A 507,403-nucleotide genomic window follows, 5' to 3' on the forward strand; every position below is an offset into this window, starting at 1 on the left:
GCATTTACTATGAAAATTTCAAAGCGCGTATTTCGAAAATAGCACTAGCCAAGATTTTGATTTTTTCGCGATTGTAAGTGTGCACGTACCATGGACTCACCCCGAGCAAACCATTTTTGGGTACATTTTTGTCGCATTTTTTTTTTTTTTTTTTTTTTTTTTTTAGCTTCAAAACCAGTGTGCCGGGACTCATGCGGAATTTGAGATACACCCTTACGCCATAGGAGCAACGAATTGGACCAAGTTCAGCAGGAACTTACCAGTTACCATGCCGCATTTTGAAATGAGAAGAGTTTGAAGTAGTTTAATACAATTAGTCTTGCATCGTGTCCTGGCTATACAATTCAAAGTCGAGAAAACATTTTTAAGCCTGGAAGCACGTTAAACTTCACATTTAACATTAGCTAAGTTTTATGAATAAATGAAACTTCAAACCTGAAACCTGGTTCAAACTGAAAGCGACTAGATGTATCTCTATTAAACGTGACCGATTTTATGCGTAACGGCAAAACATGGGCTGCCAACAAGTAACCTCTCTGTAACAACAAAAATTGGATGGTTAATTTTTTTTTTTTTTTTTTCGATTTCATGGATTAAAAATATGGAAAAACGACGCACACAAAGTAAAAATTTGTTCAACTCTCATAGTTATCGCAGGTTGACATTAAAATCGATCTGCGTAGTAATAAACCCAAATAGACGGTGAAACTACGAGGCCACGTATCTCAGTTTGCAACGTTGCAGACTTCCTGTCATACATTATTTTATCATGAAAACCATTCAACGTCAATTTTTTAAAACCCCGAAATTTTTCGTCCGCGTGAAGAAAACTGTGTGGAAAATCCAAGGAATGAAATTGCTTTGCTCTCCGCCAAAAAGTAAAATGGAAGCGGATATTTTTGAATACCGCAAACGATGTACGTGGCTTAGGAGTTTCATCGTCGAAAATGTTCTTCCCCAGCCCCTAATCCAGGGCCGGATTTAGGGGGTGGTCACATGGGCCACGGCCCATGGCGGCAATTTTAGGGGGCGGCAAATTTTGCAACCTTTCAAATTCAGGTATAAAAAAAACGGATTCAGAAAAAAAATTAAGAACGAGAAAAGGCGACAAAATCTCTCATTTCCTGAGAGTTAAAGTATACATATTGTAATGAATTTTTTGCGTTGAATTTGTTCGTCTTTCAGCGATACAAGAGACAGCGCCTTTCATTGGTATAGTTGAGAGAGAAACCAAACACGCAGTTTGGCCTGGAGCGGCGCGGCGCAAAGAGCAATGATGACGAGGATTTGAGTTGAAAAGGAGAAGCCCTTCGCGCGCCGCGCCAGTCAGCATGAAACACATTTAGCGCCTACAAGACTCCCCGAATACTTCACGCATTGCGTCAAACGCAGTGCGGTCAGCAGCGGTTGGCGTGAGACTCATAGTGCCTAAAAGACTGCATAAATACTTAATGCATTTCGTCAAAAACAGTGCGATTAGCGCGGTGGCGGAAATTAAAATTATTAAACCACATTCATATTTATTCTTTCATAATTTTTTCGTTCATTTCTTATAAATGGAAGGCCTGGACCACACAGAGGTAGGTTTACGGAACTTAACTTTCGCGCTATGTTCCGTGAACTTTGGCTAGTGTTGACAGGACTCTTGCAAAAAAATGTGCCCAACACGAATAAACACGTCTTATGCACCCCTCCTACTCCGGCTTGTTCACTTGATGGTTTGTATTGATATTTCAAAACGAATGAAAATGGGGCGGCCCACGGGCGGCAAGTGGGTATAAATCCGGCCCTGCGGAAGCACTGCAAAATCCCAAAAGATTCTACAAACCTGTAAAAAAGTTCATTGTTCAAGGACTACTTAGATTTCCTATACTTTAGAGACTTACCTTACTCTCAGCAGCTTCGTTGTTGAAATTTTGTGTTTGTCGGGTAACCATGCAGGTTTTACTTTTCGGGTCAAAATCGAAAGTTCTCAGATCGGGCTGAAATTAAGCTCGTCCCCCATAAAATGAGTCGAGGAGTCCGAATTTCCGGTCCAAAATGCTTCACGAGTCGATCAAACTTGACAATCGCGGATAACCGCGGATATTCGACCATGCCCGAAACGTCAAGAAATTAACACTCGTTTTTTACTGTTTCTCGGTTCAGGAAGCTCCGGCGAGCCTCGGGACCACGCGGAATCGATTCTGCGCCTTCAAGTACCTACTTGGGACTTGATACTAATCTCGGATTATTTTCTTTCATCGGAATGAATCGGGAAAAATCGACTGGGGTTTCATTTTCATGGACTAAAAGAGCTTGATGCAAAAATAGCTTCTTCCGTCCCTCCTCTGGAACCGACAAGAAAATCCCACTCAGCTGGTCAAATCCAAGCGAGTTTTTTTGGTTCCGACCCGATCGGCGAATTTTCGATTTTGACGCTAAAAATATAACTTATCTCATGTAACCCCTGTCGATTTTTCTCGATTTGGGACTGAGAAAAAAATTTCGAGATTTCAGTCGGATCCACCGTAGTTGGAGGCATAGAATCGATTCCGCACAATGTCGACAATCGGCAGGGCATCCTGAGCCGAGAAACAGTCAAAAACTGGTCAAAAACGAGCATTTCTGTCCAAGTTTTGACTTTTTCTCTGAAGCGTTTTCAGCGGATAGCTCGAAGCGAGGGGCTCGCGGAGCTTTTCCGACTGGAAAATCGCACCCAGCAGATCAATTTCAAACGAGCTTATTTGGTTCCGACCTGATCGGCGAATTCTCGATTTTGACCCTAAAAATTTAGTCCATGTAACACCTGTCGGTTTTTCTCGATTTGGGACTGAGAAAAAAATTTCGAGATTTCAGTCGCATCCTACGTAGTTGGAGGCGTAGAATCGATTCCGCACGGTTAGTCCAGTCAATAGAGCACATATAGGGGCTACGTAGAGACAATTTCTGAGGAAACTTTCTGAATTACAATTCCAATGTATTTTTCATCGCTGAATCGGAATTTCATATATACGAACAGATCTGAGGCGAGCCAAAGCCGCCATCTTGAAAAAATGGCCGATATTTGCGTTTTTCGGCCAAAAAACCAAAACAACTCGTATGTTATGGAAATTATGGCAAAAGTAGTTTTTACTAAATTAAAGTACATAAAATTTCCATTAAAACGAGTCCAAGATGGTTGAGATCGGATGATAACAAATTCCGTTACAGCGTTGCAAAGTTTCAGGCAATAATTGAAGTTAGGCAATTTCCGTATCTCTCCCTGCAAAAAAAGAGTTTTCAAGGCAATCACTCATTAAATCGTAGTAAGTGTAAGTATGAATGATAAAAGGAGTGCAATTTTGAGTTCTTAACTTTCAATAACGGCAGTGGATGGGGGGGGGGGGGGGGGTTGGGTTCCGTATAAGCGCAGCTGCAGGGTCCTCCGTTCCTCCCCCATTTTCATGGCCCGGGTGCGGCCGGTCGGCCTTCGTTCTCCGGGTTAGAAGTTCAATAATAATTGGACTGAATTTTGCAATTTGGACGTATAAATTCTGGCTCATCTGAAAAAAACACTTATGAGCATAGGGAGAATAATGGCACATAAGTTGTTTTTAAACTGGGCCGAAATTTAGAGGTACAAATTGCAAAATGCAGTCCAATTGTAATCTTCCGTCGCATTTCTAAGGCGTAATGATACAACTATTTGAACTCTCCGGAATGCGTGAGGTATCACGCCGCGTTTGAAGGCGTTTTCAAAACAGCCAAGTTCCGATACCCGGTAATCGTTTTGCATACTTCATATTCTTTTGTTATATTCCGTACCACTTGTTTATTTTTAATCCTCGTATAAAAACCACCCATTTGCTATATACAATTCTAGCTGGAGCGCACTTACGCTATGCATTCACGACTGCAAAAATGTCAAAGGAAATCGAAAAGGCCAGCGTGCATGAAGGCAATTTCAATTGTAATCTTCCGTCGCATTTCTAAGGCGCAATGATACAACTATTTGAACTCTCCGGAATGCGTGAGGTATCACGCCGCGTTTGAAGGCGTTTTCAAAACAGCCAAGTTCCGATACCCGGATTAATGTTTTGCAAAGTTCCATGTAAATTTATTACTGTTACTGCCCTCTTTAGAGGTGTAAATGGCCTTAGATGCTAAAGCACCGCTTTAAAATAAAATTATTTTACTACTACTACCTATTATCATGTTTTATTTCCTAACATTTGTTTGTTTTCAATCCTCCTATAAAAACTACTCATTTGCTGAATACACATCTGGCTGGAGCGAAATTCAGCTATGCATTCACGACTGCAAAAATGTCAAGGGAAATCGACAAGCCCGCGTGCATGGAGGCTTTTTCCATTTTAATCTTCCGTTACATTCTTACGGTGCAATGATACAACTATTTGAACTCTCCGGAATGCGTGAGGTACCACGTCGCATTTGAAGGCGTTTTCAAAACAACCATGTTCCGATACCCGGATTAATGTTTTGCAAAGTTCCTATTATTATGTTTTACTATTATTATTATGTTTATTATGAGTTACAAAAATTGCCTAACTTCAATAACTGCCTGAAACTTTGCAACGCTGTAACGGAATTTGTTATCATCTGATCTTAACCATCTTGGACTCAATTTAATGGAAATTTTAATTACTTTAATTTAGAAAATAACTGCTTTTGCCGTAGTTTCCATAATATACGAGTTATTTCGGTTTTTTGGCCGAAAAACGCTAATTTCGGCCGTTTTTTCAAGATGGCGGCTTTGGCTCGCCTAGGATCTGTTCGCAAATATGCGATTCGGATTCAGCGATGAAAAATACATACGTTTATCAGAAAGTTTCCTCAGAAATTGTCTCTACTTTACCCCCTATTGACTGGACTAGGTCCCGATTCTCGGCGAGGTTTCCTGAGCCGAGAAACAGTCAAAAACTGCTCAAAAACGAGCTTTTCTGACCACTTTTTAACTTTTTCTCTGGAGCATTTTCAGCGGATAGCTCGAAGCGAGGGACTCACGGAGCTTTTCTGACTCGAAAATCGCACCCAGCTGGTCAAATCCAAGCGAGTTTTTTTGGTTCCGACCCGATCGGCGAATTTTCGATTTTGACGCTAAAAATATAGTCCATGTAACCCCTGTCGATTTTTCTCGATTTGGGACTGAGAAAAAAATTTCGAGATTTCAGTTGGATCCACCGTAGTTGGAGGCATAGAATCGATTCCGCACAATGTCGACAATCGGCAGGGCATCCTGAGCCGAGAAACAGTCAAAAACTGGTCAAGGTCGAGCTTTTCTGACCACTTTTTGACTCTTTCTCTGGAGCGTTTTCAGCGGATAGCTCGAAGCGAGGGACTCGCGGATCTTTACCGACTGAAAAATCGCACTCAGCGGGTCAATTCCAAGCGAGCTTACTTGGTTCCTGCCCGATATGCGAACTTTCGATTTTGCCAAGCCGAGAACCAGTCAAAAACAAGCTTTTCCGACCACTTTTTGCCTGTTTCTTTGGAGCTTTTTCAGCGGATAGCTCGAAGCGAGGGACTCACGGAGCTTTTCCGACTAGAAAATGCCACTCAGTGGGTCAATTCCAAGCGAGCTTACTTGGTTTCGGCCCGATCGGTGAACTTCCGATTTTCATGCTAAAAATTTAGTCCATGTAACCCCTGTCTATTTTTCCCAATTTTGGGCTGAGAAAAAAATTTCAAGATTTCAGTCGGATCCTACGTAGTTGAAGTCGCTGCATCGATTGCGCATGGTCCCGAGGCTCGGCGAGGCCTCTTGAGCCGAGAAACCGTCAAAAACGAGTGTTTGTGACCCTGTCGCAAAAGTGCATTTTTCGTGGTTAGCCCGAGGCTTGGTGAGGCCTTCTAAGCCGAGGAACGGTCAAAAACGCCCGTGTTGTAGGACTAGATGTTCAATTTATGCGCGGTTTACGCCGAAGGCGCCAACTTGTAGGCTCGGACTCCTCCTTTCATTTGCAAGGGGATTATCTTTGTTACTTTCCGATTAGAGAACTTATGATTTGTACGAACGAAATATTTATTCAAACGAATTAACCGAAAATTTAGTTGATATGGTTCCCTTATTCGATTTTTCTCGATTTTCGCAGGGGATAACTTGTGGAAGTTTTTAGACCTGAACATATGACGCCATGGATCATTTTACAGGGGACTTATTATATTTTGAAAGACTTCTGAGTGTGGTAAATGTGGATTAGGTTTAATATATGACTGTATTTGTTTGTATGGAGCATGATCTGAAGTGAATAAATCCACAGAAATAATTTGTACAACTTTATTCTTAGTTCAGAAAAACTATGAGGATAAAAGTGCAGTGATAACAAACAATTATATGGTTTTTTAAAATATTACACTTGAAGTTACAAAATGGCAGATAAAAATGACCGATGAGATACGATTTTAATGCAGAGAGTACAAAATTTGAATTTACTTTAATCATAGCAATTTTAATTGCTTTTTAGCAGAGGCAGATGTATTTTAATTGGAAGGGATGGTTATGCAGACATCACTACAGTTCAGTTTTACCTTTTTAAAGTTTATATTGCGTTGTAAGATTTTTCCAGGTTAGATAAATAATTAAGAAGACTGCTGACACTAGAATGAGACTCCATCTTCTTTTAGTTTCATTTTGTTTCAGTGAGAGAGTGATGAAGTTTTGTGAAGTAATCTAATTCTATATGTTCAGAAAAGAAAAGTGAATTAAGTACATTTCTCCCTACTTTGTCAAATGACTTGGACGCGAATGAGCAGATGGAATGGTGAGATAACCTTTGGCCTGAAGGCGTTGATCATCATTTGTTCAATCTTTACACAAGGATGCAAAATAGCTCCCAGCAAATTAAAAATAATAGTATTGAAACTGAATCAATTTTAGGTAGCAAAGAGGAGCATTATTGGCTTTTGTTGCAGAGGGAAAATGATTTTTTGTAGTGGGGGATGGCAGAAGGTGGAGTATTTCTCTACCTTAATGAAGATTCCTTACTTTAAAAATGGAAAATGAATCAACTCCCACTACATTGATTTCCATGTTTAAAACACATCGCATGAAACAAGAAGGAGAGGAGTATCTATTTCACTTAACTTGAATTCAACTCCTTTCTGGAATGACCAGTTGGAGAGCAGGTGTATGCATCGAAAATATCAAACATGCCTAATTTTTGATTATCTGGAGCTTATAAGAACTTCGCAATATACTCTATTCATTCATTCTGTCATATTCTATAAGTTTTTTCTTAGTTCATTGATTTTGTAAACAATTTAGAGCCTTAGGCTCATAGTCTCCATTCCAAATGATTCAAGCTGTCTATGAATTTTCTGATTAACTGATGTCACCGATTTTTATGAATAATGATACATAGGTAGTGAACAAGAATAAAAATCAATCAGCTCTATAAAACCACTTTACTCTAATCTTGAGGGTTGTCCTGATCTTAGTTCTCTGTGATGTCAACTGTGATGTTGAAAGGATAATCAGGCTTTTTTAAACAATTTCTTTAAGTTTAGTATATATGCTTTGCAGGCTGCGAAAAATTTGACAAGGTTTTATCAAAATGAAAAGTAGGTTTAGAGAAATTCTCTTCTGATAGCATACCACACAATTTCTGAAATAAAGGTTTTGGCGTGCTATTCAGTAGAATGTGTGGCTCAAATGGCTTTTAACATCCATTATCAGTTTTCTTGTAGGTCGATTGTAAGACAAGAAAGAAAAACATAATATTCGTACAAAACAGAGACTTGGAAGAAATATTTATATGTCTCTAAGTTTGTAATAACAAATCCAAAATTTTGAATTATTTGATTGGGTTGTCTTAACTTTTAACTGGTGATACAGGCAATATTTTCTGAAACTTTATTTGTTCATTAACAGTTGTGAAGTGATGGTGCTTGATCTTCTATTAGTTACTTATATAGATGATTTTCTCATTAAGGCACCTCAAACATGACTTGATCAATGAAAATAATGAGAAAAGCTGAGTAGTTACAAGCTGTGGCATGCACTTATCAAACACTAATCTTAAAAGCGGATTTTCCTTGAATCTATATGGAGGCAGAAACCAGGGTGTCTACAGACTTTCGGGGAGAAATCCCCGACGACAATCAAAGAAAAAAAAAATGCTGACATGTTTCATGGAAAATCAACTGAGAGGCTTGGAAGACAAGATGCATAAGTGAAGTTTTAGAAAAAATTGATATATTAATGATGTCAAGTAAAACTAGTCTTAATGCATGTTCTGTGAAAAATTCGCTTCCAAATTCCAATTTTTAAGCATCAAAAAGTCAGTTTGAACTTTCTTTCCACCAGAGGGAACCATATAATTTCGAAAATTCAAACATGTATTGCTCGAAACAGCAAAAACTGCATTTATGCGGCGTGTCCTCCAAGCCCCTCAATTGAAAGTCACATTGTAAAAGGGAAAAAATTTGTTCACTGATCATAGAGGCCTGAGTTTTGCTATCTAAAGTCATGATTTTCTGAAATTTTTGTTTTGAAAGTCACTAAAATACTTTGGAAAAAACATGAGAGAGATTCCAGTTTTTTTTTTTTTTTTTTTTTTTTTTTTTTTTTTTTTTTTTTTTTCACAGAATTCTCCGATACTTTTTCCAATTTCCAATTCATGTAGACACCTTGGAGACAATGCTTAAGAATTGATGACTATTCTGTGTAGATGCTCCTCATCATAATCAAGTGACTTAGAAATCCCACCGTTTAAGCAAACCAAACCTTTTCAGGCAACTACATATTCGACGATTGTGAGCCTTCATGAAAACAAAGAATGGCTGTGAACAGGGAGAAGATTAATAAATATTGAATTAGCGCTAACTTAACTAACATTATCTACACTCATAATGGGCATTGGCACTTGATGAAAAAATATAATACACATATCTACACTGATACAGTTCAGAGGCTGGCTGAATTCCTACCTCTCGTATATTACCTATACATATGAAATGATTTCATGCTACGGAATGAAAAAAAATGTAATAAAAATATACAACTTAGGAACATGTCAAGTTGAAAATTTACTATATAGCACTTTGACTACAGTGCGATTTTTCACAGACTCTCATACGGCGCAGTAGTTATTTCCTGACGCAAGGTTTTCTTAGCTTTTTTGTTTTATTTTACTACATCTCTTAAGAATGGAAAAGCAATGTTTCTTATCTTCTAATCTGCGTTGATCCACCTGGGGCAAATTGCGAATTTTTGTATCATGAGAGAGTCAAGTTTGAATGTAAAGCCCCACATGCTCCAATTAAACATTGCCAGAATTACTCCTGGAAGGAGTCAAGTGAACAGGAAAAATGTTTGTTCACAGATGTTAAGTTACTTGCCTTCCTGTCATTATTACCTGCAACCTTATCTGGCTTTTATGCCTACAGAAACTTCCAGGACCACTTGACCAGTCTAGAGAATGAGTGGGTCGCACTCATGACAATAGAAAGCGCAAGGGTTTGCTACTTGCTGATTTGTCCATAATTGTTTTCTCCTTACTGCCGCTTACTTAGGTTGCGCTACGGTCAAAGTGTTAAATTTGCAAGCATACAAGTGTACAGAGTGTCTACGGAATTGAGGAAAAAAATTTGTTGCTTGTTTGATTAGCGAACACAGAATTTCTTCGGAAGAAACACTTCTTAACATTAATTATGAAACTGAATTCAAAGTTTTCATTGGGATGGTTTATTGGCCATTAAAATTGAAAGGATACATACTATCTTTGTTTTGACTATCACACATCTAGCCCCACTTGTTGCTGAGAGTTCTCAGTTTTCCTTTTAAGAGTTTTATTCTAATGATTGCAAAAACACGCAAGACTTGTCAGAAATATCGGAAGAAATAATTTATCAAGAGGAATTTTAAAATTTTTGTCTTTTCATGGAATACGAGGACATTTCTTGATTCACTCTTCCTGTAGACACTCCAGCATGAATACAAAAATTGTTACTACCAGGAGGAAGGGAGCTATGCATGTCCGATGACAGCAAGTTTTTTCAAATTTCTGCAAAATACTCCAAATTTTAAATGTCAGGACATAAAAAGTATTTATGTGGGTATGATTAAAATACTGCTTACGGACTTTCCTTCAGTCCCAGCAATCAACAAACCTCGGAAAATAGCAATTTAGCCTTCTACGGCAGAATCCTCTAAATTTTTACAGAGCTTGGCTAAATTTTAAAATTACGGCACTTGGTTACTGAAAAATTGGACTTCTCTGCAATTATATCCAGATAGAAAATATTTTAGACACGGTGAAAAAAGTTGGGTACTTGACTGAACAATTATTTCAATTTCCAGTGCAGCGTTTGTTGCATAGAGTGCAAACCTCTGAAGTACTTTCATCAAAACACAGCAATATTTCACAAACTCATCTTAAATTTAATGTGGAATTAGAAAAACTCCCATTCAGACGCTTTTAGTTTTCATGTACTTCCGCTTTTATTCTGAAATTTAATTTTATTCAATGTTGTGGAAAAAATTTGATTAAGTAAATATTGGGTTTAAAACAATATTGACTATTCTTTTTTCCCAGTCTGTGAATTTGAATGAAGAAAAAAAATTATTCAAAAACAAGAAGTACTAGCTAAGAAGAGGAGAAATTAAATGGAAAATGACACCAAAAATTGCGCCTTGGGTTGGAGTGATAGTGCAAGCTCTAAATTGCAATGAGAATGAGAGAAAGCACTTAGCAGCTGCAATTTGAAACCCTATCTACATGAATTGATACATGGCCATGGATGCATTGAACAAAAAAATATTAAATCCACATAAAAGTATGGTATTTATACAACCACTTGAAAAACTCAACGTACAAATCATTTAACAAAACAACATATTAAAGGAAACAATTATCTAGCGGATGAACTTCAAGAATAAAAATAATGGTTTCACAGAAATAACTTAAGTACTATTATCACAAAGGATGAATTAAACATAAAACTGAGCTAGAACAAAGAAATGTATTGTACAACTGGGAGAAAAATAGTCGGAATCATCTAAAAAATGTACACGTTAGAGGCATTTCTGCTCTTGCTACCAAGTGGGAAAGATAAAGCTAAAAAAATGTAACTATTTCATCTTTTCAGTTCTTTAATTAAATAATTTTTCTTCCCTTACTAACCCTAAGAGCTGTCTGAAATTTGATTGGCAAAAATTCTGAAGAGCATCTCTTGCCAAAATATCCTCAGCTGATCAATTTACTTTGATAAATTGGTAAGTGCTGCAACAAAAGTTGATAAAAGAATACCGCTTGTGCATTTTCGGCACCTCCAACAAAAAAGACACAAGATGGAAAACTCTACAAAATCCTAATGGTGGCTTAGAGAGTTTCTCTGATTCTCTTCATTTTCAGTCATTGAATTATCTCAGAAGACTGGTAGAGAGACCCAATCCTACAAAATAAATTGATGGCCGAAAGGCAGGACCAAGTATCTCCGTTTGCGACATGGCAAACTTCCAGTCATATTTTATTTATTCTCTGGAAAACTAATGAATGTGTATTCTTGAAAACTTTCTTGATTTTTCTTCTCTGTTAGCAGAATATTCTGTATCAATTCCAAACTAAAAAGTTGACTTTCATTCTCTAGGAAAAAATAAAGTAGGAGCGGAAATTTTGAACAATGCAATGGAGATAAGTGGTTTTGCACTTTGATCATCAAAATGTAAGTTATGCACAAATAAGTGCAAAGAATGAGAAGTAGGGGAAAGAGACCTTTCCCCAAATTAGCCCTGCTCCTAAATCATTAGGTCTTGCATATTTTATTAAAACAGTGCAGTAAGTTTAAGGGAATTTTTCATGTGACTACACAAATTCATTGCAAACTGATGAATTGGTGAAATAAACCCAGTATATATCCTCAAGAAAGGATAAAGGAAATGCTAAAACTACAAAAGCACCTGAACAACGAGAATTATGAACAAGGTAATGTCATCATGTCAATCAAAGAAAATAAAAGAAAATGGTCCCAAATTTCTCAGTGTGGTCATTTAACACTGAGAAGCAATAATCAAAAGTATTTGAGTAAGTGTTCATAACAGAGATACTGTTTTTTGCTTGAATTGGAACTGTTGCTGATTGGTCCATCAACAATCAACTAAAGCACGAAACATTTTACCCAACTATCTCAGCGCTAAGACCGAGCTACAGAAATTAGCTTTGAAAGATTGTGTCAAGATAACGATGAGTTTTTTTTCTTTGGCTTTGCATTTAATATCAAAAGAGCTTGGGAAATGAATAGGTTCTCCCAAGTCCTTTGAAATTCCGTAGCAATTTCAACAATATTTTCATTAGCAATTTTGCTTACGATTCAGAACATGAATCATGCGTTAAAAATACCCTTACAAAATAGTCCTTATCTTCATGAAAAAAAAAAAAATTCAGCAAGAATCAATGAAGTATTCATAGAATAAAAGCACTGTCTTTTTTCAAACCAGACACATTTCTGGTCGATTTGAGGGGCGGATATAGGAAAAAGAAGGAGGCTCTTACAATTAGACTGAGCGGAAGTTTTTGCTTGTGACAAGTTATTTCCCCGAAACAAAAAAGCAGGTGCTTTGAGGCCTTTGACTGCATGCTACTGCAAATTTCAACTGAGTGATCCAGCAAATTTTAGCTCAATTAAAACTTGTTCGTGAAGGGTAAGGGTAACCTGACCTTGACAGAACCAAAGAAATTCCTCTCTTGATTTTGTCAAAAAACCAAAGTGTAAATAATTTTTAGCGCATGTATTCATTAGTTACGACTGATAATTCAAGTATGGTGCCTTGAAACATTTGTGCCTTCATTTGATTTACATGAGAATGAAGTTTCAAGCCAGTTTTGTAAAATACAATAATGTGTAAAAGACTGTTGGGGCGGAAAAAACCCTCATGTAATCAAATCATAACACATTACTTTGTGCTATGTAGAACAGATCAAAATGAGGCCAGCACTTCCCATGAACAAGAATCTAATCCAAAGAAATACAGTTAAACCTCTCTTAAAAATTGTTGTTCAATTAATAACAATAAAATATCACAATTTCACATGAAAATACGCATGTGAGAGATAAAAATCTAAACAAAGGCAAGATTTTTTCCGGTTCATGACTGAATGGTCAAAGTGACGACACCTTGTGCTTTTTTCAGGATGTCGACGGCTTGCTGGTGAGTCAATCCTTCCAGGCTCAATCCGTCAACCGCTACAATTTGATCGCCTCTTTTGAGTAGACCGTTCAAGTCGAAGAATACAGTTTTCACGTAGATTGGAAGGTTACCATGGGGACTGCAAGCTCCACCTACAATGCTGAATCCAAGACCATCAGGACCTCGCTCCAAAGTAACCGTCCTCAACGTTCCTTCAGTTTCTTCCCCTGTGCTATCTTCATTTTCACTGAAAATATGACAGGAAATGCACTAATTAGTAACAAAAAATCATTCAGCCAAACAGAAGAATTTCTCCCAGAGACAAAGAGTTGATAGGAATAAAAATCTTTGACTCCGTTGGTTTTCCTGGTTGCCACGCTAAGGAAAAACGCCATAAGAGCCTTCAGGCATAGCCAGAATTCCTTCGATAAAATACAAATTTATTACGAATGTTGCAAATACTTTCCTCCCAATTTGTCAAACAATTTTTTTGCGATTCAATCTAAAATATTTGAAAATTTCAAGGAATATGCAAATGTTTCTTCCGACATAAATTCTTTAGTAGGGGATATTTAGCAACATTCAAATGTTCATACAGCGTTTTTCCTTTGTTCAACAGATTTAAAGATAGAGCCAGAATTTGCACGAAACCCTGATAAAGGCCTTATTTTCTGATTTCAATAATTTCCAGAGATTTTTGCCAGGCACTTTTCATTAGCTCTGCTCCATCCAGAGTATTTTTACAAGCATTATATCTATTCTGATGATCTAAATTTTGTTTCAGATTGATATAATTTAGCATTTCATAAAACAATGTTTAGATAAACCTCAATTACATTCATGTTTTCGACGTATTTTTACTGCAAGCATGGAGAAGTTAACTACGACAAACGTCACCTGAAACACTGAGTACTGTTTCAAGAGCTCCCTACAAGAGAAACATACTTACAGTACCTACTCTTTAATCCTGTAAACACGATGACTAAAATATTGTAATGAAAGTGCTTTTTGCATTCACTTTTTTGTACAACTAAAAATAATGCACAAATGTACTGTACCGCAGCCTTAGAATATCCATATTACAATAATTTTTACGGTGCAGAACTATTTGAAAGTATGATTTCAGCCCTTTTTCATATCAAATAGTTGGCGATACACAAACTTGGATTTTAGACTTTGGTAACTTCAAGAAAATCCAAAGTTTTCAGGGACGGCTTGATTCAACAGTCTAAGACTCCACCTCAACTCAAAGTTTGTATTTGATGAAAAGAAAAACTTTTTGAAGAGAATTGAAGGTTATTTTTACCTATAACTAATTAAAAATAACATCTTCGTGAAGTTAAAATTCAAGAATCTATGCATCTAAGTGCTTGATAAGTGGGACTGCTGTTTGAAAACTTTAGATGCGCCAAAATATAGACTTCGTTAGTTTAGGGACATTTCAAAGTATTCAAATCTAAAAGTGCATCAATAAAAATTAATACGTGGAACAGAGAGATCACAGACTTTTGAATCATTTCATACATTATACTCTTCAGTGATGTATCTTCGTCATATTCCAAGCTTTAGTATGATAGGCAGAAAATGTCTGAGAAGTGCTATTTCATAATAACCTTGGTGATGATCAAAAAAAAAAAAAAATAAAAAAATAAAAAGTGTATTTTCTTCAGAAAATACGCTAAAAAGAGGCTAATTGAATTGATAGATAAGATTCTTACCGTGATTACTTTTTCCTAGTGGATTAAAGCACAGCCATGAAAAAAGATAAAAAATTAGAAAGAGTGATTACCAAGAAACCTTAGGACAGATAAAACAGAATGAAATGAAGAGAACATTTGACCAAAGCCAGATTAGGCAGAGACAATGAGAGTTGAAAATGCAGTTATCTACCAGAGCCAACATTGCAAAGGATTTACACACACAGGCTTTGAAAGTATACATTTCTGGAGCATCTGAGTGCTGAAGTGGTCATTACTGTCATGAAGTATATAGTTAAAGGAAAGAGGAAGAATCATGAATATAAAAGGACAACTCAAATACAGAGGAACTTTTGTTAAGGTTCTGGGTTCTTCTTCGAGTAGGACGCAAGATTGGTTGTCATAATACCCTCATTTATGAACAATTTTTCTCAAACTGATTTCGGTGCACACACAGGTCGTAAGACAGTATGTTGAAATTTGTTAGCCAACATGTTTGAAAAATTCAGCATAAAACTGAAAATCTCGATACAGAGGGAAGGAGCTCTTACACAAGCACAATTTTCCCTCAGAGAGATACGCTGTTTGGTGCAACACTAGTAACGACCTTTCAGGAAAGCAACTGCAGACGCCTTTCGGCCTTATTGGGTCAATCCTCAGTGCAGCGCAGTATTGATAATGCAGTAGCAATAATTTTTCTCCCTGCATTCAAATCTTCAATTAAAAAAAAGTTTTTAAAAATGATAAATATTTGAAAATATGACTATACAAGTTTTCACAAAACATGTTGGAAAAAGATATTGTACGTATTGTGTAGATAGCGCCAGTCTCTCTCCTCTTTCTTCAGTTCCTCAAAATAAAAATAAAAATTCGATCTGACAGCAAAATCTGACAATAACTCCAATATCATGATAAATAGAAGTTGATAAGAAACTGGTCAACAGAAGGAGAAGCCTTTATTTGGACTTAAGAACTTTGTGCATTGGACATATGGTTTGATGGGACATCTTCCAAAAATCATTAAAATCCTGCAGCATGCGTACTTATATGTAAAAAGTCAACAAAATTGTATTCACTAAAAGTCTAATTTTTTATATGCTGCTTGAACCTTCCTGAGCTTGATATCCGTTGGGAATAGCATGCTGATTCGTCTCAGAGACACAAGTAACTTTCAAGGTAATCTTAAGTCAAAGAAGATTCATGGAGCATTTTAAAGTTTCTAGTTAAAATGAGCCTCCTTTAATGTCACTAATTCTAGTCGATTGGAGAGCAGAAAGAATATCTATAAGCATTTCATAGCTCAAGTGAGCGGAGAGTCAAAATGAGTGAGACCAAACAATCCGGAGAAAAAATAATTTATGGCAAACTTAGGATTAGAGAAAAGGAACAGATGGGAAGAAATTGGAAAATTAATCTAAGAATTAAATCTTAGAAATGGATGTCAGCAACAAAAGCCTGGCCTTGGCCTACAAAATTTATTCCAGAAGAATTCATCTCTCTTTAAGCAGGTAAAATATTTGCCTATAAGAAGGGAATGGGTATCAGTGAGAAATCTTTTACACTTCAAGAATGGCACACATCATATTTTTGGAAAGAACAAGATTCAATTAAATGTCATTAAAAAATTTGTAACAGACAGATGATGCTGCCTCCTTACACAAGAAATGAAATTATTTGATTTTATGGGACTGGAAAATAACCTATTAGAGGCATCAATGATTTTACAAATGAGAGAAAAAGTAAAGCCAAGTCAAACGGTAATTTTTTCCTTTCAAAAAACATACTCCACTTACTATGTTTCTCTCCTTGGGAATTCATGAACAGCAATAGCTGAACTATGACTAAAATATAGAGTGTGAGAGAAAAATTTAAAACCGTCCCACTCCAAGTTGAGAGTAAGACACGACTTGAGAAAATGAAAAACAAAAAGTTGATTTGAAAAACTGGTTTTTATTTATTGATATTCCTAGCTTTTCTCTCGAATTTTCGTTAGACTTTCAAGTTCAGTCTTTTAACTTTTCCTTTTTAAGCAAGTTAAAACATAGGCTATACAAAATAAAAGCTAAAAATCAATATCACAGTCAAATCATTTGTGAACCAGAGAAGCAAAAACAAAACCTGAAACACTGCGAGTGAGGATAAATTACTGCAACACTACAATTCTATTGACTGCACTTTGAGTAGTTCTCACTCGGAAACATAGAGAAAGATGAATTAAAAAATGAATAGCTATTTACAATACTTCGGAACAAAGGCACCAGTTATGGGGTTGAAACTTTCTTCATGCTCTCCACAGTCAAATTACTTACATAAAGAAACCTACTTTATTATGTAAGAAATCTAAAAAAACATTATATAGGATACTGGTGATAATTCGTTGTGCAGAGGAGGTTCAGGAGATAAAAAAAAAAAATGAAGGAGGGGGCGAGGGCGGAATAAAGACATGTGATTGTTTATGCATTGTTGGCGCATAAAAACCGCTGAGTCTAGGTTACAAAGATACAATCACATTCAATTTATGAGGAATGCCGAAAAAATATCAGTAAAAAATAGGAGAGGATTAGAGACCCTAAGTCTTTAAAAATTGGCATACCCACGGGACTAAACAAAACTATACACCGAGAATTTGAGGTTGAAAATTGTGATGTCATTGAAAAAGGTTGACTTTGGTGTTTTTTGCAAACAGTAGGAGATGCATTCTTTCAAATTTTTTTCTTTTGGACCAAAATCGTAAAAAAATATCGTTTTTCAAATACATATATTTGATTGCTGCAGAAGTTGGCTTCAAAGTATATGCATAAAAAGAGTTGTTTTTCTCCTTTGTGCTTTCTTAAAAATAACGGCAAAAGCGAAGGACTACGCACAGAATGCCCAGTTATTCAGCGCTAGGCAAGTATCAATTTTGTTTGATATGTTGTTACTTGCAACCACTCGAACCCAATGTTCTATCAAAATCTGAGTCACTATGTGTTGTCGTCAAAAAAGCAGGGTTGAAAAGTTAATTTTTTGGCCTTTTACATGAATTTTCTGAAGTAGATGTGAGGCTGTTGCAATGTGTGTTTAAATGCTGCGCTGCACGTTGTTATCATTTAGGAAAAATTAGATTTTTTCTGTATGTCTTATCTTCCTGATCTGCGAGGAAGCAAAAGCTCTTCTCAATCACCAATGAGAAAAAGTTGCAACATTACTACTATATATTACATGTAAAAACGCCAAAAATTCACTTTTCATCCCCACTGAACTCCAGATTGGCACATGACAAGTGCAATTTCAAAAGCTCACTGTGCTCAAGAAGCTGTAAGAAACATCTTAAATAAAAAGTCTATGTTCAGCTAGCGCCAAACTTCTTGGTGATGCATGCATACTTCTTTCTCTATTCATATTGTTAAACATGATTAAGACCCTAAAACCCTTATGGATTCATAATCCATTGGATTTGTCTAAATGTAGGCTCTTTTGTTTTCCCGAAGGAAATTTTGGCCATTGAATTTGGCAAAAATTCAACAACTGAACTAACATGATACAGAGCATTGAAGCAACTATTCAAAAAATAATTTAGATACAAAGAAACTAACAGACTACAAACTGAGAATAAATAAAAGGAGGAGGAGGATACAAAAGGAGATACAAAAGAGGATAAAATGTACAGCATAAGTATATAGGTAAGTGAATGTAATAAGGAAGAAACAGGAAAAGATGTATCCTGATAAATAAAAGTTTTGTTATGACATTATTGCTTATGTAACTTTCAAAAGAAAATCGATCAATAAAATAAGCAGGAAATATTCAAGATTCACTACAAAAAATTCACTAAATTCTTCAAAGGTATAGGTTAACGACACAGAAATTAGAATCCCTTTATAAGAATGAAAAGGTAGGGTGCAGAAATTAAAGGGATTCAGCGCGGCTTATTTCTGTACGACAATGGCCTCCAAGACCTTCTTATTTTTGTGCCTAATCCTTTCACATAAAGATTGCAATCTTCACATCAAGATAAAAATTCTTCAAGTTTTATAATTTCGACTGTAAATGAAAAGTAAATTTTCTACCGCTGGCTATATGAAAGTGACAATTAAGAAATTACAAAAATCCAAAACTTAAAACAGAGGAACATTTCAAATATCATTATGGTTCCACGACATAACAACTTCCATTTGCTGGCAACACTATTATACAATTCAAACAGGTAAAAGTAACAAACACAGGATGAATATCTCATCTATGATGATTTTGGGTTATGAGAGTTTAAGTCAGTATGTTATCAGTGTTTAAATTAAAATACAGGGACTGAAACTGGATCTGACTGGATCAACTGAACTGGGAAATGCCTTCTTACGGTTATTTATTTTAAGCTAGGTGATGGCACTGAAGTGGCATTCTACAACATAAGATATACAAGAGAATAAGTATCCTGCTAAGTAGACTCTCATATTTTTCAATATATACTCCGTCCTAAGTACACGGGAAAAGCATGCAGAATGATTTAGGAAAAATCCTAATCACTTTGACACACTGTTACTAAGTCTGTTTTTAAAACGACTAAGGACTTCAATAAGATTCCTTCTAGTTTTTCGTAAAGTTGCGGACTGAGTATTCATTTAATTTTGGGTTTTTTCAAAGCAGATAATAGAGTACATATCATTCAATAAGTGGGAAGTAATCAAACCGAAGAATAGAATGGTTTCATTTTCACTTTTTTACACTTGCCCTTTCCTGCTGCTTGAGATTTGATTTCAACCACAAACTGACAGCCCTAATAACTTCAGTGTAAAATTTCAATCGACTAATTATTGAAATCGAAAGACTAACCATTTACAAAAAAGACAAAGATTAAGTGATCGCAGTCAAATTGATGGGTCAACAAATGAAACGGAACTAATTCACCACGGAGACCCCACACAAATTTAAACTTGCATACTCGCTTGCATGTATTATTTATTGGCTGCAGTTGCGTTTCTTGTTTACATTCTTTTGTATTTTTATTGGCGCTTTGTTTATCAATTTCAATAATCACCCACAGAAGGTTAGACAACTTGGCAATGTTAAAATAACATGAAAACAGAAAGTTCCTCTTTGAGGAAATTGATTATATCAAAGGCAATGGGGATTGGGTGTTCTCTCAGTTCTACAATCCTTGAATGATATCCAAACCATAAAATAAACTATTGAGATCAAGGGAAAATAACTACTGACTACTGGACACTCATAGCTTCAGCTTATAACTACATAAACCTCTTTCATTTGAACCAATCAGACTGTGTCATGTATCGTGAGGTGGAGCCATTCTATTAAACATTACTGCACATACTTTCACATTAGTTGAATCATAAAACTGGGGTTTCCCTCCGTATGGCTCCCTTCATTTTTCTAAAGGTGCCCACGAATTTCATACTCAAGATCAGATCACGTAGGTTTATGTTTCTTGTGTCAAAGAGTTTTATCTCTTTGGAGTATATTACAAATAGGAGATGACTACGGCAAAACGTACATAAGATTATGAGGTCTGCTTTTCAAAAATGTTTCTTTTTTTTCGCTTTCCAGATTTTAAACACTCTGAAATATTCTTAGAAATTGGAGGATTTGCCAAAACTACCTACATTACATATTTGTAGGGAAGCTACAAAAAATATGAGCTACATACTAAAGGATATGTACGGTTACGAGAAACATCTAAAATATGACAACCGAAGCGTAAAACGTTTTTTGAGTCAGTGGGTCCTGACAGACTTAAAGCTTAATGGACTTGAATTATGGACAGCGATTTAATGTGTGATTACAGCAACCTTTGTAAGGGGGAAAAACCTGGCAACAAGGGAATTGGAATAATGGTTAATAATGGAATAATGGTTTCTTATAAATCTCTAAGAAGACAGAGAATGGGAAAAATATGTAATTTTCTCAAGTTTCCAAACATTTTCTACTAAATCCCAAGTGTATTCTTCAGAGACTCATTATACATTAGCGTACTTCATTTGCAATACCGAGCCATGGAAAGTGAAAAAGGGTCTTAATTTACATGACAACAGTCTCTCGATTAGCCTGAGTATTGAGATTCTCTGGATCAATTTGGCAAGAGTTTAGCGCAAAAAGCTGAAATTTTGAAGAAAAAAGAGAATTTTTAGAACTGCCTTTCCCTCAGAAAAAAATAGAAAAATAAAAAAAAAAAAAAAAAAAAAATAATAGCTTGGATGTTTAGATAATACTTATGTTTTACATAATTTACATCCATCTTCGGTGTTGATTTTTCATTTTCCAACTGTCCAGATATTTTAATCATTGAGATGACAGATCGGTCAGCGGGTTGATTGTTACAATTGATAGACAAAGCGATAGAAAAAGAAGAAATAAGGAGTATAGAGCAATTCTTTTGGTTGAAATGGGTGTTTCTTATAGACTACGCAAGAAAATGATTGACTAACTAAAGGGTCTCTCATGGGTTGCCGTTGGTTAGTCCCGTGCCTACTTCCTTTGGCTATTGCAACCATCCGCTTCTACCAATAGGATCCCTCTATATCCTTATTGTCTTCTCTGTCTATTGCTTTGTCTACCAATTTCAACCATCAGCCCTCTGACCTTGATCTTCGAAAAGAACTGGGACACCACTGATCTAAGACTTCAAATTATAACGTAAAACCCTATTTTTGCTGCAGTAGCAAAAAACAATTGATAAATTATTAAAAAAAAAAAAATAATAATACACAATAAAATTAAAGTGAGAGCCAACGGTAGATGGCTCAGGGTCTTAACTTTATTTTGATTGTTTTAGGAGCCGTCCATAAATTATGAGCGGCCAATAGGTTTATGCCACCGAAATGTGTTCACCCTATGTAATGCTCTCCAACACTATTATTCCGCAAATGAAACTGCTTTGACTACTCTAGTCCTTCCCAATTTCCTAAACTTGCAACGAAAGGCACGTCAAATTAGTTAAGAAGGTTGCAGTTCCTATTTGGAATTTAAGATGAGCGTAATCCAGGTACCCATCTCATTACCAAGCCAGGTTTCACACCTCACACCACACAATGGACTTCTAGGTAAATCTGAGTGCATTCAGTCAGGAAGCAGCTGAAAAGTTGCAGACCAGATCCTCCTTGACACATAGAGCTATAAGGTCTTTTGAATGGAAGTTATTGAGTAATGGCAAAAATGCCACAAAGGCTTCAGATTTGCTGAGCTCAGGTATTGAGTTCGTGATAATAAGAGCATGGGAAAAGAAAAATTACTGTTTTTTTGCTTTTTCTGCCGTACTTTATGTGAGATTTATTGGCAAACGATCTGCTGAGAGCTCTCTCATTTTCAGCAATGCTAAATGATGGTAAGATTGACAATCTCCTACTACCTGAAGCATTCATTAATTTATGGATGGCCCCTCATGATATGTCTGATAAACTACACCTAATCATGTGCCTTGTGATGCAACGAAAAAAAGAGAAAAAAAAGGAGCAGAGCGAATATTGCATTGGCAACAGAACAGAGATTCATCAAGATAACAATGAGAAGAAAGAATGCTGAAAAGACAACAGAAGTTGAGAAAACAGACTGTCTGGGATTTTTAATATCAACAATCAAACTAATGAAGAAAATATTCTTCCAGTAAAGCTTAAATCTTGCCTTTTGTCTATGCTCAAAATCTCCATTACAAAAATAATATCAATATTGACGAATAACACTCACTTCTAACAACAAACGTGACTGAATTACATTCAGTCCAGTGCCTATTAAGGCTCCAGGTTTCGAAAGGTCTTGATTTACAACGCAAACAAAACACTGGTATAATCACAAGGCACAGATTTGTTGATACAAAATAAAAGAAACTACTTGGCAATCATTTTTTTGCACTTTCGGCGGAAGGACCAAAACATTTTTCTCCTTGATTTACGACTCGTCGTTACCAGGCAATTGAGGTGGTTAGATTTTGAAACGTCACTATCACATGACTCCTCTTCATTTTGATCCACAGATCTAAAACGAAGTTAACAAATCAACTCAAAAAACAATGGAATAAAATAAGAACGGAGATAAATGAAAACAGGAAAAACAAGATGAAAAAAATAATGTCAACTAAAACCAAACACACTCAAAGCCTCTTAATATTATTTGTATCACGATCTTGACAAGAGAGGTTAAAATGTTGGATTTCATACGACTTCAGATAAATAAACTGCCTAAAAAACGCAATAGTCATGATGACGGCTTCAAACAAGCACAAAGCTGCCTTATGTTAATGGAAAGCTTAGAAGTTTTTCCTGAACTTTGATGGAAGTGCTAAATTTTTTATTGGTAATAAAGGTGGACTATGTGTAACAGCTGAGCCGCAGCGCTGAGATTGAGGTTAATTTATGTCCGTAGCGCAAAAACCATCACATGAACATTCAGTGTGCAATTTAACTGAAGTAAAAATAATAAAATAATACTTAACGATAATATATACTTGACGATACCAAGATGAAGCTTTTCAATTAACTCCAGTAGATTATGGTTTTTTCAAGAGAGGGGAAATTTGAGATTCTGAATCAAACAACATTAGTATCTCAGTTAGGAGTTACTTCCAACAATTTTCGCTGCAGAAATCGTTTTCTACAGGTAATTTTGACCAGAAGACATTTATCAAACTGTTAAAATTCGCATCTCCTCTGGTGATTCATTGATGATACAAAGTGCTTGATCATCTCTATACTGTCATGGAGTAGGCAACGGTCAAATTATGATTCAACATGGATTAGTTTTCAAAATTTGAATTTGAACACTGCAATTTACATATCAAGTGAGATATTTACCTAAACGTTGCTTCACATAGTATGGGAATTCTCAAAAACAAAACAACTGCTGAAGATTCTATTTTATTTTAAACCAGAACTGCTTGCCTGATTTTGAAAAGAGCAAAAAAACTACTGTCATGGTATGGTTTGTGGAAAGGACGTCATCACATGAACGGAAAACAAATCTCGCTGATGGGAAAAGAGCTGAAGTCCAATGCTACCGCCTTTTTAGCGGTGCATTTCCCTTTCACAAAAATAATTTTTGATAAAAATTAGAAAATTGCAGGCCGTTTGTAAGAAATTTTAGGGGAATTTGTTCACATCATCAATATCATTGGGTCCATCTTGATTCAAAATGCATGTTTGCAACATTTTCGACTTTCCTGAAAATCTGCTTTTTACACTTGCTCACAAACACTTTCGCACTAACGGATGGATTGAAGTGGGATTAGAAAAAATTTACAAAAATATGTTTCAAACAACAATTTTTATGAGACACATGGTAGCAGTGGAGAGAAAATTTCTGTGTGTTCCTGTCGGAAAAATTGACAGGAATCTAATTTATTGTACCAGAAAAAGCCAAATTCAGAAAAGTTTTAGATGCCTATCGCGAGATGAATCGAAAGTCTATGAGGGATATTCTCCCACAAAAATCCGATCTCAAAGAAAAACCGAAGCTGATACACTTTTTTAACCAAGATGAGAAACTTGGAAAATAAACACGCAGTCGTTCTAAGATAGAAATCTTTGTAAGTTATGGAGATAGTGCATGCATTCAACGCATAAATTAGGCATCAAAGAGAAATAAGCGATTGAGCGAAGCATTAAAAAGAGGAGGGGGAGGATTGAGGGATTAAACTAGAAATTGAAGAGCAAAAGAGACAGGCACAGAAGGAATTAAACGTTAATGAAGGTCTACCAGCAGTACATTTACGCTCATGAAGGATCACTTTTAAAGTTTGTGAGCTTTATCTGTGATCCCTAAGAAAAAACTAGCTGTTTCATTGTTAGTATATAATTGAAATGTTAAGGCTCTGGAAAAATAGAAACAACTAACACCACCTAAACTATATGCTTTGGCAGATAAGTCTTGCTTTACAGTTAATTTTGCCTGTTAGTTCACTGGCCTACAATTTCTAAAACAAGACTTTCATGAAACACAAATTAATAATTTGTACAGACGAATTCTTCGCTTTGCATGAAAGTGCTTATTCAGCTTAGTTGATGGTGTTTCTTGTGATTTTTTGAGAGAAAAGAGGCGAGAGAGAAATAAATGTAAATGTCATAAATCGTGATCCGAATGACGACAAAGAGCGCATAAAGTGACATCATTTCCCATGTAAACATCTCCTTATCAGCTCACTCAGTATTTTTCATTTTTAAAGTAAAGTAATTCACAGATACCTAGAAATAGGTACAATTGAGGACCTTTCCATTTTTCTTCTGTTCTTAGCAGATTACACTGACTTGAAGAACCTTGTGTTCATACAATTAATTGTTTATTAAAATGTTAACTGCAACCTCTCTTTGTGCGCGTCCTATCTGCTTGAGCATACAGTGTGTAACATTTGCAACTGTCCACAGGAAAAGGGATCTTAGTGCACAGAGAGCCATCTTTTGCAAAATGGGTAAAAAAATTGGCGTTGGAGTTCTGATCAGAAAGCTTCTTCTGATGACTTGCAGAATAAAATTGTAAGAAGTTGATCATTATTGTGTATATAAAAGGCTTTAAAATACAATGAAATTTACCAAAAATGAGACTGGAAATAGCACACTTACGAATTAAAATGGTCTCTACTTCAGTCTAAATTTGCAAATTTGAACCTTCGTGACTTCCGTTTGTTTCGAGATTTTTCGAACATAAATGTCTGTGTGTAAATCGTAACTGTGCATGAATACCTCAAATTTTAATTTTTTGGGCATTAAGATTGCTTTGACTGTTAACAGTGACATTTTGTGAAAATTAGGCACATATAATTGCATGCAGAGGAGGAAAGTTTCTGAACACCTTAAAATTGACGTGAAATTTTGGTTCCAACTATTGGTCAGTGGACCTGGCACTATAAGCCATTTTCTTTCAATGTCACGAACTAGAAGATAAAATATTTTGAAGTTTTGATTCGACATGCAGGCTGGAATGGTGTCACCTTTAACGACACTAACACAGGATTCACTACAATTTTCTTGGTATTATAAACTTTTCACATTCTTAAATCGTTAGTATCCATACTTTATTGTATAGGTTGGGTCAAAATAGGTAATATACTAATTCTTAAATAATTTGTCAGAGACAATCATTGAACAACCAGTGTTCAAGTTGAAAGCAATGCGAGGGAGAACACGAGGTAAGTTGATTAATTGCATTATTGCAATAATTTCCACTGTCTTACTTTGTGATTGCATCATATCTAGTGGAACTCCATTATGCACCCCATAAATATCACATCAACAACTTTTACACACTAACTTAACAATAGCTCAAAGAATCGGTAAAAAAAACTTACTTGTCTGACGTGGCAGCGCTGAGTTTGGCTTTCCGACGGCCTAATTTGATTTGAACTTTGCCTGAGGTTGTCTTCAGTACGGCAGCAGCTTCTTCTTGAGACGCAGTCTTCAGGTCGCGCCCATTCACCGACAGGATTTGGTCGCCTTTCATCAACCGACCATCCACATTTGCCGCTCCCCCTGAGACCTACAATAATTGAAAGAAAATGGTTATAAAGAAGATGATGTTTTTATTATTTGAAAAAGCGCAATAATACTGAAAAAAGGTCAGGTTTTCCTTGTATAACATGGAAAATGGACTGAAAAACTCTTTCCACACAATGAAATTTTGACAATATAGAAATTGTTCAAATAAGAACATTTCAAGAGTCAAAGAACTTGAAGTGATGTCATGAAAGCCATTAAAAGAAGGGGGTAACCTGAGATTTGTTTTTCTTATCAGTATTTCTTTAAATTTTAAAAAAACTTGAACAATTTAAATGTTTTTTTTCACTTATTTTTCGAATCTCCAACAAGAATTACCAAAAACTTCTGCTCACTTCCCATGCACAAGCTACAGCCCACAAACTGGCTCATTCAGGACTGTTTCCTTTCAAAGAACGACGAGCCAACAATCTTTGAAGATAACCAGTGGATCAGTTTATAGGTCTACTTTAAGCGCAGGATGGATGCTTTTGACTGAGCAAAGGTCACTGAAAGCTCCCTCAGAAAAATCGTGAAGAAAGAGTTATAACAACAAAAATCTAGTTGATACTCTGAAATAGACTTCAATGAGACACGCCCTAAACCTGTGCGACATCAAGGCAATAAAAAAAATCATGATAAATGAATGCGGAAAGTGAAAAAAGATAAAAATTAAAATGTATTATTCTTTTCAATTTAAATATAAAAATCAATTTCATCTTGCGCTGGAATTTAAAATAAAAGAAAAATACTAACCACTTCAGATATAAAAATGCCTGGACCATTTTTCCTGCCAACTATCGATAAACCTAGACCTTTTCCAGGCTTTTTGTTTAGTTCAACGTCTATTATTTCTAACTTGTCTTCTTCTTTCGCAACATCGTCCCTTAGAACAGTCATTTTCACCTGCCGCAGACAACAAGGATAATTCAGAATTACAGAGAGAATTTTAAAAATATCAAAATACATACTTTTTTTTGGCAGAAAAGTAGCTCTAATGAGGCTCTACGAAATGGAAAAAAAAATTGGTCACAATATCTTACAACGTAAGAAAAATATAACTACTCTAAAATGGAAAAATCTTTAAGAGGCGGAAATACATACATACATGAATACATATATATAATCACATGAATTTGAATGGCATATATTTTTGTGATCTACGACCCGTGATCGGTGCTCTTCACAGAATCTCAAGTTTGGGTCCGACATCATGAGAGAATACAATAGTGATACTAAAGAATAAAGATACTATATAATTTCACACATTTTTGCCTTTCAACACTTCGAGTGATCGAATTCTTTGTAGAACCTTGGGGAGTTCAGATCCAAACAACAGAAACGTCATCTTTTTTAAAATCATTAGAATGAGAGGCACATATTCTAGATATTTTAGATATGATTTTAAAAATATTGCTTCATGCTGGTAAAATTAATACCAGTGAATTTAAAAGATCAATTAGAGCTCCGAAGAGCCGTTAAAACTAAGAGTTGTCTAGAAATAAAATCTAAACCTGGTGACTGTGAAGACTTACTTTGGCAGGAGTTTGTCTTAAGGCTGCTAGAGCTTTGCTATGGGTTATATTTCTAAAGTCTTCGCTATTACATTCTAAGATTACGTCGCCTGGTAATAATCTACCGTCTTTCGCTGCAGCACCGTCGGGATAAACTTCGTGAATAATTATAGCACCCTGGGAAACACAGAAAATAATGATAAGTTAGCTAAAATAGACTCATTGAAAAATGGTTAGTATCCAATGCAAGTTATGGGTGAAGATGAGGACAATATTCTTCTGGTTTGAATCATGTTTGAGGAGACATCACTAAAGTTTAATCATTATGAAATTTAGAGCAACTAAGAAAAAACAGATTGAATAAAAAAATAAAAATAAAAAAAAATCTTTCCCTTGGAAAACCCCCACTTTTGTAGGGGAAAATCTCAATTTACAGGAATATTTGAGAGTGACAGAGATAAAACACTTTCATTTTTGGATTTTACCATTTCAGACATTTGTGCATTAAAAATGACATATTAAGGTACATTCAGAGTGCCCATAATTTCTTCACTTTCGGATCCTTTGACTTTTTTTACTATACCCTGAAACGCTTATCTCTGCTCCCAAAATTCAGTCAGGACTTTTCCAGGTTGCCTTAGATGCCTGACTTTCAAGGTTTTCCAGACCATCAGAAACTCTGTATATTACACGCCTAGCGTATTTTTGATTCAGACCTGAGTAATTGGATCCCCCAAAAAACCACCTTGACTTCATACGTTAACATGAATAGAAATTCGTAATTTTCATACAAGTTCTGTCTCTTTGAATGGACACATAGGCAAAGAGAATGGAACTTACCAATAGAGTGTCAGAGCCACCGACAATACTCAAACCTAGTCCCATTTTGTCCTTATTAATTTCTATCACTGATTCAGCACCCGGCTTGATCGGGGCTGTTGCTGGGTCAGCAGGCGGTTCCTCTGTTCCAGCATGAATTTTTCCCGAAGGCGAGGGTGATAATCGTGCAGTGGACATTTCAGAGGACGGAGCAATAGGTTTCAGATGCAGTCCTGTCAACGAAAAAATTCGGTTACATATCATCAAAAATTTACACATTAATTTTAAAAGAAAAAAAATAGTAAATAAGGATAGTCCTGCTGACAGTAAAAACCTCATTTTCAGCATGTGAAGAGGGCAAAGTATGAGATTGGACATTTTCTCTACATTCTGTGCTTTTGCTGCAGAGGCAAGATAGAAAATGGGTGGCTAAAATTTGTGAAAAACATTTTCACGAAAACTCAATTTTAAAAAAGTTAGGATTTTTTCATTATACCTCAAAAATTTCAAAAACACTGCATGCAGCAACAACAAAATAGAATTTTTTTTTTTTCAAAATTTTCAAGACAGATTATTAGAGAAAAAGTCAACTTACATAAAACAAACAGTATTGCAATTGACCACTTGAAATATAATGAGACCGAAAAGAGCTGGAAATTATTTGTTTTAGAAGAAATATAGTTTCTCGTTTTACATAAATCGACAATTATGCACTGCAATTGGCCCAAAAAGAAAAATCGTAATTTAACTTTCAGTGCTAGCTATTCAAGTGCTCGCAATTGATTTCAGCAAAAAAAGATGTCCCCTGTTGATTACTTTCGTCAGTGTGGATGGAAAAACAGAATTGATAAACAAAAAATAAAAATAAAAAAAAAATAATAAAAAAAAAAACCCGGCAGTTTTAACAATTATTTTGTGCTTCTCAGAGTTGTCCTGTCAGTTTTTGGTAAGCTATCGGATGGTTCCATAAAAAAGAGATGACAATAAGACGGCATTCATCAATACTGAGCGGCTACACAGACGTACATAACGACAGTGTTTTGACACGGACCTCCTGCAGTTCCAATGAGGTGTTGCATTTTGATCAATAGTAGCCTTATCCGAGTTTAGTGAGATTTCAAAAGACAGACTCTACCAATAGCTTACCAGCAAGGGTTTCGTTGAACATTCCTAATGCTACTACCTTATTTCACTATCTTGAAAAAGGTGCAAAAGCAGACATAAACTGACTAAGAATTGTTGCATGCATTGAGATAGGAAAATAACACACTACCAGTTATTTTCTAATAAAAAGCCTCCCATAGGGCGAGCGACATTAGTAGTATTATAAGGGGAAATTTCAGTTTGATCCAACAATTTTGAGCCCCAAGAATGACGGATTAAGAACAACTTTGAACCTTAAAGATTACGGATTAATTCTGGCAAACTCTTTTCATGAAATCAAATTTTTGAACTGCTAACTTTAATTTCAACGGTTATTATACAAAAAATTGGAATTTTCTTCTTAGAATCTTAGAATTTCATAGTGGAGCTAAAATGCTCACGGGTAACTTTTCATCTATTTGCTCTAAGAGAAACTATTTTTCGGTTTGCTCTAAAATGAAAATTTTGCCATACAAAAACACAGAATATTTGCTATTTGCAAAAGGCTATGCACGAGTATAGTTTTGACTTTACTTTTAGAGGATATTAAATTGAATTGAAGCTGTTGGATAAGGTGCTGGGTTAATTGAATTCTACAAATACTCACATGAAAAACATGCACGAATTGATTCAAATTATCCAAATGATAAGCAAAAGTAGGACAAAACAAAACACGAGAAAGTCAAATTATGATAACGAGACAGAAAACAGGCCTAAACACTGAATGAAACTTGAATAATCGGCAGCTCTCCAGATATAAATATTACTATCACAAAAAAAATTGAAAGCCAAACTTGACTGTGTCATGAAATCTTCCAAAATAAACACAGATACAAGAAACAGAAGAATATACCATTGCTTCAATGTGTTATGAAATACAATAGAGTCCTGACTAGAGTCAGGATTTTTCAATTATACCAACCAACCCAGTATAAAATTTCCGAGGAGAAAAAAGTACTACTTCATGGTTAGGTCTAAAATCAACTCTAAAACTCCTGAAAGGCTCTCAAAGTTGAAGCCATAACAGAGAATCATCACACAGGAGAGTCTATCCCAACTGTCTATCAAATTCTTTACACAGAGATAGAAATGAATATGTTGGCAAGATTGCTCTGAGAGCTAATCATTGATGTATTAACACTTAGAGGCTCAACAAAGATTGGCAATATTGAAAAATGTATCCAACTTTACCTAAAGGGTTTCTTTTGAGCTTGAGGATTTAAGAGAAAACTACTGGCCTTAGTGACTATCTACTGGCTCTCACAATTGTTGCAAAGGATTAGTTGGTAGAACTGAGAAACTCTGTCCCTAACAAGAACTCTATTTCGTGAATGAAATAACAGAGTTGTTTATCATTGAACACAGATAAACAAGAAAAAAGAACAGACGCATACTAACACAAAAAAAAGATAAAAATACTAAAAGTAGAGAAACCGCCAAAAACCATATGATGGTGAATGACTAAGGGTGGAATTTTAAATAATGTCCAGTGGCAGTAGAAATATGGTTACTGAAAAGAACAATTATTGAGAGAAAGAAACAAACAAACTAAAGCCTGAAAGCTTAACTGACGCACTGCGTTTCAAACCAGAACAAAGTATAACATACACACAAAAACACAGCAAATTACTATAACCGAACATTAAAATTAAAATATTTGAGGTAGAAAATGTTGTGTTGAAATGTGTAATGGAAGAACCAATTTTTACTTGGTCTCGTTCAAAAGTTTTACTGGTAAGTATGAAGTTTCAATTAAAGCTGCCTTTGAATATGGGACCGTTGGCAAAGTAAGAATAAGAATCCATTGTAACTATTTAAATACTTACTAGTTTCTTAAAAGCTAGCATTGATGTGCCACACAACCTCATGAATTTTGTTAAGAGTCTGTGATCATCTAAAATCTCTGAAAACCTTGGGAGCACTTTTATAGGAAAATCTCAAGGGATACTTGTATCTTCAAGATCTTATCATTTTAGGAAGAACTTCTATCTGTTTCCTTCAAACTGAATATTTTGTGAGAAGAAATAGGGCAACGTTTGACTGCCCACAAGGCTTTAATCCTCAGCATAAAAGTACCCCAGTACACCAGATATCAGATTGCATTAAAGCAACAAAAAGAGATGCTGATTCAAAGGCATAACAGGCAGACTTAAAACGGAAAAATCAAACAGTTGTGAGATAAAACTATGCGATAAGATGGAAAGATACAGACTTGGTTTTTCCGGCTCCTTGGGTTTGTCACCGCCAGCCTTCTTTTCATCCTCCTTTGCTTTTTGTGGGTTGCAAACAACTAACGTGACAACACCTTCCGTTTTCTTCAATAAAGATGCCGCCTAAAAATTTTTAAAAAAGGGTAATATAGTAATATGTAGATGAAAAATTTCTTACCGAATTTAATCTTTTGTTTGTCTGCTTTTTTAAAAGAGGAAAATAATAATGACTGTTCCTTTGCATTTAGCACAAATTAATTTCTATAAAAACATACAGGCAGATTGTGTTGTGCCCAGTGTTGATGATTTGGAAAAAAAGCATTTTACTAATAATTTATGAGAGAACATGTTTTCATTTTTTAGTTCTAAAAAGCCTATACACAATCTTTTCATGGCTTGACGAATATTGGATAGCTAACTTGACAGATCATAGCAATTGAAGATGCATTGATGGATGTCATAAATCGAGCATTGCATGGTACAGACATTCATGCACCAAAGGCTAACTACTCACATATTTGAGAAGAAAACCTGACCCAAGCAAATTTAATTTTTTTACTGCTGATAACATTCTTTTCTTTGAGAGGTTAAATAGAGAAAATAACTATTTAGAAAACGGAATGATAGATCTGAAAATATTTTGATAAACTTTACCTTAAAAAAGTTGAAAATTTTATGAAACTTGCAACTTTGCAATCCAAGATATACATTTTTAAATTCTTAAATGGTGCATTCATACAGCTTATTATTCATACACACTGAGCCCAGATGATGGTAAAATATATAAGTTTCAATGTAAAAAAAAAAAAAGAGCGGCGATTATCAAAAGAGGCATTCTTCTCAAATTATTTGTTCTTTCCTATGAACCTGGAGGACTAAATAGAAAATACACAGATGACTTAAATATTTTCCTTCCAGACAAATGAATGAGGAGAAAAGAGTTGAAAAAAAAAGAGCAAGAATGATGCCTTACCGAGTCATAATTGTTTCCAAGAATTGTATCCTTGTTTACAGCTAGAATCATATCTCCAACAATGAGACCAGCCTGGAAATAAAATAAACAGGAACAATGAGAAATTCACTTGATCCAGAGAGATGACGAAGGAATTTGACAGGCAAAAGATTACAGGCCAAAACTCTACCGCCACAGGAGACTCGGTAGCCATAACTGCCACATTCTCATTCTGCTGTGTACTCAAGTGGCTTGAATGGAGTAGCTTCAGAAACAACAGCCTTACTCATGAAAGCCTCCTAATTTCTTCCGCTTAATGAATTGCAGAGTAGGCTAACTTCCTAATTAAACAGTTGAGGACATATGGCATGACACTTAGAAATGCAAAAATTTAATGTTACATGACTTGTGTTGTAATGGTATGCACATGTGTTGTTATAAAAATAGGCCAACTGAGGCTGACATTTTAAAACTGACCATGCTAGAGACATGATCTTTGACTCAATCAGACATATTGAAACAAAAAAAATTTATCTAGGTACATTAGAAGTTCTGCATAAAGAACGTATGTTATGCCTAGCAACACAACTTAGGCAGGGGCGCAAAGAGACTGTAATGCAATTCAAATTTGCAGCATAACACAACCTAAGTCTAAATCTAAAGGTAGTTATTTCGCAACTTTTTTTTCACGATTTCTACATTCTTTCACCGGCAATATCTCAAGTAAGTTTATACCATAAAGAAAATAAAAGAATAATGTATGAACGACCCAAGGCGTTAAAAATTTGGGAAAAATCTAAGTGATTCTTTAAACACAGCAACTGATTTTTTTTTTATAAACCCATTGCAAATATGTGACATTCACAGCTATAGCAGAGGAACGGTGGAAAGTTCTCAAACAGATTTTCAAAATATTAGGACATTAATTCAACATTCTTTTTTCCTCTATATGTGCAAGAAACCTGTGGTTTTTCCTCATGAGGTAATGAGAAATAAAAATAATTCTGATGATAAACAGCAAATTTCTTCTCCCCCCTCCCCCTACCGCAGGTATTTAAAACATCCACTTTACATCGCCTTAAAATAAATTCCAGATCTAAACATCACTTTGACCCATCACCTTTCACAGCGTAAACAAGAAATCATAATTCATAAGGCAAGTCTCAACGGAGTTGATTTTGAATGGACAAACTCCTTCCTTCAAAAGAGCAATTGTTTCAAGACACCCTTAACACCTGCAAAAAAATTATGTATCGTTGAAAAATCACCTGCTCTGCAGCACTGCCTTCTTGAATATCGGAAATGAAGATTCCTTGTCCTACCTCTGCATGTTTACCCTCAATTATCATGATTCCAAGGCCTTGTCCTGCAACCTGAAACAAACAATAATGAAATATGAAATGCGGTAATACAAACATCATGAAAATAGTAGAATGCTTCCACCAGAAAAATCAAATTGAAAAGAACTGGTTCCCTTGATTGTAAATTATGTTAAATATATTACATCCAAAAAGGGCTAGTGGGTGGCATTGAAAAAATTATTATCAACAAAAACACAACACATGGTACAATGATAGCAAAACTCAGTGGATCTTGAGTGAGCTGCTACTTTTATGAAAAAGAAAAGAAGCGCATTCTTGTGGTTCAATGATGATGATAAATCATGAGAAAACCTGCCAAACTTTTCGTCTTGGTGGTGAGAAAAACATGTATCAATGGCGAAAGAGCTCATCATTAAAATGCGCACCTTGAAAATAAAATATTTCTGAAAATCCTTCACATGACGGAACAAATTCCATTTTTAGCTGGAGAATACCACTAATGATTGTATGTTGACAAAAACTATCGAAACTGGACCAGGGCGCCACACAATGAGCTGTCTACTTTTAATCAGCTTAAGGTTCGTTGCCTAAGTATTGAGTGCAAGAGATACTTTCGAGACGCATCACTTGGTAAAATGAATGAGTAAGAAAAAAAATTTATTGCCCTTCATAGAGTTAAAAAAAAATGAAGATACCGCTCTAAACTCTAAAATTATGGGCTGGAAAGATATAGATGGAGAAACTACCAGACCTCACATCTCCATTTATGACGTTGTAGACTCCCTGTCATACTTTATTTTTTAAAAAGAAAACTACTCAACATTCATGAAAAGATCAGTGTTTTAATCTCTCCATGCCACGAAAAATCAGCAAAATTTCAAGAAATGATACTGATTTGTTATCCTTCAAAAAAATAAAATGGGAGCGGGGATTTTTCAACACAACAAACAAGATACGAGGTCTCGTAGTATCATCGTCGATACATAGTTCCAGACTCAGAGATTGAGAAATCCAGTTGTAAGAGCCCTAGCTTCTATTGATCCAGGCCTGAGAGTTGAAGCAAAGCTCCTACAGCCATGCCTTTCTGCCTTAGAGTCTGGACAGGAGAAGATGATAATGTATGGTAAAATATTCCTGGATGTCATCAATATGAGTTGCACTTCATGATCGACAGGTGTGCTATTGAAAAGGTATGGGAGTGTGGACAACAGAACAAGACTTATTAACCACAAAGCTTGACTATTCTAATGGAATGATACGATAAGCTGAAAGAAAATTCCTAAGGCATGATAGAAGCAGTTGTTTGCTCCAGAAGCTCAAGAGTATTCCTTGTGACGTTATCAGTGCCTGCAGTCGACGACAAGTTTCACAGTGGGTACATGTTGTGAGCAGCTTGAGACATAATGAGTAAGCTTGGTTCTTTGATCATCTGGAGGTGTCAAAATTGAAAAGTAGAGCGAATGAATGGTTACCTTGAGCAAACAGAGGACATTATGTTTCCCAGAACAATATCAAGCAGGGACAGTCGTCGAAATACTGAGTAAAAGTTGACTGTGCAAGTTGGATGGCAAAATAGCAATATAATTAGAGTCAGGAGAAATCTAATGATGATAAGGATAAGGCAGCGAATAGAAAAATTAGAACTTGACACAGTGAGAAAGCTGAGGGACACAAATGTAGAGTTAATTATGAGTTTCAGTGATAGCACCTAATTATTGGCAATGAACCTGTTACAAATATAGAGACTAAATTCAGAAATATCTGCACACTTCCGAAGAATTGAATGCTAATATTCGTAAATAATTGTGTAAAATGACTCTCAATGAACTTAAAAACCAGATACAAAGTCTAAAACTCAGAAAAAAACAGAGAGGGATGGGGACCGAACCGATAATAAACTTCTAGGTTATTAGATGCGGAGTTGACCATCAACGACCGTCGACAGGTTGACAGCGCTAGAGTCGACGCGTTTCATTCCGGAACATCCGGAAAAGTCCGGAATACGGGCGGTGCCATTTGACCTATTGCCTAGAGTCCCTTTAGATTCGAACCATTTGACCGTTTCGTTGCGCACGCTCTTTTTTTGCAACAGTATCTTATGACGAATGGATAGTTTGAAGGAGAATAATGACAAATTCCCATAAATAAAAATGTTAACTCCCCCCCCCCCCCAAATAAAAGCTTCCATTCGGAAAAGATTAATTCTGCTTGAATCGAAATATATCTGTAGGTATCTACTAGAGTGCCTTTATAGACAGAGTATGGCCATTCGTATCTTTCTACTACAGGAAAACTGTTCCGCTTTTTGATTGGTCAACGAGTTTTTAGGCTTCATGATGCTCTTAGGGCCGTATATAAACATACAAGATGGCGACTCACCGTAACATCGATAAGAAGCTAAATTTGACAAAAATTTCAATTATACGGCAGTAACAATTTAAACTAGCATATCTACGAATAAACACACGAAAAAACAAAAAAAACAGGCTGGGCCTCGTAATTTGGTCCGCGGTGGTAGTGGCGAGCCCGAATCCGGGTGCCCCGAAAAAGCACCGGAGTGCTTTCCGACCATGAGCCCTGGAAAGAACGGCCGTAAACGGGGACTACGGCTCAACTTGGATTGGTCCATACGCTGTTTTGTCCTTTCTCTCTCTCGCACTCATTGCTCAGATGCGGCACGTCAAAGGAGCACACTCGGCTTTGACAAGCCGCCGTTTTGTCGTCTATCTCTCTCCCACTCATTGATCAGATGCGGCAACCCGCGGCTCGTCAAAGGGACACACACACACTCGCAAAAATACAGGCTGGGCCTCGTAATTTGGTCCGCGGTGGTAGTGGCGAGCCCGAATCCGGGTGCCCCGAAAAAGCACCGGAGTGCTTTCCGACCATGAGCCCTGGAAAGAACGGCCGTAAACGGGGACTACGGCTCAACTTGGATTGGTCCATACGCTGTTTTGTCCTTTCTCTCTCTCGCACTCATTGCTCAGATGCGGCACGTCAAAGGAGCACACTCGGCTTTGACAAGCCGCCGTTTTGTCGTCTATCTCTCTCCCACTCATTGATCAGATGCGGCAACCCGCGGCTCCTCAAAGGGACACACACACACTCGCAAAAATACAGGCTGGGCCTCGTAATTTGGTCCGCGGTGGTAGTGGCGAGCCCGAATCCGGGTGCCCCGAAAAAGCACCGGAGTGCTTTCCGACCATGAGCCCTGGAAAGAACGGCCGTAAACGGGGACTACGGCTCAACTTGGATTGGTCCATACGCTGTTTTGTCCTTTCTCTCTCTCGCACTCATTGCTCAGATGCGGCACGTCAAAGGAGCACACTCGGCTTTGACAAGCCGCCGTTTTGTCGTCTATCTCTCTCCCACTCATTGATCAGATGCGGCAACCCGCGGCTCGTCAAAGGGACACACACACACTCGCAAAAATACAGGCTGGGCCTCGTAATTTGGTCCGCGGTGGTAGTGGCGAGCCCGAATCCGGGTGCCCCGAAAAAGCACCGGAGTGCTTTCCGACCATGAGCCCTGGAAAGAACGGCCGTAAACGGGGACTACGGCTCAACTTGGATTGGTCCATACGCTGTTTTGTCCTTTCTCTCTCTCGCACTCATTGCTCAGATGCGGCACGTCAAAGGAGCACACTCGGCTTTGACAAGCCGCCGTTTTGTCGTCTATCTCTCTCCCACTCATTGATCAGATGCGGCAACCCGCGGCTCGTCAAAGGGACACACACACACTCGCAAAAATACAGGCTGGGCCTCGTAATTTGGTCCGCGGTGGTAGTGGCGAGCCCGAATCCGGGTGCCCCGAAAAAGCACCGGAGTGCTTTCCGACCATGAGCCCTGGAAAGAACGGCCGTAAACGGGGACTACGGCTCAACTTGGATTGGTCCATACGCTGTTTTGTCCTTTCTCTCTCTCGCACTCATTGCTCAGATGCGGCACGTCAAAGGAGCACACTCGGCTTTGACAAGCCGCCGTTTTGTCGTCTATCTCTCTCCCACTCATTGATCAGATGCGGCAACCCGCGGCTCGTCAAAGGGACACACACACACTCGCAAAAATACAGGCTGGGCCTCGTAATTTGGTCCGCGGTGGTAGTGGCGAGCCCGAATCCGGGTGCCCCGAAAAAGCACCGGAGTGCTTTCCGACCATGAGCCCTGGAAAGAACGGCCGTAAACGGGGACTACGGCTCAACTTGGATTGGTCCATACGCTGTTTTGTCCTTTCTCTCTCTCGCACTCATTGCTCAGATGCGGCACGTCAAAGGAGCACACTCGGCTTTGACAAGCCGCCGTTTTGTCGTCTATCTCTCTCCCACTCATTGATCAGATGCGGCAACCCGCGGCTCCTCAAAGGGACACACACACACTCGCAAAAATACAGGCTGGGCCTCGTAATTTGGTCCGCGGTGGTAGTGGCGAGCCCGAATCCGGGTGCCCCGAAAAAGCACCGGAGTGCTTTCCGACCATGAGCCCTGGAAAGAACGGCCGTAAACGGGGACTACGGCTCAACTTGGATTGGTCCATACGCTGTTTTGTCCTTTCTCTCTCTCGCACTCATTGCTCAGATGCGGCACGTCAAAGGAGCACACTCGGCTTTGACAAGCCGCCGTTTTGTCGTCTATCTCTCTCCCACTCATTGATCAGATGCGGCAACCCGCGGCTCCTCAAAGGGACACACACACACTCGCAAAAATACAGGCTGGGCCTCGTAATTTGGTCCGCGGTGGTAGTGGCGAGCCCGAATCCGGGTGCCCCGAAAAAGCACCGGAGTGCTTTCCGACCATGAGCCCTGGAAAGAACGGCCGTAAACGGGGACTACGGCTCAACTTGGATTGGTCCATACGCTGTTTTGTCCTTTCTCTCTCTCGCACTCATTGCTCAGATGCGGCACGTCAAAGGAGCACACTCGGCTTTGACAAGCCGCCGTTTTGTCGTCTATCTCTCTCCCACTCATTGATCAGATGCGGCAACCCGCGGCTCGTCAAAGGGACACACACACACTCGCAAAAATACAGGCTGGGCCTCGTAATTTGGTCCGCGGTGGTAGTGGCGAGCCCGAATCCGGGTGCCCCGAAAAAGCACCGGAGTGCTTTCCGACCATGAGCCCTGGAAAGAACGGCCGTAAACGGGGACTACGGCTCAACTTGGATTGGTCCATACGCTGTTTTGTCCTTTCTCTCTCTCGCACTCATTGCTCAGATGCGGCACGTCAAAGGAGCACACTCGGCTTTGACAAGCCGCCGTTTTGTCGTCTATCTCTCTCCCACTCATTGATCAGATGCGGCAACCCGCGGCTCCTCAAAGGGACACACACACACTCGCAAAAATACAGGCTGGGCCTCGTAATTTGGTCCGCGGTGGTAGTGGCGAGCCCGAATCCGGGTGCCCCGAAAAAGCACCGGAGTGCTTTCCGACCATGAGCCCTGGAAAGAACGGCCGTAAACGGGGACTACGGCTCAACTTGGATTGGTCCATACGCTGTTTTGTCCTTTCTCTCTCTCGCACTCATTGCTCAGATGCGGCACGTCAAAGGAGCACACTCGGCTTTGACAAGCCGCCGTTTTGTCGTCTATCTCTCTCCCACTCATTGATCAGATGCGGCAACCCGCGGCTCGTCAAAGGGACACACACACACTCGCAAAAATACAGGCTGGGCCTCGTAATTTGGTCCGCGGTGGTAGTGGCGAGCCCGAATCCGGGTGCCCCGAAAAAGCACCGGAGTGCTTTCCGACCATGAGCCCTGGAAAGAACGGCCGTAAACGGGGACTACGGCTCAACTTGGATTGGTCCATACGCTGTTTTGTCCTTTCTCTCTCTCGCACTCATTGCTCAGATGCGGCACGTCAAAGGAGCACACTCGGCTTTGACAAGCCGCCGTTTTGTCGTCTATCTCTCTCCCACTCATTGATCAGATGCGGCAACCCGCGGCTCCTCAAAGGGACACACACACACTCGCAAAAATACAGGCTGGGCCTCGTAATTTGGTCCGCGGTGGTAGTGGCGAGCCCGAATCCGGGTGCCCCGAAAAAGCACCGGAGTGCTTTCCGACCATGAGCCCTGGAAAGAACGGCCGTAAACGGGGACTACGGCTCAACTTGGATTGGTCCATACGCTGTTTTGTCCTTTCTCTCTCTCGCACTCATTGCTCAGATGCGGCACGTCAAAGGAGCACACTCGGCTTTGACAAGCCGCCGTTTTGTCGTCTATCTCTCTCCCACTCATTGATCAGATGCGGCAACCCGCGGCTCGTCAAAGGGACACACACACACTCGCAAAAATACAGGCTGGGCCTCGTAATTTGGTCCGCGGTGGTAGTGGCGAGCCCGAATCCGGGTGCCCCGAAAAAGCACCGGAGTGCTTTCCGACCATGAGCCCTGGAAAGAACGGCCGTAAACGGGGACTACGGCTCAACTTGGATTGGTCCATACGCTGTTTTGTCCTTTCTCTCTCTCGCACTCATTGCTCAGATGCGGCACGTCAAAGGAGCACACTCGGCTTTGACAAGCCGCCGTTTTGTCGTCTATCTCTCTCCCACTCATTGATCAGATGCGGCAACCCGCGGCTCGTCAAAGGGACACACACACACTCGCAAAAATACAGGCTGGGCCTCGTAATTTGGTCCGCGGTGGTAGTGGCGAGCCCGAATCCGGGTGCCCCGAAAAAGCACCGGAGTGCTTTCCGACCATGAGCCCTGGAAAGAACGGCCGTAAACGGGGACTACGGCTCAACTTGGATTGGTCCATACGCTGTTTTGTCCTTTCTCTCTCTCGCACTCATTGCTCAGATGCGGCACGTCAAAGGAGCACACTCGGCTTTGACAAGCCGCCGTTTTGTCGTCTATCTCTCTCCCACTCATTGATCAGATGCGGCAACCCGCGGCTCCTCAAAGGGACACACACACACTCGCAAAAATACAGGCTGGGCCTCGTAATTTGGTCCGCGGTGGTAGTGGCGAGCCCGAATCCGGGTGCCCCGAAAAAGCACCGGAGTGCTTTCCGACCATGAGCCCTGGAAAGAACGGCCGTAAACGGGGACTACGGCTCAACTTGGATTGGTCCATACGCTGTTTTGTCCTTTCTCTCTCTCGCACTCATTGCTCAGATGCGGCACGTCAAAGGAGCACACTCGGCTTTGACAAGCCGCCGTTTTGTCGTCTATCTCTCTCCCACTCATTGATCAGATGCGGCAACCCGCGGCTCCTCAAAGGGACACACACACACTCGCAAAAATACAGGCTGGGCCTCGTAATTTGGTCCGCGGTGGTAGTGGCGAGCCCGAATCCGGGTGCCCCGAAAAAGCACCGGAGTGCTTTCCGACCATGAGCCCTGGAAAGAACGGCCGTAAACGGGGACTACGGCTCAACTTGGATTGGTCCATACGCTGTTTTGTCCTTTCTCTCTCTCGCACTCATTGCTCAGATGCGGCACGTCAAAGGAGCACACTCGGCTTTGACAAGCCGCCGTTTTGTCGTCTATCTCTCTCCCACTCATTGATCAGATGCGGCAACCCGCGGCTCGTCAAAGGGACACACACACACTCGCAAAAATACAGGCTGGGCCTCGTAATTTGGTCCGCGGTGGTAGTGGCGAGCCCGAATCCGGGTGCCCCGAAAAAGCACCGGAGTGCTTTCCGACCATGAGCCCTGGAAAGAACGGCCGTAAACGGGGACTACGGCTCAACTTGGATTGGTCCATACGCTGTTTTGTCCTTTCTCTCTCTCGCACTCATTGCTCAGATGCGGCACGTCAAAGGAGCACACTCGGCTTTGACAAGCCGCCGTTTTGTCGTCTATCTCTCTCCCACTCATTGATCAGATGCGGCAACCCGCGGCTCCTCAAAGGGACACACACACACTCGCAAAAATACAGGCTGGGCCTCGTAATTTGGTCCGCGGTGGTAGTGGCGAGCCCGAATCCGGGTGCCCCGAAAAAGCACCGGAGTGCTTTCCGACCATGAGCCCTGGAAAGAACGGCCGTAAACGGGGACTACGGCTCAACTTGGATTGGTCCATACGCTGTTTTGTCCTTTCTCTCTCTCGCACTCATTGCTCAGATGCGGCACGTCAAAGGAGCACACTCGGCTTTGACAAGCCGCCGTTTTGTCGTCTATCTCTCTCCCACTCATTGATCAGATGCGGCAACCCGCGGCTCCTCAAAGGGACACACACACACTCGCAAAAATACAGGCTGGGCCTCGTAATTTGGTCCGCGGTGGTAGTGGCGAGCCCGAATCCGGGTGCCCCGAAAAAGCACCGGAGTGCTTTCCGACCATGAGCCCTGGAAAGAACGGCCGTAAACGGGGACTACGGCTCAACTTGGATTGGTCCATACGCTGTTTTGTCCTTTCTCTCTCTCGCACTCATTGCTCAGATGCGGCACGTCAAAGGAGCACACTCGGCTTTGACAAGCCGCCGTTTTGTCGTCTATCTCTCTCCCACTCATTGATCAGATGCGGCAACCCGCGGCTCGTCAAAGGGACACACACACACTCGCAAAAATACAGGCTGGGGCCTCGTTAATTTGGTCCGCGGTGGTAGTGGCGAGCCCGAATCCCGGGTGCCCCGAAAAAGCACGGAGTGCTTTCCGACCATGAGCCGAAAACCCGTAAAGGAAAGAACGGCCGTAACCGGGACTACGGCTCAACTTGGATTGGTCCATACGCTGTTTTGTGCCTTTCTCTCTCTCGCACTCATTGCTCAGATGCGGCACGTCAAAGGAGCACACTGGCTTTGACAAGCCGCCGTTTTGTCGTCTATCTCTCTCACCACTCATGATCAGATGCGGCAACCGCGGCTCTCAAAGGACACACAACCTCCAAAAAATACAGGCTGGGCCTCGTAATTTGGTCCGCGGTGGTAGTGGCGACCGATCCGGGTGCCCGAAAAAGCACCGGAGTGCTTTCCGACCATGAGCCCTGGAAAGAACGGCCGTAAACGGGGACTACGGCTCAACTTGGATTGGTCCATACGCTGTTTTGTCCTTTCTCTCTCTCGCACTCATTGCTCAGATGCGGCACGTCAAAGGAAGCACACTCGGCTTTGACAAAGCCGCCGTTTTGTCGGTCCTATCTCTCTCCCACTCATTGATCAGATGCGGGCAACCCGCGGCTCGTCAAAAGGGACACACACACACAATCGCAAAAATACAGGCTGGGCCTCGTAATTTGGTCCGCGGGGGTAGTGTGGGCCGAGTGCCCGAAAGCCTGGAGTGTCCCCATGAGCATGAAAAGCACGGAGTGCTTTCCGAATAACGCGACTCGGAACTAGACTGGCTCACGCGATTTAGACATCGCTCGATACGGCCTCATTGAGAGCGGCACGCAAGGAGACACACTCAACTCGGCTTGGATCCATAGCCGCCGTGTTGTCTGATCCTCTCCTCATCTCTCCTACCGCCCACTCATGTCCCTTGCCGAATGCACTGCAGGCCACTCTAGCTGCAACACGGCAGCACGACTACGGCTTTCGATCATAGCCGCTCGTTTCTCGCTCGTACTATGCTCTCTCACCTCACACCGCCTTGATCACCGCCTGTACGTCAGCCGGCAAACCCAGACGGGCCTCGCGTCACCAAGGGACACACACACACTCGCAAAAAATACAGGCTGGGCCTCGTAATTTGGTCCGCGGTGGTAGTGGCGAGCCCGAATCCGGGTGCCCCGAAAAGCAACCGGAGTGCTTTCCGACCATGAGCCCTGGAAAGAACGGCCGTAAACGGGGACTACGGCTCAACTTGGATTGGTCCATACGCTGTTTTGTCCTTTCTCTCTCTCGCACTCATTGCTCAGATGCGGCACGTCAAAGGAGCACACTCGGCTTTGACAAGCCGCCGTTTTGTCGTCTATCTCTCTCCCACTCATTGATCAGATGCGGCAAACCCGCGGCTCGTCATAGGGACACACACACACTCGCAAAAAATACAGGATGGGCCTCGTAATTTGGTCCGCGGTGGGTAGTGGCGAGCCCGAATCCGGGTGCCCCCGAAAAAAACACCGGAGTGCTTTCCGACCATGAGCCCTGGAAAGAACGGCCGTAAACGGGGACTACGGCTCAACTTGGATTGGTCCATACGCTGTTTTGTCCTTTCTCTCTCTCGCACTCATTGCTCAGATGCGGCACGTCAAAGGAGCACACTCGGCTTTGACAAGCCGCCGTTTTGTCGTCTATCTCTCTCCCACTCATTGATCAGATGCGGCAACCCGCGGCTCCTCAAAGGGACACACACACACTCGCAAAAATACAGGCTGGGCCTCGTAATTTGGTCCGCGGTGGTAGTGGCGAGCCCGAATCCGGGTGCCCCGAAAAAGCACCGGAGTGCTTTCCGACCATGAGCCCTGGAAAGAACGGCCGTAAACGGGGACTACGGCTCAACTTGGATTGGTCCATACGCTGTTTTGTCCTTTCTCTCTCTCGCACTCATTGCTCAGATGCGGCACGTCAAAGGAGCACACTCGGCTTTGACAAGCCGCCGTTTTGTCGTCTATCTCTCTCCCACTCATTGATCAGATGCGGCAACCCGCGGCTCCTCAAAGGGACACACACACACTCGCAAAAATACAGGCTGGGCCTCGTAATTTGGTCCGCGGTGGTAGTGGCGAGCCCGAATCCGGGTGCCCCGAAAAAGCACCGGAGTGCTTTCCGACCATGAGCCCTGGAAAGAACGGCCGTAAACGGGGACTACGGCTCAACTTGGATTGGTCCATACGCTGTTTTGTCCTTTCTCTCTCTCGCACTCATTGCTCAGATGCGGCACGTCAAAGGAGCACACTCGGCTTTGACAAGCCGCCGTTTTGTCGTCTATCTCTCTCCCACTCATTGATCAGATGCGGCAACCCGCGGCTCCTCAAAGGGACACACACACACTCGCAAAAATACAGGCTGGGCCTCGTAATTTGGTCCGCGGTGGTAGTGGCGAGCCCGAATCCGGGTGCCCCGAAAAAGCACCGGAGTGCTTTCCGACCATGAGCCCTGGAAAGAACGGCCGTAAACGGGGACTACGGCTCAACTTGGATTGGTCCATACGCTGTTTTGTCCTTTCTCTCTCTCGCACTCATTGCTCAGATGCGGCACGTCAAAGGAGCACACTCGGCTTTGACAAGCCGCCGTTTTGTCGTCTATCTCTCTCCCACTCATTGATCAGATGGGCAACCCGCGGCTGTCAAGGACACACACACACTCGCACGAAACATGTTAAATCGCTTTACCTTATCACAGAGGATGATGTGCATAACTCAATCTGCTGCTGATACGGCATCTTGTAGTTTATTACGGCCTAGAGCATCGTGCAGCCTTCGCTCGTACATGAAAACGGAAATGGCATACTCTGCTAAAGGTACTCTAGTATCTATAGAAGTTGTTGCGGGGGGGGGGGGGGGGGCGGCGTCGGCGGCGGCTACACTGGCGCCCTAAGGAAGAAAGCCTTTATGAACTTTCGTGAGTTGTCAAGTTTCCTTTGATAAAACACGTATTTTCGAGAAAACTTGGGAATATTTTCCGTCCAATTCATTAGAGAATTTTCTTCGCAATGCGATCTGAAGTATCTGGTTCAAGTAGAACTAAGTATTCATAATTTTTCTTAAAAAATAATATTTTAGGATGGGAAATTTGGCAACATATGGATGTTCATACGGCATTTTCCCTTATCATGGTAGCACAGACTCTGCAGGTGCTTTGTCTCGAATTCTGGCATGGTCGAAATGGCGTGCGATGTATCGCATCAATTAAGTCAAAAATCTGGGCAGATTGTGAATTTTTAGACAAAAAATAGACAATAGCCCCTGCCCCTGCGCATGAGCCTTGCATAAAGAAAAAGAATCATTATTTTCAAACAAAAAACTGGCAAAATTTTGAGAAAAGAAAAAATTATTCTTTTTGGGAAAAAACCTCGCATTCGACACGGTACCTAGTTGATTTCGTCATCAGCTCCGAGGTTTTTTCCCCAAGAAGAATCCTACCCTCATTTTTCTGATTGATGATGGTTTAAGCTTGTGTGGAGCGCAGGGTATATCGTTCTATGTTCAGCTAAAAATTCAAAATCTGCCCAATTTTTTTACTTAATTGATGCGATAAATCGCACGTCAGTTCGATCACACCGGAATTCAGTACAGATCACCTTTAATGGCCGTAATGGCGGTCCGAAGTCAAAAAATGACTTTAGATAAATAAGATGGTAATAAACAAATGCACAAATTATCAAACATATAGAATAGATGCAATAAAGAAGACTTGTTATCAAAAACAAATGAACGAAATAGGTACAGACAACAGACACAAAAGAACACCTACAGAACAGGTCAGTAAAGATGGTCGAAAGCTCGTAGAAGTTGACGTGTTTTGCCACGAGAAAAACGAAGTCAATGTTTTTTATTTTTACCTCAAATACGTGATGGAAAGGGTTTCCAGTTTGTAGGCATTGACAATTTCTTCATACGTAATATTCGCCTCCTTCAAATATTTACCCCTCCCCTTCCCCCCTCCCTTCGAACAGTTTCGAGAAACAGTGGTCAAAAACAAAAAAGAACATTGCGACACAAATGTACCCAAAAACAGTTTGCAGGGGGTGAGTATATGGTACGTGTGGACTTAAAATCGCAAAAAGTCAAAATATTGCCTGATCCTAATTTCAAGATACCTATCGTTAATGGAAATTTTCACAGTAAATGCAATTTGTCTACCGATTTTGATTCGCTTTTTTTAGTTATTTGTCCATTGAATCGGTGTTGATCGGTTTACGTTTTTATTTTTCGTTCGATTCATGTCGATCGAAGACATACCCTCTCGTTACATCCATACTACCTGTCATACTCTTTTTTTTTAAACTAAACAATTCGCCCTCTGCTGCGTCTGTAGCAATTGTTGTTACAAATATGTTATGCGTGCTGATTTTAGTTCGTTGCATACTCGACTCTCTGAAGGCGTTTTATGTGCGCAAGTAGCGCAGTCTACCGGCGAACGAACGAAATAGGGATTGAGCGATTCGTTCAATCTAGTTCTGTCGTTCTCCAAAAGGGTGATCTACTTTCGCACATTAAACGCCTTCAGAGAGTCAAGTATGTAATGAGCTAGGATCACCACGCACGACATATTCGTAACAACAATTGCTGCGGACACACCAGGCAAATTATTCATCTTTAAAAAAGACTAGTATAATTATGTAGTCTGGAAGTAACGAGAGGGTATGTATTCGATCGACATGAATCAAACGAAAAATAAAAACGTGAACTGATCAACACCGATTCAATGGACAAATAAATGAAAAGCGTATCAAAATCAGTGGAAAACTTGTATTTAATATGGAAATTTCAAAATGCGATACCTCGAAAATAGGATCAGCCAAGATTTTGATTTTTCACGATTGTAAGTCCACACTTACCATATGCTCAGACACGCCACAAGGGAGGGGGGGGGGGGGGTGTTGGGTCCCTGGTGCCGGGGGCCGTGCCGCCCGTGACACACAATTTCGAATTCTTATGTAACCCTTGTCGGGGCCCGGACTTTAAAACTAGTACCAGGGCCCGAGATGGGATGTGCAGGGTTACCACAGAATTTAGAAAATGAAATTCCCGGATAGTTCCCTGATTTCCCTGACACATTTTGGTGAAATTCCCTGACAATTGAAGATGTGACGGATGGTTAAGAAGACATAATTGAAAATAGTTTTCAGGTAAAATTTGTTATTCGGAACCTCAAACCCATTCTAAAAAGCAAATGAAGGTGATTTAACACATTTTCCCTGACACTTTCGTCATTTTGCCCTGACATTTCCCGGTTCCCCTGACTGTGGCAACCCTGCATATACTCACTTCCTGCAAACCGTTTTTGGGTATATTTTGGTCGCATTTTTTTTTTTTTTTTTTTTTTTTTTTTTTTTTTTTAAATTAATTTATTTATTTGCTTGAAGACCACTGTGGAGAGTCATCGCTGGCGCTGGTAGAGAGGCGAAGATGTTGAAGTAGATCTGCTCAAGGTAGCAGTTGTACAATCTAAGCAATGTAACAACGTGGTCGATTTCTTTCTGCTGAGCTTGGCCTAGTCTAATTAGGAGAGATTTCCGCGTATCGAGAAAAATTTATTGACTTTGCTTGAGACTTAGCCCGAGAAAATTTTATTGCTTCATAAATACCACGTGGAGCCGACGATATTTTTTGCACCGTTTCTCCTCCATAGAGGGTGTTCCTAGCTTATCATGAAACATGAAACAATATAGAGACTTATTTTTCAGCTACGGTAAGAAGAAAACAGTTCGTTCTTTTTAAAATGTGTTTTTTTTTTTTTTTAGTTCGTTCTTGATAAACTCGTGCTCAAGATAGAGAGGGGAAAAAAATTATAAATATATCCTTCCCTTCAAACGAGTTTTTGAAGAAGGAGACTTTAGTGCATCGTAATTCCCGAGATTTTAAAATAAAACTTTACGAAAAATCTGTATGGAGTTTCATGAGGACATAATTCTTAGGATTCTAAGTATATTCCGAAAAACGCCCTCTCTCTCCGCTTCCAAAGTTTGGTAAAAAAAAAAGAAGAAACAGGGGAAAAAACTTTGAAGCGTTTTAACTCCCTTAATATTCAGACGAGAGTAATTAGTATTTGAAGGCAGAGTCTACACAGGCTATTTTTTTATTATTAATGCTAAAATTGCCCCTAAGGCAAGAGGAGGGCGTATATGAGTGCTTCCTGACTGAGAGAAAGGAAGCATACTTTTCACAGAAGGAGAAAGGAGGTTACACATGTCATTGTTTCGCCTTCAATTTTCGACCTGCGCCATCATCCATACAGTAGTACGCTTTTTAGGGCCCGCTTTGTGGGCCTCTCGTGGGTCAATTGACTAAAGCGGGCTCATCCAGGGACTACATCCTATCCCTAGTTGCAAAAATTCATAGAATTTAACCTGATTTCCATCCGGATTTGCTCAGTTATCTCTGATATTTTCAAGTTTTCCCGATTCTTTGATTTTCCCTAGTTTCTGAATTCTCGTAAATTCGGCAACAGGTAGGTAAAATAGTTCAAATTAATTTGATATTAAATCATACTTATTTTTCCAATTTTTTTACGTATATTATCTTGATATTTGAAGTGGATTTTTCTTTAAATATAAGGTTTTTTCCTCTTATTCGTTTTAATTATTCTATCGGTAAAATAGATACCTATTATTTCAGCTTTTTCACCCCAAAAATATATCGTCACCTTTCGGCCAAAGTATCACAAGCGCCATGCGACGCGACGTTTAAAAATTTCCGCCGCCATTTTATTTTTTACAGAGAAATTGTTCAACGGAGCTGTCCGAAAATTTCACTGAGTTTTCTCTGTGCTGCCGATAACATTCAGTGAAATTTTCAAACAGATTCAACCAGGATTTTTCTGTAAAAAAGTAAAATGGCGGCGAACATTTTTCAACGTCGCATGCGCTTGTGATACTTTGGCCGAAAGGTAACAATATATTGCAGGGAAATAGAAAACTTGGGCAGTTTGTCAAACATTTTTACTTGGACTGGGATTTTGATTATTTTCTTAATTTTAAACAGGGTAGCTTCATTGCTCGTGTAAAGAAGATTTCTCTGTAAAAGTGTGCATCATATAGGTAATAGCACTTTAAAGGATTCTTAGCTCTTGAACGAACATCTATTGAGACGTTTTCAGCATATCTTAAACACATAATTTTTAAATTTTAACATTAGAATATATGGGAAGCATTTGAAAAGGAAGGAACAAGGAGAGTTCGTAGACTTGATGAGTTATTTTTCCCAAAATATTGAAAGCCCGTGCGCTCTTCGCCATACATTTTATAAAAATTATTATTATTAATGATTATTATTTTTTTATTTTTTTTTTAAAAAAATGTCTGCTTTGATTTATCACCTGTGACAAATACACCTGACTTGTTCTCTACAACGTTGAACACTCTGTAGAGTGTCTGAGAGAAAGAGATGCTACAAAATATGCTGCGTGACGCCCTACATTATTACTTCTCAGTCATACCCGCGTATTTCAGCAGATTTGACCGCTCCGTCGAGATTGCAGACCAATTTTTGATTGATTTCCCAAATCGATTTTTAATCTTGAAGACATCGAGGGACCGTACGTTCTCGAACTCAACTCGTCGGGCAGTTTCGTTTTGTGCAAAAATTCATCAGCAATCAGTGTCACAGCGCCAAGGTCCATCTGCGCATTTTGGAGAGTGTAAAAAGTGTTCCCACAGGGGATAACATCAGTCCTGTTTGTTGCAGATTTTAATTTATCTCATTCTGTATTTTACTCATACACGCAGGCTATGTTTATATTTTTGTTAACGTCTGTTGCGTTATTCTCGACAGCGCTTGTTGCGTATTGGGCCCTTATTCTGTACGGGTTGCCTCTGTGGTTGGTGTAAAAGTCATGTCAACGTGATTGATTCGACATAAAACAAATGTGTTGCACTTCATTGGATTTTCATTTCTTCCCAGTTTCATTAAATTTAAATGATTGTTGCTTTGCAAGTAAGAGTGAGGCAACTTAACATTTTACTACATTTTGCAACGAGAAAGCTACCGTTTCTGGCTCATTTCAGTAACAACATAAGTGCCATCGGTTTCCCAATGCGGATGGATGCTTTTTCATACGAGCCGAAACGGTGGTTAATTGTTGCAAAATGAAGTCCAACTAATTTGTGAAATACTTGTTCTCAGCAGCAGTACATCGATTTGACCACATTTTTTGCGATGAAAAAATATTCTTTCTGACTCATCCATAAAATCAGTTATCAGTGTCGAAAATCTGAAAACACATAGCTATTGTTGTTTCTATAAAATGAGCTGAGAATAGTGCCTATTCCCTCGCTGCAAAGAGTTGACCAATTTGTTGCTGATGAAAAAAGGTATCTGCATAAAATTTTGAAGCCTCTCAGGCAGAACTAGAAAAACATATCGACGGTGTAAGTCCGCGATCACATAACTCGTTTGCGGTGTCTGAAAATCTCCGCCTCTATGTTATTTTTTTTAAAGGAAAACAAATTGACATAACTCCTCAAAGTTTTTACAGAATTTTCTTCGCACAGAGAAGAAAAATCACGGCAGTTTCAAAGAATTGCCGTCGAGTAGTTTTCCGTTTAAAAAATAAAGTATGACAAGAAGTCTGCGACGTCGCAAATCGAGTTATGTGATTGCCGACTTACACCGTCGATATGCTCGACCCCAAAAAATTAAGGTGAATTTATCGTGTTTGAGAGGTCAAATTGGATAGTTTCCGTAGAGTAGCCCACAAACACATCAATTTTTCAGAACTTCTCTCATCAGAGTTGTCACAGAATTTCGCAATTGAAATTCCCTGACATTTCCCTGATTTCCTTAACACATTTTGGCGAAATTCCCTGACACTTGAAAAATACCATTTTGTTAAAAAGACATAGTTAGAAATAGTTTGCTGTTCAAAATGTCAGACCCACTCCAAAAAGCAAATAAAAGTGACTTGCCTTCCTTGACATTTTTCTCATTGTTCCTGACAGTTCCAGGTTTTCCCCGACTTTTTAAAATTCCCTGAAATCCCCAGTTTTCCCGGTATACCCTGAAAGTGGGAACCCTGTCTCATACAGAAAAAAAATAAAGGCAAAGATTCATACGTCACAAAGCTAGGGAGGAAGATGATAAGCATGCAAAGTGGACCCAAATTACTGATCTATTAAACGACAAAAATAGGATGAAAGGAAAAGAGAAAAACAGAAGGAAAATGCGACGAGCATCCAAATTTGTTAGAGGTGACGTCATACCTGTGGTGAGGGAGGAGCGGGTGGGGCTTCAACGTATCCTGGCTGTGGCAAGAAAACAATTCTACAAGGTATAGTGCTCACAGGGAGGAGTATTACGAGAGGCTAGCAATTACACTAAAAGAAAAACATTGGCTCAATGCAGCATGGAGCACACGAAATAATGTGTTGAGAATATGCTCATCTGGAGGCCGTTTTCCATTCGTTTGAAATCAAGAGTGAGAGCTCAGACACTAGGGGCCGTTTTTAAATTCGAAATGTGGGCATAATTCGCCGCCCGACTCACAAAAGGGCGTAAGTACACATTGAGATGAGCCTGGAAAAGCATTGAATTATATGGGATGACAGGGCTCATTGCACATTGTAGTTACGTTCTTATGTCAGGAAGGCATACGTGAATCCATACGTGATCGTCCACAGGAAAAGTGCTTTTGTGCCGAAAAAAACTCAAGCTTCGGATACCGGTATGTCACTGCATGGAGGAGTGCTTAATGAACATTTCAGCACGATAAAAAAAAAATTACACCCAAAAACGGCAAATTAAAGTGGGAGCGTACTGCCGCGTGCTAGGAAAAAAAACGCAGTATGAGCATCTGGCCATTGCCAAATTTCGTTCCATAAATTACGTATTTTCTGGAAGGCTTATACAGATTTGTCTCCCTGTTTTTCCGGAGAATTTTAAGCGCAATTTTATGGTGAAGTATCTAAGATTTTTAGAAAAAAACTTCATGCTACGCCTCACAAATGAGCATTTTATAGTGGAAAACTTCGCAACATTCAAACATTCATGAGGCGGTTTGCTTTGGAATGGCAGTGTGAAGGGTTGAAACTTTCAGATAGAAACTTTTGCAGGGGACAGCCACAAGACAATATTGTAAAAAAGAGGTAAAATTTCGCGTACTTGATTGCGCTGTTTAACAATTTTATGGGACGCGTTTCGGGTTCAAGATGGCTCTCTTATCAGCCGGCAGCGAACTGGCTACTGGCTGATGAGGGGGCCATCTCGACCTCGAAGCGCGTCCCATAAAATTGTTATACAGCGCAATTAAGTGCGCGAAATTGTAACGCTTTTTTTTAAAAAATTTTCAGCACAATCATTAATAAGCAGTTTCACGTGAGAGAGCCTGATTTAAGTTGCCATAGTCGCGATTCAATTTGCGGATTATTGCAATTTTGACGAGGAAACTTTCTTTGTAACACTATCTCAGTCAAATATACCGATGTGCCACAATTCATTTCGATAAAATTAATATAAAATCGCCGCCTTATCGATGCCAATTTCGGAATTGCTAACGACGGAAAACTCATGAGTGATTGCGATGATATTGGGGAAGTAGCTCAAGTGTTTAAGAGTCCAACGAATTTACCGCAATAAAACGCCGATGAAAAGGCAACTTTTCCGTTGAAAAAATGGCAACTTTCGAGACTAAATTTGACTTAATTAATGGAACTCAAATTCGTACGACTAAATCGCGTCTTGACGCTCTGTATTGGGCACAAAATTGCATTTGACAGCTCGAAACCTACTTTACACGCTAAATTTGAGTATAATTTTTGACCACGACTCAAAGTCCAATCTTTTGACCCACTTGGACAAAAGTCGCTCTCCTGAAAAAGTTCCACCGTATTTTAGGATTCCTTCCCCCATGGTAAGTCACAAGATTAATTTTGTTCTTATCGCGGATGAAAAAAAGGGCAATGAGTCACCGAGTCGCCTATGAGTCTGTGATGCAATTATTCGTGCTTCAAAGATGTCCATGTGGCATACCTTATCAATTGAAGGCGCTTCGAATTTACCCGGATCGTTTCCCACATTTTGCCGATGAAACTAAAGTCCTCTTGGCCCCTTTTCCGTGGACGATCATATGAAGAGAGTGTCTGCGCTAAGTAGGCACTCAATGCGCAGCATTCCGTGAGAGAGAATCAATTTTCTTCGGCAAAAAGATGTCCGGTCTGCTCGTTGAAAAAGAGTCAGCAAATTTCTACATCCATTCTCGTGAGGAAAAATTTAATGTCATTGACAGTATCTTATTGAGAATGGTTCAGAGCAATTCGTTATTGTTATTAGCGGCAGAAAAACTTAACTTACTAAAGGAAAGTATTGTTCAAGGATTCAGCATAATATTTTTAAAATTTCAAATTCTATGTTCTGCCTGAATTTTCCAGTCTAAGCACGAGTAGAGACAAGTCAGAATCTAGCATTCAAATCAAACAGCCAACAAATTTTCGACTGTCTATAGTGTAAAGAGCCAAAATTCTTCATGTATTTGTTTTTTTTTTAATTACTTGTGTTTTTCATGGTTTTCTCCTCTAAATGAAACTTTATTCGTCGCTGCGATTTTCCAGTTGCTCGACTCTCAACGTAAGTTTCAGTTTAAGCGGTTGCTTTTTTTGTTCCTTGAGGTAAAAGATAAATGATTATATCATTCAAGCAAGCTGAGATCAGCTGGTTCATTTGTGATCACTTCAGTGGGCATGTACATGAGTATGAGTCAATGGAGATTTCTTCAAGTACTTGGTCTCTCACGAACAAATCTCTCAGCTAACAAACGAGCAGATCCCTTGTTACCTAAGACACTTGATTCCTTCTCGCAAAAGTCTGCCCTCATATCTCGTACTGATGGCCTCTTTTGGGTTAAAAATGACTTTTGGGTTTCAGCATATCGTACTGACGGGTATATTTCAAATACCAATTGCAGAGGACAGAATTATTGACTTTGATGACATACCGCTCAAAAAGCTCACAAGCGCAAAGGCAAAGTCTAAAATTCATTTCTGATCGTACAAACTTTGAAAAAGTGCTTTTCAAAAAACCGAATACTTTTCAAGAGCCATGCAGCAACGTGGTAAAAAAAGGAGAGAAAAGTCAAACAGAGTTGTGGAGCATGGCTCTCAAGGGGACTTGATTCGGCCAAGACCGGAAGAATTGATGTAGGGGATTATTTAAAGGCGAGCCTCTCCAGAAAGATGTTAATAATCAAGTGTATTGAATTTCAAGCAATTAGAAGGGAGCTCTCACACATTTTATGCAGTTGAAGAGGGAATCAAAGTTCTTCCTTCAGTGTTACAATCTACAAGGTAAGACAGAGAAAAAGTGCAAAGAAGTAAATGCCTCTGAGGACAGGCGTCTTCAAAGATCGGTGCTAGGTAAGTTGTGTGCATAAGACAACTAAGATGGTACTTGGATTCATACCTACTTCTGGAAATAATGCCTGGTGCAAAGTGGGAGTCAGGGGGATATGCATAAAATACGGAGCCGATGCTAAGATTAATGCCAGACGATTGAGACGTCAAAACGATTGAGAAATCAAAAATCATGTTAAAAAATAAGAAAGTAATAATTCCATGGCTAAAGTGCAATACCACGTATCTCCGTTAGCGACGATGCAGACTTCCTGGCATTCTTGATTTTTTCCTTGGAAAACTTAATAGTATGTATATCTTCTTGAAAACTATTTGTATCATGATTTTTCCTCTTTGTTGAGAGAATATTCTCTTTAAATTTGAGGCCACAAAATGTCCTTGTTTTTCTTCCAAAAAATAAAATAATAGCGGAAATTTTGAAACACCGCAATGGAGATCCCTGGTTTCGCACTTTGGCCATCGAATTATATAATTTTTGATGACACTCATTGGCGGTTCCAAGAGAGCGCCAAGAAAAGGTAGAATAGGCAAAACGTTTGCTGATATTTTAGAACAAGGCAGGAAATGAGATAACAAATGGAGCTGAAAAGAAATGAGTCTGGTGAATGAGGAATGAAAAAAAGAGGAGAGTCTCACAAGTTGGCAACACTAGATTTCACCATATATGTAAAAAAATCCACATTCTATATCATATACTCATTCTATACGAGGCAGGCTATCTCATATAGAATTGATTTTTAAAAATAATTTAGAGTAGGGGAAAATAATGGTGACAACTTGCGAGGGTTTTACCTCTGATTTAAGAATAATCGGAGTAAAATTTTGGTCTCTTACCTTCTTGATTGTGACAATTTTGAGTCCTTTAAAGTGTGCGAACTTTTCCTCCGGCGTCTAAAAAAAGAGAGAAAGAAAGAAAAAAAAATGTGAGTATCATTTCAATGAAACATATGTCTACGTGAAAGAATTTAAATACAAGTGACTTTAAAATGACATATTTCATTTTTGGTATGGACACCTTGATTTTATAACATCGACATGGAACATATCTCATCGCGGGGGGTCGTTGTCTATTGATGTGTGCGATTGCGTTAGATTTTACAGTTTCTTTACAATTGCGACCCAACTTTAAATATTTTATAACCGATATTATTAACACCACACTGGAAAAAAACCACATTGGATCTAGAGTCCAGACTCTTGAAAACATTGACAAGAAAAAATACTCTTGATTCAATCGGATTTTTGCTTGAATCAAAACGAAATCCGCTTAAATTAAGAGGCTTGGTTCTTGATTTAAGCTAGATTCTGATCGAATCAAGAGTACATTTTCTTGTCGATGTTTTTAAGAGTCTGGACTCTAGATCCAATGTGTTTTTTTCCAGTGCAGAAAAAGAGGTTGTTGTGTGATACGAACATTTCTAATTGCTTGTGGTAATACTCCAATAAATTAGGTTACACTTACCGAAATTTTACGGAACTAGCCCTAACTTGGGTTGGAGTACTACCACAATTGATTGGAAATGTCCGCCATATCATCCAACAAATTGGGGCAGTACCAAAATTTTAGGGGATAACCCCTGACACTTTTTCCGCGAATTATGTTGGAATTGATATAAATTACGAATTAATTCACGCGGACAAGAATAAATTCCGGCTAGAATATTTTTTCTTCCCTGATTGGTAAGGACATCGAACGGTTGGTTGAGACATTCATGATCTCTTGTTTTTATCGAAAAATGGTGACTGATTTGAAATTAAAATGTCCAATACGAGAAGCTGATGGGGAGTACATTTTTATAGGTGATAATTGTGATTGCTGGCAAAATTCTGAATAAAACATACCTCATCGTCGAGCGAGACGGGGAATTGTGTGATAGGTTTGACAGCTAATTCTTCTAACGCATCAGACCGCCTTAAAAAAGAATAAGAAGAAGAAGAAAGTTAAGCACTCCGTTTGAAATTTGTATCACCACACAGAATAAGGACCCTGATTCCAGTGGCGAGGCTTGAATGATCGATTATCGATATTTCCTCATTTGAAGCTATGCTAGAGACTCGTTTATTGACGCGTTCGTTGCGAAAACCGATAATTTTCCGTAGGTTTAAATGGCAGATCAATCGATACATCGCCAAGCACGCCTCGCCACTGCCTGGTTCATACGGGCACGGGCACATATTTTAGAGATTTCACTCTCGTCAAGTTGGTTAAAAGAATCACAAGTCAAGTTTCCGACAGAAACCACTCTTTAAGATTGAATTGCAAACAGTTGAATTGATTGGATCACTGAACATGGAGTTCATTCCGAACGAAAAAAGAGGGAAAAGTTTTATTGATTTAACATCCTGGATATTGGAAACATTTACAGCAGCTTTCGAGTTCTCTGCATTAATCTTCGCAGCACTTAATTTTAATCCTGAGATGCTGAGGTACCTCATGCGGAGGTTAATCAGCAACAAAAGAGTTGCTGCCCTTTTCTATTATTATTCAGGATGTTGAATCATAACAAAATATTTCTTTCTGCGTGTACAAGATAAATGAGACTCTAAAGGCACAACTGTATAAAAAAGAATTAACAAAATAGACTTCTGTCTATCCTGGAGAGAGACGGATAAGCAAATAAAACAAGATGAAATAAGGAGATTTAGGTTCAAATTTCCTGATAAAAAAATAACCTGGCTAAATTATGACAGATTTCGCCCGACTTGAGTTAAACGTTCTTGACAAGCTGACATTTTTGCTCCCCAGAATTTTCACCCTTCCCCTCTGAACCCTTGCAAAAATAAAGGATAGATTACCATCGAGTTGAATTAGAAATAAAAAAGCCTCACCTAAGGAGGATAATTTTGTACGTAGGACCTGCTAAACCTTTGATGATGGCCGATGCGTTTAGGTGACATCTGCCTCTCAGCACAACACCGTTGACCTGGAACAGAAACACGGGAATTCAATTAGAAATGTTGGGTTGGTGAAGGCTGTTTTGAATTTTCCTTTTAACAGTTAAAAAAATGAATTGGTCACAGGAAGTCAGGAATCTCCAGAAAACGAGCATGCGCGTTGACGCATCGAATTGTAATAATTCGCATCCATTTAATAAAGGTTCCATTGACCAATAGCTTCAAAAGCAGGACCATGGCTTGGAGCCCCTTCAAATCCGGCTGATACTCTCCGCTTTGCCAGGCAGTTAGTTAAGTTGCTTACTCGAACCTAACCCAACTAAGTGCACCGTGACGAATGAAATTGTCTTATTTTGAAAGTTCAGTTAACAAGATGTTGGATGAGAAAAGTATAGAGCAATTTTGTCCACTTCAAATGGCCTATTATTCACATTTTGAATGAATATTCCACATACAAATTGTTCATTGTGAATTAATGCTCTTAGTAGCTCAAGAGGCGTTCTTCCCGTGAATATTAAAGAGCTACGATGGAGGGGCTTGGAGGACAGGGCGCTTAAGTGCTGTTTTTGCGATTTCGAGAAATCCGTGTTTCAAGTTTCGAAATTACATGGATCATAGGACGAAAATACGTTTCAAACCGACTTTTTGATGCTTATAAATTGGAATTCTGGAGCGAATTTTTTCAGTAAGACTAGTTTCACTTAAAGTCATTGTCAATCGTCCATTTTTTCAAAAACGGCACTTATCGACGGTGAAACTACCAAACCACGTATCTCGTTTGCGATGTTTAAAAATCTACGCTCGCATTTTATTTTTTTGAAGTAGACCAAATCAATATCATTCCTTCAAATTTTCACAGAATTTTCTCCGCACGATGAGAAATAATCACAAAAATTTTCAAGACTGGACGTTAAGTAGTTTTTCATTTAAAAAATAAAGTATGACAGGAAGTCTGCGACGTCGCAAACCGAGATACGTGGTTTGGTAGTTTCACCGACGTTATGCGCCTTGTCTTTCACGCCCCTCAGTATTCATTTCACCTGAATATCAGCGCGCATTCCTTTGCTGCATAGTTTTGTCCTATCACTGGTTTTTAGTGTATTTTCCGAAGGAAATACACTATTGCGTTTTGAATATTCTTTCACCGAAGTTTCCATAATTTCTTCATTCTCAAACCTCCTAACTTTTCCCTGACTCCCAGATTTTTATTCCGGACTATCTCTAACCTTCAAACAAAACTTCCGCTTGAACCTACTTTTTTCTTTAAATGCGCTGACTTAATCTTTAAGGAATTGATTTAATTAACTGAACTTTGACGAAATTCGCTTTTCTGAAGATTCAAATTATGGAACAAAGCACTCGAGAGATTATTCGCGCTCTGTCGAATGGCACCGGCTGAAGTTGCCAAGTCGATAAGCCAATCGCTAAATTCTCTTACCGACGAATTCTGCCATTTCCCACAAATTTTCAAACTTTGTCAGGGTGCGCTATTACCTTAACTTTCCTGGATACCGGTTTAACTTACAGAACGCCACACAATGGATCGAATTAATGAGGGAGGTCGGACAAAATTTGGAGACTTTAAAAGCTCATGCCTCCGTTCATAAAAAGTTCTGGGCGTGGCGCCCGGACTAATCTAAGCTACGGCTCGGGCACCGGAACTTCCAGCCTCTGAGCCCGGAACGGATGGTATGTCTATACAGCCAGAATTTTTTTTTTTTTCTGTGTATCGGAACCGAATTTCGGACCAGCCCACGATGGATCGAGTCCATGGAAGTGATCAAACAAAATGGAAACTTTAAAAACTTATAACTCCGTTTATATAAACTTTGAGGTTTTAAAATTGGTTCCATTGGTTTTCTCGTGAAAATTTCTTCTAGAGGCCCCACTCTAGATGTAAAATATGACCAATTAAACATCAAAACTTGGAGTTTTAGTTAAAAATGTCGTGTCTGATCTCTGTGATTGACTCAATCCGCGCCGGAGACCCTTCACACTCAATCCTGCTCAAGGAATTCTTCAATTTCTCCAAATTCAGCCGTATCACATCCTTTAGACCAGCGAAGTACAAATATCGACGGCGTGAAGATTTTACGAATTTGCTTCGCACAGAGAAGAATCACGGATGTTTTTAAGAATTGACGTTGAGTGCTATTGAGCTATTCCGTTTCAAAAAAAGAAATTCGACGGGAAATCTGCGATGTCGCAAAACCGAGATGCGTGATTTGAGAGTTTCACCGTCAGTACCTATGTCCTTTGGTTCTATCGCGATGTGTCGATCGATCCGGCATTTAAGCATATGGAAAAGCATCGATAAACAGGATGTTCGCAACGAACACCTTATAATCGATTATTTGCCATAGATTCGAATGGGGAAATATTGATAATCGATCGTTCATGCCCTGCCACTGTTTGGAAGTTCTTCCTCAGGGTGGCATGAAACGCCATAAAGAAATGAAACATTAGAAATTTCATGAGGCTATGAAATATTTCATAATATTTACGAGGCGGTGAAATATTTCATATTTTTCACGGGCTACAGGATACGACCCGCACTCAAACGCACAAAACTGGAGGAAAGTCACAATTTTTACATTTTGCGAAACATGAAAAGAGACCGGGGTTTTTCAATATATTTCATACATTTCTGAAATTTCATGAATTATTTTACGCGAAATTTCAAGTTCAAGATTTCATTTTTATGAAATTTTGCCGCCCTGTCCTCCCTTGCAATGGCATCTTTTGGACAAAGAAAATTACGAGACGTGCATTTTGAGGCGGTTATAGATTGTGATGGACATTTCTGTCCATGGACAATTTAAAATAGGGGATTCCCACTGGAAACCACGACTACAGCCTCCGAGGCGACGATATCAATTTCAATTTTCCGGTAATAAATGGGGCCGACTCTCGGGGAGTTATTTCTTTCGGATCTTTCGGGCGGAAATCTATTGCTTCATAATGTGATGCCAGCTCATTATTCATACTCCGTCATGGCGGAGGGGGAGGGGGAGGGGACCAGGGTGGGGGAGGGTACCCCCTCGATGATTCATGGCTTATGTGAGCTTTAAAAGTTTTATTAGATTGGCTCATTTTCCCGCGACACGCGGGAGTCACCGCGCGCAGCTTTTCTATGCGTTTACGTTGTGTTTCCGTGTCCCGCGACGCGGCGTTGTCGAATTTCCGCGGTTTCCCCCGCACACTCCGCTGTTTGACCGTGGAACCTGGGAAAAGGCTCGATTCAGGGTTGCCACAGAATTTGGGAAATCAAATTTAAACCCCGACACATGTCGGTGAATTTCCCTGACAAATGAAAAATGCCGGATTTTTAAAAAGACATAGTTAGAAATAGGTTTCAGGCAAAATGTATCGTTCGAAACGTCATTCCCACTCGAAAAAGAAATTGGAGGTGATTTGACGATTTTTTCCTGACAATTTGGTCATTTTCCCAGACATTTCCCGGTATTCCCTGACTATGACAACCCTACCGAATAGTAGGCCCTTGCAGGACAAGGCGCATAAGTTCAGTTTTTGCTATTTCAAGAATTACAGGTTTTAAGTTTCAAAATCACGCATAGATTCTTATAGCGGAAAACATTTTAAACTAACTGTTTGATGATTCAACACTCAATTTTTCCCTTCACCCCAGTTCTCCTGGACGTTTTATCATGAAAATGAAACTCTCCAAATTTTAGACGGCTGCGAATTCTCCATTAGAGAACTATAAAATTATAAATATTATCATAAGAACCTAGGTACTTTGCTCTCAGGTTAGGAGGCAAAGATGCGAATGGTAGCACCCCCGGCCCTTCGTTTATGTATTCAGTGAGTGCACTAAAAACTAGGGAGCGAGAAAGTAAAAATCATAAAAATACATTTTTTTTGGAGTTGGGAGTTTGGGACAGGTGTGAAACAGAAGAGTGCGCCACACAGTGGATCGAGTCGATAGTTTCAGACTCAAAACAAAATTTGGTCGGACAAAATTTGAAAACTTTAAACGCTTATAACTCCGTTGATGAAAGACAGTTCTAGAAGAGGCTCCATTGGTTTTCTCGTGAAATTGTAGGTGCTGATATGCGTTTCACACCAACTGACAGATTAAACTACGTTTGGCGCAATGCGAGAAGTATTCATGCAGTCTTGCAGGCGCTAATATAACGCCGGCCGCACCGTGTTGGGCGCGATTATTCGAACTCGCGCTAGAATAATCGCGGAGTACTAGCAGTCTTTGTTATTGAAAATACGACGAAATAAACATCAACATTTGGAGTTGTGCTCAAAAGTTTCATGTCCAACTTCTCAAATGGGTCACTAAACCTTGTTTATTTTATTGAATATTCTGAAAGTTCTATGTGAGTAGATAACGTGGTGATTTTTCCGCATTTTTACGGACCCGAAATCGCGGAGAAAACCGCTTTTGACAAATCTAAAAACTGCAAGACATTTCAAACGCACCCGAATGGCGGGAAACTGACGCGGTTGATGTACTGCGGTAGTCATATCGCAGTCTCCTCTCATTTTCCTCTGATGTTTGTTAAAATGAAACGTAATTCAACACATGCAACGATGCTTGTTTATTACAGGTAACATATGAATGAGATTCGAGTTTTGAATTCAAAATATATAATTTCGACTTTAGTATTGTTCTCATATACGAAGAGTAGATAGACATTTGACTGACGTCGTGGAAACCCGTGCCCGCTTCTGATTGGTGCCGGATGACATCATTCGGTGCGGCGCGAAACCGGGGCGTTTTAAATTTGCGTATAAGTTGAGCGATTTGAACTGCGCATTTCTTGGTTATTGAGTTATTTGTTCCCGTTTTTAATGTGCGCATCGTGTTCTATGCGTCATTTTCCTTCAGAAAACTATATTCGCAAGTCAAAATTCGTTCATGGTTTAGTGACCCATTGGCTTGACCCACTGGGCGCCGCTGCGAGAGCGGGTGATGGTCCGAGACGGTCGGCAACGCCGGGCTGGAAAGTTGGCGCAAAGTTTCAGTTTTAATCCGGCGGATTTTTAATGGCCTCCTCAATCTTCTGCCCACGCAGGCCCTGCAGGAGTGCATAATCCCCGCTACATCCCTTCCGTGCCACGTCACAAGACTCCAACGGTCGATCATCGCAGCCAGCTGGGGGTGCGTTCTTGAGACGAAGGCACCCGCGCCGTGTGCACTCGAGTACTTCCCTACCGTCTTACTAAAAAGAGCACTATGAGCAAAAATGAAGTTTTCGGAAAATGCACCTGATAGCACGTTTGAGCGAGAAATTTTACGGAACGAATCCTATGGTTATCGTAACATTAACGATGCGTATCTAAAAGATAGGCGCCTAAAGATTTGGCGTCGTAAAGCGCCAAAGAGCGCTGTAACAGCGATATATATATAATATATTCTGAGGGATTGTTTAAAAATGGTTACCCACGAATGATTCCACGTAGCCACCAGTGGCGAGGCGTAAATACTCGATTATCGATATTTCTCCATTTGAAACTATGGTAAAGAATCGATTATTAAGGTGTTCGTTGCGAACACCCTATTTATCGATCCTTTTCCATAGGTTTAAATGGCAGATCGATCGATATATCGCAAAGCAGGCCACGCCACTGGTAGCCACAGCCGCACCGCACACGTATCCGCGAAAAATCAACATGAAAGATAAACCTGCGTCGGCGAGGCTGATTCAACAACGCACCTCGTATGCTCTACTTCTTATTTTCCTGTTCATTTATTTATTTACGGCCGTAGCAACTAAGCTCTGATCCTTTTGACAGTGCTTTCAAAAAATTCTAACTCAGACACATGTTTGCCATGGGGTATTTCATAATTTTGTTTACTTATTCATTTACTTAATTACTTACATCATGTTATTTCTTTATTTTAAAACTGTAATTAATTGTTTTATTTAATTTCGTTTTTTGTTTAAATTTATTTCTTCATAATTGCAGTTTTTTTAAGGAGTTAGCCAGCGTTTTTTAAACATGCATTTATTTACGATGCGAGAAATCTACATGTATTTACCATCAGTTTCTCACTCGCATGGTAAAAGAATCCATGCTTGAAAAAACACTGGCTGATCCTTCCAAAAAGAAGTAAAAAATAATAAATGTTGCACGCAATAGAAGCAGTCAAATAATTACACTCTTTACGAGCAAAATCGCACGAAAATCACGTTGGGCACGGGGCAAAAGTCTGAAATGCGGAATCTGCGTTGTTTGTAACATGCTTGCCCTGGTAAAAATTGGCGATAGGAGCTGCGTTTCAAAACAAAATAGGAGTTCTTATAGCCGACTGAAGAAGGCGATAGAAAATCATATAGCTGGCCGTAGAAAGTGGAAAAAAATCATACGGCCGGGCTACACAAAGCGATAAAAAATTATACAGTCGGGCTATAGTTCCTATCGCCTGGCTGTTGCTTTTTCGCCATCGGCTATAAAAGGCTATCAAGCTGCTATAAAAGGCTATGTCTTAAAATTGTGTAGAAATTTGTGTGCTTTGGAAATCCTTGCACGGAATCACCTTAATATTTACAAAACGCACATTATATTTTCCTTTACTACATATTTTTTTTCGTCAATTAAAATGAGAATAATCCATACAGAGTGTGCAAACATTTCAAAGTCATGAGTTGAAAAACGCTGACTCCACGAGATTAAATGTTAGAGCCTAACACAAAGTGGAGCGGCGGCGCACTGGCGCCTAGAAACCTAACAGGGATACTTCACGCATTGCGCAATGCTGGCTGCCCGCCCGCCGCGCCGCGCTGATACTAGCTGATAGGTTGCCTATAAGAAGGTTCTGGATTGGGTCCCCCCTGGCAGAAAACGTAGAGGACGCTCTATACCAAATCGTGGATTGAGAGAATAAGACAGGAAATGAGGAGATGCGATATGCCGGAGGAGCTCTGGCAAGATCGCTGTCAGTGGCGCGTGGCGTGCTGACAGCGCTATACGCGCACCGGCGCCTACAAACCTAAAGGGATACTTCACGCATTGCGCAACGCTTGAAGTATCCCCTTAGGTTTGTAGGCGCCAATACGCATGTAGAACTGGCCGGTAGCCCACGGCGCTTGAAGCAACTATTTCACACCAGAGGTATTGCACAGTATCATACGAAATTGAAGGCGCTCCAACATATTAGGAATGGCAGGCGTCCTTCAAAAGTACGGAGCTTTCCTCGCAAAATAAATCAAGATACTGCGGCCCAAACAGAGAGCGGTAATCCAAACACTCAATAAGTCCTAGCATCCGTAATTAGTAACGTTTAGCATACACTTTATCGCCAGGCAGTTGCTTAATCGCCATCGGCTATAAAATGCTGTAAGAAATTGTGTTGCCGGCTATAGAAGCTATTGGAAATCTTACAGCCGGCTGTAAGTCTAGGGTATTTTGGAACACAGATTCTACTGCCAATTTTTACCAGGGTGGTTAGGTCTCTCTTCGGGCAACTGACTGCCGGCCACGAAGAAAATTTGCCCGCATACGCGATAAATTTGAAAACCTGTGTCACAAACTACGCATATTGTGCGCTAAGGAGTGGATTTCAGAATTTTTCTATGTGCTCGATGAGATTTTTGAGCGAATTTACCCCGACAGAGTGTATTCAGTTGGCTGTATCTCTTCCGTGCGACAGACCGTTCGCTGTTAATTAAATCGACGCATGCGAAAACGACCGTTGTCCAATACAGGGTTTCATAAAAGCGGTGGGTTTCTTTTGTCACACGACACTGATGAATAGGATCGATCTCTTTTATGTAAACGTTTGATTAACTTTGAGGGGATTATTCATAAAATTGTTCTACATTCCTATCGTCTTAAACCATCTTGTTTCGTTAAGTTACAACGAAATTGTCCACTCAAATTCTGAAACACCGTCTTGGACATCGGACGTTTTCGCATACGTCGATTCAATTGACAGGAAAAACAAATTTCGGTTTATTTTTTAAGTTTATTTTTTGGCGGGAATTTGAGGGTGCGGTACGCGGTGGACCCGTCCTGGGTCGGCCGGGGTGACGACCTCTTTAAGAGGTGACTGCCTTACAATTTAGAACCTACGGCAACGGGCAACCGAGGTTCTGGGTGTGTATTAAATTTCCATCACTCAAGTAGTTCAAGTGCGCCAAGACGCGGGGCCGAAGAACATTAGCGGATCAATCGCACAATAACGAAGAGATGATGGAACTAAATTACCAATTTGCCTGAAATCCTCCGCACTAATAGCCGACATTCCCCTCTAATGAGTTTTGGATTTCTCTCCGTCAACTCCTGTAGCTCTCCAATTCACACCCTGCACATTCGCCATTCGCGTGGCGTGGAAATTCGATTCGACCGCGCCCGTTTAGGGGGAAATGCCCATTACCGCCCTTTCAATTCTAAACGGAAAGGGTGGGTTTCAAGGAAAACAAAACCGAGGGAGTATACATTTGTGTCGTCTTCTCGAGTCCCTTTAAAGAGGGCCTTCGGCGGATTCTCGAACCAGCTTTATTCTTCCCTCACTTTTAATTTTTTTAAAAAAATAGACAGTTTCAGGGTCTTAGGATTACATATTAGAGTTTACGGCATTTATAAAAGTTCAAAATTGCATTATTAATTAGACCAGAGCATAGAAGTGTGTTTTCCGAATATTTTTGCACAAACCCCCCGCCCCAAAATGTCAGACTTAACGTCCAAAGAGCCTGCCAAAAAAAGGCCCTTTTTTAGCCCCTCTTTCGGAAAATCCGGGTACTCTGTTCAAATTTGCCCAAACCGAAACAAAATAATGGGGTAATCTTCTACTGTAAGTATTACCTCGAGTTCAAAATTCATTTTGTAAAGTTACATTGTTACAATTAAAAAATGATAATATTTTGAATTTCCTCGTTGGTTAAACAACTTTAGTTGATCCCTAGTTATTTTTTGAGGTGCGGTGACATCAACTGACGATACCATGCCTTAGAAAATAAAACGAGATCAACCAAGATTGTTTTTTCAATCGAGGAAGCTTTTTACATATTGGCGTTTTTCCATTGTAAACAATATAAGATTTTTAACGCTGTACTGCTAAAATGAGCTTTGAACTCAAGCTAAAGCTTTCAGTGGATGTTTGGTTTCAACCACATTTGAACGCAATCCTTGAGTTCCTCCCTGAAAAATCACTTTTTTGACAGGATCAGTGAACGGGTTTGAAGTTTGAGTATTGGGGAAATATTTTCCCGAGAAAAAGATACCTATCTAAAATTCTAATCTGCATGTTTAGAACATGACTTTGCTGGGACATAATGAAACTTTACGGCCTTTATGAGTACAAAAAAATTAAACTGCTCGCGCAAAATTCTTTGGACAATTGGGCATTTACGAGAGTGTTGCGGCGAAGCATAAAAATCCGATTTTCCGGCCCGATTCACATGAAACGTCACCACTAAGAATAGGACGTATTTCTACCAAACGGAACTATGTGCATTATGACGTGAGCCCTGTTATGCATATATTCTTACGGGTCTCAGGACTTATGCCTTAATGTACATAGTTCCGTTCGGCGGAAATAGGTCCAATTTTGCCTCCGTAGGCGAAGATCCCTCTTCCGACTTGGATGGTCACATTTATTCAGCGTCCTCAGATTACTCGGACGTATAAAAACGAAATGAGTGTTTGCATGGGGTCTTGCGAAAAAAAAACAAATGTAGAATAGTTGAGAAATTCTAACATAATTTCAAGGAGGGCGGGAGGCGCATGCGAAAGGAGAAAATTTTCACTCAATTAATTGTATTTTTAATAGAACACCATTGGATATTTGCACATGAAAACACTGAATTTTCTTTCGTCAATTCGCAAAAATCAAAATTTAGATAAAAGTCATAATCAAATTCCTGTCGAAATCGAACTGATTGGGAATATCGTAACATTGGAGTCGACGTTCTTTCGTCAGGAATACAACGAAATAAGTTTCTAGGCGCATGAATCCGTTTCTCGGGCAAAAAGCTACTGTGAAACCAGTATTAAAGCGAACTTTGTTAGGTATCTCGATGTTTTGCTTGATCCCATTACAGATGCACCATCCACAAAAATCAAAATCTTTTTCTTAAATCTGCCAATGCAGAAGAACCTCTTTCACATAAACGCGTCCACTTGGGGTCGATGTTATTTCCCAACAGTTGGAATACATATTCTCGAGTCCACGAAGAGGCCACTTTTCGGAAGGTAAATACGACAGGGCCGCGGAAGATTGCCGCGTTGCACTAAGAGGTAGACATTTTCAGTGGGTTTAAATGCAGGGAAATGGTGATTTTCCAGCCCTATCTGACAACACAGGGGTCGCGGAGAGAGGAAATACACGCCGACGAGGAGTGCGTGACAATTTCGGCACTGCGGCAATAACCGAGTTATAAGTTTGTTTCTGAAACTTTTAACTCCCGTCGAAAGGCGAGTAAATGGGAAAACGCGCTCCGTTATCGTCGTAACGTAAGGGCGTATCTCTATTTCCAACGTGAGCCTTGAAAGGCATGGAGTTATATGGAGAACAGGGCTCATGTCGAAATCAAGATGCGTCCTTACGTCAGAGGGACGACGTTGTGAGCGAGGAATACAAGTTCCGTGTTGATCTCGTACCCGGGTTGGAGCTCCCCCCCCCCCCCCCACTCCCCTCCCCTCCTCGTATTCTTCGACCATCTTCGGTCTCATTCAACGCTGCGGAAAGCTCGAAGACTCGAAGACGAAAGCTTATATTTCGACCTCAACAATGGATCGTATTCGATAGTGGTTTGATGTATCATTTGGTTCAAAACAATGAATCGTATTCGATAGTGGTTCGATGTATCGTTTGGATCAAAACAATTGAACATAACCTCAAACCAAAACGTTCGGATATTTGTTAGAACAGCTAAAAATGAGAAATTTCGTAACGATTTCAGTACTCTATGCTAATTAGTACTCATACAAATCAAAAATCTATCATAAAAAACCCGTTCCGCCAGATTGCTCAATTGACTTTTGAGGCTATGTTTATGTTTTGAACCAATCGACACCGATACAATCTCACCCGTTTGATGTATCGAATACGATGTTTAGAACATAACCTCATACAAAAATGTTAGGATTAAAGTAGGAAAAGCTGAAAACGAAAAAATTCCTAACAATTTTACTTTTCATCACCATTTTATACTCAAAATATCACAAAACCAACCACAAGAAACCAGTTCCCTCAGATTACTCAATCGACTTTGGAGACTATGTTTACATGTTGAACCAAACGATATCGATACAATCTCGCCTGTTTGATGTATTGACTATGACCTATAATAAAGAAACGGAACTTTAATTGGGAGGATGAATAAATCAATAATTAATACATAGAAAATCGATGACGAAACTGCAAATGCGTAACTTGGTTGCATCGTTTCGAAATCTACGCTCCTATTTTATTTTTTAAAAGGTGACCTATCCAACGTCATGGCTTGGGATTTGACTGAATATCCTTCACTAAGACTGGGAAAATCACGAATATTTTCAAAACGGACTCTGCAGTTTCACCAACGAAATGTGATCGCATGGTTAGCTCGGAACGTCTACAGACTCGAGGGAGGAAATTATGTGACTTTCCCACGTTTTTCCAGACCGAATTTATCAAAAATGTACAGTTCACATCGTCAATTTGCATGCTTGACACTGAAAATGAACATTTCCGGCATTATTTTCACTCAAGAGGATAGCGAAAGGTGCACTTTTGACGATCTTCCGGTGGAGTAAGACAGATCAGAGCTTCTTATGCTAATATCTCAGTCAACAGTCAACATGAGCAATACATTGCATACTGACGCCTTGATACAATTATTCGTACTCTGTGGACACGCGTGTTGCATATGAAAAAATGGAAGGCGCTCCGGTCACTCTACTCCATGAAGCAGTGCACGCAGAAGCGTGTGGCGCACCGTTACGGAGGGTGGCGAGATGAATAAAAATTCTGTGATAAAAATTAATGAGACAGAACCGAAAAGGATATATTTGCACTCTTTTCAAATATCGGGATATTACATCCCACCGCCATATAGCGAGAAGTGATAGCGTGTCATTGGAATCACTGCTTCATGGGCTAGAATAACCGGAGCGCCTTCAATTTTTTAGTACGCAACACGGATGTCAATAGAGCGCGAATGCATCAAGGCGTTTTTATATCGTCCTATGCTCGGATATCAATACTGAAACGTTGAGGGAAAACGCCGCCGTGCAAACACTCGAGCGTTGTCAGATTTCCTCAGATTAGGTAGGAATTTCCGGGAAAACTTGTAAGCTCTTATTTTTTTAATATTTAAGGAATTTTCCAACGCAGTTTGGTCTAATGATTCTGAACGTTAAAACAACACATAACCGACAACATTTTTAAGAGTGCATGGAAAAATGTGAAGTTTTGACTGTCTGAATAATAGCAATTCTAAATTCTGCCTTATTTACGATCCGTGCGAACGCAAGGACACTATAGAATAAAAAAAACGCGAGGAATTTGAAAGAAAAAAAGAAAAAAACAATGAGCCCTGTTAAAACTTATTTCCTTGTTCAGCCTCAAAATAAAAGTTTGTTTTGCGGCAGCCGAGTTGCGGGGCGGGAATAAATTCCCCCACCTCTCTGCCGTGCTAAGGAAAAACGCCGTACGAACATTTGAGCGTTGCCGAATTTCCCTCCATAAAACATTCATTTGGAAGAAAGTTATGCATGTTTTCCCTTGAAATTTTCTGATATTCTAGATTGGAATACAAACACAATTGTCTGAAAAATTGGCAAAAAAATTTTCACAACTATTCCCATCAATACGTATAATATCTAAGGAAAGTTGGCAACCCCCGGAGGTTTATACGGCGTTTTTCCTTAGAACGGGAGCTCCGGAGGGCGCCCGTGAAAAAATTATGACGTCGTGAGGAGGAGAATGCAAGAGACATGGAGTAATGAACAGATGTCTGTCCGTTGAAAGAAAAAAAGGAACGGGGATATTATCATTTAATGTTTTCCGCAGGTCTGCCTCTGAAAGAAGTCATTTGCGTGGCCTACCAACTTTATCCCGGTCGGAGAAAATTCCCCCGTTTTCTCTTTCATAAATCGCGTTGTCAAATCGCATGAAAGGAAAACAAAGAGACAACAAAACGAAGCTTTCCGTCGTTTCCCGCAATGTTTCTCTTTTTCGCGAATTCACTCCACGGCGCGGCATTATATTTGCGAGGCCAGTGGCTCCTAGCAACTGGGCATTTCACACACAAAAAAGAAAATTATTTATCGTCGTATACTACCGTGCTAAAGAAGAATGCCGTATGAACCTTCAGGCGTTGACAAATTTCCATTTATAAAACACAAATTTCCTGGTAAACTTATAGGAGTATTTTTTCTTCAAATGTTTAAGATAATGCCCTTTGCAATTTTACCTATAGTTCCTAAAAATTTGAAGCAAAAATATGCATAACTTTCCTCAAAAATAAATATTTTATTGAAGAAAATTTGGCGACTCTCGAATGTTGATACGGCGTTTTTCCTTAGTGCGGCAGCACTGTCTTCGTGTGGCGGGAAAACACGAACCCTGATTATATTCTGATACTAAAGGCCTAGATACGCATGACGAAAGCCAATGGAGAGCCTTGATTTCGATCCATTGACGTCGATATATCGAAATCAAGGCTCTCCATTGGCTTTTGTCTTTCAGTCGTGGCGATTAATCGCCGTGTGTATTTAGGCCTTAATCAAAGCTCCAAAAGTAATTTCTGAAGTCTCAAAAAAAAAAAAAAAAAAACCTTGGAAAAGTTTCCTCTTACTTTTTTCTTTGCCAAATGTACTTACGGACGCAAATTGGCGGCAAAACTACGAAAACGTACATTCCGTTTGCGGCGTTTCAAAATCTCCGCTACCATATTATTTTATCAAAGGAAGACAAACTGACACTATCGCTTGAGAGTATTCTGCACTTGGAGAGAAAAAATCAGATAGCTTTAAAAAATGACGTCAATTTTCCATTTGGACAATTTTTGTTGGTTTGTTTCGTTTTTCTGTTTTTCTTCTTTTTTTACAGAAAATCATCATCATCGCAAACCCGGATTGGATACGCGTCTTTGTAACATCACGATTGAAACTTTCGACGTGCAGACGACGCCAATAGGCACTCCGGAAGTTTCCAAAGTAAAAGGGGGGGGGGGGGACCAGAAGCCAATCTCCTTAAGTGGCTAATGAAAATTGGGGTGATCACTTTGCTATACGAGTTTTGGCAAATCACAGATTCAGCTTGCGAAAGCAATGTTGAAATCTTTGATGATTGGAATAAGTGCATCTGAGCGGTGACTGCCGAAAGTAGGGATTGCACTACGGACAAGATAGCGGTATGCGGAGTCTCGGAGCATATTGTCTCTACGTGGAGCTGGGATTGGAAACGTGTGCATTATTGATTCTTATACTGGGGGTTGGAGTCTGGGTGGAAATGTGGAAAGAGAATGGGAATGCTCGGGCGGGAGGCTTACCTCGAGGATCTCGTCGCCTACTTTGACTACCCCGGATTTGAAGGCCGGTCCGTTGGGATTAAGGCCACAAATGAAAGCTGCCATTTTGGTGCGATCCTTATGACCGGCCAAACTGATGCCCAGGCCCTGGTGTCCCCGCTCCACGCTCACGATGCACACCGCATCCCCGTGCGCAGCGTACTTCTTCTTCACTTTGTCTGAAACACAAAAACGTTCGCATCTTATTAAAAAACAGCCCAGACACTGATTTCAACGATGAAAATCAAGTCAAAACCAGACAGGCAGCTTAGAGTCCTAAGCGGTCCCAGCTTACCCAGGCGGTCAAGTGGCCCTGCCGACTGCTTATTGAACTTGATAGACAAAGATTTTGTCTATAGTGGGATGCTGCACGGTGTCTCGAGTCAATAGGAAAAGTCGGACAAAATTTGGAAACTTTAAACGCTTATTCCGTTTATACGAAACTTCGAGGTTCTGAAAGGGTTCCATTGGTTTCCTCGTAAAATTACCTTCTCGAAGCACCCTTTAAACTTTAAAATAAGACGAAATGAACATCAAAATTTGCAGTTTTAGTCAAATATTTGCTGCTCGACCTCTCAAATTGACTCGATCTGGTGTGAGCCGTTAATTAGTCTATTACTTACCTCCGTTGGATCCATCGTAAACACCATTTCCACCGATTACATCGCTCCATTTTTCCTTCGTCTCCTTTGTCAATCGCTTCACCTATCAATTGCTGTTTTGCAATGCAGTTATAAGCTAGGTTTGAGAATATCTTCGGCGAAAAATCATTAGGATGACAATTTTTACGAGACTCAACAAAAATTCAACAGTCAAACTTGGGAAGTAGATTTTTACAAGGAATCAAAACGATTAGCCATTACAGGAAAGGTGAAGAGCAAAACAAAGTATACTGTAGGTTTTGCGAATTTTAACTTATCCCCCTTAAAATTTATAAAAATTAGAGTTCATTTCTATTTGTACGATGTATATTTTGTGGTGGCACGATCCTGGAAAGGATCTATTTTCCAAGTTAAACTGTTGAATTACACTCGAATTTAGTAGAAAATTGTGCTTTTAATGATGCAATGTTAAAAAGTCCTTCAATTTCCCTCAATCACAATGCAAAACATTTAGGTTCGCTTCGAGAAAAAAAGTTGTTTCAGGTAAGACTACGTATACAACCCTTATTTCTCAGCTGATTCCTCGCTTACGAATCAAAATAGCGCGTAACGCTTAATGCTTAACGCATGAGGTACAAAGCGCTTAAAATGTGAGGGTAGGAAAATTGGACCACATTTTGCAAGTGGCTAATAAAATTTAGAAACAACGTATCTGCCGTTAGTGTCCCTACGCAGATAGATGTTCTGATTTATGATCCAGAAACTGAAGTTCCTGACTGCAGAATGCACCCATTTTAATTTTCCAATGTACGCACCATGAAATTTCGTCACAGAACCATTAATCATGGTGCTTAATTTATTACCCAGTCCATCAGGATGATTTTCATCAAAGAATTTCTTAACTTTTCTCAATAATAAGTTAAAAAACCTACAGCAACAACAGAGGAGGAAGGAGGAAGAAGAGGGGAAGTGAGAAGCGAATTCGTGTTCTTTCCAGAGAAAGACAAGAGGAAGATAACTTGAAGAAAGATTGATCGGTGGCGCGGGGCTTTAAAAAAGTGATGATATAGAGCGATCGATCGTGCAACGGAAAACAGAAGTAAGTCGCCTGCCGACGTGAGCCCCGAAGCACGTAGAGATACGCGCTAACCGCGACTCGCATTGAAATATACATACTGCTGACTTCCACCCCGATAGAAACCGCGTATCTGCATATGTATTCTATTCTGATTTACGTCGTTCTTCCGATGCCGCGCCGGGCGGGGGAGCGAAGTCGGCGTTTGATAAATGATTGATAATCGTCGCTTGGGATTCCGACGCGACTCGCGGGTTGAAGAAAATTTCGAGAGACCCGTCGTCGTCAGCAGTGGCGTGCTTTGCGATACATCCATTGATCTGCCATTTAAACCTACGGGAAAGGATCGATAAACGGGATGTTCGCCACGAACACCTTAATAATCGATTCTTTGCCACAGCTTCAAACGGGGAAATATCGAAAATCGATCATTCGCTGGTCGTCAGTCATGGGGAAATTGATTGGGGCCAACATCGAATGCGGTGCGCGCCAAGAGTTTCCAAGTACGAAAAAAACGGGAAACCAAAATAAGCGGTTGTCAATCTTGGCCAGGGCTGCCCTGAGGGGGTGGCGCGACAGCCGGAGGACCTTCGGGTGCCATAAACCGTCGCACAGTGGATCGAGTCAATGGGAGAAGTCGAACAAAATTTGGAAACTTTAAACGCTTATAACTCCGTTTATACAAAACTTTGAGGTTCCAAAAGTGGTTCCATTGGTTTCCGCGTGAAATTCTTTTCCTAGAACACCCATTTAAATTTTAAATATGACGAGATAAACATCAAAATTTGCAGTTTTAGTCAAAAATTTCATGTCCGACCTCTCCGATTGACTCGATCCACTGTGCGTCGTTTCTCTCGCGGAAGTACCTAACTACATTTCAAAGTTGCCGAATTTCCCCTCGCGGACTGCGGAAAATCATGGAAATTTCTTACAGAAAATTTCACAGATTTTTCCTATTATCTCAGGCAAAAAGCAGAAAAATTTCCGACAGTAAATTGCACAGGTAAACTCTTTTGAAAGCCTGAGTTATATTGAGTCGATTTCGCAACCTTGGAAGGGAGTTACGTTCTTTCCTCTGGGAAACGATAAAATAAGGCCGGAGGAGGATCCAGCAATTTGGCAACACCGGATTTCCTCCATTTAAACCTATGCTAAATAATCGATTCTTGTCGGAGCGTCTGGCCCTTCCGAGGATCGATACATTTCCACAGGTTTAAATGGAGAAAAGACAACGTTACCAACTTGCTGGCTCCGCCAATGAATAAGGCGACAATATCGTGAGGGGGAAAAAGCCATTCAGCGTTTCCAAAATGTCGTCATTTTACAATTCTCAGACTACTCTCTGATTCCAAGATTTTCGAATTTCCTGACTTTATTCGGACTTTGAACGAAAGTTCTGCTCCAATTTTTTCCTTTCAATAACGCTACATCTTGCCGAACTTCGGACTAATTTCCACTTCTAAAGATTGAAATCACGGATAAAGGCACTTAGAAGTTGCTCGCACTTTCTTGAATGGCACTAGCTGAGCTGAAATTGCCAAGTCGATTCTTGATTCGCTAAAATTTTCCGGCTTATTTTCCCTCGAATTTCCTAATTTCATCCGGTCGCCAAATTCCTTGACGTTCCCTGATGTACCGCTTCTTCAGACCACCATGCCAGAAACCCAATAAAATCATTCATGCTCAATCACTCACCTCCAGTTCTAGCTTTATCCTTTAGGACGACCAATTACAGATGCTTTTAGGTTCTAGAACGAAGTTTGTAGTAAGTTATTACGATGGAAGTATTTGCACAAGAAAAATTGTGAGTTGGGCCCTTTTAGGGGGCTATTAAACGAACGGGTTATTTGATAAGGGGCGCGTAATTGCCAAAATTCATGAAATTGAATTTTTGACGGAATATTATTTTTTCAGGGTGGGTGCATCTTACTATCGAGCGATTCTTCCAATGTTGATTTTTTTAGGTTTTTGTATAAATTGACATTTGAATATCAGTTTTACAGGAAGAAAGGTCGTAATATTCGAAACATCGCTCCCAGCGCTTCCTGATGACAAAAAACATGAGCAAGAGCGGACGAACTAAACAACTTTTAAATATTGTCATCGAACACATGCCACTTGACTGCCATGGTATGGCAAAGTAAACATATGTGGTAGCACTGAGCTTTTTTGTGGAAGACGGGTGTATCCACCATAATGTTAAAATTTTCTTTTTCCTCCCCCATTCTCCTAACCTGGTGATGTGACCGTGGTCTTCTTGCTGCTAGTATATTATGAATACAACCTTAAAACACTAAAAAGGACCAAAACTAGAGAAAAAGGGGAGAAAAACACCGAAAAATGTTTTACATTCTCCCATTTGAAAAAGTTACGATGGCTTTTAACAATGGAGTTTCGCTTTCCGTCGTCACAAAGAGTCATATGAGCTAAGAGGAAAAATAAAAAAAATTTCGTCTTTCTTTCTCTTTATTTCCTTCCATCTCTTCCTCTTTGCCTCTTCTCCTCCTCTCCTGCTTATTTTACTTCTGATTTCTGATGCGTCCTTGTACGTCAAATGTTAGGAATCCTGCAATTTGCATCAATTAAACTCGGATTGTCATTCGAGTGGATATGGACATTTAAATTTTTCCACTGAGAAACTTGCGATGAAAAAAATGTGAAAATTCTCAAAGTGATGATATTTCTTTAAATTAAAAATCGAGGATTCACTTAAACATTTTCACGAGGATGGGGAATTTGCACACAAAAATTTTATTGCTTTATGTGAGAGTGCCTAATGAGCTGAGTTCGTAGTATTTTTCATAATTTTTTTCTGACACGGGACATTGTAGAAAAATAGATTTAAAAGTGAGAAAATGTGCCACCTTATGACGTCATCTGGCGGCATTTTCCATTTAAACACATGTATTTTGGCATATTAGGTTATTTTGTCAAATTTTCTCTAACAATCATCCAATTTTGAAACCAAGCATATCCTCGTACTCAGTTTCCTTAGTAGTATCACTTTAAAGTTGAAATTCACAAAATGTAAGACACCTGCAAATTCTCTACTTCTCTCTTTTGCTTGGCAAAATTATGGTCAAACAATAACTCATCGTTGCGCATTGCACTCGTGCATTCTCACACATTCATGGAGAATGGATTTGAACGTAGATGACATTAAATGTAAATGAGCGCTGCGGACGGAAAACCCAAGGTTTTTTTAGGGCGAGACGGAAGAGCTTTGATTTATAATTTAAGAGTCGATGGCGCACGCCTCGACAAAGCGAAACAACTCGTCGCGCTTCCGGCGAAAGGGCCTAACTCAATTTCGTCATGAGCCCCAGAGAGCATGGAGTTATATGTAAAGCAGGGCTCAAGTGGAGGTTGAAACGCGCGAGAGGAGCGACGAACCGCGTGACATCACGGCGAGAGCAAACATAATTGAAAGCAAATTTATCGGAGCTAAACCCGATTAAACGAGGCGCGGGGTGATGGGCCATAAATTTTGGAAATTTCACCGGTGCAACGGCAAACAGCCAGCTCCGTGCCGCAATTTGTGCAAACACACGCCGCGTCGCATCGCCCGAGTACATTTCCATTTCCATCCGTGGCCGATTTCCCGATTCAATGAAAAATCCCAATCATATCAGCGACAAAGGAATCATTTTAATTGAACGATTTTGTTAATTGGATAGAGTTCAGCGAAACAGTCACACCTAAACTACGCTATTTCAAAGTCCCATCTCCTATTCTAATTTTTCGGAGGGAAACCAACGGACATTTGAGCTTAAAATTTTGTAGGAATAACCTTCATAATACGGGCAAGAATTGCAATACTTTTCGAGTGGGGATGCTGGTTGCCTACCTCCCGAAAAATTTAGATGGGACGTGAAATTTGGTAAGACCGCAATGTACAGTTTGGGGTCCGGGGGAGGGGGGGATGTTACCCCTATCCAACGGTGGCAATATTTTCAGTTGAGCGTTTTTTCTTGCATTTCAAAAATCAGACTTCGAGATTTCCACGTGAAACACTCATAGTGTGCGAAAAAAATAAGTAGTGAGCGGTTAAGTTTATTTGTTTTTGGTAATAATGAGTGTTTGGGCCGCAATAAACAGAAAGGAACCAAGCCACATCAGCTGTTGCCAAATTTAATTGGGCAATTTAATTATTTACAAGAAAACAGTTGTGCGGATTTGCGTGCAAATTTCAGTGGATTTTTTCCATAGTGCGAAGCAAATTCCTTAAAATATGCAAAGGAATCCATACAATAGCTCCATGCAATAGCTCCATGCAATAGCTGATGTGGCTTGGTTCCTTTCTGTTAAACGCGGTCCATTTTAAAGAGAAAATTTCATAAAATTTATGAAAATTCATTTTATAAAATCTTTCTGTAAAAGACTGTGTTGGTGATTTTTCCAAAGTGCGTTGAATTCAGTGTAAAACTGATTACGGAACTTCCTCATTACGGAGCGAGCCTCTCAGCCTTAATTTTCCCCAAAGTAGTGCTGATTTGTGCAACACTAGTCAAGACCAATCAGGATGAGCGAGCTGTGGACGCTTTTCGCATTGACAGACTGAGTAAATTCTCCGAGCTGGAGAGCAAATAACCAGGAAGCTGCGCTGACGAAATAGTCCCTAAACACATCAACAGTTGCCTTCCTGATTGGCTGTAACTGGTGTTATAACAAACAGCATACCGCTCCGCGGGGAGAAAATTTGTCCTCGAATGATCCCCCCCCTCCCATCATCAGGATGCCAGCCTTACAATGCATTTTAAAACACGTTGGCAAGATCATCAACCTACTCTGCTTAGACGACTCGTGCGTCAAACGGCAATCTGCTCGTATTCTGTATAATTTTAAGAAATGTTGCATCTCTGCTCTGATCACTGCTAGCAAGCGTTTTCCATCGGAAAACCAAAGTCCAACTTTCAACAAGGTTTGGAATAAAAATGTCAAACTTGCCGTGTTGCGATCAATATACATATTGATAATTTCCATAGAGATTAATCCCTCGGTGCGGGTATAAGCATACTGAAGTGTTTTTCTTTTAAACTTTGAAATGTCAACAGATTTTCGATTTACCGTGGGTTCTTTTCAACTTCATCGAAGGCTCAACTTCTTTTAAGCTAACAAATGGAGATTTCTTAACTTTTCAAAAAGTTTGAAAACATCTTTGGAGTTCCCACGACTCTTCGTGACTCCTCTTATATCGGAGTTAAGTTCTTAAAATGGGCGTCAACCCTTGATGGACTAAAACTTATTTTTATCTTGACATAGTGCGACTGGTACGGATACGGGTATTATAAGGAAAACGGTCATCAAAAAAACGAAAGTCTTGCGAACTATACAAACCCTGTACACACCAAGCGGGCTGATAATTGAAATGCATAGACGAAGCAATATATAAAAAGAAAACTGAAAGATTGAGCGATTCTATAGGTGAAAAAGGGTGTTTGCGATGGAAAATGGAGGTAAGCAATAAACTAACTAACCCTCTAAGGACCCTATTCACAGTCCATCGCTATCCTCTTTAGTCAAAAAGCCACTCGTTTCAATTCAACCAGGGTGGCGAAATTTCATGAAATTTAAAATCATGCGAATGCACTAGAAATGGTTATAGGACATTTCTTCAACGATTTTTTGTCCGAGCACTTGTTTTTTCTAGTAGTTTAAGTCCACGCGTTTTTTCGGCAGGGGAGTTTTGGTCCACTTATCAATTATTGAGACCCAAAGTTAATTGCGGTCAATATGTAAATACAAACAACATTTGCTCACGACATTTTTGGATGAAATGTATAATGTCTTGGAAGAATGAGAGTTTGCTAGTTTTTTATTTTTTTGGTTGGCCAAACGGAAACAAATATATAATTGAGAATTTTGGCGTCAATTCTATGAGGGAAAATTCACTAAAACTCTCTACACCTCTTTGGTGCGACAGGACTTAAATATCTTTCAAGAAAATCCCATCCTCTTACACCTGAACCGGATGAACCTTTTGATTTTCCTCAGCTTAAGGCTCTTAGATTTTTCCTGTGTACGATAACTTCGCGACGGCGCCGGCGTGTCGCGGCGCTTCAAACTACTATTTCGCCATGAAGGTGCTGCACAGTATCATACAAGATTGAAGGCACCCCAACGTATCATGATTGATGGCATCTTTCAAAAGCACGAAACTCCCTCGCAAATTAAATCGAGTGACGAAGAAAAAAAGAGAGCTGTAGTCGAAAAACTTTCTAAGTCCTAGTATCTGGATCCAGTAATGTTTAGCCTGGTTTTTGAACTTAATTAGAGGAAAAAGTGACTTGATTCAAGCAGAAATATGCTCAAATTTACCGCCGAGAAGATTTCCTTATAAACCAATAAAGAAAATAATGCCTGTTTGGAGAAAAAAGGATGCTTAAATAAAAAGAAAAGTCACTTAAATCAAGCAGAACCCCGTTTTCATTCAACTATTTTATTGTTGATTCAAAATAAAATCTTTTTGACAGCATACTCAATAATTTTCCTACCTAAATCGAGCCACACTTTTCTCTAATGAAATTCAAAAATTATGTTAAAAGTTATTAAATACGGATGCTAGGACTAAGTGAGTTTTTAGATTACAGCTTTCTTTTTGTAACGTAGTATCTTGATTTATTTTGCAAGGAAAGCTCTGTACCCTTAAAGGAAGCTTGTCATTCTTGATATGTTGGAGCGTCTTCAATCTCGTATGATACTGTGCAGCACCTATGTCGTGAAATAGTTGCTTGAAACGCCGTAGTACTCCGCGGCGCGGCGAGCGACCAGCGTGACACGCGCATAGGCGCCTACAAACCTAACAGGGATACTTCACGCATTGCGCAACACGTGAAGTATCCTGTTAGGTTTGTAGGCGCCAGTGCGCATTTCGCTCTATGTTAGGCTACAATATTTAAACTCGGGGAGTCAGCGTTTTTCAACTCATGATTTTGGAATGTTTGCACGCTCTGCACGGATTATTCTCATTTAAATTGATGAAAAAAAATATGCATTAATAAAGGAAAATATAACGTGTGTTTTGAAAATATTAAGATGGTTCCGTGTCTAATTTAATGATTTCCAAAGCTTTTTAATTTTTCCTTTATATTTTGTGCTTTTACTGTGCTGCAGCATGGTGTATTCGCAACCAAACGCTCAAAATTGGACATGTTTGACTGAAAAAGATCGATTTAAAAGTGGGTTAAAACCAAATATTGCGTCCTCCTTGGTTTTTTCTCTGTTTCTCATTTTTGTATAGTTCCTCTCAACACAAGTACGGCCCATTGAGATTAATATCGATGCCATCGCTTGGAAAAGGTTTTACAAGAATTTGCCACGCTTTAAAAATATAATGTTTTTAAAATGAAGTAATATTATTATTTAAAAAAAGGTATATATATACGGTATATTTTAAATCGACAATTTTATAGATGGAAGTAAAACCAAATATTCACCAATGAAAATTTGAAAGATGAATAAAAAGTAGAAAGTAACATTTCATTTAAAAAATGAGTTACCATAACAACACCTTCTTCTCTCTCAATTTTCTAATTCAATATTGGCAATATAATTTTACATACGGACTGGAATATAATCTTCGGACCAGGTCACTGTCTCTTATTCTAAGCGTGGACGTAAATTACTGGACTTAACAGGTGCATGACCAACTGCTGAAATTTTGGCCGGAGGCTCAGTGAAATGAGTCTTGGAAAGACATGAAGTTTGTAACTAAAAACTTCAAATTTTAATGTTTAATTTGTCTAGTTACAAATTTTTAAGGGTGTTTCTTGAGGGAAAATTTTAAGCCGCTGCGTTTCATAGCAAGGAAGATACAAGCTTTTATAGTTTCCACATTATGTTGGACCGACTGATTTGCGCTGGTGTGCGACTTGACAAAAAATCGCTCCCCCGAGAATCCGAACCTACGCGAACCGAGCACGGTCACTCCCCATTAACCCTTAAACCCAATTATTAAATTTTTTTGGCGATGCAGCGAGAGCGCGCCCCTCCCCCACCCGCGCGCCCCGCGAGGGCGAGATTGAGCGGAACGAAGGAGACCCCCTTTGCCCCATTCGGGGTGGGAATTAGAGAGGACGCGGGCAATTTGGCGCGAATAATGTCGGCAACTTATCGATCAGGGGGCTCCGAGCCGCTACAATCGTGGCTCCGGCGACGTAACCGCCTAACTCCACCCTCGCTCGAGCCCCGGAAACCACCGAGTTATATGGACTTCAGGGCTCACGGCGGGGTGCAGTTGCGTCGTTGCGCTCGTTGGCGACGTAATGCAATCCGAGTCACCGCACCGCGCCGCAACTGCGCAGCCTTTATCAACTTGATTGATGAGTCGAGACGCCGCAGCGCCGGGCGCGCGACAGTTGGCACGCCTGCATTCGCAAGATTTAACCCCCCCCCCCCTCCCCCCGACGCCATGCCCACGCTGCGTTACGGTGCCGGAGGGGTGACGGGGGGGGGGGGGCATTAGTTTTTCCGGGGTTCTCGTTGAACCATGAGCGGTACTAAGAACTTTTGGTGCGGACAGAGGAGCACCTCTTGGAGGGAGGTCTTTGGGACACATCATCACCTTCCGGTCGAAGTATCGCAAGCGCCATGCGACGTTTAAAAGTTACCGCCGCCACTTTATTGTTTTACAGAGAAGTTGTTGGTTGAATCTGTTTGAAAATTTCACTGAATGTTATCGGGAGCACAAAGAAAATTCAGTGAAATTTTCAAACAGATTCAACCAACAATTTCGCTGTGAAAAAATAAAACAAAATGTTCAAACGTCGCACGGCGCTCGTGATACTTTGGACGGAAGATGACGACATAGAGACACCCCTTTGAGGAGGGTCGGGGGTTCTCAGGGTGGCATGCAACAAAAGAAACTTATAAAAGGTTGGTCCAAAAAATATTTAGAGGGAGAGAATTTCCCTCCTCAGTCTGTAAGACCACTAGTTTCAACCGATAGAATCCCTCCATACTCCCTACGTCTTCTTTGTCTATCGTTTTGTGTATGAATTTCAATAATCAGTTTACTGACTGTTGAGGCAGCGTCTCTAAAATATATTGCTCCCGTGTGCAGCGGACCGATTTGCATTTCCTTTCCGATGCACATTCTGGCTGACCTCATCACAAACGCGTCCACAAGGTCCAATCATGGTGGATTTTTTTCAAGCCGACAAAATCCAAACGAGTCGAGGCAAGAATCAGAACGGATCGTGCGGAGAAGGATCCCTGGATGCAGGGACGAGGAACCGGCCAGCGCGGACGCAGGGATGGGAAGCGGATTGGATCCGATCAAAGCGGACGAAACAATCGTCGTCGGGGATTAAACGATGACTATTTTTTTCCAATCACCGAGGACGCGGCGTCCCGGCCGACTCGTCCCTGTCCCTGGGATCGTCTTTTGTCCGCCGCCCGGCCGCCCGGCCCGCGCCAGGGACAAAACTGAAACTGATGGGATTCCAACTGGAGCGGGAATTTCGGTTGCGGCTTTCCTTCGATTTTAATTAGAACGCTGCGTTGATTGCTTCGGCTCCGAGGAGCAGGGCCGTGATACATCCTCAACCGCGGTTCATCAAAGAATTTCAAAACAGCCGACTGATTATTAAAATTGATGGACAAAAATAGACAAAGAATACAAAAATAACACGGAAAAAATGAAATTGCTGATTTAACAATTTTCTGGTTAAAAAAATGCCCAAAATGTTTAAATGTATATTTTATGATGAAAAAATTCTAATTTAACCACTCTCGTCGTTAACTTAACTTTCCAATTTTGTAAAATGTTCAATGAGACATGTCGGACATTTTTTTCCCCGTGAAACTGAAGCAATCTTGGAGAAAAAGCGGTCAACCCGTCGTGACGTTTGCCGGATTGACCCCGGTCCCGAGGGGCATCTTTGAAATTTCACCTGCTTTTTGTCGTTCTCCAGCGGGCTGATTATTAAAATTGATGGACAAAGCGATAGACAAGCTATCATAAATGTTATTGCATTTTATTTTCAATCGGAAACGTAGAGCAAGACCATCCGTTGGTCTTCAGTCCGACAGAGATGAGACGAAGTGTTAAGGCGCTTGAGTGCAACTATTCGTACTCGAGGGATGTCCATGTTGCGGGTGCCAAAAATTGAAGGCGCCTATGGTCCTTGTTCCTTCTACAGTGATACCTACACGCGCTGCGTTTATGAGTGTCTTCAAGTTTGGATTCACACTGGTATGAGACTCCTCCTCCGCATGCAGGCTAATTATTGAAATTGATAGACAAATAAGAGAAAGAGAAAATGGGGTGATCTTGTTTGGGTAGCGGATAGTTGCAATGGACAAAGGAGGTAAGTAATAGGCTGACTGGAACCCAGCAGAAGCAACCCACGAGAAACCCTGGTCTGAGTCTGAGACAACAGGGTCGCTCAAACATTTTCTCTTTGTCTATTTTGTCTATCGATTTCAACAATCAGCCCTCTGAAATGTGATCGAGTTTGGTGGAAAGTGGCTCAGTACAAATTTCTCAGTGAAGTGCGAAATAACCGTTTCGGGGTAAAAAGTGTGACTGGATCTGTGAAAAGGGACATAATCTTGCCGAACACAGTTTGTCATTAACTTCTGCAAATGCAAGGAAGATATGATATTCTAGAAATTTTGGCGCAAGTTTCATCCAAAAATCTAAAAAAAATTGAAGGATATATTCGTCCTGAAGTTCCAATGCAAGATGTTTTAAGTTATGAAAAAACGTGGTTTAAGTTTTTGAAAAAAGCTGAGAAAAATTTTCTCCCGGAAGTTAAGGTCCCTTTTCTTTCACAAATCCGGTCTTAAATATTGGTTTCTAGCTTTCGATGCTAAATTTTTAGCACTTAGAGCTTATTAGAAAACGATTCGATTGTCTATCGATTGTCAATTCTGGATTTAAGGACGATTCTTTAGGATTCCCGAGCATAATAATATTATACACTGTAGTACGTTATGTATCCGGACATGAAGTTCAATAAAAAAAAAATTGTGAAAAAGCTCTGAGAAACAGCGTGTAAGCTGTTAGTCTTCCCATGCAAATACGTTTTTTCATGGTTGAGTCATAAATGGACTACATTTTGCAATAAGGAACTAAAATTTCTGGCTCAGTTCAGAAGCAACATATCGACGGTGAAACTACCAAACCACGTATCTCGGTTTGCGGCGTCGCACACTTCCCGTCATACTTTATTTTTTAAATAGAAAACTACTCAACGTCAATTCGTGATAACTTCTGTGATTTTTCCTCTTTGTGCAGAGAAAAATCTGTGAAAATTTCAAGGAATGATATTGATTTGATCTCCATCAAAAAAATAAAATGTGAGTGGAGATTTTTAAACACCGCAAACGAGATACGTGGTCTGGTAGTTTCACCGTCGATGTGTATGCACCATAAGTTTCCCAAGGCACCTAAGAGTTTTTACGGATGAGCCAGAAATTTTAGTTCCTCATTGCAAAATGTAGTCCAAACAGTAGTTCTTCATGACAAAATAAAGTCCATTCGTTCGCCTTAATTTGAACGTGTGGAGGAGGCGGAAATTTCTATAAACCTTTTTTCCGTGCGAAACGACAACAATACAGGATTATTCCCGTTTGTTTTATCAAGAAGTACAACAAATCTGTGTTAATCGAACACGATCGACCGAGCTTACGTTTCCGCGCAAGAAAATAAATACTTGCACGGGAATCGGAATAAAAAACCGGAAAGGGACGTCCCGAGGGATATTTCGTCGCTACTTTGACGTAAGAGCGGATCTCAATTTCCAATTGATCCCTATTTTACATATCCGTCCGTGTATTCTGGGGCTCATCCCAAAATCGAGATACGCCGTTACGTCAGGTGAGCGACGATTTGAGACCAGCTTTTGACCCGTCGCTGTACGACAGCCTAGCTCCTTCAATGCGAGTCTATAAATAAATTAATTCTCTGATTTTCAAAGGATATTTACGTTTGTAACGACTGAAAGACCTCGGAAATACCTTCCGACCTGCCCCGGGAATATTTCGAAAAAGAATAAAAGTAGAAACGAGCGGGGAGCTTTATTGCGTGGGTATTAGAAGGGACGGTCAGCGGTCTCCCCTCCCCCCTTTTTTTAAATCGGGGAGCTTTAGAGCGGAAGAGAATAAAGTAATCGACTGATGAGAATTCTCAAATGAGAGCGCGCATTCCGGGTTTCCGTTATGTCTTCATTTTATAATTTCCCGATTTTTCTGTGACTTTTTTGCTGTCCCTTGATGGAGCTTCTTCTTCCCTTTAACGACAGAAAAGTACTGAAATCGCAAATCCCCCACAAGCAAGAGCTCGATTCCCGATCCTCAAATCATGTTGCAGCACCCGCTAGGTATTCATAAACAAAATTTGACCCAGAAAAATGTTAAAATAACTTACAAATTACAACCCGATTGAGTATCGCAAATCGTTTTGCCTTCCGATTTACAATGTTCACTCACGGGCCTTTAAAGCTAATATCAACATTTTTCGGGGTCAAACCTTGTATACAAATACATAAAGCGTAGTACCGCATGCGATGCTCGAGTTTCTTGAGAAATGTTCTAAAGCCAGAAATGATCGATTGATCGATATCGACTATTGAATCGTTCACCAAAGGGCCTAAAATTTACACATCACAAAATGAATATGAAAATGTGTAATTTTGGTCGGATATTTCATGCCCGATCTCCTAGTTTAATGCCACCTCATTGGACGATTGGATGTTAATTTCTTTGTTTTCCATTCCTTGCTGTTTCATAAATCATGACCCCTCACAAGTCATGACGGCGGTGTTAATAAGCTTGTCTACTATAAGCTTACTGACCATGGGCACCTTGCCTGAAATGCCTGTTGAGAAAAAGGAATGTTTTACCCTTCACGATATTACGAAAACGCCAACAGTGCGCCTTCCACTTTTTGGGTATGCAACACAGACATCCATCGAGTATGAATAGTTGCATCCAGGAGTTGATATATACATAATATGGACGTATTTCTGTCAAACAGAACTATGTGCATCAAGACATGAGCCATGAGACCCATGAGAATATATGCGTAACAGGGCTCACGTTATAAATGCACATAATTCCGTTTGATAGGAATGCGTCCATAAGCAGTCCTAGGCGTTGCTCAGTGGAGCGAGGACTAGGACTGTCTTTTGTAACGCCGGAATACGTGCAACTATTCGCACTCGATGGATGCGTTTGTTGCATAGCCATAAAATTGAAGGCGCTTTGGTGGGGCCTTGAGGAAATTTGGTGTGAGCTCTCAGGTTGACTGGATCCACTGGGGGGCGGGGAGGGCGGTGCGGAAGTGGGAGCTGGGTGAAGTTGGACGTGGACGGACAGGGACGGGCGAAAAGCGCATATCCCTCCCACACGGGGGCGGCGGCGGCGGCGGCGACCGAGATGGAGGGAAACCGCTTAATTTACCGCGGTTCGGGGATTCTGGTCGGGCGTAATTGTTTACACGGGTCCGAGTCCGAACTCCGAGGTGCGTAATACAACGGGGCTATACTTAGAATGAATGGAGCCAGGCGGACAGCCCGAGTCCACCTCGACGCCAGCTATTTTCACGGAGCAACGTACCCCGGCCCGGCCATGATCAAGGGCACAACCTCCCGCCTCAAACTAAATCCAACGTTTCCCATCGCCATCGGCCTGCATCTTAAGCTGATTCGTCAACCTCTCTAACGAGCTCCAACTGGCATGCAGTATATCGCATCCATGAGCTCAAAAGTCTCAGCAGATTTTGAATCGTTCGGCAAAAAAAGACGAAAGCCACTGCACAAGAGCGTAAATATTCTGAACCAAAAAAATTGGAAAAATTGAGAGAAATAAATCCTGTTTGGAAACAAAAACCCAATTCGATAGAATAGAGAATTTGCAGGTGTCTGAAATTTGATGAATTCTGTGTTTAAGTGGAAACTACTGAGTGAACTGAACACGAGGATACCCTTGCTTCGTGAATTGAACAATTATTGGAGGGGATGTGACAAAATTATCTAATCTGCTAAAGTACACGAGTTTAAATAGGAAATGCCGCCAGACGACGTCACCAGGCGGTGCATTTTCTCACCTTTAAATCTATTTTTACACTATTTCCCATATCAGAAAAAAAAAATATTATGAAATCAACTTTCTAAGCACTTTCAGATGAGGCAATAAAATATTTGCGTTTAAATTTTCCATTCTGTTGTATATTCATGTTTTCCCCTCACAATAGTGTGGACCCAGCCCTATTTTAGCCTTTTGTTACAAAATGAGTCATCAATACTAAAACAAGGGGTGCGCATTGCTCTACAATCATTTGGGGGGGGGGGGAGAAAAAGAACACCTAAAATGTCCTCATCTATTTAGCTAAAGGTCAGAATGTTTTACACCTCTTTCGAAATCCACACGCGAGCTTATGTGCTCCTCGCAGACTACAGCGATCTCGGGTGGTTCCCGAAATATGGGATTTCGATGGCGACGGGGGCCTCCGAGGGAGTCTAATGTGGGGGGTGGGGGTGGGGGGGGCGAGGGGCAGCGGGCACGAACGTGCTTTGAGCCACGTGAAGACAAACAATTAGATATTGAGATTTGGAGGATCTTATTGAACGTGCGCGCGTCGTCTTGAATTTTGATTCCCATTCTCGGTGGCCCCCTTTGACCACGCTCCAGAGCGCGCCCGCCGCCCCGACCAAGTTCCGCATCAGAGCGTTGGTCAGTCATCTCCCGGATGGAAAATTTAATGAAATTTATTGCTCTCAAGTTTCCAGTAATTTACTTAATTACATTTCCGGGTATTTTCAAGGTGTATCCTCATCTTCCGGTCGACACAAGCGCCATGCGACGTTTCGACATTTTCGCCGCCATTTTATTTTTTTTACAGAGAAATTGTTCGACAAAGCTGTACGAAAAATTCACTGAATTTTATTTTTGTGCTCCCGATGAAATTCAGTGAAATTTTCATACAGATTCAACCAACACTTTCTCTGTAAAAAAAATATCGATTGGGACGAATCTACATTGAGAGTGATTAAACGTAAAAACATCCGACAAATTTTGTCAAAATACTGTTTTTTTTCGGAGTTTTGGCAAGAACCGAGTGAGAAGCATTTCAGCTGCAGCTTCTATCCCAAAAATATATTTTTTAAACTCTCAAATGAAGTTGAAAGTGTATAGACACGGATTATTGCACAGCATACATATAAGCATATATATAGAAAATAAAATATAAGAGGAAATCTGCGACGCCGCAAACCGCGGAACGCATTTCATGCACTTTCACCATCAAACCAAGTTTTTTATTAATTGTTTTACATTAGAATTTAAAATTTTAATTATTTAATTTTTCCACCTTACGAAGTTTTTTCGCCTCTTTTCTTCTTTTCGTCATGAAAATTTAGAAAACTGTCCTACGAGATATTGCTTCATATAGAGAATTTGTAGGTGTCTGAAATTTTATGAATTTAGTATTTAAGTGGAAACTATCGAGTGAACTGAACACGAGGATACCCTTGGTTCATGAATTAGACAATCATTGGAGAAGATATGACAAAATGATCTAATCTGCTAAAATACGTGTAACCAAATGGGAAATGTCGCCAGATGACGTCACTAAGCGGTGCATTTTCTCACTTTTAAACCTACTTCCATACTATTTCTCATACCAGAAAAAATTATAAAAAATACTATGAAATCAGCTCTTTAAGCACTTTCAGATGAAGCAATAAAAAATTTGCATGCAAATTCTCCATTGTATCGTTCTTTTTGTGCGATTATCATTCCTTGGTCGCGTTTGGCTATGCACGAGTCGATAAAAACTGGGAAAGCAATGAGTCTATTAAACAGCTTCTGTTCATCCTCCCGACCGAGTTTGGGGGTGGAGTAAGGGGAGGGGATGGAGTGGGGGGCCCGAGGGGTTGATAGCTTATCCCGGGGAGTCGGGTCGGGGCGGATTTGGCAGGGGCCACGGGCATCTTGGAAAGTTGGCCCTCGTTCAATCGGCGCGTAAGTGCTCTGGCTCGGAGACACAACGCCCGCCGCCCGCCCCGCCGCCACCGCTTCGCCTTGTCATTTTCCGCCTCGAATTTACCTATTTGTTACTCTCGTTATTCCTCCCATCTTTGTTCCCGTCGTTGGCTAAAGTGCCACGTGCGTTTACGCCTGTCCACGTTTCAATGGACCGCCAAACCACCAAGCATCAATGAGAAAAATGTTTACCTTAACAGGGTTGCCATAGAGTCCCTTTATACTGAGAGTCAAGACAATGTGAATCCATTTCTGATTGGTTCCCGTATTTTAGGCCTCCATAGTGTCACAAACGGGAATAAAGATTACATTGTCACCAATTGCAAAGATTTTAATCTGGAATGGACCGAGGAATTGCGCGGTCGACAAGGAACAAACGGAATGAGAGAGGGAATGGAGAAAGGAATTTGAGAATGGACCGATCAAAGATTACGAAAAACGTTCAATTTGTGTAATCTTCATTCCCGTTTGTGAGGGGGTTTTGTCTTGACTCTCAGTATGAAGGGACTCTAGGTTGCCACAGGATTTCGAAAATTAAGTTCCCTCATTTCCCTGACACATTTCCGTGAAATTCCCTGAAAATGTTTGCTTCCACAGCATTTCTATGACAACAGTTTCTATGTAGGCGCCGCGGAAGAAGATAGCACCACTGAGTAAAAAAACTCGCCAAATGAAAAAGTAAAACAATGAATTTTGAGAAAACTACACTACCGTTAAAACAACAAATTAAATAACAACGATCATCGTTTTCCGTGCTAGGATTTCAGAAGCATTAAATAAAGGTGTAACAGATTGATTTAATCTTAATATTTGAGGCCCCTTTCCGGTGAGCTCCGAATGAATTGGTGCGCCTTTTGATAACATTGCCACTGGTGTGCTGGTTGCACGCTCAAATTTCCATCAATTTCCGATCAAATGGTGGCTGGTGCGCACCATCTACCATCAAATTTCTGCGGCCTGCAAAAATTTGATGGTAGATGATGGAGCTGTGGGGCTCATCCTTCATCTGATTTCCACATAACCGTGCTTATTTCATGCTTATTTCGATCAACACGCTGTTTTAATTAATTTTACTCATCAATATAGATAACTCTCGACCGCCATCTTGGTCATCATTTTGATCGGAATTTGACAGAAATTTGAGCGTGTAACCAGGCCATAGTATACTAGAATTCTACAGGCAGGTTTAAATCAATAAGCGCTCCCTGTCGGCTGAGCGCTTAATAAATACATTTAAAGAAGAAAAAATCAACGTAGGTCAATTTGGCTATGTAAAAAACGTACCGCTGTAAAAAGGCTCATTGTCAAATTAAAGTCACCCTAAAGCACGGAAAATTCCATGGCACAGCATCATTTGGACGTATTTATGCTAAAGGAAACTATGTAACATGCAAATCCTATGCATATAGTTCCTTTTAGCGTAAATACGTCCATTTTTTTCGTCCGTATTAATGCGCGTTCCGCGTATTTTGGAAGGTCCGAGCGGGTGGACGCGGGTACATTTCCCACCGAAACAGGACACTTGATAAAGGACCGGTAAAAAATTACAGGAAAGTGTTACCCTGACGTTTGCGGCTAATGTTCTCTCACATTCCCATGCGCAGTTGTCGGATCGCATCGAAAAATCTGCTCGGTTAAAATTCGCCATTCCCAACAAAAGTGCAGGATAATCATGGGACCATTTTCCGTATAACCTGCTATAAACTGAATGGAGAATTTCCATGCAAATTTTGTATTGCTTTATTTATCTGAAAGTGCTCAGAGGGCTGATTTCAAAGTATTTTTTATAATTTTGTCTGGTATGAGAAATAGTATAAAAATAAGTTTTAAAGTGAGAAAATGTACCGCTTAGTCACGTCACCTAGCGGCATTTCCCATTTGAACACACGTATTTTAGCAGATTAGATCATTTTATCATTTCTTCTCCAATAATTGTTCAATTCACGAGTCCTCGTGTTCAGTTCACCCAGTAGTTTCCATTGAAACACGAAATTCATCAAATTTCAGACACCTGCAAATTCTCTTTTGCGATAAGTACATTGAGTTATTTTAACTTTAGTCTTCCTTCAAATTGTTTCCTCTTCGGTCATGTATAGAGGGCTAAGGAAGAATACCGCTGGAACCAAAGTTTCCTTTGATATAACATGGATGAAAATAAAGTTTTTCCTGAAGAATTTTTGAATGAGAATTTTTTCCTGAAAATCAATGAAATATCCCGGAATAACCTTGCGTATAGAATGAGCGCTCTCATCTGAGACTCTTCATCGGTCGATTACTTTCATCTCTTCCTCTTTTAACCTTGCTGATTAAAAGAGAAAAAAAGGCTTTCAACCCCCCGCTAATTGCTCCCTACCTATCAGCGCTTCTCGCGTGTTCTTTTTTTACTTCCATTTTATATTTTTTTTTTATATTTGCGCAAAGCAGGCAAGGGTGTTATGAAAGCTACAGCGCATCGCCTATTATACTGCCGCCCAGAGGAAGAATGCCACATGAGCCACTAGACGTTGCCAAATTTCCCCTGCCAATCACGAATTTTCGAAAGAATTTGTAGGTGTTTTTACTCAGATTTTTCAGTGAATTTTGTGCGTAATTTGACCTGAACATATTGAAAATTTCGCGAAAAAATATTCATAGGTTTCCACAAAAATACAAGTTTTCTGAGGAGAAATTTGGCAAGATCCGAGGGTTGATACGGTGTTCTTCCTGAGCACGGCAGTATTATACGTATCCCACTTTTGAGAGGCGTTTTTTTTCGCGGCGCACATATCTCCATCCTTGGCGGAGTCCATTAATAACCTTGTCAAAGGATTGTTGAGGCCCTCTCCACACCGTCGAGGGCTCCCAAGGGAGGGGTGCGGGGGGGGGGGGTGCGGAGGGGAGGGGCTGCTTTCCGCCCGCGATAATCTTTGGAGTCACTCACAAAAGTCCGTGTTAGCACGCTGTCAGTCCCCTGAATCCCATTTTCCCACTTTCGTCGGTTTATTTTTCTAACCTCGGGAAATCGAATTTTTCCCCTGCGTTCATCGCTGCGCCGCCGAGAAGAGGCCTCTCATAGGATGGGGAGGAGGGAGCCCCTCTCAATTTTCGACTTTTGCATAGCGTGATGAGAGCCCCCTCCCCCTCCCTCGTGAGAAGCACGATGATTCGGCTGGAAGGAACCGAGGGAATCATCTGAAAAATAGGTGAAAAGGGCTAGGCACTTTAGAGGCACTCATACTCATGTGCTCAGGTGCTGAGGAAGACCGCCGCATGAAACACACGACGCTCCCAAATCTCCCTCCTTAAGTACAATATTTCTAGGAAACTCGTAAATGTTTTAACTCCGCTTTCCAAATGATTAGATATACATGATTTATGAAAACATTAACTACATCAATAAAATCCATATATTATGGCATTTAAAACAATGGAAAAAGAGTGGTATTGAAAAAACAGAAATTGTAATCAAAATGATTGGAAATCTAACGAAAATACTTCTTTCAACTAACTAACATGTCGCGATTATAGCGCTTTTTTGCGCTCTGCGACTAAAAATATTTCTTACATGAAACCAAAATAAAATAACTACAGTATTGACCATAAGTATACTAATGACATTAATAATTGGTTTTGATAACTAAATGATACGTGGCTATTAGGTTTTAATGTTTATTATTCGCAATTCAATTTAACTATCTAAAAATTATAGGATAAATATTCACAAATTTCGTTGAAAATACGTATATTCTTGAAGAAAGTTCAGCGACATTCAAATGTTCATACGGGGTGGCGTTCTTCTATAGCACAGCAGTAAAATCAACGTCGTTCGTATCCGACGGGTGGATACAACTATACGTACTCCAGGGATGTCCGTGCTGCATACTCGAAAAATTGAAGGCGTTTTAGTTTCCTTCCACGCATGACGCATGACGTTGTGCGCTTTGCAACGTGCGCTGCCCCTCACAGGTTTTGGCTCTGATGCCTTTTAAAAACGATCAATTGAACACTTTTTTTCCGAATTAACCTGACTACATTAGACGTTGCCTAATTTCCTTCCATGTTATATTTTTGTACCAGAAAACTAAGTAACATGCAGCTTTGAAATTGTGTTTTTTTTTCCTTTTAGATTCTTGAGAAGCATTGAAGGAAGTTTGTGGGCATGATGTTGCTCAGTTTTGCTGTGTATCATCCCTTCTCATTCACTTTTGCGATATTCTGCCGTGCTCAGGAAGAACGCCGTATGAACATTCAAGAGTTGCCAAATTTCCTTCGATAAAATGTGCATGTTATGAGGAAAGTTAAGAATATTTTTCCTTGACATTTTCAGAATCTTTAGGTAAAATTGTGAACTAAATTATCTGAAAAATTTGGAGGAAAATATTCTTGAATTTACCAGGAAATTCACGTTTTATGAAATGAAATTTGGCGACGCCTGAAGGCTCATACGGCGTTTTTCCTTAGCATGGCAGTATTATTTTGTGGAAGGTAGTGCTTTTTAATAACTTTAACATTCTCTACAATTATGTCCCATCATTTTCCACCGGAGTAGAGTTAAATTTTCCCTCACCTTCATAGGGAGGACAGGATGAAAGTAATTCTTTATCTTCCTGTGTGAGCCCCCTACTTCCCATCTGATAAAATTAGTGCCTCCGTTTTTAAGATATTTAATGGAAAAAGACAGCGGACTAGGGAGAAAAGGAGAAAATCTATCAATCACAGCCTAATAGAACGAGAAGATACCGATGGTTGATTTCTCCCTGGAAAAAAGACAGCAACTAGACAACTAGAGTAATTTTATTATCATCCCTCGAACACCTCATGTGGTAAGCAACGTGGAAAACAACCTACGCTGCGTTGTAAGTAAGAGAATGAAGAGATTGACATCATGTCACAAGTAATAGTGGGGGAGCTGCTTCTTCATCCTTTTCATTTCCATCTTCTCCTTTTCGTTCTCTCTGAGTCCATAAAATACAACGAGAGGGTATTGCCATGTCGCTTCTGTCGGGTCTTTGATTGGTTCGCCTGTTTTAAGCCTTCATGAGGTTCTTTAACAGAGAAAAAACCTCAGTTTTACGAACCGAATGGTTCAGTAGGCGCTAATCCGTTCAGATGACTGAACTGTCAGGAGAGCAAACCAACTATTCCAGTTGACAGAACTGACACTGAGATTTAGTTCGGTGAACGATGGTTCAATTCAATGGATCCAAAACTTTGGTTCAAGTGGAACATGTTCCACGTTGATCGATTTTTTCGGTTCAGCAAGCTGATACTATGGTTCGTCGAACTAAACCCTTGGTTCACATAACTACAGGTCAGTTCTGTCCACTGAAGCGTTCGGTCATCGGCACGGAAGACACTATGATACCCACTACCCAGACGTTGTTTTTCTCTCCAGTTTAAGCCTACTCTGATTTTCTTCTCCTTCCTGCACGACGAGACTACGAAAATTACAAGAGAGGAAGGGAAGAGTACAATACGAAAAATGTCACCACCTGTACTTCTGTTCAGGTGTGCAAAATCTTTCAAGCATCTACATCTTCACGCGCCTGCCCGGAGGCCTTCCAAATTTCGTCATCGGTTTTCCAACAAATTTCCCACCAATTTCAAAAAAGATGAACTCTTTCATCCCACCCCCCCCCCCCGACTTTCGGCTCTTAAAAATGTCCCCAATTGTTTACATTTTCAAGGCTTTTCTACTTTATCACGTGAAAGCGTGATCGGGCATTGTCTGGCTCCTCCTTCTCTCTCTTCTTACGCTTCTTTCTCGTTCATCTCATCCTCCCTCCTCTTTTTCCTCATTTTCTTCATATCTCTTTCTTCTTTCGCTTCTTTCCCGTTCATCTCATCCTCCCTCCTCTTTCTCCTCGTATCCTTCTTATCTCTCTCTTCTTTCGCTTCTTTTTCGTTCATCTCATCCTCCCTCCTCTCTCTCCTCAGTTTCTTCTTTTCTCTCTCTTCTTTCGCTTTTTTCTCGTTCATCTCATCCTCCCTCCTTTTTCCCCTCATTTTCTTCTTCTTTCTCTCATCTTTCAACTAGACGGCGAGAGTACAAAAATGACGAAAGAGTATGGGAAGAGTGACACCGGTGGACTACTAGAGAGCCGACAACGGTGGCCGGGGATGCTTGCCGAATCTCAACTTCCCTCGCGGCTCGGGGGGGGCGGGGGTGGGGCACCCTCACGGTCCCGACGGCGACGATGGTGGTGGTGGCGGCGGGGCGGGGCGGGGGCGGGGGCGGCGAGGCGGCTCACGGTGAGGCCGATCCCGATTGAGCCGCTGCCGCCCTTTTTTTGTGCTCTTTCAGCTTATTTGGCGTTATCATCAATAACGTTGAATCCTGAGGCGGCTCGGCGCCCGCCCACACGGCCCGCTCGTTCCCAGCTCCCGAGCCCCGAGCCTCGAGTCCCGAGTCCCGATTCCGGGCGATCGTCGACGTCGACGTCGGCCGACGGATTGCGGCGGTGGCGGTGGCGCGGCCGGAATCTCACGCTCCCACACTTCCGCGGAATGTAATCAATAAACAACAACTATTCCGTTTCGGATGCATTCCGCCGCCTCGTCCACCCCCACCCCCTTCCACCCCCACCCCCGCATCCACCCGCATCGCTCGCTTTTATGCCCACTTATTAGAACCACCGCCGAATTCCTAGAGAGACTACGCGCTGAGAAAGAGTAACCGACATTTTGTGTTAAGAGGCCGTCCCTAAATTACGTAACGCATTTTCCCGGCATTTTTGACCCCCCCCCCCCCCCCATTGAGACGCGTTTGTGACGTAGATCCCTACCCTGTAACACGTAAAAGCAAAATGGCGTAACTCTCTCTTCACCCCCCCCCCCCCCAAGGAAGAGTGTCAAGTAATTTGAACTCCATTAAGCAGAAAGGAACCAGGAGCCAGGACCATCAGCTATTGCAAACTTTAATCGGGTAATTTAATTTTATAAATGGAAACGGTTGTGTAGATTTTTTGTGAAAATTCCAATGCGTTTTCTGGATAAAGCGAAGCAAATCACTTTCAATTTACGAAATAATTTGTACAAAAGTTCTCTTGCAAAAAATTAGAGTGCCCAACTAATTAGGCAATGCCTGATGTGGCTTGAATCATTTCTGCTGAAGGCGGTCGATTTAGGGTCAAAAAGAAATTGTGTAGAAATTCGTGTGCTTTGGAAATCATTAAGTTTGATACGGAACCACCTTAATATTTACAAAACACACATTATATTTTCCTTTCATAAATTTTTTTTTTCATCAATTAAAATGAGAATAATCCATAAAGGATGTGCAAACATTTCAAAATCATGAGTTGAATAACGCTGACTCCGCCAGATTAAATAGTAGAGCCTAACACAAAGCGGAGCGGCGACGCACTGGCGCCTACAAACCTAACAGGGATACTTCACGCATTGCGCAACGCGTGAAGTATCCCTGTTAGGTTTGTAGGCGCCAATGCGCGATTTGCGCTGGCTGCCCGCCTGCCGCGCCGCAGCGTGCCACGGCGCTTGAAGCAACTATTTCACATCAGAGGTATTGCACAGTATCATACGAAACTGAAGGCGCTCTAATATATTAGTAGTAATGGCAGGCATCCATCAAAAGTACGGAGCTTTCCTCGCAAAATAAATCAAGATACTACGGCCCAAAAAGAGAGCAGTATTCCAAAAACTTTATAAGTCCTAGCATCCGTAATTAGTAACGTTTAGCATACACTTTATCGCCTGGCTGTTGCTTAATCGCCGTCGGCTATAAAAGGCTATAAAAAATTGTGTAGCCGGCTATAGAAGCTATTGGAAATCTTACAGCCGGCTGTAGGTCTATGGTATTTTGGAACACAGATTCTATTGCCAATTTTCACCAGGGAAGTATTTTCTCCCAAAATTTTTCTTGATTATCACTACTGGACAGCAGATACTTTTAACATATTCAATTAAATTTCGTCAATGATGCACGATTTAGGTATGTTCATGCATTTAAAAAGCTGTTAAAAGAAATTAAAAATATTTAAGTACTTGTAATTATCTGCACGAACCATGAACTCGGTCAGGAAAGTTGCTTCCTGGCTTAAAACACAATGCGGCAGGCGGACATTCCGGCGCTGCTCCTTCGGACATGACGAAAGACTTTAATTCTCCAGGTGGAAATTTCAGACTGGCACCCTAGCGCGCTTGCAAGATAAGGGACAATATCCCTGTTCTTCATTGTAAAAATGTTCCGTGTCGAGGAACAAAAACAAGGGGCAACCTGACACAGGACGGAGAATAATGAATGTACTTGCGGAGCAGAATGATGAATGCTGGCGAGATTGAGTTGGCAAGCTCGATGCACTGTTGCCGTACAGATAGACAATTCGCCGACTTCACGATGAAAATTCTGTATATTTCATGCTGAGGGCTCATGAAAGTTAATTAAGAAAAAAATCAGGGACTGCGCTGGAATTTCAAGTATTTGCGAGTAGGAATTGCCAAGACTTTGGAGAACTCGCGAAAAATATCATAGTAACAAGATACCCTTGCATTTCATGATTGCATTTTGCACTTGAGGATTACCTTCCTTCAAGTTTTTTGAACACAGTAAATTTTGATTTTCCCCTGAATTTTTGAGGGTCTTGAGAAAATAAATTTTCCTTCAATGTTTCTTAAAATTTCTGCCGATAGAGAGCGTGCGTGCGATTGAAAATACTTTTCGGAATTTCTTAACGGGAAGTAGAAATTTCAAGATCGAATCATTCTGTTTGTCCAACAAAATCTATATCATTCATGCCATAGGTTTGGTTGCATCCGAAAAATGTTTGATTATACGAACTGAGTGTTTGTTTTGACAAACCGAGTGGTATAATCGATACAAAACTGAAAGTTCGATTTGTCAAACTGAATGGTTCAATCGATCCGATGTACCGAAAGTTCAGACAGATAAATCGACGTTTGATCGATATGAAACACCAAACGCTTGGCTCACAGGTGGGAACTTTTTTCTTCAGTGTAGAGGACTCCGTTTGAAAAGAAGAAGGACTCGTGTACCGATTATCCAAGTAGGTCAACAAAATCACCAACTTATAAAGCTTTACATTCTGTGATTCAATGACTTAACCTTCGGCTAATTTCTCCGGATGCAAGGACGATTGAAAATTTGAAATTAAGAAAACAAAAGAGGAGAAACAGTCATTCACTGACTTTTCAACGCGACCACAACCATATCGTTGCCTCGCAGAGAAATTAAGGCGAACTTTTGAGGAGGAAAAATTTTGCACCTATTTTATAATCCGATTTATTCACAGATTTTTATTAGTATTTCTTTAAGAGAGGTTTCTATCTCTTGCACGTTCGAAGCCATGCGTGTAAGCCATGACTTCTAAATAAAGTTGGTTAAGGTTGAAGAATAGATGACTTTTAATGAAAATGTGCGACGTTATAATACTGACTAATACAATTTGATTGCATTTGACAAAGTTTGTGTGACTTTTAGGAGTTTGCTCGGTATTCAGGAGGATTTGCGCCCAGCGAAAGTTCCATGGGAATTATCGGTAGTGGTGAGAAAGTTTGATAGGATTGTGAGCAAACATCGAGTCTCGCTCTTTGAAAGAACAAATGAAGAACAGATCAACATCCTGGCTAAATTTAGGTTGAAATTTAATCCAGTTTCAAGAGGTTACATACACATTTGGGTAACTTTGAGGGATTTTGATAGAAAATTGATTGATGCAGTTTACAAAGTTCAATGGAAAAATGATCATATTCTAAAAGCGATACTGACAAATTGTGCAGAGTCATAAAATGTCTGAAACTAAACTTGTGCAAGAAACTATCCAAAACTATTCTAAATTAACGTAAGTTGTGCAAAATTCACTGAAATTGTGTGAAATGGACCAAGGCTAAGCGGAATTGACTGAATAAGGTGTGAAAAATGAACTGAAATGAAGCAAAATCATCGGAAGATGTGCGAGACGAGCTATAAAGTAGTGCCAAATTAACAGAGGTGGCCTGAAAGTAATTTTGCGGAATTAAATGTGCGGCATGAACGGAAAACGAGACGAACTTAACACGATAAGCTGTGTGATATGAACTGAAGTCTTGCGAAACCAACTAATAGTGTGTGGAATCCATTTTGCAAAATTGAATGATAACGGGCGAAATAAAGAGAAAAGAACAAAGCGAGATCGACTGGATTATTTGCGCAAAATATACTGAAGTTAAGCAAAATTAAGTGAAGATGAGCCGAATTTGTGCGAAACTAACTAAAATAAAGCAAAAGTAAGTAAAAATTAGATAAAATCATGTGAAATTGACTGATGTAAAGCATAATTCACAGAAGATGTGCGAGGTAAGATAAATTAATGGGAAATCAACAGAAGTTATGTTATAAATTAATTTTGCGGACTTAAATGATAACTTGAGACATGGAAAGAAACGAAGAAAAATTGGCGGAAAAAGCGAAACGAACTGACGTTGTGCAAAATTGACTCAAGTTTTACGAAATCAATTTCACGGAATTTAAGGATGCTAAGAAAATAAAAACAAGAAAAAAAACCGGAAAAAAGCGAAATTGACTGGGTTAAAAGTGGAAAATAGACTGAAATTGTGGAAAATTGACTAAAATAGAGGAGTGGATAAAGCTGAATGGGGATTATTCATCTGTTGGCAACAATGGGAAGCCGACGTTGGGCGACTTGAGGACTCTGGGAGCTCCCAGCGAGGAAAGCGCCGTGGATTTTTTGACAAGTTAATTGAATCACCTTTTTGAAGGAGTGTTTAGATATCTCTTACCCCCTAAAGCTCTTTATACCTCCTTTATAAATTACGTAACGCTCCGGGGGTTGCCCGGGTGTCTACGTCTACGCCATTCTTACACTCCCTTACTCAGCCGAGCAGATCCTCACCAGAGCGTAACGATACAAATTAAAAAAAAGGAAAAACTTATTCTATTTCATTGTCCTACCTTTCTATTGTTTTCTCCACTCTAATATTGATTTTTATTTGAACATAAGTAATAGGAACGTATTTAAAGTCCTTCCTGGAACATTTATGTCCGGTCCCATTTTTGCGTATCATCGCATTGTAAAAAGGACAATTTTTGCAAACTTCAAGTTAAATTCAGCAGTAAGGCTTTGGGAGATTCCCTTTAGTCGACAATAAGAGTGGAATTTAAAGGGAAATTTTGCCGAGGATCCTTCGATCGACGGAAGCTACGCGATAATGATAACAACTCCTGCGAGGATACAACTATTCGGACACCATGGATGGCCGCGTTGCATAGGCGAAAAATTGCAGGTGCTCTCGTTGTTTTAATAGAAACGCCTGCCTTAGCAGTTGTAAAGGCGAGGCGTGACCTCCAAAATTTTAAAATTTGTTAATTCTCGCCCAATTTTCTGACGATGCTCGTGAGATCGTGGTCTCATTGCGCATTGTATGTAGTACAATCGCAAAAACGTACGTTACAATTGTTACGTGCTTTGTACGTAACAACCGTAATACTCGTACTAATTCATTCTGGATGACTTGAGCTCGTAAGCTGCCTGCCCTTTTGGGCCCTGAAAAGCTTCTTAACCTGATCACCAAAATTATACCATCAAGTTCATACTCTGCCATATCATTGCCCTCTGATGTATCTTTGTATGGCGTATCTTAATAACCACGTTAGCCCTATTTTACATACGAATCCATGCTTTCTGGGGCTCCGTGCGGAAACCAAGAGACGCCCTTGTGACGATATACGTCCTCTAGGCTGAGGGTATGGATTCGACATGAATCAATCGAAAAATGAAAGCGTGAATCAATCGAAACCAATTCGATCGACAATTAATTTTAAAATACCGGTATCGATTCGATCGACAATGGAGAAGTTGCATGCCAATTTTTTATTGCTTCGTCTGAAGGTGCCTAAAGAGCTAGCTGATTTTGCAGTATGTTTTATAATTTTTTCCTGCAATGGGAAATAGTATAAAAATATATTTAAAAGAGATTGTATTTTAGCAGATTGGGTTATTTTGTCGTATCTCCTCCAATAATTGTTCAATTTATGAACCAAGGGTAACCCCGTGTTCAGCTCCCTTGGAAGCGTCCACTTGAACACGGAATTCATCAAATTTCAAACATCTGTAAATGCTCCATTAATTTTAAAATACCGGTATCGATTCGATCGACAAAATTCGATAGACTCGCATGTTTGTCGAACGATTCACGGTTTTGTCGAACGATTCACGGGTTTGTCGATCGACTCACGGGTTTTGTCGATGGATTCTCGGGCCTGTCGATCGACTCACGGCTTAGCAAGAGGAGAGAAAGTAGGGGCGAAAATATCGAAGGCTGCAGTGACCACTTAGAAAACGGACTTAATTCCGAGCGTGGCGGAAAAAGGCGGCAGTTAGAAGCCGGCAGTGGGCGTTTATTGTCGCGCGCGAGTCGAGAGCGACTTTTGGCGACATGCCGCCGCCCGCGCCGCGCCGCATCGACGATAAAGCAAAACGCTCGTTTCACCGCTAGTAAACGCGTCATCATAGCCCGTAAAACGTCTCGTATTTTGACGAAATTACAACCTAGTTACGGCCCAAGACATCCACTCCCAATTCCAAACAATAGGGACTCGCGGAGGGCTGGAAGGGGGCGCGCTGGACATCGATAGTCTAGAAAAATAAAAGAAGATAGAGGGAAGGGTTAAGATGGGGAAGTAGGAGAGGAAACTCTTATTTGCGGGAAAACGTATCATGCTGTGCTAGAAAAATGCCGTTTTCCATTCTAAATTTGCCTGATTTCTTTTGAATTAATTTATTTTTGAGAAAATTTATGATTTTTTTTTTTTGGAAGGAGGATTTTCGGACACATAAGATTGAATTTTGGTTAAAATTCTATGCAAAATATTCAGGATGATCCAAAAGTCCCGCAACGAATCAATGTAGGGTCTTGAAATTTTGAGAGTGCTCCGAGGTCAAAGCAGTCGACTTTCGGGGACCCACACTGAAAAGGGGCAAGAACCCTAGGGGTAATACAGGTGATGAGGAACTTTTAGATGACCCTGTAGATAAATTATCAAGAAAATCCGTCTTTCATCACCGAGAATTTGGCAACGTCTGAATCTTGATAATGCTTCTCGGCACGGCATTTTAGTTCATCAGCTGGAAATTTTGCAACAAGGAACTACTATTTTCAAAAGACCCAAAAAACACTCATCTCCATCGAGAAACTAAAAGGTATACTTTGTTTCTAAAATGAGTCAGAAATTGAAGTCCGATCCTTGATGTCCTCTTAATCACTATCCCGGAGGGAAAAGAAACTGGAATTGACTAGAACAGAACACACTTTAAATTACTTTTTTCACACTGAATTTTGGACACCCCTCCACCACGCTCTCTTCGGTATTTAACATACACCCGAAGGTTTATATGGACTACATTTCACACTTAGGAACTACAAGTTTTGACTTTCGTCCAGAAACAAAGTATCTTCCATTAGTTTTTCTATGCACATAAGTGTTTTTACAGAGAAGCCAGATATTGCAATTCCTAATTGAATATCCTTGGAATGGAGGATTACGCTGCTTACAATAGAGTTCCAATTTAAATTGGACTACATTTTGCAATTAGGAACTACATTCATGCTCACTTTAGGAACAGCGTATATGTCATCAATTTTCCGATGCATATGAGTGTTTTTACGGCTGAGCCAGAAATAGTTCCAAATTGCAAAATACGGTCAAATTTTTGTTCACAAGACAAAGAAACTCAGCCTAAGGAGGTAACAATACAGTAGAGAGACGTCCGTCGAGTTGGGTAGAAAAATGGGGTCTTGAGATCGTGACGGCAAAATCCTGAAAACCGCAATATTTACGAATAAAATTAAAATCTTAGTATTGGACCAGTCCAAGCGAGGAGGACCTAGATGACAGTTCATCATTGAAATAGATAACTATTCGTGCTTTCCGGTATGCTTGCTGCCTATCCAGCAAAAATGAAGGCGAACTTGAGAGGACAAGATTCACAAACACCGTCACATCCAGTACACAATTGGACTGCATTTTGCAATTTGGAACTATAAATTCTGGCTCATCTGAAAAAACACTTATGTGCATAGGGAAACTAATGGCACATACGTTGTTTTTAAACCGGGCCAGAATTCATAGTTCCAAATTGCAAAATGCAGTCAAATTAAGGTACACGCATTTGAAAAGGGATTCTGTCGAGGACAATCAAAGCACCATACAATAACAGATACCAGCTTGTTTTTGAATTTCTGTTTTGTTTGCACTCGTTTCTTCGCACGGCGCTCAGTATGAAAAGTATTTTTTTGTTTCGTTTTTTTTTCTGCTGGGTTTATGGCTTTGTGTCTAGCACCTTCAGCCAACTTTCGACTATGTTTATTGTCCATAGACATCGAGGGGTTTAGGCACACCCATGCTCCAGGCTTGCATGAAAAGTTCGCAATAGCGAAAAAACGGGCGATCCCTTGATATTTCACTACACCGGGGGCGGGGGCGCATACAGGAATACATTCAGGAAAAACAAAGCTGCCAACTTTCCAACTTTGCGTGGGGGTTGTTTCTGAGTCAGTGGGCGGCACTTCCGGGCATGGCTACCCCCTCACGGACCCACCGGCGTTAGCCGCCCCTAAAACTTATCCCGGTACTTGCTCTCTAATTCCCTCAAGTTTCCACTTTCAAGCCCACGACATGTTGGCGAAAATCCCACGTCACGAAACTGCGTGATCCTCGGTTAACTTTGTCTATCATGGTCTCCGAGTATCGAAGAGTCTAGGCACTTGAGCCGTTTTCGAAGCAAAATGACGCGTGATGACGCTACAAGGCGGGAGAACCGTTGCTCCGTGCCCTTGGGTCCGAGTGACGTCACAGCCCGACGGCCGCGTCACGTACGTCGCGTCCTCACGTCCTGACTTCTGACCGGTTGAAATTCTCCACCGCGGATGAAGAAGCAGAGAAGAGGGTGGTCACAATCAACCAGGAAAAGTCAACGGGGAAAACGGGCCCCGGAGAACCACACAGAGAGAGAAAACAACCGGTTGCATGGTAAAATTACCACAGCCAAGGTAAAATAACCCAATCACTACCAAGCTCGGTTGGAGCTGTGCGTCAATTTTTAGTAAACGTGAAATCTTAATACTTCCCCTTCGATGGTCGCGGTGGATCAAATTAGTGGCGTAAATGATCGATTATCGATATTTTCCTTTTAGAAGCTAAGGAAAATAATCGATTTTTAAGGTGTTCGTAGCAAACCCCCTGTTTCTCGATCCTTTTCCGTAGGTTTCAATGGCAGATCCATCGATATATCGCAAAGTACGCCACGCCACAAAATCATAAATTGCTTGCCGAAGTGCAAAACCGCGTTTGTGACGTTGCTGACTCCCTTCCTTTTTCTTCTCTGTTAGCAGAATGTTATATATAGCATTTCAATCTCTAGAAATTGCTTGTTTTTCTTCGTAAAATTAAAGTAGGAGCAGCAATTTTGGAACATCGCAACGTATACGTAGTTTTGCACTTCGGTCATCGCTATGCCATCTCTCGAATTGTAGAGGTACCTGATGCCACAAGTTACAAACAATATTTTTACTTCATGTAATTCTACATAAAAACACTTTTTCTCAGAGAGGCAGCCTGCCCTAACAATTGGACGTCATTCTGCCATACGGAACTACAATTTCTGACCCCATCTGTAAAAGCACCTATATGCATAGACAAACTAACGGCACGTACATTGTCAGTAAAACATGCCAAAAATTGTAGTTCCTTATTGCAAAATGTCCAATTATTGATATTTAAAAATGAGTTAAATGGAGGAAAACAGTGTTTACCAGCAACTTACAAAAATCACCGATGCTCCATAGCAATTTTAGAAAGTTGGCGACACTGGGCGGCGCCAATTCAAATGTACGCATGATAACAGTGGCGTGGCGTGAATAATCGATTATCGATATCTCGCCATTTGAAGCCATGGTAAAGAATCGATTACTAAGGTGTTCGCTGCGAACACCCTGATAATCGATCTTTTTCCATGGTTTTAAATGGCATAACAATCGATATATCGCAAAGCATACCACGCCACTGCATGATAATCGATATTCATAGCTGAATTGAATGGGGAAAATAGTGTTTCGTTAATTTAGAAAAATCGCCACAACAGAGTCGACAATCGAGGGAATTCCTTTAATCCGTCCGTTTCCGGCGAAGGGCTTTCGATATGAAACGAGACAAAGCTGGATAGCAGAGCCCAGGGAGGATCCAGGAAGCGTCCTAAAAGTAAACGGGCGAGTGCGGCAAAACCGCGCATCCGCTGCCGCGTTTCGAGACACTTTACGCGGTTTTGCCCAAGAATGGGAGAGTAATCCCGCGAGTCAGAATTCATTTTATACCGCTGTCGAGGTCTCGTTTGTTTCATCAAAGACACGCCAGTAGTCCAATTTCCTTTTGAGTAAACTATAAAAAGCCATTCAAGTGGAGCGCCGTTGCCGCTTTTCATTGTTTCTAACGCTAATTCTCTTTCATTCATGGAAAGCGTCCTGAAAATATTAAAACCTAGAGTCCCTTCATACTGAGAGTCAAGACAATGCGAATCCATTTCTGATTGGTTAACCGGATTTTAGGCCTTCACAGTGTCACAAACGGGAATAAAGATTACATTTTCACCAATTGCAAAGATTATAATCTGGAAGGGACCGAGGAATTTCGGGTTCGACAAGGAACAAACGGAATGAGAGAAGGAACGGAGAAAGGAATTTAAGAATGAGCCGACCAAAGATTACGAAAAACGTTCAATTTGTGTAATCTTTATTCCCGTTTGTGACTCCATGAGGGGTGTTGTCTTGACTCTCAGTATAAAGGGACTCTATTAAAACCTTTCAGGGCTGCTTATTCGGTGATTCCTTCATTTTTTAAAAGTAAAGGATGCACTTGGTTCACGTGAATTTATGGAATATGGAGTAACCAAATTGCTTGAAATGATAGGTTTCTATAGACTCAGGGAGAAAATGATGGACTAACTGAAGGGTCTCTCGTGAGTTGCCGTTAGTTGGTCTATTACCTATCTTCTCTGTCCATTTCAACCGCACCCACTTCCACCGATTGGATCCCTCAATATCCTTTTCGTCCTTTTTGTCTATAGCTTTGTCTATCTGTTTCAAAAATCAACCCGCTGTCTGCCGAATAAGGTAAACTGACGGGGTATCGAGATACAGAAACGGCGGCTAAAATCGCCAGGAACACATAAAAACCATCAGAGGACAGCAAAATTAATGGAAAATCTGCCTCAGTGCTCAATAAATACCATGAAAGATGATTTTAACGGTTTGTTTCTCACGAGGAAGATGGCGGTGATCTGGCGTCCTCGCAAGACGAGACATCGAGGTAGCAAAGAAGAGAAGCCAGTTTATTCGGAGAAGAATGGTTAGCATTTTCGTTTTCCTTGACAATTTGGAACTGCATCAAAAATATGAGTGTCAGACTGTAATATCCGAGGGATTATATTCCACGGAGTTCGGCGAATTTTTCGGCAGTGTCTCGCACATTTCTACCTTCTCAGGTCGTCCTCCGAATGATTTGTACCTCCCATTCCTCTTTAGAAGGCGTAAAACTGCACTACATATTATCCTGCAATTTTGTGTTCCGGACATGGTGAATTTACGATCCGCGATTTGGTAAAGCTTTGAAACTACGTTGTTTTCCTGCAAATCACCATAACCCTGGTTCGTTCTACATTTTCACCTTTTTTTGTTTTGTTTTAAAAATGTTCTTGAAATATTCCTTTGCGCTCTGGAGGTAGATTTGTTGAATCGTCGCAGAATAACCTTGATCGAGAAATAGCATTTCTAAGAGAGGAATTTATCGATCAAGGTTTTTGGAACACGATTCAAGAATCGACCCGGTGGCATCAATGACTCAATTTTGATGTTGAGTAGACTGATTTTGAGCTCGCCCACTCGGGAGAGCTCTTTGCGATCGATTTCTTTTAGCATTGGTAGTGTCCGTGGCGACGAATGGATGGTTCTCGTTGCCGTCGGAGGAACGGCCAAAATCCCATTGATTTCAAGGTCTAAAAGTTGAATTTTCGCGGGTTACAGTTTTCCTCCGTCGAACATTTCCGTTCCCTCATTCAACTGAGGATTAATTGTTCCTCGTTTGCTACACTAGAGAGCAGCACTTTCCAGTGGCCGAGCATATCATAGCATGTTGCTATGGTTTTATATCAAATAACCTAATTGTATGTTATCATCCTCTTATTTTTTCAATGCAGTTTTTGTGTGCAGTTGTACTTGCAATTGTTATTATTTCTTAAAATAAAAAACATGGTGACCTCGACGTGATTTAATAATTTGTTCAATTAATTTTAAGTTACTAAGACTAAGATTGAGATTTGCGCATAATTAATGGATAATCCTTAAGATTGCCGTTATTGGTACCATAGAAGGTTAATTAACCTCAAAATAATTGCATGCTTGAGAGCTCGGTTGAGACTCGCATTGGGATCCTTTCAGAGTTTGTTTAAACCTCATATTAAGAATGCTTTAGGATTCGTTTGAGCCCCTCGCATCAAGAATGCTTGGGAATTCGTTTGAGCCTCGCATTTAGAATGCTTGAGAATTCGTTTGAGCCTCGCATTGAGTTTCTTTAGAGTTCGTTTTAACCTTAAAATACAGATGCATGAAGTGCTCTTTCGAGCTCCGTGCTATTTATAGTGCGCGAGGTGCTCCATTGAGCCACCCCATACCTACAAAGGCGTGATGTGCTCCATTGAGCCACTCGCATACAAAGGCTTGAAGTGGTCTCTCGAGCTCCACGCTAAAATTCAAGTGAATTCCTTTTCAGCTCTTAGTGTATACCATAAGTATTGTGTAAGAATTATGGCAGAAACGTTCCTCCAAACCGTGCTAAATTATAGTTTCTTTGAACTCTGTGCCGATAAAAATTCAGAATTTCAGACTGCCAGCTTAACAAAGTATAACCTTAATTCAAGTTGGCGACTTGATTTAAAAAAAAAAATTAAAATTAAATCATATGGTTTCATTACATTGTTGACAAGTTAAGAAAAAGCTTATCAACGATGAAAGCCAGAAACAAAAATGCGATGGCAAAAATAGCCATTGCAACATTTGCCGCAAAATCACATTCATAAAAGATAATTCCATTTCTCTCTCTTTATTTCTCTTTATTTATTGTAATGTGAAAAATTTGTCATATGAAATTACGTCATAACATTTTGCATCGGCATGTAACCTCTGATAATTGGGTAAAGATTCATTTAATACATATACAATTTCAGAAAAAATCATTAATAGTTGTTAATAGTTTCCCAAAGGCGAGCTCTCCAACACAGTAGTGTTGGAACCAGCAGTTGTTTTCATACTTTTGACTGTAGCCATGGAGGAAAACGGAAAGTTGCTTGCATTTCCACTGTCTTGGGTAAAGGTACATGGCAAAAGTAAGTACAGGCACTTATTTATCGATTTTTTTAAAATAGTGAGGTTTTCAAAGAAGAGCCATACTTCGGCTATGAACGTAGGACCCGTTGATGACGTAAGTAGAAACTACAGCGACTTTTTACATAGCTTTTTCGAAAAAGGTGAGGTTTTTGGAGGGAAGTCATCCTTCAAAAAGTGTTTTAATTTATATTTTGTGTAGAATTACGCAAAAACATGGTTATCGATGTTCGTTTTTAGTACTTCACTCAGAATTTTGCAGAAATATTGACGCACTATTGTGCCAACCTAGGTTAGCATAGTGTGTACACAAATCGGAAACCTCCTTTTTACCCTTTATGGGCTGTGGCCACCCTGACATGTATCAGTTGATTTCGGACTTCTTGAACACGACTAACATATTAGGCGAAACAATTAGATGGCAAACCTTATCCAAAGGTGCTCAAACTCCTAGCCTGTCTGTTAGTCCATTTCACCGTACTGCCATGCTGAGGAAAAACGCTGTATGAACATTTGATGTTGCCAAGTCTCTGCATTTTTAAGGGTGGTTATGAATATTTTCCCCAGAAATTTCCAGCTGCTTTAGATAAAATTGCAAATTACAGGGTTGCCACCGACTCTAGAAAATTAAATTCCCTGACATTTCCCTGTTTTAACTGACATTTGAGGATACGCCAGATGGTTAAAACGACATAATTAGAAATTGATTCCAGGTAATACTTGTTCGAAACGTCCAATCTATTCTAGAAAGAAAATAAAGGTAACTTTACCATTTTTCTCTGACATTTTCGTAATTTTCCCTGACATTTCCAGGTTTTCCCTGATTTCTTACAATTTACTAACATTTCCCGGTTTCCCCTGACTGTTACAACCCTGAAATTACGAGTAGAACATCTGGAAAAAAATAGAGGGAAAATATTCACAAGTTTTTGAAAAAATGCGCAGTTGATAAAAGTAAATTTGGCAACGTGTGAGGGCTCATACGACGTTTTTCCTGGGACGATTCGGATGATCCGGGAGGGTCGGGGAGGTTAAGCCGGGGCCGGGATCGGGGCGGATGGGAAACTTTAATTACCGGAAGACGTTTTAGCGGCTCTAATCAACTGGATTTTCCGTTTATGCTTTCATCAACCCTAAAATCCACACGGCGCGCCACCCCCTCCTGCGCGCAAGGCGGGGCGGGGGTCGGAGCAGGGAACCGCCACAAATCTGGACGCTGAGTTGGGCCCGATCAAAGGGCAACTCGCCACCAACCCCCCCCCCCCCCCCCGCTATATCCATAAAGTTCCGCTCGGAAGCACAACCTAACCGCAGAACAACGCCCCAGCGCCACCGCGATAGCGAAGAGAGTGGTGAGTGTCGTCCTGTATGAGCCATGGTTAGCACATGCTTTTTTGTATCTCAAGGTTCATCCCAACATGTACTTACTGCCCTTTTCGCTATCAAGGCGGAGCTATCGGTCGCTTTTTCGGGTCGACGAGCCTCGTGCCTGATACAGCCACCTCAGGAGACTTTCTGGAGATAAAATCGTACTGATGTCAAGTTGAGCGCGGCGGAAATGCCCTGTACCTTTCTTCGTGGACACTAAAGGTCGTATTCATAGGTGTTCCTTAATCGCCACTTTTCCTTATAAGACCCTATATGCTTTGCATTGTGACTGAAGGAACTTCAAGTAAATCCTTCCTATACTGCCGTGCTCAGTAAAAACGCCGTGCGTGCATTCGTACGTTGGCAAATTTCCTATCAGAAAATATTTATTTTTGAAAAAAGTTATGAATATTTTTCCTTGAAATTTCAGACTTTTCAGATCAAATTACGAACGAGATCCTCTTGAAAATGTAACGAGAGATATTCACAAATTTTCCTGGAAATTCATGTTTTGTCGAAGGTAATTTGGCGATACTTTATGGTTCATACGGCGTTCTTCCTTAGCACAGCAGTAGAGACACCAATTTTTTACAGATGAGCCAGAAATTGTAGTTCCTAATTGCTAGGTAAATGTCATCCAACTATGAATATGCCCCTTGGTCTGTAGAAAACTTTCCTTGGATCAATCTGAAGAATTGTACCGTAAGGAAACGGGCTTCAAAATCGCGATAAGCCCATCGGAGAAAAATGAAATTCACTTATCATTTTACAATCTCCGTTAAAAAATTAGCGCATAACTCATCATCGCCGACCAGTTGTCACACCACGCGTCAAGCGAGATTCCTGCATTGGATTGCTCCACACTCTATGCTGCCGTGTTAACGTAGAACGCCGTATGAGCTATCAAGCATTGACTGGTTTCATTCGAAAATAAATGAATTTGTAGGAAACTTTATGAATATTTATCTTCCGATTTTTAAGAGGATTTCGTTCGTAATTTGATCGAAAACGTCTGAAAATTGTTAGGAAAAATATTCAAACCTTTCTTCAAAAATAGCTCTTTTCTGAGAGAAAATACGGCAACGTTCGACTGCTCTCACGGCGTTTTCCCTTGGAATGGCAGTATGTCGAACATGCAGGTTCAGTAAAAGAGTCGAAAGTGCGGAGCCTAATTATTTCCTTATCTAGATGGCTCGGCCAAAAACAGAAGCAAGAAGCTGACTCTGAGTTAAACAGGATAAAGGTAGAATTATCCGTCTTGGTTCAGAATTCCATGAATGCGCAAATCTTGGAATACCGGTAAACAGCAAAGCATGGCTCTTGTCGAGTTCCAAGCATTTTTATCCGTCTTATTACTCTAGTTTGACATCAATTAGAAGTAATAAGAGTTACCAGTGAACAGATGAATAAGGTATCAATTAAAGAGCTTCAAGATATGTACGTACTCTGATCACATTTCAGGTAGAACACGTTGAACGAATTGATAATTACCAAAATCAACTTACACGTGAGTGTGAGCGTTTTTTGCTTGTATTAGAGTGTCTATGATTTTTTCCGCGTGGGAACTCCCCTCTCTCAAAAAAACCAATAACAACGTGGATCAAAATATTGGCCATTAAAAAACTGATCGTTCGATAAATAACTGGATGTAAGTTTCAGAAAAATTTCATTCCTCCTTTGATGTAGCTTATTATTTTGTGAAGACGTCAAGAACAGTTCAGTCCCTCCGAGGCAATTATTTTAACGCTGAGTGCGCTAAAATTAGTTCAGAGCCAAATGGGAAGTTTAACTTTGCGAACTCTGAAATCGCAAATTTCCCACTTTCGAGTGGATTAACTGGACAATTTTTAACGCATTCTGCTAACTTAAAATCTTGAGGAAGGAATCGTGTGTAGTGATGCTCGGTATCAAAGCTCCTCTACTACTTCATGATAGATTTCACTAATTAAACAGATTCGACTAGAATTAGCTTAACTACATTTCACGTTGACTAATTTATCTTCGTGTTTTACTTTTTCATGAAAAAACGAAGCAGCATAGTCCTTTGACATTCTTCCTCACGTTCTATTTAATTGTGAAAAAACAAAGCAACACGATGCCTTGGAATTTTTCTTGGACTTCTTTGCGTTATACCTAATAAGAATATTCGCAGAGATTTAAAGGAGGATACACGGAAAAAATAGGATGGTCGTCACAACCATGCAGCAGCTGCTTGGGGTCATTCTCCAAAACAAGTAAACGCAAAGAAATAAGGCAATCGGTGCAATTAGGTTGATTTTTGCAAAAAAAAAATAAATGAAAACTTCAAATGCTGCGAATAATTAACTTTGCAAGAAATATTTAGGCGGTACTAATCCCAAATAGGTTGGTCTGAGATCAACTATCCTATTATTTCCTTGTACGTCTTAGTAATTTTGCAAAACAATTAAACACGCAAAGAAATGAGGCAATGAGTGCAATTAGGTTGATTCTTCACTGGAAAAAAAAACACATTGGATCTAGATTCCAGACTCTTGAAATCATTGACAAGAAAAAGGACTCTTGATTCAATCAGATTCAAGCTTAAATCAAAAGGAAATCCGCTCAAATTAAGAGGCTTGGTTCTTGATTTAAGCTTAAATCTGATTGAATCAAGAGTATTTTTTCTTGTCGATGTTTTTAAGAGTCTGGACTCTAGATCCAATGTGTTTTTTTTTTTTCAGTGTTGACAAAAAACCGTCAAAAGCTCCGAATATTTAATTTTGCAAGAAATATTACGGCGTCGCTGATCCCAAATAGGTTGGTCTGCGATCAACTCTAGAGCTTAGGACCGATGTACAAAAATAGCCCGAATAAAATAACGAAAACAAACATAAGAAAATGGGTAAACAAGGCTAAAAATACACATTAAAATGCCGGGGACTTTTCGGGGTGGTTTCAACCCTCTTGTCAACCAGGAAACAAAAATAAAAAAATTAAATTAACAAAGATAAAACGGACGGATTCCCAGTTTTTGATAACGGATGAGAGGATCGCAGGGGGTCCGTACACGGGTGCCAAGAATCTTACTCCAAAGCTCATAAAACGCTCTTAAAATTATATGACCGTGATTTATGATGCGTTGTATTTTTTTAATTTTCTCTCCCTCTCATAACTCTCTAATTTCCTCCAATTCTTAGTTATTGAAGTTCATTTTTGAAGCACCTAGGTCATTTCAAAATTTCCCGACTATTTTTCCCAGCTTCGCGTTAGGGTAGAAAAGTTGCGTTTTGGTCTAAAATGAAAGATTATCATAAAAAAAAGAAAAAATAATCTAGGGTACTTTTAGATCGCTCATTGCGTATACTGCCAAATGGCTCAAAATGTATTTTCTTCCGCCCTCTACTGACTATGTCTAAACTTTTTAGGGAATTAGACGATATCAAATCGAAAAATTTGAAAATAAAGACCACTCTAATGGTCATGGTCAGTGCCGTGTAAAAGAGCCAAAACGGTCCAAAATTTCACGTCTTTTCAAGGAAAATAGATGAAAAAAAGCTCCATAACCGTCTATGAATGATTGAATTCTTCGAAGTATATACCCAGCCACAAGGAGGACATTATTACAGGGTAATACATTAACTTTGGGGCAAAAACATCAGCCAAAACCCCGGAAAAACTCGATTTTTTACCAATATTTTAGCCATTTGGCAACACACGCAATGGGCAACCGAAGTGTACCCTCGATTATTTTATTTTTTTTGTGATAATCTTTCATTTTTGACGTATACGCAACTTTTTACCCTAACGCGAAGCTGGGAAAAATAGTTGGGAAATTTTGAAGAGGCCTAGTTACACCGCCGCGGCCGGCGTGTCTCTGGCGAAATTTTTTACCGGGACGGTCGAATAAATAAAGAGGTTGACCCGCTCTTGCAACGGCTCAGCAACCTTAATCAATGATATGGAAATGATTTCCATCACAACCTTGCCGTATACTTTCATTGGAGAAAAGTCTTTGATACCACAATGTGAGTGTATAGATTTATTCTCTTATTGGCATCAGTAATTACTGGATCACATGACTACTGTAATGATAACATGCATGACTCACCAAACGGGAAACATTTAAATTAAAAGATAAGGAAAAATCAGGACTCACCTAAAACAGACACAGAAAAAAATTAGTTAATTTTGGAGTAAACACGAAACACTCACCAGAGATTGGCTAGAGACAGATACACGAAAAAATGGATCGCCGATGGAGCAATCAAATTGTGAAATAATATGTCCGACATGTTTCAAATGATGCATATCACAATATAGTTAAAAGCCAAATTAACCACGGGGGTAATTGAATCGGTTGTAAAATCTATACTGAAACAGGTCGGACACTTTTTACAACTACAAAATTTTTAAACCAGCAATTTCATTTTTCCCGTGTGGTAGATTCTTAAAATTTAGGCGATTTAATCGGCGATACAGAGTAGGTTGAGGGAATTTCGTATGACGTTAGAGGGAAAAAAAAATATTGTAATTTTCCTGTTTTCCCCAGCCTTTCCTATTGTGCGCCCCGGTTCATTTTTTTGGCGCGTCTAATGTGCGCATTCTGACTCTGACGAAAGTCCATTCACTTATTTAATACTTGAATGTCATAGTATGCTTCCAGGACTTAATGTCCACTTACCTTTCGTCCATTAAATAAATGTCCACCGCTATTTATGTCCACTAAACGTTAAGTCCAGTCTTTATAAAGTCCCCATCATTTAATGTCCAACCATGAATATGTCCAAATTGTGGACATGCTATGTCCACATTTTTTTCTTCTCATTTAAATGACAAGAACCACCTCAAGGATAAATGCATACTACTACTAGTTAGTTAGTTAGTTATTATAATTTTGAGACATTCAGCGACTTAGGCTATTAACGTCTTTACAGGTCTACCTTCATTCTTAGAAACATTTCATACATGAATCAAGTCAAGAAAAAGAACAGACTCTAAGAGCGGATAAAAACATATGTTCATGTGTACACTGTACGGATATCATAAGATGAAAACCAAAGCGGGAGCCTAGGAAACGCTCCAATGCCAAATTAAACATTTTTCAGTAACAGATGTAGTCAAAATTGAAAGTCCTCTTTAACTATAGTTATTTCGTGCGCTTCAATCTTGTAGGATACTGTGCAACGCCTCTGACGCGAAATAGTTGCTTAAAACGTTGCGGCGTGGTAGGTAACCAGCGTGACACGCGCATAGGCGCCTACAAACCTAACAGGATACTTCACGCGTTGCGCAATGCGTGAAGTATCCCGTTAGGTTTGTAGGCGCTAGTGCGCGTTCTGCGCTGCTAACACGCCGCTCCGCTTTGTGTTAGGCTCTAATATTTAAACTCGCAGAGTCAGCGTTTTTCAACTCATGATTTTAAAATGTTTGCACTCTCTGCATGGATTATTCCCTTTTAAACTGATGAAAAAGAAATATGCACTACTGGAAAATATAATGTGTTTTTTGTAAATTTAATAGTGGTTCCGTGTCAAATTTAATGATTTCCAAAGCATTCAAATTTATTCTTTTATGTTTTGGGCTTTTACTGTGCTGCAGCGTGGTGTAAGCGCAACTAAACGCTCAAAATTGGACGTACTTGACTCAAGGAGGTCGATGTACAAATAAGTTAAAAAAAAAATTGCGTGCTTCTTAGTTGTTTTCCTATTTCATTAATTTTTGTATAGCTTCTTTCATCACAACTACGGCTTATTGAGATTCATATCAATGCCATTGCTTGGAAAAGGTTTTACAAATATTTACCACGTTTTAAAAATGTAAATGTTTTTAAAATGAAGTAATCAATTTAATTAAAAAAAGGATGTACATTTAAGGCATATTTCATATCGGAAATTTCAAGGATAGAAATGAAACCAAGTATTTACCAAAGACAATTTGAAAAGATGAATCAAAAGAAGAAATTAACATTTCATTTAAAATACGAGTCACGATAACAACACCTCATTCTCTCTTAATTTTCTCATTTCGATATTGTCAATATAATTTTACACACGGACTAAAATATGACGCTTGAATTTGATTTTAGTGGACTTTACATTTGTGGACTTAACTTAGTGGACGTTTAAGTAATGGACTTAACAATAGTGTGGGCTTTAGAACTGTGGACGTAAAAATTGTGGACGAAAAGTCTGTAGACGTAAAAAAAATGGACATGAAGTCCGTGTACCCATGGTATTGCATACCCATTATTTTTGAAGGTACTTTGTTCGATTTCAAACGGACCTAATTATTTTATGCACATCTGTAAGCTTTCCGCCGCACACTTAAAGACGGGTGGAATTCCCGATTCTCCCGGTGGTCGCCAGTCACCATCAAAATGAGTGACCCCATTATGATTTTTTTTTTTTCATTCTTTTTATTAATTCCATTTATTTTTCACATGTTTTACATTTTTCCATGCAAATATCCGCGAGTTGGGTCTTCCACGTTCCGAGCGGGGCCTTGAGGTTCAAGCAGAAGTTCCCCGCGTGACGGGGCACCGAGAAGGGGTGGGGGTTGAGGGGGGATTGGGTCGGTGGCGTGGGGTGCATGGAGCATGATTGGGGGAAGATAAGAATCTCCGAGTAATTTATTGATTCAAGCACCGCCACTCCGGTTCATCCTTCATGGTGTCACGAATCTGCAATTCTTTGATTTACAGCTCCTTTAATAACACGCTCTCGCTCTAGCCCTGTTGAGCGAGAACGACCTAACTCCCCATGGAAACCGCGTGCGGGTCCGCTGTTTTCGCTTAGCACGGTAACGCTCCGAGTCGCTGCAATTAGAGGCTACCGCGCTAAGCCGTCCTGAGGAAGAACACCATAAGAGCATCAGAGGGCCGCTCCTTTTACGCCGACAAATTTAGTTTTAAGAAAAGTTACGATAATAGGTCAACGGATCTGTAGCGCTGGTCACAGAATCGTGTTTTGATGGCTTCAGCTTGTAGATTGGCAAAGAATAATACGATCTGTCCAAACGCTTTTCTACTCAAATGTTGATGAAGCTATTACCCATCAAAAACAAGGCGCATGTTGTCATCAACCGCGGTGGTGCATACCCTGGTTTCTCAGCACTTTGGTTTCTTCCATGTAAGTCGGGGGGCCAATGAACATGAATGTATGCTCAATGATTAATGGAAAGCGGAAGAAATTAGACGCAAATTTTCGCGAGTGGATTTGGTCCAAGTTTTTAACATACAGCCAACCTCCGTTACAGGAAAACGATTTCTATGTTGGCAGCAATGAGGACCACATCCAAAATTCTCGACCCACCTTCCGAGGTGGGTTGAGAAGTGGATGGAGACAAACGTTTAGCCCAACAGGGTTACCACAGAATTTAGAAAATAAAGTTCCCTCACATTTCCCTGGTTTCCCTGACACATTTTTGCAAAATTCCCTGATAGTTGAAGATGTGACGGATGGTTAAGAAGGCATAATTGAAAATAGTTTTCGGGCAAAATTTCTTGTTCGAAACCTCAAACCCATTCTAGAAAGCGAATGAAGGTGATTTAACAAATTTTCCCTGACATTATCGTTAATTTCGTCATTTTCCCTGACATTTCCCGGTTTTCCCTGACTGTGGCAACCCTGTATCCACTCAAACCTCCCTAAATCGCAGTGTGAACTATTTGGGGCCTCCGGTAGCTGCCCTACGGAAAAGAGCTGACTTAGGAGCGATCATAGAATAATTCTGCGACTTTATTCTTGCGACTTAGACGGGCGCATTTCCAAAAACTCGTGAGCCCTGGCTTTCGTTGATCATGCAAGCCGCTAGAGCTTATGAGTTTTTGAACTTACGCCCGTCTAACAGAAACCGATTTGAATACGACCCTAAAACTAAAACCCTTTTTTCTCGGCTCTATCTTGATATGAATTTGGTCCCACACTATCAGACTCGGTTTAAAAAGGCCATGTTAAGGAAAAATACCGCGTGAATATTCGCACGTTGCCAAATTTCCCCCTTTGGAATATAAATTTCTGAGAAAAATTATGAATATTTCACCTTGAAATTTTCAGATCCTTCAGACCATATAGAGATGAAAATTCTCTGACAATGTGGATAGAACATATTGAGAATTTTCCCTAAAAATTCGTATTCATCAAAAGAAATTAGTTTAGTTCATGAGCGGTGATCTTCCTTTGCGCGGCAGAATACGACCCTTAACTGGATTACATTTTGCAACGAGGAACCACTACCGCTGGCTCTTCCGTAAAATCACATATCTGCGTAGAAAAACCAGTGGCATGTACGTGGTTTCTCAAATGGACCAGAAATAGTGGCTCCTTATGCAAAATTTAATCCAACTAGTCGTTTCCCTCACGAAAGAACGTAACTTCATTTCAATGTTGCCGAATTTCCTCGCGCATATTGCTTTTTCACTAGGAAAATCTTGGGAATTCCGAACTAAAAATTAGACAGATTTTTCTTCTGACCTCGGGCAAAAATCAGAGAAATTTTCGGAGAATACCACGCAAGTATATTCTTGTAAAAAATAGAACTGTTTGAGTCAATTTTGGAACCTTGAACTGAAGTTACGTCCTTTCGTCGCGGGAAACGTGGAAATCTTCAACATAGAGGGAAACCGGGACGGTTGTACGTTCGAAATGGCAACAGCGCCCGATGCAGATCGTAAAATCGGTGGGGCTCTTGACTATCATGTAAAAAAGGGCGCCCGGTCGTGTAGAAGGCTCTCATTTTGTCGGTCGGATTAAGCAAGCATCGATCGGGTCCCGCGGCGGAGGGGGCTGCGGGGGCCGGAGGGGGATGGGGTTGGGGGGAGAAAAAAATTATCACATTTGGCTCGGCGCTCCCTCGGAGCAGCCCTTGGGTCGGAGCGCGGCTTTTTTGCGACACCGACGAAAAATGGGCCGCGCGCGAGGGAGGGACGCAGGGACGCAGGGACGCGGGAACGCCAACAGACGTCCTTCTCCAACAATGGGACTCGTTCTCTTTCTCCATTCTTCGCTATGGCTCGCGCCGCCTCTCAACAGTGCTTCCGTCCTGAGGAAAAACACCGTATGGACACTCCAGAGTTCCCAATGGACCACTAGATATGGTACGAATTTCAGCATTCTGATACATGTTTCTTAACCTAAATTTCACGTAAAACACGATGCACACAACGAAATTTACCGAAATGAACTCCTTACAAAGATATTTAATGATTCTTGATGCGTGAATTCAAACCACCCGCTCATGAAAACTCAATGTTCTACGTGATTCACATCGCGCTCTAAACGTTATCATGACAGTCTTTACGATATACAAATCTGGCAACCTCAATCTTGACGTTTTGGCTCAGCTTTAGCAAATTGCTTACAGTTTGAACAACACATGGTGGGAAATGAACATTACTCGATTGAGAAGCTTGTTGCAACCGTTGTAGTGCGCGATTTGACTCACGTAGACCTTTGAGTTTCTTGTCAGCGGGCAGTTCAAATTCCTCGTGACCAATGTGAAATAAAAACATTAATATCTTCGTTAGGAGTTAGTTTCAGTCATTTTCGTTGCGCGAATCGTGTTCTGCGTGAAATTTTGATTAAGAAACATGTATCAGAATGCTTCAATTCGTACCTTGTCAAGTGGTCCATTGTCTTCCCATGAAACGTATACTTCTGAGGAAAGTTACGAAAATTTTTCCTTGAAATTATCAAGAACTTAAGGTGAAATTGCGGGCAAAATTATCTGAAAAATTGGAAGAAAATCATCCATAAGTTTACCAAGGAATTCCGGTTGTATCAAAGGAAATTTGGCAAAGACTAAAGGTTCATACGGCGTTTATCCTTAGCACGGCAGAGTATTGCCGGAAAAACAACGTAGGAGCTTTCAGACGATGCCAGATTTTCCTTCAGCCAAAACCGAATCTACTGGGGAAATGTTTGATATTCTTCTAGAAAATTTTGTTCGCAATTAGATCCAGAATATCTGAAAATTTGAAGGGAATATGAACAACTTTCTTCAAAATTACATGTTTTATTCGGGGAAAATTGGCAACTCTTACGTGCTCATGCGACGTTTTTTCTTAGCACGACAGAGTTCTGCCGTGCTTAGACGGAACGATGCTTTTATAGTGAGCCAAAAATAGCTAGTAGTTCTAAACTGCAAAATGTGGTCTAATTCTGCAGTGCTAAGGAAAAAACGCCGTATGAACATTCAAGAGTTCCCGAATTTCCTTCAATAAAATGTGTATTTTGGAAGAGAGATATGAATATTTTTCCTAGAAAATTTCAGGGACTTAAGGTGGAATTGTGAACAAAATTAGCTGGAAAATTGGAAGGAAAATATTCATAAATTTACTAGGTTAAAGGAAATTTGGCAACCCTTGAAGGTTCATACGGCGTTTTTCCTTAGCACGGCAGAATTTGTGCACGGTCATGAAAATGCGTTGTCGTACGTTTCCGCGGAAAAACTGCAACACCGGCTGAGTTTTTCCAGAAGCCGAGGGAAACCTGAAATTCAATGATACGTCAACAACCAAGCTCCAAGTAAATATTTTGGAAGTAATTATCTAGTCCATTCAGGCCGGCGTTTTTTCCATAGCCCTCGAAAACTTCGCTTGAGTCAGCCTCAGCCTCCCTTAATCGCCTTTTCAAGAGTCTGCGCGACGTTGCCACTTTCCCATGGAAAATCCGAATTTCCTGGGCTATCTGACTGGCGAACGCTGAAATTTCATCGGAAAGGAACGACGGCATGTTCTCGTGCTTCAACGATTTCACAAACACTCGCTGTCAACGCCGGAGGCAGTTTTTCTTGTCGACTTCAGAGAGGGAATTAGCCTGATATTCTCATACATCCGAGCGAAAAATTTCCGAGCGAATCGACAACACTGCATTTCTCTCCGTTTAATTTTTTCACCCTGTTTGTTTCTGTCCTTGCACCCACGTCGACCCCTGTAATGACTAGTCAACTAACAATAAGTCGAGCGAAAAAGCATGAACAAAATGCTATGCCGCCGGATTGTAGAGATTTTACTGCAAATTCATCCACAATTTATGGGTGGTTTCACGATAACTGGAATAGTTTTGTCGCCGTAACAGACAACACATTTTCCGGTGATATTTTTAGTAGTTATAACAATCAATCGAATATTTTTGCATTAATCTACACAGGGTTACGTGTTATAACGGTTTTCAAAGATGTATCGCTCTTTACTTTTCAATTTTACTATATAAACGGCCGAAAATGTGTTGTCTGTTAGGGTGACTTTTACGGAATTTACATAATATTAATTGAGAAGTAGAGCAATAAATCATTAGAAAGTGTTACAATACGTAACCATTTGAAGATTAATGCGAAAAAATTCGAGTGATTATCATTACTATACTAAAAATATGACCGAAAAATGTGTTGTCTGTTACGGCGACAAAACTATTCCAGTTATCGTGAAACCAACCTTGTCCGAAAACTGTCGGAGCTGTCCAATCGTCATGAAAAAGTTGGTGGAATTATCAACTCGCCTGCGGGTAGATTATTGAAATTAATAGAAAAAGCGAGAGACAAAGAAGAAAAGGGAAAATGGAGCGATACGATTGGTGGAGGCGGGTAATTGCTATGGACTAAAGAGGTAAATGGGTTGATTTGACGGAAACCCATGACGATCAGTCTATCAGAGAGAAAGAAAAATAAGAGGAAATTGCGCTTTTTGGATTTTATATTTTTTTTAAAGTAGATAATAGCTGCCCGGGTAAGATTGGATAGTTAATAGTTTCAACTCGATTGAAAGAGACATTGTTTTTTTAAAATTTTTACGGGGACGGCCCTCGAACCTCCCATGGTACCAAATTTTTCTTGTCGGAACCAGGTATTCTTAGAGTTATAGGATATAGATATAGTTATAGTATATAGAGTTATATAGAGTATGCCCTGAAAAATTTCTGCGAATTACCGTCAAAATCATACAGAATATGATACTCGGGAAGTTTCAAGGCAGTGCGAAATTAAAATAAACTAAAAAATTGAGAGGAAATTAGGCAGCGTGGGATGAAGTTACACGAATGTTGCTGAAAAACATCCAGGTGAGTTCGCTGTCTAGCGCAGACACGATGTTATGTTGATAAAACGCCTGAATACAACTATTCGTGCTCGAGGGACGGCCATGTTGCATGCGGTATAAATTGAAGGCGTTTTGGTTTTCGTTGCCCGGATGGATGTAGGCGGCACGCCATTGTTCGTTACTGGTGGAATGTTACTGCGATCTACCAAAGTAAGCGAAATGTAAACATGTCTCTCTAAGAGCAGCTGATAGTGAGTAGAACCGAGGCATAAATTGCATGCTTTTGAAATCTGGTCTTAAAGAATTTTTTCGGGAGAGCTCTTTGCGATCGATTTCTTTTAGCATTGGTAGTGTCCGTGGCGACAAATGGATGGTTCTCGTTGCCGTCGGAGGAACGGCCAAAATCCCATTGATTTCAAGGTCTAAAAGTTGAATTTTCGCGGGTTACAGTTTTCCTCCGTCGAACATTTCCGTTCCCTCATTCAACTGAGGATTAATTGTTCCTCGTTTGCTACACTAGAGAGCAGCACTTTCCAGTGGCCGAGTATATCATAGCATGTTGCTATGGTTTTATAGCAAATTACCTAATTGTATGTTATCATCCTCTTATCTTTTCAATGCAGTTTTTGTGTGCAGTTGTACTTGCAATTGTTATTATTTCTTAAAATAAAAAACATGGTGACCTCGACGTGATTTAATAATTTGTTCAATTAATTTTAAGTTACTAAGACTAAGATTGAGATTTGCGCATAATTAATGGATAATCCTTAAGATTGCCGTTATTGGTACCATAGAAGGTTAATTAACCTCAAAATAATTGCATGCTTGAGAGCTCGGTTGAGACTCGCATTGGGATCCTTTCAGAGTTTGTTTAAACCTCATATTAAGAATGCTTTAGGATTCGTTTGAGCCCCTCGCATTAAGAATGCTTGGGAGTTCGTTTGAGCCTCGCATTAAGAATGCTTGAGAGTTCGTTTGAGCCTCGCATTGAGTTTCTTTAGAGTTCGTTTTAACCTTAAAATACAGATGCATGAAGTGCTCTTTCGAGCTCCGTGCTATTTATAGTGCGCGAGGTGCTCCATTGAGCCACCGCATACATACAAAGGCGTGATGTGCTCCATTGAGCCACTCGCATACAAAGACTTGAAGTGGTCTTTCGAGCTCCACGCTAAAATTCAAGTGAGTTCCTTTTCCGCTCTTAGTGTATACCATAAGTATTGTGTAAGAATTATGGCAGAAACGTTCCTCCGAACCGTGCTCAATTATAGTTTCTTTGAACTCTGTGCCGATAAAAATTCAGAATTTCAGACTGCCAGCTTAACAAAGTATAACCTTAATTCAAGTTGGCGACTTGATTTAAAAAAAAAAAAAATTAAAATTAAATCATATGGTTTCATTACATTGTTGACAAGTTAAGAAAAAGCTTATCAACGATGAAAGCCAGAAACAAAAATGCGATGGCAAAAATAGCCATTGCAACATTTGCCGCAAAATCACATTCATAAAAGATAATTCCATTTCTCTCTCTTTATTTCTCTTTATTTATTGAAATGTGAAAAATTTGACTTATGAAATTACGTCATAACATTTTGCATCGGCATGTAACCTCTGATAATTGGGTAAAGATTCATTTAATACGTATACAATTTTAGAAAAAAGCATTAATAGTTGTTAATAGTTTCCCAAAGGCGAGCTCTCCAACACAGTTTTTTTTCCCCGGTAGCGACGTTTCACTGTAACAGTGTATAGTTTGCACAGTGTCTTGTGTCTTGCACCACGAAAATTTCTTGATTTTTCAAGAGGTTTCCCTTTTTCTTCTAAGCATTATGTTTTAGGGGTATCTTGAAGTCCTAGCTTTAATATTACCATTTCCTCACTTCCTGCGAACGTTGCAGCCAATTTAAATTCTGAGAGAGATATAGGTAGTTTTTCCCTTGAACGCGCTAGGTTCAACAGAAACTGGTTTTGTGCTTCCTTACCTACAACCTTTTCAAAGTCCGATATTTTTCAGTCATCCGCACTTTTTCCGTGCGATAGACGCCCTGCACTAAATTGTAGACGAAACAGCAACAGAAGCTATTGAATTGGCAAGTTCCCAAATAGAATTTACTCCAATGAGCTGTGTTTGTTTTCTCGTTTCTTCACAGCCGGAACTTTTTGTCCTTTTCAGCAACTTCAACTCCTTCATTTTTCCTCGATTATTCTCTAAAGAGCGCATTCACCGTTCAAAAATCGATGGTGAGACTGCAAAACCACGTTTCTGTTTTCGATGTAACAGATTTCCAGCCACACTGCAAATTCTGATGATCGTACCTACCTAGTTGCAAAACGCTTCGTGTGTCTTTTCCTCGTTTTTTTAAAGAAAAGTTACTGACACGGACAAATACTCTGCAGTGCTGAGGAAAAACGCCCTATGAACATTCGAGAGTTGCCAAATTTTCCTTGATAAAACATGGATTTTTGACGACCTTCATGCACATTTTCCTTTAAAATGTTCAGATACTTTAGATTAAAGTGCATACAAAATTGTCCGAAAATGGAAAAAAATATTCACAATTTTCCCAGCCAATTCAGTTCTTATTGAAGGAAACTTGGCAACGTCTGAAGGCTCATACGGCGTTCATCCTTAGCACGGCAGTACTGTTAATAACTTGTTTGGCTCTGGAATTCAAAAAGAGCAAGGGGTTTTTTCAACCCCGGCTAAGGTTCTCATTCAGTTTCGAAGTTGCAGTGCATTATGGAGGTAGTATCTGGTATCCGAAGTTGAGTCTTCCCTTTCCGCCGGAAAATAGCTCACAACGGTAAGATTTCGATGGATTTTTTGCAATTTGACAATTAGCACAAAGTTGCCTTTTTCCCCCTTTAAATAATATTACTAAGCTCATTATAGGGATACGATTTATTAAGTTAACAAGCACCGTTCTGCTAATGATCAAATTGCAGTAAATGTATCCAAAACTTAGTTAGTTTTAGCTTTAAATCAGCAAACAAAAGAAGAGACCCAAACTTTGGGCAGAAACCCTTGCAAAAATTGGCAGTAGAATCTGTGTTCCAAAATGCCACAGACCTACTGCCGGCTGTAAGATTTCCAATGGCTTCTATAGCCGGCTACACAATTTCTTATAGCATTTTATAGCCGATGGCGATTAAGCAACAGCCAGGCGATAAAGTGTGTGCTAAACGTTACTAATTACGGATGCTAGGACTTAGTTAGTTTTTGGAATGCTGCTCTCTTTTTGGGCCGTAGTATCTTGATTTATTTTGCGAGGAAAGCTCCGTACTTTCGATGGATGCCTGCCATTACTAATATATTAGAGCGCCTTCAGTTTCGTATGATACTGTGCAATACCTCTGGTGTGAAATAGTTGCTTCAAGCGCCGTGGCAGGCGGGCAGCCAGCGCAAAACACGCATTGGCGCCTACAAACCTAACAGGGATACTTCACGCGTTGCGCAATGCGTGAAGTATCCCTGTTAGGTTTGTAGGCGCCAGTGCGTCGCCGCTCCGCTTTGTGTTAGGCTCTACTATTTAATCTGGCGGAGTCAGCGTTATTCAACTCATGATTTTGAAATGTTTGCACATCCTGTATGGATTATTCTCATTTTAATTGATGAAAAAAAAATATGTATCAAAGGAAAATATAATGTGTGTTTTGTAAATATTAAGGTGGTTTCGTATCAAACTTAATGATTTCCAAAGCACACGAATTTCTACACAATTTCTTATAGCCTTTCATAATCGATGGCGAAAAAGCAACAGCCAAGAGATAAAGTGTAAAGCCCGGCGATAGGAACTATAGCCCGGCCGCATAATTTTTTATCGCTTCGTATAGCCCGGCCGTATGATTTTCTCCGCATTCTACAGCCAGCTATATGATTTTCTGTAGTCTTCTTTGGCCGGCTATAAGAATTCCGATGGTATTTTGAAACGCAGCTCTTATCACCAATTTTTCCCAGGGAATGTATTTTGATTGTGTCTAGTTGTTTATCAACTCAACTTGTCCAGCGCCACGAAAACGTCGAGTGATGTAATCCCTCCCCAAAAAATCGAGAGCGATCATTAGGATATCCTAAGACAGTGCACTCTACAATAGGCCTTTTAAAATAGAACCTATTTACATGCGAGAGTGAATGCGGCTAAAATGTATTCCTGCAAAGGCCGGAGACAGGTGATTTTACACTCAAGACCTGACGCGCTGACGCTACTTGAAGACAAAACATGAAATAACTGAGATAGTGCTCTAAAGCAGACATAATGTTCTTGCTTTGACATTTTTGCAGACGGGTGCACTAAATGTTGAAAAAGCGGAAATTTCATTTTGCAGAGAAGACTCGAGAGTCTGGGGAAGAAGGTGTGATCTCCGAGACGCCCCGAGTTTTTCATTTCATTTTTATAGCCGTCATCCCACTTTAAGTTGATATATTATCGTATATATTAGCTGATTAAGTTGTTCCGCACTCCGCTATGTTTTGGCATCGATGACTCAATTTTCAGTTTTTATCGACTATAACGTCTCGCATGACAAGAAGTCTGCAAAAACGTTGCCACGATGTTGTCACAAAGTATTTTTCTAAACATCGACATGACAATGATTTTTGACACCCAGGCTTAAACGGGCCTCTTTTCCAGCGGGCGACAACACATTTTTTGACGTGAGGAAGACGCAGTAGACCTATCGGCTTTATTTTTCCAAAAAAAACACTTCCTGTCGAAAATTTGTCATTAACCATTCAAATATCCGGACATGGAAAATTTGTGCTTTTTTATTCAAGTCATGACTTGAAAACGTATTGTATTTAATACCAATACTTTTTCTGACTCCTCTTTCTTCCTTCCTTTTTCTCCCATGTTCAGCAAACTTTTCTCTTCATTCACCCTTCTTTCCTTCTTCTCTCTTCTACTCCTTTAACTTTCCATTATCTTCCTCCCTCCCCCATTCTCTTTCGATTTTTCTCGTTTCCTTCATTTTATCCCCAATTTCTTTATTTTTCTCTCTTCCTCCTCTCATTTTCCTTCTTCCTTTTCACTTTTCTTCTTTTAACTTAATTCATCCCCATCACTCACTTTTTCTCTCATTTTCTCTTCATCTCCTACTTCATTCATTCTTTCGTCTTCCGCTCCCACCATCTCCCACATTCTTCCTTCATCCCTCATTTTCTTCCGTGTTCCCCTGTTGCTCTCTTCATTCTTCTTCCTTCTCCCTCCCTTCCTTTATCTTCCTCCATCTCCTCTTCCATCTTTTTCCCCCACTTCATATACCCTTTTCTCATCAAAACTTTCAATGTAGATGTATAATAGTTATATACAAATTTTTGTAGAGCAGCCCGAGACAATGGCAACCGTAGAAAAACAAAGGTGAAAAAAACGGGAAACAAGGCAATAAAATACACAATGGACCACTAGACAAGGTACGAATTTAAGCAATCTGATACATGTTTCTTAACCAGAATTTCACGTAGAACACGATTCACACTACGAAAATTACCGAAATCAACTTCTAACGAAGATATGAACGTTTTTATTTCGCACTGATTACGAGGAATTTGAACTGCCCGCTCACAAGAAACTCAAAGCTCTACGTGAGTCAAATCGCGCACTACAACGGTTTCAGCAAGCTTCTCAATCGAGCAATGTTCATGTTCCACCATGTGTTGTTCAAACTATTGGTAATTTGCTATAGCTGAGCCAAAGTGTCAAGATTGAAGTTGAAGATTTTTACATCGCAGAGACTGTCATGATAAACATTTAGCGCGCGATGTGAATCACGTAGAGCATTGAGTTTTCATGAGCGGGTGGTTTGAATTCACGCATCAAGAATCATTAAGTATCTTCGTCAGGAGTTGATTTTGGTAATTTTCGTTGTGCGTATCGTGTTCTACGTGAAATTTTGGTTGAGAAACATGTATCAGAATGCTGAAATTCGTACCTTGTCTAGTGGTCCATTTAAGAAAACCGAGACGTTTCGACTGAAAACTGAGTCATTTTCAGTCGGAAATGTCTCGTTTTTTCCTCAGATCCCGGCCACCACCATGTAGGGCTCAGGTTTTCATTGTTAATTTAAATTTTCATTGTAACATTTCTGACTGAAATTGACTCGGTTTTGAGTTGAAACGTTTCGGTTTTTTTTTTTACATTGTGTATTTTAGTCTTGTTACCCGTGATTCCCCCTTTGTTTTTCTACTGTGTAATAGTTTAAGTTGCGCACTACTTAATGCCGGTCATTTTGAAACAGAGCACCTGAGATGGATGTATCCGGAGATTGGGTGGGGGTGGGAATAGAATCAAAAACTTGTACGCGGCGCGGCGGGCGGCGTGTGATCTCGCAAACAAGGATTTGTATCCGAGTTGCGGGGAGGACAACCCGCTCTCCTCACCTCGGGGTCCCGCGTCCCTGAGGGATGGCGGCTACGCGACGCGCAGTCCTCGTTCGTTGCACAAGTTTAACGTTTTAGTGGAGCATAAAAGTCGCACCGGAAGACAAAAACCCTGCACATGTCAGTTTTCTGTGACCTTTGACCTTTGGTATTTTCCCGACGCGACACCCGACACTCCATGCAGATCTCGCATGCGGCAGAGATTATCAACAGACCGATCGGACTACACTGCACCTCTATTTGTGGCTCATTTGACAATGGATCAGTACACGGAAAAAATTAAATTGCTGATTTAACAATTCAATTGCTAGAAAAAGTGACTGCAATGTTTCAAGGTTGATTTTACAACAAAAAAATGCTTCTTCAACCACTAATGTAAGCTAATTCAATCACAAAGGTGGTTAAAGTAGCATTTTTTTGTTGTAAAATCTACAATGAAACATTGCAGTCACTTTTATTAGCAACTGAATTGTTAAATCAGCAATTTTTTTTTGTGTATACGAGCTACGAATTTAAGCATTCTAATACATGTTTCATTATCAAAATGTCACCTGGATCAGGATTCGCGTAGGAAAAAGTATACGAAAAAAAAAGGGTTAGGGGAAATCCCTTAAAAATGGACCACCAGACAAGGTACGAACTTCGGCACTCTGATACGTCTTCCTTAATCAGAATTTTACTTAGAACACTATTCTTGCATGGAACATTACTGAAATCAACTCCTAGCTAACACATTAACGTTTTTATTTTACATTAGTTACGGGAATTTTGAAGTGTCCGATCACAATAAACACGATATTCTACTATTTTGCTATTCTAATTACAGAGATTAAAGCGCGCACTGTGCTGTGCGCGCAATGCGTTAAATATTCCTACAGTCTTGTAGGTGCTAATATACGGTCCACGCCAACTGACCAACTGCACTGCATTTGGCGCAATGCGAGAATTATTCATGCAGTCTTGTAGGCGCTAGCGCCGACCGCACCGATTGGCGCAATGCGTGACGTATTCCTACAGTCTTGCAGGCGCTAAAATGCGTTTAACGCCGGCCGCAGTGTGTTTGGCGCGAATATTCGAACTCGCGTTAAAATAATCGCGGCATCGAATAATGGGGCTTACTAGATGATATAAGATTACACTCTGATACAAGATTCTTCACCAGAATTTCACGTAAAACACGATTCGCGCAACGAAAACTACTGAAATCAACTTCTACCTAACAATAAGATAAGAACGTTTTCATTGTGCATTGGTTACGGAAAATTTGAATTGCCTGGTCACAAAAAAACCAATACCCTACGCGAGTCAAATCGCGCCTTACCACGGTTTTGACAGTCTTCTCAATCGAGCACTGTTCATTTCCCACCCTCTGTTGTTAACCCTATGAACAACTTGCTATAGGTGAGCCAAAGCGTCAAGATTGAGGTTGCCATATTTTCATACCGCCGGACTCACGTAGACCATTGTGGTTTCATGAGCGGGAGGTTTGAATCCACGCGTTAAGAAACGTAAAATATCTTGTTTAGAAGTTAATTTAAGTAATTTTCGTTGTGTAAATCGTGTTGTACGCAAAATTCTGGTTGAGAAACATGTAACAGAATGCTTAACTTCGTACCTTTTCTAGTGATCCATTGTTGCTAAGTTGACAGCTAAGCGGGAAATTTTTAAAAATTCTTGTAACCTATGTGATTTAAAGACGTTGATGGCTCAGTTAGGAGTTGACTTAGTAATTTCTGTTGCGGGAATCGTGAACTTTTAATTAAGGAACATGTACCAGAAGCTTGAATTTGTGCGTTGTCTACTGGTCCATTTTTGCCATTAGTTTCAGTGAAAATGACAGAGGCATGTGAACCCAAGTTCTACAGGGTTTACAATCATTCAATTGAATAAAAGAGCAATTCCTCATGGAAACTCATCCTTATGTTTACTACTTGAGATGCGAATCAGTGATTGTAGCCCCGAACTAAACAGAGACTCGGTTTGATTGTGTGGGCAACGCTGGTGTTTACAAACAAAAATTAGAACTTCACTGTTGGATAGCTTACGTCTGACCTCCTAGTGTTTTGTCAACCGATATGATGCAATGTATAATTTTTTGATGCCTCATAGCGTCGTTTCCTACACGAGGGAACGTAACTCACTTTCAAGGTTGTAGAATTAACTAAAGAAATTCAATTTCTTACGATAATTTACCGGTGCAATTTTCGTCAAAATTCTTTCTGATTTTTTTTTTATGAGATCAGCAAAAAATTAGTAATATTATCCGTCAGGAATTCCCAAGATTTTCGAGATAAAACTGCAATTTTCGCTGGGAAATCTGGCAACTTTGAAATGTAGTTACGTTCACTTGTGAGGGAGTTGACGACATGAGCATCGCAAAAAACCGTTTTGCAAACTTGTCCGGAGAGTCGGAACCGTGTTAGACCCTTGGACAACTGCTTGTTTTTTTAGTCTTTTCCATGAATTTCCCCGAATTTAAGCGGATAAAATTCCCTGAACATTCCCAGCTCTCCGGACCTGCCGACGCCCTTGCCGGTTAAGGGCATACCTCTACTTCGACTTGAGCCCTTTTTCTCATATAAATCAATGCTTCTTGAGGCTCATTCGAAAGTAGCCCTTACGGGATGGATACCGTAGCCTTGGCCTAAATAGTCCTAGATACGTTCTTACGTCAGGGGACCAAAATATTTACGAGTCTTGGCCTTAGGGACCAACTGAACCGCGTTTAGCAGAAAAAAACCAAGGCACATTGGGTATTGCCAAAAACTGGAAAATTTCAGTTTTTACAAGAGAACAATTGTGCGGATTCCTTTGAAAATTTTAAGGAACTTGCTTCGTACTATGCAGGAAATTCACTGAGAATTGCACAAAAATCCATACAACCGTTATCATGTAAAACATTGCATTTCCCGGTTGAACTTGGCAATAGCCGATGTGGCTCGGTTCTTTTCTGCTTAACGTGGTCCATTTAACCTATTTCCGAAACTACAAGAAAGAAGCGCCCGCCCACAGTTAAGCCGGTAGGTGTTCAAACACAAGCGCCTTCAACCACAGATGCATACAACTAATCATACTCCGAAAACAACTATTCGTACTCAGTGGACGTCCGTGTTGCATACGCCTAAATTGAAGGAGCTCGAATTTTCCTCGTCGTCCATGTTTTGTCCAACGCGGTCCATTTTTTCTGCCTGTGTAAATTCAACTAGAAGCTAGAGCCTATTCTGTCGGACCCGAGCTCATAGTCAAATCACGCGGTTAGGAATCGTTTATCGAAGTATACGGATCTCGGATGAGGGATTCTAAACGTGGTCTAATTAGCACGTTCCCTCGTCGCCTTACACCTGGTGCCGCCTTCTAAATCCGGATCTCTTGGGAAATCTGTCAGCGGCGCCGAAGGTGGCCCGGTGGAGGAGGACAGAACAAAGCGAGCTGATAAGAGAGAAGAGCCGGAAAAATGGAGTGACTCGGCGGCCGGGCCGGGAGCAAGGAGAGAACACGGGAGGGCTCTCGAAATTAGAGGAAAATTAGACTGGAAATATAGGTCAACGTCGAGTCTTCCCGCCGCGACCCTGCGGCCCTCGACGGTGGCGCATGGCGCACCCGTGCCCGAGCGCCCAACCACAAACCTCCGCTCCGACTCGATTACACCTCCTTATTCGGGGGGGGGGGGGGGGAGGCGGGGGGTTAATTAATTTGAGTCGTCTGTCTGATTCTAATCTATGAATCGCCTCCTTTTTCCGGCCCGCGCGGATTCGAATGGAAACTTGCCCCGCCGCAACTCGGCGGAAGGAAGGAGTTGACCATTGGCGGATCCGAGGAGTTGACAACACTGTTTTCTAGCCATTTAAACCTATGGAGGTATATCGACTCTCAGAGGTACTCCAACGAGAATCGATTATTGAACACGGGTTGGATGGAGGATGGAGGAAAATCAGTGTTGCCCTTTCTCTTGAGATTACTTATTTGCAATGATTAATAAAAATTGAGCAAATCCACGGTTATCAACTTCCGAGAAAAGTTTCGGTTCATACAGCATGGTAAGCTCATTGTATAAGAAATAAAGCATTACATGTATCCATCATCGACCAAATTGAACCCGCAGCACTAAAATTTCATCGACAACAGTGATTTACCCGGAGGAATTCCAAGAAAGATCACTGGAGGTTTGTTCAAGTTCAACACGATTCCACGATCCGGAACGCAAAAAGTCAAAACGCCTTCAATTTTCAGTGTATACCACACGGACATTCCTCGAACACGAATGGATGCGTCAAGAATTCATCATGTGCAGTGGTTTCATTAGAATGCGACGACCCGGAAGTCCCGGAACGAGAAAAATCAAAGCGCCTTCAATTTTTAGATATACCACACGGACAACCCCGGAGCACGAATAGATGTATCATTTGCATCAAGGGTTCATCATGTGTATGTCATCGCGTAAGGTGCTGACACCGACCCGTAATTCTTTTTATTTTCGATTTGAGTGAAATGAAATTCAATTGTGTCCTTATTTAGGGGGGTTTAAGAATTCTTAAGGACCTTGAGCAAAACGGAAGCCACTTTTTCCGGAGACTGATCTATGGAAAGTCGAGTCAAAAAAGCGGAATTTGAGATCTCAAAGGGAAACTCTTTTTAAAATCCAGAAGGATTTCTTTCGGGTGATCCAGTCCGTTTTTGTTTCAAGCGAGGGCGTGTTGCATTTGAAAGAAAAGGTTTTCCGGCTAGAGCATGACAGATTATAAGTTTAAACATTTTTCATTCTTATTTTTCCTGTTTTTCTTTTAAAAAAAAACGGCGGGTTTTGAACTGCAAATTTCAAGCTATCGTAACTCCTATTTCTTCGGAATTTTTCGGATGATTTTGTAATTCGCCCATCTCATTAAGCGTTTTACGTCCACGTTCACGAGGCTCCCTTACCAGAACAAGACGACTTATCGATCGGAAGAGAAAATTACTCTATTATTCATTATTTGCCTTGGCATTTGATAAAATCCTCCGTTTGAAAGCTAATATTCGACACGCATAGGTATGGCTTTGCTGTCTATTCCGAAAAGATGGAATGTAACTTTTCTGCACATGGTATTTTCACCTTCACTACGACCAAGGATGCGTTAACTTTACGGAGTCTCCTGAAACTTTGTAACACCTTTAAGGACTGAGAATCAGGATTTATGACAGCTTGTGGAACCCGAAATCAAGCACTTCCAAGGACTATGAAAGGAGCTAACTGGTAAAATTTTGGACTTCTAGGAATCTTACGAGGACTTTCAAAAGAACGATTCCGAGGGAACTTTCGAATTCCCTGACTTTTCCAGGTTTTCCCTGACGTTTGTAACTCTGCAAACGGAGGCTTCGACAAGGAAATCAACTCAAGTTCAATCCATGATCATTTTTTTCAAATTGTTGAACTCGACTTTTCAGTAATTCAAGCAGTTTAATGTCCTCCTAAGTCTTTTAAAGTCACGTTTCAAAGGATTTTGGACTTGCCTGAATTTTCCACGTTGTCCTTGACTATAGCACTAGGAAACGGTGACTTGGACAGGAAACTCAACTCGAGTTCAATTCACGATCATACTTTTCAAAATTTTGAAACCGATTTTTCAATATTTCAAGCTAAAACAATCTCAAAGGAATTTGGTTCGATGAAATGAACGTGCCCGAGCCGGCAACCATTGGATCACGGCATCAAAGCGTACCACGCACTCCGTCGCTCCTGTGACGAAAGGGATTATCTCGATTTCCACATGAGCCCTGTTCCCCGTATAACCCTATGCTTTCCAGGGCTCTTGTGAAAACATAGATACGCCCTTACGTCAGTGGGACGAGGACTTGCCTCCCTGGGATGAGAAGAATCGATGGAGGGGGGAAAATCGTCGCGTGGCGAAAAAAACGACGTAAGCCTGCATACCTATGATCCCTAATCCCCAATCGACCCCATGGTCTCCGGGGCTCACTCGAGAGGGGACTTGCGTCTTTTGGTCTGGAGGACGCGGATCGCGGTGCATGCATCCCGCGTGCGGCGCGGCGCGGCGCTTCACCCACCCGAAACCACTGATTGTGAGTGCTGTCCAGGCTTGCCGTTTTCATCGAGAAACACCCGGATGTTCACTTCCTCGGAAAAGCCAACGGAATCGAGCTGGCAACGTCGCTGCTTATCGGCAGCGTAATCGACGTATCGAACTTCCACTCAGCTCCTCGTTAAGGTCTCGAATTACTTGGGCTAACAGTTTTTAGGTCACCTTCGCCTCATCCTTGCGCATTTTTTTCCCCACATCTTGATGAGACCCCCTTTATGTAACCAGATTTTAACACACAAGCCGAGATGTATCCAGCGAATTTTTAATTTTACTTTTCATTCAGGAAGACAGGCCGTAAAGGGTCGTTTAAGTATTGCGTAACGCACTTACGGGGGAGGGGGGCTGGAGCCAGCCTTACGCCGCGTTACAAGGGGGGAGGGGGAGTCAAACCCATTGTTACTTAACGAATCAGAGCCGGGGGGAAAGGAAGTGAAAAAAACAAGCGAAAAATTGAAAATCCCTTACTCGAAAAAAACGTATTCAAATTATCCAAGTGCACTTTTTCGATATATTTTGAATAAAACAAATCTAATCATGTATTTTGATACCTTTGATCATTTCTTTCCGTTTTTTTTTTTTGAAAAACACCCGAATTTTTTTCAAGCTGTTTTCTCAGTGTTTTTTTTTTTTTAAATTAAGGGGGGGTTCAGGCCAGCGTTACGTACTTCAAAAAGGGGGGTATAGGGCTGCGTTACGAGTGTGTTACAAGGAGGGAGGGGGGTTAAAAAAAAACAAAAAAAAAAACAGGAAAAGCTTTTAGTTAATTTTCTTGAGATTTACGTAAAAAACTCACGGCTCCACTATGACTATTACTATTCGTCAAGGCGCGTCGACGGCTACCCATCATCATAACAGCTGACTCAGTTTGACGCTGTTTAAGTCAATTTTGTAACCGTGGAATGGAATAAAGTTCCTTCACCGGAGGAACGACAAATTTGTACTAAATTTTGCAATTCGGAACTACAATTTCTGGCCCACCCAAGAACATTCATGTGCACGAGGAAACTATACGGTGCATACGCTGTTACTAAACTGAGCCAGAAATCGTAGCTCCGACCTGGAAAATGTAGTCCAATTTGCCCACAATTGGACTGCATTTTGCAATTTGGACCTATAAATTCCGGCCCGGTTTAAAAACAACGTATGTGCCATTAGTTTCCCTATGCACATAAGTGTTTTTTCAGATGAGCCAAAATTTATAGGTCCAAATTGCAAAATGCAGTCCAATTCATATTTAAATCAAAAGGACCTATTGTGACACGGGCTCTGCCATGAACGTACTCTCATGGAACTCGGAGCTCGGTTCACTCGTCAGATAATTCCTTTTGATGTAAATACGTCAAATTAAATCGAGCGTCAGCTCTCTGACTGGCTCAGCTCAATGATTTTCGGCCATGTTCGCTCGATTGAACATCACATTCACACATTTCAACGTCATTTGAACACAACTTTACTCAGCTGACAAAAGGACGTAACTGCAATTTCTTATGAGCCTGGGGAAGCATTGCTCGGTACGGAAGACGGAGTTCATGGCGAATTGAGCGCTGCACTGGCACCTCGCGAGAAGGATTTGAATGGACCAATCACACATTAGTCGGGTAGGTCGAAGGATGTTAGACCGGGGCCTCTATAACTCACAGGACGACTTGACTTTTGTCGAGACCTTTTGTAATCCTTTTAGCTGCCCGATCCCGATGACAATAGCGTTGACGTCACGGCGTTTTATCAATTGCTCCCATGCTTGCCAAGTAACGCTTAGTTGGACGTATTTACGCCAAAAGGATCTATGCATATTATGAATCGAATCAAAAGTAACTATGCGACAAGCAAATCCTTTGAACATAATGCCGTGAGGAGATGAAACGCCGCACCGTATGAACATTCAAATGTTGCCGAATTTTATTTGGTAAAATACTTATTTTTCATGAAAAGGATGAATATTTTCTCTTAAAATTGTCAGACACTTTAAATTAGAAAGTGTTTAAAATTCTCTGAATAATGGGAAGAAAAACATTTATAAATGTCCGCCAAAGATGCGAAATAAAAATACCGACAGTCGAAGCAGTGCAATCACTTGCGATGCAAAAGTTGGATTCGGAGGTCAACGCTCCGTTTCGCTAAATTATGATTTGGAGAGCAACTTGTAGAGCACGGGGAAAGAAAATGTGAAACGCCTTCAACTTTTCGTTTATGCAACACTGACTTCTTAAGAGCACGAATAGTTGCATCAGAGCGTTATCAAGCTCCTTCAATTTTTCGTTTATGAAACACTGACTTCCTAAGAGCACGAATAGTTGTATCGGCGCGTTATCAATCACACAGCGTTCCATTGATGATATTAAAGCTATGGCACAGAAAATCGATAAATATATTAATAACATGTCTGGTTACGGCCATTGGATGAGGACACCCTGTTTTTTAAAATAGACGGATTTGCGGGCGAACGTGACAACACCCTGGGCTGGCTTTCTTGCGTCTCAGGATATGAAGTTACTGACGTGGTGTTGGTGCAGCGTATTAACTTTGATCCCTGGTTCAACTTGCGGCTTACGAGCTCACTTGACCGACTTGCGTGAAGAACGGACTGAGATCCACGGGATTCTCCCTGCACTTATGTCCCTCTTCAAACGCTGCCGTCCAATTTTGGCGTTCGACTCATTCAAAGCAGAGTTCGAGTGCGATGAGGATCCTGTAAATGCTCTCCGAATAAACGTCTAGTTATGCCGTTTCGCTCCTTCATAAACGGGCCATAACGTCGCACCTCTGGCGTGAGCACGCATATCGATTCCCGCAAGAGCCCCAGGAAGCATGGATTTATATGTAAAACACGGCTCACGTAGAAAATGAGATACGCATTTACATCAGATGAATGCTGAGGGGACCGCATTCTACTTACTGTCCTTGTTAAAAAACGTCCTTGTTGCCTGAGTTTTCATTAAATTCCAGACATATTATTATTTTGGGGTAAAATTTCCCTGGACTTACTAAACGTTCGTGTAATATGTATTGTTGATATTATTTATGTGGATGCTATAGCTATAGTAAAATGCATTCATGGCGATGCCTACTAAGAACCAATATATTCTGTACAACTTATTTTTTCTCAGCAAAATAGATTCTGTGCACAGAAAAGCATTAATATTATTTTGGGGAAAAAGACCTTTTTCTGATTAAAAAAAAACCCTGTAACTACCGGTAAAATTGGACCACATTTTACACAATTAGGAATTACATTTTCTGGCTCATTTTAGAAACAACATATGTGCCGTTCATTTCCCTGTGCAGATCTGTGTTTTATCCATGAGCTAGTAATTGTAGTTCCTTACCGTAAAATGCAGTCTAATTGAACTATATATGCTAACAGGTACGAGAGACGAGTGGGAAAGAAGGAATGTACTCGTTAGTTGAGGGCCGTAAGAATGAATGGGAACTAAAAAGCGCCAATGACGTCAGCATCGACGACTAGGACCGAATTCGACGGTCGGGGCAATTTAACTCATGAGCCCTGTCCACAATGCTCTTGTCACATGCCCACGGCTCATGAGTTGCCAGATTTGATTTAATGTCAAATCACACTTTTCCATTTGCCCAAAAGGAATCAGGCCCACTTTAACATTGTTTCTTAGATAGCTCCCACGAGCACACCTCATCTTCCTCACACGTCTCTGGTTCCCTTTATCATAATATCAGGGTTGCCACAGAATTTAGAAAATGAAATTCCCTGACATTTCCCTGACACATTTTGGTGGAATTCCCTGACAGTTGAAGATGTGACGGATGGTTAAGAAGGCATACTTGAAAATAGTTTTCAGGCAAATTTGATGTTCGAAATCTCAAACCCATTCTAGAAAGCAAATGAAGGTGATTTAAGAAATTTTCCCTGACATTTTCGTTATTTTCGTCATTTTTCCCGACATTTCTCTAACTATGCGACAACCCTGATAAATACATCCAAGTGTTACATCCAAATCCGTGTTTTCTTTCGTCGAAAAAGCAGAAGAGACAACGGAAGCTCGCGTTCGGAAATCGTCGAGTCTGCAACAGAGGCGATGAGAAGAAGAAAATGGCCCGAAACCTGGATTCGCGATCCCGAGGGACGCAACTTTTCGAATCAATTACAGTCATGAAAGGTATTTTAACTGGCAAAATGGCGGAGTCGCGAGGCGGCTCGGAGGCGACACGGCGCCTGCATCCGTCGATGATGCAACCGGCCGAGCATTTGCGTCCCCGCTTGACTGATTGAATCATTCGAATCTCTACTCTCTCGATGGAAAAATCTCCACGCCTCACGGGCACGTCGCGTAGTCGTGGTCCAATCAATCATGTTTTCATGCTTGGTACCTTCCGACTATACTGCCGCTCTAAGGAAGAACGCCGTATGGACTTTTGTGCGTTGCCGGATTTCCGTTTATAAAACACGGGTTTCACTTTAAAGCTCCCATCTCCCAGAACTGGTTTCCAATTCCAGAACTTTTCAGATTTTCCTGAATTTTTCCCAGAACTTTTGAAACTCCCAAAATGTTCGCATTTTCTGGGAGCATTTTTCGCATTTACTCTATCTTGAGAATCCGGGCGTTTCTGCGTCTACCTGGTAAATGCCTGTCACACTATCAAAACTAGCCATCAAAATATCAAGGTCAGGGATTGTGATTGGCTAATTCGATGACTTGGACCAATCACAGCACTTGACCTTGAAATTTTGATGGAGTATTTTGATAGTGTGACACAGGCTATACAGAATGATCCAAAAGTCTCGCAACACGCCTAGAACCCAAAGGGTCCTTGTCCCTTCTCAGGGCAGCCCTATTAAAGTTTTGAAGCTTCCCAAAAGCCGTTTCCTTTGACCTAAGGGCACTCGCAGAATATCGAGTCCCAATTCACGGTAGCCACAGAATTTAGAAAATTAAATTCGCTGCATTTCCCTGATTTCCCTGACAAATTTTGGAGAAATTCCCTGCCACTTGAACAAATGCCAGATTTTGAAAAAGATCTAATTAGAATTAGTTTTCAGGCGAAATTTGTTGCTCCACTCGAAGAAGCAAATGGAGGTGATTTGACGATTTATCCCTGGCATTTCCGTCATTTTCCCTGACGGTTTTCCTCTGACTTTTCCCGGCATTCGCCGACTGTGGCAACCCTGCCAATATCAATTCGTTTAAAATTTACATGGGTAATACCCAGGGCTGGCGGTACAGGAATTTCGGATGACCCGTGTATAACCCGACATACACCGGAGGCGGGGGGGGGGGGGGGGGGGCTGGCTCACCCGAGCTTGTTGCATCGGGGCTGCGATGCGGGTTGCGTGCTGCACTCGGTAGGCTCGGCGGAGAGCAGAATGCAAGTTATGTCAGCAATACGTGTGTGATGAACTTGTTGAACTCACAATCAATTGTGTCAACAGTCTTGGTAGAAAAATCCCCCCCGCCGCCGCCCCGCTCTCCACCGCTCGTGGAGCCCGTGGCGTCACACGCCATACCCACGCAGGCAGACAGCCCCCCCCCCCCCCCCCCCCGGCCCCTATCGTGGATCTCGGCAGCAGCTACACCGACGACGACGAGGCTTTGACACGGACCAAAGCGTCGATGCATGGAAACAAGGATCGTGCCTACCTACGTTTACCGCGTCCGGGGAGCCCGCTAAAGCTCCCAGCCCCACAGTGGATCCAGGCAATAGCTGAGGTTGGACAAGATTTGGAGACTTTAAACGCGTATAACTCCGTTAGTACGAACTTTTGAGGTTCTAAACGTGGGCCCATCGGTTTCCAGGGTGTCTACCCGTTATAAAATACCAAAATTGGGGACTTTCAGGGACTTTTAGGGGTGTTTTTTCAAGAAAATCGGAGACTTTTTTCCCCGAAATATATAGAGAAAGGGAGCTGGTTAGAGCGTTAAAAGGCGTATTTTACACGACTAATTTTACAAGTCACGTTGAACCGATGAAAACATACGAAAAGCCAAGCTACATCTCAGTTTTTTTGATTCCTGCTTATACCGCGCCGCCGCGGGTGCCGGGAAAATTTGAAAATGCCGGTGTTTAGGACGATTTTCATTATTTTTTGGGGACCTGAACGAGAAAATTTGGGACTTTCGGGGATATCTGGGACATTGGGGACTTTTGGGGACCGTTAGACACCCTGGTTCTCTCGTGAAATTTTCTTCTTTAAGTACCCCTTGAAATTAGTTTCTTGAAATGAACATAAAAATTTGCGATTTTACCTAACAATTTCATGCCCGACCTCTCTAGTTGACTCGATCCACTGTGCGCCCGCCCGTGTTCCCTGTGGATTTTTTCCAGGGATTGGGTCTGGCATTAGCTCTGCCGTGATAGCATTGAATCAAGAAGCTCCGTTCTTTGTCAAAATTGCCTGTTTGAGGAAACGGTCCTTGAAGCGTCCCTCGATCACATGTAAAATTGGACGTCGTTAGAGAGCCTCTGTTATATGGCACGACTATGCACTGCAATCGAGGGAAAATTTGAGTAGCCTTCAGATAGCATCGTTCAAGGACTGTTATTCAAACAGAGTACCGTTTTGATTGCACTTTGCAAAAAGGACCGTGCATTCCTTTGCTATTGTTCATGTTTATCTGGCAGATACATACTGTAAGTGCCGAGTTCTACATGCTTTATCCCATGGTTGCGTTTTGACGCACAACGAACACATTTTTAATTGTAAATGTTTGCGTTATTTCAGGATTTATTGCAGAGATGTAAGCTGCACAATCCTTGCATCACTGAATGCTAGTGTTCTTTTGCAAACATGCAGGTCCATTTCAAGAGTGTAACTTTGAGTATAGATCCTTGTCAGGGATTAGAATGACTTACCTATGCAAAATAGAAAAAATGAAAGAAAAAATTCCATGAATTCTGTAAACTTTAAGGTAGGTCTAGGTCTGACTTAATATTTTCAAAATCCCTTATATTTCGTTCATCCACAATTTGTAGTATTTGCAGTGAAAAATCATTTGAATCCATTGCAAGGATCAATTCCCAAAGTTAAGGTCTTGAATTTTTCTCCAGATATGACACAATGACAAATTGGACTATATTTTGCAATTACGAACTACAATTTCTGGCTCATCGATAGAAACACTTACTGTCGCCCTTATGACGTAAAGGCATGTCTCGATTTTCACGTGAGCCCCGTTTTGCATGAACATCCATACTTCCTGGGGCTCATGCGGATATCGAGATGCACCACTACGTCAGGAGAGCGGCGTTGTGTGCAGAGGGGAACTTATGGTACATTCGTTGTTTTCAATCTGATCCAAAAATTGTAGTTCCTAATTGCAAAATGTACTCAAATTGCAAAAAACCCAATTTCCGATTTGGACCCATGGGCCCATGCAGACGTGAAAACCAGTCAGCGCTTGGTTTAAAAAGTTGGTTCAAACAAAATTTAATTGGACGTATTTCTGTCAAACGGAACTAAGCGCCACAGGGTGAGGAAGGTAGAGGGGGCTTGGATTGGCGGGGAAACCGGGCGTCGGTCTCATTCGTTCCTATACTCGCAATGCTTTTCCATGGCGCTTAGTTCCGTTTGACAGAACGCGCTATCCGGCATTCTAAATTCCTCAAAAGGAACTCAAATTGGCGCTTAGTTCCGTTTGACAGAAATACGTCCAATGGAAAAAAAAAACTGAAGATAGGTATTCGATAGCGTAAATTTGCCTGGCAACTGTATGAAAACTAAAGTTGCGCGCAACTGCAAGGAAAGGCGACCTCGTATGATGCTCATCTATCGTACTCCTCTATCGTAGGATCGCATTCCAATTTCCACGTGAGCCTCGATCTCCGTATAACTCAAAACTATCCGGGGCTCATGTTGAAACAGCGATACGCCCTTAGGTGGATTGCGAGCCGATGGTCGCTGCACTTGCGACAGCAGCGACGAGGTTCCCGCGTCAGCTGTTACATGGACGCCGCCGAGATAGCCAAGTACATCTCTGTATGAGCCATGCTCAGCACATGCTTTATGGATCTCGGGGTTCAACCCGGCACGGACTTACTGCTCTCTTCGCTACGACGGCAGAATGCATCTCCGGACGGGACGCAGCCGGCCAATCTGCCGTCCTACGGAAGACAGCCGTAAGTGGAGTCTCGCCGAGCCGCGAGTCACACCAGAGAGTGTGCTGACGACGGCTCATGCATAGTTGCACTTGCGGCTGTCTTCCGTAGGACGGGAGCGATTCCGACGCGGCGGCTCCCGGTGGCGTCGCGACGTCTCATAAATATTTTAGAGAGCGTCGCGTCGCGTCGCGTCTCACCCCGCCCGTGTCCCCGTGTGTAACGTGTAACGTATGTACGCCTTTCTCCTTTCTCCAGGCTTGGCGCTCGGCTTTCCGCGGCGGCGGCGGCGGATCGCTGACAGTTTTGTTTGGCTTTGTCACGCGAGTCGCCGCTCAAGGGTCCGCCCTCATCCCGAGCCGATGCGATGGCATCGCCGTCCTTGGCGCCCGTCAACCGTCTTGACCCGCCCACGGTCCCCGCCGCCGCCGCCGCCGCAAGTTCAAGTTCCCGGGGACCCGCAGTCGGGAGTCACCTGGGAAAACTCCGCCGCCCGGGAAATCGCCTCTCGAGGGAATGGACGTCGGATTTTTAACGTTCGTTCCCTGGAAACCACGTCCAGAAAGTGGACGAACCGACAAATACAAGATAAATTGGATTGCATTTTGCAAAAAGGAACCAAGAGCATTCAAAGGTTCCTGGGATCGTGCAACACACAGCTTTGCAATAAAATTACTAAATAATGAAACAAATCAGATTTACAAAAGTGATTTTCGTCTTGAATTCGTAGTTTATTGAGAGTAAAGATAAAACTTGTATCGATGATCGGTTTATATTTGTAGGGTGAAGAAAGTTGCACAATCTTGGATTGCAAAATGCAATCCAATTATGAGATTAGAAAAGTAATGAGGAATGAACATATTGAAGAGTTCTCGACATGATGAAAATAACAACGGGCTGATTGTTGAAAGTGATGGACAAAGCCATAGACGAAGAAGACAAAAAGTATATGGAGGGATCCTATTGGTGACAGCGGGTAGTTGCAATAGATAAATGAGGTAGGTTAGGTAATAGACTAACTAACGGCAACCCATGGGGGACCCTAATTATTCCATCATTTACCTTCTTAGTCGAAAAGAACCACCCACTTCAACAAATAGGATCGCTGCATACTCCCTTTGTCTTCTTTGTCTATTGCCTTGTCCATTACTTTCGATAATCAGCCCTCAATGAATGAGAAGATTTATAAATTCTTCACACGACGCCGTTAATGTTGCAAAATGGACTAAGGTGAAGATGAGGATGTGATTGGGGCACCATGAGCGAATCGACGGAGGAGCCTGACAGAAAAGTGTATGACTGGACATAACCCTCAGGGAGAAGATTACCTGGAAGACAGCTCGAGAGATGGGCACAAAGCTGGCTCTCTTCTCTTGGAGATAATTGAATGTTTTTATTGGCTTGACAAAGCTTTTATATTTATTGGTGATAAATGTGCTCTGTGCTTCGAGCTTGACGAACAGAACTATGCCGAGTCGACGCGACGGTGGAGTAAGAAAAATGTCAAGAGTCAGGGGGAAAACTTCGAGAGTCATGAGATGACTTTCTGAGAAATGAACGTTGGATTTTGAACATCGACTGTGAAACTATTAGACCACGTATCTCGCTTTGCGACTTTGCAGACTTCCTGTCATGTTTTACCCTTCAAATGGAAAACTACTCAACATCAATAATTCTTGATGAATTCAGTGATTTTTCTTCTCTGGGCGAGAAAAACTCCTCTTTCAAAAGATAAAATGGTAGCGGAGAATTTTTAACAATGCGTAAGGCGTATATCCTGGTGCGTAGGCAAAATAATTAAAAGATTCTCAACAAAACTGGATGATTGATTTTTAAAAGATTTTATAAGTCAGGTGGGGTGACTGAACTATTCGGGAAATAATTTGCTACGGAATGAGAGAATGCAACAAATTCGGACAACATGTCGTTGGTGATGATAAGAGTTAGGTGGGAAAACTATACGGAGGAAATGGTCGTAGAATTTGGAGCATGGTGTTCAGATCGTGGTAAACCGGAGTGGCATGTGACATGGCCTCTTCATGAAATTAGAAAAATATCGGTCAATAAAAACATTCAAGACTTCTACACGCCATGTCATTGGTAGAAACAAAATGTCAACATGCAGTCAAGTGGTATAACTACACGGGTCATGAAATGATTAATGTTCTATGAGTTTCAGTCAACATATTTTTTTCATTATTATTTTTTTTAAAAAAAAACTGAACATGTAATTCTGTGATTGTGTATCGCGTAATTTTGTAGATTCAAGTGTACTAAAATATTGTTCGATTTTCGATCATCGTCTGTGTTTCGAATATTTGCGAAACTCCGTAAAAATTCGAGGTCACTTTATTTTGTTCTGCCTCGGATGAAGTAAATAAAAACTTGACTAGTAGTTTTTAACAATTGCCACTACGGCTCGTTTTCGTAAAACTGCGGGTCACTGCAACAACGTAAGACGCAAAAATCACTACGAGGGGAGGAAAATCAGCCAAAAACGCCTTCAATGTTTGGTGTATGCAACACGGACTTCCCCTAGGGGCGCATAATTGAATCTAGTATATTGGATAATATGACCAAAAATAACGTGAACTAGCCCTGCTATTTTTTTGAATGTTTTTTTCTCGTGTTTTATATTTTACTGAAAGACGAAACAAAAAGTCTGCTCTAAAATTTGGTGAATATATTCTAAATAATGTAAGGGAGATTCGAAGAAATTTTTGAATCAATACAAGCTGACAATTTTTCTTGTAATTCAAAATTCCTTGACTTTCCCATGGCTTTTTATAGCTTTCGAACATAAAATTCCCTGACTTTTCAAAAATTTAAGTTCTTGGATAGTTAAATACAGTTATTGGATGGTTAAGTTAATTACATTATTCTTATGTAAAAATAAAGCGAGCGAGAATTGAGGAAAGCAAAATAGTGCTAGGTTGATTCCGGTCAAATCCGCTCAATCCTGAATTAATCAAGCATATTCTAGACCCCTGCTGATTTCTATCTGATCCGTAAAAACACGTACCTACAAAACGAAACTATTGCTGCCGTGCTAAGGTAAAACGCCGTATGAGCCTTCAGGCGTCGCCAAATTTCTTTTTATAAAACAAGAATTTCATGGGAAGCATATAAATATTTTTATTCTATTTTCACAAAATTATGTGCTCAATTTCACCTAAAAAGCCTGAGGAGAATTTCAAGGACAAATATTCATAATTTTCTTGAAAAATAAATATTTCATCGTAGGAAATTTGGCGACTATCGAATGTTCGTACGGCGTTCTACCTTAGCAAGGCAGAATGGCACAAACGTTTCTTTTTTCTAAAATGAGCCGGGAATAGTGTTTCCATATTGGTAAATGAAGTCCAATAAGTGATAGATTGCCGGCGACACCGACAAAGCAACCGAGTGGGATGAAAAAAAAAGTGCAAAGCCGTAGAGTATGATAGAAAAATGAATGATATTCAATAGCAATAAATTCGCTTAGGCCGTGGCGGGTAATAAAATCACGTGGTGCTTGAGTAATTGGCGAGAGCGCAAAGGTGAGGGGGGGGGGGAGCGGGGGAGAACACGTGTTTCTGGCTGTGAGTGCTGTTATGTTCTCGTCGTTGTCGGTGACCGTGGACGTCCGAGCTGCAGGTAGTTACATCGTTCCCGCGTTGCGGATTCCGCCTTCCGAGCTATTTCCATCGTATCATCATCATTAATATTAGTCATCATTAATATTAGCGCCGATTAGGACCCGGGACCCAGCACACGCGCTCTCCAACCTCCACCTCCATTTCTCATTTTTACGGGAGGTGACAAATCCTCGCCCCCCTCACCCTGAGCACCTAACTCAACTTCGCCATGGGACCTGTCGTCAACAAGATCGGTGCTCTCCTCAGCTCATCTTCCAGTGTAGTTAGGCCCTTTTGGCAGCCAAGACGAGATTTTAACGGGCGTTCCCCGAGGCTCCAACTGAGGGTTCCATGCGAATTTCACTCATTTTATTTTCATTTTCAACCGGATCAGCTTTAAAAATAACGCAGATCGTCTTTTTCCCCAAAAAAACACGTAACTACATTTCTAAGTTGCGACATTTCCTCCAGAAAATTGGTACATTCATTTGAGAATTATTGAGCGTTTTAATCGAAAAGTTCAATGATTACACCGCGTTAAGCAGAAAAGAACGAAGCCACATCAGGCGTTGCCAAATTTAATTTTGACATAAAATCAGTTATGCATGCGGATTTTTGTGTGCACTTCAGTGAATTGTTTACCGTGGAGTTTTCAAAGAAATCCTGACAGACGTTCTCTTGTAAAAAAAAATATATTGCCCGGTTAGATTTGGCAATAGGTGGTTTGGCTTGGTTCCTGTCTGCTAAATGCATCCAATTGTTCATCGAATCACAGATTAACGGATTAACAGACGAGATCGTATCATTATCATCAATATTTGCTCTCATTAGATCTCGACACGGAGGCTATTCTTGCAACTTGGCAGCACCGCTCATTCTCGTTTAAATAAATGCAGAACAATCGATTCTAGGTGAGGCAGCCATCCTCAACTGGATTTTATACTTTTAATTACTGCTGCGGTATAGTCATGCGGTCCTTGTGTCGAACTCACCCTGTCCGTTCATTTTTAATTCATTTCTGTGAATGTCAATATTTTTTTAATCGAGTTTCCTTTATCCCCATTCCAAGTTCAAAATCCAACCATTTAAGTTTCCATGAGCTAATTAGTTTAGCTTTGACACCACGATTCTTCATGTAGTTAAATAGATATCATTTTGCAAACGTAGGAGCTACAATTTATCTCTGGCTCGTTTTAAAAAAAAAACACTTTTATGAATAGGGAAACTGATAGTGCTTGCGTTGTTTCTAAACTGAGCTAGAAATTATAGTTCCTAATTGCAAAATGTAATCCAAATATTGGCATACACTACGGATATTTTATTGATCGGAAACTTATATTTAGAAACAATATTCGCCTACCCGTAAAATGAAAACTCGCGGTGAAGTTTTTGACCATCTGATTTCGTTGGCCAATATTCGATGATTAGGGGGATATTTAATTGCAATTCATACTTACAAAATCTCTATTTTCGGAAACTTATTCCTGTCATTTTTCCACCTGGTTTCTGACACTTGTTCCACTGCAATTTATCGCTGCTTGGAAACTTTGCTATATGGGTCTATAGATTTTAAACTTGGGTCGAGAAAGTTCTGAAACAACTCGGGTTATCTACAAGCATCTCTGAAGGTTCTCACTTCTCGAGCTCGGAATATCTCCAGAAATAAGTGTCAAAAGTCAAATCAGACAGCGCTCGAACAAACTTGCGCTCAACTTTCAGACAAGCTAAAGCTCTTCGGATTTAGCCTATGCGTTGCGAAACAGACACGAAGATTTTCACACCCACCTCACCTTGAAATGCTCCTGTTTTCTCGCGATGAGTTCCAGAGATAGACAAGCTTCAATACTCGACACCGTTCGCTCACTTTCAAGTGATCAAATTAGATCAACTACTGAATTACAGCTTCTTGGAGAGATAAGCACCAAGTTTGGTTACCTCTTAAAGTGCTTCTTAGAATCGATCCCATATGTTCATAGCACTTATATCGATGTCGACAATGCGACACCGAGGATCTTCGTTGTAATGTTTCAAAATTTCTGCCCCTATTTTATTTTTTTGCAGAGAAACAAGCCACATTTAAAGCTTGAAATGCAAACAAACTATTTTGATAAACAAGAAAAAAAGTCAAGGAAGTTTTAAAGAAATTATGTTGACTGGCTTTCCAAAGAAAAAAAAAACAAGGAAAGACAGGATGTATGCAACTTCGCGAACAAAGATAGGGGGTTTTGTAATTTGGTCATTGATATTTGGATGGATTAAACGTTAAGTCGCCCTGACTGCACCTCGCGTAGCCTCATTTTCTCTTAAGTTTTAAATTTTGAAAATAAAAACAAACTATGCATTACGCCTTGAAACTCTCTCTACATATCTCCTGAAATTCAAAGAATATATACTCTCACCATTCCAAAGCAGATTATTATTCAGTTTCCTGTTGAAAAAATAAAACACGCGATAAAATTAGGCAACGCCTGATATGTACTCAGGTTGATTCTGGTTAAATTCGTCCATTCATTCACAGCACAAATTATTTTTAAAAGCCGGCGATAATGGGCCTGTTGCAAACTTTTGCTAGAGCAAAACTAAGAGTTGTTTCCTACAGATAATGCCTCAAAAATCACGATGAGCGCATCGGCAAAGTCTGAAATGCACTCATAACTTCACAATCTGCGTAAGAAGTTTGCGGTTTTTTGAGCTTCCCGCTTCGAAAACGATACTACGGTACAGGTGAACATTTTGTTAGAGGAGTCGTTCCATTGGCGACAATACTCATCATGGCCGACGCCAGTCCGCCAAAACACGTGTGATGGGACGAGATAACACCTGAACAGGATTAAACCATATAACAATCGAACATATAACAAATCAAATTTACGTTCATATTTTCCTCGCCCGCCTTAATTGACCTTGAACTCTCCTCGAATTACGCGAGGAACTGCGCAAGCGTCGGCCATGATGAATATTGCCGACGATGGAGCGACTCCTCTAACAAAATGTTCACCTGTGCAGTAGTATCGTTTTTGAAGCGGGAAGCTCAAAATAACGCAAATTTCTTACGCAGATTGTGAAGTTATGAGTGCATTTCAGACTTTGCCGATGCGCTCATCGTGATTTTTGAGGCATTATCTATAGGAAACAACTCTTCATTCTGCTCTAGCAAAAGTTTGCAACAGGCCCATTCTCGAAATTCGGCAATTCTGTTAAATTATTCTCTATAAAAATCAATTTGAAATAATCCATTTCGATCCTAGGTGAGGCAGCTTACCTCGATACATTTCAATTGGACTACATTTTGCAATTCGGAACTATGACTTCTAGCTCATCTGTATAAACACTTATGCCCATGGGAAAACTAATGGTACATACTTTGTTTCTAGACGGAGCCAGAAATTATAGTTCCTAATTGCAAAATGTGGTCCAATTGTTTTACATCGATGGGCAAAGTGCGAAACCACGTATCTCCGTTCGCGGCGTTGCAGACTTCCTGCCATAATTTATTGTTTCGGAGCAAAACTAATTGATGTAATTTCTGGAATTCTTCCCTGAACTTTTTGAAAAAATAGAAGCAGGCATTTTGAAATACCGCGATGAAGATACGTGGTTTCGCACTTTGGCCATGGACATGCATTTTAACAGTTGACACTATTAAAATGGACCACTAGACAAGGTACGAATTTAAGCAATCTGATACATGTTTCTTAACCAGAATTTCACGTAGAACACGATTCACACAACGGGAATTACTGAAACCAACTCCTAACGAAGATATTAACGTTTTTATTTCACATTGATTACGAGGAAATTGAACTGCCCGCTCACAAGAAACTCAAAGCTCTACGTGAATCAAATCGCTCACTACAACGGTTTCTGCAAGCCTCTCAATCGAGCAATGTTCATTTTCCACCATGTGTTGTTCAAACTATAAGCAATTTGTTACACCTGAGCCAAAGCGTCAAGACTGAGGTTGCCAGATTTTTACATCGCAGAGACTGTCATGATAACGTTTAGAGCGCGATGTGAATCACGTAGAGCATTGAGTTTTAATGAGCGGGTGGTTGGAATTCACGCATCAAGAATCATCAAATATCTTCGTAAGGAGTTAATTTCGGTAATTTTCTATGTGTGCATTGTGTTCTACGTGAAATTTTAGTTACAAAACATGTATCAGAATGCTGAAATTCGTACCTTGTCTAGTGGTCCATTGTCACCTGCGAGGACTACGGAGCCTCCTCCCGTGAACTTGACAGGTAAGTAAACTATTCGGTGAAATTCTTCAACATCGCATACCAGTTAAGCCCCTACGGATCCGATTTCCTCGAATGAGACGAGAAATCCGCAACATCGCAAACAGAGGCGGATCCAGCAATTTGGCAACACCGGATTGTCTCCATTTAAATCTACGCTGAATAATCGATTCCTATCAGAGCACCTGGCCCCTCCAAGAATCTTTACATTTCCAAAGGTTTAAAGGGAGAAAAGACAATGTTCCAATTTGCTGGATCCGCCAATGATCGCAAAGCGAGGAACGTGGTTTTGTAATTGCACCATCAACGCGCCAATTTTCACCGAGACCATGGCGGGTCACGGGTCCTCCATCAAAAGTCAAAACACGATACTGAGTACGGAGACACGCGTGACTCACCCATATCCGAGCAGAACTGGACGCATTCATGCTAAAAGCAACTATGTTGCGCGCGAACCCTGCGTACTTAGTTCCTTTTAGCATAAATACGACCGTCGTTGGCGGATGCACTCTGACCTTAAATCAAAGCGGTGACACCTAACAAACCTAGGGGTTGCTTTCTGCGGTCAACTCTAGCACCCGTCTCACCCCTCCCTCATGTGTATTCTCCCGAGCTAAAGAAGAACGCCGTATGAGGATTCGAAAGTTGCCAAAGTTCCCTTGATAAAATATGTATTTTTGAGGACATTCATGCACATTTTTCTTCGAAATTTTCAGATATTTTAGATTAAATTGCGTACAACATAGTCTGAAAATTTTGGAAAAAAAATATTCACGATTTTCCCAATAAATTCGGTTTTTATCGGAGGAAATTTGGCAACACCTAAAGGCTCATACGGCGTTTTTCCTTCCCACGGCAGTATTTGCACCCTACCCGATCAGTGCAAATCGATGCGCAATTTGGAGGACGATTTTCACAGCGCTCCTGATGCGAAAAGTAAGATGCTTAAGTTTAAAATACGAGCGAATATGAATGGCGAGCTAAAATCCATATGTGGAACAGAAATCTCCCCGGGATTATTTATATGTATTTCTGCCAAACGGAACTTTGTGCTTTATGATGTGAGCCCAGCTATGCGTATATTCTTATGGGTCTCAGGGCTCATGTCTTAATGCAAATAGTTTCGTTTGGCAGAAATACGTCCATTTAGAGTCTATAGTTTGGACTGTCAATTTCTGAACAAAAAAACCTCTATCAACGCCTATTTATGATCTCTTCAATTCATCTTCCTTAAAACGTATACAATTTTAAACACCGACGGTGAGACTGCAGAAACGGGTATCTAATCAGTTTTCTATGCTGCAGGTTTCCAAGCATAATTTATCTTCTAAATGGAAGAGTTCCCAAAGTCATTCCTTGAAAACTTCCTTGAATTTTCTTTCCAGCGTGAAAAATATTCTGTGAAAATTTTACGCGAGTGTAACGGTTTCTCCTTCTTTGATAAAAGAAAAGGAACGCGGAAATATTTAAACATCGCAAACGCGAGGAACGCTATTTTGCAGTTTCACTCAGGGTTGCCACAGAATTTAGAAAATACAATTCCCTGACATTTCCCTGACACATTTTGGCGAAATTCCCTGACAATTGAAGATGTGACGGATGGTTAAAAAGGCATAATTTAAAATAGTTTTCAGACAAAATTTGTTGTTCGTAACCTCAAGCCCGTTCTAGAAAGCAAATGAGGGTGATTTAACAAATTTTCCCTGACATTTCCCGGTTTTCCCTGACTTTTTAAAATTCCCTGACATTTCTCGGTTTTCCCTGACTATGGCAACCCTGTTTATTACGTCCCCATATTATTAAGCAATCCGTATGGAATGGTACATTTTTAGGAAAGTAACACGGAGTACAGTAGTCATGGGAGCCGAATAAACCAGCAAATGCATGCATTAATGATAAGATAGATCCATACCGCATCAACCTATTCGGGAGCATTCTCATAATTCCATTGACTTTAAAGAAAAATCACAAAAGTTTTATTGGACACAATGCGGAAACCCAGGCCAAGAAAATGCGAAACGCCTTCAATTTTAAGTGTATGCCACACGGACACCCCCGAAGCACGTATAGATGCATCAAAAGTTCATCCTGTGAAGGAATTTCATTAGGATGCGACGACCAAACTAAAAAAGTCGAAACGCCTTCAATCCTTAGTGTATACCACAAGGACATCCTCGAAGCACGAATAGATGCATCACGGGTTCATGGTCTGCATCTTATCGTGTCCGTTGGACAAGATTATAATACCGATTCGTCGCTCAGTAATTCATTTTGAGACTGTCCATGGAAAAGTTAATATACGTAGCCGAAGGAAAATTTTTTCAGGAAAGTCATTTTTACGAAGTTGAAGAGAACATCGGAATTGGATTTTTCCATGTAAAAAAAGGTATACGGATGGTTTCACGACAACTGGAATACTTTGGTCGCCGTAACAGACAACATATTTTTCGGTCATACTTTTAGTAGTAATGATAATCACTCGAATTTTTTTGCATTAATCTACACAGGGTTAAGTGTTATAACGCTTTTCAATTAACGCCTTCCGCTCTACTTTTCAATTTTAATACATGAATGGCCGAAAATGTGCTGTCAGAAGGTCTGAAGCTGCTGTAAAACCACAATTTTTAATCCAGTGCAGGTCTCATCGAGACTTTTGATAGCTTTTCCTCAAAAACGACATTTTCTGTACTGCACATCTCAAGTCGTTTTAACTTTGGTTCTAAAAGTTTGAAAGTTCCTCGCAAAAATATAGGTAAAACACTCATCTAGGTATGAGAACCAGTGTCTCAATATCAGTTACATTCCACATTGAAGCCCTCGTTTACACGTGCTGTAGTTGCTTGGGAACATAGAGCGATCACAAATCGATAAAATTTGGGACGATGGTGGTTAAAGGGTTGAAAAAAGGTTCCGCGTGAAAAGTTGAATACACATTACGAACAAAATCCTGGTTCCATCCGGCGAACTCAGGTGAAGTGAGAAAGGGAGAAATGGGTGACAAGTTCCCTGTAATTCCTGAGTTTCCTAATTTTTCAAGATGTTTCAACAATAACCTTTCACTTTTCCCCGACTTTTCATGAGTGCCGAGCACGAAGACGCTTATTACAAGAAATTTTTCGCGCTCCGCTCCTTAAAATTGAACAAAAAAATGCAGACTTCGAGAAATTTAGCGGAAACTGCTCTTAATGACCGCACAATTTATGAAGCTCAGATTTATGTAGAAAAGCAGAAATAAGAGAATTTTCTCAAATATTTGCTATTTTCGAATGAAGCTACATGTTTCAGTCATGTAACTACGTTCTTCAAATGGGTGATCGATTTAAATATCGAATTTCAAAGCTTCGAAAGAGAAAAAAATCACAATTCTGGTGTAAAATTCTAGGCTCAGCGGTAGAGGAGCCTCCCAAAAAGAAAAATAGCCTCGAGAATCTGCAATACTGATCGAACCGTGATTAAAATGAAACCTCGTGATGGAAAAAATAGTCATAAAAATTGTTAGTTTGAGATCAATGCTAGCTTCACAATTTTAGCAGAGGAAAAAATTCGAACTTTTAGCACACATATAGAGAAAAATTCAATGTTGAATAATATTCAATTCGCAGTTTTGTATTGTCAAAACCATCTTTGAACTCAAGATAAACCTTTTACTGGGGGCTTGTATCATCACGAGGTTTTATTCTGGCCTCATTTTTCAAAAAAGACAATGACGCCAAAGAGCTACGGTATTTAGAATTCTTGATTTCATCCGCTCCGCTTCCAGGACTTTATGCCCACCTACCTTTCGTCCATTAAATTTTCCACCGCCATTTATGTCCACTAAACGTTAAGTCCACATGATTTAATGTTCAACCATGAATAAGTCCAAAGTTGTCCAAATTGTGGACATGTTATGTCCACATTTTTTTCTCCTCATTTAAATGACAGGAACCACCTCAAAAATAAATGCATACTACTACTACCTTCATTCTTAAAAACATTTCATTCATGAATCAAGTCATGAAAGATAGTTAGTTAGTTATTATAATTTTGAGACATTCAGCGGCTCAGGCTATTAACGTCTTTACAGATAATTTTGAAAATGAGAGTATAAACGAAAATTTAGATTTTTAAATTAAGAGAGGTGAAGAGTTTTAGAATTTTGGTGGTAATATTGGGTTCATCGCATGTAAGAGGGTTTGTATTGAACAGACTCTGAGAGCAGATAAAAACATATGTTCATGAGTACACTGTGCGTATATGATAAGATGAAAACCAAAGCGGGAGCCTAGAAAACGCTCCAATGCCTAAACATTTTTCAGTAACAGATGCAGTCAAAATTGAAAGTCCTCTTCGACTAGTTATTTCGTGCGCCTTCAATTTTGTAGGATACTGTGCAACGCCTCTGACGCGGAATAGTTGCTTAAAGCGTTGCGGCGCGGCAGGAAACCAGCGTGACACGCGCATAGGCGCCTACAAACCTAACGAGATACTTCACGCGTTGCGCAATGCGTGAAGTATCCCGTTAGGTTTGTAGGCGCCAGTGCGCGTTTTGCGCTGCTAACACGCCGCTCCGCTCTGTGTTAGGCTCTAATATTTAAACTCGCGGAGTCAGCATTTTTCAACTCATGATTTTGAAATGTTTGCTTTCTTTGCATTGATTATTCCCTTTCAAACTGATGAAAAAGAAATATGTACTACTGGAAAACATAATGTGTTTTTTGTAAATATAATAGTGGTTCCGTATCAAATTTAATGCTTTCCAAAGCATTCAAATTTGTTCTTTTATGTTTTGGGCTTTTCCTGTGCTGCAGCGTGGTGTAAGCGCAACCAAACGCTCAAAATTGGACGTATTTGACTCAAGGGGGTCGAATAAGCTAAAAACAAAAAATGCGTGCATCTTAGTTTTTTTCCTCTTTTTTTAATTTTTGTATAGCTTCTTTCATCACAACTACGGCTCATTGAGATTCATATCGATGCCATTGCTTGGAAAAGGTTTTACAAATATTTACCACGTTTTAAAAATGTAAATGTTTTTAAAATGAAGTAATCAATTTCATTAAAAAAAAGAATGTACATTTAAGGCTTATTTTATATTGGAAATTTCAATGATAGAAATGAAACCAAGTATTTACCAAAGACAATTTGAAAAGATGAATCAAAAGAAGAAATTAACATTTCATTTAAAATATGAGTTACGATAACAACACCTCATTTTCTCTTAATTTTCTCGTTTCGATTTTGTCAATATAATTTTACACACGGACTAAAATATGACGCTTGAATTTGATTTTAGTGGATTTCACATTTGTGGACTTAAGTTAGTGGACGTTTAAGTAATGGACTTAACAATAGTGTGGGCTTTAGAACTGTGGACGTAAAAATTTTGGACGAAAAGTCTGTGGACGTAAAAAAAGTGGACATAAAGTCCGTGTACCATCCGCTCCCTGATATTTCTCTGATGTTCGCGGAAAATTTGTTTACGAAAACCCATGATTACTCCCGTTTTGGTCAAGACTCTCGGGGGGGGGGGGGGGGGGGCGAAATTTCTCTCCAAAGTCAAAGAAAAACTCGATCATTTCATCCATCGATTCTTTAAAAAACAAAATTGATATCAAGGCGGTCAGGGAAGTATTTTTCTAGTGTTTAGCACCAATTTCCTTACAAATTCCCTGGTTCTCTCCGATGTTATTCATTCTTTAGTAGATCCTGGTTTCCCTAAGCTCTTTATATTCATTTTTGGTGGAAAAAAATCCTTTTCTGGGAGGCTCTCCCCCAATTCTTCCACGACTCTTGGCGGTTGAACATTATTCATTTCCTAGTGAATCAATCCTGGTTTTTCAAAGCCCTTTACATCCCTTTTCTGGAGGGAAAAAGACCCAATTGGGAGGGTCTTTCCTAAGTCTTCGACGCCTTTTGGCGGTAGAGAAAAATTTCCTGCATTTCCCCGGACCTGGTCAAGAACTCGTTACCCCTGCGTAACAAAGTAGGAATTTACCCAATTCGTGTTCGCTCTCAGCATCCTCTATGATGGTCTCCATGGCCAGCTGAATCACGCACTAACACAAGCGACAGCCCATGGATCATGGTCCTGCACACACATCTCGGATGCACGCGAATATTTTACACACACAGATATTTCATGACGTTCCATTGCACTCACACACACGGCGGCGGGTCGGGCGTTCCGTCAACGCGCGATGGATTCGGGGCGGCTCAGCCGAGCCAACATTTCGTAAACATTCTGCGAGCGGAATCGGAAATAAATAAATAAACACATAACCTCAAAAGCGGGGGCGCGAGAGTTGCGGAGCGGAGCGAGCAGCACAGCACGCTAGACCGCGCGATTATCACTGATAACCGCCGGCCAAGCTCAAAGTTGAGTCGGGCTCTGTGCTTTCGAGCGAGCCGCCTTTTCTCGAAAGCTCGTCCGAGTGCAGCACCTGTCGACGCCGCCATTTCCCACTGATTTAGTGCCGCTCCGCTCCGGCAGTCCCTCCCAAACACAGTCGCTTCCCTCCCATGTTACACGACCCGTGTTCCAAACTCACCTTAGAATTTCAGGAGCCATCTCCCCCATCAAGCTCAATTTTTTGCGGCCATTCAACTTTGACTTTTTTTTTATGAAAAATTAACTTTTTGTCAACATATCACGGCGCATTTTGGACAGTATTTCACGGACAGCCATTGTCACACGCGTACTAGCCTACTTTTAAAAATCTGAACATATTAAATAATGTAAAATTCTATCAGGTACTGTGAATTTTGAACACATAAATTCTACGATCTTGAGCAACAGCAACAGTACCATACTAGTTCCTCTACTAGGACATTTAAAGTTTTAAAAATCTCTTCAGAAAAGGAAATTCGGCAGATTCTTAGAAATATTTGTTGAATAAATAAAAAAAATACACACACACGCATTCAGAATTAGAATTTTAAAATATTAAATTTCAGTTGGTGGAGCAAGAAAAGGGAGAAAGACAAGCATGCAAGGTGCTGAGTTCCAGTGACAATACGGTGTAAAAATAACTCTGAAATCGCAATGCATAAATTTCTTAGGTTTTCAGTGCATCTATTAATTATTGTTGAGACTTTGAATCAACTGGAAGCAACTGTTGACGTATATGCTTCTCCAGGTGAATCCATCTCATTTGTGTACATCGAATGATGATCCTCAAGTTTCGTCACTAATTGACGGGGGTCAGAGAATTGCTGAAAACGTTGATAACTAAGAGCTCTGATAAGTTCAATCACTGAAGGATGTACTATCATTCTAAGCTTTGGGGATGAAATATTGAAAAAGTTCCTCTTAAATTTTTGCAAAAAATACTTGACTTCTCATAATGGTTTGTGCAAACAACGAATATTACACCCACTCATGCAGTCATGTTAAGAAAGTCTCATATATTTCTAACATTCTATAGAGAAAATAAACGGATGTACAAATTATGTACCTTTGCTTTTCCTTCAAAATGCACTCACCTTGCAAGGTGCCAACACAAAGTTCATGCAACCAAAATGAAACAAGATTCAAGGATTCTTGAAGTCTATTGCGAAGTTTTTTCTAGACTTGCTACCGACAAGGACTTTTTCAGACTTCTCGAAACATATTTTAAAGACACTTTGGGACTTTCACTGCCAAAACATTTGTCTCTAAAAAGTTGTGTGACAGGTCAGTAATGTATACGAAATATTGAAAATCCATCCAAGGATAAATTGAAATCTAGTAAAAATCCACTAAATCCAAAAGATTACTTGAGATGCCAGTTAAAGGGAAAACATTGCGTACAACATAATTTTTTCCCCAGACGAGAGAAGACCATGGAAATAATTCAGGTTATATTCCAAAGTTTGGATCTTACGAGTGCTTTTGGAAATTTTCCAGCAAATAAAGGATCTTCGAGGACTTGTAAATTATTTTAAAAAACCAAACCGGGGACAGTCATGAGATTTTAAACCCTGCACAAACTTTTTCAACGGGTTGGTTCTGGCAGAGGGTTTGAAAAGATTCAACTACCCACCGAGGAGAGGAAAATTTATAATGGTACTATTGAGATCAAAGAATGCTGATGGTATTTGAGATAGCAACTAATATTAATATGGAAACCACAGAGTTAATGCATTTTAACTCTGAGGGCAGTTGATACAAATAAAATTCAACCGTAAGGTAATTTAAGTTACAAGACTCGAACAAATGGGGAAGCGCGTGCAAAAAATCTTGCAGCCAAAGGAACAACATCATGATTAATCGGTAAAATTCCAAGAACAGCAATGCATCGAATGGAAAAAATAGAAAAAAAGAAAATTTGGGAGCCTATACCGCTCAGAGAAACGAGAGAATCGGATAGACGAAGAGAGAGAAAGAGAGATCAGGACAGAAATAATGATAGAGTCATGCAATTTCAATCAAGAGACATGGATTGCATGACTTACTGATTTCAGCTGTTTCCACAGGTAACAAGCATAAATAGAAAAAAAATGTTGAAAATAGAACCGAATTTGTAAAACAAACTATTGGAGTGATCTAATGGGGTTTCAGAATTAAACTTTCATGGATAGAGATTGAGCGCAGCACAACTTATTTAACGAAGCCACGAGAATTGTAAATGAAAGACCAGTCTAGGACAGAAGATAATAGATGTGCATTTTTGACTGCTGTTTAAAGTGATTTTCACTAAACGTACTCAGTGCCTATTCTACAAATTAATCCCTTCAACCAAATAGTGTAGGTCACGTAAAAGGGGAGAATTCATAAGCACCTACAGGGTGATCCAAAAGTCCCTTCCACCCCCTCTAACTTTTTACCTAATTGAGGTAAAGATTTGAAACTTGGGGGATATTCCTAGGTCAAAGGGAGCTACTTTTTGGCCCCCATAAAATTTTCAGGGGGGCCCCTTGGGGGGGGGGCAACGGCCCCCAACTTTAAATTTTCAAATGGGAAGACCCCCTTTGTGATAGCTCGTTCAAAAGAGCATAAAAAAAGAAAACTTTTTGCGCAAACCCGAAGTCAATGTCTCAAACCGTTTCAAAATGGCGGCCGGTTAAAGTTCAAAATGGCCGAAAATTCACACCGGTTATTTGTTGATGGATTTGCGCGAAAATCGGTAAGTAGGGGTATTTTGACACGAGAAAAACGAATTTGACGTTAGATTTTCAAAAAAACCAAAATTTCCAAAATGGCCGCCGGTTAAAGTTCAAAATGGCCAAAAATTGATTTTTTTTATAAATCTAGGTTTAAATTTGTTTATCTTATGCCAATATACTCTCAAATTCCAAGTTTTAGGCAAATCCATCAGGAAAAAACCAAGGTGAAAATTTTCGGCCATTTTAAACTTTAACCGGCGGCCATTTTGGAAATTTTGGTTTTTTTGAAAATCTAACGTCTAATTCGTTTTTCTCGTGTCAAAATACCCCTACTTACCGATTTTCGCGCAAATCCATCAACAAATAACCGGTGTGAATTTTCGGCCATTTTGAACTTTAACCGGCCGCCATTTTGAAACGGTTTGAGACATTGACTTCGGGTTTGCGCAAAAAGTTTTCTTTTTTTATGCTCTTTTGAACGAGCTATCACAAAGGGGGTCTTCCCATTTGAAAATTTAAAGTTGGGGGCCATTGCCCCCCCAAGGGGGGCCCCCCTGAAAATTTTATGGGGGCCAAAAAGTAGCTCCCTTTGACCTAGGAATATCCCCCAAGTTTCAAATCTTTACCTCAATTAGGTAAAAAGTTAGAGGGGGTGGAAGGGACTTTTGGATCACCCTGTATATACACTCACGTGAGCATGAGTTCCTAGATTATAAGTTTTGACTTTCAAATGATTACTCTAGTGTTTCTTTTCCTTCCTTTCTTATACAGAGAAAATAATACAGATGAACATATTTCTGCTAAACGGAACCAGAGGCAGATGGAAAAGAAGTGGTATTCTCGTTAGTTACGGGTCGTAAGAATGAGTGGAAATTATTAGGCGCCAGTGACGTCAGCATCGACGACCGGGCTCGACGAGCCCAATGATGCCGCATTAACTCATGAGCCCTGTCCACAACGCTCTTTAGTCATGCCCATGGCTCATGAGTGCCGCATACAGTTGGCGCTTAGTTCCGTTTCGTAGAATGTAAAATCCCGCTTTTCCATTTCATCAAAGGGACTTGCGCCCTCTTTTACATTGTTTCTTATGCAGCTCACCTTGAGCACACCCCATCTTTTCCACACGCCTCTAGCTCCATTCAGCAAAAATACGTCCGGATTATGCTTAAGGTAGATTAGTTTTAATATTTTAACTGAAAGAATATAGACAAGCTCAGTAGTAGGGGTTTAGGCTAGTTTAGACAAGTGCGACGCCACAACTTTATTTTTGCAACTGAGGCGTAAAGTACATGAGAGAGCAATTGACTTTAGAGTCGAAACCCGCAATATTTTCGTCGTATTTTCAAGGGCGAAGGTAGGCAATAAATCGAAAATTGATGTAGGAATTGACAGATTATTTCTAAAATTGAGTTTTTTTTTAAGCTCAGACCTTTACATTGTCATCAGGGAAGGATAATATTTCTCAAGATTGAAAAAATATTCGTTGACTTTACATTTATCACAGGCAAATTCCACAGCACCACACAAAAATTATAAATGGTGCAATTTTCTCTTTCCTTTCACGTAAAGCAGCACATTCAACACTTTCCTTCATAAAAAGAAGCAAATCATTGCCAAAAGCTACCCCTTGTAATAGCTAGACACAAAAATCCTGTATTCCTAGCATTATCGACAGTACAGAGCAATATAGGGCACCGTACCGATTCGATAATAAATCGTGATAAAATCACGTCAACTGCAACTGTGTTTAAACTGCGATTGCAGGTGCCGTGAATTTATAGAGATTCATTTTTGACGGTATTCAAATATTTCCGAAGAACCAAGTTGCGACTGGAGCGTTATCTCAGTTGAGCAATATCTGCATCCTTGATTGATGGGTAACATATAAGAAGAGACATAAACAAAAACACACGTAAATCACCGAGAGAATGTTAGAAATTGTAAATTCAGGAACTTACTTAAAGTGTAGCCGAATTCGTCCTCTTGCTCTGGATCTGCTTCTATTTCTTCTTTTGTTCTTTTTACGTTACCAGCACTGGAACGCATAATCTGTAGGGAAAGTGAATGAATAAGAAACCGCGTTTTGAAACATAAATCAGGGTGATTTGTTGGAACATCAGCTACAGTACACAATAAACTGCGAAACATGTCGCATGAAGTAAAAATACTTAAATTTGGACCGCGGCTATTGGCATAAAGGAACCAAGCCACATCAGATACTGCCAAATCTAACGGGGCAATTTAATTTTTTTACAAGAGAACGTTTGCGCAAATTTCTTTGAAAATTTTAAGGGATTTGCTTCGTTCTAATTCGGTACTATGCAGAGAATTCACTGAGTTTTGCACAAAAATCCGCACAACCGTTTTCGTATGCAAAAAATTAAATTGCCCAATTAAATGGCAATAGCTGATGTGGCTTGGTTTCCTTCTGCTTAACGCGGTTCATTAATGGAGAGGCAAAATGGTGGAATTTATGGTGAAATTGATGTTATTGGGTGAAATTGCAAAATTCTTTAAAATTTTTCGTAGCACTCTGTAACTCGGGATGGCAAGCAAGGGACGGACGGGGGTTGGAAGTGGTGAGGAGGGTGGGGGTGGATTTTTGGGCTAGAGTTGAGGTCCAGAAAAGTTGAATGAAGGAGAAACTTTTCCTAGGATGTTTGCACCTGCTAGCGTCCGGCGACGATGTTTTTATGCACTTCTCTACTTTCCTACCCTGCGTTCAAGTCTCCTAACAAATACACGTTCAAAAAAGCGCTAATACTGAAATATTATAATGGTGCACGTCTCCTTATTTAAATTTTAAGTAAAGTGGCGTTGATACGGCGATGTCAATACAAATTTCCAAAACCTCTCAAAGGAGAAATTGCTTGGTTTTCTTGTTCTTCGACTCTTTCTCATTAGCGAAAGGGTCATTGTCCATTTGAGTCAAGCTACTCATTGAAATAATTGTAATATCACTTTAGGATCAACTAGAGTCCCTTTATACTGAGAGTAAAGACAGTGCGAATCCATTTCTGATTTGTTCCCGTATTTTAGGCTTTCACGGTGTCACAAACGGGAATAAAGATTACATTTTCACCGATTGCAAAGATTATATTCTGGAATGGATCGGGGAATTGGGGGCACGACAAAGAACAAATGGAATGAGAGAAAACGGAGACCGGAATTCGGGAATGGGTTGATCAAAGATTACAAAAAATGTCCGATTTGTGTAATCTTTATTCCCGTTTCTGACATCCATTAGCCACCCTGTCTCAACTCTCCGTGCAAAAGGACTCTACGATCAACTGCCTTCCTCGGTTAACAAAATTATTCTCAGAAGTAATTAAAGTAGAGAAAAGAGAGGATTTTGAGGAAGAAAATGTATTTTGAAGGGTTTCTCCCAATCTCCCACCTCCTCCTCTTTTCCTTCTTCTTCTCCCTCTTTCACGGAGCTTGCGGTACGTAATCGACTAGAAATTTGAAGTCTTAGAAGTCACATATTTTTGAATAAAATGAATCAATGATACTTCATTATTTTGTTTTTTCTTTCTATTACAAACACTATCACGAACGACTTCTACAATGTAACAAAAAAAACTTGAGTGCAAATCCTCCTCTGGGGGTTGAGCCGCGTGGCGGCCAGGGGGCGTATCCCCCCCCCCCCCCCAAGTAAAATATGAAATTGAAATTATCGGTGGATGACCTCTTTTGACACGCGAGGGAAATTGACCAGTGCGTCAACGTATCAGAACAATACCTTCGTCAATGACTTCCGGATTCATGATTTTGTAACAACATTGATTTTGCATAGTTCCACGTAGAAATGAGTTTCTCGAAGACTCTACAACCCTTACTTTTTCTTCAGTTCATCGATAAGCTCACTCGTTTGCTGTGATTTACGGCTCACAGGATGTTGGGAGTTGTCTCACTGACACATTGACCGCGTGTTCTATTGGAAAAAAAAAAAAAAAAAAAAAAAAAAAAAAAAAAACAAAAAACAAAAAACAAAAAACAAGGCGTTCCGGGGTCAAACTGCTGGACTTCAAAAGCGCGATTTATAGATCACAATAATAATTTTTTCTTGTATGAAGTTTTTTCTTCTTCAAAAGTCCTCCTCCTCTCGAAGATACCCTCCCTCCCTTATATTTAGGTAGATCGTCTTTCTTAAAATGTTGGACCACCCCATGAGGTAAAGAAAATCCTGACCGAGTGTTTTTACTTATCACGTTGTATTGGTTCAAGAAATCTAGGAAAAATAACCCCTCAAAAAAGTGTATGAAAATATTTTGATGGGCTATGATAAGATGTTCAACTGATTTGTATGCATTTTTTATGAGAATGCATCTCATATCCCTGTCTTATGGTGAGTGGTCGATGGAACACTTCGCTACAGATCACTGCGATATCAAAGTTCCTTCATTTTGTTGAGTATGCAATCTGAACTCCGGAGAGTTAAAATAGTTACTCGAAGTCAAAGCGAATTCCCATTCACATACCCCAAACTAATTTTCCGGAAAGGAGGGCGCTTATGTGTCTAAAGATTAATGTGCATTTGTGTGGTTCTAGTCACGCGACAAAAAAACGAACGTGCTCACATGTTCTCGATGACAATTCCAGCATTGTCAACCCTCGTGATTTGAGGTCATAAATAACCCCCATGGTTCTTCCTGATTTGACCGAGTACCAACAATCTTACGATTGCTTTCCTAAGAGGTTATAGGACATTTTGTCAACGATTTTTTGTCCGCGCACCTGTTTTTTCCGGTAATTTACGCCCACGCGTTTTTTCGGCACGGGAGTTTTGGTCCACGTGCCAGTTGAGACCCAAAGTTAATTGGCCCACATGTAAATACAAACGACGATTGCTCACGACGTTTTTGGATGAAAATGTATAATGTCTTGGAAGAATGAGAGTTTGCTTGTTTTTTTGTTTTGTCAGTTTGGTCCAACGGAGAATAATATATAGTTAAGAGTTTTGGTAAAAATGGGGGAGCGTCAATTCCATGAGACAAAATACACTAAAACTCTCCACACCTCTTTGGTGTAACAGGACTTAATTATCTTTCAAGAAATTCCCACCTTGTTATACCTGAACCGGATAAACCTCTATATTTGCCTCAGCTAAAGGCTCTTAGATTTTTCCTGTGTACGATAAGTATTTTGATTTATTTTGCGAGGAATGATCTATACTTTAAAGGATACCTGTCATTCTTAATACACTCAATTTCGTATAATACTGTGCAACACCGCTGTTGTGAAATAGTTGCTTCAGGCGCCGTCGCTCAGCGGGCGGGCGGCCAGCGCGAACCGCGCATTGGCGCCTACAAACCTAAGTGGATACTTCAAGCATTGTGCAATGCGTGAAGTATCCACTTAGGTTTGTAGGCGCCAGTGAGCCTCTCGCGCTGGCAACACGCGCCGCTCCGCTCTGTTAAGCTTTAATATTTATACTCGCATAGTCGGCGTTTTTTAACTCATGATTTTGAAATATTAGCACACTTTGCACTGATTATTCTCATTTAAATTGATGGGAAAAAAATATGTATCAATTTATCAAAGGAGAATAATAATATAATGTGTGTTTTTTAAATATTGGTAGTTCCGTGTCAAATTTAATGATTTCCAAAGCACTTTTCTTTTACATTTTGTGCTTTCATTGTGCTGCAGCGAGGTGTACGCGCAACGAAACGCTCCAAATTTGACGCATTTGACTCTAAAAGATCGATGTACAAATGGGTTAAAACTAAAGATTGCGTGCCTCCTGCCTCGCCTCTTGGTTTTTTCCTCTCTTTTATTCATTTTTGCAGTTTCTGTCGGCACATAACTGCGGCTCATTGAGATTAATGTCGCTTGGAAAAGGTTTTACAAATATTTGTCACGTTTCAAAAATATAAATGTTTTCAAAACGAAGTAATAATTTCGTAAAGAAAAAATTAAAAAAATAAAAAAAGTACCTAAACATATATACGGTATAATGTGCATCGAATATTTTAAGGATAGAAATAAAACCAAATATTCACCAATGAGAATTTAAAAAGATTATTCGAAAGGAGAAAGTAATGACATTTCATTTAGAAAATGAGCAACCATAACAACACCTTCTTCTCTCTCAATTTCTCAATTTCTCATTTCCATATTGTCAATATAATTTTACGAATAGACTAAAATATAACGCTTGGACCAAGTCACTGTTGCTTATTTTACGTGTGGACGTAAACTACTGATTAAAAAAGGTGCGCGGACAAAAAATCGTTGACAAAATGTCCTGAAACTCCCTTAGATGCATTGATGCATCGATGGTTGCTTATTTTCATTATAAGATCCTTAAATTGTGCTGGTCAAAAGAGAAAATTAGAAAAACATCGTTGAACTGACTACGGTGCAAAGAGGTTGTCCATAAATTACGTAAGGCACGAAGGAGGGGGGGAGGGTGTCAAGGGTACCATCGATGAAAACTAGATCATGGGAAAAATCTTTCCTTAGAATACATTTGGACGTATTTCTATCAAACGGAACTATATGCATTAAGACATGAGCCCTGCGATCCATACGAATATATGCATAACAGGGCTCACGTCATAATGCACATAGTTCCGTTTAATAGTAGTATGTCCATTTGATGCTTGAAACGGTGCCGATTTGTTTCAGGGAGGTTAGACTTACGTAATTATTGGGTGGGGGGGGGGAGTTTAAGGGGTACATTACGGGAGCAGGAGGGCCCAAAAAAAAACCTTCCTTAATTAATGGGCGGCCAAGGGTGAGAAGGATTGCCTTTGCTATCTTTCGATTAGTAAGTAGCTGTGATTACTCTGCCAATATTTTTGTCAATATCTGAAGGTCACGTAAAGTAGGTATCTAATGATGTCACTTATCCCTTTCAATCGATATTTAGAGTACGTTTAATATTAATGGAACGTCATTTACGTCAATGACATTAGTCTTTACGTCATTTATAGCTTGCATTGACTGTGTGATGATCTTGAAAAATCGACAAACATATTCATAGTGAGACCTGAGGGCATGGGCAATCCACGCGGGGTCTTATTACAGCTAGTCCATCATCTTCCCCCTTAGTCTATAGCAACCAACCGTTTAAACCAATAGGATCGCTCTATTTTCTCTTGTTCTTCCTTATCAATGGCTTTGTCTATCAATTTTAATAATCAGTTCACTGAGGGCTTAATGAAATTGATAGACAAAGCTATAGACAAAGAAGGCAAAAGGGATATGGAGGGATCCTATTGGTGGAAGAGTGGTTACAATAGACAAAGAGGGTAAGTAATAAACTAACCAACAGCAACCCACGACTCCCACGAGGGACCCTATAGTTAGTAGTTAGTCCATGATTATCTCCCTAGTCTATAGAAACAACCAATTTCAACCAATAGGATCGCTTCCAACTTCCTCTGTCTTCCTTTTCTATCGCTTTGTCCATCATCAATTTCAATAATCAGCCTGCAGACCTCTTCAGAAGCCTCGGCGTGATAACTTAATAAATTGAAGTAGTATCGGCCAATATTAATTTTCCCGCGAATATGAAGTCATACACGCATAAACGTAGCCGAACGCTGAGATTGGTCGATGCAGGTGGCGAGCGTTTAATCGATCAATTTAGATAGCAAGGTGCTGTTGGTTGATCGACATAGCACATTTTGCTCTGTCAATGAAGATATCAAGTGTGCTTGGTCAATTCGAAGAGTTTGATTAGTTTTTCGAGAATAGTGACATCATCATGGACCCACCTGCTTGAGACTGGTAATACCTGCAAAGACTTTCTGACCTGTGTACATACTTTAAAATTATAAATTGAGAGGTCATTGATCCTTTAAGGAAAGTGTTGCTGCTGATACAGTGACACACTGACAAATTGCCCCCTGCAAGTCACCAGAGGTTATTCACCTTTAGTTCCATCACTAAGTTCATCAGGCTGTTGACCCTAGGCCGAATTTTCAAGCGCATCCCCGCCACACTGATTTGGTTCTTCTGTGAGAATTTTTCTAAGTGACTAAATTTTTTCTAGATCTGTCAGAGTGGTTCAGAAAGTCAGAAAAAACAACAAATTTCTTTCAAAATTTGAGCGCCGGAGCTCCGATAGGGGTATTTCTGAAGAAAAGAAATCCTTATTCTAATTCTCCTTGCACTAAAATGCTTTTTCCACCACATGGTCACAAAAAGAAACAAATTAATGGATGGTACCTCTTGTCCGCCTTTGGTGATGAGGCGACCTTCTTGGTCGCGAGTGTCCTCTTCACTGTCCTCGCTATCTGAGGAATATTGTTTCTTGACTGGCGGCGGTTTGGGTTTTGGGGCAGCAGCTGCTGGTTTTTCTGCTGGTTTTGGTGCTTCAACTTTTGATGTTTTGTTGGAGCCATCCTAGAAAAACAAGAAAAAGAGAGGAGACTTGGTCAGTAAGCTGGGACAAGAGAACTCGGCACATCTGGATCAATTGAGACCAGACATCACCGAGATATAAAAAACTATGTATATAGATGGTTAAAGTGAGAAACCACGTATCTTTATTGCGGTGTTGCAAAATCTCTGCTCCTATTTTACTTTTTTGATAGAGACAAGTCAACTATATAGTTTAAAATTTCTATGGAATATTTTGCTGATAAAGAGGGAAAATCAAGGAAATTTTTAAGAAATTGAGTTGACAAGTTTTCCAACAAAAAATGAAATGTGACCGGAAGTCTGCAACGTCGCAGACAGAGGTACGCGATTTCGTAGTTTAGCCATCAATATTCTGCGTAAATCTATTTTGTCCTAAACTTTCGGCCACCTGGAATTGAGAAGACCCACGACATGCAACTACAACCAAAAATCATGATGATGAAGCAACTTTTTTTGGGATTTCTGTAAAAGCTTGAGCTAATTCCTGTAAAACTGCTGTGAATGGACGGTTATTATTGCAATCAATGGCTCTTCGCTAATATTGCAATAATAAGGAGGAACACCTTATGGACTTTCAGACGTTGCCAAATTTCCAGTGCTAAAATACGAATTTTCAGGATAAACTGGAGTTATTCTTCCTCCAATTTTTCAGAGAATTTGTAATCAGATCTGATTATTTGCGAATTTCAGGAGAATTTATTCATACTTAGCTCTCCTTAAAAATAAACATCCTATTAGAGGTAATTTGGCAACTCTCAAATGTTCATAAGTCATTGTTCCTAAGCAGCACAGAATAGACCACTTAACAGAGTAGGAACAAAAGCACTGCAAGCATGCCTCCTCATCAAAATTTCGTGCAGAACAAATTGAATACATTGAAAATCTCCAAAATCAACCCATAAGTGAGAAATGCTTTTGCAATTTACAAAAAAAAATCGCTCAATTTAAACATCCTGCTTGTGGAACAACCGAAATCAGTTCATCCCAGTAGAGAGAAAACAAGAGGCAATTTTACACGATTACATACAACTAATGAAACCAACCTGCAAAAACTTGAACCGTAATTCCCTCCGACGGAAGTTTAAATTAATTCCATTGGCAGCAGTGTGTATCATACTTCCTTTTTTTGACCTCGCCTCCCAAAATACACTAAATACTGAAGTGTTGGGATAATTGCCCAAAGAGAAGCAAGTAGCAATTATCTGCCATCGACTCCTGTCAGCTTTTTGTTTGCTGAGTTGGTAACGACCAAATTTCATTAAAAAATTTAAAGTATTCAATTGCCAAAAATTTCTTTTTAGCTAGGTTTAAAAAAATGCCCTTCTTTCTCCGACACTTGGGCTTTGTTAGTTTATTAACAAAAATGAATTACACGCAGAAAATGAATTCATAGCAAAGCACACTGGATATAATACAATGCTCAGTTCGGTTCAAGTGTTTAGACTCAAGTGTGGTGGCTGTGTGTGTGTGGGCTTCTCGAGTGTTGTCAAGTATTGTGACCTAAGTGTTGACGCATGAGCCAGTAGGCAGGAGGCGGCACATTTGAATCAACAAACATTAAAATAATTTTTAGCGTTATCTCCAGTAATGGAAATAATGCCTCACTTATGAGATGAATTTGGAAATTTCAAAAGTGTGCAGTTTGCAGAATAATTTTATGAAAAATGATTCATTTCTAACATTGTCTGGTGGTCCATCAGAACTGATGTGGTTAGATTGATAAGACAAGTAATATTGCTTTTTGCAACGTTCTTGCGACCACTTTTTACCTGGCAAGAACTAACTGATTTACATTACATGCACTAAAAATAAATGGACAAAAATCATTTCATACAATAAAATTTAAGTTGAAAGGTAAAATTTTCATTCTAAGAATTGATGTGAAATGCTGTCAATTATTTTTGATGAGCAGACCCCTTCTCTTCCAAAAAAAAAAAATAAAGCTAGTTTGCTTCCCTTGGAAGTTGTAGAGATATGAACATTTACATTATTTTTTAAGCATCCGCAGTGTGAGGACAAGAAACGAATGCTCTAAAAAAATTGTTGCAAATGTCAGTCAAAGTAGGTGCAAAGACAGTTAATTACAAATCGTTGTTTCCTGGACAAAGGAACGTAAGTCCATTCCAAAGTTGCAAAATTGACTCAAACAATTCGTTTTTATACAAGAAATCACCTGTGGAATATTTGTTCAAAATTTTCCTGATCTTTGCATGAGGTCAAATGGAAAATCAAAGAAATATTCATTTGAAAATGCCCAGGACTCTCCTGATAAAAATGAAATTTGTGACAGGACATTTGACAACATTGAAATGTAGTTCTCTCTTTTCGTGAGGGGAACAACGAATAGACTTCACACACTTCAGAAAAAATACAGGAGACTTTACAAATAAGATTTTATGAATCGCATTAAACTCAAAATTTCTGAGTGCTTTCATGAGAGAAGCACTAGACACCCTGACACCTCACGTACCTGTAATTGCTCAGAAGAGGGAGACCGAAAATTATTTGTCGTGCTGGCAAAGGGAGCCTGCGGTTCAGTTGGAGTCGGAGGCTGAGGTGCTTTCCTACGAGTTGTGCCGGTATTCTGCGACGATCGAGAATGTCTCTCATCGTTTTCTCCACTCTACAAGACAAAAATTCAAAGAAACAGAGCATTAAAATAAGATGGAGATGTTGTCTGGAAAAAAAGATCCGTGCAAAAGGGCCATGTTTCAAGGAGAAAATATATGAAGGTTTCATAATCGTAGTCTAACCGTTGAGGATGACCTTGGATTTGAAATTCATAGCTTAATCTCAAGGCCAAAATTTTAAGATCTTCCACGAAATACTTGAAAAATTGCCACTGAAATTGCCTCCACTATAGTTTTCAATTAGAATAAGGACCTTTCAGAGAGATTTTGGGTAAAGGCAGCCCCAAGGTTAGTTTTAAACTTCAATTTAGGTTTTTATATTTTTCAATGAAATCTGGCCATCAGTGAACCTTGCCATTATTAGGTGTATTGGGGTAGGATTTCTAAAAATTCTTGATATTTTTGACAATGAAAGGTTGCCAACAGTTTTGCTGATCTGATGCTGAATGATCAGGTTGAGTATGGTGCATTTGGAAATCAAAGCCACTTAAATTTCCAGATTTTACAATGCTACCTAATTTGAAGGGTTGGAGGTCTAAAGTTCCTTATTAGGGCCATTAAAATTCCAAGATGTTAAGAAACGGTAAAATTTTCGTGAGGAAGGGATATATCTACAAAACTCAAAACTAACATCAAAACTTTCTGTGTAAAGGAATAGAATTTTAAGTATTATTAACAGATAAATCTGAGACTGAGGAAAGCATGGTGCTCACTATTCTGTCGATCACCAAAAGGCAACATCTTCATCAATACTGGATAGATAAGGAAATTTATAATCTGGACTGCTTATAATATTTTTTTGTCAAACTAGGGGATTTATCGATTGAAACTTGAATCTATGATTGGCTCTGATCTTATACCTCAGAGGTACACGGTCACTTACCTATACCATCCCTAAATACTTTACTACTCTGTCATCTGAATACGGTCCCGATGCATTGAGGTATTGTGCTCAATTTTCAAAATTTACCCATGAGCTTTTGAGTTAAATTGTCTGTCTCAAGCTGCTGTATTGAGATTTTTTTTGAAAAGCCATTGACACAGATTTTCCCCCCTCAACAGTAATAAAATGTTTTTACTTTGAGTAGATGAGAGCAAAAGACTCACCCATTGAACAAGACTTTGAACGAGGAAAGTAACAGTTCTACTGGACGCTCGGATGACTTCAACAGCTCGCTCATGACTAGCATGTCTTAAATCTACACCATCGACCTCCAAAATGCGATCGCCAGTCTGAAAATAAACAAAAGAAAATTTAACGCTCCTCTTTCAAAAGGAATGATACATTGGGCCAATATGCAATTTTTTTACTGACTCAGCATTTACCTGAAGAGAAAAAATTTCAACAACATTCACAGAAGATTTACATTGGAATTTAGATTCATTCGTCTGATATAGTGAAAATTTTGTCACCAAACTCAAAGAGGCAACAAGAAGGTTCCCACACAAAATTCCTGGCATAAAATCCAAGAACAGTTCCATTCATTTTAATATGGCATGTAATTTACTACTCTCTGAAGTCAGGAACATTTTTCCTGCTTCAAAAATTATAGATTGGACGTTTTTAAATTTCATTTGCCTTCCATCACTGCTTCAATTTTCATCAAAATATGGCCCAAAAATAATTCTCACTCTAGAAAATTCCACTATTCTTGAACTGGATTGATACATTACATTAGATTGAATCTCTCCCTGCTCATAACGTACCTGCAGATTGCTCTCTTCCTCAATTCATGATTTGGACCACATTTTACAATTAGGAGTTACGATTTCTGGCTCATTTTAGAGACAACATATGTGCCATAAGTTTCCTTATGTAGATAGGTGTTTTTGTCTATGGGCCATAAATTGTAGTTCCTTATTGCAAAATGCAGTCAATTGGTTAATGGCCACTTTCATGCAATAAATTTCCAGTAAGCGTGACTCTAACATAAATGACCCACGTTTTGCAATCAGGAACTACAATCTCTGACTAGCTTTGGGAACAACGCATGAGCCATTTTCTTCACTATGCCCATGCTTGTTTTTACGGATGAGCCAAAAATTACAGTTTCTTATTGCAAAATCAACTCCAACTGTTCTGTGATGATGATATTACATTCATTTTGTCCACCCTATGTGTTACTTTCAGTCTGTATCTAATTTCTTTAAAAGATTTGGAAAAGTGCACATTACCTTCAATTCGCCAGTTCTACCAGCTGGACTGTTGGGGAGGACGTTTTTAATGAATATACCAGAAATTGCTGCGCTGCCATCATTTCGTGCATTAAAAAGATCAACCTGAAAGTAAAATTACAGTAAATATCCCTTTCAAATGTTTCAAAATTAATGACTAGACACAAAATTGGACCGCGTTATACAGAAAGAAACCAAGCCACATCAGCTATTGCCAAATTTAATTGGGCAATTCAATTTTTTACATGAAAACGGTTGTGCTGATTTTCACGCAAATTTCAGTGAATTTCTTCCATAGTACAAGGCAAATTCCTGAAAATTTTCAAAGGAATCTGCGCAAACGTTCTCTCGTAAAAAATCAAAGTGCCTGCTTAAATTTGTCAATAGCTATTGTGGCTTGGTTCCATTCTGCTAAACACGGTCCTGATGAGAATTGAGAGATTTTTGACGAAAAAAATTTGGGCAAGTTCTGAATTGAGAATTTCCGTTTTTGTTTCCTCCAATTCTACCTTTTTCCGTCAATCTTAACTCATAATTATTCATGAACAGCATATTTGCATGATAGCAAGTGAAAATACTTGAATTCAACACAAAAGCAAGCGAGTTTTGGGGTTCCAAAATTTATTTGAATATTTGATGATTCAATTAATTGAAAATTACAGTTTTTCAGGAAATGTTAATTTTTTCAATCGTTATCAAGAAGACACACACCCAACACACTTTGGAGGATGTGAGAGGTTGGGGTCCAGATAATGCTTGTTCGCAAGAACTATGTAAAAAGTAAGGAGAAGAGCTTGCCTTACCCAGTAAAGCGCACTTTCTCAGCGAACCGTGAGGCCGATCGATTTTTAATTTTAAAGCATATTAAAAAGCTGAGAGAGTGCCAGACGCAGTCCTTTTAAACTGCATATATTGGATTGCATTTTGCAAAAAGGAGCTAGGAGCATTGCAATGTTGCTAAGATAGTGCAACTTATTTTGTCTTGGAAGAAAAACCTGATTATCGGTAAATAGTATTTTACTCGCTAAAACTGTCAATTTAGGACAAAAATTACCATGTTTTCACGTTATTTCAGAATTTCAATACTTGTATTGCAAAGGATGAAGTTGCACGATTACAGCAACATTGCAATGCTCCTAGTTCCTTTTAGCAAAATGCAAATGCAAATTTTTAAACGCCGAAAACGAGATACGTTATCTAGTAGTTTCACCATCGATATGCAACTTATTATTTACCATTAAAAAAAAAATTCCACATTAAGAAGTCAAGTTTAAATTTTTTCACACAACTTGAAAAAATTGCTCTCCTAAAATATGAAAGTCCATACAGTACGGTCTATTTTCTGTTGACAGTTACGATCCTCATTTTTTTTTTTCATTAATTGATTAATCAGGAAAAAGGTGAATTTTTTTTTGTAAATTGTTCTCTTGTGTACGGCAGCAAAATGTACCCAGGATTCACTGGCAAAAAGGATTACGCCAGTGTCACACTTTCATATAACTTGAAGAAGATTGCTTAAAGCCATTTAGATTATACATAAGAGCTTCATTGTATCATTCAAAAATAAGCAAAAACCATGCACACTATTCTCATGGAGGCAAGGTTTCTAACTTAAATCTGTTTTCTCTGAATTTTTCTTGAAATTTCACGAGGATAGAAGAATTAGATTTCAGCAGGCAGCCAAAACTTTAGAATTTTGCCTACTTCTGGGCCAAAAAAAAAAAAAAAAAAGAATCTATGAGAAACTAAAATTCCAGAGTATACCTTTTGGATTTCCTTTCCTCGAGCTTTTTTGGGCCAAATGAAATTTCTACTTGTCAACACATGTTGAGAAGTCAATGGAAGTTAAGTGGCAGAAAAACAAAACTTAAGATAAAAAAAGAAAGTGTACTCACCTTGCCTCCAACAATGCTGATACCTAAACTAGAGTTAGGTTCCCTGACAACTTTGACAGTTTTCTCAGGGCCCCAATTCTTGGCAAGTAGGACGGATGAGGATTGCGGGGACACAGTCATGATCTCTTCTTCCTCAAGTTCAACACCTGTGCTGGCAAACCGATGCAGTTTTGAGATTCTGCTTCCCCTACTCGAACTATTCGATAAAAAACCGCTAGATTCAAGGTCTACGCTCCCTAGTCTTGGCACAGAATTATTTAAATGTTTAAGTAACAAATTAGTTTTAGCTTTCGGCTCACTCTGAGGGCCTTTGGCTAGAGAAAGAGTTTCCGAACTCTCGTCTCCACTAAAATTTAAATCGTCTCCGATAGAACTTAACCGACTAGAAATCTCGCCATGAATGGTTTCATCTTCCACTTCCGCACTGGATTTCAGATCGGAGGTGAGGACCTCATCCTGAATTGAGCACTTAACGGTTGAGTCATCAACGTTCGATGGCTCCTCGATTAAACTGAGGATTGATGGGGCTCGCTCACGTACAGAGCAGGAGTCGGACCGAACTTGCTCTTCCGCCTCGAGATTTGAAACAGTTTCACTGCTAAAGTCTACGTCATCACAGCCTACGGCTTCGTTTTCATCACTAACAAATGGCACGAGGGTTAAATCTAGATTAGACGCGGTATCTTTGTTTATCGTTTCATCACTTAGAAATGGCACATGGGTTTCGTTAAGTATTGATTCAGTTTCATTGATTAAAGTTTCAAGTTTATCACAGCTGTCTGTCACATCCGGAGAGACTCTTCTTTCCACACAAGTTACTGGTGAAGAGTCAGTTTGAATATCCACGCATGGGAGGTCCGCTTCCTTTAGATTTGAGGGTGCTTCAATGCCATGGTCGACATGGGCTAGTTTCTCGGCACATATCACAGTCACAATGCTATCTTGAAAAGAGGCAGGTTGATCCGGGATGCTGAAATCTTCCTGGCGTATGTAAGGTGAACTGTAAATACAAATAAAAAAAAAATATTAGCAAAATTCTTTCTTCCGAGGATGGTACACATAGCAACAACTCATCATGTTCCTGGATAGAAATCTTTCCTTGAACTACGTTGGGTGGGGGTTTGTTGGAAGGAAATGAATTGGCAAAAGCGCCAAATTAGAAGGAATGATTGACATTCCGAAAGTTTTCGCAACCCTAAAGGAGGATAGATTAGGATAAAGATGTAAGCCAATGCCTTCAAGATGTCTGTGGTGCTAACAATATATTGAAATAGATGGTTTCTCAAATTATTTAGCATGGTAAAGTGGTGCTAATTATATAATCATTGAAATTGGTGGTTTTTCAGACTATTTAGCATAGCAAAGAGGTGCTAATTATATAATTAAAATCAATGGACTCTCAAATTATTTAGCATAGCAAAATAACCACTTCGGGATCAAAGATATCAATTTTCAGTTTTCTTGAGCTCTCTACCACTTTTAAAAGTATTGAGCTAAAATTTCAAGTCATATTTTGCATTATAGGTAATATTAGTTGCGTTTGAAACTTAATTTCTTCAAAACCTAGCATGTTGGTGGATTTTAAATATATTATTCTTGCAATTTTATCATTCTTTAACTTCAAAGGGGTTCTCAATAGATCAATTTTGTTTATTTTTTAGTGTATTTTTTCCACCAAGTGATACAGTTTTATACCCGTTTACTCTATCATATGATTACCTCAATTTTTTAATTTTGTTTACCACCAGGCCCTTATTACCCGACTTTGTAACACAAGGTAATGAACACTAACGTTACTAGTACAAAAATTAATTAAAAGAGAAAGACATGAGCGTGTTGTCTGTAAGTGTCTTCCAATAATACATAAAAAGGCACTGAGAAATAGAGAGTCTGAAATTTTGAAAATATTTTTTGCACAGTGAAAAGTTGAAAGTAGGAAAAGCAAGAAATAAAAAACCACGAGTAAAACAAAATACCTAACTAAAAATAAGACAAGGAATGAGTATCTATCATAAAATACTTCTTTGGATGATTTCTGATAAGAAAAAAACACGAAGAAAGTATTCAAATGATGAAATGATAAAAAAGATAAAAGAAGAGAAAAACAGGCAAAATTTAAAAGGAGAAGAGTATTACTAAATGCTTCTTCTTGATGACAAAATAGAAGACAGAATTAATTGCATCCCTAAACTCATGCCTCAAAAAATTCATTTTTCGGGACTTTTTCATAATCTTCTAAGACTCATTGGGAAAATTATTACTAGTTACTCGGTTGAAACCTTTAACTCCCTTTTTTCAACCTGTTCCGACTTTTAACCAATAGACTAAGGTCCCAAAAGCAGGGAAAGAAGCTCTCACAGCCACAACAGCTGGAACTATAGAGAAATTTGTTTCTAGCATCCTGAACAGAAATCTGAGAGAGCACTGAATACAGAGAGTATCGTTTTCTCAGATATGAAAATGCAAGGGTATGCTGCATGCTCCTGGGATCAGATTTTTAGTAGACTTATAAAGGAGAATGAAAGGGTCAAGCCCTTAGAAATCCAATTTCAAAGAAAGAGGCTCCAATGCAATTTAAAAAAAAAAAAAAAAAACCCTCCTTGCACCCCGTAAAACGACATACCTTCGTCACAGACTTTTTGCCATACTTTATTTTTTCCTTGGAAAAATGGTCAATGTAATTTCTCGAAAACATCCTTGGTTTTCCTCCTCTCTTGATGGAATATTCTGTATGAATTTCGAGCCATGAAGATGAATTTTTTCATTTCAAAAAAATAAAATAGGAGTGAAATTTGTGAAACATCGCAATAGGAGTACATGGTTTTGCACTTTGGCCATGGACTTCTTTTTCAAAATTGGTTTCACTGATTCACAGGTCACGCCACTTTTCCTTCACCCACTTCAAAATGTTGGATGTTAATAAGGCAAGGTCATTTAAGTACATATCTTGTAAAATGCAACAGTTTTGAAGATGTTATGAAAAATATTAAAAATTCCAGTGGACCAAATACAGAAAAACTTCCGTTTTTCAGATACCTGAAAGTATGTTAGTGATGATTCTTTTAATAAAACATGTTCATCTTCGTCGATTACTGATATTTTTCAAAAATAGGCTTATTTTACAAAAACTCCTCGTTAATAGGGTGGCTAGGGAAATATTTTGTTAGAGGCCTGTATGCTCTTCTTTCCAAGGCAAAGAAAAACTGTAAAAGGTGACGATTGGAGTTAAATTGTACATTAGCAAAATATGCATGAGAATAGGAGAGCAAACGCCCTACTTCAACAAAAGCAGTGACTGCAGAGAAAAGCAATGATAGAGATCAAAATATACCAACTCACCGATAGTACTCAGGAAAGATCCTACGTAAAGCAAAGAGAATAGGAAAAAAGAGAAAGAAAAAATAGCTCAATTGCATGGAAATCAAAGATCGATAAAGCTGTGAGTTGGCTACAGGCGAGAAGAAAAGAGAGGTTTCTACTAGATTGTAGAGAGAGAAAAAGCTGAAAGTGTCTGTCAATTTTCAGAGGTATGCAAATTTGTGACAGCAAAGCTAAGAACTTATCTTCATGCACACATTTTTTCAGAAGGAAGAGAGGGCACTTATCTAAACTTGGAAAGTTCGAAATTTTCACTCAAATTCTAACACAACTTCAGCAAAGTCTCAGTTAAAAATATGGTCAATATTAAAATCATGTGCTTCATAATTTTTAATAGGAGTGAGTACGTAGTTGCTAATGCGTTAATTTTTCCGAGTTCATCAGCATTTATTTTAAGGACTGGGTAGTTTAACTTTATCTCTTCCTTCCAAAAAAAAAAAAAAAAAAAAAAAAAATACAAGCGCCTTTCATACAAAAATTGAGTTTTCAAACGATTAAATACTCATTAAACTCGATAAAAGCAATCATTAAATATGTGGAAATTATAATGTTGGAGCCCAGGGAAGAGCATATCGTCACAAATACCGTATTTGGCAACATCAGTTTGCATTTCAGGCCTTCCTTAGAGCAAGTCTTAATGCTGGCAAAATTAAAAAAAAAGACTACTTCACCAGTAACAGTTTCACATGATAAAGACGCAAAAAATTCATTCAGGTAAAGGTGGTTAGAGAAAGCATTTGAAGGTATTACATTCATTCAACGGCGTAAGCCCGCAATCACATATCTCGTTTGCATTGTCTGAAAATCTCCGCCTCCAACTTATTTTTTTCTTTTGACATAATTCCTTGAGGTTTTTGCAGAATTTTCTTCGCACAGAGAAGAAAAATCACGGCAGTTTTAAAGAATTGCCGTTGAGTAGTTTTCCGTTTAAAAAATAAAGTAAGACAGGAAGTTTGCGATGTCGCAAACCGAGTTATGTGATTGCCGACTTGCACCGTCTAAGTGTCATTAATCAATTTAAACTGGATAAAAGAAGAGTAAAGGATTGGTATCGTTGCTGACAATCTAAAGGATACGTTAAAAACCTGACTAATTCCTATGCAATGTGGTGTTTCTGGGTTGCTAATATGTAGTTCTTGTGTTGTTCGTGAAAGAATGGCTTGCTTCAAAAACTGTCCAACTCTAATGCAACGTTTCAGTTCTTCCTTACATATTGTCTTAAATATAAATAAAAGAAAACTAAGTAAGATGTTTATTTAAGTATTTCTGAATATTTTTCTTCAGAGATATTATATGAAATTTTGGAACATTTTCATCAAACATATTGACTGATATTATGTAAGAAAATAAAATTTGAAAGGAAACACTGAAGCTTTGCGATATAATTGTGAAGTTTTGGAATCAATCAATTCGATTAAACTGATAAAGATTAAAAAAAAATCGGGAATTCAGAGTATTAACACAGGATTCGAGAACGTATTTGTTTATTCTTGTTGGACCCTTATGTAGACACACTGTGACTAAGCGTAGAAATGTTGATGTCTAGATTATAATTAAGAGACCAAATTAGTCATTTGTAAGTCTTCCGTGATTAAAAGAGAGTGGAATTGATCAGCTGTAAGACCTGATAGAAACTTTTTGCAGGGGCTGTCCTTGAATCATGTAATGCTAAATTAATTGGAAAAATTAATTAGACACCCCCTTCACCTCCTTGTAATGCTTCATAATGCTATGCGAGACAAAAATCAGCGGTACTACTATGTCAGGATTTGAAAAAAAAAGAAAAAAAGGCAAACTGATAGTATAGGATAGGATTTATTTTGCAAATTGATCAGATTGATATATCACGAGACAAATTAAAAGAATTCCAGATAATACGAGAACAGACACATGAGAGTTCTCCACTGAAACCTTTTTGAAAAACGTTAATCAAAATTGGATGCGACTAAAGTTTTATCAGATTATACATATCAGTTTTACCTGACCCTTATAGCTCTATTGACAAATAAAAGGTGGTTTAAATTTGCAATACATATGTTCAATAGAGTAAGGATAGACCAAAAGTTGGGTACTTTGCAGCCATCCAAGTTTAGGTTTAGGGAAAAGAACGTTTTTTGGCTAAATTTCATAAAAAAAAGAGTCAAAATTGAAGATAATGGCTCTACACAGCATTATATGATTCATGAGGGGGAAGGGGGTGTTGAAATATGGATTCATGTCCAAAAGGGGGTGGGAAAGGACTGTCAAGAAACGGTAGGAGTTTTGAATTCTTGAACACTTAATTGAAATGTATGAAATTGCGGCATATAAAAATAAAAGTTCGAGCTGCAGTCACATTATATAGAGCGCCAATTTAGTGATTTGTAAAGGCGTGCCAAGTTACGGGTTAAGTTATGGAATATTTGTATTGTTGAATACATCTACAAAGCAATTGAGTATAGGCTTCATTCATCTGTGTCTTCCCTTAGAAAAAGAAGATGGAAAATTAGGGAAAGAGATAAGAAGCGGAAAAGCCAGTGAAAGAGTACCAAATATGTTTTTACCTGGGTGAAACTTTTGCTAGGACCTTTGTTTCTACTTTTTCATTTTGTACAGATCGAAGGTACAAACGTGCTTTCCGATGACTTATGAATCGCAAACTGGAAGCAAATAAAAACGTTCCCCAGGGTTAGTACAGGAAATTCAAAAGAGGCTAAAGAGCTACGAAAAAAAGGTGCATCAACAATGCCTCGGTACGGGTACCACCCTTAAACATTTTTACAGGGCACATTTGCACATTGCACATTACAGAATGCACAAAATCACTTACGCCATTTTAAAAAAGAAATTAATAAAGGAATATATTATTTACAGAGGGCCTACTTACTCTTCAGCAGTGGTATGATTTCAGCCACATATTAGGATGGAGACAAAAGTTGTTTAAAGAGGGCAAAATTTTCTCTGAGAGGAGGGGAGGTTGAGCTTCAGGGCATGTATTAAAAGGAGATTAATGCCTTGAAATAGGCCTTAATATCCCGGAGTGAAAAGATTCTAACTGCAGAGGTGAGAGGGGGGGGGGGAAGACGATCAGACATCTTGCCCCATCATGCCCCTGCACTTTATAAAAATGATGCTTAAAGAAATGCAATTTTAATTTTGCCATTCAATGCTCTCTTAAGCTAAGTAATTCAACAGGGAGATCAAAACCAATTTTGGTCCAAAAACTACCATCGGCTTTAAGTACAGTCAGCCTGTTGACCTCACTATCATTCAGCTTTATTGCAACAATAGCTTTTAAGAAGAATTGTAAAGTAGCAGTAAACACATGCACACTGGGGAAAATGTAGTTATTTTCAATACAGGGTGCTAGAACGAAATCACTCAATAAAAAAAAAAATAAATAAAAAACTTAGAACAGAGTGTGATGAGCTAAGGTTTAATTTTTCAGGGTCATTTTCTATTCATTATAACAACTGAAACGAGTTTTTGGGGCTAAATTTATAAAGCATAGTACCTGATTGTCCAAAGAGCAAGATAATTAACACCATCATGATTTCGAGAACTTGTGATTGAATAACAGTTTGAAAATGATCAAAATAATAATGAACATGAGAATTGAAAATTAAAAATCGGCACTAAGGTTTCACGTCCAGGAACTCATAATCTCAAAACGAACATAGCACTCAGTTAAAAGAACACAAGAGGATTTCGAGGGTTGAAAACTCAAAGAACTAATCAGATTTGAGATATCACTCAGCAACCATCACCATACCGATCAGAAGAGCGTTCATTGCCAATAGGAATTCGACCATCAGGTAAAAAAAAATTCCTGACAAAACACTCAGAGCCGCGATCATCACTGACACTTCTCAACTCCATTTCCAGGCATGAGTGTAAAGGCGCACTATAAGGGTATAAAAATTAAACCGACGAGAGCACCCGCAAAACGATATTTAAAACTTAAAAATTGTTGCACGTAATACAATCTACCTCAGACCGAAACTGATAAAACGCACTGAGGACAGATTGAGCGCTGTGGGAACTGAGTGTATAGGGAGGACAGGGGAAAAACAGAGAGGAGTGAAGAACTGCCATGGACGAAAACAAGGGAGAATAATCCACTTTGCAAACTATATAAGAGGATTCAACATGTTCTCAACTTGTAAGGATACCCATTACCTAGGTTTCTGCACTTTTTTATGACAAGGACAGAAATTCATTGAATTCATTTCCAATTCACCTGCCTCCCTTTTATTAAGTGTAAAATAACTTCAATTAGTGCATAATTTGTATTGCATCCCTCACACTTTCTGTATGCATTATGGATTTCTGAGCCTTCCAGAAGACTCAGGGCTCATTGAACTCTTGTAAGCTACCCCTCCCTCCCCTTTCAGTCTGTCTCTTCATTTCCCCATTCAATATCCTTAATCCTCTCTCCTCATGAAACACTAATCTCAGTTGCTCTAGTAATTTTACGGATAATCTCGTAAAAAAAAGAAAACATGGCCTAGGTCACAAAACTTTGTGGAGATAATTAGGGAGTAGGTGGAAGGCTAATCTGGATGGACAAAAAACTGACTCAGCATGAAAAGCTTTTTTGGCAAGACAGCTGTAAGAGAAAAGGTAAGTTTCCAATTCAAACCACTCAATTTTCTTGAAAGTTGTTCACTATCATGGCTGTGATTCTTGGGTATTAGAGAATTCTTGCGACTAAAATCTTGTGAAACATTATTGTTTTCTTTAATATTCTTTAAAAATTTTTAATTAAAGAATATACCGTTTTTCACAAATAGAAAACCATGTAAAACAGAATAATTTTGTTGGTTTCATATTTTTTCGTATTTAGGGAAGGTATTTTAAATGTGAGCTTTCATGGGAGAAATCTTGATTAGTTTTGATCAACTTAAGGACATTTACGGAGATTTTTTGGGAATCACATCCTCAAAGAAATTTTGCCTTTTCTCAAAACTTTTGCTCTCCATTCCTGTATGATTTGGCTGAAAGGACACCCTTGATTCTTCAGACTAACGTAGGGTATGGAGTATGACTCCCAGTAATAATATTAAAAATTCTAATATTGATTTCTAGGCAAATATTTAATGTGAATGAAATGGCAAGAAAGTAGGTATTCACATTGAGGGGGCGGATTTAGCATGAAAAAATGTTCATTGGATACTCTTTAGGCAATAGTAGCTAAACTTCAATTCTCAGATGTTAGCAATAACCAACTAATGTTTTTCTTTCCAGTCCAGTCACTTATTTGCTCAAGATTCCTTCAGAACTTTCTGCTGGAATTCGTGGCCCTCATAGGAAGTGTTGTCATGTTAACATATTCTTAAAAGCAGTGTTTCAAAATTTCTGCTCCTATTTCATATTTTTAAAAGTACACAGGCAATTTTTATTACTTAATATTTCTTGAGGATATTCTTCAAACAAATACGAAAATTTTGGGGGAGTTTCAAGAAACCGTATTACATAGTTTTTCAACAGAAAAAGAGTGTAATAAAAAGTGTCGCAAAACAAGACCAGTACATTGTTCCTGATTTTAAAAATGCACGTTCTGGTTCTTGCTGGTGCCATGATTTGGACAACTTATTGGTGGCGCATACATAAAAAGTTGATTCTACATAAACGTTCCTATTATATTAATGAGTGCCTATTCCTCTCATGATTGCAATAACATTGTTGTAACAATAGTGATTTTCTTACTTCTATGAAGGTTAGACAAATAAGAGGTTGGGTCATTAGGCTGACTTACAAAAATTTAACTCACGGCTCAAAACTTCGGAAGTGCGATTGATTTTTTAAGTTTATTATTTTTCTCAATGAAAATTAAACCCCGAATGTTGATTTAGCGACTTTGAATTGATACAACCAGATATAGCAAAAATGCATTAAATGTTACCTGATTACCTCCAATGTTTTATTTTTAACAGACGACATAGCAAAATTTAGCCTGGAAATCATGTCACTGCTCTCTTTATACTTTGGAAGAAATTCAAGGAAAGAGGGTTGAAGCTTTTATTTTCCTCCAGTTTTACTTTTGAAAACGGAGACATGAGAGAAAATTGGACAGGCCGGTGAAATGCGGTTCGACTGATTCTGTTTGAAGTCCTTCATCAAGAAAGATGAGGGCAGATGAACCCCCGATTCTTAAACATTCTCAACTTAATCTTAATAATGATAATAGCTAAAGAATAGTTTCAATAACTCTCTTATCGGTCATTTAGATGCTAGAGAAAGGAGCAGCATTAGGAAACAACGGAGATTCAAATTATAGCTTCATTTTTGGAACGCATAAGATTTTAGAACAAAGTTTCTTCGAACAATTGGTTAAAAAGCTGGTTAGTTTGATGGGAATAGATTTTAAGTCAAGAGTTCGATACTGAGAGGAGGAACCCTAGGAAGGGTGCATTGCTTCACACTCAAACATCCTCCTCTGTGAAGACCTTTCAACTCAGCAGGATCATAGAATTAAAACTGAGTAGAAAATCGTGGTGGGTAACTTTGAGACTAGAAATATTCCCTAGGAAGTAGAAATTAATTGACAGGAAAGAACCAGGAAAATACGGCATGGGCCGAAGAACTGCGATCAAGGACGCGGAATAAATTGGCAAACGCTTTGAGAGAGAATAATGATAACTGTGACCTGAAAAAAGAACGGACCGAATCTAAATAAACAGAGGATCAGGGTTGCCACATTTCAGAGAATTCTTGAGTAATTTTTATACAGGGTGTTCCAGGGCTAGCGTTAAGAAATTTAAAGGGGTGATTTTGAAGGTCAAAATAGGACAAGTTTGACCTTCAAACATGAACAAAAAGTCAAAACCTTCAAATATACACGGCTGCTAAATTGCAAAAATAGGATATTTCTTGAATTATGAGCCCCCTTTGGATGGATTTTCCTAACTTTTAGCATTCTTGAGCAGTTACAGATGCTGGCTCAAAAAAAGTACCAGAGGAAATTGTAAGATGAGAGTTTTACAGGGGAGGGGGAGGGAGAAAGGGGATTCAACCTTTCAGACACAAAAATACTTAAATCCTCACCATACCCAACCTCCAAATACTCAATCAATAATTTTCTAGGTAAAATTCGAAAATGTTATCAATATTATTGGAGGGTGCTAAATTGTGTACTTTTTTGGGCAACTTCGCACTCTATAGCTTGGAGCAGTCTACTGTTGGGCTCATCTTCAAAGGACAAAGAAGTCTTAGTTTCACCTCTGAAATCCCCTTTGAAATTCTAGACACTAACCTTGGAACACTCTGTACAGAGAGAGAAGAGTTAGCTGGGAGAAATGGGAAAGCGACAAGGCAACGATGGAGAGGATACAGAGAAGCCAAACAAGTAGCACATGCTACACATTTTAATGCAATTGAAGGATGAGAGGCAACTTGAGAGCTAATATCTGACTGCACAAACCAGTGAATCAATATAATGTTTCACTTTGCCTAACTGGGTTGTCCTCACTGACTTTAATCAACCCTCCTAATAAAATCACTCATTCAAGTAGTTAAGATCAACCCTGGTGACTTTCCTTACCCGTCTATTTGCATTGGCAAACTTTTCGGGAACTCAGTGACAGACTTGATAAAAAAATCAATGACCTTGATGCTGGTCACTTTGCAGGGTTTCCATAATTTCTTCATTATCAAATTCCCTGACCTTTTCATGAGGTTTTTCGACATTTTAGTTGGCTATAAATGAAAGTTACAATAATTGGAATATGAACCAAAATTACACTCTCTTTCAACACAAAAATTAACTGAATTGTTTGTGGCTTATTTTTCACAATCCTAAAAGGTGTTGAAAACTTAAATTAGGATTATGTAACTTGGCGTGATGAAAGTGTTTCTCCTGAGGGTATAAGCCTCCATGCACTAGAGTTCCTCTTTCCATGGACAGTTGCACAAGTGGACCACATTTTGCAATTAGAAACTACAATTTCTGGCTCATTTTGGAGCCAATATATGTACCATTAGTTTCTCTATGCAGATGGGTATTTTTTTCTTAAAGTCAGAAATTGTGGTTACAAAATGTATTCCAAGTTTTAGTCAAAGTGAATACTTACTAGATAGGAGTGAGTAATAGCTCTGCCCGTTGGATGATTAATCTAGCTTGAGCGTTCGTTATGTGCCTCAAATTCTCATTGTTTAGAGAAACTAAAAAATCATTCGGTACTATGCGATTGTCTCGAGCAAAATCCCCGTCACTGCTGATGTTTTTCACCAACATGCCGTTGGAGCCGTCCCCAACAAACTCCAAGGTGACTCCTAGGATATAACAAGCATACAGTTAAACAAGAAAGCTCATAATGAAAGAAAGGTATTCATGAAAATAAGGGGTAGTCAAGTAGATTCTAAAATAAGGGTTAGACCGGGAGGAATGCGATTCACTGAAAATATTTACTCAAACTCTCTCCGCTCTTGACAAGGTGGAAAAGTGCATAGGCAAAAGAAATTTTCAAAATTAATCTACAAAGTATTAACTGTTGAGGTTTAGGTAGGAAAAGTATTCCTCAAAAAGTTTTTGCAGCTAGACTACTTTCAAAAATTAGACTGGAAAATGAAAGTTCAACATTCATCAAACCCCAATCAAACTTAAGCACATTTGAGGGGCTCGGAGAACTAGGCACATGCGTGCAGTTTTTGAAAAAATTGGCATATTCATGAACTCAACTAAAACTAGATTGAAAGTATATTTTGTGAAAAACACGACTATGATCCAACTTTAACATATCGCAAAGTGAGTTTGAACTTCCTTTCCGCCATAAGGCTCCATGTAATTTTGAAACTTAAAACATGTATTTCTTGAAATTGCAAAAACTGCACTTATGCACCTTGCTCTCCAAGCCCTTCATTTGAATTCAATGAATCCATAAGGTAAGACATTCATTTGAACACAAACAGTGGTGAAAAAAAGCCTTGAATAATGATGAAAAACTCACAATTTCAGGGATCAAAACTCATAAGATGAGTTAAATTATGTACCTATATAAATTAGAACAACTTTGATGGATTCTACTTTATTCACTTCTTACTTCACTTCATTTCTACTTTAAAAGTCATTTTGAAAATTTTTCATCAGATACTTTGGTTAAACGATTTTTTGAAAAAGTAAAAACATTTTTAGTTTCTTATTAATTGCAATTTTTTTTTTTTTTTTTTTTTTTTTTTTTTTTTTTTTGGCGTCTTACATCAGTAAAAGCAATTGCTTGAATTTAAAAACATTTTGATGCTAACGTTTTTACCATAACTGTTTTGTTCGTGAATGTTACATGAATGGTACATAGAGAAATCTCATGACTAGTGCATTTCTGTTCTGTATTTTTGTTCTTTTATCTATTTATTTTATTTTATTTTTAAGTATAGAAGTCAAAATGTTAGTCATTGCTGATGGCAAAAGAAGAAGTTTACTGATATGGAAGAATTTAAAAAAAGAAAACTTCTTGGAATATGAAATAAATCCTGCAAAAAAATTACCAAAACTAGGGCAATGTCTCTCCATCTGAATTTCTTCTTCTAGAAGAGTGGGTAGAGTTAGGTACCCAAGACCAGGAGGCTCCTCTTCAAAATCCACTGATTCATTTTCAGGCACCACTTCAGGTATCACTTCAGGTATCATTCCAGGTACCACTTTAGGTACCACTTCAGGTACCACTTCAGGTGGCACTTCAGGAACCACTTCAGGAGAGACCGATCCAGATATCCTGTCTGGTGACTCTGATTCTGGCAACTTTTCTTCACACACATCAACATCTTCCTTCACTGGTTCATCGATGGACCTCCCTTTGAATTTTCCCTCCTCGATTGACTCCTCCTTCGGGGACTCCAATGTGTCCTTGTGATACTCAATTTCGTTTTCAACCTTCAGATACAAGGGATACAAAAAAAACTTACTGAGTTTAGATTGACGTGGGTGAGTAGGTATAGGATCAAAGACCATGCGGCAAATATAAGCTATTTTATTATTTTGAAGAGAAAAGAGCCAACTTCATGGCTTGAAATGTACACAGTCACAGAGTATTCTGCTGACAGAAAAGAAAAATCGAGGAAGTGCTCAAGCAATTAACGTTGACTAATTTTTCAAGGAAAAATAGAGTATGACGGGAGGCTCTGAACGTTGCAAACAGAGATAGGTGGTTAGGCAGTTTTGTACTTTGACCATAAATATGAAACAAAAATCGAAAGAATTTGGTGTAGCTACAAGATTATTGTTTTTATCATTATTATCTTAGTATTATAGGTTTAACAACTTGAAGTGTTAAGAAAGCCATTTTTTGAGAGCCATTATTGAGAAAACAGCAGCTATGAAGTGAATTTTTCAAAACTTTAGTACCTATTTTCGTACAGAGAAATTATTTTACAGTTACAATTATGTAATAAAGGCAAGAATACAATATTAGAAGGTGCACACCTTTTGTTTTGTGTCTATAGTGAGAAAGAAAAAATTTCAATTGATCACTGATCCAATGGCGTACTTGGCAAAATTTCTACCAAAAATCATTGATGAAACATCAGCTTCAATTTTGTTAAAATTTGGATATACTGAGTTCTACTTGAAAGTTTGATGAGTAAGGAAAGTGGTAACGAACACTATGAAGTTAGAGATTTGATTAAGGAACACAGAATTCTTTAAATTTTTGTTCCATTTTCTTCAAGGCAGGGCTCATATTATTTTAAATGATTCAAGAAAAAGATCATTCTGATGATTCTGAGGGAATTCAATCAGGGTTTTTAGAGACATCACCTGTGTGTGTAGTTTTTTTTTTTTTTGGAGGGGGGGGGGGGTTTGAGCAACGAGTCAATGAACAGCTTTTCTTGTTGAATACATTTCTTGAACAGGGAGGATGAGAAACCTTAATTTCATTTAAACATTGCGAAGTTTCACCTACCAACTTATTTCTTCATTCACCTACAGCAGGTGTGGGCTTCACATTGTAAATTTCGATTTTTTTAATTTTTTTTTTTTGTAAAATGACCAAGGAAATTAGCAAAAAAAAAAAATTGAAAGAAAACTTGCATCTGCAATTCACCTTAAGTGAACAAATAAATTGTCAGGTGAGACTTGGCAATATTGCAGTGTAATTAAGGTCTTCTAGCTCTGGGCCCTTTGAATGAACTTACGAATTGATTTTTGATTTGTTCCTCTAAGTCGGAGGGAAGGGATCCTTCACAGCTGTACATGGAGTGGTCATCCAAAGTTGGAGTTGCATCATCGTCACCCTGAAACAAAAAAATTCCACTTCCCTTACAGCTGTGGTAGTGTAAAACCAGAGATTTGCACCAGGATTTATACTTGTGGGAACAGGAAAAGGAAAGATCTCTCAGCAAGGTTCGAGTGGGGCCGTTTAATACTTATAAGATTTCAAATGCTTTTTGCTCGCAACAATTTCTGAGAGGGTGAATTTTTTGTGAGATAAGTAGACAAGTCTATTTTGTGGAAACTTAGACTCCGTGGAAAAAAATTAATTACGTGGTAAGGCAACCAAAATAATAAAGTATTTTATATTTTGGACTGAAGCAGAATACTTATCCATAAAAATTGCAACGGATTGCAATTAAATTATCTTTTAATAACAAGGAATCAAAAAAAAAAAAAAAAAAAAAAGATTAATGGCTGAACCAAAGACAAAATGACTTAATCCAGGGTTTCCAAAATTGCATAATTTGTAGAAATTTTATTCACAGACATTTTCAAGACAGTGACTGCTGTTATTCTTACTACGCTAGAGGAAGGAACATGTTTGTCAGTTAAACATTTTTAGCCAGTAGCATGATGTAATCTAAAAGATGGCCAGATACAAAGGATAAAAAATTCCTTGCACTTGAAAGTTTTACAGCTTTTCAAACTTTTTCAAACCATATTTAATCGGCATGGTTACACAATTTTCTGGCCTGCAGCACCTAGTTTTTTCCACGAATCTTTGAAAATTTGCTACGAGTGACATGCTGTTCACAAGATGATGAGCGACTGAATTAGACCACTGTCTCTGAATATCCCTCTGTGCATTTTGCTCCCATCTGAGGTAAAGAGGATCTACCAAACCAACTCAATAATTTGGGACAGTAATTGCTTTGGAAAATTAAAAAGTATACTTACCTTTACACTGTAGAGATGAAATGATTTTCAACATTTTTGGTAAACCGTTGAAGGAATATCACGAGACACAGTCATGTGATAACTCATGCATAGCCCATTATCCTCAGCCAAATTGGAAGAGGAATAAACAAGTCATGGGTAGAGGATTCTGAACGCTTCAACACATTATGTGTTGAAGGGAAAATCTGCTTCCTGACTAAACGTTGTAAAATCTGCTGTTTCTCACTCACTTTTAGGAGGTAAATTTTAAATTATGTTTCAAATGTAGAATGACATTTGAGGAAAGGAATAAAAAAAATCAGTGAAAAATCAGCCGTACTTGGAAATGTTGAGAGGAAATGAAAACAATTGTTGATGACTTGAAAAAATGGCTGAATATCGAGAAGTACTTGAATTCAATTCAATGGTAGGCAGGGGGAGTCTTGGGTAACATTTTACTTCATGTTATAGAAGTGAACGCTGACAAGAAGGAGGGAGGTAGTTGAAAAATTGAAAATTTGGCCCTCATTACCTTAAGTATCCTTCCTAGCGGGTAAATTATCACCTATTTCAAGAACAAGCCGTACATGTTGACGTGGATAAGTGAACCTTTCTTGCTGATTGGCCGACTTAGACGATGGGGTTAAGTGTTGTTCATTCATTGAAGTAAAAGGATGCTTAATATGAATGTTGAGACATCAACAAATTATTAGATATTCAAAACTACTTGCATCACTGCTTTGCATTGGCTTGGAGTCTTTTTTATCGAGTATGAGTGAATTAGACAACTGAATTTGAAGTCAATTTTCCATGACTCTGTTCATTATAAAAGTTTGGCACCAAACAACTGTACCTGATATGGATGAAAGCCCTTCATTATGGATGGGTTTGATGCACTATGCATTCAAAACAGCTTAATAAAGAAAACACACCGTATTCTGAACTGCCACACTTAAAACTTCAGAATCATTTTCTTCAATGGCGAAAATGAGTCAGCTGTGAGTGTCGTAGAATTGTGTTTCAGTGTTTGCATCTTAGAGGAGCAAAAAGGGAAAAAGTTATTAAAACATCGAGTGTCAGTGTGCGATATAATGAACCTAATACCTGTATCTAAATACGTGATTACAACACAGGTACCTCAGGATTGTCTTTCTGATTATTTTGAAACACTTTTTTTGCTTAATGGTAAAATTAGGAGGACTCTTCAACTCAATTACTACTTCTACTTCAGTCATTAAAGTTAGAAAATTTAGCTGCTGCCATGTGTGTCTGAAGTACGAGCAAAGAAACTCAAGGGACAAGCATTTCAAGCATAAATACTCAGATTTGAAGCTCACACATGTAAGATTATTATTGAAAAATCGGACTACATTTTACAAATAGGGACTTCGATTTCTGGCTCAGTTTAGAAACAGCACATTTACCATTAGTTTCCCTAGGTTACGTAAGTTTTTTTTACATGAGAGTTAGAAAAAGTAGTTTCTAATTGCAAAATGTAGTTCAGTTGACAAACACCGAAATTTCTGATGATCTGTAAGTTTCAATCATCGAAACATATGAGACGCACATCTGACTCACTGCTATCGAATGTTCAACTAAAGAACTGCCTAATTACGAAGCAAAAGAAATTTTGCAAGAAACTTTTAACATCCATTACACCTGGTTTAAGATTTAAAAACACAGGGACTGAAAACTGTGAGTAAGATTTGCATTAATTGGTAGGCTGACGCAAGAAAGAGTTAGTAAGATAAAAATTCAAGGGCATTCAAAATGAAATATCCGGACATGTCTATTTTAAAATTATATCCATTCGTTATTCGACATGCATTTAGAGAGGGGAGGAGCGAGTGCACACTACGAAATAGGTAAACAAGAATAAAGAGGAAAAACTTCAAACACAAAGCACAATCCGTATGCAACATTGCCTAAAATTCCCGGGGATTTCCCGCAGGACATGGGGACAAAATAACAGAGACCGTATCGGGATGCAAGGCTCCACTAAAACAAACTAATGACAAGGAAATGAGCTGAGCACAGATAGTCAATTCTCCGTGACACTGAAGAGGATCCAACGTCAGGTAGAAATAAATAAAAGTACTTCATTAATTTGATGGCTGATCATGAAAAAAGTCAAAAAGGATCGTTGATAAATTTTGAGAAAAAAAATCAATGGTAAAACTGGCAGAAAAATCAATTTAAATTGAATCGAATACAAATAAAAACAAAATGATGTGGAGGTATTTAATGGTTGATAAAAACACCATCTTAGATATAATTTTGATACATCTTTTAAAGAAAGCTTCCTCAACTTCAATGTTCAAATTTAAGTCTTAATCTTTTAATAAAAAAAAAAAGGAATGGAGAACGTAACAGTTTAGGAGGTTTAATTGGACCATTTTACAGACACAGGGTCAATAGTGCCAAAAACCTCAATTTTAAATTTACATTTTAGAGAAATTTTTCAATGTCAGGTTTTGGTGACAAAATAAAAACACTGCAATGTCTTTTATCACCCATGTTTTCTTTCTTTTTCTCCTTGTTTTTCAATTTTTTGGGACACTGATGATGAGATGTAGTGGCTTGGAAAAAAGCGTAAATTGCTTTGTAAGAAAGTCTCGATCAGTTAACTTTAAAACCTCTTGCAATTGTTAGAGTTGGAAAGATTAGGGATTCAGAACAGAAGAAAAGTAAGAGCAACATTGAGACATTTTGAGACACAACTGCAGTCTATCCAACATTTCGAAGAATCATGACTAATGGATAAATAAATAGATGAAATATGATACTTGCTAATCTATACGGTAATTATGTTTTATTGAGAGAGCCTTGATGTTTTCTTAATTTCAGAACGGGCGATTTTGGCAATGAGACAAACCGGTACTGTACTGTGTGTTTCAATTTTTATTCCTCCTTCCAGGAAGATTTTGAATAAAAACCCAGAATATAATTAATACAATTCTTTATTCAATTGTATATCCTTAATATAATCGGAATAAATAATTATCGAAATACAGTGTTCCCAAAACAATAAATACCAGCGAAATGCACCGAAATATTAAAACTAATGCTAAATAAAAATACTGTGATACAATCCAGTTCAGGAATTAAGCTCAGATGAAAAAGATGAGGGCATGAACAATTATTGGTTTGCTGATAAAAAGTGATAAATTCTCTATTAAAAATTATAACTAATACTTTGGTAGAACAGCATGATAGAGGCAATTGAAATTTGGGGTGGGCGATAAGGAAAATATAAATGAATAATAGAAAGGTGTAGACAAAATCATCTGGTAAAAATTACTGCAACGTTGTTCCAGAAATTGGGAGGAAAAATCATTGCAGGCATTTGCTAGAATAATTAGACTTTTCACACTGACAGATGTGAGAAGATTTAACATTTGCATTCGGATTCGCTTTTGTGTAGAAGTAATGAAACTGTAAAAAGTACTCTGGAATAATAACAAAGTGACGGAAGGATACTGGCCATTCATTTATGCCAATTTTCCAATGCTCGAAAGATCAAAAGTAGTAGATGGTTAACATTAACAACTACAAAGATCAAAACACATTTTTTCTCAATAACTATTGTTTAGTTGCATAGGCGACATCCAAAGTTAAAAAGACGTCAATTTAAAACAAACGGCCAACAGGTGAATGATTTATTGGGCACTTAATCAAATTCAAGGGTTAAAAAAGGTACAGGGTAGCAAGAGAGTTCAGATAGTGCAAATTCCTTTTTATTTTCATGATGTAAAAAGGTGTTTTGCAAAAGGAATCAAGACACACTTGGTTCTTGCCTGCTAAAACTGAGTCAAAATACGATTTCCAAGTCTTTGAAAGTGAATTAGATTGAAAAAGAGGCATATAGTTTTTCCTCTGATACTTTTACTTCTGATTCAGCGTGTGAATACTGCAACCTTTGTAAATCAGGGATGGATAGGAGCACCGTTATTTCAGCGATCTTAAAGTAAGAGTATAGACTGCTGGGATCCAGAAAATAGTGATTCATAGTTCAGATTGTGTTTATCGGTTTATTTGTTTTTGTCTTTATTTACATACGGTCACATGCATTATTTAGCACATTGTAGAATGTTACTGTGGAATATTGTTCCTCTGCACAATAAAAGAACAGATACCTACTCACAGAGCTGCTATGGTTAACAAAAGAGATAATGTTCTTTGTACAAGCTCTGAGAGAGGTTTTTAGATGCCTGTTCTTGAATGCCAAAGAAGAATAAGAAAAAATTAAGAATGTTAATTGTAATACCACTTGCGTTTCCTATTTCACACTTCACCTTTTTCAGGGCTCTAAGAGTTGCAAGACGACCGAGATGAGCAGGATAAATCAGAGAGAAAGACTAAGACTAAGCAGTCCACTTTCTCACCATGAAGTTACATGAGAGTAAAAATTATTCCTATTGTTTTAAGCGTAAAATAGAAACATATTTAGTTGGTTTAGCATTGATTCAATTGAGCAATTTAAATCAAACACAGTTAATGAGCCTTCTGAAAACAGATAAGAAATGCTCAAATGAGAAGCAATGGAAGATTGCTCCCACTTAGAGCCACTCCAATCGAAAGCAGAATTATATCACTTCAGTTTGCCAAAGATGGTGCTGTTCCTTCCATCCCTGTTTAGATAAATGAACATCAGTAATGTCCATGTTAGAAAAACTGTCCTGCTTTCCAAAGAATCTGCACTTGAGTACTTGGATAAAATCAGGATAGAATACTTGCATGCAAAATAGGAAAAATTTAAAAATGAGAGCTATATGAAATTAGTTTTTATCTTGTTCTTTGACCGGATCATCCTTCTAGGCCCAACAAGATTTTCAAGACTCATATTTTAGACCGTCACAAAATCAAATCTGATAACTTCAGATGGAGATAAAATCAAACGGAGAGGAAATGAGAATTTGCATTAATCATGAGATGCTTTTAAAGGACACATGCAAAAATTCCATTCAATTTGATGCGATTCATCGGAAATAATGTTAAAAGGGATTTACTGTGAAGATGGGTTTCACAACAACCCTCTTCTCTACATAGCATCCAGTGGTGCTTTAATAAACACCGTCTTAAATAAATATGAAAGCTAGAAATCTTAAATGAACTGTCTTGTATGATATGCTTTTCAGGCTGTTGAGGTAAAATTTCAGAGCGGTCGCATAAAAATCTTTCAACTTCAGTTATGCATTTTTTGCAGCTTGGCGATTCATGATTGGATTGTTAAAATAAAAGACAGATAGAAAATAATTAAGAGTACTTTTTCCTGGGTATGGAAAAAGGAGAGAATCTAACTAATCTATGATAGAAAATTTTGAAGCTCAAAAACGCACATGAAACTACAAGCGTACACGATCTGTCATGGATCTCTGTAAGCTGAAAGAAACAGAGCTACAAAGATGACATTGAGCACAAAACAACCAGTTTGCCATTGTATTCATTTCATTTATTTTTTGGTTAAATAATAAGTATTAAAATTCGCGGAAAATGAAAGAGAGAAAAACATACAAGAACAAGAAGGTATTTTTCAATGTAATTGACATGATTCCCAAGAGTAGTGCAAGTGTTCCAAATCTTTAGTTCATGACTGAAGAAGCATATGAAAGACTCTATTCTCTTACCTTAAAATACACTGATATAATTATCCATTAATAATTCAAAATTAATCATACATTATTTCATCATTTGGACCATAAAGGTAGAAGTTGTGTTCATGTTTTTATTGTCGAAGTGTTATTTAACACAATTCTCTGATATTTTTTCCTTCATTTTTGCTCGATCAAGATTTTTAACGATGAAAGTTAATAAGAGAATCGGTATGTTCTTCCTCCAAAAAAATAGCACAAATTGAATGTTGAAGGTAGATAAATCTATGTAGCTATGATATGTTAGTGACTTCAATTTTACCCACAATATTTAGTGCTCTGACTTTAAAAAAATTTTGCACTAACAATCACTCAGGAGTCATGTTCATGAAATGGATCACTGTGGACAAACATGCAAAAATATCTCGGGTGCAAAACAACAATGATTTTAGGAAGTCATGCCACATTTAACGATAGAAAAACTACAGATGTATTAAAAAATTCAAGAAAGCAGAACTGAGATATGACAGAGAAGACGGAAAAAACTTACATCTCATCTTTAGTGATGATTTTAATAATTAGAATTAGAGGCATTTTTTGAAGTTTTCACTGATTGATCAATTTTAATATTTTGGACTTTAATGAGTCATTTTTGACTTGGAAACAAGTTTTACTCCTTTCTCTTTCCCTGTCACTAATAGAAAAGTTTTCTAGAATTGGCCGTCTATAGGAGAAGGGACCTGAATATTTGTATTAAATTTTGAAACTTATTCAGACACAAAAAACTCACATAAATGTTAGATCAGACCAAAATTAAAACGATTTGAGATTTATTTATAGTTTGAAAAACTAGGTTTCCAGGAACAGTCATTCAAAATTTGATCTGCCATATTGTAGACTCAAACATTGAAGGATCATAGAGCAATTTTAGGCTTTCTTTAAGCACTAAAATTAACTAAACTGCTTGCGACTCATTCTCCAAGTTACTAGAGAAGATTTTCTGTTGGTAACTTAAATTGGGATTTTTCAACCAGGCTCTCTCTCTTAAGATACTCCTCTTTGTTTTGTGGTCCCTCCTCCTGTATATGGTCAAGAATTCAGTTAAAAATGTTTTAATAAGTTAAACGTTCGACAAACAACTTCTGCTTTTTCAGAACTTTTGGGGAAAAAGAGGGCAGTAAGCCTCTGATGATTTTTAAGTGAACAAACTTATCCTAAAACCAAATTAAAGAGAAAGAAAGAAAACTTAAAGTTGGAAATCTGTCTGCTGTTAGAAAAGATTACATAAATTGTTAGCTCCCACACTAGAAAACGCATTTTGTCTGCGCTGTTTCAGTATTGCCATAAACATTTTATTTTTTTGTGGGAGAACCGTTGCACAAATTTGTCTGATAATAGTGTCTTTCCTTACAAGTGTTAGGAAAAATCATTGGACATTTCAGGCGATTTCATGCAACAGTTCTCCTGGGAAAAAAAAAATGTATCAAGAAATACTGAAAAAGCACAATTTAGATATGTTATTTCCTGTAGGAGGTGGCATAATATCAAGAAGAAAATACTATTAGAGGCTCTGAAATGATATAAGATGCTTTTGAGAAAATCACTCCATATGGAAATGCACGGCAGACAGAATACCCGAGTTGTGATCAATGGTAGACACATTCTGATCATTTGCATTGTCAACAATAACAAAATCTAGGATTAAAAAATAAATCAAATTGAAAAATTAAAGTCAATTCTGAAGTTTAAAAAGAAAAATACTCCTGGAAATTTCCTTGGCTTGAAATCCTTCTGTAAGTGACGAAAGTAGAACGTTTCAATACATGAGGGGGAGATTTTAGTGCGATTTCAAATCAGGAAAATTTCAAGGAGTATCTGAAGATTCCTGCTAAATAATCTAGCACTATGTTTAAAATTTGTGAACTTTAGATTTTTTAATTAAAATTTTTAAAGGCTAGAAATGCGTCTTATTGCACTTCAAATACATCAAATTTACTAGAATTGAGCTGAACAGAATTAACTTTTTCGCACTATTTTCAAGGAAGCTTTGAAATTGAAAGGGTTTTTCAAAATAGTTAATCATCCATATAATCTAATTTCTTACACGGATCATCAAAATTAAAATTTTAACCTTCAAGTATTTATCCACGACCACAATGAGGGCACATGGATCTGATAAAACAACAACTTACTTGATGTAACTTGTAGGAAATCGAAGCTGAGTTTTATATCAAGCCATAAATTTATGAGTGGAAAAGATTATTGTTTTCAAAGGCAGGAAAATCATCACATAATTTAGTGTGTTTTGTTCATGAAATTTAACCTCAGAGATCAAGGATATTTGAGCAGCTTTAAAGAAATTGTATATTTAGATTACACTTATAAAAGTTAGTACTAAAAATCACAAAAATGCATCACTCATTTTGACAGTTCTTTCAAAACGAAAATGAAAAAACGAAAAAAGTTACACGATTAAGTGATGAATATTTAAATTTTATCTACCCATTAACCAATACATTGGTTTTGGTCCAATTTGTTCGCTACTAGTCAAAACTAATTGCATTTTCACTAGAATAGTTGTTTGAGCGAGCTCTAAAACTTTTATAATACTTCTATCATTAAAATTTGAGATAAGGCAACATCATAATTAATCGCTAGTGGTTTAATTTACACACGAGAAAAGAATCCAAGACAAATCAGGAGCTCAATATTGAAACCCCTATTTTTACAGTGGATTAAATTTAAAAGTGCGATATTGGAAATAGGGATAAACAGTGATAAGGGAGATGCAAGGATTTTGAAGAGATGAATGCCTAATTGATAGATGTAGCGTTTATTTACACGCATAGATGATCAGATCCAAGATGTTGCGTTGGATCACACTGTCTTGGTAGAGTATTCTTCATTTCTCTGCTAAAGAGGAAATCTTTCATCAAGTCACAGATTTGTAAAGGATTTGGATAAAGAATACTTGTAGAATTTTATGAATTCCGCAGAGAGGAATTCTAGAGCAGGTAATAAGTCATTCAATCCATTTAAAAATGCTAAAAATTACTTTAGATTGTTGATTGTCAGAACTAACATAGAGGTCTGAAACTTTAAGTTGCTAAAAAAGTAAAATTTAAAAATAAGATTAGTAAGGTACTTGCAACAAGGGCCCTATCTTCCACAAATTGGAAGTTAGGTCCTTGGATGAAACTGAGTTAGAGTAAAAGATAGAGGAAGAGTTACGGTAACAGTCGAATTTTACTAAAGAACATTTCATACTCATGCAGCAAAATGCCCATTGAAAGAGACACAGGATCTAGAGGACACAAGCAAAGAGCTAAAGAATCTGACGTTTAAGTAGGGTGATCCCGGAGAGTAGACATTTCTTGACTTTGAAGGGGGAATAATGCGAGATAATGATATTAAAAAAACCAAAGGCTTCGTAAGGTGATACATAAAAACTTCTAATTTAGTATTCAACTTTTAGATTCTAAAAAAGAAAGGGGGGAGGAATTCGAGTACACAGGCTGCTGCAAAAAAACCAGTTAATTCTAAATCAGGATATCTATCGGTATAAGAGAAAATAATCTCTGGTTTGTCTAGATTTTCCAGGAACAAAAGGGCAGAAAAATCTCCAACGATGATCCTTTTGATTTACTGACATGCATTGATAAAAAGGAGTCATTTTTACTACTCAACACAAAGTTTCAAGTTTGCATTTTCTGATATCATCATTAGAGCCATCTGGAGGACTCGAAGGAAAAGGGAAAACTAAGCAAGATAACTAGAATTCTAATCTTTTTCATGAAAAATGAAAACCCCCGAAGCCTTCCGGTTACCCAGCCTTGAGGACACTTCGGAAATTTTATTCTGACTTTCCAGAATTTTGCCTCATTGATTCTGAGAAAGGTAAGGGGAAAAAACCAAACCAGAGATATGCAAAAAAAAATTGCCTCGAGGGATGACACACATAAAATCAGGCCGAGAAGAAACAAACATTAAAAGTTCCATGCGAGATTAATACAATAAGGGGGAGGACTTTCTGGCATAACAAGCATAAGGGACTTCATGGATGCTCTTAAGCTGGGACCCACGAGAAGAAATGAGCATCGTTTCATAAAATGATTGAAAAGTTTTAAGTGTTAAGAATACAGGTGTGCCAGCGCTTTCCCTTGGGGCTGCTAGGTAGAGAGTGTGCTGTGGCTTTATCTTAAGATGGAGCAGGATTGAGTTTTGGGAAAACTCTCTCTTGTAATTTCAGAAAAATGGATGAAAATTTTATGATATTTAAAATTAAATGATGATACGCAATGATTGGAACAAAAGCTGCTTTTCCGTAAAGGCTGGCTTAGAAGCATTCAAGGAGGATGTTTCACGAAATTCACAACAAAAATCCCACAGCCATTAAAATCAATTCCGATAGATTTGAATGAATGAGAAATAATAAAATAATTGATTATTATTACCAAAGTTTATGTACAAAAGTCATAGAAAATCTGAAAGGAAGCCGTATGATATGAAAAAAGAAGGGAAATGACGGTGATGGCTGGGATAACCGACAAAACCGTAAAAAGCTGAAAGTTTGGGGTGGAATGTGTTTTTAATTGCGGCAATACTTGGCTGCGATTTCTCCTTTAAAACTGTTGGTTTTTAATTGGCAGAATCACCGATCAAAAAAGTACAGCAAAAGCTGCTATGAGTTGAACAAGGAGCAAAAATGGGGGATTGGACTACATACTTGTAAAAAATAACTCAGGGCAGGAAATACCTTAAGGCTTCAAAACCTTCAAATTGATAAGTGCCGAGAGCAGCTGATGAACTGAAGAAATTCAATTCATTTACAGAGATGAAAAAAAAATAATCGAAAAATTTTTAAGTTTTTTTTGCTGCCCGTATTTCCCTAGCCCTCATGCCCCACAAACAAAAAAGGAAAAACTTGTATTAAATTGATGGTTTTTTTCCTCTTTTTTTGGTGGTAGGCAAAGGGATCAATCTTTCAGAGGCTGGAGAACTGTTTACTTTTCATCATCAAATATCTCGAGAAAGACCACTGATGTGTTGACAAACCATTTTGACTACAGAAAAAAACATGAGTTTGATGAGGGCGAGATGACAAAATTTAGAGCCCGTATCAGAAACTCTCCGATTTGAGAAGACTGGAGCCGCCCTCGGTCACGTCATTGTAATATTCGCCTTGATGCGTTGTCGTAACGGTCATTGAGGTTTTGGGTGGATGATCCTCTTCACTCACCTGGCTTTGCGAGACGCTGTCCGGGATGGGTAACGGTTTGGCAACGCCGATTTTCACGACACCTTTTGGAGCACCTTTCAACGCTTGCACAGCCTGATCCAACGAGGCGTTCTCCAGATTGGTTGAGTTGACGCTCAGCAGCCGATCGCCCGGTATTAACCTGCCGTCCAATTGCGCCACGCCTCCTGGTACCAATGAACGGATCACGATTACACTCTCGCTTGGGTTCATCGGATCCTGAAAAAAACAGCAGAAAATTCATGAAGGGTGCAAATCAAATAATGCTATATTTCACGTGCACACTTGCTCAGTTATACGACCTCACACCCTTGCTTTGCAAAAAAGTGGGCTCAACTATTTGCAACCGATTCTTGACATTGAACCGTTTTCTAATAAATCTCAAAATTTGATTTGTGGAGAAAAATGTCTCTATTATATAGAAAAAAAAAGGAGGAAAAAAACCTCTGTCCATAGAAACTGGACTTCTTTACCTCGAAAATCTCATATAAACAAAAATATAATATAATAATAAAATATGACACCTTTCCCCAATATTTTTCTGTTTACAGTAAGTTTTCCAGATTTGACAGGCACATCCTTGCCGATTGAATATTTACTGATATTCCATAGAATTTGAACTTAGAAAATAGAAAAAAGTACAGGCACTGGATCGGAAATCAACAATCACTCCAGCATCATTTGACTCTACCTCGGAGTGAAAGGTTGTTTCCTTTGGATTAAGATGTTATCAGGAAGATGCGAGAAAATTTGACATTTTTCCTTAGATACAAGGATACTCCTAATTTCTTTTGAGGGAGAAGAGAATTTCGCTAATTTATAGGATGCTCCTTATGAAAAACAAAATACAAACTGGTAATCTTACCTGGTAATCAAGGATAGAGAAACCAAGCCCTCGTTCGCCTTTCATAAGCTCAATAATATGTGGTTCTGAACTCCACATTGCAAGGCCAGTTAGTGGTTCCAATGAGCGACTCTTCAATTTCGAGAGACTGGGGTCGGTTGTTACTGTGGCTGATGATGCGAGTGAACCATCTGATTTTGCTTTTACGAGTCTATCCATCGCTGGAATCAAATTCTGCAAACTTCCACCCAGTAAACTCTGCAGAGATAGGAAACGCAACAATATTAAAATCTAAGTGGCAAGACATGGTGAAAACAAAGATCGAATGAACTGTTTGAAAAGCTTGGCACTTGAAATCCTAACTTCATAAAAATCTTCCTCATTAAATCATTTTCTGATGATTGAGATATTAGTACAATTAATTAATTTTTGCTATTTGATGCAAGAAGTTTGTGAAACGAAGATCCAAGCAGGCTGTTGACTAAGTTACTTACAAAAATGTAAAAATGTATCATGTGCTCCTATAATTTAACTTGTATTCAGTTGTAATGAGCTTTTTTAAAACTGGTTCATGAAATTTGAAAAGCAACTGAGTCCATTGAAAAAACATATAAAAAAATGTCCAATGAATTTTTTTAAACAAGAGGAAAACAGGATGCAGTTAAGAAAAAGCAAAAAGCAAGAAACGTACTCTGGCTGCAAAAGCGGCTCGGTCTTGTGATGTATCAATCAGACGATTTTCTCCTTTCCTTCTGGCGCAAACCATTCTGACATTAATCGGCAATTCCTTTAAGATGCTTACAACTTCTACATGATTCATTCCGAGCAACCTCTCACCATTAACCTGTGCAGGGAATAGGACAAACAATCAACATTAATGAGCAAAGTATAGATTCTGTAAAAATTCAGCAAGGGCCTTTCAATAAAATTAGAAGAGTTTTAAAAAAAAGTTCCTGGCTTATAAAACAAATTAAGTGCCCGCTTTCAGACAAAATTAAGTTATTTTTCAGTACTTCTCTGCTGCTAACATCTGAACAATTGGACATTGGACTTGCAAAATGGCTACCTTTGCAAACTTTGCTCGACCTTTAATGATCACGCATGCGTGTAGTTACTTATTGCATAATTCTCACAGCTCAATTAATAAATACATTTAGTGAGATGCTTTTTTACCTAGTGACATAACTGTCTGCTTCCGCTGTATTCGGAATTTGCTGGAATACACTCTGCCCATTGTATTCCTAGACATCTCACAAAATCTGTAAGAATACACTCTGCCCATTGTATTCCTAGACATCTCACAAAATCTGTAAGACACTGCTTTACGTCAAATTTTTTTGGTGAAAATTTGACTTAGAGGGCGGATGCTTAACTTGAAATTCCACTAAACTGAACTCAAGCTTGATTCAACTTGGCAGGGGTTGACTGCAATTGGAAATTTCCGAATTTTCAAGACCCGGTAAATACTCTGAAAAAAAAAATGATGAGATAGCGATACCTCCAGGAGTTCATCTCCAGATTTCAGTCTGCCGTTTCTTCCAACTGGCCCCTCCGGTAGAATTGAGCGGATGTAGTGGTGTGGTCTTACTTCTTGTCCGTCTTCCACATCCACAGTCCCTTCTAAACTGATGCCAAGACCGCCTCCTTCTCCGAACTTGCATAACTGTCCCACCTAACACGAGACAAAAAATAAAAAATGTTTTAAGTGTCTCATTCCCTTATTAAAGAAAATAAGTAGGGCGAGTTTGAATAATTTTTCCGATATTCGATTCGAACTCGAACCTAGAAACCCCGAATAAGCGAATTATTCGACAACATTGACCAAACTTCGAATATCCAACAAAAAAGACGGAATATTCGTACATCCGGCTATATTTATGATGTACTAGTAAGAACTCGATACGGCGCGCAGTTCAAACTACTTATTTTGAGGTTAGGTAAACAAAGGCCAATGTTTCATGGGTTCATGCAGCGCACGGCACTCGCTTAAGATGGATCAATTCAAAATTTGCGCCACTTGAGTTCCACCTAATACGTCATCAACATGGCATACAAATGGGCGAATGCACTAACCTCCATAACCTATCCTTCTCCGCCCTGCGCGGCACCCCGGTCTTTACAATGTTGCTAGACTGTCTTTACGAGATCAGCATTGATGTGGAGTAAAACTGAATAAAACGAAGTTTAGGACAGTAAGAAGCAGTTTTACAGTTCCACGACAGTTCAATCAATTGGTCGTCCTAAAAGGAAACAATTTTTTCTCCCTTCTTTTCTTTTCCCAGCAAATCAAAATGTTCGCAAAACCATTTGATAATTAAATGAATTGATTAATTCTTATCTTTTTATCCATAATAGTAATTTCTTTAATTAAAATTTAAAAGTTAGAAGGAAAAAAAGTATTTATTCAATTTTTACTTCGACCAACACAGAGGTTGGTTTTGGTCAAAAATAGGTAAAAACTAAAAATATTCGATTCGAATTTGAAACTTTTTCAAAATATTCGATTCGATTCGACATAAAAAAAACCACATTTGCACAGCCCTAATAAGAGAACATGGATGTGTCTTACAGTTATCTTTTTAAACTCATCAGGAGAAAAAAATACCATTCTAAGTTGCAGTAGAGCCTCAATTTATCGGATTACAATTCAACAGATTGATCTTCCTATCCTATCAAGGGCTTCAAGCTCGACGGATTAATGAATTCTGCAACTCAACAGATCAATCTGTAGTCCTGTGAAATCCAATAAATCGAGGTCGTACTGTACCAATCTGTACTGGTCTTACTATCTTATCTATAATAATTTATTTGTGATGATTCATATTCAATGCAAATGCGTGCAAATTTTATACATTTGGAAAAATTTTTTTGAAATTGAGTCACCGAGGTAACCAATTTTTTATTCAATCATGGTTGAGCCATTTCTTTAGACGTATTACATCTTTGCGATATTGCTTCGATTTGTCAACTTGATGCAACATTTAGACTACATCTTGCACCAGGGAACTACGATTTTCAGCTTGATTCACAACAACAAATATGTCATTAGTTTCTCTCTGCAGATAGGTGCTTTTGTGGCTAAGCCAAAATTAGTAGTCCATTTGCAAAAGCCCCACTGAGATTTTTCCCCCAACAGTCTTCTGAATTTGTTCTCATTTTCCTGCAAAAATAATTGACAAACGGGTATATTTGCTTTCCTACAAATAATACGAGAGGTTACACAGCCTCTATTTCATAATTTTTTGGAGTTTAAAACCAAAATTTAGAGAAAATAGACTCAACTGCGGGTGAAAAATTTCACATGAACTGACGTGGTTCCTGTACAATCTAGTTCAGGAAACTTACCACAATATCCACATCAGGCCCGAGTATTTTTGACCATTTTGCTTGAATAGCTGCTTCGACTGTTGGTTTTAGTGGACCTGAGTAATCATCATCGATAAGCATTTCGATACTTTCCAAATCTACATCTGCGTTGTTCGCTTCAAACAGGGCTATCGAGTCAACTGTGTCCTGCGACTCTCCTTCATGATCGATTTCACACGTTTCACCATCCTGGAGGCATAAAATTATTTTAGAACTGGCAGCCTCGAATTCAGTAACATTGTTCAGTTTGTTGCCCTTTATTCAAACTTAGAAAACTGCTTACTGAGAAACCTGCCAAAACCATTGTGGTGTGAGATTTGATTCTAGTGGACTTCGGTTTTTCAGGCGAGTGGGAAATTAAAATTTTTTGTGACTAGTGCTGAATATAAACATTAGTATCTTGGTTGAGGGTTAATTTCAGTAATTTATACTATCCAAATGGTGTTCCACAGGGAATCTTTGGAAATTCAAATTATACTTGACTAGTGCTAAATAAGAACATTAATATCTTGGTTGCTAATTCAGTTGATTCCAGTAATTTTCAGTGCGCATGTTGTGTTCTACCTGGTATTTTGAATAGGAAACACGCATAAGAATGCTTAATTTTGAACCTTGTCTGCAGGCTGATTATTAACGTTAACAGACAAAACGAAAGACAAAGATGACAGAAAGAAAATGAAGCAATTCTGATGATGAGAGTGGATGGTTGCAATGGATAGAAGAGGTGATAGACTGCTTAACAGAATCCAACGGGAAACCTACCGTTAGTCCATCATTTTCCCCCTCAATCTATGACAACCATCTGTTTCAACAAGAGGGATCACTCCATTTTCTCTTTGTTTTCTTTATCTAGCGCTTTGTCTATTAATTTCAATAATCAGCCTGCTGGTGGTTCAATACTAATAAAATTTTACAATCAGCACTGTGCGTTTATCTAGAGGGGTGGGAAAAATAAGTAAAAACTTGATAAGAGGCTTTGCGTTAATGGTGATGAACAACCAGAAAAGAGATAGACAGAGCTGAACTTACGTTCATTATAGGGACTCTCGGTAAAGACAAGGCAGACGGGGACGGAGGAGTTGGCGCTTTGAGTTGGCTATTGGCTATTGCTTGTTGGAGTTGTTCGAATTTGGGTCCTCGTAGGTATCGCTCAAGACACAGTTTGACTGTCTGACCGGTTGATCGTAAGACTTCTACTGCTTGATGATTTGTGTAACCTTGCAACGATTTTCCATCCACCTGAAGAAAAGAACGAATCAATTACATTAAAAGGAAAAAAGCGGTGAACAGGAGTTGATAAAGTTAGTGATTGGAGCTCAAAATTCTTTGAGCTTCCTTGCCTTACACGACTAATAGTGATATTATCAATTTGGGAAATTTTTTGTTTTTTTTTTAATGAGTGCGTGCATTTAGTATTTACGTTATCTTAATGAACAAAAATAATAAAAAATAAAATAAGATTTAATGCAATTTTTTTTTAAAAAATAATGCTTATTAGATTAAAACTACTAACTTCCTTTTTCTTTCAACATCTGATCCTTCAAAATAATCGCATAAAAAAGCATTTGTGAACGTTTTTTATGCTTCTGGTCACAGAAAAAATAGAGAAAAAAAAAAAAATTGATAGTTTTGCGAGGAAAATAAAACAAATTTAATTTCTTAATGGACAAAACTATCTTTGGATTAATTTCTTTGAACAGCTATCTCCCGCAAAATACTTCTGCTTACTTGTTTTTCCTTGAAATTTCATTTTTGAAACACTAGGTGGAATAAAGACTAGAAAAAATTAGGAAAATAAAATGACTAACCTCGACGATTCGATCGTTGACTTGAATCTTCTTGCAAAGATCAGCTGCACTTCCTTCACTGATACTTTTGACAAAAATCCCAGAAAGCTCCTCTGAAAAGTTGATGAAAACCACAACAAAGTTAAAAACAGGAATAAACAAGATCAAGTTTCAAAACTGTTCTAAATAGAAGTTAGACGATTATATCACTGGCCAAAATAAGATATGTCAAAAATTTTCCAAACTGTTCTGACTCATTTTAAATGGTTCAAGACGGGTCCTACTTCATTAGCGTTGGAATCGGCCAACACGTAAAAGCCAAAAATGTGAATAAAAATACTTAATTATGGCTGATGAAGGTCAAATCAGATAAAAGGGAAAAAGTTATGAAAATGTATTTTTACCAAAGTAATTGGCCATTTTTCAAATTTATGTCAATTACGAATTGGAGATTTGTGACACAGAAAAGACAGATCATTTGATACTGAAAGGGGAAGTGGATTTTGATGAGGCTATTTTGTTCATCCCTCACGAAATAACGTAACTGCATTTCAATGTTGCCAAATTTCTCCTGGCTTATGGCATATTTATCAGGTATTTTCAACTGAAGATTTTTCCTCTGATTTCATGCAAAAGTCAGAAAAATTTTGGATGAAAATTGCACCAGTACATTCTTGTAAAAAAACTGAATTGTTTGAAGGAATTTTGCGACCTTGGAATGCAGTTAGATTCCTTCCTTTGAGAAATGCCAGTTTTTCTTCTGTGTTTCTGTTGTAGCATACTTGGAATGGAATGAGAATACTACAAAAAGACAATGAGTTCTCACCTTTCTCACAGACATATCCAGCAATCGTGATTCCAAGGCCATGAACATCTTTCTTCAAAACAACTGTAAACTTCTCGGTGTCAGGCAGCGGCTGTAAGGACTCAGGCGGTATCATATCCATGGTCAGGACAGGGAGTGATGGGGCCACATCGACGATCAACCCCGTTTCCTACAAAGGATACATGCAGATTAGAATTAGGATCTAAGAAACAGTTTCCAGCTTAAATCTCAGGCTCACGGCTAGAAACAATTGTTCAAAACCAAAATTCTAGACTTCCCAGAACTTTTTCAGTGTGTCTACAAAAATTTTCTTTCGGATTTTCCTGATATTTCCCTGATTTTTCTAGATATCTTAAATTAAATTTCCTCAGTTTTTACGAGAATAAATTGAACCTCATTTGATTTTACAGACTACAATATTTGAAAGAATTGAATCAAATATTTCACTTCTGCATATGCTAAACTACATGTAGTTGGAAAATGCTCGACACACTCGGAAATTCGGATTCCATGACCAATTTTCTAGATTTTCCCTATGGAATCCAATTTTCTCAAATTTGCTTTTCCGTTTTTTACCGATGGTGGACTTTAGAGAGCTCTGTAGAATACAATCAAGTGCTTTCGAAACCATTTAGAAAATGTTCAGAATACTTTTAGAGGACTTGAATTTTTATTAAATGCATCCATGAATTGCTTAGAAAAGGAAACTTTTTCTTACCCTACCTGTTAAGAAAATTTTATTAGAAATATCAAGAAAATTAGAGGGTCTGGCTGCAGATAACAATAGATATGCAAGAACAAATGGCTGGCACTTTGAACTTTCAGCATCATTGCAACCTGAACCCGAATTTTTTGTCAAAAATAAATCTTGATGATTGAAGAGCTCAAAAGCTTTCGATAAAAATAAAAGCTACTTACATTAAGATCTAAATCGGATTCGAGTGGACTACTGAATATGTTGTAGGGTTCAAGGATGTTTGATGTTGTACTATAACCGTTTTGGATGAGGTGCTTATCAAGTTCTTCTGCATCAGCCAATAGTTTAGTCGGGACGATGGGGGCGTGGGAACCTAGAGGATGGAGGTCAGTGGCAGCTGCATCCACTGGTCGGGCTACGATCAGACGCACATGGCTCCCTGCTTGACGTAAAACAGCTGCTACTTGTTCTCGGCCCATTCCGCGCAATGAAACACCTCCTATTTGCAGAATATGATCTCCACTCTGTAGCCGGCCATCCTGGAAGGAAAAGAAAAATTGTTTTATTCAGTTTTTTTTGATAAACAGATTCTGACATGAACATAATTGAGGGTAGTAGAACAGTGCTAGATCCACATTATTCTGCAGGGAAATTGAAGCTAGAAAAAACTAGATTGGCTAGGACAGGGTTGCCACAAAATTTAAAAAATTGAATTCCCTGACAATTCCCTGACGCATTTTGGTAAAATTTCCTGAAAATCAATCAAATGCTAGATTGTCTAAAAGATACGGTTAGAAATAGTTTTCAAGCAAAATTTGTTGTTCGAAACATCAAATAACCTCGCGAGAGCAAATGAAGGTGATAGACGATTTTCCCTGACATTTCCAGGTTTTTCCTGCCTTTTTAAAATTACCTGACCAGGGTATCTAGTTTTTTTTCCATTTCGGGAAATCCTGATTTTTCCTGATTTCTGACTGCTAAATTCTGATTTCATAATTCTTCCAAATCCTGATTTTTTGCAGAGAAAAATTAAAATTTCTGCATAAACGTATGCGAAAGCATAAAAAAATCCGATCGGACAGTCGAATTTTCTCAAATCCTGATTTTACGACCGATTTTTCTTCAAATCCTGATGAAATCAGGATTAAACCCTGATTGACCTCAAATCCTGATGGAATCGGGAAAATCGGGATAATCCTGATGCTAGACACCGTGCTGACATCCCCTGGTTTTCCCAATATTCCTCCACTGTGGCAACCGTACTAGGATGGTGATGTTTAAGTTTCTTAATAACAAATCGCAATGTATTTTCTTTTTTTTTTTCAAAATTACCAAAACTTAATATGACATTACTGAAGACTGTGATAGACAGACTTGATTGAGTAGACAATGGTTTTTTGGCAAACAGAAAGTTTGAATTCACAAACTTGAAAATTACTGAGTTCTTAGATACGAGTTAGCTTGATAACTTACCCTTTCGGCAACACCTCCTCGGAGAATTGTTTTTACTACGACTCCTGTACTTCTCCCTCCAATTATTCCGAAGCCAAGCCCCGACCCATCATTGATCAGGTCGATAACTTCCACTTGAGCCCATTCAGTGTTTAACTACGGCAAGAAAAAAGAAAATTGACAGAATAAGTATCAACAGCTTCACGAAAAGTATTCCAATTAAAAGGATTTGATTTTGATAGCCTGTCAAGATGATTCTTAAAAAATGTATACCACAAAGTAGACAACATTTTGAGTATGTTCAAGTGTTGATTCCGCAAAACAACAACAAATGCACGCATAATGAGAGTTTTTATTTCAAAATATCACATACTTTCAAAAGTAATTTTCAAGAGAAAATTAGATTTTTTTATCAGTTTTGTCTGAAGTTCCGGTATTGAATCATCTGCGTACAAACGCCATTGAAACAGAAGCAGCTGACAACACCTCTCAAAACCTCAATAAATTCAGCTGCAATCCGTTTATAAGTTAATCTAATACAACTCTACCGACTCATGTGTTTTCTTGATTTCTCTTTTTTCCTAAGACGAGGTGTCTCCTGGAATTTCATTTTGGATTTTCGGATTTACCCCGATATTTAAATAAAATTTCTTGATTTTTGGCGTGAATAATGTAAACTGACACTCGTTTGATTTTACAAAAAATCATATTGAATGAATTGAATAAAATGTCACACTTTTGCATCAGTGGAGAAGCGTGAATGATCAGTCTGTGTCACACTGTCAAAATACTCCATCAAAATGTCAAGGTCAAGTGCTGTGATTGGTCCAAGTCATCGAATAAGCCAATCACAACACCTGACCTTGAAATTTTGATGGCTAGTTTTGATGGTGTGACACAGGCTCGTCGTGTTACAGGGTTCGTTTGAGGCTTTGGTAAAAAAATCGAGTATTAAGGTGTTCGTTGCAAACACCCTGTTTATGGATCTTTTTTCATAGGTTTAAAGGGTAGATCACTTGATTTACCGAACGACACGACAAGCCAGTGTTTTGTATGTGCCAAATTGCATGTAGGTAGTTGAAAAATGCTTGACTGAGGACTTCCTGATCCCTGAACAATTTTCCTCAATTTTTCTTATGACATCGAAGTCCCAAATATTTTCTGGTTGTGCCAGTTTTTACTGAAAGTATACGCCCTTCACAGTTACTTAAGAATCAAAGTATTATAGAGCACAAAAAAAGGTTGCAAGAAAAATCGAGTATCTTCAATTACAAGCACAAACCAGAATGATAAGGTCTCGGCATACGATCAAATTCCCGAACCTATTGCCATCCATGAGTCAGGAGTCATCGGTCCTAAAATCATTACTTACTTTTCTTTCAAATGAAAACTTAGCAGAAACGTGAAACTGAGGAGAAACTCAGCAGAAATGAAGACGCGTGGTTTAAAAGGGCAAATTCCGGACCTTCTGCGGAATTTTCGAACTTTTTCAGTACTTCCAACCGCCCTTAAAAAAATTAGTACTAATTCCGGACTAGCAGACACCCTGGTTCCGTGCAGCAGGAAGTGATGAATAGTGGTACTACAAACTGATTGCGGTAGACGTACTCATACTGCAGTACCTATGTTGGAGTTTTTTGCCAACGTGCGTTAAAAAATTCAGCATAAAGCTGAAACTCTCAGCTTTATGCTGAATTTTTTAACGCACGTTGGCAAAAAACTCCAACAAACAATAGTGGTACTCCATTTTGATCAAAATTGGACGGGCGTCCAGTTTTAATTAAAGAAGAATTTTGCATGGTGAAAAAATGGTCTACTTTGATGGGAATTTGATCGTGTAAAGAGTCCTGAGCGGAAGATAAATTTGCCTCTTACCACCATGTCGGAGCCAGTCTCGCTCTTGTTGGACGGCGAAGGGGAGCGGGAGGGGGAGGGGGAGTTGAGGGGAGGGGGTGAGGGGGACTCAGTTCGTGCGACAACTAGCTCAACACGGCCCCTCGCCTTCTGGAGGATGCTGAATGCCTGCTGGTGAGAAATATTAGTATCCAGCGGCTGTCCATCGATCGCCAGGATTTGGTCGCCCTCGTGCAGCCGTCCATCTCTGAAACAAAAAAATAAACTTCATAGTTATACTTCTGCCGCTTTTTCTTATAGCACGTCAAAAATTTACGGAAAAATTAATAGGATTAAGCGACCAAGACAAATCTTAATTGGATGTGTCGAAAAAATACTATTGTATACAAAAGAGCTGCTCAGGGTTCCCAGCCAATTTTGGAAAAAAAAATCCCTGACTTTTCCAGGTTTTCCAGGCCAAAATGAAAATTTTTCCAGGCCTTTTTCCGTGGAAAAAACTCAAATAATTTGCCCTAAAAGAGACAGCGCGCGCATTTTTCGGTTTTTGTAAAAACTCCTCTATTTTCATCAATTTTTGATCTGGTTCAGCTTTTTTTTTTTATAAGAACCAGGCTAGGATAGTATCATAACACGAATGAAATCACAAAAAAACTTAAAATGTGTTGGAAAAAAAAATTGGCGAAATATAAACGCCTTCTTAAACGATACATGCATTGGTGAAAGCAAATGATTTTTCAATTTGTTTCATTTACTCATAGTAGTATTGGATTTGAAAAATAAATCCCATCATGGTATTGCTGCTATGCTAAGGAAAAGAGCACTGAACAGATTCTTTTAAAAAATAATCCAACCTGCAGTCTTCGTTCTGCAGACTATTAAGAACTATTCTTAAAAAAAACTGAGAAATGCATATATATTTTTTTAAATGAGCGTATTGTCCAGGGAAAAAAGGCGGAGTTACAAAAAAAATAACCTCTACCTTAGCATGCAGACATAGTTCTCAGCTAAGCGCAAGATATCCTAGTGAGTGTACTTGAAACTTTTACATTGAAGATTGAGGGTTACCCGATCGAAGAGCATAGGCGTAGCTAGGTCATTTTGCTAGGGGGGGCCTGGCCTCCCACCACCGGGGGGTCTGGGGGGTATGGAATACCCCCCAGCTCAGGGGGGACTTCGGGGGGCCTCCCCCGGGAAATTTTTGAAATTTTAACTCTACTTGAGCGCATCTCGAGGCACTTGTGGCGCTAATCTTCCTTCAATTTCTGCCTAAAAATCACCCAGTTTTATGCATTTTAAGGTTCCGGAAAATTTTTGAAATTTTAACTCTACTTGAGCGCATCTCGAGGCACTTGTGGCGCTAATCTTCCTTCAATTTCTGCCTAAAAATCACCCAGTTTTTTACATTTTAAGGTTAAAATACTTTGAAATTGTTGCATTCAACAGGTTTTTCTATTTATAGGCATCCTCTCACGGGCCACGGCGACAGAGACTTACCGTTGAAGAAGGTCTTTTTGCAACATCCAGAATTTCTGGGGGGGGGGGGGCAGATGATACTATTTCTAATTCTAGGGGGGGGCCAGGCCCCCTCTTCCTACGCCTCTGTCGAAGAGGAGTGAAGAGGAGTGGCTAGCTCCTGCGATCTCTTTTTTCATTAGACGCAAGCGGTCGCACAAGATGCCCTCATCATTATGGCTGACCTGCAGGGGGAGCCACCGAACACTTCCGAGTAGTTCCGATTCGTTCCGAATGCCGATAAAGAGGATGAGTTGACGGAAAATTCAATATACAACGAAGGAATTGCAATTTCAATATTAATTATTTTATTTTTATTTGTTTACTTATTAAATTTTTTTTCTCAGTACTTGAAAAAATTCCAGACTTTTGGAGCAAATTCCCTGACTTTTCCATGTTTTCCAGGCCATTTTTTTCCCCCGACTTTTCCAGGTTTTCCAGATCGCTGGGAACCCTGAATTTATGCCGTGAGCCCTGTAATGCGCATACACTTATGGGTCTCAGGACTCATGTCTTAATGCACATAGTTCCGTTCGGTAGAAATACGTTCATTTTGTCATTCCCTGGCGAATCCTACTTTTTCCCTGTCTTAGACAGCGGACCGCAGTCTTCAATAATCGGCCGTTTCAATCAATAGGATCGCTATATTTTTTCTTAGTCTTCTTTATCTTTAACTTTGTCGATCAATTGCAATGATCAGGCCATTGCCGGTCATATTTCTATAAAAAATCGAATTCCTTGATCAATTTTCCAACCTTGAAACGAGCTTACGTCCCTCCATCAAAGGATCGACGAATCAAGACATTATCACGCATCAAATCGTCGCTCCTCCGACGAAAAGACACATCTCAATTTCCACGTGAGCTTTATTTTCCATACAAATCCATGCTTCCAAGACTGATGCGGAAATTGTTATACGCCCATACGTCAAAGGAGCGACGAAATGACGGTCGACGTCTATGACGATCTGGCAAGGCGGGAGCCGAGGATGCTGCGTACGAGATGAGGATGAGATGAATGGCTATAGGTGAAAGCATCTCTTTATCGAGGCGGTCATAGCATCGTGCATTCGAGGATTCGTGTTGGCGCAATTGCCCTTTCGGGGAAATGCATCCTGATCATCTTGATTGAGACGCATCGGACGCTCGGGTCCGAGAGGATTTTACAAAGCACAATCCAGGCAACATGACAATAGCACATTAAATCCAAGTCTTAGTGTCTAATTCTGTCGTGCTAAGGAAGAACGCCGTATGCGCCTTCAGACGTTGCCAAGTTTCTTTTGACAAAAACCGGATTCACTGGAAAAAAACACAGTGGATCTAGAGTCCAGACTCTTAAAAACATCGACAAGAAAAAGTCCTCTTGATTCAATCAGAATCCAGCTTAAATCAAGAACCAAGCCTCTTAATTTAAGCGGATTTAGTTTTGATTCAAGCTTAAATCTGATTGAATCAAAAGTATTTTTTCTTGTCAATGTTTTCAAGAGTCTGGACTCTAGATCCAATGTGGTTTTTTTTCCAGTGTTGGCTCAGTTGCGATGGTCACAGAATCATGTTTTGATGCTTGATTATTGCGGTTCACCTAAAATTAATAAGATCGGTCCAAGCAGCAACTTTCTACGTTCAATATTAACCGAGGTATCATCCTTTAAAAAGTCCGGTTTTTGACGTCATCCATCGCGGTAGTGACACCTTTGGTTTCTTCCACCTCGCTTTTATCAGTCAGTGATGCACTGCTTACTCAGCGTGATACTTGGATGAAAGCAAGGTGAATAAAACCAAGGGTGTCACCACCGCGATGGATGACATCAAAAACCAGACTTTTCAAAGGGCGATATCTCGGTTAATATTGAACGTAGCAAGTTGCTGTTTGGACGGATCTTATTATTTTTAGCTGATCTACTACAAGGATCATGCATAAAACCACGATTTTGTGACCAACGCGACTGACCTATTTACCGCGAAATACAGAATATTTTCCCCCGAAATTTTCAGACGATTTTGCACGCACTTTAATCTAAATATCGGTAATTTTAAAGGAAAAATATGCATGGATGTCGTAAAAAATACAATCTTTAAAAATGGAAACTTGGCAACTCTCGAATTTTAATGCGGCGTTCTTCCTTAGCACGGCAGAATTCAAGCCGAGTCGATTACAATCAAGAAATGCCTTGAAGGAGGAGTGGATTCTAGATTTTTCCTATGTGATTTATGTTGTTTTTGAGTCATTTAAACACTTGAATTCATATGTGATGCACCCGTGGCAAGGGTTCGTGACGACCCACACTTACGCAAAAGAGGGAGGCACGCTTGTAATGAAAAAATTTTCGGGGGGGGGGGGGGGTGGAGGTAAGTGACATCTAGGACAAAGGGAGAAGGAGAAGTCAAAGGTCGGGAAAAATGGGTTCTGTAATTCATGGACGAAATCGCACTACTTTTCAGCAAAAAAAGGAAAGTTGTGAAAAGTGAGAGATGAATTAATCCGGGAAATCCAGGTACCCTCATTAATTATTGTAATAATTGGACGTATTTCTATCAAACGGAACTATGTGCATTATGACGTGAGCCCTGTTATGGACATATTCGTATGGGTCTCAGGGCTAATGTCTTAACGCACATAGTTTTGTTTGATAGAAATACATCCAATTAGTTTTCAGTTCAATGAAGACATTTTCTTTTGTGTGCTTGCACTGACCTTTCACCTGGGAAACCCGAAATGTAGGGATATTTTGGAAATCGAAGCCACTCTTTTGTTTTCGAGAAGAACGAGGAAAAAGTTGGAGACCTCGAAGGCTCGGAACTTTCGGTACTTTGGTCAGTCGAAGTCGCGCAGCCGTAGGGGTTGAGCTTGAGCTCAACCCCTAGGAGGATAATCTAATCGGAAGTATATTTTATCGGAAATATATTCATCTCGGGACCGCGTGTGATAGTCGTGTGCTTCAAGTGTATTACCATCAGTGTAGTTTCGTATTCGGTACTTTAGTTTCGTGTTCGGTACTTTATTTTCGTGTTCGGTACTTTATTTTCGTGTTCGGTACTTTATTATTAAAATTTTTCTCTGTGAATTATTCCGTGAATATAGAAGGTGCAGTGAATAGTTGAGCAGCCTTACTTTCCGAAAGTTTTCTATCCGCCGAAAGTTTTCGTCAGCGAGCCTCTACTTTTTCTGTCCAGAGTAATAGTTTGCCGTGTTTTACAATAAGTGGAAGTAGTATTTGTCACTCGTGTCGGTTGTCATCGTGCGAATTTTCGGTAGTGTCTTTTCATCGATATTTCTGTGAAATTTGATTTGAGGATATAGTTTCGGAAGTCATTTTGCTCACGTATATTCCTCAGCGTTGATTCGGTAAGTCGCTTGATGTCATCAACAAAATGTTTTTTTTTTTTCATTTTTTCTTTTTTTACGAGAGAAGTGTGGTACATTTAATATCGATGACTTAAGTGTGAAACCACGTATTTCCAGTAAAATTTATTCTACCATTTTATTTTTTCGAGGAAAATCAAGTCGACGGTTGGGCTTGATATCTTTACAGAACACTGGAAAAAAACCACATTGCATTTAGAGTCCAGACTCTTGAAAACATTGACAAGAAAAAATACTCTTGATTCAATCGGATTTTTGCTTGAATCAAAACGAAATCCGCTTAAATTAAGAGGCTTGGTTTTTAATTTAAGTTAGATTCTGACTGAATCAAGAGTACTTTTTCTTGTTGATGTTTTTTTAAGAGTCTGGACTCTAGATCCAATGTGTTTTTTTTTCCCGTGAATATTTTGCTAAAAGAGAGGAAAAATCGAGGTAGTTTTCAAGGAATAAGTTGACTAGTTTTACCAAGAAAAAATAAAGTGTAACAGGAGGTCCGGGACGTCGCAGACGGAGATAGGTGGTTTCGCACTTCGGCCATCGATATATAATTTGAGAATCCCTGTGGGCGATAATCTTTTGATTTTCTCGAGATTTTTTTCACAATCAGTGGAGTTATCGAGGTATTCAGCGTATTGAAATGTGTTGCAATTTTTTGCATTTGCGAAGTACCTAACTTCTTCATAAATCGATGGCCAAAGTGGAAAATCATGCATTTCTATTGTGGTGTCATAAAATTTCCACCTTTATTTTATTTTTTCGAAGAGAAACAAGCAAACTTGATAGCTTGAAATTTATACAAAGTATTCTGCAAACATTGAAAAAAAATCACGGAAGTTTTAAAGAAATTAGGTAGACCAGTTCCCCCGAGAAAAAATGAAGTATGACAGAAAATCTGTTGAGTAGCAGACGGAAACGCGTGTTTCTACACTTAAGGTGATTCGATGGACGCGATACTTTGTGTCAGAACGGCATGCGATATATCGCATCAATTGGTTCCATTTTTTCAGCTACTCGTCATTTTTCTCCAATTTTGAGATTGCGATTCTGTTGTCAAGAGACTAAAGCACTCACTTACCAATTTTAACAAAGAAATTCAACGTACTAAAGGCGTGGTTTTTTTAGAGAGAAAACATCGCATTCGATACTGATATCGAAACTGCACTTGAATGCGATATTTTCTCTCTAAAAAAACCACGCCTTTATTACGTTGAATTTCTTTGTTAAAATTGGTAAGCGAGTGCTTTAGTCTCCCGACAACAGAATTGCGATCTCAAAATTGGAGAGAAATGACGAGTAGATGAAAAAATGAAACCAATGGATGCGATATATCGCATGCCTTTCTGACACTAAATATGGCGTCCATCAAATCTCCTTAAGTCGTCGATATGAAAATGTTTTATCGTTGAAAATTGATTATTATTGAATACATTATTTGAGAATATTGTAATTTTGTGGTAAAAAAAGCAGTTTTATTCCATTATTTTTCAACATTATTTCAACTTATTTGTTAAGCTGTTCCATATACTAGACAATGTGCAACAATGCGTTACGTTGAATTTATCTCTAAAAGGGTTTAATTTTTTTCTTTGCAGCCAACATTCGAGAAGGGGATGAACGAGGATGGAAATCTTCACCCTCCGCATCAGAGCTGTTCCTGACCTTGCAGATCATCGCTTCTTCACGGTAAGATCTCTCAAGCTTCCTCCTATTTCGAAAATTAAGGTGATTCGATGAACGCCATATTTTGTGACAGAACGGCATGCGATATATAGCATCGATTAGTTCCATTTTTCCGGCGACTCGTCATTTTTCTCGAATTTTGAGATCGCAATTCTATTGTCAGGAGACTAAATAATTCACTTACCAATTTTGATGAACAAATTCAAAGTATTAAAGGCGTGAGGAAAATAGAGGAAAAATACTGCATTCGAATGAAATATTTTGTCTCATAAAAAAAAACCCACGACTTCATTACGATGAATTTGTTTGTCAAAATTTGGTAGGTGAATTCTTTAGTCTCCTGACAACAGAATTGCGATCTCAAAATTCGAGAAAAATGACGAGTAGCTGAAAAAATGAAACCAATCGACGCGATATTTCGCATGTCGTTCTGGCACAAAATATGGCGTTCATTGAATCACCTCAACTTCTAATGAATCGGTTACTGTCAATAATTTCAATTTTTGAAATGGGCTGCTAAAAAATTTGAGGGGCTTGGAGGACAAGGCGCATAAGTGCAGTTTTTGAAAAAGTTGAGATTTTAATGATTTCAAGTAAAACTAGTCTAAGTGCATGTTTTGTGAAAAATTCCCTCTCAAATTTCAATTTTTAAGCTTCAAAAAGTCAGTTTGAACTTTCTTTCCGCCATAAGGATCCGTGTAATTTTGAGACTTCAAATACATATTTCTCGATAATGATTTCAAGTAAAACTAGTCTTAGTGCATATTTTGTGAAAAATTCCCTCTCAAATTTCAATTTTTAAGCTTCAAAAAGTCAGTTTGAACTTTCTTTCCGCCATAAGGATCCATGTAATTTCAAAACTTCAAACACATATTTCTCGAGGTAGCAAAAACTGCACTTACGCGCTTTGTCCTACAAGCCCCTCATTCTTCCTCAACGCTGATCATCGCCGCTGTCATCATTCGGGCGATTTTAGGTAGAATCAACTTAACTACATTTCGTCGCTCCTCTGACGTAAGGGCGTAACTTGATTTCTACGTGACCCCTGTGCTCCGTATAACTCTATGCTTTCTAAGGCTCATGCAAAAATCTAGATACGCCCTTACGTCAGAGGAGCGACGATTTGACGGTGCTTAGTTTTTCCTGATGTTCTGTTTCTGTAATACTGCAGAACTACGGAACATAATGCCTTGAAACTGTCTTATTTTTCCAAGATTCTGCAGAATAAACTATTCACTGAATTCGCTACGACAGGATTCAGCTTCATTTTTTGTCATTTCCCGGACGAAGAAACGTAACTCCATTCCAAGGTTGTCAAATTGATTCAAAGAATTCAATTTTTCACAAACACGAGAAAGCGAAATCTTTATCCAAAATTTATTTTCGTTTTTCATGAGATCAGCGGAAAAATCAGTGAAATGTACAATTAATACCTAACATTTTCCTTTACAAATTCAAATTTACGAGGCGAAATCTGGCAACAATGAAATGGACCACATTCTGCAAAAAGGAACCACTATTTCTGGCTCATTTTAGAAACAACGTATATGCCATTGGTTTCCCTATGCAGAACGGTGGTTTTATGAAAGAGTCAGAAATAGTGGTTCCTTATTGCAAAATGTAATCCAAATGTAGTTATGTTCTTTCGTGGGAGGTAACGACGAATTGGACTGCATTTTGCAATTTGGAACTATAAATTCTGGCTCATCTGAAAAAAACACTTATGTGCATAGGGATACTAATGGCACATGCGTTTTTTTTTTTAAACCGGGCCAGAATTTATAGTTCCAAATTGCAAAATGCAGTCCCATTGAGGGAGAAAATAGATTAAAAAGCCTCCCAATGAGTGGCCCCGTTTCGTCGCTCCTCTGACGAAAGGGCGAATCTCAATTTCCTCGTGAGCCCTGGGTCACATTCAAATCCATGCTTTCTGCGGTTCATGTGAAAAGTGAGATACGTCCTTATGTCAGAGGAGCGACCTTTTTTGAAACCCGGGGATTTCATTCGTACGTGACCGAAATGAAACCTTATGATGAGACAAGCCTCCGGTAAAAATTTTAGCTTGAGGATACGTTTGGTTTTGGACAGTGGCGTGGCGTGAATTGCGATGTATCGATTCTCATGCCATTTAAAGCTATGGTAAAGAATCGATTATTAATAGGTGTTAGCTGCGAACACCCTGTCTATCGATCCTTTTTCATAGGTTTAAATGGCATGACAATCGATATATCGCAATTCACGCCACGCCATTGGTTTTGGAGCTACAGCGTTGCAAAGTTTGCATGTTTGAGTCTAAAAATCTTCATATTTTTGAAGAATTTCTTCCAAAAGCCAATTTCAAAGTAATGTAAGTAACAAGTAATGTAAGTTTCAAGTAAACATGACGCGTAACTGAAAAATTATAAGAAAATCCGTAGTAAAAGTTTCAAATTGTGGATGAGCCGTTAATAGCAGTATAACGTTGCAAAAATTACATTCTTGCCCTTTAAAAATACCCATTTTTTATAGTTTTGTATATTGTAGCAGTATTTGAGACATAAAATATACAATTAGAGATACTCGCAGACTCATAGTAAAATTTATATCAGTGTACGATAATTTTAGGCAATGCAGCGTTGCAAAGTTTAGACGTATAGCATAGATTTAATCAGTATACGATAATTTTGGGCAATACAGCGTTGCAAAGTTTACATCTTTCATCTATGAAAATGTCTACTTTTTCTTGTTATTGTATTGGAGACAAGATACAATATGAGTTAATGGTTAATAGTGTGAAGCGAAATGTGGAGGCTTTATGTTGATCCTGGGTGACAATTGCATTAAAATAACATCGTTGCAAATTTTATCTGCTTTTCTTTTAACATTCGATGGTATAAAATTAGTTAAAAGTAAGGATTCTTCCAATAGTTATTTTACTTTAAAATGTAATTCCAGAGGATTTTTGGAATACAATGGATGATTCAGCATCAGTGTTGCTTTCAAGATCTGAAATATTCTGCCTAGACTTAGTTGCAAATTCAACCTTTTTTAGGTGTAATGAAGAAACTAACATAGAATATGGAGGCGTTTGGGTTTTTTTAAGTAGAAATAAATCTTGATATAGACGATACATTCATTATGCCTTAAAAAACTGAGTATGTTGAACGTAAGAATGGAAGATTTTGAAAATATTAAAGAAAAAAAAAAAAAAAAAAAAAAAAAAAAAATGCAAAGTAAATTAAATGAACGAAAAATAATAAATACACCAACAAAACAATAAAATATAATTTAAAACCTAAATAGAATATTTAAATCACTGTTGCGTTAATGTATAAAAAACCCAGACGCCTCCTTAAGAGAGAATTTTAAAATTATTTAAATATGACTTTTGGAGGGTGAAAGTTTAAAATTGGCATCATGTTGAGGCGTTTTCTATAGATTTGAAGGCAAGACAGGACTGATACTGAAGCACCACATGAATAAAATATTTTGAAGGAAGAAGATAAAAAACTATAAAAAATACAAAAATAAAAAAAAATGGAAAATAATGTACGATAGAAAGTCATATAAAATTGAAAGAAAAAAATGTCAATGTAAATAAAAAAATAAGCAAAATCAAATAACTACTGGAAGCATCTTTATTTTAAAATCGTCTATTATTTATTGCTTGGAGAGAATTGTGAATGAACTTGGCGAAAGTATTATTGCAAAAACCAATTGTCACTTGGAACAGACATCAGACCTTGATATTTTGGCTTGATATGAGGGATGACACCCATTGATTTTGGAAAAAAATTTTTGAAAAAAATCATATTTCGTTGAGTTTAAAATTGTAAGCTTGGCAACGCTGTATCACTACAAATCAATCTTACACCTGCAGATAACGTAAATGGTTTATTTCATAAAAAAAAACAAAAAAAAAAAAAAAAAAAACAAACAAACACTGAACTTAAAAATAAAAACATTTTTAAAGCTTATATACATAAACTTTGCAACGCTGTATCGTTAAATCTATACTTACACTCGCGGTAAAACTTTTACACAAGACTGATCTTATCATAGAATTTCAGCTAAACCACATTATCATACCTTTAGGTGGTCAATAAGTTCGTTTTTTAATTAAAAAACGGAACAAAATGAGCATTTTTATAGGTCTGTGATGTCAAGTTTGCAACGTTGTATCAACAGAATCAACAGCATTAACGTAGAAAAATTATTTATTATTAACGTATTTTTTTAGAAAAATGTACACTGACTGTTGATAAAATGTCTTAAAATATCATGAAACATCCAATGACAGTTGTTTACAGAAAGTAAGATACTTGATAATACGATAATCTTTAAAGCTTAAATATGGAAACTTGTCAACGCTGTATTTCTAAAACCAGACGTATCCTCAAGCTAAGATTTTTACTGGAGACATGGGTCATCATAGAGCAAAGTAACAATATGTAACAATTTTGGATGATTATTCATGAATTTCCAGAGTGCCTCGTGTCTTCGGAAGAATTTTTGACGAGCCGGGGTCTAAAAGTGCGTCGCGGTGGAAATTAACTGTTAAACCTTGTTAGGTTATCGGCTGCTTTACTTCCTTCTTGCCTTCAATCTGGTGAAGATTGAGCAGAGGGCGCCGAGAGCGGTCTGAGTCAACGTTACTTAATTTGAACTAAATTTTGCAATTCGGAGCTACAATTTCTGGCTCATCTATAAAAACACTTATGTGCATATGATACTATGGGTACTTACGTTGTTTCTAAACTTGAGACACAAATTTTAGTGCTCAATTACAAAATGCAGTCCATTTGTGTGTGGATCTGTGTAAAAAGAGCTTCTCCTCCGGGAGAAAATTGTTCTTAACTTTTTGCGAACACATGAACAACATTTTTCTACAACCTAGGATTTTTTGTCTTCAAGCTTCACGACAGTTTTTGAGATTTAGGATCAAATTTCCTGAGTAAAGGAATTTTGTCCCCAGAAAGATAGGTCTCCTCTTACAGATCTGGTCACTAGTAAAAGGGGCCCGGCATATTGTTATGAAAGGTAGCTTCCACATGAATAATAAGTTTTCCTCCGCTCCAGTAGCCTTCAGACTCATTTGGACCACATTTTGCAATTGGGAACTATTATTTCTGACTCAGTTTAGAAATAACTTATGAGCCATTAGTTTCCCGATGCACAAAAGCGTTTTTAGGGATGAGCCAGAAATTTTAGTTCCCAATTGCAAAATGTAGTCCATTTAATCCTCGTCTGTCACATATAAGTAGAACTGACCAGACGTTTAAATGTAAAACTTGTCTCCCGTACGAAGGAATGTAACTCCATTCCAAGGTCACCAAATTGACTCAAACAATTAATTTATTTTACAAAGTTATGCCTGTGCAATTTTCAGGCACAACTTTGTAAAACAAATTAATGAAAATGTGCCTGTGTAATTTTTATTTTAATTTTGCATGAAATCTCGGGGAAAATTATCAATGAAATTTCCAGTTAGGAAAGTTCAAGATCCTCCTACTTAATATGCAATTTGCGAGGGGACATTTGGCAACATTGAAATGAAGTTACGTTCTTTCATGCGGGAAACGATGAGCTCTCTTAAGTTTAGTTTTACTGTGCCGAGGCAAGTGAACCACCAAAACTTTCATTATTGCTATACTAGAGGTTGTTTTGCAGAACGAAAAAAATTCCGCCTGAGGTTACTGTTTTACGACTAATATTTATAATCCGTCTTGGTCAATTTTGCTCTTTCAATGACAATTTGTATTGAAAGAGTTGATTTACAACATTATGGTAGTAGTTTTTGTGTAATTTTTGGTTTGTTGGGTAGCCAGTGCTATGGGTTAAAATAAACTGTTAACTCACGTTAACTTGAAATTCAGGAACTTAATAGTCGAAGCTTTTCGGCCTCAGCCGTCGTCAGGACTTAGCAAAAAACACAGTTTGAGACAATAAATGATTAATTTTGATTAATATCAGTTCATACATATGATGAACGAGTGTGTTTCGGTGTAGTTGTGTTTCATTGAGTTTCTTATTGATTCAACGTTATTTCTACCGGAATAAATGATGAAAAATGGACGGCTCGTGCAGTGGCGTGGCGCGCTTTGCGATATATCGATTTATCGGCCATTTAAACCTATGGAAAAGGATCGATAAACAGGGTGTTCGTAGCGAACACTTTAATAATTGGTTTTTTACCATGGATTTAAATGGCATAACAATCGATATATCGCAATTCACGCCACGCCACTGGGATCGCAAGTTCTTCTGTCCTCAGGACTTTTGTCTAGGAATGAGATTCTTGATTATAAATAAGATGTTCAACATTTTTCTATTGCTCACCATTTTGAGACTTTTCCTAACTTCGAATGAAGTGACCGAATCACTTCCTTCGTCAATTCTCTGTCTCGGTGACGGAGTGTGCGTTTGTCTTCTGAAGCACTGTCAGAAGTCTATTACTGGCTACTAGATTCCCTGGGGATCAAATAGACTATATTCTACGATAAAAAAAACTACTATTTACGGCTCATTCGTGAAAGTACCTCTTCGCATAGGGTAAAATCAAAGTTTGAGGAGAGGGAGAAGAATAGAAAGAGGAGGAAGAAGAAGATAAGAGAAAGAACAGGAAGAAAAGAGAGAAGAGAGGAGAGAAAAGAAGAGACATGGGAGAAGAAGAAGAGAAGAATAGAGAGAACATAAAAGAGAATAAAACAGTGAAAGCACACAGTAAAACAGTGAGAGGGAAATTGAGAAGGAAAGCGCGAGAAGGAAAGCGAGAAGGAAATTGAGAAGGAAAGCGAGAAGGAAAGCGAGAAGGAAAGCGAGAAGGAAAGCGAGAAGGAAGAGAGGAAAGCGAGAAGGAAAGCGAGAAGGAAAGCGAGAAGGAAAGCGAGAAGGAAAGCAAGAGGAAAAGCGAGAAGAAAAGTGAGAAGAAAATCGAGAGGAAAAGCGAGAGGAAACGTGAGAAGAGAGAGAAAAGGGTCTGGTGCCGGAGCCTCCTCGTGGTGGACCTGGGGCGGGTCTCTGACCCGTGCCAAACGCCGGCAAACCTGTTGTGATTCTGCACCCTCCCTCGCCTCTGGTTGTTAGCCCATATCTCTTCACACATCGTAACGAGCAATTTAGGATCAAGCGCATCCTTGGTACGTTATTACCTTGGTTGTTAGCCCATATCCCTAATACGCTCGGGCATGGATCAACCACTTCCTCGGTGCCCTGCTTCGCGCGCAGCAGGGCTGTTTACACCTTGGATGTTAGGCCATATCCATTGCAGCCTTGGATCAAGCGGAACCTTGGTACGTTATTACCTTGGTTGTTAGCCCATATCCCTGGCTTACGGAAGAGATCAAGCGGAACCTTAGGAACATGAGGGGAACGATGATCTTCAGAGGACCACTGATAGTAGTTAGGCCATATCCTTGAACCGCGAGGTGCAAGGATCAACCGGTACACAGTGGTCTGAAAATCCCGATCTGTGACCGACTTTGCGCGATTCGCCAGTGACCAATTGCAGGGGTGACCGATCGAAGCCTGGCAATCCTGTACTGGTCAACCTCCGGTATCTGCCGATGCTTGCGCATTAAGTCTAAAGCCGTCATCCCCCCCGGGACACTTTAGACCAGGCAAAGTCGGAACCGGAGGGTCGGACACCTCTCAAACGGGCTGGTGGTTGGGGCGATGTTGCAGATTGAAGTAGGTTTTGATGCAGGACGAGCCGAATACTTCACGAGAGTCCCGGGGTCTCGTGGCTCAGGGTATTCTGTTCTCCTGGGCCGAACAAGCCGGACAAAGTTTCAGCAATCTCTATCTCTGTAGAGAGTATCCAGTTACGAGTTTGTTGTCTCACTGCTGGATCGCACGGTGGTAGAGGAGTTCCCTGCATTCGGTCATTGGCGAATTGTTCACTGTTGTGAGTGAGGGTGCGCCCAGAACGCCAACCCAACTCTTCATGGCATGAGATCTTCAATAATTATTAAATTTAAAAAAAATTTAAAAATAAGGTTATCCTTATTAAATCTCACTAACAACAAAGGCATGAGCCCCATGCCTTTGTCTTTTAAATTTCTTCTCCATTTTTCAAAATTTCTTCTCCATTTCTTCAAAATTTCTTCAAAATTTTGAATTTCAAATTAACGTATGCCATGGGAGTTGTAAGTTGGACGGTGGAAGCGTGCCGTCTGATGTCGGTTCCTCCTCGTGGTGGACGGTGGAAACGAGGGTTTTACCCTCGGCTAAACGCCGACAAAATATGTACTGGTTTGGTAGTAACACACACACACGATTCTTTTATTTTTATTTGTTTACTTATTAAATTTTTTTTCTCAGTACTTGAAAAAATTCCAGACTTTTGGAGCAAATTCCCTGACTTTTCCATGTTTTCCAGGCCATTTTTTTCCCCTGACTTTTCCAGGTTTTCCAGATCGCTGGGAACCCTGCTGCTGCTAACACATGATAGACATGCAGGGTTGCCATAATTTTTTCTTCTTCGTATTTACTGACTTCTTTCTGACTATGTTTGCTTTTTCGTGACTCCAAAATTTTCTGATTCCCGGACTTTCCCTAACCTTCGTGCAAAATTTCTACTTGTTCTTTCCTTTTTTTCAAAACGAACTTAAAAAAAAATGTCCTTGTTTAGAGATTAAATTATGAAAAGGGCATTCAGAAATAGACTATAACTAACGGCAACTTACGTGAGACTCTACAGTTAGACCACCATTTTCCCCCTAAGTCTATAACAATCATTCCTTGCTCAACCAATAGAATGGCTCCATTTTCCTTTTGTCTTTTCTGTCTATTGCTTCACCCCGCGAGTAACAGAGGAATACTAAGCAAGCCTCCGTTAAATTCCATTTTTAATTTGCCTGAAGTCATATCCTGATGGTCATCGCACAGTTTTCAATATGTTAGAGAGCTTGCTGGAGATAATTGTTCCATTTCATACTTCCAAACGACTGACTAAATTTAAGCCAAATCCATCTGCACAATACATAGACTCTATTTAAAAAACCCTAGTGAAGTTCAGTCTCTATTGCTTCGTTTAATTTCATCTTGCACATTTGAGAATTTCATGGTAAAATAATTAGGAGCTTTTTCTTTGCAAAATAAAAATTCATTAGATGAGATTTGGCAACATTCGTAAGCTAACACTGCGTTTCGTAGGGGAGGAGGGGGAGTTTGATGCCAGCCGGCGTAATGGGTGTCAATGCACCTCTCAAAACATCACAAACTCTGGATACAACTTAATTAACTCTCAAGCCGCTCAAATTGCATACATTTTAAATTGAAGGCGCTTCTCGAAGTTTCGCGACACCGTCGTCCCATTCATCGCGGACTCGAACTCTGCATAATCGAGTTTTCGGCGAGATTTCCACTTATATTTTGCGGTTTAATTCGATTATACTTGCTCCGCTTCGCTCGTTCCAATATTAATTCATTCTCTTTCGAGATCCTAGAGCCGGCACTGCAACACAGCAGACACAGGCCTCACATAGACCGAATAATAAAACTTCGGTGAACTTCCTCCAAGTTTCGGTGTTTAATTAGGTGTTTACTCGGACGAGTTTGAAATAAAGTTACGAAGTTAAGTTTTAATTGGTACCACGCTGAGTTTTTATTTATTTTATATTTTTCATTTTATTTTTTGGGCCCTAATTGCGACGAGTTGTTTTAACCTGAAGACACCTCTACTTGGTAGTGTTACAGCGATAGATTATGCCAGGATATTCCCAGGTACTTAAGGTCCCACCGTGAGACGACCTATTGTATACATTGCATTAAACTTAATTGTATCGTGTTGTTCTTATTGTATTTGTTCAATGGTTGTATTTATTTCATTGGTAACTGTTCGCGAGGAAAAAATACCTCGGTCTACGGAAGCAAATTGAGGAGCCCTTTTTGATTAGTTGGATAACCTTTTCTAACGTTTACTTCGCTGAAGATGGTGTTGTTTTCTCAAACTTCACCATCTAAATTTTAATGAGAGTGTTTTTAACGCTTCTCATATTACTCGGGACTTGAAAGAACTCGCTTGCTAGCGTTGCCTTGGTTACGGCATGTGGTAAAAAAATGCGCTCGGAATTGAGAATTCTTATCACTCAGTGACTTCAATCTCTTCTTCTTAGAAACTTACTGATCCCGAAAGAAATTAAGATTTTTACTGTGAAGCCCCGCTAACCGCTTCTCTAAGAGGTCATATTAGAAGTTCCCGCGGTTTCTTCCTACTGTCTCTTTTTGAGCACAACTTATTATGCTTCTCTTCCTTCCTTTCAACTTATTCTCTTTCCTCTTCATCTTCTTCCCCTTAATTTCATCGCCTCCTTATTTCTAATTCCCATCTCTTTATTTCTATTTATCTCTTATTGCGTCTTCTTTCTTTATTTCTTCTCCCTCTTCTACAATTTCTTTCCCTTCGCTCTTTCCGCGTTTTCCTTTTTATTTCTCATACCCGGCCTCATCTGTTCTTTCCTTTTACCCTACATCTTCTTCCTTCACGGTTCAAAACTGTAATTTTCTGTTCCATACTGAATATGAGACCGAGCCAAATTCATTTATTTTTTTGGGTTGACTTCAACTATATTTCAATTCATTCGACCTTAACTGACTCTTACGGACTTTGATTGATTCCCAATTACCAAATTTCAGTTAGTGTTTCATTTGACTCAATCTACGTGTCAATACTAGACTCATCTTCAATATCGATGGCTAAAGTGCGAAACCACTTGACTTCATTGCGGGATTTCAAAATCTCTACTCCTATTTTATTTTTCCATAGAGAAACAAGTCAACTCGGTGATTTGACACAGGGTGTCTACTAACATCTTGTTTTTGATTAGCCTAGTATATTCCCGATTTTTACTCACATTTTAAGTGAAATTCCCCGATTTTTTGTGCAAATAAATTGGCACTCGTTCCGTCTGATACACCCGCATATTTAATGACTTGAATCAAATGTTCAAGTAATACCTGATGCACTTGGAATTTCCTGATCCAGTGATCCATGACAGATTTTTTTGATGACGTCGGAATTTCTAACATTTCCCAGTTTTTCTGGTTATTATCGACGGTTGACACGCTTTTGAAGTCTCTACGGAATTTTTTGCCGATAAAGAAGAAAAATCAAGGAAGTTATGAAAAAATTAATGTCACTAATCCCCCGATGAACAAATAAAGTATGACACGAAATCTGCAACGTTGCAAACGAAGATACATGGTTTTGCACTTACGGGCAGAAAAGATTACCATTTCCAAGAATATTTTTCAATCATCCCCATCTTCATCTCTGCCCCCCCCCCCTTCCCTCACCTGTTCACCTTTCCCTTTCCTCGTTTCATTTTTTTCCCCGCACGACGCGGGACCGACCGAGGCGCGGAACTATCCGACGCCGCTTTCGAAGTTTCCGGCCGGAGGGATTTCAAAGTTGGGATATCGGGACTCGGGAAGCCTTCCCGGGCGGGCGGTTCTTCTCGGGATATTCGCTCGAGCAACGGGGCCGTAATGGGATTAGGGGGAGCTCCCAATTCGGTGCCGCCGATCATCGGGTCCAACTTGCGCTATCACCAGGAAACAAGGATCGCGCTCGCCAAGTTCCCGACGCGAACACGCCCGAGAATTACCTCGAGTTCCTGTCCGGACGCACCGCTAGACGGCCTGAGAAAATACCGAGTCCCATTCGCTGGACACATTAAACCATTTCAAACTCAAATCGCGAGAGCCGATTGCTTTATTCAAAGCATCCCTTCCCAAATCCTCGTTTCGCCGACGAAGGGACGTAACTCTCTCCTCAGGTTGCCAACTTGACTTAGTCAATTAACGTTTTTACAAGATTTCTGCATAAGATCAGAAGAAAAGGCCGTGACATTTGTCGTAAAAAAGTTTAGGCTGTGTTATCAATTATCCAAGTTTTCTTTCTCAGGACGAGGGGAAAAATGGATCAGGAGACAAAGTGTAAATTTAAGCTCCTTGATTCGTACATGAGGTTATGTTAGCTTTTTTTTAGTTTGAACCAAGAGTTGGATTTTTAATTATATCAAATGACGTGGTGACAAAATTAGTTTATACTTTAATTCGTAGCTTTTCCGGTGGTCCATAAGGGGAAAGAAGTGAAAATGGATGAATGAGAAAGAGAAAGAGAGAGAAATAAAAAGTAAGGAAGGATGGGGAAGATAAAGAAGGAAATAATGAGGAGTGTGGGAAAAGGGGAGCTAGTAGGGGGGCTCGTGGCGACGTGGCAACCCACAACCCGCAACCTTTTTCGTGGTTTAACGATCCCGTTTTATAAATGCCGTTTGCATCCTTTATCGCTGTGTTTATTCACGGGCCTGGGCCGGCCTGGGCTCCGTTTGCGATGGGATCCCTTTCATCGGAGCCGGGGCCATGTTTGCGGGCTGGATCCCGTGTCCCCGTATCCCCGTATCCCTGTACCCCGCGACCGGAACTCGGATCCCCCGATCCCCATGTCTGCGGTCGCCTTCCTGGCTCAGGGTTTCCCCGCCGTTCATACCGACGAATGCAGAACGATCCGACCGCCTTTGGCAGAAAGGAACCAAGCCACATCCTCACTTTCCGCCCAAAACGTCACAAGCGCCATCCCACCTTCCAAAATTTCCGCCGCCATTTTATTAAGCGTCCCAGAAGAGTTCGCTTTTTTTATTTTTTTTAAAGGAAAATTGTTCAACGAAGCTGTCCGAAAATTTCACTCAATTTTCTCTGCGCTGCCGATAGAATTCATTGAAACTTTCCCACAGATTCAACAAACAAGTTCTCTGTAAACATATAAAATGGTGGCGTAAATTTTGAAACGTCGCATGGCGCTCGTGATACTTTGGCCGGAAGGAGATGACATTAGCTTAAGCCAAATTAAATGAGCAATTTGATTGTTTACAAGAGAACCCTATTAGTGCGAATTTTTTTTTTTTTTAATTTTTTGAAAAATTTGCTTTGAACTATATGCAGGAAATTTACTGACAGAAACTGAAAGAATGAAACAGAAACCGAAAAATAGGGAAAGAAACTGTTGAAGGATCGACTATAAGAGTAAAACTTCAAGAAGAGCTGCGTAGCATCGGTCAATGAACGAGATGCAACTATTCGAACTCGGGTGTATGCCGGAGTATCATTTCTAATTGAAGGCGTTTTTAGCGCGGAGCATTTACTTGCTCAATGCCTATGGTGGTGATATTAGGCTTCCTTTCCATAAAATCTACAAAACTTGTAGAGTGTTAGAATCAGTTGGGATTTGACGATTGAAATATGGTCGAATTTGACTCGAAAATGTAGTCGATGTTGATTAGATGTCATCTTTAACACGAGAACAGAGAATATAAACATTTTTTACAGTGTTCACAAAAAAAAAAAGAATCTCGATATTTAGTCGGTTTCATCAGAGCAAAGAGGAGTGTGTGTGCTGAGAAAATGTTGAGACAGAAAATCCCCAAACGTCGTCGTTTTCAAGACGGGGAAACGTAAATGATTCCATTCCAGTGTTTGAAAATCGATTCGAAGACTCAAACAATTACAGTTTTTGCAATAATAAGACTGCGTTATCTCTGTGTAAAATGTTGCCGATTTTTGCGTGTAATCAAAAGAAAAATCAAAGTGGCTGGTAGAAATTCCCAACAGCTTTCGTGTAAAATAATTGTAAGTCGGAAACCACGAATCTCCGTTTGCGACGTTGCAGACTTCCTGTCATACTTTATTTTTCCTTTGGGAAACTAGTAAACGTAATTTCCTGAAAAATGTCTTAAACTTCTCTTCTTTGTTAGCACATCATTCTGTGCATATTATTTGCAGTTGTCTCAAAGTTGTTGGCTTCTTTCTCTATGAAAAATAAAATGGAAGTGGAAATTTCTGAACACGCAATGGAGATACGCGGTTTTCAACAATGGCAATGGACACCGTTTCCTCAGAGTGTCTACCAGTTATGACAAACCAAAATTGGGGACTTTCGGAGACTTTTAGGGGAGTTTTTTCAAGATAATCAGGGACTTTTTTCCCCCAAATAGTAAGAGAAAAGGAGCTAGTTAGAGCGTTTAAAGGCGTATTTTATGCGAATAATTTTACAAGTACTGTTGAACCGATGAAAACATACGAAAAACCAAGCAACACCTCAGTTTTTTGATTCCTGGTTATACTGCGCCGCCGCGGCTGGCGGGAAAAAATTTGAAAATTCCGGTGTTTAGGGCAATTTCTGTCATTTTTGGGGGACCTGAACAAGAAAATTGGGGACTTTCAGGGCTATGGGGGAAACTCTTCCAAAATCGGGGATAATCGGGGACATTGGGGACCAGTAGACACCCTGTTCCTGTTTCCCGAAATCTCAAGACCGGATTTTATCACCGACCTCGATGAGAATCACCTTTCTCACTAAAAATTTTGCCTCGACGGGCTCAAGTCTCGGTTCCGTTCTTGTCGACACGAAGCCTTCGAAGGGTCAATTTCTCTCTCTGGCGAACTGGATTAATTTGATCGGCACTAAGTACGCGGCTCCCTCTCATTGGTGGCTTGTTTGCGGGTTGCCCGGTGTCTCTCATGTGCGCAGCCATGTTGCCGAGTTGCCGGATTCTTCCTGAAACCGCAGCGCAAAAATGGGGCATTTTTCGCGAGGGCTGGCAACGCCGCGATGCGGTCGAGGCTTGTTTCGCGGTCCTCACCGCCGAACTTGGGCTCGCTACACGGGCAATTAGCCTGTCGATGTCGAACCCTGTGGATGGATGGTAGTTTCATTCCTTCGTTCCTTCCGATCGACCTATTTCACGCTCTGAAATAATGACATTTCCTTCCCCGCACGGGTCATCGAATCAATAGGAGAAGTCGGACAAAATTTGGAAACTGTAAAAGCTTACATCTCCGTTCATAGAAAACGTTGAGGTTTTCAGAGAGGTTACATTCGTTTCCTCGTTGAATTTTCTTCTCGAAACACCCCTTAAAATTTAAAATATGACGAATTAGACAAAAATATTTACAATTTTTCTCAAACGTTTCTTGTCCGACTTCTTTCAAGGACTCGTTCCACTGTGCCCAGGCTACGGCTATCGATATATCGATTGATCTGCCGTTAAAGCCTGTGGAAAAGGATCGATAAACAGGGTGTTCGCAACCAACACCTTAATAATCGATACTTTACAATAACTTTAAATGAGGAAATATCGATAATCGATCATTCACGCCTAGCCACCGGCACCGCTATCGATGGCATCGTCGATTAAGTCATCGCTACGATAATCGATCAAGTCGACCGCCTTGAGCAGAAAAGAACCAAGCCACATCATTCTATTCTATTGTCAAAAACGGAGCAATTTAATTTTGCTCATGAAAACGGTTGTGCAGATTTTAGTGCAATTCTCAGTGAATTTTCTACATTGTGCGAAGCAAATTCCTCGAAAATTTCAAAGGGATTTCCACACACGTTCGCTTGAAAAAATCAAATTGCCCTGTTAAATTTGGCGATAGCCGATGTGACGTGGTTCCTTTCTGCTTAACGGGATCGATTTACCATTGTTAACATGAAAACAAACAAGAGGGGGGCGAAAAGCAAGGCTAAAAATACAAAATTAAAAACCTGAGACGTTTCTCCTCATAACTGAGCCATTTTCAGAAAGGAAATAAATTAAAACCTAAAAAATACTGAGGGAAAACCGCGAGACCTTCATGTAGATGGTTGAAATCCGAGAAAAACATCCTTGAATTTAACCTTTTTTCGAAACTACAAGAGAGAGACGTCCGCCCAGAGTCAAGCCGGTAGGTGTAACGAACGCGAGCGCCTTCAACTACAGAAGCATACAACTATTCATACTCCGAATACAACTATTCGTACTCGATGGACGTCCGTGTTGCATACGCCTAAATTGAAGGCGCTCGGATTTTCCTGGCCGCTGCGTCGCGTCGTCACGGTAGTATTGAGAAGTACGCACCGTGCAGTTATCATGTCTCACTGGTAAGAAATCACTCCAAAGAGTATACGCGTCGATAAAGGCGGCCCCTATTCGATTAAATAAAGTTCCGAATTAATTAAGTCAACGCGATTCAAGTCAGAGGCAAATTCATCGGCGATTTCAGCAATGGACCACTGGTCCGGGTATTACTACAATCATTCAGATAAAAGTAATTGCTTCAAAATTTTACAAAGAAGACGTTCCCCGCAACAAAAATTATTGGAATCAAGTTACTATCAAGTTGTAAATCAGGTTTGGAGAGGATTTAAGTAATTTTCACGTTCGTTTTTTCGTGTTCTACGTGAAATTTTAACTGATATACACGTGTCAGAAGTTTAAATTCGTCCTTTGTTTAGTTTTAACAGTCCATTCCCTGATATGTCCCGATTTTGTTGACCACGGCAAACCTAGCCCAGATTTTCGAAATTTTCTCCAACCCATTTCCGCAGAGACCATAATTTCTGATGGCCGAATTTTTCAGAACTTGGCCTTGACAAAATACAAAACATTTCGAAAATTAAGAGAAAGTAAAATTAAAAAAATACATATCTATGAAAATTCATGTTTCGGCTCACAGGACAATCTGAAAGGGGGGGGGGGGGAGAGCCTCTGATTTATTCAGCAGCTACCCTGATGAAATTGCTGGCGTCAACTTTCCCAGGACTTGCCACCCTTCGACAAAATACGAAAGATTTCGAAAATTACGAGAAAATTTTAGGGAAAATCCATGAAATTTCATATCTCCGGCTCGGAGGGCAATCGTCAACAAAACACGAAAAAATTAGAGAATTTAAGAAAAATCCATGAAATTTCACGCCTCCAGCTCGGAGGGCAATCGGCTGGGGGGAACCGGGGGGGGGGGGGGCGAAGGCTCGGGCGGGGGTTTAATCACTTAGCTCGGGCTGGAAAGAGCGGAACATTTATCACACGGCGACGGTGGGCGCTCCACGCTGGCTGGTAACGCGGCGAAGATTAGAATCGAGTCGGATATGTCCGGGATTGCCCCTCGGATCCGGGGATACAGCCCAGCTTTTTGTCCCTGTTTCCCACCAATCCTTTCCGGCTTCCGCGGCCAGAGCAGTCCCCCCCCCCCTCACCCTCCCTTTTCCATCCTCGCCACGCTCGGGATGAAGCCGCGGGACTCGCAGGGAACAGGAACCTCTGCGGGTGAGCCACGGCTGGAATACTGCCGTGCTATGGAAAAACGCCGTATGAACCTTCAGGAGTTGCCGAATTTCCCCCGATAAAACACGAATTTCCTGGTAACTTATGAAGATTTCCCTTTGAATTTTACCGACAATTTTGTTCGCAATTTCACCTAAAGTCCCTGAAAATTTCAAGGAAAAATATGCACATCTTCCCTCAAAAATAAACTTTTTATTGAAGGAAATTTGGTAACTCTCGAATATTTATAGGGCGTTCTTCCTTAGGACGGCAGAATAAGGGTGTCATTGCAATTTGGTTTCGCGTCGTTTCCGTCGTCGCAAGATTTGACAACGTCGGGCTAGGAGTATCAAGGCTTCAAATCACACTTTTTTCCTGGCATCACACGTGAGAAATGCACTTTTGAAAATCCTCAAAGCGGTGAGCACGGCGAGGAAGTGCCCGGACATAAAGTGACTTGATGGAGTGAGTATGGACATCTCTAGGGGTATGGATTCCATCCATCGAAAAATGAAAACGTGAACAAGTGAGGACTTATCCTTCTTGTTTCCTTTGATTTTCGCACATTGACTCCGAACAATTTCCCCTCCTCCAGCATTTCAAGGGCCTTTCCACATTTTCACGCGCCCCCGCGGGGCAAGGGTGCCATCAAATCTAAAAGATAAAATTTCCTGACATTTCCCTGTTTTCCCTGACACATTTTGGTGAAATTCCCTGACAATTGAAGATATGCCATATGGTTGACAAGACATAATTGGAAATAGTTTTTAGGCGTTTGTTGATGGAAACGTTAAACCCACTCTAGACAACAAATAATGGTGACTAAACAATTTTCCCGTGATATTTTCGCCATTTCCCCTGACATTTCTAGGGTTTCCCTGACTCTTCAAAATTCCCTGGTATTTCCCGGTTTTCCCTGACTGTGGCAACCCTGCTGGGCGCATGATGGAGCATTTTCATGGACGTGAGGGGGTGAATTTGCAGGATCCTGAGTCGAGACTCTCGCTTTTGCAGTTTTGCCAGTGACACATCGATATGTTCAATACATCCCTCGCGCTGTTAAGTGGTCGAGAAAGGAGTGTGACAGAGCACCCTCATCAGGAGCCAATTGAAGGCTCCTCGTGCATAAGCTCAAATGAACTCACTTCAATATGTTGCCGCCCCGTTTCGCGTCGCTCCTTTGACGTAGCGTCGTAACGGCGCGGCGTACCTCAATTGCCACGTGTGCTCTGTTCTACCGTGCAAAGGAAAAACGCCGTATGAAAATTCAAGAGTTGCCAATGTTCCTTTCAGAAAACTTTTATTTTTGATAAAAGTTGCGGATATTTTTCCTTGAAAATTTCGGACTATTTAGATCAAATCAAGCACAAAATTGTCTGAAAAATTGGAAGAAAAATATTTACAAATTTTCCCCAGTATTCGTGATTTGTCAGAGGAAATTTGGCAACGTCTGAAGGCTCATACGGCGTTTTTCCTAGCACGGGAGTGTTTTACTTATACATCCATGGTCTTGGGGCTCAAGTGGAAATGGCGATACTTCCTCACGTCCAAGAAGCGACGTTTTCAATGGCTCTTCATTCTCATCTGCGGGTTGATAATTGAAATTGATAGACAAAGCTATAGACAAAGAAGACAAAAGAGATATGGAGCGATCCTATTGGTAAAAGCGGGTGGTGGCGATGGACAAAGAAGGTAGGTAATAAGCGGCAACCCATGAGGGACCCAATAGTTAGTGCATCATTTTCTCCCTTAGTCTATAGGAACCACCCATTTCAACCAATAGGATCGCTCCATACTCCTTATGTCTTTTTTGTCTATCACTTTGTCTATCAATTTCAATAATCGGTCCGCTGTCTTTGAATCCAGCACCGAAAAAGGTTCCTGGTTCCTTCCCTTTTTGTGCCTGTTTTTCATTTAATGGTCGTCGTCGAGGGTTTCTAAACAGTCATCTGTAACGTCTGCAAGATTGTGCGCGTTTTTGACTCTCTTCTGCGAACACTCTCTGAGGGTGTGTCGCAATTTTACCCAGTTCGTGGTCCGCCTTCAATTTCGGCTGACGGCAACCCGGCCGACACCCGGATAATCATCCCACGAAACACCGTACTTAGCTCACGAGCCATCAGTAAACGATGGCGTTTTCACTCATTTTGTGAGGCGCCTTCAATTTCGACTGACGGCAATTCGGCCAACGCCCGTGTTTAAAGAGTTATCTCTTCAACGCCGTCCTTACTTTTCAATCTCTCAGCAAATGGTCATGTTCTCACTCATTTTTGGCGCGCCTTCAATTTCGGCTCCCATTTTCTGTAGATTTTATTTTTCGTAGTGGTACATCATTCCTATCTTTGCGAGCATCTACTTGTAAAGTTATGCTCCTGAATTTTACTCGACGTTGGCGAAAATTCTAATTTTTTACGATTCTATGTTAAGGATCTTTTTAGATCCCCCTTGATCACAATGTAAACCACATGGAGCTTCCTGAGGGAGGAAAGCTGCTTAATGGACGACTATGAGTAGAACCCAAAAGATACGACCCTATCTCAAATCCTTGCGGCGTGCAAGAGCATAATTTTCCAAGATTCTAAGAGCTTTCGAGCTTCAGGGTTGCCACAGAATTTGGAAAATAAAATTCCGCGACATTTTCCCGATTTCCTTGACATGGTTTGGTGAAGAAATTCCCTGACACTGGAACGAATTCCCGATCGTTGAAAAGACAGTTAGAAATAGTTTTCAGGCATTTGTCGTTCGAAACGTCAAACCAACTCGAGCGATCAAATGAAGGCGATTTGACAATTTTAATTTCCCTGACATTTTCGTCATTTTCCCAGACAATTCCGGATTTTCCCTGACTTGTTAAAATTCCCTGACAATTCCCGGTTTTCCCTGTATTCCCCGACAGTGGGAACCCTGCTGCCGGAGTTTTCCAGGGCTGGAGCCACCCCGATCCCTACACCTGAACCACAGTGGAATCGCCGTGGGTGTTGATGACATCCCTTGGTTACAAAATATCGGAGCTACTTTTTCCTCGGCTCGGGGCCCCGGGGGGGGGGGGGGTGCAGGGGACGGGGATTCCTGCGTGGCCGCGATTTCTGCGGCTGCGGCGGCGGCGGCGGTGGCGGCGGGGCAGGAGTTATTATCGACGCGGGCGCGCGTTGCTCGGCGCTGGCGCTCGCGGCCCGCGCGCGACGCGCTTCGCCTCGGCGTCATCTCCGGTGGAGCGTTCCCTTATTTCCGAGTTCCTCCCGCGCCTACGCCTCCGGCCTCCAGGGAGATCCCCGTTATTTTTCCCCCGTCGCCCCCCCCCCCCTCCACCTCCACGACTCAGCGAGGCGAGCTCCCGAATTAACCCGAGCATTCTCACCAGGAGCCCGAACAAATCGGCCTCTAGACAGGCTAAACCCGAATTTCCGCCAGAGGATTTCGTCCGAGTTTTATACTTACTCCCAACCTCGACTACAACATAACGAAAATCCCCTCGGGCCACGCTGCATCATTTCCACGTATTCTGCCGTGCTAGGGAAAAACGCCGTATGAACCGTCAGGCGTTGACAAATTTTCTTTGATAAAATACACATTTCCTGGTAGACTTACGAATATTTTCTTCCTAATTTTTCAGATATAATTTTGATCGCAGCCGCACCTATAGTTCCTGAAAATTTCAAGGAGAAATATTCATAACTTGCCTTAAAAATAAATATTTTATCGAAGGAAATTTAGCAACTCTCGAAAGTTCATACGACGTTTTTGAACTTGACGCAAATGAAGGTGATTTAAAAAATTTCTGTTTTTTCCCCTGACATTTCCCTGACTTTTAAAAATTCCCTGACATTTCCCGGTTTCTCCTGACTGCGGCAACCCTGTTCAATATTTTTCATATTTGTCTGAAATTTCATGAAATATTTCACATGAACTTTCAAGATTTTATTCTTCATGAAAAATTTCAAGCCTGAACATTATCAACCATCCACAATATCCGTGTCGGGAAAAATTCGATTTTTATGCGTGGAGAAGCGGCAATGTGTGGATATTGACGCGGCGTTTTCCCTAAGCGGGAGTAATGCGATTTAATACCCGGGTCCCTGCGGCAACTCCGTCTCCGGATTCGATTAAGCGTTTTTCTCGGGATAACGGCACGACGCGACGCGACGCCGCCTTTGACGAGAGGATCCACGTCGACGTCGACGTTTCGGCGAAAAAACCCCGGATCCTTCAAGTCGCGAGCCCTTGAGTATTCATTTTCCCGGCTCTGTCTCGGGACGGCCAAACCATGAGCCTTCCCTCGAGTTGCTTGCGTACTGGCGCGAATGCACTTCCATCCGGGGCTTTCTTGGCTCCTCTAAAAGCTCCAAGAGCCCAACCGCGGGTCCATCCGTCGTCGCACAGTGGATCGAGTCAATCGGAGACGTTGCAAATGAAATTTTTCACTAAAATTCCAAATTTTCATGTTTATTTCCTCACATTTTAAACTGCAAGGGGTGCTTCTGGAAGGAAATTTCACAAGAAAACCAATGCAGGGTGTCTACTAAAACAAGCTGCCCAAAAATCAGTACTTTTACAGTACTTGCTCAGTACATTCCCCAGAAATTCAGTACCTCCATTTACGATGAAATTCAAAAAATTTCAAAAACTTGAATTTCTCTCTCAAATTGCGACAAAAATGAACACAGGAAAAAAAAACACATTGGATCTAGAGTCCAGACTCTTAAAAACATCGACAAGAAAAAATACTCTTGATTCAATTGGATTTTTGCTTAGATCAAGAACCAAGCCTCTTAATTTGAGCGGATTTCCTTTTGATTTAAGTAAAAATCTGATTGAATCAAGAGTATTTTTTCTTGTCAATGTATTCAAGAGTCTGGACTCTGGATCCAATGTGTTTTTTATTTTTTTATTTCCAGTGAAAAATTCCGGACCTTATAGCGGAATTTCCGCACATTTATAGTACTTCCGGACCGCGCTTTCAAAATCAGTGCTATTTCTGAACTTTCCAGAAATTCCGAACTTGTATAGACACTCTGCAATGAAACCACTTTTAGAACCTTAAAGTTTAGTATGAACCGAGTTATGAGCGTTTGAAGTTTCCGAATTTTGTCCGACCTCACCTATCGACTCGATCCACCGTGCGTCGACTCGGCGCGTGCTTTTAAAATATTGACGCTCGATTTGGCAGTGATCACTGATCACCCTCTCACGGTGATCAAGCACGCAAACGTCCTCTCGGCGTTTCCTCGACGAGATCAACGCGCCTCCTCGCCGCTCCGCTCCGTTCCATCAATGGATGACGTCGAGTGCTTCAGGCGCATCCACAGGCAAATGGGCCTCTTGCGAACTTCAGCTAGGGCAAAATGAAGCGTAATCAGGGTTGCCACAGGATTTAAAAACTCAACTTCACTCACATTTCCCTCACACATTTTGGTAAAATTCCCTGACAGTTGAAGATTTGCCACATGCTTAACGAGACATAGTTTTCAGGCAAAATTTCTTGTTCGAAACGTTAAAACCGTTCTGTTTAGCGTATATCCATTTAGCAGAGGAAAACCAGGCCACATTAGCTATTGCCACATTTAAACCGGGCACTTTTAATTTTTTACAAGAGAACGTTTGTGCGGATTCCTTTGAAAATTTCAAGGAATTTGCTTCAAACTACGCAAAAAATTCACTAAAATTCGCACAGCCGTTTTCACGTAAAAGATGCAAATGCCCGATTAATTTTGGCAAAAGCTGATGAGGCTTGGTTCCTTCCTGTTTAACGCGGTCCCAATAAGGTTATTTTTCCCAGACACTTTTTCGAAACTTTTGAAAAAAAAGAAGAAGATGGGGTTGTTGAGTAAAAAAATTCGCTATTTTGGTCGCAAGGACGCTGGTTTTGGAGGTGATGAGACTTTTTGCTGAACTATAAACTTTAACCATTAAAATGCGATCCTGTGGTTGGCCTTACCGATCCATCACCCCAAACCGAGTCTACAAATTAAAAAAAAACTGAAATAGGCTAAAAGGAACCGAATCAATTTTTCTAGAAAAATGTTTTATGAGTGATTTTAAGCTTAATAAGTACATTAAGGCTCAGAGATAAATAATTGCAGTATTTTATTAACAAATTTGAAGTTTATTTTTAACACTGAAAGTATTGCAAGACAGACACTTTAAACCTATTTTTCCCTGATTGCAACTTGGTATGACTATTTCCTTTAATCCAGCCCCATTCATAGATTAAATAGATGAGCCTTTTAAAAAGATCCAATTTGAGAAATCTATTTAATTTCATCCAATCTGCAACGGCCGAGGTAGTAATAACCAAACTGAATGGCTGAAGGAAAGAAACCAACGCGCGCGGGACACTGAAAGCGACTTCAATTTAGAGCGTATGCAATTTGACCGACTTAAAAGTTAATTGAGCTGTATTCAACGTTAGCAAGGCTCTCGCGGTGTGTCGAGACGAGCACTAACACAATTTTCGCCGTGCTAGAAAATATGATATCTGCAAAATGGCACTTTTGAGAAAATAGAGTGAGAGCTTACAGCGTCACCATCAGTTTGAAAAATTTGCTGTATGCATAATGAACTAAAAATTATTGAAATTAATGAAGTAAGGTAGCCGCGAAAATGATGAAAGCTGTGTCATAGCACAGAACGTATTCAATTTCATCGACTTACAAGTTAATTTAGCTTTATTCAGTGGTTGCGCTGCTGATCAAGTGATGCCAAATATATTTTTTTTTAAATTTATAAATTCATTCTTCGTTACAAGAATTAAAAAAAATGAGTCAAGGAAAATCATATAATGTTGCTAGGATTTGGCAACTTTTTAGTTTACGTTAAGTAAAATATGAGTGGATCATTGAGTGATGCTCACAGGATAATTTTCTCATAAACACAAGGAGCTTTTAAAGTTTCCATATTTTGTCCGACCACTCTCCGTGACTAGCTCCTCTTTGCGCCATATTGAATCTCTGATTCATACCACCTAGACCGAAAACTGAACGGAGATGCAAATTGGAACTTCATTTGGTTGAGAAGTGAACTTTAGTTTACTACGAAATCTCAACGATATTTCAGGGCTTGCGTAAGCAACCCGCAACAAGTACTCAAGAATCAGAAAAAGAAACTGCGAAATTCGACACTTTTTTTTATTTTTTCAAAAATAATAAATAATCAAAATTTGCCGTCTCTATGTGTTTCACGGCATACCTATAGAATCCACGGCCGGATATCAAATTTCATGACGTTACGGAAAAAATTAGATTGCTGATTTAACAATTCAATTGCTAAAAAAAAGTGACCGCAACGTTTCAACGTAGATTTTACGACAAAAATATGCTCTTTTAACCACGACTGCAAGCTAATTTAACCACGGGGGTGATTAAAGTAGCATTTTTTGGTTGTAAAATCTACATTGAAACATCGCAGTCACTTTTTTTGGGCAATTGAATTGTTAAATCAGCAATTTAATTTATTCCGTGTATCATTTTAAAAAGTTACATGAGACTTTGCATCTCTGTACCCGAACCGGTGCTCAGTGTCTGCGATGGAAAACTTGAGTTTTTACGATGGAAAACTTGGAGTCGTATGAATTGGAAGCTCCGTTAATTCGCGTGAAGTTTTTCTCGGCTCCGAGATGAGGGTGGGCCGAAGGGAAGTTTTCCGTGGAATATTGGCTCCGTTTCGAGTGAAAATCGGGCGGGAGGTTTTCGCCGAGTTTGCCTGTCCGTTTCCGGGGAGGCTCCGTCTCCTTATTGCGTTAGCGTTGCTTGCAAATGAGCAGATGAAACGGGAAACGGGGAAGACGGGTTTAAAGGATCCTCGGTGCATCGATCGGGCTCTCGAGTGGCCGACAAGTGTTTTCACTTAGCTCGCTCGCGTCTCTCCGCACCCGACGTCGACGTCACTCCAGCCTGCAACGTCCACCTTCCCACGTCCAAACGTCCCGAGCCTAAACTCCCCGTTTAGAAAGAGCACAGGATCAGCGTTCCAAACTCACCTTCCAGTTTCAGGAGCCATGTGGCGCACCGAGCTCGATTTGAATTTTTGCCTATATGTTACGGCGCATTTAGTGAAAAGTTAGGCGCACGATGTTTTAGTTACAGAACTAGTAACTGAACTTGAGGGAAGTTCGAAAAATCACCAGACAGAAAAATTAGGATTTTTTTGGTGGTAGTGGGGGGGGGGCGGGCGGGGTGGCAATTTTTAGGGGCCACGTTGGCGCAGAGCCTTCATTTTTTAGGGACCATTACCGATTTACTAGGCGCATTTGGCGCGTTGGCGCCTGTGAGTTGCGAACACTGCTAACAGGATGTACGGGGAAATAGGTATTTACCGTGCGTCATTTTCCACGGGGGAAAAAAAGCTAGGGTTTGTCGGATGATACGGACTTTTCCAATTAGTTATGGTAGTGCCCCGATTGGTTGTGGAAGTGTACCCCAATAAATTGTGGTAGTGCCGCCGATGAATTAGGATACTAACCGAAAGTGTTGCGTTACTATGTATCCACAACTGGACCGCGTTTAGCAGAAAGGAACCCAGCCACATTAGCAACTGCAAAATTTAACTGAGCCATTTAATCATTTACAAGAAAACGTTTTTGCGGATTTTTTTGGTTGAAAAATTTAAAGAAATTTCCTTCGTACTATGCAGGAAATCGACTGAAAGCACAAAAATCCGCACAACTGTTTTCATGTGCAACAGTAAATTGCCACATTGAATTTGACTATAGCTGATGTGGCTTGGTTCCTTTCTGCTTAACGCCGTCCAATTAATTAGAAATGCCACTATCATCCTACAAATTAGGGTGGTACCGCAATTTTAGGGGATAACCTCTAACGTTTTTTTCCCGTGCAGTTTGAAATTTTAATTAATAAGGGCATAAAAATGAACTGAAATATCAAAATATCCTGATTTTTCCCGAACTTTCTAAAATTTTCTCCAACTCGTCCTAATTTGTTTGTAAAAAAAAGATGAATTTCTTGATTACTTTTGGAAAAGTGAACATTGCGCTATACTTCATTCATAGAAGACTAGAGACGCATTGTTTTAGAGCACCATAGAATAAATACTTAGAGATTCGTTAATAATTCGCGAGAGAAACAAGTACATGGAGGTGCGACTTTCTCTACTTTAAGAATGGAAAATTTCCCCGACCCCCGGCAAAACTCTCTGACTTTTCGGGTTTGCCCATCCCGTTTATGATTGAGAAAATAACGAGAGTTCCGGCACTACGTCAGGGGATAAGAGTTAAGAAAAGAAATGGAACATTAAAGTAGCGTGGAGAAGAGCTGAGAGTTTTGAAATATTGTGGAAGAGCTTAAGAGGAGGAACTCGTGTTAGCGAAACGATAGAATTCAAATTTCAGATCACTTCCTTTTATTAAAAATTGAAGATTTTTTTGCTCACAGTTCAAAGAGAAATAAATGCGGTCCACAAGAGAGGATAAGATGAAACGGAAGATCGAGATCAAAAAGGGGAAATAAGAGATTAGAGGAGGTCTTGTAGTTTGAGAATAAAGACTTGGAATTTCAGATCTACTCGAGCGTGGACTTGCGGGGTCAGAAAGATGGAAAACAGCACAAAAGATGGAAATTACACTGGCGCATACAAGGGATCTGAAGATGATGATGAGAAGAGATGACGTCACTTACAGTGTGAATGAGCGCGTCTTATTGGTTAGGTTGGCAATTGGCTCGCCTAGTTTTGTCTACCAAGTCATCAACTTTATTATAATTTTCAGGGGAATACAACAAAAATCGGGGACGAAAAAGTTGGGAAGTGACGACTCTGATTTTTGACTGACTGGAATCGGAAAATGTAAGAATACTGCCGAAAATGTGAGTACACCTCGATGGATGGAATGGGTCTGTTGCATGCAAGAGATACTGCCAAATGGACGAATTTATGCTAGAAGGAGCTATGTGCATAGGATTTGCATGTAACATAGTTCCTTTTAGCATAAATACGTCCAAATATTATACTCTGTACGCGTAAAACCGCACGAAAATAACGTTGGGCACGTCAAAACTGTTCGAAATCCATTCTTAATGCGCAATTTGCGTAGTTTGTAAAACGCTTTTTCAAGTTTCCCGCGTCTGCGGACAATTTCTTTCAGGCATCGCCAACCAGGTTCGCACAGGCAGAGGAGTCAGAACAACTGACCTGAGTCAACAAACAATTAACTAATTTTTCTTCTATTGTAGGATTTTAATCGTTTTCAGGCGTTAGTTTTCCTTTCCTTTCCTTATTCTGCGAAAACGAAAGCTTTGAATTATTGAAAATCTTACGCAAGGAGAGTTTATAACAATCCGTGAGATAGTTCGTGTATTTAGGTTATGGCCTCTCTCCGAGCAAACCTGACTGCCGGCCACTAAGATAAACTGACCGCGTGCGCGGTGAATTTGAAAAAGCGGACTACAAACTACGCAGATTGCGCTCTAAGGAGTGGATTTCAGACTTTTCCGATGTGCCTAATGTGATTACCGAGCGATATCACTCTTAAAAGTGTAGTCAATTGGCTGTTTTGCCGCAATCACACACTGAATTCAGCAGCTAAATGGGGAAGTCGACAGTCATCGCCCAACGGCTGAAATTTAGGAAATTCGAGTTATTTTCATCCAGATGTGTATCAAATCTACTCGAATAGTTTAGACAAATTCAACATTAATCCGATGGTTGCTGAGAATCGTTGCTGAATTTTGCGCGTCACGCGCTAAATTCAGGCATCGGGCCGATGACTTCCACATTCAAGCCACATTCAGCTCCCACATTCAGCGTGTGATTGCGGCATTTCTCTTGCCAGCAGCAAACCCGTTGCTTAGATTTTTTGTGTGGGTTCTCTAAAATGTATTGGCATTGCTCGGAAGGGCTTGATTTTGAAAAAATGCAAGGGTCTTGTTATCAAACGTTTCATCGTTAATTTATTCTTGATAAGCGACAACAATGCTGGTGTGAGAATTCAGCGCCTCGGCTAAAGTCTCTCTTACCTCGGCGCGGAGATCGCGTTCTCGCTCCAGGTCCCGTGATTTAAATCTGAATACTTGATGCAATTACCCGCGCAGACCCAATTGGACCGTTTACTCACGAAAAGACTCAACCGACGAAAACTCGTGGGTCTCCGGAGCGCAGATGGATTAAAAAACCTAAGGCCTGAGGGTGTGTAGAGCTTAGGCCCTTTCCCTAAAGAGCGCTTCAATTTTAACTCAGAAAACGAGAGTAAATTCTTTATTCTGTGTCGGAAATATCTCACAATCCCGAATTACCTTTGGACCTCTGTCCGTTTCCGGAGCTTTTTGAGGATCTGGGGCAGTGGCGCAGCGTGCTTTGAGATATATCGATTTATCCGTCACTTAACCCTGTGGAAAAGGATCGATGAACTAGGTGTTCGCGACCAACACCGTAATGATCGATTGTTTACCATAGCTTCAAATGGGGACACATCGATTATCGATAATTCGCGCCTCGCCACTGATTCCGAGTTGCTGAGGGAAAAGCTCTGCGCCTGGAAGAAAACTTGAGGAAATTCTAGAGGAAATGCCGGACTGAGCCCCTAATTACGGGAGAACTATCATTCTGCAGCGGGCTTTTGAGAGCGACACAAGGGTCGGAGGACCGCTCGTATAAGACGACACACTGAAATGGGGCTTTCGCGTGATCCGAGAATAATTGGACAGAGCTCAGCAGAGAGGAACTAAACCACGTCAGTTTGAGACCCGGGAGGAGAGATCCCGACCCGAGTTTTACTCCCCTGCGAGACTCGATTTTATAAAGATAAAGTTTGAGGCGGTTCTTCGGCACTATAGAGACAAGTCCAGAATTCGACACAAACAAACAATCGGCCAGATGTTCTAATCACAAAATCGCATTTTGATGATTGAGGCTTGTGGATTTAAAAATAAGAAGAAAAAAGATTAAATTTTATTTACGCCGCTGAATGCTCTGACTAAGCACACCTCGAAAGAAACACAGGGACAAGAAGTTTCCCGGCAATTTAATAGGGAAACCGTTCCGTTTCTATCCTGATTATAATCAGAGTTGCAAATGAACGTAAAAATGTCAGACTGTCCCAAATTACATTATTTGAATTGGTAATTTACCACGAGACGTCACGTCGCACTGAACAAAGTATGTTTTCGTGAGCACGTTACTCGAAAAAGTCCAAACTCTCTGTGACGCCGTTGCAAGCGCCCCTTCATCACCTCACCTCGCGCAGCCACGACGAAGAAAGAGAAACGAAATTTTAGTCAGATTCGAGGTGCCGAGACTTCACATCACTCGCTTTCCATTGCCCCAGTCACAAATTAACACGGAAGCGTCTTTCTTGTTTTAAATATTAAATTGAACGACGCTAACTAGAATAGACCTTACTGCAACAGATGTTGCCTAATTTCTTCTCATATTATATTTCTAAACAAGGAAACTTAAGCAATATTTTGGGTTGATTCTTTGAGTGTACTCTATGCCCTACATATCCATGGAGGAAAATCAAAATGCAGTTTCAAGGCAGCGCGTTCACTGATAAAAATATTTGTGATCTTGTGTTACTTCTGGTTAAAAGAAGAAGTGAAACACAAAGTAACACACATTTTGTGTTGATTTTGGTACAATTTGCGGTGAATTTAGCGCAGAAAATAATGAAGAGACTGGGAAAATGTATTTCTCCGATTGCGACGTTGCGGTATTCACCACTCATTTTCTATTACATGTCTTCAAGAAAGCTAGTTAGCATTTTCTCTTAATTTCGCCAATCGACGGCTAGATTTATTTTGTGTTTTACTTCCCGTACTAATCAATATTTTTGTTGAAATTCCTTTCTGTGTTCTTGAGTTCTGCGTTACATAAATACAAGATGCGAGAGAATTAGACGATGTAAAGGTTGTATTCATAGTCGCTCCTGGAACAGCTACCCTGGTAAAAATTGGCAGTAGAATCTGTGTTCCAAAATACCATGACCTACAGCCGGCTGTAAGATTTCCAATAGCTTCTACAGCCGGCTACACAATTTCTTATAGCCTTTTATAGCCGATGGCGATTAAGCAACAGCCAGGCGATAAAGTGTATGCTAAGCGTTACTAATTACGGATGCTAGGACTTAGTGAGTTTTTGGAATACTGCTCTCTTTTTGGGCCGTAGTGTCTTGATTTATTTTGCGAGGAAAGCTCCGTACTTTTGATGGATGCCTGCCATTACTAATATATTAGAGCGCCTTCAGTTTCGTATGATACTGTGCAATACCTCTGGTGTGAAATAGTTGCTTCAAGCGCCGTGGCACGCTGCGGCGCGGCAGGCGGGCAGCCAGCGCGAAAACGTGCATTGGCGCCTACAAACCTAACAGGGATACTTCACGCGTTGCGCAATGCGTGAAGTATCCCTGTTAGGTTTGTAGGCGCCTCACAGTGGATCGAGCCAATGGTAAAGGTCGGACATAGGCCCAAAAATGAAAGTGAAGGAACATAATGTTTCTTGGCATTTTCTTAAAGTAGACTCTTTAGCCGAACATAAAATACCAATATTACATCTGAAAAAAAATTTAAAGCGATGTAACGGACGTGTGATACACCGTGTCCACATTGAGGTGAATTTCGGGTACATTTTTAGCCTAGACGTTACTCCTATATTTTAATTATCCTGCATTTTTGTATCAAATTTTGGGGGTTGTCCTCTATCATTGATGCAATGGGGAGAGAGAAACACCCATTGCCATATTTTTCATCCTTTTTTTTAATACTAATATCAGTGCACAGACATGGTACCCTAAAAAACCCGGTTTTCCAAATTCAGTGAATGATTTCGACATTGTTTCAGAACATTTCAAAGAAAACCGACCTAGAGGAATGTTCCTTATATCCCTAGGAACCAATATCAATTGAGAAGTTTTGCCTTTTTTTGCCTTTTTAGAAGTTAGGCCTATAAATGTGATGACAACTCGCTCCTCGAAAAAACCAATATTTGAATTTTAAAGAAAAGTCCTAGTTTTTTGCATCTAGGAAGGCTGGAAGGCTCCCATTGGGTTGGTAACTTACCACCGTTTCGAATTGGCTTTCGGAATAAATTAGTCATGCCCTCCCCCCCTCTCCCTTCCAACGCCAATAATATCATCTTGCACCACAATCTTGTTCTTTCTATATCGAAAAAAGGAGGGGACACTAAGTCAATTGGACTACATTTTGCAATTTGGAACTATAAATTCTGGCCCGGTTTAAAAACAACGTATGTGCTATTAGTTTCCCTAAGCACATAAGTGTTTTTCCAGAAGAGCCAGACTTTATAGGTCCAAATTGCAAAATGCAGTGCAATTGATCGTAGCGCAATTTGATTTCTTTCTTGGTCAATATATGCATCAATTTTAGGGATTTGTGACTTTATAAAATTTTACTCTCTCCTCCCTTTCAGTAATTTTTATTCTTTTAAACAAATGTTCCTCTCAACCTCCTACAATTCTGCAGAAATGATGCCCCTGGTTTTCATGAAAAATCGTTCGACTTGATTGTTGGTTTGAGTTTTTTACAATTCGTCGCTCTTCTAACGTGAGGGCGTATCTCTATTTCCTCATGAGCCCCAGAAAGATGAACTTACGTGTAAAACGGGGTTCACGTTGAAATTGAGATACGCCTTTACGTCAGAGGAGCGACGATTTGAGCGGTCACCATATCCTCAGATTTGCGTTTGTTGCGAGCCTCCGACCCCAAATTACGGCGAAGAAAAAGCCAAAACTCCTTTTACCGGAAGCTCTGGATCTGCTCGTCAAGGAACAGTGCTTGGAGCACCCTGTATAAGTGGAATATTTCTGCCCCCTCAGTTTTCATTGTGAGTCATAAACTCTCTTTTTTATTTTAATTAAGTTTTGCTTTGTACCTGAACAGCTCACTTAACCGCATCGTATCCAGCTAGTAAATTTTGGAAGCGGGGGAAGGGGGGGGGGGCATTGCTTGTTTAAAAATATTCACATTGAGTTTACAGCAAAATAAAAGAAGAAAACAAAATATTTGTAGCTCAGCAGAAACAAATAAAATAATAATTAATCGCAATAATTATTAGAGCATTTACTATTTTTTGAAGAGTTTCAAAGAGGAAAAAAAATCAATTTTTCCTACAAACCGCTGACTTTAACGCCTTTTCAATATGATATTCAGCTTTCTCGTGAAAAATTACCGTAGAAAACATATATTTGTGTATCATATGGCGGTTGACAGTCACACGATAACCCTATGTCCGCGCCGCCCTATCCTTCGATCCACAGTGCGCCTGTGCGTCGCCGCTCCGCTTTGTGTTAGGCTCTACTATTTAATCTGGCGGAGTTAGCGTTATTCAACTCATGATTTTGAAATGTTTGCACATCCTGTATGAATTATTCTCATTTTAATTGATGAAAACAGATAGGTATTAAAGGAAAATATAATGTGTGTAAGGTGGTTCCGTATCATAATGATTTCCAAAGCACAAGAATTTCTACACAATTTCTTATAGCCTTTTATAATCGATGGCGAAAAATCAACAGCCAGGCGATAAAGTGTAAAGTCCGGCGATAGGAACTATAGCCCGGCTGCATAATTTTTTATCGCTTCGTATAGCCCGGCCGTATGATTTTCTCCGCATTCTACAGCCAGCTATATGATTTTCTGTAGCCTTCTTTAGCCGGCTATAAGAATTCCTATGGTATTTTGAAACGCAGCTCTTATCGCCAATTTTTACCAGGGCTTCTTCCCTTGAGAGACCCCGTATGGTTTAAATTGCAAGTGAGCGAGGTTTAAAAAGATCCTTAACATATTTTGGCGAAACTTGGGTAAAATTCAGCAGAAGAGCTTTGTAAATGGGTCCTTTATAGGGGTTGCAATGATCTACAACTACAAAAAATACAAAATTCGAAACAAAATAAAGTGCAAGTTTTTAAACGTTTAGGTTAGGTTCGCTTCTACCTTACGGTTTGTCATGATCGTAGATTTGTTTTCTTATTTCTAGTATTCTGTACTTTTTGCAGCGGTAAATCATTGTAATCCCTTTCGAGGGTCCACTTCTTAAGTTCCACTCATGAGCTTTACCTGAGCTTGGCAAAAATTGTTATTTGTATGATGCTATATGCGTTAAGGATCTCTTTGAAACTCATTTAATCATAATGTAAACCATAAGGGACTTCCTACGGAAAGAAGCTGTTTCAGCGGGCTGATTCTAGAAATTGAGAGACAAATCTATAGACAAAGAGGATGTAGAGCGTATGGAGCGATCCTATAAGTTGAAATGGGAGGTTCTTATAGGCTTTGTAAGAGAGAAAATGACGGACTAACTAAGGGGTTTCCCGTGGCTTGTCGTTAGTTAGTCTGTTGCCTACCTCTTTTGTTTACTGCAACCACCCGCTTCCAACGATAGTATTCTTCCCTATCTGTTATCTTCTACGCCTATCGCTTTGTCTACCGATTTCAGCAATCAGCCCGCAGCACCGATTATAAGAATACGCGCTCGGCCTTCACTCCCGTTTTAAGGAAAAACGTCATAAGAGCCTTCAGGCGTTGCTACATGTCTTCCGATAAAATACGAATTTTCAACGAATCTGTTGGATATTTTTCTTGAAATTTTTCAGAGATTTTCACGCGCTGTTTGATTTAAAGTGTGTGAAAATTTCAAGGAAACGTCTTCATGAGCCTTTTCAAAAAATACTGTTTCAGTAGAGGAAATTTGATAACTCCTCCGGGCTGATTGATGAAACTGATAGATAAAGCTTTAGACAAAGAAGACATAGGGAGTATGGAGCGATTCTATTGGCTGAAATGGTTGGTTCTTATAGACTAAGGGAGCGAATTATGGACTAATTAATGGGTTTCTCGTAGGTTGCCGTTAGTCTATTACCTACCTCATTTGTCCATGGCAATCGCCCGCTACTACCAATAGGATCCCTCCATATCCCTTTTGTCTTCTTTGTCTATAGCTATGTCGATCAATTTCAACAATCAGCCCACTGAAGGCTTATAGGACGTTTTTCCTTCGCACGGCAATGCAGAATATAACACTGCAACGTTATTTCACGTTATATACAACGTTTTATTCCGAGGGAAGAAAAACGTGTTCAACTTACTCCGTTCTCAATGATTGTTAAGTCTCGTAAAACCGGGCAACTACCGATACATAATCCGAATGAGTAGCTTAAGAAATGACGTCACACATGACTCGCGGATAATTTTCTCACGAGCAGATCACAGATTCACGAAATAAATCCAACATGAGAGAAAAGAACCCCGATTAACCCCACCGCGCTCGACTCGGGCGATCGGACTGGAGAACGGCATTTCCCGAGATTCGAGGGGCGGCAGCGGGTAGGGTTGCGCCGGCGGGGGCGGGGGGAGGGGGGGGGCGGGGCGGACTGAACTGGTTGGCGCAATTTAAAGAAGGAGCGCGCGGAATGGTTTAACGGCCGGTGAATTATTCACGCGGGCCGCGAGCTCGAGCGGGGTGTCACGCAAACTCGGTAAACAGCCACGCGACGACGCGGGGAGGGTCGCCCCTTGGCACCCCCCGGTCCTCCCCGGCCCCCGGCCCCGGGCGCTGCGCCCCTTATCAACCCCCGCGACGTGTCCATCATACTTAATGACTGTTTACTCCGGGTCCGAGTCCATGAAATAACGCTGCGCCGCGCCGCGGTGGCCACCCTGACGTGGGCACCCGCGCAGGGGATGAATAGTTCGCAGTGGATGAGGGAAAAAACAACTTTAAAGGGGGTTGCCAGAAGAGTAACTTCGTCGGGTGATTTCACAGGGTGTCTACTTGTTTATTATTTTGGGAAATTCTGATGAAATCCTGATTTCATAATTTTTCCCAATTCTGATCAAATCCTGATTTTTTGCGGAGAAAAATTAACGGACGGATAACGGATAATTAACGGAAGATAAGCAGCGGTCGACTTTTCTCAGATCCTGGTTTTACGACCGATTTTTCCTGAAATCCTGATGAAATCGGGATCGAATCCTCATAGAATCGGGAAAATCCTAATGCTAGACACCCTGTAAATTCAGACGTGTGCAATCTATTCCGCAGATCCTTTGTCGCTCTCATTGGTTTTCGTTGAGCTCCGACTTGGCGCCAAGATTACAGTGTCAACCTTAACCCGACCAGAGATCTACCACGGTGATTTACTCTTCCATAAGATGCAAATTCTCTGGGTGGGAGGACAAAACGCACGATAAAGTCAACATAAAGTTACGATTTTTACAATTTTTGAGTAAATTAAACGAGAAGATTCCGAACAAGGTTAAGTGTGTAATTCCCAGTGGAGTCAGTCGAGTGGTTGCCGCATGAACAGTATCCATTTTATTTATGTATTTATGATTCATGCACTTATTTTTTCTTCAATTGGTATGAATATTCAAATCGTCCTGTCTTGGTGCAACAACAACATATGAACGCAATGAGTGACATTTTGCAATCACAAGCGGGGAAAAATCAAGGCGCTGCGACTTTTTCAATTAGCTAAGTCTGGATGCAACTATTCGTGTTCTCAGGATGTCCGTGTTGCATACACAAAAAATTGCAGGCGCTCTGGCTTTTTAGAATACAACGAAAATCTACGATTGCTAGCTCTCAAGGTTTTTCTACGTTGCATTCACAGTCGTGTTCAACATGAAATTCTCGAATTTTGGGCGAGTTGCGCATAGCACCATGACAGCGTTGCCAAATGGTGTAAGTCGCGGAAATTTTATCTGCAGTGACTTGCGGGACTCACAACCGCGATGCCTTCAGGAAAATGTTTTTGGTTCCGCGATCCCTTCGTGGGAATGTTTTTGATGAAAAATTTGCACCATTTGGCCACACAGCCAAGATGCAACATGAATCATTCGAACCCCGGAGATTTCATGGTAAATTCGTTTGTAAAAGTAACGTGAAACCCGTGAGAACTAACAAACGCATGCGCAGCCATACGTTAAGTATATTGTTTAAGAAAACCAGAGCGCCTACAATATTAGTGTATGCAACACGGACATCTCGAGAACACAAATAGTTGCACCCAGACTTGGCGATTGAAAAGGCAGAGTGCCTTCAATTTTTCCGCTGAAGATGACGAAGTGTGTCTCTCGTTGAATTCATACATCGTCGTTGGATTAGGATAGGGCATTGATTAAATTGAAAAGAGGAGGAATAAGTAAATTAATAAATAAGAAAAATAAAATGGAGACAATTCACGTAGCAATTCCTCGCCTGATTTCATCGGCAATGACAGACTTAAACTTCTTCTGAATCTTCTCATTCAATTTGTTTGGAAAAATGTAAAAATTGTATCGTTGTGATCATTTATTTCTCCTGTATGTGGCAGCGATGCCAAATTGTGCGGTTTGAGGGACCATCATCGGTAAAAATAAGCGAAATCACGGCCATTCGTGATCTTTGCTGTTTGCAGGATGACAATTTTTCTTTGATTTAAAAATTCTCCGACTTTTCGGATATTTTGAACATAAAAATTCCCATCAATTCTCTAGCTTTGCAGCGTTTTTTCGGCATGGTCTCTGATAAAAATTCCAATCACAAACATTTTTGAGCGCGAAATACTTATCTTGAAAGATAATAAATGCAATGTTTTTGGCTGGAGGAACTCGGTAACATTTCTCGATTTTTGAGGGTTTAGCAAAATTCCTCGAGACTAACGCGAAGAACATATCGATAATGAAATTGGAGAAATACACATTTCAGTTTGCGCCGCTGCAAACTTCCTGTCACATTTTATTTTCTACATGGAAAACTACTAAACGTTCTTGAAAACAACTCGGGTGATTTTCTCCTCTATATGAAAAATATGGAGGGAAACTTTCAAGGCAAGATTTGTGTTGGGTTTGCTTTTTAAAAAAGTAGAATCGGTGCGGAGACTTTGAAACAAATCAACCAAGATACGCAGTATTAGCGTGGATATGTGGAGTTACATGGTGTTGCTCTAAAGTCAACGAGGCTCCATCCCATTTTCTTCGTGACGAGCAAATACGCCAATTCTCGTAATCAAATAATCCGTTTTGCAGGTGAAGCGAGCGACGCCAGTTCCACGCCCTCTTCCCAGGGTCGCGAAATTCCCCAATTCCAATTCCATCATTATCGGCCATCGGTAAGTCCCCTTTTACGATCCCGTTTAATTTCCGGGACCCGCGTCGCCTTCAAACTATAACCGAGTTACGGCTTGGCGACTCACATGCCAATCATGCTGCAAGTTCGAAAAGACCTACAGTTCACGCCAAATAAGTTTTCGCACCCTCTTGCAGTTCGCAGAAGATCGTCTACCTTCAGTTTAAGACTAAATTGAATACGAGAATCAAGATAGCAGATCTTCGGTCGCACTGTAAACTTGGTTGGCGTTGATTTTACCCAGATTTTCATGTATCAAATTGTACATCTGAAATATACGTCGTCAACTGGTCCAAAGAACGTATACCTAAATTACAGTGTTGCAAAATTTGAATTTGTATAATTGTAATTTTACCGAGTAACTTTTGAACGCTTACAACCTTATATTTCACTGATTTTTATTTCGACTACGAGTACACGCCAAGATCATGAAAATTGAGGACGAAAACAGCACAATCAATAATCATATTCTTCTCAGAAAATTGAATTGTTTCACTCGATTTTGCAACCTTGGAGTAGAGTTACGTTCTTTCGTCTGAGAAACAACGTACTGTTGTGTGGGGACACAAATCCAAATTTTATTCTACAATCCTCCTCTTCACTTTCCTAAAAAACTATACAAATTGGGGACAGCCTCGTGGAATGTTGTAAAATACTTCACGATAAGTTTCCTGAAAAGTTGTTCATATTTTCGGGAACCCGGAGAATTCATTTAACTACTTATTGTAATCCGGAACTGATATTTCTGGCACATTCATTTGAGTACCGATCTACACTGCATAAAGGAACTATTGACGCAAGGGGCGTTTCCAAAATGAGCGAGAAATATCAGTCCGTTATTGGAAAATGTGCAGTCAAATTGAAATGAAAATTAAGTGAAGCCGCGTCATGAAAAAATCCTCTTCCACAACTTTTAACGAGAGCTCTAAGCTGGTTTTGGCGATACGGCAATGCAAATTTTACACTTTTAGCACGCAAATGTACATGTAATTTTAATTCTAATCAATTTAAAATTTACAATGCTGTATCTTCAAAAACATCTTTGAGTTCAAGCTGGAACTTTTAACCACGTGGGGACTTGAATTATCATATGCTTTCAGTTGAGCCGAAATTCGGTACTCTTTATCATCCGTGCACATAGAATTACCGAACTCTCGAGTGTAAACAAACGAAAATCACGGAGAAATATGAAAGGCTAAAAGCCCCTTCACTTCGGCGATAATGCCATTTGAGCGGCTTCAAATCTCAGTGATTCCACGAATCGAATCGCTCCTACGTAGAATTGGTGACAGAATTCGATAAAATTCTCAGTTCCCCCGAGAGAGGCCCTTTGAGAGGGAAGAGGGAGAGGAGCTTTTTTCAATTTTTTCATACCTACAGTTGAAATCCCAACCCATGCACAGTGAAAGATTGCAACATTTATTTTTGAATTGGACGCTCCGCGAGATCTCTCTAAATGTCGATATGTTAGAGCTCCAGATGCAGACGAAAAAAACAACAAGTATACGAAAATACGTCAGAGTTAGGGGTAGATAGACGTACTAACCCCTATAGTCGAGGTATTTTCGTCTACATAGTGGTTTTTCCGCATGTGTCTGGAATTTTAACTCCTCGCGGAACGTCTAACTCGCACCATAAATGTTAAAAATGAGGTCCTATTCGACGTTTTTACATTATTCCACCGTGCGCATTTCCATTCACGTCGTTACAGCCTCTTTGTCATTCTTCATTGCAGTGGAAGACTTTTCAACGTCGTCGACTGAAAACTTTCGTGATTTTCCTTCTTCGCGCGAAAAATATTCTGAGAAAACTTCGAGAAATGATAATGATTCGTTCTGCTGTAGAAAAGAAAAACGCCGTGCGAACACTCAGACGTTGCCATATTTCCTCCAATAAGACACACATTTTCTACAAAACTTGAGGCAGTTTTCCTATGAACTCCTTAGAGAATATTCTCGGAAATTTGTTGTGGTGTACTTGATATTTTCAAGTAAAAATATTCATAACTTTCCTGAAAAATAAATACTTCATAGGGCACAATTTGGCAACATTCGAATCTTCATACGGTGCACACTAGAGCGGGCTGGTGGAAGAGATCGACCACTTCAAAGGCTTGCACCTTCGTTGGTACGGAAGTTAGAAGTTCATAGAGTGGTTCCATTCGTCTTCTCGTAAAATATTCTTTAAGAATCACCCCTTAAAATTTACAATAGGACTGAATGGACATAAAAATCTGGAGTTCTAATCAAAAACCTCACGTCCGATCTTTCAAAATGGCTAGCACCTCTAGGCAACGTTTTCACAAAAAGCAGGAGCGTTCTTCGTCAAAAACGCAATGATAAATATGGGAGAAACTTTGCAACACCGCAACCCAGATGCGTGGATTCGGAAGTTTTGTCGTCGATACGTTTCTATCTTGTCACGGCATCCTAGTACAGCCCATACAGGGTTGTCACAGAATTTAGAAAACGAAATTCCCCGACATTTCCCTGATTTCCCGACACATTTTGGCGAAATTCCCTGAAAATTGAGGATATGACAGATGGTTAAGAGGACACAACTGAAATGGTTTTCGGGCAAAATTTGTTGTTCAAAACCTTAAACCGATTCTTGAAAGCAAATAGAGGTGATTTAACACAATTTCCCTGACATTTTCGTCATTTTCCCTGAAATTTCCCGGGTTTCCCTGACTTTTTAAAATTCCCTGACATTTCCCGGTTTTTCCTGACTGTGGCAACCTTGCCCATACGGACTAAATTTTGCAATAAGGAACGAGTACTTCTGACAAATCCATAAAACCAACTATCTGAGCGGAGAAATTCACGGGAGGGTTGTTGCCGATCCTCGAAGGAGGGAAAAATATTAGTACTGGAGAAGAAAGTTGAGACACAAATGGAAGAAATGGAGGGAGCCGACGGGCAGGTGCTTTCCCACCTGGGTACTCACCGATGGCTTGCTCTTCACACAGCTTGCTTACTCGATGACGTCACAATCGTCACATCCTCGGCAACGTCACGGACACGGGGACACGTAACGCGGACATATTTGGAATCCCGGGGATTTGCCAAGGGGGTCTCAGGGAGGCGCGAGGGTGGCCACGGGAGGACTCCGAGCGGACGACGAGGGCCGAGGCTGGGCCACGCACGACATTCCGGGGCGGCTACGACGCACAGTATGAGTATGGAGTTGCGGGCAGCAAGAGGGGTACGCCTTCCCAGTGCGCCTGGCCGCCTAGGCAACGCGCATGACAGCCACGGGAGGAGACGCCAGGCGGGTTGCGGCCCAGCGCGGCGCTGTCATGTCGACTTGCGGAAAAATCCGCCGCGGGTGAAGTGGGGTGGGGCGGGGTGCGAAAAATGTCATATCTCGCGATACGCGCTTCGCGGGAGACGTCAAGCTAGGGATCAGAGTTTCCCGGGAAAGTCGAGGGCTGTGAACGGGAGAGTTCCAACTTTGAGTGATTACCGTGTGTACGCACGGTTGCCGTAGAGTTTAGAAACAGAAATTCCCTGACATTTCCCTCATTTCCCTCAAGTTCCCGGATAATTCAAGTTATGCCAAATGGTTGAAAAGACACGGTTAGAAATAGTTTTCAGACGAAAATATTATTGTTCGAATCGTCAGCATCGTTGAATCCCGCATTTCAAAGGCCTTACCACATTTTCACGCGCCCGTATGGGCCGAGGTTGCCACCGAATCTAGAAAATGAAATTTCCTGACGATTCCCTGATTTCCCTCTTACATTATGGTAAGTTCCTGATAATTGAAGATATGCCAAATGGTTGAAAAGACATAGTTAGCGATGGTTTTCAGACGAAATTTGTTGTTCGAATCGTCAAACCCATTCTAGAAAGCAATTAAAGGTGCCTTCAAAATTTTCCCCTGACATTTTCCCTGGCAAAAAATCAGTACTTTTATAGTACTTTCCGAAAACATCCAGGACCTCCTTAACAGAATAATTCAGTGCTTAATTAGTGCCATTGTGGGACGAAATTTCAAAATTGACGGATTGACGTGCGAATTGTGGAAAAAATTACGAAGACACGAAATTCGAGACTCATTGGTGGATACACAGGCTGCACAATCGCGATATGGCGGGCTTATACTGTCGTGCTAAGGAAGATTGTCGTATGAGCCTTCAGATGTAGCTGAATTTTCTTTGATAAATTAAATTTTCGAGACAATGTGAAAATGTTTCCCCTCCGATTTTTCAGAGAATTTTTGTTCTTAATTTGATCTAGGATGCCTTAAAATTTCAAGGAAACATATTCATAACTTTCTTCAAAAATACATACTTTCTGAGAAGAAATTCTAATAGTTTAGGGGAAGGACACATAGACCATTAAAAATTTGTTTTAGAGGACCTACAGATTGCCTTTAGACAGATCTTCTTTGCTAGTATCATACAGCAGCAAATAGGTACATGACAAGCAGATGACGCCAAAGAATTAAAATTTTGAAGATGTCCGAAACAAAGCAAAACAAAGGGAGCGAGAAAGTAATTGGACGATATTTTAAACAGCCTTGAATAAAATTATCGGATGATTCATTGACAATCAAGCACATTGGGTCAATTCCCCCATACTTAAAGATATTCAATGACTTGAAGATTCAAGTGTGTTAAAGTGTTTCAAGGCATGTAAAATGGATTCCTAGAAATGAACTCTAGGAAATTTTTCAGTGAAAGCTGCAGAGAGTTAGTCATCAAAAATTTACATAATAGAATAGCTTCTAATTTCTTCCGTTTAAGATTAGACCCACCACAACCTCATTGTTAGGAAGATGAAATTTGCTTAAATTTAGTCACACAAAGACGAAGTTTTGGGGTGACACTTAAGTCCTTCAGCAAATGAAGGACATCAAATGCCAAGACGGTGGCCTTGAGCAGATAGAACATATGTCTTCCAGAATTGTTACAGGTGGGTTGAAATATTTGCTGAAAGGTGAGCAAGCCAGAGCTGCATGAAGCAAATGATGCTCATCTCCAAAAGGATTAAAAACACTTAGGTAGATTCAATGGTTTTAGCAAGTGCTTATCCTTATGCATCCTCTTGTTTTGCTCTCATTTATTATCTTGTATGCGGGCCCTATCCGACTCGAATAATGCGTACCTACATTGCAACGTTTCAAAATTTCCGCAAGTTTTATACTTTAAAATAATACTAACTGGAAAATCTTCTGTGAATATTAATGAATGAGTGATGAAAATTGACAAAGCATTCCGAGAAAAAACTGTCGGTTAATTTTGTTTTAAAAAAAGGAAGAACAGATACTTGCAACATAGCAATTGGAGAGGTGCATTTTAAAACTTAGCCATCAATATGTCAGCAATCCTACACTTTTGCACTTACTCAAGTATTTTAAACACGCAATGGAGATGTGTCTTTAGGGCTAAACTCTAGCCAAAGTTTTCATCATTTTTCTTCAGAAAATTGTAAATAAGTGTAATGTAAATATTTTAATGTGAGCCGCAGATAAGATTCAAGCTCTTGGAAAAAGTTAAAAATGCTAGATGGCGGCAGACAATTAAAAGTTCCAAACTTTTTGACGAACATTGTGAAGTTTGCCTTCTAACTCCGACCAGTGGTCCATTTTCAAAATTTCAAGTATACAGCCAATAGATCGATGGCCAAAGTGAACCTTGTATCTCCGTTTGAAACATTGTAGACTTCCTGTCATATTTATTTCTTCATTGTAAAGTTAGACACCATAATTTCTTGAAAACTTCTTTGATTTTTCCTCCCTGTTAGCGGCGTGTTCTGTACAAATTTCAAGCTATAAAGTTGGCCTGTTTCTCTTTGAAAAATCAAATAGGAATGGAAAGTTCGGATTATCGCAATAAAGACATGTGGTTTCGCACTTTGGCCATCGATATGAATGAGATAAAAATCATAGTATGTAATGAATAGTTGACTTACCTTCCTGCTATTCCTTTAGGTTGAATTTCTTGCACAAAAATTCCTAATTCACCTTTGTCCTCACTGCGTAAACTAACTACACTGAAGCCGAGACTTCCGCCTTCTGGTTTCATCAACTAGAAGAAAATAGAAATCAAAAGGAAAATAATGGAATAAGTACCTTCAGAGTAAGATTGGTCGGCGAGTGGTACAGAGGGAAATTTTGATTTTCCGGGGAGCAAAGTACACTAGACATCATGATCTGTGGATTCTACCAGGCGTAAGTTATATCTCAGTTTGCCAGGCAATTGGCCTGTTGCAAACTTTTGCTAAAGCAAAAATAAGAGTTGTTTCTATCAGTAAATGTCTCAAAAATCACGATGAGCTCATTGGCAAAGTTTGAAATGCACTCTTAACTTCACAATCTGCGTAAGCAATTTCCGTTTTTTGAGCTTTCCGCTTCAAAAACGACACTACGGCACAGGTGAACATTTCATAAGAGGAGTCGTTCCATTCAACCCTTTCGCAATAGCAATACTCAATATAGCCAACGCTTTCGCACGCTAATTGGAATCGGGAGTACAAGACCAAAAACGGATCTTTATCAAAGCGAAGAAATCGTGAATGTAAGCATGCTGGGTTGTTAAAAAATGGTTGAAATCTTGTCCAGGCACATGTGTTTTGGCGAACTGGTGTTAGCCATATAGAACATTGTGTGGTATCCTAGTGCACAGGGATTGGATAGAACAACACCTCTAACAATATGTTCACTTGTGCTGTAGTATCGTTTTTGAGACGGGAAACTAAAAAAAAAAAACAAATTTTTTACGCAGATTGTGAAGTTGACGGTGCATTTCAAACTTTGCCACTGCGCTCATCGTGATTTTTGAGACAATTACTGATGGAAACAAATCTTATTTTTGCGCTAGTAAAAGTTTGCGACAGGCCCATCTTCGAAGGTGATATCAAAAATTAAATACAAGAAAATAAAAAAAATGGGTAACTAAGACTGAAGCTAAAATAAACAACAAAATGCCTGCACAAGACAAAAAACCGGACATTTCCTCAATCAATTTTGCCAAGCCCTTGGTTCCCTGTAGCTTCCTCCCTTCTTTTTTTTTACTTATTGCATAGAGAACATGTTTTGATGTTGGTCTTCGGCGCAAACTAGGAGCATGCAGGGATTCATAACTTTCTTGATCAAGCGATTTGCCGAAGATGAGGAAACAAGATATAAAGTCGAATGTCGGGTAAGTGTGCTGTTACAAGTTTGTTACCTGGATTGTGATAATTTCTCGGCCTTGAGCAGATTCTTCAATTGCTTTTTGAAACTCTAAAATATAGGAGGCAGTGGTGATAGGTGTTAATGTTACATCTTTTGATTCTGGTGTTGCTATCTAAAAATAGGACAGAAAAAAAATTTAAAATTAGCATTTGGAAAAGAAAGAACATAACACACAACTTACTGGAAAGAAAACTGGCAAGTTTGCCATTAAAAATGTACAAGAACCTGCTTGAAGAGACATATTACTGCTCGAAGGTAGTAATAAAAGGACGTTCAACTAATCAGAGGAGAAAAAAATACATTATTTGCTATTTTTTTTGCTTAAAAATAATTTATTATCTTTTTTCAAAACAGTGAGTCACTTCTGCACTTGCCAATCAATAATATGTAAAAGTAAATGATGATGCAGCGCAATTAAGATTCGAATTTCATGTTTCTTTACGGGTCTGTTCTAAGACATCCTGTTTTTGATAACCTAATTCTCTCTCTATCTATATTCTCTTTTGGTAATCTATCAAATTAGATTCTCTATGTTTTCCAGGTTGATGTTACCCTTAATTTGACCATATGCACTTGGGTAGTGCATACCATTCTAGTGAACTTTGAGTTGACCACAGGCTGATCGAAAGATAGGAAAGTGAGTGGAGACTAAATACCTGTTCTGTCGAAGAAAGAGGAGAAGTCTGAGGAACACACTGGTCATCAAGTTCAGGGGGTGTTACAAGGTTTGAAGAGGTGAAATGGGCCGGCGATGATGGAGTCCCTAGAACCAAATCCCCAGCAAGCGAAATATCAAAATCCCCTGGTAACAGCGAAGGATGTTGTTGCAGTTGCTCGTTCAATTCGCTGACAGCATCCTGAATCATTTAAATGAAACATTTAGCACAACACACAAAAAACACAAATGAAATGTGGATTGAAATATGATGCAACAGCCAAAATCACTTTTAATCGGATGGGTAAAATTTTGCATCACATGACAGGGCAAACTACCCTTGGCCTTGGTGTGACACCAACTTGACAAAATTTATGACTTTCATAAAATAAAGACACCTTAATGCTTTAATTTTACAATTTTTCTGAAAAAAAGGTGGATTCAACATGGAGAAACTCCTTGATTGGTGATGTAAAAATTTGGAGTCAAGAAACGTCATGAAATTATGGAAACATATTCTAAATACAATGAGATATTTCGGAGTAAACTAGAACTCACATCAGATAAGTTGGCAGTTGTTTACTTTTCATTTGCAAGAGACTACGCTGATGCAATCCAATAGCAAGCATGGATTGACCAACAAAGATGACACTGTTTTGTTGCTGTTGTGCCCAGATATTCAAGACTTAGATTTTGTCCTATGGAAGATATTATTGAAACTATTTATTGGGGGTGACAGACAAAAATAAACAACTGTCAACTTACCAGACACGCCAATCAGTAGGATAGGTGATTAAAATCTTGGACTAGCTGTGGCAATCCCTTCACAGTTGGTGTATTTTATAATTATTTGGTGCTAGAAATACTTAAAATGGCTGCTAAAACATGGGCGCTATTTGGATTGCATTTCCCAAAAAGGATCCATGAGCATTAGATTGCTAGGATTGTGCAACTTTTTTAACCTGGCAAATATTAACTGACCATCTAAGAAGTTTTATCTATACTCCCATTTAAATATTTATTCAAGACCAAAATTACAAAAATAAATTGAAGATTTTTTGCACCATTTCAGTTATTATTTTCAAAGAATGTAAGTTGCACAATCCGAGCAACATTGGAATGCTCTTGGTTTCTTTTTGCAAGATGCAATCTACTTAATCCTAAAGGAAATGAGTGACAAAAATATGTCGTTACCTGAACATAGGCTATTGTCCTCAAGATGGGATTTTCTAAGGTAGAAATGAGAAACATGAGATACTCATTGGTTTGTGATTGTAATTTTGGGTCCCCTGATTTTTCTATTTCTGACTGAATATGCTCCAGTAACTGCAGAGCAGTTGATATGTCTGAAATAAACAAGAAAACGAAATTAACAAAATGAAACAAATGGGGGAAAAATTCCTAATGTTGAGGGGCGCCAAAAGTTCTAAAAGCTTAATGCTTTCGCTTCGCAAAGAAATTTCCAATTTTCCAAATCTCTGATTTTTTTTGCAAAATGAACTAATACTTAAGTGATGAGCAAAAAAGAGAAAAGGTCATGACTTTTAAAAAGTGCCTCATGGCCCAAGATTCAAAATAAGAGCATTTTGCTTGAGGTAATCCCTTCTGACTTTTTCCCAGTCCTGCAAATGATTGGCATAAATAAATGAGACAACCCTGATAAGAGTGGAATTATCTTTTATTGCCAGTGGAACTACAGACTACTTATTTTGGTTGGCAACTTTGAACATTTTTCTACTTACATTTACTATTATGAAGGATGCCTATGATAGGTATTCCTTCTTGTCTTTCCACGAATATTTGCTGCAAATTTTTAGCAAAAAGATCTGATGACATATTTGATAAAATGAAAATAAAATAGCAGAGGCCCGAGTTTTGAGACATTACAATGAGGATACATATTTCCTTTGTTCAATGGTGATTCACATGGTAATTATTCGGCTTCCACACAAAGAAAAAAGTTCAAGTTCATGGTAAATAAATAAGTGGTGTGTTATCTGCCTTGTCATTTAAAATTTTCAAGGCAGATTTTCCATCTAAGGTTATTTTGATTATAATTAAACCGAGAAAGAACATCTTACTGAAGATCAATTAAACTTTAAAAGAAAGAAAGACACCATTCAAGAAAAGATTAAAACAATATGTGACGTGGAAAAATCAATCACCGGAATTTAGAGGCATTATGGAGGTTTTGGCGATCCACTCCAGTCAGTAACACTCCTAGGTCAAGAGAAACTGCAGGTGATTTCAAGCCTGCAACAGACACAAACAGGAACATGGAAAAATGAAAAACTTTAAAAATTGTCAAAATCTACAACTACTTAGTCACAACAAAATCACATTTTTAAAAATTTTTAATCAGGAAAGCAACAAGTTTACAGCAGCTCGATCATTGAGACTATGTCGACCTGACAAGACAAGACATAGCCCTATCTTGACCATAAAATATATTGCAAATCAATGTCTCATCAAGCTGCTTAAACTTTCAATAATCAGGCTGCGGAATTTAGTTATTTAAGGTGAACCCTCTCAGGAGGACCAGTTTGATTTGACTAATCGAATGGGATATTTGGCGTTAATTCAAAGTTTTCAGAAGAGATTTTTCACCAACAGACTGCTGAGGTATTTTCCTACACTATTGCTTTTCTTTTTTTATGACGAAAGAAAAGCAAAACTCGTATTTTGGCAACATACGTTTGATACGTATTTGATGTTCATTTACTTCCTGGGAGGAATCACCTTAATATCTATTTTTTAAGCACTTGAACTCCTTAAAACCTCGGAATGGCCATTGTGAGTTCATAAAATTTTAATTTCCAGGGTTTTTCAGTGGGTCAACACAACATCCCTGGTTCATTTTCTTTTGAGCTTGAACTGGATAATAATGCCGGAATCACACGCTGAATAGGGAAGTCAATAGTCATCGCTCAACGGCTGAAATTTCGTTATTTCAAGTTATTGTCGTTCAGATTTGCGTCAAATCTATTCGAATAGTTCAGACAAATCTGACATTATCCAATGCGGCATTGCTGAATTTGAGGACGGGACGCGTGCAAAATTCAGGTATCAGGCCAATGACTTTCACATGCAAACCACATTCAGAGTGTGATTCCGGCTTAATCCCTACCGTTACGTTCACAAAATTACAGTTGACAGATTTCTTACTGAGATCGCCAACATCCAATCTGGGAAAAATGATTGATCATCAAAATTCCACAAAAAAAAAACCATCTACGATTTCTTTGGGTCCTCATGTGTGAGGCAACCGTCTCTGCTTGGCAGATTCTATAACTATGATTTCTGTTGGAGACCTACTAACGGAGCCCTTAACAGTCTGCTGCCCTTGGAGTAACGACTCTTTCTTGGTTTGATAATATGAAATGTTAGGAGATAAATGACTATCCCTGTTTATGCTCACAGATACAGTTCGCAAGAGCAAGATCGGTTCGAGATTCCTGAAATAATTTGATCTTACTCTTGCTCTAGATAAGGCTATGCACAAATTGTTGAGGTGACTGTTCATCACATTCCTGGATTACAGTGGGCTCCATGAATTAGGTATGTATTTGAAAAAATCATGCTGTCCCTCTACAATTAACAAAGTCAGACCAAGAGTCAAATTCGGTTTTGCTGAAAAAAACCTGAAAGACTAGTCATAAAGTGTAAAAATAGCTTGACATAACAGGTGTTTGATTCAGTAAACAAACAGGTGCGCCTGTCATTCTTGACTCGCATCAAAAGCCTTCGAAAATACTAATGATGGCTCGCAAACTGAAGGAAAGCTCCAGGTAAAAAGGTAAAGGGAGACAATTTCGGAGTTCTCCATTGAGTGGTAATTTTAAGGGGAAAGTAAGTGAAATAGAACTGAAAGTAGCCTCTGTTGTTAGGATGAGATTCCATTGAAAAACAACCAAGCAACAAAGCCCGCTTACCTCATGCTGGCAAAGGAGGGCAGTATTGTTATCTTCAAAACATGATATCACACAACGAGCACTGAAAATCAATAGGGTTAGATACAATACACTCAAAAAATTCAAACTCAATGTCTTGATTGCAGAATCACGCAGAATCGCGGACTTGAATGCTTTCGTTACGCGGTGGGGAAGGGTGAGGAGGGAAAGTGGGCTAGGTCAGCCATCTTGAAAGTTTCCCGATGACGTAAAAATGTAAAAGCTTGCATTAGCCAATGAAAAACAGTTTTGCTCAGAATCATATTTTAACTAAGGTTATGTTATTGTTTTGTTTCGCGCAGATTTGATAGAATCAAATTATTTTTTTTATGTGAATTTTTTCCTGACATCCAACCATGAATTTCATGTCAAGAATGTGAATAACGAAAGTACAACCATGGAATTACCTTCTAGTCATGCTTGTGGCAAAGATGCTCTGACTGGTGTCATAGGATGGTTACTTCAAGGAATATTAGCGTGCCTTGCTTTCACTTGCTTAATTCGTAAGTTGTCCCTGTATTAATTTTTTTGTTTTTATCTGTCGACTTATTGCATGGTTTAACAAGACAGATGGATCTTATAATGACTTTGACACCACTAATCAGAAGTACCACTGGTTCTAGATTTGTCTAATTGTCTGAGCCTACCTATTGGAAACGGTTGCTCCAGGGGCGCCATTTCAGGGTTCTCCGGGGCTGGCCAAGAAGTAACTGGGTTTTTTTCTTCTGTCAGTTTACCTACTTTTCAGTGAAGCATAGTGGGTAGCGATATGATAAAGCACGCGGGCAGAATCATAGATGTAGTGGTTTGGATAGTTGGTTAACTATCTCTTTTTACACCGCAAGAGGGAAAAGAGGAGGCGACTGAAGCTCCTTTAGCCGATTTCAGGCCATACAAGCTTTCTGTTTCTCTTTTGTGACAGCAATTTTCCCCAGTTCAATTCTGAAATGCTGGGCCAGGCCTGACCCTGCATTCAAGGGGGTGGTAGGCCTGCCACCCCCTTGGGTAGATCTTCAGTTGTAAAGGCTATCTGGCGATGAAGTGATGGACCGAGACCACTCGATTTTTTACCTTGCGTGATGGTAGGTCAGTGGTCACACCATTATCAGCAGGATCTGCCACTTTACATGTCTTGCTGAGTGTGCTCTTGTTTCTTTTTCAGTGAAACGGTTTTGCGAGCCCACATTTGAAAGACGACCATGGCGGATCTGGTTCTATGACACCTCAAAACAGGGCATGGGGGCCCTTGTAATGCACATGTCTAATATTATTCTTGCGAGTAGTTTCCAAGGAGACCCATGCACATGGTAAGTTCAACATAACTCAAATGAGCTGTTTTTATAATGGTCTAATTTATTTCAATCCTCAAGAAGGTCCCTGTTCTGTTGTGTCAGGAAGCATCTGCAAAAGCCCGCTTAGAGACAAGCTCAATCTACCACGTGCAAATCTAGTTAACTTTCCTCTGAATTTCACACTTACAGGGTGCTCTTTTTTGATCATGCTGAAAGGCAGAATGTTATTTTTCTGATTAAAATAATAATATTTATTCCCACTTACAGTGAAATCATTCCATTCCAGCTGAGATCTTTGTAAGTTCAGTTGGGGGTAGAAAAGTGGTGTTGTATCAAAACTTTCATGAATTCCATAAGATAGGCACACACTTACAAGTGCTCAAAATTAACAGTTTTAAGACCATGTCGGTTTCGTTTTTCATGTTAAAAATGTACCTTAAAAGAAAGAGATGGTTGGAAGAGCAATGAGAATTTTATAATGACTTACTGAGAGTTTTATTAAAATTAACTTTTTCCCAGTTCAGCATTTTGAAAGTCCTGTATTTGGAAGTACTTAGCTAAGCCAAAATGTAAGAGAAGAAAGTTGGGAGAAAAATTTTTCTGACAGTAACCAATTTCAAGATGATTGAAAATTTTCATAAAATAAATGTAGCATGAATTGCAGGGGCTAAGAATGCACTTTCTTGTAACATTTTTCTCAGCATAGAATGAATAAATGTTGGAATTATCACCTTTTAATTCAATCATGCCTTTTTCAGTCAGATTTTGGATATCACCTCAGTCTTTAGTTTTCATCTGTCAAATTGAGGTTGTGAAATTGAGTTTTAAATCTGTGAACCAATATTGTGGGAATCAACATTAGTCAAACTTATGAATGGTTTTCATGCTCCACGACAAAGTTGCTCATGCACAGACCTGCTCCATCATCCAAAAGGATTCGAGTGTATCCATTTCACAAATAACACCAATGGCCATTCTATTTTATTTTTTATCTTCCACGAGTCTTTTTCTTGATCACAAAATCTGGAAGATCAATTATTAAAGTCGATGCACTCTAAATTCGCATGTGAGCAATAACCAAAAATATTGCATGTGAAAAGAGAGTAAGTAAATTTGGTTAATACAGCAGTGACTTAACATCATCGAGACCTTTTATCTATTATTTTCTCCCAACTTTCTTTCACGTCTCAATCTTGATTACGACAACAGCAATCTCCCTATGGCTATCTCACGGATTATTGTGTTTTAATTTACTATTCTGCATGAATGTATTACAGTTTTCTTTTCTTTTTTGCCTGCTTTGTGACATTGATATTTTTATTAATTTTTTTGTGTTATTTCCCTGACCAAGCTAATAATTTTGATGGGAAATCGTTGAAATAATTAAAAAGAAAAAACTCAAACAATTATCCCCTATAGGTACTTTTATTTTTATATATTATGATTTTTCTCCTTTTTTGATCAGTCCCTCTTTTATTTTTTTCCTCGCATGTTTTCTGTTAATTAGGTATGTCATCCATTTTTTACTCGACTCCTCTCTTGGTTTGTTCCTAATTTATGTTGGCATTCGTCTATCTCAGTTTTACGCAAAGGAGTTGAAGCTAGAGGTTTTAAAATTTGGTGAATATGGTAAGCCACAAAAACAACCCTCCAATATTTCATTTATTGTGACTGTTTTCAGGAAAAAAGACTTCAGTAGGGAAAAATTATAATTTTAAAACTATTGCTTTTCCGCAAAAAGAAGTGTTTCCGACAATTTGGAACAATAAATGTCCAAGTTCGTCAGTCTAAATTGGATCAATAACGGTTTGAGGTTTGCAGTTCAAAAATGTAGTTACGAGGAAAAAAGTACTTAAAGTTTCATAAACTGCTACGTTTCAGGTTCCAAATTGTAAAATTATGATGCAAATTTACACCTTCTGTTTGCACATGCAAAAACAAGAATCCTCATGGTCTATTCTTAAGGGAGCTATAAGATATTGTTCGTCGGAAACCCTAATGCCAGTTTTTCTCTCTAACTTGGTGAAAACCTCACTCCTGATAATCACTTTGTGTGCACTGAAGTCCCTCCTCCTATGAACAGTGAAATTTTTTTCTGCTGAGCATTCTTTTTAGCCTCAGTTTAAATCAGTAACTAGTGTCCCAAAAATAAATGTGCATACTTGAACTATGTCTTTACTAACTGTTTTTCATTAGTATTCCTTTTTCCCCCTCTCGTAAAATGCCTAGCAACAAAATGTTTGTGCATGCTCACAAAGATTTTTTTGCGCAATTTCGTCATCAACCCTAGGTAAAATATCGTCATTCTTTTCTTACTGTTTTAAGACCTGGAAGATATTGCTTAATTATTAATATTATCAATGATGCTAATTTTGTATTAACAAAAAAGTAAAAATTCTTCCCGTTTTACTAGGTTTTGTGCAACATTTATCTCATGAGTTCAACTGAACAATCTTGAACGCATAGCGTCAGGCTCTCAAGGCTGACACCAGTAAACTGATGTCAACTGACATTGGAAAAATAGTATTACTACTAATAGTTTGTAGGCTGCTAAAATAGCAGCCTACAAACTTGAGGCTAATAATATTTTTTGACCTTGGAGATTTTCCAAGTGAGGAGGTTTCCGGAAGAAAGGTCCGTTCAGGTATACTTCTTTCTTTGAGCAGTGGCTATCTTGACAATCAGCATCGAAGTTGAGACCATTGTTCCTTGCTTGTCTAAAGAAGGCAACTTTCGCCATTAGTTTATGGGCTGTTCCTTCGGAATTCTCCTCAGTTGTTTACCAAAGTTTGCCCTCTTTTAGCACATTTTTCCAGGAACAAATACTTAAAAACAAGTTTCCATTCAACTCATCAACTAGCTTGCCAACACACTTATTAGCATGTTCTCTAGCATACCCCTCCCTAAATCTCCAAGTCTTGCAAAATTGATTATATAGTTTAAGGAGCTGTTGAGGCTGGGACATTGAAATATTTTTCCTTCAAATACCGAGTGTTTTCTTCTCATTTTTCAGGTAAACCTCCGTCAAACACTATCTGGCTAGCTCAATGTGGTCTTTACATAGGTTTACTCATCATCGTAAAGGCGATTATAACGCTGATAATTGGGATGGATTTTTGGAGTGATGTCAGCCATTTCATTCTATCCCCAATCACCAATCCTACAGCTGAGCTTACCATTGTCATGCTAGTCATTCCATTTTTCATCAATGTGAGTATGAAATGCCCTATCTCTGTCTCTTGATTCAACTATCAAGTATTTTCATGCATATATCATTCAAAATATATTGGTTGTTAACTCCAGTCAGAACAAAAATAAGACTTGTCAGGTAAATGGCTGAAAATTACAAAAACTGCATCAGCAAAGTCTGGAATTCTCTTCTCACTATACAATCTGTGCGAAAAATGTGTGAGTTTTTTAATTTCCTAATTCAAAAAGTACACAGCAGCAAAGTAAAATTTGATACAGGATCCTTCATAACTTTACCCTAAACTCCAACCGGCGTCTTTTATGTGATACAAGTTCATCCAGTTAAAACAAACAACTTGACAAATACTTATTATCCAATATTCGACTTTCTTGCTTCCCCAAAAGCGTCTCATAAGTGGAAGCACGTTAACAGCACTCTCTTTGACTTCTAAAATTGAATCGAAAACAGTCTGAATGGAATTAAGGCTCTAGATGCGAAAAGGGCACTTCTCGATTGCGGTGTTTCAGGATCTCTGTTGCCAATTAATCCCTTGGAGAAGAATTCAATGGGTGATTTTTCCAGAATACTTTCCACAGAAAAATGTAGAATCATAAGGAATATTCAGTAAAATTTTTAGTAAAATGGATGCATTCACTTTCCTTACAATAAATGAAAAATTAGAGGAGACTCTAAAACACTGCAACCGAGAAGTGCCCGTTTTGCATCCAGTGCCTCAATTATGCCTTTGCTGTTTCTTATGTTTTGAAGCAGGAAACTCAAAAATTCTCAAGTTTATAAGCAGATGAGGTGTTAAGCAAATATCCTCTTGTTTTCCACAACACTCTGTTCCATTTTGTATACACTGTCAAATTGCTTCAAACAGACGCCAAATTATTTCCATATTTTTAATTTAGCTGAAGAAGACTTTTAGGTTACCACCAATCATCACGCTAGTCGTAATTTTTCAAATGTCCTGAAAGTCAACAAAACACCTCCTACTTTTTGATTGGGAATAACACGAGTCCATCATATGATGCTACCACTATGTATCTTAAAGTAACTTTTTTTCAATCCTCAGGCTCTTATGTTCTGGATCACAGACGACATCCTCATGCATCAAAGTCGTCATAACCCCGGTCTCTTTCATCATCTCAGAGTTCGGTACCGACAAATTAGAAATCGGGAAAGTGGAGAAACTGAAGTGTACTTAGATGGCGATGATGAGCTTCTCACTGTAAATGAGATCGTTCCTGATCGATCAGCAATACTCACATAATTGCTATCCTCTTGTTATTCTCTTACTAGGCAATTACTTTTGTTTTTATGCATTATTCGTTTTCGTGTATTATTGTGAAAATGGTATTTTAAGTTGTTATTTCACTCTTGTTTATTCCTACTAGATGAAAGGCAGAACAGCATTCTGTTGAAAAAATTTGTTTTTAAATTTATAAACAAATTATAAACAGACATCACAATGGGAATTGTTCAAGTTGTGCGCCTCTCTCTGTTGAATGCCCATAAGTTGCAAGTATAGTGTGTAATGTAGGTGCATAAAACGGGTAAAATGTAGTTGAAACATCTGACAGTTAATTGATTGTTTAACTTATGTCGCTCACAATCTCAATTTTTCTCCGAGGTATAAATCGAAAACCGAAGACTGTTAACAGGAATAAGGGTAATCATAGTTATCCATCAAAGTGTTCCTCGGTTTACAAACTGTTTCTGACAGTGCAGCAGAAAGTTTTTAACAATATTTGAATGTTCAACGGAAAAACAAGTCAATATGATCATCCCCCTACCACGCGCATCCGTCTAAAAATTTCATTTTCACTTTTCGAACGATCAGAACTATTGGCAACATTGTTCAAAAAATTTGATTTTTCGGGCAGCCTGTACTCATTTCAATCCTGCAAAGTCTCATCAGCTTATTTTGGAAAACATGTTAATGGATCGCTGCGTTTTGATCCTCAAATGAAGTCGTCCTTGACCCTTGTTTCCTGTCCTCATCTATAATAATACTTGGTTTCCTGTTTACTGACTGTATTAGACATTAACGGTACTATTTTAGAGCAGAATGTATGTATCAACTATTTGTTATTAATTTAGGCATTAGGAGAATATGATGGTGAAACTGCAGAAATGTGCATCTCGGTATTCGGCGTTACAGACGCCATATCATACTTTAATTTCCATGTAGAGAACTACTAAACGTCATTTTTTTTAGAAACTTCGGTGATTTTTATGCCATATGTAAAGAATATTCCGTGGAAATTTCAAGAAAAGATCTTGGTTTGGTCTCTTTTTAAAAAGTAAAATATGAGTGGAGATTTTGAAGCACCACAACCAAAATACGCATATTTGTAGTTTCATCGTCGAAACGTATCTCTTCCATGACAATACTGTTTCATATTTTGAAATATTATTTTTTTACATGAGCATCACGTCATTTTTTTTAACTGATCACTTAAAAAACATCGATTCCAAATTGTCGTATTATTTAATAGCTAGATAGCATTCAAATTGTTCAGACTGTATATATTAACCTATTTTCCTATAGAACCAAAGATTATCGTATTGAACGTGAGTTTTTTCACTCGCATCTTGAATCCTTTTTTTTTTCATAGACATCTGTATACTCAAAGACATTAGAGAGACTTTAAGTAATGAATTTTGATAGTTCATTGTTTTTGTATATATTTTTGAAATCTTTTCTTATCGTGTCAACTTTTTCAAGGCAGACCAAATTCCATTTACGCATTTAAAATTTTGTTTTCCTTCATTAGACTACTGCAGATTCGTAAGTGCCTTTGAATTCACATAAAAATTATGTTTCTTAAATATCTAATATAGCTTGTATCCCTACAGATTTGCGGCTGTGATCCTTACTTACGATACTGAGAAATTTCAATTGCCTCCTCTGAGGCTTAATGAATTTTGGGACCTGATTTCATCAAATATGATATTTTATTCTATCCTTTTCATTGCAGAAAGTGGAATCATGGCAGCACAGTCAATTACTCCCTGTAGTTGAATCGAAACGAAATTAAAATTCAGTTATCGAATGGAAATTCTCCAGGGTTATCCCTTTAATTTTTGCCCTCTTCCCAATTAAACTTTCTCTCCAGAATGCAGGCCAAACAATCAACTGTATGGATCAAAGTATTAAGTCAATTTAATTCTTGGCTGTTGTATGCTTCAGCAAGGCATCCTCAGTTATAGAGCTTGGATACCTGTTTTACTGTAAACTTTACTGATAAATTGCATCTTTTTTTTCTTTTCTTTTTTTAAATTATACAGTGGACTGTAATATTGCTCATCAAGTGCTTTCGATTTTTTATATTGTTTTTCCTCCCCACATCGTTCAGTGAGCATTTATGATGTCATTGCCCCTAGATATCAAGAATTTATGTTTGTAAATTGGAACATTTCTTATCACTCTCTATCTCAAAAGTTCATTGTCTTTAATTCTAAGCCGCATTTTGATTCGTTACATGAAAAGTTTGTTTGCAGAAAACACTTCTGAAGTTCCTATTACGATAGCAATTTTGGAGCAGCTATTATTGATTTTATTGCTTTTTTTAAAAATCTTAATTGAAGATATCAACGAAATTCAGTGTTCTCTGTTTTGGTTTTTCTACCTGTGCCCATCAAATTGTACAAGTCACTATTCTTTGAAATGCAAATTTTCGTTGTATAAAAGTTCTAACGTTGCTCAAGGTAATGAAGAGAAAAATCCAGTTAAAAAAATACGAAAAGTAATTGAAAGATAGTCAATTGATTACACTTATTGTTTCCTTTGGGTTGAAAAGAAAGTTCTCTTTTGGAGTTGTCTATTCATCTGATCATTAGAGGATCATCTGTACAGTTTTGCCAGAAGAATGGCCAAGATGCAATTTTAAAGATGAAATTAGTAAAGAAGTTAATAGAATACGAAGATTGTTCTGTAAAAAAGTTATTGCTTTTTTTAAAAAAAAAAAACATCAGCTGAGTTTGGAGAATAGGAAAAAGCCTTATCTCTACAGTTCAGTGGCACTTTCCCAATGGTAACCAAATAGATAATGATGTAATTAACAGCACTCTCATGACACTGGTGATAAGATATTTCTCTGTAATGTCGTTTTGGCTTCCGAATAATTTTCAAAATCGAAAATGTGTCATTTACATTAGAATTATTGCATAGACCTGTAATGTAAATCATAATGTGATATATTTATGCATCATTATTCTTGAAATTTTAAGTTAGCTTCCCTATTCTTGAGGAGCGATGGCTTGTTTTTGCCTTCGGCCTTTAAAAGAAAAATAGAATATGGTGCTTTTAATTTCAAAATGTCACTGTGATTGTTTATTCATAGTGAACTGCTGGAACCAGTCATTCACAGAATATTAAGAAATATATTATATTTTGAATTATCATTTTGTGTGCACTTCCATCAAGGAAAATTTTTCTATGAATTCCTAAGTTCCTTACAATTTTACAATGAGAAACTAGGATGACAAGTTTTGAGAAGTCAGAGAATTTGGCTCAACCCTGAAAAATCATAGAGGAAAGTCAGTGAATTTAGGTATTTATTTTATTTATTTTCCTTTGGTAAATAACAAGCACTGCTTCCGCAGGCTAAAGATACAGTTCAGTTTCTATAATTGATCAGCAACTTAATTTACATACAAAATATTTTAACTGCACAATTGGACGTATTTCTGCCAAATAAAACTGTGTGAATTATGACGTGAGCCCTGTTATGCATATAGTCTGATTGGTCTCAAGGCTAATGCCTTAATGCACATAGTTCCGTTTGATAGAAATACGTCCAATTGATCATTGTTGATTCTCTGAAAATTCATTGATCAAGAAGCAAAGCTTCTTTTTAGATATTTTTTCAATACAATTCATTTTTTAAAAAAAAATTTCAATTTTTCTGCAGAACCGGGAATTTTTTTTTTTTTAGGCCATCACATTGCACTTCTAATTTCAAGAGACTTAAAGCTTTCAATTTAAGTGAAATGAATTTTCATGAGGAATTACGCCCAAAAAAACAACAACAAAAAAAAAAACCCAGGAAATTTTCTTGTTTGAATACTATAAGAGGAGGGAAATTTGCAATCCAAGAAAACTTGCCTCCCTAGGAACTACATACTTTGTTTTTATGTTGATTGTCACAAGTCCAACCTGAAAAAAAAAAAAATAATAATTTGAATAAACGAGGAAACTGAATTCAGCCAAAGAAATTTAGTGAGTGGAAAATATTTCAATTAAATGGAATCCAGTTCTTAGATAGGGCCTGTGGGCAAAAATGTATAACTTCAAGGCTAACAGATTGTGCGGTATGATCAATTCCAAACATTAAAGTTGAGCACTCCTCGAAAAAAACGAACTTCGTACCTATCTTTTCAACATAAAATTAAGAAGAAAAAATTGGGGAAAGAAAATAAGTACAGGATGAACACGACCCTTAAAAACACTTTTTGGCTGCAATGAACTGAAATTTTCTTCTTTCTTTTTTGCCCATTGAGCAGTTTTCGAATGAAGACAATCAAGTATAATGTGCTGTCGTGCAAAGGAAAAACACCATATGGGCATTCAAATATCGCCTAAGTCCCCCGGCAATAGATTTATTTTCGAGGAAAGTTATGCATAATTTTCCTTGACATTTTCAGACGTATTTCAAATTAAGTTGCAGGAAAAATTTTCTGTAAAATTAGAAGAAAAAAATAAAAAATGTTCCATTGAATTCGCCCGCATAAACATTTGATAATTGCCAAATTTCTCCGGGTAAAACAGGTATTTTTGAGGAAGGTTATGCATGTTTTTCCTTAAAATTTCAAGATATTTTGAATTAAATTGCGTACAACGTTGTCTGGAAAATTTGAAAAAAACTCATCTTAATTTTCCTATTTCTGATTTTTATCGGAAGTGCACGATTTCGCTAGTATGTGTTTCTATGGTTACACACCTTAAATTGTCTTCTTGTTCTCTTCGCCTACATGCCATACATACATGCTCCTCTGATCTCCTGGCTATTTGTCGTTATTTCCATCCCTTTTTCCGCTCGTTCCTACAGGACGGAATATGGCATCGTTTGGAGGCTCGTACGCCGTTTTTCCATACTGCCGTGCTAAGGAAAACCGCCGTATGAACCATCAGACGTTGCCAAATTTCCTTTGATAAAACGCGAATTTCCTGGTAAACATACGACTATTTTGTTCGCAATTTCAGCAAAAGATTCTGAAAATTTAAAGAAAAAATATTGATAACTTTCCTCAAAAATAAACATTTTATCTACGGAAATTTGGCAACTTCCGAAAGTTCATACGGCGTTTTTCCTCAGCACGGGAGCATAGCGAGACAGTATGACAGGCGGGTATTGGAGGATCCCGCGATGACGGCGACGCTAAAGGTTAAAGACCCCTGGTAAACCTATGATTCAGGATCGTTTAGCGCCACCTGGCGGAGATGCCTCGGGTAATAGACGGCTTAGGCGCAGGCGCAGTACTCCGGACTCATGACCCCCGCGCTCGACCTTGCCCTTGCCATTGAGCCTTGCGCATCCCCCCACCCCACCCCCACGGCAGCCCCCCCTCCCCCCATCTCTGACGTCCACCTGTCCTCGCTCCACCATTCACTCCCGAGGATCCAGAATCAGACGTAATCAGTGTTGCGTCTCTGTGTCCGAGAAACACCCGCCAGGCACTCAAGGTGAGTCACTCCGTCCATTTTTTCTGCTTCATTTCGTTCGGTAAAAACGCACTAAGAAAAACTGTCGTTCATTATCACGGGAGAACAGTTACTTAGATACTTGTTGCTTTAAAGAAGCTATTCATTAAGCCCAGTTCAGTTGGAAGGGTCAAAGCCAGAGCCACCGCGCTAGGAACGTGCTGTATGAGCTTTCAGACGTTGCCAAATACTCTCGGACACGACGAGAATTTTGAAGGAAACTTGTTGATATTTTTCTTCCTGGTTTTCAAAGAATTTCGATCGCATTATGATTTAGAGCAACGGAAAATTTCAAAAAAAAATATTCATGACTCCTTACAACATAATGATTGAGTGGGAGAAATTTGGCAACGTCCAAACTTCCATACAGCGTTTTTACTTAACACGGCATGCAGTGCGAAACTCTAATGGCATTTCGATGTTGCGACGTTTCTTTAGCAATTAATTACTCAAAAAACGATATCAAATTTAGCTGTAAATTTTGATATGAACTTTCTTGGTGATTCGACGATAATTCCCTATCGATGTGAAAAAAAAACACACACACCCGTCAATTAATAAATAAGCTGTCCGACGAGACTTGGCAATGCTGCGTCGTAATTAAGCTTTTTTGAGTCCGACCACTTCCCAGTCCTGACAACGAAAGTTTTCAAGTGGTGAAATATTTATAATTCTGATACAATCGTTTTATTTCACTTTCGGTTTTCTTTGCGGCAAAAATAATTTTCCTCGTCGTGAATGGCGCCTCCACTCTGCCGAGCTAAGGAAGAACGCCGTATTAGCCCCCAGATGTTGCCGAATTCTCTCTGTTAAAATACAAATTTTCAAGGAAATCTGGGAATGTTTTTCATCAATTTTTACAGATAATTTATTCAAGAGAAAATGTTCTCAACTCTTCTTAAAAAAATTTACTATACAGAGGAAATTTTGCAACTCTTAAAATTTCATGAGCTTTTTCCTTCACGGCAGCACTCGCAATCGACATTTTCGATGGCTGGCTAGAATTGCAGTTGCCGAAACTGGTTTCCCACGATAGGTGCGTTGTAGGGATGAAATAAGGCTGGAGACTTGAACGAACGGGCATACAAAACAACTAGCCAAAATGCGATGCCTTGGCCGGCCTTGATGACACTTTAAGGTGATTCGATGGAGGCCATTTTTTGTGTCAAAGCGACGGGCGATATATCGTATCGATTAGCTCCATAATTGCAGCTACTTGTCATTTGCTTCAAATTTTGAGATCGCACTTCTGCTGTCATGAGACTGAAGAACTCATGTACCAAATTTGACAAAGAAATTCAACGTGATAAAGGCGTGGTTTTTTTAGAGGAAAAATATCGCATTCGATACTGATATCGAAAGTGCACTCGAATGCGACATTTTCCCTCTAAAAAAACCCACGCCTTTATTACGTTGAATTTCTTTGTCAAATTTGGTACATGAGTTCTTAAGTCTTATGACAACAGAATTGCGTTCTCAGAATTGGAGAAAAATGACGAGTAGCGGAAATAATGGAACCAATTGATGCGATATATCGCATGCCGTTCTGACACAAAATATGGCGTCCATCGAATCACCTTAAGGAAAAATGCATGGTCCGTGGTACTAATAAAAATGATCTGCATCGAAGAATCATCTTGACACTGTTACTCGACTCTGTTCATACGTACGGTTACGCTGAAGATGCAGTTTCCTCCCCCATGCGAGGCATCGACCGACAGGCCTCGATCAGAAGCGATTTTGCGAGTTAGCAACACTGTTTTACCACCATTTAAAACATTTAAAATATCGATTTTAGATGAGGTAAGCCGCCTCACCAGAGAAGAACCATACAAACCGAATAGTTCAGTGGACACTTTTCGGTTCTGAGATCGAAAAAACTGACCGCCTCAATCGCTAGAACCGATTGTCAGTTTGGTGAACCGAAGTTTCAGATCATTGAACCGAAAAATTTAGGTCGATATGGAGCATATTGCAAGAGAAACAATTTTTTTCGGTCCGTAGAGCTGATCGAGTTTTTGGCTCGCCGAACTGAGGCTCAGTTCTGTCAACTGAAGCGGTTGGTTGTCTCGACTGAGGAATCGGCCTTCTGAAACGAAAAGCGGCCACTGAACTATTCGGTTCGCGTAACCATACGATCGATCACAGACATGCATAGACATACACTGCTGTGCTACGGAAAAACGCCGTATGAAGCCTCAGGCGTTGCCAAATCCCCTTTGATAAAACACGAATATCCTGGTAAATTTAAGAACATTTTTCTTCCAACTTTTCAGATAATTTTGTTGGCAATTTCACTTGACGTTCCGGAAAATTTCGAGGAAAAATATTCATAACTTACTTAAAAAGTAAAAATTTTACTAAAGAAAAAAAAAAAAAGTTGGACCGAATCAAGCAGAAAGAAACCAAGCCACATCAGCCACTGCCAAATTTAATGAGGCAATTTAATTTTTGATATGAAAACGGTTGGGCGGATTTTTTAGCAAATTTCAGTGAATGGAGAATTTGCATGAAAATTTATTATTGCTTCGTCTGAAAGTGCTGAAAGAGCTGATTTCACAGTATTTTTTATAATTTTTTTCTGACATGGGAAACAGTACAGAAATAGGTTTAAAAGTCAGAAAATGCACCGCCTAGTGGCGTCATCTGGCGGCATTTCCCATTTGAACACGCACGTTTTTCAGCAGATTGGGTAATTTTGTCATATCTTCTTCAATAATTGTTCAATTCATGAACCAAGGGTATCCTCGTGTTCAGTTCACTCAGTAGTTTCCAATTGAACACAAAATCCATCAAATTTTAGACACCTGCAAATTCTCTATTTTCTGCATAATACGAATGCCATAAAATTTTCAACGGGATCCACAATTCTTGATGGAATCCACACAAACGTTCTCTTGTGAAATGTTGTATTGCCCAGTCAAATTTGGCGATGGCTGATTTGGCTTGGTTCCTTTCTACTTAACGCGGTCCAGTTGGCATTTCTCGAATGTTCATACGACGTTCTCACTCGGCGAGGTAGTACGGAAAACCTCCTGATTGATCATGTTCTGACGCGGTTTCAGATGTCACAATGGCGCACAGTTTTCGTAACCGGAGGGGCCGGTTACATCGGGAGCCACTGCATCGTGGAGTTGCTCAACGCCGGCTATGACGTCATCGCCATCGACAACTTCGCCAACTCGGTGCCCGGAAACGGAAAAGCTCCCAGCTTGAACCGGGTCGAGAGGATAACCGGGAAAAAGCTCACCTTCTACCGCTGTGATCTCTTGGATCGCGTGGCTCTCGAGGATGTTTTCTCTAAGGTGATCCTCATATTTCCTCTTCTATATCCATAGCCAAACTTGAAGATTTTCACGCTTTGATTTTCGACAGTAAAAACTTCCTGCGGGCTGATTCTTGAAATTTATAGACAAAGCTATAGACAAAAAAGACAAAAGGGATTTGGAGGGATCCTATTGGTGGAAGCAGGTGGTTGAAATGGACAAAGGAAGTAAATAATAGACTAGCTAACGGCAACCCACGAGAGACCAATTTGTTAGTCCATCATTTCATCCCTTTGTCTGTAAGAACCACACACTACAACCAACAGGACCGCTCTATACTTGTAATGTCTTCTTGGTCTATAGCTTTGTCTATCGATTTCAACAATCAGTCCGCACTGTAATACTTTACTTTAATTCTAGTCCATCAGTTATCTGCTCTTTTTTATTCATTGCTCCTTCAAATTTTTGTTTCACACTTTATGTTCACAAAAACTTTAAAAAACGCACTTTACTCTGATCTTTTTCGAGGATTTTTTCCCCCAAAGAAGAACAAGTAGAACCTAGCGGGTCCGCAAGATGAAGGGGTTGATAACCGCTGCTCTAAACTAATGTAATTTCAATGGCAAAATTTTATTGCAAAAAGTTAAATGGATGCACAAGCGAAACTGACCAATGCACTAATGATTGATTCTTTTTTTATCTAGCACCACATTGACTGTGTGATACACTTTGCAGCGATGAAAGCTGTTGGAGAATCTATGGAAAACCCTCTTCTCTACTATAAGAACAATCTAATAGGTGTAATTAATTTACTAGAGGTAAGGGCAATATACATTTCTCTTGGTATCAAATCAAAAAAGGAAACCTGATAGAATTTGACTTCACATCACCCACATTAAATGTTAAAATATAGTTCTATGTCAGGACTCCCACTGATCAAAACAATCAAGAGTGACTATGGCAATAGTCCTCAGAGTGTAAAATGATTAATTTTATAGGTAGCATTTATATTTGAATGCTCTTTTTGCCAATTAATCTTTTGAGAAACTTTCCCTACAACTCATTTTCGTCAGAGTACCCAATTTCCCTTGGAAACTGAGATCTCTGTTCTTACTATAACAGCACACCAAGTACACAGTTCATGATAGTAATCCTAGACCAAAATCATAGACTTTGAAGGGCTAAATACAGGGCTTTTTTTTATCCAAATCACAGAGGATTGCTATGGAACGCATCATTTTTTTATCCCGTTCCACGAAAGCATTCCAGCTCGTTCAATCCGTTCCGGTGAAATGCTTGGACTGCTCTTCCAAGGTGGGTTGTTGAGGCCACAGTGAACCAGCCTGAACCGCAAAGATCCCGATCCATCGCATTTCACGCTTTCCACAGAAATAGCAAAGCCCTTAAGGAGTTCTCATTAATAGATTCAAACTTTAAAAGATGATTTACTGACTTCCAAAAATTTCAAAAACTGACAGAATTGATAAAACATTAAAAAATACCTTAAAAATGAAAATTACCTACTACTATATCTTTATTATCTCAAATCTAAATAAAGAGATAAAATACATAGAAAGTGTTATTGGACATTCTCATACCTGAGAAAAAAATAAGACCATTCTTCCAAACAGTCATGCAAAGACAGCGATTGACATAGAATTTAAAGAATTCCAAATACATTTATGCAACTTACTCAAATTTGAGAAAAAAAAACCTTTCAAGGCGTTAAAAACCCTTGTTACATATACTTTATTTTTTCAGGTGATGAAACACAATGGATGTCAGCAACTGGTTTTCTCAAGTTCTTGCACAATCTACGGCAATCCAACAGAGCTCCCAATAACCGAGAATCATGCCACAGGCAATGTTACAAATGTTTACGGCAGGACCAAATATTTCACAGAAGAAATTTTAAAGGACATTTCGACTGCAGATGAGGTAAAATCTCGTAAATAAAACGAGGATATTAGCGCAAAAAATGCATTGATTACTCCGCCAAAAACTTTGAGATAAAATTTTAAATTATCTAAATAAAAAATGTTACACATGAGACTTTTTTAGTTGGTTTTTTTCTAAAAGATAGAATAGGATAAGAAAATAGAAACATTACAAGCCTAAATTTGTGTTTTAAAACTTTTACTATCAAAAAGCACTAATATTTGCACTATGTAATCACTTAGACGACCTCATACTAATTTAAGGCAAGTAAAAAATAGAAAAATTCTATCTTCTGTTTTTAGAAATGGAATATCATATCTTTGCGTTACTTCAATCCTGTTGGAGCTCATCCTTCTGGACTTATAGGCGAGGACCCAACAAAGCCATTTACAAATCTCATGCCTTACGTTGCACAAGTTGCAATGGGGAGAAAACCTGCACTGACAATTTTTGGAGACGACTATGACACAGAAGATGGCACAGGTAGGATATATTCATTATGAATAATCAGGTTAAATATTCGACAGGATTGGATTCTACATGAGGACTCTTCGATTATTCTTTGTGTTATTCTTTAATTAAGTGGCAAAGCCACCTTCAAAGAGCTGGGTAAGGAGAAATCTGCGGCGATAAATTAGGGATATTTCCATTTCACAGGACTAGAATTTGCTAAGCTCTGATTTTGACCCATCTTTCATAAACCAGGTGTTTATACTCCGTATAAAATGAATCCGAGACATTAAGAACATTAGAGCTCACAAGACAGAACCGACGAAAATTATAAATTTCAACAATTTTTCAGGTGTTCGAGATTACATCCATGTCATGGATTTAGCCACGGGTCATGTTGCAGCTTTAAATAAATTACAAAGAAGTCACCTGCGCTTGAAGGTATGAGTAATTTAAATTTTTTGTCACATCATGCAATTGATAGACTCAAAACTGAAGGTCAAGAAAGACAGTTGTAACATGTATAGGAGTCAAACAGACAGTAGTCAACCAGAGTGCAGATATCTGCAACTACTACTGATCACTTTCAAAACATAAAATATTTTCCTCTTTACTGAGAAATTTGGTTTCCTTCCCCTGGATTCTGCAGTTTTTCTTCTATTGGATATAAAGAAACGCCGAGAGTATTTCCTTCAGAAAATACACTAAAAGCAGACTTTGCTAACAGGTGTTAAATTGAGTCCAAGAATTAGAAACAAAAGAAAACTGTCCTGTACAAAATTTAAGACAGATCAATCTTTTGTCATAGGCGTTCAACCTGGGGACCGGTAATCCAGTCACTGTAAAGCAATTGATCAAGACATTTGAAAAAGTAACAAACACCACAGTCCCGTATGAAACACACCCTAGGAGGAATGGCGACATAGTTTCAATGTATGCAAACACTCGAGTGGCAGAGCAAGAACTGAATTGGAAGGCTGAATACTCGCTGGAGCAAATGTGTACGTAATATTTTGAGAGAACCTCTTTTGACCACATTTGTGACTGACTTACTCAAATGTATCTTTAATAGTATGTATTCCGTTTTTGGCTGATAAATTCAAGACAAGTTTCTGAAATTTTGGCCTTTATGTGACTTGGAGAAAAAACGAAAAAAAAAAACTTGACTTGGAAAATAATTTGTTCAAGTTTTAGATTTTAAACTTTGAGAATCATCTAAACTTACCATTGTCTCTGCCATCTAAGTTTTCATCACTCTGACTTTGAATTTATTTCATTTCCATGAGTTGAGCTTGAAGATGTGCAGTTAAATGAACAATGGAGTGGCAGGTCTTGTCCAACACTGAAATACCAAAAAATATTTAGACACTTTGACGGACGAAGACAGGAAAAAATAAATTTAGAGGATAGTTTAATATTTTGATAGAGAATGTCAAAACATGCAGTTGATGTAATTGATGGTGGGCTGTATTGTTTAACAACGGCTTTCAAACTATCTGAAATAAATACCGTCTAAACTAGCTATCCGCCACATTAATTCACACAATCAAATGTTTCCTGCAGAATTCTCACTATGCATGTGGAAGAAAAGGAATCCCTGTTTTTGTTTAAAAAAAAAAAAAATACTAGATGTTAATTTTTTAGCTTTTGACTGGTGACGTCAGAAGATGAAGAGTTACCCGCAGCTCAAATATAGCGGACAGAAACTTCATCATTAGTTGTAGAAACGTAAAAGCAACACTTCACCATCATTTTAATTTTGAAAATTCTTGTCAGGTGAGGATTTTTGGAGATGGCAAACGATGAACCCTGAAGGATACAGAAACGACACAACAGAGGATCACATGAAAAATGGAATCGCCACTTCGGTTATCAAGACAAATGGAGTGCATGTGAATGGAAATTAACACATACTTTGAAGTTTACTTTAAAGATTGTCATCACAAAGACCAGGCAATTTCAATGTACAGGAATGAGCATGTAATTTGGAGTTAGCTTTAAGAGGCAGTTAGTAATCTTAAGGGACAAAATTCAACAATATGACTTCAATAAACATCTGTGCACGTGTAAAATTACAAATTAAGTTTCATGATTAGAGATCATCCAGGTAAAGTTAAGTGTAGGAACGGACATGCCCCACAATATTCTGAATTGCTCTTTAAATGGCGAGTGCTGGAATAATGAATGTATATTTTTTTTCCATGAAAGTTTCTCAGGAAAATATATTTAAGCTGAAAATGCCCAGTAATATTTCCACGAAAGTTCATGTTTTGATGACAACAGAGTTCCCTTTGAAACTTTGAATTTTACCTGTAGGATACGCACTTCGAAAATTTCCAGAATATACTAATTAGCAAGAAATTATTGTTCTTGCATCTATTGTTATTCTTTGCCTATGAATTCTGAAATCCTACATGCCGCAAATTTTTCCTGCAACCTAGAAGTTTTCAATGTAAACTAGAACAACTGAACAATTTTTAGCTAGTTTTTTGTTCATGGGTTTATTTTAGAAATTTCCAAGGTGACTGCTAGCAGTCATTAAAGTGAACCAACACCTTAGCACAGGGGCAAATTTTAACATCTTGAATCGAAACTTTTGTATTATACAGATTTTATTCAAAGCACGGCATTAGCCAACCACCATCCAATGAGGGGTGAGCGCTTTTTGCCACAAAATTAAAAATGCAATCTTAATTTAATTCAATGTTTTTGCCTAAATCCTCACCTTATAAGAGCGCTTAGCAGCAGACACTGTCAAATAAACACTGTATAGAGTCTCTCCACGACTTCGTCACCTCAAAAATCTTAAGTTTCTAAAATATATTTTTGTTACTTTACTCATGACATTATCAGCATTGTAAAATAGTTTTAGTGGCATATTGTGTGCGTAAGTAATACTTGCATGATCTCAAAAATACAAATTAAAAAAAATTAGATGATCTAACATACACCTGTTACCAACAACCTTTCTTCCCAGGTTCATGTCAGCGTAGACTATAAGATAGTGTTGAGATACAATGGACATAAGGGCGTTATTTGGGAAGGAGGACTGAATAGGTAATCATTTAGCCCTTAGGCCAATCTAGTAATTAAAATTTCCCAGTAAGCAAATTTTTCTTTAATTTTTGTGCATGTTATCATATAATTAAAATTCAACATCCCATGACATGAGAAAGAAAAAAATCAGTAAATAATTTTTCATATTGAAGTTGATCACAGAACATGTTTACCTGGTTCAATTCCACCTGAATAAATCAGTGAGGATCACACTTGTGTTTTTTCTTTATCCGTGTCAAAGCTTGGTGAACACTGAAGCCTCAGAACTTCATTTCCGACACTAGTCCAGCCTGGAAGCAAATATCGAGCAAAGATTTCAAGACACCGAGGGCTCTCAGGTAAAAAATCTTTCAAAATATCTGGAAAAATAGAAAAATAAAATCTATAATAACAAGGAAGATTAATGAAAAGATAATCACGCCCTGAGAAATTGACTCACAGGCAGAAAAGGAGAAAATATTATAACTGAAGAGGCTACTGTAAATTTGGGAGCTGCACATTGGAGATTTCAGTTTTCCTCAGAGACAGGCACAGAGAACTCAAATAAGAGGATAAAATTCTAATTTTCCGCATTGAATTTTTAGACACTTTTATGTAAGAATTTGCTTCCTCATGATTCCTGAATTTCTAACTTTTTCAGCATAGGGAACACACTAAACTTTAACTTTATGCATTAACACTCACCAATAAGAGGTGGCTTATGAGAATGGATTGCACTCGGAACACTGAGAATTAATCGTTTGTCCAGAGCTGCAAATTTACTTTTTAAATCCTGTGATCTACTAGCTATTATGATTCTTTCGAAGGGTTGTTTCTGACATGGCTCTGAAAATGGGCACACAGGGTCGCCACTTTTTGTTACCTGAAAAAAAAAAAAACAATCCTTTGATTAATGAGTTTTGGGGAAACAACAAATTAATACTACTTCACTACAAAAAGAAGGAAAAAATGATTCCGTAACATTACATCGAAAGACATGAACTTGATTTTTCTTCTTGATTTTGAAAGACACGCTTCGATATAATCTTAATCTAAGCAATATTCTAATCAAAACCCTGATTTAAATACGATTTTGGCAGTATTAATTATTCTTTTCGCAAGACAGTGCCATCATATTTCTTTAGCGTTATTTTGAAAATTTTAAAGGGATTACTTACATGAAAAACCAGAATCCACCTCAATAGCCATCAATAATGAATTCGTTTGTTTAATAAACTAATTGCATCAGGTTTGACAAAACACAGTCCTCACTTTTGATATAATGCACTCCTTATTTTCTAAAAAGAAAATTACGGCTTGAAAAAAAATCGTTGAGTACATCATAGAATGCGCATTTTGACTCAAGATGATTTTGGTTGATGATGAGCAGGACATTTGAATTCAACACCTAAAATTGTTTATACTTCACTCAGAGTTGATTCAAAAAAAGTTTACTACAAGAATCATTTTTGTGTGCAAAATTTTGAAGAGAAATTATTTGGTACTAAGCTTAAAATCAGATCCTGCCAGACGATCCATCTCGATAGATACTTCAAGTTGTCTTCAAAACTAATGACTGAACAATTAGGTAGGTAAAAAAGTATGCATTAAGCAGAAAGGAACCAAGCTACATCAGCTATTGCCAAATTTAATTAGTCAAATTAATTTTTTACATGAAAACGGTTGTGTGAATTTTTGTGCAAATTTCAGTGAATTATCTCCATAGTTCGAAGCAAATTCCTGAAAATATTCAAAGGAATCCACACAAACATTCACTTGTAAAAAATTCAATTACCTGGTTAAATTTGGCAATAGCTGATGTGGCTTAGTTCCTTTCTGACAAACGTGGTCCAAGTAAGTTTTTAAGGTGATACTTTGAAACTATACATACTTTTAGCCAATACCATGTAGCAATATGTTCCAGATTCCAAGCTGGAAGCAATACTTTTGAAAGTTCAAGTATGTGGCTGGGAGCATTTGTGCACCAAATAAGGACCACCCCCGCCTCATCTAAGAAACGATTCATGGGAAATTTCAGCAGCTCTTCATTGTACAGCATGTCATAACTACAAAAAAAAAAGAGGAAACATTAAATAAATAAAACAGTCTCTCAAAAAAAAAATTGATTTCCCAGGAACTAAAAGACCTGATTATCTTTTTTGCGCTTTTAAAGTTATGGCCTGTTCATGATCCTTAATTGATAACTGAGATTTCAAAATGTTCGATTATGCCTGAGTATGTTGTGCATATGCTTCAGATAATACTGATTGAAGATGCAGACCATCGCAAAAATGATGAAACTTTCAATAACTTGAAAATTTGATGGGGGAAAAAATAGACTTCAGTCTAAAAATCCAATCCATCTCATGAATTTCTGTTATTCTTATGAATCAACATATTTAATTCTCTCAATGTTGAGGGACTATTATTGAATAAATGAGTTTATATGAGATTAGATACCTATTGCTTCTGTTTTATTTCTTAATCGAATAATGCGGAGAACACAATAACTAAAACAGACCTTTCAACGGTGCATTTCTTCCTTTTACGCCTTATGTATTTATTCCACCAAGGAGGATCCATCAATATGGCATTGAATCTCCCTTCCTTCTCCAATAACTCATAATCCATCTCACGGATATCACTGTTGAAAAATCTGCACTTTGGTGGGAAAATGCAGAGATTTTGATGACACATTGCGGTTACGTTGGATTCGTTAGAGTTGCCACCATTGAATTTACAGTTGGGGCTCTTGAACAGTCTCAACATGTTTTTTGCTACTTCTTGAGCCTCTGCATTGTTTTCTTGAGACGCTGATTCTAATCTCATTGAAAACATATCAGCAACTTTGAGCTCCTCTAGAAATTTATTACTCTTCTTTCTAATAAACTCAATCTGAAAACATTAATCATAAATTGATGGCATGAAATGAAGAATTCAATACATGAGTTTTTGAAATGATGTGGCTGGAGAGACAATTTGATATCAAGTTTTGCTTTCCCCCTAGAAAGAGATTTGTGAGTCAGAAATTTTTGACATCCTTCAAAATGGTGATTTCTGAGACTCTTATCAACACCAGGGTTCAGATTTCACTGAATGTCATTCAAAAACCATGTTACGGCTCTTAGAAGTCAAGGGATTCGGTCAAATATGGTATCTAAAAATTAACAATTTCAAATTCCTGCCTGTTCTGGATCCTTGCAAAATTTGATGCAGTTTGGTGGCCATACTTTACTTAAGGTTCTACAATGTAAAAAAAATGTTCGTAAAAAAGATTGAAGTTAGGACATTGATGCAGTCTCTCATAATTTGTGATAGGTAGATTTTTCTGGAGGTAGGATTCAGGAGCAAACAAACAAGATAATAAACGCAGTTTATGTAGGAACTCCGTTTGGAAATAAACCATCCTAATTTAAAATAATGCATCTCACTTGGTCGAATTGAGCTATGTTCAGTAGATTATGGTGGTTTTAAATAAGGAGAGTTAAAAAAGTGATCTTACTTCTTCCAGGGAGGTAGGCTCATGATTGTCGGAATTTTCACCTTTTCGTTTCCTTTTCTTTTTAAGAGATGTTTCAGTCACCTTGGCAAAAGGAGAAGATATGTCAAATAGTTTCTCTAGATTCGTGAGTGCTGAATCATCTAGGTCCCCTCTGTAGATACTCTTCAAGTGCGCAAGATGAGAGATAAACCATCCAGTGTCGTTTTTAAATAAAATACTCATTTCTTGTTGCCTCAAAACAATGTGGCATTTGAATAAATTCTGAAACAAAAGGCATCCCAACTTAGTCATAGAGAGATCGCAGGATAAGATAATTAAATACTTCCTTTCTTACAGTAGACACACATTGTGCATTCGACAGAGGAACTTAGGCTTCGTGTCATGAGTTTCGGTTCGGTGCAAAATGTTCCTTGCTTAAAAAGGAATCTGTACCAATCTCTCGAAAAAAGCTTATTCCATGGGACGCATTGTCAGCTAGCAGAAGAAAGAAGATTGTTTGACAACTTATCACTATTATCATAGTTGCTACACGTGGATAATACCATAGACCAATGTAAGGCCTAAACCAAGACCGACTGAGTTGCCATCCTCCAAGGCGGATGAACAGTCTAGTGGTCACATCCCTTACCCTCTTCATGTCACACGGAATCATTAACATCCTAATTGCATGGCCAAGCATGTGCCCTCTGCACATTACTAGCCTCTAAAATGGCATCTAAACTCAAGATGCAGCTACCTTTCATTATCCGCCTTGGTCAACTTCCACGGGAGACTCGATTAGTGAGATACGTAGGTAAGTAAATATGTTGCGCATAAGAATATTTGGGCAAGATTAGACATTTGAGTTTCAAGTGTGACTTGCTCCTAAATGAAGGAAAGCAATGGTGTGAATTGTGAGGAATCTTAGAAAGTTATACCTTAATTCTAAAACAAATTTGGTGTTCTCAGCGATCAGCTCAAGATAAGCTAGACTAATCTTTTTTCGAGAAACCAAAAATCTGGCAGGCCACTGACTGACGAAAATACCAACACTAAATTACAGCAGTGCACAATTCACTGAACTTACTATGAAATCACGATGCTTATTTAAAACAAATAACAAATAAAATGATACAAAATAATTTTCAGTCAGCAGTTAAACACGTTTGTTTACATTTTCTAACCTAACCTATCCTACAAATTTAACCGTCCAATGACTGTCGCTCCCGCGCTTTCTGTCTCCGATAGGCGACTGTCCAATGACGGTCTCTCCCGCGCTTATCTCTGATTGGCTGTCTTTTAAGTTTCTTAAGTTGCGCCTCAGTGGGCGCCAAATATGAATTTGCGGGGATGTTTCACAAGTTGCGACGAATTAACTTTCTGCGGTTTTCCATAAGATTGGGGTCGAGGGATTCAGTTTTGTGGAGGGACTTTCCACAGTAGGGAAATTCTAGTTTGTTTTGCTCGAAATATTTTCGAATTTCCAAATTATCATTAAACTCAATTTCTTATTACCATTTTTTCTTCGCAACCTACAGTTTTAATAATTTTCTCGGTAAGTTTAAAGTTTTCGTCGGAGTATAATGTATGAAGGTGAATCTATGAAAAAACGGATCTAGGTAGGGATGTTTCAAAATTTTCAATTTGTCTTCATTTTTATTTTTATTTTATTTTTTTATTTATTTATTTTTTTTTTTAAAAATATGTACATGTTTCTGGACATTTTTGGATGAAATTTTCTATGATTATGGTGACACATTTCAAGAATCTTAAGGAAAATGAATTATGGCAGGAAATCTGCAATGTCACAGACTGGAACGTGATTCGTTTGATAGTTTCACTCTTATCTTGTTAGAATTAAACAGTATAGTTGATTACAAAGAATATAATATTATTTAAAATTTTTGTTGTAATTGTAAAAAAAAATTGTAGGGTTTTTGACACCTATCTTGCCGTGCTATGGAAGAACGCCGTATGAACAGTTCAGAATCGCCTTTCTCCGCCTAAAACGTGTATTTTTGAGAAAAGTTATGCATATTTTTCCTTGAACTTATTGAACTAACTCGGAGAAATATGAAGAAAAATATTCATAATTTTCCCAGTAAATTTGATTTTTATACAAGGAAACATGGCAACGGCTAAAGGATATAACGGCGTTCTCCTTCAGCACGGCAGTATCCACAATCCACATCCACCCTCGATAGGGGGCGATTTTGCAGGTTGTCAACACTGTTTTACCTCCATTTAAATCCATTAGAATTATTGATTTTAGGTGAGGTAAGCTCTCTCACTAAGAATCGATTGTTTTAAATACATTTAAATGAAAGGAAAATTGTGTTGCCAAATTTAAGAATCGCCACTGTCTATGTAATGCTACGCCGAACAAACCCTTGTAAGCACACCTCTCAAGGTTACAGTAATTTAGTCAAATTTGACTCGAAAGTAGAGTTGAAGTTGACTCGATTTCAATGAATACAAGGGGAAAAAAAACATAATTTTTAGCGGGGTATATGTATTTCAAAGATTTCCAGAACATGTTTTAATATGGAGGAAAAATCAATGGAGTCGTGGTCGTCTGGGATCGGTCAATTGACCAGGAGGATGCTTTTCTTTTCGGTGGCACGACTTAGCTCGGACTGAAATTTCACGATTACTTCCAGGAGTTTTTCTTCACTGTGAATGAAAGCGCGAGCAACTGGCAGTACTAGACCTCGCACGATGTACGGCATGCTCCAAACTTGAATGTCACTCGTTTCGGAATAGATTTTCGACAGCTTCGACAAAAGGTTTCTCAGGGCATCATTCTCAATTCTACTCTTGGCGACCTACGAAATAAACACACATCGATGGCCAAACTGTAAAACCAAGTATCTCCATTCCGGTATTTTAACGAAGAGATTTATTTTTTCGAAGAGAAATCAGCAAACTCTGTACTTTGAAATGTATACAGAATATTCTACTAAATGTAAGAGAGAAGAAGAATCAAGGAATCAGTCAAGAAAATACGTTAACTAGTTTTCCTAGGTTAAAATAAAGTGTGACAGGGAGTCTGCAACGTCCAAAGTGGAGATACTATGGTACTATGGTCATCAATATGACAGTTGGCTTCAATGCCTGAAAGAATACATAATGCGATACCGGTTCGGTCACAAAATCTGGTTCGAATCCCAACTTCAAAAGAGAAATTGAGGACTTTCTCGGTTAAAAACATATCGACGGTGAAAGTCGGCAATCACATAACTCGTTTGCGGTGTCTGAAAATCTCCGCCTGTACGTCATTTTTTTAAAGGAGAACAAATTGACATTATTTCTTGAAGTTTTTGCAGAATTTTCTTCGAATTGAGAAGAAAAATCATGACAGTTTTGAAGAATTGCCGTTGAGTAGTTTTCCATTTAAAAAATAAAGTATGCCAGGAAGTCTGCGACGTCGCAAACCGAGTTATGTGATTGCCGACTTACACCGTCGATATGAGGTTTCCAATGCCTTTAAGATTGTGAGACGTAGTTCTGTAATTACAGGTACCTGAAGTTTCCAAAAGCTCTGCCGTGAATTTTTCTCTGGATCAGCTCAGAATTTTTCATCACCATTGTTTCTGTGAGTGGATTCCAATTGCTGCAAATTCTATGAAAAATTGCAAAAGTTTAGCAGCATCGCAACTTTTGACGCGCAACAGTTTGAACGGAGCGCTAATGCAAGTATTCGACAAAATGCTACTTCGGCGAACCACTTTTTGTGCAAATTTCAGTGAATTTTCTGCAATAAAAAGAAGCAAATGCCCGAAAATTTTCAACGGAATCCACAATTTTCGATGGAATCCACCCAAACGTTCTCTCGTAAAAAATCAAATGCCCAATTGAATTTAACAATAGCTGATGTGGCTTGATTCTGCTCAACGCGGTCCATATGGATCCCGTTTAGCAAAAAGGAACCAGCGCGATTACAGTGTTGTAAAAATGTTGATTTTCCATAATTATACAAAAAATCTCTCAGAGTAGCAAAAATGTTTTGCTTCCAACCAAAAAAATTGTTAATTTTACTGGAAAATAATTGTATAAATTTGAATACAGTACTGCTAGTAAGTATTTTTAAAATGAAAGAGGAAGTTGCACGATTTTAAAAACACTGTAATCGCGCTGGTTCTTATTTGCTGAATGCGATCCATATATTCCCTTGATTCAGCTTGTCATGAGTGAATCTTGGTTGTACTCACCGTCACTCTAACATCTGGGAGTCCATAGTCCGATCTGAGCGAGTGGGCAGCGTGGAGGACCTTTTCTGCAGCCTGGAAGTATCTCCGGAGCCTGACCAAGGTTACATGTGCCTCTGCCAGACGAACCAGGTACCTCACTGCATTCTGGTTCTCGGTGACTTCGATAGTTTTCAAGGAATCCTTGAGCAAGTCCCTCCGCTCATCCTCGATGTCCTCAAATTCCTCCACCAGTTGACCGAGGCTCTTCCCGTGGCAACGTGAAATTGCCTTGAACAATACGGGGAAGCTCGAGAAATTTTTGGTGATTTGATTTCATGATTTGAGCCTAAGGTTTCGTTTAGGCCGTATATTTAGTCTTTCTTAATCAGGGAGCCGATTTTTGAAATCGATAGACAAAGCGACAGAAAAAGAAAACATGAAGAGTATAGATAGGGGCATTCTAAGTCAACTCAACCAGGCCCGGTACCCGACTCCCTTCGATTTGACTGAAAATTGGTATACGGAGTCTTTACATCATTCTAAAAGACTTATTTGTAGGGTTTGCCCATCTGACGCCCCGTTCGCGAGATATCGACCCTTAAAGACGGGGTGAATATCTAATTTCTCTCTGAAACAATAAGTTACTGCTTGGGAGAGAAATTGTTTCTCTCCTGAGCAATTACTTAGTGCTACGGAGAGAAATAATTTCTCTCTGGAGCAATAAGTTACTGCTTGTGAGAGTAATATTTTCTCTAAGGAACATTAAGTTACTGCTTGAGAGAGAAATGTTTTCCCTCCTGAGCAATTAGCAAGTGCTACGGAGAGAACTATTATCTTTGTCTTTTTTGTCTATAGCTTCGTCTATCACTTTAAACAATCAGCCCGCAGGGAGATTTTACCGTCGAAAATGAGGACGTGTAATCTTCAAATTTGGCGATGGATCATTTTCTCCCCTGGTCACTAATAGGATCTCTCCATACTCCTTAAGTCTTTTTTGTCCATCGCTTCGTCCACCAATTTCAACGATCATGCCCGCAGATCATTTTCTTTGGAACGTTACGTCTGTGATGGAAGTTTACCTTAGGGTGCGTCAAACAAATCAAAAACGAAAAAAGGTTGAAATACATAGGTTTTTCCAAAAGGAGGGGGGGCGAAGGGGCCTGCGCCCTCTCCATTGGCCTGAAAAAAGGATGAGGAAAAGAGAAAAAAAGAGGGGACGGATGGAAAGGGAAAGGAGGTACTCTTAAATTTGATAATTATTCATGGCAAAATTGACTCAAAGTGTATTTTAGATGCGTTTGAATTTGAAAAATGTTCCACGAAAAACCCCTGGACCCTCCTTCCGACAGCCCCCCTCCCCACTCGCGTTCGGAATGTCTGGATCCGCCTATGTTGAAGTGTTACTCTCTTCAGGTGGATATCGGTGCCACTTGGCAAAAGAACATTTTTGTTGAATTTGGGTTACATATGTCCACTTTTGCTGGTGCCTGAATCGATTCGATGAAGAAATTTTGAAATTTTGGGTAAAATTTTTCCCAAGACAAACCATCATTGTCAAAGATGATAATCAAATTAAACTGGAAAAATTCTCCGCAGTATTTTTTTCTGGTCCTCGGAATTTCTGAGGCCCTACCAAGATACCGTTATACGTATAGGATCTATATCTCCAGCGGGCCGATTATTGAAATTTAAACCAGTCCGATAAGACATCGAATTGCGATATATTGCACGGTTGAGATAGGGCTATGTCTTGTCGTAAGCGGCGACATAGAGTCGATGTCATTTCAATAATCGCCCCGCTGGAGTCTAAAACTGATTGAGTCTGATTTTGATTTGCCGTCCTTTAGCAAGATAAAAAATAAAGGAGCAGCGGAGGCTCTTGAGCACCACAAACGAGATACGTGGTGGTAGGATTTCACTGTTGACATGTAGAAGACAGCACTGCCGAATAATGCTCAACGAGGACGGTACGAAATGTGAAGGCGGATTTGAATTTCACTCACCGAGGAAACAAGAGCGAAAGCGAGCGTTAAAGAGCCGAAGGCCGAAATCATGATCAATGGAGTCGAGCTTCGTTATCACTGACGCGCGTGTCGCGATTGCAAACTGTGCTCGACCAGATAGAGCACCTATACTGCCGTCCTCAGGAAAAAGCCGTATGAGCCTTCAGACCTTGCAATATTTCCTTCATTAAATGCGAATTTACTGGGCAAATTGTCCATATTTGCTATCAAATTTTTCAGACAGTTTCGCTCACAATATAAGCTACATTTTTGAAAATGGAGAGTTTGCACACCAAAATGTTATTGCTTCATATGTGCTGTATGAGCTGAGTTTGCGGTATTTTTCATAATTTTTTCCGGACATGGGAAATTGGAGAAAAATGTATTTAAAATTGAGAAAATGTGCCGCCTTATGACGTCATCTGGCGGCATTTTCCATTTGGACGTATTTCTGTTAAACGGAACTAAGCGCCAATTTGAGTTCCTTCTTGAGGATTTTAGAATGCCGGATAGCGCGTTCTGTCAAACTGAACTAAGCGCCATGGAAAAACATTGCGAGTATAGGACGGAATGAGCCCGACGCCCGATTCCGCCGTCAATCCAAGCCCCCCTCTACCTTCCTCACCCTATGGCGCTTAGTTCCGTTTGACAGAAATACGTCCATTTAAACACGTGTATTTTAGCAAATTAGGTTATTTTTTCATATCTTCTCGAATAATTGTTCAATTTAGAAACCAACGATACCCTCGTAGGTAATCAGTTTTCCTAGTAGTCTCATTTTAAAGAAGAAATTTACAAAATTTCAGACACTTGCAAATTCTCCATTTCATGGCTCAATGAGTATGATTTTCCTTAAAAACGCAGTTTTTATCGAATCCAGCAAATTTGTCAAATGTCCCTAAGACTTTTTTCCTCAGGACGGTAGTGTAGTGGCGGCAATGACTACTATTTGCTCGGACTTAACTGGAATGAGCCTGACTACATGAGAGGTTGCCTGATTTTTATTTTTCAAACAGAAAACTAAAATCAAATGTACGAGGAAAGTAGGCAACGTGAAATGCAAATAGGCTGTTTTCGGTCGAATCCATCCATTCGGGGCATGTAATCGACAGAGTTGCTGCACTATCGGAGACAATACTTCATCGATGAAATGATCTTACAATCATATTCAATGGATAATTTTCAATATGTTGAATAAAAGCGCAGCTCAAGTGGCAATGACCGATAAAGAAAAAGGGAAAATAACTCGTAAAAAATTTAATTTCCGGAGCGAGTGAATATTTCATAGGCAAATATTATTTTTGAGTCAGAAAAACCTGTTTCTCACAAAATTTCAAACGAAAAAAATTATTGAATTTTTCATAGAATTTGATTAGGACCATCTACGAGAAAAAGGTAATTAATTATAAGTGTAGAAAAAATTTAAACTCGAGCCATGGATATTAGAGCATAGAGGGACCGCGGGCAAGTTTTTTTGGACAACTCATCGTCAGTTTGCCTTCAATTTCCAAAGTAGGCAATTCGAGCTCCCACAGGATCTAATAACGGTATCACTCTTAGAAGTCACGATTGCTCAAGGAGGAAGGCAGGAGTAACTCACTAGTAATTATGGTGCAATGACTTTAGCTCATTATCAATTTGCTTTAAGTTTCCAGTGCAGGTAATACGAGCTCCCACGTGGTCAAATTGTGGTTTCACCTTTAGATGTCATGATTTCTCGTGGAAGAGAGCAGGAGATTACTTGATTTGGACGTATTTCTGCCAAACGGAACTATGTGCATTATGACGTGAGCCCTGTTATGCATGTGTTTTTATGAGTCTTAGGGATCATGTCTTAATGCACATATAGTTCCGTTTGACAGAAATACGTCCATTTGATTTTATGCTCAACAAGTTGGACCACATTTTGCAATAAGGAACCACTATTTCTGGCTCATTTTAGAATCAACATATATGCCATTGGTTTTCCTATGCAGAAACGTGATTTTATGGAGGAACCGGAAATAATGGCTCCTTATTGCAAAATATAATCCAGTTGTTCTTCGATTATTATCAACGGGCGAAATGTAGCGTTGACCTCCGAATTTAAATTTTGCCTCATCAAATCACATTGGTTAGATTGTTGGTGCAAGATCTCTTAAATATATTGTCTCCGAGGATAATATTATTTTTGGCTGATCTCTCAGATTGACGTTTCAAAATTTAATTACACGACTAGTAACTGGCGCAACTCTCTGCGTGCCTCCCACACTTTTTAACCTCGCCGCACCCTCACTCGCGTTTGTCGTGAAAAGCGCCCCGAGCGGAGAAAACTGACGGTTTCCCGGTTTTAATTGGCTCTAATGAGGAATGAATTAAACGAAGGTAAATGAAAGGCAGGGATGGATGGGGGGAGGGGAGGGTGGGGGTGCAAACTATAATTGGAAACGTAGAGGAGAGGGGGCGCTTACTCATATTCTATTTCGAAGTTTCATCGGAACTAGTACCAGCTTCATCCGCAAGCGCTGCTGTCAAACGCCCCACCAAATCCTCCCATACTATCTTGCTAGGGAAGAACTCATGCAGCTCCTTTTATTTTTAGTGCTTGATCTCTTCATGAGTTCTGTATTCTGGCGTTAAAAATCAATTTATGCCAAAAGTATGACCCGACTTTAACTTGTATAAACACGTAAACGTGAAGATAAACTCTTGGGATTCGTCCACACAATGCCATGAAATCAAGCAAAAATTCAAGTCAAGATTGCGTTTTCTTGCCTTAGGGGGGCAGTATAAATCAAATCAACAAAAATTGACTCATCTAGAAAATTTCGCTAAAATAAAAAGTAATCTCAATAAATTTAAAACTATCAGTCATTTTAAATATCGTTGAATTAGTGAAATCGTAACGACAATAAATTGGACGTATTTCTGCCAAACGGAACTATGTGCATTTAGACATGAGCCCTGATACCCATAACGATACATGCATAATAGGGGTCACGTCATAATGCACATAGTTCCGTTTGACAGAAATGCGTCCAATTTTGATAAATGGAAATACTCGATCTGTCTCTATAGATATTTCCGCACCAAACAAAATTCCATGAAAAACATTTTTAATGTTAATAATTAACGACCTACAGCCATCAAATTGCTATTTAAAAATATTTTCGGTCACACTGATATTTTTATTTCTATTTTTCTCGTAGTTCCCATAGTTTCTTCACGACCGTACTTCAACTTATCGTACAGTGTATCCGTTCTTCAAGTACTTGTAACTATTACTGTATATATTTGGCAGCCCTGTCCACGAGGATTGAACTAATGAAAACTCATTGCAACGCAAAGTTGACGGTTAAAGTTGAGGAGCCTACTAGTTAAACCGTAAGCCCTATTACAGCCTTTAAATTAATTTTAATTTCCTAGCTTAGCGGCCAATCAGTCGAGAGCCTATCTACTCGTCAGTTGATCCATGTGTTCCTGAAACCCTCTTCAAAACGGAAGGTGGACAGGATGGGGAGGATACATGAATCCCCCTCTCTCCCCTCGTTATACTAGAGTCCATCGCTATCAGGTAGACGTACATTCGACTTTCGCGTCTCTCTTCAGCGGTGTCTATATTTAGTCGATCGAAAAAGACTTTTGCTGAGAATCTCATTTTGACTAAAAATTTAAACATCTCATTCGGTCAAAAAAAAAAAAAAAAAAAAAAAAAAAAAAAAAAAAAAAAAACAGCAATTACATACGTATAAATGAGATATCTTCGGCTTTTATATTACGAGAAACGAAAATTTGGCGTTTTTTTTCTAAATGACCGAAACTTGAATTCGTGCTTGGTGATCCAAGTTACGTAAGAAAAATTATCTACAGACAAACTGATGGCAACCTCACGAGGAAAAAGCCTAATTTTTTTGGATTATTTAGACGTATTTATGCTAAAAGGAACTATGTGCATAGGGTTTGCGTGAGACATAGTTCCTTTTGGCATAAATTAAATTTTGAAAATACCAAAATTTATTTTTTTAAATATTTTATACTTCCGTTCGCTTTAGTTTTTAAAAATCTCTAGAACCTATCTTTCTTTTATGTTTCTGATATCAATGGGAAATGTAAAGCATGGCGCTAATCGCGTCTCACGAATGAAACGAATACACAAAGATCAAACTAAGCGCCTTCAATTATTGCACGCAGCCTTTTGATACAACTATTCGTGTTTGATAGCCGCGCGTGTTGCATATCGCACTAATTGGAGGCGCTACACAGATTTGGCACGTATAAGTAGTGTTAAGAAGGTACCGTCGCGTCGCTTCCTGATAAACTCCACATATTTTAAGCTATATCGATGACCCAAGTGTGAAACCACGTAAATCCGTTTGAGAATTTGCTGATTTCCTGCCATTTTTTATTTTCTCTTTGGAATACTAGTCAACGTAATTCCTGAAAAACTTCCTTGATTTTTCTCGTCTGTTAGCAGAATATTTTGTAAAAAATGAAGCTAAAAAGTAGGCTTATTTTTCTTGGGAAAAACCAAATAGGAGCGGCGATTTTGATACATCGCAGTGGAAATAAGTGGTTCCGCACTTTGACCATCGATATCTTGGAGAAATTACGGATCAAAGGAAACAAATAAAATGACGACAGAGTTAAATGAGGAGCTTAGAGGAAAAGGCGCGTAAGCGCAGTGTTTGCTATTTCAAGAAATGCGTGTTTTAAGTTTCAAATGACATGTAACCTTATGACAGCGTGGAAGGTTAAACTCACTTTTTGATGCTTTAATGTTGAAACTTAGTTGTTAGTTTTTCTCATAATATACTTTGAAACTAGTTTTAGTTGAGTTCATGAACATCTCAATTTTCTCAGCAACTACTCTTATGCGCCTTGTTCTTCAAGTCTCTTAAAAAATCATGCCTCCTGTGGACGGCTTCAAAAGAAAGTGATAAAATACGCGTATGCGCACTTTTTCTTCCAACGTTTCCCAACAACAAACCTTGCAACATGTTTGGAAAAACGATATTAGGAAGTCTCGAGGGTGTGAAATTATCGCGGAAAGGAAATCACCGCAGTGTTAGCGCATATTTCACTGGCCGCGGGAACACTCCAAGGAGGCATAATTTCTAGACCGCGCGCCACATCACGGTGCTACGTGATCAGTAGAAACGTATAAATTCATTGCAAGAGGAGCAAGCGTCTTGGTTGGTCCTTATGAACGAGTTATTTAACGTCACCTTTCCTCGCTGCGAAAAGGGAAAAAATAATTGCAGTCGGAGCTCCGAACGGATCTCTGCAACTTGGGGTGTATATCAAAGGCGCAACTTGGAAAATACTCAGCGCCATTCCAGGGTTTCAAAATCTTCTCACACCTCTAATTTCCGACCAAAGGGTTTAATACGAGATTTCAATGGAATCCGATAGTGCAGAGGGGGCACTATTGTAGGGAGGCTAATTTGTCCAGTAAAGCATATTTCTGATCGAAATTGATTAATTTTATTGAAACATGCTTATGTTGATTGTTCCTTTTTTGTGGTATCTTAGTATGTATTGATTAGGCTAACGTTTTCCTTCAAAAATTTTTCTGAAATTTTCATTCGGTTTGAAAAAGCAAGTTTAAGTTCTAAAAATTATAGTGGCAAATTAATCAAAGTTCGATTAAGAATCTCAATTTGAGGACAACATTACTTTCATAAATAGGAACTTCGTCGCAGTTTTCTCTCTTTAAAAACGTCACTTGAGGAGAAGCTAATTAAAGCGTGCCCAGAACGCCCGTACGAGGAACTTTACACCCCATTCTCGACGCGTGCTCATTAACCCCTTGACGGCCGCTTTTTCACTGCCTCCGCCCTGCCTTTTTAGATAAAAACCGCATACCTACATTCTATTACCATTGGAGGTAAGTGCTTTTCGTTTAGCTCGATAGGGCACCGGTAACCGACGCAGTGGGCCTAAGAAAATGTCTCCACGGGAGCACTGTCCTCCGTGCGTGTATCTCCATTTTTCACGGGGAAAGTTGCGCGCTAACGGCTTTGATAAAGATCTTAAAAGTTAAGCCTCAAGCGGCTTACGCACATATTCCGCCTCAAATTACACACACATACGCGCCTTTACACACACTGGTGCTAACGACTGAGTCCAGTGGAGAATCTAAGATCGTCATGGGACTATTCGAGGGCTCCTTTATAAGGTTTCCTTTAAATTGGGGGAAAAAGGCCGGTAAAAAGCTAAGCGAGGAAACTGCCGTGATAAGGAAGAACGCCGTATGAACATTTGTATGATGCCAAATCTTTCCTGACCGAATAGTGATTTTTTAGAAAATTTTGAAATATTGTTCCTTGATATTTTCAGGTACCTCAGATTTAATTGCGAGTCATCACCTCTGATAAATTGGAGGAAAATTTTTGACAAATTTCACTAAAAAGTCTTATTTTTAGTAAGAGAGATTATAAACAAAGTCCGGAGGCCCCTACGGCGCTCTTCCTAAGCATGACAGTAAAATACCCTCGAAATGAAGGAAGAATGCCGTAATATCATTCCTGTGTTGCCATAAAGTCCCCGATTAAATATTCCTTTTTTAAAGAATGGATGAGGATTTCCCCGTGAAAGCTTCAAATTCCCTGTGTGCAATTGTCGATTATGCCCTCCGGAAATTTTTTTTAGAAAAAATATTCACGAACTTGAAAAAAAATGGTTTTAGTGGGAGAAATTTGACAAGATTTAAAGGCACTTCTCCGAGTGCGGCAGAAAAAGACTACTCGAATATAGCCGCAACCGTAGCTGAGAGGTAGAGTGCGGAGTAAAAACTTATTTCTGAAAGTAAATCCGCAGATCGTAAGGACTACAAACTTCCGCTTTAAAATTTGGTTGGTTGTCTCATACATTTATTTAAAGTGCCTCACCAATGTAGAGTCATTAACATATTAGAAAGGAGAAATCAATAGAAATGTACAAAAAATAAAAAATGGACAGAAAAAATAAATACAATTTGGAGATTCTGATGTTTAAAAAAAGGAAGAGCTTCGATGAACATATTTCAAAAGTATGGTATTGAGATCATATGGAGGAGGGAAAAGTTTTTTGAACAAGAAGAACTGTGGGTCATTACGAATGTCGATGTGCGATGATTTTTTATTTTTCACGACAGTGTTCCCAAGAAATGATAATTGTAGAAAAATAATATCAACAATAAATATATTAGAATTAAAGTCATTTTTTGCCTTCGATAGGTGCATTTTTCTCTCATCTATTAAAGACAGCTTTGAGTAAGCGACTTGCGACCTTGACTTAAATCTTGCATTAGGGAATATTACAATAGCTTTTTTTTTGCCTTCAATTGCGTCCGCAGCAATTGTTGTTATGAGTATGTTGTGCGTGCTCATTATAGCCCATTACATATTCGACTCTCTGAAGGCATTTTATGTGCGTAAGTAGCGCATCCTGTTGGGGAGCAGCAGAAGTAAAGATCGAGCGAATTGTTCACTCTCTACTTCATCTATATTCCAAGAGAGTGAGCTACCTGCACGCACACATGAAACGCCTTCAGAGAGTCAAGTATGTAATGAACTGAAATCAGCACGCACAACATGTTCGTAACAACAATTGCTGCAGACGCAGTTGAAGGCCAAAAATAAACAACCTTATAATTCACGTTGAAGAGCATTTTAGCTCTTAAATTAATATTACTATCGACAGAGAGTTGTATTTTGCGGTCTTATCCTTATCGACGATTTTCAGGATGAGTTTCCTCTTACCTCTCGTGCTTGCCAAACTTTTCATTTTTTTAATTTGTTTTTATTTAAACAAATTATATTTAAAAATAACGTAACTAGAACGAGAAAACAAACACTATGAAGTGGCCCGAACTGAATGTAACAAGGTGGAGAAATGGTGCTGGGTCGGCACCATTTCGCGGGAAAAACAAAGCCAAGAAATTCTACAATTTTTTAATTTCATTTAATTTTTATAATGAACTTAATATTCCAATGCAAGCTGCCTGAGCTGAATGCCAACCTCCTACCCCCTGAAGTGTTGCACTGGTACTCATTAGAGCAAAAAAACAATTTTTTGAATCTAATTGAAAAATGTTTGGAATTTCTTGGCTTTGTCTTCCCCGCGCAAAGGTGTGGACTCAGCACCATTTCTCCACTTTGTTACAACGAGAGCTATTTGAAGGTGTAAGTCCGCAACCACGTATAGGGTTTGCAACATGGCAGACTTCCTGTCATACTTCATTTTTTAAATGGAAAACTTATCATTGGCAATTCCTAAAAACTGTCGTGATTTTTCTTCCCTGAACACAGAAAATTCCTTCAAAAACTTCAAGGAATGATATCGCTTTGATCTCCTTTAAAAAATTAAAATAAGGGAGAGGCTTTTCAAACACCGGAAACGAGATACCTGGTTGCGGGTTTACACCGTCGATATGTTTTGTATCCATCTACACACGTCAATTAAATTAAAATAGATTTACAAGGGCACCAAGCAATAAAGTAATATTAGATAATAAAGTTATCTAACAGAATAGGAATTATCGTATTCTCTGTTCTTTTCTTTTCTTTTTTTTTTTTTTTTTTTTTTTTTTTTTGAAGGAAATTAAGTGTATAAAATCACCATTTTAATTATATTGTTTTTCTATTCCTTCTTTCGCACTTCGCCTCCACTCTCATTCATACAAATTTCCTTCTTTCACGCATGAAACCGGGAGAACAGATTGAGCATTCCCTGTGCCATCTTTGTGCCGTTTTAAGCCCTGTTGAAAGTTGGACGGTGCTAAAGGAAACTTCCAAAGTTCGGAGCATTTTATTTCACCGGGCGAATGACGCGGGTCCCAACGTTGGTCCTGCATCCCGTGAAAACTCCCTCATTCCTCGTGGGGCGTATTATTTCCACTTAGGAAAAAGAAATTAAATCATTGCAGAGTGCTAAACTGTGCACTGTATGCGAGTTGAAAATGCACAATAAATCATAACTTTTTACTCTGGAACGCCGCCGGCGCGGCGTGCCGATAGCGAAGGTCAAAAAGCGCGTGTCTCGACTGTGCAACGTTTCAAAAGTTTCGCTGTTGTTTTACTTTTTTCAAAATCAAACCGAATATATGTTATTTTTTCAAATAAATATATTAGAGGGAGAAGCATCAGTTCCTATCCCCAGCAAAACAAAGACTTAGAAGTAAGCAACTGACACAATGACACTAGAACATTAAGGAATGTTTAGCAATTTTTTTTTTTTTCTTTTTTTTTTCTTTTTTTTTCTAAGCACTAGTCTGCACGGCGAAACTGTTGGCACTATTTTATTTCTAAAATGAGCCAAAAATAGTAGTTCCTCATTGCAAAATATATAGTGCAAAAATACGCTGTTTGGCTGTTTGAAGCTTGTATCTCCAAAATCGGCGTTTCGAAAGTACGCAATTCAAAATTTTTTAAAAAAAGATGCAATATCATATTGCAACTTAACGCTCCTCATCGACACAAAAATGAATTAAACCACTCGCAATTTACTCGCTCTGACATGAGATAGTGTTCCCGTTGGAATCTTAAAATCAGATTTTTCAACACAACTTGGCAAAATTGCTGTGATGATATTTTTGCGTAAGGATCCTTTTTCGGGCACGATTATACATACGAGTAAAGTACCTGCCTATTAGGAGACAGTATTTTTATCTTAATCCTTGTGCTTGAGAAAAGCATGCTGCTCTTTGATTGGTCGGCGAGTAAGAGGCTCCCATGATATTTCCTCGGCTCTTAGTCAAGGAAAAAGGTTGACAAACAAGACGATGACAGCGTGCTCGACGCGATAAGAATTTTCTAATTTCCAACCTCTAACATAAATTCTGAACTAACAGGGCGCTACGGAAGTGCTACGTCCACCTCCACACTATTCTGCGGGAAAATTAAGACCAACAATTTTTTTAGATTCAAATATTATCACTTTCTTATCATTTCTATCCTTTTTTATCATTTTCATTTCCTTGCAATCCTTTCGGGGTTTCCTTGTTTCGTGTTGGGAGTTGCTCAGCAGCGACGGTAGATGGCGCGAGGTTCGCAGTCCTATGTCATTCCTCGCGTCACGTTTATGACGGCTTTTCAATGCTTTATGGAATCTTACGGAATGCTAAGCGAGTGTGATCTAAGGGCTGAAAAGATCGAAATCGTCATAAATCCTTAGGCTTGACCCCAGCTTAATATTTCAGTGAATCTGCCTAAGCCGAACACGTTCCTTCCTCGGTCTCACTTTGATATTCGTTCAAGTTTTACTTTGTGTATCCAATGGAATTTTTGGCTTAAATTTCCCCGCAGAATAGTGTGGACCCAGCACAATGGGTCTGTTGCGAGCAGAAGATTCAGCCACTGAACAGCCAAGACGATTGACTACCCCCGTGGTTAAATTAACTTTGCACTATTGTATAATGTACATTTAAAACATGTTGGGCATATTTTTTAAGAATTTAATTGTTAATTCAGCAATCCACTTTTTCTCGTGAATGTGGACTTTGACCGGCCAATGATGCATTTAGCCAAAGTAGACGGCCAAAATCATCAATAGCCGGTCATTGTTGACAGTTGCCGCAACATAGATACCTCACCCACTAAAGTGGTATTATCACAAATCAATAGGCATATTTTTCAAGTTTTACCATCGGAGTGTCAGGAGATTGTCATCTTGGCCCGAATCCCACCCCGTGAAAGGAATAATGTGCAAGAGGGGAGGGTTAACAGCGGGGGTGGAGGGGGGAGGCTTAAAAACCGTGAGCATGTAATCGACACCGTTGGAGTGGAAATGGGTATGAAGGACCGGAACCGGTGGAAGTGTGGTTATTCGTCATTAATACAATGAAATTGCGCTCGAGCACGAGACTTTTCGCTCGGAGCCGCGCGTTAGGCGTTAGGCGTTAGGCGTTGCTCGCCTCGACAAAAATTTTCAATTTCTCCACCGCCTCGCGTCGCGTCGGTGTCTAATGGCAGGTGTAGCGTGGCGCTCGTCATGACGCGTCGCACCATGGTCCCATTCGCACATTTTTCCGGCTCAATATATCTCTCGCCTTACTCGAATACATCGCCTGGATTCTTAGTCCAGGGCCTCTAAATATACAACCTCCAATTTTCACGGGAAAAAATTATACTGCCGATTTAACAATTTTGTAGTTAAAAAAAGTGTCCGACATTTTTCAAAGTAGATGTAAAAAAAGAAAAATAAAAAAAATGCTAATTTAACCACCCCCGTGGTTGAATTAGTTTTCCACTTTAGTAAAATATGCATTTGAAACATATCAAATTGTTTGAAACATATCAAACATAACAAATTGGAGCACTCTGTCAAAAAAAAAGAAGCTAGGCTTAGATCGTAAATTGGATACATCCATCGGTTGGAATCCGAATCGCACTCTTTCCTCCTTATCCTTGCTTTTTATATTCACCTTAATTCATTTATTCCTCTCGTATCTATTTTTTCTTCATTTTTTCTTCTTCTCCTTAAAATTTTACTTTTTCTAGTTCCTTCTGTTTTTCTTTTCCCTTTCAACTTCATTTTTCATATTTTTCTTACTTTCTATTGCTCTTTCTTTATTCTTCTTCAATTCACCTTCCTCCTTCCTCTTTAACATGTTTTTCCCCAATTCTAAATTTCTCTTCCTCTTCCTTTCATGATTTAACTTTGAAGTTAATTCATCGAATTGGATGAATTTAATACAGCCGTCATCCTGTATATGAGTAATTTTGATGAGGAAAAACGCATTGCGATTCTTAGTCTAAAGATTTGCCTGGTGGGTTATCACAAGAGTTAAAGGCGAAGTTATCATAAATTCGTCGAACTTTTTTCCAAGAACGTGTCATTTCACGACAACTGTTCGACGGGATTGCAGCCCCGTTCGGAACAATTACTTGTCTAATCGTCGTGCATTAACAATTTATAAGTTGGGCGTTCCATGCTAATAGTCGGTTATTCCGGCGAGCTAAGGCCTTGAGCGAAAATTCTTAGATGAGGAAGATAGGTGCATCGGTGTAGGGTAATTGTGAGCAACGATTTTACTTGAGCATGTGCCCAAAGTTGCCGTTTTACGGACGTAATCCGCTTATTAATTGCTTGCTGCCTACTTTGCCTCGCTGGGAAAAAAACAACGTTCGGACATTCGAAAGATGCCGAATTCCCCCGATGAAATATTCGTCTTTGAGCGAAGTTGTGAATACGTTCCCTCGCAAATTTTAGACATCTTAAAAAAAAATCTCAAATAAAATTTTTCGGGTGGTTATTTGAAAACTATTCAACAATTTTACGGAAAATTTGTGTTTTATCAAAGAAAAAAGGCAACGTCTGAAGGTTCATACAGCATAATTCCCTGATACGGCTGTAGTATAAATTTTCCAGGGATTTCATTTGGATGAAAAACTTCTCTTGGTTTACCCGCATAAAGTGGGCAGTGAAAAACTTGCAACGTTGCGAATTAAAGTATGAAATTTGTTTACCTCACTATCGGTGATGAGAAAACGTGTCATTGCGCAATGCGCATGGCGCGCTGGAGTGTTATATATCAGCGGCAATCGAAGCGACACTTTGTAAGGCGCTCTGAGCAACTATACCACCACAGAAGTATTGCACAGTATCAGACGAAAATGAAGGCGCACTAACGTTTGTAAATTAACTGGTATCGTTTACCACTGCGCAGTTTCATTGATCGCGATACGCGGCTCCTGTTAAAAAAATGTTTGTGGAACTTGGTGCCATGTGACACTTTTTGACGGGAAACTTGAATTTCAACTCAAATATTTGAAATTCGAAAAACCCAATATGGTAGATGTGGCGAATGCTATTTCGGCTCTTATTTCATCGATTTTTGTGAAACTTGATGCCAGGGGGTATTTCCTAATGTAAATGTCGAATTTTTAGTCAAGTGTTCAAAATCCAAAAATCCAAGATGGCGGAAGCGGCCTAGAATGCTACTTTGGCGCCTTCGCAATTATCCAACTTTGCAATCGAGATATCTTTTCTCTCTCTGTTCAGTTTCAAAATTGATGTACTCTTAGCTGATTTAGACCTCAATAGTGGTGCACTCGATAACTTCTTTTGTGTGCAAAATGATTATTTGTTTATTCATGTATATATTTTTCCTATTCATTTCTTTTTTATTTTCTCACTCGATCATTCGGGGGAACATATTTAAGTTAATAATTTTTACATCATAGCTGCAAAAGCGGAAAAGCGAGCCAACAAGAGCACTGATCGTCAGTTAGTTTGTTTTGCAAAAAGTTCACAATGTCTACCGATAGGTTTACGCATTGTTAATTAGATTTATGGAACTTTATGAGGCAACATGAATGTCAAATAGATCCAAAGGCTGATTCCTGCTCCGCGGTATGTTTTTTGCCTGGGTATATGTATGCGGCAAAATTGAAGGTGAACCTCACTAGAGGCCTTCTCAAACATTCCTGAATCGATCCTAGCATAAGACATGTCAAACTTTCGTAAGGCAATGAGCTGTTTAAGGAGCAACTATGAGTGCGATCCTGAATGAAAGGGTTTTTTATTCCGGCATGGATCTTGGAAAATCGGCGACGCAGCACTGAGAATACTCCTCTCCTAACGTATGTATTCGTTTGTTTTCAAATCGAAGTGATTAAAGACAATACGGTGGCTAAAAGCTCTGGCCTGTTTTGTTACCGTATCATTCGCGAGCGTTGTTCCTGCGGACTTTGAAGCGAAGCCCATTTAAGTCATACATTGGAAATTCCCTCGCTCGATTGTCCTTAAAATGTTTGAGGATGCGTTGCGAGTCGCTTAATAGAACATTCTGTATCGGGTCTGGACGTGGGACGCTCCGAAACTATATTTTCCCGATTCAATCCGTCAATTTGCTCTTTGTCTAGAGGAAGAATAGGAAATGGGAGTCATTTTTGCTCACAGAATATGAAAGCGACAAAGTATGCTAAGAGCGTACAACTTGCTGTAAACTCTCGGTTTTTTTTATTTGATTTTCGAAGCGTTCAAATAGTTTAGCCACTGAGGAGAAAAATCTAATGGAAATATGAGGAGAAGTTTGCGGGATAATGGATTTTATTCAACTCTAAGTACTCAGGCATAATTATTCCGAAAGGATTGGATCGATGACGAAGCGAGGAAACTAGGCAGGTCGATTTGCAATTGGGCGTATTTTTGCTAAAAGGAACTATGTGCATAGGGATTGCGTGTGACATAGTTCCTTTTAGCATCAATACGTCCAATTTCGCAAATTGCCTATGTTATTTTACATTTATGAAGGATACCACATCATTCCTATTGCACTTTCCTGCGATTTTTTTATTCTTAGGATATCCTCTGAGAATGTTATGAAAAAATGTTGGGAATTATTCTCATTTTAAGAATAAATTGGACGCATTTATGCTAAAAGGAACTATGTTGCACGCATACCCTAAGCAAATAGTTCCTTTTAGCATAAATACGTTCAATTGTGAAAAACATTTTTAAACACCGAGATAGAAAATCACAGTTTTTTTGTTTCACCTGGTCTAGAGTATTAGGAGATAAGAACAATGTTTAAGACGGGCAGAGTGTTGCATTAGACATTTTCACACAAAAATGACACGAAAGTAAAGCTGAGAAGAATAAAACGTTTCGTAAAAATAGTATTTCTAAGCTATACGGTGGCACTAAAGTAACAAGCATTTTGATGCTTTAAAATTTTCGTTCATATTTTATCTATTCATAATTATACACTTGTATTTTTTGAGTCAAGTTAATTTTGTAGTTGATGGATGAAAATTAATAGGTAATAAAAAAATTGAAATCATTAAATAATGCGGCATTGAAAATGCTCATAGAGAGAAAACGGCAACAACTGCATCGAAGCGTCGGTCTCGACTTTTAAGTGTATGTGAACATCGCTGTAAATCCATGGACGTCGCTCTGTCGATGCATGGAAATATAACGCGCCCGCATTTTTTGGGCTATGCAACATGGACGTCCATAGAGCAGCAATAGTTGTATCTTCGCGCCGTACGCTATGCCCTCAGGCGCGATTTCATCTTGTGACGGACACTGCGAAAAGCGAATCCTCCTTCCTTTTGAATAAAACTAAGTGATACTTTCAATTTGTGTCCTTTTTTAAAATGGGGTGGCACGGAATTTTCACGTGATACCACATGTTCTTATGAGGAAGGCAGAAAATCGGATGGATTTTTAGCAGACGTGATGCTTTGATTTTTGTGAAAAAGGAGGAAAAAATTACGAAATAAATGATGGGAATTTGTAGGGAATATAACTATTTTTCTGGACTCACCCGGAGCACTTATTCATCGCAAACTCTTTTTTTAGAGTTTTTGTTTAGTTATTTATTTACTTACTTATTCATGTATAAAAAAAATTATAAAAATAAAAAAATTGACCCGTGATCGATTTTGAACCGCGGAGATGACTTATTTTCTCCGGAAAATTACTACAGGAATCCACCAAAAATTTATCTCAGAAAAAAAGGTGGAATATTTAAGAAGAACATGGATTTAAGGCTCATTTTTTGGACAAAGCACCGTAGAGATATCGGGTATCATTGAGGATCCCTTTTTTCGAGCCCTTTTCTATCTCTCTTAACTAATTGTAAATTGGATACTTTTTAATAAACCAGTCTATTTCCATGTATTTATATAAGGAAAACATGTTTAGGTATTTTTTTCGCCGCTCCCCCCTCCCCCCCCCCCCCTATTCGGGTGTTTGCTTTCACTATTGAATTATATTTCTCATCCGCAAAATTATGATACAAAAACAGAAGGACAATTGATAATATTCTCTAGGAAAAATAGAATTCTATATTTAAAATTTATACATAATAATACACTTCACAAGAGAGTATACAATTTTTCAACGGTCTGATCAGTTCCTGCTGCAGAATTTGAATCAAGAGATAATGCGCCTGCTTCCGAGAGACATTATCACCGTTATTGGTATCAACCAGATACTGGTCGAACAAGTCACTTTGTTTGCAGTGCCTCGGACTGAAACAAAAAAAATTAAATTTTTAAAGAGACCAATGCAAAAACGGCCAAACCCCGCAAAGCTTCCCCGTAGGACAGCATTGCATAGGTCCTGTGTTCACATAAAGATCCGGAAGGGTAACGTGGGACGATACACCGACGATTTTGCGTTCAATGACGCAAAACCCCTGAAATGCGGTCTTACATTACTCTTCAAGAATTTCGTGTGAACTTTCAAAAGACATAAAAACGTAGCACTAAAAGCTAAACATGAAGCTGCGACTCTCACTTGTTTAAGGTATCGCAGGAAAACCGAGACCATTTTGAAATTTGAAAAGAAGCGGGAAGGATTGTGAGGTTTTTACCTATTTTGGCTCGATTGCTATCGATTCAATTTTAAATTGAGTGTGATTTGGGACTACTAAAGACGATTTTTGAACGATTACACGTAATTATTTTTGCAGTACGGATATTTTTTTAGCCACGGTGGATTATTTCAACTCAAGAGTGTAATGAAATTCTCGTGTATGAGTCCCAACTCGCCGTTTGCTCAATTTTTTTAGACGAAGAATTTGCTCACAAGAAATGTTATTGCTGCATCTGAGACTGCATAATGAGCTGACTTCGCAGTATTTTCCGTAATTTTTTCCTGGAAAGGGAAATTGTACAAAATAAATTTAAAAGTGGCAAAATGTGCCGCCTTGTGAAGTCATCAGGTGACATTTCCCATTTAAACACATGCGTATTGGCAGATTAGGTTCTTTCGTCATATAGCTCATCTAATAATGATTCAATTTAAAAACCAAGGACATCTTTGCGCTCAGTTCTTTTAGTAGTTTCATTTCATTACAAAATTTCAGCCATTTGTAAATTCTTCTTTGGCCTAAATATGCAATAAAGAGCTACTATTTCTGACTCGCTGCAGCAACAACGTTCGGTTCCACGTGCTTATAAGTACACTGTAAAACATTTTGGAGTGAAATTCTGTGCCGGAGTATACGTAGCGCCCAAAATCCCCAAGTCCTTTGAATGCTTTATGATCTTTTCTCCTACGGAAAGACTTACAGTGTCAAGGAGTGAAATCTACCCTTTTTCGGAGTTTTATACACTTTTATGGTGCTGATTTCATTTCGCATTATTCTTATCATTCGGGGTTGCATGAACTCCGGCCTCAAATCTTCCCACTCGATTTCTAACGATGCACTTCTATGGATGAGCCCGAAAAAGTAGTTCCTCGTTGCAAACTGTAGTTCAATTGTGGTCAGGTTCTATGCAACACCCCCCTCCCCATTTCATCCCTTTGAAGCCAAGCGACTCGCAGAGGAGATACTCCACGCGGCGCGTCGGGGCGAGGGTGAAACGGAAGCCGACTTCACTCATGCTATCGGTCCCGAGCCCAACGCACAATGAAACGATTCAATCGGAGAAGTAGGACAAAATTTTGAAATTTTAAAAGCTCATAACTCCGTTAAATCGAAACTTTGAGATTTTAAAAATGGCCCCATTGGTTTTCTCGTGAAATTTTCCTCTAGAAGCGCCTCTCAAAATTTAGAATGTGACGAAATAAACATCAAAATTCGCGGTTTTAGTCAAAAATTTCTTGTGCGACCTCTCAGATTGACTGGATCCACTGTGCGGCGGCGGCGGCGGCGAATGTGAAGACGGAAATTCTTGAGCGGTGAAATTTACATCTTTCAATTTCCCTTGATCCGCGGTCGAGTCGAGGCTCCGCGCGAAAAATAAAAGGAGGACTCCAAGTCGGGGGCATCCCACGACTCCACTCGCTTCCACGCATTATTCTTGCGAGTCTTTTGATGTTCCCCCGGGGTAACTCCCCCTCCCCCCACCCCCTCCCCCGGGGTAACCCTCCCTCTCCCCGGCGAACGCCTCTCTAATGAAGAGCCAACTACTCTCCGACCCCTGCGAGGAAGGGCTATTCCGCCGTGACATGGAAAAACGCCGTATCAACACTCGAAGCTTGCCAGATCATATAAGATTTGTGCATATTTTGGCGGATTTAAGGGTGGTTTTACGATAACTGGAATAGTTTTGTCGCCGTAACAGAAAACATATTTTTCGGTCATACTTTTAGTAGAAATGATAATCACTCGAATTTTTTCGTATTAATCTTCAAAGGGTTACGTATTATAACGCTTTCTAATGATTTATTGCTCTTCAATTACATTTCAATTAAAAACATTGAAACATGTCGGACACTTTTTGAAACTAAAAAATTGTTAAATGAGCAATATAATTTTTTTCGTGTTTTCCGCGGATGTCAGTCATGGTGTTGAGGCTAAGAGAATACTCACTGAGGAGAGAGGCTTCTTTAAGTTGGTTCCTTTGAATGATTTGGCCTTCTTGTTTGGCCTGCCAGAGGCTTGGTGACAAGGTGGCGATGCACTTGAATTTAATGCTCCCGTCGCGGAAAAGGTCGTTTGTGACGGTCAGCGTGAGTCCCAGCTGCGTTTGCCGCAGCCCGTGAGAGCTGATGATTTCTGGATAGGACCTCAGCGACGGGCCTTTTACCTGAAAATCAAATAAGTGAAGACATGAATACTATTAGCACCTAGATTCACCATTTAACAAGAGAGAAAGGGAGAGGGAGAGGGAGAGGGAGAGGGAGAGAGAGGGGGGGAGAGAGGGGGGGGGAGAGAGGGAGAGAGAGAGAGAGAGTACAGTATCCACCATTATCCGGATCGGGGTTGTAGCAGAGAGTAAAACATCGTGGATAATCCGAAATGAACATCTTGTGCAGGAGAGATACAACCAACTGGGTAGATTTTTTATAAATAAAATCGCACAAAAATTACGTTGAGCACATTGGAAATGTCTGATTTATGCAGGGTGATCCAAATTCCCGGCCCCTATAATTTTTTCAACAAATTGAAATAGAGACTTGAAATGTTGAACTCCTGGGTCATTGGTAAAGACTAATCCCAAATTCTGTGTGTTGCGCAGTATCATTCTCAATTGAAGGCGTTTCTTCTTTCCTTGAGTCAGTCGGGCTTTCCTCCTGACCGCATTCTTCATTCCTCTTTTCATCCATCTCTCCCCCTCCCACTCCTCCCTTTCAGGCAAACTGATTACCGGTGACTAAGAAAAGTGCCAACAGACTGAGTAAATTCAAAAATACTCTCTAAAATATACGAAAGGAAAATCGTTTGTACCTTTTCCCATAAAAAAGAGATACAAATGGTCATACACTGGAAGCTTTTCGCAGTTCCCGATTTCTTGTGGTCTGACACTTTCTTTGAATAAACGGACGCGCGACGCAGTTCATTATTTCGAAAGGCGGCGCAATGATAGCCCGAGGCGGTCGCTCTTTCTCCATCCCTCAGCTCCGAACCTGGAAGCGCAGCTCTCCGTCGCCTCGTCCTCATGCATCATTTCCTGTCAAATGGACATTGTTCCAGGTCTACCATCCTAACGCCACGATTTAAGTTAAAACGCCCAACAAACATTCTAACGTTGCCAATTTTTTCGTGTTATATTAGAATTTTCTCAAAAACTTAGATTAGAACTTGGAAATATTTGAAATTTTATGTTAAATTTTAAACGTATCTTAATATGTTGAGAGAAAATATTTCGGAGTTCTTCTTTAACTTCATAACCCTCGATAATAACAAAATATTAATTTTATAGAATTCTTCGTAATTTTATCCGTAACATTATTGGAGGATTTGATGCGCTTTTCATCTCCATTCATGGATTTGAAGATTTTGGGGCGAAAAATTTACAACTTTTTTATAATTTCACAGCATTTATATGTTAATTTTGCTTGAACATTTATTTTTGAGGAAAGTAACGAGTTTTTTACGTCGGATTTTTTGATAGTTTTTTTTTTTTTTGCAATTTTTTTCGTGTATCTGAGATTTTTAGGAAACAGGTTTGAGTTCCAGATTTCAAGAGAAGACTGTTGTGTTTCGGTCCGCAATTTGCAAACAGTTTAGTTGGCATTAAACAAGATTTATGTCATACAATTGCATACCTAGACAGGTGCTTTTTTGAGCTTAAAATTGCAGTCTCTAATGGAAAAATATGGTCCAATATTTTGTCTACGAAGAACCAAATGTTGCATGATAATCCGAAATTTTCGAACCTTGAACAAGGTGGATTCTTACAGTAAATAACTTTCATTCCAAACTACCTCAGAACTGCGAACTTCAAGCCATCATAACTCTAATTTGATGCAAGATTTTTTGATTTTATTCATTCCAAAATTATTGTACTTAAAATACTCCTCCGTGCTTTCTAATCTACACTCATTTTTATGTTTTTGTGAACTAACAGTAAGATTCCTCACTGATGAATGTCTAACGGACGTTACCGGGGGGTCAGAATGCAATTTTGAAAATCTTTTTAAAATGTCGAAATTTTTTCTCTGACTTGAAGAATAATACCTAATAATAAATAAAAAAAATAAAAGTAGACATATCAACCCCTTTAGTTTTCATTTACAGAGATTTCAAAATAGGCAAACAGCATAAAAAGAGAATTCACGATCCAACACTGCGAGGTCAAAGACGCACCTTGACGAGACCGTGTATTGTGAAAGTAGAAAGCTATTCGATCGAATTTAAGTTTTTTGATCTGCCTCAAGCAAAATCTTATCAGATTCTTGAAGAAAAGTGCTACGGAATAATTTAAGCGAAGAAAGGAAAAATTCTGTCGAACTCCTAGAAGATAAAGTCGATTTAAAGGTATTTTGGGGCTAAAATACCCAAATCACCGGTAGTAAAAATCCCGTTATATTATTGAAAAGAAATTGACTCGATATAAATGCAATTGCATTAAATACGTCTTGATTTTGTTATTTTAAACGTCTTTCCATGCAAAGAAGTTCAACCATGTCGTTGCTTTATTCATTCATGAATTGAAAGTAAGCAATCTACATCCCGAAAATCTACTGATTTGCCGTAAAAAATTGCAGAAACTTGATATACCAGGTCGATGCACCCACTCGTTGAATTTACCAACCAATTTTGTGAGTGCAAATGTGTAAGAATCAATATGCTATAGTCATTTTGGGTGCATTTATTTTTCATGAAACAATAATAATTTCAATCCCGAAAAACCATCAATTTTCCGTATAAAATCGAAAAAATCAAAATATGTCAACTCCCCGACGTGAAAATTAGATTCTACGTATGTAAAATGTAAATACTTATGTATCGATATGCTGAACAGAACTATGTGTGGACAGTCAGAAGCCCGCGGCAACATTAATTCAACAGAAAAACTGTAAAAATTAGATAGGATTTTAGCCGCTTTGCCCGCCTCTCCTCGCTACTTACAACAAACCGTTCTTATACTCATCTCAAAATTTTTCTCAGAGCTTTGGGTTATTATCAGCTTCCATTTAAACTCCGGTTCGATGGCCGAATCGGCTGCCAAAAAAGCAAGCCACTGTTGAGGGGTTCTATGAGAAATTCGTGATATTATCGGCTCTCAGGAAATCACCCCATGGCTAAAATTGGTGGTATAAATGTTTAAGTGCTTAAAATAATCGTATTCAAGAAACTAAGGAATTAAACTATGGAGTCAATTTCTTTTTAATAATATAACGAATTTACTACCGGTGATTTAGCTATTATAGCCCCAGAATACTTTTAAAGCGCCTTTGCGTTCCAGAATCTCGACGGAATTTTTTTTTTTTTTTTTTTTTGCTTAAACGATTCAAGAAACATTGTAGTTAAAAATATAAAGATTTTTCGATTTGGACGTATGAAAAATGTTTAACTCGTTCAGGCACACCGTGTATTGTATGGAGTACTGCTGTTATTCGACCGTTGTCTTCAGGTCAAAATTCTTACAAAGAAGCCCCTTGCAAGAGGCAAATTTTTTGTAATTTCTCCCAGTTTTTTCAGCGTTAGGTATATAAATGAATTGTTTGTCAAATTTTGAGGTCAATTATATTTAATTGTAATTTATACTTTCTTTTTTTCCCCTTCATTTTATTTTTCGTATCGAGGAGTCGAGGTTTTGTTGATTTCTTCGGATTTCGATTACTGTAACTTCTCTTCTATTCGGCCGATTTTTATGAATGAGGTCTCTTTTTATTTGTGTTTTAACGGAGAGTAAGGAAAAAATTGCTAAATACATGCGAAACAATTTTTTTTGAAAATTGGATGAATCCTAGCGTGACGGTGAAATGGTTAATGAAGCGTGAGTAATTGGGGTACGGGTATCGGCCGCGTTGGGACCCAAGGCCCATTGTTCTTCGTGACGCCGACGCAGTGATCAGGAGCGTGGGGACGAGAGGGCTTAGTGGACTCCTGTATGAGCCACGTTTAGCAAATGGTCTAATGAGTCTCGAGGCTCATCACAGATTGCACTTACCACTATCCTGGTGGCCCCGGCTATCAGAGCAAGGAGTACCAACTTTTGAAAAGGATAACAGTGTTGTGGAGATATGTCAAAGCAACGTTGTGAACAAAACGGAGTGAGTGAAATTCTCATTCAAGGAGTGCCGAACTGGTCAGCCATCCTCGAATCAGTTCGCTTGCTTCCGCTTATATATGCATATTTTAAATCAGCGCGCCCCATTCTAAGGTTTTTTTAAAAAAAACCAAGAAACGTAGACTCTTGGTATTCATTACACATAAACTAGCGAGCCCCAGAATGAGAAACAAATTTTAATCATTATTATTGACGGATTAGTAAACTTTTTACACGCTTTGGAAAATCTCAGAAGTTCGCGGTAGTCACTTTTCGGTAAGGAACTAGGGGACTCGGTTATTGTATCGAGGGGGGGGGGTCGAAACGATCGCAAAGGCGGTATACTAAAAAACAGTATAATCTCTGTTTTTGCATGCAGGCACATACGTTATCAGTCTTAAACTATTGCATGCAAGATTTTTCCCCCTCTACAAAACCCTACATCTTGATGCTTCCTTTCGATCAATTCTATCCATTTCATCAAAGGAAATGTGGCAACGTTTAAATGCACATACGGCGTTTTTCCTTAGTATTGTTCGAGTCGCCGCCAGCGCAGCTTCCAGTCGCAACCGTAAGTGTCGATCAAACCTCATCCCGCTCCGATTCTCTCCGCGTTGCGCTTAGCCATGTCTGCCTTTCCCCTTCGTTTCACCCTAAACGGGGGTGCGTTTGGGGGAGGAGGAAGGGGGTCAAGTTGTCAAACACCCCTTCTTTCTTCCCGTCTCCTCACGTTCTCCGGGGAAGGAGAGCGGGGAAGAGATAAGTTAGGGGAGGAGGTGAAAGGCGATCGGTGGGTGAAGAGGTTTTGATCAACTTCCGCCGAAGGTTCCAGTATCCTTTTCAGGAGAGAAATCTTACCATTCAACACCAGTGGCGAGGCGTGAACGATCGATTATCGATATTTCCCCATTTGAAGCTATGGTAAAAGATCGATTATTAAGGTGTTCGTTGCGGACACCCTGTTTTTCGATCTTTTTCCGTAGGTTTAAGTGGCAGATCAATCGATATATCGCAAAGCACACCACACCACTGTTGAACACCAGAGTAGAGGGAGAGTGCGGACGTTGAGAGATTCATTTCTGATCGGTTCAGCTATCTGGGGCTCTATGAGAGTATCCGAGATATGAATAAATCGCGAACGTTCCAATTAAATTATTTAAAATTATTGAGGATGAAGTTTCAATTTCTTTCAGAATGAACTAGACAAGGTATACGAAAATAAACATTCTAATACATGCTTCGTAATCAAAATTTAACGTAGAATACGATTCGTGCCATACAAATTTCTGGAATTGACTCCTAACTAGGATATTTAATGTTTCAAGACGCGTGAATTTAAACCTTCCGCTCATGAAAACGCATTGGTCCACATACGTCGGATGGCAAAATAAACGTTTACCAATGGATCCATTAGTAACATACCCGCTGCAAAGCGACGGGAAAATGCGTACACTACTAACGTGGTGAACGCTCAACAAAATAATATAAGCTATGCAAAACGATGATCCGGATATCGGAACTTGGCTGTTTTGAAAACGCCTTCAAATGCCGCGAGATACCTCACGCATTCCGGAGAGTTCAAATAGTTGTATCATTGCGCCTTAGAAATGCGCCGGAAGATTACAATTAAAATAGCCTTCATGCACGCTGGTCTTTGCGATTTCCATTAACATTTTTGCAGTCGTGAATGCATAGCTGAAGTGCGCTTCAGCTAGAATTGTATTTAGCAAATGGGTGGTTTTTATACGAGGATTGAAAATAAACAAGTGGTAGGGAATAAAACCAACTAATATGAAATATGCAAAAAGATGATCCGGATATCGAAACTTGGCTGTTTTGAAAACGCCTTCAAATGCGGCGTGATACCTCACGCATTCCGGAGAGTTGAAATAGTTGTATCATTGCGCCTTAGAAATGCGCCCAAAGATTACAATTAAAATAGCCTTCATGCACGCTGGCCTTTGCGATTTCCGTTAACATTTTTGCAGTCGTGAATTCATAGCTAAAGTGCGCTCCAGCTAGAATTATACATAGCAAACGGGTAATTTTCACAGGAGGATTATAAATAAGCAAGCGGTAAGAAATAAAAAAAAATACTGGGAGCTAGGCAAAACGACAATCCGGGTATCAGAACTTGGCTGTTTTGAAAATGCCTTCAATTCCGGCGTGATATCTCACGCATTCCGTTGAGTACGAATAATTGTATCGTTAGAAATGATGGGAACTTATTCAACAACACCATACAACTAAATATAATACAAAACGGTCATGGGGAGCGAAAACGCTTTTCGGACGTTTCGCGAAAATTAAACGCTTATTTTCAATTGGAACAAAAACTTCAACCCCATGAAGCGAAGGTTCGTCTCTACGAATCAATTATCTAGTTTAACGATATCAGAATTTTCAGTTCACGTGGGACATATCTTATATCAACGGTTAGCCTCGAGACTTCAGTTAACTGAACTGAAGTTCAGCTCTGTCGACTGGAGCAGTTGTTTCACTGACTGAGGACTTAGTCCTCCGAATGGAAAGGACCCACTGAACTGTCTGGGTTCGGTTAGCAGAACCGAGGTTTTTTTCTCGGTGCAGGGAAAGGGTCGGTTTTTTAAGGGCGGTCCGGAAGTACTGGAAAAGTGCGGAAATTCCGCTGATGGTCCGGAATTTTTTGTCATTTTTGTCGCAGCTTGGGCGAGAAATTTAAATTCTTAGAATTTTTCGATTTCCGTCAACCTAGGATGTACTGAAAAAGTACTGAATTTTCCTGTGAAGGAGGTAGTGAATTTCTCGTGATTTTACTGAAAAAACACTGTATAAGTACTGATTTTTGGACAGCTTGTTTTAGTAGACAGCCTGGCGAGGAAATTTCCGGCTCTCAAGTTCCTCGCTGACAAATCAATCCCGAAAGAATGAAAAAGGGCAAATCCACCTCATAGCGGTTTGAAGAGCGAATACTGAATACGTAGAATATAAAGACACGAGCTTCCTGCCGAGAACAGAATGCGCGTTTTTTCATGGTTTCCATCGGAGTAATTAATTTTGATCTCATCCATTGGGACTCAACCTCCAGCCTCCCCTCCGCCCGTTGGGCAGCTCCGATAATTTCCATACCCATCATAAGCCTACTCCAGATCTCTCCCTCCATGTGAACGTATGAAATTGGAAGCAGTGAAAGCGAAACAACCCTCCCAATGATGATGAATTTCTCGCGGTTTATCCACCTGTATCGATAGATAATTACATTGAGTGTGAATTAGACGTCATTAAAGAGTGAGGATCGACCCAATTTACGCCTTTCGAGAAAGAGGCTATCTATTTCAAGTTTATATCTAGCAATAATCTAGTCGAACGGAGGCTCAGTTTGGGATTTTTCATAATAGACAGGGTTATAATGAAAACCTGAACCGGGGCGCCGCGCCGCGGCGTGCTTCCAGCTCGAAACACGCACTGACGCCTACAAACCTAAGCGGATACTTCACGCATTGCGCAATGCTTGAAGTATCCCCTTAGGTTTGTAGGCGTCAGTGCGCGTTTCGAGCTAGCAGCGGCAGTACGCCATGTCCGCAGCGTGCCATAAAATTACCCATAATCAATAGGTCAGGGTGTTAAAATGTAGGCAATTTGAGATCGAATTCGAAATTACCGACTCAAAAACATCAGTTACGAAACATTCGTGATCTATCAGTCATTATCCAACTTATTTCTTCCTATTCTTCAGTTTTAAACCATAGTGCGCCGCGGGCGGCGGCGCTCATGAAATTCTCCCCTTTGCTCAATCGTCAGCTCCCTGGTCTACCCCTATGTATAAAACCTAGGCGCTATTTGCAAAACCTGATTACAACGGGCTCATCTAGGGACTATCACTTGTCGATAACCGCAAATATCATGGTAATCGGCACAGTTGAACGCACAAACCAACTGTGACAAAAAATAAAAATTTACATTGTTTAAATGGAATAATTCGCAGCTTTACCACGTAATATAAAAAACCTAGGTCTTATCTTCAAACTCTAAATGTAGCGGGCAAATCTAGAGATAACCGCCTGTCGATAACCGCAAAAATCACGATACCTAATTGGCCCGGTAAAACGTTGGAACTAAGCGTTACCAGGTATGTAAATTTAGAAGGTCTTGGAGCTTATAGTATAGATTGTTCCTATAAGCCACCCATATCTGCGTTTAGTCATATTTTATACTACATTTATAAAGAAAATAAGGAGTCTTACTTTTTGATCGTTGATGTACCAATGCAACTCCGAAGCCGGGTACGATTTGCCTGATGTGCAGTTGAGGTTGATTTCATCTCCTATCTGATAGTATTGGCGCTTGCCTGATATGTGCGGTTTATCCCTCGGCAGAACTGCAAAAAATTTTTAAAAAATCATGCGGTGAAATTCTTAAGTCCGTAATCATCTTTCATAAGAAAAAATACAACGTATACATATTATACGCGACAAAAAAAACCACAGTCGGTTGAATATATTTGCATTACTCTGATATTCCTGAAAAATTGTTGCCTCACTGGTGGGCCGTTTCATGGAAATTAAAATCATTTCGTGGCTCCTCTGACGTAAGGGCGTATCTCTCTCTCCATAAGAGCCCTGGAAAGCATAGAGTTATACGGAGAACAAGGCTCAAGCGGAAATTGAGATACGCGTTTACGTATAAGAGGCGGCTTTGGACGTTGACGGTCTAGTTTATGGTCTGCGCTCTGAGCGTTTGATCCCCGGTCCGTGAAGTTCAGCGCAAAATTGACTGCGCGCGGTGCATACGACACATTCACACAAACCTCCATCGTCCGGATTGCATGATCTCCACGGAGAGGTTGCCATCCTGTCACGAAAATCACATCTCCCGCGAAATCATAAAAAAATACAGAAGACCTAGAGTAGAGAGGGAGAGTATGGACATCTCGAAATATGTAGCTCTTAGGGCCCAAAAAGGTAGGTAACCTTCGAAAACGAAAACTATCACTGTCAATATTTAGACTCCAATATAAACGAAAATGGACAGGAAAGTTCTTAAGTAAGCATTCTTCCGCAAAAATGAGTAAGTTTGTGCAAAAACCAAGTCAAATACGTGCTTTACCAACGACAGCTCCCAACAATTGTGATTATAAATCACCCTGGATAATTTGAATTCATAGATTGCCTACCCTTTTGGGCTCTAAGAGCTCCATCACCTTGAGGCTTGGATACACGCTCAAATTTCCATCAATTTGCGATCAAATGGTGACAGATGCGCACCATCTACCATCTTATTTTTGCGGCCTGCAAAAATTTGACCTCCATTTTTGCTGTCATTTTGATCGGAAATTGACGGAAATGTGAGCGAGTATCCAGGCCTTAACCTCAAAATTTTCGACTTGTCTATACTCTCCCTAAATAGGTACTCTAAGAGGACGGAGAGAAAAAATTGCAACACGGCTGGCGTCTATATTAATGTCGGAGCAGGATTGTAATGATACAAATTTGATCACGGAAAGCGGGAGACAAGAGGCATTTTCAAGGGACGTCACGAAGCCAGAGGCTGTCAATGGTCGTCGGGTCATAATACGATGACAGAAGGGCGAGAAGGGTACCGTCTCCAGAGGCGGGGTTGAGGCCTCGGCATGTTGACATATTTTCCGCCTATTCTGAAAGGGACTCAAAAAGGGACCTCCGTCCATATTCAGAGACAAATTTTTAAGCGAGCCAATTTTCTCAATTGAGATATCAATTTCCGGTGGCAAGTGCGCTCATGTCGTCGTTCCCCAGACGAAGGAACGTAACACCATTCCAAGTTTGCAAAATTGACTCAAACAATGCCCTGGAAAAAAGTCGCTTGGATATGGAGTCCTGACTCTTAAGAACACTGACGAGAAAAAATACTCTTGATTCAATCAGACTTTTTGCTTGAATCAAAAGAAAATCCGCCTAAATCAAGAGGCTCGGCTCTTCGATTCAATGAAAAATCAGATTGAATCAAGAGTATTTTTTCTTGTTAATGTTTTTAAGAGTCTGGACTTTAGGTCCAAGCGACTTTTTTTCCAGTGTGCGAGTTTTGTACGAGAGGATGATACTGCAATGAGTCAGTTGCGTCAAAGCGAAACTCGGATGAAAGCAAGGTGGAAGAAACCAAGGGTGTCACCACCGCGGTGGATGACGTCATAAACCGATTTTTCAAAACGCAATATATCAGTTAATATTGAGTGCAGAAAGTTGCTGTTCGGATGGATTTTATTATCTCTAGCTAATCTACAAGCATCAAGCATGAAAAAACTATTCCGTGAGCAACACAATTGATTCATTTCTGTCCAAACTCTTCCTGTTTTTCTCTTGTAATTTTAGTAAAATCGAAAAGTTCAATTATAAATGACGCACGGTTTTGGAATGAAAGTTTAATCTGTGAGTAGAAATTTTGCCACCCTGAAAAGCAGTTACGTTCTTTCGCCAGGAAAACGACGATATGTCCCAAACAGAACGTTACGAGATGTTTGGTCCATTATTGTGTGCGCAGAAAAGAGCATAGTTTATACATACTGTAGGTCGCTTTATAGCACTCCCCTACTATACCTCACACTCTTGAGCTGACCGATTTTGGCTCGACCATAAACGAGGAAAATATCATAATTTTTCCTTCCAGGCGGCAACTTTGGGACGGAGGCAAGTGTTTGGTATGCCCATCCCGACGCATCAATATGTAAATGACAAAAGTAGGTATAGGAAACCGAGCCTTTCCTTGCGGCACGTCGTTTTCAAGGGGACGGGGAGAAAAAGGGAGGGAAAGGGAGCCACTGGAAGGGGGGCAGCAGTATCCCGTATTATTTATTTGCATATAACGTGTTCCTCACATTCGCAGATGTGCAATGATGGCGCGGCTTGCAATAGGTTTGCACGGATATTTTGTAGGATCCACAGTTATTCTCTGGAAAAAATGCTTCGGGTTTGAGAGTAATAGAGAATTTGCAGGTGTCCGAAATTTGGGGAATTTCGTGTTTAAGTGGAAACTACTGAGTGAACTGAACACGAGGATACCCTTGGTTCATGAATTGAACAATTATTGGAGAAGATATGACAAAAATGATCTGATCTGCTAGAATACATGTGTTTAAATGGGAAATGCCGCCAGATGACGTCACTAGGCGGTACATTTTCTCCTTTTTAAATATATTTGTATAATATTTCCTATAAAAGAAAAACATTATAAAAAATACTGTTGAATCAGCTATTTAAGCACTTTCAGATGAAGCAATAAAAAATTTGCATGCAAATTCTCCATTGCCGCAATCATTGGTTACGTGGATTATAAATTTTGCACGGAGAAAGAAAGGAACATGAAAAGTAGTAGTAGTAAAAATATTCCTTCATTTTATCGGTGCCTTAGCAACTATGGCCATTAACACCTCTGTAGTTAAGTTATAGCGGGAAAAAGGGCACGGGGTTGTGGGATGTCATGTACATTTTTTATCAATTGTGGTAGTCCCCAAATTAATGTGAAAGTGTCCCAAAAAACTAGGTTACTAACCTAAATGTTGCGGTGCCACCAAAATTGATTGGAAATGTTTCACCAAATTGGGGTCGTACCACGATTTTGCGGAATAACCCACAACTTTTTTTTCGGTGTACAGGCTTTCGTGCAAAAAAAGAACAAGGAAGGTAATAGTTAAAAAGGAGAAAGTGCAATTTGGAGGATTGGAAGAAAAATAGAATAAAAAAAGTAATAGTGGCATACTTCATGATGGGGAAATGTTCATCAGGAGGGGCATAAAGAGAAAAGGATAGAAAAGAGCGGATATGAAAATCACGTCACAGCAAAATTTGTTGAAACAACTTATTGCAGAAAGGAAGTGACTTAATTAGCCAGGTTAATTTCAATCGAACAATGAAGTTTCTTCGTCATGAAAAAATTTCTATAGTTGTCACAAATAAACAAATGCTATCGCACTGCGGAAAATGTTCATGTCACGGCGGCTTTTTCTTTGACATCAAAACCTCGATATATCTACGACTGCTAATTCCTAATTACCTATCTACTATATTTCCTATCTATATTAATCACACCATCAAACTATTCCAATTTCAATGAAGGTCGATTACTAGTGGGAGAAATCGCAATATACTAATTATACGTGTAGCGCGGGGTCCATTCCTGTTGTATGTTGCCTAGCATCTCAATTCAAGGCGCGGATATTATCGGAGCTTTGCTGCAACACAATTGCGATTTCTATGGCAGTGGCAAGTTTCTCATTCTCTTTATTCTGGAAGCTGAAATTATCTGTAATGCTTATGGTGAACCGTATATCAATCACTCATTAAGTTTGAACTTTAATTTTCTGACAAAATTATCTCAATAAATTGAACTATTGTTACTTTCCCTTTGAAAAATAGTATTTACTAAATTGCCTTGTAGCGATTGCATCTGCGTATCATAGAAATTAACTTGAAATGAGCTTACCTGTGCAAAGAAATTACGATTTAGTCACAGTGTTACTACGATTTTTAGTGAGATAGCATGTTGCGTATCCCCTCGGTTTCAGACGCCAAAATTATTTGACTTCCATCGGGGAGAAATTACAATTTTTAGATTGATTAGGTGTTCCCTATCCTCTCTATTCAGGGCGTGGGAATTGTCTTCACTAATAATGGTGGCATATAGATTCATGGACTACTTGCTTCATTCAAAGGATTGGGGACCAAATTTATTTTGATGTCATAGCTTAGAGGAGTTTTATACGAATTTGTAGAAAAAAACGCCCACGCTCATTGTAATTTGAACGGAGTTGTCAGTGGTTTTTAAATTGGCATTAACGCTTAGATGCCCAAGCCTGGTCAAATAATTGATCCAAGTCTTGCTAAAAACACGTGGCTGCGGCTTTCATGGGACCGGTGAGTACGACCTTTGAAATGGGTCTACAAATACATCCTAAAATACTTCATCTACCCGTAAAATGAGCGAGAAAGTAAGAAAAAAATGAGACATCGAATTGGAAATAAAAGAAAAAATTATCTGTCAAAATTGCTGTTGACACAGCAATTTGACATGATAGGAAAGAGGTATCCAGGCCTCGTTTTTTGACTGATCTCCTGAATCCAAGGGACACATCATTGACCGCATAGAACTGAGAAGTGCGAGTTTACGCGCACGCCTAACGCCTTCAATTTTGCAGATACAACAAGGACATCCGCCAAACACGAATAGTTGTATGTCTGCGCCGCGCCGTTATTATCGCGAATCTACTTTCTTGCTCTATAACCATGTTGTGTTGTTTCCGTTTTTTTCCCCCCATTAATGATGCTCCATGGGTTACGTGAACAACACAGCCGAAGATGGAACACTTGATATTTTACTGAATATGTAAAAATAAACTCTTAGACTTAGTAAAAGTGTTCGGCAAAATTCAAATTGCGGAATGCAAATTTCATGTTTTTAAATTTCACAACTTTGTGCCTCCCTGAGAGTGGTTTTCTCAAGTTATCGCCTCAAAAATGGAAAAACCCTTAATCCTTGGCACTTAATTCAAAATTATAAATTTCATAAATTTCCGTATATATATCAGGGGAAATTCCATGTTTTTAAATTTCATGAAATGTTGCCTCTCTGAGAGTGGTTTCCTCAAGTTTTGGCCTTGAAAGTGGTTTTTTTGTGCGGAGGTTTTGGGTTGGGAGCCCATTGCGCGGCCTGGCGGGCGGTGGCGTCACCTGTCAGAGCCCGGTAATTAACTCCGCCCTCTCACTTGGCCGGAGCCCCCGTCGAACGCGGACGCTACCCCGGCCGCGGCCGGCGTCGCGACGCCACCGCAAAAAAGCGCCCTCCCGCACTCGGCGTCCGTCCGCTCGGCCCGTTCCGAGGCCATCTCGCAGCGCCGCTATTCTTGTTTGTTGTGTATCAGTTGATGAGAGACCTTGTTATTTTGACACTCTGTATCATCAGCCTATTTTCCCTGAGCCCGGCCCCTCCCCCGGAATCAACCTCAATTATTCGCTTGTATGCCCCGGCAGACCGCACCGCCCCCCGCCCCGGCCTCCACCTCATCACCCGCCGTTGTCAACTCCTCCAGGAACACCCTATTTTTCACTCTTCCATGGACGCACTGGGAACGGTAACAATTAGAGCATTACAGCGGGCTCATTGTTGAAATTGTTAGACAAAGCTATAGGCAAAAAGGGATCCTATTGGAGCAAGTGGGTGGGGTCTAAGTGGGTGTTGAGACTGTCGAGACTGATGATTCTTACTGAAATTGGTAGACAAAGCGATAGACCAAGAAGAGAATTGGATAGGGGAGCGATCCTCTTGGTTGAGACGGGTAGTTTTTAAACACGAAGGGAGGGAATGATGAACTAACTACAGGGTGTCTCGTGGGTTGCCGTTAGTTAGTCTCCCTACCTACTCATTATTATACCTACTCTGTCCATTACAACCACATGCTTTCATCCGTAAGAGTGCTACGTTTTTCTCTTATCTTCTTTGTCTATAGCTTTGTATCTCAATTTCAATAATCAACCCGCAGACGGTTATGAGAATTCAGGATTGTCCCCAATGACATTATCAAGAACACATAAAAATTAGCTCAGGTTTTTCACCTAAACACTTTCTTCAGCGTATTTGATAGAAAATTCCTCCTCAGAAATTTTAATGCGATTAATTTAGAGACCCCACTCGCAGTGCTTCTACCCTATATAATGTAATATCTTCGTATGAATATGAATCCTCAGATTCACTTTGTATTTATTGATGACCCAAGTGTGTTGAACAATTATTTTACCGCAAGTCTGATCCAGTTTCCAGAAACTCGCCTCGCAAACTGTTCGATCAAACACTTTATCACTCATCATTAAGGCTATAAACAATAATTCCACGATCAAAATGGGACTTCGATACAACTGTTGAGGGTTGCCCCTCAAATTAATTAAAATGCCTCTAGTTTTTTAATCAAATTAATCTTGAACAGAGTATTGAAAAAATGTCTTTTGACACTCTATTCGCGATTTATGTCGATCAAAAAGTAGAGACACCTCTTAATTTTGATGCGAAGAAATGGATGTCCCATTTTGATCGTGGAAACAGCTATAACGTTCAACTGAGTGTCTATAATATATTGTCTTTAATTTTCATGATTAGCCTCTAATCTTGTACAGTGGTCCATTGGAGGATTTCCACCTTACAAGTGTGTTTAGGCAACACAGCGCCGCTTCAACACCATTAGGCTTCCGACAAATGAGCTCAATCAGGAAGGGGTCTTGCACGCAAACAACTCCTCTCGCAGCATCCCCCTACCTCTTTATAACTTGATTTTTCGACTTATGCGCTCGCGTCTTCCCTTGTCTTGTTTCCGGGTCTCATTCAAAAGGTTGGTTCTTTTTTGGTCGCGGATGTATATAATAATCGAGAACTTGGATGCAAAGTATATAATAAAGTTTCCAGCTCATACCTACACGCTTCGGATGAGAGTAATGAGTTGAAGATTTGCACGAAACTTTTGGATATAGCTTAAAAATTCACACAGATCTCTTGGCCTTATTTCCCCGCGAAATGGTGTGGACCCAGCATCATTTATCCATCTTGTTAAAAATTCACACATAGAGTTATCGGAGCTTCTTTTTCTTAAAAATACTGTATTACTGTGATTAAGAAAATTACTTTTGTCGTGCTCAATGCGACATTAGTTTTACATTTTACTTAAAATTATTATTGACAAAAATTATTAAAACGTTAGCTTTAAAAATTTATTTCATAGCATTTTTGATGAATTGTTAAAATTACTGTCAAAAAGTTTGTAAAAATATTTATGAAACCCAACCTATTGGCACAAAATGGGTCATCAGAAAAAGTCTGAACCGAAAAGAAGTCTCGTGTTTTCTATTTAAAATTCGACGTGGGAAACCATTCGAACAAACGAGAGTTCGGAAACTGATCATTTAACAAGATATTATCAATTACTTTTAGAATATAAATAAAATCAAAGTTAGTTTATTCTGAGGACGTCATTTGTATTTTTGCTCTTTAACCAATCAAAAACACGTAAATCTTATTTGCGGGTAGATGTTCCAAACTTCCTGTTGTGTGTTCCGTTTTTCTCATGAAATTTTGAAGACAAAGCATGCCGCAAAACGATTGTTCGAAAGTAATTTTAAAATATTTTCGCAATAACACTGTCTTCAAATTTCTAAAACTCTCCATTCCATTGAAAATAAGGCTTAAATATTAAGGATTTGCAGGAAAGTGTCCAAAATCTGCAAGTTTAACGTTTGCTCAAGTCAGAGATGCATTTGACTATCGTAATGATCGATCAAACGCTTGCAGAGCCAAACACCGGAATAGCTCGATTCGTAGAGTAAACAGAGTGGTGACGAATCGATGAGCGGATATATCAATTAATACGCGTCAATTAGAAGTTAGATGAATGATCATGAGCTCACTTGACTGCTTTTATCGGAGGACAATGAACAATGAACTGTTCCAATATCCCCGACGGGGGGAGGGGGGGGGGGGGCTATGTATAGGTATATGAGGATTGGCGAGCGTAATTCGGTGTGTCAACTTGGTTAAAATTTCATGCGCATAATTAGACACGCTACGTTGTGCTTCCAATGCGTGAAGTAGTAATATCATCATAATTGGATCGCATTTAGCAATAAGAAACCACAATTTCTAGCTCAGTTTAAAAACAGCGTATGCACGATTAGCGTCCTAATGCGCATGAGAGTTTTTACGGATGAGATAGAAATTGTAGTGCCTAATTTCAAAATGTAGTCCAATTGATTCCGCGTGAGAATTGAGTCGCTGGATTTGGGGAATTGGATGGAAGGGGCTGCTCGATGCAGTACGAATTAAAGCACCACTTTTTGTAGCTCCGTCTCAAAACTTCACGTTGAAAGATACTTACTGGACGGGTCGAAAATAAACACTTAAGCGAGATGAAAACTGGTACTCTTGATTTTGAACTTTGCCAAAATTTTACAAAAGACGCAATTTGAATTTTTTCAGTTAACTAGATGCCCGGGTTAAATTGACCCGAGGCTTGCTAAAAACACGTGGTCCGCGGGTTTTATGGGGCCGGTGCATGCGAGTTTTAGATATAGGTCTACGAATCCATCGTAAAAGAAGAATCTGGCATCAAGTTGAGGGAAAAGAAAAAAATCGAACGTCAGGGAATTTTTTTTTTGTAACTACCCCTAGAAATCCCAAGCCGGGTAAAACTGACCCGGTTATCTTTCATAGATGAGTTTTGATGACAGCACTTATGAGCTTTAGATATAGTGCCAAAAATAATCCTAAAATGAAAATCAGATGTCAAATTGAGAAAAAAGAAGAAATCCGAGTGTCAACGCAACCGGAAATAGGAGACGCGTATTCAGGCCTGGTTTTTTTAATTTTGTGCCGAACTTAAACGACACCTCATCGGCAGCATACAGCAAAGTATTCTGCCGTCACGCCTCGCGCCAGCGCGCCTTCAATTTTGCAGATGCAACATGGACATCCATCAAGTACGAATAGTTGTATCTCAAAGTCGTTAGTAGCGCTCGACCTTTTCCTTCCTTTATATCCATGGTGTCAAAGATGGAACACTTGATATTTTACTGATTATGTAAAAATCCACGGGGAAAAAGACTTAATCGGCCATTAGAGAAGATATAGATTAAATCACTTACCCAACATATGATGGACTTGGAAGACGAGCCGCATAAGTGCAGTTTTCACTATTCCAAGAAATACGTGTTTGAATTTTCGAAATTACATGGATCTTCATGGTGGAAAGAAAGTCCTTAAAAATGGGAATTTGGGAACGAATTTTTCACAGAATACGCATTAAGACTAGTTTTACTTGTTATCATTTATACCTCAATTCTTCAAAAACTGCACTTATGCGCCTTGTCCTCCAAGCCCCTCATATCATCTTTTCAAAGTTTTAGAAAGGAAACGAATCATAGATCGGAATATCTGGGAATCAACTCTCAGACTAGGGAAAAGTGTGTACGCTTAAGAACGGTTAAACCGCAAAAATACAAATGACTTATAATCTAAATAACCAATTGATCTTCTATTTGATCTTTATTAAACATACATATTATGTTAAAATCTCATGTAGGAGCTGATTTCCGAATTTCCTGTTTTGTAAATCGGAATTTGTGTAAGATTTTTAAGAAACGTCTAACTTTTTTCCAATTCCAGAAATCGTCTCGTAGTCCACTAATAGAGTGAATATAGTGTACAAGAGGCACTTCCAGTTGGGTCCAAAACTTAACATTGAAATTTCCCATATTTTTCTCTCGACTTTCATCAAAATTTTAAACGCGGGAAAATTAGCTCTTAATTCTCCATCACCCTGAAGTATGTGTGCTTTCACTTCTGGCGCGAGTGATGGACAAGAGGCGCGGCTAGCTGCACATTCGGAGCAACTTTCATCAGTCGGGTACCAATCGAAATCTAGCATTGATTAATGATCACGTTAAGATTGACAGCTCGAATCTCCGCTGAACTGTGAATCTTGGGTCCGACTTTAATTCCGCGCTGCATCCACCGACGCTCAAGAATATCGGCTGTAAATTCAGTGGCGTGGCGTGCTTTTTGCGATGGATCGATTCATCTGCCGTTGAAATCTATGGATAAGGATCGATTATCAGGACGTTCGGAACGAACACCATAATAATCGATTCTTCAACATAGTTTTAAATGGGAAAGTATCAATAATCGATTATCACGCATCGTCACTACTGTAAATTTGAAGGCGAGTGCGCGTATCCTCTAAAAAATCTTGCAAAAAAAAAAAAATAAAAATAAAATAAAAATCTGCAAAAAATCTTGTGTTTGGAAAAAAAGTTCGCATTCGATACAAAAATTGATAGCTGAATCGAATGCGAGGTTTTTTTCCAAACACTATTCTGCTATCATTTCTTTGAATTCTTCCAATTTTTGGGTTTATAATGATTCTTTAGGCTCGTTCGTAGGGGTTATCGTCCTTTTATTGGCTAAAAATGCAAAACGTGCCGAGATTTTTTACCTAATCAATGCGATATATCGCATGCCAGTTCTACCACGTCACTTGAGCTTGACGAATCACCTGAACGCGGTCCATTTAGATGGACGAAAGGCAGAGTTGCCAACTTGCGAGAATTTCCATCGCAATCTGGCAAGCATGCTGGAGAAAACAGGTGCTTTTGTCGGTGAGAATGACACCGCCGTTCGGGTGAAAGCTCTGCCGGCAAACGGAAGAAACGATTCGGACACTAAGCAGATTATTAAAGTACGGCCGTGGAACCATGAACCGAGGAACCGTGGTACCGTGGTACGTCGTGTGATAAATATTGCACGGATAACACCCGCGAGTTCCACTTGCAAATTTCCTACCCTCCTCCTCCTCCTCCTCCCCACCCCCGCCCCCGCCCCCACTTAGGGCTAATCCTCATTTTGACCACCTCCCTCGCTTGCAAATGAAACTTAGTTGTTTAGGACACGGGCTCCAAGCGTTGCCAAGTCAGCTAAAATAACTCTTATAGACGTTTCTCTACTTCCGGCTCTGAGGCAGTGATTGTTGGGAAGAGTCTTAAAAACTTGTGAATTTTAGGGTGGGCTCACAGTTTTTACACCTTTTAGACCTTTGGAATATTATTTTTTTTTTTTTGGGGGGGGGATGTCAGTATTTTGATCAGTCATTGAGACACGCTTTTAAAAATTAACCGTTAAATATAGAGGAGTAAAATTCGGCGAAGATTCTCCTCTTTTTTCTCTTTTTTTCAATGGAAAATCATTCTAATTCCGTGCAAGAGCCTACTTTCAAAGTTTTACCGTTGAAATGTACTTGGGATTCGTTCGAAATTTGCTTCCTTAAATTGTCAACATTTTCATGGTGCTTTGTTAAGGATCTCTTTGAATCTCCTCTGATGACGATTTAAACAACACAGGGCTTCCTAAAGGAACAAGTTTTTTAAGGAACGACTACATTGTTAAAAATGGAGGATATAATTCGGCGCAGAAGTCAATATAGTGCTCAAAAACCCGAGTGATATGAATGCCAAGTGAGATTAGCACCATAAAAGCGCATGGCACTCCTAAAAAAGTATGGATTCCGCTCCGTGGTAGTGTAAAGTCACTCCATAAGGTGAATAGATTCCGCTCCGCGGTCGGGGGGGGGGGGACAGAATTCACCCCAAAATTATTAACATAGAGGAGCTAAAAAGTATGCTGGCCCCCAATTTCTATTCTTTGCAGATGCTTGCATGGATGAATCGGAATGCTGATTCCGTAATGCAAAATCGAGTTCTCCGTGGAGCTCATTACGCGAAAGCTAATCTGAGGATCCACCATAAGAGTACCAGGACGATTCAAAAACAAAAAGGCTAAAACTTGGAGGAAAATATAATGCTTCTCCATTCGGATCCCATGTATTTCTATCCTCCACTGCGTTATTTTCTCTTCCTCTTTTTGTGCGAATATCTTAGCGTCAGTGCGTTTAAAACTCCTCCGCTTTATTTTCCTCACTCGTAAGAGTACGGAGGATTATCTTCGGAGATTTCTGTGTCGCGTTTCTATTTCGAAGAAGAGGATAGGGAAGAGAAGTATCACTTAGTTTTATTTACAAAGAACTGGAACGAAACAGTGCGTCTCACCCGCAGCAAGTGTCTCGTCGACGTTGAAGCCGGTGCCCCGGAGCACAATACAACTATTGCTGCTCTACGGATGTGCGTATTGCATATTCAAGAAAATGCAGGCGGACTGGATTTTCGCACGTTCACAGTAGCTATGTGACTCGAAGCTCTTACTTATCTGAGTTGAGAGCAAGGCATTCATGTAGTTATTTTCTTTAAATATGTCTGGTCTAGAATTACTCATTAATTAATTCATGTATTCTTTTGACTGTTCACGAAAAAGGGGCCTTCGTGCGTGGAGGCGATACAAACTTTAAATCATTACAGTGTCAGTCGTGTCCAATAAAGGACCTAGTTAATTTTTCAGTGGACAAAGGGTGAAACATTGTTGAAACAACTTGTGGAGGTTTGAAATTATTGCAAAAAGTTTAAGCCTCCTACACGCCAGGAAAACTGTCATCACATTTCCTGCTGGGCCTGTATTTTGAGTGCAAACTTCCAACGGCTCTTACACCAGTTTGATTTAACACTTTTTGGAGCGTTTTTATGGCAAAATCTTCAGGAAATAATAATTTTCGCGTCATACAGTTATCTCAACTTGGTGCTCTTCACCTCAGTAGTCCCTTTATCTTGAGAAGATCACGCAGAAAGAAGGATTATTTTCCACTAAAACTAATTAATGTTAGGTATCTTGTTATTTTGAATGTGGCGAAAAATGCAGTCAAAACGAGATTCAGAGGCAAAAGGTTAATCTTCTTTGGTCTTCAAAAATGGATATCTGAAGAAATTGAAGATTTCAAGGTATTGCTGGATTTAGGATAACTAGAAAAATGAATTTTTTTACGATTTCGTAATTTCATCAATGGGGACTGGCCAAAAATAAAAATACGCAGTACGCTCCGGTGCTTTCTTTTTGTGTAGACGGTTACCTGCATTATTTAAATCGCAATAATCAATTAAATCAGATAACAGCTAACCTAACTCGACGATTTTTAAAATCGTCGATTCGATGGCCCAATCTACTCCCGGTAAGACGCCATTGTCTCAAGCTGGCGTTTAGGAATAAACATTGCACTGGAAAAAAAAACACATTGGATCTAGAGTCCAGACTCTTAAAAACATCGACAAGAAAAAATACTCTTGATTCAATCGGATTTTTGCTTAAATCAAGAACCAAGCCTCTTAATTTGAGCGGATTTCCTTTCGATTTAAGCTTAAATCTGATTGAATCAAGAGTATTTTTTCTTGTCAATGTTTTCAAGAGTCTGGACTCTAGATCCAATGTTTTTTTTTTCCAGTGTGGAAGAAAATTGTAAACCTTGCGTCGATCTCTAATCTTAAATTTTCCAAAGCGGTCGATTTCAACATAACGCACCGCAGCCATCCCTTCCGAAACGTATCCGCAACACAAGCTCAGACCTGCCTCCCTGTAGGACGTCACGCATTTTACAATGGGCCCCAATACAGTTAATTAAATGATACATCTTCAAAAGCTTTTGATTTGGTGCAAATACAACGCGGACCAATGAAAGTGCGTCTCGCAGGGTCGGACAGGAACGGGAGTTGTCTTGATATGACAGCATTGTCGTCCCTCTTTGTTGATGCGCTTTATGTTGGTCACGCTGAATTATACATTTTGTAGGTGTTTCAATTTGAGTACGGCCCGCCGCCCCCTCTCGCCACTCGCTCTTACCCTCGTCACTCACCCCCCTTGCCCCACCACCCCCAATGTTCTCCACCCCTGACCGCCGCACAGTGGATCGAGTCAATCAAAGAGGCCGGACATGAAATTTTCTACTAAAACTGCAAATTTTGATGTTTAATCCGTTACATTTTACATTTTAAGGAGTGTTACTGGAAGAGAATTTCACGAGAAAACCAATGGAGCCATTCTTAAAATCTCAAAGTTTTGACTCAACAGGGGTATAGGCTTTTAAATCTTCCAAATTTTGCCCGACCTCTCCCATTCACCGGATCCACTGTGCAGCGTTTCCCACCCTCGCCTTCCCCACAAAAATCGAGCCTGTCATCAATGGAATCAACTGACGAGACCGACACGGCGGAATAGACTATAGGTCCCGCTAAGGAAGAACCGCGTATCTCCGCTGGGAAATGTGGATGGATATGCGGTTTTAGCTGCGCGGAGTAGTGGAGCGGTCAGCGTTCATGATTCACTTCAACTACCATAAATACCCCTTTATTTAATATTCATGCCGGCGGCGTGCTTCTCGCGCCCAGCGTTGCTTCAATGCGCGATTTCATGTCGTTTTTTCCTGTCCTCTTTCATGTAGTCCAGTTTCAGGATCAGCAGTGATAAATGGGCTCTTTATTGACCGTGTATGCTCAATTTAATGCTCTCAAAGTTCTCTTTAATAGACCACTAGCCAGGGTACAAAATTCAGAGTGACGCTGTATGTTTCCTTAACAGAAATTTACGTAGAATACTATTGACGCTCTCGTGTTTCTAAGATTCAACTCGTAAGTTTTAAAATGACAGTTTCCGTACAACATAAATTGGATTGCCGTAAATATATTCTGTGAAAAAATCACAGGTAAAATTTAATATTCCAGTATTAAAATGTAAGTTTGTACTTTCTATCCGTCATGGAGCTAGATGTAAGTTTGAGACTTGAAACACGTATTCCTCGGAATAGCAAAAAGTGTACTTATGCGCCTTGTCCTCTATTGCCCCTCAATTGGATTGCATTTCGCAAAAAGGAACCGAGATCATTCCAATGTTGCTAGGATTGATCAACTTAAATTCTTTGCAAAAAATTACAGGAATCATGGAAAAAGTTAAATTTACTTAGGTGATTTTCGTCTTGAATTCATAGTGTATAGGGAGTAAAGATAAAACTTTTTTAGATGATCAGTTTCTATTTGCAAGGTGAAAAAAGTTGCACAATCTTAGCGACATTGGAGTGCTTGTGGTTCCTTTTTTCAAAATGCAATCCAATTGAGGGGCAATGGAGGACAAGGCGCAAGAGAGAGATTTTTGCTATTTCGAGGAATACGTGTTTTAAGTCTCAAAATTACATGGAGCTCTATGACGGACGGAAAGTACAAAGTTACATTTTAGTACTGGAATATTAAATAAATTTTACCAGTGATTTTTTTCACAGAATATATTTTAGGAATCGTTCTAGTCGAAATCCCTCATACCTCAGTTTTTTTTTTTTTTTTACAAAAACTGCACTAATGCGTCTTCAACACCTCAAATCATACTACCCGCTCACAAATAAATTAGAGTCTTTTCGAGTCACACTGAGCACTGAGGTACTTTTGGTATGTTTTATGATGAAAGAATTTTCCTAGACACGAACTATTTCTTTTAAAAAATTTAAAAATATACCATGTATCAAAAGAGGTGGGAAATGTGTGTGAATCTCTACTTATTTGCCTGATGTGCAAATTGCTTTTAATGCCTAGTGCTAATGATCTATCGGCCATTTTAATGGCCCTCTACCATTCTAAGAGATTCTAATGGCCTACATTGACTTAGATTTTTTCGGCAACGGAAAGTTCGAGTTTACGAACCAACTTTTAATATTACATAGTTATTCTATAGCAATCTATTGGATCCATTTGCTTTTCATTGAAATCTCTAAATCCACAATGCTTTGACGCAATCTGAGAAAAGTCGTTCTAATGAAAATTTTGCTCAGAATGTCCGTTTTTCATAAATTATCAAATATGGACTTTATGTTTTTTGTTTGTTATTTTTATGAATGAATCAGTGAGAACGAAAACACACCAACTCGAAAAAATGAAAATAATCAAGACACACACAAAACTGCATATTAGGTGAAGAAGTTGGTCTAGAAAAAACATTTTTGGTACCTAAAAGCAAGTACTTAAGGAAATTTTAAATGTCCAAGTTGGAACAGATCCAGGATCTTCAATGACCTTTATGAAAATTGTCTGTCCTTAGTGAAAAGAGATCATTTTCGAGGTACCGAGTTTGTATGTTTTCGTTCTCACTGATTCAAATGTCCTCCGTGCATAAATTCGCTTGCTTGCGGCAACGATTGATTGCATGATGATGATGAGTGATATTCTGCACGATTTGTCATTTTCATCATAGGTCATGTTTCCAGCAGTCAACTCAATACAAGTATTTTTGAGCAAAAAGATGCATGTATCCAGTGAGCGGAATATGTTACACGCAGGTATAAACATAGCAATGATAAAATTAAGAAAAACGGCAACGCTGTTCCTCGTTACCCCTACTTTCCGATGTAATTAACGTCTTTATCAATTTTTTCGGCTACTAATTTTTATCGCGTCTAATTTATCGACGGATTTTATCAGGAATTCCTGCCCCTCCTTTTCATCGGGGATTATTCCGAGCCCTATGCAAAACCATCGGCGGATCCAGAAAATTGGCAACATTGTTTTTTCTCCATTTAAACCTATGGAAGTGTATCGATTCTTGAAGGGGCCCGATGCTCCAACAAAAATCGATTGTTTAACACAGGTTTAAATGGAGGAAATCCTGTGTTGCCGAATTGCTGTGCCCTGTGCAAAACCTATCATATCTAATAAGTGATGAGCCATAGAGTAAATGGACTTATTTCTGCCAAACGGAACTATGTGCATTAAGACATGAGCCTTGAGACCCATAAGAATAGATGCATGTCAGGGCTCACATCATGATGCACATAGTTCCGTTTGGCAGAAATACGTCCAAATGGATTCTATCGTTTTAACATTTCCCTAATCAATGAGGCTACTGTGCCAAAAAATAAAGTTTGCTCTGCTTAACTGGACTTTTCGTGTTCAATGTACACAGAATAGTCGGTCCTTAAGGCAGAACTTTTCCAAATTAATGAAGAGATTAGCACAGGCGGTATAGTCTACAGGCGCAGGAAAGTGCTATCAAATGGTAATGATAATAATGATTTCAAGACAATGAAGGACTTTTTAAAGGTAAAACCGCACAAAACTATCACTGAGTGCTATAAAAATGAACTACATTTTGCAAAAGTATAAATTTCGGCCCGGTTCAAAAACAACGTATGTGCCATTAGTTTCCCTATGCACATAAGTGTTTTTTTCAGATGAGTTAGAATATATAGCTTCAAATTGCAAAATGCAGTCAAAATATAAGATCCACCTATCATAGCACGATTTGCTTACAGTCGACACCACGCATCTTCACATCTTTGACATACCCGCAAAAACGTCTCACTCGCAATCAGACACAAAAAACTCAGTTGGACTACATTTCGGAATTGAATCGATTTTTGTTAGACAGGCTTAAATCCAAAAAATCATGAGCTTTGGCTTTCGTTGAGCTTGCAAGGGCCTAAGGCTCATGAGTTTTTGAACTTACGAGTCTAACAGAGACAGTTAGGAACTACTATATCTAACTCATCCATAAAAACACACATCTCCGCGCGGAAAAACTAAAAGCACTCGTGTTGTTTTTGAAATTAATCAGAAATCCTTGATAAAAATAATTCGTCCTCCAAAGATGAAGTCATTTCAATTTTCGTCTTCTGAGAACGCACATTTTTAATAGAGATATCAGTTCCTAATTGCAAAATGTAATTCAATTGATTTCACTTGTTTCTGACAAAGTATTGAGGACCGAAAGAGGAATTACAGTTTGTTGGGCTAGATTTTTTACATCTATCTCTAGAGAAACAAGGGGAGTTTTGTTCATCAATGACATTGCTAATTTGACTAAATTTTGCAATTGAGACTACAATTTCCGGTTCATCCGTGAAAACACGTATGCGCATGGGGATCGAGTAATGGGACAAACATTGTTTCTAAACTGAACCAGAAAGTGTACTTCCTAATTGCAATATGTAGTCCTATTGTGGTTGAGAAGTGGTTGTTGAATTTTTCTGGTATATTCAAACTGATTTTTATGCGATAAAGCTATGCATATCGACGGTGAAACTACCAAACCACGTATCTCGTTTGCGGTGTTTAAAAATCTACGCTCACATTTTATTTTTTTGAAGTAGACCAAATCAATATCATTCCTTGAAATTTTCACAGAATTTTCTTCGCACGAAGAGGAAAAATCACAGAAATTCTCAAGACTGGACATTACGTAGTTTTTCATTTAAAAAATAAAGTATGACCGGAAGTCTGCGACGTCGCAAACCGAGATACGTGGTTTGGTAGTTTCACCATCGATATTCTACTTAGTGCGCAGTATCTCTTTCGTGCAACGGGCCCGTGCATAATGATAGACTTTTAATCGCGGTGTTTGTTTAAGGGATATTATGAAAAAATCCGTGGGTGAGGCAGGGACTTTCCGAGCTGGACTAATAAAAATGAAATAAAAATAATAGGCTCCAATTGGAAACTACGGAATATTGGAACAACTGCGCGATATTTGTGCATGTGTGGAAGAGCAAATGGATGAGATAGAGGACGCGACTGATAGTCGTGACACTGCCCAAAGGATTCGTTTTGTCTGGTCAAAACGCATTGATCAGTAGCGCATTCTGTATGGAGGGCTTTTAGTTGATTTTCCTCCATTCAAAAATCTTTAATTAAAAGCGAGAATTGAATAGCAAGCATGAAAATGGGATTTTATCTCCTGTCTTTCAAATCTTTGGGGATCGTCTATTTCATCACCAGCAATATTAAAATTGTACTTCTTGTAAGACCTGGGGCTACACAGAGGGTCTATCCTGTTCTTTTTAAAAATGTTTAAGTAAAACTTACTTTTTAGTCTTCGGTCCTGATGTACGAGAGTGTTTTGACGGTGATCATTTCGAACCCATATATGATACGCATCATCGTCAAAGCGCTCTGAACCCATCAAGATCGAACTCTAAAAAATGAGTTTTATTTATTGACTCTCACTTGATAAAGAATGAATTCGTTTTTTTTTTAAAAAAAGTTCATTTATAAGTTTAGAGGGTTTCAACCTTTTCACTGGTAAATTTTTTCAAATATATCGCAACCAATTCTGCTCTGTGTCTTCCTAAGACTATCGTCTGGACTATATCGATGGCTAAAGTACGAAACCATCTCCTTTACATCGCGGTGTTTCCAAATTTTCGGTTACTTTATTTTCTCGAGGAGAAACAAGCCAAATTTTTAACTTGAACTTTATGCAGCACGTTCTGCTTACAGAGGGGAAAACTCAAGAAACTTTCTAAGAAATTACATTGGCTAGTTTCTCCGAGAAAAATTGAAGTACGATAGTAAGTCTGCAACGTCGCAAACGGAGATACGTGGTTTAACACTTCGGCTATCGCTATGTATTTTGCATTAAAATTCGGCTTATTTTAGATAAAACATAAACGTGCTTTTAGTTTCTCTATACAGATAGGTGCTTTAATGGATGAGCCAGAGATGGTAGTTCCTGCATTGCAAAATGTTGGTCATTTAAGAGTGGACGTCGAATAAGTTGAATTTCATCGAGTGAAAGTTTTCAAGAGCTATTAACGAGAGAGTAAGGATAGCTTACGGAATACTCCGAAATTGGGACGTTGATAAGTTTTAATCAATCCTTCCTTTGATCACCATGAACGCATTGTAATGCTCCCGTGCTTGCTCAGGGGTGAATTAAGGACTTTTTAATTCCCGTGAACAGCGCAGTGGTGATGCTTAGTCCCTGTTACTAATTAGAAACATTAAATAGTCATTTTAGCTTACGGTTGACCGCTCCGCTGACCCGCCCAGATCTTCTCTTACACTTCTTCCTCCACTTATTCCTCCTCTCATAATTTTACCTGTGAACCTGTGAAAATCGCTAACTACCTATAATGTTCATATATCGACGGTGAAACTATCAAACCACGTATCTCGTTTGCAGTGTTTAAAAATCTACGCTCGCATTTTATTTTTTTGAAGTCGACCAAATCAATATCATTCCTTGAAAGTTTCACAGAATTTTCTTCGCACAAAGAGGAAAAATACCAGAAAGTTTCAAGACTAGACGTTAAGTAGTTTTTCATTTAAAAAATAAAGTATGACAGGAAGTCTGCGACGTCGCAAACCGAGATACGTGGTTTGGTAGTTTCACCGTCGATATGCAAACAATATACGTAGCAAATTTTTATATCATTACTACTTAAACGCCCGAAATTTTGCTGAATTAGTATAAAAAATGAAGGATGTGTCGGAGATTTTACATCGCACAGCGTGGAATAAGAAAATGAAGGGGTCCCATTTCATACATTAATTCACAGGTCATCGAGAAAAATTTTGTATGTATTTGAGAAACCTTTTTTTTGGTGGCCGATCAAGAAGATACATCTCTCATGCAAAATTTACATGTCTTTTTAAACCTGAAGTTGAGGAGTCCTGATCATCGTGAAACTTTCTTGCTTTATTTTCATGGAATTGTTTTATTTATTGATTTATTCTTTATTTTATAATTTTTTTCTTTTAGAGAGAGAGGCGCATGTTGTGCGTTGCCTGAGAGATCTTGATTTGCGAGTTACATGAATGTCCTGTCCTTTAGAGCAAAATATCAGCTCGCGCATTTTTTTGTGCATGCCGGACCATCGTCACGCCTTCAAATGTCTGTATCTGCATTAAGGGCAACAATGGAGCACGAATAGTTGCATGCAGGCGAACAGCCATCTGTGGTTCATTCAAAGATCGCTGTTTTCCATAAGAGATCAGTGGCATATATGTTGTTTCTACAATGAGCGAAACATAGCAGTTCCCTGTTGCAAAATTTAGTTAGTTTTATCGAAGATTGGAAGTATAAGATTTTTACGCAATGAGTTAAGGATGCACATGCCGCAGACAATTGGTCAGTTCAGAAGTTTTGTCAAATGCTTAGAATAATTAGAATAATAAACGAAGTTATGCTAAAAGAACTTTTCACCTATGAACTAAAAAGGAACAATTCTAAAATGGTCCAATCTATATACAACTGTGAAAAATCCTCTCTCAGATTGCAAAATTCTTAGTATTTTGTTGCAAATGTAATAATTTGAAAATAAAGATACGAAGCTTTAATGAGTGTTAAGTCAATCATTTTATAACATGTGTACAAAGCTGTAGCGTTTAAATGAACGGCAAAATCAAAATTACTTTTTTATAGCCTTTCTTGAAGTTGGATGGAAACAAATTTGTCAAGGGGACAATTTTAAAGACATTGATAATCCGATTAATCTTCCCCAACCAAAAAAAAAGAAAAATCAAAACTGTCCCGGTGAAAGTATGCACAATTTGTCAGCAACGCACACTTATAATTAAACAGTTACAAATGAGTGAACACCACCAATCTTTTTTTATTTCTGTGGCTTTATTTTCAGTTTTTAGACGTTGCATGTTCTGCTTCGAGCCCAATTCGCAGGATCGAACATTTCATTTGACAATGAGTCGTCTATGTACCTCGAGCTCTGTCACGCTAAGAAAGAACGACATATAAACCATCCAATTTCGCCAAATTTCTTCTCACAAGTCATGAATTTTCAGGGGAATTTGAGAAGATTTTCCTCTTATAATTCTTCGCAGACTTCAAATCACGATTTAATCTAAATTATGTAAATATAACACGAAAAAATATCCACAACATTCCTCAAGAATAAATATTTTATCGACAGCAATTTGGCAACGTCCCCACGCTCATACGACGTTTTCTTAGCATGGCAGAATTAGCTTCTGGGGTTTAGTTTTCAAGTACATTCGGATCCGGAAAATAAAATAGGGAAAAAGAGAAAAAAGGTGGTTCCGCACCACTCCATTGTCCTGCATCAGCAACAGATCACTTTTTACCCTTTCCCTATCCGGTTCGCAGATTTAAAACAAAATGCACACCCCCCACTCCAACGAGAGTATAGGCAGATGATAGTCGAGCCAATGGAATTACTCAACAGCCGGAAACCAACACAAAACCCAGTGCGTACTTATACCTGTCGCGAGGAACAGAAGAGGGATAAAAATCTTCGCCTCGCTGATATAATCGCGTAACATTGTTCCCACGTGAGCCTCGCAGAGCATGGGGTCATACGGACGGCGAGGCTCTTCTAGGAATGTGGTTACGTCTTTATTCCGGTGCAGCGGGAAGATAGGTGTTACGTAGCCAAGCGCATTGGCAATGAAAAGCGGAGGGGCGGGGGTATTTTTACATTTGCATGCTCGTAATTCTGCTGGTTTATTATTTGATGCCGCTTGCAACGTGCATCGTGCACGAACGCCATGGCGGGGACAAAAAAAGCAGCGCTGGATGTGTGCCGTGTTGTCTGGTGCCTTTTTAATTGTCCGGAATAAAATATGAGCAATGAACTATTTTTATTAACCCTGAGATGCCAAAGCAGTGGCAGATCTAAGGGGGGGGGGGGGGGCTGGGCTTGCGCGTGTGTGTGGCAAGGCACCCTCTCCTCGGGCCGAACAAAGGGGGAGAGGGAAAAAAAGAGGAAGAAAAAAAAGTCCTCCTGAAAATTTACAGAAACGTTTCAAGACACAACCATAAAACCAAGGTTTACTAAGCCGACGCGACGGTCACTTAGTACCGTTTAAATATATAGTCCATATACACTAAAATAAAATTACTCTAAAGGATGTATGTAACATGTTTCGATCCAAAGTCCCGGTCTCATTCACCGAAAATCATCATTTAACTCCTGCTTTTATTTGTGAAATGCTTTAATTGATAAGCGGCTTTAGCAGTCACGGGATATTTTTTTGTTATTTAGGGAAAGTTTTAAAGAATTTGGAAAGAAATTTTGGATCATTGGGGCTTTAGAATTTTTTCAGGAGCTCTAAATGATTTAATACGGTCACTTCTTTTCAAAATTAATCCAGGAAAAAGTTTAGTTTCAAATCACCCATTTTTCATTTCTATGAGACTTTCACCAACCATCCTCATTCACCAAGGGCTATAATCACAAAATTACTTCGTCACTTTCCGGCCAAAGTATCACAAGCGCCATGCGACGTTTCAAAATTTCCGCCGCTATTTTATTTTTTTTTACAGAGAAATTGTTGGTAGAATCTGCTTGAAAATTTCAGTGCATTTTATCGGCAGCACAAAGAAAATTCGTTGAAATTTTTGGACAGCTTTGTTGAACAATTTATCTACAAAAAATAAAATGGAAGTGGAAATTTTGAAACGTCGCAAGGCGTCTTTGATACTTTGGTCGGAAGGTGATGACTTGCATTCATGTTTTTTTTTTTTATTTATTTATTTTTTTTTAATACTTGGAAATATTTTTTAGGGGTTGGAGGGATATTTGCGGCAACAACAAAATCAGGGGCAATTAACTTTCAAATTTGACAATGCTGCCGAATAGACTACATCCAAAAGCTGCTTCACAAGCTGGCCGGTGTCCCTTCGTTGTTGCCGATCTCGACGTGGTGACGTTTGGCCGAGGGAGGTCTCGTGCGATTGCCCCTTCAATTTGACAGGAACGCAAAGTGCACGACGGATCCGCTCGTTAACTATGCCCGCAACTCTTTTGCAGCCGAGCCCAACTCCCGAGGCCGACCTCAACCTCAAGTTGCACCGTAGACAAATAACTCTTCTCGCCGATAAAATGAACCTCACAACACTGACTTAACCCTAGTTGCTTCGTCGACTCCTCCCCTTTTGCCAGTTCTCATGAAAAAATTATATATTTTCACGGATATTGCGCGGTAATGTAAATCAGACTATTCAAAGTGAAAATGTCATTACTAGGAGGCCACAGGCCACACCCCCTGGCCGCTAAGCAGCCGAACCCTTAGAGAGCGCTCCGAGCTCTACAAAGCCCGCTTCGCGGGCTCAAGTGAGTTAGTCTGAATAGAGCGAGCTTCACTGGGGACTATCTCCTATTGAAAATCGCAAAAATCATGAAAATCGCCGATAAGATAAATAGCAGGGAATGTGAAAAAAAAATCAACATTTACATTGTTTAAGGGGGAGAATTCACAACTTTGCCACGTAATGTGAAAAAATTCCAGGTCATACGTACGAAATCTGAACAGAGTGGATTCATTTAAAGACTATCACTTATTGTTGAAAGTTGCAAAAATCATAGAAATTGGCCCGAGAAAACAGTAGAAAGAAATTAGACAAGATAAAAAAAAGTTTTGGTTCAAAGAGCTCATTGTAATGATACACGATGAGGAGAAGATTAAAACGCACGTATGAGAGGTACCTATGTTAGAGGATCCAGGTATTTAAAAAGCCGGGACGTCCTTCACAGAGAAAAATGATACTGCAGATTTAAAAATTTTGCAAGTAAAACGTGTCCGACATGTTTCAGTGTAGTTTTACAATGTAATTTAACCACCCCCGTGGCTAAATTAGCTTTCTACTTTCGTAAAATGTACATTTGAAACATGTCGGACACAATTTTTAACAATTTGATTGATAAGTCGAAAATCCATTTTATTCCAAGTTTAACAACACCATTTTCGACCGAATGAAATTGAGTTTTAATTAATTTAATTTGTAATCATTTTATATTGATTAATTTTAATTTTATTACATTGTATCAGTTAATTTATTTTTAGCATAATGGTATTGTAAAGGGTTACTCACAGATGACTTCAAGTCGTCCCTCTCCTTGTTTGGATTCAAAGGATGGTGCTTCAGCCGAGACTTCGCATCGGTACTTGCCTATTGTTTTCAAGGTCACTTGACGTAATGATACTTGCGTGCTGTTTGACTGCTCCAACTATCACCATAAAAAACAACAAAAAACGTTGCGAGTTGTATTAATGGCTATAGTCGCTTCTTGAACAGTTCCTATTCTTGAAGTGGCACATACAGCTGATTATTGCGACAATAGAAATTTCAAACAGAATTCATTATCGAATCAGCGGGCTGATCGTTGAAATTGATATACAAAGTGGTAGACATAAAAGACAGAGGAAAATTTGGCCGGACAAAAGAGACAACTAATAGATAAACTAACGGCAACCGACAGGAGACCCTACAGTTAGTCCATCATTTTCCTCCTTAGTCGATAAGAGCCTTCTTAGTCTCCTTAGTCTTAGTCTGTTTCAACCGATCCCTGGTAAAAATTGGCAGTAGAATCTGTGTTCCAAAATACCATAGACCTACAGCCGGCTGTAAGATCTCCATAGCTTTTATAGCCGGCTACACAATTTCCTATAGCCTTTTATAGCCGATGGCGATTAAGCAACAGCCAGGCGATAAAGTGTATGCTAAACGTTACTAATTACGGATGCTAGGACTTAGTGAGTTTTTGACTACTGCTCTCTTTTTGGGCGGTAGTATCTTGATTTATTTTGAGAGGAAAGCTCCGTACTTTTGATGGAAGCCTGCCATTCCTGATGTATTAGAGCGCCTTCAGTTTCGTATGATACTGTGCAACACCTCTAGTGTGAAATAGTTGCTTCAAGCTCCGTGGCAGGCGGGCAGCCAGCGCAAAACACGCATTGGCGCCTACAAACCTAACAGGGATACTTCACGCATTGCGCAATGCGTGAAGTATCCCTATTAGGTTTGTAGGCGCCTGTGCGTCGCCGCTCCGCTCTGTGTTAGGCTCTAATATTTAATCTGGCGGAGTCAGCGTTATTCAACTCATGATTTTGAAATGTTTGCACATCCATTATTATTCTGATTTTAATTGATGAAGAAAAAGTCTGTATTAAAGAAAAATATAATGTGTGTTTTGTAAATATTAAGGTGGTTCCGTAGCAAACTTAATGATTTCCAAAGCACACGAATTTCTACACAATTTTTTATAGCCTTTTATAATCGATGGCGAAAAAGCATTAGCCAAGAGATAAAGTGTAAAGCCCGGCGATAGGAACTATAGCCCGGCTGCATAATTTTTTATCGCTTCGTATAGCCCCGCCGTATGATTTTCTCCGCATTCTGCAGCCAGCTATATAATTTTCTGTAGCCTTCTTTAGCCGGCTATAAGAATTTCTATGGTATTTTGAAACGCAGCTCTTATCGCCAATTTTTACCAGGGATGGGATCGCTGCTTACTACCTTATGTCTGTTTTGTCTGTAGCTTTGTTTTTCAATTTCAATAATCAGCCCAAATTTCAATGAGAAGAATTGCAAGATGGGTTTCTCAACATTTGAATGAAATTAATTTTTGCAAGGGATCGATTCAGATGATACGGCTCATCGAATATAAAAAAAATTGACACCACGAAGAAAGTTCCCTAAGTTAAAAAAAATTTTAAATGCAACTTTGGACATTTCTGAAACCTTAATAACACACTCATGTTTTTTCGTCGGTATTTTTTAGTATCTCTAGTAGAAAATCGTTGGAATTTTCTGCGGGATCTGTTCTCAAGGGAATTCTGTTAAATTGCCTGGAGGTTGGTCAAAACTGTTCTTTTTTCGAATGAGTGTTGAGGACCTCCTTTGACCTTCATTAATCACAATCATATATGAGCCTCCTTAAGCAACAAAGCTTTTCAAAGAGTGACTATAAATGGATCGCATTTTGCATAAAGGAACCAGGAGCGTTTCGACATCGCTAAGATTTTGCAACTTTCTTCATCTTGCAAATATGAACAGATCATCTAAACAAATTGAATCTTAACTGCCAATAAATTATGAATTCAAGGCAAAATTATCTTTGTAAATTTAATTGTTTTCATGATTTCAGTAATTTTTTGCGAAAAATGTAAGTTGCACAATCTTAGAAAAATTAGAATGCTCTTGGCTCCTTTTTGCAAAATGATATTTGATAAGGGTCTCCCCGTACAAGCTAAGCTCTCAAACTGGCTTTAATTATTGATTTATCAGCCAGTTTTGCACGATATTTTTTGAAAATCTCAAGATTTGATCAATGATTTATGCAAAACACATTTGTTGCCTTCAAAAATCCCCGGGCCGGCAATCTTTGAAAGGCAACAGTCAACAGGTACACTGATGTGCTTCTTCCAAGTCTTCAGTTTGTAAGGGAAGGGGTGGCTGTACAGGCTGATCTAGAAGTCTTGCATCACCCGTACAGCTCCCTCAGGGCTCCTGCCCCTTTCGAGATAATCCTCATCAAATTTTGAGTACCCCACAAGGCGTTCTTTTTGACCTAAGAGCACCCACCGAATTTCAAGTCTCTATCTCAATCGGTTCAAAAGTTACGATGGGTGAAATTAGGGGTATAGTGTGCTGGTGGTACAGAGCTTTTGGTTCACCCTGCATAGAATCGATTCTCACTAAATAATTAGGTATGAAAATGTTTCCCTTAGTCAAAGGGTAAGCCTAATAATATTTGTGCTTTTGAAGGAGTCCACCGCTTTTTAGCTCCTGAGGCGTATCAATGAATAATGTCTGACTTCAAGAGCGGGACTTACGTCAATTTTAATTCCTTCGACGCGGTATGAGGTGATTTGAGGGTGGGCTCTTTGTACGAATCTGTAAAATTCCTCATTCTCCTTGTACCACTTGACCGCATATAGAGAGTCATTCTCCAAATCGTAGTGGCATTTCAGAACAGCGTCTTCGCCTCGGACTCTGTATTGGGGAACTTCCACTCTGATGTCCTTTAAACCTCCAACCCCTGAAACAAGATTAAATGTTCAGAAACATTAAAATCAAAAATATTGGTATATCCTCCCCCTTTCCTTACCCCTGAAGGTAAGGAAGACGTGATCCGGCCTCATTTTTTAACTTTTCTGCTGAATTGCTGAAACCGAGCAATACCTCATTGGCAGCATAGAGCCAAGCACTACGAGCTCACGCCTCACGCCAGCGCGCCTTCAATTTTGCAGATGCAACACGGACATCCATCAAGCACGAATAGTTGTATCTCTGCGCCGTCATCAACGCATGTCCATTCCTAGCTCTACATCCATGTTTTGTCGTTTCCGTTTGTCTTTTTTTATGACGGTGCTTCAAGGGCTACGTGATTAAAACAGCGCCGTCATTAACACGCATTAAGGTGTATCTTTTTTTAAATTTGAGGAAAGCTAAGGTTAAGTTTGCTAAAAAATATGCCAAAATGTATCCAAATTAATGACAATTTTCAAAAAAAAGAAAACAAGTAAAAACATGTTTAGTGGTCTCTCGAGTGCCCTAAATGGAGCAGGTCTAAAAATTGGTACGGCGGGAGTTGTGTCCCGTAAGGTAATTTTTTACAACCTCTAAAAATTCCAAGCCGGATTAACTATCTCCTCTGGGAGGTTACGGGAGGTTAGGAGGTTCTGGGAGGCGGACAAGGAAGGGGGAGAGAAAGCGCGAGTATGTTACCAAGAAAGTGAAAATTTTACAAAAATCATCTCCTATCTATTTACAAATACATAGAAATAATACAGATAATACTGAAAAATTATCATATTAATGTATTTAAAGCGGGTCAATCTAATGCGACTTAAGACTTTGCGTATGAAAAAGTCTTACACATCTCGTCAATTTCCGGACGAGGGGACGTAACTAAATTTCAACGTTGCGAAATTTTCGCACGCAAATTGTCTTTAATTAGAAACTATTGGAAATTCCAGCCTGAACATTTCACTGACTTTTACTCTGATAACCCTGAAAAATCATATATTCCCATGGAAAATTGAGCTGCTAGAGTCAATTTTGCGACTTTGGAATGAAGTTACATTCTTTCGTCCGGAAAACGACGAGAACGGTTAAGGAAGGGTTAGGGAACGGTTAAGGAACGGTTGAGAAGCGACCAAAAATAAGATCCTAAGCATCAACCTGTTTTTTTCTCCTTGCGCTGAATACAACAGCTTTATTCCCTATTTAGCTTTTCCTCGGCCGCGTAATAACCGACTCATAGTTCTTAGGTAGTGCTGAAATTTCGGCGTTTCCGCCATTTAAAACCATGTGAAATATCTGCATTTAATCGCACAATCCGGCAACTTTGGACCGACTTTACGTCAGTTTTCTACAGTCTTTCACTCCGAATCGAAAAAATGCAACATTCAGGTCCTCGCTTGAGTCGGATCGCCGTGCCGGATCCGCGGCCTCGGAGCGCGATGCGTCAATGATCGATTATCGATATTTCCCCATTTAAACCTGTGCTAAGTAATCGATTATTAAAGTGTTGGTTGGGAGCATCCTGTTTATCGATCCTTTTCTATAGCTTCAAATGGCAGATCAATGGATATTTGGCCAAGTACGCGAGTCCGCTGGAACCCGGAAGAGGGCTAAAGTGATTATTGCTGCTCCTGAAGGAATTCCGGGGCCGCTGCGCCGCTGCTTTGTGTGTTTCCCTGGCGGGTGAGGCGGAACCGCGGATGGGGCATTCGAGGATCGAGTCTAATTTTACGAGAAGCCCAGAGAGAAAATATCCTCAATATTTAATAGCCGCCCCGGCCCGGCCCGGCCCGGGCAGGGCTGATTGATTCTCGACTTAAATTACGGATGTCAGTGAAGTCAGTGACGTCGCTCCGCGGTTAATAGCATTAGCTTCGCCGGGAAAAATGCTCGGCCGCCGCCGCCTCCCGGGTTACCCAACATCCGCGGAGGGAAATTTCCCGACAGCCTTAGTTTTTTTTATCCCAACCGGGATGGATCTCTGTATAAATAAGAAAATTCTCTCGTATCTTCACTTCCCTACAAAAAACGTAACTGGGCTTCCATGTTATCAAATTTTTCAATTTTCAAATGAATGTCTGGGAATTTCACCAAAATTCGTCGGTGAAATCAGGGAATTTCATTTTATAAAGTAAGCCGCCTGCCGTGTTATACTCAATATCCACGGAGGGAAATTTACGGACATGCTTAGTTTTTCAGTCCAACTGGGATGGATCTCTGAATAAATAAGGAAATATTCTCGTATCTTCAATTTTCTACAGAAAAACGTAACTACACATCCGTGTTCCCAAACTCTCCTCCAATTTCCAATAAATGTGAAGGAATATTACCAAAATTCGGCGGGGAAATCAGGGAATTTCATTTCATAAAGTCTGTCTGTGTCAACCCTGAATTCTTTTTATCACCAATTGAAGCTAATGTTCGATATGACGATGGCGACTGTTGAGAGTGAGCAGTATTTGGTTATTTCATCTTTACCCTCACGAAAGGACGTATCTACATTTTAATGTTGCCAAATTTCCCCTTGCTAATTGCATTTTCGCCTTTGAATCTTAATATTTCTATCTAAAAATTTCCCTGAATTTTCTGTGATGTCGTGCAATAATCAGAAATCTTTTTTTGGGGGGGGGGGGAGAATTGCACGGGTACATTCCTACAGAAATTTTAAATTGAGTACATCAATTTTGCAACCTTGGAACAGTGTTACGTTTCATCGTCCAGAAAATGACGATATGTTAGCATTCGCAGTATAAAAAGGACCCTGAAGATGTATTACTGAAGATATCGGTAACGCCTAAATGTAAAATCGAGATCCTCTTAAAATTTGCATAATTCCATTTAAATGATCCCACCGACATAGCTGAAACAGCAAAATTCATCTTACTTGTAGGAAAAAAATGAACATTCTGAGAAAGCACTATGCGCAATAATTCATTTCGCGCGAATTTGCATGTCATTATGAATGAAATCTAGAAGTATTTAAATTACAATCATACTTCTTTGATGTTTAGTTTTTAAAAAATTGCGGTGAGAAAGACGGAAAAGGTGAGCCAAAATGTTAAACATGTCATTTCACTGGCACAAAACATGTTGAACAATTTCACGGAATAATGTTATCCAGCATAAAAGTGAAAACTTCTAGTTCCTTAAATTGTGAATCAATAATTTTTGTTGGTTGAAAACCGTGGGATGCATTATTGGATAATGAGTCTTTGTACGCTCAGGTCCCCAAGACGGTCCGTTATGAGCTATTTTTACCAGATTTTTTATTCACGCGATACTAATTCTTGATCATTCCCATTTGGAAAGCGAGCTGCTCCAAGTTATGCAGTTGCAAATCCTCTAGAGGAGTCAAATTATTGTGTAAACTGAGTAGAAAGAAGGTTAAATTCATTACGATGGTCAGACTGAGAAGGGAGCGGAATTCAATCGAGACGAGAAGATACGCCGTGCATCTTTCACCTCACTTTAGAGCACGGCGTCGTCGGAATTATGTAAATTTTTGACAAGTTCCAGAATAAATAATTCAGTCCGGTAACGGGGAAGTTGACGGTGATGTCGGAAGTTTCAAAACCCTGGATACCGCCCCCGGCTCCGGCCGCACATTGATAACTCGATCACTCCTCCTACCTAGTCGCCCGCCGTTTGACAAGTCAACCGGACAAAGTTGCCTTTCTCTACGAAAAATTGAGATATTCTCCGCTAAAAGCCAATACAACAATATTCACGACCATCTCATTATAAACTCGATCCGCCAAAAAATACAATGGGCCACCAGATAAGGTCTGCAGCAGGAGAAAACGTCACATGTCTTCTCTTGATAAGCGTACACAGAAAATAACTCGCACGACGAGAACTTTTAAAATTAACTCTTGAACGAGATATCAACAGGGCCGGATTCACCTACTTGCCGCCCATGAGCCGCCTATATTTTGCCGTCCCCTTCTCATTCGTTTTGAAACTCGATAAAAACCATCAAATGAACGTTCCAGCGGGGGAGGGCTGCATAAGACGCATTTACTCGTGTTGAACACATTTTTTGGGAAAGCCCTGTCAACACTACTAGCAAAAGTTCACAGAACTTTGAGCGAAAGTTAAGCTCCGTAAACCTATCTCTGTGTGGCTGTGGACAAGGTCTTCCATTCATGAGAAATGAACGAGAAAATTATGAAAGAACAAACATAAATGTGGTTCAATGATTTTAACTTCCGCCGCCGCGCCGCGCAGACCGCACCGTGTTGAACGCAATGCGTGAAGTATTCACGCAGTCTTGTAGGCGCTATGCGTTTCACGCTGACCGCAAAGACCGCACAGTGTTTGATGCAATGCGTGAAGTATTCGTGCAGTCTTGTAGGCGCTAACATGTGTTGCATGCCGATCGCCGCGCCGAGGGCTTCTCCTTTTCATCTCGAAGTCCTCGTTATCATTTCTCTCCAAGTCGCGCCGTTCTAAACCGAATTGCGTGTTTGGTTTCTCTCGTAACTCGACTTATTGAGGGTGCTGTCTCTTGTATCACTAAGAGACGACAAAATTAGAAATTACTATACTCTCAGGAAATGAGAGATTTTGTCGCCTTTTCTCGTTAGTAAATTTGTTTTTATAAATCCGATTTTTTTATACCTACACTTTAAAAAATTGCAAATTTTTGCCGCCCCTTAGATTTGCCGCCATAGGCCGCAGCCCATGTGACCAACCCCTTAATCCGGCCCCGGATATCAAAAAGAATTGTAAACACAGATTAAATGGACGGATTTTTATAAAACATAATTATGTGCAGGTGGGAAAGATGGGGGTGTGCTCGATGTCATTTTCCAACCATACAATGCTTGATCTGGCCAAGTAAGATCAAACCCAATCTTATCTGATATGGAATTGTAAGCGTGAAAATCTTTATTCAGTCTTTAAATGATCTTAGTCCACCAACAACAGGTTTAAAACACTAATTGCAAAAATGCGTGTCTCGTGATGAACTGTCAATTCTTAGTGCCGAAAACGCGAATCTCGGCATTTCTGTCGTATTTTCTGACAGTTTGAAAAATTCTTTAAAACTCTGATGGAGTCTAAAAAAATATGCAAGAATGCATTATTCTTGCTATCCGCGTGAGTAATTACCCTTCTACTAACAGTAAAGAGGAATGTTGACAGTTTTTTTTACTCCTCTGGATAATTGTGTTTTCGGAGATACGCAATTTTGCACTTTCACCATCGATAAGCTATATAATGTAGCAGCTACATCGCAGGGGTGGCCGCAATGAAGGTCTTGCATGTGCGTCAAGAATTTGCGATTTAAGTACATTATATTCTGTAAACTTTCGCTACAAACACGATAATGGCACTGGTTTTCTTTAAAACGAATTTGAAAGCCCAATAAATGCTTTCGAAATTCAGGCTGCTCAGGAGGAGGAAAAAGATTACACTGATGAAATGGAAATTGCTGTACTTGTTTTAAGAACATTTTTTTTCTCGCTTCCTTCCCACTCGCAGTTGTGATTCTCATGAGTTAGTAATGGTTTTTTCCTTCAGTTAAAGTCATTATAAATAATCGATTCTAGGCCAGGCACTCTACCTCAATATCGATTATTTTCCTTGAATTCAATGGACGCAATCTAAAAAGACGCAACTTGCGATAATCGGCACGAGCCGTCTCTTCATTTCCTCTGTTTCCACTGTCTGGTTTGACTCACATGAAATAATCCGCTTCTTTGTTTGAGAGATTTTTTACAGTCAGATTAAAGGCATAAAAAAGGACAATCCTCTTAACAAACTCAAAGATACATCATTTATTTGCACGGAGCAAATCTTTTTCAGTCTTTTTAAAGTTAATAGCGCCATATTTTAGAACGAAACTGACCACTAGATAGCATGCAATAATTAAAATCACAAAACGTGTTTTCTCGTCAAATTTTGACTCAAAACGCAATGAAAATGTCTAAAATCAACTTGTGGAGGAGATATTTCTCAACATTATAATAATCAATTTAAAACTCAAACTATGTCTAAAAAAAGGGGGAAAACAGGAAAATTGGCCCCCCAAAAAAACTATTTAACTATTGAAAATAAACTAACAGATGACTCGAACTGGATCTCGCAAAAAATCCCGCTAATTAAGAATATTCGTAATTTTGTCTGGCACCGTTGAGCTTACGGAAAATATTATTTAATCGTGAGGCATATTTGGACATATTTCTATCAAACGGAACTATGTGCATTGAGACATGAGTCCTGAGACCCATAAGAATACACGCATAACAGAACTCATGTCATAATGCACATAGTCCCGTTTGACAGAAATATGTCCATTTAAATTACTTCTGTGCCCGCTTTGATTCGAGTGTTTGATTTCTTAAAGAGCAAGAAAACTGCATTCACGGATAAGGAGGCGCTGATTTTTCTCTTTTGAATTGAAATTGGAAATACCTAATGCGCCGACCGTGTTTTACGTAAAATTTTGATTCACTTCATTTGTTGAGATGCTGAATATTCGTTACGTCGTGTAATAACTCATTACAAATGTTGCAAGGAAAATTATCCGAACTTATAAATCATTAGGGATAAAAAAATAAATAAATGCAAAAATAAAAAAAAAATTAAAAAATAAATAAATGCAAAAATAAAAAAAATTAAAAAATAAATATTGAGAATGGAAAAATGGGAAAATATTGTCTCGGTGAAAATTCCATGTCTGTTATGAAGGAAAATTATCAATCGGTTTTCTCATAGCTCGAAAAAAAGGAGGGGGGATACTTATTTCCATTTTTATCCTCGCCAAGAGACTACGAACCAATGGAAACTCTCTCAATCATGACAGTGACAGAAAACAAGATTACTTTGAGTTTCCTTCCTCTGCTCAATCTGGAGTAAACGAGAGGCCTCTGAAGTCACTCAAAGAGCGAGAAGCTTAGGAATTGCACCGAGTTTGACGTGAGCTTTGGAATTACTTATCGAGCGCTAAAAGTGCGGATAAATTGATTCGTTAACGAAACAGATTTAGTTATCAATCTGACTCTGCAAAGGCAAACACCAGTAGCTCTCGTAACGACGCACACTGGAGAGTTTCATCTTAAATCGTGGCTAAAAATCTCTCAAAAATAAGCTTTAAAAAAAAAACTGATGCCTTTTCTGGAATCTACATTAAATTTTCCATCAATAAATAGGTGCAAATGCTCGGACTTGAATTCAGGTAGGCTTCTTGCGCATAATGAGATCAATTGCCTAATATAATCATTAATTTGAAGTGGTATTTTTTGTTTTATTCATTTTAATGTGAATGTGCGTACTTGTGTAGGATTTCCTTTGACATGAAACGGTAATTGAACGTAAATTTTTAAATAAATACCTGGATCACAGTTTATTAAAAGTTAATTTCTCTTGCAGTTTTGAAATCAACATCAAAATCAATGCAAAAATGCGCACTAATTCAGTCTCTATCCAGAGACAAACTTGATTAAAATATCAAATATTGTAATAATCGACCTTAACCAGGATTCCGCAGTCCAGATTAAGTATTCTCAGAACCCAAAGACAAAAAAGGGATCATTACGAAAAATTATGGATACGGTAAATTGAATATGAAAAATTGGCATTTTTAAAGGGGAAAAAAGCAGACAGAATTTCATACAAGACAAACCTCGAATGAACCTGGTATGGCAAAAAGAAAGCAACTCACATCAAGTTGGAATCGAAAAATTGAGATTTAAATTTTCATTTTTGTTTAAAACTTAGTTCCAGGTGTGAGCTGAATTCCTGCATTCGCGATTAGAACAATTTCTCTTGACTTTTTTCATAGGATTTCTTTTTTACGAATTTAGTATAGCTCGAAACTACACCTATTTCATTTTCTTTTCAAACGGTGGCTTAGTTCGTGTCTACAAGTGCAAATGTAGGCATTTTGGGGAAAGTTTGATGAATTGAATAATCGGAGGCAAATGAAGTGTCATGTATGTATTTTCTTACATAATCATATTCAATTATGAATGTCTCTTTAAATCGAACAGTTCGTCGTGGATGACAGAAGGGCGCAACTACACATCGAGATAAGCCCAGAAAAGGATTGGATTGTATGAATGGCAGGGGTCTTCGAAGATTGCAGATGCGCTCTTACTGCTCATAGGAGGGCGACGAGTTAATATCTATAAAATTCTATTAGTTTAGGACTCCTATTTGCTACATTATGTTCGAATATAAACATTTTTGGGTTATTTGGACAAGAGTGAATGATTGGAAGCGTACGAAGCATATATCGATGGTGAAACTACCAGACCACGTATCTCGTTTGCGGTGTTTAAAAATCTCCACTTACATTTTATTTTTTTGAAGGAGATCAAATCATTATCATTCCTTACAATTTTCACAAATTTTTCTCCGCTTAAAGAGGAAAAATCACGGAAATTTTCACGAACTGACGTTGGGTAGTTTTCTATTTAAAAAATAAAGTATGACAGGAAGTCTGCGACGTCGCGAACCGAGATACGTGGTTTGGTAGTTTCACCGTCGATATGTGCTTTTTTCACACGGTCTCACTCAAACGGACGCATTTCTGCCAAACGATACCAGGGATAGGTAGGAAAGAAGGGGTGTGCTCGTTAGTTGAGGAGCGTAAGCATGAATGGGAATTATAAAGCCCCAGTGACGTCAGTGATAACGAGGCCGGCTCCGCGGTCGCCGGGTGAATTATTAGCTCATGAGCCCTGTCCACAACGCTCTCGTTACATGCTCATGGCTCATGAGTGCTACATAGAGTTGGCACATAGTCCGTTTGACAGAATGTAAAATCCCGTTTTTCCATTTCTCCAAAGGGAATTACGCCCACTATAACATTTTCTTATGCAGCTTTCCGGAAAATATCCCATCTTTCTTACTCGCCTTTGGCTCCGTTTGGAGGAAATACGTCCAATTATGAATGTCTTTTTAAAATTAACATTTTCATTGAATACATTTGGCCAGCGTTGGAGATGAAATACCAGCGTGAGCGGTGACGACCTTTCGTTTATGAAGATGAATTAATACAAATAACCATTGATTCGAGCTTATCATCGGGAAGTTTTTCTTGGCGGGCGGATTTAGTGGGATTAATTAAACGTCCGACGGACGACTTTGGACAGAAAACACGATTAAAAGTTTAATTGGAGGCGCCGATCGAAGGGGGCGGGGGCAGATCGCGGGGTGGGTGGGTTCATTACTCCGAATCCAGTAGACTGGGACTCAGGTCCCGCACAAAAAGATCTCGGACCCGAACAAGAGAACATTACTCATTTAGAGGAAAGAGATTGGCCGCGTGAATAGTTGATACACGTTTTTACCCCAAGTTTTTCCTTTGCCCAACCCGTCCCGAGGACCTAAATCTGAGCCGCACGAGTGCACCCGATGCACCGATCTCGGCACATCTATCTTCTTTCGATGGTAAGAGTACCTATATAGCGAGAGTATGGACAGATCGCTTCATGCAGAGGGCTTAGGGCCCAAAAGTGCAGCCATTCTTCTAACCAACTTCTAACACATTAAATTTCACTGCCTGTCTGCAGAGTCTGCAGATTCAAATTCTAACCAAGATGGCCAAGAGTGTACATAAATGAGCGTTCTTCCGCAAAAATGAGTAAATCTTTGCAAAAGTAAGTAAAATACGTGCTTTTTAAACGACGGTTCCTAACAATTGTATTAGTTAATCGCTCTGGATAATTGAAATTCATAGGTTGGCTGCATTTCTGGGCCCCAACTTTATTCGCAGAGGCATCGGTGAAGGTCTGATGGATTTTCGGAGTTCTACATCCGTCTATACTCTCGCTACATAGGTACTCTACTCTATAGTAATTCTTTGCTCCATGGCTTAAGGGCGTATGACTATGTCCGCATGACCCATGGCGAGCATAGAGTCATGCAAAAGAACAGGCTCACGTGGAAATGAGTCAGTTGCGCTGCTCTTAAAATCGTGTTTTCATGCTTGACTCTTGTAGATCAGCCAAAAATATTAAGATCCGTCCAAATAACAACTTTCTACACTCAATATTAACCGAGACATCGCCCCTTGAAAAGTTGGGCTTTTGACGTCATCCACCGTGGTAGTGACACCCTTGGTTTCATCACTCAGGGAGACACTCATTGGCACTGTTTACTCAACGTGACACTCGGATGAAAGCAAGGTGGAAGAAACCAAGGGTGTCACTATACCGCGATGGATGACGTCATAAACGGAATTTTTCAAAGCCCGATTTCTCGGTTAATATTGAACGTAGAAAGTTAATTTTTGGACGGAACTTATTTGTATCTAATCTACAAGAATCGAGCATCAAAAGACGATTCTGTGACCAGCGCACCTGACCCAATAAAATACGCTTCTGCGTCAAAATAAATGAGCGTAGAAGTGATCTGCCGTGAACAAGGAAAGGAGCAGGATAATTCGAAATTTCCGATTTTGAAACGTTTGCCAATGACCCTAAGGCTTTGGGTTTTGTCTCCACGGACAGTTTTTGAGAGGTTTGTCACAGCCTCGAATTGCGCAGAAGAAACTTCGGTCTCATGATATTCATCGATAGAAATTCATTAGCCTGTGTCACACTATCAAAGTGTTCCATCAAAATGTCAGGTTCAGTGCTTTGCGCATGTCCTGTGACGAAGTAATAGGGGAACCAATTAGAGCTCACTAACTCTTCAATTCACTCTCGTTTTGATACTGTGACACAGGCAATTCTTCATTCAAATAGTCAATAATTTCATATTCGAAAACTGAAAACTTTTAACCCAAACATAGCTTTTTTCTCCAATACAGATAAAAGAAAACTCCAGTTAGTTGATTTTTCTGGTAAATGAAAACTTAAAACAAGGGAAAGAGTTCCATCACGTAGGTATTAGAGAAGCGCTCAGCAGTTACACAAAGCACAAGGTCAGGATTGAAATAAAAAGACGTGGCTCAGGAGCTGTATTTCTATGATAACGGTAACGCAACAGCTATTTCATATGGAGGCGAATTTCAACAGGTTCCGAAAAAGTTATCACCGGTGGAAAAAAGTTCGGATGAAAAGAACTCAATACCTGGACTTTCAGACTTAATAATAAAATAACTATAAACCTCCCGGCAAAGCAAATTCGGAGAATGTTATTTATTTCATCCGCTAATTTATATTTAATAACGTTAAAGGGGGTTTTAGTGGATGGTAAAAAGAAAATTCTGAGAATCTCGTCGGTCATGTTTTGGTGAGTTGGTGAGCCATTCAATCGCTTGAGCGCTCTAATTTTGATGAACACTAGTGGCAAAACGAAAACAAGAAGCGCCTGCCTACAGGCTGAGCGCTTAAAAAATATTGAGAAATGTTTGAAAGTTTGGTGGGACATTACCTTGACCCTTTCAGTATTGATTCTCACATCTCATGAGCTAATCATAAGTCAACTCCCATAAAGAAGTATTGAGAACTTACGTGCACCCGAAAGTTAACTAAAGTTAAGATGCAGGTTTTGATACTAGGCGCTTTTCAAATACGCGCGGTATTTGTAAACAATGTCTGTCAAATAATTCATAATGCGTACGACTCACTACTCGTTTAAAGTCAATGATGAAGGCGCGCTGCATGCAACTATTCGTGGTCAACGGATGCCCGTGTTGCATATATAAAGGAGTGAAGGCGTTTTAGGTTTCTTCACGCCACCATTGCCTGAGACTGTGCGTTCGACGCGCTGTTTTTCATGTGCACTCTTAAGAAAAGAAATTTTGAATGAAATCCGCAGCGTCACAAATGGACCGCGTTCAGCAGAAAGGGACCAAGCCACATATCCGCTTTTGTCAAATTTAATCGGGCAATTTAATTTTTTTCAGAGAACGTTCGTGCGAATTCATATGAAAATTGTAAGGACTTTGCTTCGTACTATGCAGAGACTTTACTTAAATTTGCACAAAAATCCGCATAACCGTTTTCATGTAAAAACTTAAATTGCCCGATTAAATTTGGCAATCACGAATGTGGCTTGGTTCCTATCTGCTTAATGCGCTCCAAAATTAGATATACGTGTACCGTAGTTTTAAAATCTGCTTGTAAAGTACACATTTTAATTCATCCGCAACTTGCAAAAACGCATACTTAGGCGACTGAATTGAGGACTGCGGATGAAAACGTTAGCGGAAGGAGGTAGAAAAAACTTCTCCGACCGGGAACTGAGACGGCTCTCGGCGCTGTCTACGGCCGAACAAAAGATGTTGTGATTCTTAATAATTCATTGTCCTTGGAGGGGTATTCAAAATAATCTCACCGTTTCCGTTTCTCACTCTCACGAGGCTCCGAATCGCTGAGGCGTCGTAAACTTCCATCTCCTAATCCTCCTCTCCCCGATGCGATGCAATGCGCTTCCCGCTACACCCATCGTCAGTTTAATTCGCAAGTAAAATCAAGCCGGAAGGACTACCCGCTGCAGTGAGTGCTGCCTTTAAAAAGAGAGCGTGGTCTCTCTTCCTTCCGTATTTCGACTCTCTTAATTCTGTTGTTCTTCCCTCATTCTCTTAAAAATGTACATAACCGAGGCCTCCGGTGAATCAGTGCACGGAAAAAAAAGAGCACGGCGTTGTTTCATGATATGAACATTTCCAATTAATGGGTCGGTTTCGCTGGTCACAGAATCGTGTTTCAATGTTTAATCCTTACTAATTAGCTAAAAATAATAAGATCTGTCCAAACAGCAACTCTCTGCGTTCAATATTAACCGAGATATCAAGCTTTGAAAAGTCTATTACCATCCACCGTGGTAGTGACACCCTTGGTTTCTTCCACCTTGCTTCCATCTAACTTTTACGTTAAGTAAACAGTGCAAATGTGCGTCACACCGACTGATGAAAGCAAGGTGAAAACAACCGAGGGTGTCACAACCGCGCTGGATGACGTCAAAAACTCGACTTTTCAAGGGGCGATATCTTAGTTAATATTGAACGTAGGAAGTTTCGGTTGGAATAGATCTTATTATTTTTACCTGATCTACAAGAATCAAAACACAATGGACCACTAGACAAGGTACGAATTTAGGCAATCTGATACATGTTTCTTAACCAGACTATCACGTAAAACACGATTCAAGCGACGAAAATTACTGAAACCAACCTCTAACGAAGATATTAACGATTTTCATTCACATTGATTACGAGGAATTTGAACTGCCCGCTCACAAGAAACTCAAAGCTCTACGTGAGTCAAATCGCGTACTACAAAGGTTTCAACAAGCTTCTCAATCGAGTAATGTTCATTTCCCACCATGTGTTGTTCAAACTATAAGCAATTTGCTACAGCTGAGCCAAAGCTTCAAGATTGAGGTTGCCAAATTGTTTTATCGAAGAGACTGTCATGACAACGTTTAGCGCGCGATGTTAATCACGTAGAGCATTGAGTTTCCATGAGCGGGTGGTTTGAATTCACGCATCAAGAATCATTGAATCTCATCGTAAGGAGTTGATTTTTGTAATTTTCGTTGTGCGCGTCGTATTCTACGTGAAATGTTGGTTGAGAAACATGTATCAGAATGATGAAATTCGTACCTTGTCTAATGGTCCATTCTGGGACCAGCGCAACTGACCCATTGTGGTGGCACCCGAATAAATTAGGTTACTATAAAAACGTTGGTTACTACCCTGGTAAAAATTGGCGATAAGAGCTGCGTTTCAAAATACCATAGGAATTTTTATAGCCGGCTAAAGAAGGCTACAGAAAATCATATAGCTGGCTGTAGAGTGCGGAGAAAATCATACGGCCGGGCTATACGAAGCTATAAAAAATTATGCAGCCGGGCTATAGTTCCTATCGCCGGGCTTTACACTTTATCTCTTGGCTGTTGCTTTTTCGCTATCGATTATGAAAGGCTATAAGACATTATGTAGAAATTCGTGTGCTTTGGAAATCATTAAGTTTGATACGGAACCGCCTTACACACATTATATTTTCCTTTAATACCTATTTGTTTTCATCAATTAAAATGAGAAGACTCCATACAGGATGTGCAAACATTTCAAAATCATGAGTTGAATAACGCTGACCCCGCCAGATTAAATATTAGAGCCTAACACAAAGCGGAGCGGCGACGCACAGGCGCCTACAAACCTAACAGGATACTTCACGCATTGCTCAACTCGTGAAGTATCCCTGTTAGGTTCGTAGGCGCCAATGCGCGTTATAAGCTGGCTGCCCGCCTGCCGCGCCGCAGCGTGCCACGGCGCTTGAAGCAACTATTTCACAACAGAGGTGTTGCACAGTATCATACGAAACTGAAGGCGCTCTAATACATTTGGAATGGCAGGCATCCATCAAAAGTACGGAGCTTTCCTCGCAAAATAAATCAAGATACTACGGCCCAAAAAGAGAACAGTTGTCCAAAAACTCACCAAGTCCTAGTATCCGTAATTAGTAACGTCTAGCATACTTTTTATCGCCTGACTGTTGCTTAATCGCCATAGGCTATAAAAGGCTATAAGAAAATGTGTAGCCGACTATAGAAGCTACTGGAAATCTTACAGCCGGCTGTAGGTCTATGGTATTTTGGAACACAGATTCTACTGCCAATTTTTCCAGGGTACCCCAACTTCAATTGCGGCACCATCCCAATTAATTGGAAATGCCTATATCATTCAACAAATTGGCGCATTACTACAATTATTTTAGGGGGTAACCCCCCCCCCCCCTACTTTTAATTCAGTGAGTGCATTTAGTGAAAGGACCAAGGTGGCACGCCCCCTTCTTCGGGAAGAGAGAAAAAGAAGGGAGGGACGGAGAGAAAGAAGATGAGGAGGAGAGGAAAAAGATTATATCAATGACTGAAGAAGGAAATTAGTTATCTTCATTGCGGCATTTCAAAATTTCCGCTCCTACTTTATAAGTTCAAAGAGAATAAACAAGCAAACTCTATACGTTGAAATTGATACTGAATAAGTTGTTGATAGAGAAGAAAAATTAAGGAAGTTTTCAAGATATTATATCGACTAGTTTTCCAAGGAAATAACAACAAGAAAGGGAATTTGCTCGTTGCAAACGGAAATACGTGGTCTCGTACTCTTAAAAATTTACCATTCAATAATTTGTTGAAGACCTAACAGAATTCGTTTTCCCGAAAAATATTGTCTAGTTCGACGCCTCTGCCTTCCTAATGTTAGCGATTTTTCCCTCAAACGTCACGCAATACGCAAAAACAAGTATTATTTCTCTCAATATCGAAAATAAAAGAACGAGAGAGCGAAAGGAAGTAACCTGTGAAAATAACACTGAAAATAAGGAATGCTCTAGCGAATTAAAGTCTGTCTACCGTAGTGGTGGAATAAAAAGGTGAAAGAGGGGAGGTACCTCGGAGAAAGCAACAACCCCCAACCCGCTAGGGAGGAGGCTCACCTCGTAGAGTGAACAAGTTTGACGGATATTTAAAATAAGAAATAAAAAAAAACGTATAAAGTTCAAAAGTTTACTTTGCCCCTCCGCCTCTGCACCCCTGAGTGAACAACTGCCACCCCTTGAAAATAGGAGGGGGGGAGCGTGCTTGCCCTCCTCGCAGCAAACACGCTTTATTAACGCATCACTAAACAGGGGAGGAATTAAAGCATGGCAAGATACGTTTCTTCATCAAAAGTTCGCGAAAAACACAACGAACGTATTTAAAGCCGCCGAGTGCATCACCTCGAAAATAAACCGGCCGCGATGAGGAAAATCTCCCATTTATCAAGCGAATTTTATTTCAAGCTTCGAATCTTCTCCGGTTCCATCCCACCAATGGTCATCACTAATCATCGTAACTGCCTACAGATCCGACCAATCAGAACTAATAATTTCCGATGGATCGAACCTGTTTAGTACCACCTCGCGAGGTAGTAATTGTACAAGCGTATGAGGGCTGCGAACTGTCAGTCATCGAATCGGAAGTTTCCAACTCGAATAAAACGCAGCTGCGAGCTTCGGGCGCAAAAGTGGTTCGAAATCTCAAAATAAAATTCGCCCCTTGAATGCAGCACCCTTAACCTCGGTTCATTTTGAGTGAATCTGCATGCGTTGGCAGCGTTTATAGTGCGACCGAACCAAATTACGTTTTCAAGCAAATCAGATCAAGGCTCCAGTTTCTCACACACGCCTCCCTCTTTTCATACAAAATTCCCTTAATTTTTTTAAGGAAAATTTAGCACACAGGGATATTCCTCCGTCACAGAATTCACTGGTTTCAGTTTATTGCTACATTATTCACCTCGATTTGACTCTGATTTGTTCGTAGCTGTATGTGTAAAGTGACATAATGGATAAGAACCATTATAATCTCATGTGTGGAATGAAATCGGAAAGTTTGACGCGTCCATTGTATTTGAGGTAAAATTTTGATAAGTAAACATGCTGTGGTGTTTAATTTCATGTCGATGACTAAAGTACAAAAGTACGTATCTTCCTTTGCAACTTTCTAGACTTCCTGTCCTACTTTATAATTTATATCTCCATTGGAAAACTAGTCGATTAAATTCTTGAAAATGTTCTTGATTTTTCCTCTGTATTGGCGGAATATTCCGTATTCGTAAAGATTTCAAACTAGATACGTGACTTGTTTCTCTTCGAAAAAGTATGATAAAAGAGGAGGTTTTTAAATTCCGCAATGGAGGTACGTGGTTTTGCACTTTAGCTATCGATTTGGCTCCTCCTTTTGCACAAACTGGAATTAGTCTCAAATCGGCTCATTGGTGGAATTTTCGACTGTTGCCTCTCAAAGATCCTCGGCCCGACAATTTTTGGATTTTTGAAATTTTTGGGACACTTCATAAATTAGATCTTGAGATTTGCAAGGCATTTTGTGCTGAACTGGGTGAAAATGTAAAGAATTAAAGCGAATTTGAGAGTCGTCGTTCATACGTGGAGAGGAGCGTAGTCTCGTGGTCTACTCAAAACTAGCTTCTGACTGTGTCTTTACCGCGGTTGAGGCCAAACTCTATACCACAGGGAGTATGAAATATGGGGGTAACGTTTGACTGAACTCCAAACCCCTCCTTTTTTCAGCCCTTTACTCGCGCGCAAGCCGGAGCAATTGACATCCACCTGAGCTCGACAAGAATCAAAGGGCTCGTTGACTCTGCGACCCCTTAAAGCTCTCTCCTTTCAGCTGTCAATTTTACCGTCCATCTCCTTGATCGTATTCTGCTCCGATCCTAGTTCGTCATAAACTTACCAGGGTGTGCGCCCCTGACCACCTAGCGGTCCAACCCCCCTCTCCCTCAAGCGCTGGACTTCATTTTGCAATGAGGAAAAACTATCTGAGTACAACTGACTATCTCTGATCTTTTTAGAAACAAAATATCGACGACGTAAGTCCGCCATCACATATCTTGTTTGCGGCGTCTCAAAATCTCCGTCTCTATGTTATTTTTTTAAAAGAGAACAAATTGACATCATTTCTTGCAGTTTTTGCAGAATTTTCTAGAATTTAGAAGAGAGCAGCAAGTGCATCTCTATATGAGCCATGATTAGCACATGCTATTATGTGTCTCGAAGTTCATCCCAGCATGCTTTTACTGCTCTCTTCGCCATCACGGCAGGTTTATGCGGATTCCTTTGAAATGTTACGGAATTTCCTTCAAACTATGCAGACAATTCACGGAAATTCACATAAATATCCTTAAAACAGTATCCATGCAAAAAATAAAATTGCCCAACTGAGTTTGGCAATAGCTGATGTGACTTGGTCCATTTCTGCTACAGGCGGTCCAATCGTCCTAATTGTAAACTGTAGTCCATATATGGACATATTTCTGCCAAACGGAATTATGTGCATTATGACGTGAGCCCTGGTATGCATATATTCTTATGAGTTTCAGGGTTCATGTCTTAGTGCACATAGTTCCATTTGGCAGAAATAAGTCCATATAAGAGGTGACAGGAAATCTGCACGGTCGGAAACGGAGATACGTGATTTGGATCTTTAGTCATGAATTTGTGATTGCGGGACTCGAATTATGTTATTATACTCCCCGCAAATTCACCATTTTCCATGACGCTTCTTTCGCGCGAGGCGTTGGAGTGATGCAGTCATTTCTAATGAATCCTTTTTTGCCCGATTTGAGGGAAAAACCCCGGATGAGGCCTGGATGCTGGCTGGATGCACGGGGACCGGGAGGCTCGCGCTCGCTGCGAAAAGGGAAGTGCCACTTATTTTTATTCGCTCTCTCACGGGCGCGGCGCGCGGCCCTTGAGCGGGTGGTTTTCGCAGCGGATCCCCTCTCGGTCCCTTTGTCCGCTGCCCCTTGTTCCTTCTTCCGCGGCTATGACTTATTGTAGCCATGCAGTTTTTATGAGTTTGTCGAGCACCGAGCCTCCATCTTTTCACGGATCTGTTTCTGAGTTCAGTATCAGTGGTACCGACGAGAGCAGCCTTGCCAAATCACCCGTTTAATTCCACATTTCGCGACGTCGAGGAAGGGTTTTCACGTGGTTCTGTGGCAAGCTGGTGCTCCTTTGGTCTGGGTTTGTTCTCGCTGCTGCCTCGTTAAATTGCCCCGCCCCAAAACAATAACGGTCGAGGCCAGCGCACAGAAGGAGCTTTCCGCAAGTGTACCGGAAAATAATACAAGCAACCCTCGATAATTCCATTTTCATGGGCGCAAAACACGTAGCTCAATTGCGTTGTTTCAAATTTCCGCTCGTTTCATTTTTTAAATAAAAGAAATAGTGAACGGTATTTTATTCGAAATTTTTATGCAATACTCTGCAGTGCAGGGCGAAAAAAATCATTAAAATTTTCAAGAAATAAGTAATGTTTGTGTTTTTCTTGTAAAAATGAAATGGGTGGGCTTGAATCGAAATCCGTCCAACTAGTTTCTTAATCTCCTCTCATGTTTCATTTTCTTCGGAGAGATCTTTATGGTTCCTCAATTACTAGGAAGAAACTCACAAACTTCCAAGTCAAAATGTCGGTTGTAGCCTCTGTTAAGAGAGTAAAACACGAGAGGAGATTAGGTAACGTTTATTGTAGTTAGGTTGCTTCTGTATAAAGTCGTCAAAATGTGAATATGTCCGTAACACTGCCCATAGCATCCAACTACCCTTACCTCTTTTTCCGTGATTTATGAGGAAAACTAGTTAAAACTAATTGATTTAAATTCGATAACTCCCTTGATTTTGTTCTTGAATACCAGAATTTTCCGTATACTTACATTTTAAGCAACAGAGTTGGGGTTTTCCTCCTCGAACAAATAATATAAGAGCAGACATTTTGAAATACCGCAGAGGAGATACGTGGTTCCGCACGTTTGACATCAACTTGTATTTTCTATACTGCCGTGCTAACGAAGAACAACGTATGAGCCTTCAGGCGTTGCCAAACTTCCTTCGAATAGCAACCAATTTCCAGGAAAATTTTTGAATTTTTCTTCTCCGATTTTTTGGAGCATTTCGTACGAAATTTGATCTAAAGAGTCTGAAAATTTCAGGGAAAAGTATTCAAAACTTTCCTCAAGAATAGATATTTCCTGAAAGGAAATTCGGCAACATTCGAATGTTCATACGGCGTTTTTCCTTAGCACGGCAGTATAGCACGAGCTATGTAATTATTTCCTGCGTAAAATATGATAAACAAATGATCATTGCTACAGTAGCCTTAACGAGTGCCTCAAGGAGGTCCTGTGCTTATGCCCTCTTCTACTAACCTAAGCACTCCATCGCGAAGCGACTAAACTTTTTTCTTAGGGTGAAGGTCGTTACTGAGCACTGCGTTGCTCTCGGAGAGGGAAAAACAGCAAGTTAAAAGAGACTTAGTCCAGTCGGAAGAGGACAAATTGAGGGCAATAAAGGAGAGGGCAGGAGGGGGAGGTGGGTGTCGTTGGGCTGCTCTTCGACCCGGGACGGAGCGGAGGGTGACACGGGGACAGGGATAAGAGTGAAGGCCCTAATCCCAGGAGGTCGTCAAATAGCTCATTGTCAGCCCTGGATGGATTAAGAGTTCCCGAGTCTGAGTGCAGCCGCAAACACCCGCCAGTGTCGTCGCTTTACGCTCTCTTAAGCTCGACAGTCCAATGATTGATCAGCCCGCATTCCCGCCTCCAGTCCCCAAAACTCCACCACGACTGGAAAAAAACCTCGTGTAGTGCTCGTATTTTTACATTCACTGAAAAAAAGATTGGTAGAATTTACCATTGCTTCACGCTGTTTTTCACACAGCGTGAAGCACTGGTAAATTCTACCAATTTTCAGGTCGATTCTGCCAGAGGAATGGTTACCCGTACCAGTATGTAGTAACGTTTACCTTTCTTCTGGCAGAAATGACTCTGAATTGACGCTGTGTGAAATACAGCATGAAGGAATAGTAAACTCTATAAATCTTCAAGTCAATTCTGCCGGAGGAATACCCGTACCAGTATATAGTAACGTTTACCTTTCTTCTTGCAGAATTGACTCTGAATTGACGCTGTGTGAAATACAGCGTGAAGGAATGGTAAATGTTACTAATCTTTTTCTTCAGCGGCTCTTAAAAATTTTGGAGAGAAATTCTGTGCCGGAGTCTGTATAGCGCCTCAAAACCGCGAAGCGGAATCTCGTCATGATCTGGCCGAAGTATCACAAGCGCCATATGACGTTTAAAAATTTCCGCCGCCATTTTATTCTTTTACAGAGAAATTGTTGGTTGCATCTGTTGGAAAATTTCATTTAATTTTATCGCAGCACAAAGAAAATTCAGTGAAATTTTCGGACAGCTTGGTTGGACAAATTCTCTGTAAAAAATGAATTGGTAGTAAAACTTTGTAATTGTTGTATGGCGCTTGTGATATTTTGTCCGCAAGGTGACGATCTGTTCTCCTTGCAGAATGACTTACACTGTTATGGAGCGGAATAATCTATTTTTTTTTTTTTTTTTTTTTTTTTTTTTTTTTTTTGCGGAGTGCCGTGCTTATGCTTTTATGGCGCTGGTTTCTCCTCGCAGTCATGTCACTCGGGGTTGTTGGGCGCTATATTGGCTATATACTGCCGTGCTTTGGAAAAACGCCGTACGAACCTTCAGGTGTTGCCAAATTTCTTTTGATAAAACACAAATTTCCAGGTAAACTTATATATGAATATTTTTCTCCAAGTTTTTCAGATGATTTTGTTCGCGATTTCACCTAAAGCTTCTGAAAATTTCAAAGAAAAATATTCATAACTTTCCTTAAAAATAAGTATTTTATCGAAGGAAATTTGGCAACTCCCACACACCCCATCTTTCCCTCTGCATATAGTTCTGTTTGATAGAAATACGTCCAAATATCGATTCGCGGGAATTATATAGAAGAGAACCATCATCGAAGGTGAGGACATTGATTTTTAAGGTTTCCCATGAATCGTCTCATAAAATAAAGGTGAATCACCCTCTTGACATTATGGTCATACGGTCCACGAAGTGCTGATACCACTAATGTGGCTCGTGTGGGTACGTTTTTGCCTAGCTCTAAAACTGAAGGAGAACATGTCTTGTAACTGACTCTCTATGCAATAGCGGGCTGTAATTATTGGATATGGGATTATGGGGGCAGCATTTGAACGCTACTGGATTTTTCCCTCGCGCAGCAGTAAAGTCATCTCTCCTTGCTTTTCCCCTCTTTCGGGGATGTTTCGCTACTTGCCGAACCGTAACAATTCTTCTGCCCCAAAAGCAGAAGTCACGAAGTTGAGTAAACTGAGCTGGGCCCACGGAGGTGATCCTTGAGTAAACGGAGACCCGGGCTCATAACTCGGGAGGCGGGAGGACCCGGGGGTTGGCGGTGGCGGCGGAGTTGGGCTCGACGAGAGATAAACGGTCAAGGCGGAGTATTTGTCAGGGTTGACAGGAGTTGGGCAGGGAGGATGCTCCGGCTGCTAGGGCTCCGCGGGTTCTTCGGACCGGGAACATTATTATGTTGCCCGGGCGAGTGGACGCTTAATGCCTACGTAACATGCATAAATGACAGCGACAGGATTTTATTGATAACGCAGCCAAAGCAGAGTAAATCCGTGCCGGGGAATTCCGGCCGATCACGCCATTCCTGTATTAACCCGCGTTCGCAGTCGCGTCTCCCCCGAAACCTTAGCCGCCGACGTGGTAACGATCCTCCTTTTAATACGTTATCCCAGTTTATTAACGTATTTTCCAGGCCGTTATAACTCCCCGATAATTTCCGTCTATTATTTCCCCGTCGCGACCCCGTTTTCCAAGGGGGCACCCTGCTTTACCCCCCTCCCTTCCTCCCACCCTCCCTCCCAATTTGAACAGATCGTAGTCGATAGTGGTTCGATGTATTGTTTGGTTCAAAACGATGGGACAGGACCTCGAACGAAAATTTTAGGATTTATGTTGAAAAATCTGGAAATGAGGATATTCCCGACAATTTCACTCTTCATTGCCATTTTTTACTCATGAGTATCAAAAACCTATCACAGAAGACCCGTTCCCTCAGATTACTCAATTGGCGTTTGAGGCTATGAACCAACCGATATCGATACAATCTCACCTGTTTGATGTATATCTGTCGCAGGCGATTGGCAATCGCCGGCAATTCATGGGCCAGTGGTAAAGAAATATAGCAAATAATACAATTCAAAAATCAGAGAACAAGGTTAGAGTGCTGATTATGTTGCCTATAATGTGAATAGACACTAACCATCCTTAAAAACATGGCAGGAATATGCACACTCAGAGGAGCGTGTAGTGAACTCTGTGACTTTAGTTGGGTTGAGATCGGATAGGCAACTGAACTAGATTCGTGACAAAGCGTAAAGTATCACCAAAAATGAAGGCGCTTCAAGCCGAGCTCATACTTTTGAAGACCATAACCCTTAAAAATTGCATTATGCCGATGTGAGTTGTTGCAATTTATTGAAACAACGTGTGAACCGCGCGCTTGCAAATTGCCGACGATTGCTAATTGCCTGCGATATATCGAATACGATCCATTTTCTGACGCCCATGTAAAAATAAGTGCGTAAACGCTGTGAATTGAAGAAAAATATTTACTTTTTGCAGTGGGTTCGGTTTTTACTGAAGGATATTTGGACGTATTTCTATCAAACGGGACTATGTGCATTATGACGTGAGCCCTTTTATGTGCATATTCTTATGGGTCTCAGGGCTCATGTCTTAATGCACATAGTTCCGTTTGGCAGAAATACGTCCATTTGGCAACATTTGAATGATGATACGGCGTTTTTACTTAGAACGGAAATAGATTGGTTCCCAAGCTCCACATTTAAGGCCCAAAACTGGTGAACGAATCAGAGACGAAAGAAGGAAGTCACGGCAATAATATCCCTATATGGACACCCTAGTTGGACGTATTTCTGTCAAACGGAGCTATGTGCATTATGACGTGAGCCCTGTTATGCATGCATTCTTATGGGTCCCAAGGCTCATATCTTAATGCGCATAGTTCCGTTTGGCAGAATTACGACCAGTTGAGGAAAGGAGCCACCCGCACGTGAGTTTACGAGTGTGACGAGACCCGAAACTGAGGGTTGATGAATAATCCTGAGCGGATTCGGCGGCGGTTTGCCGAGCATTCGTGCTGACAATTCGTACCGTGTTTGTTTTCGATTCATCATGTTTTGAGCCAGGTGCCCCGTCCCCGTCTCCGTCCGTGCCCCGGGTGCCCCCGGAGCCCCCTCCCCCCGCCCCCGGGTTTTGATTTTGATTGATCCTCCCCAAGTTGACTCCTTTGTTCGGCAATGACTGACGATCCACGCTCACGCTTCGCTCATGCTCCGTGGCTAAAGACACACGAGTCTCCTCACGCTTTCATTCATAACTGCATTCAGAGGAAACAACTTCTTCTACTTAATCTTTGATCCTTAATCAGGTTTTCTTGTTTCATTCTACAATTCCCTCGAATGCAAATTATCGCTTTCATCATGCATTAATATCAACAATTACACTTAACTCGTGGCTTTGAAGAAACTTTTCCATGAGGATTGAACCGAATATTCCCCAAATCACGTAAGCTCCAATCGTTATTTTGGTGGTTGTGGGGTTCTTTTTCTTTGCAATCAATCATTTCTGATTTTAAAATTGCCCTCTAAAAGAACATACATTTTTTGGAATTTGAAGATTGTCAACAAAGCGAATAAAACGGGTTTTCTTGTTTTTCTCGCATTCGAAATTTGGCGCTACCTACGTGATTTGGAAAATAATCGGTTCAATCATCAATTATCCGCCGTTATTGGTTGGCATAAATCGTCGTTCGTGCGAAAGATGGTAACTCTATTCTAAGGTTACAAAATTGACTCAAACTATTTGATTTTGTGCAAATATATAACCAAGCGATTTTCCCCAAAATTCTTCTGTTTTTTGCAGGAGATCAGAAGAAAAACCGGTGAAATATTCAGCTAGACAAACGAAAGATCCTCTTTCTCAAATGCAACTTGTGGGGGAAATTTGCAACATTGAGATGAAGTTACGTTCTTTCGTGGAGGAACACAGAGCCTACCCTCCTTTAGATCCGCCTATGATCCATTGCATTTTTATCAAGTTCCTTAAACATCGTTCCTATCAAGATGTTAAGTTAAAAGTGTCCAGACACCTCCTTCAAGCACAATGTAAACTATATGAATCATCCCTAAGGAAAGGAACTGTCTGAGGAACAACTTTGAATACGAGCCTTCGAGTTTTCGTCGAGATAGCGCCACGGTTCGTATTCCACCGGAGCGATTCCAATTCCCGCACAGTGGATCGAGTTAATTAGAGAGGTCGGACATGAAATTTTTGACAAAGACTCCTAATTTGGATGTTTATTTCGTCAAATTTTTAACTCTAAGGGGTGTTTCAAGAAGTAAATTTCACAAGAAAACCAATAAAAGCACTTTTAGAACCTCGAAGTTTTGTTTAAACGAAGTAATTAGCGATTAAAGTTTCGAAATTTTGTCCGACTTTTCTTATTGACTCGATCCATTGTGCGCCGTGAACAAGGCCCGTTTCCGATAGAAATTTGAGTGAGGGCGAGCTCCCCCCGGCACCTACCGTCACTTTTATCCCAGATGGGGTTTAATTTCATTCAGTCAATTAGTCGGGGGAGGCGCCGCGCCGTTGGGGAGGAGGAGTTGGTGGAGAGAGGGGAGGAGGGGAGGTGGGGGCGCACGTAGTTGCGAAGCGCTGAATATTATATGTACTTACGAGCATCGGGCCTCGGGGAGAACGCACCGCAGGAGGCGAGGGTGAGGTTTCGGTGCAGTGCAAATTGTGTTTACCTCTTTGGAAGGGGCTCTTGAGCAGGTGTGTGCGGATGAGCCGATGCGGTAAATGCTGTTTATCCGCGCGTCTGCCCCGCTAAGGCGCAACCGCCTATCTCTGATGAACCCGGATGCGGAGATACGAGGTTCCTGCCTAGCGCGGGAGATATAGCCGCGTCATCCGCCGGCGACACCGTTGACAATGTGCCATACAGTTCCCTCGATTTACGTCGGGGCCGCCTTTATCTGATATCGTCGTTTTCCGGACGAAGGGACGTAACTCTATTCCGTGGTTGAAAAATTGACTAGCAAATTTTTAACATGGGTATACGTTTGCAACTGTTTCCCAATTTTTTTTTCGATTTTTGCATCGGATCAGAAGAAAAATTAGGAAAATGTTCTGTTAAAAATGTCCAAGATCTTTTGGTAAAAATTGAATTTGGAGGGGGAATTTGGCAGCATCGAAATGTGGTTACGTTCTTTCGTGAGAAAAATTACGATATTCCGCGGAGAAAAATCGAAAGTGGTAGCATTTCCGACGTCTTGGAGAGAGGTAGATGACGTAGGTGAGTACATATTTTTTTACCTTCGATTTTCTAAAAAAATGTTGCTGTTTATAGAAGATATACATGCTAAAGAATCATCTGAAATTATATGTGTGTTGCCTTATGCTGAAAATTACGGACGTAATAGTTCGTTTTCCATCCTTTGAATTTTGCAAGAATATTGGCGCCATATTGTACCCATCTACGTTAAGGTTTGAAGTTCAAACAAATTTGAAATTGCCGCCTCTTTCCCTTTTAATGCCTACGTCCTGACCCCTCGCCCTCCCCACAAAATTGAAAACCGTAGTTATGTTTACTGTAATATACTTAGAGTACCCAAGACCTAGATTTGTGGGAATTGCGGTAATATCTGTCTACGGTATGAAAGTAAATGTAGAAAAACATAAAGAATAGCATACAACTTTTGCCAAGTTTGTCCTTATGAACTAAGGAAGAAAAGTTATGCATCTAAGTTTTTCTCTATATATGCAAGCAGAGGCAATTCATTTTAGAGACCGCGCACACTAACAATTAGAACAATCCAAACAGCTGAGGCGAAAGTTAAATTTGGAAGTTATCGTTGTTTTTCGCTGAATGCTGATTGATGATCAACTTGCTGAGCAAACAATTTTCCTAGTGATGACCGATGAAAGTCGGGGTGAACACTTTGCCGGACGAGATTTTGGAAAATAGGCTAGGATTGCTAAGCCGACTGCTCATCTCTTTGGTTAGAGGCGATCCGTATGCGAATCTGAGCGCTAAACTTCAAAAATAAATTTTGCACTGGAGGGAAGATATAGTAGTGCGAGATCTTTAAAATATTTTGTCTCTAGATACGAGGTTTCAAAGGAAGGGTATTGACCGTTTTTGGACCTACACAACCTGAATTTTCCCAACTTTTCGATGTTTTCCTAATTAAAGATTTTTTTTTTAAATTTTTTTTTTCCACTTTAAATATCCCACGAGAGATAATCTCACGCTTTACCGTCCCTTATTGAGCCAGCTCCAGATGTTGTTTGAGACCATCAAACTCGAGTCACCTGGCTATTGAAGGGGGAAATGAACCCGGAACCTCCCGATCATTGAGCAAGCGATACAACCACTACACCACAGGAGGCCGACATATTGAACGGAATGCATTGTGACTTGGTCATTTCTGGTCTCTTTTTACGTCCAATACTGGTCTTCACATGAGCCTGAAAGGCGATTTTATCGAAAAATTTGGATTATTGGGCATTTAACAGCAAACCCACAAAACCCGCATTTTTCGTCAAAATCGGCCTCCAGACCCATGTAAAGCCATTTTTAGACCCGAAAATAGAACAGAAACGACCAAATCATGTATAATATAGACCTTCCACCAGCAAAAAATCGTAGAGTTGAAAAAAATCCAGGGAGGGTGGGCCCAAAAACAACCCTTATCGGTACCCCTCATTTTTTTAAAACTTGGCACCGGAGCTGTTTTAGGTGATACAGCTTCTGTTGAACGCTTTCACCTCGCAGATGATGACAAGACGCTCCCGCGATGCGATGGTAGGTGCGAGTTCCTGCCGCCGACGACGACGACGGATAAATCTTTTACGAGCTTCGAGGAGTCACCGAATTTAAAAATGATAAGGAGACGCCTCTGGTGAGTGACTTTCCTATCACTCATAAAAACTCCTCCCTCTGCCTTCGGATCACCTGAATCCCGAGATTCTCGAGTCTAGGCGAAAAAATAAGCGTGAACGGATCGAGCCACAAAAAACCCACCCGAGATTCAAGGATTTTTTCTTTCGTCGTTCTCATTCGTCAAAGATTGAACGTCTTCAAGGAGTCCTAGTCTCATAAGCTCGGGTCCTCAAGACGCACACTCCTACACTACCCTGCTAAGGAAGAATGCCGTATGATCGGTTTCAGGACATTTTGTCAACGATTTTTTGTCCGCGCACCTTTTTTGTCCAGTAGTTTACGCCCACACGTAAAATAAGCAACAGTCACTCGGGCCAAGCGTTATATTTTAGTCGGCATGTAAAATTTTATTGATAATATGAAATTGAGAGAGAGGGAGGTGTTGTTATGGTTGCTCATTTTCTAAATTATATGTTACTTTCTCCTTTTGATTCATCTTTTTAAATGGTCATTGGTGAATATATGGTTTTATTTCTATCCTTAAAATATTCGATTTCCAATATACCTTACATATGGATAGGTAATTTTTTTATTTTTTTAATTTTTTTTACGAAATTATTACTAAACATTTATATTTTTAAAACGTGACAAATATTTGTAAAACCTTTTCCAAGCGATGGCATCGATATTAATCTCAATGAGCCGCAGTTGTGCCGAAAGAAACTGCAAAAATGAATAAAAGAGGAAAAAAACCAAGAAGCACGCAATCTTTACTTTTAATCCATTTGTACATGGATCTTTGAGAGTCAAATACGTCAAATTTTGAGCGTTTGGTCGCTCGCACACCACGCTGCAGCACAGTAAAAGCACAAAATGTAAAATAAAAAATTAAAGTGCCTTGGAAATCATTAAATGTGACACGGAACCACCAATATTTAAGAAACACATTATATTATTACTCTCTTATGATAATACTTGTTTTTTTTCATCAATTTAAATGAGAATAAGCAATGCAGAGTGTGCAATCATTTCAAAATCATCAGTTAAAAAACGCTGAAAATGCGAGTATAAATATTAGAGCCTAACAGTGCGGAGCGGCGTGCTGCCAGCGTGAGAGGCTCACTGGCGCTTACAAACCTAAGTGGATACTTCTCGCATTGCGCAGTGCTTGAAGTATCCACTTAGGTTTGTAGGCGCCAATGCGCGTTTCGCGCTGACCGCCAGCCAGCCGTGCGGCGGCGCCTGAAGCAACTATTTCACAACAGAGGTGTTGCACAGTATTATACGAAATTGAACGTATTAAGAATGACAGGCATCCTTTAAAAGTACAGATCTTTCCTCGCAAAATAAATCAAGATACTTATCGTACACAGGAAAAATCTAAGAGCCTTCAGCTGAGGCAAATCAAGAGGTTCATCCGGTTCAGGTATAACAAGGTGGGAATTTCTTGAAAGATAATTAAGTCCTGTTGCACCAAAAAGGTGTAGAGAGTTTTAGTGAATTTCATCTAATGAAATTGACGATCCCTCATTTTTATCAAAAATATCAATTATATATTATTCTCCGTTGGATCAAACAAAAAAAAAAAAAAAAAAAAAAAAAAAAAAAAAAAAACAACGACAAGCAAACCCTCATTTTTATGGGGTTTTAAATGAGATGAGGGAGTGTCAACTCCCTGATGGATTGTGGGAGGACCGAGTTTTGTGGCAATTAGGCGTCGCAGAGCGTCAGAGAGCGCTATAAAAGCGACTCATATATGCATAAATGGACCGCGTTAAGCAGAAAGGAACCAAGTCACATCAGCTTTTGCCGTATTTAATGCCGTAATTACGGTTGTGCGGATTTTGTGAGTGTGCAAATTTCAGTGAATTTTCTGCATGGTGCGACGCAAATTCCTTTAAATTTTCAAAGGAAACCGCACTAACGCTCTATTGTAAATATTTAAATTGCCCAGTTGAATTTGGCAATAGATGATGTGGCTTGGTTCCTTTCTGCTGAACGCGGCCCATATCACAAATAAAAAAATGCGGAATTTGAAATTGATTTACAGCGCCTTCGCTTGGAACGACAGCACTAAGACGGGGTTTTGCTTAGAATCCTGGTATCCATTCGTAGACATAACCGCGTCAATAAGAACTCGCGGTGAGCGAACGGATGCACCCACATCTGAGGGAAAACTAATACCAATTCCGAAGTAGGCATAAATCTTGATACAACGAGACCGGTTTACCTCGGAAAGCCCTCAAAGAGAGGAAATAAAAACAGGAAAATTGAAATAAGATTCGCAAACAGAAGCAGCCCGGCGGCGTATTTCAAAAGTCCTCGCTCCCGTAAGCCTTGTTTCATGTGAGGAGCCGGGTACGATCTCGTATCAGAGAGCTACATTCCTCTTCTAGGAGGAAAAGTCGTATGGGCGTCCGAATTTTGCCACGTTTCCCCCGGTGAGATAGTTATCAACGGAAAAAACCGCCTTCAATATGAAATGATACTTCCGCTGCTCTCACAGGTGTAAAAATAGTTGCTGCGTGGAAATAACCGCTATATCGAAGGGACGTTGCGAGTTATCTTGACTATTACGTAGACGGATTTAACTGAAATCAGCTTAACTTCATTTTGTATTACCATACAATTTTCAAGGAATTTGCCCAACGTTCTCTTGTAAAAAATTAAATTGTACAGTTAAAGTCAACAGCTGATGTGGTTTTGTTCCTCTCTGCCGAATGCGGTCCAATGGGTCAGTTGCGCTCGTCACAGAATCGTGTTTCGATGCTTGATTCTTGTAGATTGGCTAAAAGTATTAAGATCCGTCCAAATCACGCCTTCCTACGTTCCAAATTAACCGAAATATCGCCTTTTGAAAAGTCGGGGTTTTAACGTCATCCACGTGGTATTGGCACCCTCAGTTTCTTCTACCTTGCCTTAATCCAGATTTCACGTTAGACAACCAGTGCAAATGTGCGTCACACCGATTGATGAAAAGAAGGTGGAAGAAACCAAGGGTGTCACCACCGCGGTGGATGACGTCAAAAACCCGACTTTTCAAAAGCGGATATCTCGGTTAATATTGAACGTAGGAAGTCACGGTCCGGACGGATCTTATTATTGTTAGCCAATAGAGAATTTGCAAGTGTCTGAAATTTGATGGATTTTGTGTTTAAGTGGAAACTACTGAGTGAACTAAACACGAGGATACTCTTGGTTCATGAATTGAACAATTATTGGGGAAGATGACAAAATGATCTAATCTGCTAATATACTTGTGTTTAAAAGGAAATGCCGCCAAATGACGTCACTAGGCGGTGCATTCTCTCATTTTAAATCTATTTTTATACTATTTCCCATGTAAAACAATTATAAAAAAATACTGTGAAATCAGCTCTCTAAGCACATTCAGATAAAGCATGAAAAAATGTGCATGCAAACTCTCCATCTACAAGAATCAAGCATCAAAACACAATTCTGTGACCAGCGCAACTGACGCATTATCAAGGGCATTTTGAAGAAATCACGTTGACTAATTTCCAAAAGAAAAAGTACAGTGTGACGATAAGTCTGCAACGTTGCAAACGAAGATACGTGGTTTCATTGACGGTGTTCTTCCACAAGACGGCGGAACAGCAATGTTTCAAGCCGCAGCTCAAGGCTCCTTTGCGGCCTCTTGAGCCTTTGCGCCCTTCTTTGCTGCCGTGCTATCCAAGAACCACATATAACCAGCGAAACTCCAATTCAGAGAAGCGGGTTTTACCACGCGGAGTCTCCATTTTTACGATAGGCACGCCGGAAGCCGGTACGAGGGAGCTGGGGGGGGGCGAGGGGTGGTGAGGGGCGGCGGGGGGCGGCGAGGGGCGGCCGTGTTTTTGCGAGGATTGAGTCGCGTCGAGGATGAATTTAATTAGCTTTCCACGATTGTCGGTCCTCGCTCGTCACAAGCACGTCGCGGTGACTAACGTTTAATTACGTCACTTCACCGACGTTTATCTCCGCCGTCAAATGCCCGATTGCCCGCCCACGATGCGACACAGCCGCCCTTAACCGAAGTTATAAAGATCTCGTTCGGATTCGTAACATCATTTTGTCGGCTTAAAATTACATCAATGGATTTCGTCGTCAAGTAGCCATAAATCTCCGCGCGGAGATGAGAGGCTCTTTCAGATTTTGTGCAGGCAATGCTGCATTCCTCCCAGGTTTGAAATAAGATCGTCACCTCCCGGCCAAAGTATCGCAAGTGAAAACTTGTCAACGTGTTTTTTTTAAAAAATTCTTGATTTTTCCTCTCTATCAGGAGAATATTCTGAACTCAAGCCACAAATTTGGCACTTCTGAACTTCTCTCTTCGAAAAAATTAAGTAGAAGTGGAAATTTCGAAACACCGCAATGGAATTACGTGGTTTCGCACTTTAGCCATCGATATATAGGTCCATAGGTTTGATTTATCTTCAATATGGGAACCGATTATCACTATTCTTAACAGTGAACTGTCAGAAATATGAATTGGACCGCGCTAAGCAGAGAGAAATCAAGCCACGTCAACTTTGTCAAATTTAATTCAGCAATTACATTTTATGCATGAATTTGTTGTGCGGCTTTCTTTTTTGCAAATTTCAGTAAATTTCCTGCATAGCACTAAGCAATTTCTTCAAAAATTTCAAAAAAAAAAAAAAAAAAAAAAAAAATCCGCACTAACGTTCTCTAGTAAATAATCATATTGATCATTTAATTTGGCGAAAGCTGATGTCGTCACCTTCTGGCCAAAGTATCACAAGTGCAATGCGACGTTTTAAAATTTCCGCCGCCATTTTATTTGTTTGGTCAGAAATTTTTAGTTGAATCTGTTTGAAATTTCACTCAATTTTATCGGCAGCACAAAGAAAATTCAGTGAAATTTTTGGACAGCCCGTTGAACAAATTCTGTGAAAAAAATGAAATGATGGTGAAAATGTTTCATTGTCGCATGGGGCTTGTGATACTTTGACCAGCAGGTGCTGAGATTTCAACGGCTAGAGTGCAAAAGTACGTATCTCCGTTTGCGAGAAACTAAATGGCAGACTTTCTTGAAGACTTTCTTGATTTTTTTCTCCATTAGCAGAATATTCTGTATAAATTTCAAGCTATGAAGTTAGCTTGTTTCTCTTCGAAGAAATAAAACAGAATCAGAGATTTTGAAACAGGGCATTGGAGATATGTGGTTTCGCTTTTTAGCCATCAAAACAATGGATAATTTTCAGGTGAATCAGTGTATGCAATTCTTGACACCCCCCCCCCCCCACTCGATGTTTCTCCTGATTACGGGCCAAAATCAGCAAAAGTTAGTACTATAGAGGTACACAATCATATTACTGAAAAAATTTTGAGGGAAAACTGTGCTCATGTGAGCCTTTTCCCTCTGTATTGAGATTTTCCGCTTTATGCTGAATTTTTAACGCACGTTAGGAAAAAACTCCAACATACTAAAAAAGTGTTTTAGTGTTTGAATCTGCTTGGCAACGTTGGAATGGAGATACGCTTCTTGGTTTGGGAGACGAAGAAACTCGGCTGAGGTCGAGCTCATTACTTGGACGTATTTGAATGAAAAGAAAGCATCTCCAGTGTGACTTGGTCCGTCCGAGCCATAAGAGTGCATGCATGATAGGGTTCATATTACGATGTAGATAGTTCTTTTCAATTCATTTACGTCCAATTGAGTCACTCGGCGGGATGAGTCCGAGTGTTGCGTAGAGGTCGGGGTTAGCAATTCAGCCGGTCGCTCCTCTGATGTAAGGACGTATCTCAATTTCCGCGTGAGCTCTGTGTCACATATAAGCCAAAGCTTCCCGAGGCCCATGAGAAAATCGAGTCACGCCGTTACGCGAACGGAGCGCCGACTTACACATACGCGCATCATACGAGGATGCAAGTCAACTTGAAAGAATACCGATTATGAATAAAACATGCGGAAACGCTGTTTTTCGTGAGTCACGCCCGCAGAGCCCGGAAAACTGATAAGAAAAACGCCAACTTACATTTTTTTAGGGTTGAATATTTTACCATATCTTAAAAGATAGACAAACCGGTGGGAATCGTAAGGAGAGAAGATTTCAGGGAGGGTTGCGGATCGACGTCTTCCCTCTTTGCGCGGCCCTGGATTCGCGAAACGGAGGGATGAGAAATGACCCCTTCCACCCTCGCCCCGCCAAGCTAACCTGTGTCTCGCTGGGTGCTAAAGTTCACGTACCTATCGCGATTCCGCCGTCCCGAAAGTTTTGATTCCCCTGAATCATAGGAAGACATTACGCCGAATCAAATGGGGCGTCCTGAGACTCCAACTCCAACTTTACCGGGTGCATTCCTCCGAATCCTCTAAAAATCAGCCTCTGGCGCTTGAAAATAAGATAGTTTACGCTAGAATCCCTAGAGTTAAGACACGAAGAATTCATTTCTGATCGGCTCTTGTATTTCAAGGCTGCCCCGCCGTGTCACAACCACAAATAAAGATTACATTTTCACCCAATCTAAAGATTATGAACTGGAATGAATCGGGAAACTGGGGGTACCGTAGGGAACGAATGGATTAAGAGAGGGAACGGAGACAGAAATTCGGGAATTGGTTGATCAAAGATGACAAAAAACGCCTGATTTGTGTAATCTTTATTCGCGTTTGTGACATCCATAAGCCGCGTTGTCTCAACTCTCTCTATAAAGAGACTCTACATACTGAGAGTTAAGACATGAGAAATCCATTTCTGATTGGCTCTTGTATTTCAAGGCTGCCCCACCCTACCGTGTCACAACCCCGAATAAAGATTACATTTTCATCGATTCTAAAGATTATAAATTGGAATTATGTTCCGCGGGATCGGGATTACGTCATGGAACAAACGGAATGAGAGAGGGAACAAAAGAAGGAAACTCGGGAATGAGTCGATCAAAGATTACGAAAAACGTTAAATCTGTGTAATCTTTACTCCGGTTTGAGATATCCATGAGCCGATTTGTCTTAGTAGCTCTCCTTCTAAAGGGACCCTTGTCTACAGGAGGAGGGATTTTAGTACACCGAAACACGTTATTGAGATTTTGATATCAAGCGGAGAGGAGTGTTTTACAAACACATTAATACAAAAAACGCATGTGAGTGTCTAATCAAGTCGGAGCTAGATTAGTCTGATGTATGAAAAACAAGTTAATCAGCCAAAATTCACACAATAAAATGACAACTTAATTTGGAGAAAGGCTGCAAAAAAACAACAAAGAATAAACAAAAAAAGAAAGTCTGAAATTTACGATGCGAAAACCATGTTTCGAGACAGCTTTCAAGACCGCGAGTGGAAAACGCCTTCTAATTTTTGTGTAGGCAATACCGCATTACTCCCGAGTTCGAATAGTCGTATCACTCGAATTCAATCGATCCGAGGCTGTAAGTTTCTATTCTTCAATTTCCAGTACACGCATGCACATGGACCCTTTTTGTGCACATCAATGCACAAACGATAAAACTAGTGTTCTTTGTTTGCTCTTTACCTTGATGCTTAGAGGCGAATTTTCAAGGCGCCATTTTTTTAAAGCTAGGTTGAACATGTAATATTTGGTGCGCTTCTGATTATGGTAAAGCACTCTGTAATATTCCATAGAGGTACTTAAAATTCGGGTAGCTCATGTATGTACCAGCCGAAGCGTGGCGGTAAAATTTCACTCCAATCAAACAATTTTGAACCCTGAAAATGTTTTAAGACGGCTAAAAAGCAGTTTTGTTCTCCTTATAATTACGTTTATCACATGGAAACTACAAATCATCATAACTCTGTTCCATTAGAATTTTTGACTTTTTCTATTTACCACTTTTTGGGGGGTGGGAGGAGGGAGGAGAGGGGAATCAATATATTCGTCGTACACTTTATACATGAAAACTTGACTATAGAACATTGTTCTCAACATGGTTAAGTCATACCAATTGCTCAATAGAGAATTTGCAGGTGTCTGAAATTTGATGAATTTCGTGTTTAAGTGGAAACTACTGAGTGAACTGGACACGAGGATACCTTTGGTTCATGAATTGAAGAATTATTGGAGAGGATATGACAAAATGATGTAATCTGCTACAATACGTGTGTTTGAATGAGAAATGCCGCCAGATGACGTCACTAGGTGGTACATTTTCTCACTTTTAAAACTATTTTTGTGCTATTTCCCATATAAGAAAACATTATAAAAAATACTGTGAAATCAGCTCTTTAAGCACTTTCAGATGAAGCAATAGAAAATTTGCATGCAAATTTTCCGTTGCGGTTTTTCTTTGGAACAACTGGGATCCCTTATGCACTGAACGGTTTCACATACCCGTTAGTGATTATTTTAAGTCCGTAAAAGCGTTCTCCCCTATTCAAAGCCATCACAGATAATCGATTTGAGGCAGAAAGATACATAGAGATTGAACTACACACATTCGAATGGATGAAAAGCAGTGTCACCAACGTGCGAGGGACCGGATTGTGCATACCCGTGTCAACGTCACTTAGACTGCGTTACTTTTTTCCGCCGGCAGTGAGGGAGGTAAACGTAGTCCATACGTCAAAAAAAAAGAAGAAAAAAAGTACGGAAGAACGGAAGGACAGGACGAGGATTATTACGAGCGACGTTGCCACTCACACGGAACCCGTTCGTGCGTTCGTTCTGCATCTACACACGCGGATGATTTAGACTACATTTTGCAATAAGGATCTTCAGCATTTGACTTATCGATAAAAACGCCTATCTGTATGAGGAAACTACTGATAAGTACGTTGTTTTGAAAATGAGACGGAAAGAGTGGTTTTATATTGCAAAATAAAGTCCGATTCGAGGACATCTCGCTAATTGAAAATACAGAATGGGAGCCGCGCAAGCTACACTGCCGTGCTAAGGAAGAACGCCGTATGGACATTCGAGAGTTGCCAAATTTCCTTCAATAAAATGTTCATTTTGAGAAGAGTTATGGATACTTTTCTTTGAAATTTTCAAGAACTTTAGGTGAAGTTGCGTGCAAAAGTATCTGAAAAATTGGAAAGAAAATATTCATAAGTTTACAAGGAAATTCGTGTTTTATCAAAGGAAATTTGGCGACGCCTGGAGGTTCATAAGGCGTTTTTCCTTAGCACGGCAGTAAAGAAATCTAGGCAACATCAACTCTACCGTCACAGGGAAGAACACCGTGTGAATATTCAAACGTTGCCGAATTTCAGGGAAATTGTGGATATTTGGAATCTTTAATGCTGAAAGGAGCTATGTGCCTATGAATTAAATACTGAGGAACACATGATACGCAAACCCAATGCACATAATTCCGTTCAGTTTAAGTTAGAAGTTTTTGATACCAGAGCGGTGAAGAGTATTTTAAAAATATTTTGGTTCAAAAAGCGCCCATGAACTTCAAAACGAACCGAATCTATTGTGGTCTGAAGTTTACATCGCAAAAACTCGTTTTAAGGAGCAGCCTTCTGTAACTCAAATACAAAAATCTTCAAATTTTTGTATTGGCGGGAGAAAAAATGATTGGCTGAATGAGCGAGACGAATATAGTTTTTTTTTCTGAGTCAGTTAGTTCATGCAGAACGTGTTCGAATTTTTAGAAGGCTCATTTTGGAAAATTTTGTATTTTACGATCGAAAATTGGCAACGTCTAGATGTTGATAAGGCGTTTTTTCCCAGGATGGGAGAACAGGGGCTCTTAACTGCATAAAGAGTCCAATTTTACACCTCCGTTTCCATCTATTAAAAGACGGCTAAAAAGTAATTGCCGAGCGGCGTATAAGAGCGACGTTTGCGTTGTTCCATTTCCTCCAGGAATCATATTTTCATCGGCTTAATTTTTTCCGCCGCTGCCGCCCCCCCCCCCCCCATCGACCCCCTCGGCCCCCCGCGCCGCCCATTTTTGAGATCGCCTCAATTTGCGGAACGTTCCACCTCTTAGAGTGAAATTACATTCACTTTGTATTTTCTTTATTATGATTAAAAGTAATTAAATTACTCAGACGGTGAATCGGCCGGATCCTCCTCCGTGTTTCACCGCCGCGATGCCAAATTGTACCCTTAAATCACGGATTAGTACTCCAAAATGTGTGATCGCAGGATAGATGACCCCCCGGTTCACCAATAGAATGGACTCCCAGGTATAGTATGAATTAAATCGCAGCTTTAGGATCATGCAGATCAGCGGAGGTTACGTCATGTCTCTGCATTACGTAGAGACCTTAGAGGTCTAAATTAGACCAGTAGACAAGGACAAGGTACGAATTTAAGTTTAACGCCACATAAGTTTCGAATGTCTCCGTTTCCCTTTTTCGAAGCGCCTTCAAATAACGATTATACTCCGCAGCACGCCGGAGTTCGAATAGTGGTATCGCAGAAATTTGATTGTGTGAACGCGAATGGACCAATAAACAAGGTGCGAATTTAAGCATTATGATTTATGTTTCTTAGCCAAAATTTCACACAAAACATGCGCGCGACGAAGATTACTAAAATCGGCTATTTACTCAGATATTCAATGTTTCTTGACGCCTCCTTTAAGCCTCCTGCTCATGAAAGAACATAAAGTCTACGTGAGTCAAATCGCGCACTAAACTTTACCTAGCAGTCTCTGCGATATGAAAGTATGTCAGCCTCAATTTCGGTGCCTCGGCTCAGTTTTTGCACGTTGTCAGCACTTTGAACAACTCAAGACGGGGAGGAAACATTGCTCCGTTGTAGGTAAACCGAAACTCGATTTTCCCGATTTTGCACGGCATTTGGCAACGCAGCACCTGTCAACAGCGTTTTAAGTAGTTGGCATCCTTTTATTCTCCTGTTTCCCCACACTTACTTTCACTTAGTTCTTTTCCTTCTTTCTATATTTTTAATTCAATTCTTTTGAAAACAAATTAGCTACGCCTTTATTAGATAATGTTTCAGTTAAGAGTAAACTTAATAAACAGACTGAAATCGCTAACCTTGCTCGATCTTAGTCAGACCGACTCCAAGAGATTAAGAAAAGCGCACGTTTTTAACTATAAATTGGTCGCAATCTCTTATTATTATAATGTTTTTATTGTGTATTGAATATCAACAGTCCATTAGACTAAAATCAACTCAACTAAGAATGGCTTTATTCGCCTTTAAGAACGTTTAGAATTAATAAGCCACTTTTTGTATGCATGGAAGTTTCGTTTTCAGAGAGAGGAAATTATCAAGAATTGTAAGCATGCTGAAAGTAGAGTTACCAAAATTTATATGGGAAATTATATTAAATTTAAAGAAACGATTTTACCAGAGAGGACACCAAAACTGATAATATTGGAAACAATAGTCTAAGTACCAAGACGGGGAACAAGCCAAAAATGACGCAGGAAATAGAACTGGAAATGATATTACAAAAATCGGCGCTACAAAGACGATACCAGAAATGGTGTTCAAAAGCTCAAAAGTAAGCAACAATTAGGAAAAAAGAGACGACGGAAACACATTGGGAGCAATACTCCGTGACATGACATTACAGGAAATCGCACCAACGTGACTGATACCGGAAATATCAGTTCAAGAAATGATGAGCTTTTGGATTTCCGACATCGTGTTTTTGGTGCGACTTTTGGTAATATCATGTATTGTTCCATTTCCTGCATAGGATCATTTCCGGCTTGCACCCCGTCTTGGTGCCCTGACGACTACTCTGCCTTCCTAAGGAAAAACGCCGTATGAAACTTCAGGCGTTGCCAAATATCCTTTGGTAGAACACGAATTCCCTGGTAATCGTATGAATGTTTTTCTTCCAATTTTTCAGAGAATTTCGTTTGTATTTTGATCTAAAGTTCCTGAAAATTTCGAGGAAAAATATTCATAATTTTCCTCAAAAATGAAAATTTCATCAAAGGAAATTTGAATGTAGCACATACGAAAATGATGGTCAACTAGAAAGTGAATCGACAGGCTTTCTAGTTACACGATCAATATACGCTTCAATATTTCAAAGCCATGAAGCTTTTTCGTCAATATTTAGTGGCTCACTAAATATTTAAGGAAGACTAGAGTGCCCTTCATGTATTATCGAGTACATGAATCGTGTGATCAGGGCGCATGACGTTCCTCTAGTCCAAGTCGACCTCATGCGGCAGGAGATGGACGTCCCGTCACCTCCCGTCAACTATAGTCACGTCCGGCGGTCACCTCCAGTCACCTCCAGTCACCTCCAGTCACCTCCAGTCACCTCCAGTCACCTCCAGTCGCCTCCAGTCACCTCCAGTCACCTCCAGTCACCTCCCGTCACCTCCAGTCACCTCCCGTCACTTCCAGTCACCTCCAGTCACTTCCAGTCACCTCCCGTCACTTCCAGTCACCTCCCGTCACTTCCAGTCACCTCCAGTCACCTCCAGTCACCTCCAGTCACCTCCAGTCACCTCCAGTCACCTCCAGTCACCTCCAGTCACCTCCAGTTGCCTCCAGTTGCCTCCAGTCGCCTCCAGTCGCCTCCAGTCGCCTCCAGTCACCTCCAGTCACCCCCAGTCACCCCCAGTCACCCCCAGTCACCTCCAGTCACCTCCAGTCACCTCCAGTCATCTCCAGTCACCTCCAGTCATCTCCAGTCACCTCCAGTCACCTCCAGTCACCTCGCGTGAGCCCGTGCAGAGGGAAGCGAGACAAAGGCATGGTCTCGGAAATCCTTCGCAGGCGGTCACTTCGCGGACGTTCATCTCCTGGCGCACAAGGTCGACTTCCACTGGGGTCGATAAAGGCACCGGACATAGAAATTAGAATGCTAATGCAGGAAAAGGTGTATTTGAAATGAAAATAACGGAAGCAATGGTCGAGTGGGCAGTACGTCCTTGAGCATGACAAAAGTGGAAGTACCAGATCAGTTTTGTAAATGATGTGAAAGAAATGATAGTGCAAAAATAATGATAAAAGATAAAATGAAGCTGCAAATGATGATACAGGGACAGTACGCGGAATGATAGCACAAAAAATGATATTGCCATTGATGACAGTGCAGGAGATGGTAATATCTGGAAAGAATGTATTGGCAATGGACGTATTTCTGCCAAATGGAACTATGTGCATTGAGATATGAGCCCTGAGACCCATAAGGATATTTACATAATAGGGCTCACATCATAATGCAAATAGTTCCGTTTTGCAGAAATAAGTCCAAATGATAGTCGTGTAGATAGAAGGTGGGTCAGAGGACGTGACGGAAAGAAAGAAACCGGAAATGACAGTATCAGAGGTGGCACCGTAAACGACTAAACCGGAAATCATCCTTAAGTTAGCGCCGAAAATGTGAGGAGAAACAGCAGTGGAACAAGTGCCGGAAATGTCAGTACCCAATAGTAGACAGTGCCAAAAATAATGGTCTAAAAGACGACGAAATGGCATGCGTGACGGAAATAGAGACACCGGAAATGCCAAAACTGGTACCGGAAACGTCCTCATAGAAAGCATCGTACAGGGAATACTAACGGTAAGTCTGCACACGTGACGTAGGCGAAGGGACCGGAAATAACAATGCCAGATGCGCAACAACTTGACTGGTAAAAGCAACCACGAGTACCGGAAATACGAGTCACCTCACATGAAATAGGAACGTAAAGGATGGTGGAGCTGGCAACGAGCCGGGGAATAAACAAGATGACGCCACCTCAAGTGGACGGTTGTCCCGGGACGGGTATCCCTTATCAAAGCAGGATCTTGGGGCAGCATCGCCGGACGAAGAGGGACATTTAATTTGATGCAATCGATTTCCGTCTGATAAATGACGAGCGTCCGGTAAAATATGATCGTCTATTGGCGCGGCCGGGGCGACCGAAGGATCATCCCTGCCGCCTGGGTCCGGTCCACCTGCATCGCAGCTCGGAGCGTATGAAAGAGTCTTGCAAGGGTCGAAGATTACGGCCACTGCAAATAGGGGTGGAGGGCCAACGGAAACGATTCTTTCCTTTCGTTGCCGAGTTATTATGGGCCTGTAAATGCTCGCGCATGGAAATTTATTATTATCCGATAAGGAATCCAGCTATTGCCACACGCATCGCCGTTGCCACATCCTGCGGCGAATATTGTGGTGTTTACGTGGCGTGCCTCAAGCAACATACCTGGGGCCTGTTCTTACCCTACCCGCGAGCAAATTAACATGGGCCTAAATCCATCGTAGCTCTACATAATCGCCGAGGACAACCTAATGGAGAATTTGCAGGTGTCTGAAATTAGGTGAATTTCGTGTTTAAGTGGAAACTACTGAGTGAACTGAACACGAAGATACCCTTGGTTCATGAATCGAACAATTATTGGAGAAGATGACAAAATGATCCAATCTGCTAAAATACGTGTGTTTAAATGGGCAATGCCGCCAGATGCGCAGTGGGTGCATTTTCTCACTTTTAAATCTATGTTTATACTATTTCCCATTTCAGAAGAAAATTATAAAAAATACTGTAAAATCAGCTCTTTGAGCGCATTTTTCGATGAAATAATCAAAAATTGGAGTGCAAATTCTCCATTCGTCTATTTTGGACCCTCCGCATGAATTCTTGGGGTCTCTTGGAGGATCTTTGACAAATTTACCAAGAGCGGGGGATTTGATTGGTTACATTTTCCTCTCGGATATTACCAGTTTTACTGTATTAAGTTTTTGAACTTTAGTAAGTTGTGGAATAAATAATATAGATATATATCTGAAAACTCCATTTCCGCACTCATAGAGGGCTCATTATTGAAATTGATAGACGGGGCGAAAGACAAAAAAATACAAATGGAAAATGGAGCGATCTCTTTGGTTAAGGCGGGTGATTATTAAGGGCTAAGAAGGAAAATGATGACTAACCATGGGTCTCTTTTTCTGACAGAGAGAATTTAGATTTACATGAAAAAATATTCCTGTCCCTCGTTACGCAACCGTGAAACAATCTTGTGTCCGTGACACAATCGTGTGTCCGTGACAAAATCGTGTGTCACGGTTGCTATGAAGCTGTGACGAGGAAAAACGCCGTTTAAGTCTCGAATTCAAAACGCCTTCAAATAAAGATGATACTCCGCAACGCACCGGAGCTCGAATAGTGGTATCCCGGAAACTGGCTTGTTTGAAATAGAAAACGCGAATGGACCAGGAGACAAGTTATGAATTTAAGCATTCTGATACATCTTTCATAACCGAAATTTTACGCAGAAGATGATTTGCGCAACGAAATTGCTGAGACTCACGCCTAACTGTTATTAAAGATATCTGGACGCGTAAATTTAAACCATTCGCGTATTTAAAAAACCGAAAGTCTACGTGAATCTAACGCGCTCTGAATGTCACCGTTGCAGTCTTTGGAATATGAAAATATGGAAACCTCGATTTCCGTGCTTTGGCTCAGTTGTTGCATGTTGTTGACGCTTTGAACAACATAAGACGGGTAGGAATTATTAGATCTAAAAGCTCAATTGGACGTATTTCTACTAAACGGAACTATGTGCATTAAGACATGAGCCCTGAGACCCATAGGAATGTATGCATAGCAGGGCTCACGTCATAATGCACATAGTTCCATTTGACAGAAATACGTCCAATTAAAACTTATAAAATGCTGAATTACCCGCCAAATCAGTTAATTTTACATCCTTGCATTGCTAAAGTAACTGCTATAGCGAGTAATTTTGCATCATATAGGTTCTCGCATATTTTTTTTGACATCCAGAATGTTATACTCGTATCAACTTCACTTTTTTTCGGTGAAAGCCACAACCTAACTTTCAAATGGTCTACGAGAAAATTACCTCGAGAAGCTTACCTCATGGCCAATTTTGCATCCGAACAAAGAGGTGAATCTGCTTTGACATGAGCCCCGAGAATCATGAAGTTAAAATTACTGTCTGGGCTCACCTAGAAGTGGATTTGCAGTTCTACACCAGCGGAACAACGATATGATATTAAGTACCAAAAACGACAGAGCTAACAGCCACGACGACGTCGCCCAATGAAAAAAGTCGCCACCCCTTCGGCGTAAGGACGTATCATAATTCCCACCTAAGCCCTGTTTTACATATAAATCCAAGCTTTCTAGGGTTCATACGGAAATCAGTGGGAATGATCGGACATGATGTGGAAAATTCCAAAACTAATTTCTACGTCAATATGAAACGGAGATGTTTTAGCGTGACTCCATTTTTCTTGGTAAAATTTCTTACTATAAACACATCTTAAAATTTCCAATGTGAAGAAATAAACTTCAAAATTTGCAGGTCTACAAAAAATTTAATGTCCGACTCTTCCCAAAGGTTCGTTCCATGGTGCGGCGTGCGGCGGGGGAAGGAAATAGAACTAAGGAATCGGAATAAGTAGCTTACCTTGAGCAATGAAAACGGATGTCAGGATAAAATGGAGCGGAAACAGAAAGAGCATAAGTCCGTCTTTGAGGTAGCGAGAGTGGCTGCTTTTCGCTACCATGCTCGGCGAAGCGTTGCCAAATCTGCGATCTTCTCCGTTAGATTAACGGAAGACTAGGCAACATTGCCAGACTGAGCTCGGCGACCATCCGGCACCTTCTGGCCGGGTACTTCGTCTTTTTGCGCCGCCAACGCTCTCTGGTGGCTGGCACGGCGAGTCACTCATCAGGAAACGTCACATCCATATTGCCCTGAAATCAGGATCGGTGCGTTACTGTTGGAATAGTGAAGAGAGTCATATATGCAAAACGGAAACATTGAAAAAATGAGCTCAGAAGTGTCTGAGCGGAAATTTTTATTGAAAAAAACCTCTATTCTTTGTCAAATTACCACCAATCATCCGAAAACTCTCAGAAATCGTTAGGATCGTATAAAATTCACGCATTTTATTTCAACTTCATAAAATGGATATTTTTCATTTTCATGTTCGGCAAAACAGCCGTAAGTGCTATCTTCTGCATGCTTTTGTGGTTGCATTTTGGAAACACAAAAAACCAATTCTTAGTTAGATATTGGCAAAAAAGGCCGCCATCAAATAAAAGTACTACTCTCTTTGGTTTCTAGCGGTTGTTTTGTCTGATACAAAAATAATTGTTGCGCAATTACGGCTTCATATAGATGTCATACTTCATTTTTTCTTTTGAAAACTGGTCAACTCTCCTTCGGCCGTGGGTTAAGTTGATTTTTTTAAAATTTTCTTCGATTTTTTTCCCTACCAGCAGAATATTCCGCATAAATTTTAAACTATAACATTGACTTGATTCTCTCCGAAAAAATGTAATACGAGCAGTGATTTTGAAACATCGTAATGAAGATAAGTGGTTTCGCACTTTAGCCATCGGACACGTCTTATTTTCATACAAATAAGACGAATTGTGTTGTTTCAACGGCGATTTCATCCTGAAAGAGGTCACACAAATGAAGAAAACTCGATTTCGAAAAGAGTTCGTCACCTTTCGGCCAAAGTATCACAAGCGCCATGTGACGTTTCAAAATTTCCGCCGCCATTTTATTTTCTATAGAGAAATTGATCAAGGAAGCTTAGAAATATATAATAGTGGTGGAAATTTTGAGACATCGCATGACACTTGTGATACTTTGAGCGGAAGGTGACGAGTTACGGCTCTCTTTACTATTCTGCCATACTGAGGAAAAACGCTGTATGCACCCTCTGGCGTTGCCAGAAGGTTCCTTTGATAAAACTCGAATTTTCTGGTAAATTTATGTATATTTACCTTCCGATTTTTCAGATTATTTTGTACGAAATTTCACCTAAAATTCCTGAAAATTTCAAGGGAAAATATTCATAAATTTCCTCAAAAATGAACATTTCATAGAAAGAAATGTGGCAACTCTCGACAGTTCTTACGGCGTTCTTCCTTAGCACGGCAGTATAACGGCAACTTTTGGGCAGGTACTCGGTGTTTTTGCACCGCCAACGCTCTCTGGCGGTCGAGATGGCGAGTGACCCATGAGGACACGTCACATCCATTATTGCCCTGGAATGAGGATCGGTGCATTAATGCTGGAAAAGTTCTCGAGCGGCCACCCCGCGCGCCCCTCCCGCGGCGCCGCGCGCCCTCCTCTCTTTGGTCCGTGAGAGGATTTCTGAATGCAGATCCAGATCGGGGGGGGGGGGGGGGGGCGAGGGCCCGCACCGAGGGTTCGGCTCCGGGTTTTCTGCCTCGGATATTTTCCATTGAGATGATTCGAGAGACACTCTCATAAAAACAACGGAGCGCCATGTGCGTCCACTAGCTTTTGGATTCCTCCACAGACGGAGCATCTATTTCCTCCCATAGCTGAAAGTATTTATCGAAAGAAACTATATCTATTGTGACTTGAGCCCTGGCATGCATGTGTCGCAGGCAGTCAGCAATCGCCGGCAATTTGCAAGCTCCGTACTTGTCAATTCGTCAAATTGCAATTGCAATAACATCGATATAGTAAAGGTTTCTTTGGCGAAGATTTGCAAGGCACGACCTCGGCTTGGAACGCCTTCAAATCCAGCGATACTCTCCGCTTTGCCAAGAAGTTAGTTTAGTTGCTTAACCGAACCAAACCCAACGCAGATTAGTGATTACATTTCACGAACTCGCGAGTGTGCTAGCTGGTACCATGCATTCAAGAACAAAGGGATAGCGTATTATTGAATTCAAAGCATAATTATCACTACTTTCTATTTCGTTTTTTCACTTTACAATTTTTTAATTTGTTGATTCAACACGAATAAATTGCAATTTGCCGGCGACTGCTAATTGCCTGCAACTTTTTTTTTCTTCACTTGTGTGATCTCTTTCAGATTAAATCGCCGTTGAAACAACACAATTCGTCTTGTTTCGGAACGAGTCTGAATGAGAAACGTACATTCCAAGGTTGCAAAATCAACTTAAACAATTTAATTTTTTACAAGATTGTACCATTGCAATTTTTGTGATTTATTCATGAAATCAGGAGGAAAATCAGTGAAATTTTCAGTCAAAGGTGCCCAAGATGTCTCTGGTAAAAATGGGCTTTACGAGGAAAAAGTTGACCACTTTCAAAATAAAATTACGTTCTTTTGCGTGGGAAAGGACGATATGGGGTTTTTTCTTAGTTCGGGAGCATAGAAGACGACAATTCACCGGAAAAATAAAATTCTGAGCTCGGCTCCAGCACGAAAAGTAAGACGCCCTAATCTGAGAGACTTAGGGGGAACAAAGAGCATTGCAGTAGAGAGAGGCACGAGGGCTAAACGTAAAAAATGCATTCAAGGCGCGTGCTAATGGAAGTTGGGTAGGGAACCGAGATTTAATTACCCCTTGCATTAACCAGGTTGTTCTATCATCAAAATGACTTGCACGTAGTTCTCAAGTTTAAACTACGATTTGACCCGGTATCCCTGGGCCCGCGTTTGAATTCTAATGCGCTTCCACATTTTAACTTTTCTCTCCTTTTCATTATTCACTCGTCCTCATTATTCAAGTAAGCACGTTCCCAAATAAAAATCCTCCAGCGAATCGATCAATATGAACTGCTTCATGGAGTTCACCACTCATTTTCAGTTACCAACGTTCGTGATTCTCCGGCCGGATTTAAACTCAAACAAGCTCGCAACGACTCTATTTACATGAGGATTTCACAAAAAAACCCTTTATCTGCCCGGGGCCATGCCTCCACTGTTCCGGGTTTCGACGCTTGGTACTCCGTCCAACCGAATCCAGCAAATTACTTGGCTTCACATCGCCTCTGTCACGCTGATAGAGCTCTAGACACAGCAGGAACCAACACGGAGAAAAAAACTCCCAGCGTGGGACCAGAAGTTTAGGTCATATGGATATCTGAAGTTTTCGGATTGAGCATCTGAACACTTTAGGTTCAGCTGCTGAGGTTTGGATCACACATCTGAAACTTCAGTTCTTACATCTGAAGTACTACGATTTTCACATCCAAAAAACTTCGGTTCTCACATCTGAAGTACCTCAGATGTGAGAACTGAAGTTTCAGATGTGTGATCCGAACCTCAGCAGCTGAGACCTAAAGTGTTCAGATGCTCATTCCGAAAACTTCAGAGATCCATATAACCTAAACTTCGGGTCCCACGCGCGAGGTTTTTTTCTCCGTGAAATATCTACAAAATATGCATTTTTAACAAGTTTAATGAAATCCATCATAATGGGCCTTGAGGTGGTGGTAGTTGAGGGGTTGTGGGAATGTAGTGACTATGCCAGGACTTGAGGATTTTGTTCTGCATTATCTGGACTACAGTTTGCACTTAGGAATCATAATATCCGGCTCATGCATAAGGAAACCTATGTATAGGGTACAAGTAAGAGGCACGTACATGGTTTCTACAATGAGCCAAAAATATTAGTTTCACATTGCAAAATGTATTCATTTGCGCAAGATCACACAAGATTGCAGACATCGTTTCTTAGAGAGCATTTCAATGTTATAAAAAGATAAATCATACATTTTTCTCGAGAATATTATGAGATCTGAAAATGTATCATTTTGACCCCAAATCGGTTTTGTCCTGTACCTGTGCTCTAACGCATGAGTCCGTTGCGCTGGCAATAGAGTTTTGCTTTGATGGCTCCAGTTCATAAATTAGCGAAAATGTAAGATCTGTCGATGTGCTAAATTGCTATGTACCGTAGTAACGGATATATTGCCCTTCAGAAATCCTGGCGCATGACGTCATTCACCGTGGTGGTGCATATCCTGGTTACTGGTTATCATGGTATCACTCGAGGTTTCATCCGTGTTTCCCTCACAAAAGAATATATCGATATTTCATTATTGCCAAACTTCCCCTCACCAATTGAATTTCCCCCGGCGAATCTTGGGCATTTTCAACTGAAAATTTCACTGATTTTTCTTCTGATCTCGTGCAAAAATCAGACAAAATCTGGACGAAATTTGCATTGGTGCATTCTTGTAAAAAACTGGATTTTTCGAGTCAATTTTGCAACCTTGGAATAGAATTACGATTCTTCGTCCAAGAAACGACTTTGTGTGTAACAAACTGACCCCTTCAGACGAAACTTTTCAATTAAATTCAATTTCTTACTGAAAATTTTACTGATTTTTCTTCTGATCTCATGCAAAAATCAGACAAAATCTGGACAAAAATTGCACATTTATATTCCTTTGAATAATTGCATTTTCCGAGTCAATTTTACAACTTTGGAATGGAGGTACGTTCCGAGATTTGACGTTGTGTGCGACAAACTGACCCCATCAGAAAAAACTCTTGCATGAAAATTTCACGAAGCAAAGAAATTCAGACGATATTACAGCGAGAGACACCGTACACAATCTTAGGAACGCCCAACGGTGGTTAGGACGTTTCGAATTTCCTCCTTCCAATTAAAAATTAACCACTTTTGAGTCGAGCACCTTTTCAAAAGCTGGTAACTCCACCGACTCCGGGGCTCAGGGCAGATGGCTCAGACGCGATGTTGCGAACGACACAGCCCCGCAAATCGGAGCCCAACTCGTGTCACAGAGGAAATGGAAGTCACTTAGTCTCGAAAACGCCCCCCCCCCTCCTTGCCCCCGATGGCCCCCGGATGCCCCCGCTAACCCCGGGCTCGGAAGATAAATAAGCGCGATGAAAAAAATATTCCACACACGTCTCCGTATGTTAGCATTCAGATGAATATTAGTTTTTTTCCCTATTCAACCCAAATCATGCATTAAGGTTTAAATGAGATGTTGCAGGAATGCTTGCCCCGGTGGCACGCACCGCCCCCTCCCTCCTCCCGCGTGAACGGTTCACGGAATACTTCGCCATCATTCATTCATTCCCATTCATTCCTCCTTTCGATTCGTTCCATTCATCGCGTTTTTCAGCACCGCCGTGCCCCGTTGCCGACTCTAGATGCTTTTCTAATCACTTCCTGTAAGTAAAAAAAAAGAAGATTAAGGTGGATCGAGGGTGAAAAGTTCCGTGTATCCACACCAATTTGACATATTTTTGGTTTAATGCTTAAAATGCGCATCTCAAATACAACTTTAAAAAATCTCCGGTTATGTGTTATTCTCGTGAAGGAAAACCGATTAATTTGTTTTTTTTCAAGTTCCTTTTTCCCTATTTTAGGCGTATTTTTTTAAAAAAAATTTGAATGAGTGAAAAAAGTTAACATAAAATTTGTGTACACAGAAACTGTAGGCTGGTTATTTTTTTTTTTTTTTTTTTTTTTTTTTTTAGAAAAAAATAAATAAATGAAAAAGATGAAGGTGAATCGAGGGTAAAAAGTTCCGTGTATCGATACCAAGTCGACATATTTATTGCTAAATGCACAAAATGCGCATCTCAAATGCAACGTTTAAAAATCTCCCACTATGTTTTATTTCCTTCAAGTTAAACAAATCTAGATGTTTTCCTGCACATTCCTGCCTTACAATTTTGTGTGTATGTATGTGTGTAGTTTTTTTCAAAAAACCAGCGAGGAAAGTTCACAACAAATTTGAATGGAAACTGTGGGTTGGTTTTCCTAAAAATAAATAAATAAATAAATAAAATTCAATACATGTGGAATAACATCGCATTTTGAGATACGCATTTCTTTCTTTTCACTACCGATATGACCAATTAGACTACGTTTCGATATGAGAAACTATTATTTCAGGCTCATCCATAAAAACACATACCTGCACGGGGAGTCTAATGGAACGTGCGTTGTTTCTAAAATGAGCCAAACATGTTCCTAATGTTGTCCAATTATGAGCTTCACTCGGATTACATTCAAAAACTCGGATGGACAGAAGGTGGATCTATGCCTGTAGACGTAGAGTGAGTGATTAAACCTACAAGGCTTTTTTATACGCGTAGTCCTAAATCAAGTCAAATTGACCCGTATTTTAATACATTGATTTTGATAGTTTTGAGGTATTATATGTCATTTCTATGTTCACTTTTTTTGAGCATTGTATATGCCTGTTTTCGCAGCAACCTAGCAATTTCTTAACCCTAATCTCTCTTCTGCCATGTGTAGATCCCTCAGAAGAGATAGTCGGATCAATTTTACCCAAATTGGGATTTCTTATCAGGGAAGTTGACAAAATTAGGTATTTCCTGCGAAAACCCAACTCTCGCCAATTTTATACGTGGCTCTTTGGGGTGCTTCAGAGTCCACGATTTTTTTCTTTTTTTACAAAATGATTATTGATATAAACACATTATAGTATATTTGTGTAAACTTAATATTGACTGTTCTCAATTTCAAATATGAAACACTCCTCAGCGCACGTTAACGACGGCGCAGAGGCACAACTATTCGTGCTTGAAGGTTGGCCGCGCTGCATCTGAAAAAGTGAAGGCGCGATGGCGCGATGCTCGGATCTTAGCTCCCGAGGAGATGTTCCAATTCGGGAGAAAAATTAAAGGCTAAGGCCCGATTACGTTCCCTCTATTATCGGCTGTGTTTCTCAAATAGCCCTTGAAGCATCATTATAAATATAGACCTCGCTACACAAATCAAATTCCGATTATTGACCATTCGATGACTGCTGGCCACCATTCTTTCATGGACTATTCCTCTATTCGTAATGTTGCTTCAAGAGCTAAGTAAGCAACACAGCCGGAGATAGGAGAGACATAATAGGGTCTTAATTTGTAACTGTTCTCCCGAATCTGAACGGCACTTTATTTGCAGCATTGAGCGGAGCAATGCGAGATCACGCCTCGCGCCGTAACGCCTTCAATTTTTCAGATGCAACACGGACATCCATCAGCCACGAATAGTTGTATCTCTGCGCCGTCGTCAACGCGCGTCCTTTTCCGTGTTATGTGTGTCCGTGTGTTGTGTCTCAAGGCCTCGATAGACGCTCAAGTTCCGGAGCCAATTCCCATACAAGTGTCGGGAATCATCAGTCTTAAACTCGTTACTTCGTATTATTTCTAAATTAAAGCTTGGCAAAAATGTCCCGTGTGGCAAGGAATGATGAATGCTAGCACTCCATTTTCATCAATCATTATTGCCTTCAACTTTCAGGAATGAGGAGTGTATTAGATTGACTAAATCAAACAATTTTTTTTAAAATGTATGTACTTTCTTTGTTCAATTAGGTTCCTCTTGGATGTGAGCTGAACTAACGTCAGCCTAATGAGACCTTTTTTTTTCGCAGAGTAGCCACTGTAAAGTCAGTATCTTCGGTAAACATCAGACGGATTAGTACTGTTTTACAAGACTAAGTCAGTCTCATTAGTCTGAACGTCAAAATTTTACGGGCTTATGAGTGATTAAAAAATAAATAAAATAACAAGTTTCAATGAAGATCTTTTTTATTGCGATGAATAATTATCAAGTCACCTTTTTGTCACTACTGATTCCTAAAAACAGAAGTATTTTGCCATCATTGAGAAAAATGTGTGTAAGCCCCTGAGGCTCCTAGTGCACATACAATCGAACGGAGGACAAAATTCCCGATTTCCCCGCCAAAATCGACAATTCTGCCACTGTTTCGGCTCATAAATTTCGAAAATGAGCACTTTTCGAGCGACAGTCAGGTGATTCCAAGCCCGATCGTAGCGCGCTGTTGCCGCGACGCAGGACAAAAAACCCGATTCGCGTTATATCTGCGCAAACTTTTATCGGTTGTTCCAATAATACGGCAACTGAGGCTGCCACCGTAGAGTTCCGTAGTTTATGTGCCTATCGGAAACGTAGCGGTCCGATTCAAAGGGCAAAACCTCGGCCCCAAACGAGTTTCTCCGAATATAAATTGGATGACATTCATCAACAGTCTATCTACCTCGGATTCCCTGCCAATCCGTCTGATACAACAGTTCTCCGAGGGTCCTGCTTTTAGACGAGCATGAGATGTTTCCCGAATAAAAGCGACGAATGTATTGTTAAAGATCTCTTCAGAGAGGGAAGATAAGTAGTAAAGAATACAGGGAACAGGGTGCATCGGGATTAAAAGCAAAGATTTCTGGAGTCAGTTTCAACGGCATTGCTTGTAGAACGGTCCTACTCCTGTTGCTCCTTGTTGTCAGTGGACTTTTTTATGCTGATATTTACAGCTATGGAAAAAAATGACGCACACATTTAAAAGCCCGAAATTATAAACACGAGAGAATACAAATGAAAAAATAGAATTGATAACTATTAAAACAATAAAAAAGGCAGCACGTTTTGGTCGTCACGGGCACATTTTCAGCTGCAAAATAATAAATATTATCACAAAATATAATGCTAGTATGAAACAACTGGTTTAGGCCATCACTCTATTGTTCATAATTTTTAAAAAAAACTGCACGACTTGAGAGAGTTGCGTTCAGTTTTCAGCAAAGGAACCATATTTTTGAATACTATGGTCTCTTTGAGCTGTTACTTTCTCTTCGTGCTTTTAATAATCTGTAATCTTTTCGGTCTTCGGCTCGAGTCACACGATCGAACTATAAGTTATGAATCTAGGGAGGTAACTGCGCAGTAGGTTTTCGCGCACCAATCAGAGTTGAGCTTGCTATCAAGTTACTGCGACCCGCAGTAATTTGAGGGCCTAGAGGTCTCTGATTGGTATTCACAGAACCTGTCGGAACTCTGACCTTGCTGACCTCGCCAGAGTGATAGCGCATAATCAGTTTGACGTGTGGCTCACGCTTTTGATATGATAATCTCAAAATCAAACCAAAGCAATTACGTAGGAGCGCAGAATAGCGGAGCGTACGTAACCTTTTTGAAGCTTTATGTGAAGCTCAACTAGAGTCGACAAAAAGTAAGGCGCAGGACCGGTGGGCAGCATTTTGCAGTTAAAAACTCTAATTTCTAGTTTGTCCGGAGAAGCACCTACCTGCATATGAAAACTAATCAATTCTTAGTGTTCCTGGGAATCTAAGGTGTTAATTGTAAGGTATGTATCGCATGAATGTCAGCCTCAGCTTGTAAGAATAAGTTTATTCCTTAGAAAGTAGTTAACAGACATTAGGATGGATAAGTTAATTAAGATAGGAAATTTTGAAATTTTTGTGAAATTCTCTATTTTCATGAATAAACTTTCTTTGAACCCCCCCCCCCCCAAAAAAAAAAACAAAAAAAAAAAAACTAATGCCACACATGATACTTCTAAAATGAGCTAGACACTGTGGCTCTTAATTGCAAAATCTAGTCCAATTATCCGACAACGGATCGAACAAGCGTCCTGTGGATCTCGAGGTTATTGAAATGCCACGCTCTCATTTTTATTCTAAACTATATGGCCCCATTCCTTACAAGAATGCCACATTGGTATACCAACAAGGAAATGGGGCTGAGCGGAAGAGTTTTGTATAAGTAAGATTGTAACTTGACAACCCTCTCATGCGTGGGGGTGAGGGCTAAATGTGGGCCTAACTTGACTCTTGCGAGTTTTCACTCAACTCCCAAGAGTCATATTCTCTCGACCGAGGAACTTTTTTTTGAGTTCCCATTCGTCGATAAGCAGGTAACCAACTGATGCTCAAGTTTGGAACCACCACTATCGTTTCTAACGGTTTTTTCCAGAGCACACTGATGTTCCTACTAATGGCACAACGGAAAGGAAGGTTGTTTTATAATTTTATTTTGATCTGTAAGACTTAAATGGTTTTGTGTACGCAGAGTTGCAAGGTGAGTCTTGCTGACCCGTGCTTGAATACATCAATTTTGAAGGTTTTTTTAAGTATTATCTATGGTATTTCTATGTTTTGAACGTAAGAAATACATGTTTTTTAAATTTTCTTTTTTTCATAATATCTTGGTGCTTTCTCGTCCATCATTTGTTTAACTCCCTCAGAAGACATAGATGACCCGGCTTAATATTTTCAGGGGTAGTTGTCAAACAACAATTCCCTGCACGACAAAACTCTCGCAAAAATACCATTTTCAATCGCACGCTCTTTATAGGACGCTTGAGAGACCTTCACATTTTTGTTTACTTTTTTTCCAATATGACACATAGCACATTTTAAGACAACTTAACCTTCACTTTTCTCAGATTTCAAAAATAAAAGACAATTCGCTATGATGACAGCGCACAGATACAACTATTCATGCTTGATGAATGTCCACGTTGCATAAGCAAAATTGAAGGTGTGATGGCGTGAGGTGTGAACTCGCAATACTCCACTCTATGCTATTAGTGAGGTTTTGCTTCGATTTTGGAAAAGTTAAAAAACTAGGGACTAGGCTATAGATTACGTCTTTCCTATTTTTGGCTGCGTTGCTCAGATAGTCTTTGAAGCACCACTACAAATACTAAGACAAATGGAAAAAAAACCTATTATGGAAATGGAGCATGGGAAAGGACACGCGTTAATGACGGCGTAGAGATACAACTATTCGTGCTTGATGGATGCCTGTGTTGCGTCTGCAAAATTGAAGGCGCGATGGCGCGATGGCGCGAGGCGCTAACTTGGCTTCGCTCTATGCCAACGTTTGGAATGTATTTGTAGAGTTCAGATGTTCTGGCCCCATATGATTCCTTCTGAAGAGATCGTCGAGTCAGTTGGAATTGGTTTCCGAACTTCTCGTTGAGTGAAATGTTTCCTACGTAAAATCTTGTAGAGAAAAAAATGTGACGTTTTTATTTAGTTTAAACCCTGTCCGGTGGCTCATTTTAAATAAACATTTTTCAGAGATCCCGTTTAGTGAATTGTAAACTCAAACTGACATTACTTAAGTTTATTCTGATATTTTTGTCTCAATAGTTTCGTAGAACACTCTTTCATGCATCAGTATCGTGACTGAGTTTTGACTCCTGTGCCGCGCTAGGGGAGAACGCTCTATGAACACTTGAGATTTGCCTAATTTCCTCGAAGAAAACGCTTACTTTTGAGGAAAGTTATGGATCTTTTTCCTTGAAATTTCCAGAAATTACAAGCACTACTGTCTGAAAGTTTTGAAGAAAAATATTCAAAATTTTAACGGTAAATTCGGTCTTTATCGAAGGATAGTTGGCAACGCCTGAAGGTTCATACGGCGTTTTTTCCTAACAAGGTACCTAGTCCTTGGCTGAGGTCCCTTTCTCTTTTCGCACAGTGGATCGAGTCAATGAGTGAGGTCGGACTTGAAATTGTTGACTAACAGTGCTATATTTGATGTTTAACTCGTCACATTTTAAATTTTACGGGGTGTTCCTGAAAGTGAATTTCACGAGGAAACCAATGGAACTATTTCCAAGACCACAAAGTTTTTTAATAAACGGAGTTATAAGCTTTTAAGGTTTCCAAATTTTGTCCGACTCCTTCCTCCATTGACTCGATCCACTGTGCGTTGATGGTCATTTACCAACCACGAACTGGAATCGCATAGTAAAATTACATATCGACGGTGCAAGTTGGCAATCGCATAACTCGTTTGCGGTGTCTGAAAATCTCCGCAACTATGTTATTTTTTTAAAGGAGAACAAATGGACATGATTCCTTGAAGTTTTTGCAGAATTTTCTTCGCACATAGAAGAAAAATCATGGAAGTTTTAAAGAATTACCGTTGAGTAGTTTTCCGTTTAAAAATAAAGTATGACAGGAAGTCTGCGACGTCGCAAACCGAGTTATGTGATTGCCGACTTTCACCGTCGATATATTTGAATAAACGGAAACTTTGGCGAAAGTTTGCGTTTGAAAAATGCCGCGGGGCTGGTGAGCCGGTGTCGCAAGAAGGATGCGATGTCTGCTGCACTCCGACTGGGTCCATGCTAACTCCATTTCTCCATCATTAAACACGGCTCTCCAGATCCAGACTCCGGCCCGGCCCAGCCCGGCTCCCGATGTAAATGCTTTCGCTCCGATTAATTTCATTTCCAGGATCCATCCGTTAATTTGTTTGAGCCCGTGACAAGACCTCATCAAGTATCGTCAACTCTGTAATCGCCTCCCAACAACCCCCTCCCGCCGTCGCATCCTCTTCTCTGTCTTTCCTCCCTGGGGGGCTCTCTCTCCGTTGTAATTTGGCCTCCAGGTTTTCTCGACAGCGTTGCCGCTTCGTTTGGACTCCGGGTCACGCCCCCTGGCTTCTTTGGAGTCCGACCCTTGAGAAGTTCAAATCCTCACCTTCCGGCCGAAGTATCACGAGCGCTGTGCCACGTTTAAAAATTCCAGCGGTCATTTTATTTTTTTTACAGAGAAATTTTTGGCTGAATCTGTTTGAAAATTTCACCGAATTTTATCGGCAGCACGAAGAAAGTTCAGTGAAATTTCCGGACAGCTTCGTTGAAACAGTTCGTTGTAAAAAATAAAATTGCGGCGAAAATTTTGAAACGTCGCATGGCGCTTACGATACTTTGGCCGGAAGGTGACGAAATGGGCTTGTTCCATAATTGAATCAGTGAGAATGAAAACCCACCAATTTGGAAACTTGAAAACGTCCAAATCAGTGGCGTTGCGTGCTTTGCAGTATCGGTTGATCTGCCATTTAAACCTATGGAAAAGGATCGATAAGCAAGGTGTTCGCAACAAACACATTAAAAATCGATTTACCCTAGCTTCAAATGAAGAAATATCGATCATCGATTATTCACGCCTCACCACTGGTCCAAATTCCACTAAATATATATGCCCCTTTTTCATCAGCGAAAACTCTTGGGAAACGCTGCTATATGCAATATCACTGGACATTTAAGTCTTTCTTTCGTCTTTAGGTCGCTTAGGCTTTATTTTCGACCCTCAAGCCTCTTTCTCCATGGACAATTGTATATTATTTCGTGGGTGATGATAGTTTAAGCATACCTAGAGAAAAATAAACCGACTCAAACGACTTAAGTCCCTTAAAGTTTTCGGTTCGGTTGCTCAAACTTTTACACATAACAATAGGTCCTTGGTTTGGATAATGAAAATCTTTGGTAGAAATAACAGGGCTCGTGGAATTTTTTCTTCATATCGGATACTTCGGTCACAGGGACCGAAGCTCGATTTCTGAGCCTAACAAAGCTTGATTGACTGAATTAAAAACCCTGATGAAACCCATGAAACAAAGTTCGGTAGTTTTTTCATAGGATTTTTTTCTGAATTTAAATATCTAGGAACATGAAAAAACAATGGTAGGGAGGACGGAAAACAATGCTAAAAATACAACACAAAAAATCCTGAGTCGTTTCGACTCAAAACTGAGTCATTTTCGAGTCGGAAGATATTAAAAAAACCTAGGTTTTTTTCGGATGTCGGCAACCAACATGTAGTTCTCAAGTTTTTTTTGGACATTTTTTTTAATTCTTGATATATTTTCCGACTGAAAATGACTCAGTTCTGAGTCAAAACGTCGCGGGTTTTTGTGTATTTTTAGCCTCGTTTTTAGTTTTTTCCTCCTTGTTTTTTTTCATGTTACCATTGTCTCGGGCTACTTCATAAAATTTGTATCTATAATATAAAGGAATAGACTCTGTAACTTTGCCTCCAAGACTGTTTCGTCAGGTTCATTTCATCAATTAAATTCCTCGAAATCCGGCAACCTTCTTCTTCAGAGGAGAGAAACGTTTCCCGCAATATTAATACATCGAAAGGACTCTTTCAAATGCGCAGTGAAAATTTACAATTTCACCAAGATGAATGTTGGGGCATTAATAAATAATTGAATCGGGTGTCTCGAGAGAGATAGCACTGCGTGCCCGGGATCCTGTGACAATACTCTGAGTATCACTTCTTAGGACCCAGAGTTCCTCCATCTCGCGAGAAAGTATAAGGATGCGCCATCAGCAAGGTATGCGCTTTTAAGTAGTTCTACCGTATTCTCATGGTATGTGTATGAACTCAATCAGTTTAAATAATTTGTCTCCTACAAACTCAAAGAAAAACCAAAAACACTAAGAAATGCTGCGAAACAATTCAAATCATACGTGAAAAACAAATACCACTTCCAAATATGTTTATAGCTCCCTAGAGTTGCCATATTCTGCAATTAAATGCAGAGATTAAAAACATGGGTTTAGATCCTGGCAACTATGTCTGGACACTTGGACAGACCTATTTGCTGGTGCCCATGAAAAAAAAAAACGCCGTAAATGCGATGAATTGGAACCTTCGAGAAACAGACTACACAAGTTTTTCTGGTTTCAGGACATACCGTCAACGATATTTTGTCCGTGCGCCCGTTTGGTCCGGTAGTTTACGTCCAAGCGTTAAGTAAGAAACAGTGACTTGATACAAGTGCTATATTTTAGCCCATTTTTCAAAATCCTGAGTCCCAAAATCCCACATTTCAAAATCCTGAGTTGACAAACGCTGACTCCGCCAGTTTAAATATTAGAGCCAAACGCAGAGCGGAGCGGCCGCGCGGCATGCTGCCAGGCCGCGCACCGGCGCCTACAAACCTAACAGGGATACTTCACGCATTGCGCAATGCGTGCAGTATCCCTGTTAGGTTTGTAGGCACCAATGAGCGTGTCGCGCTTGTCCCTCGCCCGCCAAGCCGCGGCGCTTCAAGCAACTATTTCGCAACAGAGGTGGTGCACAGTATCATAAGAAATTGAAGACTCTCCGACATATTAAGAATGACAGGCATTCTTTAAGAGTACGGAGCTTTCCTCGAAAAATAAATCAAGATACTATGGCACAAAAAGAGAGCGGTAGTCCAAAAACTCTCTAAGTTCTAGCATCCGTATTGAGGTTTAGCATAATTTGTGAATTTCTTCGGAGAAAAAGGGACTCGCTTTAGGCAGAAACATTCTTGAGTATACTGTCAAGATGATTTTATTTTGAATCGAGAATAAAATAGCTGAATGAAAGCGGGGTTCTGCTTGATTTAGTGACTTTTCGTCTTATATAAGCATCTTTTTCTTCTTGAACCAAACATCATTTTCTTTATCGATTCAAAAGGAAATCATCACGGCGGTGAATTTAAGTGTATTCCTGCTTGAATCAAGTCACTTTTTCCTCTAAGGAAGTTCAAAAATCCTGCTAAATGTTATTGCATACAGATACTAGGACTAAGTAAGTTTTCCGACTACCGCTCTGTTTTTGTCGTCGTCTCTCCATTTAATATGCAATCGATTTTCGTGCTTTTGAAATATTCCATCAATCATGATACGTTTGTGAGGTGCTTTCAATCTCGTACGATACTGTGCAACACCTCCGTGGCGAAATAGTTGCTCGAAACACCGCGGCACGCCGGCGCCGTCGCGAAGTTATCGTACCTACACATGAAAAATCTAAGAGCCTTTGGCTGAGGCAAATCAAATACTTTTTTCGGTACCAAGATAAGATTTTCTTGAGAGATAATTTAGTCCTGTTGCATCAAAGAGGTGTAGAGAGTTTTAGTTAATTTTCTCTCATGAAATTGATGCCCTCCCATTTTCACCAAAATTCTCAATTATATATGGATTGTATTTTGCAAAAAGGAACCACTAGCATTGCAATGATGCTAAGATTGTGCAACTTCATCTTTTGCAATAAAATTGCGGAAATCGTGAAAAACTATGAAATTTAGATGGTAATTTTTGTCTTTTAGCGAGTAAAATATAAATTATTAATGGATAATCGGGGGTTTCCTCCAAGATAAAAGAAGTTGCACAATCTTAGCAACATTGCAATGCTAGTGGTTCCTTTTTGCAAAATGCAATCCATATTTTTCTCCGTCGGACCGAACAACCAAACAGAAACAAGCAAACCCTCATTCTTCCAAATCATAATACATTTCCATCCATGAACATTGTGTCCCAACCAACCAATTGTCATTTGTATTTACATGTGGACCAATTAACTTTGGGTCTCAATTGGTAGGTGGACCAAAACTCCCTTGCCGCAAAAACGCAAGGACGTAAACTACTGGAAATACATGCGCGTGGACAAAAAATCGTTGACGAAATGTCTTATAACCGTTTATTATTTTTAGTATTTTAGCCATTTCTTTTTTACTCAACGTGATTTTTTTCGATTTTGCGTGTAGAAAGTCTGCTTAGTTAGATGTTATTAGCGCCATATATACTAAACATGAATAATAAGTTTCATTTTTAGCTCAAGCGCTGTCGAAGCGAGTTCGCCGTAAACAACTCGATTTTACAGAATTTTGGTAGACATTTTTAGCATTCATGTATCTCTCGTGTACAACAGAACCCTTGATATATTCTCACCTACCGGCCAAAGTATCACAAGCGCCGTGCGGCGTTTAAAAATTTCCGCCGCCATTTTATTTTTTAACAGAGAAATTATTCAACGAAGCTGTCCGAAAATTTCACTGAATTTTCCTGGAGTGGCCGATGAAATTCGGTAAAATTTTCAAACATATGCAATCAACAATTTCTCTATAAAAAAATAAAATGGCGGCGGAAATTTTTAAACGTCACATGGCGCTTGTGTTACTTTGGCCGGAGGGCGACGATATTTACACTGAAAAAAAGATTGGTAGAATTTACCATTCCTTCTCGCTGCATCTCTTCAAGTCGATTCTGCCAGAGGAATGGTTACCTGTACCAGCATGTAGTAACGTTTACCTTCTTCTGGCAGAATTGACTCTAAATGGACGCTGTGTGAAATACAGCGTGAAGGACTGGTAAATTCTACCAATCTTTTTTTTTCAATGGGCTTGACCCCATATTGTTTGTAATTACAGATAAGAATCTCCGGGAGGGTGAAGAACAATGCGTCCGTTGAGAATTAAGGAGATCCAATAAAAGCAAAATTCAACGCACCCTCGATACGATGATCCATCTCGGGAAAAAACAAAAGTGGAGTATATTGAAATAGGGGCCGCGAGGATGATGCCCGGGGTAAAAAGCGCCGAAAATTCCGACGTCGGAATGTGGCGTTTGTCAATTTTCCACCGTTCAATTTCCGGGAGCGGCGCATCAGACCCGACCCGAACCCCATCCGCCCCCGCACGGGTCTCATTGGAATTCTATTCGGCACTTTGCATTTGTTGTGGGCTCTGCCAATTCCCCGCAGGCGTTACCCCGTCGTTGTCTGCCCAGATCCCGCGCACATACTCCCGTTAATGGCTCAAACCACCGGAGTCGCATCCCATTTATATAGGAGTTACGGGGTTTATTCCCAGCGCGAAAAAGCGTATTGCCGTACTAAAAAAATACGCCGTGTGAGAATTCAAATGTTGCCCAATTTGGGGACCATTACGCCAAACGAACGTCGAAAATGTTTTTAAAATTGTTTTAAACATTTTTATCACGGGGTTATAGCAAAAATGGACAGCGTTAAGCAGGAAGGAACCAGCCTTGCCAGCTATTGCCAGGTTTAATTGGGCAATTTAATTTTTTACATGAAAACGGTTGTGCAGATTATTGTGCACATTTCAGTGAATTTTCTGCGTAGTACGAGGCAAATTTTTTAAAACTTTCAAATAAATCCGCCCAACGTTCTCTTGTAAGACATTGAATTGTCCTGTTAAATTTTGCGATAGCTGATATGGCTTGGTTCCTCTCTGCGAAAGCGCGGTCCAAATATTTCACAAAATGAACAATATTTGTTAAGCTTTTACTCGAGCCTTATTCTACTGACTTGTTCAGGTTTCGAAAGAAGTGAAGGAGACAGTCATTTTTTTAAATACATTTTAGTAACATCCTGATGTTCTTCCTGATGTGTTAAGCGGCATTTTTCGCGAGCATGGCAGCACATTGTTGATACAACTGTGAAAGCTTTTCTCCAGCGTCGGCTCAAAATTTCCGCTTTTTCCTAATTTGTGTAAATCCTGAGCACACCGTCAATTGGTTACACTTTTTCACTTAGGCTACATCCTGACATTGCAAAGTAAAATAACACGAAATGTTGTAGATCGACGAGGCTTCGTCATGATTGAAAAAAGTAAAGTGTGCCAGATAGTGGATCTCCATCATCGCGAATTGATAAATCGTCACCTTCCGGCCAAAGTATCACAAGTGCCATGCGACGATTCAAAATTTTCGCCGCCATTTTATTTTTTTACAGAGAAATTTTCGGTTGAATCAGTTTGAAAATTTCATTGAATTTTATCGCAGCATAACTAAAATTTAGTGCAATTTCCGGACAGCTTTGTTAAACAGTTTCTCTGTAAAAAAATAAAAGGGCGTCGGAAATTTTGAAACGTCGCATGGCGCTTGTGATACTTTCGCCGAAAGGTGACGAAATGTGCGTTTGTGGTTTTATTATCAATATTCGCAACTTTGAGTATAATCGAGGTTAGATACGAAGAATATTTGGACGTATTTCTGCCAAACAGAACTATAAGCATTAGGACATGAGTCCTAAGACCCATAAGCACACATGCATAACAGGGCTCACGTCATAGTGCACATACTTCCATTTGACAGAAATGCGTCCATTTGTAGTTTCTATATGCTAAAAATAACGATGCATGTGCAAACAGTTTTCCGTAAAATATAGTTCCTTTTAGCATAAATCCATTTTTTGTTAATTGTTTTGCCTCACCGCAACTGAGCCACCCTTTGATGTGTGATTCTGTTATCATTATGCAGATTTCCCTGATATTATGGCATATAAAGGTATAGCTGAAATATTCGCTAACACGCACCAAACACTGGCAATCATTGCAAATTGGCTACATTGGATGCGAATCCATGAAATGTACACTGGAAAAAAAACACTTTGGATCTAGAGTCCAGACTCTTAAAAACATCGACAAGAAAAGGTACTCTTGATTCAATCAGAATCTAGCTTAAATCAAGAACCCAGCCTCTTAATTTAAGCGGATTTTGTTTTGATTCAAGGAAAAATCCGATTGAATCAAGAGTATTTTTTCTTGTCAATGTTTTCAAGAGTCTGGACTCTAAATCCAATGTGTTTTCTTTTTCCGTGTATGAAACATAATTAAACAGAAAGGAGAAACTTGGCAACGTTCGAATGTTGAGGAGGCGTATTTACTTTGGATGGTAGTATTAAGCACTTCTAATTGACTTCTCACGAGATATTGCGTTGAAAGGCGCGCACTCGTGGACGCAGCGCGGGCGCACCATTTTTGACAACGCCTTGATAACAACTGTTCCAACTCCCTGGATGTCCATATTGCATATCCGACATTATGAAGGGGCGCTCGATACCTACATAACTGCATCAACAATGACGTGACTCGTGAACGCGTTTCTAGTAAGAAGTTGGAAAAGCAAGTGACACGTTAATGTTTCCTGCTCGCAAAATAAAAGTTCATCAAATTACCCAGTTTTTTAGTGTTTATTAGTCACCGAGAATCCCTGCAGATTTTATAATTTTACCGGTGATTTTATCAACGTTCGTCTATAAGAATAGAGAAAAGGGAGGATATTATTGCGCAGACAGTGATTGATCACCAAGAAAATCGATAATTTAATGGACTTTCTTTCCCGTGAACTTTAAACTAATTATCTTAATCAAATGATTTACACGAGAGGATAACGATGCATCCACCACGAGCCATGTTCCGTTGTCAAAACGGGGCTCTTGCAAAATATATTTAAGAAAATTTTGGGACGTACTAAAGAGATTAAAAATTCTACATTTTTCTGTTTTCATTAAATCAAACTTTTGTGAAGAAAAGGTTTTTTAAAGTTTCTAAAAAGCCAACCCCGTTTGGAGCGGAAGAACATCGCGTGAACGGACTCGTATAATGTCGATTCCAAGACCACACACTCACAGACTTTTCACCCACGGTACGAGTAATTCACAGCCCTGGTAAAAATTGGCAGTAGAATGTGTGTTCCAAAATACTATAGACCTAAAGCTGGCTGTAAGATTTCCAATAGCTTCTGTAGCCGGCTGTACAATTTCTTAGAGCCTTTTATAGCCGATGGCGATTAAGCAACAGCCAGACGATAAAGTTTATGCTAAACGTTACTAAATACGGATACTAGGACTTAGTTAGTTTTTGGACTACCGCTCTCTTTTTGTGCCGTAGTATCTTGATTTATTTTGCGAGGAAAGCTCCGTACTTTTGAAGGATGCCTGCATTCTTAATATTGAGCGCCTTCATTTCGTTGATACTGTGCAATACTCTGTGTGAAATAGTTGCTTCAGCGCGTGGCACGCTGCGGCGCGGCGGGCGGGCAGAGAGCGCGAAACGCGCATTGGCGCCTACAAACCTAACAGGGATACTTCACGCATTGCGCAATGCGTGAAGTATCCCTGTTAGGTTTGTAGGCGCCAGTGCGTCGCCGCTCCGCTTGTGTTATTAAGGCTCTAATATTTAATCTCGCGGAGTCAGCGTTTTTCAACTCATGATTTTGAAATGTTTGCACACTCTGTATGGACTATTCTCATTGTAATTGATGAAAAAAAAAATGTTTTAAAGGAAAATATAATGTGTGTTTTGTAAATATTAAGGTAGTTCCGTATCAAACTTAATGATTTCCAAAGCACACGAATTTCTACACAATTTCTTATAGCCTTTTATAGCCAATGGCGATAAAGTGTAAAGCCCGGCGATAGGAACTATAGCCCGACTGTATACTTTTTTATAGCTTCGTATAGCCCGGCTATATGATTTGCTCCGCTTTCTACAGCCAGCTATATGATTTTCAATAGCCTTCTTTAGTCGGCTATAAGAACTCCTATGGTATTTTGAAACGCAGCTCGTATCGCCAATTTTTACCGGGGAGGGACGGTTACATCTAAAACTCATGGCCCAGAGCGTTTAAACTCTCTTATCTGGATTCTTTCACATGTATTCTTTTACAGGAACGTATTTGTACAATCTCTGTCGAAATGTTTTCTGATTTACTCGTGCAGTGAGGAAAAAATTACAAAAAGTTTTCAGTTTGAAAGACCTTGCCATTTCCTGGATATATGAATAAAATCCGTGAGCGAAACTTTTCCATCTGTGAAATGCAGTTAGGTACAATCTTCCTCCTAAAATACGACGATTAACAACGTAAATTTTTGATGAGAACACTTTCAACGCGATGCTAGGTTCCACAACTCATTCGGTGGTCCGTTTGGCGGATTTTAAAAAATATCATCCGGAAAAAAAAACAAGAAGAAACATCCAACATGAATATGTTGGAAAAGCGTGCCGAATAACTGAAATCTAGTGTGTGCACTATTTCCATTTCAACGAGATGTGTATAAATTAGTACTCTCTGCAAATTGGGGAGGAATTATTGATTTGATACCGTTGAATGTAAATACATTTTATTGAATAAAGAAAGTAACATAATTATATTGGATGAACAAAGAAAATAACATCATAAATCATTTAACTGAATTGGTTCATTCAGAATTTCAAATTAAAGTTTGGAAATTGTTCAGTTTGTTGCGTCATGTTGGAGATTGCTCAGTTTGCAGCAGCAGAGTATGGAGTTTACTCTGTTTAATGAGTCAAACTTTGTCTTTTCTCTTTTCTTCGATTGATTTGTATTAAAATGAGACTTTAAGGTATCTTTTCTGAAAGAAAAAAAAAAAAAAAAAAAAAAAAAAAAATGCAACTTACACTCAGAGAATCAACAAGGGAACCTAACCTCCAAAACTCTGCCTTCCAATTGGTCGAATTGGAGATTGCTCACTTCGCTGCAGTTGTAACTATGGAGATGCAGCCAACTTGGGTTTAACCGCTTTTGAAAAGACGCTGATTCGCTAAATAGTTATGGCGGCATTTAAACTTCTAATTTAAATCCTCCGAGCGTAGAAAAGCTTATTTGACGTACCTATGAAAGAAAATAATACGGTTTCCACGGGAAAATGTTCTCAAGGGTTTCCAGTAACAGGATAATTCGGTTTCTCGATGAATGACCTTCAGGGCTTGACACTATAACGGTTCAAAAACGGAAGAACGGATCCGACGGAAAAAAAATTCGGACCGCCCCTTGAAAAGCATTGGTCGATCGGTGTGCTGTACTACAGTACATCCGAGTGATTTCAAAAAGCGAGCCCTATAGGCACGCTTAAAAAAAAATGTCTTCATCGGGACAGTTGACAATGTTGACATCAAAATCTCCTTTTGGTTCTTCGACATTTTTAGCACTTCCATATCTGAGATCCGCGCTTCTCGGATAGCTTCCAAAAACCCAAGAATCCCTTATCCTTTTTCCACGTGAAAAGGCTACAGATGAGGTTCATCACGTAAACTTATCGGACGTCACTGAGGCACGTACAGCGTTGCCAAATATTCATTTATTTCTGCAATTTTCAAAAAAGTGTGCGGGATTGTCCCCCTCCTGTTCATTGGAGCAAAAGTAAATACATTCGGCTGATCTGGCAACACTGCGCCGTCCCGTAAACCGGGGTTCCTCGCAACTGTCTCCGACTTACGAATATCGGATTCCCGTCCGTATCCTCCACGGATCTTTTGAACGCGACCCCTTTGTGACTTTCCCGCGGAAATCCCTGTCTAATGAACGCCACACCATTAAAAAAAAAAAAAAAATCCCTCACGCCACCCGACGCCCCGACATGGAGGGAAAATCGCGAACGTCAGGGAGGGTAGTAGGGGAGGGGGGCTGCCACGAATTGGACGTCATCGGCAAGGACGGCAACGACTTTAAAACAGGATCCATCCGTGAAGGGCGTTTCGAGAAAAACGCGTATCCACCGAGGCTTTTCAACGGGCCGTGCGTTGTTTCTCCGGAACGCGGCGACAACGACTTTAAAACAATCATTTTCTGCGAGGATGAAAAGATTAAAGGGCGCGGGAGGCATCACGAACAGATACACCGTGGCGGCGTTACACAGTTGTCAGATTTGTATTTTTAATTTGACCCGTGTAACGTGATTTAAAGTATGATTTGTGTATCCGTGGATTTGGCAACGTTGCGACGTTGACACCCGCGAGTGACGGGCACAATGAACCGCAGTCCAAGTTCCGCCAGGAGAAAATGCCGCATCAATTTGCTGAGAGCATGACGCCCGACACCCTTGCCTTGTCGTCGCCCCACTCAAAATCCCGTCATACATCCGTGTAATACATGTTGCATATATTAAGGGAGGTCTTTTTCCTACTAGCCGCACGGTGGATCGAGTCAATAGGAGAGGTCAGACTTGACTTAAAAACTTTAAAATGGTATATCTTCAATATCATGAAATGCTAATGTTTAAAAGGTAGCTTCCTTCGTTTTCGCGTAACATTTTCTATAAAATATATTTATAAAATATTGACGAAATAAACGTACAATTTTACAATTGTTGTCAAACATTTCATGTCCGACTTCTTCCAAAGACTTGATCCATTGTGAGGCGCCCCGATTCCCGGTGAAAGCTTAACACGAGAGACAATATCCACGGTGAAATTCTCAAACCAAGCATCTCGGTTTGCGACCTTGCAAACTTCTCGTCATATTCTATTTTTTTAAAGGAAAACTACTTCCGCAATTTTGCTTCCCCATACGAGGAAAATTCTATGAAATCATTGGCGGATCCAGCTAATTGGCAACTTTGTCTTTTCTCCATTCAAATCTATGGAAATGTCTCGATTCTTGGAGGGGCCAGGTGCTCCGACTAGAATCGATTAGTTTTAAATGGAGGAAATTCGATGTTGCCAATTTGCTGGATCGCCTCTGTATGAAATCTTCGAGGAATTATCTCGATTTGTTCGCGCTGAAAAGAATAAAATTGAAGCGGAGATTTTGAACTTCTGAGAGCATGATGAATGACCTAATCCGCTCAAACACGTGTTTTTACATCAGACATTCCGCCTGATAACGACACAAGGCAGGTACTTATACATTTTCCCCCTTTAAAGTCCATCTCTCTATGACTTCCCAAATCAGACATTTTTTTAAAACAAAACTGCAAACTCAGCTCATCACGCAGTCTTAGATGAAGCATTAAAATTTAAGTAAGAAAATTCACCCATTTCTGAGGACGATCAAAACCCATTAATTGAACATACAAGACCTCGAGTGGAAAACGCCTTCTAATTTTTGTGTAGGCAATACCGCATTACTCCCGAGTTCGAATAGTCGTATCACTCGAATTCAATCGATCCGAGGCTGTAAGTTTCTATTCTTCAATTTCCAGTATGTATTTGAACCTGGCCATAAAAATCACAGTAACACCAGTAATAAATAGGAATTAGTTTGTAAAAGCACAATGTCAAGACCACCTGTTATCCCTTACTTATCAATTGACTGCTTATTACTTCTTTTTTGCTGTTTTTTTCTATTTTTTAACAATATTCTTTGCATTCTTGTATGCTTCCTAATCTCTACTTTATTATGTTTGTATTTTACTATCGCTTGATGTAGTAAACTTATAGTTGCCTTGATAATGATCGTAAAGATTGAAAAGCTTCGGTTATGATTCAATAAACGTATTTCGTAACACCTTGGCATTGTGTTTTCACAAACAAATTCTTACAATTAATTGAACAAGTCTCATCTATCAATTCCATGAGAATGGATCCGTACATTATCATCGTTTGGATTCGACGCAACCTGTTAATAGCCCGGAAGCACGGCTCTCATAGCCGGAGCTTTTTTGGGCGTAACAAGGCCAGGCTCGGAATGGAAACATTGTCGCCGCGTACCGAAACAACAGTCGGAGCGCACAGCCCAGACGCAACAGCAACACACGGGGAACACATGCCTTGTCATTAAAACACACCGACTTAAATCAAATACCCGCTCTCCTGCTCTCAAGGAGAACGCCGTATCAACCCTCAGACTTTGCCAAATTTCCTCACCAAAAATTTATTTTTCTGGAAAACTCGGGAGTGTTTTTCCTCCAATTCTTGGGAGAATTTTATTCGCATTTTCATCCAAAACGTCTACTTTCTAGGTAAAAATTTCATTGTTTTCAATTTGGTACTGAGAATACTACATCCATCAGTTGTGCTTTTTCAGCTGCATCTAGAGAAAGAAACAGTTTACAAAAATTAAATTTCAGGAGCTAATTTTTAAAAATGTTCGAATACCGGACAAAAATTTAAAGATAAAAATGAATTCACCTGAGGATCTTAATTGAAATTTTAATGGTATGCCTCTCTTTCCACATCAACTCCGTTTCCAAAACACTCCTCGAAGTTCCACTTTTAGGATCGAGTGAGAATAAATTCAAATGCGATTTCTGAAGAGGAAAAACAACGGTTAGGATTAAAAAGGCACAACTCCATTTTTTCTTCCTCTTGAAAATCCGTATAAAAATATTGACATTGAATTCTGAAATTTTCAGGTCAAAACAAACTGGTTCTAAGTCGTTGAATGAGCCAAAAGTATTCATTAAAACCGTTGGACAAATTTCTCTAGAATCAGTCAAACTATATGAGACGTTGCCTAATTTTCTGTGTAATGTGAGGATTTTCCCATAACCGAGGGCAAATTTCCAGACCCTCAGTAATCTATAGTCATCCGTCAAAAAAATAAGACATGCGAACCGATTAGGCAACGAGAAATGCAGTTAGGCTCATTTCACTTTAAATCCATCCAATTAAATGTTACTGAAGTTTTTTGCGTTTCTCCGAAAGTTGGAAAAAGTCACTTGGTGCCCTGTTGATCCCACAAGCTCCAAATATTGTATCGGAGAAAATTGTGCAACATTGTAATGCTCATACAGCGTTTTTCCTAGGCACGAGTGGAGGGGGAGGGGCATAGCGGATTAAGGCCCCGTAATTGGATCCCGGATCAAAAACGGAGCCGGCAAAGGTGGGTTCCCCGTCAGAGATTGCGCTAAGGCAGAAGGGTTGAAGCGAGCGTGGCGCGGAGGGGAGGCGAGGGGGGTGGGGGGAGTAATAATTAACACTTTTTAATTAACAAAGTCGGTGACATCTGAATATGTTTTTGTATGACAAAGAACAAAGGATTAATAACGTGAGCGAACTCGAGTAATTACGTCATTATCATCCCTCGAAACACGAGTTTAAATGGAACGCTGTAACTTGTATGAAAGGCCGACGCCGCTGTCGCGCGCCGCCGCACTCTTGCCGAGTTTCACTCGAAAATCAATCCCAGCTTTTCGATTGATCTATTGCACGCTGGAATACCTACATTAGAGTACCTTTATACGGAGAGTACGGACAACTCGATTTATGTAGCTCTTCAATCGGCAATGAAAAGTGAGATTGTTAGGAATTTTCTCATTTTCAGCTTTTGGAACTTTAAATTTTTGTTTGGGTTACATTCTATTGTTTTGAACCAAACGATAAATCGAACCACTATCGAATATGATCCATTATATGTAAAGTACGTTCTTGACTTACAATTAGTTTTTGCACAAATTTACTCATTTTTGCGGAAGGACGCTTATCAAGCTTAGGGCTGTCTTGGTTTGAGTTTAGAATCTGAAGATTGGCAGCTGCTTTTTTTCTCTTTTTTTTTGGTGTTAAAAGGAAGGCTGCTCTTGCGGACCCTAAGAGATCCATATTTCGACAAGTCTACTCTCCCGATATGGATTCTTTGTTACACACACGTTTTAAAGCGGAATGCATCAACTTTTGGAAGATTCAAGATTAAAGCGTATACGAAAATCACTTCATCGGAACTGTCTTGAATATCCTCTATGAGGTAAATTTTAAGCGTAAAGTATTCGAACATTGAACCAATTTTGCTAAAATACTGAGTTATTTTTTAATTCTTGACAGGGAGCACATCCATTACGATTAGAAGCACTATTCAGCTGTTTAACACCCAAATATCTCGTCTGTAAAATTGGAGTTAAAGCTGAAGGTCTGCAAACACGAAAATTAACCGTTAGATTTGATAAATTAAATGCAATGTTTCGCCTGGATACTTTCATTTTTATTTAAGGCTTCACAAATGATTTTTTTTAAAAAAAAAAAAAACCGCCAAAATGTGCTTCCAGGCGTAAAGAATCTGTTTCCTGTCAAAAATGTGAAATATGTTCAAAATTTGTTGGATATCTCATGTTGATACGATGGTGGTGAGGAAAACTTGGTACCAAGTTAACGCCAACATCGTGTTTAACAGGGCAAGTGCGAGATCCCATCAACTCCCCTTTGCAGAGTGGTTACTTTACATAATTGAAAAGTCAGTTTCATCGTAACATCATCCTGCAATCAACGCCGTTCTCCCTGCGAGTACCTTAAAAGGCAGGCTCCAGAGGCAGGCTTTAAATGGACCTCATTTTCCAATTTGAAACTAAAATTCCTGGGCTAGTTTGGAAACGACATATCGAGGGCGAAGGAATAAAGCCGCATAACCGACGATTTTGGTAAAAATGAGTTAGCGAAATTCTATTCCGTATAAAATAAGTAAACTATCATGATTTTAGTTTTTTCCAATTCTGAAGGGAAGCGCTGCAGTGGCGCTGCAATGAATGAAAACATCGCAAATCTAACCTCAAGATTACCAAACTGGTCAAGTTTCCTCCTCGTCCTGCAAAATTGTCAGTTTGCAGATAAGCGGTATTGTTCCTTGGCCAATGGCGTGGCGTGAAGGATCGATTATCGATATTGCTCCATTTGAAGCTGGAGTAAAGAATCGACTATAGATCCTTCCCCATCTAATCGATCCTGTCCCATAGATTTAAATGGCAGATCAATCGATGTATCAGATAGGACGCCACGCCACTGTTCTTGGCCATGGATATGTGCCATTAGTTTCCCTATGCACAAACGTGTTTTTTCGGATGGGCCAGAGCTTGTAGTCCTTAATTGGAAAATGGAGGTAGTGAAGATTATGATAAGGATTTGGATGCATCGTGGCATCAGCGTGGGAAGCGGAAGGAAGATGATTCCGGACGAAAAGTATCGCGAGAAGACTTAAAGTGAGCTGGAATTAAAACAGACGGATCCAGCATTTATTCTCGTTATCCTCCACTCTCCCGTACCATTAACCGGTTATGAATTACAAGGCACACAAAATCCAATTACCGAATTGAGCACGGGTCCAGAGCTGTAGTCAGGCATTTTTGGTCATTAGCGCCAGGGCAGAGTGCCGTTTAGCTATCTCCCCGGATCCTCCTGCACATCTCTCAAGAAGCCTTTTGCCAGATGCTCAGGATAAATATCCATTTTTCCCCATTTTCCTGGATTTTCATTATCTCCTTCACCAAAAACCAGGAGAGTGAGAGCTCTGCTTGTGGATTTTGAAAATTTGGTTTAAGCCTTCTTTGGTAAAATGTATCGTTAAAATTCATTGAAGGTCGTTCATAAAATACGTAACGCTGGAAGTCGGACTTTTTGACTCCTCCACCTCCACCCTCCCCCACGTAATGCAATCCACATGCAGACCTATGTACACACCGTTACATAGGTCTGCATGTGGATCGAACGATTGATATTTTCAGCGGCGCTCGTATTAGGCATTTCATTTATGAGGTTTCGTCAGAGGGCTATAATTGGTTTCATGATCGGACGAGCGCAGTTCAAACGGATGATATTTAAAGGGTTAAGGGTATTACAATTGAAGCGAAATTTGTATGAGTTCAACGTAGCGTTTTTGACGTAGAGAAATCACATGAAAACTCATAAGATTGAGGGAATAAAATGCAAAAAAGATTCGAAAAAACAAGTCAAATCCGGGAACTTTGGGGGATTTTAAGCCTGGATGTGTGCAGTTTTAAGAGAAATGTTACGCTACAAAAATGTCTCATATTGAGACCAGAAACCTTCCCAAAAATCTCCTTCGAAACCGTATTCTTCGATAATTTTTGCGATTTGATCACATCTACTTGGAAACATCTCAGTATGAAAGAAGAAGGTCAAAAGTTACAACCCAATTTTTTTGTCCTCGTGAGATGATACCCAGTGTCGGTAAAAATAATCTGTGCATGCTTTTCTTTTGCGAGTTTCAAATTGGCGCAAAATGCCACAAGAGTCTCGGATTGCAAAAAGGCCTCGGAGAACCCGTTTGGAAAAGAAAAGAGGGGGAAAAAATGTTGATGACGAAAAAGATAGTATTTCAGCTGTCCTCACTTTGTCGATCTTTCATTATCCTTTCATTATGAGCACTTGATTTTTTCCTTTGGGTACGGTGTTGGCCGTTACCGATTTCACGACGGCAATTTGAGTCGGGGGACAAATTATTCTTGCCGGTTTTTCGAACGAGTTAATTGGCAAAAGTTGAGGAGGAACTTTTTAATGAATTCACGGAGGCGAAAATTCTGAGACGGTGTAGCTGTCAGCTTTATCTCCGACCGAGAAGAACAGCAGTCGCCGTGTCGAAAGTCGAAAGTTATCACAAAAATGGGGAACTCATAATTTATTTTACTTGGTCCTTGGGAGTCGACACTTGCCCACTCTGGCCCCACAAATGACCCAGCTCCGAGAATAATTTATTGAATTACACTTTTTGGACGTTTTCCTCGGTGACGCTTGCTAATGGCTCTAAGCGTGATTTTCTAAGTCGAATTCCATTCCAATGAACGACCGTAATAAAAGCCGCTAAATACAAAACTAGGATGTTCTCCTTCTCAGAGGGCCTTTTCCAGTAATTGGACCGCGTTAAGCAGAAAAGAACCGAGCCACATCAGTTATTGCCAAATTTAATTAAGCACTCAATAATTTTTACATTAAAACGGTTTTGTGGATTTTTGTACAAAGTTCAGTGAAGTTGTTGAGTAGTACGAGCTAAGCAAACTCCGTAACAATTTCCCCCCAAAAGACCGCATGTATGCTCTGGGGTAAAAATTAAATTGCCCAGTTAAATTTGACAGTAGCTGCTGTGGCTTGGCTCCTTTCTGATAAATGCGGTTCAATTAAAAACATGAGGTACGATTCAAAAATGTATGAAGATGGTCCAGCAACGATGCATGCATTTATATTACAATTTTATATTATTTATGTTGTCTTTGCCGGCAGAGCCGCGCGCGGCGTGCCGTCCAGCGTGCACTGACGCCTACAAACCTAAGGGGATACTTCAAGCATTGCGCAATGCTTGAAGTATCCCCTTAGGTTTGTAGGCGTCAGTGCGCGTTTGGAGCTGGCAGCACGCCGCGCCGCAGCGTGCCTTAAACAGACTGTCAAAATGTAGGCAATTTGACATCAAATTCGAAATTAGCGACTCAAAAACAGTAGTCACGAAACTTTCGTGATCTTTTATTCATTATCCGACTTTTTTCTTTCTATTTTTTAGTTCTGGACCATAGTGCGCTGCGCCGCGATGTGAAATTCTTTCTTTGATCTCTAAACTTCCTTAATACTATGAATATATCAATGGAAACGTACAAAACCACGTATCTTCATTGCAGTGTTTCAAAATTTCCGCTCTTATTTCGTCACCTTCCGGACAAAACATCACAAGCGCCATGCGACGTTTCAAAGTTTCGGTAGCTAGACACTTATCTAGTTGTTTTTACCCGATACCTAGTTTAGCCAACCCATTTAATCCAAGTCATACTTTGGCTGTGTTGCTCACGTAGCTCTTCAATCACCGCTACTAATCAGACTAACGGAACTGACACAACATGGAAAAAGAGTGAAAGAAAGGACTCGCTTCGATGACGGCGCAGAGATACAACTATTCGTGCTTGATAGATGTCCGTGTTATATCTGTAAAATTGAAGGCGCGATGGTGCGAGGCATAAACTCGCAACGCTCCACTCTATGCCGTCAATGAGGTATCACTCGATTCGTGAGAAAAGGTAAAAACAACCAGGCCCGCCTACATCTCTCCTATCTTCGGCTGTTTTGCTGACGTAGCCCTTGAAGAACCACTACAAATAAGACAAACGGAACCAACACAATTTGAATGGAGCAAGGGACAGGACACGCGCTTATGACGGCGCAGGGATACAACAATTCGTGCTTGATGGATGTCCGTGTTGCATCTGCAAAATTGAAGGCGCTATTTGGCCGAAAGATGAGGAAATTCATAGGAAAGCCAGTGAGGGTAAAAAAATGGAAACTTTGAAATGGAGGCACTGCTTTTTATCCGCGGACGGGAGTATTGAAATTTTGCTTCCGAAGTGGAAAGTGTTGAATGGTGGATTTGCCACGGCAAAGAGTGGTCGTAATGATTCACATCCGTCAGCGGCGTTCAAATCCCCACCTGGAGTCGATTCGTGCACCATCTTTGACCTCCTTCATCCCTCGTTTGGATTGAGAAACCCAAGACTGGCGCAGATGCACCCTCCCTGGCATCGGGACATTTCCGCCTCTCTCTTTATTTTTTTTTTTATTTTAATTTCATCTTCCTGTGACGTCTCAGTCTGCTCCGCCTCGATTTGATCCGCGGGAACATCGGGCAGGGTGACATTAATTTTTCACTTTTCATTCCACGGTCTCGTTCCCTCCCGCTCGCTAAGCGAAAACCACGTATATTCAACGGAATCTGTGTGTGCATGAGTGGTTTCTGTTTATGGATCTCCCGCCGGCGCCTGTCACGTAAGTCACGGAAGGGCTCGCGTGGTGACTGGGGAGGAACTCCGTGATTGCCGACGGACGGAATTCATCGCCGCGCGGCGCGGCGCGTTGGCACGGTTATTAGAAATGAAAATAGGGGAGCCCGTGTTCGCAAGCTTAATGAACGTGCAAAAGTATTTCCTCGGCCTCGATATTCCGGTAATTATTGGAAAACGCCAGCGAATTCCGCGCTCAGAATCGAGGAATGATATAACCCGCAGTCTAGAGTAGTTTACATTTGTGACCGCTTCGGAAACAGATTATGAAACCTCGGTCCGCGGAGGCAATACTACACTGACGTACTGCTGTGCTAAGGAAGAACGTCGCATGAACCTTCAGGTGTTGTCATATTTCCTTCAATAAACAACGAATTCATTGGGAAAATTGTGAATGTTTTTCTTGAAATTATTCAGACACTTTTGTTCGCAATTTGATTTAAAATATATGAAAATTTCAAAGAAAAATATGCAACGCTTTCCTCAAAAATACATATTTTATCCGGGAAATTTGGCAACTCTCGAAATTTTATACGGCGTTTTTCCTTAGCATACGATAGTATACAGCCATGCTAAGGAAAAAAGCCGTATGAAAATCTGAGAGTTGCCAAATGGACCGCCTTTAGCAGAAAGGAACCCAGCCACATCAGCTACTGCCAAATTTCATCGAGCAGTTTAATTTTTTACGTGAGAATGTTTGTGCGGATTTCTTTGAAAATTTTGAGGAATTTGCTTCGTAGTATGCAGAAAATTCACTGTAATTTGCACAAACCTCTGCATAACCGTTTTCATTTTAAAAAATGAACTTGCCAAATTAGGTGTGGCCATAGCTAATGTGGCTTCGTTCCTTTCTGCTTAATGCTGTTCAAATGTCCACTAATAAAATATTTATTTCTGACGAGTGTTATAAAAATTTTTCTTGAAATTTCCGTGTGGATTAGGTCTAAAGGAAGGGGTATCGATAAGGGCCATTTTTGGCCCCCTCCTAGAATCTGGAAATTTATGCGGGTTTCCCAAGTTGACTCAATGTAGTTTTTAATAATGAAAGGCGGGTGGTCATTCACCTAAGAGGTCAACGGTTGAATTTCGAAGTTCTGTGAGCATCGGATTCTACATTTGCCAGAATTACCCATGGAGGGGGGGGGGGTGTCTTTCCTTGTCCCTAGTTATTTCATACGGCATTGTTTTTGAGTAGCCCATGTGTTACTATTTCGGAATCTAGGAGAGAAGAGAGGTCACGTAAATGTTCATCAAAGTTTGTCCTTAACATTGAGTCTTACGGAGGAAGAAAATTTTAAAACTCTTTCTCTCCATTCAAACTTCATGCAATTAAATTCCTTTCCGTTAATCTCTGTCCATATTGACCACCAAAAAACGGTATGATTATATTATTCCAGTTTCCTTGGGTTCGGAGGCGTCAAAAGTAAATATTTAACCCAGAATTCGATCGAAATTTCTCGAGAATAAATTCAATAAAATTTTACATAACTGAAAGGGGAGGGTGGGGGTAGCCCTTTGGCCCCTTAATAGCTACGCCTAAGCCATCATCGCATCGGCTAGCAGGTAGTCCTCAGCCCTTTGTTTCAACCCAACGGCGACGATAATGTAATCCGTAAGCTATTTAGATTGCAGCGTGCAAGGAAATTTAATTAGAATAGCCAATAAATTATTCGGCCGAAGTCTGGCGGCGATCAGGCATTGGCACGAGCCCGGGCGGGCGCGTTTCTGGAAAAAATTAAAATCAATCAACTGAAAAAATATTGTCTCACACTCGGGCTGGAGCCGGTGGATATATGCGCGGGGAGAAATGAAGAAAATGTAATAACAGGCCCTGTTCACCGCTGAATTAAATTAAAATTTAACCGTGGGCGAGCGGGGGAGCAGGAGCAACCAGAACGGACTGTTCCAATAATTAATTCGAAAACTTGCGGGAATTTTCCGTTTCACGTTGGATATTTTCCAATAGCGCGCGCCTTTTTCTTCGTTCCTCCGAGCTGATGCTGTGTGGTGAGTGGTGAGTGGTGGGGCGAATTATACATTTCTCCGCCCCGCGCTATTCGCCGGTTGCTCTCTCGGTGGAGATCGAGAGTAAAAAATAAACTAGCGAGTAAAAGAGACGACGGAAAGTGTTCTTTCATCCTATTCTTACCGCGGTAAGTAAAATATGCCGCGGTGCGTTTCGAAACTTCAAACTCACTTTTTGATGCTTAAAAATTCGACTATATTTTGCAAATCTTCATCTCATAGTCACAGTACCACAAGCGCCTTGCGACGTTTCAAAATTTCCGCCGCCATTTTATTTTTTTATAGAAAATTTTTTCAACGAGGCTGTCTGGAAATTTCATTAAATTTTCCTGTGCTGCCGATAAAATTCAGTGAAATTTTCAAACAGATCCAACCAACAATTTCTCTGTCAAAAAATTAAATGACGGTGGAGATTTTGAATTGTTGTATGAGGCTTGTGATACTTTGGCCGCAAGTTGACGAAATATGGAACTAATATTTTTCGCTCATTTCGAAAAGACCCAACTGCATAACAACGAAAGATCTTCAAAAACGCGGAGACCGATTACTGTGTTTCGAAATCTTCGCTTATTTTATTCTTTTCAAGGAGACCATTCTATTCTTCTATTCTTTCTATTCTATTCTATTTCTATTCTTTTTTTTTTTAACATCATGGCTTGAAATTTTAACAGGATATTCTTCACATGCAGAAGAAAAATGACCGGAGTTTTCAAGAGATGACGATCAGTAGTTTCCTATGTAGAAAATAAGGGATGATATAGAAAGTCTGCGACGCCGCAAAGTGGATCGAGTCAATTATAGAGGTCGGACATGAAATTTCTGACGAAAACAGCAAATTTTTACATTTATTTCTTCACATTTTGAATTTCAAGGGGTGCTTTAAGAAGAGAATTTTACGAGGAAACCAATTGAGCCACTTTTAGAGTCTCAAAGTTTTGTATAAACGGAGTTATGAGCGTTTAAAGTTTCCAAATTTTGTCCCTCTCCTATTGACTCGATCCACTGTGCGCCGCAAACCGAGATTTGCATTTCTGCAGTTTGATCATGGATATATGAATAATCAAAATGGGGAGAGAGGTGGGGGAAAAGAGGAAAAAGAAAGAAAGAATAATGGAAAGAGAGGGAGGAAGATGAAGCAAATGAAGAGAATGTGCTGGAAGAGAAAGGAGAAGAAAGCACAGAATATAGAGGAAGAACAACTGAAAGAAAAATAGGAAAGGATAAGATGACGGAGGAGGCGAAGAGGAATATGAAGAAAATGAAGCAGAAGAAGGATATATCTGCGTAGAAACATTGCACGCACGCATAAATTATTTCTAAAATGTGCTAAAATTGTAGTTCCCTGTTGCAAAATACAGTCCAATTGGATTTTAGTGGTGGATTATTCTTCACATTATATGTATTTTAAGACTAGTTTCGATTGAAATCATTGAAATCTCGATTTTTCAAAAACTGCACTCACGCGCCTTGTCCTCCAACCCTCCTTCTTTCGCCCTCCCCCACAGCCAAACATTCCTCCTCCTCTTTACGACCTCGTGCAAGTGAGAACATTTGTGCTACGGATGTTAAAATATGATGTTTTAAGCACCATGGGACCGTGTAGAGATTGTGCGAAATTTTCTCGTTGAAAACAAGAAATACGGCCAAGGATGTGTAACAATGAGATTCCTTTAATCAAAATAAGATCTAAACATGACGAGGCAAAGTAAATTGGGTACTTGCTAGGCAAGGAAGGAGTTGGACAATCCTCTGAATGCTCGGTGGAGCTGTGCAGATTTTAAACTAGCTTCCTTCATTTACCTGGCAACCGAACAAGTCCGACTTTTTGTCTCCGTCTTAGTTGACTGGTATTTTTGAGCTGAACTTTAAGATGAACTTAAGGGGAGATTGCGTGAAAGGAGGAAGGAGTTTGGCTAATGAACTGTGAGCGAAATGTCTTTGGCAAATGCCTCACCAGCTTCGGTGCAATGGCTCAACTTGATTGCTCGCGAAGAAAAAAAGAAAGCTTTCATTCTTTCATTCTCCTACTTCATTTTTCTTTCGTCTCGTCTATTGAGTTCTTGTTGGTGGAGGAAGACATTTAAACTGGATGAGAATTAAAGAAAGAAAATAACATATTAATTTAAAAAAAGAAAAAACAATGAGCGACCTTTCATTAGTTGCTAACTCTTGCTTTTTTACTATACAAAATTAGACAAAATGGCTCTTTCCCATCAACTGATTTACAATCTAATGAATCCATTAAATTTGTCGTGGTTTTCCCAACAATGGTTCCAAACAAAATCCTAGCCCGAGGGTTCTCCATGAACTCAGTAAATAGTTCAGGTATGTAAAAGGCGATTTACACCTTATAGCTTTTATTCGTATCGGCCGTATTATTCAGCTCATATAAGCATACTTTCGTTGTAGGTATGCTCTCGAGCCCTGCCCGCGGATGCACGCATCCAATGGTACTGTCACATAACCGAACGTGGAACATCAACATGGAATACCATAGTATAGACATAGTATACCATAGTATAGTATGAGACCCTTGTTTGTCCCTCAGTTTAATCCGTCGCTCAGCCCTAAAAAAAATCAAATGAATCCCCAACACTCAACGGTCTTCAAGAAACAGATATTTCTAAACGGAAGGTTCTGGCTTCTACTTTCGGTGCTCAATCTTTCAGAGTTCGGAAATTGATGGGTAAAGACGGAGACAAGAGTCCCTCCGCTGGCATCTTGGCGACAGATGGAAGCTCTTACTTTCGGGGATTCTACATTTTCTTATGGACAATTATAAGGGGACAACAATCATCATCCTTTTTTTGGCTGTTGACCTAACTACTAGGTGAATGATGAGCTTCGGGCGTCATGAGCCAAACAAGTTTCCCACACTTTGGTTTGCTTGCAAAACGAAACTCTCAACGCGTTGTTGACCATCGACCTAGTATGTAGATCAACAGTTAAATGCTGAAGTCCCGAAAGTGAAAGCTTCCACCATTGCCAAGATACCAGTGGAGGGTCTCTTGTCTCTGGGTAAAGATCTGTCTCCACGATTAAAATGAGACGATGAAAAATGGGACATCGATGCGAATATTGAGTGCTGTCCATCATAGAATTTAGAACGCCCTCCTCTTTTGATCAACACATCTATGGCAAAAGTGCAAAACCACGTATTTCAACTGCGGCGTTTCGAAAATTCCCGCTCGTAATTTATCTTTTCGAAGGGAAACAAGCCAACTTCATAGCTTGAAATCTGTACGGAATATTTTACCATGGAAGAAAAATCAAGGAAATTTTCAAGATGGAAGAAAAATCAAGGAAGGATTCAAGAAATTATGTTGAACTGTTTTCCAAAGAAAATATTTTGCAACTTTGCAAACGAAGATACGTGGTTTTGCACCTTGGCCATCAATATATGCAACCGAGTATCAAAGCAATGATTCTCTATTTTACTTGTCCATTTCAATTGTTGAAACAGAGCTTTAAGCAATAAGTTCGACGAACAAGCCATTGTTCGATTTTGCTAGTAAAAAAGGTGAACACATACTGCTGGTGCCCGAAAAAAAATTTTTCCCATCATTGCCCAACTACTTTTTAATTGCCTCTTTTTTTGACCTCCCACAAGGGAAAGGGTCTCTTAATACCCTTTGTGGTCCGCAAAATCAAAAATGGCGTTATTGATATTTTAGTATGAAAATACATTTTGAGAAAAGAAACGCCCAAAAATGTCAAACCAAACAGGATTTTCAGCTGCATAAAATTGACGGTTCAAAAATCGAAGTTTCGAAGAGCCTTATTTGATTTTCAAACTTGCCTATTTCAAAGCACGAAATTTCCGAATTGTAATACAACATCGCGCCCAATATTGGCAAAAATACAAAAAAAGCCGACAGCAAATTTTTTGGAAAGCTTTTATGTTCAACGTCCAAAATCCGATCTTCCGGCCGAACTCCCTTTGCCGTAAAAAGTCACTCAGCGATGCATGGCCAAAGCCGGAAAACGTGCAACTCCAGTTGGATGTATTTCTGTCAAACGGAACTAAGTGCATTAAGACGTGAGCCCTGTTATGCATGCATCCTTATGGGTCTCAAAGCTCATGTCTTAATGTACACAGTTCTGTTTGGCAGAAATACGTCCAATTCGTCGTTTTCCGCACAAAGGAACGTAACTCCATTCCAAGGTTGCAAAATTGACTCAAACATTAAATTTATTATGAGAGTGAACTCGCGTAATTCTCGTCGGAAATTCGTCTGATTTTTGCATGAGTTTAGAAGAAAAATTTATGAAATTTTCGGTCAGAAATTCTCAAACTTGTAATAAAAATCTAATTTGCGCAAAAAAATCCGGCAACATTGCAATTTAGTTACATTCTTTCGTGAGAGGAGCGACGAAACGCGAAGCTGGAAAACTCCGCTCATGTTATAATTGAACCGATTATTTTCCAAATCACGTAAGCGCCAAAATTGCGAATGCGAGAAAATAAGAAAACCCGTTTTGTTCGCTTTGTTGACAATCCTCGAATTCCAAAAAATGTATGTTCTTTTAAAAGGCTATTTTGAAAACAGGCATCATTGATTATGCTTATTAGAGATAACAAAGAAAAAAACAACCCCACTACCACCAAAATAAAGAGGAAATAATTGGTTCAATATGAACCAAGAAATCTAAACAAGTTATTTCTTTAATTAATAGCGAACTTTCTTCGCGTCTCTAAATGCGGAACATGTTTTTCTGAATATTTCACAAAAAACATCGCGACGAGAATAAGAGAATCGACCTCAACCATAGGTGTGATGCTTTTTGGCCCCTGTGTACATGCTTTTATAATTTACTCATTTATGTTTGGAACTTGTAAAGCACGCTATGTAAATAAATAGAGGAAACGTGAAGCTTACCCTTTATCGCGAGTTTTCAGTCTGTTTTCCTCGCCTTTTCCAGCCTGTTTTCCTAGTGATTAAAGTTTTACTGAACGACAGTTGCACACAAATGGAACAGGAAATTTATTCCGGATCTAAAAGATATGCGAAGTTTACTCGAGAATCAGTTGTGATCCCTCCAAAAACCGGTGAAACTTCAGAAAGACAGGAGAGTTCTTAACTTATGAACAAGCAGGAGCTGCTTGTAATGAGTCCCAGTAAACACACGTAGGTCTTAAGAGTTGCTAATCTTTACGATAGAAGCAAACGTTTCGTTAGAAAGGTTCAGTTTTAGCTCTGATTCTTACAGGCAATGAGGTTTCTTGAAAAATCCAACGTCCAGAAGAGAAAACTTTAGAAACCAGCACAGAAATATCGTAACACATGCACTATTTTGGAATCGACTTTAAAAGAAAAAGCGCCTTGCTTGCATGACATGCTTTAGACTAACCGCGTGGTCAAAATTTATTCAAAATCCTTGTAAGTTAACGTGTGAAGAATATCACGGATGAAGAATTTTAGTGACACTTTCGAGATTTTAAGGAAAATGTGTTTGAATTTGAAAAATTTCACCGACACTAAGGAGTGAGTATCAGCTGTAGTACTTGATTTTTTCAAAGAGTATATCCTCAGACAATGTTTGGTCCACATAAATTAAGATTTGATTGTTCCCAAAATGGCAGTCACCATCTGATTAGATATAACCTTTAAAAATGCTACAATCAGTCTTGAAAATGGACAAATTAATTCAAATTGTGTACATCATGGTATTGATTTATTGAATTAACTAACCCAACACGATGTTTGACCATATAAAACCATTTTGTGTAATTCTCAATGATTAGAACCTTCAGAAGGATAAACAAGAACTGAGCATATTATGTAACAACCAAAGAACGAAGCAAGTCTAGTAGTAGTATACCATGTGGCGTTCACTGTGCAGCATCCAATTTAATAATAAGTATAATTAGGACAAATAATTTTATATATAAAATGGCAATCAGCTATTAAAACGGTTGACTACATATTTTCTAGTGATGTTCGCGAGAAGAATTTTCTTCAAATATTAGTCGAATGTGCCACGAATAATTTTAAAAAGAAACACATTCATTCAAATATTACCGTGCGATGCTGATGCACTGAATATCACCAACTTGACAAAAACATGTTACGATGGAATTTTAAAAAATCATAATTTTTTATCCATGAGAGAAAAATAATCCAAGCATATTTTCCATGAACCGAGTCAAGCGTAAACAAATCTGAGACTGGCAAACCGGGCAGTGTCTCTCCTGCACTATCGACTTCAATAAGAAGTCTACTTTTAGAACAAAACGTAGTATCTCAATCCGCAATTAGCAGTTTTTGACACGAAAATTTCCGGAAATTGTTGAGGCTCTCGCGTGAGAATCACGTGAGTGGGACGCGTGGTTTGCCGGGCGCGGCGGCGTGTCCGAGCGCGGTGAGTTTGGCGTGTGCACTGAGCGCCGGGCCGGGACTCGCGCGCGCCTTCAATGCTCGCGGCGGCAGCCCGCCCGACACGCGTGCGCCTGGAACCCGCGAACCGCAACCCGCTTCTCCCCTTCCGCCGCCGCGGTTGTTTATGTCCGACCGCTCATTCACTCCGCGGAACAGACGCCTGCCCTCGGCTGTGTCTTCCGAGGCACCTCAACCGGTGCTCTTGAATATTCGTTCGCCAGACCAAGGGACCTAACTCCATTCTGGGCTTCCAAAATTGTTCAAGACAATTCCATTTGATTAAGTAGCATGGTGTCAACGATTACGGTGTCAACAAACAGTTTTTCTAAGTTTTTGTTCACATTATGATCACCCAAAAATAAAAAAAAAATAAAAAAATCTGACTCTTATGAAATATGATCACTGTGTCAACGATCACGACGTTAACGAAACTTAAAACGTCCCTCTATATATCAAAACTCAAGACTCAAATTTCAAGTCTTGTTTTTCGTGTGTTATTTACTCCAACCTATACTAACCTAACCTAACCTAACCTTACCTCACCCAACTTTACCTGACAAGACCTAACCGACTTTCCGAGAACTTATCTTTCCCCGGCCTTACCCTACCTAACTTTAACCTTACCTACCTAATCGAACCACACATATGTCCTGACCTAAACTAACCAAATCTAACTATACGTGACCCAAACCTCTCCTGTGCAAATAATTTTTAATTGTACTCATAAGGAATATATTCTTCTGTTTGTTGACACCGTGATCGTTGACACCATGCTCAGGGCCCATTTTTGCGTTTTACTGCCTGAGCATGACGACAACAATCGTTGACTCCATAATCAGATTTTGGGTTCGTTGACACCATGCAACGTTACCTTCGATTTTTTTACAAAACTGCGCAAGTGTAATTTCTGTCTAAAATTGTGTCTGGTGTAAACAAGTATAATTTCTGTCTAAAATTTTCTTGATTTTCATACGTGATCTGAGGAATACTCTGCGAAATTTTCTGTAAGAAACGTTCAATAGGATTCATTTAAAAATTAAATTTTCAGGGGAACTTTCGTGACGTCGAAACGTAGATACGCTCTTTTGTCTCGGAACGGACGAATTTTGGAGTCCTCGTCTCCAGCCACGGTAAGTACCCGGGAGGGCTGAGCGAAAATCAATGCTCTCTTGTAAATAAATATCTTAGGTATGATTGAGCCTTCGATGCTCAAAACGGATCGAATTGACCCGAGGCTTGCGAAGAACACATGCCCCGCAGATTGTATGTTACAAAGAGTCAGTATATTCGAATATTAGTTATAAATAAAAAAATACCCCCCCCCCCCCCAAAAAAAAAGGGAAAAAAGAAAATTAGTCATCAAATTGAAAAAATGAAAAAAATGAGTGTCAGGAAGATTTTCTTCACGACTACCCCTAGAAATCTCAGGCCGAGTCAACTTTCTCTTCTGAGAACCGACGGATGCGAGCTTTAGGTAAAAGTCTACAAATACATCTTATGAACATGATCAGATATCCAATTGAAAATAAATAAATAAAAAAATTCGAAAAAAAAATGAACATATCCAAATATATTAGAAACATACTCTGGCTTCTTTTTTTCAACTTTTCTGCCAAATCGGAGCGTCGCACTTCATTGGCAGCATAGAGCGGATCATTGCGAGTTTACGCCTCACGCCCCATCGCGCCTTCAATTTTGTAGACGCAACACGGACATCCATCAATCACGAATAGTTGTATCTCTGCGCCTGCATCAAAGCACATCCTCTACCTTGCTCTATTCTCATATTATGTTGGTTTCCGTTGAACTCATTTGTAGAGGTGCTTTAATAATGGTGGGAGGGGGAAAAGGAGGGGGAGGGGAGGGGGAGGATAAAAAATCGGAAAAAGTGCGTCACGTAATATAATGAACGGCTCGTAAGGAACAATACAGCCTAACTGACAATTTTGGCGAAAATGAGTTAGCGACTTTGCTACATTCTACAGGTTTCAAAATTTCCACAGCCATTTTATTTTTAACAAGAAAATTGTTTCAACGAAGCCGTCCGAAAATTTCACTGAAATTTATCGGCATCACATAGAAACTTTATCGAAATTGTCAGATAGCTAAGTTGAAAAATTTATCCGTAAATAAATAAAATTGAGACGGAAATTTTGAAATGTCGCACGGCGCTTGTGATACTTTGGCCGGAAGGTGAGGATATCTGCCATGCTAAGGAAGAAGCCGTATGAACATTCGAGAGTTGCCAAATTTCCTTCGATAAAATGTTTATTTTTGAGACAAATTATGAATATTTTTTCTTGCTATTTTCAGGGAATTTAGGTTAAATTTCGAACAAAATTACAGGAAAAATTGGAAGAAAAATATTCAAATGTTTACCAGGAAATTCGTGTTTTATCAAAGGATATTTAGCAACGTCTGAAGGTTCATACGACGTTCCTCCTTAGCACGGCAGATATATAGCAGGCTTAATGCGCATAAGATATTTGTTCATGGACTCGTACAAAGAAAAAATTAAGGAGGATTAGCTCATCATTAGGGAGGAGGTATTTCCTCGCCGAGATAAATATTTCACCGGTCGTGGTTTTCTCGGCGAAGAGCAAACTTTTACGCTCTCCTGCTCGGCGGGGGCGGGGGGCGGGAGGGGGGCGGCGGTGAGGTATTCTCGGTGCTGAAGTAAACAGTCTACTTGTAACTTGGGGCAAACGTGAAGTGTTTCCGGGGAAGTTTCGGCGAATAAATTAGCCACCGCGCTCAAGCTCCGAGTTGGGCGCCGACGTTCCCGCCATTGTTTGAGGTTCCCGACCGCCGCGCGCCGCGCCGCGCCGCACCGGGCCAGGAGCGAAAGCCAGCATATCTATCCGCTAGTTTCGGATGATACATGAGCTTTGTTATTGTAGCTATTTATTCCGTCCTCGGCCAAGTCCTCTCCTTCACGCCTCCGTCTTTGCACCGTCGTCTTGCGCCTCCTTGCACCGGAGTCGGGCATCAGCTCAAACGCATGAGTGCCCCACCTTGGAAATTTTCCGCCGGAAAAATTCCACCGAGTTTTCGGATGTGAGAATGAATGCGGGGGGGGGGGGGGGCGGTAGTGCACGTTTTGCGTCTGATTTTAAGGACTTTGTCGTAGGTTTATTCCGATGGGCTAAGTGAAAACCATGTATCCCTATTCTGCCGTACTTAGGAAGAACGCGTATCAACATTCAAGAGTTGCCAGATTTCCTTCGATAAAATGTTTACTTTTCAGGAAAGTTATGAATATATCTCCTTTAAATTTTCAAAATTTTTAGGTAAAATTGCGAACTAAATTATCTGAAAAATTGGAAGGAAAATGTTCTTATATTTACCGGGATTTTCGCGTTTTATCAAAGGAAATTTGGCAACGCCTGAAGGTTCATACGGCGTCCTCCCTTAGCACAGCAGTATTGCAGTCTTTCAAAATGTCTGCCCCTGTTCAATTTTTTTGGAGAGCAACGACCCAAATTTTCAACTTAAAAGTCACAAAGAATGGTCTGTTAACAGCTGAGAAAAATCAAGGGAGTTTTCGAAAAATTATGCCGACCAATTTCCAAAGAAAAACTGAAGCATGGCAGGAAATCAGCAACGTCGTAACCGGAGATACGTGTTTTTGAAGCTTGGTCATCGATTTCAGTAACTTAGCGCCACTTTCTTCTGGGACATACAGGCTAGAATTAATGAACCTTGCTAATGTATTTTGATCGTCTAAGTTCGTAACCACGTATTTCCATTGCGATGTTTCAAAATTACCGCCCTTATTACATTTCTTCGAAGAGAAACAAGTCAACTGTATAGCTTGAAATTTCTACGGAATATTCCGCTTATAGAGAGGAAATAATCAAACAAGTCTTCAAGAAATTAGGTTGATTGGTTTTTCAAAGAAAAAATAAATTATGACAGGAAGTCTGCAACGTCGCAAAACGGGATACGTGCTTGCCATCAATTTGTGAAGGTCACGCAAACGTGGCAAACAGGAGTCGTATAAGTAGTCGTTACATAGCCTACGTGACAAAGATTTTGTATGAGAGTATTCGATTTGGATCTCCTAGGTCCCCATGTAAAAAAACACTGGATTTTTGCTTTTCATTTTTGAGTTTTTTAAAAGTTTGTCTGTGCCAGGAATGGGTCTAATGCCTCATAATTATGACCAAGTCCCTAGCTTTTGACGTTTGATTATGTTCCTACAAAAGGCTACGTATGCAACCAGTTTTATTTAATTTTCGCTAACAGTCCTCTTCAGCATACGAGAATTTGTCGAATTGTGAAACTATATCATATACGCCTTTTTTTTACACAAAATGAACTAATATCGCTCGTAACTCACTTTACTGGACACGAGAGAAGTTTTTCTAGTGAGAACTTGCATTCAAATGTTTCCTGTTTAAACTTTAGGCATCGTGAATCCCTAAAAATCATGTCATCTAGTCCCTGCCCAGCTAACACAAACATCCCAAACTTTGCCAATGGTATTGTATACCGCAAGGCGTGACCTGAGCCTCCCTGGCTACTCGCCTCAACATCGACAATCTTGAAGTATACTTTTTGAAAATGTCTCAGGTTCCCTCCTTTCCCTAAATTTTATTCTGTCTTGCATCTAGTATGTAGTATTTATTCTCTGCAAGGCTCCACTACAAACTCAACCTTATGTTTAAACGTGCATTTCTTTCTTTGAGGTCACAAAAAAAAAAAAAGAAAAAAAAAAAAACCTTAACAACTTTGCCTCCGTCAACCAAGGCCTCTTTCTCAAGGACGGTTACAAAAAAAATCAATGGGAAAAAATCTAAGTCTAATGAAGAAATGAAATTCGCTTGATGCTAAGATAGTGCAGCGAACGAGCTGGAACGAGCACGAACGAGCAGATGTAACACACGATTAAATTCCAAGTTGGTTGGTTTCATCCGTTCGTGGTCCCGGTTCCCGGTAGAAATTAGGGAGCACGCCCATTAAACCTTTATTGGCAAATTTTATATCGCCGTGTGTATCAGAGACACATGAGTCTATTTTATTCCTCCCGAACGTAACTGCCCGAGTTCGAAAAAAACCCTCGCTGTTTTTATTTATTTACATTTTTTTTCTGCTGAGAAAACCCGCGCTTGATTTAACGTCCACAGCGGCTCCCAACGTTACAGAAAACAGCAGTAACTGTTTCGAGCATGAGCCGCGGTTCAGAAGTACCTTAATCCTCTTCAAGGTTCACCAAAAAATCGACGCACGGCTGCGGGAGCCAACCTCTCTACGGAAGATAGCAGTATGTTTAGAGTATGCGCGAGCCGTGGTTACGACTTGATCCAGGAGCTGGGAGGCTCGTAACAAAATGTACTCACGTACTGCTGGCTTTCGCGGTTGGTTCCTGCGGAGCCCCCAGTGAAATGGGCGCATCAATTATTCTCTTACCGGTTTTATTGCCCTTAAAATATGAGCTCTTCACACGTGTTTCTTTATTCCATCAGAGCGTGTACGACATCCCTCGGATGAGGCTTCGCAGACCCCTCGCTCCACGCACATTTATTTATTATCGTAAAGCTATACCACCCCTCCCCTCCCCTCAATCCTATTTCGCCTCGATACCGCATGCTTGAAGCCAATGCAACGTCATTAATACGATATTCCATGTATCGCATGCTGCATGACTCCGATGTGTTTGTAACAAGCAAAGAGTAAAATTAGGCATTTTGCCTCGAGGCAAAAAGTCAAATGGACCGCATTTTGCAAAAAAGGGCTACAATTCCTGGCTCGTTTTAGAAACAACGTATGTACCTCAAGGTACGAAGCAAGAAGCACGCAATCTTTGGCAGAGAATTTTCTTTTAGAGTCGAATAGTTCAATTTTGAGCGTTCGGTTGCGCGTACACCACGCTGCACAGTGAAGCACAGTGGAGGCACAGGCACAAAATATACAAGAAAAAATTAATGTGCTGTGGAAATCATTAAATTTGACACGGAGCCACCTTAATATTTACAAAACACACATTATGTTTTCCTAAGTTACATATTTTTTCCATCAATTTAAATGAGATTAATCCATGCAGACTAGCAAAAATTTCAAAAGCATGGGTTGAATAACGCTGACTACGCGAGTTTAAATAGCAGAGCCTGATGCAGAGTGGAGCGGCGTGCTGCCAGCACGAGACGCGCTCTGGCGCCTACAAACCTAAGTGAATACTTCACGCATTACGCAATGCTTGAAGTATCCCCTTAGGTTTGTAGGCGCCAATCCGCGTTGCGTGCTGGCTAGCCGCACGCCGCGCCGCAGCGTGCCACGGCGCCTCAAGCAACTATTTCACAACAGAGGTGTTGCAGGATCATACGAAATTGAAGGCGCTCCAACATATAGAGAATGGCAGGCATCATCTAAGAGTACGGAGCTTTCCTCGCAAAATAAATCAGGGAAGATATCAGTGCGGAGCGTCTGAAATGTGGGTTACATTTTGCAATAAGGAACCACTATTTCTGTCCCATTTTAGAAACAACATACATGTCATTGGTTTGTTTAATCAGATATGTGCTTTTATTGGAGAGCCAGAGATAGTGGTTCCTTATTGCAAAATGTAATCCATATATTTTCTCTGTGGTTTCAATACATTACAGAATCCCAGGATTAGTTACCATTGAGGAGGTACAGCTCTCCAATTGTGATGATTTCTAAAATATAATTTATATTTTGAAAATAACTTCTTGAGACTGACGTCTCGCCCCCTCCCCCAAAAAAAACCCAAAAAGCTAATGAAAATTTCGCCAACCAGAGGTGAAAGAGACGAGACGAGTGTTGGAAAAATAAGTCCGCATTTTCCTCGCCGTGAAAGATACGGATGATCCTTGAGATGCTGCCTTTCTCTGTCGAGAAGAACCACTCAACTTGAATAGAAACCTTACGTAGATCTGGGATTTTTCTTAACGCAAGAGTGCCCTTCTTTTATCCTCGCTTCGTCCCGGGACAAAAGTCGAGCGCGGGGCAGGGCGAGCGGCGGGGGGAGGGGAGGGGGAGCCCGGGAGGATGATGAAAATAATTTCATAAAAGCGGGAAACTAGCGATCAGGGATCCCCTGAAAGGATCCTGCCAAGCCCCTTGCACCATTAGTCGAGTTTATTTTCCGGGCGGATAGAAATTGGTCTCTGATTCGGACGAAAGTTTTCACCGGGAGCAGGGAAACACACTCCTGGACGAAAGTTTCAAACAAAACAAGTTGATTGTGCTGTGGCGGCGATAAGGGCCGAGAAAATTCTATCTCTCCCTAATGGCTCCTGTCGACGGGGAATAGTAATATTTGATGATCTGATAAAAGAATAGCTCTGCTCCCGAGTTGATCTGATTTACAGATTGGAAGCGAAGAGCTTGCGAGCGCTGGAATTATGGGCACCGCCACGCAGAGTGGCGCGCGCTGCTCCAGGATATCAACTTCCCCGGCCCGGACCCGGGATGATGGGCGCTCGACGAGTTTCCCAACTGGGTAATTCCCGATAGCGTACATCACTCCCACCGGCAGCCGCTACAACCAGTTCTCGCATGACGCCAGACACGCCATCTCGCCTACACCTCTGCCGTCTCAAGGAAAAAAACCGTATCAACATTCGAGAATTTCCTGAGTTCCTCCGATAGAATATTTATTTTTCAGGAGTTTTATGAATATTTCTTCTTGAAATTTTCGGGTGGGTTGGATCTGATCCCTGATAAATTTCGATAAAATGTTCATTTTGGAGGAAAATTATGAATAATTTCCCTTAAAATTTTCTATGGGAAAAATTAGAGGAAAAATATTCATAAGTGTAGCAGGAAATTTGTGTTTTATCAAAGGAAATTTGGGAACGCATGAAGGTTCATACGGCGTTATTCCTTAGCACGGCAGAGTAGTAAGTTAACGATATCATGGCGCTATGTTGGAATCAGTATGATCAGATGAATCAACAAAGAGGGACCAATAGGACAGCCTCCTTATTTTCTATGAGTCTCTTCAAGAAAGGTGGTACCATGGTGCCACCATGCCTACAACGTACTGACACCGATAACAATTTATGATCTCACCATTTACCCAACCTGGTCGTTTTTAGTGAGGCGTTACTTTCCTTTCCCGCGAAGACTTCTCACGCGGAGAAAGTTGAATGCGATGAAATATATATGCGCCCTCCCACGAACCACTGTTGCGATTTGACTGTATCGCTCCATATATCAACCTAAGACGCAAAGAAATACTCGAAGATAACGGTGACACTGCTATAGACCACTCCATCGATTTCCTGTAAGTAGACCTTTTTTGAGTGAGGACACTTTTATCGCGGAATAAATAACGCTTTTTAAGCAGGTGTATTTCTGAAGCTCATTCGGTGGAGATTAGACCATAATTTATCAGCCCAACAACAGGACAATCCTCCGGCTAGGGAGAGGAGGAGGTAGCAACGCACCCATGGCGAGGCATGTATGATCAACTATCGATATTTCCCCATTCGAAGCCATGGTAAAGAATCGATTATTAAGTCGTTCGTCGAGAGCACCCGGTTTATCGATCCTTTTCCATAAGTTTAAATGTCAGATTCATCGATATATCGCAAAGCGCGCCACGCGCACCGGAACGCACTGCTCACGTGTGCGAGGAGTGTGCTCCGGTTTATCTGGATTGCCGCTCGGATATCCACCCTGCTTTATATTTAAATCGTGAGATATATTTACCTAGTTCCCGGACCTCTATTCTCCCGGTCAAGGAGGGCGCTCTCCGAATGTATCATAATAATGTTGGCTAAAGCTGAATATACGAATACGCTTCTCGTTCCTGTTCTCTTCGTATCCTCGCTTTCTTCAAATCGCATTGCCGTGCTCCTGTAATTGCCGGTATAACGGAACATCGTAAAATACGTATGACCTAGATACACACAGGGTGTGTCACAAGTCCTGGAATGGATGGATCATTTCCCCGCGTTTAGCAGAAAGGAACCAAGCCTCATCTAGGTATTGCCAAATTTAACCGAGCAGTTTAACTTTTTTACACTGAAAAAAGATTGGTAGAATTTACCATTCCTTCACGCTGTATTTCGCACAGCGTCAATTCAGAGTCAATTCTGCCAGAAAATAGGTGAACGTTACTATACTGGTACAGGTACCTGACCATTCCTCTGGTAGGAATCCTCTGGATCACTTGAAGATTGGTAGAATTTACCATTCCTTCACACTGCGTGAAGGAATGGTAAATTCTACCAATCTTTTTTTCAGTGTGCAAGAGAATGTTTGTGCGGATTTCTTTGAAACTTTTAAGAAATTTGATTCGTACTTCGCAGAAAATTCACTGAAATTTGCACAAAAATTTGCACCGTCGTGTTAGTGTAAAAAATTAAATTGTCAAATCCAATTTGGCAAAAGCTGATGGAACTTGGTTCCTTTCTGCTTAACGAAGTCCATTTTTGGACGATTGGATGAATAGTGAAAACTACGGAGCTACACTGTTGAAATTGGTCATACGTACATATAGGTCGCTTTATATAGCACTCCCTTGCACTCTACGACTCCTAACCTCCGCTGCTCTCTATCGAACTACAAACCGTAGGGCATTGAGCACCTTAACATTTCTGCTCCAACCCCCTCCCTCTTTTTAGCAAAAATTATCAATTGATGCAAACAGCAATGACATGGAAATAGTAGGTATGTTTCCAACATTTCTTTTATTCGGCACGCTTTTCCAACATATTCATGTTGGATTTTTCTTCTTGTTTTTTTTCCTTCAATTTGATGTGTGAATACTCTTATAGGATAGTAGACCTACATCTAAATCTCGTATGTCCTGGCCCATAACGGAAATTTTCCGCCCGGAAATGCTTGATATAATATCTTATAGTGCCTTTAAGTGATGAAGTCAATTGAAAAGAAAACCAATAGCTCTGTCCTTGTTTATTGCAAAATGTTTACGTTATAATGCATAAATATAAAATATTCACTGCGTATAAAAATTCGGAACTAGAATAAAATGAATAGTAATGATTTTAAACATTTCAATTTCCTACGGTAAGAGCATATCGATGACTTGGTCAATCTCCAAGTCCCTGCGACTCAGACTCTTGCTGAATCTCGGTAACTTTTTCGAGAGGATTCATGTCGCTCTGCACAGGCGCGTTTCTCTCCGCTGATAAGATCTTAATTTCAAAAAGAACTCTTCTCTCGGACGCAAAATCGACAGGCAACGGAACTGAGAGACGGGAACGGGACAGTCAACTGAAGCTTCAATAGTTTCGCACGAAGACAAATTCGCCCGCGAAATACCGGAGCATTAACTTTCTTGCTTCCTGAGAAGGAGGAGGGCGCACGGTGGCTGAGATTCGAATTCCAAGCTCCTGAAAATATCCGACTTTTGCCATAATTCAGGGATCAGCTTGAAATACATTATTAATAGGTGACTTTGATCTAAATCAGCCAAACGAAACAAAATTTTGCCTCGAGTTCTTTCATTTTTTATTAATGTTCCAGAAAGCAAGGAAAATTGTGTCCTGAAATTGTATGCATACATTATCTTTAATCTAGTTTTAGAGAACATATGCAAACAGTTTCTAACCGTCACGTTTTTTGGGTTCCTGTTGAAAATGGTTTCCTTTTGTATTTTAAATTGTTTTCAGTATTGAATCTTTGATATCTTTTCCATAGATCTATCTGTTCAATTGTATGGGATATTCTTGAATGTTGTCTTTTTTACAATGATATGTTAAGGATCTCCTTAAACCTCTCTTGACCTCAATGTGAACTATATGAGGTTTCTCAAGGAAAGGCGCTGTTCAAAGGAATGACTATGAGTACACCTCCAAGATGAGCTGAGTTGCATCGGTCAATGCGCGAGATGCAACTATTCGAACCCAAGTGTATGCCGTCGTATCACCTCTAATTGAAGGCGTTTTTAGAGCGGAGCATTAAACTGCTCAATGCCTGTAATGCAGCTATTTGACCCTCCTACGTTAAAATTGACAAAACTATAAGAGTGTATTATTCTCTCGTATTTTGTATTTTTTGCAGCGGTAAATCATTGATATCCCCTGGAGGGATCTATTTTTAGGGATAGTGTCGTATTTATAGTCGTTCTTTAAACAGCTCCTTTTTTAAGAGGGCCCGTTTGATTTGTATTGTATTTAAGGGGTATGCAAAGAAACTCTGAACACAGTATTATAAAAAGGCAAATATTTGCAAACTTTCAGTAAAATTCAGCAATATAACTTCAGATTTGGATTATTGCAAGGGAAGAAAATGATTTGTCACAGAAAAAAGTACGGAGAGACAAATTTTATGATTTTGACAAACTTTAAGGTAGGCGCAAACTTACCTTAAAATTTATCGAAATTTGCTATAAGTATTTTTTTTTGTACGTCGTATTGTTTGTCGTAGTAAATTATATTCCCCTCCTAGACTTCATTTTCAAAGTTATACTTCTGAAGCTTCTTGAGATTCCGCAAAAATCGACCTTTTTATGATGCTCCGTTTTGGAATCCCTTGTATCTCCCTTAATCAGAGTGTACACATGTGAGGTCTCCTGAAGGAGGGAGCTGTTTAAGGAACGATTATCCATACGACGCTTATTCTAAATGTGAATCATATGGAGCTTCCCAAAGAAATAACTGTTTAAGGAACGACAATGAATAAGACCCTGAGGACGAAAAATAATGGATCGGTGATTTTAACAATTAATTGTAATAAAGATGTCCGGCATGTTCCAAATGTACATTTTACGATATCGAAAAGCTAGTTCAACCACGGATATGGTTAAATTAGCATTTTACATGGTAAAATCTACAATGAACATGTCGGGCACTCTGTGTGAGAAAAGTGTTCAATGAGCAATTTCATTTTTGTTACTAATTTTTCTCCAAACAGCATATCTCTCCGAGGAGAAATTGTGCTTGTGCGTGAGCTGTTTTCCTCTGTAGTGAGATATCAGCTTCATGCTGAATTTAAAGCACGTTGGCTAAAAAACTGCGACATCCCGTCTTACGACTCACGCGTTCACCACAATTAGTTTGGATGGTTTCATTTTTGCCGCGAATATGAGCCTGAAGATGTGCGGAACCAGCTTTGGAGATTTTGGGCCCACTGTGGGCCCGGCTCCGGGCGCGGGCGGTGGATCTTGATTTGGCCCGCGAGACAAATCCTGGGAGAGGCGGAAAAATAAGTTGGTGGCGCTTCTTGTCGGGCGTCGGGCGTCGGGCGACGGCGCTGGCGGGTCTCGGCGTCGAGTTGGAGTTGGGGGCCCAACTTTGCCCGACTTAAGCTGTAACTTGACCTGGGCTTAGCTCTTCCTTATCCGGGCGCGACCCCCGGCCCCTCCGGTCGGAGCTCCCCAAGTCCCGATTCGCTCGCAGAATATTTTATCCGGCCGCCGCCGCCACGCGCCACCGCCACCGTCGGATCCGCGCCACCCGTTAATTAGAATTTCCGTTCACGCGTCATCGGCCATCGCAAAGAAATCCACCTCCCACGAGGACCACCTTCGCATCGCCCGTCCATCCAGACATCCCTCCATCCGCATTCATTTCCGTCCTTCTCAAAATTAGAACGCTAATTCGAGAACCAGCCAGATAAGGGGCTTCCAGGACAAGGCGGATAAGTGCAGTTTTTTTTTTTTTTTTTTTTTAAACATGAGATATTCGTGATTTAAAGTAAAACTAGTCTTGATGCATATTCTGTGAAAAATTCGTTCCCTGATTCCAATTTTTAAGCATCAATAAGTCAGTTTGAACTTTCTGGCTGGATCTGCATTAATTTGGGTTCCTCTGAAAATTAGAAGGCTAATGAGAACCAGCGAAATAAGGGGCTTGGAGGACAAGGCGCATAAGTGCAGTTTTTGTTTTTAGAAAAAAGAGATATTCGTGATTTCAAATATAACTAGTCTTAATACATATCGACGGTGTAAGTCGGCAATCACATAACTCAGGTTGCGACGTCGCAGACTTTCTATCATACTTTAGTTTTTAAACGGAAAACTACTCAACGGCAATTCTTTAAAACTGCCGTGATTTTTCTTCTCTGTGCGAAGAAAATGGACCACTAGACAAGGTACGAATTTCAGCATTTTGATACATGTTTATTCACCAAAAGTTCACGTAAAACAAGATGCGCACAACGAAAATTACCGAAATAAACTCCTTCCGAAGATATTTAATGATTCTCGGTGCGTGAATTGAAACCACCCGCTCATGAAAACTCAATGCTCTACGTGATTCACATTGCGCGCTAAACGTTAGCATGAGCGTCTCTGCGATAAAAAAATCTAGCAGCCTCAATCTTGACGCTTTGGCTCAGCTATAGCAAATTACTTATAGTTTGAAAAACACATGGTGGGAAATGAACATTGCTCGATTGAGAAGCTTTCTAAAACTGTTGTAGTGCGCAATTTGACTCACGTAGAGCTTTGAGTTTCTTTTGAGCGGGCAGTTCAAATTCCTCGTAACCAATGTGAAATAAAAATGTTAATATCTCCGTTAGGGGTTGGTTCCAGTGATTTTCGTTGCGCGAATCGTGTTCTACGTAAAATTCTGGTTAAGAAACATGTATCAGAATGCTTAAATTTGTACCTTGTCTAGTGGTCCATTCTGTTAAAACTTCAGGGAATGATGCCAATTTGTTCTCCTTTAAAAGAAATAACATAGAGGCGGAGATTTTCAGACACCGCAAACGAGTTATGTGATTGCCGACTTACACCGTCGATATTCTGTGAAAAATTTGCTCCCTAATTCCAATTTTTAAGCATTTAAAAGTCAGTTTGAATTTTCTTTCCTCTATAAGGATCCACGTAATTTCGAAACTTCAAAGACATATCTCTCGAAATAGCAAAAGCTGCACTTATGTGCCTTGTCCTCTAAGCCCCTCGAATGATAAAAGACCTCAGCCCACGGCGAGAATCTAAAAACTCCTTCATCGTAATGAGTATACAATTCGTGCTAATCGGGGGTCGGTATATTTAATTGTATGCATATGAACCGCGCTTAGCAGAAAGGAACCAAGCCAAATCAGTGATTGCCAAAACGCGGATAATCTAACTGGAAGAAATTTATTTTTTTTTACAAGAGGACGTTTGTAGGGATTCCTCTAAAAATTTCAAGGAATCTGCTTCGCACTTTGCAAAATATTCACTGACATATGCACCTAAATCCGCGGAACCGTTTTCATGTATGTAAAAAATTGAATTGCCCAATTGAATTTGGCAATAGCTAATGTGGCTGAGTTCCTGCTACTGCGTTTAAAGGAAGGCTAGTAAGTATGGGGAGAGTGTCCTGCCATCATCTCCAAAACTCCTTCATCTTGACGACTATACAATATATACTACTTGGACGTCGATATGAAGGGCTTGTTGCAAACTTCAGCTAGAGAAAAGTGAAAATGTGTTTCTTTTAGAAAATGGCTCAAAATCCGTGTTCAATATGCCTGACGTTTCCGCGTCCAAATCGTGAGGAAGAATCATGCTCTTTATTACCGCAAGGAAAATGTAAATACAAACACACTTGTTGATAGAATCCTGTCTCGTCAAAGGTGTCTTGGCGGGTTGGCCTCGGCCATTTTAAAGAATGCGTAGCTTCCTAGTGCGCAAAAGTTGAATGAAATGACACCTCTAACGAAATGTTCACCTGTGCCGTAGTGTCGTTTTTGAAGCTTTCACCTTCAAAAAACGCATTGTGAAGCTAGGAGTGTATTTCAGACTTTCCTTGGGAGCTTGCCTTTATTTTCGAGCCATTTTCTACATGGAATTAATCCTTTTCATCCTTTTCTTTTCTCTTGCTAAAGTTTGCAATAGGTCTATATCGTCATCTTCCAGTCAAAGTATCAGAGGCGCTAAGTTTATACATTCCCGCTGCCATTTTATTTTTGACAGAGAAATTGTTCAACGAAGCTATTCGAGAATTTCACGGAATATTCTTTGTGCCACCGACAAAATTCAGTGACATTTTCAAATAGACTCGCCCTAGTATTTCAAAAAGTTCTCGTAAAAAATAAAATGGCGGCGGAAATTTTGAATCGTCACATGGCGCTTGTGATACTTTGGCCGAATGGTGATGGTATTTTGGGAATCGGTGATCCGGTTTATGACGACGTCTCCGCGAACGAATGTCATTGACTCGACGAAAGGGATCCTCCTGCCAAAATGTGGGGGACAGAGAAAACCGGTGAGGACGAGGTTGGCTCAGCCATTGTTTCGGGACGAATCCTCGAATGGGAATCGGATCTGGTGAAATTAAAAGGGCCGTCATGCAGACTCACGGAGAGCCCCGTCTGAGACAATGGGTCCGAGCTTTCATTGAAAAGCAAGACGCGTGATCTATCGTTAATCGCTCGCCTGACGCGACTTGACGCGACGCGACGGCCTCTTCCACGTCGCATACCTGCACCGCCGGCGCCGCGCCGTCTCCAGGAAAAACATCCTATCATTTGTATAGCGTTGCATGATTTCCTCTGAAAATATACGAATTTATAAGTGAACTAAGGGCTTATGGGGCTGCTTCGCAGCCCCTTATTTTTCATGTACACCTTTCCCTTTCACATTTCTTTTTTTATTATTTATTTATTTTGATTTAATTTTTGGTTTGTCATTGAATTGGTCCTAATTTTGAAGAAGAAAAAGAAGAAAAAAAGAAAAGAAAAAACGCGGGAAGATAATATGACAAAGCGTAAAAAAAAAAACGCGGGAAAAGAAAAATGTAAGTTGATGGCAGTTGAGTGTTAGAGGTAACCTTATTTAATGATGATTGTTGAATGAAAACAGCTGATAAAAACACAGCAAATAGATGCGTAAGATGCGTAGCAACAAAACTTTTCCGAAAAACAAAAAACAAAAAAACCCCACTTCCCCACATCCAATTTATGAGTTTTTAGGGATTTAAAAATCGGGACAGACCCCAGAAAATAATTTATAATTTTACCGAAGCATTGAGTACAACACCTTTCAAACGAACCAACGCCCCTCGCAATTAGTACAGAGGTGAATTCACAATTTCATTCTATTTTTCAAATTATATATTAAGAAGATTTGCGAATGTTTTCATCGGGGCTTTCTGGAGAATGGTATACGTTACAGAAAACTTACATGGAAAAAACGTATTACTCCTCGTGGGATTGCTTCATGAACTCAGTTCGCAATATCTTTTCAGTCGTGGGAAATTGGAGAAAACTAGCGGGCAGGGTGGCAAAACTTCATGAAAAATAAAATCTTGAAATTTCTCGTGAAATATTACATGAGATTTCAGAAATTTAGGAAAGATATCAAAAAATACCGGCTCCTTTTTATGTTTCTTAAAATGTAAAAATTGCTACTGTCTTCAATTTTTGTGTGTTTGAGTGCGGGTTGCATACTGTAGGCCCTGAAAAATATGAAATATTTCACTGAAATTTCCAATCTTTCATTTCTGTCTTCCGTTTCATGCCACCCCGCTCAGACCTTGTCTACACGAGCGCAGATTGGGCGCACTATTTCCACAAAGTTCCGGGAACAAGTTCGCCCGAAGTTCTGCGAACTGCGCTTGTGTGGACAGTGCCTTAAGAAAAGGAAAATTTACCATCTTGTAAAGTTGTAGAAAGGCATTGCCTATACTTAACTGTACCTATCCTAGCGGATTGTCTAATCCTGTCATTACACCTCCAAAAATTGGACAACATCGCTCGATAAGAAAATACTATATGTTTGTTTCAAGAACAACATACCATCAGTTTCCAAGTTCAGATGGCTCCGTAGATGAGCCAGAAATGGACCGTGGCCAGCAGAATGGAACCAAGCTACATCGGCTGTTGCCGAATTTAATTTCTGCATAAAAACGTAGAGCGGATTTATTTTTTTTTTGTTTTTTAAAATTTCAGTGAATTTTTTGCATAACACGAAGCAAATTCCTCAGAATTTCCAAAGGAATTCGCACAAACGTTCTCTTATAAAAAATGGAATTGCCAAATTAGCTTTTGCAATAGCTGATGTGGCTTTGGTTCCTTACTACTAAACGCGGTCCAAATAATACTTCACACTACAAAATGTGATCCAACTTCTTAGTTGAGGAGCCACGAGTATTCTCATGCTCAGTTCACTCAGTATTTTCCATTTATGAAGAAAATTCATCAAAATTTAAATACTTAAAAATTCCTTACCTGAACTATTCGTGACAGTCCATGGAGTTATCAACCATTTCCCCTGGAAACTGATTTTAAATAGGGCGATTTCTGTCAAGTTGCGTGGAAAAATCAGATTCTGAAATCGTTACGGAGAGCACTCTCAGGTCGTGTTATAGAACATTTCATCGCTCCTCCGGCGTAAGGGCGTATCTTCATTTCCAAATGGTCCCCAAAAAGCATTAGGTTAAATTGACAACAGGACTCACGTAGAAATCTAGATACGTCTTTACGTCAGAAATCGTTGCAAAATTCGTCGTTGTAATTACCGCGCTGATGTGGATGGACTCAGTAGCATTTATCACCAGTTCTTCCTTTCGGGCCTATGGAGCTGGAACAACTGAGTAATCTCTGTTTCGATGTGCTTGGTTTCAAGTTGCGCTTGCTCGTTTATTTTGGTTGCACTATCAGTCTCACAATAAAAGCGGTGGGGCTCATAGTGTCCTTATTTCTGATTTTCATTTGTTTTGTTGGTCGAAAATGCGGGTGTGATCCCTGCAAAACGTCCCGGGCTTTTTATTTTATTTTATGTGTTTTTTTTTATTATTTGCGGCCTTGGTCCCGATTTAAGTTGTTTCTTTACATCAGAAGAGTGATGATTAGCGATCAGTTTTTGCGGCAATTTTGCACCCTGAACAAGAAATTCACCCCCCAAGAAATTGAACCCCTGGATAAGAATGCCATGTACCTGAAACGTGTCAATTTGTTTTAGCGTATACACTGAAACAAAAAATATGGTATCGGCCACAATAAGTTTACTTGACTTTTTACACAAAGACATTATTTAACGAAAATGACCAGAATTATAGTAGTATTCACCAGAACTCAGATGATTCTTACAAAAATATGGTGAATGCTACCATACAATCTGATGTTAATTACCATACTCGGATCACTGTGTCAGAGTATGGTATAGTCCACCATATTTTTTTTTCCAGTGTATCTAGAAATCCCAAGGAAAATTATTCATACATTTTCCGCTGGTAAATCTTCTCTGAGGGAAATTTGACAACTTGTCTATGCTCATAAGGCACTTCTCTTTAGCATGGCATTGGACACCCCTCTTCCCTCCCCCCTCGCACATACATCCCGACGGAACCTCTTGAAGTGCTCCTCTCAGAGCGGTTGTCCTCTTCGCTCATTGAGTGGATGCCGTGTGTAGTTAACTACCTCCGCAGTGATTCCGTTAAAGGATCCTCTACTTACCAGAAATCTCCGGTCACCAGCCGTCTCTGTCTTGCCACCGAAAACGGTAAAAATAGACGAATTCATTCATGATTACGGCTCTCGACTAATGAGCACACCCATCTTTCACCCCTGCACATAGTTCTGTTTGGTAGAAATACGTCCATTTGAGATACAGCGAGCGTACTTTGTCAGCACTTTAAAGTCCAATTTTTTGACCACGTGCCCGTCGGCTAGTATGCTAAATGCGATACAAACAGTATTTTTACAGAGAATTTTTCGCGCGAATCTATTTGAAAATGTTACTGAATTTTACCGGTGGCACAAAGAATATTCAGTGAGATTTTCGGATAGCTTCGTTAAACAATTTCTCTGACAAAAATAAAATGGCGGCGGAAATTTTTAAAATTAGCGCTTCTGATACTTTGGACGGAAGACGACGACATAGGCCTATTGCAAACTTTAGCAAGAGAAAAGAAGAGGATGGAAAGGATTTATTTCATGTAGAAAATGGCTCAAAAATAAAGGCAAGCGCTTAGGGAAAGTCTGAAATACACTCCTAGTTTCACAATCTGCGTAAGAAATATGCGTTTTTTGAAGCTGAAAGCTTCAAAAACGACACTACGGCACAGGTGAACATTTCGTTAGAGGTGTCATTCCATTCAACCTTTGCGCACTAGAAAGCTACGCATTCTTCAAAATGGCCGAGGCCAACTCGCCAAGACACCTTTGACGGACAGGAGTTAGTTTAGTTGCTTAACCGAACCTAACACAGATTATTGATGACATTTCACAAACTCGCGAGTGTGCTAGCTGGCACCATGTATCGAAGAAAAGGGGGTAACGTATGTTTGAATTCAAAGCATAATAATCCCTACTTCCAATCTCGTTTTTTTCATTTTAAAACGATTAAATTTGTTGATTAAACAAGAATAGATTGCAATTTGCCGGCGATTGCTACTTGCCTGCAACATATATACCTGAGAATGTTTAAAGAAATTAATGAGAAAAAAATGCTGACTGAACAATCACAATCACTGCCTGCGAAAATGTTAATTAAACAATACTAAAGCACTTAATCGATGGTGAAAGTGCAGAAGTGCGAATCTCGGAAAACACGATTTACCAGGAGGGTAAAAAAACTGTCTGCATTCCTCTTTATTGTCGGTAGAGGGGTAATAATTCTTGAGGATAGCAAGAATAAGATGTTTTTTCAAACTCCATCAGCAGCTTCAATAATTTCGCGAACTGTTAGAAAATAAGGCAGAAATGCCGAGATTCGCGTTTTTGGCACTAAAAATCGACTCTTCATCAGGAGATACGCATTTTTGCAATTGGGGTTTTCAACTTGTTGGTGGATTGGGATCATTTAAAGACTGAAAAAAGGGTTTCACACTTAAAATTCCTCATCAGAGAAGATTTAATTGGTCATCGATGCTCCATCCATCCATGCTTTACGCTTTCCTAATGGACCAGTGGACAAAGTACCTTTTCTTCAATTTTGATTATTCACAGTTAATCAACGAAAGCTCATTTTATTCGTAGGAAACTTTTTAAATTCACAACAGCTTTTGAGTAAAATGCGATCTCATAAAAGGCAACTCCTTCAGATTCACTTCAGAATACGATGACCGAACCAACGGACTTAAATTACACAATCTGATCCAGCCGTCTGCGCTCTCTTCTTTCAAAAAAGACGTAGAGACCAAAAATAATCTTATTAATTTTTCAAAATAATATTCCTCGGCATTTTTCAAATATGCGGCTCCATTTTAAAACCCAAAATTATTAACGTTTTGGTCAACATCGTTGTACAAGGCAAGATACACAATGGAGAAAGAAGAGCGCCTTCAAAAATATCCGTAAACGTAATGCAAAATTCTGATACCACTATTCGTGCGTCAAGGCAGTCATCTTGCATACCCGACCATTTGAAGGCGAATCATTGACTTCCAGAAACGGGGTTTCAATTACAGCAAAGCCATTCGATATTCCTAGGAAGAAAAAACTCGGAGGTGACCAACCGTTAATTTATGTTGTTTTGCTGATTGATTAAATTCCAATCACATTTTTACTATTTTTGCCTATTTTTAATCAAGCCTATTTTTATTCAAATGTGTTCAACATTTTGTCATAAGCTCGTCTAACATTTTGAAATGAAAATTCTCCATTGAACTGTAATAATTTAATGACATTTTCATGAAATTTGATTTATTCTATAATCCGAATTTTTATTAGACTACGTCAAGTAAAAGCTTTAATTTGATATAATGAACTGAACTTTTCTCGAAATGTGAGGATCTTTTCCCCAATCTCTTTAATGATTTATTACGCTATTGAATTGCTGCGATGCTACCCTGCAAAAAAAAAGGAGTCGCTCATTGTGGATATGGTTCAAAAACCACGATACTCGCACCAAAAGAGTATAAAATTCACTACTAAAATCAAAATTTTCGTAAGAAATTTGCGCATTTCAGAGCTCCAGAAAGGGCACAACCTTTTCGCACCAATAGCCCAAGATGCAATTTTGGTGACACGGACTATTTTGAAAACTTTGCGTCATGAAGTCCCGGAGGGGGAAGGGGCAGGAGGTATTCTTGGAGGTTACTTTGCGCAAAACAGCAATTTCTGGCGTCTGTCGTTTCGGATCCTCGCAGCGCTGCACTGCCCGCCGTTGCATCGCCATGCATCATGTTGCAGGTGGAGCGGTGGGTGCCGAGAAAATCAAAACGCCCTCACTCTCATGCGTATGCAACACGGACATCCATGGAGTTCGAATAGTTGCATCCGAGCGTTATAATGATATTCGCTTAGTATTTGCCGCATGCAATACTCTCTGGGGGCGCTCCGCTTGTATCTTTTTAACTTAATTCCAGCCTTGTTAATTGTGCCAATGACGTAACCTACTTCTAATTTTTATCGTGAAGACAATTTCAATATTTTTTTTCACTGAAGAGTGAAAAAATTCCAGAGAGCCCAGCTCAAGCAGGACTCAGAGCTTGTAGAAGAAACTCCTGGGATTACTAATGGCTTCAGAGTCACCAAATTGAAACACCGGTAGACTGGGTTCATAAACAACGAATCAATGACGAAGTATGATATTGATGCCCGAAGTGCGCAACCACGTATTTCTAGTGCAGTGTTTTAAGTTCCCGCACCTATTTTATTGTTTCGATTGAAGCAAACTTTATATCTTGAAATGTATGCAGTTAATTCTGCTAACAGAAAGAAAACATTTAGAAATTGTCTAAGGTTTCACAGTGACTAGTTTTCCAAAGAAAAAATAAAATATGATATGTCGTCTGCAACGTCGCATTAATGCTGCCGTATGAGCCATTAGGCTTTGCCAAATTTCCTTTGATAAAACGCGAATTTTCTGGTAAATTTATGAATATTTTCCTCACAATTTTTCAGATAATTTAGTTCGCAAGTTTGCCTACAGATTGTGAAAATTTAAAGGAAAAATATTCATGACTTTCCTAAAAAATAAGCATCTTATCGAAGGAAATTTGGCATTCGACTCTCGAATGTTCATGCGGCGTACTTCCTTAGCAAGGCAGCATGGAGATGCGTGGTTCTGCAATTTCGCCATGGATATTATTATTTTCAACAGTGGATTCTCTGTAAGAAACAAGCCTTGGTTTCACTGGAGCAAAAGTTTGGAAGCGACCCGTTCTAGAGGCGGAAGGGAAGGAAAACGCGTTGGCTACGAGGCTCGGGCTTAAAATTTGCGGGAGTTAAGAGCCCCGCGAAACACGACTCGAGAGTCCGCCGGCCGCCGTGCGCGACGGAGAAAATAAGTAAATTGAAAACTAGACATGACCGCGGCGGATACGGAAGAGGAATCGATACAATTTCTTCATATTCCTCGCTTCCCTCTCGAGTATTATTGTCTCGCGACGAGTTTGATCTGCTTCCTGCCTTACGTCCTGTGCTCCTCCTCCCCGTATCGAGGGCTCCTTTCGCGGAACTTCACGTCACCATTATTACGTCACCGTTTACCGTGCGTCCCCGGCATAAGCCCGATTCTCGAAAACCAATTTTGTTGCACACTTAACGAGATTACTCCGGCTCTGTCGGAGCGTTTTAGCATGAGCGCCGAGTGAGCTCCGAGAAGAAATCCACCCCCCCCCCCCCCGGCACTCCGCCCCCCCTTCGGGCGCCCTTTCGGAGCGCGCGAGCGAGCTGCGAGGGCGGAGGCACATTTTAACTCATTTTGAGGTTTAAGTGCAGTCTCGTCTAATTTAACTTACTCTTATGGAAACGTATCAAAGAAATTCACGCGCCCCGGCTTCGGTGTCGGCGTCGCCTAGTCCCCGGCTAAGACTCCATTCTCGCCGGGTTAAGCAATTAGTTTCTTCCCCGCCCGGGGTCGTGGCCGGGGCCCTTGCGCGCAAAAATGCTCCCGCGGAAAAAACGAGGGAAAATCCATTCGCCAAAGGATTCGACGACTCTGCTCTCAGGACTGGATTTACAGTCCTCCCATGCTAAGGAAAAACGCTGTATGAACCTTCAGGCGTTGCCAAATTTCCTTTGATAAACGCGAATTTCCTGGTATACTTATGAAAATTTTCCTCCAAATTTGTCAGGTAATTTTGTTCGCGATTTCACCTAAGGATTCTGAAAATTTAAAGGGAATATATTCACAACTTTTTTCAAAAATAAACATTTTATCGAAGGAACTTTGGCAACTCTTGAATGTTCGTACGGCGTTTTTCCTTAGCACGGCAGAGTTGCTCCTTAAACAGCTTCTCCTTGGAGGACACATATGGGTTGGACTGCTTTAAGCAAAAAGGAACCAACCCACATCCACTGTTGCCAAATTTAATCGGACAATTTAATTTCTTACATGAAAACGGTTGTGCAGATTTGCCTGCAAATTTCAGTAAATTTTCTACATAGAACAAAGCGAATTCTTCAAAATTTATAAAATAATCCGCACACACGTTCTCTAGTAAGGAATAAAATTTTTCAGTTAAATTTGGCAACCATGGTAAAATTGGTAGTAGAATCTGTGCTCCAAAATACCATAGACCTACAGCCGGCTGTAAGATTTCCAATAGCTTCTATAGCCGGCTACACAATTTTTTATAGCTTTTTATAGCCGATGACGACTAAGCAACAGTTAGGCGATAAAGTGTATGCTAAACGTTACTAATTACGGATGCTAGGACTTAGTGAGTTTTTGGACTACTGCTCTCTTTTTGGGCCGTAGTATCTTGATTTATTTTGCGAGGAAAGCTCCGTACTTTTGATGGATGCCTGCCATTCCTAATAAATTAGAGCGCCTTCAGTTTCGTATGATACTGTGCAATACCTCTGGTGTGAAATAGTTGTTTCAAGCACCGTTGCGGCTACAAACCTAACAGGGATACTTCACGCGTTGCGCAATGCGTGAAGTATCCCTGTTAGGTTTGTAGGCGCCAGTGCGTCGCCGCTCCGCTTTGTGTTGGGCTCTAATATTTAATCTGGCGGAGTTAGCGTTATTCAACTCATGATTTTGAAATGTTTGCACATCCTGTATGAATCATTCTCATTTTAATTTATGAAAAAAATATGTATTAAAGGAAGACATAATGTGTGTTTTGTAAATATTAAGGTGGTTCCGTATCAAACTTAATGATTTCCAAAGCACACGAATTTCTACACAATTTCTTATAGCTTTTTATAATCGATGACGAAAAAGCAACAGCCAAGAGATAAAGTGTAAAGCCCGGCGATAGGAACTATAGCCCGGCTGCGTAATTTTTATCGCTTCGTATAGCCCGGCTATATGATTTTCTACGCATTCTGCAGCCAGCTATATAATTTTCTGTAGCCTTCTTTAGCCGGCTATAAGAATTCCTATGGTATTTCGAAACGCAGCTCTTATCGCCAATTTTTACCAGGGAAAAGTTGATGTGGCTTGGTTCCATCCTGCTAAACGCTGTTTGTTTAAGCTGTGATTGAGGGATATGTAAGGAAATGCTCATCGTGGCATCAACGAGAGGACTCTAACGCATCTCAGTTAAAATTTAACTATATTTCTAAGGAAATATACCCTTGCAAGGGCTTGCAATGATTTGCTTCTGGGGAAAATATTTTCTTGATCTTTTTCTTCATCTTCTTCTTCTTCTAGTTCCTTTTTTCATTTTCCCCTTTCTCTAGGAAGATTGGACCAGTTGGTCATTATATTGCTGTTTTTGTGTAAAAAAGGGAAAAAATGGCAGATTTTAAAATCTTAGAAGTAGGTTTGCACCTACCTTGAAGTCTCTCAAAATCATACAAATTTTTCCTCCTTTTTTTACTTTCATTTTTCGCGGTGGCAAATATCTATTATCTCTTGGGAGGATCTATTTACGAAGTTATACTCTTGAATTTCATTGAAAATTCTTTAAAATTGTTATTTTCCATAATGCTACTTTGTTAGTAGCTTTGTAAAAAAAAAAAAAAAAAAAAAAAAAAAAAAAAAAAAAAAAAAAAAAAAAAAAAAAAAAAAATACATTGTTCAACTTTACAAGCGTGTCACACGGAAAAAAGTATGATCATTTCAATTATAACATTCCTGGCTAATTTTGGTGTCAGTAAATAATTCCGTTTTATCATCCAGAGATACACGATTCAGTCAACCACATTTGGACTACATTTTGCGATGCGGAACACAATTTCTGGCTTATACATTAGAAAAAATACCTATCTGCATAGAGGAACTAATTACAAATATGTTCTCTCTAAAATGAACCAAAACCGTAGTTCATTTGCAGAATGTAGTCAATTTCAGGTTGATGTCAAAATCAGCCAAGAATGATGTTGAAGCTGTCAGACTGTTTTCCGTGAATTGCACCGATTATTTTCCAAATCACGTAAGCGCAAAAATTGCGAATGCGAGAAAAACAAGGAAAACCGTTTTATTCGCTTTGTTGACAATCTTCGAATTCCAAAAAAAGTATATACGTACAGAAAATTATTTTGAGATCAGACATGATTGACTATACCAGAAAAAACAATGAAGAAACAACCCATCTACCACGAAAATCGAGATTGGCTCTTACGTGATTTGGAAAATAATTGGTTCAATTGCGTCACGCTCCTCTGTCTAAGAAACTCCGAGTTTAACAACTGGGAAGTTTAAAATCCGCGACGAGTCGGAAAGGCAGAGCCTCCACCCCTCGGCCCTCCCCCGAAAATCCAACCCCGTTCCCCGAGGGTGAAAACTCGGGGCGGAGAAAGGAAAAGAAAGCGCGACGGCCGCAACGCCGAGGGCACTCATTAGTTAAGTGATCGGAACCGGCTCGACCTGGATGTAGCATATCATTTGAGTCAATTACGCCGAGGAAATTGAGGGTTTCGAGGCAGCTTTAAAGTTAAACACGGAGCGCGCCCGCGCTGGAAGTGCCGATGATCGTGCAAATGTGTGCAGATAAACCTGGACCCAGACCCCTCACTTTGCCAACCTCTAATAACCCCCGCCCCCTCCGTCCGACCCCTTTCAAACTCGACTACATCCCCCCTCTTCCCCACCCCACCTAACGGAGGGAGGGTACGAAAATGATACACTCGCTTTGTTTCATGGGTCTATTAGGAGACTTCCTCCGGTGAGCGTTTGAGAGGCGAATCAATGAGACACGAGGTTTGATCTGATTCTCGTTTTTTTCCACTCCTTTGTTGCTTTCTTTCCACCCTAGTAGCGTGGTAGCGTAAGGGCTAAGGGTGAGTGAAGTTCTTCTCCCTTCACTGCCTCTTTTTTGAGGAGCCGGTGAAATTGTATTCTTCCTGCGTGAAAGTACAGACCGAAAAAAGGAGAGGACGCAGAGGAGGGGAGAAAAAGTAAAAGTAAATGAGAAGGAATTGCTGAAGGGGAGGATTAAGAAGAGAATAAAAGGAGAAGATGATGAATAGGGAGAAGAGAAGAAGAGGGGAGGATGAGAAGAAGAAAGACAGGCTGAATACCCTGGGGAACGGTCCCGATAACCCAAGGAACCCATTAGATTCCAATGAGGACCCATCAGGTTCCTATGGGCGCCTAATGGAATTCACGAAATCAAAATGGAGACCAATAGGTGGTTCATGGCATCTGATCCTCCATGGATCTGAACCTTTAGGGACTAAATGGGAGGCAGCTAGGCACTTCACCCAATTATTTTTACCCGATGCTTAGTTTGGCCAGCAAATGCAATTCAAGTTAAACTTTGACTGTATTGCTCACGGAGCCTTTTAAACACCACTACAAATATAGGATCAAAGGAGCCATCACAACATGGAAATTGAGTAAGAGGAAGGACTCGTTTCGATGACGGCGCAGAGATACAACTATTCGTTCTCGATTGATGCCTGCGTTGCGTCTGCAGAATTAAAGGCGCTATGCCGTGAGGCGTGAGTTCACGATGCTCAGCTCTAGGCTGCCAATAAACTGTCGCTCTGGTTAGGGAGAAAAGTTTAAAAAAACCAGACCCAAAAACATATCATCTATCTTCGGCTGTGTTGATTTAGATTTTTTTCTTATTTTTTTCAATTTAATGTCTTATTCTTTTTTCAAGTTGTATTTGTAGACCTACATCTAAAGGTCGGATGCACTGGTACCGGCCCCATGAAACCTACGGAGTACGTGTTTTCAGCGATCCTTAGGTCAGTTTGACCCGGCTCGCATTATTTGGCGAAATCTCAGCACCCATATATCATTGCATGTAATTGGACTATGTAAACTATTGGTTCAAAAAACATTGCAAAAAAAAACTATCCGACAAACTTAAAAATGGACTACAAAAACTTTGGACCAGACAGAATTGCGTAAAGTCTGGCCATCCAATGGGATCCATGAAATGCCAATGGGTCCAAATGGGAACCATCTCGAAATGCCAGTGGTGGCCCGCAAGGTTTCCCAACGGGAGTTTCTCTGCGGGTTTCCATAGGACCATTTTTCCAGGAAAATATACAGAAGAAATATTAAAAATATATTTTTTCTGAAAAATGGTCACGTCTTCTTGCAATTTTTCATTGCTTTAAAAACTGACATCGAGTGAGGGACCTTCCTCTTTTCTTCTATGTGTTTCTCTAGGTAAGTCAGATTGCTTACTTATTGCAACCTGTGGTATTTGTTGTAAATTACTGCTTAATCTTATGAGCCAGACATAAAAAAATCATACCTTGTCTCGATGAAGTCGAACGAAGTTGCAACATTCGTTTGTATTGTTGATTGCACACATCTCGGTATTTCATAGCAGGAATGTGGTGCAATTGCTTAAAATTGAGTAAATCTAAACATTTTTTTGAGATACTTCAAAAGTGCCGCATGCTACTCGTTTTTGTATGGATAAAATTGAAGGGCTTGGATGGCAAAGTTTATAAGTGCAGTTTTTGAAAAAAAATTGAGATATTCATGAACTCATCGAAAACTAGTTTGAAAGTATACTCTATGAACAATTCACGACTAAAATCCAACTTTAAAGCATCAAAAGGTGAGTTCAAACTTCCTTTCCGTCATAAGGCTCCATGTACTTTTGAAACTTTCTTGAAAGTTTACTTTGAAAACTTTGAGAGGCTTGGAGGACAAAGTGCATGAGTACAGTTTTTGAGAAAATTGAGATAATAATGATATCAATTGAAACTATACTTTATGCAAATTCTGAGAAAAATTTGCTCCCAAATCCCAATTTTTAAGTATCAAAAAGTCAGTTTGAACTGTTTTTCCACCATAAAGCTCCATGTACTTTTGAAACTTTCAACATGTATTTTTTGAAATAGCAAAAACTGCACTTGTGCGCTTTGTCCTCCAAGCCCCTCAATTAAATGACACCTTAAGAGAAACAAATAATATGTTGACTAAAAGTTGCAATCTGCACCAACATATGCAACCTCAATGTAATAGTTGCAAAAGTTTCTCTGAGATATGCCTCCTGGATGGAAATTTCAACTAAATCTCATGCGTGAAGGGTAAGTTTAATGCGTGATTAATGAGGTTCCAACAGGCAACGAGGGCGGAAAACTAACCCGACTGAGCAAGTATCGCCTTCTCACCCTTTCAGGAGCCATTTTCGTAAATCCACCCCGGCTCTCCACTCTAAGCGGTGCATTTATTATTCAGGCGCTTGTAAGTAACTTGAGGTGGAAATAAAATACACCTTGTATGAAGGAACACTTAACTCTTGAATCCATTTCGGCGACGTGACCCAAATTGGTGACTTAGAGCCGCACTCCTAGTCATCCTGTAATCAACCCCTAAATTAGACGATGCCCGCAACCCGTTAAGGCGCGTGGATAGCTCTAGGGAAGTTTTAGTGAGGCTTCCTCGTCAATTTAAGACCCCATGATCCTCGACGAAAAACCCAATATGCTTTCTGAATTCTCGCCTAAGAAAAGCTTGACAATACGAGTCTAACGATAGCGTTGGAACCCTAAAGGGTCGTATTCATAATTATTTTTGGAGAGCTACTCTCCTTAGGAACTGGAAGAGGGCTCTGAATGGTTTACATCATCGTGATTAAGGGATGGTTTAAGAAGGCCTTTAAGATGGCATCATAGGGAGGCTTCAAATATTTTTCAAACTCAATACATTTGAAATTTTTGTAATTGTAAGTAGACCGAAGTGATAGTTTATGAAATACATTTTAATTTAATAGTTTTAAATGCTAAAACATATTTACACCGTCTAACTTAAACACAAGTAGTTGACCTATAAATATACGATCCACGAATTTTTGAAATGTGTCCATTTCACGTCCCACGATTGAAATGCAACACAATAAATTACATCTTACGAATTTTTTAAACAGAGAACTTCATACTCGTGTGACAAACCCATTTCACAGAAAACCGTGTATACGTCTAAATTAAAGAGAATGTTATTTACATAAAAATAATAAAAAAAGTAGGTATTTTCTTTTCTTAAGACAATGAAGTCGTTTTACTTTTGTCACACCCATCGACCCAACACATATTTTGCTGCTGACTGATATAAATTTAGGAACTTTAAGTATTAATGAATGTGTATAGTTATATTTGAATTTGAGCTGCTTTAACCGGAATCAGTATAACTGTAGTACACGTTGCTTAACTTTTTCTCGTGTTTCACTATCTTTAAATAAAAACTTATTAAAAAAATTTGCTCAGTGCCTCTGTAACATAATAGAAGAGTGACCGCTCCTGCCATAAAACATAGATCTGGAAGCAGTGGAAATATCTCAGAACATGATGCGTCTTCAAGTTATCGTATATGCAAACTGCCTCTCTGGCGCACGAATTGTTGCCTACTCAGCCATGGCGCGCCACTACTCACTCTGCGTTTTTGTAAAGTCTCAAAAACCTGGTGTGCTATTAAAAACGCTGCGCCGTAGAAATGTTTGAATTTTGCCAAATTTCCCTTGATGAGAGATTTTTTTCAGGGCAGTTCTTGAAATTCTCTCTGAAAAATTTTCGGATAATTCATATACAACTCTGAATACAATTCTGTGAAAATTTAAAAGAAAATTGTGATTGAATTTTCAAAGAAGTCCGGTCTTTTTTGGCAGAGACTTTGCAATCTTAGAACGTTTATGTGGCGTTTTCCTTAGCAAACACGGTAGAGTGTCTCAGCCTTTTTATTTGCGATGAAGATGTAATCATGAATTTTTTTTTTAATTTTTACGAGATTGTATTCAAAACTGTTCTTAAAAATAAATTTTTTATCGAGGAAAATACTCTCTCGAGCTCTCCTTGAGCCTTTCTCTTCAAATGCTCATCATATATTTGAATGTTAAAATTTTAAAAATTCTGTGTTTTACAATATGCTGCAAATTTCAATGTAAATGTTTGTTCAGGAGTTAGAAACCTTTAAAAATGTATGATGCAAATGTTTACAGAGCTTTCTTTCTTACACGAGCAATACATTAGTTCTTCAAAAATTAGCAAAATAATCAGAATTTCAATTTGAGGAAAAATATCTGACTATTTTCCTAGGCATTTGACAAAACCTCTTCTCCCACTATTTGTCAGCAATCGAGCATTTCATACATCTTCCTATATCACATCAAAGAGTGCAACAGAATCACACAAAAAACTGACTCAAAGCACTGCCAAACGCTGTATGAGCCTATGGACGCTGCCCTATGTCCTTCAATAAAAAGCAAATTTACTGGAAGAATTTTGAATATTTTTCTCCGAATATATCAGAAAATTTTGCTCGCAATTTTATATAAAATATTCAATAGTATCAAGGAAAAATGAGGGACTTGGAAGACAAGGCGCTTAAGTTCAGTTTTTGATAGTTCGAGAATAAGTGTTTAAAGTTTCGAAATTACATGGATCCTTATGGCGGAAAAACAGTTCAAACTGACTTTTTGATACTTAAAAATTGGAATTTGAGAGCAAATTTTTCACAGAATGTGCATCAAGTGTAGTTTTGATTTATATCATTATTATCTCAATTTCTTCAAAAACTGCACTCATGCACTTTGTCCTCCAAGCCCCTCAAATATGGACCAGCTTCCTCAAAAAGACATGTTTTAACCGGGGAAATTCGGCAACTCTCGAATTTTCTTAAGGCGTTTTTCCTTAGCACGGCAGAGTAGTCCATCAAACTGCCGTGCTAAGGAAGAACGTCGTATGAACATTTGAGAGTTGCCAAATTTCCTTCGATACAATTTTTATTTTTGAGGAAAAAAAAATTTTTCCTTTAAATTTTCAGATTCTTTAGGTGAAATTGCGAACAAAATTACCAGACAAATTTGGAGGAACATTTTCATAAGTTTACCAAGAAATTCGCGTTAACGCCTGAAGGTTCATACGGCGTTTTTCCTTAGCACGGCAGCAAAGCCCGTCAATTCGAGTTGTAATCCCAACGATTTTTATGACCACGATAGAGTCGATCCCAAGAGCGGTTCATGACCCGATCGACAATATCATCCGGCCTCCTTCCGATGACGTCAAGCACCCTTAAGAACCCACGAGGCCTTTTCTGTCTCTTCTCACCCTTCTCACCCCTTTCACACTTATCACATCCCTCCTCCGCGCTTTTCGCCCTCGACTTCTTCTCACCCAACTTTCGCCGCGAGGCACCGACCTTCTTGGGCCTCTTCCCGGACCTTTGCCTCCCCCTCTTCCTGGATACCTTCTTCTCGGCCTGAGCATTCTCCTTGGCGGCGCGACACGCCTCCTGGTACGCGGCTCTGTACCCGCCCGCGGCCCGCAGGTAAACCTCATCATCATCCCAAACCGCACCGGGCAGCCACCGGTTCCCCGTCTCACCAGAAACCGGTTCGTAGGTCGGAACTACGAACTGGCTTTCGGGTGTGGGTGGCGAGTAGTATCGCGGTCCGTTCATCGAGCGGAGAAATGACTCCCTCTCATCGGAGGACACCGCGGACAACAGTGGGGTTAGTCCATCTTTGTAGACGACCACCCTATCTCCGTGCACCTCGTACCTCACCCTCCTATCCGAGGGTGGATACCCCGGGCCCTCGTCGAACGTTGGACGGTGAGTTTCTGGGCGGCGCTCGTAGGAGTAGTTTTCCACCGAAGCCTCATCATCCATCATCGGTGCTCCGGATACGGTGGATATGCCAGAGAGCATCTCCCGCTCTCCGGAACGTAGGACGGAGTTGGCGATCCCCAGGTCGGTTTGGGCTTCCGGATTGGTCCAGTGTTCTTGTCGTTTCTGCTTCTGGATTTGGTCCGGGTACCGGGAATCGAGTTCCTCGCTAAGGTCGTCTAGGGTTTGGTGACCGATTGAGCTTGGTGACCTGTTGAAAAAATAACACAGTTGAAGGCAAGTATATCTTACACTAAGAAAAAAAAAGTACACTGAAGTTTGGTTGATTCTCAAGTTCCTTGGTTTTCCCATTTCTTTCAATGTTAAAAACGCAACTTGCACCGAAATCAACATAAGATTTGAGCTAGTTTATGTTTCACTTTCCACATTAAACTAAAGTAAGATAAGAAAACTAATATTTCTCAACAATAATTGTTGTAGCTGCAGTAAATTTAGTGAACTCAGGTGGCACAATCGTATCAGATACTTTTAAGTAAAGTGGAAACATTAAAAAAATTATGAAAATGAGACCATTTCATTACATTAAAAATGGAAACTTTGACTGTTTTTGGGAAATGAGACTTAAAAGTTTAAGATGGTATATTTTTCAGCAGAGTAATTTTTGTTGATTATAAAATTTTGACATACAACTTTGTCCTGTCCCAAAAAATCAGTAAAGAGCGATTTAGTTCATTTTTGCGTAAATAGAAGGCGTACAATGCATTATACTCTGTAATTTTGCACCATAAACATGACAGATTAGCGTTCTAAATAGTATTTTCTCCAATTTGAATTTTTTGACGTATAGTGTTCTTTATCCGAAAATTTGCTGACAATGTATGAAAAAGTCGAAATTTTTTGAACACGGAAGTTTGGAAAATAGCCTCTTATATATTTTCTCTAAAAAAACTGAGAGACGACCAATAAATTAAATGATCTAATCCATGATGAAATAAAACAAAAAACCCTAGGGATAACAACCTAAAAAGTTTGAAAATAAGAAAAATTTCAGTGATGGAGTAGTTTGCGTTCCAAAAGTTGGATTAAGAATATTTTATGAGAAAGATTTTTGTTTAAATAAAAAAAATTGGTCTTCAACCAATTATTCCTTACGTGATTTGAGTTTTCACCGAAGTTGTCGATCCTTGAGACGGTTCGCCGTTACTTAGAACGGGATTATTGCGAATTTCAACTGAATTTCGGGGAAATAGGTCTCGAACTTCAATGGGCTGGTCCTGATTATTGCTCTGATGGTTTACGCTAGGTTGAGATGATTTTAAGAAGAGGCTCGGTGAGCTAGGATCGGCTGCAATGTGTGCTTCACTCAAGTTGTAACTATCAACAGCTTCTTGATATTCCTCTGATTTTGCACTTTCAGCAAAACTTTTCAGTAGCTCGAGATACTTGTCACCCATCGAGTCATGAAGTGTGGACTTCGGAACTCGGTCCGATCTGAAATTTGGCACGGTTTCCAAGAATTTCATCGCAAAACCGGCGTTTTCATTGAATTTTGAGCCAGTTGGTGAAACTGCTTCAAGAAGATTTTTCACCGGTGTGTTTTTCGTCGACAGTTTAACATTCTGACCGGGACTTCGGACAGGAAAGCCGAAACGTGGAACATCCGTCGATGATTTTACGGAAAATTGAGTCTCCTCAGTCTCCTTCTGATTGGAAGTTCGAAAATATTCCTTAAATTTTGGAGTAGTCTGCTCAGATTGAGCGCCCGTCGCCGCTGACCTTCCTGAATTTTGCTCTAATGAACTACTATGTGTAGATTTTTTGTAGATATCTGAAGGGTTCCCGTGGTCAGGATCTTTGCTCCGAGATTCTGATAAGCCAAGAAAGTCTCCAAGGTCATAAACTGCCCCTGGTAACGATTTATCTTTGCTGCTGGGGCTAGACAATCCTTTAGGATCTCCAACATCATGCAATATTTCAAGTAAGGAATTTTCTTTTCCACTAGGGCAAGTCGCTCCTGAAGGATTTTCGAAATCGTAGATTGCCCTAGCTAACGAGATTTCTTCGCTCTTTAAGTCAGATGATCCTGCAGTGTCTGCATGGTCATGCGTTGCCTCCGCTAGTGAGTTGTCTTTTCGACCAGAGCCAAGGAATTTTGGATTTCCAGGGGCATTGATTGTCCCTGCTGGCGAGCTCTCAGGGTCCGAATCAGCGGAGACACTGGAGGGATCATGGTGCCTCCGTGGGCTAGAAAAACCCATCACGTCACTGGATGGATGTGGATTTTGGATTCTGGATTCTGGAACACGACCATTTCTACTAGAATATGCAGCATACTTGCTGGCATGACCATCTCGAAGCGGTTGAGGATAGATCATGGGCACGGCGTTGTACTTCTCTCTTCGCACGTAGTTGAGAGCGTTGGGAATGTTTTGTTTTGACTGGTGCGACGGCGTGAAGGACTGGCCTTGCTTTGTTGAGTCGGCGCTTTCCGCGAACCGGAGATCTCCACTTGAGGACGAAGCTCCACTCGGGTAAACAGTGCGGTCGACCAGATGGAAAGTTGCATCACTTGGGGTCCCTGACCCTTCTGAACGGCTCTTTCGTTGTGGGGTCTTTGACTCTGGGGTTTGTCGTGGCAGCACTGCGTTTTGACTCGAAATTATGTCGCTGCTGGTGGCAACGCACAGAGAAATGTGGAGCACGTGAAACAGGAAAAATAAACGCATTTTGAACCGATCGTTGAAAAGCGCGTTTGATTTCGACATGATACACTAGTGTGAGACGAAATTAGGCTAATTTTATGTAAGCAACTTGATGCTGGAGTGTCTCTTTTAAAACGATTTCGATCATTATTTTTTAATTAATTATTTATTATTTTTACAGGCACTTCCCCTCAACGAAAAATCCACGGTGGAAATTAATGTTTCCAAAAATGACGCACACTTAAAGCAATTTTATTTTAACTTTTGAAGCTTGGAGCAAGTTCTGCACATAATTATTTTGAGTAGCTAGCTGTTTTCACTAGAAGCACACCTTTATGCAATGTTAGGACGCATTGTTAAGGCTGTTATTTTGTAAAAACGTAAGAAAATTATCGAAATTTTCTGAGAAAGAAGCTCAGTATTTTTTCAATACTCGAAAAATGGAATTAAAGTTCATTAGAAAAAACTTTCACCGCGGGGTTGAACTCCGCTCCATATCAAGGAACCCAACATTTTAAAAACAAGTTTCGGGCATTTCTTTATTTTTTATCTTACCAGCGAAAACCGTTTGTTCAACCACGTTTGCACACACTGTAAGTAGTATTGTCGAGAAACTATCAGTTTTTGAACAATTGCGCTATGTTATCCTGAGGATTTGTAGTCCGCCAGACAAGAATACAGATCGTTTGAATTTCCAACGCTGAACTACTACGTCACTCTTCCACTTTTCACCGGTACTACACACCTCGCCACTCCACGAGAACTCTGCACAGAAGTTTTTGAAATCGTCAAAAATCCTCACTTGGAAGTCGCTGTTTAGTCACAAGTCTTCGCCGGAATCACAAGTATGATGCTGGAATAGTCAAACAGCGACCGCTGAACAAGATCGCGAGACAATAGAGGTGAAAATTCGACGGAAAGATCTCGAGCGCGGAAAATTGAGAGTGAATCTGCGTGCATCTTTCTCCGAATAGAACAACAATTTGGACAACGGAACCGCCAAGTGTGCAATCTTTTGAGGTTGTTTGGATAACCTTGCCGATACCTTGCCCAATAATCTCAGTTAAAATTGCATCCGCGAATCTTGGACTGGAGCAGATGCTAATCGCGAGATTTGGGGGTGCAGTCGGAGCACGATCCAGAACTGCGTAGGTGTTCGGTGACCACTCCGACCACTTCGTTTTCTGTGCTAAGTAAAAATCTCTTATCTCGCGTGGCAATTTTATGTCAATCAGCGGTTTTAACTTATATTAAGAGTCTACTGGGGCTCTTATTTCTGTCAGAGCGTGAGTGAACAGTCAAGATAATCCACGAATTGAGATCGATAATTTTGAAACCCCGCTCTACCTCGAATTGAGTTTTTTTCCCGCATTTCAAGGATAAGTTGGTCATTTTTGGAGACAACTCATGATCAGTCAGAATGAATTTTTTGCAAGATTAGGGGGTATATGGGAGAAGAAGGTAGATTGGGCGACCTACCTACTAAAAATCTACTTGGCCCCTCATTCGAAGCATGAAGGATTGTTCTAAGTAACCGCAGAGCACATCTTTCATCATTAAAATTGTATTTGGATCAATTTTTCGGTGAAAATAGGTCAAAATTTCTCCTGACACGATTCCATTTTCATAGTTATTCAAGGGAGGCCGCCCCCTACCACCCCACCCCTTGGACTCCCTTTGGAGCTAAGGGAATCCCCCGCTTCCTTCTTTGGCGCTTGAGAAGTCCCACAGATCTCCCCTTGTGAGTGACTTTTAGTGCCCCCTGCAGACCGCCCTTCATGAGGTTCCATTATGACCTCCCCACAAAAATTTCTTAGTTCCGCCGATGCAAGAATTTTTGATCTAAGCAACTGAATCATGCGTGTTAAAAGATTAAATGGACTACATTTTGCAGTGAGGAACTACAATTTCTGGATCATACTAAAAACAGCATATATACCATAAGGCTTCTCATACGGTCAGGAGCTTTCTTGGATGAGCCTGAAATTGTAGTTTCTATAAATTGCAAAATGTAGTCCAAATTTCCTAGAACTGGTGCGTCACAAAAAGTAGCAAAAGTAGTAAAAATATCCAAAATTTAGTGTTACGCTATTTTAGGAAAGACCTTTAGGCTCGAAAAGCATATTCCTTTCTTAGTATCAGAGTAGACTCTGACGTAACTTGATAAATGTTATGAAAAATAATTTAAACTTGAGGGCAAAATCACCCTGAACAACGGTTCTCAAGTTGTTCATGCACTGAGCCCCTCGAATGAGAATCAGACCTCTTGATACGAGTAATACAAGGGTTTAAAGAACCTACACTTGATCAATGATGACATGTTCAGTTGGAGGCTCCCGAGTTTAGCGAGACAAATTATTCTGAAGAGCGGATTCTGTTGGGATAAAATCTGGTCGCACATAATGTCAAGAGCTCCTCTTTTCCTGGCTGTATGTAACGAACGGAGCTGCAAGAAAAGTCGTGCGTTTTAAAGTAACAGCAAACTCGCTCGCTCTTGGCACTTAATTTTTAAGACTCCGGGCAACAAACTCAATTATTTTTATTTTTACTCTTATTTTTCACTTTACTTCCTCCGCTCCCCGCCTCATGCGTTATTCTTCCATTCTGCTTCTCTCTCGTTGCACTCATGTTTTTCTACGACCGACGTATTAGACTGCGTCTGGCGCAAAAAAGCGGTGTTTTTGAGCGGGAAATGGCACAACCCGCGTCGATCGTACGGACGTTTTTTGTCTTCTGCCACGATTTGATTATGAGGGCAAAACTTTTTGTTGGTCATTTTTATGAAACCCTTGCCTAGCCATAAAATTTGTTAAAGTTATGAATTTTTTTATATTTTTTATGTAAATTATTTTCCCCACATAGTGGCAAACCATTCAAATTCCGTATAAATATCTATTTGTATATCTCTGACCTTATTTAGTTCAATATTTTGACTTCCTAAAAAAATGTCCTTTGTTTGATTTTCCATTAGAGATCTCCCAGAGTCCTTCTTTAATCACCATATATCAATGGCCGAAGTGCAAGATCACGTATCTCCAATACGGTATTTTAAAATTGGTGGTCCTATTTTATTTTTCAAAGAGAAACAAGTCAACCATATAGCTTGACATTTATTTAAAATATTCTGCATGCTAAGAGGAATTAAAAAACAAGGAAGTTTTCAAGAAATAACATTGATTGATTTTCCACGAAAAAAGAATGAAGTATGACAGGAAGTTCGGAGACAGATATACGTGGTTTCGCACTTCAGACATCGTTATGGGTCTCTCTCACCCAACGAAAAGAGCTGTATAATATGAGCGACTTTGAACAAAACCTTCAAAAATGCTCCTGGAGAACGGCGCTCGGATACGACTATTCGTGCCTAGCGGATGCGCATGATGCATAAGCAAAATTATGAAAGCTCTTCTATTTTCTTAACCTCCCATTGCTGCCCATGCCTCGCTGTCATAAATAAACCACGGTATATTGGTCCGATGAGCTGTTCTTTGAGGTGTTGAGGCAACAGAGGCGGCAGATTTTTGTTCGACAGCCAAGACTTCATAGTCAGGTAAGTTATAAAAATGACCGGGTAAAAAAAGCTAGGATCCTGAAGAAAATGCTATTAGATTGCCTAGTGATCAAACGCAATCAGGAACCCAGTACTGATAGGCATTCTTTTTTTTCTGCGTACGGTTCTCTATAGCTCAATATTTTATTGGCTCATTCATTTTTATTTTACATATTTTATGTTCATTATTTTTTTAAATTTTTGTTTTTATTATTTATTTTCAAGAGCTGTGACAAGGTGTGGAATGACAATTGAATTCAGCGGATAGTTTTAGGCATTTCCTCAGTCTTGACTTGGAAAAAACGGCAGCACAAGTATTCAATACCTAACCACCATACTTTTAATTGGAAAATATTTACTACAATTTGGCATTTTTCAGGATGAACACCACCCCCACTACATTTTTCCCTTATACAAGAGAAACGTTTACACATTCATATAGAATGCGTTCTGCGAGCTGCTCATTGAAATCGATGGACAAAGTGGAAGGCGAAGAAGACGAAGAGAAAATGAAGCGGTCCTATTGGTGGAAGCAAGTGGACCCTGGTAAAAATTGGCGATAAGAGCTGCGTTTCAAAATACCATAGGAATTCTTATAGCCGACTAAAGGAGGCTATTGAAAATCATATAACTGGCTGTAGAAAGCTGAGCGAATCATATCGCCGGGCTATACGAAGCTATAAAAAAGTATACAGTCGGGCTATAGTTCCTATCGCTGGGCTTTACACTTTATCGCCATTGGCTATAAAAGGCTACAAGAAATTGTGCAGAAATTCATGTGCATTGGAAATCATTAAGTTTGATACGGAACTACATTGATATTTACAAAACACACATTATACTTTCCTTTAAACCACATTTTTTTTCATCAATTACAATGAGAATAGTCCATACAGAGTGTGCAAACATTTCAAAATCATGAGTTGAAAAACGCTGCCTCTGCGAGATTAAATATTAGAGCCCTAATAACACAAAGCGGAGAGGCGACGCACTGGCGCCTACAAACCTAACAGGGATACTTCAAGCATTGCGGCGTTTTGCACTCTCTGCCCGCCCGCCGCGCCGCAGCGTGCCACGGCGTCTGAAGCAACTATTTCATATCAGAGGTATTACACAGTGTCATGAGATATTGAAGGCGCTCCAACTTATTAAGAATGGCAGGCATCCTTCAAAAGTACGGAGCTTTCCTCGCAAATTAAATCAAGATACTACGGCACAAAAAGAGAGCGGTAGTCAAAAAACTAACTAAGTCCTAGTATCCGTATTTAGTAACGTTTAGCATAAACTTTATCGTCTGGCTGTTGCTTAATCGCCATCGGCTATAAAAGGCCATTAGAAATTGTACAGCCGGCTACAGAAGCTATTGAAAATCTTACAGCCGGCTTTAGGTCTATGGTGTTTTGGAACACAGATTCTACTGCCAATTTTTACCAGGGGATTCAAAAGACAAAACAGGTGGGCAATAGACTAACATATAAACCGAAACTCACGAGAGACACTTTAGTCACTTCATCACTTTCCCCCTTAGTATATTACGAAACACGTTTCAACCTTTACTATTGCTCCATTTTCTCCATGTCTTTTGTCTGTCACTTTGCCTATATATGAATTTCAATAATCAGCCTGTTGGTTAATAGGATGCTCTTTGTCTCCACCTTCCGATCTATGGATACTCTTGTGCACTGAAGAAAAAAAGAATTTTAAAACTGCCAAGAAGTATTTTTTTTTTTAAATCAAGAATTTTGCTGCTCGATATAAATTACTATTTTGCATAACCCAAGCATTATTTTTCTTGGATCAAGAACAATTCAGCTTAAATCAAGGAATAAAAATTATTGGCGGCAAAGTCAAGAATCGTCATGCTTGAGCCAAGCACCTTTTTCTTTCAGTGTACGTAGAAAACGCAAGGTAAGGATTTTACCTTCATGGAACCACGGTAGCTAATAATTTGCCGAAATCACAATCTAACAAAGCATTATATGCTCAAAGGAATTTCGTAAGTACAAGTTCTCGGCTAATCACTCGCTTCAAGGAAGTAGTATGACTAAGAGCACACTATCATTATCTAGTCATCATGTCGAGGAAGTAAAGTTCTGCCGAATTCCATTCGAGGGGCGCACAATGAGGCGAAGAGGCGAGTTACCTGGATAATTGTTCTCAGAATTGGACTATTTCTGCCGAACGGAACTATATGTATTATAACGTGAGCCCTGTGATTCATGTATTTTTAAGGGTCTCAGGGCTCATGTCTTAGTGCACATATTTCTGTTTGGTAGAAATACGTCCAATTCTACATTCTAATCGGGAGCGGTAGTTGGAAAAGTGCTTCTCCCGAACTTTCTCGTCTTGGACTCCTCTTGTCGCTCGTAACTGAAGCTTTCCAAGCTTTTGAGGCCAGAGTAACATAACAACATCGTAAAGTTGCCTAGTCTGCAGGAAGAAATTACCCAATTAGATGGGATCTCCATTCAAACAGAAGGTTATACCTATGCTTTCTCATCAGAACTGTGAACCCTCCCACACACTAAAAATGTCTTTAACGAATGAAAAACAAAGTATTGATGTTGCTAGTTTTTTCTTAGTTGAAAAAACAAAGTATTGATGTCACTAGTTTTTTGTTAGTTGGAAAATTTCAGACGTCCCTCATAACAAGAGGAAAACTGCGCGAATTGAATCGGTCATGAAAATTAAAGGCAAACAGAGCTCAGCCAATATCTGCATTTACTTTCACAAAACTGTCTTTTCTCTTTTATTCATGGCGGTCCCGATTTGTTTAAAAGAGCGTTTCCTTTAGAGAAAGAACAATGAAAATATGACCAGGCAACTCATCATTGCAACACTTCGTCTATTTTGGGTTTCATTTTGTCTCGGAATATTCAGGACCTAGCTATATTCTACTATGTTTGTATGTGCGTATGTATGTATTAGTCGCTTTTACAGAGCACTATCCGAGTAGCACAAATTACTCTGAATGGCAATGGCATGGTGAAGTTATTGCTATTGTGCCGGACTGTTGTGCATGTTGCATATTCATTGGTTGAAGGGGCTAGTCCTATTGAAATTTATTGCAATAAAATTGAAATAAGTTGCTTTTTTTTTTTTTTTTTTTTTTTTTTTTTTTTGTACAAAATACCAACATTATTTACAGATGGATATTATTTTATTAATCGTGCAAAATCGGAACTTACTAACCAAATGATGTAAAAACATTGCGAATTCAAGGTATTTTATTGCGTTAAGTTTCAATATTTTCCTTGCTTTGTGTTACTTAAGTAGGTTGCTAGGTCCACTTTCTCACCTCATATTCTACCCGCGGGTAGTGTTTAACACGTTTCACCCAGTATTTTCATCTACAGCTAAGCTTTTGATGATCGAGCGAGATGCTGGTATTTTATGTGTTTGCTTTAATGCACTGTGCGGTGTTTATTGTTGAAGTTTCCAACAGGTAACCTCGCAGATTTAGATCACCCAGCTGCAAATTTTCAACGCCTTAAATCTCCATCCATCGGTCAGCACGATTTTCCTGCTGATATGACATCTTAAAATTGTCCTCTTCATTTTCCTTTTAACTCGAAAGTTAAGCCCCCGGTAGTCCCAATTTTGCGCGTCGCTATTTACCATTATACGCGAATCCCAGCTTGATCGTGTTAGAGTTATTCGATAAAGCAAAGTCAACCAAATATTAGAAAAATATGGATTGTCGCTGACCTCTTTCTTGAGGTGTTCATTTTTAAATGAAGTATACTTCCCAAAAAGTATACTGAAGTACGCTGAATACTCTATCGCGTTTTTAAGTGTGCGTTTGCTATGTTAGCAGTACGTTTATAAGTAAGTGAAGTCTGTGTAGTGTCTTACATCTCAAAAATGATAAACATGTACAGTAAGTTCGGGTTCCTTCTAACTTATTTTTCCAGTTATTTGGTGTTCAATTTTGCAAACGCTCAGAGTTCAGGGAGCGGTGTGGAACACTGGATAAATTTTAACAACCGCTTTTCTCAACCTGGTGCCGGGGCGCCTTTTTCATACGTGCCTGCTTATTACATCGAAACACCACATAGTTTCAATGATGATGAGCTGCAAATCTGTCACGTAGAGGACAATGCAGATCATTGGCCGTCGACCTACAGGTACAACCCACAGGCAAAAACTAGCCGGTCTTGGACATCCGAAGTTTCCGACCTATCATCTTCCGGGTTAGTCTATGAATACCCAGATTCTTACGGATTAGTGCCCAAACCGGTTTATGAGCACGAGGATTGTCATAGGTCACTACCGGAGCCTTTGCAGAAGCACCCAGTGTATCGGGTATCGATGCCAGAGCCGATTTATGAGCACGCTCCAGTGCCAGAACTTGATACCCGACATCCAATCCCGTTAGAACCGGTTCTTCCTACGTCGATTCTGGAACGTGTCCGCGAACATCCACCATCTCTGAACAAACCCGAGGGTCATCCGGTGATTCTTGAACCGGTTCACCCACGACCGACCCAAGAACGGAAGTACAAGGATCCAGAGCTGCATCCGGCCAAATCAGAACAGGTTCATCTTGCATCTGTACCCGAGCGTTATCCGTTGATGTTTAAAGGTCACCCAGAGCCAGCACATGAAAAAATATACGAAGATCCAGATTATCAGCTAATATCAGAACCGATCTATTATGCGCCCGTGGAGCATGAACCGATCGATTCAAAACCGGTTCACCATGCGCCACCGGAGAATAATCCCGAACCAATTTATGCGCATCGTCCGACCGAACCAGAACCGGTTTACCACGCACCATTAGAGCATGGTCCTGAGCCAATGTACGTGCATCGTCCGATCAAGCCTAAACCGCTTTACCACGCCCCACCGAAACACATTCCCGAGGAAATTTACGTTCACCGTCCAACCGAGCCAGAACCGTTTTACCACGCCCCACCGAAACACATTCCCGAGGAAATTTACGTTCATCGACCGACCGAGCCAGAACCGGTTTATTACGCGCCGCTGGAACACGACCCCGAGGAAATGTACATGCACCGCCCGGACGAGCCAGAATCGGTTTACTACGCACCCCTGGAAGACGACCCCGCGGCGATCTACGCGCATCGTCCGGAGTTGCCCGAAGAACCGGTTTTCGCGAGCGGACGATCCTCGGAACCTGAGCCGGGTCACGTGCTCCTGAACGACGGACCGGTTGACGGTGATGAGCTGGTGATCGAGCCGACGACGGTGCAGACCTACGAGCACTACGTGGAGGAGATTCGGGAGGAGGAGGAGGAGGAGAGGGAGTTGCAGCTGAAGAAGGCGCGGCAGAAGCCCATGACCGGGATCCTGAGGCTCCTCGACATGTTGGGTAGGCAACCGGATACGATTGTTGACTCCATTCTCGACCGCCCGTGGGACCGCCTCTACCGCGGCCACAAAAACTGCTGGGATTATAAATCCATAAAGTGCGACTAAACGAGTCAAAGACCGAGTATAGGTGAGACTCATTACCTAAAATTATTTAGGTGGGAGGAAGGGAATTTCCGGGGAAATGAGGGATGAAATCGTCACCTTTCGGCCCAAGTATCACAAAGCGCCATGCGACGTTTCAAAATTCCGCCGCCATTTTATTTTTCACGGAGAAATTGTTGGTTGAATCTGTTTGAAAATTTCGCTCAATTTTATCGGCAGTACAGAGAAAATTCGGTGAAATTTTTGGACAGCTTCGTTGAACAATTTCTCTGTAAAAAAATACAATGGTGGCGGAAATTTTGGAACGTCGCGTGGGACTTGTGATACTTTGTCTCGAAAGTGGCAAAATGGACAGGGTGTGAGTCTAAGCACCGCAGACAATTTTTCCTATAAATGTTTTACGCAAAATACGTTGAACATATCGAGAACTTCCAAATTAAGTCATAAGTGAAAAGCTGACGTTCGCAGTTCACACTGCAAATAGTGAATTCGAACTTTCCCCTCGTCAAAAATCCATATTCAAGGTAGATCAAATCAGTCATTTAAAAATAGCATAACGTCAGGCAAATAATTTAATGAGCATGGTTTCACACACATTTTCTTTCCTTTCATTTGAACAAGGCACTCCAAATTTTAAAAATAAATTAATAAAAAATAATCACTATCAAGAAAAATTTTCTCGTCAGAAAGTATCCCGAGATTAGTTTAATGCTCGATTTGTCTCAAGTAACTTCCGGTTTTTCGTGAGCAGAGAATGTGAATTGGCGTATACAAAAAACTCATTTTCTCAAGTACAAAGTAAATTAAAGTTTTAACGTGTTTATCGTAATTTTCGTAAAATGTATGTAAAAAAACGTGTTGCAGTACTTAATATTTTTTCTGTATAGTGGTTCATCAAACAAACTCTATTTTAAATGATTTGCGACACTATCAGGATGGAACGAAAAATTTAACCCATCAATTTCTCAGGTGTACAAGAAATTATTTAGAAATGAGGCAAGGATATGAGAGGATGACTTACGACAAACTTCAACCGTAGACCCGTTATTATCACAATAATGTTTCAAAAAAGTACTGAGAACTTAACTGAGACATTTTTTCGGTAAAAGGGCGTATGCGACTTCCAATACTGTCAAGATTGTGCAACGTAGATATCTAGTTATAAGTAACTTATCCAACAGTTCTGCAATGAATTATTTTCTGAATCTGCTCCGAATTTTCCCTTAATATTGTGAGGAAGTAAGTCGACAGTGAAAAAATTTCATCTGCCGCGAATGCTATAAAAAATTGCACAATCTTAGCAGCATTGCAAGCCTCATACGGCCTATTACTGAAAAAGTCCTCTATTATGCGCATAGTGCTTTCTTTTGTGGTAGCTTAGACCTGGAAATGAGCACATCATACTTTTTCTCTCACACACACATGAGTATATTAATGATTTGATTATGATTTAAACTAATGAAAAACAAAACTTTCGAAGTCATTTGCGCAAAAAGCTGCTTTTTAAATTTAGACTTTTTTGTTACGCTTACATCTCCCCGGTATTTCCATCATCTAGTATTATTCCGATCTATTTATTCATGCAAAGCTTATATACTTTGTCCAATATTATGTTGAATATAGGGAATTTTCCAACACTAGGACCACTTCACCGAGCCGTGAAAACATCATCCAGGCCAAGGAATACTACTCTGACGGCGCAGCCAGGGAACCAACTTAATAGGGCGAGGACCAACAATACTATGAGCATCTCTAAAAGTTCGAACGACTTACCTCTCCGACTGGGAGCTACAAACTCCTCAATATCTTCAACAGGTTTCTCGATAGCTCGAGGTCCGGGAGTTTCTCGGCCTCAAGCTCCTTGAGGAGTGGTCAATTTTTGTACAAATAAAATAACATTTGACCTCGACTCTGGAATTTGTTCAATGTCTATTCAAAGAATATCTATGAAAGTTAGTGATTTTGCCTCATTTTTGATACTTACTATACACTAAGGCTTGAATGAAAGATTATAGGACAAATCAAGCTTATAGGGAAATTCTCAACTTGGAGCAGCTTTTTACCTTCAACCTTACACTGTACTGTCATGCTAAGAAAAAACGCCGTATTAGCATTCAAATTGTGCGAAATCTCCTCGTGGAAAATATTCACCCTTGTAAAAATTGCCAGTAGAATCTGTGTTCCAAAATACCATAGACCTACGGCCGGCTTTAAGATTTCCAATAGCTTCTATAGCCGGCTACACAATTTCTTATGGCCTTTTATAGCCAATGACGACTAAGCAACTCACAGCCAGGCGATAAAGTGTATGCTAAGCGTTACTAATTACGGATACTAGGACTTAGTGAGTTTTAGGAATACTGCTCTCTTTTTGGGCCGTAGTATCTTGATTTATTTTGCGAGGAAAGCTCCGTACTTTTGATGGATGCCTGCCATTCCTAATATATTAGAGCGCCTTCAGTTTCGTATGATACTGTGCAATACCTCTGGTGCGAAATAGTTGCTTCAAGCGCCGTGGCACGCTGCGGTGCGGCAGGCGGGCAGAGAGTGCAAAACGCGCATTGGCGCCTACAAACCTAACAGGGATACTTCACGCGTTGCGCAATGCGTGAAGTATCCCTGTTAGGTTTGTAGGCGCCAGTTCGACGCCGCTCCGCTTTGTGTTAGGCTCTAATATTTAATCTGGCAGAGTTAGCGTTATTCAACTCATGATTTTGAAATGTTTGCACATCCTGTATGGATTATTCTCTTTTTAATTGATGAAAAAAATATGTATTAAAGGAAAATATAACGTGTGTTTTGTAAATATTAAGGTGGTTCCGTATCAAACTTAATGATTTCCAAAGCACACAAATTTCTACACAATTTCTTATAGCCTTTTATAACCGATGGCGAAAAAGCAACAGCCAGGCGATAAAGGGTAAACCCGGCTGTAGGAACTATAGCCCGGTTGCATAATTTTTTATCGCTTCGTATAGCTCGGCCGTATGATTTTCTCCGCATTCTACAGCCAGCTATATGATTTTCTGTAGCCCTCTTTAGCCGGCTAATAAGAATTCCTATGGTATTTTGAAACGCAGCTCCTATCGCCAATTTTTACCAGGACATTTTTGAAGGAAGTTATGAATATTTATACTCGAAATTTTCAGAGACTTCAGATCAAATTACGTGCAAAATGCTCTGAACAATCAGAAGAAAAATATTCACATATATCCTTGGAAATCCGTGATTTGTCAACGTTTGAAAGCTCATACGCAGTTTTTCTTAGAAGTGCAATGTGACCGGATCTGCGAAAGGAACCTTATCTTCCGGGAGAAAATTTCCCTTAGCTTTTCTATAATAGCTGAAGTCACGGATTTTTTGGTACGTAAGAGGTTTTGTTTCGCAAATTCAGGACTCATAACTCCTTCAATTTTTGAGTGAGCTTGTGGCAAAATTTTCAGATCTTCCTTCTCCATGCGCATTTTCAAAGAGTTAGGTAAGGACAATTTTCCTCTGGAAGATTGTTTGTCTCCTTTTGTCACGGATCCGATCACATATTGAAATGTCACTTCCTATTTTTTAATGCTAAAATATTGAAATTCTGCTTTATTGTGTGAATACAAAGTATTACGTGCATCGTTAACTTTATCAGTCATTATTGATTTGTATTGGCAATAATCGTATTTAAGGACAGGCTACATCACATGAAGCGATATTATGTGATTTCTCTTTTAAACCCCGATGAAATTTCCGATGAAATACATACGTAATAGTAGTCACATGATGCGTTAGGTTAAAGACTAATGGTTAATTTTTTAAAACCGAATATCCCTGATCTAAAGATCAATAGAGGGAATTTCCCAAATTGAGCGTGTGTGACTTCATTAGGTAACCTATAAAAGAGATCAGTCTTTGAAAGAATGTATGAAAAAAAAATCCAATCAAAATTTTGAAAGATCCACTCAAGATGTTTTAAGCGTCTAACTCTGGGCATTTTAACAAACCCCAGGTCTTTATCACTGTGACGCAGAAAGAACATTAGCCCAGGATATGTGCCAAGCATAAAAATACCTGAGATACTTTGCCGTGAATAAAAATGCTACATGGACGTATTTTTGCTGAAGAAAACTATATGCATAGGGTTTGCGTTCATACATACGATCATTCGAAATTCTAAATTTATAAAAATTAAGAAATTTAGCTAAATTTCTGAATATTAACGATGATTTCTGGTCAGTTGACGACAGATTTTTTTACAGATTTTCACTCACAACACAAGCTTTTAAATTCCAAAGAAAAACATGAATAAATTTCGTCAGAAATAAATCTTTCATTTGAAGAAAGTTGGCACCATTCCGATGTTCGAACAACCTTCAACCATAGCATAGCACAGAGGGGTAGGAGCATGCACCTCGTAAACTTCAAGTCCAATTTTAGAGAGTGAGAAAAACACTCCAAAACACAAAAGGCTGAATAAGTATGTTTTTGATGAAAACGGCAACGGCGTGGTGGATGCATTATTTTGTTGCAAATATGTACTTTTAATCATAATGTTGTTCAAATGGGCGCCGACCGTCATGACAGAGACAGTAAGGAACAGCTCCTGCCATGCTATGGTAAAACCGCGGATTTACATTGGAGATTTCATTGGAGATGCGTGGTTCTTCTTCAGTGAGGCAGAGGAATACGCTGAGATAGGTAAGCGCACACATGGCGCTTCGTACGGCGAGTTGCGTCTCCAGAGTCCTCCTATGAAAGCAATGTCGTGTTGCTTTGTGTGCTCTTAACTCCTCACCCCCCTTCCCCTCCCCACTTCCCCACTCCCCCTCCCCCTCCAGCACGACGTCAGGATCCGGCCATCCTCCTAATTGCTCGCCAGTCGCTCGAAAACCCCCAAATTCGCCGTCCCCCATCATGACTGTCTCGAAACTTGCGGCCCGTTACGCAAGAAAGATTCATTTCGATGACCAAAGTGCAAAACCACTTATCTCCGATGAAATTTCCGCTCTAATTTTATTTTTTCCAGAGGAAGAAAATCAATTTTTTAGCTTTGAACTGACTTAGAATATTCTGCGAACAGAGAGGGAAAACAGAGGAAGTTTTTAAGAGAAAACGTATTCACTCGTTTTCCAAGAAATAGTAAAGTTTGACAAGAAGTCTGCGACGTCACAAATAGAGATACGTGGTTTTGGACTTCAGCCATCAATTTATAGGGGACTGTTTGCACGGTCTTTCTGAGGAAAAGCGTCGTAAGAATTTTCGAATGTCATCAACTTTCTCTTATAAAACGTTCATTTTTGAGGAAACAGGTAGGAAACGGGTGCGCTATTCATAGAATCGTGTGTTGATTATTAAAGCTTATAGGTTAGCAGCATAAAATAAAATCCGTCCGAGCGCCCTGTTTCCACGAACAATATGACGGATGTATCGCCCTTTGAAAAACACGGTACAAGACGTCACCCATCGCAGTAGTACATACTACGGTTTTTTTCCGCCTCAGGTTGATCAGCTGGACTCCAATTTACAATTCGGAACTATAATTTCTGTCTCGGTTTAGAAAACAACGTATGTACCATTAGTTTCCCTACGCACATAAGTGTTTTTACCGATGAGCCAGAAATTGCAGTTCTGAATTGTAAAATGTAGTCCAATTGAATTGCATTTTGCAGAAAGGAACCAGGAGCATTGCCATGTTGCTAAGATTGTGGAACTTCTTTTGTCTTGGAAGAAAAATCTGATTATCCATTGACAGTTTCTATTTTCCTCGCTAAAATTTGTAAATTTAAGACAAAAGTTACCATGTAAATCTCATATCTTTTCATGATTTCAGTAATTTAATTGCAAAGGATGAAGTTGCACAATCTTAGCATCATTGCAATGCTTCTGGTTCCTTTTTGCATAAATGCAATCCAATTAGTGATACACGCATTTGCACTGGTCCCTCGACTTGCGAAACGAGGATGAAACCAAAGTGAAATGAACAATGGCATACATCGCTATAGTGGATGGTTTTTTTAACCTCTCGATGCCTAAGACTTTATTATTACGTAAAGTCCCAGGTCGGGTCAAATTGACCCATATTTAAGACAAGCGGAAACAAATACATTACGAAAATAGAGCACAGAAGGGAACGTGCATTGATGACGGCGCAGAGATACAAATGTTCGTGCTTGACGGATGTCCGTGTTGCATATTTGCAAAATTGAAGGCGCGATGGCGCGAGGCTTGAACTGGCAATGCTTCTCTCCAATTCTCCATGTCGTTTATAAGGTGTCATTGCTGTCATCAGGCGTAGAGTACTAGTACAGTTTGGTAATATATCAAGGTAGCTTTGTTTTTTAAAAAATCCAATTACCTATGTATTTTTGCATTAATTTTAATTGCGTTTTATTTATTGGTTCTTCCTTATATAAAAATCAATTTCGGACTAATATGAATTTCAGAACTATTCGCGGCTAAGTTTATACATACAACTAAATTCCGGTTCAATTTGCTTTTCATTTTTAGACAGGGTTGCCACATGACGTCTACTTAGTTAAATCCTAAATGCGAGTGATTTTAGAATACAACTATGGTAAGTGAGCTGAAAATTCAATCATAAAAAAACAGGAAAAAAGGAGGAAAAATCAGCAGACTAGAGATTGACAGATGACGATGCAAGAAAAAACGAGAGGTCGCGTGCACTTGACGAAGTTCCATTACAAATTCAGCGTAACCTTGAGTTCGTGAAAACTGCAACATCCATTCCTTAATGCCTGACAAAGCGTTTTCCTCAAACGCATGATTTCATGCAAATTGTGCATTTTCGATCATTGCGGAGAGATGCACCTGAGGCTATTTTGCTGACTCGCTGAAAAAGGGTCTGTCTTAGAGCATTACCTATGTTACGTGCACGCATCTTCATCAAAATATTGCACCTAAAGAAAATGAACGAGATGAAAATGAATTCAGGTCCATCTTCAATTACTGAATGTCATCATTCTTGTATTGAATTTTTTAAGCAGCAACCAAAAGTACTGCAATGCTGCCATAAGGATCGACTTTAGCGAAATGGAACCATTTCAGTTATAGTGTTGTGAACATTGTGCAGCCTGATTCAATCTCAAAAATACCTGTAAGCTCAAATTTTTTTGGTTTTTATGCCAAACATTATCAATTTTAAGAGAAACTTTTTCTGCGAATTAAATCAAAAGAACATGCATGGAATTTTTCCAAAGTAAAGACGCCGTTGCAAAACTGTAAGAACTCTGTGATTCAATTTGTTCCCTTACCCTAAATTTGATCCATAAGATTTGCAGCTTTTTAGAGCTTTCAAGATACATACTTACAGGCCGTTTTCATAGCGCTTCCCGGTGCTCTACGGCAGCTAATCGCCACGCAGTACCTTTCCTGCCATAGTCCTTCAGAGAGTTTAAAAAGGGCAATAGCTTTCAAGATAATCTAAAAATTCAAGTCGTCTCCATCTCTCCGTTTCTTTTCACCGTCAAGGAAATTTTAACATTTTATTTATCATTATCCTTTCCTTCAGTCATTTATTGTGTCTTATTTGATTATAACACTGAAAAAAAAGTGAAGTTGATTTACCATTCTGGATGTGAAAAAAGTTTGCGAGAACTTACAAAATGCTGACTTAACAGCTACGGCGGTTACTTTAGCAATGTTTAGGTGTAAAACTAACTGCCATAGCGGTCAATTTAGCATTTTGAGAGTTCTCGCACACTTTTTTCACATCCAGAATGGTAATTCAACTTCACGTTTTTTTCGGTGAAGTCGTACCGTGGCTAAGGAGGGGCTCCAGGGAATCAGGACCGATATTTTTTACTTTCTGCGACTTTTTGGATTTAAACGAGCATAAAATAAAACCTTTCGTCCTTAACAACTAACTTTATTCATTGCACATTGGGGCTATTTACAGAGAGACGAAAGTATCACGAATTAGCGCGAGGTTTGTACCCTGGATAGTAGACGATGGTCATAGGCGCCTCTACTAGCGCCAGCGTCCCGTACTTATCATCCCGGAGGACGGATGTCCTACCTTGGGTTTTCTCGACCCTACTCACATTCTTCTCTTCGTTTCTCGGCTGCGACTGTCGGGCGTTTTGGAAGATGTCGTCGACGTAGTTCCGCTTGCCCTTGATGCCCCGCACGATGTCCTCGATCAGCGGGTCCAGCGCTGACTTGGCTTCTTTCGATGACGTCGAACTGTTGACGTCACCCTGGGCGTGCCGAGCTCCTACGACGTCGGCAGGTGATGGCGTTGTGGGTCTGTCTGGTACGTCGTCGACGGACTGCGTTGATGCCGAAGGGCGTGACGTCACCGGCTTAAAAAAAGAAACAAATGAAGACATTTGTTTTGAAATGATTACAAATAAGTACCTAAAGGGGTGACCTGAAAGCTCAAGGCGTAAACATTAACATGTTTATATAGAGATGCTTAAAAAATATCGATAGCCAAAGTGCGGAACCACGTATTTTCGTTTACGACGTTGCAGACTTCCCGTCATACTTTATCGTTACCTCTGAAAACTAAACGTAATTTCTCGGAAACTTCCTTGATAATTTCCTCTTCGTCAGCAGAATATTCTATAAAAATTTCAAGCTGTAAAATTGGCTCTCGTGAACTGTTTGAAACATAGAGATGGGAATACGCGATTTTGTGCTTTAGACATCTACATGTAACATTCACATTAGTTTTGACAGCATTCACCTATTACATCATTCACCACAGTAAAAAAGTGGTCATGACCATTCCAAAGTTTGAAAACTTTCAATTAAGTTGTTTTCTGACATTTATTTATATTTTTTTCAAATATGTGTTTCATAAAAAATGTGTTCAGTAAATGTAAGGATATAAATGGGGGGAGCACCTGACTGCACGAGAGAAAATTTGAATGTCAACCAAAAAAACCCTTGAAATATATTCTGTGGACGTCCTTGAATAAAAAAATTTTGCAGAAAATTTCCAGAAGAATGAGCTTCGAGTGTGTAGAGAAGATATATAACATTAAAGGCAATTTGCAACATTGAAATCAGATGCAAGCATTTTTCTATTTCAGTCACTCCTACATATATAAAAACGAAAAAAAAAAAAAAAATTCTGACCACGATATCCTTCAGTTCTATTTTCAACGCGCAATAATGTCCAACTATCAACTAAAGTGTGTATTTTATATAACTTTTGGCGAATTTTTGCGATTCACATATTTTTTTAATAAAATGTGACCTCACACCAACTTTACAAGCAAAACAGCTGAAAAGAGCCAAAGACGGACTCGTGTTGTTCGCTGCTTTTTGTTAAATAGTTAGAATTTCTCGGTGTTGATGGATTCACCTCGGAGGGCCCCTTAAAAAATAAACAATGAGTGGCTTGGAGGACAAAGCGCATTAGTGCAGCTTTTGCTACATTGGTGCGTGTCTAAAGTTTCAAAATTACAATGGAACCGCAGTAATTTCAAATTCATATTTCGATGCTTAAAAACTAGAAGTCGGGAGTGAATTTTTCACAAAACATTTGACTAGTTTTACTTTCAATCATTAATATCTCAATATTTTCAAAAACTACTCTTCAGCGCCTTGTCCTCCAATCCCCTCAAATGTGGTACAATGTACCAGCCACTAACAATATATTAAATCAAAACTTCTTGTGCAAGGAGTTTTATTTTGGATTAACATCGATTGGTATTGTATGTCATACACGTACACGGTTTCGCACAAAAATATCCGCAAAAATACGTATCGAAAAAACGAAATTATTGAACTAAATGAAGCCACTGAAGCTGTTAATTGTGACATATCGAGGACTTCTGATTTGAGCAATTGTAATGATATGAGACTTCTTCCGGGAAAAAGACACTTAGTCCATAAAAACCTAAAATTAACCTGTTAATGTTAGAGCTCAGAAGAAAGTTCAACGAATATTGTGCAAAAAAAAAAGCTCCAACAAGTCATATCTGACTCAAAATAGGACAATTTTGAATTTAGTCTATTATTCTCATGGCAAAAAATTTCAGAATTATATTGCTACTTAACGCTCTTTTATTGCCCAAAAATAACGCAATTATTGTTTAGGGTATCAGATAGTGTTCATTGTCCGCATCTCAAAATCCGTATTTTTCTCATCTGCCTGGATAAAGATTTTTACACATAAAATGTTTCCTCTACGAACGAACATCCCTTTTCCCGCAGCCAATTGGACGTATCTACCTCAAAAGAAACTATATCCATTCTGATATGAGCCTTGAGGTTTATAAGATGACATACATGACAGGGTTTAAACCACGATGGATATAGTTCTTTTTAATTTAAATGCGTCCAGTTGTGATCAAATATTGATGGGTAAACGCGAAAGACGCGTATCTCAATTGCAAAAATTCCCATTATGTTTTAATTTCTTCAAAGAAAACTAATCAAGATTTCTCCTTACACTATCGTGGAATATTTTTAGAATGAGTGAGAGAAATTCTAAAAAAATTTCAAAAATACCTATCAGTTGCGAATTTTCTTTCGAAAAAATTAAACATTAGCCGCGACTTACAACGCCACAATCTGAGACACATATTTTCTACTATAGCCATTGATATACTAAATTAGGATCTTCACACTACCTGGCTACTGATGACGGTCCGGTTAGAAGACATCTCCTGGGAGAACTTCAGGTTCGAGTAGTGCGATGTTTTAACGTGCCTGCCGGCGAGTTTGTCCTCTTTAGCATCGCCACTCTTGGCACCTGGAGTTTTCGGTGCTTCTGATGCTCCAGCGCTCCCTGGCGGACGTTTCGAGCTTGAAGGCGTTGCTTCCGTGCTGGGGGCTCTGCCACCCTCCGACGAGTTCTCCGACGAATCCATGTCAGGCGGTGTTCCAGTCTCCGTCTGCGTTGTGAGTGGCGTTGTTGTAACGTCGACCGTGGATCCTGAATCCGTAGTCGAGACCGCCGGCGTCGTTAGCGGATCCTCAGTCGAAGTCACATCCGTCTCCGAGCTCACGGTCTCCTCTTTTTCGCCGCTGGACACTTTCGCGCTTTTACTTTGCGCCGTGTCGTCAATTTTTTTCCGCTCTGCGTAGTCCATGAAATCATCCCCGACGTTATTCCCCGGAGAGCGATACGCATAGGGATTTCCCGGATAATCTGGAACGAGAGGGCCGAAAGTCCCGAGGGTGTTCATGGTTCCTATACTGATCCCATCGTTCCTCGGGGCTTGTTTAGGGCTCTGGAAAGGGGCGTTCGGGTAGTAGGGGAGCCCAGGGTACGGGACGACCTCGGTGGCGCGGTATTGGGGCAAGGGGTACACGGGGGAGGAATTCGGGACGAGGGGACTGTTCAGGGATGTGAAATGCTGCACAATGGGCACCACTGGTACCAAGGGATGGTTGTTGTTGTTTACGCCGTAGTTGAAGTAAGGCGTGGAGAGTTTAGAATACTTGCTTGCGGAGCCCTGCTTCAACTGGTTAAGATCGTGCTGCAGTGCTTCTATCTGGCGTTGACTCTGAGAGATGACCTTCTCGTACTGCCGCTCCTTGTTCTTCAGGTTCATGATGTAGTCTCTGAGGATGTCCGATGACCCCATGTCGTCCTCCGGTGCCTCTGAAAAGGCGTTGCGGTCGAAATTGTCCAATCCGTTTACTAAAAGTTTCGCCGAGTCGTCGGTAGAGAGCGCTGCTGGTTTCTTGTGTACATGATCGCCTTCCTGGCTACTCATTTCCGGCGAAAAGGGTACTTCCGGTCCATCGTTGTCTAAAATCACTCTTTTTCCGCTATCGTCGGATTCCTCTGGAGTTGCGTTCTCGGAGTGGGTGTCAGGGGAGGGTTCCGTCGGTTTAGTGGTGTTTTTACCACCCTCGCTAGTATCTACGGATGCACTGAGTGCGTTATTTTGGATCGAGGCGGTGATGGTGTCTTTATCGTGAGCGATCTGAATCGGTTGAATAAAGCCTAGGAGTACGCGAAAATTTAGAGGGTATTTTCCTGAGCTGGGAACTTGTTGAGAGATCACTTGAGGATGGAGAGGTGGTCTTTTGTAGTACCGAATCACAGGAGCCCCGGTGAGGTACACTTGGGGTCGCGTAAAGTGGTTTATAGGAACAGGGACATTGTTAGGAGGGTAGTAGTTTGGGGGAAGAGGGTAGGTGACCTGTGTAAAAAAATGGTTTTTGGGGTCGCTGTTAGACTGAGGCTTTGCGAATTGAGGGGTTTCGCGAATTTTTTGAGGGGTTGAGTAGGGATTGGCTGCTTTTGGCTGGTACGAAGGTATCAGTTGGTCATCCTTACGCAGAATTGGAGGGGTAGAATAAAAGTTCATAGAATCTCGGTTGCTAGGATATGTAGGTGGACTATTTCTCGGTTGAGGGGGAGGGGAGGTGTAGAGATTAGAGGATTTAGGGTAGCTCGAGTATTTTTGCTGATTGTTTGCGTTAAGATTTTGCGTTGGGCCGTAGTGGCTACCAGATTTTGGGTAGTTCACATACTTCAAGAGGTTATTTCCTATTTCACTTTGGGGAGGGACATACACGTTGGCCAGTTTGGGACGCATTACATCTGCCGGATCGGCGCGCGCCTGCTGATTTTTTGAGGGTGAATAGGAATCAGTCGATTTTGAATAGTACAAAAATTGCGGTCGATTCTGCTCCTTCGCGATTTGAGGATCAGCATGGATAGTATTAGACGGTTTGTAGCTCGAAAATTTTGGGAGAATTCCACCTTGCGCAGTTTGAAGAGTCGGATATCCAGAAAATTGACGTTTGCTGTCGACTTGCAAGTTTGTAGGTGTCACATAAGAGTTGTAACTCTTCGGGTAGCTCGGAATTTGTGATCCATCTCCTAGATTTTGAGGAGTATAATATAATTTTGGGTCGAAGGAAGATGCTGGTTTGTTCATCATCAAGGGTCTCGGTGGCGTGGAATAGGAATTTTCTGTTTCTGAAAGGTCCAAAAACCTCGGTTGGTTTTCTCTAGAGGTGGCTGGATAAGCTGGTACCGCTTTTACACCATTCGATCTAAAATCATTGAAAGAAGGCAAAAACTGACCGAAAGATGCATCTTGGGGGGCAAAAGCTCTTTGTTGGAGGCCTTCGCGACTTTTAGGATCCAGAAGCAATTTTTGCAGGCCGTTATAGTTATAGTAGGGCGCACTCTGCTGCAGAGAATTGGAAGCCTCATTATAGTCCTCAAAACCGGCGCTGATATCGCTCGGAGGGTATGCGAAAGACAGCTCATTCCATGCTTTATTGGGTGAATAAGGAAGCGCGGGCCCGTTTGATGCACAATCCAAAGGACTCATTAAGCAATTTAAAACCATTGGCTTACTCGCTTTGAAAATATCACCCAAGACTTTCTCAGGGTCCTCGGTTTTTTCACTGGACCTGTAGGGATAGGGGTCGTACTCGTGAGGGTCGCTAGGACCCCCCAGATTGTAGTAAATTTTGTCGTCTTTCTCGTAGGTCAACTGACCAGGTGCCCCGGGCTGTCCGAAATTGACTTTTTTCTTGTTGATGCGTTGCCAGGGGTACTTCTGGGCCTCGGGGTAGTAGTAGATGGCGCGGGGGGGCTCGCGGGCTTCGCGGGGGTTGGCCGAGGCCGAGGCGAGTCTGGCGGCGTGCGAGGGGTTGATCGGCGGCTCGAAGTAGGGGGCGCTCGTGTCGTTGTAGATCGTGTTGAGCGACTCCACCGGCTTGATCGAGATCGGGCTGTCCTCGTTCGTCAGGAAGATGTTCACGAAGAGGTTCTTCATGAGTCCGGGGTTGAACTTGAGGTAGATCTGCTGGAGCTCCTGGCCGCAGATGATCTTGGGCGATTCCTCCATCTCCTCGTAGTGGACCTCGTAGCAGAGAGGTGGGTTCGAGTATCGGTCGCTCGAGGTCCGGTTCGAGTCGGTCGTCGTCGGGATTTCGTTGGCCAGGTCGGATAAGTTCTTGCCCACGGGGAGGTCAGGAGAGGGGTCATTCGGAAGGTCACTCGAGGGGTCACCGGAGGTCGCTCCTGCGTCACATGGATTGGAGATTAGCATCATCATGAGTAAAAACATCGTAGCGCGATCCATTATCGATCGGGACCGAAATAAACCGGTTTTATTCTTGGAAATTCGGTACTTTTTACTTTGCTAATATGCGTCCGGTATTTTTATGTATTTATATATAAAATAATATTTTTGGTGATAAATATCTATAAATTTCGTATCTTAGGATGAAAGAAGCTCTGAGTCAGCTGAACCGGGTTAAACTTGAATTTTCTAGTATCGGGCGATTTTTACCGGAATATAATATTTGTAAATAATTTTCCGAGATATTTACGACAAAATAAGCTACCAGGTAGCTCAGACGAGCAAATCAGGAGTTTTTTGGGTATCCTACAGTTCGTACCGTCCAGCACGTAATTATAATTCGGTGCTTTTAAATTTTTCCGGTATAAATTTCCACAGGCATGGGTAAAATTTCGGATTTTAGAATAGAGCAAGCTCTCAGTGAGTCGCACGAATAGAAACACGCCAAACCACTGCACTTTCGGAAAGGAAGAGTGGTAGGAATTATACGCGAACTTTTCGGGGAAGTTTGAGCACTGTTGGACTAAAATTTCCAGCGAACGCACTGCCGCACCATCGACTACGCAGGGTGCTCCCGAAGCGGGCGGATCTCGGACTGATGATGAGGATTTTTTGAACTTGATGTTTGGGAGTCGGATCCCCGGAGAGGAAAACAAAAGAAAATCTCGGAAAAACAACCGCCGCGGATGAGATCACGGACTCGGCGCGCTGACCGTCGTGACCTAAAAGTGGCGCGAAGACGATGCGGCGCGGCGCTCCGCCGAAAATACCGATCGGGTTTCGGGTGGGTTGTGCAATGCACCGGACCCGAATCGAGCCGAAAAAATTTCGTGCTTTAATGTTGGACCCCAGTCTGACAGAGATGCGAAATTGCACTACATTTTGCACCGAGGAACTACAATATTTGGCTCATTTAAGAAACAAAATATGTACCGCAGAGTTGGACCGCCTTTAGCTGAAAAGAACCAAGCCACATCCGCAATTGCCAAATTTAACTGGGCAATTTCATTTTTTACATGAAAACGGTTGTGCGGATTTTTCGACGGGATTTTTGTGTATATTTCAGTGAATTTTCTGCATAGTACGAAGCAAGTTCCGTTGAATTTTCAAATAAATCCGCTCAAACGTTCTCTTGTAAAACATTGAACTGTCCAGTTTTTTGCAATGGCTGATGTTGCTTGGTTCCTTTCTGCTTAACGCGGTCCAGTTCCTCTAAGCAAATGTGTGATTTTAAGGGTGACATTCAATTCAGTGAAACTTTATATAATGATCTACATTTTGCAATTTGGAATTACGATTTCTGGTTCATTTTAGAAAAAACGTATCTACCATTAGTTTCCCTGTGCAGATAGGTGTTTTATGCATGAGCCAGAAGTTGTTGTCCCGGATTTGCAAAATGGATTTGCAACCAGATGCGGCCCAAATTTCAGAAGGGGAAGCGCAGAACATAATATAATTTTCACTATTATATTTACCAGACTTCATTTGTCTATAATTTCGCCTCTGCCCCGAGGAAATCATCTACGGCTTGTAATGTTACAGATTTCCTGTCGCATTTCATTTTGTCAGAAGACGAATGGTCATCGTTTTCCTCAAACTCCGTGCAACTCATTAGGATTGTTTTTTTAAAATTTCACCTAAACATCAAAATTAGTTTTCTCGAAGGAAAAAATATCCAAAAGAAGGACTACTCATTAAAATATGTTAAAGGAAACTCTACATATTATCATGCTCAGATATCCATTTTTTTCCGATTTCGAGGACCAGTAACGATGAAATACATGTGAATAATGCATTTCTCGAAAAATTGCCGGTGCCACAATAAAGATTAATAGTGGTTTACATCATTGTACCAATAGGCAACGCTGGAATTAAATTAAGGTGTAAAAGGCACAATCAAAGCTTTCGTTAATTTCGCGTGAGATGGATTGGATACTGAAAAAATTTCATGATAACGCCTTGATGCAACTATTCGGGCTTCATGGATGCCCATGTTGCATACACACGGAAAAGAAGGCGTTTTGACCTCAGACGTCAACCGCCTTACCAGAGGCACTGAGTGAAGTGAGTCGATTAAAGGAGTAATTCAACAAGTTGTGGAAACATTGAAAACTCATACCGATGTTAATACAAAAGTTAGAGGTTTTAGAAGTAGTCTCGTTAATTTTCTCGTATTTCCTTCAAGAAGCATCCCTATAAAATCTATTACGTGAAAATATTCACATCAAAACTTTGCAGTTAGGGAGGCATTAACCTACAGGAAGCCATGCGAGATTTCACCGAGTAGATTTTGTTGTGCCAGCTCGTGTCTAATGTTTAGTTTCTAATCAAATAATTATTCAGAGCCTTGTCCTAAATCCTGTGAACAGTACTGACTCCGGTTTAAAAATAATTTTCGAACGCAAAAACTGCACGAATGCTAACAGACGCGCGTTTATTTCGTGTGAACGGCCTCTTTCATCTTTACTTGTCCCATTTTCACCAATACTTTTTGATCTATTGTAAACATATAAGCATAGAAGTGGACCTATTTAGCATGCAAAAAACTCGGTTAAACAAGGAAAAAAGACTCGCCTATAAAAAGAAATTTTAACATTTAATAGAGATCATTTCCGAGCATATTTTAGTGTGATATATGCATCGAAGTCAAACGGAAGCCCATGAGAATAATCAATAATGCCTCCAACAGTATTTTTCATTCTCTTCATTCTACTAGTGCATCAGATTCTACCATTCCAAGCCATGGTAAGGAAAATACCTAAATATAAAAAGAATCTGTTCAACTTCACCGTCTAACACTGTCCTTTTGTGATGAAATTAATCTTATCCTCCAAAATTATATGAAAAAACCCTCATACACTGCCGTGATATGGAAGAACGCCGTATAAGCCTTCAGACGTTGCCATATTTTCTTTTCAAAAGTAACAATTTTTAGGAAAATTAGAATATTTTTCATCGAAATTTTGAGACAATTGTATTCGTAATTAATATAAAATGACTGAAAATTTTGAGGAAAAATATACAATACTTTTCTCCAAAATTATGTTTTATCCGGAGAAATTTGGCAACTCTCGGATGCTCATTGCTCATCCGGTGTTTTTTCTTACCGCGGCAGTATAGGTGGAGCTTCAGAGAAATGAAGCATTATGAAATTTCATGCTAATGTTTTTAATTATAGAAATCATTGATGCAGGTATCTCGGGAAGATACCGGAAATTTTAATTCTTCTCAATCTAATAATTTATACTGAGAGTTGCAAGTTACAAAAGTTAATATTAAACTCTGCCCTCGTGGCCATGCTTGAATGACTAGTAACTGGAGTTAGAAGTCAAGTTCGCCTTCAACTCGATGGATGCAATTTGAGCGGCCCAGGAGTTGAAATAGTTGTATCACGCATCTTAGTTTAGCATGATGTCCAGGGACGAGTGACTTTCGTTGTAATCTTAGCGTTTTCAAAGATCACCGCAGCGAAACGTTCAATGACTTTTACTCGATTCTCCCCCCGAAAAATATTTTGATGCTGACATTGAGAGAAGTTGCAAAAGTTAGAGTTGAGCACCGCTCTGGCGGACACGTCTGAGTAACTAGGAACTGGAGTTAGAAATCAAGTTTGCCTTAAATTTCGACCTCCGCCACGACTTCCGAGGGTAGTGTAAAGTATATGTAGGTGGAAACTCATTCTTTGCAAAAATTCATGTACGCAGCCATGAACGGGAGTCTATACATGCTGTGGGCCAGAGTTGTGGGTGAAGAGGTCCGGCAAGCTGATTGTTGAAATTGATAGACAAAGCTATAGACAAAGAGGACATAGGGAGCATGGAGTGATCCTATTGGTTGAAATAGGTGGTTCCTACAAACTAAGAGAAAATTATGGACTGACTATAGGGTCTCTCGTGAGTTGCCGTTAGTTAGTCTATTCCCTACCTCCTTCGTCCATCGCAAGCATCCGCTTCCACAATATTATCCCTCCATATACCTTGTGTCGTCTTTGTCTATTGCTTTGTCTACCAATCTCAACAATCATGCTTCGGGTGTGTTATACCGCGGGTGATGAGTCTGAGGGCGAGTAGTCCCAGAATCCTCAGGCCACCCTTAGTTCGGCCGTTCAAGTATTACGTGACGCAATTAGGGGGGGTGGGGGGTTTGAGCCAGCGTTACGGTGCGTTACAAGGGGAGGGGAGGGGGTCAAGCCCAGCGTCATGTAACGAATCCGAGCCGGGGGGGGGGGGGCTTTGAGAAAAACCGTGCAATGTGTAACTTGTTCAAAATTTTCCAAATGCACTTTTCCGGCAAGATTATGAATGATACAAAAATCATGTATTTTCACACCTTTGTTGACCTCTCCCCGTCGTATTTCAGCAAAATATCTAAAAAAAACGGAAATTTTTGTTCAAGCTGCTTACTTAGCGTTTTCTTAATATTTTTAAAATTCAGGGGGGGTATGAGTTATATAATTCAAAAGTGGGGGGGGGGGTGTAGGGCTGCGTTACGGGTGCGTTACAAGTGGTAAAGAGGGATAAAAAAATTGGAAACAATGCGTCACGTATAACTTGAACGGCAGAACATCGTGTATGAAATTATGACCGAACAGCTTGTCTGGTATGGTCATGTTCAACGAATGGCGGATGACGGATTGCCTAAGAAGGTACTAGATTGGGTTCCTCCGGGGAGGAGACACAGGGGACGTCCAGCAAAATCGTGGATAGGTGGCATTCAAGATGAAATTACAAGATGTCATTTACGAGATGACCTCTGGGTTGATAAACAAGAGTGGCGATTAGGTGTCGCAGAGTACCCGGGCGAGTTGTAAAAGCGATTTAAATGTATGTATATGACTTGAACGACCCTTTAGTTTATTCAGCTAAGCCAATGAAGAGACGTATTTCATTCCAGGAGTCGGGCGACGAAAGCGACCGAAGCAGCGGAAGCAACCGTAGTAGTGGCAGTAACCGTAGCAGCGGAAGCAACCGTAGTAGCAGCAGCAACCGTAGCAGCAGCAGTAACCGTTATAGCAGTGACGGCGGTGGCAGCGGTGGCGGCAGTGGCGGCAGTGGCAGCGGCAGTGGTAGCGGTGGCGGCAGTCGCAGCGGCAGCGAGCATGGGGGTAGCGGAAGTGGCGGAGGCAGTGAAGGCGCGGCCAGCGGAGGAGAAGTTAGCGAAGCGGAGGTCTCAGCTAGCGACAACTCCGACAGCAGCGACGACGACTCAAGCACAGGAAGCGACTCTGACGAGAACACAGACGAGTACGTGGACATAATGGAAAGTGAGGAGACGCGGCAAGAGCACCGGGAAGGACTAGAAGAGTGCTTGAGATTGGACGACTGTGCATCACACTTCACGAGTCCATCGACGGATGCAAACTGCAATGATGCCTTGGAACACTTCCAACACCTCACCCGATGGGAGCAAAGGGTCTGCCCGTACGCCAAGGACCCCGCCTGCCGGGTGTGTCCCGGCATGTCCAGGAGGTGCTGCACTTTCCTGTGCCGCCCAACCGAGGCCCAAAACCAGCGCCGCATGTCCCGTGGGCGTCATCCCAGTAGACGCTTCCGGCCTAAACCGCTCGACCACATTACTAGGGCTATAGGCTTATGAGCTAGGCCTTCGCGCAAGTTTCCAACACGCACTGTCCTCCATTCAACTCTTTTATAAGTTTAGTCCAGGCGCCTGCTAAGTCTACCTGGAATTTTGGGTACACAGCCATTTGTTTGGCTTACTTTATGTTGTTTGGGTCGCTGAATTCGAATCTGAAGTTTCCTACCGCGTATTTGGTCAGCATTTTCCACCATTTTGAAAAAATGGCCTAAAAAGGCCTTTTTTTGCGGTTTTTTTTTATGTAGCGGCTACGCATGAGAAAAAATCCCGGATTTAGCTAATGTTTTGAATAGCTGACAAAATTTGGAAGAAAATGGTATATGAATATTCTAGGTTTGCTCAAAAATTGAGGAACCTCGGATCTCGGAACTTTGGAACGCTTCGGAACTTAGCTGACCGCGGCGAGCCGGATCACGCGTTAACGGGTGCGCCGCGAAAACGTGGATGGGCGCGATGTTCACGATGCTGTATCTTCCTCAATTTTTAAGCAAACCTAGCATATGTATACACAATTTTCTTCCAAATTTTCTCAGCTATTCAAAACATTAGCTAAATCCGGGATTTTTTCTCATGCGTAGCCGCTACATAAAAAAAACCGCAAAAAAAGGCCTTTTTAGGCCATTTTTTCAAAATGGCGGAAAATGCTCACCAGATGCGCGGTAGGAAACTTCAGATTCGGATTCAGCGACCCAAAAAACATAAAGTAAGCCAAAAAAATCGCTGTGTACCCAAAATTCCAGGTAGCCTCATTTTTAGCTACCAGGCGCCTGGACTAATTGACGTATTTCTATCAAAGAGAACTATGTGCAGGTGGGAAAGATGGGGGTCTGCTCGTTAGTGCTCGGGCCATAAGAATGAACGGGAAATATTGTGCGCCAGTGACGAAGCCGTCGCCGCGGCTCCTCGTAGTGGACATTAACTCATGAGCCCTGTTCACAACGCTCTAGACACATGCCCATGGCTCATGGGTGCCGCATTCAGTTGGCTCACAATTTCGTTTGCTGAATTGGAAAAGCGGGATTTTACATTCTGTCAAACGGAACTATATGTGCAAAGTGTATGAGCCATGGGCATGTGTCAAGAGCGTTGTGAGCAGGGCTCATGAGTTAATGCCCACTACGAGGAGCCGCGACGACGGCTTCGTCACTGGCGCACAATATTTCCCATTCATTCTTATGACCCGAGCACTAACGAGCAGACCCCATCTTCCCACCTGCACATGGTTCTGTTTGATGGAAATACGTCCAAATAGTCGATTATTATTTGGACGTATTTCTGCCGAACGGAGCTGGAGGCAGGTGGGAAAAAAGGGGTGTGCTCTTTAGTTAAGGACCGTAAGAATGAATGCGAATTATGAAGCGTCAGTGACGTCAGTGGCAACGAGGCAGGTTCCGTTGTCGCTCTTGTTTGGCATTAACTCATGAGCCCTGTCCACAACGCTCTTGTCACATGCCCATGGCTCATGAGTGCCGCATTCAGTTGGTACATAGTTCCGTTTGACAGAATGTAAAATCCCGCTTTTCAATTTCTCCTAAAGGAATCACGCCTATTTTAACATTTTTTCTTATACAGCTTTTTAGAGCACACCCCATCTTTTCCGCTCGTCATTTGTTCCGTTTGGCAGAAATACGTACAATTATAATTTGAGGGGCTTGAAGGACAAGGCGCATAAGTGCAGTTTTTGAAAAAATTAAGATATTTATCATTGCAAGTAAGACATGCATGTGTTGTAGTGCATATTCTGTGGAAAATTCGCTCCCAAATTCCAATTTTTAAGCATCAAAAAGTCAGTTTTAACTTTCTCCAAGAAAACCCCGGGCAATTCCTGTTGGGTTCCCATGGGGCCTTTTCGTCAGGGGAGAATAGGAATTGGACACAACATAGTTATACGGCTGTCAATCATGCAGACGTAAAAAAACAGTTCTTTTTCACAGTTACTGTGAAATCGCTTTGAATCATTTTTCGACAATTCGACAGAGAAGCAGTTCTTGGTGGACGCTATAAGCTTGGTACACGGACTTTATGTCCACTTTTTTTACATCCACAGACTTTTCGTCCACAATTTTTACGTCCACAGTTCTAAAGCCCACACTATTGTTAAGTCCATTACTTAAACGTCCACTAAGTTGAGTCCACAAATGTAAAGTCCACTAAAATCAATAATTCAAGCGTCATATTTTAGTCCGTGTGTAAAATTATATTGACAATATCGAAATGAGAAAATTAAGAGAGAATGAGGTGTTGTTATCGTAACTCATATTTTAAATGAAATGTTAATTTCTTCTTTTGATTCATCTTTTCAAATTGTCTTTGGTAAATACTTGGTTTCATTTCTATCCTTGAAATTTCCGATATAAAATATGCCTTAAATGTACATTCTTTTTTTTAATGAAATTGATTACTTCATTTTAAAAACATTTACATTTTTAAAACGTGGTAAATATTTGTAAAACCTTTTCCAAGCAATGGCATCGATATGAATCTCAATGAGCCGTAGTTGTGATGAAAGAAACTATACAAAAATTAATAAAATAGGAATAAAACTAAGAAGCACGCAATTTTTTGTTTTTAACTTATTTGTACATCGACCTCCTTGAGTCAAGTACGTCCAATTTTGAGCGTTTAGTTGCGCTTACACCACGCTGCAGCACAGTAAAAGCCCAAAACATAAAAGAATAAATTTGAATGCTTTGGAAATCATTAAATTTGACACGAAACGATTATTATATTTACAAAAAACACATTATATTTTCCAGTAGTGCATATTTCTTTTTCATCAGTTTAAAAGGGAATAATCCATGCAGAGAGTGCAAACATTTCAAAATCATGAGGTGAAAAACGCTGACTCCGCGAGTTTAAATATTAGAGCCAAACGCAGAGCGGAGCGGCGTGTTAGCAGCGCAGAACGCGCACTGGCGCCTACAAACCTAACGGGATACTTCACGCATTGCGCAACGCGTGAAGTATCCCGTTAGGTTTGTAGGCGCCTATGCGCGTGTCACGCTGGTTGCCTGCCGCGCCGCACGTTTTAAGCAACTATTTCGCGTCAGAGGCGTTGCACAGTATCCTACAAGATTGAAGGCGCACGAAATAACTAGTTAAAGAGGACTTTCAATTTTGACTGCATCTGTTACTGAAATATGTTTAATTTGGCATTGGAGCGTTCCCTAGGCTCCCGCTTTGGTTTTCATCTTATCATATCCGTACAAAGTACACATGAACATATGTTTTTATCTGCTCTTAGAGTCTGTTCTCTTTCATGACTTGATTCATGAATGAAATGTTTTTAAGAATGAAGGTAGTAGTAGTATGCATTTATTTTTGAGGTGGTTCCTGTCATTTAAATGAGGAGAAAAAAATGTGGACATAACTTGTCCACAATTTGGACGATTTTGGACATATTCATGGTTGGACATTAAATCATGTGGACTTAATAAAGACTGGACTTAACGTTTAGGGGACATAAATAGCGGTGGACATTTTTATTTAATGGACGAAAGTTAGGTGGACATAAAGTCCTGGAAGCATAAGCTGCTATGATGAACGATATTCGTGAAATTGAAGAGCGAAAGTGAACAGGTTGAGGAAATTCTTTGATCATGTATAGCACTGATTCGATTTTATTCATGCATGCTGAATTTAGAAATTTTAATTAGTTTACTGTATTATTTGTAAAATTTTGACGAGAAAATATGTAGATAAAATGATTGTTAAAGTATGGCTAAAAAAAGGAAAGCCTGCTTAAATTAAGAATAAAATCGCTAAAATTTAAAAAACTCGAAACTTTCCTCATCAAATTTTTGCCCCGGACGACGTTTCGGAGGGTCAACTGCCCTCCGTCTTCAGCGGCGGATTTTGCTTTTTATTCTTCTATAACAACATATCATCACAACATTTTTATCCTGAGCATGTAGAAACCCTCCAATAGAGCACTTGCAAGCTGCAGTACTTTTACTTATCTATCAGGAACACGATGATGCCATTGGTCTTTCAAGAAACAAGCTCTCAAATTTCAGGTCGTATTGTGGGCAATCCTCTCCATTACAGCCTCGCAACCTTGAGAGCTTCTTTAAGGTTAAAAGTTATTTCTCAGAGATCACTAGTCAGACTATTGTGTTCCTTTCATATAAGAAATGGTTCCTTAAATCGCAAATTTCTGCTGCATGCAAGTCCTCCATTACACCGCTTAATTTCGAGCTTTCGACGTATTTATGCCATTAGGAAGTATGTTGCATGCACACCCTATTCACATAGCTCCTTTTAGCACAAATAAGTCCGATTCTCTGATAGATGGACTATTGGGATTTTGATGTATTATCAGCTTTCCTCCGGATATTTTCTCCAATAAAATTATTCTGATCGTGTAAATGAACCTGTGTGTCTAGTCATTTTATATGGCCTCTTCGTAGTATTCCAGCGGGTATCTTTCTTTGAGAAATCCGGTTTTCAATGAAATTCCTCTTTTCATGTAAATTTAGTAGCACCTGCGCGGTGAATAAAGTCTCAAAGATAAAGTAAGTATAGTAAAGTTTCAAAGGGAAAGTAAATAAAAGTGGATAACAGACAACATCGCAGCAAGCGGCAGGATTTCAGTGGAATCAGTGCTCCACTGATGGCCCTAGGTCCAAAACCTATCATGAGGGAGAACGCAATAGTGTATTTTCCTTGGGCTCCCTATTCTGCCAGTGGCGTGGCGTACTTTGCGATGTATCGATTGATCTGCCATTTAAACGTATGGGAAAGGATCGATAAACAGGGTGTTCGCAACGAACGCCTTACTATTCGATGATTTACCATACTTTCAAATGGGGAAATATCGATATATCATTCCCGCCTAGCTAGTGTACCCATTTGCACTAACCTCGCGCAAATGGGTTACTATACCTTTTTGGGACGGAAATATCAGGCGAGCAGTTGATTATATAGGTCATCTAATTTGACAGATGCACTAATAACGAGAGATTGATTGTTTATTTTTTCACTCTCATTGAATAAGACTATAAAAATTTATATCGAGGAGCAGATGTGACAGTTGTACAAATAATATCTTTTTTGGATGAACTATTTTTCTGCCAACCTGATGTCATTGTCTCGAAACCGATGTTTGCACAAAACCTCATAATTAGGGCAACATGCAGATTAAAATCAGACGCGGAAAATGGTGGTTACATTAGAAATGATCAAGAATAACTGGAGATAATTAACCCTTCCCTGCACAGTGCACCAACTGTTGTCCCACATGTGTTTGAATTGAAACCGCCTCACAATTGTGTCCTCTGTGGACAAAAATCAAAAATTCACAACTCGACATCTGAGTTTTTTTTTTTTTTTTTTTTTTTTTTTGAGTTTGTAATCTTACAGATATTTCTAACTCGCAATGATGGTTCATTTTCAAATTTTTCGCCCAAAAATTAGTTCAAATTTGGGTGGAAATTGGGCGGAAAATGGGTCGAGAATCACTGGTCCATTAAAAATACACAGGAAAAAGACGACAACTTTAAATGAAGATTTCTCGCTTGAAACGGAAAATTCTCAAGGTGGTTGACATTTTCTGAATCTTTATCTATCCAACTTCAATTCTACGAAAAAGATTTTGCGATTTTTTTGCGACTATCGGAGATATTTGAAGTTAAAGTTTGGGTTTTTCGCGTTGCCTTTACATTGTTAACATAGGGCTAATTCGAGGTTGCCAATTTCAAATCAACTTTTCTCGAAAAATACGCAAAAAATCATGAGATTGATTCATTTCTTATGAACCCGCTCTACTGGTGATACTCGTACAATTTCATGATTTTGAATCAATCAGCAACGCAAGATATTTTTCTCACAAGCTTTAGGCCCTGCCTCACCGGGTTCTAAACTGGCCGTGGGATGATCTACATTTCTGACTGGAATTTTTTTCACTCTACCGCGAATAGAAATATTGAAAATGTGTTCACGATGAAAATCAGATATTTACTTTAGCAACGCTTGAATTAAGTTAAGTCGTTAGAAAAAGAAGTGGAGTACCATCAGATAGTGTCGCATGTGACAAACATTAAACGAGCATCGTTATAACGCCTTGATGCAACTATTCGAGCTCCAGGGGCGTCCGTGTTGCATACGCAGGGGAGTGAAGGCGTTTTGAGTTTCCAGGCACTCACCGCTTCGGCGCTCCACCCGCGATACGAGCAGTTTTACGAGAATTTAAAAAGACAGAGCGCCAGAAATTGTTCCTTTGCGCAAAGTGAGATCTGGGAACACTCTCCTCGGAAACTCGTGATGCAAAGTTTCTAAAACGGTATGTGACGCCAAAATCGCATTTTCGGTCGATTTGCGCAAAAATGTTGTGCTCGTGAAACCTGGGTAATCTATCTGTATCCGTCTTTGCCCTGACACACTAACAGAGAGAACAGAGGGGCGCAAATTTCTTGCAAAAAATTTGAAGTTGGAAGTGAATTTTAGACTTTCCCAGTGCCTGAATTCTTATTTTTGAACCATTTCCTTATGAAGCAACTCTTCTTTTCACTTCAGCGAAAGTTTGTAACTGACTCGCAGACTCAGCATTTTTTTAACTTGCCACCACAACGGAAAACCATAAAGTACATATGGACTGCATTTTGTAACGAGGAACTACAATTTCTGGCTCAGTCTAAAAACAACGTATGTACCATTAGACTCCCTATAGACATAGGTATTTTTACGAATGAGTCGAAAATTGTTGTTCCTAATTGCAAAATGTAGTCCATATATATCCACTATTAAGTAAAGAGGTAGAGAGTACGTACTAGACCCAAAACCTCTGTGACATCCAGGACCGATGAATAGGTGGCACAACTCTGGGTGTAAAGGGGCTCTGACCACTCTAATGTCATTTAAAAACACGAGACACTTTTTCACTATCTTATCGATGAAATACTGTGCCATTGTATCGCCATGTGACTGATATTTTAGTACGATAGTGATGGGTTGAAAACAAATAGCGTCATCAGCGACGCGATTAAAAATCTATTCACGATTCTCACGAAACACAATGCGGCAGCAAGGTATTGGCCGAGTCGGCTATCACTCCAAATCGCGGAGATCTCGTCATTTTGGGGACGGACAACGTCGCTCTGCTCACGTAAGAGCGTAACTCAACTTCCCCTTGAGCCGTGGAAAGCATGGATTTATACGAAGGGTGAGACTCATCCTATAATTGAGTTAGGCCCTTACACCAGAGGAGCAACGATAAGTCAGACGCTCCGGAACTGGGTCATGTGACAGTAATGAGAGGTGTAAGATATCTGCGCCCCCCCCCCCCCCCCCCCAACACGCCGTTCACTCCGAATGTCTCATTGGCCCGACACTCGATACGCTGTTGTTTGTGGTCATGTTTTGCGCGGATGAATTTCACTCCTGAGGCGCATAACTGGAAACAATCCGTGCCGAATCTCAAACTTGGAGCTCTAATCCTCAATGCAGGGTGTTTCAGAATTTCAGGATCTCGAGATTTCAGAATCCGCAATCGTATATGAGAGAAGGAACTTGAGTCCACGGAGGCAAAAGTTATATTGGGGTCGGTCCGAAAGATGCTTCCATGTTACCGAGAGAACAGTGAGCGAAGTTTGAAGTTTCGAGACCTGGTGGCGTTTATAAAGTTGCCAATTTATCATCCGAAATACGTCCTGAAAATCATTCGGATGGTTATAAGAAGAATGAGTTTTACCTTTGACTACATAAAAAAAGTACCCTGTGTGCCATGTAAGTCAAGGAGGCAGTATACGCTGAGTTTGCCATGATTATTAGGTAGACATATTTTTTTTCTATAAAGTTGCATTTTATTTATTCATGGTGTTGTAACATTTTGACAACGATATTGGATAATCAAATTAGAAATGCTATGCTCATTTTTAATGTCAGAAAATGATAAATCAATTTTTTAGTTAATCGAAGAGGGGGCAGGCGTAATAAACCTTTACTTAGCCTCAACCCCTCCCCTTTTTCAAAAAGAATCGTCCTTCTTCATTTCGATGAAAAGATAAGTTGGGCGCATGTACGTACCGCGAGGCACTTAATAGTTACATAAAGGAATTCTCGCCGGTCTGCCTGCTTTTCCTCCATTTGAACCAATGCAATTCCCCCCAAAACCAATCTAGTTTAGGTTCGTCTTAATATTATCCTAGAGTGCTGAAACTTACAGGTACTTATCATTCCTTGGTCAAATGGAACAATTCTAGGGGGACACCTTGCCGATTTTCCAGTGTTACCAAAAAGAGCCACTCTAACGTAACGCAGATCCCGTATTTCGAGTAATTTGATGCTTGAACGATGCTGCAACGGAGGGAATACCCTGAAAAAAAGATTGGTAGAATTTACCATTCCTTCACGCTGTGTTTTACACAGCGTGAATTCAAAGTCGATTCTGCCAGAGGAATGGTTACCTGTACCAGTACATGGTAACGTTATACCTTTTTCTGGCAGAATTGACTCTGAATTGACGCTGTGTGAAATACAGCGTGAGGGAATGGTAAATTCTACCAATCCTTTTTTCAGTGTATATTTGCTCGAACCAGAGAGAGGTTGAAAGGGCGGTTCTAAGGATGAGTGAGTCTCAAAAACATTTTGCGAGGCTAGAAAACTTGATTGACCTGGAATACTTGCGCTTGTTCTTGGAACACCCTGTGTTTTAGAATTACCGAATTGGGGGCGAGGGGCTTGAAATTGCACCTGGCAACCATGGAATGAGAGGAGATGGAGTTCCAGCTCCTGTAGCACTGTTCCATCTCTGATCGGACGAGTTTGATTTCATTGAGATGATACTTATCGTCAGGTTACTCGCAAAGTCCAGGATTGCCACTTCTCCTGGGAACGT

The 507,403-nt window shown here is 39.8% G+C and overlaps 10 protein-coding genes across 20 annotated transcripts; 4 read left to right on the top strand and 6 right to left on the bottom strand.

Annotated features, from left to right (window-relative positions):
• Positions 1-301: 301 nt before the first annotated feature.
• On the bottom strand, positions 302-268,142 carry LOC109030874 (multiple PDZ domain protein). 8 transcript variants are annotated; one of them, XM_072300977.1, is made up of 42 exons: positions 267,959-268,142; positions 266,192-266,279; positions 265,221-265,372; positions 264,028-264,228; positions 263,364-263,483; positions 262,108-262,223; positions 212,520-212,745; positions 210,666-210,800; positions 209,414-209,731; positions 208,496-208,664; positions 207,691-207,782; positions 206,912-207,121; positions 205,862-206,071; positions 204,015-204,188; positions 203,208-203,360; positions 202,538-202,774; positions 201,655-201,891; positions 189,870-189,968; positions 188,226-188,610; positions 186,815-187,016; positions 181,307-181,402; positions 178,725-178,745; positions 175,386-176,385; positions 173,491-173,595; positions 172,423-172,548; positions 171,156-171,308; positions 168,491-168,667; positions 162,268-162,358; positions 72,447-72,643; positions 57,922-58,016; positions 56,935-57,004; positions 55,927-55,983; positions 51,952-51,993; positions 34,159-34,263; positions 32,912-32,983; positions 31,941-32,061; positions 28,607-28,818; positions 27,788-27,943; positions 27,009-27,158; positions 26,069-26,256; positions 14,827-14,841; positions 13,216-13,355 (listed from the first exon to the last, which is right to left on the bottom strand). In XM_072300977.1, the coding sequence occupies exons 2-41, from the start codon at positions 266,205-266,207 to the stop codon at positions 14,832-14,834; spliced, it is 6,696 nt and encodes a 2,231-aa protein (XP_072157078.1). In that variant the 5' UTR covers positions 266,208-266,279; positions 267,959-268,142; the 3' UTR covers positions 13,216-13,355; positions 14,827-14,831. The 8 variants fall into 8 exon arrangements, with proteins under 8 accessions (XP_072157077.1, XP_072157075.1, XP_072157072.1 ...); XM_072300976.1 differs by lacking the exons at positions 13,216-13,355; positions 14,827-14,841 and adding an exon at positions 302-536; XM_072300974.1 differs by lacking the exon at positions 14,827-14,841 and having other exon boundaries at positions 6,246-13,355; positions 28,607-28,728.
• Positions 268,143-268,239: 97 nt separating this feature from the next.
• LOC109030918 (store-operated calcium entry regulator STIMATE) lies at positions 268,240-276,871 on the top strand. Its single transcript, XM_019042144.2, has 5 exons — positions 268,240-268,479; positions 269,139-269,283; positions 270,776-270,897; positions 272,282-272,478; positions 273,537-276,871. The coding sequence occupies exons 1-5, from the start codon at positions 268,374-268,376 to the stop codon at positions 273,732-273,734; spliced, it is 768 nt and encodes a 255-aa protein (XP_018897689.1). The 5' UTR covers positions 268,240-268,373; the 3' UTR covers positions 273,735-276,871.
• Positions 276,872-277,015: 144 nt separating this feature from the next.
• Mettl4 (Methyltransferase like 4) lies at positions 277,016-292,533 on the bottom strand. 2 transcript variants are annotated; one of them, XM_072300980.1, is made up of 8 exons: positions 292,280-292,533; positions 291,363-291,623; positions 290,382-290,755; positions 289,752-289,926; positions 288,566-288,743; positions 288,055-288,240; positions 286,050-286,166; positions 277,016-277,625 (listed from the first exon to the last, which is right to left on the bottom strand). In XM_072300980.1, exons 2-6 carry the CDS (start codon positions 291,582-291,584, stop codon positions 288,089-288,091), a joined length of 1,101 nt encoding a protein of 366 aa, XP_072157081.1. In that variant the 5' UTR covers positions 291,585-291,623; positions 292,280-292,533; the 3' UTR covers positions 277,016-277,625; positions 286,050-286,166; positions 288,055-288,088. The 2 variants fall into 2 exon arrangements, with proteins under 2 accessions (XP_072157081.1, XP_072157082.1); XM_072300981.1 differs by having other exon boundaries at positions 292,429-292,510.
• LOC109030926 (UDP-glucose 4-epimerase) lies at positions 279,032-288,091 on the top strand. Its single transcript, XM_019042160.2, has 8 exons — positions 279,032-279,152; positions 282,236-282,475; positions 283,141-283,254; positions 284,198-284,374; positions 284,677-284,857; positions 285,177-285,265; positions 285,633-285,825; positions 286,601-288,091. The coding sequence occupies exons 2-8, from the start codon at positions 282,236-282,238 to the stop codon at positions 286,729-286,731; spliced, it is 1,125 nt and encodes a 374-aa protein (XP_018897705.2). The 5' UTR covers positions 279,032-279,152; the 3' UTR covers positions 286,732-288,091.
• Positions 292,534-293,836: 1,303 nt separating the features above from the next.
• On the bottom strand, positions 293,837-297,686 carry LOC109042104 (uncharacterized). Its single transcript, XM_072300283.1, has 3 exons — positions 297,535-297,686; positions 295,553-295,819; positions 293,837-294,166 (listed from the first exon to the last, which is right to left on the bottom strand). Exons 1-3 carry the CDS (start codon positions 297,583-297,585, stop codon positions 293,927-293,929), a joined length of 558 nt encoding a protein of 185 aa, XP_072156384.1. The 5' UTR covers positions 297,586-297,686; the 3' UTR covers positions 293,837-293,926.
• A 15,587-nt stretch (positions 297,687-313,273) lies between these two features.
• Positions 313,274-435,613, bottom strand: LOC109030940 (butyrophilin-like protein 2). Of its 2 annotated transcripts, none has more exons than XM_019042183.2 (7): positions 435,169-435,613; positions 395,446-395,735; positions 351,662-351,867; positions 348,918-349,053; positions 324,122-324,255; positions 315,770-315,986; positions 313,274-313,478 (listed from the first exon to the last, which is right to left on the bottom strand). In XM_019042183.2, the coding sequence occupies exons 2-7, from the start codon at positions 395,543-395,545 to the stop codon at positions 313,381-313,383; spliced, it is 891 nt and encodes a 296-aa protein (XP_018897728.2). In that variant the 5' UTR covers positions 395,546-395,735; positions 435,169-435,613; the 3' UTR covers positions 313,274-313,380. The 2 variants fall into 2 exon arrangements, with proteins under 2 accessions (XP_018897728.2, XP_018897727.2); XM_019042182.2 differs by having other exon boundaries at positions 434,026-435,613.
• A 28,780-nt stretch (positions 435,614-464,393) lies between these two features.
• Positions 464,394-471,233, bottom strand: LOC109030925 (uncharacterized). The gene is made up of 2 exons (XM_019042159.2): positions 468,422-471,233; positions 464,394-467,519 (listed from the first exon to the last, which is right to left on the bottom strand). The coding sequence occupies exons 1-2, from the start codon at positions 470,032-470,034 to the stop codon at positions 466,598-466,600; spliced, it is 2,535 nt and encodes an 844-aa protein (XP_018897704.2). The 5' UTR covers positions 470,035-471,233; the 3' UTR covers positions 464,394-466,597.
• Positions 471,234-477,014: 5,781 nt separating this feature from the next.
• Positions 477,015-480,869, top strand: LOC109030929 (uncharacterized). Of its 2 annotated transcripts, none has more exons than XM_019042163.2 (2): positions 477,015-478,856; positions 480,584-480,869. In XM_019042163.2, exons 1-2 carry the CDS (start codon positions 477,386-477,388, stop codon positions 480,823-480,825), a joined length of 1,713 nt encoding a protein of 570 aa, XP_018897708.2. In that variant the 5' UTR covers positions 477,015-477,385; the 3' UTR covers positions 480,826-480,869. The 2 variants fall into 2 exon arrangements, with proteins under 2 accessions (XP_018897708.2, XP_018897709.2); XM_019042164.2 differs by having other exon boundaries at positions 477,025-478,985; positions 480,584-480,720.
• Positions 480,870-486,806: 5,937 nt separating this feature from the next.
• On the bottom strand, positions 486,807-493,671 carry LOC109030898 (uncharacterized). The gene is made up of 2 exons (XM_019042106.2): positions 489,547-493,671; positions 486,807-487,263 (listed from the first exon to the last, which is right to left on the bottom strand). Exons 1-2 carry the CDS (start codon positions 492,973-492,975, stop codon positions 486,871-486,873), a joined length of 3,822 nt encoding a protein of 1,273 aa, XP_018897651.2. The 5' UTR covers positions 492,976-493,671; the 3' UTR covers positions 486,807-486,870.
• Positions 493,672-497,409: 3,738 nt separating this feature from the next.
• LOC140224578 (uncharacterized) lies at positions 497,410-498,624 on the top strand. Its single transcript, XM_072300284.1, has one exon. The coding sequence runs from the start codon at positions 497,797-497,799 to the stop codon at positions 498,568-498,570; it is 774 nt and encodes a 257-aa protein (XP_072156385.1). The 5' UTR covers positions 497,410-497,796; the 3' UTR covers positions 498,571-498,624.
• Positions 498,625-507,403: the final 8,779 nt, after the last annotated feature.

This window comes from Bemisia tabaci, chromosome 5, assembly GCF_918797505.1.
Source record: "Bemisia tabaci chromosome 5, PGI_BMITA_v3".
NCBI lineage: Eukaryota > Metazoa > Arthropoda > Insecta > Hemiptera > Aleyrodidae > Bemisia > Bemisia tabaci.

Excerpts from the sequence above, each read along its gene's own strand:
- LOC109030874 (XM_072300971.1), bottom strand. Across the intron at positions 202,775-203,207 it reads GAGCCGCTTTTGCAGCCAGA|AGTTTACTGGGTGGAAGTTT; the intron begins GTACGTTTCTTG and ends CTATCTCTGCAG. Across the intron at positions 188,611-189,869 it reads AACAAATCAAAAATCAATTC|GTTGAAAACGAAATTGAGTA; the intron begins GTAAGTTCATTC and ends TTGTATCTGAAG.
- LOC109030918 (XM_019042144.2), top strand. The coding sequence starts at position 268,374 with ATGGAATTACCTTCTAGTCATGCTTGTGGCAAAGATGCTCTGACTGGT. Across the intron at positions 270,898-272,281 it reads TTTAAAATTTGGTGAATATG|GTAAACCTCCGTCAAACACT; the intron begins GTAAGCCACAAA and ends CTCATTTTTCAG. Across the intron at positions 272,479-273,536 it reads TCATTCCATTTTTCATCAAT|GCTCTTATGTTCTGGATCAC; the intron begins GTGAGTATGAAA and ends TTCAATCCTCAG.
- LOC109030926 (XM_019042160.2), top strand. The coding sequence starts at position 282,236 with ATGTCACAATGGCGCACAGTTTTCGTAACCGGAGGGGCCGGTTACATC. Across the intron at positions 284,375-284,676 it reads ACATTTCGACTGCAGATGAG|AAATGGAATATCATATCTTT; the intron begins GTAAAATCTCGT and ends TTCTGTTTTTAG. Across the intron at positions 285,826-286,600 it reads ATACTCGCTGGAGCAAATGT|GTGAGGATTTTTGGAGATGG; the intron begins GTACGTAATATT and ends AATTCTTGTCAG.
- Mettl4 (XM_072300980.1), bottom strand. The coding sequence starts at position 291,584 with ATGAGTATTTTATTTAAAAACGACACTGGATGGTTTATCTCTCATCTT. Across the intron at positions 290,756-291,362 it reads AGCCTACCTCCCTGGAAGAA|ATTGAGTTTATTAGAAAGAA; the intron begins GTAAGATCACTT and ends TAATGTTTTCAG. Across the intron at positions 288,241-288,565 it reads TCATAAGCCACCTCTTATTG|ATATTTTGAAAGATTTTTTA; the intron begins GTGAGTGTTAAT and ends CTATTTTTCCAG.
- LOC109042104 (XM_072300283.1), bottom strand. The coding sequence starts at position 297,585 with ATGATTTCGGCCTTCGGCTCTTTAACGCTCGCTTTCGCTCTTGTTTCC. Across the intron at positions 295,820-297,534 it reads CTTTCGCTCTTGTTTCCTCG|GCAATTTCACGTTGCCACGG; the intron begins GTGAGTGAAATT and ends GTATTGTTCAAG. Across the intron at positions 294,167-295,552 it reads TCCCAGATGTTAGAGTGACG|GTCGCCAAGAGTAGAATTGA; the intron begins GTGAGTACAACC and ends TTTATTTCGTAG.
- LOC109030940 (XM_019042183.2), bottom strand. The coding sequence starts at position 395,545 with ATGGTAGCGAAAAGCAGCCACTCTCGCTACCTCAAAGACGGACTTATG. Across the intron at positions 324,256-348,917 it reads GGGACGACTTGAAGTCATCT|TTCTGCCGAGGGATAAACCG; the intron begins GTGAGTAACCCT and ends AATTTTTTGCAG. Across the intron at positions 313,479-315,769 it reads TAAAGAAGCCTCTCTCCTCA|TCCGAGGCACTGCAAACAAA; the intron begins GTGAGTATTCTC and ends TTTTTGTTTCAG.
- LOC109030925 (XM_019042159.2), bottom strand. The coding sequence starts at position 470,034 with ATGTCGAAATCAAACGCGCTTTTCAACGATCGGTTCAAAATGCGTTTA. Across the intron at positions 467,520-468,421 it reads TCGGTGAAAACTCAAATCAC|GTCACCAAGCTCAATCGGTC; the intron begins GTAAGGAATAAT and ends TTTTTTCAACAG.
- LOC109030929 (XM_019042163.2), top strand. The coding sequence starts at position 477,386 with ATGATAAACATGTACAGTAAGTTCGGGTTCCTTCTAACTTATTTTTCC. Across the intron at positions 478,857-480,583 it reads GAGGCTCCTCGACATGTTGG|GGAATTTTCCAACACTAGGA; the intron begins GTAGGCAACCGG and ends TGTTGAATATAG.
- LOC109030898 (XM_019042106.2), bottom strand. The coding sequence starts at position 492,975 with ATGGATCGCGCTACGATGTTTTTACTCATGATGATGCTAATCTCCAAT. Across the intron at positions 487,264-489,546 it reads GGACCGTCATCAGTAGCCAG|CCGGTGACGTCACGCCCTTC; the intron begins GTAGTGTGAAGA and ends TCTTTTTTTAAG.
- LOC140224578 (XM_072300284.1), top strand. The coding sequence starts at position 497,797 with ATGTATGTATATGACTTGAACGACCCTTTAGTTTATTCAGCTAAGCCA.